Genomic DNA, 576,716 nt, shown 5'->3' on the forward strand with positions numbered 1-576,716 from the left:
TCCTGTTTTTCCCCCAAAAGTGTCCAATTATCTCCTATCAGACCCGACAGTGAGTCGTCTTGTTAAAGAGCTTGCAATCCCATTACAGATAAGCTCCAAATATTGATGTGTGCCTTTTATTTCCTTGGTCTGTGACATCATTGTAGGACTAAAAATGTTCAAATCTGTTGCTGCATGACAGAAAGAAAATGGTCAAGAGATCTCAGATACATGCAAAAAAATAGTTTACTGCATTTCTACTTCACAAGACATTGTTTTTGTAGTGTAGGCCTACGTGGGTCCAAAGGAGAATCAAGTACAAAAGTGTGAGCACGGAACATAGCTCTGGAACACACTCAGTGCTTAGGTATTCAGTAAAGGTACCTGGAAGGGGCTTGTCAGGGAAGCCTCCGTGGAGTAGCCTCAGAGAGGCACGTTGACATCGTGGCAGCCAACAGAGAAGGAAATATCGTCTTAAACAGAATTCACAATGCCTATTTTGTAGGCATGCAAATTATTAAATATTAAATGTGAGTTCTTGGGGTAAAGCAAACAAATATATAAATAAAAGCTCTTTGTCTCTTTACCCTTTGAAATCTATGTTATGATAAATAGCTAGAAAAATGCTCATTGAATGAATAAATGAATGAGTGAATGAATGATCAATTCAGAATAATTACTTTGTATTTATTTGGCACTATATGGGGGGAATAAAATATGTTTCTTGAACTCTAGTTTTCATAATCAGTTTGTTCACCTGTAATCGATGATTTTCACTTGATTTTAGGAATTTTTGGTGTGATAATAGGTGGATTTGAAAATGTCAGATTTTATCATTAAATAAATAGTATTCTAATAGAGAAAGTTGCAATTGAATAATTATCTAATAAATTGCAACAGTGAGAACTACTAAGTTAAATAACCTCCCTGAAGTAATTTGTATTTTTCCTTCAGAGTAAATTCTTTTAACATATGTTTAATTTCTTTAAATGACTCCACTCAACCTAAGATAATAAGAATAGCCATGGCTTTTAGGAGCATTCAGATTTCAAATATATTTTCTGGTAATAATGTTTCTACCAAATAAATGAGGATTAATTCTGTAGAGTATTTTAAAGTTGTGTTCTTACCATATAATCACATAGACATTTATAGTTAAAGCTACAGTTCTTCCATTTGCAGATTTAACTATCACTTTAATGAACATTGTTCCCTTTGTTTGTTCCAGTAGTTTATTTTTTACAATAAACAGGTAACTATAAGCAAGGTGCTATCCTGAGTTCTGTGAATCCTTCTAGAAAATTATGGAATCTGAGAAGATATCATGGGAACCCCCAAATTTATAGCCTGTGGGTCAGGACCCAATGGGAATTGGTTACTGGCATCTTAAGTGGGAGCAATCTTGTGAGACTGAGACCTTAACCTGTGGGTCTTGCTATCTAAACACAGTGTCAGAACGGAATTGAATTATTGGATACTAAGGTAGCGTCAGAGAGCTGGAGCAGACACAGCATATTTGATATCAGAAGGAAAAGATTTTTTATCAACTGAGTCAAATTTTGAACTACACTATAAAAGAAAAATATCTGAAATTGAAAAAAATTTAAATACAATTAAATGTGTACAGATAAACACAAAAACACTGAGTGGAATAACTTGGAGATAAATTTGAAAAAATATCCCTTAATTAAGGTAAAAAATAGTCAAGGAGAAATAGAGAGTAAGAAAAGATATAATAAATTTCATCAGATCAATCCAATGAATTAAACACAAATGTATTACAATTTTTAGAAACAAAAAACTGACTAAGAGTGGGGGAAGGTGTCATAAAAAAAAAAAATACCAGCACTTGAAAGACACAAATGTGTCTAGGAACACAGAGAATCTAAACTGATGAGAGGAATTTTTAAAAATAACACACCTAAACCTACCATCATAAGATCTCAAAACACCAACAGAATGTGCTAAAACTTCCAGAAAAAAAAAATCTACAAAATATTGAGAATCAGGCTGGCATCATATATCACATCAGTAAAACTAGTCTCTAGAAAATAATGCTTTCAAAGTTTGTCAGGAAATTATTTTGACTATAAATCCTATTTCAGTCAAATAACCAATGCCAAAATAAATATTTTTCAGACAAGAGGACTCATGGGATATTTGCAGGTATGTGCCAGAAAAAAAATTAGAGTGAAAACCAAGAGAAAGGAAGATTTGAGGTACAAGAAACAATCGCAATAACTTAGAAGTGCAATGAAAATAAGCCTCAGGATGATGCCCAAAAAGGGACCAGTTTAGAAAAGGAAATTCGAAGAGGATCTAAGTTGAATGTCTTCAGAAAATGAAATGGAGTCCATTAAAAGCAATGATGAATAATAAACTGGAAAATGATAATTAATATTTGAAAAAATATTTTCCTTCTCTGGACAAGAAAAATATAAAATCAATGAGAAAATCATAAAAATACTCATAGGGCATCCAAGTTTCAAATAAAAATGTACTATGACCCTAAGCAACTGATGAGTTCAAAAAATAAACAATGTATCTGGACATGACTCAAGAAATCGTTTTTATTAAATGTCTTAGAAGTAGTGAACACTGAAACCACAGGAAAGAAAAGTGAATCCAAAATAGTTTAAATGTTGCTAATGGTTTTCAGTATTTCAAATCAATTGGTAGAAAACCCACAGAAGTCTTAATTATGTTTACTGGACCAAAAACAATGTTATCACAACTGACAAATGTAAAGGAAACTAGAGGCTGGTGGAGAAAGTTGAAAGGAAGGGTAGGAATACTAATTGTTTTTTACATAGTGGAGTGTGTAGAAATAGTTTCTAAATGTGATGAAATAGTAAGATATTTAAGTGTAGTATTTGCAGAGTTAAAGGTAAAAACAGGATAAAAAGAATAAAGCTCAAGATGTAGGGAGAAAAGTTAGCTGATAAATCCTTGTGCTAGTAGAAGCCAGAAGATGCTGTCTAAAGTTATTTAAGCAAATAGGACTACAAATAAGTATTTGTAATCTAAACATAGCATTTTTAATACAAAATTTGAAATAACTCAAATCCCATAAATTTAGAAGTACTTGCATCTGGGAAGTATATCTCAGCATGAGGAGGGGCAGAATGCAATCACTGGTAAAACACAAAGCAAATCTTTGCCTATCTTCCACATTCAAAAGTGCCAAAATCACCTATTTTAAAAATATAACTAAATAATAAAAACTGCAACCGTTTTATTTCCATTTCTTTGTTTCTCAGAACACTTATTAATAGTTCTTTAGTATCTCTTCCAACCCTTTCAGCCTCCTCTTTTGTGTCAGCTGATTCTGTGCAGTCTTTGACCAGATTCACACAAGTGCCATCGGACAACATTTGCCTCCAATCCTGCATTGTGCCCTTTGTTTTCTGCTTCAGGGCTTCTGTGTCGTCACGGCTGTGAAATACCCATGACTATCTGTTCAACATACACATATATACAGAACAGAAGTGTGAAAGAATTAATGGCCTTCTGGGACAAATCTAACAAAAAAGGAGTCAGAAGCTGGGGGAAAGGTGATTCTCAGACTTACTTCAGTTTCAAGTGGTCCAATGGGACAGAGTGACAAGTCATCACAGCAATAGAATAGACAACCCAACGACGTGTCCTTGTGTTGACTCTTCTTTCTTGTCTCCCCCATCCCTCATCTGTGCTTCTTGGGTTCATATTCTGGATTTAACCACCCAGATGGAAGCCTCTATCTCTGGTTCTGCTTTGAAGGAAACCAAGGCTAAGACCCAGGATATGTAGACTGTAAGGGAAGGATAAGTTGTCGTGGGAGAACTCAACTGTGACTCCCTATTTGATATTCTGAGAAGGACAGGAATCAGTCTTTAGTATTCTTGGTGAGAGTTGCCGGAAACTTGGACACGACAATCCCTAGTAAATGAAGTTAGGCAGCAAAACGGCTTCACCATTGTATTGAAGAAAGTTTCAGAAGACTTAAAATGAGGAGGTTAAAATCAATTTTCAGGGAAACCTACCCCCCTTACCATGATTCCTTGGAAGGCTTAAAGGAGAATCCCTTCAAGAAGACAGCAAAGCTTGCCCTAGCGAGGGGAGCAATGGTCTCTTTGGTGGTGGCTATCCTCTGTAGACGAGATTCAGCATCACTGGATGTAATGGAACAGGGCTCCCTCGTGTTAATAGGAGAGATGAAATTCCAGAACGGCAGTGGCATCTTTCAAAGTTTATTTTTAAGGGCAAGGTAAAGACTATAAACATAATTGGCAGTAAGGCCTGAGTGACAACAAAATGCCTTTACTGTAGAAGTCAGTGACGACTAATAGATTATGATGTTCCTTTGGATGTAAAACGTTGCCAGTTTACTAAGGGGTTACTGGACTTGTGATATTAAAAACAATAGTTTAAAAGATAGCTAAGGAGCAGAAGGCTGATGTCAAAGATCACAATGAAAAATCCACTGTGTTTTCAAGTTGTAAATTTCCATATGTCTGTTCTAACCCAGGGATCCTTGATTCAAAGTGGACCAGGAAGAACCTGTAATGACACAACAATTGTACATAGTAAAAATGCCTCTGATTCTTCCTTAAAGAGAACTGTGGTCATTTGCCACCATACTTGTACTCTGGCAGGAGGAATATCCAGAATTTGGGGAATTTTTGAGAATTGTTGGATATAAGTCTGAACTGACATCTGAGTACCTGTCAAGCTACCATAGTCCTCTAGTTAATGTGGACTTCGGAATCCAGATTGAAAAAAAAAAGACTGACCCAAGTCTGTGTGTGCAGAAGTATATATGGACCAATTATTTGGTTATTTCCCCAATTCCTTAATATAAAATTGGATAGATATGCCTAATTGTCAGCCAGCAAAACCTTCAAACTGGCTTCCTGCCATATAAAATAAGAGTTGCTATGATAGAAAAGCCAACTGAAAGATTCCTAAATATCTTTTCCTTTCCCTACACCCAGGCAAAAACATGAAATCTTAAGAAATAACACATCCCATGAGAAAATGTGCCAATTAGCACCACCATCAAAGATTTAAAAATTGTAATGTTAGTACTCCATTATATCTCTGTTTAATTGAGCTGCAACAATAGAAACAGTAACAACACCAAGTGGATTGGGCAGTTGGTGAACTACATGTACATTTAAGGTTGTGGCCCCAAATGTAACTGCCATGCTAGCTGTGTTCTCTTTGCTAGAACATGTCAACACAGCCTTTGGAACTTAGAATGTAATTATTGGTCTGATGATTGTGTTTTTCACAACTCACATCAGAAAAAGAGAACAAAAGCAGATTTTCTTTTCATGTGAATGACAATAGTACATTTTCAGCATCTTGTTACAGGGCTATTTACATTCTCCTACCTTGTTTTCATATTATAGTGCAGGGCACCTTGATTATGTTTGAATTATGCAGAATATTACTCTGTCGCACAATACTGAAGATTATCCTAATTGACCTGGTCAGCAAGAAAGACAAGTAATTCAGATGTCCTATCAAGGCAAACATGCCATATGGTGGGACATAAATCCACAAAAGCTCTGGAAATGTTACATTAAAAATATCTTTGGATTTCCAAATATCTATGGCCTCCTAAGACATCCCTTCTAAGTAAAAAAACACTTTATTTCATCTTATAATTCTTATTATTAAGGACGAGACCTATCACTTGGTGGGCTTTTGGATTTTTGAGCCAATATCTATTGTACCTATAAATACTGACTAACTGAAGAGGGAAAAAAACACCTCAAGCCTATATAACAATTCACTTGGTGTGAGATGTTTCTGTGAGCCAAAAGTGGGCTGATGTCTCATTGTTTTTCATCTCAGAAGTGGCTCTAAACAAAGTGGTAAATAGAAATCTTTCTGGAAGGTAGAGCTGTGAGGAGTGCATTCAATGTTCTCTTTGTAGGCATGGAAAAGTGACCAGAGTTATGAATACACATTAACTCTTGACCAGCAGTGAATGGTTTGTCTGGTTAGTAAAGAGTCTGGTAAGGACAAGAATGGAAGTTAAAAACAAGGAGCAAATCTTGATGATGATGGACTTTTGGGAGTAAGTATTTGTTCATTTCTTCATGTCTCATGTTAGTGTTCACCAGAGGACACCCACTTCAAGGAGGCGGTCAACCACCAAGCCGTTGACCAATGGAGAACAGCCTGCTTGGTGAATGTCAGTTTTCTTTCCTTGGCCACAGGAGTGCTAGTGCAATGAGTCCATGAATTGAGTGTCCATGGCCTCAGGAATAGCAGTGATGTATGGATTCAACAGCATGGGCTCCCTCCAACTTGAGGAAATGAGCCACTGCCTCTGCCGATTGCCTAGTCCACTGGCAACAGAGACCAATCATGACTACTTAATATGACATCATTCCTCAAGGAGTCCAGCCACACTCTTGATGGCAAGACGATTATAATAGACATTATCTACCCTGAAGGAAACAATGATTTATTCTTATCAGTACTGAAAACTACTCAAGATATAGATTACTTTTTTTCTCTGCCAGCAACATCATCTGAGGACAGAATGCCTAATCTATCATTATGGTGAGATACGTGTGTGTGTGTGTGTGTGTGTGTGTGTATGTGTGTGTGTGTGTGTGTATGTGTGTGTGTGTATATATATATATATGATTAAGATTAAGGGACCCATTTTGTAGCAAAGAATGAATGACAATAGAATTTTCAACAGTTTTGTCATGTACCCCATCACTCAGAGGCAGTCAGTCAAAAATAATGATGGAATAAACTGTTCAAGATTCAACTAAGTTGAGAGTTCCAGGAACATCCCCTGCAGGGTTAATGCTCAGTCCTCTAGAATATGAAATATGCACTAAGCCTGCATTTAATATATATGGTTCTGTGCATAGTGGGTGGAAGAGATGGATCCAGGAAATGACAGGCAATAGTGACATTAATCTTTCCATTTGCAGAATTTTGGCCTCCCATTCCCATGAGCTCTACCTGTTCTCTTTAACTATCTTATTCCAATGGACCCAAGAAAAAAAATTTTAATATATGAGTGGATATAATTAACCTATAATGCCATAAGAAGCCGAATTTGCTGCTACACAGTGGCATCTGGAAGGAGTATGTCCACAATGCTGGCAATTCAGCGGAGTATCTCCTAAGATATATTGTACAGTAATAATTGTAAAAGGGCAAATACAGCAATATAGTTTCACTAGGGCAAAGTATGTAAGGGTACCGTCTCTTCAAGGAAGAATATCTGGATTACTCAAATAGATAAGCAACCTGGAAAAGTAATATTAGTAGTGAAGGATGAGGAAAGTCTAGATTTGAAAGTAAAGAAATGAGATGATGGATATGAATTATGGCTTAAACCAAATTCAGTAGGCTTGTGAATTTTTTTCTCTAAATCTGTTACCCTTAAGTCATTGCAGGGAATTTGGCTGACACAATTCAGAATCTGACTCTGTTACTGATTGAACTTAAAGAAGGTCATGAGTAAATCTGAATGGTTCAAAGGAGGAATTATATTTTTTGCCTTGTTTTTCTGCATCATTTCAAATATTCTCATCCTGACCAAACATTCAAGCTAATGCTTCATTCATCCTAACATAAATATTACCTGACAGTGCTCCATTTCTCACAATTCTCATTTCCCATCCAGCAGTTTCTCTGATACTGAGTACTCCCGCAAAGCTGACTCATACTCATGTATGTATGTACTCTAGGTGTGTAGAAGAGTTAATACCCCATAGGACAAACTTTGACCAATATGGGGGGTGACCACACAGCTTCATTGGCTCAGAATTGATTTAAGCTATACCAGTTGTTTCAGTATTACTATTATTAATACATTTTCCTTTCACTCTCATAATTGCCCTGTTTCACATAATGGGGTATATGGTCACCTTATTACTAAGGTATCGGAGCCGATAGATAGATGCTTCTTCCATGCTTAATTGAGGTGGACAGCCCTGAGAGGCATTTGATACACTTTCTAGATGTCTCCATACTATTGAACAGTCGTTCCTATATGGTGTTGAAAAACTCAATACATCCTTTTATTGGGTTTTCTTTGCTCCGTTTTTAACTCACACTGTGATTACTGTTTTCTGAGATCACATTTTGAAGTGAATGGCTAATGCGACAAAAGGCAAAAACTCTTTGGATTAGGCTCCACTAGTGGGAGAACCCAGACTTTGTCAGCTTGGTTTCAATAAGTGGTAATATTGTATGGACTAGTTATGGTTCCATAGCAAATTGTTTCAAAATTCAGTGACTTAGGGCAAGAAGAATTGATTTATCTCCCATGTATACAAGATGGAAGAGGGTCAGGTCACCTAGGCTGTGCTTAGCTGGCAGCTCTGCTGGCTACTGAGATCTTTGGATCAACGGGAATAGCTCTATTCCAAGTATTTTTCATCCTCCATGGATTGCAGTTTAGCCAAAGTGAGTTTTTCTATGGTAATAGCAGAGGTAACAAGAAGGTGAGAAGAAGCACAAAAGACAAAGCCTAGGCTTATAGCCAGAGTGTTGTGACTTCTATTCACATGTTACTAGCAAAGCAAGTTACATGTTGAAGCCCCAAATCAAGGGGCAGAGAAGGATACTCCATCTATGATCAGGCAATGGCAAGAGTGTATGTGCAGGGAAAGATGAGGAATTGAGGCTAATAAATCAATCTACCATATGGTTATGAAAGAAATGTTAGTATATTTCCTGTGAAAGAAAAGCCTATGAAGTATTTCTGGTAATGATGCTAGTAGGCCAATAGGTAAATTCTATTTAATGGGAACTAATGAAACTTATGTTTTCTATGTCTAAACATCAAAGAAACACAACACAGCAGTTTTTACACTTCATAAATTACAAACAAAAATGGAGGAGACAGAACAGTTGTTTAAGAGACTACACTCTTGATGCATAGTAAGACTTTAGAGTGTATGGCTTCTGACCTCTTCACTATGTCTGGGAAATAAGATACAGTAATAATTATTACATGTAGAACATCTCTCAATCTTCAGAGTTGAAAAAAAAATAGAGTAGAAGAAGAATAGCGTTCATGAAATACATTTATTTTCACTGGGGCCCAAGCAATGTATTCTACAATTTAGAAAGATCACAATGGGCTTTATGGTAAACAATACCTCTAAAATAGTGAGACTTGCAGAGCAATTGACACTCATTAAAATTCAGTGTTGGAAGTAGCAGGTGGCAGGCAGTTTCATGGAGCAATTTTGCAGTGTCCTTCCAGGGTTGAAGCAAAACAATTCATGTCACAAGATACCAGGTCTTACCCAATCCTCGTTTTAAGTTACCATGAGCAACAGTTCTTCTATTTTTATATGAATAGATTTAAGGAACTTGAACTGAATGTATTACAATAGCTTTCTAAAATATACATTTTCCTACCATGTGGTAGAAGGTGAATACATGCATTTCATTTACTATTTTCCCTTTGAAAAGGAATACATTTCATGACAAAATGTTGTCACTTGTTTTTCCAGAGGGAAGTGAAATTTAAATACCTGTAAAATTACACATATGTGGTATAAGTGAAAAAAAATTGTTTTGGGGCAAAAGCCTAAGGAAATTGTTATCACCCTCCCTTCAATGTACTTTTTCCTGAGGGAAACTAAATGGGGTATGTGTAGTGGATTTCTCTTCGTGACACTCTAATCCCTACCACTCCCTCACCAAAAAGGAAAAGAAAAGGCAAGAGAAAATAAATGATTTCCATTTCCTGGGACCATTTAATATTTTCTATTCTTTACCAAAGCACAGCGGAGGTTTGAGACAAATAATTAGATTCAGACCATTTTCATGAAAACAAGCAGTTCTTTGAAGAATATCGGATTTAACTATCTAATGAATAGTTAAATCTTAGCAGTTATAGCCTAAAACATGATGTATTTAAGAGAAACTTTTTATTATGTCTTCAACACTAGAAATAACCATAAAATTATAGCACTTATTTTCGCCTTCTATTTGATATATCAATGAACGTAGCAGGGGACGCTTGACAAGAGGTTTAGAATAAAAATGCTGGGGTCAAGTGGACTTGGATTCGTATCCCCGTTTATCTTTTTACTGTTGTGTGATCTTGGCAAAAGCTCAATTGCTAGTCTAGCAAAGGTGATAGGAATATCTGCCTCGTAGGGTTGTTGCCAGGACTAAGTGAAATTTTAGACTTAGTGTCCAGCTGATAGGAAGCACTCAGAAGATGATAGAAAATTGTTCATATTTTGGTAATATTAGAAGTGTCTGTGGTGAATAGAAGAAAACAATGTTATAGAAAATATTTTTTTAAACATGGTATAACAAACAAAGAAAAACAATAAATAACACCGAGACAATATTACTCATGTTGGTATACCATGTGTCTTTAAAATAATTGTGCATGTTCAATAAATTATTATGTGTCAATCTTTGCTTTTAATTTATTTGGAGAAAAAACTGTCATTACAGGTTCCTTCACAACAAGGCAACTATTTAAGATCAATATTCAATAATATTTTCCTGCAGGAGGCAGAAGTAGATCAGCGTTTTGTGGTGCCTGAAGTTGATAGCATTTCGAATGCTCACTTCAAGAGCTGGCAGTTAAGAGCAATCCAAGTATTTCACTGGAAAGTATCAGGAAAAGTATAGACATTGGATTTTTTCCCCCTCTCTTTGGTAAGGAGAGCAGAGGAAATAGCAGCAATAGGAAGAGGCTCACCTTGGGACCTTGAGGTATAAATAAATAAATAAATAAATAAATAAAATTTAAAAATTAAAAAAAATTAAAAGGCAGTGCTTCATGGTTCACTGAAGTTGGTTTTACTGGAAAAGAAACTTTGCCATAGCATTCCTTCAGAGAAATTCTACTTGTCAGTTTTTGCCTAATGTCAGCATCCACTAAATGATGCAATTCCACTGGAACGTGTGGAACTGAACTGTTGGGATCAATACCTCCCAGGCCTCAGGGGCCTGTGTGGGCTACTTGCACCTAAGGAGACTCTGGAACCGATGCCTTTGCAAGCCTCAGAAGGAAAAAATATATTCAGTACAAATGTTAGCTACTACACTAAATACAAATGGGACAAGCTACCCTATAAAAAGACAATGTCATTTTTTTTTTCAGTCAAGCTGAATGATGTTTATAAGAAAGGTGTCTAAAACAGTGCCAAAAAGTGTTCATATTCTAGCATGTATAGGAAAATAAAGACCAGAAAGAAAGGAGAAATGCTAAAATAAATTCACGTCCAGGAGATGTAAACATATTTAAAAGGATTCCTAAGATATTATATAATCATGAAAACAAAATCCACTAGAGATATTTTTATACATAGTGTGTATGTGTGTATAGCCTTTATTGATTAAACAATTTAGCAGCAGAATATATAGTACAAAGCTTCTTGAAAGATAATTGCTCCACTTAAAAAATATTTCTGGGAAATATTTAAGATACCTCTCACAGAACTTGACATGTCAAGCAGGCAAAGTGTGAGAAAGAGTATAGCAATATGAAAAGTAAATCAATATTAGTCCAGATTCTTGAGTCAGGCTACTTAGGTTTTATTCTTCCTCCACTGTCACCCAGTGGGATGTTTTTGGACAATTTAGTTAAACTTTGTATGCTTCAATTTTCTTGTTTGTTAGATTTTGCAAATAATATCAAACCCATCAGGTTGTTATAAGGATTGAATAAATTACTAACGCAAATGTAATGCTTAAGACACTACCTGACACCTAATTTGAGTTATAGAAGTTGCCTGTCAATATGATCATCATCATCATCGTCATCATTGTCCAGAAAAAATATAAATGAATAAAACTAGCTCAGATCTATAAAAAACTAAAATGTCTAAACATTAATTGAGATTAGAGAGGTGATTTTCATTGTTTCACTAAAATCAACAATAATAACAGTGTCAACAACAAAAATATTTTGGTAGAGTGATAGGCTTATTTATTTTATTTTTTCAAAGCCTTTAAGAGAATCTACAGTCTGTCAGCATTTAATTCATTAAAAATCAACTTTATTGAGTTATACTTTACATGAACTGACGTATACCCATTTGTCTAGGTTGATAAGATTTGTCCAATACATATACCCATGTAATCACTGCCACAGTCAAAAACAGAATGTTTTTGTTACCTGAAACATTCCCTGTTGTCCATTTGCAATTTATCTCTTTCTCCTTATCCCTAAACAGACATTCTGTTTTCTGTCAGTATAGAATTGCTTTTTTTTTATATCTTTCTCTTAGCATAACAGCTGTGGAATTAATCCAAGTTGTGAGTATCAGTAATTTCTGACTTTTTATTCCTAACTTGTATTACAATTATGCATTCACTTCAATTTGTTTATCCATTAACCTGTTGATGGACATTAGTGTTGTTTCCAACTTTTGGCTGTTATAAAAAAATTTTGCTATAAAATTTCCTTGCAAAAATGTGTGTGGACATACACTTTCATTTCTTTTGGGTGAATACATAAGAGTGGGGTTTCTCACTAATATTACTTTAAGAGTGCCAGATTGTTTTATAAAATAATTGTAGCACTTTATACTTCTATTGGCAAGGTATGAATTCCAGTTGTCTCACATACACAAAATCTTTTGGAATTTTCAATATTTTTATTTTATTTTATTATTGTCTTTATTATTTTGAGACAGTGTCTCACTCTGTTGCCCAGGGTGGAGCACAGTGGCACAAACAAGGCTCACCACAGCCTCCATCTCCTGGGCTCAGGTGATCCTCCCACCTCAGCTTCCTAAGTAGCTAGGACTACAGGCACCCGTCACCATGCCTAGCTAATTTTTGTATTTGTTGTAGAGATGGGGTTTCACCATGTTGCCCAGGTTGGTCTCAAGCTCCTGGGCTTCAGCAATCTGCCTACCTCATCCTCCCAAAATGCTCGGATTACAGGTGTGAGCCACCAGTCCCAGACTGAATTTTCAGTGGTTTTCATTTGAGCCTGTTTAATTAGTGTATAGCTGTATCTTGTGGTTTTGATTTGCATTTTTAAAATAATGATGTTGAGTATCATTTTTATGGGCTTAAATGTCATTCAGATATCTTTGGTAAAAATGACTGTTCATATCTTTTTTTCATTTTCTAATGGGTTGCTTATTTTTTTGTTATTGAGGTGTAAAAATTTCTTAATGATATATTTCAAAAATCAATCTTTTTAAATTGAATAAAGTCCAATATTTCTATTTATTCTTTATGTTCTGTGTTTTTATGTGTGTGTATGCACATGAGTTTTAATAAATCTTTGCTTACTCCTAGGACTCATATTTTATTTCAGAAATTTTTTTTTTCAACTTTTATTTTAAGTTCAGGGATATATGTGCAGGATATGCAGGTTGTTACATAGGTAAACGAGTGCCATGGTCGTTTACTGCACAGACCATCACATCACCTGGGTATTAAGCCCAACATTCATTAGCTATTCTTCCTGATACTCTCCCTCCTCCCACCCACCAACATGGTTACCAAGATGTGTGCTGTTCCCCCTCCATGTGTCCATGTGTTCTCATCATTCAACTCCCGCTTATAAGTGAAAATATGTGGTGTTTGGTTTTCTTCCAGAAATTTTAATGCTGCACCTTTAAGTGTGTGATCTATTTCATGTTAGCTTTTTGTGTGTGGTATGAGGTAAGGATTAATGTTAACTTTTTTACAAATGAATATTCATTTGTTCAAGCACCATTTCTTGAATTATTATGCCTTTATCATTGAATTACCTGATACCTTTGTCTAAAATCCATTGACCTAAAATCAGCACATATCCATTAGCACAATATCCATTGAATTACCTGATACCTTTGTCTGAAATCCATTGTATATGTGCCAATTTGATTTTGAAGACTTAATTATGTTTTGTTGACCTATCCTGCCAACATCACACTGTCTTTATCACTATTATTAATAGTAAATTGTAAAAATCACAGGATATGTCTGCCAACTTTGTTCTTTATCATTTGATTTTACTTTCTTCGTTAATTTTATTGCCACATAAGTTTTAACCTCATTCAATGATGCTACAAGAAAACCTACTGATATTTTGACTGAGATTATTTTAAAGCTAAAATCCTATTGGGAGATAATTGCCTTCTTAAAAATATTAAGTGTTTTTGATCCATGAACGTGGCATACTTCTTTACTTATTTAGGTCTTAATTAATTTTCCTTAGTAATTCTGTGTAGCCTTTAGTGTATAGACTTTGTTATATATCCTTGGTACCCATACCTCATCCCCTAGTGTTTAAAGATTAACAAAATGAGAAGATATCAGCACAGGGATCTGAGAAGGAGCAGATAGTAAACTAGAAGAAAATTGAAGAAATTAAGCAAAAGCAGTGCTTGAAGGAGGAGTACTTGGTAAACTGCATTACATGTGAGTGACATATCAAGTAAAATTAGGACTAAGTTGACTATTGCATTATTTTATACATAATTTAATATTGACTATGACAAGAAAAACTTATGTGGAACAGTTGGGACAAAAGACTAATCAAACTGGATTCAAGATAAAAAGAGAAAAGATGAATGGAGACAATAAGTGCAGAGAATTCCTTCAAAGTGTTTTACTATAAAGAGAAGCAAGGAAATACAGTAGTAGACAGAGGAAGATGTGATGTTAAAGTGGTGCTGATTTTTAAAATGGGCCAACTAGCAGCAAATCTCTGTGCTATAATGCTACAGAAGGTAGGGAGAATTGATGATTCCACAGAGAGAAACAAGTGAGTAGAATGGTCCCTTGTGTAGAAGACTATCTAAAGCACAGTGGATGACTTGGTCTAAGGAGGGAGCACGGTTCACCCCAAGTAACAAGATGAAGGGAGAGTATGTGGTCACAGGGGCAGGTATGTGACTACATGCAGTGATAGGAGCTTACTGAAGTTTTCTTCTGGTTCTTATTCCTTTTTGGGTAAAATAGAAAGCAAAGCAATCAGCTGTCCTTGAGTATGAGGCAGAGTGTTGGAGATTTGAGTGAAGGGATATTCTTTACATTTGAATGAATTTCTTTCCACAAAAAAAAAAAAAAGCCTACTACGTAATGATTATTTTTCTTAAAACTCTGCAGAAAAAGTCACCTTGGAATTTTTACAAGTAAAATATATTTTTATTCCTAAAGAGCAAGAAATACTTCTAATTTTTTTTAGAAGAGGTTCAATAAAATCAGATATTCTCTCTATAAAATTATTAGTCTAGTTTGCCTTCCTATGAATTGGGAGAAACAATAGCGTAGCCCATTTTGAGTTTACCTTGTATTAGGAAGCATCATCTCCTTTCTAAAGCCTCTTATAATGTTGGTTAGACCCTGTGAAGAAATCCATAGGACATAGTCATAAAATATAGTCATTGAAACCTTCTTGTTCATCAGGTGAAAGCAAACTGAGGCCACAAAATATCTTCTGACTTATTTCCATTTGATTTGGGAATTTCATTTTCTCAGTATCCACTTACTTTAAGATGCTAAGATTATAATTTCTTTGTATGCCAACATGAAAATAAGTCCAAACTATCATTCTTTTCTCATGCTATAGCTATGTTTGTATGAATTACAGTCTCTGTGTGCATACATGTATAATTCCTATTCCTTAGTTTTCATCCTTCAAGCAGTTCATCCCTTCAAAACCCAATGACAAGACCAAAACATATTAAAAAGTTTAGTTGGAGAGCCCAGGGTGAGACACAAAACCTATTTTTCCTCTTACAGAGCTCCTATGCAAACACACAGACACTTGTTCTCTGCCTCTGGAATTACAAATATGTCACTTGGAAAGCAGCAATACTCTTTTGGACTTGTTTAACTTCACTTTCTTTACCTGTCTTTGAGAAGCCTCATACACACATTTAAAAAATACAACTTAGAAAGGTTTTAGTGATAGTGCATACTATCATTTGATTTTATTTCCCTTTTCTCTTCACCTTCACTAATAGAAGGAGTTACTGGCATGCTTCAAAAAGCTTACATTTGAATACTGTCTAAATCAGTGCAGACCCTTGACCAGCTTAATCTTTGCTTGCAAATGACAATGCAGTGAAACCAGAGGAAGAAAAAAATTACTTCCTCTCCTGTTGGAAACCTAATAAGTAGTTAGTCTGACCCAGTTTTCAATAAGAGAGATTTTCTGATGACCCGGCAGGAGTGACTATCTCCAGTCAAAGAAAGAGGAGGGTGAATTTAATCTTTCATGCCACTGGAATGGCAGCTGCTCTCAGCTCTGTCCGATTCTGTGAAGGTTGATGAAGATAGAGCTGGCTTTCAATGTAGAAAGAATTTTCCTTTTGAATATTCCAAACGAGAGCTTTGCACATGTGCCTCAAGAACTGATTGTCTAGGCTCCGACAGGAATGCAGCAGGAGAGGAGCGTATTTCATGCTTAAGACCAGAGAAGAGCCACGCAATACTCAGTGGATAAAAGGCTTGCAGTCCCAGCTGGGAAAAAGAGTCCCATTATCTCCCAGCTGCATAGACATTCCATACGGCTTGGTTCTGCCTGGATGCACAGCATGCCTGGCTGAGAGCTTGAAACAGAGTTCTGCAGAAAAATTGTAAAGATCCCGAGACATTTCCCTGGTAAGATCTGTAAGTACAAAATTGTGCTGTCTGCTGCAATGAGAATATTACTGGGCAAGCTGCAGCTTTTCTTCCTTTCAATGTCTTTGTATTAACATAACAGGTAAAAGCTGGGGTTGGGGGAGAAGTCACTGCTTTATTGATGCTGTGTTTCTATGATGTTGATGTTTAAAATGCATTTATTCCTTGTGTGGGAAAAATGTATTGAATCTGTATTCCGGGAGGTTAGGATCAAACCAGGGAAAGAAAGACTACAGGTATATTTTTCGGTGTTTCACTAGTCTTTGCTGCAGTAAAACTAATGGGCAAGACGGGATGACAGTGCTAATTCTGGGACTTTCAGATGGCTACACGCCCTTTCTGTAACAGCAGATGGGAAAATGTGATCACTAAACATTTTTTGTCCTTTTTTTTTTTTTTTTTTTTAAATCAAAGAGATGAGGGGTGGGGTTTGCAGTTTTCACCGGATGATTTAAAAGAATGGTTATAAAGTTTCCTAGGGGAGGATTTGGTAAGGGGAGCAAAGCAAGACTGGAGGTCATACGAGCTTACCAAATTTTGTCTGGCATTTTGCTTTATACCCAGCTTCAAGATAATAGCCTCTGGAGTTTCCTTTGCCATTTACACCAGTTAAGCTTGTCAGTATTAAGGTTCTTATAATACTTTATGAAAACTTTCAGAAGTTGATGACTTGGGAACAAAACTTTTAAGAGCTCTGAGATTAGACACGTATAACCCATTATGTTAATGGGATACTATAACATTGGGGTTTGGGGGGAAAATTGGAATTCATAGTTTTTGCTTCTCCAAATGAAAACTACTTATGTTTAAATAATCAGCATCCTGACTATGTCCTCTGAGAAACATTCACAGAATGACTAAATAGAAGTTATACTGAGAAAAAATAGACAAAACAGTAGAATCACACAGAATCAATTTGGAAAATGAGATATTCATAATTTTATCTACAGTGGTAATGTTTTCTGAAGATGTCTGTAAAAGAAGGAGCATATGCTGAATATTGAATTGCTTGTTTTGAGCAATTTTCATATATCAGATGGGTTTATCATCTTTTTATTGCTGTTGTTGAAGGTTTCACCAATTTATGTGCATTGTATTTTATAAGGAAAGAAGATGTTTAAGCAGACTCTTTTCCCTCCTCCTTCACACACATGTGTAAACATACGCGTGTTCACAAAACAAACATAAACATACAAAAATACTAACACAATTTGTGTAAAAAATCAGAAATACAGAAGCATTTCATCTTTGATGTTTCAGTGGAGTTTCTTTTTCTTTTTTTTTTCTTTTTTGTAGCAATAATCATGGCTGTGCAGTCCAAATATTTCAAATATATAAATGTGGAAACTTTTATATAAAGGTTTATATGAGGTTATACAAATGCATAACTTATCACATCTTATCAAAAAAGTCAATCATTTATAAACGACTTCATTGTGTTACTTCCTTTGAATATTTGTAGTGAAGGACCAGAATTTTTTTTTAGAATTTTTATGTAACTTTCCTTAATGAAAACAAATCCACTTGTTTATTTAGAAAAGGATTACATATTTTCTCTGAGTTTAGACCCCCCCCAAAAAAATCAATTATGTTGTGAAAAGAATGTGTGGTATATTAAATTGATTGCATACTTCTCAGTTGTGTTTTCTTTTTTAGTAAGTAAAAATGCTCAGTAGTATAATATTAAATTTGTACCTTTTAAATTCTTTTATGTGAGGAGAAGGAATGCAAAATATTTGCTTATTTATTCACTTACCTGTTTATTTTAATAGCATATTAATTGAAATGCAGAAGTATAAGTTCAACCCATTAAAAATGACTCAAACTATACATAAAAGTTCAAAAAGGAAACCCCATCACCTGTAAATAACAATCACAAAATTTGACAACTATCATTGGAGACATCCTGATGCCTAACTAAATTCAGATAGGGTGAGAGATAAATACTTTTGTAAGAACGGTTTCTTATTATACACCGTTTTAAAATTAATAAGAAATATTTAGATAATATAGTCAATAATAGATAGTCTTCTGTAAGAATGAGAAGTTATCCTACGCTTAAAAAAAACCAGAAATATTGGCCGGGCTCTGTGGCTCACACCTGTAATCCCAGCACGTTGGGAGGCCGAGGCAGGTGGATCACGAGGTCAAGAGACTGAGACCATCCTGACCAACATGGTGAAACCCCGTTTCTACTAAAAATACAAAAATTAGCTAGGCGTTGTGGCACATGCCTGCAGTCACAGCTACTCAGGAGGCTGAGGCATGAGAATCGCTTGAACCCGGGAGGCAGAGCTTGCAGTGAGCAGAGATGGCGCCACTGCACTCCAACCTGGGTGACAGAGTGAAACTCTGTCTCAAAAAAACAAAACAAAACAAAACAAAACAAAACAAAAAAAACAGAAATATTGAGTTTGATTTTAGATTTTAATTAAACTGAAAAAAGAGAAGTTGAAACAACATTGAAGAAATTGTTGAATTTCAGGTATAGATTTCTTTCCAAGGGAGATATTATGTCCAGAATAATACCCATATAGCCAAAAATTTTGAACATAGAAATAGTTTGAAGGTTTTTTTTTGGATGCACGTCTATGTAGTAAACAAACTTTTATAACCCTTGTTATGATAGTTAAATGCATTTGAAAGGTGCTTTGTTGTCATCAACTCTACCCATACCACCTGAATTTAAACTACATCAGTTTTACATTATAGAGTATGTACATTCTGGCTGAATTCCCACTATCTTAGACTAAACTTATTTCAAAATTGAAAGGAATTATTCTTTACCAACAAGCTTTTACTACCCAATTCACCATTCCTGCGTTTTTTACTTTTAATTATTTTTTGGGTTGTTAGATTTCACTAAGTAGTACCTCTCCACCAAAGAAATAGTCACAGGTGCAATATTTTCTGTGAGTTTGCATACTTGAACATGAATTTCTTTTGCCTTAGACATGCAGGATACATTATCTTTCTTGGATCAAGCTTAATTTTTTACTTTGGAAATGTGTAAATGTTTAAGCATTTTTGGAGACCCTTTCTGTATTGAAAGTTGTTTTGCAACATTTTTAGGTATGTCTGCAATTTCTGTCATTGAACGTGACTTGCATTTTTTCTGATAAATGCCTACGTGATTCTTTCGTTGTGTGTGTGTGTGTGTGTGTGTGTGTGTGTGTGTGTGTGTGTTTGTTTTTACAGAATATTCCTGGATTAGTTCCATTTTCATTAACATTTTTTGAGGTTTGCCCCATTGATTTAAGATTCTTTTATTTCAGAATTTGTTGTTGGACTATTTCTTTTTTGTCCCTTAACTGGGCGTGGCCAAATTGTGATTATCTTGCTTCTTTCTTTTCTTCAGGATCACCAGTTGTGTACATGTTGTATCTCATTTGTCTGCTTTCCACATCTTTCATATCCAAATTTCTTTTCAATTTCAATTGACAGATTGGTTATCTTCTTTACTTGAGAGCCACTTATTCTCTTGTTTGCCACTTGAATGAATAGTATAGCTTATAGTAAACCTATTAAGGCACAACCTTCGGTATTGTGATCTTGTAATACATGTTTCCTTCTCTCAACACTCTAGCAATTTCCTCAGTTGGAAGGTTTTTGGGCAATCTATATCCTCTGAAAGTAAGAGAAAAAGAAAGTACTTACCAGTTTTCTCTGATGTCCCCCAAAAGTCCATGTTTTTTAGCATTTGGCAACAATGGAAATGGGCTTCAAGTTGTGTTTTGGGGTTGTGTCCACTAACAGTTTCATTGAAGACAGAGGGTTTTTTGCTTTGTTTTTTATCCCCACCGCTACCACTGCTACCTTTTATATTTCTCCTTATTTTTTCTCTGGGACAATAGAGGAAATAAAAAAACATCTCTTTATTTAAGGAGTTTTAAGTAGCAGTCTTTCAGTTCGGAAGAATTCTTTGAATGAAAATTTTATTAGAATGTTGTTATTGTCAGTATTCATATTGAAAAGAGCTATTCTAGTTAAAACTGAGTTAATCTACATGGTGTGTTGTAGTATTAAACATTTATTATGGTAAAGACATAACACAGGACATAGTAGAGGAAAAAACAGAGTCATTGGGCATGCCTTCTGATAATGTCCCCTATTAGTCTATATTGATGAAGTCTGTGGCCTACTTAACTATTTTGCAATGAGTCCTAAGGTAATTTACAGAAACTTTACATCATAGTAACATGAATCAAAATCCGTAGACTCAAATTCTTTTTGAAAGTACACTGAGTATAAAACTTACATGTATTAGATTTACAATTAAATGAATAAATGAATGAATAAATAAATGATGTTCCTTAGATCTCAAATCCTTAAAAGAGGCAATAAAAGAACATGATGTGTCCTGTGAAGTGTTCTAAAAAACTAATGATCTTACTAAAAAACAAATCACATTTTCTCAAAGTCAATAAAATGATAGTGAGAGCAAAATTCAGGAGGCAAGCTCTTGAGCTGAAGCACCATGCACTGTAGCTTTCCTTCCCTATATCTAGCACAGAATAGCTCTGTGGTCTTAGGCAAGTTTCTTAGCCTCTTTATACCTCAGTTTTCCCATTCATAGTGGAGATAATATTAGTATTGACTTCACAGTATTGTCAAGAGAATTCAGCAGGTAAATATGTAAACAATCTTGGAAGAAAGCCTGACAATAAGCACTCTATGTGTTAGTTGTTTAGTTATTGTTATATTATTATTACTATTATAACATTTATATATGAGCCTTGGGATCAATGGGGTAAAAATAATATAAAACAATGAAAAGAATAAAATTACAATTATCATCTAATCAATTGTATTGGGTATTTAGTAGAGAATTAAATTTGGAGTGTAAATCATAAGTGGATATTAAAATAGAGCTCAGGGAAAATGGTGAGAAGATCTAGAGATGCTGGTCCCTGGATCCAACTAGATTAAAAATAGAAACGGTATTTCCGTATACACCGAGCAATTGGACCTGATCAAGAAAAAGGGTATATTTAATTTTCTGATTATAAAAGCAATGAACGGAAAGCATGAGAACAAATAAGCCAGCATTTCTTTCTTCAAAGAAAAACATCACAAATACTTGTACATTTCTTTCCTGTTGTTTTATGTTGTTGCTGTTGTTCTTTTTTTATGATAATGCCCTAATAAAGTAATGTATGCACCTGGAAACAACAACAATAAAATTTGAAATTGCAGAGAAGACAGTAAAATAAAAAATAAAAGACCTTTCCACTGTTTCCTGTCTCATTTCACAGAAATGTTTTCTATAGTTGATTTTATTGTAATTTTTTCCTTCTGGCCATCATTATGCATTTGAATAATATATTTGACTTCTATTGCAGAATTTATAAACTCAACATCATGTCTGCTGACTCCATTTTTTAAAAGATGGGCAGTTTTTTCTATTTTCACACTTTCACAAGACAATTTTAGGTGTTACATAAGTCTTTGAATTCTTTTGGCAGTAATGCACATATATATGTATATTTTTTGGTAAAGTGGGAAATTTTAAGTATTGAAGGAAGGACTAAATTTAATAATTACCAATTCCCATCCCTCAGAATTACCAAATGCTAAATTTTATTGGAGATTTAACGTTTTCATTATTCACAAAACAAAAATACTAATGTAATATATAATAAGGGCCTACATTGTAACTCTACCTAGTCCATTCCTCACTCTACATTACCATGAATTGTATATTTATATATAATTTTTATATATGTAAGCATATATAAAATATCATTTTAAAATATTATGGAAATGGTATCATACTGAAAACAAACTTATTTAACTAGTGTAACTCATTCCATATTAGACTATTTAGACTCATTCTTACAAATAAATACAGTTCTAGGATATATTTCACCTTATGTATTTTGTACTCTTATTATTTATTCTCTTATTGAGGGATATTAAATTTATTGAAAATATTCACTATCGCAATGTTCTATTATCACATGCATAGAAAACGTATACACATTAAATGAGATTTTCATTAAGAATATCAAGTCTGTGCTTCCTGTCAACAATTTCATGTTTGTTATTTCTAGTCTCAGAATTCCTATCTTTCAACAAATGTACTTAATTGATCTGCACCTATTATGACGTTGATCAAGTTGGACTTCTTATTTTTTTTTTTTTTTTTTTTTTTTTTTCAGACGGAGTCTCGCTCTGTCGCCCAGGCTGGAGTGCAGTGGCGCAATCTCGGCTCACTGCAAGCTCCGCCTCCCGGGTTCACGCCATTCTCCTGCCTCAGCCTCCCGAGTAGCTGGGACTACAGGCGCCCGCCCCTGCGCCCGGCTAATTTTTTCTTTTTTTAGTAGAGACGGGGTTTCACCATGGTCTCGATCTCCTGACCTTGTGATCCGCCCACCTCGGCCTCCCAAAGTGCTGGGATTACAGGCGTGAGCCACCACGCCCGGCCTGGACTTCTTATTTTATATTCAAGTAAAGTGTTTTTCAATAATCAGTGTTTTATTGGTTTGAGCAAATATTCTTTATTCATTTTTTCATCTTTTACTAGTTAAAAATGGTATACTCCCATTATCATATTTTAGTAAATAACTATTTTAACATAAAATATACTTTTATATTTTCAAATAAAGACTAAAGAGAGTATATCTTCACAAACAGGACAATGACTTGTTGAAATTTACTCTGAGATATTTCTCTCAGTGTTCATATTTGCACTATTTATTTTTAAACTGCCCCCAATATTTTTGTCAAGGTTTTTTTAGACTTATGACGTGATTTCCTGAGTTCTTTATTTACCATATTCTTGCTATTTATGTGCATCTCCTAGATTCTTTTCTTGTACTCTAAGACCATTTTAAGGTCATTCAAAAATTGTTTTAAACTCCCTTAAAAATTATTTGTTGAAAATAGCTTACGTTAGTCACATTCTAAAATAATACTGTAGTTTGTCAGAGCACTCTATGTGGATGATACTTTTCTCTCAACAATTTTTGCATATTCTGTTCCATGATCTTCTGGAATATAATTGTGCTCATCAGGGGACTGTTTATGATCTAATTATCACACTTTTGAAGATATATTCATCTTTTCACTCAGACAGATTTTAAGAATTTCTCTTTGTCATTGATTTCTTCAAGTTCACTACAATGTGAGTAGTTGTGGAGTTGTTTCAAATGTATCTCAGTGAGGCCTCTGCAAGCTCCTAAACCTTTCTTTGATTCTGAAAAATTCTCAGCTATTATATATTTCAATCTTGCATCTTTTAAATCCCTTTATTTTCTCCTTCAAGAATGCTAATTCATTATTTCTAGGCTTCTGTCTTTGATTTCTTTTCATGTCATTCATTTTCTGGTGTTGCAGTCAGTGTAATTTCTACCGATCTGTATTCTATACTTTTGTTTTTAAAAAATAGTTTTAATTTCTATAATTTATATTGTTCTTTTAAAAATTATCCTGCTATTGTGCTTATTCTTAATAGTTTTTCTCCCATTCTTAAGCTGTTGAAAAAATTTCAGTAAGTTTATTTTAAAGTTAGATTGTGATTGTTTTACTATTTTAATTTTTAGAGACAAATTTCTTTATTACTTATGTCTGCTGGATTTCCCTCATGGTGGTTCATTCTTCCTGGTGCTCATAACTTTTTTATGACAAATTTACTTTCAACAGATGTTGTTTTCTATGGGAGACCAACATTATTTGAGTTGCGTATGCTTTTGCATAGCATTGCATTGCTATTACTTCTACAGTGGCTCTACAAGTATCTCTGGTTCTGGACTATTTTATATGTGAATTTTTTGGCTTCAAATTATCTTACCAAACAGACAGAATGAATTTGGGCCCTACAACCCAAGAACATTCTGGGTTCTGACTGTCTTTTGGGGATTCTTTTTTCTACCCGATCACCAAGTTTCTATAAGGTCAGCTATGTCATGCAAAGGCCCACATTTTGGGAGGTTATTCCAACTTTATAATCTCCTTGCCAGTCTGAGTTTCTCTCCATTTGGTGCCTCTGAGGGCTTACCTCTTTAACATTTAACCTCGGTTATGTGTACTTCTTAAAGGGTTTTTATACTTATATAGCATTTGTATGTGTCTGTAGTGGAAAAGAAATCCTTCTGCATCACGTTGCATGGTGCCATGTACTTCCCTATACCTCCATGTTGACTGGACTTGTTCCCATCTGCTTTCCATCATTTAGAAAGTCATCAAACTTTCTCACTTGCTGGTATTTTATTTTTATCTGGTACTCTCATGGTTTCATGGAGTTATTTTGTTATAGGCAATGGAACATTTGCTTATTTTTTCTCTGGAAACATTGTCCAGTCTCAAGTATATAATCTAATAAGAAATGGTTAATGCCAATTGTATATGTCTTTCCATTGGCTCCACAAAGGTTACTGCAACAAATTAAAGTGCTTGGTTTAGTCCAATGAGAGAATATGTTAGGGAGTTCTAGAATTTAGTTAGAAAAGCAAGCCAGTGGATGTTATTAGTTTATATATTCTTTGGGACTGACAGCTCTATTAATTCCTTAAGTTTAATGGTGCGCAAATTCTTAAAATGTAGAAGCAATTATTCAAAAACTTTGTTAGCACAGCAATTCCTAGTGACACAGTACAAACTGAATGTTAAACGGACCATTTTTTTAAAGATGATTTCTGCTGAATAAAAGTGAGAATATTAGATGGATCCTTTTAAAAATCCTTTCTAAAAGTCTTCTTTTAAGGCAGGAAGGAGAGACTCAAATAAGATATTTGGTGAAGTTTCTAGTAATTTATCACTCGTGTGTAAGAGGCCAACATGAATGAGCTCTCAAAAGAATGTAGACATTTTATTTTCAATGACTTGTTGGTATATTGTTTCAAAGTTTAATTTATTTGGTTTCCCACATTTCTATGTCTAATGTGGTTGTGTAAGGAACTCTGTATGGAGACTGCTGAGCTATCTTTCTAAATAGCAGGAGTGCGATATACTTGCTGGAGTAGAGCTTTTAGTGAAACAACATGATTTTCCTTTCTGGCATCTAACAGGGCCTCCCAATCACTAAAGCACAATAAATGAAAGAGAAGGTCGGAAATCAGTTGCACTGCTAATTTTCTATCAGCAGAGTTAAGAATAAATTAAAGAATAGTCCTGCCGGGCGTGGTGGCTCACGCCTGTAATCCCAGCACTTTGGGAGGCCGAGGCGGGCGGATCACGAGATCAGGAGACCGAGACCATCCTGGCTAACACGGTGAAACACCGTCTCTACTAAAAAATACAAAAAATTAGCCTAGCGTGGTGGCAGGCGCCTGTAGTCCCAGCTACTCGGAAGGCTGAGGCAGGAGAATAGCATGAACCCTGGAGGTGGAGCTTACAGTGAGCCGAGATCGCGCCACTGCACTCCAGCCTGGGTGACAGAGCGAGACTCCAAAAACAAAACAAAACAAAACAAAATGTCCGTAAAGTTGTGTTGACATGAAAAAGTTTCTGTTATTCTAGACTTGGTAGAACGCACTATTTAAAAGTGGAACATGAAGGTGTTTTCTAGGCATTTAATGTCGTTAGTCAATTCCTAAACACGCTCAGTTGTGAATGTGTTGCTGACACGTAGAATTTTGACAGTCCTATATATAAATTTACCACAAAAGTATATGTTGAAAATAGTTCTATTAGAATTAGCCGGTGGTTATAAAATATATCTTTTTCAGAGGTGCCGACTTTACTTTTTTGTTGTTACTTTGTGCAGACTGTGCCTATGCGGTTTGTAGACAAGAGAAGGAAGCTTTCTACCCGCTTTCTTTAGGGCATTTAGGTGGCAAAAGCATTATTTTTACTGACATCACTCTTATTCTGTCTTTTGTCATGCAGATGTACAGAGTGATTATGCAATAAACAGAAACAACTTTCTCATAGAAAAAGAGAGACTGGAGTTTAAAGAAAAATAACCTATTCATTATGTGTAGTTCAACATAGGAAGCCAAACAGCAGTTTTTAAGAAATTACACACACAAGACGCAATGCCTGAGCCAATTGCCTTCACCATTAGGGGCTCCTTTTACTTATGAGGCAAAAGTCATTTTTCCAAAGAAACATGGAACAAAATCTTGAAGTTTCAAGATTCACATATATCTTCAGAAATCCAAAGATAATGTTATTCTTTGAGTATTAGCCCCTGGATATTATTTTCTTTTATGATTTTTTTCTACATGAAACTGTCTTCAATTCATACAAAAACTCTAGTTAATTCTGATTAATAATTTAACATACCAAATTATTAACATTAATAATATTTTATTCAACAATATATACTAGTAATGATTCCACAAATATTGGCTGAATACTATGTAATAGATGCTATTTCAGGCACTGGTGATGCAACTATGAACAAGACAGAGAAGAGTTCTGTTCCTGTAAAATTCACATTCTGATATGTATTCTAGAATTCAATTAAATATACATCTCTACCAAGTGGAAAGGAGGGCTAACATTGTTAATTTCAGTTCTTACCTGAGAAATGAGCATTAGAAGTCATTAAATTATTTAATTCCAAGATGATTATTTTAGTAAACTTGCATAGTGAGATACACCAAAAAGACTAAATAAAAAGAAACATATATTTACTAAGAATAATAATTACTCCTCTGTTTTTATAGATTATGATAGATTCTGGGTTTTTCAGAGGATTAACAAAAATAGGATCTCATATTATATACATGTTTATGGAATTTCCTAATCATATGCCCAACTCTTCACCTTAAAGTTACTCATTTTCATCAGGTGAATAGTACTTGTGGATTTACTAAGATGGCAAAATTTGTTCAAAATTTGCAAACTACACAAAATTATTTAATAACCATGGTAAGTTACTATGTATATAACAAGTGAAGGAAATTAATAACCAGCAGAATATTGTTTAATACATTTTTCCAATTATAAAATCATATATGTTTATTACACAAAATTTGGAGAAGACAAAGTATGCATAGATTGTTATTCTATTACTCTGCATATGGCATCATTTCAGTAATCATGTGTATGTATATGTACATTTAAAATACAAAATTGAGATGAATGTGTATGTTCTGCTTTATAGCTTGTTTTTATTAATTAACATCTTATAAACATTCTCAAGTATCATTAAATATTCTACTAATGCTGAAGGATTTTTCACCAGATAGGTGTTACCTGTTTACTCAAACCAATAACCTATTGTTAGATATTTATCTTTTACACAATTTATTGAACAATGCTATGATACATATCCTTGTACCTGAATCTTATAATATGTGTCTGATTATTTCTTAAAAACTAATTTCTAGTAGTACAATTTCCATGTCAAATTGTGGGATTTTAAAAATGTGAGTGTGTATGTTACTAAATTGTCCTTTAGGAAGACAGCTCCCTCTGTACTTTCAGGCAGGTGAATACTCTTTGTGATCATCCCTGTAAATACTAAATATTATTAATTGTGAATACTCTCTGATTGGATTACAAAGCAAATACGCAGATAACAGTATTTCAGTATTGCTCTCTATTACATTTTTGAAAATACATGCCTGAATAAATATTTAATGAGTGCTTGAACCATTTGTATCTGCTCATTTTGCTGAAGTCAGCCCTTGTCCTTTGTTTATTCTTTTGATATTTTACATTTTTTTTTATGCTCAGGAAGTTCATCATATATCGATGAGATAACTTGTAATTTTCACTTTTCTTCAAGTTTATAAGACATTTAACTTATTATATTTTAAGTGTGAAACCTTGGAAAATGTTTTATAAATTATTTGAACCTCGGTGTTCAAATGTACACAGTGCAGCTGGTAATACCTGATCTGGCTTTCACAAACTCAGAAGGGTCAGATGAAAACTGAAATAGTTAATGTTTCTAAATGTATTTTTATAGCTATAAGTAGTATACAGTTATTGTTCTAGTCTTATTAAAGATAAATCAGTGTTTGTCCTAAATTGCAAGTCGAGTCATGAGAAAGTCTACAACTTAAAGTTTTCTAAATATAGGTCCAATGTTATCAACTTTTTAGCTCCGGCACCAACAGCGTCTGGCCTGTGGTGTGTGCTCATTAAGTGCCTGCTTAATGAATGTAGACTCTAAGTATACTAGAGAAACATAAATCCAAATACCTCTGTGCTCATTCCAAGTATGCTATTACAGTGTCATCTAAATCTAATGGTGAACAAAATAGCACATATTAAAATGATAATTAATGTTAAACTTCAATTTATGTCTCTGCCCTTGGCAACCATGGTAATCCACTCCATGATGAAGCAGTCAGGATATTTAAGTAGTTATTTATTTCATCACTACAAATTGTATTTGAGACCTGTGTTTTGGAGGTAATCTATATTGTTGGCTTTTCAGGAATTTGGTATGTTAGGGAAATTCAGGACTGCATATAGGGAATAAGGAATAGGTTTTAGGATAAAAAGAAATTGTAATCATCCCTGAATTAAGAAATAATTTATACATTGCAGAGAGGTAAAGTATACACAAAGTGTGTGATATTTTCTTCTTCAAAAACCTTTCCAAAATGTGAGATATATAACTTGCTTTTCCAGATGCTCAGAACAAGAAAGAACTTACTTTTGTTTTAACTTGCATTTAAGTTACCATAACACATGATTTTAGCATTTGATGTTATTTGACTTTGGCAGAACATAATTAAATAAGGTGTTTGACTTGCCAAAGAGAGTTTTAGAAATAAATTTGTGTTTGATTTAGATCTGAGGCCAGGTGTTCAAGACCAGCTTGGGCGACAAAGTGAAACTCACACCTGTAAAACACAAACACACACACACAAACACAATCTCTCTCTCTCTCTCTCTCTCTCTCTCTCTCTCTCTCTCTCTCTCTCTCTCAAACTTTGGCATATTTGGTAATAAATATTAAAGCCGTGAAACAAACATGTTTTACTTATAGCTTAGAATGACCACACTTATTAAACAAGTTAATACACATTATGCTGCAATGACAAACCACACCCCAAATCTTAGGAGTCTGAAACAAAGATTTCTTTGTGTACAACTGTGAGGCAACTGTCCTTTATGAGAATGGTGGTGTTATAATACCATATGAATACATGTTTCCACAGTTTCAGTAAAGAGGTAGTTCTAGAGACTTTCAGTGGCAACTAAACACTTTCACCCAGAAGTGATACATCTCACTTGAATTCACATTTCATTGGTTGAAGCAAAACACTCAAGAGAGTGAGTGAAGAAGTGAAATTCCTTATGTGCCTAGAAAGAGGTGAATGAGACATACTGGTGAATGACAACAGCATCTATGACTGAGTTTGCTAACAAGAAGTTGTTTACCTGGCCCTTGTCCTCATTAACAAATCAACTTCAGTTGTGTGAAGCAATCTCACTCAATACCACAGGTAGCATTTTAGTTTTGTTTTGTTTTGATCTGTTTTATTGAGAGATACATTTTCAACTCTTTGTACATATTGAGCAGTAAATCAACTTTTTTCCTGCTAAAAAGTTACTCAATGGCCACCTCATCCATTACATTTTTCCTTACTGAATGATTGATGAATTTAGTAACTATTTATCTGGATCTATCCACCCCATTTAAAACTCTGGAGTGTCATGGCTTAGAGATACACACTGTCCTCATAAACCTTAGGGCACTTTGAGGAAATGTACTTGAATTAAATTGCTACATAAAATATCATGTAAGTGCCCACAAAGAACAGGTACTTAAGAGCATGCAATGACCAAGTGAGGAAAGTCAGTGAAAGCTTCCATAGGGAAGTGATGAGTAGGCACAGGCTAGTTCCATGTGAGGAGAAACTGTTCTCATGGAAAGAAGAGTAGATGAGGGGAGGGGATATGGCAGGAGCGAGGGACTGAAAAAGCCAAGGTTGAAGTCCTGGGGGATCAGAGATCCAGGTGACAGAAGAGGTTAAAGAAGTACGAGAAGCTGACCAAGAGGTTTCTGCAGCCCATGCTAAGCCTTTGAATTTTTTCTTAACAAAATAGAGGAGCTACTGGTGATTTTTGAGAATGAAGTAATACAGTCAGACCTAGGCATTGAAATAATCATCCTGTCTAGTATGTGGCGAACATCATTTTTTCTTATTCAGGTATGTGGCATTGGGCAGACAGGGAACCCAGGAAGGAAATGAATAGGCAAGGAGAAAATATGCGTCAATCTGGACTATCTTCTGTTTTGACGACAAGACAAAACTTGCTCCGAATTTCACAAACTCTGAATTTTTGTGCTTTTTTTCACATAAGCTGTTATTCATAATATTCAATTGAAACAATTGGAAACAAGTAAAACAATGTTTTGTTAATTTTTAAAGTACAAATGCAAAGTAAAAAGATTGGAAAATATATAAAATAATAACAGAAAAATGAAATCATATATAATACATGCTCCCAAAAATTACTCCTGAGTATTTTCCTGAATTTTATGTTTTAAGGAAAACAAAAGTTCTAATGTTTTTATTCTGAAGAAGTGTTTATAAAATATATAGTCTTGTATACTCAGAATGAAATATATAATATACATAAATATACAGAAGGAAATGTATGCATATTTCATTGTGAGAAAGATTTTATAAAAATATAATATGAAAATATAAAAATGTATATATATAAATATATAATAATATATTATAAAATATAATGTGATATTCTCACTGTGGTAGATAATCTCCAAACATGGCCACCAACGATTCCTCCCCTCCTAGTATACACAGGCCATTCCTCCCTTTAAAAAGTAGTATCTATTTCCTTCTCTCTAACTGAGACCTGCCCTCATGATTTTTTTTCGAACAATAGAATTGGTGGAAGTACAGCTGTGCCAATTCTTAGCCCTTCAAAGACCAAGCAGCTTCTGCTTCCATGTTCTTGGAGCCCAAACCCTATGCAGGAAGGAAGTCGGGGTATGTACTGAAAAGAGAGGCTTATAGAATACCCGTAAGATGAAACACCACATGAAGAGAGAGACCACAAGGACTCTCCAGCCAAGGGTCTTCACCTAGGCATGCAAGAGAGGCTTCCTTGGATCCTTTAGTCCAGTTGTGAAATGGTGACACTACCTGGATACAAAGAACAGTCCAGTGAACCCACAGAACTTTGAGAAATAATGAATCGTTGTTGTTTTAACCACTAGGTTGTGAAGTGGTTTGTTATGTAGTCTTCAATAAATAAAATAGCCACTTTTTCAGTTTTTATAAGGAAAATAAAATGCTATGAAGTGTCTTTGAGTTTTCTACTTTGCTCCTTGCAGACCCTTAATTTATTCATCCTATAAAAAATATACCCAGACATGTCTCTGAAAGTTGTGTGTTGGTTAATTTTGAATTTAAAAGTCTTTAAAATTATAAACTCTGCAATCAGACCAGGCAAATGAAAAAAATATAGATGGGAAATTCCTGTTAAATTCGTTTTCACTTTGATGTGTATGATATGCGCAGAATTAGTTGGAATTACTGGAATTTTGAACAAAGACCAATATATAAGAAATACGTGCTGATTTTGGCCTTCACGGATAAAAATATGAAGAGCAAGGCAGATTCACAGATATCCATATGCTTAGAGTCAAGAATGTAGCTGACTTCCTTTTATTCTTAAAAACCTTTATAAATGTCTTAAGCGATTTATGGTACACTGTGGACTTGAGTGTTACTTTTATATCGGGTTATAAATAATGTTGGCTAGGAGTCTATCCAATGAACTTTCCCTTTTACTTCACATATTCTCTGGGCTCATGGTTAGCCAGAACAATTTAGAAGCCAAAAACGTCATCAAAATTATCACATGCCTTTTTATTGCATGGTGGGATTATTTTGTTTTGCTGACATATAACATTTTGGTCAATAATGATAATAACAATAAAACAGCATTGAGTTACTCAAATATTAGTTGGGGCTCTTCAGAGAAGTAGAACCTATAGCACCACATATCTATCTATCTCTCTCGCTCTCTCTCTCTATAGATAGATAGATAGATAGATAGATAGATAGATAGATAGATAGATGATAGATAGATAGATAGATAGATAGATATGAATTTGTCCTTTCTCCATTTTTTGTTTTATTAAGGATCTCAGTGGATTGCATGATACCTACATTGGAAATGGCAATCTACTTTACTGAGTCCCCTGATTCAAACGCTAATTTTATCTGGAAACACCTTCACAGACACGTCCAAAATAATATTTAATGTGAGCACCTCATAGACTAGTGAAGTTGACACATAAATGTAATTATCATAATGATACTAGTAAGAGAAATTCAGTTGACCTTGCTGATAAATAGGTATTTTTCACACAAAAGCCAGAAAATGGTCATAAAATATGTCATATGATTTAAATTATAATTGTTGAGTACCCATTTCAAAATGTTATTGTTCATTTGAAGACTAAATTTTAAATTGGTTCTACTTTATAGGTAATTATGACATGACTGAATATTTATTCATGGCAAACCCAGGCTCATTCATTTGCAATTGCCATTCATGTAGATGTCAAAGATGCCACTTTTTATTGCACATATTGTGAGAGGGTAAAACAAATAACCTTTCCTCCTTAAAATTGGATTGCTCATTCAATGTGTCATTAATCATATTTTAAACTCCAAAAGATCAAAGTAAAATGGCTCTGAGTTTTAAATTTTCCAGGGTGACAAAAGCTGAACAGTTTATTAATGTTTGACCACGCTCCAGGTGTGGTGGCTAATTTCTGAAGATGATGTTCCTCTCTGTTCGATTACCTTTCAGCTCTCATGGTAGGTGCTAATGTGTGTAATTAGCATGATCTCAGAGTTGTGACCTGAATGACAGACCAATATCTATAAAGGCTGTGGCCCAACCAGGTTAGAATAATACCAAATTTATATGCAAGGAATTGAGCTGGTGAAGAGGTTACTGAAAGAAGTTAGGTCTAGATTGGGGTTTCAAAATAAATCACCTGAAATTATTTAAGAGTATAACTCAGACCCCCCAAAAGTCACCTCCATCTGAAAGGTTTAGATTTGGATTCTCTAGTTGTTATGATAAATATAATTAAGGCTCAGGGTGTTAATGTCAGTGTTATGCAGAAAATTACCCTAGATATAGATAGCTCCCAGCATCTACATCCTGTTTTCAAATTTATTTCTAATAAAAAGAATTTAACCCATTTGAGGTGAAAAAATTCCTTAGAGAATAAATGTTTTTTAAACTTGGGTAGTAATAGAATAAAATATAGAGATATATATGACATATATCAAACCCATGGTATTACAGGTTGTGTATCCCTTATCCAAAATGCTTGAGACCAAAAATGTTTTAGAGTTTGAAATTTTCTGGATTTTGGAATATTTGCATATACATAATGAGATATCCTACGGAATGGGACCCAAGTCTAAAAACAAAATCCATTTGTATTTTATATAAGTCTTACACATATAACCTGAATGCAATTTTATACAGTATTTTTAATCATTTTGAGCAGGAAACAAAGTTTTGACTACATTTTGACTGTGATATGTCACATGAGGTCAGGTGTGGAATTTTTCAGTTTGGAGTCCTGTTGGTGCTCAAAAAATTATAGATCTTGAAGTGTTTCAGATTTTGGATATTGAGCTTGTGAGTGTTCAAACTGTAATATCGTTAAACTATTTAGAATTAAGTTTGTATTAATTAGAATCATTTCTACATCTTTGGTGTAAAAAGTGCTTGTTATATTTAAGACTCTGAGGAGTCTTTACCAGATTTGATTTGTGTTTGCACTTTTAATTTTGTAATTAAATAGCTGATTTTGGACTTACCCGTTAAAGTTGAAAAGTACTGTATATAAAAATTAACTAACTTTTTAGAAAAAGTTTTGAAATATTTAAAAGAAGTTAAGATTTACTATTTTATAAGGGTAAATACAAGAATTAAATGCTTAGGTTTTTCTTGTTAAGGACAGGGCCTACTGTTAATTTGTCAGATTGTGTAGATACTTTAAGAGAACATAATAATTCATTTTTAGAATTACCATTTAAAATATTTAAAGAAATTGTAATAAAGTAAGTCAAAAGTCCTAATTGTTTATGTGTGTTTAGTCTGTTCAACATGAAATAATTGAATTTTAACTGTGGCAAAAGAGAATAAGGTTTTTCTTGTTTTAATAAGATTATAAAAAGAATAACAGACATACAAATTAAGCTGAAAAGTTTAAATTTTAATTTTAAATGCATTTGCATTTGAAATTTTAATAAATTTGATATTATGATCCCCAATGAGCACTGAGGTTCTAAGGGGATTCAAGGGACTTGCCTGAGACTACAGAGAAGCAATTCACATACAGATTTTCATATACGAATCCAGTGGCTGTGGTTTCCACATTCATTCTCAAAAAATCAAAGTACCTTTTTGGAGATGCATGCAAAATTGTTGAGGAAAATAAGGTAATATTCGGAATATAGTTTCTAATCTTTTATTGTTAATTTTCTTGTTTACAATTTACCAAGGCAAAAAAGAAACACTTTTAAAATGTCAAAATAATATAAATAAGATATTATCTACCAATAAGATATTATCTACCATTGTTTTCCTATTCCCAGCTTAATAAACAAGTTTATCTGTGTGGTAATAATTTTTAACTTTAAACAGAGCCAGTAGCTCTTCTATTACTTTGGAGTTTTTAGAAGATACAGTTATTTTGAGTTTGCATTCACACATATTCTAATTTAGAATACATAAAAATTTACTTTATATTATTTATTTCCTCTTAACATATTTGCAAAGGTTTAGTTATATCTGCAAAAATGATATATTTTTTATTCTTCTATTTTTACCCAAATTGTTGATGATCTTCTGAGATCCATCTGAGCAGACAAGGAAGAGATACATACTTGTATTTATATACACACTCATAGTTGGTATGTGTATACAACCTGATTAGCTTCTTGACAAAGAAACTAAAAAGCGATTTAATTTTTAAATGCCTCTCCCCATACTCTATCCTTTTATTATAATTTTTAAGTCTTTAATTAGTTTTACATATCTCTTCTATATACAGGTCTTTGTAGCTGGGTCCCCACTGCTGAGTCAGTTTTGAATTACCTATCGATCTTGTCTTAAAATTGTTGTCCAGTTAGTGGAGCATTTATTTATCAGCTTTCTCATTATGCTTGAATATTCTACATGGCCAAATATATATCTGACCAATGTCCTTCTTTAGGAACAGTGCTTTATGTTTTTCACATCGGATATTTACATCAGGTGCATTCAAAAGGCAGTGAACCAAGTCCTATAAAAACAGATAGAAGAATTACATTAAGTATTAATGTCAGAAAAAGAGAATTGCTTTTTGATTTAGGATATGTAAATAGTCAATCGTATTAAAAGATTGACTTTAAAACATACCCAACTCTGCTAAACAACAGAAGAATCTATTCTTTTTTTGATTGAAGAAACCACATAAAACAGGTATACCATCATGGGGAAAGTAGGTACTTTCTATACTATTGTCAAAAGACAAAAATTGCCTCTTGATTTAGGATTCCATAAACTTTTATGGAGGTGTGCGTGACTGGAAGACATCAATACCGTGCATTGTTCCTTGACAGTGGGCTAGGCACATATTCTAACCTTTGAATATTTCTAAAATAGTATCTTTCAAATCTGGCAAATTTGGGGAAAAAGAAATTCCTTATATAGTTGAAGCTTGAAGGAAGGTGATGTATGTTGTAATGGGTTTGCTGAGATTTTCACTTAATATTCAGCAGCCCTGAGACGTTTTCTTATCTTCTACTCCAAGTCAGTACTTTGAAAAAAAAAATATGAGGAGTAGGTTTGACAACGTTGTCAGGATTGTGATTGAGATGAAGCTAGAACGATGTGCAATTTAAGTCTTCCCAGGCCCTGATTCTAATCTACATCTGATTTCATGACCTCTGCTGCATTCCTCTGTCATGAGAAGAGCAGGGACTCAGTCCAATGATAGAATCAACCTTACCCTTCAGTTAATTAGAAGGGTCAGTAGTAAAAAACTCAAATTTTGGAGTCAGGCACACCTGGATTTGAATACTGATCAGATGAACCACTTACTACACGATGGGCCAGAGACATACACTTTGATTTCACTGGCCTCGTTTTTCCTATGTGTAAAATTGAGAAATAATAGTTGTCCTACCTCATATGACTGTATGGAGGATTAAGTGAGATTATTGAATCTAAAAGTCTTAGCACAATGTCTGACATACAGAAATTAGTAGTGAATTTCAGCTAGTGTAACATTATTAAAATTATTATGAATGAGGGACTATTGTAGATGTTATACAGAAAGTGGTACCACCTGGGGACATATAGTGACTCCCAATGCTATTTAGCTCGTTTCTATTGTATATGCATCACATACAGTTCAAATTAGTAACAATCACAGCAAGAACAACCACCACTTGATATAGTTTCAGGCACTTTCCTTAGTACTTTAGGCTAACATATTTAATTCTCATAAAAACTCAAAGGATATGTGGTATTATTCCCCATTTTACAGAAAAGTAGAATGAGATTCAGAGATATAAAGTAAAATGCTCAAGTAGAAAAAACAGCTGTTAGATTTTAAAGTCAGAATTCAAAACCAGCCAGGCTTTTGCCAAAATTAATGCTTTTTATCACCACATTCTTAATTCCCAAAAAGAGCACCAAGCACTCTAGGATGCAGCAGTGAATTCAGAGAAGGATCATAGGATGTAATTAAATATTCTGGTGAAACAGTGATGCTCAACATCTGTCAACTACAGAATGTGAGGTAGTTTCATTTCAACACATATCTTATTAAATTTCTTTCAATATCATATATTTGTTAAAGCTGGGTTTCCAGTGGATGTCATGATAAAAAGCAAATACTGTGTGAAATCAGTGTAGAACAGGAAATGAGGCTGGAAAATCTTATTCTAAGTTTTGAAAAGTTGTGCTGTGCCCAACGGAAGTATGCTTGTTAAAAGTAGAAGTGGGTACTTAAGAATAAAATAAGAATGCTATTTTTTCTCCAATTTATACATATTATATTTTTAAAGCATCCTGTAAGTTGTTTGAATATAATTTCTTTGAACTAAAATACTTAAAAATTGAACTCTTTATAGTTATTTTTGCCCTGGGGGTGCCATAAAAATGATTGATCCACTAAGGAGATAGTGATACGAATAAGCTGGGGAACCTCTGAACTACATTATTCGGCTTCTCAGGGAAATACGTAGAATGTAAGGATCAGTTCATCAAACCTCATTAACCACTTGTTACTTCTCTAGTACTTAGAGATTCTTTCTAAAAGAGTGCACAGTATAATAAGAAAGATAGCCACTGTATTAATCAGGGTCCTCCAGAGAGACAGAATCAGTAAGGTATGTGTATTGATATTACGACAGAAGTTTATGATTATGGAGACTGAAAAGTCCCAGGACAGAGCCCTTGGGATGATGGTAGCCTGACTCAGTAGTATTTGAACTGGGTAGTTCAAATGTCCCAAAACCAGGAAAGCCCATGGTTCAACTCTCAGTCTCAAGCCAAAAACCTGAGAACCTGGAGTGCCTCTGGTGTAAGTCCAAAAGCTAGAGTTTCAATGTCAGAGGCAGGAGACTAGGATAGCCCAGCTCTGGAGGCAGAGACCATTTCACATTTTCAGTTTTTGTTCCATCCAGGCCCCCAGCCAATAGGATTGTGCCCACCCACCCACTTTGAGGACAGATCTTTCCCTTAGTTCACTCAGACTCACATGCTAATTCCTTCTGGAAACGTCCTTGCAGACACGCCTAAAAATAATGCTTTACTAGTTCTCCAGGTATCATCTAATCCAATCAGATGGATCTCTAAAATTAACCATCACAGACAAAAAGTCTAGGCCGGGCGCAATGGCTCACGCCTGTAATCCCAGCACTTTGGGAGGCCGAGGCGGGCGGATCACCTGAGGTCGGAGTTGGAGACCAGCCTGACCAACACGGAGAAACCCCGTCTCTACTAAAAATACAAAATTAGCTGGGCGTGGTGGCACATGCCTGTAATCCCAGCTACTAGGGAGGCTGAGGCAGGAGAATCACTTGAACCTGGGAGGCGGAGGTTACGGTGAGCCGAGATCGCACCATTGCACTCCAGCCTGGGCAATAAGAGTGAAACTCCGTCTCAAAAAAAAAAAAAAAAAAAAAAAAGTCTATACTAAAATACAGTGCGTGAAACAAATTTCCAAGGGGCCAGACTCCCAGGCAGGTCACATAAATATTCAAAAGGCCATAGCATTAAGAAATGAGAGGAAGTTGTATTGGGTAGAAAAGCAAACATAAGAAATTTTCCAGAAGAGATGAATGAGAGAGATCAAAATGCATGCTATTTATAGAATAATGAGTATGGTAATAATGGAGTACCCACTAATTACACTAGCACTTATTAAATACTTGTTACATTCTAGGCAATGCATTAGGCACTGGGTTGTGAAGATGAAAGTCAGAGTGACTTTCCTCAGGCTCTGGCGTCTCTTGAGGATTCTGACAAGAAATAAGTATATTCAGGCAAATGGTAAGAGACGAGATTGGAAAGCATGGCTGGGTTAGAAGTAATATATTGTCTGTAACTTCTAAAGAGGCCAGGGACTTTTAGAATAATTAACACAAGGTCTAATTACTTTGGATTAACTAGTAGCCAAATGCATTCACAAATATTGATATTATTCAAATTAGCTTCATCTTACTAAAAAAGACGCTGTATTTGTGTATCCTTCTGCCTAATAAATGAGAGGCATATGTATGTTTTTCCAGAATCATGACTTATTCAGTTTATGGTCTAATTATTGGTTGAGAAGATAAGTAAATAACAAATTATCATATGAAAAATGTGAGACTGGGAGTAATTAATGCAATAAAATAGATTGCTCAATATGCGAAAAACTTCATTGTAAATTCCAGGAAAAGGGCCTGATTTTTGAAGAAAGATGAAGTCATCAAAAGTCTTAAGGATTAAATTAAAAGATAATTTTAAACATTTACTGCTGTAGTATTTAAACTTAATGATTCTGGCACAATGAGACTATTGAATCTATGCTGCGATATATGTTTAAGAGGATGGACTCAGGTGGTTAGGATGTGATTATTACTGTCCTAGGTCCTATAGTTAAATCTGGATAGAATTCTAGTTTTCACTGAAGACCTCTCTTTAATCATAGACTGTATCAAGTTGCTGACACAATTCATGAATAGTCATATATAATGGTATCATGCTACTAAAACACATTAGTTAAATACTGTCACTCACTCAAATGGTATAGGAGAATCATCTTCCTAAGATATCTCTCCATGACTACAGTATGGGCACAGAGCGAGGACAATCCTGTCTCCCACCTGGTCACCATTCATTTATTTATTCATTGAGTAGAGATTTTCGTACACACAAGCAGCTACTGTGATAGCAGAAGTATTACAGAACTCAAAAGAGAAAGAGATGATTTCCAGCTGGGCAATCAGAGAAGTCTTTAAGAAGTAGGTGGCATTCAACTAAAGAATACACTCTTCAGTTATGTGTGGCTTGATGAGTATACACCATTACAATCGCAGACTTTGGCAAAACGGGAGGGTTGAAATAAGATAAAAGAAAGGAAAAGAGTGGTGGCAAAGGCAGGATGACTGGTAACATTAATTGAAGAATTCTTTATCTGTATTCACCAGTGTGGGCCTCTTTCCTATTTAGCCATCACATAACTTGAATGCACGTTGTCATTAACTTGCTTTATTCATCCTATGAATCAAGCCTTGGAGATGTGGAGAACTGAGTTTCTGTGTGTGGCAGAAAAGTAAAGAGATGAATAGAAGTAATGGCACAGAATAACATCCTCTTGCTTCTTCCACTGTTAATTCTATTCTGCCAGCAGATATTTAGCAGCTTTTTTGTGTTAAGTCCTATGTGGATACAAATTTAAGAGAAGACACATTTTCTTTCTCAAGGGGATGACAGGTCAATAGGAACACAGGGATCTGTCACAGATCATGATAAATGTAATAAATAAAAGAACATAAATATGGACACAGTAAAGTGGTAGACCAGAAGAGGCAAAAGATAATTATTGATAATAGTCAAGGAAGAATACTTCACAAAAGTGGTATTTTTAGTCTCCAGACATTGAGCAAAGACATTTTTTTGCTACGGTCATCCCATAAAATGACTCTCAATAATGAATAGAACAGGAAACAAAAAACTAAATTTCATTTTTAATGAAACACAAAAGAAAAAAGTCACACTAAAGTGCTTTCAAAGGAAGATAACTGCAAAAAGCAAGTGAATTACTGTGCAGACGCCCCTAGAAGTCTCAGAAGCTGGGACCAGCCTGCATCTTAGGAGGCAGTGGTAGGAATGCTTAACCTAAACTAGAGGGCTCGTCTGAAAGTCTGTCACTTAGACCTTCTTTTTCTCTCAACCTACGGGAGGTTGGAAAATATATGTAGAGAAATTGAGCTACAGGAGCTGCACAATTTCAGTTTTAAGACAGAAAAAAAAAAAGCAGAAAGCTAAGAGTTTATATGATCTTTCTGTTGAGAAGTTGAAAGACACATAAATATAAATAAATGTAACATATGTACATAGGCTCTTAAATATCCATGTTTAGAAATTCCCCAGTCAAAACCAGAGTTAGCCTTGATAACCTAAGAAGAAAGTCCACAAGTCAACAAGCCACAATGACGAGCACAGATAAATGAATGTATTGCTAGTGCTAGGTTTATCACATTTGAAGGAGTCCTCAGTGAAAGAAGGTAAGACCCCAACTAAGTAATTACTGGCATTATGAAGAAAGATTAAGAACAGTTCCAAAACATCACCAGTTTCTTCATAGAGATTTTAAAAAACCTTCTTCAATCATAAAAGGGACGCTTAAAAAATAAAGAAAAGGGTCATGTGTGGTGGCTCACGCCTGTAATCCCAGCACTTTGGGAGGATGAGGTGAGCAGATCACAAGGTCAGGAATTTGAGAGCAGCCTGGCCAATATGGTGAAACCATGTGTCTACTAAAAATACAAAAAAAAAAAAAAAATTAGCCGGGCGTGGTGTCGCATGCCTGTAATCCCAACTACTCAGGAGGCTGAGGCAGGAGAATTGCTTGAACCCGGGAGGCGGAGGTTATAGTGAGCCAAGATCATGCCACCACACTCCCACATGGGCAACAGGGTGAGACTCTGTCTCAAAACAAACAAACAAACAAAAGGACACCAACCAACAGAGAATAAGAAAGAATTTGAGGATATTTAGGTTATGATAGCCAGACTCACAACAAACAAAAAAGGCAACAAAACAATATTTAGTACAAGAACTGTAAGATAAAACTGAATAAATTATGCAGAAAGGAGACTGGAAATAAAAATAAGTTGATGATAGTAGCAGTAACGTCAGAATGCTAAAGAATTTTTAATCATAAATAAAATGATCCAAATCTTGGAACAGTAGTGATAAAGAGGACAACCTAAGCAAATATGAGAGCAAAATAGAAATCTTTTTTGTATTCCAAAATTACTTAAAATTTATTCCCTGTAATCAGACATCTGAGGACATGCTCCAAAAATCAGGAATACACAAAGGAAGCTAAAGACAAGGAGTCTAAAACAGAAGAGTCAACAAGCAGAAGGATTAAGGGAGGTCCATCAATAATAGCAGTTTAGCAGGCCTGGAGAAAAACTAATGTGTGTTGTAGTGTATGAAAGGGCTTCAAAGGAATGACTCTAGCAAAATCAAAGGAATGAGTGGATTATCTGACAGGAACTATCATGAGGAAAATTGTATCGAGAGGGTTTTATAGAGTACTTGAATAGCTAAAAACAAACAAATAAACAAACAAAAAAACCCTCATCTGTAGATGCCAAAACAATAAAGGCAATGAAACATACAAATAAATTATTAACTCTTGAATAAAAAAGGAAAAGTTATTTACAATGAAAATGTGATGATACTATTTGAATCTTCAGTGGACAACATTTGTATAGGCTTAAGCATGAAAGTTCTGAATATGGAATATGGATGGAAAGAAAACCTGATATAGAATTATATTGGAAAACTGAGTGGAGAATTGGGATATAAGAGAGTCGTATTGTTACCTATTAAAATTGGATGCCAATGGAGAATGCCAAGTCATGAAGTCTTTTTGTTTTGTTTTGTTTTGTTTTTGTTTTTAGACAGAGTCTTGCTCTGTCACCCATGCTGGAGTACAGTGGCATAATCTCAGCTCACTGCAACCTCTGCTTCCCAGGTTCAAGCGATTCTTGTAACCCAGCCTCCTGAGTAGCTGGGATTACAGGCGCCTGCCACCATGCACGGCTAATTTTTGTATTTTTAGTAGAGACAGGGTTTTGCCATGTTGGCCAAGCTGGTCTTGAACTCCTGACCTCAAGTGATCCACCCACCTTCGTCTCACAAAGTTCTCTCTGTGGCTTCACAGGCATGAGCCACTGCACCCGGCCAGAGAACGCCAAGTCGTGAATCAAAATATTGCCATGTCATAGATATTATTTAGAGATATGGAGGTAAATGCCAGTGAGAATAACTGGAAAATACAGTGGATGATTACAGGGAATGGCCTAGGGAAGAGATTTATATTGCCTTTGTTGTTCTCGGATTTATTTGGCTTCTTAAACACATGGGCGCATTACTTTCATATAAATATAAATAATTGGTTAAAATTTATAAAAGGAATCTCTGACAAAGATTTGGAATACTATTTGGTGTTTACCAGGTGGACCAAGGACAGAAGAACATGGTAGCCAGAGAGGTAAGAAAGATTAAAAACAAAAATCAGGAACGGCAAGTCCTGTTCAGGGAACTGCAGGTGGTTTGATACAGCTGAATAATTCAGAGGCAGAGAAGCAATGTGTTATAGTGGTTATGGGTTCAGGCTCTGGACTCTATCTTTCTAGTTTTGTTTTATAGATATGTGACTTACTGTGTGACCTTGCTAAGTTCTTTAACATCTCTAAGCTTTTGTATCAATGTCCATATCCGAAAACTGGGAACTTTAATTTGTACTGCAGGAAATGAATCTACATTCTGTTAGGATGCATTGAAGTTCACCCACAGATACTACTGGAGAGTTCCAAGCTCCTTTCCTTCAAGTTCCTGTGTTGCTCCCTGCATCTTTGAGGTTCTCCAGAACTTGCTAACCAATGCATGGGGCAAACCAGAAATGCTGACTGGAAGTAGCAACAGGGGATTTAATGTTCCCAGAGGTATTCCTGAACTGATGAAGTAAAAGAGTAAGTTGATAAACGTGCCAGGTTCTCCATGCCTTTATAGGGCAATTCTGAAGTGTATATTATATAGAACCTTAGTGGGTCTACAGAGAAACAGAGCTTCAGTTCCTTGCAGTGTGATTCACACCATTCTGCACATTTTACTAAATTTTCTCCCTTCCCTGTCTCACTTTCTCCATACTCTCACTTGCGCTTCTGCTAATCACTCCCAAATAAACAAGCCCTTGTCTCAAGGCCCACTGTTGAGGAAAGGCAATCCAAACAAATGCCTATGCCATGTTTTCAAGAGGATTAAATTATGTACTCCATACTTAGCAAGGCTAAATATGTAATACTGCTGCTGTTGTTAAATGCCAGGATATGAGAAAAGTTCATTTATGCTTGTATTATCAGTTAAGACATTATCCTAAAAGTGAAGAGAAGCCTTTCACAAAATGAATTCAATCCACAGGACTCAGTGACTCACCAAACACGTGTGGTGCTGAGAAGGGCTAGGGAAAGATAGTGCTCTGAATGACTCACAGCTTTCTAACCTGTATATGATCTGTATGGAATAGTAATGTTCAGAAACAAGAAGCATAATAGAACAATTACAGTTTTATTTCTAAACAAAGCCTAAAGTCCTGGTTTCATAATAAGGCTGTCTAGGTAAATAATTTGGCCAAGATTCACGATTCACTGATCCAAAGGTCCTAAGACCCCCAATAATGTTCTTTTTCTGTAAGTTTTTTCAACCATCATTTGTCTTAATTATTCTTGTCTCTTGAGGTCATGATTGGTGCACAGGTGGTCAATATAGGTAACATAATTGCTGAAAGAATTAATAAAGATTTATTTCTTAAATTGATCCAATTCATGTTGTTTTCTTCTATTCAAGTACTGGTCACTTGGTCTTTCATACAGTCATGTCTCTCTGATTCATAATTTAATGGAAATGATTTTGGCAACTCCAGCAGACATCTGAGAGATAAGCATAGCTTTTGTGGTGTTAATGTTTGCTGCCAGACTGAAGACCTTGGTGTTAATAAGATGGCTGCTTTCCAACACCTCTAAAAAAAAAAAAAAAAAAAAAAGAATTCCTCTCTCCATTTTCTTTTATTTACAAATGTAATCTCTGATCCATGAATTCATAAGGTGAGAATGGTGAGTGGCTAGCTTTTTATAGGACCATACAGAAAGGGCCAAATTCATTGATCCATCTCCCATGTTTCTAACTACTTAGGGAAGGAATTTGAAAAGAAGTCAAAGTGGCAGATTTGAAGGAGGGGCTGTTGGAAAATGTGCCACAGACTTTTTTACATTCCCTCTTCCAGACCCAATTTGAGTCTGCATTTTTAAGTGAAACTATTAGTAACGTAGTGATTTCAGTTGTTTTTTTTTTTTTTTCTAAGTTGGTAGATGTAGGTCATAATAGGACTATAATTTTATTTATTGGTTGATGGTCTGGTTTTAAGCCCTTAAAACATTAATGTCTAGGCACATTTGAGAAAGAATAACAGAAAAATCTTGTGTGTGTGTGTGTGTGTGTGTGTGTGTGTGTGTGTGTCTGTGTCTGTGTGTGTGTGGAGAAGGTCTCTTTGGCCCAGATAAACTCTTCAAGCTTTGACATCTTAAAAACTCTATGATTACTATATTTTTATACATAGTCAGATACATATAGGTTCAAAGTCCTGAGAACTGGTTAAACTGAGTTGTCTTATTGCCAGGGTCTGAGGAAATCTGCAAGAGAGCATCATAGAAGACAGTGCATTGAACATTGTTAGGCTGGTAGCAAAGGAATGAGAGCCACAAGACTAAAAGAGAATTCCACTTATGTGTAAACAGAACTTCGGTTACTAGATAAGTATGACTTTTTCCTCCTTATTTTTCTACCCTTTGCTTTATACACTTTACATCACACCCCTTAGTTCCCTCCAAAATATAAAATTGTCATTGACTTTATTGAGATATAATTCATGTATAACAAAATGCACACATTTTAAGGGTCCAGTTCAATGACTTTGAAGAATGTGTATGCCCATATAAATGCCTGTTCCTCCCTATCAAAATACAGAATACTGTATTTCATATTACCCAGAAAAGTACTTTCACACTTTTTTGGAATCAATGCTACCACATTTCTTGCCTACAATCACTGATCTGATTTTGATCACCATAAATTAGTGTTTTTCTGACTCCAGAACAGTATATAAATGGAAGCATGTAGTATGGTGCTTTATGCTGGACATTTAGTTCAGCACATTGTCAGTTTCATCCGTGTATTTACATGAATCACTACCTTTTCCCTTTTTATTGCTGAGTAGTATTCCATATGCCACAATTTGTTTATCCATCCACCTAGTGGTGGATATTTGGCTTTTTTCCAGTTTGGGCTTATTATGATTAAAGTTCCTATTAACTTTTAAGAGCAATTCTTTGGGTAGATACATGTTTTCATTTGTCTTGTGTTCTACCTTAGAGAGGAATTGATGGGTTATATGTGATGTTTAACTTAATAAATGTTTTTGAAAGTGGTTGTGCCATTTTACATTCCCGTCAGCAATATATGAAAGGTTTAGCTGTTCTACCGTCTCATCAATGTTTGGCTTTATCAGTCTTTTTAGTTTTAGTCATTATTCTGGGTGTGAAGTGCTATATCTCATTGTACCTTTAATTTGCATTTCCCTGATGACTTGAGTATCTTTTTATGTACCTATTGACTCTACATATTTTACCTTGTAAAGTGTTTATTATTTTGCCTATTTGTATTTGATTGTTTCTTTTTAATATTACTGTTTTATGTATTTTAGACACAACCTTCTATCAGATATATGTATTTTGAATATTTCCTCTCAGTCTCTGTTGAAGAGTAGGTAGTCTTAATTTTTATAAAGTCAAATTTATCTATACATTTATGGTTAGTCATTTTTGAGTCCTAAGTAATCTTTGCTTATCCCAAGGTCAAAAATATTTTCTCCTATGTTTCCTTCTAGAATTGTATAGTTTTAGTTTTTATGTTTACTCTGTGATCTATTTAAAATTGATTTTTGTGGATAGTGTAGGCTTTCATACAGATATCCTGTTTTTCTGATGTCATTTTTTGAAAAGATTATATTCCTGGCTAAATTACTTTCTTTATTACAAACTTGGAAAAGCCTTTTTAAAATCTCTTACCTTTTATATAATGGTAGAGTACAGAAAGTCTTCTAAAGTTCTTTGGAGATTAGCATTATTCCTTTGAATATTTTTTTACATTTCTGATTTTATTTAAAATATAAACGTAGTAGATAGGACACATACTACATAATGATCATTTTTTAATAATATAGAAGGTAAATTAATATAGCCAAGGCACTGAGTTGGGAAGAAAGTATGTGCAGTTACTGGCCTCTTTATTTTATGTGTGACTCCCTTTTCTTTTTCTGTGTCTTCATATGTATGTAAATACTTCTTGAGTGGTATATAGTACTGAGCTACTCCATTGGAACACAGAGTTAAACAGATTGACAGGATCATTATTGATAGGAGTATCAGGGAAAACATTGTTAGAACTAATCATTACAAGTTTTTTGAAATTGAATCTCTTATTTATAAAAAAGCACAGAAAAAATCAGTATTCCATAGCTTCTGTAAAAGGTTTTGTATTATGCAGCTCATGTTGAAAGATAGATATTGAGTAGTTTGCTATATTAATTTTGATTTGTATTTATTTGTAAATATGATTTCGTCACATTGAAACAAGAGCTACAATAATAGAACTTTAAGTAAGAGTTAAAAATATTCACCACCAATCTATTTCTCCTACCTTACTGATTTCACTTGCCTGTGTTCTTTTGCTAATCTTCGTATATAGTCAGAATGTTTATATAATGGTAACCGTACTACAGAAATGGTTTGCATTTCTGACTTTTTTGTAACATATGAGATTACAAATATTTTTCGTGTTGCTACACAGCCTTCATATTTATCCATTTTAATGGCTACGAAGTAATCTAGTAAGTGATGGATAGTAATACCATCATTTACCTATTTTATTACTATTGGCGCGTTTAGGTAGGCCACACATTTTTGCTTAGAGCTGACTCCAAACAAGAGAAAACACATGTGTATTGCCTTTTCCTTCTTTGTATAATTTATATTTAGAATATCAGCATAATTAAGTGCTTGAGAATAGAGAAGCTAGACTTTTGTGTTGAAATCCCACTTTTGCCATTTTGCAGCTATTTGACTTTGCGCAAGTGTTCTGATCTCTCTAGACCTCAGTTTTCTTATTTGTAAAATGGGGATAATAACAGTGCTTGCCTCATATATTTTTCATGAAGATTAAATGAATTACTTTTTTGCAAATCAATTACATCAGTGAAATGAATGTAAAAACTATATAAATATCTTCTTAAAGTACTGGTTAATGGAACTAGTATATTAATTTAATTTGCATTGTCACTGAATGTATGTGAATATCCAGATATACCACAATATGAACCCAACCTTACAGGAAATGTACATTTACAAGAAGAAAGAAAGAGAGAAAGAGGGGGAAAGAGGAAGAGAGGAATAAATAAAGGAAAAAAAAGAAAGAAGAGAGGGAGGGAAGGAGGAAAGAAGGAAGGAGGGAAGGAAGGAAGGAAGGAAGGAAGGAAGGAAGGAAGGAAGGAAGGAAGGAAGGAAGGAAGGAAGGAGGTTCTCAAATAGGGGTGGTTTAAAAAACATAATTTATTGATGTACAGTTCCCATGACATAACAATAACCTTTTTAATGTGAACAATTCAGTTGCATTTAATACAGTCACAATGTTTTGCAACCACCACTATCCTCTTCGAAAACAGTTCCATCACTCCAAATAAAAAAAGCTCTTACCAATTAGTGAATTTCCCCCCATTTTCTCCTTTTCACTTTCCAGGCCACAACACCTACCAATCTGTCCCCTGCCTGTATAGATATATCAATTCTGGACATTTTATATAAATGAAATCATATAATATATGACCTTTATGTCTGGCTTCTTTCACTTAGTATAATATTTTCAAGGTTTATCTATGTTTTAGCATGTGTCAGAACCTCATTACTTTTTGTGGCTGAATAATATTCCATTTTATGTATGTACCACAATTTGTTAATTGAGCATTTGGGCTGTTTCCACCATTTGGCTATTTTGAATGGGCTGCTATAAGCATGTGTATACAGGTACTTGTTTGAGTACCAGTTTTCAGTTATTTAGGGTATATACCTGGGACTGGAATGACAGGGTTACAAGGTGCTTCTATGAGCAGTTTTTTGAGAAACCACCAAACTTTTCCAGTACCATACTGTTTTGATTATCATATGTTCATATTTAGCTTTAAAATTGGGAAGTATAAGTCCTTCAAATTTGTTCTTTTCCAAAGTTATTTTGGCTATTCAGTCCCTTGCAATTACATAGAAATTTGAGAATCAGCTTTTCCATAACAGTTTTCTAAAAAAGCCATTGGAATTTTAACAAGGATTGCCTTGAATCTGCAATCACATGAGTAGTTAACATTGGCATCTTAACAATATCAAGTCTTCTAATCCATGAACATAAGATATATTTCTGTTTATTTAGATCTTCTTTAATTTCAGCAATATTTTTTAGTTCTCCTTGTACAAGTCTTTCACTTTCTCTGTTACATTTATTCATGGGTATTTTATCCTTCAGAATGCTATTATAAATTGATGTTTTTTTCTTAATTTGCTTTTCAGATAATTAATTGCTGGTGTATGGGAACATAACTAATTTTTGTCCTTATTTTGTATTTATTTTTTAATTTAGTTTATAAAACTAATTTTTATATTTTGATCTTCTACCTACAACTTTGCTAAATATGTCCTTTAGTAGCTTTTTGGAAGACTGAGATTTTTATATGTAAGATTATGCAATCTACAAATGGACATGGTGTTGTTATTTATTTTCTTCCCAATTTAGATACCTTTTATTCAGTTTTCTTGCCTACTTGCTCCAGTTAGAACTTCCAGTACAGTGTTGAACAGCAATGGTGAAGGAGACTATTCAAGTCTTGTTCCCTAACAGAGGGAGACAGATGTCAGTCTTTTGCCATTGAGTATGATGTTAGTTGCAGGTTTTCCTCAAATGTCCTTTATTTTGAGAAAGTTTCTTTGTAGTCCTAGTTTTCTGAATGTTTTCATCATGAAAGTGTGTTGGATTTTGTTAAATGCTTTTTTGTGCGTTAATTAATATGATCATTTCAGTTTTTCTCTCCCTTTCATTCTATTAAGATGGGGTATTCCTCTGATTGTTTCCTTATGTTGAACCACCCCTACATTCCTGGGACAAATCTTGATTGGACATAGTGTATAATTCTTTTAATATTCTGTTGGACTAGAGGTGATTTTCGCCCCCAGTTTACATTGGCAATGTCAAGATGTTTTTGATTGTCAGAACTGGAGGAGGGTGCTACTGGCATCTAGTGCATGAAGGCAAGGATGCTCCTAGATATTCTACAACAGAGAGGAAAGCCTTCCATTCTCTCACAACAAAGGGTTAGCCAGGCCAAAGCGTCAACACCACCCAGATTGAGAAATCCTGAATTACACCAACCCTGCTACTATTCTTAGTATACCCCACCATTATCTCTCTAGCCTGTCATTCTGTCTTTTCCCCTTCATCTCCTCCAAACACACAACTTTTTGTTTCAGTACTCCAACCACACTGAACCTCACTGAATTTCTTCCGTTAGTCAAGTTATCTTTGGCTTATTATCTTCCACACCTGTACTTTTTCTAATCCGAACATCCCGTCCCATAAGAATGATATAATGGGCTTTGGGGACTCAGGGTTGGGGGAGGTTGAGAGGGGCCTGCGAGATAAAGGAACACATATTGGATGTAGTGTACACTGGTCTAGTGATGGGTGCTCTAAAATCTCAGACATCACTGCTAAAGAACCTATATATGTAACCAAAAGCCACCTGTGCCCTAAACATTATGAAACTTTTTTTTTTAAAAAAGAAAGAACATCTCTTCCCCTTCTTCACTCCCCAACATCATCACCTGGTTTTACTTATTATTATTCAATTTTCAGCCACTTCCTCCATGAAGATTTTCTGACTTTCCTTAGACTAAATGAGGTACTTTTGCTGCATTTTTCCCAAACACCAGCGTTGCCCATGCCATAGCACTTATCAGTTTATTAAAATCACGTGTTAAATTCTACAAGGTCTGGGAGGGTCATATTATTGCTCCTATTTGCTCACTATTGTATCTTCAACACCCAGATCAGTGCCAGTTGTGAAGTAGTTGTTTTGTTATTGTTGTTTTTAAGTTATAGAATGAATACAAGAATCAATGAATAAATCAGCCTAACTTTTTCTGTATCTGGAACGTGCAGGAAATGTGGTAGTTAAGAAATATGTTAATGTTTTATGTGTGTACACCTCAGATATGCCTGAGAAACAGAAATAACCAATTGAAATATTTTTATTTTAGTTATCTAAATCTTATCTGCCTCAGCCATAATTGACTAAAACTATATCTGATTTTTAAAAATTCTCAAATGTTTGATTCAGTATCTGTGCAGACTGAGACACAGACCCAAAACTTTACAGTGTGAATTTTAAAAACTATATCTTGAATAAATTATCAGATACATAAGCAAAATTTGGAAGGGAAATTTGGGACGAAAGAAAGCAGTTCATTTTAGCCTTTTACATCAATGGACTTGGAACATGATTTCCAAGGAATTGCTGGTGTTCCCTGGCAGTGCCCAATTTCTGAAGAAAGAAACAAAATGTAATCTGCACACAGTCAAATGCCTTAGGCAATGTGAGTAGGTTCAAACCAGGTCAGAATAAAAATGACTATTAACCAGCCATTCAGCTTGTAAAATGATATAAGAACTGGTTCCTACTTATTGCCCTTAACAAATATTAAAAAATAAGTCATAGTGTCAGCTACTAGATGCACCAAGTTTTAGTGCTGCTTTATGGGCTAGACGTGTTTCAAGTAAGAGTTGGCTGTGATGTGAATTTCTGTAAATTAAAGCTTAGCTTTCCACTTAATCTAATCAAAGTACTGGTGGTATATTCTAATGGTGATTTGACAACCCCAGACACACTGAGATAGTATCATCTTAGGAGAAAAGATTTGAGACAAAAGCCAACTTCATGTTATGATGGTGAACTAGGTAATGTTCTGCCTTTCGGGCATTGTAGTTTTCAGTTTGCTTTTAATTTCAATTTGGCTTTAGTTTGGATTTATATTTCACAGGATTTTTCAAATTCTATTCTCTCTTTCCACCATTAACTACACTCCAAAACACCCTAGAATCGTAGGAATTCTCTTAGGCCTAAGAATCTTCTCAAGCAATATTGTGTACCCCAGAGTATTTTTGTCTTTCTCATATGATTGTCTAAATATTTAAATCGATAACTGATTTTGAAAAAGTTGCTGGTTTTACTAGCTTATTTTCCTTGAAGGCTTTCTAAGCCTCCATTCCTCATTGGAAAATGGAGAGTTATACAGAAAGTTGAATCAGTGCATGATTTTCAAAAACATGTATATACATGCATTTGAATGTGTCCTAATTATAGATGCATATTAAAATAAATATTATTCTACTGGTTAAGATAAACCAGATTCTCTAATTTCCTCCCTTTATCTTGCCATGTAGAATGGCGAGAGTCTATTTGGCTCGGAGAATTTTCAGAGATTTGACCTTTTCCAGTCAATTTATCTAAAGCAGCGGCAATGATTCCCAATCTCATTATACCTCAGGTCACTGTCTTATTACCGCATTTACTTCCCTCTTCATACTTATCGCAGTCTTTGTTAATTGTAACTCTGCCTATTTTCGTATTGTCTGTCACCACCATCTTTAGAATAAGAGCTCCATCATGGCAGTGAGCATGTTTCCCTTGTTCAATTTTGTGTCACTGATATGAAGAGCTCTTAACACACTCATCAATCAATATTTGTCAAATGAGCTTTTTGACTGTAGACACTACATTTTATTGACTAGAAACAATGCCTTGAGCCAAGCCTGAAGAGAAGAGAAAGTCATAATCTTTACAGTCAGAGTTACTTTCTGTGTCTCTTCAACATGATTCTTCCAACATCACCAAGGAACTTCCTACGTGACTGAAGAAAAGATAGAAAGAAAGTCATCTGGAGAGTTAACACATTTCCCACTGGTGCTTCATATTATCTCCTGATATTCTGAAGATGTCATCACCAGGTCAATGGAACCTCAACATCCTAAGTTATATATAGATATCTGCATACATATGTACATTATAGACAAATATTATATAATACAAATTATGCAAAAGTAAATTTAGCTTTTATATATTGTATATGTGCTACATATAATTTACACATGCTTCTATAAAAGTGTTTGCTAATTCATTTACAAACAAAATAGAAATGTTGAAAATGCCTGTTTTTCCCTACTAAGGGATGTGGAAATAGGGTTGCTTCAAAGGCACATTCTAGCATAGTTTAATAATAATCACGCAATCACCACAGACAGGAAAAAATTAATTTATTTGGAAATGCAACTTTGTATATATGTTACTAGTGTATACCAACAATAGTATTACATAATGGACACAAGGATAAATATTTAATAAGTTTGATGCTTCAGGTACTGTAAGTAAAATCCATTTTTAATTACATAAAGTCTTTAAGTTTAAAGTTACCTAGTCAAATTTATCTGCACTGATAGCTGCTGTCAGAATTATATGTAAACACATAGACCTCTCAAAGTGATTATATTGTATTCCTCTATGATAATGAGATTCAGCAAAAGCCATGAATGGTAACACTAGCCAATAATTTGATTCAACCAACACAACCAGAAGTCTGTGAAGTCAATAAACCAGTTCCATGTCTTATATACAAAAATAATAGGTGGGTTGAATTTTTACTTTCTGAATCTGTTACATTGATATGTATTCTAGACATTAAATATATTTTGTTGATTGAAGTTTTGCACACTGAGAAAACACAATGTAAATATAGCTGGAGGGTCTTTTCTATTTTTTTCCAAAATTTTCAGGCCGCCTGTTAGGCCAAAGCAACAGTTGACGTAATATTTTCTAATATCTGATACAGCTTTTCAATTGTGTGTGGGTGTATATATACATGAAACACAGATTGTTCAAGGGGAAAAGAAGCCTATGAGAGATAGAAACAAAAGGATATGCCTTTTAAATTGAGTGAACACACTCTTTAGGACCTACAGTGTCAAAGTTTTGTATTAGGGAATGGCTGTCTACAAAAATTTTTCTGAATTAAGTGCATACCAACTAGAATTACACAATTGGCTTCCCTTTTGCTACTTGAAGCTCCCACCTTAGCGGGTTTCATTCACTTATTGTGGAATTACAGAGACATAGATCTAACTAAATTTGGCTCTTTTACCTCATCCTTTTAAAATTGTCATCTTTCTTCCATCTCCAAACATAATTTTGCAGACCATGACCTTCAATATTACTTCTGCATCATAAATGTGATTTTGACATCTTGTTACATAATGTCCACTTTGAGACCTTAATTCTCATATCTAATGATACCCTGAGGATGACATGTGAGACCTAGAGGGAGTGAAGTCTCATCCCACCTTGTGCTTCTCTATTAACCAGGTAACAGCTATAGTGTTCTTTGTTTTCTGGTCAAGATCACTAATTTATCCTGTGCACAATTTGAAGATCACCTAGTCCAACTGCCTCCCCACTCCACAATTTGTCAAAGAGCTAACATTCAGTCAAGCAAAGTACATTCCAGAAATCACACAGAAAATTGGGCATAGTACTTGAACCAACATTTAAGCATATAAATCAACGATTATCTAGAGAAGCCTGGAGTGATGGGATCATTGAGTTTAGAAACTAAGAACATAGTTGTGCTGGTTTTAGAGAGATAAAGTTACTAACTATTCACCTATTCTATTTTCCTTTTGCTTTCGAATGCCAAAAGCCTCCTGCAGATGCTGCACATATTTATTTACAGAGCAACGTGCTTGTGTTAGCTGTTTGTTTCTAAAGTTTTTAAACAGATGACATTAGAACCTCCAATTTCCTCTTTAGCAACCCAAATATATTTAGATTATAAATTGAAAGATATTGGACTTTTAATAATTCAAGCTTTCTAAGTATTATTAAGTTCCATAAAACTATTTTGGATAGGTAACTTTTTTATTTCTTATCTTCTCTAATCTTCAGTTCAATATTGGAACAACTAGACATACGCCTTCTTTTGTTTGCATAATTTTTCTTTTTAGTGTTTATGTAAATACATAGAAGGGAAAAATGAGTAAAATATATTCAAGAAAGGGTATTAGAATACTAATGTAGCTAATGCTATGCTTGGGAACTATTTAGGAAGAAATAGATTGGCTTAAAAAGAAAGTTATAGAATTTAATCAATCTTAAGAGATCAGAAGCATGCTATTATGGAACTATAACTTTAGAGAACATCTATATAACAGTATGATCACCAAAAACTGCAGCATATGCTGCCAAGATTACGTGCATATTTTAAGTGCAAGTTAGAGGGCTCCACCTTCCCTTTTTGCCTGTGGTCGTCCTGATTATAGCACTCAAAGTATTGCATCTGGGCAATCCTTCATTCCCAGATGAGTTGAGAAATTTGGTCCTGTTGGTGTGACCAAAAGTTCCAAGTGAAATAGCAGAAATTGTATGGTCTTCATGCATATAGGTACAGGCTGGGGAAAGGTTTGGGCTGATATTTGGCTTTGCCCTTTCTTGTTTTGTTACCTACAGTGAATTACCCGAGTTTCTGCACAGTCACTTTGCATTTTTTTGTAAAATGTGAATAATAATGCCTTTCTCACACTTATTTTGGAGATTAAAGATAAATATGAATGTGCAATGCATTCTAATATGCAAAATGCTATATAAATATAAGATGTTTTCCAGAACTCCAGCAAGTTTCCAGCATCAATGTTGGTATATCCAACACTTCCTACATGACATCTGCTAGAGGCACATGTCTATAAGTGAAAGTTAAATGTATGTGAATTGTACATGAATTTAAATATGAATTTCTATGTATTTATCAATAGTTATTGATTTCAAGTCTCAAGTCATGTTTTTGAAAACTACATCAAGACTCTATTCATTTGTATAAAATAGTTTGTTTTTTAAAAACAGTTTATCAAGACTTGTATAAAGTAATATCCTTTTGAATAGATACATACATACATACATAGGTAAATCTAGGTATATTTTTAATGTTGAGTTTAAAAAGCAAATCTTTAATTTTTAGTGTGACTTATCTATTAAAAGCCCTGTCTTCTCTATATTCTCCCTACTTAATGAAAAAGCCGATTGCAAAACAAGAAGATTGATTAGGGGTGATAAGCTTGGTATTCTAGTAATAAAAATCCTTGCCAAAGTCAATCTTTACACAATACACTGACTATATTTCAAGGCCAATTTCTAATCCTATATCTAAAACATGGCAGGTGTTTAATCATTGTAGCAGACGCTGTCTATGCCCTTAGTGAATCTCCTACCCTCACTCCCTTCACCCCTAGGATTTGCCACTGTAACCCTGAAAGATAACATGGTGAAAACCCAACTAACGATCCCTGACTGAAGGCTATTTTCTGGCCTAGGAAGCATGCTTTCCTCCAAGCAAGAAAAGACAGAAGTGCCTGAGAGTTAATGCTCCCCAGAGCAACTCTCAAGCAATTATAGATGGGGAACTGATAAATACCCATCTTTCTAGCCCCATTGTTGAGTTCCTGAGCATTGTTCTGCACTGCCTTCCAGTGGTCCCCAGAGGAACTGAGATCCAGTTGATGTCACTGCCAAATGGCTTGATAACAAACCTTCATTGGCTTCATTATCTTTCTGAGTAACCCACTATCCTGTCAATGTTTCTTGGGATCCCAACAAAAATTGCATTCAAATCCTTGATTCAGAATTTACTTTGGGGGGAACTCAAATCAAGACAATAATGTTTGATCAGTAAATCAATTCACATGTACAAAAAAATATGCACACGTGCAGACAAGAAAGCTTCTGCCTGTCTGTATCAAAATAGGAACCATTTGTCTTTCTTTAACCTGGTTTATAACAACTGCTAGAAATGGAATTCAACTAAGTGTTGTAAGAAGTGAATCATTTATAAATTAAGATGGAATTTACTTATTACTGTACTTTGTCTCCAGAGATTCTTTGAGTGTAAATAACATAGATGAAATCATGGAATATTAAGAATAGCAAAGTAACTGAGAACTCTTTCTCACAGCTATCAGGTTGGCCCATTGAAATAACAGGCAGACCCTGGAGATGTTTCATAAAGCGGGCTTCTGCTAAGGTCTGCTCTGATACCTGCTATGTGATAAAAGTTCCTAACACTTAGCAGGAGTTGACGTCCTGGTATTCCACCTGCAAATGGTAGGTCTGCAGGGTACACCAAGCGCTATGATATTCATTCTGGAAATGTAGTGCTGAGCTCAGAGAAGTAAGTGGGGTGTTAATTATTCATGACTAGTCACATAAAATCATGTCTTATACTCAGTTCTGCCCTGGAATGCAGGATACACAAAGGGAGGTACTCATTGATTCCAGCAGGAGCTATATGCAAGCTTCCAAAGGAACAATTAGTCCTTCAGTGCTTCATTCAAAGGCTGCTTAGGGGGTTGTTCTCCTTGAGTTAATGGGAGTATGAGTGTTCAATGAATGGAGATTAGCCCCAGAAGACAGGGAAGCAAATTAAACCCTTATTTTGATTTGAATTGGGAGTGAATAAAGTGTTCACTGCTCACTAAACTCAAGTGAAGTTAACACACAAGAATGAATGGAGACTAACTTCTCTGTGTGGCAAGGAAGACCTCAAGGCAGTTAGCACCTGGGAACCTCCAGGGATAGAACTGAGACAAAGGTGGTCATTCATCATACTCTGGGGTGATAAGAATTTTTCAGTAAATGCTGTATCAATGTAGATAAATCTTCCTAGAACCAATAAAAATGCCCTTTGCCTTTTCTATCTTCTATTACAAGTAATTGCTATTCACCTTGTTATGAATATCTTGAAAGTAGTCACAGAGTACTTGGAGTGCCTTGGGGATGGAAAGTTCGAAGGAAAAATGTAGCGATCTATCATTGGCATTCATGAGAAAATTCACATTAGATGTTTGAAAGGCAGGTCCCCAGGAGGCAACTGAGAAATCAGGAACAATATTGTGCCAAAAATACCACTCTGGCCAGGACGTCAGGGAGTTTATGTCGGGTAGAGTGAAGGAAAGCAATTTGGAAAGAAAAGATATATGTGCTTTTCTATATGCATTTAGTTTATTTATATGCGTACATCATCTGAAAAATTAGTATGTTCTGGGAATTGACAAGCAGATTGAGCCTGATGCCTCTAAAATATGTAACTCTGCTTATGTTTCTTTTACTCTAAAACCTCTGAATAACATCTTGCAATATGATCAATACTTTTTCAAGCTCATATTTTTAAAAAATCTGTTTGCAACCACTAAGTCAAATATGGGATGTGCTCAAGTATCACTTTATATTTGGGAGGTCAAGTTTATGCCAAGTTTAGAGTTTACATACAGATTACAAAATATTTTTTCTTTCTAGAGATGTGCCTACTCTGGTGTCATAAAAATCAGTTGTCTCCTTTGGGTATATACCCAGTAATGGGATGGCTGGGTCATATGGTACATCTAGTTCTAGATCCTTGAGGAATCGCCATACTGTTTTCCATAATGGTTGAACTAGTTTACAATCCCACCAACAGTGTAAAAGTGTTCCTATTTCTCCACATCCTCTCCAGCACCTGTTGTTTCCTGACTTTTTAATGATTGCCATTCTAACTGGTGTGAGATGCTATCTCATTGTGGTTTTGATTTGCATTTCTCTGATGGCCAGTGATGATGAGCATTTTTTCATGTGTCTGTTGGCTGTATGAATGTCTTCTTTGCTGCTATAAAGACACATGCACACGTATGTTTATTGCAGCACTATTCACAATAGCAAAGACTTGGAATCAACCCAAATGTCCATCAGTGACAGATTGGATTAAGAAAATGTGGCACATATACACCATGGAATACTATGCAGCCATAAAAAAGGATGAGTTTGAGTCCTTTGTAGGGACTTGGATGCAGCTGGAATCCATCATTCTTAGCAAACTATCACAAGAACAGAAAACCAAACACCGCATGTTCTCACTCATAGGTGGGAACTGAACAATGAGATCACTTGGACTCAGGAAGGGGAACATCACACACCGGGGCCTATCATGGGGAGGGGGGAGGGGGGAGGGATTGCATTGGGAGTTATACCTGATGTAAATGACGAGTTGATGGGTGCAGCACAGCAACATGGCACAAGTATACATATGTAACCAACCTGCACGTTATGCACATGTACCCTACAACTTAAAGTATAATAATAATAAATAAATTAAAAAAAAAATCAGTTGTCTCATTGATGACACACCAGAGCTATATGTTTTTTGAAATGTGGGCTGGGTATGGTTCAATCCTGCGATCCCAGCTCTTTGAGAAGCTGAGGCAGGAGAATCATTTGAGACAAGGAGTTTCAGAACAGCCTGGGCAACATAGCGAGACCCTGTTTGGGGCAGGAGATCATTTGAACCCAGGATTTCAAGGTTAGAGTGAGCTGTGATCCCACTACTGCACTTCAGCCTGGATAACACAGGGAAACTCTGTCTAAAAAAAAAAAAAAAGTGAAGATGTAGGTGGATGATATATCATCCTTGCTGGGGGTCACTTTACTGCAGAAAGAATTTCACTTCTTTCCCACTTCTAGAGTGTTTGAATAACAGTCACTTGATGACAGTTAGTTCAGCTTAAACCTGCTTGGTTTTCTTCATTCCCCTTATTTTAAAAAGTCGTATGTATCTGTTTTCAAGGAGACTGTACTGAATTCTATCAAGATAACAAGAAGAACAATAAATCAAAATCATTATTGCTTCGAGAGGCTTTTTCTATAATATCCCTGAAATACATTTAAGGCACTCGTAAGTACCAACCAATCACCCACTCATTCACTGAATGAATATTATTTAATGCATCGCGTATATAAGGACACATACACAAGATCCTGAAAAATACACCAAGCAATATGTCGTAAAAGGATACAAGCCACAAATATTTTATTTATTCATTTATTAAAGATAAATCAATTAGAAGTTGAAAGGAAAGTGGAAGTACTGTTAAATGAAGGTTTAATGAAAATTTTCGTAGAATAAGGTCATTGAATCTTGACAATGATAAAATTAGAGAATTCCAAGGAGATGGACCAACATAAACAAAGATAAGACATTCTTCAAATAACCTGATCTTTTCAATTTGGTTGTTTTGAACTTACTTTTGTAGTAATAATAATAATAGCAGCTAGTAGGTATTGAGTGCAGACTGCCTATAAAATATTGTTCTAAGCAGTTTATATAAATAAACTTATCTTCGCCTTAAATGTGGAAAGTAGCTACCATTATTAGCCCCATTTTACTGATGAGGAAACTAAGGCACAGAAGAGTTAAGTAACCCACACAAATCTTTCACCTAGTGAGAGGCACAGGCCAGATTTAAACACTGGCAGCCTGGCTATATAGCATGGACTCAGCTGTGACTGCCCTCTCTTGAGGAGCTCATGGAGCCAGTCAGTGACTTTGTTTTCTTTTCCATTTTCCTACAGACACGGGGAGACTGACAAAGTCAATGCTGTCTTGCATATGTGAGCTCAGGGCCAGGCAAAATAAACTCCTAGATTATGTTGGTAGCTATGCCCTAGAATTGGGACTTCTGATTACATCATGCAGGGAAAAAGGATGACTGTTAGGGAAACATGTATTCTCATATTTTTCTTTCCTTCCTTGAATCCTCTAAATCTGACTGGTCGCCATCAAGACTGAAGCAAAGGCAGTATCTAGAGCAACACCCTGCTGTGGATCTCACTACAGCCCTTCCCTTCCTGGATGTTTTCTCAAAAGTACCTTCACAATCAATCTGCCTCCTGTGCTGTAGGCGAATTAATTTTTTTTTTCAGACTAATTCCAAATACATATATCCAGGTAGCTAACAATAATACTGTGCTTCCTGTAAATAATATGGAAAGACCACTCATTGTGAAGTCAAAAGATCTGGGTACAAGGCCCAGATTGACCGTATAACATCAATGTGCTTTTGGTCCATTACTTGAAGTAGTGTTATATTACTTGGAAGTCGGCCTCCTCCTTTTGACCATAGCGTCTCGACTTTTACACTTGTCTTTATTGAGTTGCCTGCTCTCCCATCTCAATTTGGAAATCTGAGACCAGACTTGTTGCTCCATTTACTCAACTAATGTTGCTGATGATAAGTAGTAGGACTGTCACAGAGTCCTTTGAATTCCTGGCCCAGTGTTCTTTCCACTGAGCTAGTTAACCTAAGCCCTTGGGGAAGCTCTGCAGAAGGTACTTTTTCTTCCCTGTAAGTGTGATTTTTAGCATCCTGACATAATCCCCTCCACACTGCTATAGCCCATGATACTCTTGCCTAGACCTGGATACAAATTAAGATCATAGTTTTGTCCCAAGTCACCTACGTTTACAGGGTACAAAATGTAAAACAATGCTTTCAAAAGAATATGAAGAATTTATCCTCTGTGGTTACAGGAAAGTTAGTTAATCTCCCTGAACCTCAGTTTTTTTTTTTTTTTTTTTTTTTTCTGGGTAGTTTAAAAAATCAAATGAGACAATTTATTTAAGAAAGCATCTTTCACATTATAAATCAGTGTACAAAAGCAGGGTACTATTTATATAAACATGAATTCCAGATGTTAGAAGGTGGCAATGTCTGCTGTTAGTAAGAATGCAGGAAGCACACAAGCAGTGTTGAGAAATCTTAGATAATATTTTAATCCCCTGCCCTTGGAGAAATGTATCATGAGGTCAGTGGGTGAATTTCTTTGCCTCCAAATTGTATCTCCTTTGGATACAATTTGCAAAGGGTTGAAGAATGAGGTTGGACCCCCAGGCCCCATACCACAAAGTATTTCTGCTCAGCAGTCATATATTTTGCAAAAATAACCCACCCTCAACAAAGTAATGCCTGATATAAGTTTCTGCAATTTCTAAAAGCCAGGGCACCTAAGATACTGAGATGAAATAGCATTTCCTGTTCCCAAATGGGTAACACTATTTCTCACTCTTTTTATTTTTATTATTTCAAAATTCTTGCCTCTCTATTGCAGAGAAATTTCCCAGAGTTTTGCAGCATCACTGTTGACAGGCAACCACATTTTCCTCCCAAGGCGACTCCTGTTTCTGTGAGGTCAGGATTGCCAATGGGAGCACATATCAGGGGATGGGTTGATGGAAGAGAAGGCAAAAGGTCCAATTGTCCAGGGGCTGGGGACCATGAACCTTAGCCAACAGGAACAGAATGGAATCAGTGTACATCCTGCTGTCAGTGCTCTGTGATTATTTTCCCCTTTCCTTCTCCTAATGGATACGCTTGGAAGAAGGTGCATTCTTTCTCAGGAGAGAGCTCAGAACTGCACAGTTTTAGTGTATTTATTGTGCTATATATATATATACACACACACACACATATGAATACACTGTATATACACTACATATATATTATATATATTAGTTTCAATAATTCTTTTCTAGGTAGGTCAGAAAATTCACATTTCTATGCATTATTAAAAAGAAGTTATGAGGCCGGGTGCAGTGGCTCACGCCTATAATCTCAGCACTGTGGGAGGCCGAGGTGGGTGGATCACCTGAGATCAGGAGTTCAAGATCAGTCTGACCAACACGGTGAAACCCCATCTCTACTAAAAATACAAAAATTAGCTGGGCATGGTGGTGAACGCCGGTAATCCCAGCTACTCGGGAGGCCGAGGCAGGAAAATTGCTTGAACTTGGGAGGCGGAGGTTGCAGTGAGCCGCCATTGCACCACTGCACTCCAGCCTGGGCGACAGAGCGAGACTCTCTCTCAAAATAGAAGAAGTTATGCCATCTTGGGTGGTCAGAGAGTCACTGATTGGCATGAAAGCAGTTAAAATTCACCCAATTTTCCTGACCACTTTTACAAAACAGAGAAAATTTAGTAAGTTAATCTCTTACAGATACCTTGGGCTCTTTGAAATTTAGAGAGCTCTATTACATCCTTTATTAATTGACCCTAAAAAAATTTGGAGCAGTCTGTGTGGTAGGTAGTATTGTCACAATATTTACAGTGGGCAACCCAAGAACAGAAGTTCTAAGACTTACACAAACTACATTGTTAGCTACTGACACAGTTAGGATTCTGAGACCTCTGTAATTATTGTCCATGCCTCTTTCCCCTTGATTGGACTTTCCCAAAGCGTGTTCTGGGAAGCGTTCGCTGCTGGAAAAGCACTACAGAAAACTGAACGCCATGATCATGGAAGTTTGGGAAACAGTGCAGGCTATACCCCTGTCTTCAAGTTCCGTAATGTACATTGGCACTGGAGAGATACAGAAATCCTGCAGGAAAGAAACTGTTTCGCCTTATTTAGCCTTGAATTTTGCATATTATTTAGCTGCATGGTACTTTTTTTAAGCCCCATAAACGCACTGTAGGAACCCTTCCCCACTGCCATCTAGCTTTATAACAACTCAGGGTGGGAGTCCTCGATTTGCACCTCTAATAAGTAGAAATGTTTCCTTTTCAATGTTCAGATTTGAGCAAAATCTCCCAGAGTAAGCTTTGGGCAAAATTGTAAAGTCTGTAAGACTGTCCATTGTGATGAAAAATATGGATTTAGAATTATGATGATACTGGTCAAATGAGGGATTTTTCTGCCACTTATTAGCTGTGTGCACTTTGTCCAGTTACTTAGTTCCTCCCAGTTTCAGTCTCTTCACCTGTAAAATGAAAGCAATAATTGTATACCCTTTATTTGACTGCCATGAAGATGAAATGAGGCAGTGCATGCAACTCCTGGCATAGAATCTCCCTTCTGTTCAGTATTTGATAAATTCTATTATTACTATTATTCTCATTATTTTCCATTTCAGCCTACCTCCTGGCATCCCATTCTGTCTCTTCCTCCTCTTATTTTTCTATCCTGTCACACAGTCTTAAACGACTCTGCTTCCAGCTATCTTGCTTGCCTGGTATAGTGCAGAGATGCTATACACAATGCCTTCCAAGACTGGGCAGGTAATATGAAAGAGTGAAGGGACTAGGTGTGAGACAATAGGGGGTGTCCACCGAACTATGGCAAACGCTTGTGTTAAAGGGCCAGTCACTCCTGATATTTGTGGTTGTTAATGCCTTTTTGTTGTATTTTTACTGCATGGAAATATGGACTAGTGATGCCAAATTTTCAGATATTTAATGAGAAGCCAATGTTTATTTTTATATATAATTTTCCAATTTTTAAACACTCTTTTTAAGAACCTGTTAGAGTACCAGTTGATGACCCCTGGATCAGAGGGTTTTTAGCATCCTGTTCCTATATAGTAATAAAGAGCTGCAAGTTTAGAAGTGTTTCAGAAGTCATCTAGTTGAACTTCTACTTGATCAGAAATATTATTTATAATATACTAAAAAAGGGTGTCATTTATCTACTCCTAGTCATAGAGCACTATGTATCTCATGGAAAAAAACATTGCACTTTGTATGTACAAACTCATTGAATTCTCTTATGAACCCCATGAGGTAGATGCTACTTTTTCCGTTGTAATTATCGTGTAATCCAGGCTTAGAAAACCAGTTTACCTATTCTAAAGTCACAAAGCTATTAAGTGTCTGGTAGATTTTAAGAATGGAATTCCAGACTGTTTAGGTTTCAAAGCCAGCGCACTTAACCACTGGCTAAACAATTCTACTTGTTAAAATGCTCAGGGCTGATATTAAGCTGAAATTTGCTGCCCTGAAATGTCCACTATTTGGTCCCAGTTTTGCTCTCCTGAGACACAAATAATAAGTTTAATCTTTCTTCCACAAGACAGCCCTTCAAATATTTGAAGATGGCTCTCCTCTGCCTGCTAAATCCTCTCTTCCCCAGGCTAAACATACTCATTTCTTTTCACTGACCCTCATAAGTCATGGCTCTCAGCCACTTCATCATCCTTGCACTGCTCCCCAGGAGAGTATTTCAATTTGTCAAAGTTCCTCTTAAACCATGATGCTCAGAAGGGAACACAATCCCTCTGTGTAGTTACACAAGTGCAGGTCAGGATGGAACTAGCACCTCCCTAGTTTTGGCCACCATGCTTTTATTAATGCAACCTGAGTAATGCCAGATTTTTAGCAACTGTGTAACAAGATAAGCAAACATCGAATATTGGTCCAACTTCACACTATAGAATTTTCTTATCTGCTTTTTTTTTCAAACGTGAATTGAAGCAAAGCCACTTTAACTCACTCTACTCCTACTCAATATATTTAAGCAGGTCATTTTTAAAATTTAAATATATTACTTAGTACATATTCTTATTAAAATAACATCTTTATTTACTGTTTTGACTGATACTGATCTGTTTCATTTGTTTTTCTTTAATTTGACAACTGCAGCAAAACAGAAGAGAAAGAAACATTTTCTGTAGTGTGACCACTTTTTCCTAAATACATTCAAAAAGGGATCTTTCCTCTGCTGCTCTAATATTGCTTGCAGATAAGTCTATTTATATTTCCCCCAAAACAAAATTTTAGAAAGTACTTTGCACACATTCCTGTTTTAATAGGATCTTGCTATATTATTGTTTTATTTAGTTTTTTTTAAAAAAATTGGAAAATATGAGGAAGCAAAAACACTGAAAAGAAAATCTGCTGCTTGCCATTTTACTTACGTATATGTATTCTATATTCTATCTATATAATTGTATATCTATTTGTATGTATGCATCTACTTCATTATTTTCATTCCAGATATTTCTTATTTCTGCTATCTGATACACTCACTATCTCTTCTAGCTTTCTGTGATTCTTAGGTTAATCAACTATTCAATAGGATTGGGCTGAGAACTTACCACTAGAAACTTCTCGCTAGGCCAACTTTTAGCCCAGGGGTTGGAAAACTATGGCCATGAATTAATTATTCTTCACCTGTTTTTTGTAAATAAAGTGTTTCTTTCAAAAACTGCCACTTCCATTTGTTTATGTCTTGAGTAAGACTAGTTTTGCATTCTAATAGTACAGTTTAGCAGTGGCAACAGTGCAACAGTGACAAGGCTGGATGTATTTGCTGTCTAGTCCTTTATAGTCTTTTACAGAAAAGATTTCCCAGTCTCTGCTTTGGTAGTTAGTAAGTAGTCCCTGCATTCTATTATTGAATTCATTGCTGAGAGCTGAAACTAGCATGATTTCCTCTCCCTGTACTAAACAACACTGAAAGCAAAAATAATTTAGCTACTTGCTTCAGGAAATTCTTGCTTCTAGAGGATAAAACTTACTTTTCAAGACCAACATCACCATCTGTATCAAGAGCCTGACCTTCTTGTACTCACCAAATTAAAGCTATTATGCCCTAATCTCTACCCCCTTCTAACCAGCTCCTCATCTTGCAAGAACAACCTTAAAATCACTTAACCCAGATCATGAAGCCCTAAAAATATTGTTTAAAAAAAAAAAACTTCAGCTGAATTACATTTAAAGGACTTTAATTGAGCAATGAACAATTCAAAAATCGGGCAACCCCTGATTCTGAGGCAACCCTCAGAATCACAGCAGATTTGGAGAGATGCCAGGGATAGTTCGTCATCAAAACAAATTTGTAGAAAATGGAAGGGAAGTGACATACAAAAATTGGAAGTGAGGTACAGAAACAGCTGGATTGGTTACAGACTAGCATTTGCCTGATTTGAGCACAGTTTGAACACTCAGCAGTGTATGACTGGTTGAAGCATGGCTGCTGGGATTGGCCAAGGTTCAGCTATTGCTATAGGCACATATTCCTAAGATAGGTTTTCAATCACATCTACCTATTAAGTTAGGTTACTGTTGGTCCACAAGGACTCAAATATAGAAGTATGAATTTCTTCACAGGCCATTTCTAGTTTGTATTAACAATATCATCCACTTACTTCTCCTTCTGAGAAAGTATTACAACTATACCAAGTTGTATTCTCCCTGACTGTGGAAAGTCTAGCAAACTCAGATTTGCCCAATGAATAAGTATTTCTTGTCTCCTTTTTAGGAATGGAAAGTCAACACTACAAATCCTCAAAGCTATAGCAGCATCACTCATCTACATTCTCATATTCTGATTAATATAAATACAAAGAGCATTTCTATAAGATATAATTACGTGCACATTGCAGATTGAAAAACAGGTGCACACAGAGGCTGGAGCTATGCTTTGGTGATGTGTACGGTGTCCCAGATCAAGAGGTCACATAGTAGAGGGGACCCTCAATCAGGGATCTGCCTTCAAGTCCCAGGTCTCATTCTAGGTCACGAACTAAACTATATTTAGTTAACTATCACCTATTTATGTAAATAATGACAACTACTTATCTCCTCTAGGCCTTGGTTTCCTCAGCTATGAAAGTAGAAAGCTGACCTCTATTATCCATATAATTTCTTTCAATTCTGAAATTCATTGAAAATATAATTTTTGGGCCGGGCGTGGTAGCTCAAGCCTGTAATCCCAGCACTTTGGGAGGCCGAGACAGGCGGATCACGAGGTCAGGAGATCGAGACCATCCTGGCGAACACGATGAAACCCCGTCTCTACTAAAAATAAATAAATAAATAAATAAAAGAAAATATAATTTTTCAGCAGTCTTAAAACTAATTTCTTCACACTAGTATCTTTCAGTAAGACTCCATGGCCTCAAGCAAAAGGCATATGAAAGAGACTCTCTTGATGACTGAGTTAAGATCTACAGCTTGGTTTCTCTGATTAAAAAAAAAAATTGTAGAAATTATTCTGACTATTTCCATAACAAACATATTTGCATTTATTTCATGCTGTTAACAACTTAACATGTAATCATGGCTCCTCTAAGAAAAGCAGTACTGCTTCTTCTATGATCACATTAACACGCTGTGTTGTATCTTTCTACTAATCTATCATCTATTATGACTGCCTATTTTGAGAGCTTGGCATAACAATTATCATAAGCGATAGCATTATATTCTGAAAACAAAGAATTTGATGGCACAATTTATCTTGCCACTTTGCCTGACTTAATGGTGGTGGGGTTTCCTAGTCTATACTATATTTTTCTCAGATCACAAATAGTTCACTTTTTAATTTATTATTGATTTAGCTTGATAGTAAATAACTTCATGAATGCTAAAGTTGGAAATCTGTTATAAAAATTATTAAAAATCTTCTCTTCCGTCTGGCCATGGATTTTTATCACACTGAAATAAAACTGTGGAGCTACCTGAAGAAAGTGAATTTGAGATTTTTAATTTTTCTGGTTTAGTTAATTAACTGGTCAATTAAAAACAAAAGGGCAATTAGTACTGCACACATTTGTTTTGATGATGAACATGACAACTTAAAATTGATCTTGATCTTTACTATGAAATCCTTTAGTGTTAAAACAATGTTGCTGTAAATAAGGGGAGAAGGAAGCCCATTAGGAGTCACGCACTTGCAACAATGATTTCCTGATAAACTAAAGCAACACCAGTAAGACAATTAGAGAGAGAAGCTGCCCAATATTTTAATAATCCTCCATTGACCATTCTACTGCCCTGCATTTACAGCAATAACCAAAGCCTTTCAGTAGTAGTTTCTACTTTTCCTGCTGCCAATGTGAGAAAATCATTTCATGTACTGCAAAAGAGGTAAGAAAAAGGTATAATTTGTAATTGACCTGAGGATTTCCATAAACAGTATGTATTAATGCACATAATTCTCCAGCGTCCAAGTCGGTGTCGCCTAGATGTATTTATAGAAATTAAAAAGCACAATGTTGAGAGAATTGGACAAGAATAATTTCCTATTTTCCCCCACCATAGAGATGTCTTAAATTATTTTAGACATTCTCTGTAGCTTCTAAGTTAGATTGGGAAGTACCAATCCTTCATGAGCATCTTTCAGAAGCTTATTACAGAGCTATGAGTGCACATCTACCCCATCTTTTTATTCAAGAATTTGAACCTAGTTCTCACTAAAAAAAAAAAAAAAAAAAAAAGCTGGCAAACTCCTCTGTAAAAGATAAATGAGAGAATAACATAGATGCCATCTCTGTTAAGGTTGACTTTCATTGTCTCTCAAGTCTGCTGGACAAACCAAAGTTTAACATGGCAGCCACCTTCCAGAATTCTCCTGATGCCTGAGGTCCAGCCATTATTTGACTTCTGCATTTATTCCTGGTTTCCTGGCAATTGTGCACATTTATAGACTAATGAATGGTTTTACAGCCAGGAAATAGAGTGAGTGACACTTTTCCATTCCTTAAAAAAAAAAAAAAAAAAAAAAAACCACATGATTATTCCGAACCAAACAAAGAAAGTCTTAATGTTGTCTGGTTTAAGTATAATTAGCACTGCATATAACCTCACTGTCACAGCAATAATTTCTGAGTTCTTTCATCTGCCTTCAGGAATCAGAAGCAAGTCAGTGAAACATGGTGAGAAGAGGTCATATAAAGACAGGGCTCACAGTCTGAAGCTACTTCAAAATACAGGATTGCATCTTTTTCTACTAAATACATGGTATTCTTGTTGAGTATGTATACATTGAGTTAAAGAAATACAGCTGGATAATCCTTTAACAGAAATCTTCACAGCCAAATGTGTCTTAGAGTTTAGAATTCATTAAATGAGAGATCAGCAAAAGAAATTCCAGAAGCATGAAAGCCAGAAAGGGTCAGATAATAAATGTTTTCAGCTTTGCAAGACATGTGGTCTCTGGAGCAACTATTCAGCCCTGCCTTTGTAGCACAAAAACAGCCATAGACAATACATCAATAAATGGGCATGTTGGGTTGCAGTGAAATTTTATTTACCAAAAAAAGGCAAAGGGCCAGATTTGGTCAACAGGCTATGGTTTGCTGACCCTTGTTTTAGCCTTTAGAAAGGCAATGTGGTACAAATTTATATGTTTCTTTATTTATAAATTTATGTGTACAAATTTATATGCATTTCTATATACTTACAGATATGTGTGTACAAATTTATATGTATTTTTATGTGCATGTATATACATATTATAGATAGATATGTACATTAAAGATACATATAAATTTGTGTGTGTGTGTGTGTGTATATATATATGTATGTATATGCCCAATGAGCAATACACTAATCAACCAACATCTTTGTTTCAGCAGAAAAATACATCAATATTTATAATAATTTGAGTGAAAAGATCTAAGCAACCACACATTGCTTGGTGTGTATTGCTTGGGGACAATTCTCTGCCACCAAATAAATTTTGCCACCAAGTTTACATGTAATTTTCAACTTTCAAAGATTTTTTTTTAATCGCAAGAAAAGGGATTATGGACCCGTACATACTGTTTTCTTGAAGTGTTTGAAATTGTTAATTTTGTACTGAAAAATTTCATGCAAGAAAAAGTAAATACACATGGTCTTGGGGGACAAATTTTATCCATTAGTAACAGAACAATATTCTCAGAAGTTAGTTTATGAACCAAGATACTCACCACTCTGGGCCAAATTATCACTTAAAAGACCTCATCTAAAACAAAATGCTGGTGACACATTTTTGAGACTCATTTTAAGTTCTAGAAGTTTCTTTACGTTAGACTTATATACTGATTTTCCTTTATTAGTCCATTTTGCCTCAAGTGACCTGTAGGATTCCAGGAACCTAGAATTAATTCCTGTGGCTATTTTGCATGTCAGTGACTAGCATAAATTTCACTCACTGAATATTTCTACTCTATTCTGCTGTGAGTAAATAACTACACTTTTCTTATCTGCATTGTTGTCATTGAGCCAGCGTATTCTCCTTCCTTAGGCATTTAAACTTTTACGAATGAAACTTTTACAAATGGCAACTGATGCATAAGTATTAGCTATTCAGGCTAGCATTATAGAGGAATGCCAAATATAACATCTTTCAGGCTTTGCCCTCATTATAGTATGCTGATAAGCAATCAGATGATAAAGGGCAACATTTTGCACTGGATGGAATCAAATCATCTTAGAATATTAGAGCTGGAAGAAACTTGAAGGTGACTTCTAGGTCAAACCCCTCCATTTTCAAAGGAGGAAACTGACAATCACTGTGATTGTACATGAATCACTCAATGTTACTCAGCTGGTTAAGAGAAAGAGACAATAGTAGAAGCAAAATCTCTAGATTCCCAGTGTAGCCTTTTTCTCCGTAATACCAGGTTGTTCAGCTGTCAAATACAAACCTAGCTCATGCTTACTGAGTAGCTATGAGCTCTGCATTAGACACCACGCCGAGTATTATGAGCAAGTGTTATACATGGTGTTTATCATCAAGGTAAAGTACAAAAACCTTGGCAATATAATGGAGCCTTTGATAAGTGCAAGCCTTAGGAGAAATATATTGTGTCAGTCTGCTCTAGAATCTTTAAGAGAAACTTCATATAAATTTGGAATAAACAATAAAGGGAGCCAGGTGCTGTGGCTCATGCCTATAACCCCAGCACTTTGGGAGGCCAAGATGAATGGATCACTGGATGTCAGGAGTTCAAGATCAGCCTGGCCAACATGGTGAAAACCTGTTTCTACTAAAAATATAAAAGTAGCCAGGCATAGTGGCATGCACATGTAATCCCAGCTACTCGGGAGACTGAGGCAGGAGAATCACTTGCTCTCAGAAGGCAGAGGTTGCAGTGAGCCAAGATCGTGCCATTGTACTCCAGCCTGGACAACAAGAGCGAAACTCCATCTCATAAAAAAAAAAGGTGGGGGGTGCTTGTCAGATTACTTAGGCAGAAGGAGACAAAAACAAAATACAAACAGGACTAGGCAAAAATTTGTCTTCTTGGCTCACATATCTTAGAATTCCAGGGGTTTAGGTAAGATGTTTCATGATTCTACAATACCAGGTATGATTATAGGTTCCTTGAATGATGGAATAAATCACAATAACACTCAGATATAGAAAAAACAGAACTCTGCTTCTTACAGCTCTAAATTAGTCAAAGGCCACAAAGGAAATTGTACCCAGGAACAGAACTACAGCAAGCTGAGACTGTTGGAGGTAGCTTGCAAATGGAAAATGGGATAGAGATGACTAGGCTTTGCAGGTCTCCGGAAGAATGGGTATTTTAAATAATTTTCTAGCCCAAGGAAGTAGGGACTGTTTCTGGGTGTTAGAGATTTGGGGATCTATGGTATTTGGATCTATGTGTACTATAATCCAGGATTATTAAAGCCTAATAAGGGATATATTTGGCATAGAGCCTTAGCAAACTGTCCATGAAGGGGAATTGGAAGTTTTTAGCTGTGGCTGCAAACTTTCGTCAAGATAATGGTTGTGAGATATACCAGATCAACAGGTTTATTATATCTTGATAACTTAATAGAGAGAGTATACACTTTTTCTAATAATATTGACAAAGGTCCTGGCTTCGACTGCCATTGGTTTCAATTAAGCAATATGCTGAATTCTTTACAAAATATTGTAGCCAAAGAAATAGATTACTGATTGACAGTGACCTGGTCATATGCTTGTTCCTGCAGCTGGAAGGTGGAGGCAATAACTCCCTGACTGTATTGTCTGATGGTATATAGGGAGATGGTTCCTCAAAAGAAAGTCACAGACCTTTTATCACAAGAAGAAGACAGAATTATTGGTTAAAAAATAATGAATATCCATTAAATAAGTGTACCATGTAATTTATGTTATAAACTGAGGCTCTTTTGAGAAAAAGAGTCTATTGATAATATTGATAATTCTGCCATGACAATTGGATACATGGAAACTGTCCAGTGAAAACAAATATCTATGGCCATGCTACCATTGTACAGTTTTTTAGAGAGATACAGACCCTAAGGAGGAATTCTATAGTAATTAAATGCATCTATATAGAGATAATACGTAAGGCATGTGCACAGGAAATAGATCTTTGTCACAAGATTGGAAGTATTTAGTGGTAGTCTCGTGAGAAAAGGAAGATGAGAAACCTATTGTGTATAGTCTTGAATATCATTCCAAAGACTTTGGATGTTTGTGAAATTGAAAGTGATTAAACTCTCCATTGAATAAACAGGCATAATTGGACCCATCTTTGTTTTAGGAAGGAAATTTTGATGTAACATTTAAATGAGTAGAAGGGACAGGAGATTTCCGGCAGGAAGACTATTCAGACATCCATTTGTTTTTTTTTTAATCTTCAAAGCCACTACTCTGTTTAAAACCTTCATTATTCCTTTCTTGTACTATAAATGTAGCCTTTAATTACTCTGTATAATTCCACTTTTTACTCCATCTCTTTCATTCTCCACGGTGGCCAGAGATATAACGTAAATTTTGATTCTGTTCTGCTTTAAATTCTCAATTATAATCTGAAAGTACAACATTCATATGCATTAACATGTCCTAAATGTCTTGTATATTTCAGCCTCTTTCCCTTTCTCCAACCTTGTCTCATGCCACAGTCCTTCTGAATGTCAAACCGGACTTTCTCACATCTTTGAACATGCAACTCAAGCCTTGCTATAGGACCTGGGCACACTGTCTCTCTTTTGTTTAGGAAGCTAGTCCCATCCTTCCTTCATACCTATTGTAATCCCTACAGCTCTTCACTTTTCACCCCATGTACACATACTGTTTGCCTGGCAAAGAGCTACTCATATTTCAAGCCTCAGCTAAAAAATGCTAATTGAACTCCACCCTATAAATCTCATACATCTTACATTTTTCTTTAACATTATCATATTTACTACACAAATATTTACCTGTGTGTGTAAGGTTTTTTTGTTTTTGTTTTCTGTTTTCGTTAAATGTCTCTCACAAGACAGCAGTACCTCAAAGGTAGAAATGAAGGAATTTAGGTTCACCATTAACACCTTAGTGCCCATTGTCTTGCAAAGAATGTAATTATATAAGGAAACAAATAAATAAATGTTTATGAAAATATAATAAATGAATCAATGGATAAAACATATGATCTAATTTATGTAAGGTGTTAAAGGTTATGGTGTCAAAAGGATTGGAAAGATGATGTCAGATATGAGAACATTTGAGAAAGAACATTGACTCAATATATATGTTGACCCCTGAATATTGTTTTTCTTCCTGTGATTTTTATCCTTTGATTAAATTTGGAAAGCATTTAATTTAAATTTTATTTAAATGTTAAATATAATCAATGTTTTTGGTTTAAGATGAAGGAACTCATGACAGAAAGAAATGAAAGATTTTTAAAATTTAAAAATACATCAGAGAACTGATAAAAATTTTATTATTTACTATCATCACACTTAAACTCCACACACTTCCAAAAAATATTTAAGATTTCAATAAAATATGTTTCCACTATGTTAAAGTTTCCAAAGGCTCTTATCACTTGATATATAATAGTTTTATCAAATGTAACCTACTACATCTCTTGATAGAAAAGCTGCAAAATTATACCATAAAAAGTCATAGAAATAATAAAGGCAAAAATAGTGGCTGTTTTTGTAAACAATCAACCATACTCTTTTACAGTCATAGAGTTCATAATAACTGAGCTTAATTGTCAAGATTAGTTGCTGAGCCAACCTACATGAGTTGCTACAGAGCATGGACATAGATGAGTTTATTCTGAGCTTATTCTAAGTTTTTATGAGTTTAGGAGTTTTTATGAACCTCTTATTAGATTTCTCTTTTGGGCTAAAGGCCAAACTAACACTTTATCTTGATTTCATTTATCACTACGTAGCTTAAATGTCAAAATAAATTAGAGAAAATTATGATGTAACCCCTTAGGAAAAGCATGTGTCATACCTGAAAGATAACACTGCTAGAAATTGATTTCTTGCAGAAATTTTGTAGCACAATATTAATTTTATTTCTTGTGATATTAGGACAAATAATGTTTTCTAATATTTGAGGCGTGAATTGAAATTAAGAAAATATGAGCTGAAATTACTGGAGTTTGCAGAACAAATGTATGTGTAGAAAGCATCCATTTAGGTTGGTTTATTTTGGATAATAGTATTAATACTAAATTGAATTAATATGCAGCAAATATATGCTTATTAAAATATTCATGTTTGTACATTTTTCATTTCATGACAATTTTGTCTCTTTCAGACTCTTGAGATACTGACTGGAAGATAGACTTTTTTTTTCCACCTGATTGTATGGGAGAAATTTTTGACCTTAGAAAGTGGAAATGAGGTTGCTATGGAAACTGGTAATTCTGCTGCCACTCATAAACTCTTGTGCAGGTAAAGTGTTCTATTATTATGAGTTTTGATTGATAAATATATTGGCATTGTATTTCTTTCTACGGGTGAAGCAATTTTCAAAATGCACAATTTGTATGTTATTTGAATGACTAAGTGATAATGTTTTGAAGGTAACCTCTATGACTCAGACAGGGAAAGTTTAATCCTTAAAAATGTATCAAATGCCAGTTTTAAATGGAAACTAACATTATTACATTTATAAGTTGTCAAATATGACATTTTTATGCAATGTAATTATGTAATATTTAATTATGTAATAATGTAGTATGACATTTTTATAAAAGAACACAATTAAATACTTTTTACCACCAATAAACAGTGAATAATTTTTCTTATTTTCATTATAGTGAAGTCTTTAAAAAATATATAATTAAAACACATATTTTCTCACATGTTTAGAATTTGATATGACAAAAAAACAAAGCTATATTCATTTAGAAGAAAAGGTGATATGAAATGTTACCTAAGAACTAGAAATAACCTTAGATATATTTTCTTTTTAATTATTGCAAAAGAATAGACAAGAACATGTTTTTATGCTCAACTTAAACATGTTAATATCTGTGTATCAGTTAACTTTTGCTTTGTAACAAGCCATGCCAAATGTGAGCATAATAAAATAACAAATAGTCATATATTTCGTTGATAAATCTGTGTGTTGGTAATTTAGGATGGGCTCAAATGGGTCTTCTTTTGGTTTTGCCTGGGTGCACTGCATCTTTGATGAGTTGAGTCATCTGAGACGTGACTACTCTAGAACATTCCTGAGACAACTGTGCTGCCATGGCTCTGGTCCAAATGTTACCCTCCATGAGTCTGGATTCTTTTATATGGTAACTGCTCAGTGTTTCAAGAAAACAAAAGACAGAAAGATGCAGCATTTCCTGATGCCAAGGCTTGGAACTGCTACATTGCCATTTCTGTGACATTATTTTGACAATTATAAGTGACAAGACCAGTCCAGCTTCAATGGATGTGGAATGATACTACATCTCTTGATAGAAAAACTGCAAAATTTTACCATAAAAAGGCCATAAAAATAATAAAGGCAATAATTGTGGCTGTTTTTGTAAACAATCAACCCTAGCCTGTTGCAATCATAGAGTTCATAATTACTGAGCTTAATTGTCAAGATTAATTGTTGAGCCTAACTATATGAGTTGTTACAGAGCATGGACATTTATTAGATCATGGGATTATCAAAGAAGCCTCTCTTCTACCATGCTATGCTTCTTCCCCCCGACTATGTGATGATAGGTACTAGTGAAGTTTCACATACTTATGACAAAGCAGTAATATATTGAGAGACATGCAGAAATAAACATAATAATTTACAAGGCAGAAACACAGTAATTGCAAAGGACATATATTTTATAGCAATCCTGAGAAATAGATATGCTGATCTTAAAAGGAATGAGAATGCTAAAATATGCAGAAATCAACCAGGAGATTCAGAAAACCACATAAATAAAAGCAATTTTACCACTAGCAAAGCTAACAGCTAGAAGTGCTATAGTTATATTTACTCAAAGTGATTACAGTATTTTCATTGGTGACACTTCTAAGTCTCTAAAACAAAGATTTGGGGTTAAATAATAATGTAATCTTTTTTTGATAATAGATTAAGAAAAGACAGAAAAAGTCATCAAGATGCCCCCAAATCATACATGTATGAATAAGAATTATATTCCTACTCTTAAGTTTCATCTTCCTGTCAAAATTCAACATTAACATTTTGCCCTTTAAATATGTATATTGAATTAGCATAGGATCTCTAAAAGACCTTTCATGTTAAATTGAAATAAATTATTATTCTCAGAACACATATCAAATCTGAGAAATACTCCAGCTCTTATATTAACTTTTATTTATCCAAATTGGATGTGATTCAACATGTCCTGTTGCTTTATTCTAATGGGTGAAATAATCATATACCCTTGGTGCACAATTTCCTTGTGAAAGAACAGATTGGATCTATTTTTTTTAAAGCCATAGCTACTTAAATAAGATAATCTAAGCTAAACATTGCCCCAGAGGTAAGGATGTTGATAATGATATACACAAGAGAGCATTGCTTTAAATGTGTTTGTTTTGTTAGAGATTTCGTGGTGTGTCTCCCTATTGGCAGATACTATTTTAGTTTAGAAAATTAGATTGTCTGATGATAGAGTTCTATGACTATGCATAGTGATAACATCTTGTTTTTCCAAAATATACTTTTTATTCATTCTGAAATAGCAGCAAATCTTTCACAATTACTTGCTTTTTCCTTGCTATTTTAATTATTATAATTTTTCTAAAAGGTTGATACTTTAAATCTCCCTAGACTCTAAATTAAAACTTAAAATTTTTTGACAATCTCTCCTCTCATTTTCTAAAACTTAACTGCAACTTCTAGTGCCTTTATAGACATTGGCCTCACAGGCCTTTACAATGAAACTTAATCCCTACAGTCATACATGATTGATTCTGGGACACTTTTAAAGTTTTGAGTACTTAAAAATTTGATTGATCTATTTTAGTATTTTTAAAATATTAGAAGAAAACCAAGGCACATTTAATTAGGAAATACAGTTACTAATTGTATACTTTTTAACTGTTTCATTGATATGCATGACAGGATAAATAATGACCCCAAATATATCTAGGTCCTAATACCTGGAACCTGTGAGTGCTACCTGATACAGTAAAGTGGATTTTGCAGATGTGATTAAGTTAAGGATCTTCAGATGGGGAGATTAATGGCCCTGGATTATCCAGATTGTAAGAGGGAGGCAGAGTTAGACCTGACAGAGGGGAGGTAATGTGGCAGCAGAGCAGAGGGAGATGTGAAGATGCTGCACTGCTAGACTTCAAGACTGAGAAAGGGATCATGAGCCACTGGGTGTGATGAAGGAAGCTCTAGATGCTGGGAAAGGCAGGGAAAGAGATTCTCCCCTCAATCTATGGAGGGGGCATGGCTCTGCCTGCACCTTGTTTTCAGCCCTGTGAATCCCATTTTGGACTTCTGACCTCCAGGACTCTAATATGTACTGTTTTAAGCCATAACATGTGTGGTAACTTTTATAGAAGTCGTAAGAAACTAAATTCCTATGTTTCTTCCTCACTATGCTTTAAGCTTTCAGATGGCAGGGCCTATATCTTGCTGGTACTTGGTAGGGATTCCATAAATATTTGTTAAATGAATGAATTAATTAATTACCAAAAGTTAATGTTGTTGGTCCTATTTATGTTATCATAGTAGAATAAATTTAGTCATATAATATCCTCTGGGGAACTGTTAGTCTGGTTCATTCCTTTATGGTTGCCAGTGTGTATTAAAGTTATGGTCATAAGTTTCTAGAAGTAGAATTTTAATGACATTTTAAAAGTTTTAAATCATGCCCTATTTGAAACTCTGTGAGGGTGGGAAATTACATCTGCTTTATGTTTTACTGCTTCTCCATCCCCTAATACATGGATTCTAAATATTTGCTAAATGAATAAAAGAAAGGTTCATTCACTTCAACAAATATCAAAATTTATTATAAACTATGATGTGCCAGGCAAGGAGCTTGGTGTTGACCTTCAATAATAGGTCCATGGGTTCCTGCCCTCTTCAACCTGCCAGTCTAAACAGGGAAACCAGCAAGTAAGTCCACTTCAGTTGAGATTCTGCCCCTTGTGACAAAAAAGTTCTTCACTAATACAAATTAGAAAATTTGGTTTTGAGGTTGAGTTTGTAACAGAACTCTGCTGGGATAAATGCTTATTCACTACGGAAAATGAGGAAAAAAGCAAATAAAGGAATTATAAGAAGCACAATAATTCCTGGAAGGAAAAAAAAATCAAGAGGTTTCATGTAGACAAGAACTTTTATTTTCGGCCTCAAATTTACATATCTTAGAGTAGAAAAAATATATCAATGAGATAATTTGGATAACCAAATTAATATATGGAGAAAAATTTATAACTGCAAGTTTATTTTTTGTCCTTGTAGACAATGCACAGATTGTTTTCATGAAGAAATATTTGATTTATTTATTTACTTACTTACTTATTTATTTTTTGAGATGGAGTCTCGCTCTATTGCCCAGGCTGGAGTGCAGTGGCACCATATCAGCTCACTGCAACCTCCACCTCCTGGATTCATATAATTCTCCTGCCTCAGCCTCCTGAGTAGCTGAGATTACAGGCATGCACCACAACACTGGGCTAACTTTTTGTGTTTTAGTAGAGACAGGGTTTCACCGTGTTGCCCGGGCTGGTCTCAAATTCCTGAGCTCAGTCAATCCACCTGCCTCAGCCTCCCAAAGTGCTAGGATTACAGGCATGAGCCACCACACCCGACCCAGAAACATTTTATTTTTTAATAAATACTAAATAATGTCAGTAACGGGTAGAAGCTGAAAAACCACATAGGGTCAAATTTTGTTTACCCTAGAATGTTACCTGTATAAGAAACCCAAGATTAACTGATGTGATTAACTGTCACATTTTCCCGCAGTGAAAATTTCTCAGAATGCACGAGATGATTCTATTTTATTAAATCTTTCACCTTACCATGGTTTTTATGTAAAATTTGAGAAATATTAGACAGATTTCAAAATTTAAGTTCCGATCTTTAAAAATTTGATAATTATTAAAAATGTTTAATAAATACTTGATGATAATAGGTTGAATCATGTGCCATATCTGTTGTTATGAGTTAACCAGGGTTAGAGACAGCACAATTTGAAATGTGTGGACGATTAGAAGCTCTGCAATCCTTAAGAAGAGTGTCAGTGAATGTCAATGGCTGCTATTATAGATCAAACGTAATAAATAATAGCAGAATACTAGTTACAAGGAATGTGATTTTCCTGACATTCAGTATTCATATACTCTTAAGAATTTCTGCCTAATGTATTCTCTTTTGACATTGTTATTTTAACTAAGTACTACCATTTAAATGGTAGTTTATAAAACATTCACTTGGTTCATAAATATAACCACTTTTTTGTCATTTGTGTTTGTTTTGCCATGGGTTAAGGACTTTTATATGTATTTTATGAAATTATGGACTGAATACCTCTTTGGTTAGTTCTGAAGAAGTACCAGTTATTCAGTATGAGACTTGGTTTTGTCATGAAGAAGTGGAATAATTCAAGAAAGTCAACATAGAGCTAGTCACATTTATTGGCAGAGTAGAATCAAAGCCCTCCTTGAGGCATTCTAATTATTGTATTATGCCAACAGGGCCTAATGAGCTAGTTTCTCCTACTGTATTAATTACTCTTGAAGAACAAACTGAGACTCAAAATTATAATAAGTCTTTGCTGCCATCATTTTTATGTAATGTTTGCTGACAAATGTGGTTATATTATTTTCAAAACTTCTCCCAAAGTAGTCGACTTTTAACACTAAGATAAAGTTGTTTTTAGGGCAGATACCAATAAATAAAGAAAAAATCCTGGCAGGATTTTTACATAGCTTACTGCTTTATAAATAACACAGCCTGAAATTGAATCTGGGAGGAAGTCTACCTCTTTCTAAATACTCAGTCAGGCACCTAGGAAAAAGGGACATTGGAAAGTATTTATGATTGCCTGAATTTCACTCTATTTCAAACATAGCCTTTTATTGAATTGAGAGCCAGAGCAAATGAACTACCTGAGAGAGAAAACCAGAAGAATGAAAATATTCACTATGACCAAGATTTCTTCAAAGACAACGATGTATCACACAGCAAATCCATGAAAATTGGCAGGTGTAATAAACCTGCTTTGCTCAAGGATCCCAGAAGCACATAATGGATATTCCTTTGGGTCAGAGTGTGAATGAATATTGAGTACATCACAACCCACACTCTGCCTACGGTCTTGTTCAGATTTATTGTTAGCATAATAGCACCTTTAGGAATGGAACACCGGGCTATATTTTTCAGCCAAGTGACATCTTTGCAATTTCTAATAGAAATGGTCCGATTTAGAAATGCTGAAAACACCGTGTTCAGGCAGTGCCTACTGATACAGGTGGTTATATGATTATCAACCCTTCTTCCAAAGTAATTGATTCTTAAACCTTAAATGAAATTGTTTGTTAGGACGGATAACAATGTAGGAAAAAAATTACGTTTTGTCAGTATTGGGAGGAAATGATCGGTATGCAGACTGGCACGCTGCAGGAAATGTAGGCTCTTAGTTGAATGGAATGTGAGTAATTGTGTTTTCACCATGAAGTCTTTGAAGAAGAGGGTCAAGTATTCTATGGAAGTGGTAACACCAGGTCATGTTTTCACTTTAAGGGTACTCAAAAATAGCTATGCCACGACTTGAAAATAGCATGGAAGGATTCATAATATTTTTCTTTTTCTTTTTCTTTTCTTTTTTTTTTTTTTGAGACAGAGTTTTGCTCTTGTTGCCCAGGCTGGAGTGCAGTGGCACAATCTCGGCTCACTGCAACCTCTGCCTCTCAAGTTCAAGCAATTCTCCTGCCTCAACCTCCCGAGTAGCTGGGATTACAGGCATGCGCCACCATGCCTGTCTAATTTTGTATTTTTAGTAGAGACGGGGTTTCTCCATGTTGGTCAGGCTGGTCTCGAACTCCTGACCTCAAGTGTTCTGCCCGCCTCGGCCTCCCAAAGTGTTGGAATTACAGGCGTGAGCCACCGCGCCCGGCCCAGGATTGACAACATTTTTCTTCCTCCAATTTAAAGAATTCCAGATGCTTAAAATCAAACTCCTTGCCATTCCATCAAGTCACGAAACAGTCTGTCTTCTTTTGCCTACCTCTTTCGTCTCTACTTTTACTTAACTTCCCTTTGCTCACTGCATTAGAGCCACATTTTTTTCTCACGCTCGTGGAAATATCAAGATTGTTCTCTGCTTAGGGTCTTTGCGTGTGCTGTTCAGTTGTGTGAAACACTCTTCACATCTTTCTATGACTGGCTCTTTCCATTATACCCATCTCCACTCAGCCACCTCCATAATCTGATGTTCCCTTAGGACCTTGTCTGGGTAAGTAGGCGCTTATCGCACCATTGGTCCTAGCCACTATCGTCAACCATTTTTACTGTTTTCAATGGGCTCATCGCTATCTGAAATTAACTTATTTATACATTTTTTACTATTGCACTTTCTGCCTATACCTAGAGGAATATAAGTTTTATGTAGGTAAAAATAGTGTGCGTCATATAAGTGGCTACATCGCTGATGCCTAGTACAGTGCCTGACACATAGTACACACTCAATAAATATTTAAAATAAATGAGCACGTTATTGACCTCTCAAAATAAGACCCCAAGGCTACTTGGGGATAAATCAATATTCCCAAACACCTTTAGCAATTGAACTGGTTATTGTTAGAATCTACTTTTAGGCATAAATGTTTGAATCACAATACATATTTTGGGCTTAGGATTTTTTTTTAATTTTTAAAAACTATACTGTATGCTGAAAGCAGAAAACTATTCCTAATTTTTGAAACTAATACAGTTTGCTTAGACACACTTGACCTAGGCAGGTATAACTTCAGTGTGGTTTGTTCAGGGAGTAGCACATTTAACATACAGCCAATGCTGTTTCAGTATTACTGGGTAGCAAATACACATTGACTTTGTGTCAAAAATAACTTAAATATTTAAACTTGTGGGATGTATTTTATCTCAAGATGTATTTGTTTTTCCTTTTCAGTTCCGTTGTTACCAGTCAAGTTAATCCACCGTTACCTCTCCCCCAAGACATTTGTACCAGCCACCTGCAGTTTCTCTCTATTTTGAGGCATCCTCTGTGTCCTTAGATTATTGACACAGACGCCTATGCAGAGAAAACTTCATAAAGCACGGCTGATTTTGTCATTACTCTATGTCAAGACCTTTACAGATCCCATCTCCTATAAAGTTCAAACTGTCTAATCAAGCATTCAAATTCAATTTCCTTCAACAAATATTGGAAGTTATCCAATTAATTCAATTCTACCTGTGCCATGAGCCATGCCTTCCCTTACTCTCCTTCATGTATCCTTCATTCAAGTCAGACTGTGCTACTCGTAAGATCTCTGCACTTTTTAAAAATCCCCAGGTCTCTCCTCATATCATTGTGATCTTCTGCATTGTTCTTCTTCAGATCCATTTCTGTTTATTAAAGGCAAATCCAATCTTTAACACACTTATTCGAATGCTATGTTCACTCTGATTAATCCTCCCAGTAATATATTCTTCCTTTTTCTCCTTAAACTTTGATTTCCTGAAGAAGAATTTTGTCATTTCCACACTCCTTGCTTAGAATCAGGTCATTTCTCTCAAATATATACTCATTCTGAGAAATACATAGTATTTACACTTGCTGAATTTGTAATTGTAGAATTCTTAGTCTTAAAGGGAAAATAAAAACTCAAGTCGAATATTTGATTAGTCGTACCTCATAACTAGCGCATTATAGTTTATAAAGCACTTTATGAATAGTGTTTCATCTGACCTTGATAGTGGGCAAAGGAAGAAACTATATTTGAGTTTCAGACTTTCTTTCTTTCCCTTCTTTCTTTTCTTTCTTTTTTTCTTTCTTTCTTTTTCTTTCTTTCTTTCTTTTCTTTTCTTTCTTTCTTTCTTCTTTCCTTCTTTTTCTTTCTTTCTCTTTCTCCTTCCCTTTTTCTTTCTTTCTTTCTCTTTCTCTTTCCCTTTCTCTTTCTTTCTTCCTCTTTCTCCTTCCTTCCCTTCCTTCCTTCCTTCCTTCCTTCTCTTTCTCTCTCTCTCTTTCTCTGTCTTTCTTTTTCCCTTCCTTCCTTCTTTCCTTCCTTCTTTCCTTCCTTCCTTCCCTCCCTCCCTTCCTTCCTTCCTTCCTTTCTTTTCTTTCTTTCTTTCCTTCTTTTCCTTTCTTTCTCTTTCTCTTTCCCTCTTTCTTTCTCTTTCTTCTTTCCTTCTTTCTCTCTTTCTCTTTCTCCTTCCTTCCTTCCTTCTTTCTCTTTCTCTCTCTTTCTTTCTCTCTTTCTTTCTCCCTTCCTTCCTTCCTTCTTTCCTTCCTTTCCTTTTTTCCTTCCTTCCTTCCTTTCTTTCTTTCTTTCTTTCATTCGTTCATTCTGGGTCTCGCTCTGTTGCTCAGGCTGAAGTGCAATGGCACTATCACAGCTCACTCCTCACTGCTGGCTTGACCTCCTAGGCTCAAACAATCCTCTTGCCTCAGCCTCCTGAGTAGCTGGGACTATAAGCATGCACCACTACATCTGGATAATTTTTTTATTTTTTGTAGAGACTGCCTCTCACTGTGTTGTTCAGGCTGGTCTTGACTCCTTGGCCCAAGCAATCCTCCTACCTTGGCCTCCAAAGTGCTGGGATTACAGCCATGAGTCACGGCACCTTGCTTCATTTTTTTTAATTTTTGATTTTAATTTTTCTGTGTACATAGTAGGTGTATATATTTACGGGGTACGTGAGATATTTTGATATAGGCATGCAATGCATAATAATCACAATATGGAAAATGTGGTATCCATTCCCTTAAACATTTATTCTTTGTGTCACAAACAATCTAATTATACGTATTTATTTAGTTGTTTATTTATTTATTGTCTCTGTCGCCCAGGTTGGAGTGCAGTGGCACGATTCTAGCTCACTGCAAACTCTGCCTCCCAGGTTCAAGCATTTCTCCTGCCTCAGCCTTCCAAGTAGCTGGGATTATAGGCATGCACTACCACACTCAGCTAATTTTGTACATTTAGTAAAGACGGGGCTTCACCATGTTAGCCAGCCTGATCTCAAACTCCACACCTCAGGTGATCTGCCTGCCTCAGTCTCCCAAAGTGCTGGGATTACAGGCACAAGCCACCACGCCTGGCCCCGTTGTTTTCAAGTGTACAATTAAGTTATTATTGACTATAGACACCCTGTTGTGCTATCAAATACTAGGTTTTATTTTTTCTAACTTTTATTTTGTACTCATTAACCATCCCTATGTGTCCCCCTCCCACCATCCCAGTTTCCTTCCTAGCCTCTAGTAACCATCCTTCTGCTCTCTATCTCCATGAGTTCGATTGTTTTCATTTTTACATCCCACAAATAAGTGAGAACATGTGAAGTTTGTCTTTTTGTGCCTGACTTAGCTTAATGACCTCCAGTTCCATCCATGTTGTTTCAAATGTCAGAATCTGGTTCTTTTTTATGACTAAATAGTACTCCAGTTTGCATAAGCACCACATTTTCTTTATCAATATATCTGTTGATGGATACTTAGATGGTTTCCAAATTTTGGCTATTGTGAATAGTGCTGAAACAAACATGGGCATGCAGATATATCCTCGATATATTGATTTCCTTTATTTTGGGTATATGCCCAGCAGTGGGATTGCTGGATCATATGGGGACCCTCGTTTTAGTTTTAGTTGCTGGATCATATGGTAGCTCTAGTTTTAGTTTTAGAGGAACCCCCAAACTATTGTCCGTAGTGGTTGTACTAATTTATATTCTCACCAACAGCATGTGATGGTTCCCTTTTTTTTCACATCCTCGCCAGCATTTCTTATTGCCAGTCTTTTGGATATAAGCCGTTTTAACTGGAGTGACATATCATGGGGTGATATCTCATTGTAGTTTTGATTCACATTTCTCTGATGATCAGTGGACGTTGAGCACTTTTTCAAATACCTGTTTGCTATTTTTATGTCTTCTTTTGAGAAATAGCTATTCAAATCATTTGCCCATTTTTTAATTGCATTATTAGATTTTTCCTTAGGGAGCTGTTTGAGCTCCTTATATATTCTGATTATCAGTCCCTTGTCAGATGGGTAGTTTACAAATACTTCCTTCCATTGTTTTGGTTGTCTCTTCGCTTCATTGATTGTTTCCTTTTCTATGCAGAAGCTTTTAAACTTGATATGATCCCATTTAAAGACTGTTTCTTGACACAGACTCAATTTTTTTTGGGGGGGAGGGAAAGATTTTCTCTTTCACTCAGGCTGGAGTGCAGTGGCAAGATCATAGCTCACTGCAACCTCAAATTTGTGAGCTTGAGCTATCTTCCCACGTCCACCTCCTGACTAGCTGAAACTACAGGCTCATACCACCATGCCAGGCTAATTATATATATATAGATATATATAATATATAAAATATATAATATATAATTATATATAATTATGTGTAATATAATAATATATAATATAATATATATAATAATATACATATTTTATATATATATATATATAGACAAGGTCTTGCTAATTCTTAAACTCCTGGCCTCAAGTGATACTCTTGCTTAAGCCTCCCAAATAACAGACTCAAATTTATGTAACAGTTAACCTTTAAAATGTGAGACCAGTTGTAAGGGGCAAATCACCCAGGGCCTTGTAAGTCATACTAAGGAATTGGATTATGTTCAAATTACCTCCTAATTACCATAGTGGGGGCTTATTCATGGAGGATATGTGCCAATCCTCCCAGTGGATGCCTACAACCATGAATAGTCCCAAGCCCTATACATATTATGTTTCTTCAATCTGATAATAGAGCCAGCTACTAAGTGATTAAAGGTGGGTAGCATACACAGCAGGGGTGCACAAGACAAAGGGATGATTCACTTTCTGGGTGGGACAGACTGGGATGGAGCAGGATGGTGTGGGATTTCATCACACTACCCAGAATGCAATTGAAAACTTATGACTTATTTATTTCCAAAATTTTGCATTTAATATTTTTGGACCTTGGTTGAGCATGGTAGCTGAAACTGGGGAAACTGAAACCACAGAAAGTAAAACTGTAGATTAGGCGGGACTATTATACTTAGATTTTTTTATTTTGGCAAATATACTGTCATTAATTTTATTTTTTTATCTTTTAAAAATAAATACCTTAATATATTTAACTAGTATAAATTGACAGAACAATTAATCTATATAAAAATAATCAGTTATCAAACTTAACTTCACATTGGAATCACTTGAGGACATTTAAAAATACTGTTACTACAATCCCACTCAGAAATTTAGAGTTAATTTGTCTGTGTTCATTGTAATCATTCATTTTTGTTTTTGTTTTTGTTTTGTTTTCCCTGGAGACAAAGTCTTGCTCTGTCACCCAGGCTAAAGTGCAGTGGTGCGATCTCGGCTCACTGCAACTTCTGCCTCCTAGGTTCAAGCAATTCTCCTGCTTCAACCTCCTGAGTAGATGGGATTACAGGCACGTGCCACCACACCTGGCTAATTTTTGTATTTTTAGTAGAGACAGTTTCACCATGTTGGCCAGGCTGATCTTGAACTCCTGACCTTGTGATCCATCTGCCTCAGCCTCCCAAAGTGCTGGGATTACAGATGTGAGCCACTACACCCAGCCAATCATTCAGTTTTTAACTTTTATTAAAATCCAAAATATCTCAGTAAGTATAATGTGCATAAATTGCGTCAGTTCAATGAATTTTCATAAATTCAACCTACCCATGTAAGCAGCAACCAAATCAAGATGCAGACCATGGCTGGATCCCAGAAGCCCTTTCCAGTCACAGCTGAGACACAGAAGGGTAGCCACTATCTGACTTCTCATCACACAATTTACTTTTATTGTATATATGTAAATACTACCTATATGGCCATTTAGTGTGCATTCTTTCATTTCTGGCTTCTTTTGTTCAGTGTTGGGTTTGTGAGATTCATCCAAGTTGTTGTGTATAATGGCAAGTTTGCTTACTCTCATTGCTGGGTAGTACATTGTTCCATTGTATGAATCTTTTACATCCTGACTTTCCATTCTACTCTTGATGGACCTTGGTGTTTTAAAAAGGACCTAAGTATTTTTAAAAGCTAAGCAAATGATTCTAGTGTGCTGTTTCTGAGGTTGAGTATCACCAATGTAGTCATAAGTGTACGTTAAAAAAAAAAAATTGAATTGAGATCCCATTAGGCTTCCATGGAATTTGTGGTAGTGTTTTTAAACTTGCATAATTCTCATATTTACTTATCTCTAGTTGAAAATTACCGACCTATTTAGCCAGGGTGTACTGGAGCTGACAGGTAGCAGCTCATGAAAGCTGAATGTTAGTTTCAGGAATTTTGTAAGCAAGCTGTTTAAACACAGCCATTATTAAAAATTAAACAGATATCCAATTAAAATATTCAAAATTTTATAACTATTTAAAATTCATTACTTCCAAATTATTTTAGAATATTTTCCTATTACTTACAGTCTTGCGGTTGTTCATATCTATTGTCTTTGTATGGTGGAAATATCATATTGTGGAAACTACTGTACATTTCTTCCCAAATTATGTCATGTTATTATCTTGAAATCACTCATGGGGAGTATTTACACCACAGCAATTGGCAAATGCTACAAAGCAGGTCCTCACTTAGCGCTGATGCTGAAAGGGTTTCAGTAACGGGTATAATTTGTATGACAGTGAGAAATAGTCCAAGATTATATTGCATATCAGCTGTAATGATAACAAATGTTTACTAGGAATAGAGTTAGCAGATTGGGGTAAAATTCCAATTGTCAGGTCATGGTTGAATTGCAACTGGAGCTTAGCTAGATATAAATGTTCAATAAAACTTAGCAAAAGCCTTCCATGAAAATCAATTGACTTATGGATTTTATAATAAATTATGATCTATATTATTTTTTAATTGTGTGCTACACATCACATCCATTGCATTAGTAAATTTGATAATAAACATGTCTATGTACATATATATACATTTATATGCACACAAATATATGTATCCACATTCTTTTCAGAGACATGATTGTTAAATAACTGCTAGCATGTTGCTCTGTTCAGCCATGTTTTAGTTTTTAGCCATTTTTTATTAGTGGAAGTATGCCATGTTTTGCAGATTTATTCGGTACAAAAAACAAGATAGAGAAATAAGTACCAAGACCCCATGGTGCCCTTAGGAATATGTATATATACACACCCCCCCCCACACACACACCCCCCACACACATATATATGTTCTGTAATGTATATGTGTGTAGATATATGTTTTCTATATATATGATATTACACTAAATGATATTGTAATTGTTTTGTCTCTTTTAGCATTAATTTAGATTTTGATATTTTGTTCATCATACAGAATTAGTACTAAATTGAAGAACAAAGATAACATATTTGGTTTCAGTTAAAAAAAATCTCAATCTGAAGATACCTAATAGGTTACCAGAAAACAGATGAAGAGTTTCTTTCCTCCCTCATAAAAAATCAAACTTGGTTTCCTGAACCTTGCAGCTAACAACAGGTGCTGTCTGCTCACTTTGCCAGAAGCTCACAATAGAACAGATTGGGTACGCACAGAACTAAAAACAACATTTGAGTAAGGAACAAAACCCTCCCAAATGTTCTGACCAGCTTTATAAGCAGTTCTTAATATTGAGCCTGGAAACAATAATGATTTTTTTATGTCAAAATGGGCAAATAATTTTGTTTGTTTTGTTTTGTTTTACCTGTATTTGTGCACATGGGAATTTCAGAAAGCACTTATAGGCAAACACAAAAGTGTTGCATTTGAGATTGTACAGCTCAGAAGGGAGGAGTACAAAACCCCTTTCTTCTTCATAAAAGTTTTATTGAGAATCGCCAATCACAGAGGGAAAAGTTTGTCCTAAGATTAAATCTGTGTGGCTACAACATCCCTTCATAATTGCCAATTGTCCTTCCCACTTTGTCCTCTTTCTGTAACATTGCTAAACTGAATCTGAGGCCAGGGTTTTAACTTGATATATCTAAGTTCATGGCCATATATTTATTTTACTTAACTCAAACACTTAGTCTCTCAAATAGAATTGATGATTTGCCAAATGATTTGTTGTTGCATAATGACATATCTGTGGAAGCTGGATCTTGCTTTATGTTTGAGAACGCATTTCCAGAATCCAAATCACGTGACGATTGATGGCACAGATGGGCTTGAAGAACTGGTTTCAGAAGTGACATCTTCTACTCGACTGCCAGTTTTCCTGTTTACCATCTAGCTAGACATTCTGACCCTTTGTATCTTCCCAATGCTTATATCTTTACAACATTGAAATCACTCCAAATGAGAAACATGGGAACAGAAAAGCAAAGCGAAGAGTATTCAGACCACGGAAAATCATCTGTGCCTAGTGACTGGCCTGGCAGCCTCTTGTTTTCTGCTTGTCCCTTGAAGACAATGGAATCATAATCCTTGTACCAGGAGATCACAATAATCCTTTCCAGTTCTGATACTTAATGATTCTAAGATGAGAAGCATTACACAATTTTACAATTTCTCAATAGTTCTGATGAAAGGATATATGAGGACAACGCAGCTTGTTTTAGCTAAAAGGCAATTTGGGACTCTTCTATGAATTTTATGTATCCGTCTTATGCTATTCCCTTGGGTAATTATGAGTGAATTGCTCTGCGCTGTTTTTCATCAAACATTTTCTGACTGTTATTTTGCAATTATTATCAAGAGCATCACTGAAGGAGTATAGTCACAAATGGATAATGCTTATTAAACTGTAGTGTTATATTTGAATGCCACTATTCTATAGCTAAGGTTGTGCTATACTCTCATGTGCCAGCCTTCAAAGCTCATTGATTTGTTTTGTTCTGCCAGTTAGGCTGGAGTGCAGTGATGCGATCATAGCTCACTACAGCCTCGAACCCCTGGGCTCAAGAGATCCTCCTGCCTCAGCCTCCCAAGTAGCTGGGACTTCAGGCACATGCCACCACATCTGGCTAATTATTTAAATTATTATTACTTTACAGATGAGGTTTTGCTGTGCTGCCCATGATGATCTGGGACTACTAGCTTCAAGTGTCTTCCCACCTCAGCTTCCCCAGTTGCTGGGATTACAGGCATGAGCTACTGTGCCCAGCAAAGCTCATTGATTAGTCTGCCTGTCTGTCAATGCGGTCAATCAGTTAATTCAGTGAGATACTCAGACACTCCAAACAAACTATTAATGTGGGGAGACAACCTGAAACACATCGTTAACAGCTGACGTCGTAAGAACACAAACACTTAGCCAATCTGTAATCAATGGATTCATCTCGATTTACACTAGTGCTTCTTTTAGTGGTAAACATTGAAAAGTGGTAAACATGGAAATCTGCATCAGGAAACAAGAAGTTTCACTGGACTCACAACCTTGGCTGAGCTAGAACTATGTTTTCCGAATTTCCCTTCCCTATCCAGATCTGGATTAGAGATGATCAAAAAGAAAATTTGTGTGAGATTTGGAAGGTAGAAATGATGCTACTCTGTGAAAGCTGCATGTAAGTTTGTCTAGTGAGAAAGAGACACAGGTTAATAGAGATCTCATCCTCTGTTTCCTTCTTCATATCCAGCTTTTTGTCCCAACTGCTGGCACTACTGACCAACATTAACCCTAGGTCCACTTCATTTTTAGAGGCGACAGTTCACAAACGCTTCCCCTTCACAAGCCCATTCTGGCAGTTGAACTTGCTGGCTTCCTTGCAAGATCTGACCTGACCACCTGCTCCAGTGCCCAAGAGGGCTTGTTGGCAGTATCACCGTGATGTTTTCCCCCTCTCACTTTTGTATCATCGTCTTCTCTTACAATTGCATAAGGTCTTCTTCCTAAAGTGAATCCTCTATTTTATATGTTTCACAGAAGTTTTGCTTTCCTGATTGAACTTAACTCATATCTATGCAGTTCAAATTTGTCATACATGACAGGGGAACGATATCCAAATCACTATACTTCGGTTTTTCCTATGATACCTGGTGAATATGGAGGCTTTGGAAGGGCTATAGTTTTTGTGTAGAGTGTGATTAGGATACTGAATAAATTCTTGACATGTATTAAGACTCAGAAGCCTATGCAACATGGCATAGGTATTTTTTTGTCTCTTCCTCTGTATCGTGAAGCTTCCCTGTGCCATTTAGGTGTCAGGCAGCAGTTCCTACTTACCATCCAAACCCCTTTTGAACCTTACAGAATCCCGAAAAGCCAGTCTTGACCTTAAGTCCCCCAATATTGTGCTTTACCTAGGGAGCATGTTAATTCATGCATAAAAAGTAAGGACTCAGGGTACATTAAATCACTGTACCTCTGAGTGGATTTTCTTGTGGTTTAACCTTGATTTTTAGTGCTGTAACCCAAATAAAGAAAAATGCAAGCATATGTTGGAGGGTATTGGGCTGTAATAAGGTAATAAGGATTGTTTCAGTGGTATCATTTATAGTGCTTTACAGAATATAGGGTATTTTCATGCCTCCCCTCATTTACAGTTCATGATTTCTCATGACGTCATTAGAAGGACAGAGATGTTACATGCCTTTCCATGGTTATTTGTGTGGCTTGGAGAAACTAGAAACCAACCAAGTGTTCATATCCTAGTGTTCATTTCACTGAAAGAGCTGGCTTTTTAATGAAGCCATTGGCTCTTCCCATTCCCATTCTCAATACCGCTCATCTAGGCTGTTGTGGAAGACTCTGCAATCATCTTTTCTCCTATTACCAACTCCACTCTTCCTCCCATTACACCAATAGGAAATCATAATAGTTTTATGTTTCTTATTTTGCAAATTAGTTCCAATGGTCCATCTGCTTGGATCAAACACTTCAAGTGCTGTCCCTTTGCTGCAGAACCAGGTAGATTCTTCTCAACCTTCTATTGAAGCTCTGTCAGGACTCCAATGAGTTTTTTCAAACTTTTTTCCTACCTTTCTTCTATAAAGACACTTTGTGCTGGCCAAACTGAGTGCATCACCTTCACTACACACACACACTCACTTCTGCAAGGACTTAATAATAATAATAATCACAACAGCTACCTTCATTGACCATTTACTAGGTGCTGAGTATCTCACTAGTTCTTTACCTGTATTACCCAGGAAATAACCATATGAGATGTATGTTACTATTGTTTCCATTTGTAATGAAGAAATCAAAGCTGAAGAGGTTAAGTGACTTACTCAAGATAACATGGCAGGTCAGTAACAGAAGTTATATTTTAGCACAGACTGAATTTAAAAATGACGCTCTCAAACTCTCTGTGCCACTACCTTTCTTCAAGCACTCCCCATTTCTTAGAGTGCCTGATCCCTGCAAACACGCATTTTGATTTCTTCCTTCCCTTCAAAGGCCACTCCAAAATCAGTGAGTCTTTCATCATCTCCACCTTACCACTTACCCACAGAAAGCATCCCTCTTTTGAATTCCTACATCTCTGAGAAGATGCATGAGGAAAGGGAGGTATAACTTACGAGGTGGTAACATTCAGTGCTCATTTCTCAGTGCATTGCTTGGATCCTGGCATGCAGGGGCAGTTCATTGGCATCAACCGTTCTAAGCACTGGCTAAACAAGAGATGAGCTCTCAGGTGTATACTCACAAATACGGGCAGTACGGAGTTATCTTGGGAGTGGTGGATGTGGAGGGGTTCTGGGTGGGAAGTAGTTTTACTTCATTGTACAGATCCCAAATCTAGGATACAAACTAGTTAAGCCACCTGCCCAGTGTCCCTCAGATAACACAAGGGTACCTGGGAGTGCTGAGATCTGAACCCAAGTACACATATATTCTTCCTGCATTTTGCCAAACATAAGGCAATTTCTAGGCTTAGTGGAGTTAACGATTAGCAAAAAAAGGCACATCCTAGAAGCTTCTGGTCAAATGGCAGAGATGCTAAGATACAGATTAAAATTTTTTTAAGAAAATACAAGTTTTTAAAATTGTTTTAAATGAATCAAACTACACAACTCATCCAGATGACAGATGCTACTGGGGAAGGAAGCACAGAACTTATCTATCAGTAGGGCTAGGGAACTCTTACGCTGATTAAGGACACAGGCTCTGCAGTTAAAAACACCTGTGGTACATATACACCATGGAATACTATGCAGCCATAAAAAAGAATGAGTTCATGTCCTTTGCAGGGACATGGATGAAGCTGGAAGCCATCATTCTTAGCAAACTAATACAGGAACAGAAAAAACAAACACTGCATGTTCTCACTCATAAGTGGGAGTTGAGCAATGAGAACACATGGATACAGGAAAGGGAACATCACACACCAGGGCCTGTTGGGGAGCTGGGAGCAAGGAGAGGGAGAGCACTAGGAGAACTAATGCTTGTGGGACTTTAAACCTAGAATATGGATTAATAGGTGCAGCAAACCACAATGTTACATGTATACCTGTGTAACAAATCTGCATGTTCTGCACATGTATCCCAAAACTTAAAATAAAAAAAAAAAAATTAAAAAAAAAAAAAAGGAACAGTGGTTGTGAGAGAGCAGGTGCAGTAGAATGGTAGGCATGAAAGACAAATTATAAATGGTGGAGGAGTGGGGGGAATAAAACAAAAACAAACAAACAAACAAACAAAAACACCTTGGTTCATACCTGGCACCTTACTACTTGTGTGGCAGGGCAAGTTACTGAACCCCTCTCTGTCTTATATACTGCATGACACATGATACACATTCAAGTCACACTAGTTTTCATTAGTGACAGTAATTTTTCCATATCAGTTGCCAATTTCTTATACTAGAGATCTTTAAGGGAAGGTCTTACCTTCCTTTTCATCTAGATGACATATCTTAAATGTTTCCCAGATGGGGATCCATATCCAATTTATCTTTTTACTCTGTCTCCAAAGTACCTAACATGGCTTTGGTAAATATCTTTTGTTTAGCTAGCAAGTACATATTAAGATAATGAAGTCACAATAATCATCACAAACAGCCATACAACATTTGCTTTGCACTTTTACACTCTTTTAATCTCCTGGGTGACTATATAGATATATAGCTTAAACATACCACAAGTCCCTCAGGTGGGCAAATTGTACTGGCCCCATTTTACAGACAGGGGAAAATGAGGTAAGGGTAAGAAGCATGCCCCAAGGTACAGAGTGAGCCAGTGGTGGAACTGGGATTTGAATGCAGTCTGTCTCACTCTTGAATCTATCCTCTTAGGTGCTAGATTCAACAGCTGCTCAACAGAATGAAGGGATGCCAACACGCAACATGTATTGAGCACTCATATGTGCTTTCAAATAATTCAATGAGTTAGGATCTCAAAATAATTTGACGACATAGGAAATGCCATTTTTTTCCATTTTATTTATTTATTTATTTTGAGATGAAGTCTCACTCTGTCACTCAGGCTGTAGTGCAGTAGCACAATCTCACTGCAACCTCTGCCTCCTGGGTTCAAGCATTTCTCCTGCCCTCAGCCTCCCAAGTAGTTGGGACTACAGGTACATGCCACCACGCCTGGGTAATTTTTGTATTTTTAGTAGAGAGGGGGTTTCCCCATGTTGGCCTTGTTGGTCTCGAACTCCTGACCTCAGGTGATCTGCCCACCTCGGCCTCCCAAGTGCTGGAATTACAGGTGTGAGACATCATGCCCGGCCTGGAAATGTTATTAACCCCATGTTTTAGGTTGGGCTCCTCCAGAAGCCGACTTTCAGAAAAAAAATTTGAGTGAAAGTAATTTATTTAAAAGATAATCCCAAATAGCCCCAGTAAATGGTAAGACAGGGCGAGAAAGGATGAGGTTTGTTATTGAGCAGAGTACATCTGGTGATGGCTGAGACTCTGTATACAGGAGGTAGTGTAGAACACACCTCAGCGTCTTATCAGAGTGTTACTAAGGGACCAGGAAGCTGGGACACTTGCCCCTCAATGCCCTTTTATCACTGGCATCAACTGTTCTAAGCACTGACTAAACAAGAGATGAGCTCTGAGACATATAGTCACAAATATGTGCAATAAGGAGTTGTCCTGGCAGTGTTGAACATTGAGGGGCTCTGGGTGGGAAATATTTTAACCTCATTTTACAGATCCCAAGTCTGGGATACATATCAGTTAAGCCACCTGCCCAGTGTCACTCAGGTAACATAAGAGTACCTGGGGGTGCTGAGATCTGAACTCAAGTACACATATATTCTTCCTGCATTTTGCATGTTCTCTCTAAGCACAGAGCAATTTCTAGGCTTAGCGGAGTTCATGATGAGCCAAAAAAGGCAGGTTCTAGAAGCTTCTGGTCTAATGGCAGCAATGCTAATATATAGGCTAATTTTTTTAAGAAAACACAGGTTTTGAAAACTGTTTTAATGGAATCAAACCATATTGCTGACATACAGAATAACTCAGGTGGATGTGAGTGGGAAGGGTGTTTAAAAAAGCGTATTCCTGGCAAGGGAAAGCCAAAGTCACTCATCTGTGGAGACAAAGCAGGCCAGAATGACTGACGGGGATGCAGTGAGTGACAGAGGAAGGATGGTATGAAATGAGGGAGAAGGAAGGGAAAAGGCAGACATACTAGTCTCAGAGGCCCTAGTCATGCTTTAGGATTTAATTCTAAAAGCAATGTGAACGTATCAAAGAGCATGCAATTGGCAGAGGATTTGTTCTTCTATTTAGTCTAAGAGGCCTCCAGATTAAATGTTCTTTCCAAATACTTAAAAAAGGAGACATAGTCGAAAAGGGAGACAGCAAACCAGCTAGAGGCTGCGGTCAGGTGTGGGGAAGCGGGGAACGTTTAGCCTCCTCGTTGTATTCAACCGCCTTCCTCAGCTCTGTCTTCTCTTTTCTGATTCTGTCCACATTCCACTTTAATCCTCAATGCTTGTGAGATGATCCAGAGTTTGACTGCATATTTAGCTTTTCAGGGATACTGCAGATAATGATGAGAATTATTCATCTTTCTTCAGCATAAACCATATTTAACAAGAGGCTAGAAAAATAATATAAAGAGGCTTTATGGTCAAGTTTCAGAGCTGAGTTAGGAAAGTAATTCCAAGTAGTAGAATTTCAGCATATTTTATTTCCTCCTTTTACTTTTCTAAATTTTCCAAGTGGATTTATACTATTTTTAAAATAAAAATGGCCAAACATTTAAACATTTGTGCCAATTATACAAATAGCCCACAAAGCTGAGACACTTGTCACTATGCTAATCAGATAACTGGCTCAGACTTTCTATCTTATTTGATAAACTCTGGTCATTCTGAATGTCCAAATATCACCAAAAATTCTGACTTTGATAAATAATCAAATATTTAGCTCTATTGTGTATTTTCTTACAATTTTCAAGTGATATGGGTGGCCCATATTATATTCACCATAAGTTTTATTAGAAAAAGAATACTTTTGCTGGGTGTGGTGGCTCATGCCTGTAATCCCAGCACTTTGTGAGGCTGAGGCAGGCAGATCATTTGAGGTCAGGAGTTCAAGACCAGCCTGGCCAACACTGTGAAACCCTCTCTCTACCAAAAATACAAAAAAAAAATTAGCTGGATGTGGTGGTGCAAGTCTGTAGCCCCAGCTGCCAGGGAGGCTGAGACAGGAGAACTGCCTGAACCCATGAGGCAGAGCTTGCAGTGAGCCAAGATCACGCCACTGTACTCCAGCCTGGACGACAGAGCAAGGCTCCATCTCAAAAAAAAAAAAAAAAAAAAAGAATACTTTTAATATGCTTATTCGCTTACACTATTCAAAGATCTTTAATTGTAATCATTTAAAAACTATGAGGTAGAAAGGACAGCAAATGTTATTCTTCCCAATATACAGGCCAAAATATGGATAAAGTGAGCTAAAGACCCACAGTTAGTAGCAGAACCTGTTGAAAATCCAGAGTGTCTATTTAAATAACAAACCTCCTTGGGGCTAAAACACCCAATCTCTAGAGCCCTTTGATTTCAAAAGAACTGATATCCCAGGAAGATAGAGATCTTGACATAAATAAGAATAACCAAAGTGAAGCTTAAACATTTGTACAAACCTCGGCAATTTCGTTTTTTGTATTGTTTGTATTACCGAAATCTTAGCACAGGGGACACTGAGAACCAAATTAAGTGTGTCAAAAAACGAAAGAAAAGATACATAAGCCATGTCCTCTGAATTTTTCCCTCCTTCCCTTGTTTCTTCCTTATAAATACTGCCGTGTACTTAACTTTTGACAACATGGGTTTGAGGAAGGACATAGCTGGGTACCAATCCCATCTCTGCTCTTTAAGAAGTTGGGTTACCTCTGGCAAGTTATAAACCTTGCTTAGATTCTATCCCTTTACCCACTCCATAGAGTGGGTTTTATATATTACTATTTGTACAGACATGTACTATTTGTACAGACTTGCAGGAACGCAAAGTGCTTAGAAAGTGCTCAATAAACAATGACTAGTGGTGACTGGGGTAGGGGTAGTGCCAATAGTTGCATTAAAAACAGTTGAACTAGCAGCAATGGCCAATGCCACAAAAATTGTGTTCATAACTCTATGGACCAGATCTGAAGACTCAAACACTGGGAAATTTGCTGTCATTCTTTGATCCCTGGGCTTAAATGTCTACTTCTTAATGCTATGCGCTAAATATTCAATATTAAAATGGACAGGGGGTCATGCTCCATCTCATTTATCATAAGTGAATAACTGATTATTTTGACCGTAGATCAAACTCCAAAAATTTAAGCGAGGAAATAATATGTGTAGGTTCCAGAAAGAGATGGGGAAAATGTGACAATACAGCTAAAATAACCCACAATTTAAATTTTGGCTACATCCTATTCGTAAACCAGAATTTTATAATCTCACACTTGATCTTAGCCAAAAGGCCGAGAAGTGATCAGAAGTTTATAATCTCAGCACTACTGAGTGGGTAACTAATCATATTTTGAACCAAATAATTATTTGCTCTGTGGGCCTGTAGATGTTTAGCAGCATCCCTGCCTGTACTTTTAGATGCCAGTTGTGCCACCAACCCCAGGTTGTGACAACCAAAAAATGGCTTGACTCTCAAATCCACTGGAGCAAAATAACCACTGCTGTATATATATATATATATATTTTTTTTTTTTTTTTTTTTTTGAGGCAGAATCTCACTCTGTTGCCCAGGCTGGAGTGAACAAACTCATTGCAGCCTCGACCTCTTGTGCTCAAGTGATCTTCCCACCTCAGCCTCCCAAGTACCTGGGACTACAGGCACATGCCACCATGCCTGGCTAATTTTTTAAATTTTTTGTAGAGACAGAGTCCCCATGTTGCCTGGGCTGGTCTTGAACTCCTGGGTTCAAGCCATCCTCTTGCCTCAGCCTCCCAAAGTGCTCACATTACAGGCACAAGCTACCACACTCGGCCTGCTGTATACTCTTCACTTTAGAATGCTCATAATTCTAAAGAACCATGTTGCATCTTGCCTTCTCATAAAGCCTCAGCCTTCAATTTCATACCGTCCAAACCCACTGAAGCTATTGAGTCCTCTGACATGGTAACTCCTATCCCTCTCCCGTCAGACCATCTCCTCATGGAGATGACAGACAATTCAGGAAAGTCTCCCATTAAACCCATTCCCTTAAAGCCCTCTCAGAAGAGTAACTATATGAACTTTATACTTCTCTCCCTCTCAACTTTGTACCTACTTTCTCAGAGGTGCTTAAAAAATGTCACTTCTCTGAACCCCCATTCTCTCTTTTATCATATTCAGGTCTTCAAAAACAGCAGGATTATATTGCCCTCTGCAGATGCTACTGGTGTTAAAGAATAAAAATTGAAACTGACTTTTAATGTAACAGCAGTATATTAGGAAGGAGGAAAACAAGAAAGAAGGGAATTAACAATGATTAAACACCTACCACGTGCCAGCCTCTGCACTAAGTACCTATAATATTATTTCATTTAATCTGTATAGTGAAACTTTCGAGTGAAGTTTTCTTGAGATCAAGAGAAAGTGCATTTCTGACATGATCTTGTAAATAAATGGTCATTTCAGATTGTTCCACCCACTTTAGTGTACTATTTCCCAAGAGCACCCAAGAATCCTTGTGAAAAGTGAAGACAGTCTGCAATAACTCTGTGTGTGTGTATGTGTGTGTGTGTGTGTGTGTATCACAACTTAATCCACAGTTTTGGAATGTCAATCATCTCACTAAAATCCGGAATGAACTATGTCCCTGTGGATCACATATTCTTGAAAGGGCAGTCAGATTTCTGATAAGCAACTCATATACATGAGAGCAAAGGCAAGGTTCTATCTATAGCCCTGTCATGTGGCAAGCTGTCTCTTTTTAAAAATGATTTAGAGGCAGCTGGCCTCTGGTCTGCTAGTCTGTTGGTGTCTCGCTTGGCTATTCATCATCAGAGGCAGGAATCTCTGCCCATTTTCACATAATGCACATGTCTTCCTACTGGAAGATCTTTCTACAGGAGTGGATGAGTTCAGGCCAAGGTCTCTGCTCACAAAATAGAGACAGAACTCAGCACTATTTATATCACATCAGAACTGACTCAGCGCCACTGCCCATTTAACTTACTTGTCTTCCTGTTTGGAGATGTTCTCTCCCTTCTGGCTTTTCTGCCATCTGTGACATCTCTCCAGGCATACCGTAAGGAGAGGACATTTTGAAGGATCACTCTATTTGTTTCATCCTAGAAAACTTTATATCTGTCCAGTTCTGCTTATAACCGGACTTCATCTCTGCCTTCTTCATTTGGAAATCTAGCTCTTATGCTAAATGCCCTTATATCACCTGGCAGTTTGCAAAGAGGTTAGTGTGAATGCTCTAGTAAAAATAACTGCCTTTATTAAGCTTTACAACATGTGCTCACTATTGTGCTAAGTGCTTTACATGAATTATTTCATTTAATCCTCAGAAAATCCTCTAAAGGACAGGAGGTATTATAATCTCCATTTTAGATAAAGGTGACTAATTAAGAGACGTTAACAGCTGTCAAATTTCATACAACTAGTATATGACAGAGTTGGGATGTGAACCCAGACCCAGCCAATCCCAGTGCCCAAGGATGTTCCACTTTATCACACTGCCTTCCTGTGAGCTTCTGTTGAGATTATTTTTTTATTGCCTGATCTACAATATTATTTTCATCTTCATTTTGCTTGGCAGTTGACAAAATAAATGCACTTCTAGACTCTTCAATGACGTGGAAATTGGATTACAAACAAAACCATCTCTGGAACTGCCTTTTTCCTGTATTTTCCTCTTGGGGGGAAAAAAACTAAAATAATGAGCTAGATGAGAATTCTGATCTCAGATATGCCATTACATGCTCCCTCACACCAGAACAATCATGTACCTCTCTAGACTTCTGTTTCTTTATTTGTAAACTGGTGGGGTTGGAATTATGAATTTTAAATTCCTTTCTATCTCCAATACACTATGATTTTCTGATGCAGTGGGTATTACTGCCTCACAAAGGGCCTACAAAATACACTGGAGAAAATACCAGTAATAGAAAATTCTACATTCATTGCTACTTAACTTTGTGCTCATTCAAATATCTCCATAGTGCCTCTCTCCAGAGACTCCTAGCACTTACTTAATTTAATATAGCCCTTTATAAAATGGGTCTTCTCTGCAAATCTCAGCTTGAGGCATTTCTCTGGTACCCACACAATACATTTGCTTTTACAGAGGCTTTATTTTTTCCCCTAAGAATTTCTTGTTCATTTAGCTACAGCCAGAGGTAAAGCTAACAAATTTGTACATTTCTTCAGAGGCACCCAATTTACTAAATGTCTTTTAATTGGCATAGAAGCTTATAGAATGTCCTCTGAGAGGTCACATTAAGAGTTATTTTGTTAAATACAAAGGTATAGAGGAGGTATTTTCAGATGGAATCCTTTTGTATGCTGTAGAATGGACTCTACTCAAACAGAATTTTTTTAGCAGCGTCTCATGGAACTTCTCAGTTTTCTCACCACAAATGTTCTCCTGTCAGATCTTCTGTCATAAATATGACCCTGTAGACTGAACAATGGAAATGACAACCACTGAATCCATCTCTCTTTCTCTTTTCTGCATTGAAAATTCAAGATTATAATTGTGGTACAAAGTATGATTAGTAACCATCAGTGTGAACTTTGGAGTCCACACTAATCTCCTAAAATTTCAGTCATCCATTCAACAATACTCATGGCTTCACCCACATGCTCACTTCTGTATCCCTTAAATTGGTGGCTGACACATAGGAAAAACCCAATGAATAATACTAAATTAGTATGCCAAGCACTGTGCTACAGGTAAAGTACTGAACAAAGCTGACATTGCCCCAATCCTTAAAGAGTTTATAGTCCAGAAATAATTGTTTATTCTTATGCTCATGCACACACATATGCGCGCGCACGCACACAGACACACTCCCAAGCACATCTATAACCAGTGTGTTAAAAAAAAATCTTGGCAGAGTGTGGTGGCCCATTCCTGTAATTCCAGCATTTTTGGAGGCCAAGGTGGGTGATCTTTTGAACCTAGGAGTTTGACACCAGCTTGGGCAACATGGTGAGACCCCATCTACAAAAACTAAAAAAATTAACCAGGCGTGGTGGTGTGCCTGTAGTCACTGGTACTCAGGGAGCTGAGGAAGGAGGATTGCTTGAGGCTGGGAGTTCCAGGCTACAGTGAGTACCACAGCACTCCAACCTGGGCAACAGAGTGATACTTTGTCTCAAAAAAAAAAAAAAAAAAGACATATCTTTAAGAGCATGTAACAGGAAAATCTCACTTGATCTAAGGAGTTCAAATAATACTACCATAAAAAATTGACTTTCTAATTAAAATGTGAATAAAATTTTACCAATGATTAGATACAATGGAGAATAGGCTTTTAGGATATAGGCAAAAACAAACAAAAGAACAAAATGAGTTGGGAGAAAACAGTCTACTCAAAGCTAACAGCGGGGCAATGCAGATAGCAATTGGGAGTACTGCAAATGAGGCAGCAGGGAGAGGCAGGGACCAAACCATATAAGACTTTGTAGGTCCTTTTACAAATTACTAAGGATATTTTACTATATTGTAAAACAATATGAAGTCATTAAAGACTCTCTAGCTGCAAGAGGGGAGTAGAGCAGGAGAGGCAAACAACAAAAACAGCTGATTTGTATATGCAAAGGACCCAATTGGCTACTCTTTGGTGAACATATCTTGAAAATGGAAATAATGAGAATTTAAAGGCAGTCATAGAAATCAAAGCCAAAATAGCAATAGTGTGACGCAGGAATCTTGCTGTAGCAATAGAACTACTTGAATAGATTTAAGACGTAATTGAAGGGTTAAAAGTGAGACTTGGTATTGCATTTTATATAGATAAAATGGAGAGGAAGGAAGTTGTCAAGGAGGGCTCTTAGGTGCCTAACCTCAGCAGTTGGTTCACTGGTTGTGGCATTTTCTGAAATAAAAAAGGAGAGAACTAAATCTGGGGTGAGATTATGAGTGCTTCCTTCTACATATTGACTTGAAAAGCTTTGAGTTTATTGTCCCCGTAGAAATATTGAGTACAAAAACTGGATATTTGTGGAACAAAAAGAAGGAAAAGGAGTCAGAGCTGTGATGAATTTGGGAATCATCACACCATGGATATAAACAAAATATAGTAGAAATATTGGGAGGCCGGGGTGGGCAGATCAACTAAGGTCGGGAGTTGGAGACCAGCCTGACCAACATGGAGAAACCCTGTCTCTACTAAAAATACAAAATTAGCCAGATGTGGTGGCGCATGCCTGTAATCCCAGCTACTTAAGAGGCTGAGGCCGGAGAATCACTTGAACCTGGGATGCGGAAGTTGTGGTGAGCCGAGATCACGCACCCCACCTGGGCAACAAGAGTGAAACTCCGTCTCAAAAAAAAAAAAGAAAGAAAGAAAAAGCGCCAGATCAAACTTGAGGCTATTTTGATTCAGGCTGGTTAGCTGAAGAGAGTGACTGGTAGAGAATGATTAGCACACAAAGGTGATGGAGAAGTAATAGCCACAAAGATAGGAGGCAAACTAGAGAGTATGGAACCATAAAAAGCAAAGAAAAAGCAAGTTTTCAGGTGAGGGAACAATTTATAACTATTGATTATTCAAGTATACAGATAATTTAAAAATATCTATAGGTATCATGACAAGCACGTCACCTACAACTTTAGTTGAACTATGTCTGTTTATTTAAGAGATGAGTAAAATTGAATTTACTAAGTGGAAAGTATGGAAATAGAAGCAATGGATATAGACAACAATTCATAGATGTTTAGCTGTGAAGGGTTTTAAAATGTTTATACTAATAACGTATTAATGAGTAAAATGAACTACACATGATCTCTAAATATTGCCCCACAGATTATTTCTTCACTACAAACAGAGTAAAAGGCCTCCTCAATGGTAAGAGGTGCAGTTTCTACTGCAACCAAGTGATCAAATTTTGCATCACTAATAATGAGACCAACTGAAATAATACACTTCTGGATGACAACAGAAAGCGTAGAATATTACTCATGTCCTATTCTTGCCATAATGTTTAATCTGAATCTAATCCTGAGGAAACAATCACAAAGTTCCAACTGGGAACCCTTCTCCATGGCCTGGGATCTTCAAGAATGTCAATGTGATAAAAGTAAAAAATGTGGGAAAAAATGTTCTAATTAAAAGAAGCTAGAGATTGCACAATAAACATAATGTTGGTTTGATATTAAAAAGCAAAATCAGATATAAAAGATTTTTGGGGGGGTTGTTGAATAAACTTGAACATGGTCTATAATGAAGTATAGTGTCTACATTAATTTTCTCAAGTGTGATGCTGTTATGATTATTGAAAGAGAATAGTCTTTTTCTCAGAAAATAATGCTGCGGAATTTAGGGATGAAATGTGATACTCTGCAACTTACTTTCAAAGCAATTAAAAGTAAGAAATTTAAATTGTATTTTTGTTTTCATTTATTCCATTTGTAGAACTCTTAATTTCCTTGTCTAGCGTCCAGATTCTATCTAGCATCACCTTTTTTCTCCCTGAAGAAATTTTTAAAATATATTTTAAATTCAGCTCTGCTGACAATGTGATCTCTGAATTTTTGTTTACCTAAGAAAACCTTCATTTCTCCATAAGTTTTGAAAGTTATTTTCACTGGATATAGAATTGTGGGTAGACAATTTTATTTTCTTTTTAGCACTGTAAAGATATCACTATGTTTTCTTCTTACATGCACAATTTCTGAAGGGAAATATTCTTTAATTTGTTTTATTTTTCTGTATATATGTATATAATTTTTTTCTTTATCGGTAAGATTTTCTGTATGTCTTGATACTTCTATTTGAAGATGACTTCTGTCTTGATTGGTGTTCACTGAGTTTCTTAAACTCCCCCTGCCCCTTTCCTTTTTTTTTTTTTTTTTTTGAGACAAAGTCTCCCTCTGTCACCCAGGCTGGTGCAATTTCAGCTCACTGCAACCTCCGCCTCTTGGATTCAAGCAATTCTCCTGCCTCAGCCTCCCTAATAGCTGGAATTACAGGCACCAACCACCATACCCTGTTATTTTTTGTATTTTTAGTACAGGTGAGGTTTCACCATGTTGGCCAGGCTGATTTTGAACTCCTAACCTCAAATGATCCAACCACCTCAGTCTCCCAAAGTGCTGGGAATACAGGCGTGAGCCACCGTGCCTGGCCTCCCCTGCCCTTTTCTTACTTTATTGTTCTGGTATTCCAATCACACTCAACTCTGAGATGCTTTGTTCTGCTTTGTTCACTCTTTCTCTCTTTGTGTTTTAGTTCAGGAATTCCTTCATGACATCTTCAAGTCTACCAAATCTTTCCTTTGATATGTCAAGTCTACTGATAAGATGAAGGTTTCTTCATCACTGCTACTATGTTTTCTATTTCTAGATTTCTACTTGATTTTTCCATCTATCTATTGAAATTAGCCTGCTGATGATGCATATTGTCTGTGTTTTCCAGTAGAGCTTCAATATATGAATTAGAGTTATTTCAAATTCTCTATGTGATAGCTCCAATACCTGTGTCATATCCAATCTGATTCTGTTGATTGCTTGGTCTCTTGGTAGTTTCTTTCCCCCCACTGTTTTCTCATACACTTAATAACTTTTTGCTGAAGCTCAACATTTTGTCTGAAAGAGTAGAGACTAAATAGTTTCTAAACCTAGGAATAGGCATGTTTTTACTTCTGGTAGGTCTTTAGTGTGGAAGTTTGAGCAATATAGTCAGGAGTTGTGCTGGGTTTGGGCTTGTTATGTTTGCACTCTACTACAGACTTCCACTTCCTTTGGTTATACTTGTGTTTAGAGTGAGAATTGGTCTGCCAGAGAGTAGTCTGCTTCACTCCCATCTTTAGGGTCATCTCTTCACACTGCAACTGTCTGTTAGTCCATTTGCATTGCATTCCTGTGTAAAAGGAAATCCTGAGGCTGTGCAATTTATAAAGAAAAGAAGCCTATTTTGGCTCATGGTTCTGCAGGCTGTACAAGAAGCATGGTGCCAACATCTTCTGGTGAGAGTCTCAGGACACTTCCACTCATAGGAGAAGGCAAAATGGGAGCAGGAGCATCACATGGCGGAAGAGGGAGCAAGAACGAGATGAGGGAGGTATCAGGCTTTTTTTAAACAACCAAATCTTGCATAAACTCATTGAGTGAGAACTTACTCATTACCACAAGGACAGCAACAAGCCATTCATGAGGGATCTGCCCCCATAACCCAGACTCTTCCCAGCTCCAACACTAACGGTCATATTTCAACGTGAGATTGGGATGTGACAAAATATCCAAACTATATCAATCTTGGAGTCTCTACCTACACACTTTTGTAACTCTCAAAGCTCTTAATCACTGTTAGATGTCACTCAAGGCTTTTCAGCCTGGGAGTGTGGTGGTAAGAGGGACATTGTTGTTCTAATTAAGCCTTGGTTTTAGGCAAATTAAGTCCTTAGGTTTCAGGAAAGTGGCTGCCTCAGGATTCCAGTGTTTCCCACAGCTGTAATTCTGGGAAGGGAGTAGAGTTTTATTTTTAATGCTTCCAATCTCTAGCTGCAATGGCTGTTCCCTAGTTCCCTAAGACACTTTCTCCTGCAGTTTAAAGTTTTTCTCCCAAGGAGAATTAGGGGAGGGTGGGATACAAGCAGGACCTCTTGCTTTTCCTGCAGTGGCTGCTGTTCTCCTCCCCATGTTTTGTACAATGAGGATTTTACCACAGTCATTTTTTTGTGTGCATGAGCTTCTGGTGAGGCCCAAGGAAAGAGCCTATTCTAAGTGCAAATTTCTCTTTTATCTCTTGCCCCAAGATTTTCTACAGTGAGAATCTACAAGCCAGTTAAAATTTGTTTTATGCCTGCAGCCAACTGAACCACATTCCTTCTTTACTAATTTGTTACCAGGTGAGCAAATGCTAGCTTACCCTGTCTCCCCATAGGCACATATCTTTTTTTAGGTTTTAAGTTAGTTGGTACTCCTGCAATCACAGCTCTCTGACTAGTTCAAGAAAAGTTATGAATTTGCAATTTGTCCAATTCTTTTTTAATGCTGAGAGTGGGCATAATACTTTTTTATTCCAGCTTTGTTCATCCCAAGCAGAAATTGGAAGTCTCTGAAACTTAATTTCAAATAGTTCAGCAAAAAAATGAAAAGAAAGAGAAAGAGTAAATGAAAGAGAAGGATAAGGAGAGAGACGGTGAGAGAAAGATATATAAAGAAAGAGCACAAATGCGGCAATGCATCAAGAATTAATGAATCAAGATGCAATGGGTATGGGTATTCATAATACTTTCCTTTCCATTTCTGTGTTGACACACAGACAGTGCTCAATTAATTACCTTGAACGTAATTAGGACATAATTTGCTGAATGACTGTATTATTCTTCTTATTAGTTCCCACCAAAATAGATGAATCCATTTTTTTCCCTTTCTAGTTTGACATTGTTACCTTAAGATACTAATCCTGCTAACTCTATTTTAAAATCCAGGTTTACTAAATATTTTATCTACTTATCTGTCAGCAATGTTTCAAATAGAATAGAAATGCTTTTACATAAATTCATCACTCATCAGCTAATTGGAAAGAGCATTAGACATGGAATTTTGGAAAACAGGCTTAAATGCAAGCTTATTCATTTCACCAATATTTATGGAGATCTTACAGCATTCTATTGATTGTATAAGAGGTTTGGGAGTGAACAGTAGCTCTGCTGCCTCTCAGTCCCTTGCACATGCACAAATTTTTATTGTTTAAGCCTTGGCCTCCACCTCTGTGAAGTATGGATAACAATGCCTCCCTCATTTGCTAGAGTTAAATTCCCTGTTATATGATAAAGTGCTTTGTGAATTATAAACAAATGATCCAAGAGCATATTATTATAATTCTCTTCTAGTTTCTTACTCACTTGTTCTAATCTTTTTTTAAATTTTTTCTTTGCGTTTTTGTAGTGTCCTTGGCCTTGGTTTCTTACTTTATTTTATTACGACTGCTTACAATGTTATAGTCATTTACAACTTCATGTTAATCAAAATCGTGAATTTCAGCAAAGGCAACAGTCCCTGCCTAGTCTATGACCTTTTTTCCCTTTGATCCTGGCATCTGAAAGCTTTTTATACATTCTAATTCTCTTCCATTTTAATAGCTCTGTGAAGCAGTACTATTTTCTTTGACTGATAAGATCATTGAAGGTGACCTGATTTTCTCTAGAGATGCACAATGAATAAAACACATTCTCCCCTACACACTCACTAACTCACATCCCATGAAGGGGGAAAAATCCTGAGGATGCTCTCTCTCTATAAAGGTCATAGAAAAAGGAAATAACCTCTCAGATATTGTGATTATGCATGTATCATCAAATTATGCAAGATGCTTATTATTCCAAAACTTAGGGTTTTTTGTTGTTGTTGTTATTTCATCCTGTTTTACATAAAACTGAGTAGCAAAGGTGGCAAAACAAATAGAGCATTTGTCTTTGTTCGTGTATTTTTAATGAGCCGAATAACACAAACACCTTAATTTTGAGGGTGTATCTTGTTGAGACACAATATTATGGATACCTATTTGTATTTGTGTGTATGTGTGTCTCCAGGTATTACATTTATGAGTTTCCAGTTGGAAAGGTGACCTGTTTCTATGGAGGTATGTGCCCTGCACATAGGGTATATCCCTTGGGACTGGTTTGTGTGTTAATGACTCATGGCTTACACAGCTAGGTTATTCATGGGTGTGGAAAATTGATATTTCAGAGCATTTTATTCTGCTCTGTCAGGCTTGTTCTTCATAAGGAATCAAAACAGCGATAACATTTACCAAAAACTACTGACTAGAATATGCAATGTGTATCTATGCCACACATTTTTTCTTTCCATACACTCCATCATAAAATACCTCCTCTGCCTATCATCACCGTGACAACATCACTGCCAAACCCCTATCCTCATATGCTCATCACAGAACATCTCATTTTGTTCAACAACTGTGCTTTTTTTCTTAATCGTTCTGCTTTTCAAAGCTTTATTCTTTCTAGGCATTCAATATATATTGAGTAATTTCAAGGTATTTTTAAATTCATTCATTCTACTAATATTTTCTTAACTATTTTCAGCTACTCTTCTAAACATCTCATTCAGAAACTGTAGAAGAATCTACTCACTGTTTTGTACCAATATCCAAGGGAGACAAATAAAACTAGCTCAACATCCCTGTGTATGAACTTTTAGTAATTTTATTTCTCCACTAGAATTGGAATCTGATGAGCATCTTTGTTCTCCAGATTTCAACGAGGTACTCCAGGTAGCGGACTTTCCACAGAGCCCTAGAAAGTGAATCATGGAGGTGAGGATACTGTTCTCTGAAATTAATATAGAACTATAGTTACTTGGTAGTTTATATTGAGCAAGTCTTGTTAAGTCCACTGTAATTCAAAATAGTAATATCATCCTAAGAAAAGATGACAAACATGTAGTTATAGTGAGTATTCTCTTGGTTTAACTGATAGCATTAATCAGCATTCTGTATTAAGAAAAAGGCAGGCCGGGCGCGGTGGCTCAAGCCTGTAATCCCAGCACTTTGGGAGGCCGAGGTGGGCGGATCACGAGGTCAGGAGATCGAGACCATCCTGGCTAACACGGTGAAACCCCGTCTCTACTAAAAATACAAAAAAACTAGCCGGGCGCGGTGGCGGGCGCCTGTAGTCCCAGCTACTCGGGAGGCTGAGGCAGGAGAATGGCGTAAACCCGGGAGGCGGAGCTTGCAGTGAGCTGAGATCCGGCCACTGCACTCCAGCCTGGGTGACAGAGCAAGACTCCGTCTCAAAAAAAAAAAAAAAGAAAAGAAAAAAAAAGAAAAAGGCAATCATTTGCTCACATTCTATTCTCCTTTTCCTTAGTTTTTTTTTTAATTTTTAGCTGCAGAAATGTAATTCATATACAAAGTATGCCTATAGTTGTACCATATTCCACACATTTCATATGAGTAAAAGAACCGAAAATTGATGAAACATGCCTGAATGCTTGTGATATAAAATTATATTTTAGTTCCAGCTATAAAAGTGTCATACAATCAAAATGTTTATCATGCATCTATGAATATTTTTTCTTGCATGCATAATGGTGTTGCATGAACAATTTAATTTCTTCTTTGAAAAAAGTAATCCTAGAGAGGTCTATTCTATATCTTTTCAACAGATTTATCAAAAGACCAGCTCTATAAAAGTCCAGATTGAATGCATAAAATGTATTGTCTCAGGTGATTATTGTTTAAAAAATTTTAACTGTATTGTTAACTTACTGAAAAGCGTTGGTATAATTCCACAGGCATGGCCTCTTTTCTTCTTATCTTCATGTGTGTGCTAATGTTGTGATCTTTTTAAAAGGCCAAGATGAAGTGTCCTGTATACAAAGATAAAAGATTTTAAAGGCAATGTATAATGCTACTGAATTCCTATTGAAATTTACAGTTTTCAAAAAACAGAATTCATTCTAACACCAAAATTATTGTCAGAAAAAATATAAATATGGTAAAATAAAAGGCACCTGTGAATCTGAAGCTACCATGGTTCAAACTCTTCTGTGAAAAGACAATGGCATTCGAAGACATACTATGGCTTAATACCTATTATTAATCAATTAGTAATTTTCATTGTATGAAAAACATACAACTAAAATTTTAAATTTAAAAAGAAATGGATTGATTAGAGACCAGGTAATCAGGCTCTTGGCCATGACCATATTTTTTTTTCAGTGTTAGTTAAGTACCAAAGTATTTCACAAAGACCAATATTCTATTGATTGTACAATACACAACTAGATTTCATATTTTTGTAATCCTCAGCATTACTTATTTTCTGCACATTCTGGACATATTCCTCCATGTTTATTTAAATGGTTTTTACATCTTATAAAGAGAGTACTTTTTGTATTCAAATCCCTTATTCCATTTCTGGCAACCTTCCAAGAGAACTCTAGTCTGAAACACTGCATTGATTTTCTGTTGCTGTATAGTAATATTACCACAATCATAGTGGCTTATAAAAACACATTTATTATGTCACCTTTTCTGTGAGTCAGTAGTCTGGACACAGCTCATCTGAGTTTCTGCTTCAAGTTCTCATCTGAAAGCTACAATCCAGGAGTCACCCATGACTGGGTTGTCATGTGATGACTCAACTGGGGAAGGGCCTGCTTTCAAACTCAAGTGGTTGTTGGTAGAACTCAGTTACTGATTGTTGGATTGAGGGCCTCCATTCCTAGCTGGCTAGTAGCTGAAGGCCATTTTCAGTTCCTTGCAATTAAGGCCTTTCCTACACAGTTGCTTGCTTCATTACAGTGTGCAAGTTGAGTAGGTAGTAGAGATATTCTCTCACAAGGTGGAAGGTATAATCTTATGTACCTGATCATGGAAGTGATTTTTTTTTGTTGTTGTTTTGTTGGTTAGAAATAAAGCACAGGTTCCACCTTCACTCAAGAACAAGGGATTTAACAGGGATATTAATACCAGGAGGCTGGATCATTGGGGGTCATCCTAGAATCTTCCCTGCACACTTTTAATGTTTTACAATTGGTAGTTTGGTAATTTTTCCAAATGAACACTGTAAAAGTATAACAGAAGAAGTTGTATATGTCATTGAATGTAGTTCTAACCCAGAAATTACAGTGAAGGTAATGCTCATATGACAGGATGGGCAGTTTCATTATTATTGGTCCTACCTGTTACCAAGAATTATAATGATGTTTTATTGAGAAGAATGTTCTTTGAGATTGGTATGTATCATAAAAATGCCTCTCTTTAACTTAATTGTGGATATTTGTCTATGAAGGTCAGGTATTTGTTTTCATAATAGGCCATATTTGAAGGACACAAAAAATTTATATAAAAGTACTAAACAAACTGAAGCCCAAATTTGCTACTAGTTCTGGTACACTACCATAACATATTGATTACACTGAAATACAGTAATGGCTCTCAATATGGACATCTGAAAATAAATAATAACTATTTGATTATCCTAGGAAATGTTTTGGATAGCTAAATATGGTCTGAATAAAACTTATATAGCTTAGGCATTAAGTATATATTTGAATGGGCAAAGCTTATGAAATAATGCATTATTTACTAGAACATTTTCACTACTGGTATTTTCTACTAGAAGTCCAAATTAGGGAATCCTAAGAGGATATAAAATTAATTCAAATATATAAAAATATTTTGGCTGTGTTTATAGCATTAGGAACAAGTTGTACTCATTTTAGCATTACATTAATGTACATTTGGCATGTATTAGAGGAGTAAACAGTTCTAACTACAAGAAATAGTAAAAAATAAGATATATATGCATAAGTCTCCTCATTCTGTTAAGAGCAGTTAGACAGTAAAGAATTATTTCTAAAATTTGTGGAATAATTATTGCTTATAAAATTTTTAGCTAATAAGAAATTTCAGATGGTTCAGAAGTTAATAGAATACATCCTATTTGATTCAGGTAACTTAAAATTCCTTCTCCTTAAAAGTGTTGGATTAAGGAGTTTCATAATTTTTGAAAAATTTTCTATTTACTGTCAGTAGTTTTTACACTTACAGATTTTTATTTCTTCCACAGTGAAATCATTTATTTAAAAAAGGTGTTTCTAAAATATGTGAAGAGAAAAAATAGTGCAAAATATTTACTTTGATACCAAGAAGAACTTTGATTATACATATATTCTAAAAAGGTATTAAGAACCTCCAGGGGTTCCATTTCCACAGTTTGATAATCACTCATTAGCACAAATCCCTGGAAGTATGAAACACTTTGTCTATGTTTGGTATAAAGTCCAATGAATGTGCTAATCTATGCCATCCTGGCATGTAGTCAGCATCTGTTAATAGATTTCATGATATAAATGAGATAGTGCATGTAATGTACTTACAACAGTTAATGACACAATAAATATTATGTGTTAGAAAAGCTACATGTAGCATAGTAATTGAGAATACAGACTGAAGACTGCATTGGTTCAAATCCTTCCTCTGCCCCTCTGTAAGCATGAATAAAGTATTTAATTCCTGTACCTCACTCTTCCCCTTTGTAACATTGAGTTACTAGTAATAACAACTTGTGAATATTATATAAATGAAAAACACAGTGCGTTGATCACATTAAACACTATATAATTTAAAAGGTCATTGTTATTATTTAGTTCCTAGAGACAGATATAATCTTAATACATTTTAGGCTTTGTTACTTTCAGTCATTTAACAAATATTGATTAATTCACCTACTACATGCAAAACACTGCACCAAACAGTATGAAGAATACAAAAGGGAAAATAAATGTGATTTTTGTGATGGGAGTGTTTATTGCTTAATATAGGATATAATATATTTACATATATGTTAGTTGCATATGGAAGAAAACGAAAGACAGCACAAGAGATTAAATTCTCAGAGAAGAGAAAAAAAGTAAATTCTATGTATTTATGAAAATCACTTTAAGAAGTGTTCAGAAGGTTGTTAGAATTGAGCCACTGAGATGGCTGATGTTACCAACGTTTACTTATCATTGGAAAAGAGATTCGTAGGTACATGTTTAAATATGGAAATGTTTCATATCTTCAGACATTAGTGTCAACGCAAACCCGATTTTCACAGCTGGCTTCACATACTCCAACTACTCTCTCAAAATTACTTAGGAGAAAAAATGACCTGTTTCACTTTGGCCATTTTGAGAAACTTTCAGGAAAAGAAAAAAAAAATCTTTAATTTAGAATAACTTAAATATTGGGGCTTACAGATTGACTGGCAAAGTCAAATCCAAATGCAAGTTATTTCACTACTCTGCATCCCACTTAGGTGTTTTTCTTTCGTGAATATTTCCTGGGAGATAGAGCTCTTTCATCTTTTATTTGCAGTGTGAAAAGCAAAACTGACGCCTCTTAACTTCTAATTTAGCTTTCTGAATGGGAAAGACAGCCTGAAAGTAGCTGTGGGAGGAGTGCAGCTTGGTCGAGCTGGCTGGAGACCTTTTACAGTGCGGATGGAGCCCCTTTCTCAATGGTTAAGTGGCTGCCAAACTCAGCAGCCCTTCTGAAGTCGCCTGGTCCCATTTTTTTTTTTTTAATAAAAGGGTTAAAAGAAAAAAAAAAAAAAAAGAGGTAAGATAAACTGCCCTTGACAGTATGATTCCTTTACCTTCCCTCTGCCCAAATGCAGATAGAAAAGAAGTCTTCCCATCTATAAAGGTCTATTTCATGTGACCTAAGAGGAAAAGAGAAGTTGAGAAATGAAGCCAATTAGGAGCAATGACAGCAAAACAGGTAGTACCTCCATGTGTCCTAGCAAATGGCCCAACGTGAGGATTTTTACCTATTTTATCCCATAGAATGACTTGCAAGAAGCCTTTGTTGTTGTTGTTTTTACCATTCATAGACTTCCCACTGATAAATTCCAATGGTCGATTTTTCCCTTAAAGTGAAAACCTTCCCTTCGGAGCCAAGCAACTCAAAGAAACTGCCTGATGTGTAATGAAGTATGTTTTTTGTAGCCCACACCAGTTCTATCCATACATACTTTTTTTTCTTTTGACACCTTCACCCCCTGCCTTACGTTCCTTTGAGCTATGGAAGCCAATGAGGATGAAATAATTAAAGTTTGTGCCTGCTGTACAAAAATCATTCTCTATAGGCTCTGTTTTTATTTGATCTTTTGTACAAAACATAGCGTCTTTATGTACACAGTTATAGGCCCACGGTGTCAGGCCACAAAGGCTTCATTTCCCGCTCTCCAGAGTCCTGGTGTTATTCTCCAAGCATAAGTTCAGTAGTTTCCCTCCTCTAGCCCAGCAGGTGTCTGGGTTTCATTTTTGGTTGTCATAGTTTTCACAGGGAGGCTGTGGTGGTCTGAAGTGTCACAGCAGGGATCCAGCATTGCCCCTACCCAAAATTTGCTAGGTAATTTGTGAGGCCAAGGGAAAAATGCAAATGCAGGACCTCTTGTTCATAAATTATTACGTGGGTCTTTTTATACACAGTGTGTGTGAAGTCACACAGGTCAGATGCCCAAGAAGCTGGCTCTGCCCCTACTGCACCAGTCTCTCCTGGGCACATGGATGGCAGGGACCCTTTGTACTGCTCTTCTGTGAAACAAGAAGTCTGTATGGTTGGTTGGGCAGTCTATTCTTTCCCGTGCAGTTCCTGTGCCTCCTATGGTGGGCCACACCTCAAAAGCCCCACACTGTGCCGCCTTCCTTGGAGGACAACACTATCTTTATTAAATTTTGCACACCCACCACCCCCGCCAAAACTTACTCTTTTTTTCTATTTAAATACCATTTATTCACACCCCCTACAAATACATACATGCAAAATCCTTAATAATGACCCAATTATGCAAGCAAATAGTCAAGCAATGATAAATAGCAACTGAAAAACCATATACCCACCTCAAGGGTAGAGAGGACTGAAGTCTTTATGAATCCAATGGCTGGTCTGCACCCTCAGAACTGGAAGGGAATGTTTGCATTTCTTCATTTAAGACTTCTTCCCTCCTCCTTTCTAGAATGAACTGAAAGACTTCTTACAAGGCACCACCTCTTATAACCCTTTCCCCCAAAAGGAGATTTTTATATTCAAAAACATTGTACATTCATGTATTAAGGCTTTTAGGATTAGCAAGGACTTTAACTCTTTGGAATTTGCAGAAGTGGATAATGCAATTATATTTGTTAAAAGTTTACATTTTAATTGTATTAGAAAAAAAATTAGTGATACTGCATATGTGGAATTAGCCACGCCTGTGTACACTTGCTTTTTTTGTGGTCTCCATGGACTGAAATTTGGTTAAAAAGGCGAATTTAGCAATTGAGGTTTTGAAAAATGCCTGCTCTTTCAACAAACCCAACAATAAATAATGAGAAATAATTAACACCGTAACATCAAAAGTGAATATTGCCAAGGACAAAGATAAATGATGGCCAAAAATACAGTGAAAAATCTCAATTTAAATATAGGAAAAGGGAACTTGACTTCCAGAGAACAGTAGGTTTCCTCCCAAGCCTATGCTGAGTAATATGATGTGAAATTGTTACCACTGCTTTTCTATTACAAATCTTCCAATTCAGTTTTCTTTATTGACCCAATTCCCTGGTGTTTAGGGCTAGGCTGCTTTTTTCTGTACACTTGTGATTGCTTATCCGTCTAGCCTAGCCTTGAGTTATTTTATTTGATTGGTAACACAGACCTGGCAGAAGCTTCACCTTTGGCATGCAGGTGTCCACAGGTGATGTAAAAAGAGATTGAAAAAGGCATTCGCTGAAGGAAAAAAAAAAAACAAAAAAAAAAACAAGGCTCAGCATGATTTGACTGCCATCTATCTACAGTGTAGCTAGAATATATGCAGTAGGCCAGAAATTATATCCGTCTTACAATTTCAGAACAGTCATGTGACCCAAGTTTATAATTGTTGGTGCCATAAGAGACCAAATATCTTAGTGAACCGCTCTTACCCTACTCCTACACATTCCATTTCATTTCTGAACATCATTCATGACCATTATCACTGTCCACCTTGTTTTGTATAAATGCATGTTTAGGCATCATCACATCTACTAGCCTCTAGGTCCCTTGAGGTAAGAGCTTGTCCAATTCCTTCCTGAATCCTTCAAGGTGCTTACCACATTGACTTGTACATCCGGAATAGACTTAGTATTTGTCTAGTAAATGGATATATGAAATAATTCATATAATGGTTTTGGACTGTTAGAGCCAGAACTTTAGATTATATATACCTTGACTGGTATTACATTGCCTCCTTCACGTTTACTCAATTTCATTTAGTACTGTGGATGCTTGCATTTAGTACTAACTGCAATGAGAAGCCTTCGAGGCCACATCTGAACCCAATGGGAAAGAATCCTGTGATTGAATAGTAATGTCTGCCAAACCCAAGGAAGTGAAAAAATGCCACCATCTCTACTATAAAGTGACTCTCCTCCACCAGAATGTGTTCCAACCTCTCTTTTTACAGGCAAACAAATTGGGGATCAGAGTGGCAAAGCATTCTATTGCATTTCACAAAATTAGTAGCAAAATGATGATATCAATTCAGGTTCTCAGACTCTGGTTGTATTAGTCAGCTCAGGCTGCCATAACAAAATACCACAGACCGGCTGTCTTAAACAACAGACATTTATTTTTCACAGTCCTAGAGGCTGGAAGTTTGAGACCAGGGTGCCAACACAGTGAATCTGGTAAGGGCTCTCACTGATTTGCAGACGGCAGCCTTCTTGCTGCATCCTCACATGGCCTTTCCTGTGTGTTTGCACAGGAGAAAGAGAGACAAAGAGAGGGGAGTGGGAGAAAAGTCTCTGATGTCTCTTTTTATAAGCTCACTAATCCCACTCTTGAGGACTTCACCTTCATGACCTCATCTAAACCTCATTACTCCTAAAGGCCCCACCTCCAAATAGCATCACATCGGGGGTTAGGAATTCAACAAATACATTGTAAGGGCACATAACCATTCAGTCTATAACATTAGTCACATGCACTTTGTATGTCCCAATATCTCTTCTCCTATTAGACTGACTCTAGTTCTCTTTTCACTGAAACTGCCTTGCATTTTGTATCATCATTTCAGGCTTGGAGAATTATAAACAGCCTCTAGGAAATACACATGGTTGAGTAGTTTGACAGGTGATGAACACAATGTGATCAAATGCAGTGGCTGTTTATAAAATGGGTGCCTTGCAGAGGAGAGTTTAAGCAAAGTTTAAAAATTGAGAAAATCCTTAATCACAGCTCTGTAGAAAAAAAAAAGCTGTAAAGGAAAACAGAATGGTACAGGAAATACTCCTCAGAGAACAGTGGTGAGTGAGGGATAATATGAACTACCTATAAAATATGTTCTTGACCAAGTATATATTACCTTCAGCCTGTTCTTTTTGATGCGTGACTCACTATCTAGGGATCCCCTTCTCTTGGCTCACTTGGCAGCCTGTGAGATTAGTTTTCCCAATGCAATTTATTACCCAGGTGGTGGGTACATGTTACATAAGTCCAGAAGTCATTACTCACCACTTTTCTTGTCTTCCTTTTATTATTCTTTTAAAATATATGTTACTTCTACTTCATTATTTTCAACCATCTCAGAGCATGGTTATTGACATGTACTTTCAGCATGAGGAAAGGAAGTTACTGCAGATAACATAAGAATAAATATGTATTTAGTCTCTGTCACTGGTTCTAATACTGAGCTCCTAAAACTCTTACAACTTCCTGAGTGATAAGAGTGCTATGAGCATCTTTTGTCCTAATATTTGTTTTTTGATCCTGGTTCCTGTCACAGAACTCTGGAGCTCCTGATTCTAGAGCTTGGAATTTCCTGGATCATAGGAGTGTCATTTGTTCTAATGATGTGACTCGTGGTGGGCTACTGGATAGCTCCAGAGTGCGAGCTGGCCACTGGAAAGCCCAAGTCATGATTAGAAGCTTGGAACTTTCAGTCCCATCTCCCATCCTCCAAAAAGGGGAGATTAGGTTAAAAATTAATAATGTCTGTGTGATGAAGCCTCCACACAAATCCCTAAACTATGAGGTTTGGAAAGTTTCTGGGTTGCAAATGCATCCCTGTGCCAGGTGGGTGGTGCACCCCAACTCCACAGGGACAGAATCTCCTGCACATAGGACACTTCTGGATCCCTCCCTATTTACCTTTTTATCCAGCTGTTTATTTGTATCTTTGTAAAAACCTGTAAATGTGACTAAGGTTATAGCAAATTAGCTCATCCTAAAGGGAATTGTTGAAACTCCTAATTTATAGCCAAGTTGAACAGAAGTGTGGACACCCTGGGTACCCAATCCTTGCAACTGGCACCTGAAATGGAGGATATTCTTGTGGGACTGAGCTCCTAACCTGTGGGGGCTACACTTACTCTAGGTAGTTTACTGTCAGAATTGAATTAAATTGTAGGACACACCCAACTGGCGTTTGCAAAGAATTGGAGAATTACTTGCTATAAAAGAAAACCCCATACATTTAATGTCAAAAGTGTTGTAAGTAGAATAACAGCTTTCTTTCACTCTAAATTATAATTTTTTGAAAAATCACTGTTACTTACAGTACACATTCTGATTACAATAATAGGAAAGCAGAGCCTCATTTTGATACCTACCTACTTTATTGGGGTGTTGTGCTCTAGTATTTAGTCTGCATCTCAAGTAACTCTTCAATCTGCCTCCTCCTTTTGATTTTTTTAGGTCAGTCCTTCATTATCTCTTGTTAGAAGTCTCCTAATCTTCTAATGGATAAACTTATCTAGTAGATAACAATGGGATAACATTCAAAATTCTTTTCTTTTTTTATTTTTTTGAGACGGAGTCTAGCTCTGTCGCCCAGGCTGGAGTGCAGTGGTGCGATCTCGGCTCACTGCAAGCTCCGCCTCCCGGGTTCACGCCATTCTCCTGCCTCAGCCTCCCGAGTAGCTGGGACTACAGGCACCTGCCACCATGCCCAGATCATTTTTGGTATTTTTAGTAAAGACGGGGTTTCACCATGTTAGCCAGGATGGTCTCGATCTCCTGACCTCTTGATCCACCCGCCTTGGCCTCCCAAAGTGCTGAGATTGCAGGCGTGAGCCACCGCGCCTGGCCTCAAAATTCTTACATAGCCAGAAAGCCTTCATTGATTCTTTTCTGTAGGGTACCACTAATTCCCACTTTTCTGAAGTGCTTATCTTTTCCAAGGCACTATGATTTTAATTTCTCTACATCTTTTTTACTTGCTAGTGCCTCTTCCTATAATTTCTTCCCTTACCGTGTATTTCTGGCAAGCTACTACTAATCTTTCAAAACTTAAAAAATTAATATCTTCTGGCCAGGAAGCTATTTCCTGTCTAGTATTCTGGTTGTAGGAAACTGGAGTCCACATGGATCATACAATAGGTTATTTGCAGCATTTGTAGGCAAAGATGCCTCATTTGCTGCAAATGTATAATGGACAGTGTGCTCATTGAGCTCCATTTTCAGTCTACAGAATCCAGAACTGCTTTCAGAAGTTCTGTTCTTCTGGAGGTAAATAACTTGAACCTAAGTCCAAAATTATTTATACATTGTTACAGATGCACACCCGCTGCTAGGCCTCAAAGTTGTACCCCAACAACAAAGATAGCAATGACAACCACACACACACACACACACAAACACACCCCTGTTGTGCACATATGTGTATACATATACTCATTGTACAGAAAGCCTTAAACCTTCCCTTGAATATGAAAATAAGTTATTTATCTTTTATGTTTGTCCTTCCTTATCCAGCTTAGAATTAGTCTACCTTCAGTGCATCCATTGTCTACCTTCAGTGCATCCATTATTGCTTCCTCAACTTAGCTCACCCACACAGCAATTAAACTCCAAGTATTTGAACAACTCAAAAATTCCGTATGTGCAAGATGCTAAGTGCATAAAAATCCTAGGGCCTGAATAACAAGAATTACTCAGGAAACGTAGCCCACTCCGTCTCACTTTTTTGCAGTTTTGTGTATGTACATTAATTTGCCTAAAGTTGCTGTATTGGCTTAATGGAACACCATTGCCACCTGCTGGCTATATTAAGCTATTAAAGTCCTGCAATTAACCAAACTAAGCACAAATTAACACAATCAGGTTCTGCTGCGCTATTGTTGCAAATAACTTTTACATATTTAAATTTAGAGTGCACAGTGTGACACAGCTTGCCATTTAATGACTCAGCATGCATAGAGTAACCTAAGATAACCAACATTAAGTGGAAGTATTATGCCTTGGCACTGAAGAATATAGACTGACATCAAAAATAAGAGTTTCAAAGCTCAGTTCCACCATTTGTTAATTATGCAATCTCTAACAGGTCACTTAACCTGTCTAGACTCACATTTTTTAAAAAGGTAAAAAATTGAATAATATTAGTGCCTTCTTCATAGGGTTAATATAACCATTAATGAAATAAGAAATTTGAAATGCTTACATGACACCTACCATATGGTTCACAATCAATGGATGTTCCTGCATATTATTTCTCTAGCATTATTATACCTTTCTTCTGATGGCCAAATATGTAAATTCAACTGTCTTTCTGGGCCTCCATTTTCTTATGAACTCTATGGTTTAATTTATAAATACGGTCCAATGCAGTTTCATTTGTTTTATAAAATACAATCCACTACAGGTAGTGCTCCATTTGTTCAACCTTATTTATATATGACGCAGTCCACTCTGTGAACACCAGATTTCAATCATCATTGCCTTCCCACTGAACTCACTTTTATAAAGTCAAAGCATAGTTTACAGTAAATAAAATACAATGATCATAAGTGTTCAGATCAATACATTTTAATAATTGTATATACCATGAAACTGACACCCAAAACAAGATATGAAACATTTTCTTATATGTAGGAAATTCCTCATGACTTTTATCTATGTTTTTCATCCAAAGCGTGTGTTATCCTTATGCAGGCCCTATGCTAATCTCTGAATCATGTCAATTTTAGTTCACACAACCAAAGTAGACATGACACATTGCAATTCTGATCACCTCTCTTTTTCTCACAAATCCAGTAGAAATTATAAAGAAGAAAAAGCAACAATTAATCCAGAAATGCTATTTAGTGAATTGAAGATCAACACATTATAGGTGCGCATTGCCCCCAGAATGCTTAAAGGGAGAAATCTTTTAAAATAAAATGCAACTATAACATTATTGATATTTTTAAAGGGAGACGACAGGATATCTCTTAGAGAAATGGAAGTGCCTGTACAGGGCATCATGTTCTCAGACTCCTCACTTCAGAATCTGATTCTCAGCTCTGTGGACTTGGAGACCGGGTTATCTTAGCACTCTCAGAGTGGATCAGATCTTTATGGAGAAAACTTGCAAAAAAAATTTAGAAAACATTTACATATAAATCAGAAAAATGATATATTTACTTACATTAATATAATATATTAATATGCTAATAATGTATTATTGCAATTTGTTGTTTTCTTTTTTCATTTATCATATACTTACATCTCTTATCCAGGATTCCCTATTCTCAACCTTTAGTTCATTATCACCCTCCTCTCCTCACAAAGGAGACTTTTGAGACCACTGCCAATGAAATTTTGATACTGCATTTGTGCTGTATATCTGTATATATCTGTTTATATATTTCTGTGCTTTATACATGGAAAGTAACATTTTCTTTCATTTCTCCCAATACCCCAGAGCCAATTTTCACCTCCTTGGGGGCCATGTCGACTCCATTGAGAACATGTGTCTTATTCCTTTCTTCCTGCTACCTGGCAGCATGAGATATTATATTAATCCTGCCTTTTTATTTTCTGTATTTTTGATGCTTTGACGTCTAGGGTCTTGCTGATTCTGGACAGACCACCTTTTTCAGAGTTAGGCAATTCCTAGAGATAAAAAAAAAGACTCACCTTCCCGCGTCTTTTACATATGCCTTTAATAGGCAAACCAAACAATCTACAACCCACATCCCAACCATCTCCTTTACTGATCCTTTACACTCCATGCCAGATTCAGCTTGTCCTAATTATTCCAGGGCCAGGTTCCAGACAATTGAAGACAGCCTCTGCACCCCAGAATCTGAAGAGATGATCCAACTAGTCACTCCTAAGCCTTCTTACATTGTATTCTTTTCCGTGGAAACCTTTATACAGGCTCTTGCCTATGTTTTTCTCTACTTTCTCTGCCTCTAAACTGAGCCTGGTGATTCCTCCTGAAACCGTGCATGGTGGGTCATGCCCCCTCCTCTTGGGACCTGTGAGTAATAAACCATCTTTTCAATGGTGATCTTCTCCTGATATCTTGGTTTCATGATACCTGAATAGTAATAAAACCTACATGTAAAAATACGTATGTATCAGGGAGTTGGTTGGCCAGTATGGAATATGAATAATCTTGAGAGATATTTATTAGAGTTTTGATGAAGCCTTGTAAATTCCCCCTGTTCTTTACAAACAGTGCTATGAAAACACTACCAAACTCTTGTTCTTTTTATTTTTCTTTTCTGGATCTATGCAGACATCTTTATAGTTAATTGACTTTTTAGTAAAGTGTAACTGATTAAACTCATAGACTTTGTTTAGGCTCCACCTTGTTCTGCCTTCTTAGTTTACCTTTTGAATGAAACTGAGTGTCCCCAAACATTTTCAGGCATATATTTATAGTCAACTCCTGGGGCTATTTTGACAGACGGTTGACTTCATTCATTATGTATTGAATCTTAATATTCTCACCTTTAGTATAATCTTATTTCTACATTTTTGGGAACACATCACTATAACTTTCTGTATTCCATACAAGACCTATACCAGATATTTCTGCAGCGAAAGAGAAGTTTGTTTGTTTGTTTTTTCATGAGCGAACACAAGGCTTGCACAAAACTCAGCAGCAAGTAATTCCTTTCTTGTCCAGTCTGAAAAAGTGCTCTCTTTGTCATAAAGCAAAAAGAGACAATGAAAGAGTAGGTTCTTATTGCCCCATCTCATTATTGTTGATGCAAAACTAGACTAATTTGCTTGTAGTTATGGAAATGTTTCCTTTAACCTTGGCGACTCGATCAGAAAGAATTTGTTTTAGAGATGGGCATTGCTTAACAGCATTTGGCATTTGCTCAGGCTGAAGATTCATCGTGAGAGTATGAGCCTTCTTTCTTTCTTTAGTGTAGTAATCTCTGCAGATATATCACATGAAATATGGTGCAGAAAACCTTGAGCCTAGTGGCTGGTATAGAGGCAGTGTGCTTTGAGTAAGGTTCTTCAGTTGGGGCCTGCATTTTCTCTGGAGCCAAAATACTTCTGACCTCAGCAAATGGCTTAACTGCTCTGACAAAAAGTGGATGATAATGATAACACTTCCTTCTTTTCAGATCCATAAGAAGAAGTTTTTTTTCTTTTCTTTTTTTTTTTTTCTGTTTTGTCTCCTGCTGAATGCTTGGTCTCTAAAAGTGATTGGCAGAGAGAAGACAATAAATATTTGTTGTTGAATGAATTAAGCGTTATGATGAGGGTTAACTGACATTATAATGCATAGCTCTTGGACGAAGAGCTGACATATCATAGGCCCTCGAAAGATATTCCTTCTAAAACCAATGACAGCAAAAACAAAATAAATGCTTCATACTCAGTAAAGAGTTTGGTGGTGGGTTCATAGAAAATTTAGTAATTTTAATATTAAAAACTACCATTTATGCCATCTGATTATTTATTCACCAAATATGTATCAAGCAATCACCATATACCATGCATTATTGTAGGTCCTGGAAATTCAGAGGTAAACAAAAATAACCAAAAGTAAAAGATGCCCACCTATAAAACTTTCTGCCCAGCCTAGCGCAGGTTAGAGTTCCCATATGTCTATCAGTGATCAATAGCTGCGGGAGAAGAAACCTGTAGAACAGTGAAACAAATAAAGCATTCAGATCATTAACTTTTTTATTAATCTTTTGCCATTTGTGGATCTGTCAGCTTCTCTAAAACTCTTGAGATACAAAAGCATTATCTCTGAGACAAGAGATAATTCCCAGGCTCTCCTCTTGATTGCCCACGTTTGTCTGAGAGAATTTCTCTACCAGTTGTTTCAGGTTACAGACATAATTGGCTATTAGTCATTGCAATGCCATTGTTCATTGACATACCTCTCAGCATCATCTCTCAGCCATCTGCAAAGCAACGTCCTGGTTTCTGATTAATCTTTGACTGGTCATTGAGGATATTGAAGCAGCTCCTGGTTAATTAGACCATTTTGTCTCTAACCTCATCCGTTCTCTGGATGTAATAATAGTGATAGAGGTGGCAGCAATTGTAAGCACAGCCCTGAAAACTTGCTAATCAGCCTTTGTGATTTGCCAGGGGTGCCATTGTTTAAATTGTTAAAGCCAAATTGTTGTGAGAGGTAGTAAGTGGGCATTTTTATCTCCAAGTCAATTACACTCATTTAGTGAAACCAAAGGAGCTCATAAATTAAAAGTAAATAAGTAAATAGGAAAGCAGCATCTACAACACTTAGTGATGTAAGTCACACACGTACACACCACATACAGGGTGATAAAATAGAGAAATGTGCACTTATGTGGAGAGGAAGCCCACATAGTGATAAGGGGTGAGGGCTCCTGACTTTACCAGCTGTGTGAGCTTGGGCAAGTAACTGCTCTCTGAACCTTCTTATCTGTTAAATTGAAGTAATATTAAAGCCTACAGGGACATTGAAAGGATTAAATTACATTAATATTTTATGTTGTTTCATTAAACAATATTTTATAAGCTATCTCAAAGTCTGCTCTATTATGTGTGCTAATTATCTGGTAGTTACTATTATTCTAGAAAAGTATCCTATTCCCCCTAACTCATGCAAAGAAACAATGAACATTTCTAATACTTCACATTAAAAAAAATTACTTTTACAATATCTACAGGAAATCAGGTAAAAAGCAAAGACAGGCAAGCTTAGCTCTTTCCACTGGACTTTGTGAGATGTGTCTAGTTGTACTAGAGTTCAGGCGAGCATTAGAAGAGATGCTGGAGGGCAGAAAATGAAATGAACTTCATTCTATGAAGTACTTGAGATTTGTCTTTCCCAGCATTTCTCCATCATCTTTCGAAGACCTATTAATAAAAAACAAAACAAACAAACAAACAAAAAACTTATTCCTTGATATGCTACCAAAAAAAAATTCTTCATTCAAGTAAGTTTGGAAACCACTGAGTATTACATTTCCCTGTGAAGAATCATAATCATTATTTTGGTGTTAAAAGGCCTGAGAAATCAGGAAAAGTTCTAATAAAAGGAATAAAAAGAATTGCTTTGAATCCTTTAACCTGATTTTTCCAAAATACCCCACACAACATGTGTTACCACACAAATTGTATTTTGAAAAAATGCTGGCCAGGCACAGTGGCTCACGCCTATAATCTCAGGGCTTTGGGAGGCCAAGGCGAGTGGATCGCCTGAGGTCAAGGGTTTGAGACCAGCCTGACCAACATGGTGAATTCCCATCTCTACTAAAAATACAAAATTAGTCAGGTCTGGGGGTGCATGCTTGTAATCCCAGCTATTCAGGAGGCTGAGGCAGGAGAATTGTTTGAGCCCAGGAGATGGAGGTTGCAGTGAGCCAACATTCCACCATTGCACTCCAGCCTGGGCAACAAGAGTGAAACTCCGTCTCAAAAAAAAAAAGAAAGAAAGAAAGAAAAAATGCTGAGCTACAACATAGTAGGTTGAATAGTGTCCTCCAAAGCATTCACACCCACCCAGAAATTAAGAATGTGATCTTATTTGGAAACAGAGTTTCGCATATGTAATTTGTTAAAGATCTTGTAATTTGTTAAAACCTACATTTTGACTGGGCCTTAAATCCAGTGGCTGATGTCTCTAAGAGAAAATAATAGGACACACAGATTCAGAGAAGATGGTGATGTGAAGATGGAGACAGAGATTGAAGTGATGCATCTACAAGTCAAACAATGGCAGTGATTGCTGGCAACCACCAAAAGAAACCAGAAGTCATGGGATGGTTTTTCCTTCAGAGTCTCCAGAAGGAACCAACCCTGCTGACATCTTGGTTTCAGGGTGTAGACTTCTAGACTCCTGAATCATGAGAGACAATATGTGCTTTTTTTTTTTTTTTTTTTTTTTTTTTCCTGAGACAAGGTCTCCCTCTGTCACTCAGTATGGAGTACAGTGACACCATCATGTCTCTCTGCTGGCTCAACCACCTCAGGCTCAGGTGACCCTCTCACCTCAGCCTCCCTAGTAGCTGGGACTACAGGTATATGCCAAAATGCCCAGCTAATTTTTGTAATTTTTGTAGAGACAGGGTCTCACCATGTTGCCCAGGCTGGTCTCAAACACTTGGGCTCAGCAATCCTTCCACCTTGGCCTCCCAAAGTGCTGGGATTACAGGTGTGAGCCACCACACCCAGCCAAATTTGTTGTTTTAAGCCACCTAGTTTGCTGAAATTTGTTGCAGCAGCACTAGGAAACTAATTCATATTTAGTATTTTTAAAATGGCTATTTGAAATGTAAAAAAAAAAAAAATGCCATAAACTATATTGCAATTAAAAACTTTGTTCTCTCTTCTGCCCATTTGTTTTGGTTCCATTTTTTGGCAATTTGAGGTAGATGGAGGAATTGGAACACGGAGGGAGGAGATAAGAAGCACTTGCTGCTAAGTGAGTGATTAAGAGAGCTCACTTATGGCTCAAAAGAAAACTCTCTGTTGTATTTTATATTATCACTTGTGTTCTTGTCAATATAAGTACTTGCCACTTGTGAATCATTTTGGTGTTTGTGAAAAGTTTCTTAAACAGTCAACTTCTTCCATGCTACCACCAAAAGAAACAAATAAAATAAATAATAGGCAAATACAATAGCAATGTTTACTAAAATTAAGTTTTTCACTCTGCTTAGCTTTGAAATCTGTATGGAAAATTAAGATAAAGGCCTATATTTTCCTATATAAAGAGATAGAAAATTTTGTTTTGAGACATATATATATTATATATGTCTTTTTTAAGACATATATATATACATTTTTTAAGATGGAGTCTCGCTCTGTTGCTGAGGCTGGAGTGCAGTGGTTCAATATCTGCGCACTGCAATGTTGACTTCCTGGGTTCAAGTGACTCTCCTACTTCAGTCTCACGAGTAGGTGGGATTACAAGTGTGTGCCACCACACGTGGCTAATTTTTGTACTGTTAGTAGAGATGGGGTTTCACCGTGTTGGTCAGACTGGTCTCAAACTATTGGCCTGAAGATATCTGCCCACCTCAGTTTCCCAAACTGCCAGGACTACAGGCATAAGCCACTGTGCCCGGCTCAGCACATATTTTTAATTCAGCTCTTTGGAGAGCTACATCTACTGAGCACTGCATGGGCTTGGTCTCACTGTGTAGGTGAATCTTGGTGGACGGAGGCCACCTGTGATACCTCTAAAGCTACAGTAAGAACAGCCAATGCCATGGCATCAAAGGAAGCCAGAGGCATTTGGACCCTTTGGGGTCTGGCAGGCAAATAAAGAAAAGGCTAGATTTGACCTGAGTCTAGTTTCTTCTCTTCTGGACACTAACTCATAGCTCATAACTGGACTCTTTTTTAAGCTCCATAAATGGAAGCATGACAGCTTCTACTTCCTATGCATATGTGTATACAGAGTTTGGACATGTTTTCCAAATCGTAAATGAGATTACATCCTCATTCTTTAAGGAGGCTCAAAATAACTTTATGTCACTTTGGTTATCTCTCTAGCCCCACTTCTTGTCGACTTTTTCCTTAAGAAGATTAACTTGACTTCTCTAAATACCCCTTTATTTCTCTGAAGGCATATGCATTTACTTACCCTATACTCTTTCTTTCTTTCTTTCCCTTTCTTTCTCTTTCTTTCTTTCCCTTTCTTGCTTTTTCCCTTTCTTTCTCTCTCTCTCTCTCTCTTTCTCTCTCTCTCTCTCTTTCTCTCTTTCTCTCTTTCTTTCTTTCTGTTTTCCCCTTTCACCACGCCCAGCTAATATTTTGTGTGTGTGTGTGTGTGTGTGTGTGTATTTTTTGTAGAGACAGGGTTTGTGTGTGTGTGTGTGTGTATTTTTTGTAGAGACATGCTGCCCAGGCTGGTCTCAAACTCCTGAGTTCAAGTGATCCACTCACTTTGGCCTCCCAAAGTGCTGGGATTATAGGAGTAAGCCACCATGCTCAGCCCCCTATTCTCTTTCTAAAAGAATCAATTCACTCTTTATTTCCCTATGGTTGGGTTAGCATCACGGCTTCTAATGTTTGACTGAATGGTTTTAAATTCTCCCCTCCATGAAACGGGAATATTAGCTTTTATTCTCATGGAGTTTTGTTGAGATTTGAATCGGATAATAAACGCCAAGTTAGTACATAGAGAGTTGTCAAAAATATCATCATCATCCTCATTTTTCATATCCCAGCTTAATTATCATTTGCACTGAAAAACACTCCCTGAACCTTACAAGATTCAATTAGATAAAATTAGAAAACCCCCATCATCAATTCCCTTAAATCCAGTAATTCTACTTCTGGAAAATTTTGCTAAGAAAGTAATTCTAAACTCTAAATTTAGGAAAAACATTTATTATTGCATTATTTATAATGGAAAACAGAAATATGGAGCCACACAAACATTTTCATTTCATTTAGACTTATCAGTCACGTGATGGATTGTTAGGAATCTTCTGAAACATATTATTCCATTAAAAATAAAAATTCACCAGGAATAGCAGAGAAATCTCTGTGTTATACTGTTAAACGAATAACAGCAGAGATTAAAAATTGATGGGATAGTATAGACAAAAAATCCTGGAATTATGGGTGCAAATATCCTAACAGCAATTATTTTGCAATGTAAAAATTGGGTATTTTTTCTTCATTTTTCCAAGTCTTGCAAATATTCCATAATAAGCATCCATTACATTTATAATGGCATAAAACAATAATCTTAATCTTTAAAAAATGCTAGTTGAGTAAATAAAACTTTTTCCTGCATTTTCTTGCCAGTTCATGGCACTGGGAAGTGTCACATATTTCTGTTGTCTAACTGTTCCCCTATGGTGAAAAACATAGAAACATGTTGATAAAGAACACAAAGAAAGAGTGCATGACTAGGCATGAGGAGAAGGAAAAGCGTGATGCACGCTCAGCTGTAAAATGTTTGAGCCGGGCACAGCGGTTCATGCTTGTAATCCCAGCACTTTGGGTGGCTGAGGCGGGCAGATAACGAGGTCAGGAGATCGAGACCATCCTGGCTAACACGGTGAAACCCCGTCTTTACTAAAAAGTACAAGAAATGAGCCTGGCGTGGTGGCGGGAGCCTGTAGTCCCAGCTGCTCAGGAGACTGAGGCAGGAGAATGGCGTGAACCCGGGAGGCGGAGCTTGCAGTGAGCTGAGATCTCAGTCACTGCACTCCAGCCTGGGCAATAGAGCGAGACTCTGTCTCACGAAAAATTAAAAAAAAAATTTTTTTTTACAAAGTCAATGTAACAACTCAGGGAAACTATTTGTGTTCAAACACTGAAGAAAGACAGGAACCCAAATTCAGAACCAGCTGAACCTTGAAGGAATAAACAGTAAATGTCAAGGGCTTTTCTCACACAGGGAATGAACCAGTTTTCCTGTTCATAAAAGAAAACAAAAATGTTGAGTGTGAGTCTGAAAAAAAAAAATGAACTTCCTCATGTTCGTCATCTCCATAAACTCTCCCTGTCATTTTATGTTTATATCGAGAGGAAGATAATATAGCATAATGAAGAACGGGATGCTATTTCATTTTCTTATTTCATATTTGAATTCAGTCTAGTATAATTATGGTGTTTATGAAGTTTAAACTGATGTAGCAAGAGAGTAATAGGGAGAATAACTGATCATGCACTCTCAGCATGGTAAGGAGCATTTCTTGATAAGAAAGATAACTTTACCAAGTACAGGATATATGTAAGAGGTTTTATCAGCCCATAATTTTAATTTATGAGATGCTTTCATTGTGTTCCACTGAAAAAATATCAATGTATTTCTAAATATGTTAGTTTTAAAGAAAAATGAGAGCAACAGTAGCAAAACTGTCCCACAGTTACAGACAGAGGCTAAACAAAAACAAAAATACCTGCTCCCATCTGCGAGAAAAGAGCTCGTAAAGAACCAGGAAATTATAAATGAGCAGATTTGCCCTTGGCTGTAGGCAAGATCCCTGAGACAGTAATAAGAAATGAGGTTACCAAACATCCAGAGAGATATGAGCTGATAAAACTTAATCAAGCTAGTTTCACAAAGGGCAAATCTTTTCTGACAAATTTGGTGGCATTTTTGCATGGCACATGGGGCAGGAGAAGTACGTGACAGGAATGAGGGATAGAATTCAACTTAAGAAGGCAGAAAGCCATTGATGATATACTTGAGAATGAGGTAAGGTCTTAGCTTTCCAAAGGAGGCCACTTGGGAGACATTTAACCCAAATGCATTGATTTCATTAAGATATTTATGTTGACAATAAACATGAAGCAGGGTTGATGGATTGGTATGCTTAGCAGTGAAACCATCGTGGCAAAATTATGTCTGTTATCATCAAATAATGCACGCTAGGGGTGCATATGTATGTTTGCCATTCCAGATTTTTTTTAGAGTATTCTCGTCAGTTATTTGCAGTCATGCACTGCATAATGACATTTTGGTCAATGACTGACTCCCCCCATAAGATGGTGGTTCCTTAGGATTATAATACCTTTTCTATGTATAGATATGTTTAGATACACAAATACTTCCCACTGTGTTGCAGCTGTCTACCGTACTCAGTACAGTAACATGCTGGCTGTGCAGGTTTGTAGCCTAGAAGCAATAGGCTGTGTACCATACAGCCTAGGTGTGTAGCAGGCTATACTGTCTAGGTTTGTGTAAGTGCACTCTGTGATGTTCCCACAATGACAAAATTGCCTAATGACACATTTCTCAGAATGCATTTCCATTGTTAAGCCACTCATGACTGTATTTACTTTTTCCAAATGTTTCTGTTATTAGTATATATATACAGAGCCAGTGACAATTCAGAGAGACACAATCTTATCTCAAAGAGGAACCAATGGGCCACACTGTAATATCTCAATGATAATAATAGGTTTTACAGAGTTTCTAGCATCTTTACTCTGGGACATTTTTTAAAAGCGCTTTTAGTTGTTTTGTGTACTTGACAGTATGCTGTTATTTTTCAAAGGTTAATGTTGAAGTGTTCTAAAATTGGGAAAGTAATAGGGTCAAATACCCAGAAGTTCAAAAGAAAGAATCAGAGTTTCCTGCTTAGTTGGTCCCTCAGCATCAATGTACAAATAGGCTTCTCTCTTTCATCTTAAAAAGATAAATAATCAAAACTGAAATACATAAATACAAACAATTTCTCTAGGCCCTACTGTTGTTTCTGCTCATCGCTCACTTCTCTTTGCTGTCTGTCTTCTTTATAGAGTAACTTGTATACCATTCCGTAGTTTTATTTCAGTCCTCAGTTTATCTCAAGCTTGGCCTTTATGTCTCAGTTCATCTTGATTTGAGAGTGAAATTTCTCCCAAAGAAGAAACAAGAGACTTTCTGATGATCAACATTAGTGCCTTATTGCTGTTGCTCTTGTTTTTCACTATCACTCTCTAACATATATAACTCTTAACATATGTAACCAATATAACTCTTAACTATATCCTCCTTGTTAAAAACTCTCCTGTTTTGGCCTCCCATATGATGGATAGGGTAGGCAGAATACTGGCCCCCAAGATGTCAATATTCTAATCCCTGGAAAATGTGAACCTGTGAGATTACAAGACAAAGGGAAATTAAGGTTGAAGATGGAATTAAGGTTGCTAATATAAAGAGATTATTTTGGATTAGCTGGGGAGGCCTTTGAAGTAGAAGAGGGAGGGAGAAAAAGGACCAGAGGAAAATATGACTATGGAGGAATAGTTGAGTAATTTAATGTGAGAAGGACTCAACATGCTGTTCCTGATTTTAAACATAGCAAAAGGTGTCCACAAGCCGATGAATGTGGGCAACCTCTAGAAGCCATATAAGGCAAGGAAACGGATTTCACTCCAGAGCCTCTAGGAAATTCAGCCCTGATGACACCTTGATTGGAGTTCAGTGAGAACCATTTTGGAATTCAAACCTACAAAACTATAAGATAGTAAAATTGTGTTGTTTTACACCATTGAGTTTGAGGTAATTTGTTAAGGCAACAATAGAAAAATTGTACAATGGTGTTCTGGCAAAACAGTCTCAACTTTTCATGCAGATCTTCCTCAGAACATTTGGCTGTTTTCTTTCTTTTGTCAATTCCCTAAATGTTGACGGTCTTTGGTTTTCATCCTTAGCTTTCTTTTTATTCAATTCCATGCTGTTACTGCCTTTTACAAAGCAATGCCATCAAATTCGGTCTGTTTCCCCAACCAGACTCCTGCTTGTAGCTGCCTATCTACATCTACAAGTCCCCCACAAAATCCAAATTTAACATGTTGTATCATTGTTTTTAAAATGGCAAAGTCATCAGTCTCAAACAAATGTAAATGAACACACGAAAGATTTTGTTTAACTCACTGATTAATGAAGGGACCAGTAAAATGTTGCAACTTGTTCAAAGAGGAATCCAAAGTACCACACATGTGTAGGTGATAAGGAATGCTAAAATAAATGTATAAATAGATTCAGAACAGGCTTACCATGGGTAAAGTGGATGGCATGTGAATTATATTTTAAGAAAACTGTTACAAAAGCAAACAAGCAAATAGTTTGGCTTATCCATTAGAGAAAAATGGAAAAAATAATCACTGCATTTCATTGGACACTGTTTATTTGCATTTCAATGACCCAAAACTATTTGCATTCTTAATAGTTTTCTCATCTTTACATTGTTGTAAAGTTGTTAAGAGTCATTGAAAGGCAGGGTTAATCTTATAAAAAGTGAACTAGGCAGGGTACTCTGCAATCTTTCCATGTCCATATTGAAATTTTCACAAGTTTTCCTGATATGTCCTATCACATATCTCTAGTCCAAATACTTTCTCATTCTCCTGAAGATCATTTCACACATACATCCCTCTTAAACCTCCCATACTTGCTCTCCTATCATCTGTCTCAGCTGATGATCTTCCTACTTCCCAAGGAAATAAGAAAAAAAATCAGAAGATAATTTTAACTTGCTTTCCACCCTACACGCATCAGTGTATTTTCCATCTGTCTCCACTTACTCTGCCTTCCTTCCTGTTACTGTGGATGGAAGCTTTCTTTCTAAGGCCAACCTCTACATTGTGAACTCAATGCCTCCCTATCACCTCCAAGGTGTCACTCAAGGTATTGTCCTCTCTCTCTCCTGTATCATCATGTTCTCATGCAACTGAGTCATGCCCAGAATCATGTCAATATAATGCAGTATCCTATCTCAACCAAATGCACCATTGATCCCATGTCTTTCTGTAGTATAAGCCTATTTCTCTAGACCCTTTTATGAGAAACTTCATAGAAATTTTTTTAATCAAATTCATTGTCTTCAATTCCTCTCTTCACACACTCCATATCCTAACTCCATTCAGGATGTACACTCCACTCAGCAACTCTTGCTAGGTCCTTAGTAACTTCTTTCACATTGCTAAATGCAGTGGTATGTTTTTCCCTCATCTTATTTACCTATATTCCCTATTTGTCAAAGCTGACCATTCAGCTTCTTTAATTTTAGATTCTAGTCCATCACTCTCATAGGACACTCCTACAACACTGGCTATTGTTCCTCAGTCCCTTTACTGGTTCCTCCTCACCAGTGTGATCTTTAGTTATTCTGTGTCTTTAGGATGAGTTTGGGGTCTTTTGTTTGTTTGTTTTGCTTTGTATACACTCAATCAAATGACCTTCAAATGCATATACCTTCAGTTGATAATTATCTCCAGAACTCCAGATTCATCTATTGGATGCCACCTTAGATATTTTAGTAGAATGTCTAACAGAAACCTCAAACTCAACATTTATAAAACCAAACTCTTGATCCTCCTCCCAATCCCCAGCACAAGCAAACTGTTCTACATGAGTGTTTTCTCTCCCCAGAAAATGGAAAACCTATCCCTCCATCTCCTTAGGTTGAATACCTTATACTCGCTCATGATTTCCAAATTTTTCTCCAACATATTACAAATCTCATTGCTTGAATATACAAAAAGAAATCTAGAATCCAATTATTATACATCTCTACCACAAATACTTTGGTCCCAGTCACCATTATTTTCGCTTAAATGATAGCCATGCTTTCAGCCTCAGGGGTTTGACACTTGCTGTTCCTCTGCCTAGAATTTTTTCTCTGTGCATGTTTTATTATCCACTTTTCCTTAGATCTCTGTTCAGATGTCACCAGACCAGTGATGCCTTCCTTCACTGCCTTTTATAAACTAACACCTCACTTCAGCATTTCTAGCTCCCTTACCCTTTATCTTTCTCCATAGCACTCACAACTATCTCTTATGCCATCTGTTTATTTGTTCATTTATCTTATGCCTCCCTCAATTAGAATACAAGCTCTGTCACAGACTCAAAGTTATCTGTTTTGTTCATTGCTGTATTTTCAGGCTCTAAGATGGTTCTTGCACATAGTAATCCCACAAATAAATGATTGTTCAGTAAATGAATAAAAAATAAATTAACTTTATATCTCCTTACTCATCTTTTTTCATTCTCACTGCTCCTCATCTTTCTCTTCTCTTTCTTCCTTTAATAGCTAAGGACTTCAACATACATGCATTCTTGCATTCAACCCTAATAGCTAACTCAGAGTAGTCTTTAATGCTGTCTTTACCTCTTTCCTCACATCAAATCATTATAATATTTTGTTGGTATTGTGCCTACATCCTTCAAAATAGTTCTCACATCATTCTTGTTCTCTTTATTCCTACCGACAATGCCCAATTATCTCAGTGTTTTCAAACGTTTGATAAATAATCTCCTTGATCTGTGGTTTCTCTTTCCCCACCCTTCCTCCTGTGAGTCATAGATCTAAACATATCAGAATCTTGCTTAAAACTGAAAACACTTCCATGTTTTCTAACTGTTTACAGATCAAATTGAAACCTCTGTCGTGTCATTTAAGGTCTTTCAAAACTGTTCTAAATCTACCATTCCATCTTTCTATTTCATGACTCTCCCACCTTCCAGAGTAGTTATATTCTTTCGAATGACAGGTATTTTTGTATCTTTATTCAAGCTAATCTTCTTCTTAGAACTTCCTTACTATAACTTCTGTTTCAATGGCATTCTTATTTTCATTCTTTTACACATAGCTCAAATGTTGCCTTTTTTGGCATTTTCCCAAAACCTCTAGGTAGAATTGATTGCTTCCTCCTCTGGGCTCCTTTAAAATTATTTTTATACTTTTGGTGTAACACTTATCCTGTAATATTGTAGTTTGTTAATATTGTTTTCTTATTGGCTTCCCTTTCTGGAGTATATATCATAGTGATTTACAGTATGAGTTCTGGAGTCAGTTTGCCTACATTCAAAATTGAGCCCAACCACTCTTTAGCCATTTGATGTAGAGCAAGTTATTTCCATTCTCTAAACCTCATTTTCTTCATCTTTGAAATGGAAATACTAAAATCTGCCTCATAGAGTTCTTGAAAGGACCAAATAAGATAATTCATGTACAAGTTTAACTTTATTCCTGGTACTTACTATGCTCCCAAATTACTCTTATTTGAGTGTCAACTTCTTGAATGTAATCCACTTATTTATTTTTGCATTGTCAGTGCATAAAGAAGGTTCAACACAGGGTTAGAGCTAATAAAAGTTGGTTGAGTTTACTTATGTTGGATTTATCACTGTGTGCTGGCAATATCTAGATAAGCAATGATATAGAATTTCATTTTGGTCTGGCTTTAACCTAAAGAGATCAACAGAATGTGAAATATATGCTAATGAACTCTTCTTATTATAATTTACTTTATGATCTGCATGCCACTTCCAATATGGCATATACATTTCAGGCAGGTTTAATGCTTAACCTCAAATCATAAGGTCACCATAGATGTCTGACTGGACTGAAATACTGCAGATCTTCAACTTTACACCATGCATATACCATTAGTTCATTCTGCTAGAGTAACATAAAAATAACCAGAATGACTCCATCATGTTAAAAGCTGCCTTCACATTAAGAATCGTCTTCTCAAATGTCTACTGCATGTAAGAAAAAACAAGCATGGCCACTGTCAGGTGACTGACTGTGCAGCTCCTCTTCTTCACATCTTCAGTGTTATAGAGTAAGAGGCCGCTGAGTGTCCAGTCCATAGACACAGTCCAGCTTTGCATCTTGTGAAATGAGTGCTGATTTCAAGTATGGCTTGAGTCTAACTGATGCTTGATGTTCAAGCTGTTTTGGACATATAGTTTTGAAATAATTCTAAATACATTTGTTGAAAGTATTATTATCAAATGATTATTACAATAAAAATTTCTTTTTATTACAATTTAAAAAGCAACAATTCAAAAATCAGTCTCCCATGCCAGCCCTTAATACTGAGCAATATCGGTGTTTCTGGTTGTTGGTTGGACAGCTAAACCTGTAAGCTCCAGCGCCCATAAATATCTTTATATCTGTATTAGTATTTTTTTCTAGGACAAACATTCCTCTTTTCTTTATTCCTCTATGTTGAAAAACAACAAATCTCTGAGCAATCCTTACTGTTTCCTTTTCCTTTAATCATGTTCCCACATTCAGTTAATTGGCAAATCACCTTTTACCTTTGCTTTCAATTCTTGCTCCCACCACCTTAGTAAGATGTATATCTCTACTTACACTAATATAATAATTTCATAACTATTTTTAAAACTCTAGCTTTATCATCTTTATTTTTGAACATAGCTGACAAAGTTTCCTTTTTTCCTTTTTTCTTTCTCCTGTAAAATAAGTCTGACATATCTTCACTACATAAAACCCTTCAAAAGCTAAACATCAACAGGTAGTGGGATCTCAGTTCAGAGCTTGGTCTTCTGATTTAAAACTCCGGTCTGCCTCTAGTTCTTAAATAGGACACTTGACCCCTCTAGAATTACTTTTTCTCTTTGTTGTTGTTGTTGTTGTTGTTTCTGTAAATTAGGCAAACATTTCTCTAAGTATTCTTTCTATTTTAAAATTTTGTGACTTGACTGGAAGTGTAAAGAAAATTGATAAAAGATACATACATGTGGTAAGGGGAGGAGGAAGGAGGGAAGGGAAGGGAAGGGAAGGCAAGGGAAGGCAAGGCAAGGCAAGGGAAGGCAAGGCAAGGCAAGGCAAGGCAAGGCAAGGCAAGGCAAGGCAAGGGAAGGCAAGGGAAGGCAAGGCAAGGGAAGGCAAGGCAAGGCAAGGCAAGGGAAGGCAAGGCAAGGCAAGGGAAGGCAAGGCAAGGCAAGGGAAGGCAAGGCAAGGCAAGGGAAGGCAAGGCAAGGCAAGGCAAGGGAAGGCAAGGCAAGGCAAGGGAAGGCAAGGCAAGGCAAGGGAAGGCAAGGCAAGGCAAGGGAAGGCAAGGCAAGGCAAGGGAAGGCAAGGCAAGGCAAGGGAAGGCAAGGGAAGGCAAGGGAAGGCAAGGCAAGGCAAAGGAAGGCAAGGCAAGGCAAGGGAAGGCAAGGCAAGGCAAGGGAAGGCAAGGCAAGGCAAGGCAAGGCAAGGCAGGGCAGGGCAGGGCAGGGCAGGGCAGGGCAGGGCAGGGCAAGGGAAGGGGGCCTAATTCTTTATAGAACCTGCATTCCAAGAAAGATACTAAGTGAGTTTAGTCTAGGTTAAGCTCTACAGGTTAAAGAGTATGAGTCTGAAAAACTAAAGTAGAAGCTTGATAATAGAAGAAAAATAAATCAGGGAGGGTGGAGCTTTTATAGTACTGAAAGTATGCGGAACTCAAATGGATGTATAATTTGTGTCACTCTGGACTTGGAGTCAAACCTGGATTTGAATGCCAGCTCTGGACTATTAATAAGGATGTGATTTTGAACTAATTATTTAATGTCTTTAAGTTTTAGTCAGGTTCAACTACATTATTTGCAGCCCCCAATACAAATGAACATGGGAGGTCCCTTGTTCAAAAGGCAGAACACAATTGCCATTAAAGTTATTAAAATATAAAACATTTTCTTACTTCCCTGGTATCTTCCTTGATCTGGAATGATGTTTTTTATTTGCTTTTTAATGGCACTTTCCTTTTGGGCATAGGAATACTTTTTCAGTGACCCTCACATGCCCTGGGGGACTTTCCCCACCATTCAGTGTAAATATGACCCACTGCTGACTCACTGACTTCCAGGTTCTCCCTTTCATCAGCTGCCTAACCAATATGCAATGTCCCAGCTCATAGCCCCAACTCACACAAATGGAAAATCCTCAAAGACATTGCAACATTTGTACAAATTAGACTTCTGCAGTAGAAGATATTCTGGAGGCTCCTGGAGCCGGGTTGGGGAAATATATTGGGAGGGACAAAATTCTAACACAGAAAGATCTTATGTACTTTATATCTGGCTATGATCTTGGAGCTCTCTAGTCTTATCCCTGAGTGAAACCTGAAATTTGCCCAGGCTCATACAATGTGATTCAGGTAGAACCCAAAATAATATGACTTTTAGTTCTGTGTTCTTTTAGATACAGGCTTTCTAATGTATGTGAGTTTCCCCTTATGATTTCCTCTAAAAGCCCTGGTTGTCTGTACTTTTGTAGTTCTGGAGAGGAAAAGCAGCAAAACACGGTCCCTTTCTATGGTTTATTTAAAGCTGTCTTTCTCAAAGTTGTTTTAGTTGTAAGAAACAGAAACCATACAGTTAGTGGTTCATGTAACCTAGAGGCAGATCTCACTAGATGAAACCAAAGATCTAAAAATTCAGGGAATAAAGTCTCTGTCCTCTAAATTACTCATTCTCTCCATCATTCTGTTCCCTCACCCTCTCTCTCTACTATCTACTTATCTGCCTTTCTGTAGACTGGTATTCTCTACCTCTTCGTGAGTTTTATGGATGATGGATATTATAAGAGTTATAAACATCCTCATCTCTGCTCAAGCAACCAGCAGAGACTAGCATCTCTTAATATTATATCTAAATTCTTGGGAGAGAAAAACACAAGAGCCCAAGAAGAACATATTCACTTCTCCTCCAGTCAGCCATGGCCCAAGGAATGGCCTAAAGCAGATTGAACATGCCTTTAAGGATCTCCATAGTTTAAGAGTTATTTCTCCATGAAATGGTTCATGGGCCATTCAGAAATGCCAGAAAGTGACTGCATTCGAATAAAAACTTCTCAGTATTTAGGGAATAATAATGAACGTTAGATACTGGTAGGTTAGATCTAATATTGTAGTCAGATAATGCAATTAACTTTTTAATTCCATAGAAGAAAGGTAGGGCAGAACCCTACATGCATTTTCGACAATATTGTACAATTTTTATTTAATTATCACTTAGAAACATTTATTTTTCAGTGTCTACCTATTCCAACGTTCTTGTCTTACTGCCAAATAAAACTTTTTTTTTTTTTTTTTTTTTTTTTGAGATAAGGTCTTGAATTCCTGGACTCAAGCAATCTGCCTGTCTTGGCCTCCCAAAGTGCAGAGATTACAGGTGTGAGCCACCATGCCCAGCCTCTCTAATAAAACATTTTGTAGAGAGTACCATTATAATCATGGGTGATTGTATAGTAGTATGTGTCTTCAATACAACTACTCACTAATTGTTACAGTGGCTCAAAAATACCAACACCATACTTATTCCCAAATATATTCTTAAAGCAAAAGTATTTGAAAATGCATTTTGATTTCTTGTTTTTGATATCATATTGTCACATGTTTTCAGCTGTTCCTGTACAGAAAGCCAACGTTGTTCTTGCTTTCTGATAGTATAGGCAAAACAATAAAGATGTGCTGTTATTTAATCATCTTTCATTAAGGTATGAGGAAAATCTAACAATTTACCAAAATATATTAAACAATTAGTTGAAACTAGACTTTTTACTTATCAAGTGGTATAAATTCAAGCTCCTAAAAAGTTCATAACAAATATAAATGAAAATAAAGAATGATATCAACTGACTGATGATAATTCAACAAGACCAAACTTCTGTGTCTTTCAAAATGACCTAAAGTTTGTTAGAAAAATGTCTTTAGGGTTAAGTTTCTCATCTATCAAATGGGAACAGAAATGTGCATCTCACAAAAGGCGTCACAGGGATTTATTTTGGAAACTGCTGCATGTATATATTTTTTGAAAGCCACTAATCATTCTCACAAATATAAGATATTATTAAGCAAAGTTATACCCCCAATTTGGACTACATGAAGTTTAAACCAGACTTTTCTCTGAGTGAAAGTAAAGGAAAGCAAATGAATTAGCATTTATTGCGTGCTTGTTTTGTGCCTGGCATAATGTATGTTGCTTAATATGCATTATTTCAACCAGGTTTTCTTTTTTGTGCAGGAAGTAGGGTGTTGGAGATTTTAAAGAGATTTTATGGAGATCTGCAAAAAAGTCATTCAAACTCCCACCATCGAAAATTAAGTTACCATCTCAGCATATTTATTTCCCGTCTCTTTTCTTCATTTTTAAAAAATGTGATGTTTCTTTAATATAATGCATTTTTATTTTAATCATTCAAACTATGAAAAATTATGCAAAGAAAATAAAAAACCTATGTCCAATAAAACTTTCTCTAAAAATAAAAATTATTAATATTTGGTAAAATTATAGCCTTCTTTCTCTATATATAAATACAGAGACGATACACTGTATTCATGTATAGATAATAGCAAAGAAGAATATAAATACTTTATAAAAATGAGATCATACCATAGACACTACTTTAAAATCAAGATTAAATTTTATTTTAGTAAAAGAAAATAGAATAAAACAAAGTAAAAATGATGAATAATTTGAACTTCTAATAAATAATGTGAGACAAAAATAAAATTTTTAAATGATTTCTCTAAGGTTAAAAGATACAACGGATGATATAAAGAGGTCAGAGTGCCTTTGTTTGTATAAATACAATAATATTATATGTATATATGTGTACATGTATCTATAGAATTTTTGCTATGAAAGATGATACTAGCGCTCATACATTTCTAATTATATTCCTTCATTCACTTCTCATTTTCCTATTTTGTTATCGAGCTTGTAGCATTTATATTCTGTTCTATAACTAAAACTAACAGAGTTCTTAAGTGTAAGTTTGTGTTTGAATGTATTCTGTGTGTGTCCCATTATTCCTCCTTCATTCTCAAGATCTGTATATTGATTCATATTTAATTGAATGATTTCATTGTTACGTGAGCTCTTTAAGAATACTCATCTGGGCCGGGCACGGTGTCTCACGCCTGTAATCCCAGCACTTTGGGAGGCTGAGGCGGGAGGATCACGAGGTCAGCAGATCGAGACCATCCTGGCTAACACGGTGAAACCCTGTCTCTACTAAAAATGCAAAAAATTAGCCTGGTGTGGCGGCGGGCGCCTGTAGTCCCAGCTACTCGGGAGGCTGTGGCAGGAGAATGGCGTGAACTTGGGTGGCGGAGCTTGCAGTGAGCTGAGATCCGGCCACTGCACTCCAGCCTGGGCGACAGAGCGAGACTCCGTCTCAAAAAAAAAAAAAAAAAAAAAAAGAATAATCATCTGTTATTTTTCATAGTAGCTTTTTTACATGAGTGTTTTTTAATGTTCAAATGTATTTGTTGGATGCCTTTTTTTGTTTGTTTGTTTGTTTGTTTGTTTGAGATGGAGTTTCGCTCTTGTTGCCCAGGCTGGAGTGCAATAGCGCGATCTCAGCTCACGGCAAACTCTGCTCCTAGGTTCAAGCGATTCTCCTGCCTCAGCCTCCCTAGTAGCTGGGATTACAGGCGCCCACCACCACGCCCAGATATTTTTTTGTATTTTTAGTAGAGATGGGGTTTCACTATGTTGGCCGGGCTGGTCTTAATCTCCTAACCTCAGGCGATCCACCCGCCTCTGCCTCCCAAAGTGCTGGGATTACATGCATGAGCCACCGCGCCCGGCTCAGATGCCATTACATTTGAAAGATATATTGGTGATAATACTCATGTCACCCTTTCATTCAGAATATTTGTAGACTTTTATTCCTTGTTTTCTGGTATAAAATGGTACTGTTTCAAATCCCAGCTTATTGTGAGTTTTCTCTTTCACTCTGTGTGCGTATGTGTGTGTGATGGGATCTTGCTCTGTCACCCAGGCCATAGTACAGCAGTGTGATCATAGTTCACTGCAGCCTCAAATTCCTGAGCTCAAGAGATTCTCCCACCTCGTCTCCCAAGTAGCTGGGACTACAGGCACCCACCACTGCTAGTTTTTCTTTTCTTTTTGTTTTTGGTAGAGACAGGGTCTCCCTATGGTATCCAGGCTCATTCTCAAACTCCTGGCCTCAAGTAATCCTTCTGTCTTGATCTCCCAAAGTGCAGGGATTACAAGCATGGGCCACCGTGCCCATCCTTTCACTCTTTTAATTAGCTTGCTATTTCTGCCCAGTCTTCCTAAAGAAGCTTCCTCCTGATGTTCTTCAAATATTAGTCACTTAATCAGCAAATGCTTTTGTGTTGAGTACTCACTCTTTCAAATATTTCTGGAACATGTTCTTTCCATTTATAGTAACTTTTCCTAATGGTATTTACTGAGACATGTGTTTGATTCTGTAACTCAGTGACATCAAGGATCTTTATGTTGAATCATCTTTATCTATGTTTCTTATCCATTACCTTCTCCTCATTGTTTTATTATCTGTGCTTTTTTCAAATTATGTGAGATAATTACAATCATCTCAAAACATTATAGCAGTAATGTGACTTTCAGTGGGTGTTTGTTTTGTTGCTTGCCTATTCCAATTGATTTATTTGTTATTGATTGATGCTGCCTGGGTTACAATTTGCATCCTTAGGTTCACGGTCTCCAAATTTATCTGATTCTATTGTCTGTGTATTTTTTTCATATTGACATTGTTATACTATTTTTAAAAACTCATGTTCTTATTCTATAGCATAAAACCTTTTTGAGAAATTCCCTAGGTTTTCTTGAATTGTGTTTTCTTCTAGACTGAGTATTTTGCCTGTCTCAGTCATGCCATGTTTTACTCTTTTATTGCTGCAATATATTTGCATAGTTACTATTCCATTTCTTTTCATATTGTTCATGCTTGAGAAACTGTGTACAGAAAATTCACTTTTTACTTAATGGGGAAATATATATTTTTGAACTTTCTTTTTATTATATCTGGGAACATTTTTTTTTCTCCTTCTTAGCTCCAGTTTGGAGACGGGATATATTGTGAGTACCCATGTTTTGTAGCCTGAGAGAATGATGGAGCCAAGAAAAGTTCAGCCTCTTTGGGATACCTGGGTGCTTCTCTCTATCCTAAGATTTATTTTTTTAATGAATTGTAGCAAGATTATTGTTGGAAGAGACATCAGTATACTTCACAGGAAGATGCAGTACTTTTCTAATGGGCTTCAGAGGCTTCACCCCTGAGTGCATGGGCATGACATTATTAATTGGTTACATAGAGTCAAGTTTACTATCCATATTTCCCCCACTTTACCTTTTGTTGTTGTTGTTGTTGTTGCCCAGAAGTCCTTTTCATTGCTCTTCAGCCAGGAAGAGGTAAAAGAAAAAGATAAGACCTTTCCATCTATGTACCTACGAATCTGCTTATCTCCAGATTCAGAAGTTATAATGAGAATTCTCAGAATGCTATTATTTCACCAGTAATTTCTATAGGGTTTGAGGACAACATTAGGAAATCAAGGACTCCCTCCCTTCTCTGAGCCTGACCAGACTGTTTTTATTCCACAGTTGTTTTTTGGTTTTATTCTTTAAGTAATTTTGTCAGGATACGTTCCTTTTCTTTTCAGGCATTGTTAATTTCTGTTTGTTTGTTATTTGTACTCACAGTGTCTCGCACATTTCATTAGGCATTGATGTAAGAAAAGCTGGTAAAGCATCTTCAATCCACTTGCTCAATCATCATTTACAGGAACACTAAGATATGCGACATAGCATCCTCCTTTAACAGCTGGGAAACCAGAGAACAAGAGTGGTAAAGTAACTTGTCCAGCCCTGGGGAGCCAGTAACTGACTAGGCTAGAATTAGAACCTCTATCTATCTACACTTCTATGTCAGTGATAGGAGGTACCGAAATTACAATTTTAAGATGAAGTTAATAAAAGAGCTTATTTTACCCAATTGCAAATATTTTAGAAGACTAATGATATGGTAGCAGATCTGAGTGTATGGTGAAAACAACAGAGAGGGAATCAGGAAACTAAAGTTTAATCTCTTGCTCTCTCTTAAGACAGATGGTAAATTTGGAAAAGATGATTCAACTTCCTGGGTTTCAATTTCCTTCTCTGTACTAATGATGATGGATGATGATGGTGATGCTGATGATTGTCATAATTTGATGACTATATACCTACTCATTATGAGGCACAATGTGACATATTTTATAAACAATATATTATTAAATCTCAAAACAACCATCTGATATAGACGTTGCATCTATTTTAATAACAAGGACACAGAAGATTGCTTAAATCCCCTGAGGCCCATTGATTCCAGAGCACACATTCTTAACCAGTAGCTCTATTGTGTTTCCAACCAAGAAGTCTCACCTGAAGGGTCTGTAAAAGATCTACCAACTTTGAGGTTCTTTGGTGCTGTGGTTGATATAGAAGGACATGACTATGGGTTAATACAGGAGAAGCAACCTCACATATCACTCAAGTACAATTATGAGAGTTACAGACTGGACTTCAGATTAAGTCCTAACATGATCAGGTTTACGCTCGATGCGCATTGCACTGTAGGGGAGAAAACATAATTTTTTTAATTTCCCTTTTTACGTTTTTAGTTGAGACACTCTCCTACAAACAAAAATCAAATTAACAAAAGAAAAGCAAAAATGTATTAACACATGCTGGACCCGTCATACCAAGAGACCTCAATTCAAAAGTATTTCTCTCAAGGCAGTGGCTTGGGGTGATGTTTCAATAACATTTTATCAAAAAGCCATAAATTCTACATAGTAACAAGGCAAAGGAAAGAACAGTTTTAGTCCTTTAAAAGGTGGGAAAATGTCAGAGGACAGTAAAATCTGTTCTCAGATTCCTCTGGTGCCTGCTGGTGCCTTCTCTGGGCTGATAGCAAGTGCTGTCTCCAGGAAGGAAACATGGATGTCCTGCCATCAAGCAAACAGAGGCTGAGGCCGGGTGTTCTCCTGCCTTTTCAGTACCTTTAACTCAAGAATCCTCAAAATTTGGGGAAGAAATATTTTGGTTTCTTTCAGGATATTAAAAAATAAAAACCACAGAATTTCACCTTACATGTGAGTACTAAGCTCTTCCTCCTCCTCTTCCCCTTCCCTTTCTTTCATAGCAATTTAGTCCAAATGCCATGAATTGGAGCTGAGTGAGGTAGGCATCCATGTGCATGTGGGAGAGCAGAGCCACAGCAGCCCAGTCTGAGATGCTGGAACCTGAGTGGGGTGAGAGAGGCATCCATGCAGGACAGGGGTTAGGGCAGTGGTGACTTGGTGTGAGTGGCAGAGCCCAAGTAAGGTGAGACCAAGTAAGGTCTATGCCTGTGGTGGGGTGGCCTGGCAGAGGGTATCCGAGCCTGAGGAGGGGGAGGAGGGTTCCATTGTTAGGGAAGGGTGCTGAAGGCAGAAGCCTGGAGTCTGGTGTTGGAGCCGAGGAGAAAGAGGGTGGTTTCTGGGGGGAAGAGAGCTCCCATGCAATCTGAATGGTGTGAGAAAGCTATCCATTCAGGAATATGTGTGTACCAAGTGTTAGAGCGTGAGTGGGGTGAAGGAGGGCATCCACTCTGGAGGCACACCCTAAACAGGATCAGAATCTGAATGAGGTGAGGAGGGATGAACTGCCCAGCAAGTGGTGTCAGGGCAGGTGTGGGAGTAAAACTGGGAGTGGACATCAGGACCTGAGCAGGCAGAAGAGGATGCTGACAGTAATAGGGGACTAGTCACATATAGGAGAATTGAGCAAATGCATAAATATGTCAAAGACAATGGGCACCGGATTTCTCACAGTCTAAATGGGAGTTGCAAATATAAATAAAGGAAAACTATAAATCACCATAAATGAACACAACACACACACATATAAAATCTATGCACACACACAAATCTGCTGAAAGGCTCAGGGCAAGAGCAGCTCAATAAAAATGAGTACATTGAGCATTCTCATAATGGTTTCTAAATACCAATCTCAAATAAAGGAAACCAGGTTTTTTTTGTTTTGTTTTTGTTTTTAACAACAACAACAACAACAAAGGCTACTGTGCTGGCAGAGCACGTGAAATACAAGATAATCCTGGAACTCTTTCTTGTATCAGATAGGAAAAATACAAAGAATGATAAATATACGCCAAAGGGCAGGCCATTTGAAAGCACTGAAGAAATAGCAAATGTATTATAACTCATTGACCAAAATAAGAAAGCTTGAATTCACACCGATAAAGCAGGTCGTCCTCATAGAAATATATGAATAAAAAGTTTAAATGTCCAATGAGGCATATTTGCATTGTCTAAAGTCGCTAGCCACAAAACACTAATTACAAAGAAAAAAAAATACTTTTATACTGGAGAAGTTTGACAGGCACCACCTTAGTCAAAAGATTATTTAACTTCAAGAGCAATGGGACAAATAGAAGTCTTAACCTTCTACCTGACAGAATGCAACATAAAGAGCACAGCATCCTGAATCGAATTATAACGAAAGTGTTTTATTACCTCCACTGGTGTATCCAGTAAAGGAGGAGGGGCTAGAGGAAGAGAGGGCAAGACAATGGGATCAGTGTACTTGCTGGCTGGAAGAAGTCTTTTTTATAGTGATATTTTAATGCCAATTTTACTACTTTTATGATTATTTTTAAACATCTTTACAGACCATTTTATTATATGTGCCCTTGGCATATAGCTCCTACCCCTACAGGGAAGAGTCTGTGACTTGCTGTTGATACCTGACTATTCAGGCAAGCCCAAATTAGGTGAAACTTTACCAAATAACCACCTTGTGATCTAAGGTGTTAAAGTCAGGGAAATCAAGGAAAGACTGGGGAATTGTTTCAGATAGAAATAGACTAAAGAGACATAATTAAGAGAGTCCAGGCATGGTGGGTCATACCTGTAATCCCAGCACACTGGGAGGCCGAGGTGAATAGAATGCTTGAGCCCAGAATTTTAAGACCAGACTGGCAACATGGTAAAATACCATCTCTACAAAAAAACAAAAATTAAACTGGAATGGTGGCAAAAATTAACCCAGGAAGACTAGGTGGAAGGTTCACCTGAGCCCAGGAGGTTGAGGCTGCTGTGATTGTGCTACTGAACTTTAGTGTGTATAACAGAATAACAATCTGTCTAAAAATAAATAAATAAATAATTTTAAAAAAATTATCAACTGGATTCTTTTGGTTTAAAAGATTTTATTGGGAGCCAGACACAGTGGCTTAAGCCTGTAATCCCAGCACTTTGGGAGGCTAAGGTAGGACAATGGCTTGAGGTCAGGAGTTTGAGACCAGCTTGGACAACACGAGGTGACTCCGTATAGCCAGGCATGGTGGCAGGCACCTGTGGTTCTAACTACTTGGGAGGCTGAGATGGGAAGATCACTTGAGTCCGGGAGTTAGAGACTGCAGTGAGCTATGATCACACTACTGCACTTTCGCTTGGGTGACAGAGTGAGACACTGTCTCTACAATAAAAACAAAACAACAAAAAAAGTATTTTATTAGAAAAAATGGAGAATGGGACCTGAAGATTAGATGTTTAGTGCTGAATCAATCTTAATTTCTTGTTATTGCTGGTTTTGGGGGTGTTATGCCCCTTGTTTGTTGGAAATATAAACTAATTTATTAGTTTACAAGAGAAAAAAATTCTTTGTCCATTTTTATAATATTTTCTGTAAATTTGAGATTGTTTTAAAATAAAATCGTTTTAAATATGTATATTGAATTTATATTTAATATAGACTTGCATTCAAAACAGGGCCATTTTTTTTTCATGTGATTTTTTTCTTTTCTTTTCCCAGGCGATGGGCTTTTAAGCCGTCCTATTTTTACTCAGGAGCCACATGATGTCATTTTTCCTTTGGATTTATCAAAATCTGAGGTCATCCTGAAATGTGCTGCTAATGGTTACCCTTCACCTCATTATAGGTAAAATCCTACCTCTGGGCATGACACTATTTTATTCTTTGTCACTGAACCAAAACATACACAAAATAAAATGTTTTATAAAATGTCCTAATTTGTAGTGTACAGCTCAAGAAATTTCTCTATGGTTATGCAGCCATGTGACAATCACTCAGATAAAGATATAGGCATTTCCAGTACCCCAGGGTGTTCCCTCATGCCACTTTCTAGGCAATAATTAAGCGCCTACCCATCAGCTCCAGGTAACCGTAATTATGTCTCTGTCTTACTAATTAGGTCTGCTTAGAACATTTATTCTTGAAATTGGTGCCATGCATTGCCATATTGTGGTCAGAACTGAGAGAGAGAGAGAGAGAGAGAGAGAGAGAGAGAGAGAGAGAGAGAAAGGGGAGAGATAGGGGAGAAAGACAGGAAGCAAGTAACACAGGAAGCCAGGGAGAAAAGAAAGATAAAAAGAAAGAAAAAAAAATGAAGAGAAAGGAAAGAAAGATTTGTTTCCTCAATTTGAAAGACTAAAATGTAAGCTTATTTTGCATTTCCCACCCCTACCTCGATGTGGAACTGCAGCCTCGGTTGCTACATATACAATGATTATGAAAATGTTCTATAAAGAATGAATCAAGATGGATATCTAGATTTATTTCATCAGATAAAATTATGTGACTTCACTGGTGGCCCAAAAATACTGATTTTAGAAAAATATGTTGAAGACAGCTATGTACCCTCTAAGGCAGAAAGGGAATTTTTACTCTTGGCAAATAAGGAAAAAAGCCTATATTTGTTTCTCACATATTATTTGTGGAATTATAGGGAGAAAGGGTCAGTAAGTTTTTGTTCTTATTTACAAAGTTGCAGCAAAGGCAGAATTTGATTCATATTGTGGGTGGAATTTACAAATTTAAAAATATATGCATACATAAATATACATAGGTAAATAATAAAGATAGTTGGTAAAAACTTCATATGTAGTGTTAATACAGGAAAAGAAAATACTTATTAAACTTTTGTAGCTTTGAGTTTTAAAAGCATTTTTTTAAGTCTTGTTTTTTAGATGTGAAGTTGAAATGACACACACAAAAAGTGACAATTTCAGTTCATTTTGGCAAAATGAGCTGGTTTAGCCTAATTTTATTTTGCAGTAAAAATACACTGTTGATGTGTATAATTATTTAGATCCTAAAATTGTCTCGATTAATTAATTAAATGACTTAAATGCACTTAATTAGCTAAATGACTTCAAAGCTAAAGGCAGTTCTACCTTATCTTGTATTTTTTTGAGCTAACTTCAGCATCTTCTTTTTACAACAAAGGAACTGAAGAACCATGTCTTCTCATTCCACATACTAAAGCTTCCTTGTCTTTATCATACCCAAACCAACGAAACTCATCTGTTGGGAGAAGATCCTTCACGTTACAAGTTCGGGACACTCAATTCAGAGTTCGTTGATTTGTTAGTTTTTCTTAAATGATGAGCTGTCTTATTAGTTTAATATATGGTTAAATATATGAAAATTTGCTTAATACATTTATTGAGATCACCTAATACTTAAAGTAGTAATTTTATGTTTGAGAGCTAATTAGGTTGATCCTAGGGGTTAGGAGAGAAAGAATATAAGAATTCCTACACCTTTTTGTGAAAGTTTGCTGAATATAAGATGGACACACAAATAAATAAATTACATATTTATATAAAATATCTGTTGGCTTTTAACAGGTAGAAGGATATAAAATAGGTTCTCAAGATAATTTGCTAATTAGTTTTATCTGTGAAAAAATACACAGAATGAAGACGACATTTTTCAATGTTGTTAAATGGCTTTTATTTCTAAGACACTTCTAAGCTAAAAGGCTAAAGACAAGTAACTTAGGTAGTTATTTCCAGCCCCCATAACCTGGTTTGGCTCATTTCTTTATTTTTTAACTTTTAAGTTCAGGGGTACATATGCAGGTTTGTTTTATAGATAAATCTTTGACATGGGGGTTTGTTGTACAAATTATTTCATCATCCAGGCACTAACCCTGGTGCTTATTAGTTATTTTTCCTGATCCTCTCTCTCCTCCCATCCTCCATCCTCCAGCAGACCCCAGGGTCTGTTGTTCCCCTTACTCATAGGCAAGAAACTGTGGAAAGAGAGTGAGGAAAGAATTAAGATTTTAATGCTTAAATGTCAGACTCAGACCCAATAAAGCAAAGGACAGAGGTATATCAGATAATGTGCATTAGCAACAAAATGTAAAATTTTAGTTTTAATATGACCCTTTCTAACTTAAATTTTATTTTCTAAAAAGCCTCACAACTATATTCACCTTAGATTGTGTGTGTGTGTGCATGTGTGGGTCTTAGAAGGAAAGCCTTTAAAATTCACAGATTCTAACATTATTTGAGGTTACTTGGGTATAGTGTAAAGCAACATAAAAGAATCCTTGACTTCGAGTTATCATTTCTAGTCACAGCTCTATCAATCTCTTGGTGACTTTGGAATAATCATTTTTCTCCCATGGCATCATCTTCCTTATTCGTAAAATGAGGCTGGGTTTGATTTTTAAGATGTGTTTTCTTTCTTTTAGTAAATTCCATACAGCAAATGAAATCTCAGGGAAAATAAGCAATATGAAAAGCAAACTTTTTGAAATAGCTTAAGCTTTCCCATGAAAAAGGATTATCCTTTACTCTTTCTTTCTTTTTTTTTTTTTTTTTTTTTTTTTTTTTTTTTTTTTTTGGGGGGGGGGGACGGAGTCTGGCTCTGTAGCCCAGGCTGGAGTGCAGTGTTCAGATCTCCCCTCACTGCAAGCTCCGCCTCCCGGATTCAAGCCATTCTCCTGCCTCAGCCTCCCGAGTAGCTGGGACTACAGGTGCCCGCCACCTCGCCTGGCTAGTTTTTTGTATTTTTTAGTAGAGACAGGGTTTCACCGTGTTAGCCAGGATGGTCTCGATCTCCTGACCTCATGATCCACCTGTCTCGGCCTCCCAAAGTGCTGGGATTACAGGCTTGAGCCACCGCCCCCGCCTCCTTTACTCTTTCAAAGATCACATAACACATGAGAATATGAAGTCCAGCCCTGAAGCCGTGCAAAGGGAAGAGAAATGGGTTACCCAAAGATGGTGCTTTGGAAGGATTGCTTATACCTGGAAAATCTAGCAAAATCATGTAGCAATGAACTTAGTTCTATCTCAGAATATGTATTTCATTTGGAAAAGTGAAATAATATGCACATAAATTATTTCTAAACCGGATATACTCTCTATCAGAAAAAAGGACTTCTGACAATCCTCTCTACCTCGTCACCAGAGGAGACTCCTTTCTGTAATTTAGTCTACTCTACCCTAGTCATGAACATAACCTTAAGTCTGGAGAAGCTCTAGGCCTCTAAGAAAGAAAACTGTAAATGTGGTCACTCTGCCCTTCTATTCTTTTTATTCATTTCCCCCAACTTGGTCCTTTTAACAATCCTGTGAGATAAGCAGAATATACATTATTGCACACATTGTATAATTTGTGAAATGACTTCTGGAGAAATTAGAGGGCTTGTTCAAGTATATGCAGCAAGGGAATGTTAAAGCTAGGACTAGGATTCTTTCCACAGGGGTGACAGACTCAAATTCAGTGTACATCACAATCACCCAGAGAAACTTAAAATTTAGATTTTGGTGTTCTCTGTCAGAGGTCTGGGGATGGGCTCAGGAATAAGCCAGGCAGAGAGAGACAAATATCATCTGATCTCACTCATATGTGGAATCTAAAAAATGTCGATTTCATAGAATCAACTCATAGAAGTAGAGTGTAGAATGGAGGTTACCAGAGGCTGAGTCAGGGAGGGGCAGGAAGGGAAAGGAGACGCCTGGATCAAAGGGTGCAAAGTGATCTTTAGACAGGAGGAATAAGTTCTGGGATTTGTTTGCACAGTAGAGGGACTATAGTTAGTGATAATGTATTGTATATTTCAAAATAGCTGGAAGAGAAGATTTTGAATGCTGTCACCACAGACAAATGATAGATTTTTGAGGTAATGAATATGCTCATTACTCTGATTTGATCATTACAAAATGTGTACATGTATGAAAACATCACATTATTCCCTATAAATATGTGCCACCATTATTTGTCAATTAAAAATAAATGAAACTCAGAAAAGAAACACATACTTTCAACAAACATACCATGTAATTCTAAAGCAAAGCCTAATTTTGAAAAACACCAACACGCACAAGCCCGCACATGCGCGCGCGCACACACACACACACAAAAACACACAATTACAGAAAGACAGCCAACAAACACAGCCCACAACCATTATTCTTTTTTGTTTTTGTTTTTGTTTTTGAGACAGAGTCTCGCTCTGTCAGCCAGGCTGGAGTGCAGTGGTGCGATCTTAACTTATTGCAACCTCTGTCTCCTGGGCTCAAGCAATTCTCCTGCCTCAGCCTCTCGAGTAGTTGGGATTACAAGCGTGTGCCACCATGCCCTGCTAATTTTTGTGTTTTTTTTTTTTAGTAGAGATGGGGTTTCACCATTTTGGCCAGGCTGGTATTGAACTCCTGACCTCAGGTAATCAACCTGCTTTGGCCTGTCAAAGTGCTGGGATTACAGGCGTGAACCACCGTGCCTGGCCCAGCCATTATTCTTGACACAGGACTGAACTACTTAAAAGTGAAGGATGTTTCCCAACAAAGGGTCAAGGTTTTAGTTCACATCCATTATGTTTTCTGGAACTAATATGATATTAATTCAGATGCTAAAAGTAATCATTTAAAACACACTTCCTAGGTTGCATCATAGGATGACACTTGTCAATATGCAATTCTATCAGAAACGTGTGCATGACAATCATTTGAATTCATTAATACTGTTTCTCCATTGATTTAGACATATTAATTAGGACAAAGCCCACACCAGGAGTTGAACCTCTGCTCTATATGCGCAGTTTAATAATCATTGTACCATAGTGATCAGAATGATTATGGGGATACTGTGAAAAATTCATTTGCTGCAGCTAAGCCAACAACTTTGAATTTGTGTTGAAAAACAATTACTGAGCTTAATTAGGAGCATGTAATGATGACAGCAGTTATTTCAGTGATTGATTCCAAAATTAAAGAGCTGGCAAACTAAGTATGGTATATCCTGTGCTTTGAAAACGATAGGAAACATGGAAGTCTAAAGATCCTGCCCTGTAAGCAAATTATCAAAAACTATATTAGAGTGCTGGCAAGGAGAATATTGGTGTCTTGAGAGAGGCCTAAAGAAAGAAAAGTTTTGAAGGGTTTTATTTTTGTTTTTTGTTTGTTTTTCTTTACTTTTTTCTTACCCTAATATTGAAAACAAGGAGCAGCCTCTACAAATTCCTCTAGGAAAAAAATGATCACAGAAAATATAGGCAAATGAAATGTACTCTTTGACTGTTGTCTTTCAACTTTCAAGTGTGCAGGAAATGGCTAAATAATTTGAACGTTAACAGAGTTGGTTCAAAACCTTTGATTGATTTGGTATCTGATCCATCACATCATGTCTTTAACAAGGTAGTGGATTACCTAAGTTCATATTTCTTTTCTACTTTGGTAGGCATTTGTCAGATTCTCCCCCATGGGATGTTTGAAGATGCACCTGAAGAAGTCAATGACATTTGAATTAATTCTGTATTTTTAGTAGAGACGGGGTTTTGCCATGTTGCCCAGGCTGGTCCCAAACTCCTGTCCTCAAGTTATCTGCCCACCACGGCCACCCAAAGTGCTGAGATTACAGGCATCTGCCCAACCTCTTTGAATTAATTCTGTAAAATGCCATTTTTTAAAAAATTAACCACTGCCACCAAAATATTTTTAATATGATTTTGGTATAAAGGGGAGAATCATAGCAAAGCTGGCATAAACTCTAAAAAACACAGTTTGGAAATTGGCTGTATTCCATAGGAAAAGATCATTCACTTGTTTTCCTAGATGACTGTGATGGGGTTTAGGATACACCACCTCAAAATATGGCATCTTGGCATTTGAGAAAATAGCAAAAGCAGGAAGATCATTCTCACCTTCCCCTCACTCTTCTTCTCTGAAGCAAGTCATAAAACCTTTATTCCAGAGGTATCCTTTCTATACCCAGAAGAAAGAAACACCCTTTTCCTCCTCAAAGACAGAGAATCCAAGAAGAACTGGGAAAAAAAAGCCTTGCTAAGTTCCTGTCAGTTTCTTACCATTAGATCATACCCTCTTTTTACAATCATACTTCTGCAAGACTGTCTACTCTTCATCAAAACTAGCATTAAAAACACACAGGTTGGCCGGGCGCGGTGGCTCAAGCCTGTAATCCCAGCACTTTGGGAGGCCGAGACGGGTGGATCACGAGGTCAGGAGATCGAGACCATCCTCGATCTCCATCCTCTTTTTTAGTCTCTACAAAAAAAAAATGCAAAAAACTAGCCGGGCGAGGTGGTGGGCGCCTGTAGTCCCAGATACTCGGGAGGCTGAGGCCGGAGAATGGCATGAACCCAGGAGGCGGAGCTTGCAGTGAGCTGAGATCCGGCCACTGCACTCCAGCCTGGGCGACAGAGCGAGACTCCGTCTCAAAAAAAAAAAAAAAAAAAAAAAAAAAAAACACACAGATTTTCCTGTTTTTTAGGATTATTTTTTTCTGAAGGCTTTCATGTCATGGAATATTTATATTAAATAAAATTACATGTTTTTGTCTTATTAATCTTCCTTTCCTTTTAGAGACCTCAGCCATGAACCTAGCAATGAGTGAGAAAAGATATTTTTCTACACGTACAATTGGTTGTCATTATTCAATATTTTTAAGTGTCTATTTTAAAAAATGGTCTATGCAACTACATACAGCCTGTGCCCTAGGAATGTATCTCATTAGATATGTAAGAGTCATGCTTCACAATATTTGGAGATTTTGATGGAGTTGAAAGTTTCAAGGCAGGAAAAGTGAGTCTGGTTAGAGATAATTATTAGGTATTCATTTGTCTTAAAAATGACCAAATAAAATTTCTAAAACTAGTTAGGAATCTTTGAAAGTAAATATACCTCTAAGACCCTTCAGCTAGTTAATTCATGTACTAAAGAATTGTTGACTAATAGCTAAGCCAAAAGAATGTTTGCTTCTCAAAATAAAAACCTCTCAAACAGCATTTGCTTTGCTAAAGTATAATTTTAGTTTGGCATTTCTAAGTACCATTGAAATATTTTCAACATGATTAATTTTGCAAGTGACATACTAACAGAGGCAATCATGTTCTAAAGTAGTCAGATTATTATTGTTTTGTTTTCAGCCTTGAATTGGCATTGTAAAATTATTCTTTCCATTTTTAATATACGCTTCTTGAATTCCTATCTTTAAATCATTTTGACATTCAATTTTGTGCTACCAGTTGTGGATGTTCAGGTAAGGTATATGTTATTTGAAAAGTCGCTAAAGGAATAGGTTGGCCAGTATTATTGACTGACTGTCTAATTTTTACTTCTCATGTCAAGAGTTCTGTTTCCTCTTTGTATACATTTGGGTGAATGTAACGTATACAGAGTATATCTTTCAAATAATCTAGTTACTGACATCACCGAACCCACCAAGACAGTCACCTTTGATAAAACTGGTAGGATTCCCTCCACCTGTAATCATGTTTTGTTTTTTGGTGTTTTTTATAGTTTCAGGAATTAGAACTACATGTTGTTTAAGTCAAAGAGTGATTGACTCTGTATATTATAAGCATAATTTTATTTTTTTTTCCTTGAAGGTGGAAGCAAAATGGCACAGACATTGATTTTACTATGAGTTATCACTACAGGTTGGATGGAGGCAGTCTTGCAATCAGTAGCCCCCACACAGATCAAGATATTGGCATGTACCAGTGCCTGGCCACCAATCTTCTGGGGACAATTCTGAGTCGGAAGGCAAAGCTCCAATTTGCATGTGAGTTTGGGGGTAAATTTTGTAATCTGTGTCTCTGAAAATGTAATATTCTTCTGATACACACATTTTAAAAATCTCGCTTTGCCAATAATATATTGAGAATGAATATAAATTTATGGACTTTTGACAATCTTCATTTTGTGAATCTAGATTCCTGGGTATATTAGAAACCTGCTTCTGAAAAAGAAAAAAAAAACAGAGAAAAGATCAACATTATTATATTTTGTGAATTAGTTTTAGAAACATTTCTAAAAGTTCCAAACATAAATATTAATATAAAGATATATGATATAGCATTACTTTCCTTTTTCTTTTGCATTGGATATTAATGTGGAGAGCAAAGGAAGAAAAAGCTGAGGGCAGAGATGTCATCTGGGGGAGGTGGGCGTTCTCCCAAGAAAAGCAATCATGCACCCACAGTTTGATGTAGGTGGAAATAAAGTGGTTGCCAAAGGCAGGTTTTATATTAACTTTAACAATGTCCAGCTGCATCACATAAATGTCATCCAAGTAATTACCTTGGTGACATTTGGGGACATTAGCAGATGAACAATAGACATACTGCGTCTAATATCCTTTATATATAGTGTTTCCAGGGACTGAAATGTTTCATATTGGATTCAGCAAAGGCCTTGTTTGAGAGTAATTATATCTGTTGATGTGGATAAAGTAGAAGGCTTGCATTTCTCCCTTTGCACCAGCCATTATGTCCCAGAGGATCTATCCAAAGAGCCAAAAAGTGAGCTGCTATACCTGTAGGGCTCATAGAAATGTCTACACTACCTCTTACTTTGAAAAATTAATTGTTCTGAAATTTTATTAATAAATATGTGCCCAAAACTCACCTTGTGAAACTATTTCAGTCATCAGTAAATACATGAATTAATAACTGGGTCTGTTTCTCATTGCAAGTCTTATGTTCCAAAGGTTATTCTACACCAGAGATCACTTGGTCTACACAGAGTTCTCTTTATGTTGACCATTGTGAGGATGACCTTACTTCTGATTTTACACACACCACATACACATACACACATGCACACACATAAACATATATACAGATATACACACATAAATACATTGCTAAGTGTATCCAAATGTATTTGTATCTATGGAAGTAAGAAGTGAATGTGGAAGTCTATTTACCTAAATAGAAGGTGGAAAAGGGCCAGTGGCTACTTTGGGACATAGGATAAAAATATTTATAACACTTGATTTCTTCATTTCAGCTAAGACCATCACCTGGAAAAATAATAGGGAACAAAATAACATAGAAACTTATGTTATAGAAATGAATTGTTCCAGACTTTGAATGATTCTGCCACAGTAATTGTTTATTTCTCCTGCTTAGGTAGGAGATGACCCTACAACATACACATGATATGAATCAGATCTCGTAATCATAAATTTGACTCTTTGGTAAAGGATACTCCATATAGCATGTTTATTGGCTATACCCTTGAGTTTCTCTAGAGTTATGATTCTATCTACTCTTGAAAACAGTTGAATGTCTACATCTCAAATTAATGCATTCTTTTATATAACCATTCTTTCTTCTCCTTTGTTCTGTACTTTTTAACAAAAATATGTTTTAAAATGTCCTACATTATTAAATCATACCTTCTTTCTGCCTTAAAAATTTCTTGCAACTAGAAATTTCCCTAGTTAAAACTTGTTTTGTCTATGCCATATCAGAGAAAGTCTCAATTAAGAGGAAATTGTATGCTTTCATCTGGCTAAATGGGACAAATCAATTTTTCTGTCCTTATTAACTTTCCCATCTTATCATAAAATTTTCTGTTTTGGGGCAGAAGGTGTATGACTGTTGTTCTTGAAGAGCATTTCTATTACCATTAATGCAGAAAGTAAAATGGCCTATATCCATTAACTAATCTTTCTTCTGCAAAGTTAGAGGATCTTAGGCTTTAAGAGCTTGCAAAAACAAGAATCACAACATGGTGGTGGTGTCCTGTCTGAAATATTTCTTATTGTATCCAGGGAGACATATGCTAGAGTGTGGAAACAGAAAGAGTAGAGGGTATAAATGCAAGTCCCCAACCAAATGAAAAGTTCCTAAAGTGCATGAACTGCATCTTCATCTTCATTATAATTCCTCACAACCTCCTTCATAAATTTTTAACAATATCAATTTTGATAGACAAGGCCTTTGCTAGGATAACCACAGTAGTTAAATGCTGAGATTTTGTGAATAGAGAGGTCTGAGTTCAAATTCTTTTCGTCAAATATCTCGTAGTATGAAATTAGGTCATTTCTTAACAACATTAAGCCTCTGTTAAGAAATCTATACAATGAGAATACAGCAGTAGCCACCACATAGGACAGTGACATGGAGTCACTGAGAAAATGAATGTCAAGTCCCTGATCCATTATGGACCCTAGGGAAATGACAATTCTAATTCTTCCTTTCACTATTATTACCTCTTTCAACTTGGACAAACATCTGTATATTTCAAACCACTTGAGTTTCTTATGGAAAACTCTTCTAGTTTACATTTTAAAACTTTCTATAAGGCTAGTTTCTTGTTCTTCTGTTTTCATGTCAAATATAATACATGTGGTTTGACATATATGATTTCACTTGAATTGGACAACAGCTGTAGGAGGCAGTTGCTATCATTGTCCCCATTTTACAGATTAGAAGCCTGAGGCTCACTGAGATTGGGGCTTTCTTAAAGTATGTTGTTAGAGAAAAGTTGGAACTTGTGTATAGAAAAAGAAGACTTCAGACTCTAAAACTCATGCACTTCATCTTACGGTATTGAGTCCTTCTCAAACACTGACCACATACTTCATGTGGGCCTTCTTTCTTTGTTTCATTTGCTGGCACAGTAATTGTCTAAATAATAAACCATATCTTCAGTACAGAATGGTTCAAATAAGCCTGGTAGTAGATGCTGGTGCTTCCTTGTCCACATCCACTTTTGCAAGTGATATGCCAACCTCCAGCTAGTAACACCCGCAGATATCCCTTTTTGCATTTCATGCCCCAGACCTCTCCATGGGATCAGGCTGAAACTACACAACAGCTGCGACACCTTAATTAGCTTCTTCATTTGCTTTTTCCTTCATCCCTCCCTGCCTTTCTCCTAAGAAGATTCCCTCAATAAATTATACGCACTTGAATCCTTGCCTCAGGCTCTGCTTCTAAGGAATCCAAAGTGAGACAGAGATTAAACATTTAATATGAGATCGCCAGTCTACTTACTGATAGAAAAAACGGGTCCAGAAGCCCCACTCCTATGAACTCTCATAGATAAGAACAAGCTATGCATCAAAATAAAAATATATCAACTCCCTTGCTTCCCGTCAGTTGGCAGTCTATTGCAAAATGTCACTTTGACCTTCAGAACAAATGGTCCTATGGACAACCTTTCAGAATATACCCTGTCCGTGGTAGAAATGCTGCAGGGACATACTTCTAGATAATTGATGGCTTTTGTTTGTCACTTTTATCCTGGTATTCAGTAATCCAAACGCACACTTTGAATTTATTTTAGACACAGACTGTAACACTCTGCTTCATCATGAATCGTCTCATCATGAAATCATCCTGAAATGTGGCCTGTGTATAAAAACTACCTGTGGTGAAATATACTCCTAAATCAAATCTGTCTTTAACCAACTATGTAACTTACACAAGTCATCCACTTCTCTGGACTTAGCTAAAGTATATTTTGAATTATTTGATTACAAAAGTCTCTTTCCACTGTTGTCATATAATCTGTCCTTCCAAATACTCAGGTAGATCCTAATTTAAGTACCTCTTTCTTCCCCAACCCAAACTCTACCCTAAAACAAATTCAGCAGGTGTCTAGTCACCAAAGGGCTCTGTTATCATCCTGGCATTCTTGAATGATAAAACTAGTTTGACTTCTAAAATCACTTGTAGCTACTTTGAATTTCGTTTATTTCTCAAAGACTTTGGTGGTAAAGGTTGAATGTAGACCTCTTCCTTTGGTATGTATGTTAATGAATTACTCTGTACTTGTGTGTGAGAATATTACATCTGTCATTGCTGTTTAAAATGTCATCCTTGAGAAAATGAGATAGGTGTTTTGAAAGAAACCCATGATATCACTCAGATGTAATTTTTAAAGGCCCTTATAATATATAACTCTACCAATGAAAAGATAAACATTTATGATAAAAGGTAGTCATGAATGGGACTTTTTGATCCTGCACTGTTTAATGTTTAATCACAGCTAGCATTTTAAATAAGTTTGCTCCATTATTGCAGAAGGAAAGGCAGCTGGGCTGGAGCCTCCTAATTGACCCTTCATTTATTCATCCTCCAAGCAACCGGAGAACACCTAATTTATATGCATCAAGCACTACACTAGGTCCTAAAGATTAAATGGTAGATAAGAAACAGCTACTTCCTGTCTTCACCGAGCAGACAGGTGAGAAACCTTTAATACAATTAAAAATAAGAAGAAAAGGAAAATAAAGGAAATTGCTAACGCTTACAAAGTATTATGTGGCAGGCATTGTTCCAAACTCTTTATGTAAATTAGCTCCATTGATCCTCACGATAACCCTCTGAGAGTATCACAATCTTCACTTTCAGATAAGCAGAGATTGAGGCATAGAAGAATGAACTAGCTTGCCTAAAATCACACACAGTATGTGGCAGAGTCCGTTTTCAAATCCAGACAGAGTGGAGAGTCCATGCTCCTACCACCTACTGCACTGTCTCAAAACATCAAGTGAAGTGAGAAAGGTGAAATTAACCTATAACAGAGTGGAGCTCAAAGTGAGAAGTAGTGAAGTTTGTCTGAATTGGAGAAAAGGCAAGGGAAGCCTTTCAAAGGGAATGGGCTTGCATTGAACCTTGACATGTTAGTTTGTGTTCTAGACAGAGAAAGTGGGTGAAGAAAGTACAGGTTGGAAGAACACTAAGAGGAAATGCAGTTGTGTGAACAATCTTCAAGTATCGAAGAACGTTTGGGGAGGTGGGCAAAAGAGCTGAGAACTGAAATGCAGAAAGCTAGGGATCAGAAATGACTGGTTTTCTAGGTTGAGACTGAAAACTAATTTGGAACCACTTATAGGTAGTCCTTCATATCCAAGCCTAATCTTCAAGCGATACGATAATTTAGAGATATTATGAGATGCCAAAGAAACATGCGAAAATCCATCATAGTACAATATTCAACACTCAGTATGACATTGTGTACATGTGTTAATTTATGGTTAAATGGGTGTGCCAGTATTGCCCATTTCATATAGCGTTACTATGAGGACCAAATGTATTATGTGGAAAGCAGAGGGCAAGGGCAACTGACAGACTGGTATGAGTTGAAGATGGCGAGAGAGGCAGGGGTCTGGCCATACAACTATTAATAGGCCAAGTTTTGTGTTTTACTGCTTATCCTAAGAGCGATGGAACCATCCTGAACAATGTTAAGGATGTTGAAGTTGTTTATAAAATGAAGTTTGAAGCTTGGCTCAGTGGCTCACACCAGTAATCCCAGTGCTTTGGGAGGCCGAGGCGGGTGGATCACAAGGTCAGGAGTTCAAGACCAGTCTGGCCAACATAGTGAAACCCCATCTCTACTAAAAATACAAAAACTTAGCTGGGTGTAGTGGTATACTCCTGTAATCCCAGCTACTCAGGAGGCTGAGGGAGGAGAATCGTGTAAACCCAGGAGGCAGAGGTTGCAGTGAGCTGAGATCGTTCTACTGCACTCTAGCCTAGGCAACAGAATGAGGCTCCATCTAAAAAAAAAAAAAAAGTAGTTTTAAATACCACATACTATTTCCTTAAATATGTTAGTCTGCCTTGTTTTGATACTACTAATATTATTAAAACCATAGTACACATACTTAGGGGACATCCCAAACCTCAGATTTATAATAACTTATATGATGGAGTTAAAGAATTCTTGCACCACATCACAGGATTGATTTTAAATGGTTCAAGGTTAAAATGCAGTAAGAATGCATTTTAAAGGGCTATAAACATGTAGGCATTTACAATCATCATAATTTTTTTCCAGAGGAATGCAAAGGGTTTTACACCTGCCATGCTATTCATCTTTATTCTATACCTGTAAGCTATTCTTAACCATGTTTTACAGGTGAAGACATTAAAAGGCAGGACAACTATGTTACTTGCCCAAGGTCAACTCACCTACAGCAGACCCAGAATTTCTAACATCTTGAAGCAACTTTTTAAATATATATTTATTTTGTAGACAGGGGAAGTAAATCAGAATTCTCATGAATTTAATGCCATATTCAAAGAAAAACAAAGAAAGGTAAAGTCGTAACATAAAGGTCTTTGACTCCTTACAGAAGGATTCTAAGATGTTTGTGTATTTAAAGGTGATATATATTTTTATTTCTATCTTTCGGCTAGGGTCTTATAAGCAGAAACAAAACGCCTCACATTTAGAAATAAATGTTAAGAGTTTCCAAATGTCTTTAAAATTATTTCATATATAAGAAATGTAAAAGCAGTTATACATGATCCCGATGATACGGTGATAAAGTGCATTTATATCAGAAAAAGAAATTAAGACCCAGGACAGGAAGCTTTAAAAATAACACTTAAAAATGCATTTGGAAATTGTAAAGTCTCTGATAATTGTGAAGTGTGTATCAAGTAGGTAATGCATACCTAATTATAAATGAAAATGCTAAATGGTTTTAACCTTTTTTCTACATCAGAAAAGAACTAGCTGAACAAAAATCATGAAGAAATATTTTTTCTTTAATTTCTTAAATTAAAAAAGTTGGTAAATTAGTATTGATTTTTTCAGTATCATTTTCAAATAGCATAAACGATGTTACAACGGATTTAATATTCTCAATTTGTCTTAATGAAATCACAGCATAACCATGAATTGGTATCATATCAAGGAGAAAACTTTGCTTTTAAAAATAATTCAGATCCTAAACAAATAGACTGTAAGCAGTTGCATGGTTAAATCATAGCAAGCCACTGTTATATTTATATTTAAAATCAACAGGGAAGCAGATTATTCAATGCTTTAGCCTCATTTTTTCCACACTATCGCTGCTGGAAATCTATTTATGTATCTTATCAGAAATGGTACTTTTTCAAAATTCAGGCCTTCTCCCACTGCCTACTTCTACTTATATTCAGCAGGAGCTAGTCTTTTTAGTTCATTTGAATAAAATTGCACAGGCTAAGAGTTGGGATGGGAGAGGAAAATATCAGAAAGTAAGGGATCCATTCTATCAAAACTGGGAGTTTCTGATTTACAAAACTGAGACAGATGCACAAGCTGAAATGCTTGTGTATTACTCTTATGTTATTTGACAAATGGTTTCAAGGAATTTATGAACATAGCATGTAAAGATTTTGCTTCTAAGATTTATAAGATTGGTTCAAATTATAGTGACCTTTTTTGCATTAAAGGATGAGGCAAATATTTCTATTGTTTATTTATATATAAATAAATATATAATACAAAGAGCATTTATAAGTAATAATTTATATATAATTATCTGAATATATATCCAACATTGTCTACAAAGTACATCAGACTCAGCTGTTTAAATAGTAAGTACAGGACAGAAGAAGGCAGGTAAGAGTCAAGACTAGCTTGCAGCTCCTGCTGGGAGGAACAGAGCAGCATGTGGAGACTCACATCATGAACGTTTGCCCCCGAAACTACCCCAGGAACATACCAGGAAAGCTGACAGAATCCACAAACCGTTTGAAAGAACTTGATCACTGCTGCAGGCTCCCTGAGATGCAGAGAAACTTTGAATCTGCTTGCTTCCTCAACAGGGAGGCTGGTGGTCTGGGGCAGGTTCTCAACCCTGGTCACTAGCTGCCTGGAAATAGACTCAGTGCTGTTGGGGGCGGGTGGGGCATGGTGGGAGTGAGACTGGCCTTTAGGACTCAGGCTGTGTGTGGGTGGGGTGAGGCCTGTGACTGCCAGTTTTCCTCACTTCCTTGGTGAATTGTATGACTCAGCAGAGGCAGCCCTAACTCCATCACACTGGGAAATGTACCCCCATCCCTCACAGCAGCTGCAGCAAGCCTCACCCAAGGAGAGGCTGAGCTCAGACACACCTTATCCCTATCCTCATCTGGTGGTCTTTTTCTATGTGTCCTGGTAGCCAAAGACAACAATCACAATCTCTTGAAAGCTCTATCGCCCTGCCCACCACCTGAGAAACCTGAATACTTAACAAAATGTCCCTAGGGCATGTTTGCATCCTCCCTATAGGACCACAGCTGATGCACTCTTGAAAGTGCCATCTCTGGCTGGAGGCCAACCAACACAAAAACAGCACTAAACAAAAACACAACCAAGGACCCTCACAGAGTTCACTTCACTCCCCTACTACCTCCACCAGAGCAGGTGATGGTATCCACAGGTGCAAGACCTAAAGATGGAGCACATTATGGGACTCTGCAGACACTCCCCAGTACAAACCAGAGCCTGGTAGCTCCACTGGGTGCTAGATCCAGAAGAGCAAAGCAATCACTACAGTTCAGCTCTCAAGAGGCCCCATTCCTAGGGGAAGGGGGAGAACACCAAATAAAGGGAGCATGCCATGGGACAAAAGAATCTGAACAGCAGCCCTTGAATCCCAGATATTGCCTCTGACATAATGTACCCAAATGAGAAGAAATCAGAAAGACAATTCTCGTAATATGACAAAATAAGGTTCTTCAACACCCCCAAGAGATTATGCCAGCTTACCTGCAATGGATCCAAACCAAGATGAAACTTCTGAATTACCAGGAAAATAATTCAGAAGGTTAATTATTAAGTTAATCAAGAAGTCACCAGAGGCCAGGCACAGTGGCTCATACCTGTAATCCCAGCACTCTGGGAGGCTGAGGCAGGTGAATCATGAGGTCAGGAGATCAAGACCAGCCTGGCTAACATGATGAAACCCTGTCTCTACTAAAAAATACAAAAAATTAGCTGGGCGTGGTGGCAGGCACACGTAGCCCCAGCTACTCAGGAGTCTGAGACAGGAGAATGGCATGAATCCGGGAGGCAGAGCTTGCAGTGAGCTGAGATCACGCCACTACTGCACTCCAACCTGAGTGACAGTGCGAGACTCTGTCTCAAAAAAAAAAAAAAAAAAAAAAAAGAAAGGAAAAAGAAGTCACCAGAGAAAGGTGAAGTCCAACTTAAAGAAATTAAAAACATGATACAGGAAATGAAAGGAAAATTCTTCAGTGAAATAGTGTAAATAAAAAACAATCTCAAGTTCTGGAAATCAAGGACACAGATAAATGTAAAATGCACTGGAAAGTCTAAGCAATAGAATGAAACAAGCAGAAGAAAGAACTTCGGAGCTCTAAGACAAGCCTCTCAAATTAACCCAGTCCATCAAAGTCAAAACAATAATAATAATAATTAAAAAATAAATAAACAAAGCCTCCGAGAAGATTGGGACTACGTTAAATATCCAAACCTAAGAATAATTGGTGTTCCTGAGGAAGAAGAGAAATCTAACAATTTGGAAAATATATTTGAGAAAATAATCCAGGAAAACTTACCCAGCTTTGCTAGAGATCTAGACATCCAAATACGAGAAGCTCAAAGAACATATGGGAAATTCTTCACAAAAAGATAATCACCTAGGCGCATAGTCATGAGGTTATCTAAAGTTGAGACAAAGGAAAGACTCTTAATAGCTATGAGACAAAAGCATCAGGTAACCTATAAAGGAAAACATATCAGATTAACGGAAGATTTCTCACCAGGAATCCTACAAGCTAAAAGGGATTGGGGTTCTATTTTTAGCCTCCTTAAACAAAACAACTATTAGCCAAGAATTTTGTATCCAGTTAAAGTAAGTTTCATAAATGAAGGAAAGACAGTCTTTTCCAGACAAATAAATGCTGGGAGAATTTGCCACTACCAAGGCAGCACAACAAGAATTGCTAAAAGGAGCTCTAAATCTTGAAACAAGTCTTCAAAATACAGCAAAATAGAACCTCCTTGAAGCATAAATCTCACAGAACCTATATAACAATAACACAATGAAAACAAACAAACAATCAGAAAAACCACAAGGTATTCAGGCAGCAAATAGCATGGTGAATAGAATAGTACCTAACATCTCAATACTAACATTGAAAGTAAACGGCCTAAATGCTCCACTTAAAAGATACAGAATGGCAGAATAAATGAGAATTCACCAATCAAGTTTCTGCTGTCTTCAGGAGACTCAACTAACATGGAAGAACTCAAATATATTTACAGTAAAGGGGTGGAAAAAGATATTCCATGCAAGCGGACACCAAAAGCAAGCAGTAGTAACTATTCTTATATCAGAGAAAACATACTTTAAAGCAACAGCAGTTTAAAGAAACAAAGAGGGACATTATATAATGATAAAAGGATTAGTCCAACAGGAAAATATCACAATTATAAATACATATGCACCTACACTTGTGCTCCCAAATTTATAAAGCAATTACTACTAGACCTAAGAAATGAGATAGATTGCAACACAATAATAGTGGAGGACTTTAATATTCCATTGACAGCACTAGACAAGTCATCAAGACAGAAAGTCAACAAAGAAACAATGGACATAAACTATATTCTAGAACAAATGAACTTAACAGATATTTACAGAAAATTCTATCCAACAATTGCAGAATATACATTCCATTCATGGGCACATGGAACATTCTCCAAGATAGACCATATGATAGACCACAAAACAAGTCTCAGTAAATTGAAGAAAATCAAAATTATATCAAGTAGTCTTTCAGACCACAGTGAAATAAAATTGGAAATCAACTCCAAAAGGATCCCTCAAAACCAGGCAAATACATGGAAATTAAACAATCTGCTCCTGAATGATCAAACAAAAAGCTGGCTCTTTGAAAAGATAAATAAAATTGATAGACTGTTAGTGAGATTAACCAAAAAAAAGAAGAGAGAAGATCCAAATAAGCTCTATTAGAAATCAAACGGGAGATATTTCAACTGATACCACAGAAATACAAAAGATTATTGAAGGCTGCTATGAACACCTTCACACGCATAAACTAGAAAACCTAGAGGAGATGGATAAATTCCTGGAAATATACAACTTTCCTAGATTAATCCAGTAAGATGTACAACTGGAAAAAGATAGGGATGCCCACTTTCACTCCTTTTATTCAACATAATACTGGAAGTCCTAGTCAGAGCATTCAGACAAGAGAAAGAAAGAAAGGGCATCCAAATTGGTAAGGAGGAAGTCAAACTGTCTCTGTTTGCTGATGTTATGATTGTATACCTAAAAAACCCTAAAGTTCATCCAAAAAGCTCCTGGAACTGGTAAATGAATTCACCAAAGTTTCCAGATACAAAATTAAAGTACACAAATCAGTAGCTCTGCTATCTACCAACAGTGACCAAGCTGAAAATCAAATCAAGAACTCCACCTCTTTCACAATAGCTGCAAAAACAAACAAACAAACAAACAATCAGGAATATACCTAACCAAGGATGTGAAAGACCTCTACAAGGAAAACTACAAAACACTGCTGAAAGAAACCATAGACAAAACAAACAAATGGAAACACATCCCATGCTCATGGATGGGGAGAATCAATATTGTGAAAATGACCACACTGCCAAAAGCAATCTACAAAGTCGGTGCAATTCCCATCAAGATAGCACCATCATTCTTTTCAGAACTAGCAAAAACAATCCTAAAATTCATATGGAACAAAAAAGAGCCCACATAGCCAAAGCAAGACTAAGCAAAAAGAACAAATCTGGAGGCATCACGTTACTTGACTTCACCCTTTTCTCTGAGGCCATAGTCACCAAAACAACATAGTACTGGTATAAAAATAGGCACATGGACCAATGGAACAGAATGAAGAACCCAGAAATAAAGCCAAAAACTTACGGTCAACTGATCTTCAACAAAGCAAACAAAAACATACAGTGTGGAAAGGACACCCTATTCAACAAATGGTGCTGGGATAATTGGAAAGTCCCATGTAGAAGAATGAAACTGGATCCTCATCTCTCACCTTACACAAAAATCAACTCAAGATGGATCAAAGACTTAAACATAAGACCTGAAACCATAAAGATAATAGAAAATAACATTGGAACAACGCTTCTAGACATTGACTTAGGCAAAGATTTCATGACCAAGAACACAAAGCAAACACAACGAAAACGAAGATAAATAGATGGGACTTAATTAAACTAAAAAGCTTCTGCACAGCAAAAGAAATAATCATCAGAGTTTACAAACAACCCACAGAGTGGGAGAAAATCTTCACAATCTATTTATCCAATGAATAACTGATATCCAGAATCTACAAGGAACTAAAATCACCAAGAAAAAAACAAACCATTCCATTAAAAAGTGGACTAAGGAAATGAATAGACAATTCTCAAAAGAAGGTATACAAATGGCAAACAAGCACAAATGGGAAAATACTTAACATTGCCAATTATAAGGAAAATGTAAATCAAAACCACAATGCAATACAACCTCCCTCCTGCAAGAATTGCCATAATCAAAAAATCAAAAAATAATAGACATTGGCATGGATGTATTGAAAAAGGAACACTTTTACACTGTTGGTGGGAATGTAAACTAGTACAATCACTATGGAAAACAGTGTGGAGATTCCTTAAAGGACTAAAAGTAGATCTACCATTTGATCCAGCAATCCCACTACTTGTTATCTACCCAGAGGAAAACAAGTGATTATACCAAAAAAAAAAAACAAAAACAACAACAAAAAAAAAAACTTTCACACACTTGCTTATAGCAGCACAATTTGCAATAGCAAAAATATCAAACCAGTCCAAATGCCCATCAATAACAAGTGGATAAAGAAAATGTGGTATATATAGCATGGAATACTACTCAGCCATAAAAAGGAATGAAATAATGGCATTCACAGCAACCTAGATGGAATTGGAGACTATTATTGTAAGTGAAGTAACTCAGGAATGGAAAATCAAACATCATATGTTCTTATTCATATGTGGGAGCTAAGCTATGTGTACACAAAGCATAAGAATGATACATTGGATTTTGGGGATTGGGAGAAAGGGTGGGGGGTGGTGAGGGATAAAAGACTACATATTGGGTACAGTGTACATGACTCAGTTGATGGGTGCACCAAAATCTCAGAAATCACCACTAAAAAGCTTATTCATGTAACCAAACACCACCTGTTCCCCAAAAACCTATTGAAATAAAAAAAGGAAAATAAATAAATAAATAACATTATTGGAACAACAAGAAAACCAAAAACAAATAAACAGCAAATACAAATAATAAAGAGTTTTGATGGAAATCCACTGAAATGTTAATTATGTTTTAAAGCAGGAGTATCCAATCTTTTGGTTTGCCTGGGCTACAGTGGAAGAAGAATTGTCTTGGGCCCACATATAAAATAAACTAATTCTAATAATAGCTGATAAACTAAAAAGAAAATTGCAAAAAAATCTCATAACATTTTAAGAAAGTTTACGAATTTTTGTTGGGACACATTCAAAGTCATCCCAGGTTGCATGCAGCCTGAGGGGCTGTAGGTTGGACAAGATTGTTTTAAGGTATTAATTTATGCTCTTCTTTTCCCTAGAAGTATAGTATATACAGAAAAGTACAAAAAAAAATGAGCAGATAGATCAATGAAGTATTACTAAGCCAGATCCAGAAACAGATATTACCAGCACTCCCAGAAGGTCCACCCATTATGTCCCTTTCTAGTTATGACTTCCTCCTTCTGCCTCAAAGATAAGCCATATCTCAATTTGTGAATGTGTAATTATTATTGCTTTTTAAACTTTATATGAATGAAACCATGCAGCATATATTTCTTCAAGTCTGAATTATTAGCCAACTATGTTTCTGAGATCCATTTATATTGTTGTAGGTGGCTGTAGTTCATTTTTCTCATCACATATAATATTTTATTGTATGAATATAATACAGTTTATGTGGAACTCTTACTATTATTAGAAATTTACATCATTTCTAAGTGCATTCTTCTATGATTATTCTTGCACATATCTTTTGGTAGATCTGTGTAAATGTTTCTCTGTTGTATACCAGAAAGCAGAATTATAGGGCAATTGGGCATGCATAGGACAATTTTAAAAGATAACACCAAATTGTTGTCTATAGTGGTTTTATTAATTTGTACTCTTTCCAGTAATGTTTTTTTTCTATATTCTTGACAATACTTGATATGATTAGTCTTTTAAAAAATTTTAGCCTTTTGGGGGGCCATAGTAAAAAGTATCTCATTTTGGTTTAGCTTCTGTTTCTTGATCACTAATGAAATTGAGCACCTTTTTTTTTAATATATATATTGGCTATTTGGAAATCTCCCTCCCTCCCTTTGGTTTCTAGCAATGACTTAATTCATTTTTCCATATTTTAATTGAGTTGTCTTTGTTTTCATTAGTGATTGATTCTAGAGAAGAGTACATTATTGCTTTCATGCGTAGGAAACCAATTCTACTGTGTTGCTTGCCTTTTCACTCTCTTAATCATGTCTTTTTTTTTTTTTTTTTTTTTTTTTTTTTTTTGAGGCAGAGTCTCGCTCTGTCGCCCAGGCTGGAGTGCAGTGGCCGGATCTCAGCTCACTGCAAGCTCCGCCTCCCGGGTTTACGCCATTCTCCTGCCTCAGCCTCCCGAGTAGCTGGGACTACAGGCGCCCGCCACCTCGCCCGGCTAGTTTTTCGTATTTTTTAGTAGAGACGGGGTTTCACCGGGTTAGCCAGGATGGTCTCGATCTCCTGACCTCGTGATCCACCCGTCTGGGCCTCCCAAAGTGCTGGGATTACAGGCTTGAGCCACCACGCCCGGCCTTAATCGTGTCTTTTGATAAACAAAAAAATTTAAATTTAACACAGTTCAATCTATTTGTCTTTTTCTTTTTAAGATGATTTTTGTTAAAAGTTTAAGAACTATTTTCCTGTCTTGAGGTCATAAGTATATTTTCCTATATTATCTTCTATAGTGTATTTTGTCCTGCGTATTTAAAATTATAATGCACCTGAATTTTGTATATTTATTCATTTATTTGCATTGTATAAAATTGGTTCAATATACATTTTTTTTCTATAGGGGTCCAATTGAGCCAGACCGTATATGAATGATACAATCCTTTCTTTGCTGTTCTACAGTGTCATCTCTAAAGGGAATTAAGTCTGCATGCCTGCTTGAGCCTGCTTTTGACCTCTTTTTTCTCTCTTCCTTTGTTGTATTTGTCTTGCTTGTGTAAATGCCATATTCTAGTAATTACTGCAGTCTTACAAAAAGTCTTAATATCTGGTAGCTATTAAAATAGACTTTTTTTAAAAAAAAAAAAAAAGAGGCTTGAATTTTAAGTGAAACCCAAGGAGAATAAAATCCAAAGAGAACCAGAGGAGAATAAAAATTCATGCCATAAGATCCAATCCATTATGAAAATCGAGCTTTAAAAAGCTTTAGAATTAGTGACCAAGGCAAAGAGGGGTACATATCTTTCATGGGTTAAAAATAAAACAACTGTTTCTATGAGTATAATCATGCACTCTGAGTGTAAAAAGCCTGAGGGAAGCTTCTTCTGTGAACCTGCATCAAGATTAGTGGGTGATTCAGTGGATTACAGTCCCCTCACAGACATGCGATGCTGGCTTTCTTATGGTGGCTTCCTATAGCATATCTCAAAAATCATAGCTACCATGTATTAGGTATTTAGTGAGCCTTTTACATAATATTTGTTAGAAGACTTCCGAAACTATGTGCCCGGTTTACTACCACTATAGCCAATGTCACCAGACATCTCACTATTCTCTGACTGTAGCTGTTACAACAGCATCAATAGGTTCTCTAAAATGCAGACAATAGAAAGGAGTTGCTAAATTTGTCAAACTTTAAGTGAATGTAATGCTTATTTTTTTGGTATGTTAGGTTGCTCTTCTTGGTGGAAGACTCACAACCTGTAACTGACTCCAGAGCTTATGCTTACCAATTTCGGAAAACTAGGTTTAGAGTATTTCCTTTGAGCATTCCTTCATGTGCTTTTATGAGGCAAAGTCTCCTTCCCTATTTCCAAGATGGATACTTTGGAAAGGTAACATGTTCTAGTTCTCAAATTGATGTCAGTACACTCATGTTACTTTCTTCTCTATTTTTGTAGCAGTGAGGGAATAATGGGAATTTATACAAATAAAGCACATGAGTATTTCAAGTTCTGTGATGTTGAACACATTCTCTATGATGTATGCTTTAGTTGTATCTTCCTCAAAGTAAGTACCAACCTTCCTACAGTTATTTCTAATTAAACAGCATAATCTAGTTTAATCCTCAAAACTATCATGTAAAATAGAAGCTACTATTATAATTTCAATTTTATATATAAGGAAAATTAAGTTCAGAGAAGTGAAGTAATGTGCCCAAGGACATCAAGAAATAGTGAAGTTGGGCCTGTAATCTCAGCACTTTAGGAGACCAAGGTGGGTGGATCACCTGGGGTCAGGAGTTCGAGACTAGGCTGGCCAACATGGTGAAATTCTGTCTCCACTAAAAATACCAAAATTAGCCAGGCATGGTGGTGGGCGCCTGTAATCCAGCACTTGGGAGGCTGATGCAGGAGAATCACTTGAACCCAAGAGGCAGAGGTTGCAGTGAGCCAAGATCGCACCATTGCACTCCAGCCTGGGCGACATGAGCGAAACTCCATTGCACTCCAGCCTGGACAGCAAGAGAGAAACTCCATCTCAAAAAAAAAGAATAAATAAATAGTGAAGCTGGGATTTGATGCCAGATATTCTGACATTTTAACCACTTCCTTAATCATTCAACTAATGCTTATCAAATTTTAATGTGTACAGGAATTACTTGGAGATCTTATTAAATGGAAATTCTAATTCAGTAAGTCTAAACTGGGGCCCAATATTCTACATTTTTAACAAGATCACAGGTAACACTGATGGTGCTGCCCTGGACAGATATCAGATGGTGGGTAGCAAACAGTCTCAAAGTGAACCTTAGGTCAATGTCTAAAGACAATCAAATAGCAGCATTACCATAGGGTCAACACAAGGTGATAGAAAGAATAGCTCTATTATGATGTAAACAAATCTTAGGCGGAAAAACAATTGGTGATTGGTATTTCCCACCACTAAGATGGTCATTCAACTATCCATTTATACATCCAAACAATGCATGTTTGTTAAGCACCTACCATATGTGTCAAACACAGGTGCAAGCAGTAAGCAAAATAAGATCTATTTTCTGTATTTGTGCATTTGCCCAAGTATAAATGCAGACTTGCTTTTTAAAAAAGGAATTATATGCATGTCATTGGAATAAAACACCAGGAAAAAAATGTGCTTGAGCATTAACCAAAGCAATAGGTTTTCAAACTGTATTTCCTTGCCAGAAATACTATCCTCCTAGGCAATGTTTCTACTCATGACAGAAAATGCAAATAAGGAAGAGTCTACATCTATAGACGTGATTTAACAAGTCAATTGCAGGTGTTTTTCCTCCTTTTTGAGAATTGTGCGGTTGAGAGATCTACTTTCACATACATATTAATGAGTTGTTTTGCATAAATCAATTCTATTTTTATGAATGGAGATTATATAACCCTCCTGTAATTCTTCCAGAAATCCCATCCAAACAAGCTACTAGAGTTCTTCTTACTAGGGTATGTCCCTTGAGCACAAAGGATTTTGTTTTAATTATTTCATCCATTTTTAAGCAAAAGTAATCAAATATAAACAACTGTGCTGGAGGCTGCACCCTCTGCCAGCTGCCTCTCAGCCTTCTGGAAGGCTGTCTGTCTTTTTCTGTTTGTTTTCGCTTTTTTGTCCTTTTCTCAGTACTCATTTAGAAAGTAATCCTATTGTTTTCATTTAAAAAGGTATGAAATGTAGCTGATTCAAACTTTAAAGTTTATGATTCTTTTTTGGCAAGTCTAGCTGACTATGGGCCCTGAATATTATTATTGCTATAAATATTAAAATTAATAAAAGCTTATGTGTCCAGTGAGCCAAAATATGGGCAAAACATTTCCTGAGCTTTCTTAAATTTTCACAGCAAGTGAATGGCAGAGCCAGAAACTTAAACCTGGCTCTGATGGACAACAGAAGTCAGGCTTCAAACACAACCCTGGCATTTCAAAGCATCTCCCATGTGGCAGATGTCCTAAAGAAGCATCTCACTCCTACCTGTGGTTCCAGTTATCTTACTCCATCCTCCACCTGTCTTCTGTAGTTAACAGGGGGAAATGTCAGAGTCTGTGATGCACTGGATAAAATTGTCCTCCGTTGAGCTCCACATTTTCACAGCTGGAGTGAAGAAGGTGTCTTGGCAAGACTCCCACAAACACACACTCAAAACACACATCCTCACTCCCATATTTGCCTTGACATCATCATCTCTGCTTTCACGAGGTCTTGACTCCTGTGTACATAAGGCATCAAGCCTACAATTCTTAGGTCACCCCTCATTGCCCAAACCTTCATCTACACATAGCTCTGCATGTTCCTGTATCTGAAACCACTTCCCAACCCTCCACAGCTTGTGAAATTCTTCCTTGTGCCTCGTAAAACCAAAGTCAATCATCAGGAAAATCTTTGCACACTTAAAGTTTCCTCTGAAAGTCCCCCTGACTGTGTTATTTCAACTGACGTTTGGCTTCCATCTGAAGATGCTTCTCTTCTCTGGCTGAACTGCTGATTCTTTTCTCTAATACCCCTCTTACCACTAGGTCTGTCAGTAGGGATAGAGTGTTCCCATCTCCTCCATGCCATTTCCAGACGATCCCTCCTCTCTCATATCTAATTCCTCTGCCATTAAAATCGTGCCGTGAGCCCACATTACTCATAACTTCTTTATTGCAATCATGTTCTCATCCCCTAAACTCCAACATTTCTTGAAGATTTTACCCTTAGGTCACTGTAATTCTCTGCATAATACTCCTGTCATATATCTTGGCCATTTCAGCCTTTGGCGAATTTGGTATTCAGTACTCAATATCCTGATTTGCCAGTTTCTTGACTTCTTTCCTTCCATTGCCCTTGTTTATCGACCCATCTTAGCCAATAGCCATGCTGCCGAGATGACTCTTTTAAGACTTTGTCAATGTCTAAAGTTGCCAGTTCCACCCGTAATCTGATTTTCAACCTTCCCAACTTTTGACTGCCTAACTCACTCTCTACAGTCCATGGATTCCAACAATAGTTTGACTCTGCTAGATACTATAATTCACAAATCCTAACAACTACTCCTGTCCTTCTCCTGCTTCATCTTGTCATTCCCTCTATATGGAGATAAAGGCAAAAAACATTTCTTCCCATTGACTTTTAAGTCACTTGCTCATCACTTGCACATCACTTTCCCCCTTATTTCATTCATCTGGTGAAATCTAAGCCATCGTGAAATCCAAACCAAAATTTCAATCTAGAGAAAAATCCAACCATGACACCTGCTTTCACTTTCCAGTTAATGACCACTGACATCAGTGGTCCATTAAGTGGGCCATTAATGTTTCCTGACATTAAGTCACCATGAAGTTCAAAGATGTTACTGTATTGTCGGCATCTTTAGTCTAGAAAGGTCCTCCGTATGTGGAAAAAAGTATGAGCTAGTATTTTTCTCCTATAAACGTCAACTAACTCATCCTCACATATCTCAAACAACATTTTCCTGATGCTTTAATATGATTTACATTATAAACTGCTTGATACTTAGTTCTGATTCAGGTCTGATTCATTGCTTAGTCCCTGAGCCAGGATGGACTTTGCCTGTACTTGTGATGTCAGGCTAATTGGGCACTCTGACTAACTAGATGTGTTTCAGTTGCTTACCTCTAGAGTCATTTCCCCCAAAATAATTCCAATGAAACGTTAAAACACACAATAAAGGCAGCCTGTTTCTTTTTCCAATCCCATCTATCACATACCATTGGATTTCTGTTTTGCTACAAAGTCCTGAAAGTTTTGGCCTTTTATTTTTATCTTACAACCTAGACCCACTTCTTAAACATTGCCTAGTTTGCCTTTCCCTTTTAAAATCCACCAACAATCACTTTCTGTGTTGAAATTATCTCTTCCTACATCTAACTGTGGGAAGAACAGCCTTTTCATTGTGCTGTCCTCTGAGGACAAGCATAGAAGCACTTTTTTTCTTATTTTTGTGTGACTTTTTTCTCCTTAGTAGTTACCAGTTTTTACTACAATTGTGATTCCTGACAATATATGACATTTAGAAAATAAGGAAAAGCTATTAATAATATCACCTGAGCCAGAGACAGCCACTGTTAACATTAGTAGATTCTTCTAAAAATTTTTTCTTATACAAATCATAAACACACACAGAGATGGATGAATATTTGTTAATTGTGGATAACTATTTCACTTTACAAAAATAATACAACAAGCACTTTAAAGCTTTTTCCCTACTAGTCATTTTAGAGAATATTTTAACAAAAAAATGAAATATGGAGAACAATTAAGATTTCAGAATTTGCAGAGTTTGCATATTCATGATCTGTTTTTTAAAATTCAGGTCTCCTGACTAAGATGCTTATTTTAATGCAGAGAAATAAGTTTTTGTGGATACCACCCTAAAGGGGAAAAACAGGCTGACTCTGGAAGCAAATAAGAGAGTCCTTCTTGCCAATATGACCTAGGGAAAGAGACAAATAGTGAGAAGATGCATCTCCGAGAACCTTCAGGCTGGGTCACTGTAAATCCTACTGGATTTGACTCAACCCAGGGCATAAGTAATGTTCTTACAGCATTTCCTTAATGAAGATTCCGTATTGAAAGAAGATATTGCATGGACAATGTTGGGAAGTCAGAATGCTCAATTTCTGCATTTTCTTCCTCTGAACTGCTAAGATTGTATTTAGAGACAGGTAGGGTCCCATGTGCATGCTCTAATCTAATTAATGTACTTCAATCATCCTCTTCTATTTTGCCAGCAGGCAAAGCCCCTTCAGAATACCTAATTATTATTCCAGACTCCTGTCTTAGTTTTCATCAGTGGACTTGTATATTTCATTAACTTCAGTCCTTCTACCACCTCTCCTTACCAAGCCCAGCATTGTGATACCATGTCCTTTACTCTTATGTTTTTGAAAGCAAAAGAAGAAATACATGCATTTTTGTTATTCATTCTTTTATCTCACTAGTCTTTTTCTGCAAAAATTTGAGGTCTCAATAGATATTGAAACAGACTTTCACCCTTTTCCATGAAATAAATAGTTATTGGTTGGTGTTCATATACTCTATTATTATTCTATGTTGATAAATGGTTATGTAATGGCTGCATACTGGGAGAAAAAGTCCTTGCAGGTAATTTTGTCTGCTAATTACATATAAATTGGTTAAGCAGTCATGCATATTAATAACATCATTTTCAACTGATTTGACTTATCAAAATTATTAAACTTCTACCTGGTCATCTAAGGCAGGACAATTTTTCCACAGGATGTGGAGTTGGAGGGCAATGGTTTCAGCAGGTATTAGATTCTCCTAAGGAGTGCGCAACCTAGATCCCTCGCATGTGCAGTTCACAATAGGGTTCACACTCCTGTAAGAATCTAATGCCACTGCTGATCTGACAGGAGGCAGAACTCAGGCGGGAATGCTCTGTCACCTGCCACTCACCTCCTGTTGTGCAGCCAGATTTCTAACAGGCCACGGACCAGCACTGCAGCCCAGGGGTTGAGGACTCCTGATCTAAGGAGTAATCTCAATCTTTGTCTCTCTCTATCCAAAGCAACCATAACTGTATTATATAAAAATGATTTATGTATGTATGCATTTTGCATGTGCTTACATGTCTCTGCACATACACATGAATTTATATAAATGCAATTGTTCTAGTAATCAACATTTTTCTTTAAAACTGTTAAGTTATAAAAAATTTCAAACATACAGAAATGTCTAGAAAATATTATAAACAGATGTGTATTTAAATATGTGTTAATGTTTTTGCATTTTTGCTTCATATCTTTTTTAAAGACATAAATGTACCAATACTGCCAATTTTCATCTCATGCTTTCTTTCCCTCCCTTTCCAGAAGTAACAACTTTCCTGAAGTTGGTGATAAATTTTTGAAGTGTGGCTTGGAATTTTTATTATCTTTGTTTATAATATTTATATAAATGTCATCAGAGTACAATTTCTTTGGCACGTTTTTCACTCTCCATTCGGTTTTTTAAATTCAGCTGTATTTCTACATGTTTACTCCTTTTAACTGTTGTGTAGTATTTCATTGAATTAACGAAAGAAGTTTATTTCATTTCATCAAAGGAATGAAAATAAAATTTAATCCTTTTTTTTCAGGAACAATATACTATAAAGGTATTTTTATTTATATACATTAATTTCACTTGTTTTTATTAAGCTATTATCATGTGTCACACTCTATCATGTGTGGAAGTTACAGTGCTGATAAAACAAACATATCCTTGCCTGCCATAAGTCTATGTAAGCAGTAGGAGAGAGATCACATAAATATGTACAGCTTAAAAAAATTTAATAAATATTCTGAGGAAACTCTGAGAGACTAAAATGAAAGAGTTATTTATTGGAGGCTCAAGAAAGCAGGATCAAGATGGATGAAATTTCCAATGAATGAAAATTAAGGTTGATCAAAACTTAGTTATCTATTGGGGTTTTTTGTATCTAATGCCACAATAATGTACTGAAATAAAGCATGAAAAAAAAACCCATGATGTCCAGCAGTAAACATTTATTTTTGATCACAAATTTTGGTTTACTCAATGGTTCCTCTGGTCTTGTTGGGGTTCAGTTATACATTGGTGGTCACATATGCAGTTACGTTGATTTTGCTGGGCTAATTCATTATGTATTGTTGGCCCAGGCTGAGGCAACTGAAGTGATTTATTTCTTCTGCACATGGTCTCTCATGCTCCAGCCTGCTATTCCAGGCTTTTACCGTGGTAGCTGCATGGGGATCCAAGACCAAGGGGATAGAAGGCTACACAGCTACTTGAGGCATATGTTCAGAACCAATATATTGTCACTTCTATTGCATTTTTTTTTGGCAAAGCCAGACCAGATTGAAGAATGGTGAAAGAGACTATACCTCTGATGGAAGATGCTGCAAAGTCATATTGCAATAGGATACAGGAAGGTGAAAAATTAGGACTGAGTTGTAATCAATCTCCCGTAGTGATATGAGGAATGGGGTAAGAATATTCCATAGACAGAAACACCATATTTAAAGCCTTTGAAATTGGAAGGGGCTAAGACATTTGAAAATGAAAAAAGAAAGAAAGAAAAGAAAAGAAAGAGAGAGAGAAAGAAAGAGAGAGAGAGAAAGAAAGAAAGAAAGAAAAGAAAGAAAGAGAGAAAGAAAAGAAAGAAAGAAAGAAAGAAAGAAAGAAAGAAAGAAAGAAAGAAAGAAAGAAAGAGAAAGAAAGAAAGAAGAAAGAAAGAAGAAAGAAGAAAGAAGAAAGAGAAAGAAAGAAAGAAAGAAAGAAAGAAAGAAAGAAAGAAAGAAAGAAAGAAAGAAAGAAAGAAAGAAAGAAAGAAAGAAAGAGAAAGAAAGGAAGGAAGGGAGGGAGGGAGGGAGGAAGGAATGAATTGTGGAGCATATTGAAGAAAAAAGGGAATGGTGTCAGAAAAAGCTGGAGAGATTGGCAGGGTCCATATTATGCTGGCCTTGTTGCTAACATTCAGGATTTTGAATTGTATCCTAGGAACAGTAGAACTCCATACAATTTTAAGAAATGTATTATTTAAGTGATGACATTATCTAATTTATTATGTGATTTAATAGATTATATATAATCTAATTTTCAAATTATTTTTATTATTTTTTGGAGTCAAAGGCTCACTCTATTGCCCAGGTGGAGTGCAGTGGCACAGTCACAGCTTACTACAACTTCAAACACCTGGGCTGAAGCAATCATTCTGCTTAAGCCTCCTAAGTAGCAGCTGAGTCTGCAGGCTTGCACCACCATGCCTAGCTAATGTTTTTTATTTTATTTTATTTTATTTTTATTTTTATTTTTATTAGTTTTTGAGACAGGATCTCGCTCTGTCATCCAGGCTTGAGTACAGTGGAGAGATCAAGACTAACTACAATCGGGATCCACCTAAGTTCAAGAAATCCACCCTGATCAGTCTCCCAAGTAGCTGGGAATACAGTCAAGTGCCACCATATCCAGCTAATTTTTAAGATGTTTTTGTAGAGACAAGGTGTCCCTATGTTGCCCATGCTAGTTTTGAATTCTGGGGTTCAAACGATCCTTCTGTCTTGACCTCCTAAAGTGCTGGGATTACAGACATGAGCCACCAAGCCTATTATAGAATCTAATTTTTAATTAAAGTTCTTTGGTTTATCTGTATTAAAATATCTTAAGGATTATAATTTTGTAAGCTGTGAAATAATCTGGGAGGTTATTGAGTCATTAAGATGTTAGACGTGAAAGTGTGGGTGAGAGGTAGCAATGGAGACTAAAAAAAGTGAGATATTGTTGAGAAATTTTGGATGTTAAACCAATAACATTTGCTATAAGGTGGGATGTGGGTTGTGAGAAAGAGGACGGTATCAAATATGGCCAAATGGATAATTAATGTTTAGTATTTACTTTGATGAGGAAGACTTGAAGAACTACTCTGAATAAAGAATTAAGAGTTCAATTTCAGAGATGTCCTGAGGTTGGATATAAGGGTCTGCATTGCCAACAGAAAATCTGTGCTAACCATGTGAATCTGAGAATTATCTACATATAAATGTTACTTGAAGCCTTGGGAGTAATTGAAATCACCAGGAGTAAATTTTTCAATCAAGAAGAAAAGAAGGCAAAGAAATAAATCCAAAATAATTCCAATGATTAGACATCAGGAAATATAAATAGAAATGTTCATGCTTTTAAATGGCTACATGTCATCTGATTATATGTCTTTACCGTAATTATTCTAAACAAATGTCTCTTATTGGACTTTGTTAGGCTTCATTAGACAGTAATAAAATAACTATCTATTATATATTTCTTTACTCATTTGCCAATTATATGTGCACAGTAGACACTGGGAAGTTGAATTGCTGGGAAAAATAGGTTATACATTTTACATGTGAATGCATCTTGATTAACAACCCTTGAAAAATGGTTATGCCAAATGATACTTTCAACAGCACCACCTGAATATGCTATTACATCAATCTCTCTTGATATTATATATTGTTTAATATGTACTATTAGCAATCTGATGAGTGACAAATTATTGTTGTTTTCATTTGGATGTCTAGGGTTACTAGTAAAATCAAACTTTTCTCATCTGCTTATTGGCAACTTAAAATTATTTTGTAAATTTCCTAAATAGGGTCTTTGCTTAGTTTTCTGTTGAAGGATTCAAATTGATTTCCAGGAATTATTTTAAATATGTTAATATTTTTCTTTTATGAATTATGTGAAATACCCCCATTTTTATTTTAACTTTGCAAGTTGTATTTTTATGATACAGAAATTTTGGCAAAAAAATTGTTTTGTAATTCAATTTCTCTCTCATTTTCTTTATAATATTTTTTTGTGGCACATGCAGAAACATTATTTAAGCCCTATGATAATAAAAAGTATTTTTGGTCAGTACTCTTATAATTTCATTAATTACTTCAAGGCCTTTGATTCACCTAGAATATTTTGTAATGAGCCTGAGATAAACACCCAATCTTGCTTTCCCACCGCTACCCTGTGAAATTTCCCCAATTCCATTTAATAAGTAGTTCAGTGTTGGCAGAGGCCATTTTCCACTTCAAATCCAAGAGATTTTCTGCTGTGGAGGCAGTACAATATAGTAGTTAAGAGTGAAGTTTCCAATTACTCTAAATAATTTTCCCCCTTCACATCCCTCCCGGCAGGGTAGAACACTAGCTGGTGAGAGCGAGCTGTTCTACAAAGCTCAAAGCTACACCAAAGGGTCATATTTCTCTTCTAGAGAAAGCCCATTTAACAACTAAAGACAAACTTTTAAAATGGCAGCACTGCCTAGATCTTAGTGGTTTCTGGTGCCTTATTCTTCCTGTAAATAGGTCAGATACAAAGGTTTAAAAGTCAGCATTAAGACCAAATGCAGCATCTAAACTACAGAAAGTGAGTGAGGAGCTGCCTTGAAGTCCATTCTATCAATTTCATTTTAACCTGACTTATTTGGCTATATGTTTGCCCCCTCTGCATTTCCTATATCAAATCCATCACAAATCATTCCCCTCCAAGTTGTATTGGAAAAGCAATATATATGATTGAGATATTGTTAACAACAAAGCCAATTCTGGTCCCAGAGCTGTTAGATTCTGATTGATAAAACTTAATATTTTGAAGGGAGGAAGAAAAAAAAAAAAACTATTATTCCAGCTATTTTATTTGTAGTGTGGATGAAGTTCCTTTTATCTCCTCTACTCTCATTGTAGCGGTGTGACTGAAATACCAATAAATTATTGAATGCAATATCCAGATGTCCAGATGATTTTTTGGTGCTGTTGCTACTTCTTAGTGAGCAAGAGAAAAGAGAGTTGAGGTTCTGCAAAAAGTGTCAAAGCTTAGCAATAAAATAAGATTTCATTGAACAGAAACTAATGAAATCACTCAATTTATTTCCCTTTCACTGTTGTAATGCAGGTAAATCTTGCTTCATACGAGTCACAAAGCTTGAGTGTGCAGTGGCCTGACTCTGGCATTGCATGGTTTATGTGTGAGGGACTGGAAGAGTAGTCATAAATACCTTTAATAAAAAAGTGTGGGATGAAGCAGCTTAGTCTTTCAAATAAAAGAAGTTTGAGTGTCTGGGGATCATGGCTGTTTAAAAGTCAACTTTCTCAACTTTTTCTCCTCATGTCACCTTTTTAATATCATTGGGTTCCCTGAAGACCTATATCTCCAGTTCATCTTGGCACGCTTAGTTTCAGGTTTTATCTGCTCCATGGGGGCAGCTACATTTTTCTTAGAGTGCTTTCATTTTCTTTTATCAGATGCACTTTGTAGCTGTGTCATAGATTAGCCAAGCATGCCTGATTGAGATATTAATCTGAAGGAGTGTTGGTTATGAGATAGACCCAGTGGTCAGCAAACCTTTTCTGTAAAAAGCCAGGTAGTAAATATGTTTGATTTCCAGGCCAATGTCTCTGTTGTTATTCGGTAAAAGCAGCCACCCATAAACACATGAATATGGCCGTGTTCCAATAAAACTTCATTCATGAAACAGACAGTGAGTAGGATTTAGCTCATGGGTTGCAGACTGCAGAGCACTGGAGTTCACTCAGAACACTTTATAGATGTGTCCTGCCAATGATGACTGTTAACATTTATTAAGCATTTGCTAAAAATTCTCCTTAGATAATCTCATTTCTCATATTATTACTAAAACTAAAGTGTGGGTACTATTTATAACCATATTTATAGATAAATAACTGAAGAAGACAGAGATCAAGTAATTTACTTGTACATGGTAGAAGGGCATTTGAACGCAGGCTCACTCTAGGGCCTAAGCTTCTAACCACTCTGCCATAATGCTTTTCTAATTAATTAATAGAAATGCAAATGCTGCGCAAATCCATTTTGTTAAGATATTTTTGTCTAAGTAAGTTTTTTTTATTTTTAATAAATGAAGTGTCACATATGTTTCAGCTTACTATTCACAGGACACTAGATTACCATTATTATTTAAATGTAACTGTTTAATTTCTATTTTGGGAAGATTAACCATGAATTTATTGGCAGTGGAAAAACAAAAAGGACTAGATACAAGATGCATAAAGTCACCATGAAGAGATGAAAACAGACAGGGATCTGGACTTACATGAATTGAGTCTTTAAATTCTGGCTCTGTCCTTTACAACGTATGACTTTGCATGTTACATTCTGAGCCCTAATTTTTTCATTCATGACACTAGAAAAACACAAGCTCTACATCTACATTAAAATTATTTTGAGAATCTATTGAATTACTAAATGTAGACATGCTTGTATAGATGTATCCATATATAATAATATTTGCAGTATACTATATATCATTATATATATACACACACATATACACAAACACACAATAGTATATATTAAATAGTCATTTTTTTAGAGGAGTAAAGAAATTCTTTGTTTAAATGATATAAGTTAAAACTGCTTTGAATTTGGATCAAAATTTTAGAGTAGATTTTCGCAGGTTCTGAGGCATAAAGAGTTCTTGAGGGTCATGTAGGCCATGCCTCTGTCTTCAGGAAGAGATATCCTTAAGCCAATGCAGATGAGATCCTGTCTATTTCTTTTAGAGAAGCAATTTAGTGAAAGTGCCTATAAACCATTTGCTGATAGAAAGAGAACCTCTTGAATACAAATTGAGTCCCTGATTGCAAGTGATTTTGTGATGACAAGCAAGAGAACTTTTCACAAACACAGAATATCAAAAACAATTTTTTTGTTTGTTTTCGTGAGTCAATTGCCTGTGTGCCTGTGGCTTCCAGATGGGGGTTCCGATTCAAAACATCCAGAGTCTCCATCGGTACTTAATATGCAACATAACACCTCTTAGTGTCTAGAGGTGAGTCTTAATATTTTATACCATTAACCGTGTAGTCCCAAAGATAGATTCAGGGCAGATGTTTGATGTTTGGGTTGCTGAATATCATAGCGAGTTTCTCTGCCTATCTTTGACATTTTCGTAGCAGTAACCACATCACCCTTCTTATCATTGGTGCTTTAGATAATAATTCCCTGAAGGAAAACAAAAATTGAGGTGATTTAAAATACATTATGATATGGTTTGGCTGTGGCCCCACCCAAATCTCATCTTGAATTGCAGTTCCCACAATCTCCACCTGTTGTGGGAGGGACCCTGTAGAAGGTAATTGAATCATGGGGGCGGTTACCCTCATGTTGTTCTCTTGATAGTGAGTGAGTTCTCACGAGATCTGATAATTTAATAAGGGGCTTTTCTCCTTTTGATTGGCACCTCTCCCTGATGCCGCCATCTAAAGAAGGACGTGTATGCTTCCCCTTCTGCCATGACTGTAAGTTTCCTGAGGCCTCCCCAGACATGCTGAATTGTGGGCCAATTAAACCTCTTTCCTTTATAAATTACCCAGTGTTAGGTATGTCTTTATATTCTCTACTTTTTGAAGAAAAAATTAAGAAACTGGCTGTTCAAACTTAATGTGAAGTATCAGAGAACTCTATGTGCCATGGGGAAATAAAATTAGAGAAACATTGGTTTGCCACCAGTGGAAACTAACCAGTCTTGTCTATTTAGTTCATTGTTGCATTTTCAGCTGCTAGAGCAGTACTTGGCACCTTGTAGTTGCTTAATAAATTTGGCAGATTAGACCTGCCTTAAATGTCTACAGCACACTCTCTTTGTTTGGCTTTCTGTGAAAGCAGATCTCATGGCAAAGACATGAACTAGTAGTGTATTTAGGTGGTATTTTCAGAAGTATGGTGAAGGAGTAGGTAAATAGATAGGGAAAGGAGAAAACCCAAAAATTCAGGAAGAATAGGGTAATTAATTGGTTTTCACTGTGGGCAATTGTGTCTCCGTACAGCTGAGTGCCGCCTACAACTATCAAGCACATCTCATTATTAGCCCAACATAGGCCAAGTAAACTGGGACATTTACTCATTACCTTCTGTACCTCACTGGTTAAGGATCAGTCCTCAGGACTTCCGTTGCTAGCAATCTGGCCCGCTTTCTATGTAGACAAGTATGTATCTGTGGAATAAAAAATAGTTTCTCAGAGCGATCTCAGGCAGAGTGATCCAAGTGCTGGAGGCAGCAAACCCGCTAAAGTAACTTTCCCCCAATGTGACAGGTAACTACCTAAATGTGTTGAATAGATATGGGATATGGGGCACCTACAGTGGCTGCTACAATTATACCTTAAAAGAATTATAACACTTTTGGTTTCCCATGCAACAGTCATAATATGAGAAAATTCAAGAAATTAGCTTGATATTTACATTTTATCACATAATTTTAATTTAAGAGATCACAGTTTATCTAATAAGACAAGAAGAGATGTAAAAGTTCAGAGATAGCAGTTCAGGAATTTCACATTTTTTCCCATATACTTGGCCTGAGTAATTCTATGAGTAAATAGGTTATTTTTTAGTTGTTCCTGGCAAATTACTGGATATGTGATTGGACTGCACTTACACTATCCTTCAAATAAATGAAAAACCTAATTGAGACAATTGGACAGTGATGTCCTAGATTAATTATTATACTGAAGATGATAATTATAGTTTCTGCCTGTCTTACAAATGAGCAGTCCTCAGTTGCCAAATAGGAACCTCTTTCCTGCAGTTACAGATGTGTGGCATTGAATATATCAAACATCTGAAGTAAGAGTCACAAGAGGACTTCATGGTAGGCTCAGAGGGAGAGAAGCTTATGCAGTGTTGTGGCGAGGATAAGCCAAAGCAATATGCAGGCTGAGATGTTATGGGGGCATGAACTGTAAGTAAAAACAAGGAGACTGATCTACTGGGAAGATAGTGGAGCAGATATTCGTGCTAAGCAGAGTTAACAGAGACTGGGACACCTGTAGATAAAGGAACCTAGAGAGGGAGGAAAAGGATAATTGGCAGGTGTCCTTCCTGTTCCCAGGTATGCTTCCTGTACTTTGTTGGTCTGAGATGTCTCTTGATCCTTTTTAACTCCACCCCCGCTTTAGTTTATACTACTTTAAGTGAATTTTGTTTCCTGGCATGTAAAGAGACCTGGCACAAACAATGAACACATAATAATCATTGTAGCAGAAACTGAAATGAACTAGAAAAATCAACCAGTTGGTCGTTTAGGCCTTATGGCATTGTGCTAAAGACTGTAGGTTAAACTTTTTGGGATTTGAATCTTCATTCTATTAATTAATAATCAGTTCAGTGACCTTTTGGCATGTTTTTTGAATATTTCTGGGATTTAGCATTTCATGTATAAAATATATGTAATAATAATAAATATTTACTATACAACATGCTTATATAGTACCCACATATATAGTATAAATTTTATGAAGATTAAATGTAAATATAAATAAATCCAAGAAGATAATCGGTATAATAAAAAGAAAAATAACTAAAATAAAAATAAATGTAATAAATCTACATATCAGTTAAATCAACTCCAAATCTTTGTAACAGTTATAACTTATTTAGGACCATTTGACATGTAGTTTTTAAACAAGTTACTTATTTCATTTAAGTCTCACGACAAGCAAATAATATACATATTTTTAGAACATTTTATAGATCCATCCACCCATTCCTCTTTTCAGCAAATGTTTGAGTGCCCTTTGTATATTAGACACTGAGCATATTCAGGAACATTGAAAAAAAATGAAAAGTACCATTTTAAATGTCTCACAGCTTATAAATCCAAGTACTTGATTCAAGCACAGATTTATCTGACTACAAAGCCCAAACATTTTCCTTCAACTATGTGAACACTTGTTCTTTTTATGTAAAATAAGCAAGCTTTCCGTCTGTTTGAGGGTTTTTCTCTCTCCCCTGGGCCCCAGTCTCTTATAACCTAATTTTGGAAGTGACAAGCCATAAATTGACCAGACTCATTTGGTTGTGCAGACTAATGCTGACACAATGTGGCTATACACAAACCGGTGTATATTGGAAGAGGTTCATTCAGGGCCATTTTGCAGCCTAGCTACCACATCATTTTTCCAGATCGATCCTAGCCTCTTCTCTAAGAAATCTTTAATCAAACAAATATTGTCTTTTCCTCTCTTCAATTCCTAAAGGAAATATTGTAGACTCTGTTTGTAGTATTTTCTATGCACTCACTTGCTTTAGAGGTGTAATTATTTATTAATTTATTAAACATGTACTTGTTGAATACCTGCTTTTTGTGAGCACTGAACTAGTTATTGAGGGAGAACAAGGTCCCTGTTTTCATGAAGCTTGTAGTCTATTTAGAGCACATTGAAATAAAGTAAAGCAATAATCATTGCTGACAGTAATTGAGCCTTTGGGGAAAAATACAGAGTGATAGGGAACTGCTAGGTTAGATTGGTTAGCCAAGGGAGGCTTCACTAAGTGGTAGTAGCAAGTAGGCTGAGGTCTAAATGTCAAAAAGAATCTCGCCATGCAAATATCTGGGGGTAAGTTTTCAAGCAGAAGAAACAAGAAGACCAAGGGTCATCGGGGGGAAGAAACTCATTATGTTCTGAAAAACAGGAAAATAAAATGGCAACTGTATTTGGAGTGTTCCGAACCCAGGTGAAAGGATGGGGTAAACAGGGCCATATCATATGGGGCTTTAAGTAACTTAGTAAACTATTTAAATTCATCTTTATTTCTCTGAGTTGATTGATCATTAATCAAATTTTTTTGAGTACCTACTATGGGCCAGCAGTTACTGGTACTGCAAAGGGAAACCTGTACACATTTTGTGGAAAGGTGGTGATACAAACAAACAGTGACAGTCAAGTAGGGTTATTTTTTTAAAAGATTTTATAAATACATGAGTTAGTAAACAAACTCTACATTTAAATTATTGTTATAGTAAATTATAATGCAATGCAAGCAGTTCACCTCTTTTTAAACTTATTGAATCAACCAACATGTCCTGAGCCAACTGTCTTTGAGGAGCAGCCATATAGAGAGAGGTTGAGTGGTTGATGTCATTTGGGACTAAAAGTTCCAGTTTCAGCTTTGACTGTAACCTATAACTTAAACCAGCTTCATTTATATTTTTTAAATTATTTTTAAATTTGATTTTTAATCAACAAATAATTGTATAGATTTATAGGGTAAAATGTGGTGTTCTGATATATCTTTAGATTATGGAATAGTTAAATCAAGCTAATTAAGTTTGTCACCCCACATACTTGTCATTTTTTGTGGTAAAAACATTTAAAATGTACTCTTCTAGCAATTTTGGAATATATAATACATTATTATTTATCATTGTTACCACTCTGTGCAATAGATCACTAAAGCTTATTCTTCCTGTTTCACTGAAACTTGACACTCTTTGCTCAACATTTCCCCATTTCCCATGCACTCCTCTCCCCCAGCCTCTGGTAGCTACCATTCTACTCTCTACTTGCATGAATTTAACTTTTTTGATTCCTTGTATGAGTGAGATCATTTGGTATTTGTCATTCTGTTGCTGGCTTATTTTACTTAGTATAATGTCCTCCAGGTTCATCCATGTTGCCACAAATGACAGAATTTCCTTTTTTTTTTTTTTTTTAAGGCTGGATAGGGATAGTATTTTATTGTGAATATATGCCACATTTTTGTTATCTATTCACCTGATAATGGACACTTAACTTGCTGTTGTGAATAATGCTGCAATGAACACCAGAATGCAGATATCTCTTTGGCATACTGATTTCAATTCCTTTGGATATATACCAGAAGTGGGATTGCTAGATCATATGGTAATTCTATCATTAGTCATCTCAGCTAGCACTCTCTGTGTCTTCACCTCTAGATGAAACCTAGTCACTGTTCTCTGGGAAAATCAGTGTCAGTTAATTCCAGTGTAACCCAATGAACAGACATTTCCATGACCACTTGTGGCTCCAACTTTTGCTGAAGTCCCATTCTCTGCTCTGGGTCTTACAGTTTTCCCTCCTTCTCCATCCTGGTTCTTACTCAAGAATATAAATCTTTTCTTAATTCTGTCCCTCAAACAACACACTTGATAAAACAAACACATGCCTATAGATTTTTGTTTGTAACAAAATGTTTGTAGACATTTAGTGGAGGAGTATTGGCGTAAGAAAACACAAATTACTACAAGCAGAAAAGACTATTTCTAAGAGTCCTTCAGCATTCTAGATTTTTATTTTCTTTTTGTTTCTGTTTTCTCCCCTCCAAGTTCTTCTTCATGGCAAGTGCAGTCAGACCACTTTGGTTGTCTCGAAGATGTCTTTTGTTCTGATATGTCATGTCCTCTGGAGCTCAAATGGCCCATCTTCCTCAACAAGGTTTTTAAGCTTCAGCCTGAAACACAAAAATCCTTTGTGTTTTTTGAAATATCAATGTACTATCTATAATATTTTTTATTTTTCCCAAATTGGTTTGATTTTTTAATGAGTAAATTTGTTTGGAAAAAAACATCTTTATTACCACTGCTTCTAGAAAGCCAGTGTCATTCATCACAAATAGAACAAAACTTCAAAAGGCAATACATAGTTATGAAAAGTTAAAGGTATTTGTTTGCATAACACCTAAGTTCATCACACATACAACCAGTGATCTCTCTCCCACACATTGGTAATGTCTCTTCTGCTTATCTCTCAGGCTTACTATCAACATTAAAAATGATGACAGAAATGAAAGTGCTTTGGGAAAAAAATGAGATTTTATTTAATAGTCTCTCTTTCCCTCCCTCCCTTTATCTAAATGATAATGCATGCAAGGGTCCTTATCACTGAACCTAATTCTCCTTAGTTCTGAGCTGGAGAAAGCTGCAAAGAAAATGCAGATTGCAGCTGTGACTCCAAAGACCTTGCTTGGAGTAAAACAATTCAATGGAAAAATGTCAGTATTTAGCATCAACCCTGAAGTCACTCTCCCTAATTCCAATTGGGGAAGTTCTTGCAAACTGAAACCAGTAGGATAAAAATCTCTGGTAAACTCAGAGTTTATGTCCACCGGAGGTCTTTAAAAAAATGTTCTTGCTTCACACTTCTTGTATAAACAGAAGCATTAAGACCTTTACCCAGGAGCTCTGTCCCATTACCTCCAAAACTCGACCTTTTGTATTTTACGTGGGTTGCAAATTTTGCAATCTAACTTTCTGATTAAACCATCAAAATGAATAAAAGTGCTTATTAAGGGCTCTGTCTATGAAGACCATAGCAAGTATAATGGTTCGCATAAACCACTCTTTCCAAGTGGCCTTGGGCCTCACTCCATTGAAATTACTCTCCTTTACTCTAATGAGACTCACACATGTGAATCAAGAGGGAACTATAAATGCAGTTATTCTTGAAAGGGCACAGGTCCACCTAATTTGCCTCCAAAACCAATACCTTCAACCCTCTTTGCTGATGACCTGGCACAGGAGCTAATTACAAGTGAGCTTCCGGCCATACTCCCTCAGACCTCTGGGAAGCCAGTGGTCAGCCTGACCTTTTTTTTTTTTTTTTTTTTTTTGGAGACAAGTCTGTCTCCACTACCTCCACACCCTGGGTTCAAGCAATTCTCCTGCCTCAGCCTCCTGGGTACCTGGGACTGCAGGCACAAGCTGCTATGCCCCGCTAATTTTTTGGATAGCCTGAACTTTTTTGTTACCTACCACATGCTAAGACTTAAGTACAAGGTCAGGATGTACTTCCCCAAGTGACAGGGCAGACTGTGTTCGCTTGCTCTTGGGTAAAAAGAAACTGTTTGCAGCCCTCGTTTTCCTCTCCTTCCTCTACCTTTTTTTTTCCCTCTCCCACCATTGAGTAGGCACAGTGGTATCCTGAGATGAAAATGAATCAGAGCTGGGTAGGAGTCCCTATCCAATAAAAGGCCTACTTTTATTTTTTTAGCTATGTGGTCTTGAGCAAATGGCTCAACCTTTCTGAGCATTGGTGTGTACATTTATTAAATGGGAGACACATGGGGTACCCACATCTCATGTTGTTTATGAAGTTCAGGAATTGGGAAAGTCTCAGTAATTAAGAGTTCCGCGGCTCCTGTACTAGGAAGCCCGTCTCATGGTACACCTCCATAGCTCTTGGTTGCTGCCATCAAATATTTAACCAAAATCTAATAAACACTTGATATTGGACAAAAATTGGAATGCTGATATCCAAGTAGGAAGTAAGAAGGTTTTTTAAGAGTTTATAGTGTCGAATCCATTTACAGTCCAAGTTAAAATTTCTCCTTCTTGGGAAAGGTAAAATAATATTTATAGAAATTAACAAATAAGTGGAGAGCAAGTGAGTTGTTTTTTAGTTCTCCTAGGAATAATGGACTCAACAAGTTGATCTTTGAATGAATCACTTTAGTGTCTGCAATGGCAATGGAATATACACATTTCTGTTGCCATTCAGGGCTTCCTCAGCAGAAACCTCACATTTCTCTCTGCAAAAAAAAAAAAAAAAAAAAAAAAACACATCCCTGATGACACCGCTGATTCCACACTTTCCTACATGCTGCAGTGCACCCTGAGGATGATTTACCTGAAGATTTGGCCTTTTCTGGATAGTCCCCTTTTTGCCCTTGAACGATATTTATATCACTTATTAATCCCAAGAAGCACAAATTGCCCGTAAGAAATGTCTTTAGAGATTATTGACTACAAAGGTTTTGACACTGTCCTCCCTGCAGAACAAAAGATGAGAAAATTAACATTTGCCAAAAGGCAAAGCTCAAGACTATGAGAAGCAGGGCAGCCTAGGATTGTTCTGGCTATTGTATGACCACCCAAGAGGTCACTTCTGCCTCCAGCTGGTCTGTGTAGCTTACTAGGCAGTGAGGCTCACTCACCGTCAGTCTCACAACTTGTGTCAAGTTGGTGAAACATTCTCTGGCATAAAATACAGTGTGATGTGGCAGTGCTTGGAATAAAATTCACATATTTTTTACTTTAGGTCTCCTTTTTGTTTTATCCATTGATTCACAAGCATTTAAGCTGCTACTGAATGGGCACAGAAGTAAGTCCTGACTTGGTCTTCAAGAAAATATGTCTGGTTACATCATCCAACACTGAGATGAAAGCTGAAAAAGAAAGCCAGTTTAAAAGTTCAAGCTGGGATTGGTGGCACACACCTCTAATCCTAGCTACTCAGAAGGCTAAAGCAGGAGAATTGCATGAGCCCAGGGGTTTAAGGTTACAGTGAGCTATGATCAAGCCACTGCACTCCAGCCTAGGCAAGGGAGTGAGACCCTGTCTCAAAAATTATAAAATAATAACGTAAAAATAAAAATTCAAAACATCCTAATTTTGTTGATGTGCCCTCATATCATCTATAATATAATTAAAGTCCCTCACACCATGTATTTTGTACTTAACATCTTCTACACACTTTAAATATATTATGTCATTTTTTTCTCTGAGGCAGGTACTATTGTTAGCTAGCTTATTTTGAAAGTGAAGAAAACGGAGGTAGAAAGATACTAAATAATCTGCCCTAAATCAATAGCTAGTGCAGGCATGGCCAAGTTAGCATTTGAATACAGATACTCTGACCCTAAACTTGCATTTTTGATCATTTTGTTCCATCACTAAGCCTTTTAAGGAATTCATTAGTGGGTTATTTAATCTATTTTGATGCTACCTACATCACCTTCCTTTCAGGAACACCAAAGGCCACTTGCCTTTTACTAGTTAAGTAATCTGGCAACTCAATGTATCCTATGCAATTCCATAACTCTCTTCTGTTTCTCTCATCTAGTTTTAAATGTAGGGAATATGCCAGCTTAGTAAGAAGCAAGTTTGAGTCTAGCCCACATCTAGCACTTGTATTTTTATTTTTGTCCTAAGTGTCACTGTTCTTACCACCATTTGTCAGGCAAATGAGTCCATTATAGAAAATCAAATCCAATCTGACATGTATGTTATCATAGACCAATTACCTAATTGATATTTCATATTTGTGTACTTGTTTAATTTATGAAATGCTTACCTCTCTGAAAACTTAAGTGCTGGGCTGTTAGGAAAAAACATGCATTATGTGCTCCTTACTATTATCCTATTTTTTCATTAAAAAATGCTTCTCAGTGAATTCATTATATTCCCAGAAAAACAAGAAACAACTCACTTTCTCTCTACTTATATATAAATTTTTATAAGAATTCTTTTACACCCCCAAAAGTGAGGAATTTTAACTTGGACTGTAAATGGATTTGACACCAGGAACTCTTAAAATAACTTCTTACTTCCTACTTGGATATTAGCATTCCAAATGTATGACCAATTCTAAGATTTAGCTATTGCCTCTTTTACAGTGTTTGACAATAGCATTGTGCTTGATTAGGTTATGTCATGTTGTGTTACTGAGTTATGCTAGGAAACATAATAATATCATGAACACCATGACTGAGTATGTAGCATCCAGAAAATGATGGTGGAAAATGAAACTGGTTTCAGTAGAGACATTTCTCTGTGTCAATTAATAAAGGCATGGGAAAATTAATTAGTATAGAACCAAAAGAATTCCACTCAAGAAATAGGAAATAGCAACATGAACAATTTTGGTATTACTCATAACTGGTCCTCTTCAAAGAAGAGAAGTACGGAGAGATACAAATTTAGAATAACCTCACTATAATGTCTTGAGATTCTTAAGAGTGTTTTAATACTGAAAGTTGCGTATATTGTATCTGGGAGTTCTGTGAGACTTGTGCAGAATTAGAGATTTGTTTTCTTGGTGTCTTTTACCATTTCTCTTTCGTTGGGCAGAGTATCGACATTTCCTTGCCCAGCAAAATGTTTGGCTGTAGGCCAAAACAAAATACGTATCTTCAACATGGGAACCATATCACAAAGGTGACCACGTGCCCCAAAATCTTGTTTACTCCAGAACAAGCTTTCAGTGCTGAAACTTCTTCAGAAGGATTCTCGAAGGGGGGAAATAGTATTTGGTTGGCGGAAAGCAGAAAACAGGGTAAAATAAATCATGGAGTTTAAAATGAGATCTAATGTCTTTGAAGTGACCAATAATTGAAATTGCTTCTGAGGTGTGGAAAGAGAGAAAAGGTCTGTCTGGGTGACGTTCTAGATAGAGAGGCAATATGGTCTGGTGGTTAAGCGGATGCCCTCTAGAGCCACAATATTTGTTTCTTTACTTTGTCTTTGTTTGTTTGTTTTTGCTTTTTGAGACAAAGTCTGGCTCTGGCACCCAGGCTAGAGTGTGGAGTGCAGTGGTGTGATTTTGGCTCACTGCAACCTCTGCCTCCTGAGTAGCTGGGACCACAGGTACATGCCACCACTTTAGTCTAATTTTTATGTTTTTAGTAGAGACAGGGTTTCACCATGTTGCCTGGGCTGGTGTCTAACTCCTGGTCTCGTGTGATCTGCCCACCTTGGCGTGCCAAATTGCTGGGATTACAGGCTGGAGCCATGGCGCCTTGTCTAGAGCCACAGCATTTGGAATTAAATTTTATTTCCTTTACTTATTACCTGTGTGAACTCACACAGATCAATCAATTTCTGTGTGTGACAGCAGGAGCAGAGAGAGCTGAACTTCTTGGCAGATGAAAGCGGAGGGACATTTTTCCCCCTGCTCCTGAAAGAGCAACTTGCAGTAGGGAAGTTATAGAAGAGAGACAGCAGACACAAGCAAGTAAGAGGAGTAACTAAAGGACCTTTAGGAACCATATATCTAATATTTGATTCTAAGGTGTTCGAGCTGCATATGAATATATCAGTAAGGCTGACACAGGCTCAAAATTTGGTAGTGGTGGTGCATCACACCTCTGTGTATGTGCTGCGGGGGTGCATACCTCTGTGTCGGTCAAAATAAGGGACTACATTCTATGTTCACATGCAGATACAGGGAGAGATGTAAGGGTGGAGATAAATCAAGAAATATAAAGAGATGTACAAATAAGGATTCAGAGGATTCAGAACATCAGAAACAGAGCCACTTCTAGAAACTACAAATTCTTGGGGGGAAAGAAAGCACCTTTACCTCTCCCCTAGAAATTTGTACAACTCTTTGGAAAAGTGCTAGGTTTTTGATTGTTTGTTTGAACATGAAGTATTAGTTTATGTTAATTTTATAAATTATGAGTGGCAAAGAGGCCCCAGGTAACATTTGGAGAGCAGGACAGCAGGCTGAGTGTTTGAGTGTGAGCACTGGAACCAGAGTGATATGGTTTGGATGTATTCCCACCCAAATCCCACCTTAAATTGTAGCTGCCATAATCCCATGTGTCATGGGAGGGACCCTGTGGGAGGTAATTGAATCATGGGGGCAGATTTTACCCATGCTATTCTCCTGATAGTGAATCAGTCTCACAAGATCTGATGGTTTTATAAAGGGCAGTTCCCCTGCAGAGTGTCTTGCCTGCCCCTGTGTAAGACGTGCCTTTGCTCCTCCTTCACCTTCCACCATGATTATAAGGCCTCCTGAGCCATGTGGAACTGTGAGTTCATTAAAACTCTTTTTCTTTATGAATTATCTAATCTCAAGTATTTCTTCATAGCAGTATGAAAATGGACTAATACACAGACTCTCTTTTTCAACCTTATCTGGACTCATAGAAACTGGGTCAACTTTGGTCAATGGCCAATCATCTGTGAACCTCAGACCTCAATTTCCTCCTTTACTAAATGAACTTGACAATGGTACAGGTGATTGTGAGGATTACAGGTGATTCTGAGGATTCAATGAGTGTACTTATCAGAGCATCTGACATATAATAGCTATTCTCCATATATGAAAAAAAAATGAAAGAACAATGAAAAAATTTAAAACATTATAATGAAATAATTCATACAGAGTAAATGGGAAAAAAATGATATCATTATTCAGATTTTTAACAACTCAGCTGAGTGTACTATGTCCTTCTCTAAGCATGCACATTTTTCTGGTGAATATTTTCCCTATCTCCAGCTTTTCAGGTGCTGTCTTCTTGGTCTTGATCAATGGGCCCTGGGTACCCATAGCCTTCCTCAAAGCTTATGAGACTTGGCAAACCACTGGCCTCCTTCTGTGTCAGGGGTTGGCACTGCCAAGCGCATCCTCTGATTGTGATCCTCAGGCCTTGGCAGCAGATGTACAGTTTTCTTGATTTAATTAGGCTGAGATTCATTCTTACATGTGGCAGCTGCAAAGATATATTCTCTTTACAATTAGATGTTACAATACTTGTATTGCCTAAACCTTAATTTTAAGTACATTTTGGTGGCCCTTGTCCCTCCTTTGCCCCTTGGTTGCTTCAAGAGACAGCATATGGCCTAGTAATTCTTTAAAGCTCATTTTATGGGCCATTCTCAGGCACTTCCTGCTGGCCTCTGGAACAGAGCCTTGTTTGTGACTGCATTTTTGCTTATGCTCCTGCCAAATTCTTCCTCCAAAACCAGCAATAAAACCACAGGACCTGATAAGCCATGGCCATCAGAATGGTTTAATGAGAGCAACCTCAACAATCGAGGTCGTTAATAGCAACCATCACTGCAGGATTTGTATCCCGTGTGCAAGGGCAGGCTGGGCAGGTCACCTTTGTGGTCTATGAGAATATCTCCAAATATTATAGAATTTGAGACCATCTCAGAGAACGATCTCATTCTAAGCAATTTTCTTTTAAGCAAAAATGGATAAGACAAAAATAGAAACTGATGGTTCTCTCTGGCCTCTCCTTGTAGAAGAATAAATCTAGAGTTCTTAAAGGTCTTACAGAGCAAAGAAAATATTCATTGGGTGCTTGTATGACTACCTAATTCAGTCACCCTTGCCTCAGAAAATGATCTGAATTAAATCTTGTTTCCAGCCAGCAGAAGGGTATTTGAAATACAGATTGGATCTGTACAATAGACCTTGTTCAAAGCATATTCACATAAGATGACACATAGTTTAAATAAGGCAGAATTATATCTTGTCTATGATCTATGTGCTATTAAACAGTTTTAAAATGTGAATTATTAATTAAAACCTGTGAACTAGTAACATTTTGGAATGACTGTTTTGATAGCTAACAGGACTTGTGTGACTTTTGAGAGGCGTTGATTTCCTTTCATGTCAGCTAATAGAAATCCCATTGTAATCATAAAAGGCACAGAGAAATTATGTCACAAGCGGATGCTGTTTAAGTGGAAGTGAACACAGAATATATTAAAGTATCAGTGTTCTTATCAACAGTGTGTTATAATGACTCCTGATTAACACTGAAAAGATGATTGATGTTCCTAGGACTGTGGAGCACTGACAATGTGACATTGAGAGAATTCAATCAAAAGCTTGTTAATTTCATAGACGCATTCAATTTCTCATTACTCCTTTGTGACAGTGTTTGTTTTTGTGACCATTACAATGTAGTCACAATTTAATGGGACCTTTCAAAAATAATAGTAAGAAAAAAACCCTTAAAATTGTCACCTATGATGATTATTACTAGAAACAGAAACAATGATTTCAATATATTAATTTTTCATTTTAAAATAAAGTTTATTAGGCTGATTTTTATTCAGGAGTCACATTTAAACTGATACAAACCAAAGTCATAAAGGACTCCCAAGTCAAGGCAATAGTTCACATCAACAGTGCCAACATATGTAGGCTGATTTAGTTTTTCCATGGCCAAAGAAGAAAGGAAGCATATTTGATGTAAATTCCTCTATGAGAAACATGGTAGGCATGCCAGCTTCTAAATTAGTATAGAGCTAATGACGACTGATTGAGAGCAGGTGGAGAAAGGGAAGCAGGTGTAGTTGAGGATCAGTAGAGTTTATCTTAGTCAAATACTTTTGTTATTAAAAGTATAGAAAATATAAGACTTTCTCAATTTACGTATCAGATCTGCTGAATCTATCTTATTGAACTCATACTTTACATGTATTGAAAAGCAATGCTTACAAAAAGAACACTGATATGGGAAGTAATGTAGTTAGCAGAGATAAACCGTGAATGTTTCAAATAAGATCATCTACCTCCAAAAATTTTTTTGGAACTAGAATGTGATATTTAGCTTGTATTTTTAGATTAGTCTATGTGAACTTTGTATCAGTCAGAGGAAAATGCATGGTTGGCCCTAACCACTTGGAATACCACAATCATGGTAATTACCACTACCAAGTAGTTATAATTACCAAGTAGTGGTAATTACCAATACCCCAGACTTTAGTCTAGATACTTTAAATTCATTATTTTATTTAATCCCCATAACAACCCTGCTAAAAATAGGTGTGTTTATTGCATCTTTTATCTTCCCAAATGACCACCCAATGCTCTCCCATCAGTTTGATTGAAAAATTTCAAACCACCATCGAAAACTTTCTCATCTAACCCAGCAAAAACTCTGCAGTCCATCTTATATAAGCACATATAAGTTTTGTTTTAATTTCTCTTTCCTTACAAAGGCCAATCCTTCCATGTGGGTTCTGATTATCACCCTTCAGGCTTTACAAGGACCTTATTTTATCTGTTTCCTGAATAATCAGTCTCTTTCTTTACTTGATCATTTATTTCAGCATAGTGGCCTCACCCTCCAAACCTTTTGGTATTCTTCCTAAATCTCACCTCTTATTCATAGCCAACTCTAAAGAGTTCTCATGACTGTGATCTCCATGTCCTTATCTGCTATCTACTATCTACTTCTCAATTAATATTGGCTTCTTCCTCAGACTCTACTGAAGCTTTTCTTGGCAAGATGACATATGACCAACATTGTTTTATCTTTAATGTTCATGTATTATTCCACCTCTAGCTTTTTACACAAACACTGTCTCTCTCTCATCTCTGTGGGTCCTCTACCTCTAAATATGGAGGTTTTCTTTTTTTTTTTTTTTTTGAGACGGAGTCTCGCTCTGTCGCCCAGGCTGGAGTGCAGTGGCCGGATCTCAGCTCACTGCAAGCTCCGCCTCCCGGGTTTACGCCATTCTCCTGCCTCAGCCTCCCGAGTAGCTGGGACTACAGGCGCCCGCCACCTCGCCCGGCTAGTTTTTTTGTATTTTTAGTAGAGACGGGGTTTCACCATGTTAGCCAGGATGGTCTCGATCTCCTGACCTTGTGATCCGCCCGTCTCGGCCTCCCAAAGTGCTGGGATTACAGGCTTGAGCCACCGCACCCGGCCTAATATGGAGGTTTTCAAGCTTAGCTCCTAGACAATTGTCCACCAATTTGCTCATGCCAAAAGTTTAAGAGTCACCCCAGCAGGTTTACATTCATACCTATGACTTCAAATGTGGTGTATATGCTGATAAATCCAATTCTTAGCCCTAAGCTTGTTTTCCTGCAACTAGACGGCCCCATCTGGGGGTGATGGGAGACAGTGACAGATCATCAGGCATTAGTTTATCACAAGGAGTGTGCAACCTAGATCCCTCACATGCGCAGTTCACAATAGGGTTTGTGTTCCTGTGAGAATCTAATGCCACTGCTGATCTAACAGGAGGCAGAGCTCAGGAGGTAATGTGAGTGAAGGGGAGTGGATGTAAATAAAATGAAGCTTTGTTTGCTTGCCTGCCACTCACCTCCTGCTGTATGGTTTAGGGGTTGGAGATCCCTGTTTTATAGTATTTGTAATATTGTCACTTAGATAGTTCATGGATAAAACAAATTTAATAGATCCAAAATGAAATTCTCGAATTCCTCTAAACAATACCAATAATTTGTTCCAATTAGACCACAGTAAGGTTGTTAAAAAAAATAAACAAAACTAAAAAAACTACAATATGTAATCTTTAGAAGACTTTAAAATACAAAGAGAGATGTAAGTAAAGATGAGTAATCTCTACTTTCACATCTCCCAGCCATTTCTCTAAGATAACCAACGTGCATTTTTTTAAAAGTCCATTCTGTAACTTTATGCCAATTTAGTAAAAAACTTACATTAGTTTTTTACTGTTTTTCTTCCATAATAGGATAATGATGTATCAATATTTAGTGACTTTTTAAAGAACATGACATTAAGAATGTTCCAAGTCAAACCATTTAGATTTGATGTATTCTTTCTAATTTTCAATGACATGACATTCTATGCATGTTCCAGGTATGATTCAATGATGTGCACTGCTATATTATTAAATTATTTCCAATGCATTTTATTTGTATTTTAAATTTAAGCCAAATGTATTATACATACATAACCCACGATATCCTGCTTACTACTGCGCTTTCATTATGAAACTTTACCCATTATACACTAATAACACTGACTTCTATTCAATACCACAAAACTTCCCTACATTTTTTTAATCCAGAAATTTAATACTGTTTTTTTCATTCTGGAAGCAATGCTTTCCCTGTACCTTACCATCATTGCATGGCTGTCTCTCATCTGTCAGATCAGTGCTCTCTTCTTTTCTTTTACAGGGTATCTTAGGGTAAAAAGTTAAACTGATGGGACAGAGACCCCAAAACAAATGCCTCAAAACAAGATAGAAGTTTACTTATATGTAACAGAATGATCTGAAGTTGATGTTCCAGATTAGCTATGTTTCTGCTTCAGGTCCGCTCAAATACCCAGGTGAATGGTGGCTCTTTTGTGTTCAACAAGTGGCTTTCAAGACCTCCCATATCATTGGCAATTTGGCAATTTAGGTGGGTGTGGTGGTAGGTGGATCAGGAACATCAAAATTTGTGGAGATTTCCTCTCAAACATAGTAAATGAAAGCTTCATTCATCATTTTTTCTTGCCATATTTAGCCGCAAAGAAGCCTGGGAAATGTGATCTCTGGTTAGACAAGCATGTTTGATCAACAAATCTACTATTATGGGAGACGGGAGAATAGATCTTGGTAGACAATTTCAGTCTACACTCAAGGACACTAACCACAATTTGTAAATGATGTATGTATTTCTTTTTAAAACAATATTCTGGTCTTCCTATTAGGTAGTAAACACTATAAGGGTAAAATACCTGCCTGTTTTATTGTTTTATTCACAAATAAACCTTCTCCCTTTAATACAACTTCTGTCTTTCAGTATGTCCCTTTTTTTTTTTTTTTTTTTTCCTCTTTTTGAGACCAGTTCTAGCTCTGTCGTTCAGGCTGGAGTACAGTGGCACAATCTCGGCTCATTGCAACCTCCGCCTCCTGGGTTCAAGCAATTCTCATGCCTCAGCCTCCTGACACAGCTGGGATTACAGGCGTGTGCTACCATGCCTGGCTAATTTTTGTAATTTTAGTAGAGATGGGGTTTTGTCATATTGGCCAACCTGGTCTCAAACTCCTGGCCACAAGTAATTTGCTTGCCTCAGCCTCCCAAAGTGCTGGGATTACAGGAGTGAGCCACCACACCCGGACTAGGAGGTTAATTCATTAAATAACTAATTGAATGAATGAAAGGATTTTACAGGTAAAGAAACTGAGGCTCAAAGAACTTAACAATTTAGGAGAATGGGTGACCATTCTTCAGAAAGGTGGAAAGATTTATGCCTCAGATGGCTTAACAAGGTAGCTAGTAAGCACTCTTTCAACTCTGAATTTCTGTGATTCTGTTATGTAGGAAATCATCACATTCCAAATAAGATCATGAGACTGCTTTGTAAAGGAGTAAATCAAGAGAAAATTGAAAATATACTTTCTGACTCATTGGTTCTGTCACATAGAACGCTTTCCCTCACACCATTACATCCTAAATTCACATAGATGCCAACCACACTTTAAAATGGCAACCATTAATCTAAGATGCTGGAAGACTGCAGCAAACTTGTGATATACCTTTTTAAAATCACACCTTCCTTGGACAGACAAAGTAAATATGTGTTGGGCTTAACAGATTTCCTGCTAGGCTACACTGTCTGGAAGAATAAAAGCAAACAGATAGAGTATTGTCTTTATCACATACTGTGTTTAATTAAAAAGAAAGAAAGAAACACAAGATTTTGCAAGATAATAATAAGTGCAGTTAAATTGATTGTCAACTAACTCTTCTGGTCAGCAAAGTATGAGATTAATTCCCCTTCATAATAAAAATATTCTTGAGATTCTTCTTTAAAATATTTCTTCTGCAAAGTAACTAATTATAAATCCGCTTTTTTTTTGTTTTCCAAGATATTGAAGACTTTGAAACTAAAACAAGAAGCACAGTATCTGTCCGAGAAGGTCAAGGTGTGGTGCTTCTCTGTGGCCCACCGCCACATTTTGGAGGTATGATGGGGTGATTTGGGTCACATCATTAATGCCGTCACTTGGAGAGTGAGGTGAGCACATCAGGTCTTAGAGTCAATGATCACCTTTTATCAAATCAAAGAAACTGTGAATCTCGTCAAGTGCATTTACTGCAAACAAATAGTTCTATATCCAAATATTTTCTTTTTAAAATATTTGTTCAAGCAGCCACGCAGCAAATATGTCTTTAAAGAGATACAGCATGGCATTGTACGTAGTGTGAGTGCCAGGGCTTTGTAGAGAAACTGACCGCGGCTGTAATTTGGTGCTGTGACAGGCAAACTTCATGACAATGGGGCAATTTCTTTAACCCACTTTGAGGCTTGGTTTTCTCATCTATAAAATAGAGACATTAACTGGTTTGTTTGTTTGTTTGTTTAGTTTTGCTGTAAATGTTAAAGGAGCTAATAAGTGTAAATTGAGTAGTGTAGTAACTAGTACTTTAGTAAGCAAAGGAAGTTAAGATTGTTACTACATTTTTATTTTGGGGCTCTATGGAGAAGCAAATTCCAACCAACACTCCTCTTGGCAATGTCACATTAATTATTGGAAGGATAGACCCCATTAACTGGAAGCAAATTCTGTATAGGACCAAATCCGAATGTCTCCTGGCAACAGTAAAAGTCAAGCAATAAATGCCAGCCTCTACTTTGGAAGACTCTGGATTGGTCAGTGGATTGGCCCGTTGTCAGGGATAGAAACTACTTACTGATTCTCATCCCCTTGGGAATGAATTTTCTCAAATTTCCATGATTTGGTAAATTTAGTCATGATTCTCAACCCACAGTGAACATGAAGGAGGTAGTGTGAAAACATCCATGGGGTCATTTGTTATAAACCAATATCACACTGATTATATTATAGAAAGCTTAATAACAGCAAGGACTTACACAGCACAGACCCAAGGACTTTAACATGTCTTAGAGTCTTAAATTTTCACAAAAACTTTTAAGAGATATATGAGTATAATTATTGTTTTACAGGCTCAGTACACTATAGAGAAGTAGAAAGATGTTAATTAACTGGTTTAAGGTCACACAGCTGACAGGCAATGAAGCCAGTATTAGAATCCAGGAAGTCTGGCTCCCAGACCCTCAGCTCTTAACTATCACTGCCCTTGTTATAGTTGATTTCCACTCTGGAATGGGAGAACTTTTAAAATGCATAGGACAGGTGTTTAAAAATAAAATTTAAGCAATTTACTTTTAATGTTAAGCCAAATATTATTTATGAGCCTTGAGAAACTTGAAAGCATTTTTCTATTATTATTTTTACACACCCTCATGAATTGCCATGACCAAAAGAAAAGAAAACTAATTCAAAGTTAACAATATCTTATTCAGTATTATTACAGAGTATTACAGCATTATATTCACCTGAAATGATAGGGAAGAGTTGCAATGCTTTTAATGCTATATTGAGATAAAATAATATTGTTTCAGAACACACAAAAATTGCTCAGGCTCTTTTGGTACTTATTTTTTAACCGTATAGAAAATTGTTTTCCAGCACCATAACACAAGATGACAAAATATGCAAAATCATATCAGTTTGTCTTGTCAGTCTATGTCATTTTATGCTCTTATGATATTATTCAAATATTCTTTACACTATTGAAGATTGTTTTCAACTTTGTTTAATCACGAACAAAAGAAATGTAAAATATTTGTAAATGAATCAGTTCCATATGTAAAAAATTTTTTAAAATTAAAAGGCAGCCAGACAGGAGACGCTTGTCCTTGTTACCTTGTCACCTATCAACATTAAAGGATATGTTGATCTTTTAAAGCATGTGAGGTTCTCATTATAGTAGTGCCCGTGGGATCAATGCCATAAAATTAAGTCATAGATATACAAAAACTGCCTTAAATTAAGACCTTTGTAACTGAATAATCTTGCTGCATGGGAGTAATGGCAAATTGTCTAATACCAATTTTTTTTTTTTTTTTTTTTTTTTTTGAGATGGCGTCTTGCTCTGCCTCCCAGGCTGGAGTGCAGTGGCTCGATCTTGGCTCACTGCAAACTCTGCCTCCTGGGTTCAGGCAATTCTCCTACCTCAGCCTCCCGAGTAGCTGGGATTACAGTTTTGCACCGCCATAGCCAGCTAATTTTTGTATTTTCAGTAGAGATGGGGTTTTGCCATGTTGGCCAGGCTGGTCTCAAACTCCTAACCTCAGGTGATCTGCCCACCTCGGCCTCCCAAAGTGCTGGGATTATAGGCATGAGCCATCGCGCCTGGTCCCAGATTTAATTTATGTTACAAGTAGCATCTCATCATAATTCCAAGCATATTTGTTGGCTGAATCCTGTTTCTTGCAGTTAAGGTCCCTGTTTCCTTGATGACTGGCTGTTAAGGTACACTCTCAACTTGTAGAGGCAGATGAATTTTTGGCCATGAGCATTTGTCCATTGTCAAACCCAGGAACAGAGAATCTCTCTCACATTAAGTCCCTTGAACACTTCAAATCTCTTTAGTCAGGAAGAGCCCCATCTCTTGTAAGGGCTCACCTGATATAGACCATGCCTACAAAAGCTGAAGTCAGTTTCTTTAAATCAACCTGTGCTATCTAATCTTATCTAATCATGGGCGTGATCTCTCATCCTGTTACAAGTCACACTCACACTCAAATGAAGAGAATTATACAAAGGCATGAGTCGTTGAAGGTCATCTTGGAATTTTGCCCTACAATATGCTTCTCAAATATTATTTCTTCTGTTTCCAATCTCCCTAAAGGCTCTATATTTCCTACCACACATGGCTCTCACAGAGCAATGTCCTAGAAATATATTAATGGGGGCGGACGGAGTTAACAGAGCACTGTAAAGTAAATGTTGGCATGGCCAAATTATTTTTTAAATCTCATGTGTAAATATTAAAAAAGCTTCTCATAAAGAAAAGTGCCACAGAATCCCCAGAGATAGAAGGTCATAACGGCTGATTTTTTTAAATTTTTATTTAATTATTTTTTTGATATGGAATCTTCTTCTGTTGCCTAAGCTGGAGTGCAGTGGCCCGATCTCCGCTCACCACTACCTCCGCTTCCCAGGTTCAAGCGATTCTCCTGCCTCAGCTTCCGAAGTAGCTGGAACTACAGGCGTGTGCCACCACGAACAACTATTTTTTTTTGGATTTTTAGTAGAGATGGGGTTTCACTTCTGACCTCATGATCTGCCTGCCTCGGCCTCCCAACGTGCTGGGATTACAGGCGTAAGCCACCGAGCCCAGCCAAGACTGAAATTTTTACATCAAATTTTTGATAATTTAATTCTGTTGTCTTTTTCAACATAAACAGTCAGCAAGAATGAGTCTCACAGGGAGTTCCGCAACAAGGGAGAAATCACGTTAAACTTGATATTACCAGAATATCCTGAATTCTTTATGCTTTCTTTTTAGTGTATTCACATAAATTATAGAAAAAAATTTGTTTAACAAGGCAGGCTTGTCAAATATATTTTAGTGTGATATGTGTATACACACACACACACACACACGCGTATAACTTTATAGAACAGTAAGAAAACGTACCAACGTGGCTAAATTTTATAAATTTACCCAGCAAAGAATGGCTCCACAAAACAGAAAAGTGTCTAGTGGGCTTTTCCATGTAAATGATTGGCCACAACCCCATGAAACAGAGTAATCAACATAAACCAAATAAACAGGTACTTTTATAGAGCTGTCCTTTCTTCTGCATAAGCAAACAGAGACCTGACTCCTGCATAGGCCTTCTGTGAATGCTTTCTACCCAGTTTTGAAGCATAAACGCAAATGTGCTGCTCCTCTAGAAAGAAACGGTTTTACACGGAAAGGTTATTTTAGCAGAGAAGGCATCATAGTGGAAAAGAAAAAGAACCTAGGCAATAATGCCAGGACACAGTTCAAGACACTCTATTTTATCATTTCAAAATGTGGAAGCAGAATAGGCACCATTCTCTGTAATCTGAGTGGAAGAGTATATTTCTCTTTTAATCCTATTCCCTAATCAGAGATGGGTTTTGTGATTGTAACTGAATCTCTGTCCTTTGGACCAGACTCAGCCCTTGTTCCCATCTTTCCAAAAAATCTTATCTGTAAAATATTTCCGAGAAATGTAGGTTTCACGAAGTTTTGTAATGACAGCACAGAGAGGACTACAAGGCACATCTGATTACAAAACTTCACTGAGATTCCTGTTAGACACCTCCTTCGTTCCTCCTAAACGCTCTCACTGGTAGGCTATGACTTCCTACATCTTCCCAACAATCTCCAACAATTCCCTTGATTATCTGTTATAATTCTTCTCCATTTGGACACCTATCTCAGAAAAATTCAATACTCCTTTAGCTTCTCAGTGCTTGGCAGAACGAAATTTAGTAGTTGGCCAAACAAAAATATTTTATTTCTTCCACTATGTCCCTGCAGGGTTCCAAGGTCATCCCTTGGTTCATGCAACAGAAAGAGGCAACACACAACTCTTTTATTTTATTTTTTCTTTTTTTTGAGAGGGAGTCTCGCCCTGTTGCCCCGGCTGGAGTGCAGTGATACCATCTTGGCTCACTGCAACCTCCGCCTCCCAGGTTCAAGTGGTTCTCCTGCCTCAGCCTCCTGTGTAGCTGGGACTACAGGTGCATGCCATCACACCTGGCTAATTTTTTATGTTTTTTTAGTGAGACGGAGTGGGTCTCCAACTCCTGGCCTCATGTGATCCGCCTGCCTCGGCCTCCCAAAGTGCTGGGATTATGGGTGTGAGCCACTGCGCCCAGCCCACAAAACTTATTTTATATTTATTTTATTTATTTATGGGGCATAGGATGCCACTGTGCCTTTGGCTGAACTTTGAGCTGTATGCAGAAAGGTCTTTCCACCATGGATTCTCACTCACCTCAAAAGTGAGCTTTTGTTAAGTTTCAGTCACTCGTCACAAAAAGTCTGCACAAACTATTTGCAACAGAGCTGAAGGCAGAATTTCCTTTAAATTTTGGAATAGACATAACGCCCTTGAAACCAAAACTGAAGGAGGAATATGAAAACAAGTAGTCAATAAACTTTCATGGGCCCAGTGAGTTAGTCCAGCCTCATAGGAAATTTTATTTAAAAATGACAGAATGAAGCAACGATACATATTGTCTACAATAATTAAAACCTCCTTCACTATGTAGTAATAGTTTCACTTTATCCAAAGTAAAGAACACTCTTTCCCTTTATTCGATGGATATGAAACTCTCAGCTGGGCGCAGTGGCTCACACCTGTAATCCCAGCACTTTGGGAGGCCAAGGCGGGAAGATCACCTGAGGTCAGGAGTTCGAGACCAGCCTGGCCAACATGGTGAAACTCCATCTCTCCTAAAAATACAAAAATTAGCCAGGTGTGGTGGCGTGTGCCTGTAATCCCAAGCACTCGGGGGGCTGAGGCAGGAGAATCACTTGACCCCAGGAGGTGGAGGTTGCAGTGAGCCAGGATCACGCCATTGCACTCCAGCCTGGGGGACAAGAGTGAGACTTCGTCTCAAAAAACAAACGAACAAACAAAAAAGAAACTCTAAATCCTGAGCTCATAAAAATTATAAGTTTAAAATTTGATTTAGAGGAAATGTTCCATTCCCTCCTCAGATCCAACTTTCAAGTTGGTAGAACAATTGAATTAATGCCAGAAGTTTGGATCATCTATGTCTGTAGCAGGAAGATAGCACTACTGTCTGAGCCCGCTGTTTGTATTTGCATCAATAAAGACGTTGACAATTCCACTTAAATTAAAAGTCATTCCTAGCAAAGGCTCAAAATTGTGTTATAGAATAAAGAGGAAAATTATGTAGAGAAAAAAGCGCTAAAATTTAATATGCTCTTCCTCCAGTTGGTGCGTTTGCTGTTTCTGGAGTAAATGAAAGTGCTTTTGTCTTAGTGGGTAGGTCAAATTGGCAGTGGACATGTTACTCTGAGGCCCTTTGAATGTGTAAAAGGCAGACAGGCCCAATAGTCCCTGTTGGTATAATAATAATAGTAACGATAATAACCATATTATTGAACTTGTACACTGAGTATTCACTCAACAAATATTTATTGTGTAGTTACTAAGTGCCACTCGTTTTTCCGCATTTTAGTGATAAAGTGGAGAGGAGAGACCAAGTTTTTAGTTCCATGAATCTTATAATAAAGAAATGTAAAGCATGACAGGTGGTAATAAAAGCCAGAAGAAAAATAAAAGGGGATAGGAAATAGTAGATGTTGCTATTGTATATTCTAAGGTAAAAGAAGGTTGCACTGCCATTTGAGCAGAGAACTAAAGAAGTGAGGGAGTGAGACATATTAAGTAAAGGTAGTTCAGGTGGAGGAAAGAGCATGTGCAAAGAATCTGCAGGGAAACCATGTCCAGCGTGTTGGGAGAATGGCACTGAGGTCAGCACAGGTGAAGTAAAATGAGCAAACAGGAGAGTATATGAGGACACACAGCCTTACTTTCAGACATTTTAGGTACTTTGCCTTTTCCTGTGAGTGAGATGAAAATTCACTGGGTTATATTCAGAACAGTGACATGCTTTCTCTGACTTTCATTTTTAAAAACTTACTCTGGATAGTAGACCACAGAGGGGCAAGAACATAAGCAGTTAAAAAGTGATTGTGTTAATTCATGAGATATAATGGTGACTTGGACCAGGTGGATTGCTGTAGACAAGTAGACAATTACCAATCTTCCGTATGTACCAAAATAATTTCCTGAAAGACTGAATGTGGGTTATAAGAGAAAGAGAAGGGTAAAAGAGAACTCCAAGAATTTGGGACAGACCAACTGGAACATGGAGTATCATTTATTGGGGTGGAGTTGATGAAGGGGGAGCAGGTTTAGGGATGGAGTAAATCAGGAATTTGTTTTAGGAGATGTTAATGTTCAGATACCAATCAGATACAAGGGTGAAAATTTCCAGCAGGCAGCTGGATTACCTGTTTAGCGCAAAAGATCTGGTTTGAAGAGCTAAATTTGGAACTCACCTTATATAAGTAATATTTAGTACTACATAATTAGATAAGATAATGAATACTTACTGTGTACTAGGCATTCAACTCAGCATTTGCAATACCTCAACTCATTTAACATTTTCAGGAAAGATATGTCAATTTTACAAATTGAGTATTGTGTTAAAATTGTTAGTGTTAACTAACAACTATAGTTAACTGAACTAAACTAATAACATAACTTGACCAAGATCTTGTCTCTGGAATTCTAAAGATCCTGTCTAAACACCAGTGCATTTATTCCACTGCCTAATTTTCTCTGGCATAATCTGGTCTAGAAGAGACACTTAAAAGTTGTTGAATAGTACAAGGAGATAGCAAGAGTTCTTTACTGGAGACTGTGTAAACAACCCACGGAGAGGTCGACTGATTTACCTAAAATTAGTGTACACTGTTAGAACCAGGAAGCTCATGGCTTTTCCCACTCTTCATAGCTGGCCAAAGTCAGCCCTCTAGGAAGTTTATTTCTTTAAGTCCCATGTTTGTACATTCCTTCCCTCCACTTTCAGACTCCATTCACTCTTAGAAAGACTGTTTTCGTTGTTTTCCAGCACATCAAACAGAATTCTCCTGTTGCAGCCTGTTACCATTTGTAGAAGCCAGGGTTTTCCAACACTGGTACACTTTGTGGCAGTAGGGCCAGATGTCGGGGAGATAGGGAGTAATTCTTTCTTTCTTTTTTTGTTATCATACTTTAAGTTCTGGGGCACATGTGGAGAAGGTGCAGGTTTGTTACATAGGTATACATGTGCCATGGTGGTTTGCTGCACCCATCAACCGGTCATCTACATTAGGTTTTTCTCCTAATGCTGTACCATCCCTAGGCCCTCAACCCCCAACAGGCCCCGGTATGTGATGTGCCCCTCCCTGTGTCCATGTGTTCTCATTGTTCAACTCCCACTTATGAGTGAGAACATGTGGTGTTTGGTTTTCTGTTCTTGTGTTAGTTTGCTGAAAATGATGGTTTCGAGCTTCATCCATGTCCCTGCAAAGGACATGAACTCATCCCTTTTTTATGGTATAGTATTCCATAGTGTATATGTGCCACATTTTAAAGAAAATGTGGCAATCTATCATTGATAGATAGGCATAATATCCAGTCTATCACTGATGGGCATTTGGGTTGGTTCCAAGTCTTTGCTATTACGATATTAACCTTAAAGGTAAACAGGCTAAATGTCCCAATTAAAAGACACAGACTGGCAAATTGGATAAAGAGTCAAGACTCATCCATGTGCTGTATTCACCATATATTTGTATCCTATGACTTACTCGGTCTCCCTTAGAATTGGAGGTTTCCCAGCAATTCACTGAGAAACTGGCTATGAGATAAGAGTCCGGTAGGACTGGTTTTGCAAAGTACAGGTCAAAAAGACCCCACCGATAAAATGAGATGTGGTAAAGAAGCCAATCAAAACCCACCAAAACCAAGATAGTGAAAAAAGCTATCTCTAATCATCCACACTGCTCATTATAAGCTAATTATAATACATTAACATGCTAAGAGACACTCCCACCAGTGCCATGACAGTTTACAAATGCCATGGCAACTTCCAGAAGCTACCCAATATGGTCTAAAAGTGGGAGCCTTCAGTCCTGGGAATTCTCCTCCTCTTTCCTGGGAATCTAATGAATATTCCGCCCCATGTTTAGCATATGAGCAAGGAATAACCACAGAAATATCCAGCAAGCAGCCCTTTGGGCTGCCATGCCTATGGAGTAGCCACTCTCATTCCTTTACTTTCTTAATAAACTTGCTTTCACTTTACACTGTTGACTTGCTCTTGAATCCCTTCATGTGAGAAGCCAAGAACTCATGTGGCCTCCCAGGCTGAACCCCAGTGTTGGGGTTTGCCTTGAGACAGCTGTGTTTTCATTCCTTCTCCAAGTAGTTTTGGCCAATGTACAACCAGTTCTATAGTTATTTGGAACTTAGCAATATTAGGAACCCATGAGACCTTTATTTAACTGTCATTCGTAGGCCATAAAGACCACCATCTCCTTGATTCCAAACAGTAGGTGTGTAAATCAGAAGGGATCCAATAAAATCCAGGTGATCAAGCAGTAATTGTGGAATGACTGGAAATTCAAAGAGGAGTGGATTTTAAAGGTGTTAGGCACTTTTCTGTGTTACATCATAAACTTCCTCGGCCCTAATATCAATGACTTCAGTCCAGAAAAGGAATTATTCTTCCTGGATTAGGTTTTTGCCACTGAGCTAGCATAACCATGATTTACCACCCAAGAGTCAGTCACATTTAACCCTGGAGCACTACACAAGATTTGCAGTAAAGTACACACATTCTGGAATATTCCAAAGGGGGGATTTACCCAGCAAATCTGAACACTATACTTCAAGTTCTTTATTCTGCTCATTTATTTTCTGCCTCAGGAAACATGCTACCAGTTTTGAGATCTGTTCTACAGTGCCAATAGAAGTTCTCAGTGTCAATGTTTATCATGATGGTTCTCTTTCACATGACATATTTTTCATCTAATAAAAATTACATGCTATATAATGGGTATAATTGCATATATCTTTCTTGTTTGTATTTTAAATATTACAGTACAAGATATAGGGCTGTAAAAGATGTCAAAACATAATCATGCTCTGGGGAAAATAGGATTTGTTGTATGCTTGAGAGAGCAGCAGATAGAGTCTTCAATCGCTTACTGCAGATCTGCCGTTTCTAATAATAATAAAATTGTAGAGGATGGTGTCATTGTGAAACTACAAAAAATGCTTCAGGAAGGACCAATTATCATTCAACTCTAATGCTACTGCTGAATCATCACAGGAAAAATGCATCACAACCATTAATAACCGATAAATGTCATACATGGTGGAGAAAATATTTAAAAATTCAATGGTTTCAACCTAAGTGGATCATGAATTATACATTTAATTAAGAAAAGCCAAATGGGAAGGTTTTTAAACTTCCAATTTGGAAGGTTTTTTTTTTTTCTTTCCCCATTAAAAGATATACAAATTAAGCACAGCAGTGGCTGATGCTGGAACAAAACAGATAAAAGCCCCCAGTGCACGCTGGCTGTTCAGATGAATGGGAAGAGCCAGCCCATGGGGAGAAGGGAGCAGGGCAGGGTGAGAAATACTATGACAGCAAAGACTTGCAGCTTTACATCTTCACCAATTCAGAGGGCACAAAAGGGCGCCTTGATTGTACTCCCAGAGCTGCTGCTACATCTATTCCCCTCTGCTTCTTCACTTGTAAAAATGAAGAGTAGGGCTGGCAGGTCTCACAAATCCCTGCCATCCCAGACATTTTATGAATTTATAAACTAAGAAATGGCCTTTTCTCCAGACTCCAACACACCACTCAAACGCCAATGTACAAGTTGGTCCACCATTAAAAATTCAGGTGTTTCCCTTCCCGGTGTGATTATGCAGAGGAGACAGAGTTTTATCATTTTTATCAATGATTTCCAAAGTGTAGCTCCAGATCCCCCAGTGTTATTGTCACCTGGGAGCTTGTTAGCAACACAGATTTTCTGACTCCTCCTCAGACTTACTGAATCACAAAGTCTGAGGGTGGAGCCCAGCGGCTTGTGGTTTAGCAAGTCTTTCAAGGGGTTCTGATACATGAAGTTTTAGAATCTCTGCTTCAGAGATGCCCATTTAAGAGGGAAAATTTACTTCTACAAGTTTTTATATCAGTTCTACTCCCTGATAATATCACCAATAAGTACTTTACAGTAATTGCAAATGACAGTTTAACTAATTAATCTATGAAGTTCTTAGAAATTGGACACAGGACAGGCAATGTTAATGGGGGAGGGAATGGACAGTGAGGAACATTTGTCTTAGCATGTGAGTAAGGTTGGTTACTTGTGGAGCTTGGGAGTTTTAAAGGAAGGTTAAAGGTGAGGAGGAAGAGTCAAGGAGAGGAAATGAACATAGAAAAAGAGGATCAATTGTAAAGATATTGAAAAGTAGAAAGCTATTGTTATGGGAAAGGGGTTCAGATCCAGACTCCAAGAGAGGGTTCTTGGATCTTACACAAGAAAGAATGCAGGGCGTTTTCATAGAGCAAAATGAAAGTAAGTTTATTAGGAAAGTAAAGGAATAAAAGAATGGCTACTCCATAGACATAGCAGCCCTGAGGGCTGCTGGTTTTCCATTTGTATGGTTATTTCTTGATTATATGCTAAATAATCATTATATACCTCCCCTTTTTAGACCATATACGGTAACTTTCTGATGCTACCATGGCATTTATAAATTGTTGTGGCACTAATGGGAGTGTAGCAGTGAGGTCACTCTCATTGCTATCTTGGTGTTGGTGGGTTTCAGCCGGCTTCTTTACTGAAACTGTTTTATCAATAAGGTCTTTATGATCTGTATCTTGTACTGACCTCCTATCCCATCCTGTGACTTAAAATGCCTTAACTTCCTGCAAATGCAGCCCAGTAGGTTTCAGATTCATTTACACAGTCCCTATTCAAGATGGAGTTGCTCTGGTTCAAACGCCTGTGACACTATTATTAGGGAAAGAGCAAAGATTTGGCATGTGAAGAATCTAGGTTCAAGCCCTACTCCTCCCACACGTTATGAATACAATTTTGGGAAATTACCTTTGCACTTAGTTCTTGCACCCTTTCTGTATAACGGGCTTATTAGCAATATTTTTTTGCCTCATAAAGCAATTGCTGGCGTGATGAAATGCAAGTTTTTTTTCTGAATTTATTATTAATCTTTATGTAATCTTCCCTATTTCTGGACTAGATTCTTCCAGCAGCTTCTAAATATCCCACTATTAAAGAAGGACACACCACATGTAGGAATAGATTGGGAAGTTTTAGCAGCTAAGGTAAAAATGAATTCACCAAGGGAGAGAGGAAAATTACAGTCTCAGGTCCCAAGATTACAGGTTGAAGAATACAAAGATTTCTTGGGCACTAGCGGCAACCTGTAATTTTTGTTAAGTGAAAGGGGTGACATTGGATTTCAGAGAGCTAAAGCGTATTTCTCTCCACAAATAGGCATTGAATAAGGATCCGTAAGCTGAGACATGGCCCTGGGAATTTGCTCAAGATTGTCTTTATTTCACAAAAAGGTTCAAAAGATGAGGAGTCAATGACAACAGGGGAATCTGAACTACATTTTTTCCCTCCTCTTTATATTGAAGAAAAATTTACTATCTAGATGATTCTGGTTTCAAACAAAAACCCTTTGAGCATCTCTTTGGTGGAGACAGCAACAGGCTTAGAAGTGAGGCAGCAAAGAACGTCAGTAAAGAAACTTTGAAGCAAGAGACCACATGGAATGATGAAAGACTCCAATAGGGACTTGCAAAAGAAAATAAAGACTCAATACATGAGAACAGCACAAGAATCTCAAAGCATTTTTCAAAAATTAAAAGCAAATTGCATTTATGCATACTTGATCCAAAAGCATAGACTTGTAGGGAGATCAAAGGAATGTTGAGGGTGGAGTAAACCATTCATAGAAGCTTAGGTTTAATCCCCATCCATTGTCAAAATAATATTTTTTTTGCAACTTCCCAAGTAGTATTCATCCACACTCAGCTTGATCATGTCTAATGATAAAGAGCTCACAACCTAGTAAATCATCTACTGCTATACTTCTAAAATGTAGACTGTTCTTTATTATATTAAGTCTAACAGCATTCTGTCACCTCCAACAGTACCGAGTCCTACTTTTGCCTTCTGGACATTGATAGAGAGGGTTTTATTTAACTTTTTATGCACGTGGCAGCCCTTCAATGTAAAAAGACAGTTGTAATAGGCTTCCAAAATCTTTTTTTTCCAGAGCCAAAGTCAAAGTTTTATCACTTTCTTTTGTGACTGGCCTTTGCTACATTTTGTTTTTTCTCTCTTGATAAACTTGAGATTTTTAATTCCTCTTTCAATAATGGGTGCTCTGAACAAAATATTTCTGTCAATTGCATGCGTCATTTGGAGGGTGTTGAAAACACAGATTCCATGATACCTGGCTCAGACAGAATAAATAAAACTAAATTGCTAAGAATTGAGTTAGCTATTTGTATTTTAGCAAGCTTTTTTAGTGATTCTAATGTGCATCAGGTTTGGGAATCAATGCCTGCATAAAACATAAAACATCAATTTGAACAGTTCAGAGTAAGAATAAGAAATGTTATCCACCCTGTTTTTAAAAGTTGCAGCTCATTCTAGTGTTTAGCCTTTCTGACACTATTCTTATCCTGTTGATTCTTTCTTCCAGTTACACAAAAAAATGCATAGTAATTTAAAATTATAATATGACAGAAACACATTACAAAGAGAGTAAAAGCCTTTTGTATTTCCCTCCACTCACTCTGAGAAAACCACTGTATACATCTCCAGGTTTTTAAATGTAAGAATTTGCATAACCATCACACACACACACACACACACACACACACACAGTTCCCACACTCATAACATGCTTTTTACATAACAATGCTGCTTAGGTTTTTTTCCCACCTGACACTACTTTTATGGTTTAATGACATTTTTTGCATTTTCTCTCTTCATGCACAAGTAGCATTTCTGTGTTCCTGTTGTTCCTGGTCAAATCTTTACTTCATGTCTTCTTCATTCCTGGGAATGATATCAGGGTTGTGTCTGCAGAGATAAATTTCTTTTTACTGCCATCATTTATAAATTGTTTTGAGAAATTAATTATTTTGTTCCTCCCCACTATTAACAGTTTAACTTTTTCCTCCTTTCTCTTTCCTTCCTTCCACCTTTCCTTTCTCTCTTTTTTCTTTCTCCTTTTTTCCTTTATTTCTTCCTTCCTAAAATCTCATTCCTTAAGTGTGTGGTTCATGCTTCACACAATTTTTTTCTTGATGGAAGGGATGACCAAATGACAATATTCCCTCATTCCCATTTTCAAGAGTTTGTCTCTATAGATCAGATTTAAGTCCAAAATAGCTGTCAGTTTGTTTTGTCCCCTTTTACTTTTGGGAATTTAAATTTAATAAGGTTAGTGAAGAATGTTTCAGGTGGTCTGTTCCCAGCTGAGGAAACCTACTGGAACAAATAATTAGCTTCTTTTGTCTCTGCTATGTCTTGCTTCTGTGCCAATTTTTAATGTAAGTATAGTTGGCAAATGGCAGCTCAGCTCTCTGTTTGGACAAGAGGCTCCAAGAAGCATAAACTACTCCCCTGTGAGTTATAATTCCAAAGTGTATGAGGGTCCGTCCAAGTGAAGACTTTTTTTGACTTAGCTGTAGTATATTCCCCTTCTCCACCCTGAGTACCGATATACTCCGCCTATTTTGGGAGTCCCTTTGGACCAGCTATATTCTTCTGTTTCCCTAGATATTCTACCTAGTTTCCACAGTGCACCTAATGTCTTAGCTTCAGGAAGAAATATATTCACCAAGCTTTAATACATATGAATATTTGCCTTTGCTAAAAGATTTCTGGCTAAAAAAAGAAATTGACAGCATGTGATTTTTGTGAGGCTGTGGGACAATTGGAACTCTCAAATGTTGCTGGTGGAAGTATAAACTGGTACAACCACTTTAGAAAATTCTCTTGTCATTTCTTATAAAGTTAAACATATATCTACATTATGGCTTACTCCTAGGAATCTAGCCAAGAATAATAAAAATGTTCACTGACAGTCTTAGACAAGGATACTTATTTCAGCCTAATACATAATGACCTCAGTCTGCAAATAATCCAAATACTCATCAACCGGAAGGTGTCTAATCAAATTGTGATATATTCATAAAATGGAATACTACCCACAATATAATGGAAGAAAGGACTTATAGTCATGAAAACAATAGGTGAACCTTAAAATCATGTTAAATGAAAGAAATCAGACATAAAATAGTACATTCTTTTTGTTTTATTATGACATACAAATGACAGCAGAAATAATCTATGATGATAGAAATCCAGTAGTGGTTGCAACGGTAGAAAAAAAATGACAAAATTTCTGATGACATGGAAATCTTCCTTATTTTACTTGGGGAATGATGGTTACAGGGGGTATATAATGGTCACAAGTGATTAAACAGAACACAAGTTCTGTGCATTTTAACATATGCTCATTATGTCATTTATACAGTTACCCACAAGATTTCCAGAGATGGACTGATTGATGTTCACTAAAAGCAATGTGTGCCCTGTTTCATCTTCATGCTCTTGATAGTTACTTGGAGAAATACTTGTTTACTCCCCCATCACTTGGATAGCTCTAGTTTATCCTGCTGGTTTCAAAATGGAATTACTTCTTAGAAGTCTTTTCTGATGACACATCATTCTAGGCGTCTTCTCTGGGCTCCCTATAATGCCTTTGTCAAGGCATATGTCATCCTACATTGAGATTATCCACATTATTGGCAATTAGCAGTAACCGGTGTGAGCTTTATAGGGCACAGGTTTTGTTTGGTTTTACTCTAAGACCTAAAACAGTCACAGAATAGCTGCTTAAAATTATGTAATAATCAGGCCAGTGCAGTGGCTCATGCCTGTAATCCTAGCACTTGGGAGGCTGAGGCAGGAGAATCACTTGAGCTCAGGAGTTCGAGACCAGCCTGGGTAACATAGTGAGACTCCGTCTCTATAAAAATAAAAAAGAAATTATGTAATGATCAAATGAGTGAACTTCAAGGTCTGTGATAGACTTTTTGAACTTAAATTTTTAAGTTAAATTTTTAACAAATACCTGTAAGTATGTTTAATTCTTCTGATAATGCATTGAGAAACACTGCTTTGAAGCAGCATAAGTTTTTCTGAAGGAATTCAGTGTACATTTGGAACCATTATTACTTTATACATCTTATGGCATTTCTTAATAAACTCATCCACTTATTTCCATAACATCTTATTGTTACATCCTTAATCCCAAAAAGTTAATGATGGGCAGAGTGCCCACATAACTTATCATCTAACCTGAGCTATATTTCAATATAAGGGAATATTACAATTACACCAGATGACAGTTATCAACTGAGCAAATAGAGGCACAATTTTCTTCTATTTATGGGGAAGTAGGACAAAGAATTTTCAGAATGCAGTAAGGACAGTATGGTTTGGTTTTGTTTTGTTTTCTTGTTTTTCAGATTTATCTTATGCATGGACCTTCAATGATAATCCCTTATACGTCCAAGAGGACAATAGGCGATTTGTATCTCAAGAGACGGGAAACTTGTACATTGCCAAAGTGGAACCATCAGATGTGGGCAACTATACTTGCTTTATAACAAACAAAGAGGCCCAGAGAAGCGTTCAAGGTCCACCCACTCCATTAGTGCAGCGCACTGATGGTAAGAGAATGAGTTCTCTTGGGAATATACTTTATCTGTGTCCCTTAAAGCCTGGGAAGATTCGTAAAGCTTTCTGTTTCCTTCTTGTTTGATGGAGCCAAGTTATCTATGAGTTTAGGTTCAATTCACAAATACGTAAACCAAAAATATAAGAGAAAATTATCTAATTCACCCACATGGTGCAGTAGACATGGTTCTGGGTATACCAAGCCATCTCCTTTCTGGCACTGAAATGGCTTGTCTTTTTTTTTTTGCTTAAAGACTACTTTATAAAAACAAAAATGATGTTTGGGGGAGTTGGCGTGTGTGTATGTGTGCACGTGTGGGTGCTGCCAAACTTATATAATTGACTTAATATATTTTTAATGAACATATGTTGCAGCTACTTTTTAATGCCCCCATATTTTCATATTTGCCCTTTTTTTGTTCACCCTTTGTTTACATGGCTGGCAAAATGGGGGGAAAAGTTCATATCCAAGGAAAGCAAAGCTAACCAACATTAATTATGAGCATTCCAGAGAAGAATGAAACGCAAGATTTATAATAATTATATTCCTCCAACGAACATAATCCAGATTAGTCTCTCACGAGTTTTGTAGCTTAGTCAAGTCATAGCTGGTACAAGATTTAGAGAGCCAGAAAGTTTAAGGAAGTCATTGAAGTGGAAAAATTCTCTAGTTGTTTTTTAATTAAATGTTCACAGTGGGATTCATAAAGATAGAAAATTTGTTGGTGCATTTTATGACTGTATTCAGGACTTGAAATGCAATACCTCGTGGAGATTTTCTCCCCTCTGAAGAGTTGAAGAAAAGCAAGAATATACTGCTAATAAAGGATAACAGAATTGTGGAACAAGTCCCATAGAAGGAGTTCTTATAATAGAGCTTTTATAATCACTAACCACCCAAATATATTTGAAAGATCTTCATTAAGATTTCAGCAACCGTTAGACTTATTCCTAAGTTCAATTTCTCTCCTTCAATGAATACTCCTGTTTATGACCAGAAGAATTCATGAGCCAACAATATGCTTGGAGATTCTACTATGTTTTTCCTCTTTTTGTTTGCTGTCTACTCTGAGTTTCTGCTTCTTCCCTTCTTCATTCCTTCCTTTTTCTATCCACTCTATTCCCTTGAACACATTTACAGGAAAAGTAGAGCAAAAGCATTGTATATAACACAAAAATCAAACCTCTTTTACACGTAAGCATATAAGAAATATCAGACATCAAGAAAGCGAAAAAGAATAAAACCTACCAACTTAGTTGATTGAAGTAGTACTCACTACCTTCTCACCATAAGCTCTTTGAATGTTTATAATGGTCAAGGTCTTAAAAATGAAGTATTTTTGTTTCATATATATTTTGTAATTTTTACTTTTTTACAATTATATTAGCAACCAACAATGTATTTATTTTAGGAATGTATTACTTTGTTGTTTGGTATATATATTAAAAATGATCAAAGTATTTAAATAATCTTGAGGTGTCATTGATTAAATTAATTAAGTTAATGAGAATATCATATAGATATATTTCTGTTACAACTCCTCTGGTAGGTAGTATATTTACAATAGGCTATACCATTATCTTATTCTTATCTTAGCACATATCCCCAATTTCTTGCATTGAAAATTTTAAAACTTAAAACAAATTTTTATAGGTGTACAGCAAACTTATTTAGCAACAAAACCTTATTGTACTAATATGTGAATATTTACTTTTTTAATCTCAATTAATGTGATGACTTTATACGTTTTGCTGCAGAACTACTGTTATTTTGGATTAAGACCTACTGCAGTGGACTTCTTACAGTGTTATCTGAAAAATTCCTTTTTTTTTTTTATTATTATTAATCAGATCTGGCTCTCTTGAGTTTCCTGAAAGGTAGATAAACATGGATATCACTAGAAAAGTATCTTTTTTGAAAACACAGAAGCATTTTAGAATCTATATGTATCCAATTCTTAACTGAAAGCCCTAATTCTTATTAAGAAGAAATAATCAGGTTTTGGTTAATGAAGCATTTACTTCATAGAAAACTTCTATTCTCCAGAAATGCTGCTAGCTCTTTTGATATTTAACAGGTGTGATGGGGGAATATGAACCAAAGATTGAAGTGCGTTTTCCTGAAACTATACAAGCTGCAAAGGATTCATCTGTAAAACTGGAATGTTTTGCCCTTGGAAAGTAAGGTTTTTGTTTTTGTTTTCCTGGTTGCTTTAAATTTTTTTTATTAAAAAGCTTTTTGTTATTCAAATATTGCTCTAAGGTAAATTACCAAGTAGATTACAAATGCTGGAACTTTCAGTGGAACTTTCTGATTTGAATTTAAACAAACATGTCTAATACTGCGACAATGACCAGGGCTGCAATTGAAAATAATCAGGGCTGCAATTCTCCCCTACAGGTGCTGATATTTCCTTTAGTTTAAGCATAATGAGACCCATTTAGGCAGCACATTGCAAGGAAAGAAGTGCACTTGTATAAGATGATGGGCAAGTCACTAAACCTTTCACACATCCTTCACTCTGTCTTGTCCTACATCCAGAAATACATTGCCTGGAGTATTTCCTTGCTTAATTAACCAACAATTCTGATAAATAAAAAACCACTGCTCGTTTCCAAAATAAGACTAATTAAAGTCAATTTTTCATACTGGATAATTAGAATTGAGCCCAAGCTTCCCTGATAGTGGAGGCATTTTGTTTCACTCAGATAAGTATTTATTAGGAACAGGTTTGGAATACTTTTAAGCCAGGAAAATACCTACATTTTTGCATGGGATGTCTAGAACACCTCTTTGCTTTTTGGTGGTATACAAATTTCATTTTTGTGCCTATAAACACCAGAAAAAAAAAAAAGAGAGACAGACTAGACTGTCATTTTCAAATGTTAGTATGCATGTGAGTTACCTGGGGACACGGTTAAATTCATATTCTGACTCTAGAGGTCTGGGGTGATGTTTGATTCCTCCATTTCTAATAAGCTCCCATATATTAGTCACGCTTCTTATAAACAGAACATACTTTGAATAGTAAAAGACTTGACTGACTCAGAGGTAAGTTCGGAGGGCTTACCTCTAAATCCAAGGTCTATTCCTAATGTGGCCATCACATTTAGAAATAGTGACTTAGTGTCAAAATTCTGGAAAACATCCTTAAATGTCTCAGTCATTTTATTAAGTTAAACATACTCAGCAATCCAAATAATGGTGGTCACTAAATATTAGTTTGTTTTCTATAGATGGAATTTTGCATATCTTTAAATTAAATTTCTCAGAATAGTCATTTCTCATGGATTTAAGAGACCATATTTTATTTTCATACAGTATGGGTCTCATAGCATTTATCAAACAAATAATTATTGATTGATTAAATGATTTCTAAGAAAGTGACAAACAGGGGCTTTACATCAGTTTTTATTATTTGCCTGCCTTTTAAGACATGATGAACTTTCACCATTTTCAGGCTTTTTCAGAAGTTAAGGTTTATAAAAATATTAAATGTCATCAAATTCTTTGATAATTAGATAATTAATTTAAAAGAAAACCAATAAAAGAGAGTATCTGAAAAGAATATTAATAGCTTATTTAATCATATTTGGCATCAGGAAATATAGATTGCTGAAATTAAAAAATGGTTTTTCACAATAAAATAATTGAAAATGTTGAGGCTATTTCTCAAGAATCTAATGAAAATAATTTCATTTGCTAAGCACCTATAACTAAACATTTATGATACAATATACATAATTGTCATAATCTTGCAGGGCAAATTATGTTTTCATTACATATGAGAAACTGAAGCTCAGATTGGAGAAGGAACCTGTTCAATTTTATGTTTCTATTCAGAGGAGGCGAGCAATTCAAACCTAGGCCCACCTGATTTTAAATTCTGAATTTAGGAACTTCTAAGTAAATGGTAAGATAACTGCTTTTGAAATCCTGGGAGACAGATTCAATTTCCAATTTTCTCAAGAATTATTTGATTGTTAGCAAACATGCTTATAATCTCTATGAATTACCATATTTTCATCCAAAAGGAGTTATGATGTATGTTTGTTGTGAGGATTAGAATGGATAATACATGTTAAAACATTAAATCTTGGGCTTGCCATTTATGTAATAAATGCTCACTGAATTATTCTAAAACCAAAATCCAAATTTCATTCTACTTTTTTTTTTTTTTTTTTTTTTTGAGATGGAGTCTTGCTCTGTTGCCCAAGCTGGAGTGCAGTGGTGTGATCTTGGCTCACTGCAAGCTCCACCTCCTGGGTTCACACCATTCTCTTGCCTCAGCCTCCCAAGTAGCTGGGACTACAGGCACGTGCCACCACGCCCAGCTAATATTTTTATTTTTGTATTTTTAGTAGAGACGGGGTTTCACCATGTTAGCCAGGATGATCTCAATCTCCTGACCTCGTGATCCGCCTGCCTCAGCCTCCCAAAGTGCTGGGATTACAGGTGTGAGCCACTGCACCGGAGGCGTTCTACTTTTATATAAACGATGTTTGAGTTAGTGAGGATGTTCAAAGCAGAGTAGGTATCTCAGAGAGGGTATAAATTCTCATCTTTCCCAGCCCAATCCTGTTCTCTGTGTCTCAGGATTGATGACAGTGTAAGAAAGGAGCAATTAGGGTCAGTTCTGGAAAAATAAAAAAAGAAGAAGAAGAAGGAAAGAAAGAGAGAGAAGAGAGAGAGAAGGAGAGAGAACATGATCAATATAGTCTTTGAACTGCTCACATACCAGTTTTTTAAATTTATTTATTATTATATTATTCAAACCTACAGAAAAGTTGAAAGAGTAATACACAGACATCATATACTCTACCTGAATTGACCAAGTATAAACCTGTGCTACATTCCCTTTCTCTCTCTCTCTCTGCCTCTCTCTCTCTTTCTTTCTCCACACACAAATGTATCAGATATGTGATAAGATCTAATCAGGAAAAATGAAGCTTGGAATATATGTGGTATATGGAATAATTTAAAAATAAATAAAGCAGTGTCTTATTTTCCATTAACCCCATGGTGATGGAAATAATCAACACATTATTAAATTGTACAAGGTAAAATTTATAATTTTAAAAACATACAAGAGTCCCTAAACCTTTTTCTTTTTCTTTTTTTTGTTTTGTTTTGTTTTTTGAGACAGAGTCTAAGTCTGTTTCCCAGACTGGAGTGCAGTGGCACGATCTCTGCTCACGGCAACCTCTGCCTCCGGGGTTCAAGTGATTCTCCTGCCTCAGCCAAGCGAGTAGCTGGGATTACAGGTGCCTGCCACCATACCCAGCTAGTTTTTTAATTTATAGTAGAGATGGAGTTTCACTGTGTTGGCCAGACTGGTCTCTAACTCCTGACCTCCTGATCCACTTGCCTCGGCCTTCCAAAGTGCTGGGATTACAAGCGTGAGCCACTGTGCCCGGCTCCTAAACTTTTGACAAAATTTAAACTAGCAATATTTGACCCAGAAACATTTGAGTTGGAAAATTAATAGTTTAAAAAACTCTCAAAATATAAAATCTCATATGTGTGTACAAAAGAAACTCCCTGATAAATAAATCATGTTTGTTAAGTTTATGCAGAAAATAACTGTTGAACATGAAATAATGTTACATGGGAATAGGAAAATAATAGAAATTACCAAACCATACCTCATAGAAAATTGTCAAGGAAATACTTGATTTAATGGAGTCCACTCCCTAAATTGTTATCTAACAAAATTAATCAATGTTGAGATTATGTTTATTAAAGGAAGTCATTAACATAGAATTGAAATACCTTGGAGTAAAAATGGAAAGTCTGAAGCATCTATTGGGTCGAAGTGGCAGTGTTAAAATGCCCTGTATAACAATCTTACATTTGGTGTAATTGGAGTGCAGATACATTTCTCATTTCTTCAAAGCAACAAAATGTATGTGAAAATACTTTGACTACTTTGGAAAACTGACAAATGTGAGCTACTACCAAAAAGAGTTTTATATATGCTTGCCAACAGTTTTCAGAAAACAAATTAGATTATCTTTAACACATTGCAAACATGCTGAAAATGCCTTTTAGTCCATTATAAATTACAGTATTTACCAAATGCCATATTGTCTTCTAAATACATAAAATTAACAAACATAAAAAGCAACACACTAGATTAACTATGTTACAGGTATAATTAACAATCTGAAAATAGAAACAGTCAAATGTCTTATCTTCAAAATTAAAAATCTATATTTGTAAGTTTGTTGCCAAGTCTATTGAGTGTTTATTATAAATCATACTCTCTAACATCTCTTCATAAAAATATTGCTGTGCAGCATTTGGTTTTAGTCATTTTTTTCCCCAAATATGGGGACTTCTTTTTACTAATCCATCTAAATCTTACTGTCTACTTTGTGAGATACTTTACTCTTTTGTAAGATGTTCCATAACCTCAAAACTGAGAAAAGCTAGTTGACTTGAGGAATGAAATCAAATGTTTTTTTCTGATTATATTGCTCATTATTGACTGCTATTTAAGCTATAGACTACACATTTATTAAACTAAGATGTATATATTTTAATAGATGGGGGAAAGAGAGAGAGAAGAGGGAGGAAGAAAATCAATAGGTGGGTAGAAGGAAAAGGAAATAAAAACATAGAAAGACCAGCTCCAGTGCCAGATCTTATTAAATTTTTTATTTTTAGGACATAAGAGAGCTCCTGAAATAAAAAAATTTGCTTTCATTAAATGTTTGTTTAATGTACCCCATACATGTGCTCACATAACTAGGAAATATCACCCTCTATCACTGGGAATATTTTTTCTCTTGAGGTTGTAGATTATTTTTGTTGTTTATTTATCTTGTTTTGTTTTCTCTGAACTTCCTGAATCTATGGTTTGGTGTTTGTCATTATTTTTTATTTTTTATTTTTATTATTATTATTATTATTTGAGACAGAGTCTCGCTCTGTCGCCCAGGCTGGAGTGCAGTGGCGTGATCCCCGCTCATTGCAAGCTCCGCCGCCTCCCGGGTTCACGCCATTCTCCTGCCTCAGCCTCCCTAGAAGCTGGGACTACAGGCGCCGGCCACCACGCCCGGCTAATTTTTTTTTTGTATTTTTAGTAGAGACAGGGATTTCACCGCGTTCACCAGGATGGTTTCGATCTCCTGACCTCATGATCTGCCCGCCTCAGCCTCCCAAAGTGCTGCGATTACAGGCGTGAGCCACCTCGCCCGGCCTGCTGTTTGTCATTATTTCTGAAAACTATTCAGGCATGATTATTTTAAACATTTATTTGTTTGCTTTTTTCTCCTTTTAGTATTTCTTTTACATTATCTTTTATGCCATTTGTAATCTCCCTTCTGTCCAAGTTCTTAATCTTTTAAAAATTTTTAATTATTTTTATCTTTGCATTTCAATTTGGGAAGTTCTATTGGTATTGCTTGTCATTCATTTACTTCCCCCTTAGCTATGTTCAGTCCACTGTTGAGCCCATCAAAGGCATCCCTCATTTGTATTATTACATATTTTATTTCCAGCATTTCCTTTTGATCCTTTCTTAGAGTTTTCTTCTCTGTGCTTACATTATCCATTTGTTCTTATATGCTGTTCACTTTTTAATTATAGACCTTGATATATTAATTATAGTAATTTAAAATTACTGTCTGATAATAACTAGTTCAATTTTAAATCCTCAGCCTGATAGTTCTAAAAGTTTCATTATATTTGAGTCTAGTTATCATGGTGTTTTGTCTCTTCAGACTGTTTTTTAGCATGCTTTGTACTTTTTTATTTGAATCCTGAACATTATTATATCAGATTAAAGGAACTTCAATACCTAAACTTTTAGTGTGAGGTTTTATGTTTTTCTAGTTAGAATTAGGCTGTAATTTCTGTTGGCTCTAGCTGTGGCATAAGAGGTTAAATTTTAGGTAGTACCTTTGCTTTTATGTCCACTCTTGCCCTTGGGTTTCCCTAGAGACTCTTTCTTAAATAGCATCTAAAGTTTGCAGTTATTTCAGCTGTAATTCTCTGCGCTGTAATTATATAGGAGCCCTAAATAAGTCCTTGCTTGCTAATTCTATCATCTCAGTTTTTTGTGGGTCTGTTTCTATTGGCTGCTTTTTCTCCTAGTTACAGTTCTCATTTCTCTGCTTGTTTGAATATGTAGTAATTTAAGATTGAATAGTAGACATCATAAATGTCATGTTGTTGAATGCTAAATTGTGGTGTACTTATTAAAAATCTTTTTGAACTTTATTTTGATAGGCAGTTGTTACACTACTGTGAATCCTCGGGTTTTCTGTGGTTATTAAGGCTAGTTTACTACTAAGATGAAATCCCCAACTGAATGCTTCAAATGTTCACCAAGTTTTTCTTCTCTGGCATAGTGGAGCTCTAATGTCTTCCAGGCCTATTTGAGCTCTGAAAACTATTCTTTGCCCAGCCTCATGCAACACTCCTATGCAGATCTTCAGAGCACATTATTTAAGTAATGCCATTCTTTCTAATACTATGCTCTGCAATTCCAGCCACTTCAGCCTCTCCAAATCCGATCTTTGTCTTCTCAGCTCAGTGACACAGTACTTTACTACTTATGTCTCCCCTACCTACTCCCTGATCTGGATGGAAAGTGTCTCTACACAGAAAACAAGGGCTACCAAAACCTTATTTCATTTATTCCCCTCTTTCAGGATCATACTTTTGTGTTGCCAATTGTTCAAGTTCCAGCAAGAGGTTTTTTGTTTGTTTGTTTGTTTGTTTGTTCATTTCATATATTTGTCTAGTTTTTCACTGTTTTTGAAATACTAATTATGAAGGTAAATACAGTGAGGCTTAGATAAATTAAGTGACTTAACCAATATAAGTTGCATATCTGGGATTCAAATCTACATCTCATAGATTCTGACTCCAAAACTCATGCTTATAACCCTTTCATATTTGTATTGAATTCACTTCTAAGTGTCTGACTTACTTAATCCTCCATGGGCAGATGTAATATGACCCTCAATTATCTAAATATTTTGCTAGAAAAAGGCTTGAAAAAATTCAGCAAAATGTTAAAAAATGCTTTATCTGGGGAAAGGAATTATAGCTATATTTCCCATTTATATTATCCATAATAACTAATATTCCAGCAACAAGTAAGTTTTAATTTTACATATTAAAAATAACTAAAATTCAAAAGATAAGCTTGTAAAAAATTCAAGCTGTGTTTTAATGAGAAGAAAAAAGTGTTTCCAAAAACACATCAAAAATCAGGGTTATACACCTTATTGTTATATAGGTGATGATGGCAATGTACACCATTTCTAAAAGTCTGGTATACCTGATTAGGTAGCACTCAGAAAACATAGTTTCAGTCACAGAAACCATCATGCAGACAGGATGTATAAAAAGTGAAGTCTAGAGAAGAATTGGTGAAGTGTTTACTCATATAATCTAACAAACTTAAACCACCAAAAGCTAGTGTGAGTACAGAATAATTAAGAAAAAGCTTCAAGTAATTGTCTTAACTTTAATTGCTATGACTTTGGGGATATGTAACTGACTTTCTATATTGGAGTTTCAGAGCTGACATGATCACAGCTTTCAACTCTCAGTTTCGTCTCATTTGTTTAACATGGCAGACTCTTAATTATGAAAGCTGCAAATTAATTGTATAGTGAAATACCCTGAGAAGCTCCTTGTATAGGTACTATGCAAATGTAGTATGATTGACTGATAAATATGTACGTCTCCTTTGAAAAAAATATGGGCTCTTGCTGGGTGAAGTAATTAAACTGATATCCCCCATAACTCTATTCTACTGCTTTTATAAACAACCAAACATATTTTCCTTTTTCTAAAAAAATCTTAATTTAGTAACTTTTCTGTTAGTATTCTGGAATGTAAATAACATTAGTAGCAGCACTGAATGTTCCTGTGTGTTCTGAAGCCTTCACACAGAGTACTATATTTATGTGTACATGTATATCTTATTTTTTTTTTCTAATTTATGAAGCAAAAGATACCCAGCTTGGCTATTAATGTCAAGCAGCAAATTTAAGTCTCACCATGATGTTGTTAGGTGTTTCAGAATTTTCAGGTGGCAGAGGAGCTATTTCTTATAATGTTTGCTTTTCATCTTACAAATGTGGACATCATTGCAGATTATACTGCAGAAAGATTTCTCAAGTCACTCAAGATGAAAATAATATTTTTAAATCAAGCTAGGCACACTGAAACTTTTCAGTTCCTTAGCAATTTTTTAGTTTATCATTTTAATCACTCAGGTATCTTAAAGATTTTGAAACTGGATATCTAAAAAGTCGTTTACCTTTTGTTTCCCCTCATTGAGTTGAGTAGATAGAGAACAGAATCTCTTCCTAGGCATAGTTTACCCCATTCACTCCAGAAATGCATACTGAAACCTAATCTTTAGACTCTTGCTAATGACTTTTTCTAAAACATGATATTATTAATAACTTTTTTTAACATGGCATGGTATTGCCTGGCATAAAATAATAAAGTAAACTTTATAGAACACTCACCTCTGTTGACCATGCTCACAAATCTGAGAACTAAAAAATCTTCAAGCCAATTATTCAGAAATTGAAAGATAACATTAACCCCACCATGCTCTCACAAACACACGCGCACACCCTAGCAATAAATAATTTATTAGTAGCCGGGCGCGGTGGCTCACGCCTGTAATCCCAGCACTTTGGGAGGCCGAGACGGGCGGATCACAAGGTCAGGAGATCGAGACCACGGTGAAACCCCGTCTCTACTAAAAATACAAAAAATTAGCCGGGCGCGGTTGTGGGCGCCTGTAGTCCCAGCTACTCGGGAGGCTGAGGCAGGAGAATGGCGTGAACCCGGGAGGCGGAGCTTGCAGTGAGCCGAGATCGCGCCACTGCACTCCAGCCTGGGCGACAGAGCGAGACTCCGTCTCAAAAAAAATAAAATAAAATAATAATAATAATAATAATAATAATTTATTAGTGAATTTATTAGCATTTGAAGGCAAATGGTATGCTGAAAAGTGTGGACTTTACGTTCAAATAGAGCAGGATTAAAGTCTTAATTTCACTTATCAATAGCTGGATGACTTTGGTCAGTTTTCTTATGTGTATAAGGAAGGCAAAAATGAGAGAGAGAGAGAGAATAAATAGATAGAGCCGAATTTTTTAAGGACTGGAAGTACTATTAAGCTCACTTACTAAGATTCCTGACCCATAACAGGCATTAAATAGTAACTACTTTATGAATCCTGGGAATCGTCAAAGTTGCTTTGACTGAGGAGGTAAAAAGGAACACATATGAAGGAGCGAAATGGTTTCTGTGTTATATTTTTGTGTTAAGGGACTTCCCTAGAAGAATAGATTTATTATTTTAAATTCTGTTCAGTCTGTCTAAGGATTACTGACATTTCCTCTCTCACTCATTTGACAAATTGAGCACCAATTATTCATTCACTTAGCAAATATGTATTGAATACCTCATTCAATCATTAATTCCTTCATTTCTTCATTTAGGTAGTCAGTCAGGGGACAGACACCTGGCCCTGGGAGATAAAAAAAGATTATATAAAGGTCCGGGGAGGTTGCAGGCTAATGAAAATAAGATTGATGTAACAATGTGCGATTACACATTTCTCTTGGGATCAGCTCTTTCCTTCCAGCCTTTCAGTGAAGGAAGAGTCAAGGATCCTCACTTTGGGAACTTTACTGATTATCTTTTTCCCACGCTGCCCTTTATCAAATAGAGACTGGAGAGGGTCACTGTCATTTCTTTAGCAGAGCTAATTTTAAGCTATTACTTAAAGGCTTCTCGTATTTCTACGAAATGGAAAATTATTTCTTCTTTTTTTCCCTTTTGTTCATAAATACATTTTTTAACGAATGGATTTTAAATAATAGTTTTACAACAGAAATATTGAACAGATAGTATAGAGAGGTCCAATATAACCCCCCGCACAATTTCCCTTATTACTCACATCTTACATTATTATGATGCATTTGTTACAATTAACCAGCCAATACTGATGTCTGATTATTATAAAGTCCATATTTTATTCAAATGTCTTTGGCATTTATGCCCTTCTATTCCAAGATTCCATCCAGAGTACCACATTACATCAAGTTTTCTTGTCTCATTAGTCTCCTCTTCTCTGTAGCAGTATCTCAGACATGTCTGGTGTTTGATGTCCTTGACAGTTTTGAGGAGTGGTGGTCGGTTTATTGTAGACTGCCCCTCTGTTAGAATATGCCTATATTTGTCATAATTAGACTGGGGTTACAAGTTTTGGAGAGGAATAATATAAAGGTAAGGAACAATTTTCATTACATATCAAGGTTAACTTTATCAAAATGATTTATGACAGATGATGCTGGCCTTGATTACCTGGCTGAAATAATTTTTATCAGGGTTCTCCACTATAAAATTACTCTTTTCTCCCACTCCATACTGACTCTTTGGAAATGGGTGACTATGTGTAGTCCACACTTGATGAATAGAGTCTTGTGCTTCACCTTTTGCAGAATAATGAACCTACAGAATTCTTTTACCTGTGAAATGTGTCACTTCTTCATTTATTAATATTTAGTAATTTACTTACATCAGTACTGACTCACATATAATTATTTTAGACTTTGAATTGTAATTCTATGCTACTTTGTTTATTTTGCTGCTCAGCTTGTTTTAGCTTTTGCCATTGGGAGCCTTTTAAGTTGGATCTTGTGCCCTTTGTTACGCACTCATCAATGTATGGGGTGTTGTGTGTGTGTGTGTGTGTGTGTGTGTGTGCCTGTTAGCACTTTCTTATTTACTGACATTAAAGATGTTCCAGGTTCATCTTGTATATTTCATGCCCTAGTCATAGCAGCAGTCATGTCTCCAAGGATAGGATTCCTGGCTCTTTTTATTGAAGAATGACATTAGAAACAAATATCTGGGTACTAGGTGTGCTTGTTGCTACTAGAGTGTCATTTATTTAGGCGCTCTCAGATGACAGAGGAAAGAAATATGTGTGTATATACTACTTATTATATAGATATATCTATAAGTATTTCTATATACGGCTATTGGTATTATGTTAAGTTAAACATAAGATCTTGCTGTTGTCTCCAACTCTAATCCATTACTACATGGACCACTCTGCTCTCGTCCACTTACTGATCAGTAAATTTCCACTCCATACAGTGCTGTCCCATTAGATTAGAAAAGATATAGATTATATCTATAATAGCAATAGATTAGAATTTTTATTTCTGTTAATCTACACCAGCGTCTGATATTGTGTGGGGTTTTGTTTTGTTTTGTCTTTTTAGCCATTCTAACAGGTGTATAGTGGTATTTGCTTGTTGTTTTAATTGGTAATTCTCTAATGGCAAAAGATGTGAACATCTTTTAATGTGATTATTTGCTATCTATTTATCTTCTTTGGTAAGATGTCTGCTTACATCTTTGCTACATTTTTAATTGGTATGTTTATTTGCTTATTGTTGAGCTTTAAGAATTCTTTGCATATTTTGAACATAAGCCTTTTATCAGATATGTGTTTTGCAAATATTTTCTCCCAGTCTGTGACTTGTCTTTGCGTTTCCTTAACAATGTCAATAACAAAGCACAAGGTTTTTATTTTAATGACGTGCAGGTTATCAATTTTTTTCCAATGAAAAGTATTTTTGGTGTTAAATACAAAAACTCATCACTATATCCAAGGTTACCTAGATATTCTCCTCTGTCATCTTCTAGAGCTATTATAGTTTTATGTTTTGCATTTTCATTGATGGTCCATTTTGCATTAATTTTGTGAAAGATGTGACCTCTGGGTCTATTCATTTTATAACATATGGACTTCCAATTGTTCCAGTATCTGTTAAAAAGACAAATTTTTCTCTACTGTATTGTGTTTGCTAGTTTGTCAAAGATATGCTGACTATATTTGTACAAGTGAATTACTGTGCTCTCTTTTGTTCCATTGCTGTCTATTATTTTGCCATTATCACATCGCCTCAATTACTGTAGCTTTACAGGAAATCCTGAAGTCAGGTAATGTCCGTACTCTGACTTTATTCTTCTTCTTCAGCATTGTGTTGGCTATTTTGTTTTGTTTTGTTTTGCTTTCCTTGTCTTTCCATATAAACTTTAGAATCATTTTGTCTATATCCATAAAATAGCAGTTGGGGTTTTTATTGGGATTGACTTAAATCTATTGATCAGGTAGGGAAGATGTGACATACTGACAGTGTTGAGACTTTTAATCCATGAACACAGATTATTTCTCCACTTATTTAGATGTCTTTTAATTGATTTTATGAGATTATGTAGTTTTTGGCACATAAATTTTGAAATACTATTTTATATAAACCCTAGAATTTCCTGTTTTAGTGCTAATATAAATGGCATTGTATTTTAATTGTGTAATTCAAATTCCATTTGTTAACTGCTGGTATAAACAAAAGTTAACTAATTTTGATATATTAGCATTGTATCTTGTTGCCTTGCTATAATCACATTTTAGTGCTGGAATTATTTTTTTGTTAATTCTTTGGGATTTTTCAATGCTGCCTGGGAACAAGTATTATTTCCTTCTTTTCAATCTATATACTTTTTTTTTTTTGCCTTTTCTTGTATTATTGCACCAGCTACGATTTCCAATACAATGATGACAATGAATGGTAAGAGTAAACGTGTTTGCCTTTTTCCCCCCTATCCAAAATGAAAGCATCTACTTTCTCACCGTTAAGTAGGATACTAGTGCTACATTTTTTGGCAGACATTTTCATCAAATTGAGGAAGTTCCTCTTTATTCCTTGTTTATTGAGAATTTTTATTTTGGGTAAGTGTTGCATTTTTCCAAATGCTTTTTTTGGCACCAATTGATATGATCATGTGATTTTTCTTCTATTCATTAGTGGATTTCATGAATTAATTTTCTAATATTGAACCATCAGTCTTGCATACCCAAAACAAGTCCTACTTTGTTGTGGTGCGTAAGTCTTTTTAATTGTTGCTGGACTCAATTTGTTAATATTTGTTGAGGATTTTTACATTTGTATTAATGAAAGATATTGGTCTGTAGTCTTCCTTTCTTGAAATGTCTTTATCTTATTTTGGCATTATGGTAATTTGGCCTCATAGAGTGAATTAAAAAATACTCTCTCTGCTTCCATTTTCTAGAAGAGATTATGTACATGGAGAATAAATTTATGTACATAAAGAAAATATAGAGGCCAGGCACAGTGGCTCATAGCTGTAATCCCAAGACTTTGGGAAGTTGAAGCGGGCGGATTGCCTGAGGTTGGGAGTTCAAGACTAGACTGACCAATGTGGAGAAACCCCATCTCTACTAAAAATTCAAAATTATCCAGATGTGGTGGTGCATGCCTATAATCCCAGCTACTTGGGAGACTGAAGCAGGAGAATCGCTTGAACCTGGGAGGCAGAGGTTTCTATGAGCCGAGATCGTGCCATTCACTTCCCACAGGACAAAAACGAGCAGGGGAACCAGAGTTCTAGAAGTGAATTTGAAATGAGAGCCCTGAGGGCAGGCAAAGAAACAAGCAAGAAGACCAGGAAGAGTTACATCCTTTGCTTAAAACAAAACAATTACTTAGTTAGGTTTTTATATAAACATAGGTGTGTGTGTATATATTATATATATATATAATATCTTTACATATAGACGTATGTATATATAAAGTTTGCAAAAGTCATATATACTCATTTGAGAAAATTCTGAAAATATAGGCAAGAAAAAAGGAGGAAAATAAAATCCTTTTTATACTTAATTTCTCCTCCAAAGGATAACTACTCTTATTTTGGTATACATATATCCTTCCCATCTTTACTTTTAACATATTTAGTATAATACACTGCATATTTGTTTGTAATTTTTTTAATTCTTAAAAATATACCATGAGCATATATGCAGTTCATTAAACAGTCTTCTGCACCCTCATTTGTAATGACAGTAAGATATTTCAATATATGTTTACAGCCAATCTCCTATTGGTGGACATTTAGTTTCCTTCTGTTTTGTTTCCAATTTTTTGTTATCATGAATAATAATGTAATGAATATTCTTGTGGCTATATTTTGCTCATGCTCATGTAAACTTCCTAAGTATATTTTTAGAAAATTAGGATTATTGGTAAAGGTAACACTATGTAAAATACTAAGATTTCTAAATGTCTTGCTAATTTCTCAAGAAAGATTATAGAGGGGCCACTGTCAAAGAGCAGGGACCTGCCCTAAAAGTTGGCCTCTTTTAATCTTAAAGACACACTCCGAATCTAATGTCAAACATCCCTTTCCATAGAATTTTTCAAAATTTTTTTTCAAGGAACATAGAGTGGATTGTTACAGTGCTGTTTCCAAAATTAAACTAATTTAAAGACTCTTAAAAATCATCCAAGAAGAATATATATATATATATATATATATATATATATATATATATATATATTTATTTCTGGAAGCAACTCTTCATCCTTTCCATCGCAGTCTATCACCACATCTCTCAGTAGACCCGCAGTTCTTACTTTTTAGTAACTGGCAGTTTACAGTTATAGTTACAAGATTTCAAATCTAAGTTGGAACTGAGCTCAGGGAAAATAATAAGTTGTTTGTTTCCTATTTTCCAGCTGACCTTGGAGCCCATCTCTAAGCTTTTACTGAAATTTGGAGGCATCTCAATATGTTTAAAAAAGATGATCTCTGTGATTTCACCTTTTGCCTCTTATACAAAAAAAAAAAAAAAAAATGTCTATTGACTGGTTGCAAATACATTAGTTCATTAGGTGAAGAATACATTGCTAAGCACATGTTATACATCCTAATAAGGTTTGCTTTCATTTTGTACCTGATTAATTCATACAGGGGCAGCAAAGCATGGTGATTTAGAGCTCAGTATCTGCAGAAAGACAGACTTTGGTTCAAATCCTTTTTTTTAAAATTTACTGTATGATGTTGGGCATATTACCCAAACTATCCTAGTCCCAATTTGTTCATCCACAAAATGTTAACAATTGTAATCATATGTTTGATAGTACTATTGCATGAAATAAAGAAAATACTATGTTAGCATAATATATGTATGTAATATATGTTACATACATAACATAACATACATATGTTAGCATGGAGCTAACATAAAATATGTGCTTAATACATGTTAAATAATGATAAAATGATAAACGATTAATGTGCCATTTTCAGTGTCTCTTTTACTTCTTTTATGAAAATTTAGGATCCCAAACTGAGACAAGATCAAACTGAATAAATTTGAGGTAACACAAGGCCCACCTACCATTACCAAATTATCATTTTCTCTCCCAGGAGCAGCAGAGGCATTTATCTAGGCTTAGTATTATTTATCAGTAAAAATTATGGACAAGCTGTTAACGAACTGCTAAGTGCAGTATCATCTTCAGCTGTACCACATCTTGAAATAGTGGGCTTCAATTCATGTTTCATGTGCAGATTAGTATTCATATTACTTACACTAAAAGGAGTAGAAATTGGTAATGAAATTGTTAGAGAATCTATGGACAATGTTCCCTGCATGTCTCTGTTCATAATCTTGGCATTAAGGCAATTTACTAAGCCTTATTTATGCTTCAAACATTGTATTTTAGAACGTACTCTCATGGATATTTCCTCATTTGCTCTTCCTGTGTACTCATTCTTATTTCTAGGAAATGTAAAGAGAACACTGAGGCTCAGAGAGGTTAGGTAACTTGCATTCAGTTCTATAAAATTTGCCTGTGTTCCTTTATTTTTTTTTTCCAACTGCAGGTGCCATTCTGTTACCAGTGCTATTATAAACAAACCATTTGTGGCTTTTCAAAGATGACCTCCCCAAGGGAAAACTGATATAGGCATCATCTTATTCCTATTGGGTTGCCATCACAAAATACTATAGACTTGTAAACAACAGGAATTGGCTTGTAAACAACTGAAATTTGTTGCTCACAGGTTCTAGAGCCTGGGAAGTCCATGATCAAGGCAACAGCAGACTTGGTGTTTGGTGAGATGTCTGGTGAGGGCTGATCTCTGGCTCATCTAGCTGTGTCCTCACATGGTGGAAGGGAAAAACAAGCTCCCTCTAATCTATTTTATAAGAATACTAATCCCATTATGAAGGCTCTAGCTTTATGTCATAGTCCCACCTCCTAATACTATCACCTTAGGGGTTAGGTTTCCAACCTATGAATTTTGGGAGGACATAAACATTCATTTCATAGTAGGAACTGACCGCAAGGACAGAATCATGACTCCATTTACACCACTCGGAGTAAAATAAAAATGTTTTCTCTTTTTCCATAACAGTGAGATTGCTTTTCTACAGAACTCATGAATTTATCCATATTGTATTCCCATAGGACAATCTTATATTCCAAGCTCTTTGTATGAATATTTCAAATTGGGGAAATGAAAGCAGCTCGCTGAACAGTCTGAAAATGTAACAAAGGCATTCTTTGCTGGTTTTGTTATTCTGCTTCACTCTCTTCGATTAAAACTGGCCACTGACGGGATTTCCTGAAATGAGGTTCAAGTTGATAATCCCAAATACAAGCATTTTAAGAAACTCGTTCTCTGTACCAGTCTTTAGTTAAAAACTTAGTATGGCCTGGATTTAAGCTGTAGATAATGAGGTTTAAGAAATCCAGGGGAGAAATACAAGCTTTCTCAAATATCACTAGTAATAAAAATTCTATTTACGGGCTAAAGGTATAGAATTGAAGCACAGTTCCTACTAGTGTGTGGAGAGCTTTAATTTGACTTCGAAATCAGGATGAACTAGGCCAGATGGTTAAGAAATGTATTCTCTGTCTTCAGATAAAATTAATGGGATGCTCCCTTTGTAAAAGCATACTGACATGACAGGATGAAGTAAAAGTCCATATTTATGACAAAGTGTATTTAAGAAGCACAAAACCACAGTGTAGGAAAAAAAGAAAGAAAAACTTTGCTTTTATCATCTAGTAGTATTTCACAATTGTGAAGAATCACATTTCAGGCAACCTTCATTTAGAAAATAGAAACAAAATAAGAAAAGGCTTTTGCAATGCTTCTTTTGAACTACAAGGTTCATGAATCCCTCATCTATGGTCTGAGAAATCTTTGGATAAGAGAATTCCTTCATATTGGTTTTCTTTCTTGAGATTTGCATCCAAGCTCAATTTCTGTAAAAAGAGAGAGGAGAGGAGTGTAGAATTGGAGTTTAAAGGGAAATGTTACCAGAAACGACTGATCTCTGTAGTTAAAATGATAATAGCACCATTTGTTTTGAATCTGTAACATCAGTTTCAAGAGATTTAACAATAATCTCCATTCTGAAGACCCCTTCAAAGATCCACCTTGCTCCATGGTGTTCTTTATCTGATTAATATATTAACTTTTCATTTTAAAGAGATCATTTATCTTGAAGCAAAATGAACTCTTAGTGAATACTGCATTACTAGTATCAACATGGACAAACTATATAGAGTCTAAAAAGAATACTGAAGCCACAGCAGGAGAAAGAGTCCACTAGTGCTTATAATTTAGTGGGTGGCAACTCAAAGGAATTAGAAGGTAGTTAACAATAAATTAGCCTGCTCTGGAACTCTAAGTGGAGGAGAACTGGCAGGTGATAATTTAGTTGAAATTACCTGTCTAAATGTGAGTATCATTCCAGAAAGTTAATTAGCATTGTTAGCAGCTGCAAGCTGGATATTTAGCTCAAATGACATATGGAAGTCATCTGTCACAATGCCTGGTATATAGTAAGTACTCAGTTAATGGTTATTAATATTATTTTAAAATATCTAATTTTCCTATACCAGTTTTCTTCTGTTTGGAGAGCACTTTCTAATTGCTTTCTTCCCTAATGAAATGGTAGTAGATGATTAACCACGCTAAAGAAAAAGGTCCTCCACAGCCACGCATCCATGTCTCACCTGAAAGATTCCTGCCTTTGTCATGATGAAATGAACATGACTACTATGATCAAGATTGTATCTCCATAGCAGCTAGGACATTAAATGGTGAGACGCAGGAAATTTACACACACTCAGTGTGTAATTAATGAAATGTAGCCATTTCATTAATAGTGTGGAGATCTGATTTCAGTGTATAAATGATTCATAAATTAGTTTATATCAAATGCATGGTCATATGGAGTCCTTAACAGAGGGTGAAAGGCAAATACATGCGAATAAAATTATTGGTTTTGAAATGATTGTAATCACATTATAATAATCTTAAAATATTTTTATTAATTGAACACTCAAACATATTGTTTAATATGTGCCAGGCAGTGTGATAAGCATGTGACATGAATTACATTAATCCTCACAATAAGCCTATGAGTTATGTACTATTACTAATTACCATGCTGTAAATGAGAGGTGTATTAATATATTCTTGCACTGCTATAAAAAAATACCAGGGACTGGGTAATTTTTAAAGAAAAGAGTTTGAATTGGTTCACAGTTCTGCAGGCTGTACAGGAAGCATAACAGCCTCTGCTTCTGGGAGGCCTCAGGAAACTTACAATCATGGTAGAAAGTAAAGGGGAAGCAGGCATGTCCTACATGGCTGGAGCAAAAGGAAGAGAGAGAGGGGGAAGGTGCTACACACTTTTAAAGAATCATATCTCACAATAACTCACTCACTATTATGAGAACAGCACCAAGGGAATGGTGCTAAACCATTCATGAATGATCCACCCCCATGATCCAACCACCTCCCATCAGACTCTACCTTCAACACTGGGGATTACATTTTAACATGAGATTTGGGCAGGGACATAGATCCAAACCATGTAAAGAAGATTCTTGCTCATAAATGTGCAACAAAATGTAGCTAAGGATGATAGCCACATTTCTCTCTTTACTACATACATAGTATTATACTAGTAAACCTTATTGTAATTATTATTATTTACACAGAATGGTATCTCATGGAAAAATACACTTACATTAAAACATTAAAGCTCGCTACTAAAGTAATTTTATTTTTCATTGATTCCAGTTTTTCCCACCCACTGTCCATTTAGGATGGCTTCAGAAAAGAGAAATTGTGTCAAATCTGAAGCAGTTTACTTAGTGTCTTCATAAGAAATTCTGGGATGAAATGGGAATTGTTCATTAAAATGCATACATATTTTTAAATAACCCATGTTTTGCATTTATTCTTTCTGCCTCTGTACCTTACATTACCAACGATAAGCAAGAAGAACATGGCATTCAGATTTAGCAGTTACATAACTGAGCTGAAAAAAACTCAACATTTAATTAGGAACTGTGAAATTGTATAAACCTGCTTGACTTTTCTCCCATTAAAAATTTTGTTAACACAAACTATTGCCACAAAATTCACTTGATTAGACTTTTCTTATTTAAAAGGTTTTTATCATTATTTTTTTATAATTTGTTTGTTTCTTTTTTTTTGCTGTGAGGATTCTAAAATATCTAGAGTATACACTATAATATTCAGGAGGAATCCACCATATCACATAAGTCAATCACACAGATAGAAACTAACCTGGCTAGCATTTGAACTGAGTCATTCAGAATCTATTTGTCAGGTCCTTTCTGGATGAATATAACAGGAAAATGACTCAAAATGGATTTAAGAAAAAAAGAATATATTGGCTAATTGAAATGTTCAAAAAGGTTTTTGCTTGTTTGTTTTTGGGGGTGGGGCATCAAGCATGACCTGAGTTAGGTATTCTTTCCTCTGTGTTAGCTTTGGGTTTCAGAGATGCTTTCTGTATTTGGTGGAAAACTGTTGACTAGAATCTTGGAGTTTATACCTCACTGTCTCAAAAAACCTCAGTGGAGAGAGAGATCCTCTTCAAGAGCCATTCTGCAAGCAGTCCCTGAACTGAGTCTAATTGTCTCTGGTTGGTTTGTCTTCAACCCGATGTTTGTCTAGTCAAGGTGGCTATGCCCTATGAGCCTCTCATGGCAAGACCTGAATTATATGCTCTCACTTAATGCCAGAGGTGTGGTCAGCCCAACTCAAATGAGATGGAGAGGATTGGGTTCTCTAAGGAAAATAAAAATGCGGGTTAAAAAAAAGGCAAACACATGCCCTCTGCAGATTTAGAATCCAGGACATTAATTCTTGTAAATTTCTTCAAAATTGAACAATATAACTTTTAAAGCCCAGTACCGTACCCTGAATCTTATAACCTTCCTCTTAATTGAATGGTTTATCAGACTTACAACTCCAAACACAATTGAGGAAGGAAAGAAGGAAGGAAGGAAGGAAGGAAGGAAGGAAGGAAGGAAGGAAGGAAGGAAGAAAGAAAGAAAGAAAGAAAGAAAGAAAGAAAGAAAGAAAGAAAGAAAGAAAGAAAGGAAGGAAGGAAGGAAGGAAGGAAGGAAGGAAGGAAGGAAGGAAGGAAGGAAGGAAGGAAGGAAGGAAGGAAGGAAGGAAGGAAGGAGGGAGGGAGGGAGGGAGGGAAAGGAAGAAGAAAGAAAGAAAGAAAGAAAGAAAGAAAGAAAGAAAGAAAGAAAGAAAGAAAGAAAGAAAGAAAGAAAGAAAGAAAGAGAAAGAAAGAAAGAAAAGAGAGAGAGAGAAAGAAAGAAAGAAAGAAAGAAAGAAAGAAAGAAAGAAAGAAAGAAAGAAAGAAAGAAAGAAAGAAAGAAAAAGAGAGAGAAAGGAAAGAGAAAATTCTAGAGGAGTTTCTTTTTTAAGTGAGATTTTCATGTCTCTTTTAAGCCTCATGTCCCTTGCATTTCTTACCTTTTGCTATCATTCTGGTGTGATTGTAGCTCTGCAGAGCAATAAGTTCTCAACATATGTTCCACAATTCATGGTTTTTCACAATGGTTCTACTACTAATTTTTTTTTTGTCCTATATGCCATTCATGTTCAAATCTCTAGACTTCCATTTTGATGTGTGTCTAATGCCTATATAAAAATACTATAGTAAGAAATATTTAAGGTTTCCTACAGTTGGTATTGTAACTAAACTAGCACATGATTAGAGCCTATCGGGAATTCTAATTAATTGAATTTTTAAGAGGCAGACCCTGAAAGTATAATTTTTTGAAAGTGATTTATTAGACGAGTTTTCAGAAAGAACCCACAGGAAAAGAGGGAAGTGGGGCAGGGAGGAGACAGTAGCCAAGCTCAATACAGTGTCAAGCAAAGTTCCACAGAAGGTAAATTTGACTCAATCCTATAGCTCTGGAGAGAATACAGGTCACACCTAGAGTTGTCTCACAACTAGGGGCATGGGAGCTGGAGAAGTTATATCCTAGAAGCCAGTCAGTTATTGGTTAAGTGCTCCTGGGGGCATGTAAATACCTAGGTACTTTCAGTTATCTCTTTGCGAAGATAAGTTAGCTATAGCAGCTTGAGCACAGTGTCCAAAAAAGAGATAACATGTACTGGCTCTTAAGGGTGCAAAGTACATAGGAATCTGGGGCAGAAGAGGAATTACAAGGGATATGAGTCCAGCATTGACATTTTCTGCTACATTACTCCTCTAAGAAAAGTATATCTAAATAAGATACTCCATTTGTCCTATGAAGGGGAAAAAATGCTTGTCCAGTAAGACTTTAATGTTGTCACTGAGTTATTTTTCTTTGGAAAAGGTGGAATTCTCTTTACACCCAAACAATTGGGCCACTTAAAATGGAGATCCACTTTTGTAAAGTAACAGATACCTAGGATGCAAGGGGAATGATCCAATTAGGTTTGTGTAAAAGTAATCTTACTTTTGCCATGACTTTTAATGGCAAAAACTGCAATTACTTTTGCACCAACCTAACACAATAGCTGTGAAATCAGTATTCCTTTGAATTATACTTGTAACTTCTACTTCGAGAAAACCTGAAAATGAATCCCAGCTCTACCTCTTTAGCTTTAGGAAAAGTGAGTGAAATTATATGTACATATTATACAGATACAGAGAACTTGGTACTATGTATTGTACAGGTACTGTGAGTCTGCACAATATATGCATATAAGGTAGCTATTTGTTGTAATATTATTACAGTTATCATAATTGTCAAAATGTTCAATTACTTAGGTATTTAGTTACATACAAAAATGACTTCTGTCTTCACAATCAACATAAAGAACTAAGAGCAGTGGGAAAAATACACTATTTTCACTTATATTTTGTCTGAATGTTTTAGATTAAAAGCTTTTTCAGTTGGATACTTTGCATGTATTTGTAATAAATCTCAGAGATTTGCTGTCATAAAAAGATGAAGGATCATGAATTCAGACCAATATTAGAGCTCTATTTTTTCTTTGTAAAAAAAACTTTCTTAGAAAATTTTTATTACACTGGTAATGCATGCTCATTGTAGGAAAATAATGAAAACTAGAAATAAGCAGAGAGCAGAAAATAAAATAAAAGACATTTATATCACAACTACCTATAGATAAAAACTTCACGTGCAATACATACAACATATGTATTTTTAGTTGAATAAAACCTCATATCCTATAAAATTCACTAGACATTATGAATATCTATGTGAATAAAGTTCCTTCTAGAATTTCATTCTTATTGGTTAGTATGCCATAAAATGAATGAAAAAGAACATCAGTTACCTGAGGTTAATTGTTGCCAAGAATATACCAATTTACTGAAATGTCAACTTAAGTTTGTGGTAAGTGGCAAGGCTTTTTAAAAGGACAAAAACTTAGTATATGATAATTATTTATTTTGTACTTAAGACAATTCAAAATTCAAGTTTTCACTGTAATTGTATGTTAATTCTGAATATCATAGATGAATCAAACATTGATTTGTAGCACATTTTCTGACAAATATGTTTGAGCGCATGTGATTTCTATCCTTGTACTTTATCCTTGATGTACACAAGAGGATCATAATTTTTTCCAATAAAAATGTGTAAGGCTTCATAAGTTTTCTTGCTTGAAGCTTCTACTGAGACATCCCCAGCTTTGTGCAGTTGTTTACTGCTCAAACTCTCCAAATCTTTATTTGCCAAACACTGCATGTAATTGAATGTGTCTCCCACATTCCTTCTGCTGACTTGAAGAAATTCTGCCTCTTCTTCAAGGTTTACCAACTGACTTTGCCAAATGACTTACTACCATTATTATTATTAATTTGAAATATAATTATAATAGAATTATTTAAATCATCTAAAAATCTATAAGGGAATGAAAAATGATTTGACAGGAGGAAAGGAGAGATATTAATGTGAACAGACTGGGGATTCGTATTACAAATCATTAGTTTAGTAGTGAATATTTTCCTTCTGGAACTTTGCTTGCAGCCTGCCCATTCTTACATTATCCCTTCTAAACCATTAATTTCTAAATTCATCCCTTACTGTTAAACACTTAGTTTCATTTATTATAACATGTGTTTTTGCTCCCTCAAAAGATACCCATATTAGACTAAAAATAATAGATATGAGAAAGTAAACTAAATTCATATTCATTAGGTAACTTTATTTACAAATTCTTTATAACAGGTGACAGGATGTGATGTAAATCCATCTTTATTTTATTTTTTTAAAATAGTGTATCAATAAGTACTTTTTTTGAGGATCATACAGCCTATTTACCCATTCATATGGGTCTGTTTTATAGTGCTGTTTTCCCCGGATAATTTACCTCACTCATCACATGTCTTCGGTTATCTATTAGTACCACTTTAGTTCTGGAATACTTTACATTTTTGCCTTAGAAACTATAAATATATGTAAAAAGCCTGCCTAGTCTTAAATATCATGTTCTCACAAATAATTCCCTCGAGCACTATAATAAATTGACATAATCTTGTTACTATCTCTGCACCCTGTTTCTTTTGTTTTGGTTATTGCAGTTTGCAAGTGTACTTGTTTTTATTATTTGTTTATGGTATGTTTTCCCACTAGTCTGTAAGCAACATAAGGGCAGAGGACATGTCTATTTTATTCACCAGTATTTTCCCTGAACATAGCACAGTGACTTGCATATGGCAGGCACTTAATAAAGTGTTAAATAAATGACTGATTGAGTGAATGGTGAATGATTGCATGATCTGGAAACTAGTCATAATACAACAGATGGATAGAATATTTTTCTCGAGAGTTATTTGTAAGGATGCTCTTCTTTTATTCTGCTGTCATAAAGACTAAACCATCTTCTATTCTAATGAGGTATAACTGTTTAGTCCAGTCCCTGATATTAGTTGGAGAAGGTTGGACGGGAGACCGTTGCCAGGGAAAGTCAAGTACAGCAAATCCCAAGCTATCCTTGAAATCCCGAACTTTCAACAAGAAGATGAAGGCTTTTATGAGTGTATTGCAAGTAACCTTCGAGGAAGAAACCTTGCAAAGGGTCAACTCATTTTTTATGGTGAGCTAATTGAATTTCAAATGTATATAAAATATTTGGTAATGCCCCTCATAATAAATTGTGGAAGTCATTAGCATGTTGTGAACAAGTGTCATGGGAGAAATAAGGAAGGCATATTTCCAGGTTTAGATGCTTAATACAATGATTAGCAGCTGGGAATGACCACCTTTAAAATACGGTTTTAATTTTAGCATGGTCTATGAATGCTATTGTTTATTATAATTGCCTTGAAAATATCAGCAGTGTCATGTTAAAGCCATAAAAGTTTATAATAAAAGGTAGCATAAACTCCATATATTTCCCATAAAACATTCTGCAGCAGATTATAGCAATAAATCTTGATTCTAATTCTAAGTAGAATTAATAAATGAAGGACAAAATTGATAGGAAAAATATAATACTGCATGGTGGTTTATAATATTTGTTTCTATTTTTCATATTTTGTCTACTCTTAAGTAGGTAATATAAAAATAAGGTGATTACATTATTTAAAATTATGTTTGTCTCAGTTACAAAAAGCTCTCATAAACTTAAGAGAGATGATGAATGCATATATTATCTAAAAGCTGTCTTCGTGTCTTCTTTCACCCAGGATTGAAATTTTCTCTTACTTGCGTTAAGTAAACAATAAAATATACCTCAGAATTCTCAAAATGCTGTATACTATTAAAATATCTTTAACTTCTTTGATAAATTTAATATATCTGTATTAGATAATTTTTTAAAAGTATTGATATATGGCCCAAAATACTTTCCTATGTGACATGTTTATAATCAATGATAAAGTAATTGGAGAAAATATGTGTGTATAATAACTAGAAAAATCTAGGATACTGTAATTATCCCATTGGAATGTTGATTGAGTGCCCGTGGGGAGAACATATTGTGTGTCTGTAATATTATTTTCCATTTTCTTTAGAATTTCCAACTTTACCCTGCAATGAAAACTACTATTTTATATATAGAATATAATTTCCTACTCATTATTCTCTTACATTTTTAGCAAAGCTAGCCAAGAAAAACAATATATTTTTTTCAATAGTACCTACACTTTAAAGGAAAGTCTTTGGAATTTAGTATCCTTTGTAAATAAAATAGGATACAAATGGGAGTTTTAGTAGAATGAAGATACTGAATGCTTTGGCTAGTTTTAAAGAAATATTTTCCATTTTATATATAATAGACAAAGATATAATCAAGAGATGAACCAGAACACAAAGGTATCCATAAACTGGAAATCAATGATAAAGTACTTTTCTCTATACTGATATAGCAAATGTTAGCTTACATAGCAATTTTACAAATATTAATTTATAGAATTCTTAATCTTAAGAAGTAGAAATCTTAAGATTAATCTTAAGAGGTAGAAACAATGTTCAGTGATACTATAGGCAAAAAAACCTCGAGTTAATTGTGCAGGATCTGACAGATAGTGATTGTCAGATTCAAGATCAGAACCTTGAAAGGTCTTCTGAAACTGGACTCTGCCATAGCATTTCAACATGGTGGTCTAAGTTCATTGTACTATACCTCACCACAACCAAATTAGCCATTTAATGAGCCTGAAATGGTCCTTGTGGGGTAATAATGGATACTTGGTCAATAACATAATCATTATGCTTCTAAGTCATGTATTAATTTACTTTCTGAAGTTCTCTCAAAAGAAAAGAGGATTACTGACTCAGTTACCTCAGAATTGAATAACTGAGAAATTCAAGAAAAGAATCTCCCAGTCTCAGTTATATTGCTGTGTTTACGTCATAATTCAGAGCCAAGTAATATTATATATACATCTATGTTGTATTTTTATAATCTCCAAACAAAATCTCTAAAGTATTATTCATCATAGAAAACAGAACATGTTCAGAGGAGGTAAGTGGCTTTTTATAACCAGTCAACATGGCAGAAAAAATATCTAAAACTCAAACCTCTGTGGTAGACCCAAAATCCTAAGCATCTTCTCCCATGAATTTCCTACCTAGTTGAAAATTTAAAACTTTGCTCTCCAGAATTTTAATCATCCAAAGAATGTGCACATTAAATAAATAAATGTGTTCTAAAGCTACAATTATTGCATTAAGCATAAAATCAAATATATCTGAAACCTTTTTAAGTTATGTGAAATTATGTATGAGCATGCATTTCTTTTCCCAGGTCAAACATATATTAGAACAATTTCTAAACAAATACCTATGAATCATATAATTTTGTTAATAATACCCAGAAACATGATTCAATTTCATCAATACACCTAGTTCTTCTAAGTTTTACCTTGATTTGTCCCTCAAGGCTGCAGGAAGCATATTCTATAACTGGAAGTTGTCCTGATTTCCACAAGAGGTAATCCTAGGCTTAGTTCCCAGCACCCAGAGACATAATAATTTCTTTTACTCATTTGTAGGCTCATTGAAGGGTCTTCTGTCTTGGTGAAGGCAGGTTTTGCAGTAGAAAAACTAGAAATCAGACAGACTTGGGTTTCATGTTGTATACAATTTTAAATCCTCTTGGTCCTACTTCTTACCTCAGCCATTGCTACAGTGACCAGTTCAGCACTGTGTTTTGTAGGTGTAACCTGAAAGAGTGTTGTCTCAGGTGCCAAACTACTAAGTACATCTTGTTTTCTGTTCTGGGTTTTCTTTGGCTCCTTCGCGAGTCTACTCAGCATTTAAGCATGCACAGTTTGGATGTGCCAGTAGTTTACACCTGTACTACCATTAGATGACCATGGACAGCAACTAAATGATCCCCCTTTATTTTCCTGGGTAGACAGCTCGTAAAGACTGCTTTGAAGTTGGCAAAAGATGGAGAAAAATGGATCATGTTGGTGGTCAACTCAATAACTCATCCTTGCATTGACTTTTTTTTCCTTCCCTGTGACTATCTTTTTTTCCTTATACTTTTCCCTTGGCATTGTCAAATAAACATGTGGAACTCAAGCCCTTTACTTAGGCTCTGCTTTTAGGGTTCAAATTTTGGCTTCCCTGTTTTCTACCATGTCATCTTGAACAGGTTACCTAACATCTCTGCAAGAATCCACTGAAAGGTTATAGAGGGAATTAAGTGCAGTTACAAATATAAAGCATCTGGCTTGCCACAACCTGAGAGTCCAAAGGAAGCATTATATACTTCTATATATCCAAGGATAGAACTAAATAAAGGAGAGGGATTAATTGGCACCTCCAGGAAGTTTCCAGTTTATGAAAGAGATATTCATGTGAGAACATTTAATTTCCAACCTGCCTGTTTCCATAAATGATGGTAAAAATAATGCAATCTTACTTTCACATCAATTATGCCAGTTGCTTGTTGCCTTAGTACTATGAAGAACTTTCTCAAATTAAAGAAAATTTGGAAAACTCACACCCAGAATTAAAGTAAGATACTGAACCTGTATAAAACCCCAAATGTTCATATTCCTTGTCAAGAGTTTTATCTAGGAAGAAAGAATACTGGATTATCTTTCTACCAAAATGCAAGGAGGCTCATGTTTGATTTATGCTTCAAGGTATTGAGTTGTAATTGTGTCTGAAATAGATACAGATTTATTACTTTTAGTTTAGAACAAATATAATCACTGAACTTTCAGATTTATTACACAGGTTCAGATCTGATATACGTTTTCTAACTTGACCTATGTTCTAATATTTAGCACGGATTTATTCCTTGGCCCTGTTCTACATTTTGCCCTTTTCCCACAGCTCCCAAGTTGTTATACAGGTGCAGCAAAATGACAGATGACAAACATTTAACTTGAGCCAAATGCCCAATGATATTTGCAACAGGATTTCTGTCACCCCACATTGAAGCTCCTGCATTTCCCGTCCCTCAAATCATGTGTGTGCAATCCAACTGGACCCAGTTAGCCTGGTCCTTCTGATCTCTATAACCCTTGGAATGTAGCATAATGTCTTGGATAATTGCCTTACCAAACAGTTGCACTTGCCTTTTTGAAACAGCTCCTCCAGAATGGGAACAGAAAATCCAAAATACATACCTCTCTATCTATGACAACTTGCTCTGGAAATGTAAAGCTAGTGGAAAGCCAAACCCTTGGTACACGTGGTTAAAAAATGGCGAACGACTCAACCCAGAGGTAAGCAACTATGTTGATAGTAAAAGTTTACCTACTCTGCTAGGTAAATTTTGTTACTAACAGTACTAGTAACTAACAGAAACAGCTAATATTAATGGAGTCTTTAGTGTGTTCCAGGAAAGGATGCATACACTGACTTACTTAATCCTTAAATAAACTTGCAAAGTAACCCATCTTTCAAAAGATAAAAATACGTGTAGACAAGACAAATAACTTTCACAAAATCACACAGTCAGTAATAGATTCACATTTAAATATGATCATCATCATCATCATCGACACAGGTAATTTTTATTGAACTCTCATATGAGCCAAGCCCTGTGTTAAATATTTTTCCATGCATTATTTTATTGCATCATCACCCTGATGAAAACATTATGAGAGAGATACAGTTATTCTTCTTTTATATAGATGAAGAAAATTAGTTCAGAGAGGTTAGACCACTGTTTAAGGTCACACAGCAGCTAGTAAATGTTAGAATTAGCATTTTAAACTTTTATTTTGGTCTGATATCAGGACCCAATCTCTTAGTCACTACCCAGTATCTTGCTTTTATGAACACTGACGACTGTCTTTAAACTCCTAGGAAAGTAAATAACAAAGGCAGTTACCCACATTTCTCATTTTAAAGCATACTTTCTTCTACAACATCTAGAAAATGAAAGAGTTGTTTTTTACCTAATACATTATCCAGATAATTGTGTTAATTCTCTATTTTACTTTGCACATGTAGGCATAGCCAGAGACACAAAGAACGTCTGTTGTTTGGAAGCTGAATATAATGCTGTTCTTTGTTTCAGCATCAGTGAAATTTTTTTCCTGCATGCCTTTTGCATAGAGCATTCTGTTTCCTCCAGCCTATTTTCCTTTTCCTTGGAGTATGGTAATATATACCTTGAAATATTTAGTCTTAAGTTATATTTGCACTATTAACTATGTCATTATGTGCACTCGAAATTGTATTTCTATACCCCAAATGGGGTTCTGTAACAGATTTTGGCTGTTCAGGCACACTTTATAGTAGGCTGTAGAAAGGAAGGATTTAGCTACTCCAACTCAGGACTCAACTAGAAAATTATCACATCATCACATTTCAAATGTTTTTGAAACTTTTGGAAAATGGAAAGCCCAGACGATGTTCTAGTCATGATATACATATCTAACATTATTGTTAAGCATGTTTTCTGGAATAATTAGGATGGCGGAGTATTCCAAATTATTATGTATACCAAATAACAGAAAGTTAACATACATTTTATGCAAAGTATGTCAATTGTCAAAGAAATGAGATAACATAAAACACACTAGTAACCACTAACATTATCCTAAACATATTTTCATTTTTTAAACTTAAAAATGCTGCTCAGGATCTAGTAGTGTATTAATACATCAAAATATCAGATCTCATATATATACACAAATGTTGTTTAATAACATATCCTGGTTAAGAGGATGCTATATTAACATACTAGCATCTTTATATGCCTTTTCCTTTATTAGGAGAGAATTCAAATAGAAAATGGGACGCTCATCATAACGATGCTGAATGTGTCAGATTCTGGTGTCTACCAATGTGCTGCAGAAAACAAATATCAGATAATTTATGCAAATGCTGAATTGAGAGTTTTAGGTAAGTCATTCATTTACAACGAACAAATTCAAAATGACATTTAAACAAGCTGTAATTATACATAATCCCAACCCTTTTTTTTTTTTTGTAAATTAGAAATTGCTGTCCCATCAAATAATGGGAAATGTCTAAATTAGCTTTTTAAAAAGTTCAAGGTGGTAATTATTATCCTGCTTGGGCAATGCACTGGGGCTTGAGAAGAAAACCCACCATTGGGTGCATCCAAACCAGAGGAAGCTCTTCCAAAGCTGATTCTAGCATGAATTTTTGAGTATAACTCAAAGAATATCTATTGGGAATATTTTCGGCTACAAATTAAAAAGTAATAAAAAAATTACAATTCACAGTGACTAAAAGAGACAGTGATTTATTTTATCTCTTAACAAGAGGGTCATTGGCTGCCGGGTATGGCACCTCAACTTGACAATGTTATTCTTTACACCTTTCCTTCAGAATCAAAGCCTCATGCTTTCAAGATGGCTGCTCTAGTTACAGAAATCATGTCTATGCTCAAGACAGAAGAGAGAGGTTACGGAACTAATTGCATTTATCTCTTTTATTAGAAAAGCAGAATTTTCCTTAGCTTCCACAGCAAACGTTTTTATGTCATTAACTAGAGTTCTGTCACATGACCATCCAAACAACAAGAGGAGGTAGAAAAATAAGTCCCTATAGTGGAAAGTGCTGAGATTAAAGCAATTTGAGAATGATATTTTGGGAAATCCAACCAGTGGTATCTGCCGCAATAAATGACTCCCTGATAGTTTCCAACCCAAGGCTTTCTTAGTGGTAGGAAGAACAAAGGAGATAAAAGAGAGGAAGGATCAAACAACAAGACACAAAGTTTTATGAGCTTATGGGTGATGAGTACTCATTCATTTGTTCATTTTTTCTATCACTACTGTTTGAATGAACATTATTATGTACTGAGCCATACCAAGATGAAGTGATCTTTATCTTCACTCAACCTATAATTTCAAGGAGAAAAAAAGTGTCAGATTTAAAGTGTGGCAATTCTTATGGCTAAGAATTGAGGAGTTGCTATTATGGCACATGACAAGTTGAACATAACTTAAATTGAGGACCTTCCCTTTAATCTAAGGTCAGAAGTAAAAATATGCATCAGTAAGGTGAAGGGCAGAGAAGCAACATCTGAAAAACCCAGAAGCAAGAAAGTATGGCGTATCTGAAAGAACTTCATTTCGCTTGAGCTTTAGGTTAGAAATGGAGACTGGACACATGGATTCCAATATTCATGAAGTTGGAAAGATTTAGATGCACTCTGATAGCCTAATAATTTCTTGTCCTTATGAACTGGCATTTGTTCAACATTTATTTAGTGGGTAAAAAGCCGACATAGTGATATGGTATTTCTGATTTTTTCAATAGTATTTTTTTGCTAATAGCAATAAAATATTTCTGATTTATATCAGTGTTAACCGCAATAAAATATCAATGAAATAAATCACATTGATATATATATAATATAAATCACATATATATGTGTGTATATATATGTGTGTATACATGTATGTGTGTGTTTCTTCAACATCATATGTTCCATGACTTATATACATACATAATGAATCAGAAACACACACACATATACATGTATGTGTATACATGTATATATAGGTATACATGTATGTGTATACAGGTATATATGGGTATACGTGTATGTGTATACAGGTATATATGTGTGTATGTATGTGTGTTTCTGATTAATCATATATATGTATATGACATATATGATCATTGTTTTGGCTGGAATAGACTTTCGTGGTCAGGATTAAAATTCCTTCTTTGGCCTTTTATGAAACCAACTTAATCCTCTTTATTGCAAATGCTATCAGAAAAGTGACTTTGTCAAACTTGCCTCCTCCCTACCAACTTGCTTTTACTATTGCAATGACCACCAACAAAACAAAAATAAGTTGCATTTATTGAGCCTATACTTTGTGCCAGGCACTATACTATAGTCCCCTGCAACTGTTACATCATTTCATCTCCACACTAACTTCCTAAGGCAATATCTATTGTCATGTTCACTTTACAAACAAAACATAAACTCTAAAATATTAAGTCAATATTTGGTCTGAGAACACCTTGAGCCAAGTAACTTGAAAAGAGGTTACAGCTATAAATATTAGATTCTGTCTAACATAGTGAGTCACTCCTGGATTCACTACATATTAACTGAGTAATTAAACAATTTTGTTTTTAATTTTGTTTTTAGCCTCAGCTCCAGATTTCTCCAAAAGTCCAGTTAAAAAAAATTCATTTGTTCAAGTTGGTGGGGATATTGTTATCGAATGCAAACCAAATGCTTTTCCCAGGGCAGCTATCTCTTGGAAAAGAGGAACGGAGACCCTTAGACAAAGCAAAAGGTAAACCAATCTTTATTTTTAAAAATATTCTTAAGTGTTTATAATATAACATCTTCCAAATTTTTAGGTTTTAGTATAGGCCTTTCAAAATTTTCTCTTTTATGATAAACTTTCAGTGGTATACCCAGAGATGCCAACATTCTTCTCATCATAGTAAAATAGTAAAAAACAAAAGGATCTGATAAAATGAAGACCTGTTTGTATAAGTGAGCTGCAATATTTTCAGCGCATGCACTTGTAATAGATAGATTCAAAAAAATCTTTTAAGACCTTTTTCTACATTCAGTTTGAAGGCTTTTTCCCAACCCAGCCTGCTGAGAAATCAGTGCGAAGAACATTTCGCAAAGGAGAGAGACACTCATTGGCACACACCTGGTGTTGTGGTTTTTAAATAGTCACACAGGTGTTCACCCCATGACAAAATGAATTCACCACATGAAGAAATGTAGAGAGGTTCCTGTAGAGAAAGAAGAGAGATTTCCTTCCATAATGGATGCAGTTGAGAAACCCTAGGTCAGCACTGGCATGTTTTCCAGGAGAGTTTGACAAAAAAAAAAAAAAAAAAAAAAAAAAAAAAAAAAAGCAGATGTTTTTCTCTACTTGTAATATCTTTTATTCTATTGTACTGTAGAGCCTTATATACATGAGGTGACTAGACCACAGATGCTGCTCTCTGTTAATGACTCACATGTGTTACTATATAATCAGATATGCTATTAAATCCTAATGTGAACGAGCCATTGTGTTAAAGATATAAAAATAGTTCCTTTAGTTCAAGGAGCTCTTCTTCAGCATCATATGTTCCATGACTTATATGTATACCAGTACAGACAGGTTAAAAAGCCAGGTGAAAGAAAGGACAACTAAAGTGTGTTAAAAAATGACAATCGTGAGTCTCGGAAGAAATGACTGTGAAGGACTAGAAAGTGAGTTCCATAACTAAAAGGGAAAGTCACAACTCCAAATTCTGGTTGTCTTGTGGGAAAGTAGAACTAGGTTTGTAGAACTTCCAGTGTTTCAGAGAAAGCTAGAAATCTGCATTCTGGTGTTGAATCTCCCATGCCAGAAAAAAAATGCAGGGACATCATTTTATCACTTCTAATCCCAAGATTTCATTTGCGACCAATGAAGAAAGATAACAGGTTAAAACAAACAAAATCAGGGTCTCTGTGATTTGTGTAGAGTCCCTTCATGGTTATAACTGTTGCCTTGAAGAACCTTTCCATTTACAGAATGAGGTGTACACCAGAGAGCCCCATTCTAGGGCATTCTTTCTTTCTTTATTCTCTACATTTCTTTACATCCCTGGACTAAAGCTTTTCCCAGGACAGGAATTATGTCAAATTTATCTTTGTATGTCCTGTGCCTTGGCACAGAACCAAAACTTAATAAATATCTGTGGAATAAATGAATGAATCAAAAAGGGTGAATATGTAAGGTGTTGCCAGCTTTACAGAAAGGCTGTTCTTGGGGAAATCCTCAAGACATAAGAACAGGTGCTTCAGAACTAAGGTGAAAGAAAAGGTGAAAGGGAACCTGTTGTCCTGACTCAGGTTGGGTCTCTTCTGTGTGCATTGCCTGGGAGATTTGCTCCCAACAGATTTAGTTGTGAATTCTTTTTAAATGTTTCTGCATTCATTCCTAAAATCGAATCAAGGTTTGAATACACTGCTGTGGAACAGAAAAACATAAGAGATCCTGCAGTATCAAACACAGCACCTTGTACTGAGAGTCTGGACAAATTGATTAACTGTGACTCATTTAATAAAGTAACTCACCCAAAGAGCAGAATGATGACATTTACCTTCCACAGCCTTTAAAGGTCCAAACGCAAAGTATGTGGGAATGAGAAAGAAAAGGAAGAGGAGAATTTGAGTAAAGCTAAGATAATGAGAAAAAAAAAAAAGCTAAGATAATAAGAAAAAAAAAGCACGAGGGAAATTGCTTTTTAAAAACCTTTCAGGTTTTTGTTTTATTTTGTTTTGCCCCATATAGAATAAATTTGGGGTCATTTTAACCTCACCACAGTTACTAATAGTCGTATCAGTTCAGCATTGTCTCTCTGTGATTAAGGGAATGAACCCTGTGAGTTCTATTTATACATTATTCTTTCATTCTATCCTTTCATTGCTTTAGGGTTTCACTGCAGGTCTTAACAAAAGAAAACATACATACATACAAACAAACAATCTCCTGACTGTGCATTCTTAAAAGTTGAAAATAATTGAGCTGTAGCAGAATGTAGTAATTACAGTCACTACATCTCCACCTGGTAGAGATTACACTGAGCAGTAATTTTCAAAAGGTCGCACAGTCAACTCCATGAGTCTATGTCCTGCACACTTTCTAGCCTGTCCCTTCTTTTGTTGCCATCTGATCTGACTGGCTTTATGAAGTGCATGGCTTCAAGCTGTTTGTTGAGAAAAACAGCATCTATGCTTCTGTTTGTGTTGGCCTATTGCTTTTTTTATAGTCTTATCATGGGACTTCCAAACAGATCGAGGTAAAAAATTAGAGTAGTGATAAAAAAGAAAGAAAGAGAGGAAGGAAGGAAGGAAGAAAGGAAGGAAGGAAGGAAGGAAGGAAGGAAGGAAGGAAGGAAGGAAGGAAGGAGGGAAAGAAGGAAGGAGCAAGGAATGAAGGAGGGAGGGAAGGAAGGAAGGGAAAGAGGGGGAAAGAAAGAAAGAGAGGAAGCAGGAAGGGCAAGAAGGGGCACTGCTGTTTACTATAGATGTGGTGTGATATACTAAAAAGATTTCAGCCTGCACCCTATTGAGAGCATTACGTTGGGCAAGTCATTTGTCTTCTATAGACCTTCATATATAAAATGAATTAGAAGTACTTCATTTTCCTAAAAGAGGAGAGAAATTCAAATGGTTTCTTCAAGCCTGTTCAGGACCAAGGTTGATTATTTCTTCTACATCTTTGGTCCGCACCATTAGATGGTAGCCAAATTCTTTTTTCCCTGATCAGAATCCCCTCTTCTCTTTCAAGAATGTTGACAGAACAGATCCTAACTCCTAGCAAAGTAGTTACATTTAGATTTCAAATTGTCATGCCTTTAAGAAGACAATATTAAAGAAAGCCTTTGGTGAAGACAATATTAAAATAGCAATTAATTTCACAAAACATGTTTTCTTATATTTGAATACATAAAGAAGTTTATTTGATTGAGTATGTACGTATGAATGTATGTGTGGGTAGATGGGTATTTAGGAATTGGCATCAGATTTCCAAAGCAAACAAAATTAAATATATTAGGAGTCAGGGACAGAGTATTGTGCATAAAGGCTGACTGGGCAATTTATCTTTAGATCTGATTACAAATGCAAGGGTTATTGCATGTGTACACACACTGTTCAATGCTATATTTGAAAGGAGCACTAGAGATACTGTAGCCCATTTTCTGAATTTACAGTGCAAAATCCTAAACTCAAACACAGAACACTGAGCCCAGTACACATTTTTTAATGCCACACCGGACAGATTATTTCACTCAAATAGCTATATATATAGATATATATCACTTCTACCATCTCATACCTCTGTTAAAACATGACACAGTTGTATATATACAAAGAATGAAAGAGTCAGATATAGAAAAAAGTTCAAAATTTTACAATGATTCCAAGTAGAAATAGTTTCTAGTTCTTGACCTTGGAAATACCTATGTGAGGAAATGCACATTTTTAGTTTCTGTTATAAAACTTCTATATGGTACTGTCTACTTTGAAATTTCATTGTCACTAACTCTTGCAGCCAATAAAGTATAACTACCTAGAGATGGTTGAGAGGGCTCTAAAGAAACCTATTCAAAGTAATCAGACTGAATTGCTGACTTATAAAAAAGGGTGGCAGTATATATATTTTGACAATTTCTTCTAGTCTTACATGAATTGAAACAGCTTCCATCACACAGCTAGTAAGTGAAGAAGCTTAGACTTGGTGCCAAGTCTTCCATCTCTGTATTCACGTCTTTTCCTCTCTATGGATAATGGAGAACACGCTCAGCTCTTCCGTTTTTGAAAGGCTGTTGTCACATGATTCAACGTAATTTGATGTGTTAATTCAGATTAAGTAACATTTCTCAATACAGTGAACATATTTCTTATTAGCCTATGTGCCATAACTGAAGTCTTGGCTGTTTTAAGAGTTCTGTTCCTAAAGCAAGGATCTATATTTATAGCAGCCCGTCAGAGGAGAAAAGTATTTCTTGAGCCAAAAATAGGTAGATGGCATTACAGAGTCCGAAGACTGCCTGGTTTCCTGCTAGGAATGAATGGTCATGCAGCATCTGTCTCATTCTTTGTAGACCCACCAGTGGTTTAGAAATAGCACTTATATTGAAGAGAAGCAAAAGGCATATTCCTGCAGGAGAACCAGGAAGCACTGGGAATTAGAAAACACGGGTTGTGGTCTCAGATCCATCACTGATAAGTGGCATGACCTTGAGTAAAATTGCTAGACTCCCCTTTTTTTTTTTTTTTTTTTTTTTTTAGGCCACTGTTTCCTGGATTTATCTTAAGATGAAATAATATGAAAACAACTTTAAGAAATACGAAACACTATATTCATGTAGTGTCTGCTTGCACAGAGATTACATTTTAGAAATCAATAGCAAACTGTAGCCCAGGAGGTTGAAATTGAAAGTTCTATCTTAGTTATAACTTTATATATGTTTTAATGATTTGCTTGGGTGACCAAGTGACTGAGCCAAACATGGCAATTGCTGTGAACTGTCAAAACAGCTAAAATGATTCGGTTGGATGGATTCAGAGTTTACAGAGAGCCCTATCAGCTAGGCTGTAAGCTCCATGAAGGCACCAAGCACCATCCTTTAATTCACCGTTATAGGCCTAGCATCCACCACAAACCTGGAATATAGCACCCATTCAATAAATATTTTATGTGTTGCTAAATTAATAAAAGTTAAAATTTAATTTGTTTAACTAACTTTAGAGATTTTTCAGCTAAGCCAAAATTTTTAATAATTAATAGACCGATGGTATGATTATTCATTTATTAATTCCTTCATTCATTTTGCAAATATTTGCTGAACACCTATTATAACCTAATTGGGTGCTGGGGATAAAATGTTAAGCCAGATAGCCGCATGACATATAACATGCTTCTTGCCCTTTCTTATGATAATGTTTTTCTTTAAAGCTATTTGAAGTCAAAGATATGGGTTAAAGTCCCGATTCTACTTCTTAGTTGATAACTTCTAGCAAGTCCTTTAACTTCACAGGTTCTCAATTGGTTCATTTCAGAGAAAATAGTACTTGTCTCTCTGGTGAGGTTATATGAGACTCAAATAGTGTGTGTGGAAAGACAGGTGAGCTGTACACACACTGCTACATTGGATGTATTTATTGCTGTCATCGTAACTTGTATGCATATCCCAGTTGTGCGTGTTTACCTCTGGCAATCAAGGAACAACCATGGAAAATCAGGATGAATACAGATTAAGTTTATCTCTGCAAGGCATTCTCAGGCAACTGAGGGAATCAATTCCACATCTGCTAAGTTTGATTAATCACTTCTTTTTTTTCCTTGTGGATCTACTTAGCAAGTGAACTGACAGAAATCAAAGTCCTAGATTTGTCTCCTTATGCCCAGTGACTGCTGGCCACCTATTCAGGAATCACCTCCTGAATTTAATAGGAAATGTTACCCCACAGGAGAGACAGTTCAATGCTGTTCTCTGACAGGCAGCGTTAAATACAATGCCTGAATTACCTGGGATTTGCTCATAGTAGACATACAAGCTAGCAACAATAAAAACAAAGAGATGGAGAAAAGCAATTTGGTCCTATTACTGGAAGAATAGTATTATACAATTGAATCTGGTCGAGTGCAGTGGCTCATACCTATAATCCCAGCACTTTGGGAGGCCAAGGTAGAAGGACGGCTTGAGCTCAGGAGTTCGAGACCAGCCTGGGCAACATATTAAGACCATGTCTCTGCAAAAAAAGAAAAAAATGAAATGAGCTGGGACATGGTGGCACAACCCTGTGGTGCCAGCTAATGGTTGAGATGTGGGGGTGTTGAAGTGGGAGAATAACTTGAGCCCAGGATGTTGAGGCTACAGTGAGCCATGATTGTGCCACTGCACTCCAGCCTGGGTAACAGAGGGAGACCCTGTTTCAAAAAACAAACAAACAAAAAAACTGAATCTACAAGTAATTGACAGTATTTTCTCCCATTTTCCTAAAAAACGTCTACTGTACTTTGTCCTGATTTCTTAAAATTAAATAAATTAAATAAAATAAAATTCAGCTAAAAGTCAGAAAAATTCTCGTTAATAATGCTGATAACCACTTTAAGCCCTTTCTATATGCTAGATGGTGTACCAGGCACTTTACATATCTCAGAACATTAAAGCACATTTTTTTTTCCTATTCAGATATATTTCTCAGGATCACAGTTGTCACCGATTATATGATTAAATTCATATCATTTTTAACCTAGTAATCTCAAAAAGTTAAATACAAAAGCATTTTAAAATTTACAGAGAATCAAACTAACTCAATTATAACGATTCTACCCCTTGGCAATTGATTTCAGAATGTGATCATATTCCCCAGAACTGAAATAAGCGGACAGCTGGACTCTCTGGGAACCAATTCCATTACCTTTACCTGCTTACCCCAAGTATATATATTTGCAGACAGGTGTTATCAAATCATGCATTCTGTGTGATTTATCCTATAATAATGCTGCTGTTAAAACCTGTGTGGCCCTGGGCACTTGGCAAATGCATGTACCTGGTAGGAAAGAGTGAACCCATTAGGTGAATTGGAATCTTATTCAATTATTGAACAAGTGGTGCTTCTTCAATATTTTTGCCTTCAAACCTCAAATTTAGAGCAGATCCACTGCACTTCCACCTGCCTGGCTCCACAATGCCCAGACACCTTCCTCTTGGGCACCCTATTCCATCGTGTGAGAACTACACAAGGAAGGTGTAAAGATGGTAGGGAACGTGGAAAGCGGGAGAAGGAAGCCAAAGTAAGAGAGAAGGAAATGACGGAGAAAGAACAATGAGAGAAAGGAGCAGGAATTTCCTGTGACAAGAAAGAAGTTCTAGTTATTGAGCAAGTCACTGGATCTTTCATTTCTTCATGCGTACAAAGGTCCCCTTGGGAAGACTTGTTTGAAAACCGTTCACATAATGCCTGACACAGAAAAGGAACAGAAAAAAATTAGTTTGTCTTTATTCTTCTCATAGCTAAGTCATATAGACAAAGCATTTCTTCTAGTTACACAGCCATTGCCCAATACTTAGCTACCATTACATTTTCTTATTGGAGGTTTTTTTCCGATCATCTTATCTTGTGGAGGCACCAGCTAACGGGATTCTGGCTGCCTGAATGCAAGACAGCCAATTATATGATCTTTCCTCCCTGTCTGACACTTCTCTATATATTTTACAATATCTACCTTCTAAATTATTGCTGTTCCTTTTGCTTTTGCCTTTACCTGCAAGTGCTCAGTCTTAATAAAATATCTCCGTTGCACATGCCTTTTCAAGGCAACATTAACCATTATGCAGTAACTGCAAAGCAGGCTTCTCTATCCCTTCCTTCTCTTTGCAGAGCTTCCTAATGGAACAAGCAAATAACTTAATTTTATTTTGTATCACCAACTACTTAATGTAATAGTGCTTAGTACATCAGGTAGCATGAGTATCAAATAGGCAAATGAACCATATGTTCCCATATTTAAGGAAGAATGACAGTCTGCATAATGCTAGGCTTATTACAATCTCCCTTCTGTGCTGCCTCTTTGTAATAAAATTTTAAATCGTTCGTACTCAACTCCTGAGAGCCTTGTTAAGGTGAGTCTTTCCAAGGGAATACATGTTGAAGATGTCAAGAGCCATCTGATAGTCTTGCCTGTGTCACATGAAAATGTAACAAGCTAAAATCCTGTGTGTGCCCCTGTCAGTCTTGTTTTCATTTTCCCCTCTTGCCATCCAATTCTCCTTTCTTTATCCCCACTGACCTCCACTGGTCTGGGGCACTCACCTTTCACACAGTGCCTGCAGAACCACCCGACTGCAATGGTCTGAAAAAGCTCCGGTTCATTAAAGATATAAATCCTGCCTTTAAATCCAGCCTGCATAAGCCGATGTGTGCTGTTTTACCCCGCTACCTTGTGTTGGTCTATTACTGCTGTAGTCCCTCTCCTATGTTTTCGTGATGGGTAATGACATCCTGTGGCTTTCAACCAAGGGTAAATAGGAGAAAGCAAAGAAGTTTCACAAAATAAATAACATCTTATAAATTCTTAAACAGTATCTTACAACAGAAAATGGGTAGGCTTCCTTGTAGAGTGGCTGTGAATTCATGGGCTGCTATATCAGTTTCAAATTTGATCATACACCATAAGAACCTTGTGGAAAATGCAGAGCCGTGGCCATGATTTTGATTTAGTAGGTGTGGAATAGGTTAAGGAATCTGAATTTGTGTAAGTTCACTCCCTCTGCCTTCAAGAGAGGCTGAAGTTGTTGAATACCACCTAGAGGAGCACTGGTTTGGTACATACATATCGGCTTAAATAGAAATGTGCTTCATTTTATCTCTGTTCCACCCTAGAACTTTGCTTCCTATCCTAACAGTTCAGCCGTTCATTCTATTTCACTGTTGAAGAGATGTAAATCCTTAGTTATCTCACTTTTTGAAAATATGAATATAATTGGCTCTAGAATGTTGTCTACTTACTTTTACCTCTTGCTTCTAATTTCTGAGTGACATTTGTATCTTCAAAATTGTACATAAATATTCAACAGCAATAATTTTATAGACAGAAAAGGTCAATTATTCATGTAATTTGTACAAATGACCTTTGTTCTTGGTTTGATTTTTGAGAAATGAAGTGGTTACTTGATATATTTTAAAGTATAATGTCCTTTTACATTTACTTAAAAAGAAAATGGTTGATGACAGATATTTGTTACACCCACACCTTCTAATGCCAGTGAGTGTATTTAAAAAATAAATAAATACATCATTAGAAAGAGAATTGCTGTCTATGACAATCCAGGTGAAGAAATAAAAGCTGGAGTAACAATGTAGAAGTCAGTCTTGTTAATATCTTCTAAACAAGCAGTGAAGCTGTCAGAGCACTTTTTCTTTTCTTAGCCACTGACTAGAATTTTTCAATTTTATTTTTCTTTTTTTCCATAGTAGAACTTTAAAAAATTTTTTTTCAAATTAAATTTATGTAAGAAAACCTTTCATACCACAGATAAAATTGCACTAATCTGGCTAATGTCCTGGAGGGAGAACCAGAACCCCACTCAATGCCCTCTTCATTTCCTCTCATCCTAAAGCTCCATGGTGTGCCCTAGAAATCCCCTAGCTCTCCAGGGAGCATAGTTTGAGGACTACTAATTTGAAGTGACAAATGTGAGTCTCAAGTGTGGCTTGTCAAACTATTCATATATTTATAAGTACAGTGGCAAACCAATTTGACAGGCCTTGTGAAAGATTCTGGGTTTAAACATTTGAATGAGCTCAGAGTCTCCTGGGGAAGACAGACAAGTCCACAGCTCCGAGACACTGGGGTATGTGTCACCACTAACACGTGGTGAACGTGAAGAGAATGAGGGCAATTCACTAACTTGGCTTACAGGAGTCTAGAAAGGCTTCAACAGGTTGGAGGTAACTGAGCTGGCAGTTGAAGAGTGAGTGAAAATTTTTCCTGGAAGAGAAAAGTAGGAGGTACAGGCTTATTATGCAACTGTCTTACTCTGTATTTGGTATCCAGACTTGGTGTCATTTCAGAATTTTGGGTACAGATTTCCCTTCCTCAGTACAAGACACACTTCTCCCATGAGTCCTCTAAATGCAGTAAAGGAGACTCAAATCATTTTGTGAAGCATCCAAGAATTGACTCTTCAACTACTCAAGGAATGCTTGGATGTACCTAATAACATATATTTTAATTCTGTCTCCAATTAAATTAACCAAATACAGCCAGAAATCTATCGTCCCCATATTTAACCCTGAGTTTCACTATATAAGAATAATAATGATGAAGATATATCCATTTATATGGTATCCATCAAGGGCAGATAATGTGTTAAGATATTTGATACATCATTTCATTGAATTTTTACAACATACCTACATGAGGCATTTATTCATATTTTTAAATGAGTAAAACTAAGGCTTAGAGAAGTTAAGTATCATACTGCAACCAGTAAGTGACAGAAAAACATTCAGTTCTGAGAAGATCTGACTCCAAAGCCTTGTATAATCTTAAACATCACACTGCAGGATTTTAATTAGATTTCTGGTGAATTATAGTGTCCATCTGTGGAACTAAAGGCAGTCCTTCACAATATACACATTTTTTTTGTTTCTTCGCAGTTATACTAAAAAAACTTCTGCAAATAATGATATGCAAGGTAAAGCTCTATCTTTATGTCGCTAAAAGGTATAGAATAAATCAACATGTTGTCCAAATACTGAAAGATGGGAGTCTTATTTATTCACATCAATACAAAAAAAATCAGTCCTTTCAGTGGCACAGCATACTGAATACACAGTGTTCGAAAGACTGATTGGATTTTTTTATTTTTTATTTTTTATTTTATTTATTTATTTTTTATTTTTTTGAGACGGAGTCTCGATCTGTTGCCCAGGCTGGAGTGCAGTGGCGCGATCTCGGCTCACTGTAAGCTCTGCCTCCCAGGTTCACGCCATTCTCCTGCCTCAGCCTCCCGAGTTATTGGGACTTACAGGTGTCCGCCACCAGGCCCAGCTAATTTTTTCTATTTTTTAGTAGAGACGGGGTTTCACCGTGTTAGCCAGGATGGTCTCGATCTCCTGACGTCGTGATCCGCCCGCTTCGGCCTCCCAAAGTGCTGGGATTACAGGCATGAGCCACTGCTCCCGGCCGACTGATTGGATTTTTAATGTAACATACAATGTAATTTTTGATGACATGGAGAGATAGATATGCAAATTCAATAAACAGGTATAAAGTCGCTAAGCTCCACAAAGGAATTAAAATAGGCATAAAACTGTATATTATAACTAAGAAGAAAGAATTAAAGTTAGCAGACAAAGTGTCATACCCAGTTTGGTCCCCTATCCTCAGCCACTTTTGTAAACCTAGTTTTGTAGACTCTGAGGAATACTATAATTCAGTAGCCAAAGGGAATCCAGGATTAGAAATTCCGCTAGCACCCTTCACTTTCAAAACCGTGTTCAATCTTGATACTCAAGTTTTCAGACACTCATGTCCTGAAATCACCAGATTACAGGGAGCTGGAGTGAAAAGATTAATAATCATTAGTGTTCCAATCCCGTTCTCTTGCCTTTTTATATGTGAAGGAAGCTGAGAACCTTAAGGTTCAAATTGCTAGTTTAAGGTCATCTGACTTGAATCTCATCTGTCTATCCCAAAGTTTTCAGCAGAAACAACTTTACATTTATAAAACTTCAAAGCCCTGAGGAAATCACACAATAGGTTCATAGTCATAAATGTAATAATAGCATAGCCAGAATGTCCTCACAATGTTCAGAATTCTCCATTATGTTCTGCATAACTCTCTCCTCCACTGTATTTTCAATTGGTTCTCCTCTAGTTACTTTGGGAGCATAGTTTGTTGTTTTTGTTTTTTTTGTTTTGTTTTGTTTTGTTTTGTTTTAATTTGTTTCTTTAAAGTCCTGCATTCACAAATTTTTGTATCCTTTGCCAACTTCGTACTTTCTCATCTTTTCTTTTGATTTACTTGGGCTGTAAGGCATGTTAGCATATGAATCTGTATTAATTATCTTTTGTGTTTTCTCAGGCATCCCAAAATGCTGCAACGAATGGAGACACTTTATCTTTCCCTTTTTCTACTGAAGAGATAAATATTTCTCTTTGGCCTATTTCACTGGATTAATTTAGTTAGGCTTTCCATCTGATGCTGTTTTATTAATGTTAAATTGTATTTCCTTAACATTTTATGGGAGTCAGCATAGCAACACACTCTGGCATGCCATCAGAATAAAGACACATCATGGAACCAAATAATTACGTTATTTAGCAACTGCTCTTACCTACCATCTCCTAATTTGTGCCATAATTCAGTCACCCTGAATCTGTCTGTGTTGTGTCAGCCACTACAAAGATGACACTTCAATTATTTGTGCATATTAAACAAGGAGACACATTTTGATAAATTTAGAAGTCTGAATATTTGATGCTTGCTTTCTTCTTTGGAGTTTAAGATAGTTGATCCAAAGACTTAAGATTGAATCATTTGTTCACTCCAGTAATTACACACTAGTTGTAAACACAATTACAGACACTAGGAATTCTGAAAAAGTAGAAACTGGTACCAGTAACATTCTCATTTAAATTAAAATGTATTTGAGTCTATTTCTAATATCTAGATAACCCTTCTGAACAACTATTTGCTGATAAAACCCTTTCAGTTAACTACCTAAGACCCTGAATCATCCTTGAAAAATCAGTTAATGAGAAGTATATCCTTAGCTATTTAATGTTAAAAATATGTATTTCTAGATTTTGTTGAGAGTTGCAAAAACAAGTAACATAAAATTACTCAGGTCTATTTCTTTTGTTTGTTTGTTTGTTTGTGGTGGAGTCTCACTCTTTCACCCAGGCTTGAGTTCGGCTCACTGCAACCTCCACCTTCTGGGTTCAAGCAATTTTCATGCATCAGCCTCTGGAATAGCTGGGATTACAGGCAAGCGCCACCACGCCTGGCTAATTTTTGTATTTTGAGTAGAGAAGGGGTTTCACCATGTTGTCCAGGCTGGTCTCGAACTCCTGACCTAGTGATCTGCCCACTTTGACCTCCCAAGTGTTGGGATTAAAGGTGTGAGCCACCCTGCCTGGCCTATTTCTTTTATAAGCATCTACTTTCCAGCAAAACATAGCAAATTGGATTTATTTGTTACCTGTTTATGATGACACTTCATATAGGTTTTCATTTTTGTTTCCTTTTCTTTCCCTCTTCCTGCTGCCCATATAGATTTAATTACACTATGCCTAATATAACTCGATACAGGTGCCCAAAGCAACACTAGTTTTTGCCTGGAGCTAGGACAGCGACTAAAAAAAATACTAGAGGTCTTACTGCAACAATTCTGTGAGTCAGTGAATGTTTAGGAACCAATAAACAGGGTCTATATTGTCATAATAATTAAAAAAATTTTACTCTGGCTTGTATTATACCCTTTAGTTTCATGATCAGAACTGAACAAAAGAATGATTAAGATTTGTTTTATACACCGACTCTTATCCTAGTGATTTGAATGTAGAGTTGACCCTTGGACAATGGGGATTGAACCGTGCAGGTCTATTTATACTTGAGTTGTTTTCATTAAAAGTTATACTGAGTGTGCCTGCCTCTCCAGCCTCTCCTTTCACCTCCTCCAATTCTTTCACCTTTGCCACTCCTAAGACAGTGAGACCAGACCCCTCCTCTTCCTCCTTCTTCTCAGCCTACTCAATGTCAAGATGATGAAGAACTTTATTATGATTCACTTCCATGTAATAAACTGTAAATATATTTTCTCTTCCTTATGCTTTTGTTAGTAACATGTTATCTTCTCTAGCTGACTTTATTGTAAAAATACATTGTATAATGCATATAACATACAAAACTTGTTCATGGACTATTTATGTTATCAGTAAGGCTTCTGGTCAATTGGAGACTATTAGTAGTTAATTTTGGGGAGTCAAAAGTTACAGGTGGAGTTTCAACTCTGTGAGAAAGTTGGCACCCCAACCACTGCATTGTTCAAAGGCCAACTCCATCATTTCTTTGCATCAACTTTTGTACTGCTTTAAGGGGCATCAGCAGACTAATAGAAAGTCACTTCAATTATTAAATAACCACATTGTTTATAAGTATAAAGTTTATGCTCCTTATTTATACTTATAAACAAGGTGGTTATTTGACTAAATCGCTTTCTGTTAGGGGACTGAATTTATTGATAATATTGACAAATATACATCTGGATATAGAAAGAAAAGACTGAATATTTAACAGTAAATGCAATCAGAAAAATGCATATTTATTAAGTTCCTGCTAATTGTTGGACATCCTGGAGAATATAAACAAATAAAGAATGTTAGCTACTATCTTGGGACACCCATTATGCTCTAGGCTCTCTCTCTCTCTCTCTCTATATATATATATAGCATAATGCATTGAATTCTCAAAACAAGATGATGATGTTATTACTACTCAATCTCCATTCTATATAAAGTTGGCATAGAAATCAAGCAACTGCTCCTAAATTAACATGGCCAAAAAGGGAAACTCAGGCACATATTCAAAGTGATCTGACTTTAGAGTCCATGGTCTTATAATCCCTATATCACCCGCCTCAAACAAACCTTAGCTTTTACAGCATATTTGGAGAACAAAAACTTATCTAAAAAGAAAATTAAAAATACAAGACAGTAAAATGATTTAGACAGTGACTCAGTAGCCAAAACACTGACTCCATATCAGAAGACCTTTTTCAGGGCTGTGGTTAAGTTAGTTATTGAATCTCCCTGGCTCACAGTTTTTCGATGTGGGGAGAAAGAGCGTATCGTGAACTGTAGTGATTGGAGAAGGGTGTGTTAGAGAAAGCTGTATACCCTGGTGGGGTTCCCCAGGAAACAGTGCTCAGTTCTGCTTCTCAGGGAGGTCCACTTGCAGGGACGCAATGGATGATTGTATCTTACTGCACAGCTGCTGCCTCACTTCAAGCCACAGGCACATCACTGGTAGCTTGGCATCTTAGGTTGTCAGCCACATAGGTTGCTTCTGGACAGGCTGTAGAGAGAAACCACTTGGGAACAGTCTGTGGAAGGAAAGACAAAGGGATTTATTTACTAACTGCCCCTTTGCTGGTAGAGCTGCATTACCTGAACCTTTGACAGTCAGTGGAACTGAGAGAACCGAAAAGATTCATAAGGTGTGTCTGAAGCACTGGGAATCAAAATAGGTTTTCGAGGGTGAATGGGATTCAGACAAGCAGATTGGAGAGCAAAACCTCTGCTAGATATGAGGAGAAGAGAGTTTAGGCTTTCGTCTGGCTGGTTCTGTGAAGGAGGGTACTCAAAGAAAGATTTGCAAATTATAAACATTTCTTTCCTCTTTGGGACTCACACAACTCTTCCCTGAAAATAAATATTTGTGTTCTTTCCCCAAAGTCAGACAAAATAAAATAGATGAATATGGTATTTAACAGTCCTTTCTATAAAATTTCCTGAATTTTTCGATATGTCTTTCCTCTTGTTCAGAACTGATGAACAATTGTCTGTGCATGTGCTTTGCGGCAAATGCGATCTACATTATTTGGTACAGTGGCCAGATTTAGATTTTTTCCTCTCTTCCCTCGATCCTGTCTCTCTTGAGATAGTACTTCGTGTTCACTTCATGTCTATCTCTTTTGCTTTTTTTCATTTTTACTACATTGATGATCTTATAAGGAATGATAAATTAGGTTTTCCTTAATCCATTGATTAAATCTTTGAATTTTGTCTGGACAAGGGTATCAGATATATTTTTGTGTATAACTACTTATGTACAATTACTTTTTTCTTTTTTTTTTTTTGAGACAGGGTCTCAGTCCACCAGGCTGTGTAGTGCAGTGGCACCATCTTGGCCTACTGCAACCTCCACCTCCTGGGCTCAAGTAATTCTCCCACCTCAACCTCCTGAGTAGCTGGAATTACAGGCACAAACTACCATACCCGGCTAATTTTTGTATTTTCAGTACAGATGGGGTTTCACCATATTGGCCAGTCTGGTCTCAAACTCCTGACCTCAAGTGATTCACCCACCTTGGCTTCCCAGTGTGCTGGGATTACAGGCATGAACCACCATGCCCAGCCATACAATTACTTGTAATTAAAGTTATTGACATGAAACGATGGAAAGGACAACTTTTATTTTGATTTAAATGAGCAAACTTTGTAATTTACTTGTTTGTAGATTGACTTCTTATGTGATTTGTTAAAATAAGAAATTTTTAAAAGATAGCTTATTAAATAACAGTGAGATTAACATAGATATTACACCCTAAGTATAATAATCAGGTGAAAAATCATTAAAATTCAATATTAATGTTTGATCTAAAACAGATTCTGGTGGGACATTTTACCACAATATCAGTATTTGATCTAAAATAGATTCCAGTGGGAGATTTTACCTAAAACTTAAATTGTGAACAGGAAGAATTTATACCCACATTTCTACTTCTTATCTAACTCATTTTAATCAAATCAATTTTACAATTTCCAAATATCAGTAAAATTAGAGAGTCAATTAAAATTTCATGGTCTACAGCATTATCTTTAGACAGAACTGGAAGCAATACTCCAGTTAATCATCTAACTATAAAAATAGCAGTATTGCTCTAGTTTCAGCAATAAGAAATTATAATTGCCCAATGACCCAATTTTTTTTTTTTTTAGTTTAAGAAATTTAGCTATTTCTAATCCTCTTTGTCCTCAAACTTTGCACTAAGTTATGGCTGATATCAAACAAAAAATCTAGAGCATTCCTTATTTTCTATTTACACCTTGGAATCTACATGTACAGATCTGTTTTCTATATGTAAATAAATTAAGTATTCTGTAGATATTAGATTTGCTGTAGTGACAAAAACGGATGTGAATGTTAATCTCTACTGTATTGAAATAATTATGAACAGGTATTAGTTCATGAAATGCAGGTGCTATGGTTTGGATATGGATTGTCCCCACTAAAACTCATGTTGAAATTTTATCCTCCATGTGGCAATTTTGGGAGGTGGAGCCTGTTTGGGCCTTGGGGACAGATCTCTCCTTAATAGATTAATGCCCTCCCTCTGGGGTGAGTGAGTTCTTGCTCTCTTGAGAATAGATTTGTTCCTGCTAGAGAGCATTTTAAAAAGAGTCTGGCTTCCTCAGTCTTTCTCTCTCTTGCTTCCCCTCTTGCTATGTGACCTCTTTGCACACACCAGTTTCTTTCTGCTTTTTGCCATGAGTCGAAGCAGCCTGAGGACCTCACTAGCTGCAGCTGCCCAACCGTGAACCTTCCAGCCACCAGAATCATGAGCCAAATAAACCATTTTTCTTTATAAATTACTCAATCTCAGGTAGTCTGATATAGCAACACTAAATGGACTAATACACCAGGAAAACAGGGTAAAAACATTCTGCTTTAGTCTTGATGTAATTCCTTAAAATAACACAAAATTTGATGCACATGCTGCACGTAAAGAAGCCTTCCAAGTGGATTTGATGTGATCCTTCTCCTTTCTGGTGTTCTATTCATCATGACCCATCAAGTAGAAGGTAATAGGTATAAAATCAGGCAAAAGGGTAGAACATCTTTTACTTTTGTTTTCTGTGTATACTACCTACCTTCCCTGACAGTGGGAAGATTAAAATGTTGCATGTTCAACTGCTCTAAGAAGTCTGCCTTCAACTTATCAGTTAACCTTGAAATGTTTTTATGTTATTGGCTTCGTTTCGTGCATGTTCTATATTCTAAAGCCACTATAAAATCTACCCAGTGTCACTTAACTGTCAGACACAGCTTGTTCTTCTGAATTTTGACCCATAATGAATTAGAGGAATAGCATGGTACAATACAAACACTATTAATTTTTCTATTGGTTGAATGGTCATACTATATCTACACATGTAAATGCCTTTAAATTCTAATTTTACAGAACATTTTAAATGCAAATGCTGTAACCTGTGATTTAGTTATCTGAACAGAATACTGAGGTTTGGTAATTTGGGGAAAATTTTTCTATTAAATTGTGTGAACAGTTAAAATATTCTAATTAGGTGGATATTAGAGAATAAAGACATGAGAGAAATGGTGTTATTACTAAACTTATTGAGGAAATAAGGAGGAAACATACCAACACCATAAGTCAAATGTCAGAATTTGGTGATGCCAAAACCAAGGAGAGTCTAGGGACTGACAACCGGAGCTAGTTGAAGCCACAAAACATACTTCTGAGTCCAGCCATAGGCAAGAATTTTAAGAAGACATTAGGCATGAGCAACAAACAGAGTGAGAATCAGAAATAGTAACTGAAGTCTTGGAGGAGAGAAAATACCAAATATTAGTATCAACTAAGAATAAGAATTAGATTAATATCTAGCATTTAATTAACTTAACTTTCACAACAATCACATCATCATTCCTAAAATAAAAATTAGAGCATTGTAGATCAAAAAGATTAAGTAGGTAAGAACACAGACAAGAGGTTGCATGAATTCAAGGAAGGATTTGAAGCAGTGAAACTTAATGCTGAGCACAGTTTTGCTGGCATTAGACTCCTTTCAAAAAGCCCAGTATATAGTAGTTAGGCCTCTTTGTTCAAAATGCAGTGTGATAAAACAATTTCTTCTTTCCTTGTTGTTTATTCCTCATGGAGTTGTAGATGTGCCTACATTCTTAAGCAGGATGAGAAATCAGTTCATTAAAAGCCTACCTATTGACTGCTAATGGAGTCAGGTACCGTGCTAAGCATTTTGAACTATTTATATCAATTATTGACACAGGTAATGTTAGTATTTCTATGCTATAGACAAAAAACAAAAACAAAAAACAAACAACAACAACAAAAAAAACAGAATAAAAAAACAAGGACGTGGGCCATTAATTAACTTGGCCCAGTAATACAAAAATCAAATGTTGGGATTCAGATTCAGTCATAAGGAGTTCGACCTCAAAGCCCACGTTGTTATCCACTCTGCTAATTACACCATAATTGCACAGGATGGCACAAGAAAAGAAGAAAAAAATCCTTAGTATTAGCATGACCATCATTAGTGCCTCACGTGTTAAGATACTTATGGTGAAAACTCTCTTCCATAGCAGGGGAATGGATATTAAGCCTGCCTTTAAGATGCCACATAAGCTAAGAATCTTGAGAAAATGCATATACATGTACACACACAAATGTTCCATCACATTTTAGAGAGTTATTGGACTCTGAAGGTCAGATTTTAAATCTCCAATATTAAAGGTCATTCTATAAAAATAAAATTATATGTGTATATATATATATATACACACACACACACATATGTACATACACATATAGATTACATTTATGCTGATTTTAGTAACTCTGCTATCAGTAAACCATGTTTTGGAAATGAACTGAAAGAGAACTTGCTAAAATAAGTGTTTTCCGGTCTAAAGAAAGGTATGGTTAGAATCTGAGCCCTCCGCCATCTAGTGGGTACCTTGAGTCACTTATTGCTTCTCTTTATGCCTGTTTCCTGATTTATAAAATATGGGTGCAAACAATAACTATTCCAGAAGTTTGTCTTAAGCATTCAGTGAGTTAACATTTATTACACACTTACTAGAGGGCCTGTGCAGAGTCAGCTCCCTATAATAAGTCATAACCTCCATAAATGCATAACAATGAGTTTTAATGTGGAAAAGAGTACCTTTTACATCTAACACTTTTTATGTTCACATCCCCATTGTAACACCTAACATACTGTTTCAAACACAGTAGACATTTAGTAAGTATTTGCTGATTAAGAAGGAAAAAATATCTTAACATTGCTCCACTTTCAATCATGTATTTAAACTGCTATTGAATTTTTGGAAGCCTTTCCATCATTTCATGGTGCTCACAAATTTCCATACATATTTTTATTATTCATTGTAGATTAGTAGTATAACTTCAACCTTAAATCCTCATATAATAATATGCATATATGTAATCATGGTATTACCTTCTGCTTTTTTCCCTCTAACTATATGCTTTTTACAAATTATTCATGCAAATCTCTATTTTTGTTATCAGGTTTTCCTGTTTTTTACAGATAGCCAAGCTTATCTTTATTTCTGACTGTGTGTTTTTTTATTTTAAATGCCAGAGAAGTAAATGAAGGTAGAATATTTTAATATCTTTCACTGAGATGTTATTACCAATCCTCGAGATAAAGTATCTTTTTTGTATATTCTAACAGAAGAATGGAAAAAATCAGTCTTTCTCTATGAATGTTACCAAAAGCATCAATTAAAATGTTCCAGTTAATTCTTACACATGCATTTTGCCTTATCTGAAAATGCCAATTGCTCGGTACAGTTTGATCTTTACTGAGTGTTCCTTCTTTTTGTTTTTTTTTAAATCATTTCTGTTAAGACATGTTTAGATACGTTAAAAAACTGGAAATTCTTAATCTTATAGTTTTTATTTAATTTTTTTCTTAATAAAATTGAGACAATGATCAAGTTGTTTGATTCTGTTTATATTAATTTTTTACTATATTTTAATATCTCTTAATAATTAAGGGAGAAATCTAAGTGATACATTCAAATATCTGTACTGCTTGTTATGCCATAAAATCTTTAGTTATGATTACATCTTTGAATTTCTATATTGTACATCAACAGAGAATTTTTAAAGTTTATTTTAATAAATCATAATTTGTTTACTAGTTTGGTTAATTTTATAAAACATTTAAAATGTATGTTATTATTCTTTTATAAATTATTTTCATAAGATCATAAGCAAGATGTAGTCTTACTTTGAAGTAAAGAAAAATTTTTCAGATTAAAGTTTAATAGTAAATAGATCAATACTTCTCCAACTTTATTGTACATATGAGTCACTGTATGTACTACAGTGCATAGGGTGTCTTGTGAAAATGCAATTTGATTCATTAGGTCTGGGATAAGACCACATTTTGAGGGGTAAACACATGGAGTATCTTTAGGGCATGTAGTGATGACTCTGCTGAAACTTCTTGGACCATATAATTAACATGCAGAATTGTTTTACTAAACGTAAGGCAAAGTAAAGGCTCTGGAAAAAGCATGAGTACTAGGATAATTAGATATAATTGCATTCTCTGCTACTTAGCTAGTTAGTCTAGGGCAGATTTTAACTTTTTTACTTTACTCTCTAACAGTAGTAAGCACTTGAGAAATATTGAGGTATTGATTAAAATTTCATAAGAAATAATCAGCCTCAATGATGGCAATTTCAACTCAATTTAGCAAACATTGAAGACCTACTGAGCCTGAAAGGGGTAGTACACTCAGGGTACCACTGCACACAAGAATTATCCCTTTCTGGAAGTTGTGTGAAAAATCATATGAAATATAAACATTGGCATTGACTTAGTGGCTGGAAAATCTGCTTGGTGGCCTTTAGATATCAGTAGACATATCATTTCTGTCGTGTGTTTTTTTATTGGCCAATAGTCCAGGTTTCTGTGTTGTTCAAAATTCCTAGTTATTTCTAAATGTTAGGGGTAGATGCACCCAAAAGCTTCTCATTTACCTCTTCTAATTTACCTCTTCACATTTACCTCTACTAATTGAAATCAGATAAAGAATTATATTTGGCCCGGGTTTGCTGCATAATAGAATAGTTTTGTTACTCTGTCAATAATGGCGTAATTCAATTGTTTATGTAAATTGGGATCTAGTACACTAGACATCTCAGAAATTAAATAAGACATTACATGTCTGCTATTGGGGAATACTCTAAGATAATGACTTTAAAAAATCTGATTACATGCCATGGAAAATTCTAAATTCAGATGTGGCTCCTTCCACTCATTGATAACAGAATTTGGAATCTTTTATTAATAATAAATCCAATGTCAGAAGCTGGCTTCATACAAATTGTAGTTGGCTTGTATTCTCTGTGTTTCAAATTGAGTAATTAATTATATTAGCTACATTTCGTGTTATACATATATTAGAAACAATGATATGTTTGCAATGCAGCAAATACTATTTTGTTATTGTTAATGGATACGGCATGCATGCAAATTGTCTAGCCTTTCTTGCCTTTAAAACTGTTGTTAAAAATTAGTATGTTGTCACTTATTTTGATACAATCCTACCTACTAACGTTTTTAAAAAGTTGGTAACTACATTTGTAAGATATAAAATATGGTAGTCTAAAATTGGACAAATCCTTTTGTTTTTACATTTTTTCGGTCTCTTCGTGTTACATTTGATGGTGAATTTTTCAGGGAACAAACCTCGTTTTTTTTTTTTTTTTTTCTGATTTCAGTGGCATTGTGCTTTAGACTATGCTAGAGTTTCAGAGAAAATTTAATATGGATTATATTATGAAAGATGGGAACTTCTTTGGCAGATAAACCTCCTTTGCGTACTCTATCTTTTAGTAATATTAATATTAATTCATAATTAACCCATGAAGCCTTAGTCTTTCTACTACTTTCTTCTTCTTTTTGATGGGATAGGCCACATAATAAGCATGGCCCTCTGGCCATGGAACCATATGGACAGTTTCTTCAACTCATCAGCACTGGCAAATACTGTCATGGTTCAACATCCTGTTGTGTGGCCACAAAAAATGCTAAGACAGACCACGTTTAAAAAGACACAGACTAATTGTGAAAATCAGCTTGTGTTTCTCCTAGGCCAAGTTCAATTTTCACCAGTGAGTTGACTTTGGAAAATACACAGTATATAGTTGCATTTCTTATTCATCAAGCAACTTGACATTATACTATCAAGCACTGATTTTATTTTTAATATGCTTTGAAATCAACAATGATAATTCAAATTATAGAATGATAATTATCAATATTGTGTCAGAATAAAAGCAAACGCCATTTACTGTAATATGTAGACATAGAGATAGCTCACAATGAAGAACAGAATAATAGGAAAGGAATCAATTCATATTATCACATATACCCATGATTTTAGTAAAGTTTTAAAATAAAAATAAGCACTTATGATTTACCAATGTTGAAGAGCCTTACTTCCATTAATTATGTATTTTCTTTTTAGAATGTTTCTCTTGGAGGATGGCAGCCTCAAGATATATAATGTTACCAGGTCAGATGCTGGATCATATACATGCATAGCCACAAATCAGTTTGGAACTGCAAAGAACGCTGGCAGCCTCATTGTAAAAGGTATCACATTATCTTCATTTGTGCTTGATGAACATTGTAAATCTGCAGGAGTATCATGACTTGTATCACGGTGTCAAACCTATACCATATTGTATATGTGAAATAGTTGATTTCACAGTTTGTTTAAGAGATCCATTACTGTAGTCATTAATAGCATGCACACTTTGCCAGTGGGATACCATGGTAGATGTGAATACTTTGGCAATTGAAAATGCTGTCAGAATATAATTAGAGTTAAAAACTACACCTAAATTATTGGCTTTTTACATAAGCCTTAATGTTAGGGGCCATGGACGTTTTGATAAAGTCACTGGATAACATTTCTTTTGGTCAAATGTCTTTCAGAATCTTTATTTTTATATGAAATATTTACATGTATATAAGGCTACCAAATACCTAACTGGCTAATTTGTTTATATAACTCCAGGTACAAAACTAATTAAATGCAGAGTCACATCCTTTAATAAGCAGTTCTTTTCAAAGAGAAAAAACTGAAATCTATGTGAATCATTATTATATTTTCATCACAGTTAGCAGATAAACTCATACAGTTTATAGAGATAAATTCTATAGTTTATTTTTAAGATTTCTAAATCAGTACCAATCCAAATGTTCCTACATTTGTCACCAAGGGACATAATTAATATTAGAAGTATCTGTTCCTTATCTTTGCTGCTTTATTTTGTTGAATCTCAGCTCATAAAACTAGTATGTTTACTGGAAGCTGTATCACTTCTATCATTTCATTGCCTCCTGGATAATAAAAATGGCTCTCTTGATAAAGCAGTTTAAGCGGCTAATTAAGCCCAAATGATTAAAATCAGCATTTGGTGCTTTCTCATCTTTTCCATTAAAAATAAATATATTCAATAAAAAGTAGTTAGCTGCTACACTTCAACCATCATTTAAAATATCTCAAGGAAAATAAACGCCCACCTTTGAGCCTGGAGGATATTTCTGCCAACTTGTCTCAAGTGTATTACATTAGGATGACAATTGTCTAAAGTACTCTGGGGAAATGTGACTGATAAAACTTGATGCGTCAAAATCCAACCAGTGTGACACATTTTGAAAAACTTCTCTTCCTTAAGATTGTATTGTTATCAATTTTTAAGACAGAGATGGACTTAAGTGTTTCAAGATAGATGCTATGGCTATATTTAAGAACAGACTATTTCTCCAGCAAATTTTTGGCAATACTCAGACACTGAAAAATGTGGATGCTTTATATTTGAAAAAATAACAAGTTCATTAAGGGGAAAAAAGAGATTTATTACATCATTTCAAATTAAGAAGGTGTAGGTAGTATGCACTAATTTTATTACAGCAGAAGATTAAAATGTGGTGAAGGATAAAAAGTCATTGCAGTTAAATCTTCTAGGTATGGAAAAATGCAGAGGGCATTAAAACATGAAATAGAAAGGATAGAAAATACCAGCAGTAGCAATGTCATTTTTAAAAGAGAGTTTCTTTAGAATACTGGCGATCTGGGAGCAGGGCCAATGGTTTTGCTGCTAAAATACAATGATGGGGATTTCTTCACTCTGGAGGACAAGAAAAACAAAAGTTAATGGATAGATTGAACAGAATGAATAGGCACTCTTCCTCCAGTTTCTTAAACTTTTGACATCATAATACTCACTGTCCACTGATAATTGATGAAAGAAAAATAAAAGTTGACGACTAACAAAAATAATAACTGAGAAACTCGAAAGCCACTGTACTGCATTCTGGATGTAACATTTGCATATTTCAGATGTGTAATATAGCCATGTTTTCTGCAAGTTAGTTTTCTAGTTCTTATGATAGAAATAAGTTCCATAAATCACACCATAATCCCCAGGTACTTTGCTCTTTCCACGAGTAAAAAAATAATTAATCAAGATAGTGCAGTTAAAAAAAAAAAAAACTGACTTACATTTTTGTTTGTTCATTTCTAGTGTCCTTTGCTGAGGTTGTTGAAACAAAATTATCCCACTAGGCATTCCTTGTTACCTTAGTCAGATCCACTCTTTCTTCTTCCATACCCCTTTTTATCTTCTGAGATAAGTGTAACTGACTTAGTTATTATGTTTATGGATTTTTGTCTTTTTTTCCCTTCTAGAACAGAAGCATAAAGAGGGCAGGGATTTTTGTTTTAATCAATGATGAACCATAAGTCCTAGAACCTTGCCGGGAACTGTATGTGCCCAGTAAATATTTATTGATTTAATAAAATGCTATTATCTTATACAGCTTAGTTCATAGGGATACTTTTCATACTGGCTTCCTTGCTCTAAAATCTGACAGTTTTCAGTTTTTCAGGGTCTGAGGTTCTTAGTACACTTTGCAAAAAAAGAACATTTTACCAAACTTTTTACATGCATTCACTTTCCAATGGTAATGTTTGTAATCTTATATTTCTGACAGACATCGATCACCTCACTCTTCTAAGGGGGTACAAGCCTGAACCTACATCAAAATCCAAAAGTTTATGAAGAGAATTCATTGTTTTGGTGTTTCTAGCACAGTACAGGAGACTAACTTACATATGCAAAACGAGTACATGCTAATGTAACTGATGTCACTATACATGATTATCAAGTTACTTTCATGCAGTTACACCTAATAATGGGAAGGAAATTTTGTTATATTTTAACCTTCATGACATATCCACAGCCCATTTTAAGTGGATTTTGGGGTCTTTTGCTTCTTTGTCATTAACAAGACCTATCCTATGCAATATAAACATGTACATACTTAACTACACAAATACATATAAATAAAATAAACACAAAATGTGTGTACAGTATGAAGAAAAACAGCCTTAAAAATGTTGTTTTATTATTTATCTGTAATATTTAATCTTTATTAAATTGTGTGACTGTCATACAAGCACAGTTCTAAGTCTATTATTACCATGTCCCCTTAACTAGACTGTTATGTCCAATTCCCTTTCATGTAAAAATGTTGAAGACATCACTGCCAAGGAATTATTATTTTACAACCTACAAATTTGAAGCCTAGCATAGGAAAAAATTATAATAGTGTACATCAATTGAACCATTTTCTTGACTATTGGGTGTATAGTCATCTGGTTGTTTGTTAAGGTGGCTTAATGGTTGTGTATATGTGTGTGTGTGTATTTTCTCATCAGTAATATTCATCTGATTGTTGTTACAGAATCAAATATAATTTTGTTTCTCAAGCCAAAATCAGTGTATAGTGACCTTAAGAGTAATAGAGTGTTAAGGAGCAAATGAGAAATTTCCATAAAGCTGATAAAACAATCATCTCCCTTTGAATTTACTTATCAGCCTCAGTCATGCAAGAAATGTTGTTGTTAGATAACATGGAAAAGATAATAGTTACAAGAGTGAGATATTTTCCAGCTTAGTTTTTAGCTGATATGGCTTATCTATGTTAAGAGGATTCTGAAGTTATCTGCACTGTATGTTGGAAATTTCTATTTCACTAATGCAGCAGGACAAAGCAATTTTCCATTCAAACATTGTGAGTGCAATTAGCAGCAGCCTTTCCAGTGCCTCAGAAGATGCCCAGTATAATTTGAGGACATGTTTCATAGGCACAAACAAGGAATCAAGAGGAAAGAGAGTTTAAGTGTTTTCATTTTGGAGGACTGAGATTAAAATTACAATATGTACATATACTAAGAGGTATATGAAAATCACATAAAAGGAGAAATTATTTGATCTGGCATTTGGAAAATTATTAAAAAACTGAGTAACAGCAGGCTATAAAAATGATCTTGTTTGCAGGCAACATTTGTTTCTGTTTCCCCACTGGAGAAGTTTTGGATGTTCAATTATAGGCCTCATTGCTTCAGTGTTATTTTCAACTGAAATGTCGGAACTTGGAAAAGCATATCTAATGTGCAAATTAAGTTTATTGCTGCTCATTTAGTTGTTTATTCTTTGTGATAGAAGTCTTTATTATACCACCATTACAGAGTGGCCTATCCATTTTCTCCAGCAGAATGATACAGGTCTAAGTTTACTAAGAGAAATGCCCAAGATACGTAGATAATTGGAGGCTTTGTGGCTCTAAAAGGCAGTTTGAAGGATTTGAGATATCAAGCTCAGCTTTATCGACAAGCCCAGCTTGATTGAGAAAACCAAAAGTACAATTTCAGAGAAATGACAAGATGTATTGGAATACATCTGTCATATCGTAGTACTTGAAAACACCAGAGAAGTCTCCAGTAGCACTAAAATCTCCCGAAAAATGTTCAATTCCACGCACCGCTTTCCTATACAGAATGACTGAAAACATTTCAACAGTGAAGATTTTGATTTAAAAATTATTGATGGTAAAAATTACTTCAAGGTGAGAAAATATATAATGAGTTATTATGCTGGTCAGATGAAAAATTTTCCCGTTCCAATATTGAAAGTGATGCTGCGCGAATTATTGAAACTTGAATACTATAATCTCTTCAAGTAAAAATGTAAAAACAAGCAAAAACATGCATCGATTTAAGCAAATCCCCTAAGATCAATGTTATCTTGGTCTTCATGACAATTTAGTTCACAGTCTTTTTAAAAATGTAGCATATGTCAATCAGATTAAGTTACCACGTATGTCATACAGCTGTGTTTTTTCTTAATGTATACTTTACAAAATATAATGTAAAGGATAGATGTTAATATGGTATAGGTTTTACCACTTTTTTCAAGATATTTTTACTGCATAGTTTAAACCTATTATTGATCAAAGTTTTGTTTTGTTTAATTTTGATAAAAATAGGGGGTGTATAGCTATTGGTTTATGCCAGTTGAAGGAGACCAGACACAGAAGAGTATAGACCACTTCCTAAAGTGGTTAATGCACAGCCTTTGGAATTATGCTAACCTGAGATTACTAACTAACGTGGATCTTGATGACTTAGTTTTTATCATTATTCATCTTGTATTCTTTATTATTATTATTCATTACTATTTGTTAAATACATTCTCTGTCCTAGGCACCATGATAGGTTCTTTGTGTATATCATCTCATTTAACTTTCAGAGCAATGCTTTGAAACAGGTATTATTATCTCCATTTTTTACGAGGGAGATTGAGAAATAGGTTGCTAAAACCACTCGCCCAAGGTCCCTGTGCTAGTAAGTGGCGGAACTTTTGCTTTCCTTCTTTTCCATCTTCCAACAAATGTACGTATTAAAAACTGCATGAGACAATTTTACATGACAGTGTTGAAACAAAGTCCAGCAGGAATAAAAATATAGTAACATGCAGATATTAGTACTTCCTCCTAAATACTGCAGACTTCATTCATTAGAGTGCAATATTTGTATGTACATTTTTACATGTAAAAATTCATTAGAGTGCAATATTTATGTGTACTTACATATAATAAAATATATAAATTTTAATGTATATCCACTAAATTTTGAAAATGGCATTTGTAACCCAAAACACACAAGATATAGAACATTATTGTCACCCAACATTTAGAACTTTTTTTGTGTCATTTAATCCTTGTTCCTACTACACTCCTAGAAGCAGCTACTGTAATAATTTTCTCACCACAGATTTCATTCAAATGCTGTCTTATATTGTGTATTCCTTTGTGTTTGGTCTCATTCATGCAGTATAAATCACTAGCTATCCATCTCCTATTTTTATTAAAATAAAAAAAAACACTTTAACCAATACATTTATTCTGTAGGTAACTATATACATACATACATATGTATGTATATACATATATGCCTACATATGTATATACATATATGCATATATGTGTGTGTATATATATCTCTCAAACTATTAAGTCTTTTTTATCTTCAGTTTCCCTCCCAAACCTGCAAACACTTGTGCTTACTTGTTTCTTGAGTTTTTAATTAAGAATTAATTAGGAATTGGAAATTTGGTAAATTTACCTTGACTCTATTCTGACCCTAAAAGAAGCAATTAGGCTATTCTCCTTCTTAGGCATTTATCCTCTAAATTAACTCAGTGGTCACTTATGCTCTAGGGCCATTTTTTTTTTTAGGAGTAAAGTGTGTCATTAAGATAAAAAAAACGTCCCCAGAAGCAAGCTATGTTTTCAGTCTCTGGATCCTGAATGCTCACACAAGTAGTTACCAAATGCTTTCAAGTCCAAAAGAGGAATGGGGTTGAAGGGTGTGGAAAAGGGGAAAAATAATCACATGAACCAAACTTAGCCTTATCCTCTTTTTCTGGGTTTTATTTTCTCATTTTGACTCCCCTCATCTCAACATGAAACATTCAGAAGAAAATATCATTTGTATTAGGGCTTATTGCCAGGCAAAATAAACATTTCTACTTTCATCTTCTACAAAACTACAGGTTAGGTGTGGTGGTTCATGCCTGTAATCCCAGCACCTTAAAAGGTGCTGGGATTACACTAGGTGGGAAGATTGCTTGAGACCAGGAGTTCAAGACCATAGCAAGACCTTATCTCTACTAAAAATAAAAAATAATTAGTAAGGTGTGGTGGCATATGTCTGTGGTCCTGGCTACTTGGAAAGCTGAGATGGAAGGATCACTTGAGCTCAGAAATTCAAGGTTGTAGTGAACTATGATCATGCCACTGCACTCCAGCCTGGGCAACACAGCAAGATCCTGTCTCAAAAAAGTCCCCCAAAACAAAAAAAAGCTACAGAAGTCTTCTATTGTATAATTCGCTACAGCCCAGCATGAAGTTACTATTGGATAATAGTCTGAAAGAACACTAACAATTTATAAGAAATATATGATGCTGTAAATATGTAGTCACTGCCTATTATGTACTAATAGCTTTGAAACAGAGTAGTTGTCATATCTAATTTATTACACAGAATCTACAGTGCCTATTCTGTTTAAATAGATGTCAGGCCCTGCTTTGACTATTTGTTAATATAAAAGATCTGTGTTTACATTTTACGTTATTATTTGCTAGGGAAATAGGGTAACGTTGCATGTTTTCTCATTTAGACATTTTAGACAATTCTTTCTCTAGACTGGTTCTTCATTTGTTTCTTTTATTCTGGGGTTCTCAGTATTCTTTTAATATTTATTCCTAACCATTTAAATGTTGAAGTAGTAAATAAATGAGTAATGGTACCTGAAGGTAAATTGGAATATATTGACCATGATTAATTTATGCATTGAAATTAAATTTTACTCTGTGGTGAAATATGATAAGTGCTGCATGTAGATTTTAATCTGTAGATACACATGTGTAAGCAGATAATCATGCACTTATCTAAGAGGATGTAAAATATTTTAGACTTATGGATTGTATATACAAAAAGGAAAAGCATATTAATTAAAGACTAAAAACTCCTTTATTTCTGGCTTGCTAGGCCTGGAGAAATAAAGACCCCATCACGCCGATTGCCTTGTTTGCCTGCTTTTCTCTATCCAAGGTTTATTTCAGAGTATTAGCTTTGATTTTCCTGTGTTTGCTTTCCCTTCTTTTGTTCGTTTGCTTAGTTTTCTATGGACTTGCCAATAATTCATTTCCCAAATCTATCTCAATATTCTCCCTTCAATATCAGCCTGCCCCATGTGTTGATGCTCCATTGCCTAACTCCATGCCTTTCTGTTTCTTAACATACTCCCTCATTTTGGTTGATTAAATCTTCCAGTGGATTTTTGAGAAATAATCCAAGAGAAATAAATTTTTTAAAAATCTTTCATGATTGAAAATGCCTTTATTCTATGTTTACATTTTATTGGTGGTTTAGTTTGAAATAGAATTCTAGACTGGAAACCATTGTTTTTCAGAAATTTTGAGCCGTTACTCTGCTCTGAAAGACTAAACCTTTTTGATTTCTAATCTGTTGTTTGTGACATCTTTTCCCTCTTGTTCTCTAGAATTCTGTTTTCTCCAATGTTTGACAATTTCAAGATAATGTGTCATGTTTTAAATCTGTTATCAACCATTACACTGGGCATTTGGCAGGCTTTGTCACTCTAGAGACTCATACTTCTTGGTCCTAAAATATCTTCCTGAATGATTTAATGTTTTATTCCATTCCTTTTCCTAAAAGCCCTATTATTAAAATGTTATATTTTCTAAACTAGTAGTCTAGTTGATAGTTATGTTCATCTATATGTATGTATATAAACATACATGTATATTCTATATACATTCTGTGTAGTGTAAATCGAGAATGAAGAAACCAAACAGAAAGCAGAAATTTTGGTAGACCTACATGTATACATGCATGTATATAGAATATACAGAAATTTTTTTCCTCTCTTCGTCTTTTTTTTTCTTTTTTTTCTCTCTTGGTCTTCATTTTATAGCTGTACCTACCCTTATTATCTCATCCAGTTTTCTGTTTTTAAATATTATCTATAAGTTAATTCCAAAACTCAAATCAAACTAATTCCAGCTCAAATATTTCTCTTTAATCTCCAAATTCAACAGCCAATTTTATCATCTTCACTTACAAATTTACTATATCCTAACCTTGAACTCCTGATTCTTACTCCCCAAACTTGTTTCTACTGTATTCTTTCTCCTCTATATTAATGACAGTCTACACTGACAGTTCTTTAGATCAAATCTTTGAGATTATTTTTAATTTTTTCTTTCATTCAAACCCCATATTCAATTGCCCCAAAATGGTTTCAGTTTCAAGGTACATACAGAAGCTAACCACTTCTCACCACTTTAATGCCCAAACTTTAAGCCATGTCATCTCTTTCCCATAGTATTGCTATAGCACAGAATGGCTCAACCAGGATGATTTTGTCTCCCAGGGGACATTGGTAAATATGCAAATATTTTTGATTTTCACAACTGAAGGGTCTACTCACATCTATCCTAGATAGAGGCCAAGAACACTGCTAAAAATCCTACAAGTCAAAGAATACTCACCAGACCCCACCCACTACCTCCCCCCACACACACGCTAAACCCACCTCTTGACACACACAAGAAAGAATGATTTGGACAAACTGTTCATAAATATTAAGCTTGGAAACCCAGTAATAGCTTCAAAAGTATTTGTCCTAATTCTTTGTTTTCCTTCTAGAAGCTACAATGTTCCTATTAAAATATAAGCAAGATTTTGTCACTCTTAGGGTTGAAATCTTCTAATGGTTCTTCAGTTTGGTTTTGTTCCTTTTGTTCAGCAGTCATACTAATGTATAACTTGGAATAAGGTAAGGGTGCAATACTAATTAAATGGTTTTCAACAGATGATTGAATAAGCAATTAGTATATTTCTATGTTAGGAATCTCTACTTCTGTCCAAAATTAAGTTTATTTCTTTCTCTAACTGACATCAATTATCATACTCTTCAAGCTATTATCTAAAAACCTACTGATAAATGGCCTAAATATTTCTACCAACACACTTAATCTATTATGAAACATTAATAATAATGGAGAATAATCTGTCTTAACTAGTTGAAGTAAGCTTATCACACCAACCTCCCGCTGATGTTCACCACAAATATTGTTAAAATATTAAAAAATAAACAAAAACAGTTGTTTTAAGGAATTGCAACAACAGCCAATGTGTTTGCAACATGAGGTGCAGTAGCCTGGAGAAAACAAAAGCGCAGAGAGGTGAGCCCCACAGTCCCTGCTGTTTTTCTTCTCAGAAATTTGCCAATTCCTAAGCAGTGTAAATCGGGAATGAAGAAACCAAACAGAAAGCAGAAATTTTGGTAGACCTACAGTGAAAGGAGACACAAATAGAGGTTCCGAATAAACCAAATAGAATAAGGTCTGCTAAGCAACTCAAACTTGAGTCAGGATATCCGAAGGACTATGTCCTAGTAAGAAACGAAACAAAACAAAATAAAATTGACCGGGACTTAAAATGACTAAGATCCAGACTCAATTCATATCAGGTTCGGACCACCTTCTGGCTATTTTTCTAATTGCATGCTTAAGAAAGTAAATCTCCCCAGTAAAAATATAACACTATAAAATCATTTACATTTTTGAGCCACAATGTCTAGCATTCAATAAAATGTTACTAGGAATAACTGGAGCTAAAGCCAAATGACCAAAACCCAGAAATAAAAAACAGACAACAGTAACAGGTCACAGTGATGGAAATATTAAAGTTCTCAGAGGGCTTTAAAGTTTTGAAGTTCTCAAGGGCTTTAAAATAATTTTGATTAATATATTTTAAAAAGTAGATGACAAGATGGAGAATTTCAGAAAGGAAATGGCATCTGTTAAAACTCCAATGGGAAATCTAGAACTGACAATTGCAAGTGATAACATTAAGAACGCAATACATTGATTTAACACCAGAATAGATATAGCAGAAAGAGAATTAGCAAAGGGGAGGATGTGTGAATAGAAAATATCTTAACTGCAACATAGAGAATAAAATAGGAAAGACAGAATGTATCATAAGGAAAACATGGAATATGGTGAATAACTTTTAACATACATAAAATTGTTATTCCAAAAGGAGCAGAGAGGAGAGAAAGAAAATTATACATGAGCAATATTTGAAGAAATATTTGCCAGATATTTTTAAAAACTGAAAATGATAATAAGCATCCAATTTAAGAAATTATGTGAGCCCCAGTTCAGACAAATGCAAAGAAAAACCTAGCTAAGCACATAGTAGCAAAACTAAAGGAAAAATAAATCAGATAAAAAAGATACATTATGCCAAAAAAAACAAGACTGGCAGTTGATATAACAAAGAAAAAAGGAGCCCAGAAGAAAATGAAATGACATTTTTAATGGGCTGAAGACAATACCAATAAGAATTCTATACCTGTTTAAAAATCCCCCCACATAAATGCAAAATAAATATGCTTTCAAACAAACAAAACCTGAGAGAATCCCCATCACTTAAAAAATAAAAATTGCTTATATTTAAGGTATACAACACCTTAAATGTTTGATCTACTTATGCTTAATAAAATGGTTACATACTAAGCAAGTTAACTTGCGCATTTCCTGACATAGCTGCCTCTTTTGTGTGTGTCTTTGTGATGAGAACACCTGAAGTCTACACTCTTTGAAAGTTCTCAGTATACAATACAGTATTTGTGATACAGTATACAGATATATATACAGATAACTGAATCATTGTGCTGTACATTCTGTTTCTAGACTTATTTATTCTACATAACAATAACTTTGTACCTTTTGCACAGCATCTTCCCATTTTCCTTACTTTTCTGCTCTGAGTGAACACTATTCTACTACCTGTTTCTATGTATTTGACTTTTTTGGTGCCACCTATAAGTTAGATCATACAGGATTTTTCTTTCTGTGCTGGCTTACTTCACCTAGCGTAGTTCTTCCAGATTCATCTATGTTGTTGCAAATGGTAGTATTTCCTTCTTTTATAGAGCTGAACAATATTCCATTGTATATACATATCACAATTTCTTTATTTATTCATCTATCAATGGACATTAGGTGATCCCCATATCTTAACTATCATGAATACTGCTGCAATGAACATGTGAGTGCAGACATTCCTTGGACTATTGATTTTATTTTCCACAAGAGGGATTGCTGGGTTGTATGGCATCTCTGTTTTTAATTTTAGGGAAACCTCCATAGTGTTTTCCATAATAGCTGTATCAATTAATATTCCCACCAATAGTAGGTAAGAGTTCTTTTTCCACAGTTTTCTCTTGTCTTTTTGACAATAGCCATCCTAACAGGTGTGATGTGACATCTCATCATGGTTTAGATTTGCATTTCCCTGATGACTAATGATGTTGAGCACATTTTCACATACCTGTTGGCCATTTGTATGTCTTCTTTGGAAAAATGTCTATTTAAAAAAGTTTCTATAGTTAGAAGGAAGACCATGAATAGAGAGGAAGAAATAAAGAGCAATGGAAAGGACTAATATCTTAATATGTAGCATAATTTGAGATTCTGAGGAATTCATTAGGAAAAAAAGACCAATTTTTAAAAGTATTTATTTCTAGACTTCACAAGTTAACTAGTGAGAGAAAATATAAGAGAGCTTTGTCACCTGTTTGAAGTGCTATTTATATACTAGCTTATATTGATTTCTTAGCAACATTTTCTATGTCATAGATAAAGGAAGAGCCCCATGCTTGTACAAAAGGAAAAGTTTGATAATTTTTCTTATACATTTGTCCATCCTTTGAGAGGAGTTTATAACTTCAGAAACACCTTAGCAGTTATTATTGTGCAAAGTGACATTGATAAGGATTTCAACTGAGTTGAAGGAACAAACATCAAAACAAACAAACAAAACAATGTTTTCTGTATGGTCAGGAAAGACCAATTATACATTTAACTGACATCCCCTTGCTTCTAAAAATGTAATTAGAGATCATGAAATGTAGGAGTGTATTTATTTGGTCATTGATATAGAGAAGCAGTCCCATTTTTAAGTGTTTAAGGAAATCACACTAAATGATCCTGACATAAGTTTTGATGTAATTAGTCTTCATGTTTGCTGCGGTCCTTGTAACTAAAAGGGATTCTGGGAATGTCACTGACTGTTATGAAATGTGAATTTGAGTAAGGCTATTCATCAAAAGAGTCACATCATATATTCTATTATTCTTCTTAAGAATAGGACTGCTAGATGAAGCTGTTCTTATATAATAACTTTTACCTCACTGCCATAGATTGCAAATGGTAAATATTAAAATTCTATAATTTTACAAACTCTTCATGAATGATTGTCATTTACATTTAGGACAATCTTCAAAAAGTGGCCAGTTCTTATGATTTCAGAAAGTGAATGAGAAATGTTCTTCCCTGTTCTGTATGTAAACATTCACTCTCCCCTAACATGTTCTTCCTGTCTTTTATTATTGAAAATTGCAAGCACACACATAAGTAGAGGTGATAGTATAAGAAACTCTCATGTATACATCACCCAGAGTCAATAAATGGCAACTCTTATCAACCTTGTTTAATCTATACACTAACCTTCCACAACTCCAGTTATCTGGAGGCAAATCCCAAACCTCAATAATTTTATCCATAAATACATCTGAATGTATCTTTAAAACATTAGGGAATCTTCTTTTTAATATAACATAAAACTAGTTTTCTTATCTTAACAAATTATTATTTATAAATTATTTAGAATTCAAATGTCCATAATAGTCTCATAAATATGTAAGCATATATGTGTATGCATGTTAAATAGAAACACATATTTTTATATGTGAATATATATATACACACATATTTATGTTGTGTTTAATCCTCTTCAATCATAAAATCAACATTTCCAGACGTTTCTCAGAAGTCCTTATATACCAAGATATACTTCCATTTCTATGCATGAACACTGTATGTATCAAGAAATGTTATATGGATTAAAAATGTTTGATACTCTACCAAAATGTAGGAAACCTTGAATTAAATAAAATTTTAAAAATAAAAAACCTTACTTTTCAAGACAAAAACCACAATTACTTTTGCACCAACCCAATAAATAAGAGTTCCTTTCATCTAGGAATTCTCAGAGTTTTTAATATATTAAGTGTTTAAGAAATGATAAAAGAGGAGATAATATACAGAATTCATTACAGTTAACCTTGGGACTCCATCTTTCTTTCTTGAAGTATTACTAAACAGTAACATTTACTGGACATAATTTTTTCCTAAATCCACAGTATTAGAGAATTTCTGACAATATATTTTATATTTGAATGTTTCTTAAATAGAAATTTCAGGTTCAAGTTTTAAAAACTAAGGGAACATTTGTCAAAGCACGGACTAACTATATCAAAATCAATTGGAGAAGCCTGATAAAAGGACATATTCAAGGTCTAGACGTACTGAATCAGTATTTCTGGTGCAAGCTGAGGAATTCACATTTTGAACAAATGCTCAGGAAATTCTTACACATGCTAAAATTTTAAAACCACTAGATCAAACTTCTTACAAATGACTAAGGAATATGCAAGAAGAATAGAATGATATGAAATGAAAGTGAATAAGTAACCCTTTGTTTTGTTTGAAAAGACTTAAAGAATCCTAAATTTTTACAAACAATAGAGTCTAGCATAGTCAACTTTCCTCCTTTTTGATTTGTTATAATTCAGGCCCTAAAGATCTCACTGATCCATAAATACCAAGAAGTGTTTCAGTGTCGATGAGCCTCAAGTAACTGCAGCTACTCTACTGGTACATATGCACTCATAGGAAAGGAGTGGAATATAGGATCTGAGTGGTTTGAAGAAATCTCTCAGATGCTTGAGTTTCTCTTAAGAATTTAAGGTGTATTTGATGAAGGAATTAACGGACTAAAGCCCCTGTTCTTTCCACAAAGTGGCATGAACAGTTTTGTATATTTTGACCGCACAAGCACCACTCTCCCAGTCCTTGCAAGTGTGATTTTTGTCTCTGTGGGGTATTCGTGTTAATGCTGGGGCTGAGGCTGCACATGGTTGTAGAATGAACTCTTTGAGAGAGCAATCAGTGGCCTCATGGCTATTAGACAGCCACCTGCACAGGATGGGGACAGGTCTGCCTGTGGTGTGTGGAGAGGATACAGCAGTTAAAAAGTGTTCTTCTCCAAGCACCTCTTCATCCACACAGGAGGCTACTCCCAGGAGGAACTATGCATCCCCTTTTTCTGGATAATAAGCCTGCTTATGTAGAGCTACTTCTTTTTAAATACAGTCCATTTTTCACACTGCAGATAATGGTATGTCATCATATCATTCCTCTGCTTCATACTTCCAATGTTTCCAATTTTTTCAGCAAAAAAAATGCATTTCTAAAATTTTTAATTGATGAATAATAATTATATGTATTTGTGGGATATAATGTGATATTTTGATATATGTTTACATCGTGTAATGATTAAATCAAGCCAGTTAACACAGCCATCACTTCACATCCTATCATTTTTTTATGTGATGAGAACAATTAAAATCCTAATTGAGTAATTTTGAAATATGTATTACATTAACTATAGTCACCATGCTGTGCCATAGTTCTCTAAAACTTATTCTTCCCATCTGAAACTTGGTACCCTGTGAAAAACATCTCCCCATTCCCCATCCCTCCCTCCCACCAGCCTCTGACAACCACCATGCTACTCTCTACTTGTATGTAAGAATATATTTCTTAGTATGACATCCAGAGTTGGTTTCATGGACATACAATCCAGTCACACAGAGCCCTGTGCTGAGGAAGTCCCCAAGCTTGAAATGTTCTGCTGTGACTGTACATTTGTCTTTTGTACAAAACACAAATTGGGAGGTAAAATGATTAAGAATTTATTTATAACCTGTGTGTGCATGAGCTGCTGCTGCTGCTGCTTCACCATACCCACATGAATGTGCGGCATCATATGTGAAGCAACAGCAGCGGCGGCTCATACACACACGCCTGAGGACCCAGCAGTGAGCATGCATGCATAGCAGTTGGTGTGAAGTGCAGGTGTGCACATGCATGCCTGGGTAGTCATAGTCCTGGAATCCTGGGGGCATGGGCACATCAGAACCTGGGCCTCGTAGAGGGATAAAGATGATGGTGGTAGCAACCATAGAAACAACAGTGGACGGTAGCAAAAGCTGCAGGAGGAGACTTCAAAAGTAGTCAACAGGAGGATCCAAGGTGGGAGGCCAGCTTGTCCATACATCCCCGGAGGCTGTCTCTGTGGGATTTGCAGAAATATTAACTCTCCAGCCTGAGCACCAGCACAGAAATTGTTAGTGCTCAGGCAATAAACTTTGTCAATAAATTATTGCAAGAGGAAGGCATACACATGGACATTGCAATAAAATCCACAGGCTTAGAAATAGAAATTAAACTTAAAGATTATTCCAGTCAATGATAAGAACATTAGTTTTAAATGAAGCTTTGGGGAAACCAATAATTCATGAGTTTTTCTTTGTAACTGAAGATACAAAAAAATGGAATGGAAAAACAGGCATTTTGAATTATATGAAAATCATGAAGTCCCTTTCAATTTCTTGTACAACCTCCAGAAGTTACAGTGTATGTCAGAGGAAACATTAAGATTATATTGCATATATTTATACTTAAATTCAGGCTCTCACAAAACAGATTTGTATAAAGAGTTAAATCTTTTTAGAAAAATATTGATGAAGAGAATCATCAGCTCTAGATGTTTTAACATTTATATTTCAGTGTAATTCATCAGAAACTTATGAATGTTGCTACAGTCTATAAAACAGTCTTAATGGTTTCATAAAAGTTGCATCAGAAGAAAGATACTTTACAAAATAAAAACTCATCAAAAAGTATTTGTGATCTTGCATTTGCCAGGAGTGACTGATGTCACTGAAATTATATCAATTGAAAATGAAGTTTCTAAAAATAATTTCTGTCAATCTAGTAAACGATTGACCAGAAAAGTAAATGAGAAAATTATATAATCAATCAAGCTATAACCTTAATAAAGTATTATTTATTATATCATATAAAATTATAACACCAAAATCATGTATTTTGTAATTTGTAAGTGCCTGTCATCACTTGTCTATGAGTCTTACCCTGATTTTATTGTATAAGTAATAAATTATTTTAAAGCGAAAAGCTTTGTATTTAGTACCTTTAATGACACTTTTTCCTCTTTTTCAAAAAAGTCACCCCACACTTTCATTTTGCCCTTGGACCCACAAATTATGTAGCTGAGCTTAATGACATTTGTGGCTTGTATCTTGAGCATGGCTATCATCCAGCTTCATCTTCTTCACTTTCACTCCTCTGTTACTCTTTGTTCAGTCCTATCCTTTTCAGCAATATGGTTGCACTGAATCTGTCAATCACAGTTCTTTTTCACATAGTTCCTCTGCGAATGCTCTTGCCTGCATAGGAAATCTAGTTTCCTCTCTACCTGCTACCTTTGCCCAGCCCATTACTACTTGCCTTTTACTTCTCAGCTAAAACAGTTATTTCTCAATAAACTGATCCCCTCAGGATCTGCCAAATGTTTCAAAAAAGTCACTCCTAGTATATAGGGCTTATCACACATTACTGTATAGTAATTAATATGATTTGATTCATGCTAGCTTCCTTCTGTAGACTTTCATCTCTGTGAAGGAACACTCCTTATCTTTCTGATTTGCTGCAGGATTTTTTTCCCTCATTTTCTTCACCATCATGACTCCAGTACTTAGCAGAGGACTGGACATACATTACATGCTCAATAAATATTAGTTACAAATGAGTTAACTAGTGAAAAATGTAACCATTATAAATGATGAAATAAACATTTCTTATTCATAAAGCTTTAGTCATTATTACTGTACAACAATGAACTATGTAGATAGGGAATAATTTATCTAACTTTGCCACTATGTGGTGTCATAAATGGAAGGACTTGCTGTCATTTTTAATGTCTGAAAATTACTTTAATTGCATTATCTAAAACTTTAAATCTGGGCAGTTTTGCTCTGTCAACACATCCAATTAGCCAACTTATCCTCCTACAAATGTAAATAAGACATTTGGGATTTATTTATTTATTTTCAGAGCAACTACAAAAGGAAAATATTTTCTCTAGTTCTAAAAAATTTTCTTGGATCCCTGGATATCTTTTTTTTTATTTTTTTTTATTTTTATTTTTATTTTTTTTTAGATGAGGCATATTTATTTATTTATTTTTATTTTTATTTTTATTTTTTTTAATTTATTTATTATTGTTATACTTTAAGTTGTAGGGTACATGTGCATAACGTGCAGGTTTGTTACATATGTATACTTGTACCATGTTGCTGTGCTGCACCCATCAACTCGTCATTTACATCAGGTATAACTCCCAATGCAATCCCTCCCCCCTCTCCCCTCCCCATGATAGGCCCCGGTGTGTGATGTTCCCTTTCCTGAGTCCAAGTGATCTCATTGTTCAGTTCCCACCTATGAGTGAGAACATGCGTTGTTTGGTTTTCTGTTCTTGTGATAGTTTGCTAAGAATGATGGTTTCCAGCTGCATCCATGTCCCTACAAAGGACACAAACTCATCCTTTTTTATGGCTGCATAGTATTCCATGGTGTATATGTGCCACATTTTCTTAATCCAATCTGTCACTGATGGACATTTGGGTTGATTCCAAGTCTCTGCTATTGTGAATAGTGCTGCAATAAACATACGTGTGCATGTGTCTTTATAGCAGCATGATTTATAATCCTTTGGGTATATACCCAGTAATGGGATGGCTGGGTCATATGGTACATCTAGTTCTAGATCCTTGAGGAATCGCCATACTGTTTTCCATAATGGTTGAACTAGTTTACAATCCCACCAACAGTGTAAAAGTGTTCCTATTTCTCCACATCCTCTCCAGCACCTGTTGTTTCCTGACTTTTTAATGATCGCCATTCTAACTGGTGTGAGATGGTATCTCATTGTGGTTTTGATTTGCATTTCTCTGATGGACAGTGATGATGAGCATTTTTTCATGTGTCTGTTGGCTGTATGAATGTCTTCTTTTGAGAAATGTCTGTTCATATCCTTTGCCCACTTTTTGATGGGGTTGTTTGTTTTTTTCTTGTAAATTTGAGTTCTTTGTAGGTTCTGGATATTAGCCCTTTGTCAGATGAGTAGATTGCAAAAATTTTCTCCCATTCTGTAGGTTGCCTGTTCACTCTGATGGTAGTTTCTTTTGCTGTGCAGAAGCTCTTTAGTTTAATGAGATCCCATTTGTCAATTTTGGCTTTTGCTGCCGTTGCTTTTGATGTTTTAGACATGAAGTCTTTGCCCATGCCTATGTCCTGAATGGTACTACCTAGGTTTTCCTCTAGGATTTTTATGGTATTAGGTCTAACATTTAAGTCTCTAATCCATCTTGAATTAATTTTCGTATAAGGAGTAAGGAAAGGATCCAGTTTCAGCTTTCTACTTATGGCTAGCCAATTTTCCCAGCACCATTTATTAAATAGGGAATCCTTTCCCCATTTCTTGTTTCTCTCAGGTTTGTCAAAGATCAGATGGCTGTAGATGTGTGGTATTATTTCTGAGGACTCTGTTCTGTTCCATTGGTCTATATCTCTGTTTTGGTACCAGTACCATGCTGTTTTGGTTACTGTAGCCTTGTAGTATAGTTTGAAGTCAGGTAGCGTGATGCCTCCAGCTTTGTTCTTTTGACTTAGGATTGTCTTGGAGATGCGGGCTCTTTTTTGGTTCCATATGAACTTTAAAGCAGTTTTTTCCAATTCTGTGAAGAAACTCGTTGGTAGCTTGATGGGGATGGCATTGAATCTATAAATTACCTTGGGCAGTATGGCCATTTTCACGATATTGATTCTTCCTATCCATGAGCATGGTATGTTCTTCCATTTGTTTGTGTCCTCTTTTATTTCACTGAGCAGTGGTTTGTAGTTCTCGTTGAAGAGGTCCTTTACATCCCTTGTAAGTTGGATTCCTAGGTATTTTATTCTCTTTGAAGCAATTGTGAATGGAAGTTCATTCCTGATTTGGCTCTCTGTTTGTCTGTTACTAGTGTATAAGAATGCTTGTGATTTTTGCACAAAGCTAGCAGAAGGCAAGAAATAACTAAGATCAGAGCAGAACTGAAGGAGATAGAGACACAAAAAACTCTCCAAAAAATCAATGAATCCAGGAGTTGGTTTTTTGAAAAGATCAACAAAATTGACAGACCACTAGCAAGACTAATAAAGAAGAAAAGAGAGAAGAATCAAATTGACGCAATTAAAAATGATAAAGGGGATATCACCACCGACCCCACAGAAATACAAACTACCATCAGAGAATACTATAAACACCTCTACGCAAATAAACTGGAAAATCTAGAAGAAATGGATAATTTCCTGGACACTTACACTCTTCCAAGACTAAACCAGGAAGAAGTTGAATCCCTGAATAGACCAATAGCAGGCTCTGAAATTGAGGCAATAATTAATAGCCTACCAACCAAAAAAAGTCCAGGACCAGATGGATTCACAGCTGAATTCTACCAGAGGTACAAGGAGGAGTTGGTACCATTCCTTCTGAAACTATTCCAATCAATAGAAAAAGAGGGAATCCTCCCTAACTCATTTTATGAGGCCAACATCATCCTGATACCAAAGCCTGGCAGAGACACAACAAAAAAAGAGAATTTTAGACCAATATCCCTGATGAACATCGATGCAAAAATCCTCAATAAAATACTGGCAAACCGGATTCAGCAGCACATCAAAAAGCTTATCCACCATGATCAAGTGGGCTTCATCCCTGGGATGCAAGGCTGGTTCAACATTCGCAAATCAATAAACATAATCCAGCATATAAACAGAACCAAAGACAAGAACCACATGATTATCTCAATAGATGCAGAAAAGGCTTTTGACAAAATTCAACAGCCCTTCATGCTAAAAACGCTCAATAAATTCGGTATTGATGGAACGTACCTCAAAATAATAAGAGCTATTTATGACAAACCCACAGCCAATATCATACTGAATGGGCAAAAACTGGAAAAATTCCCTTTGAAAACTGGCACAAGACAGGGATGTCCTCTCTCACCACTCCTATTCAACATAGTGTTGGAAGTTCTGGCCAGGGCAATTAAGGAAGAGAAAGAAATCAAGGGTATTCAGTTAGGAAAAGAAGAAGTCAAATTGTCCCTGTTTGCAGATGACATGATTGTATATTTAGAAAACCCCATTGTCTCAGCCCAAAATCTCCTTAAGCTGATAAGCAACTTCAGCAAAGTCCCTGGATATCTTTTACCCTTATTTTGGTTGCAGATCTGTGACGAAGGCTTGGAATTAAGAATGGGCATAGTCCACAAAACCATTCTTTAAATTTCTCCTTAGATATAATTAGAATATAAAGTGCATGCATGTGGTTATGTGCGGTGGTTAACCCCTGTAATCCCAGCACTTGGGAGGCCAAGTCGGGTGGATCACTTGATGTCAGGAGTTCAAGACCACCTGGCCAACATGGTGAAACTCTGTCTCTGATAAAAATACAAAAATTAGCCTGGCGTGGTGGTGCATGCCTGTAATCCCAGCTACTCAGGAGGCTGAGGCAAGAGAATCGCTTGAATCTGGTAGGCTGAGGTTGCAATGAGCTGAGATGGCATCACTGTACTCTAGGCTGGGTGACAGAGCAAGACTCCATCTCAAAAAGAAATAATAAAAATAAAAAATAAAAAGTACATGCATCTAATATAAATATGAAAAGTATTTTAAATAATAAAAAATGAAGTCGTATCTAATACAGATTAAGAGTTTGATTTTCTCCATTATATTCATATTCAGAAGTATAGCATGTGTTTTTATTTTTCCATGGCTCTTTTGTCAATATGTACCTTAAAACCCCAAATTATTACTTCCTACTTTCTACTTCTAAATATTTATGAATGAAGAAAACAATTAAAAATGTTTAAATGGTCAAATAATAATTAAACATTATATTGGTAAAATGCAGTTGCACATTAATCAATGTGAACGTATAAATACAAACTCAATGTTAATTTGGTTTCTTGAGCAGAATGAAGAAGCTAGAAGAAAGTGAAGCTTTTAGTCCATTTCTTAGAGAGCTAAACTTTATCTTATAAATGACCCATAGAGAAAGAGATTCTCCAGGGTCATTACACTATTTTTAAACTTCTTCATGTACAGTTTTGTTTTTTGTTTTTGTTTTTTCCAATAACTTGCCTAAAACCTTTATTCTTAAATGTAAATCTTTCAAAACATTTTATTCTTGGTGAGATGGTATGTATCTAAATCTAAATATTTGTCCAGGGCCCCTTCATAGGTATTGAGTTTCCCTTTGATCAATTCTCAACACTCTGGAATCAGAACTTTATTATAAACAAAGTAGTCAAAACGATCTCCATTGTGAATCTCTTTTAATCTGAAGAAATATAGGACTCTCAAGTACAACTGGCACACCCTGGGATTGTCATTTGAAATTTTGGTCACTGAAATGCTAGGTCTTGTAGATCAAAGATTGACAAAGAGGCCAACATTTCTAGAGGGAAGGTTTTTAAGATGGATGCATAATTTTAACAATGGAAAATCTGAATTATAAAAGAGAAAACTTCCATCTTCCCTATTCATGTTGCATGTTTAACAAAAAGAAAATTATATCACAGCTATGTCAAAGATAGAATAAATATGTTGCATTCACCCTCTTAAATATAAACATATGACTAAATCTCTATAGAAACTATGGTGTTCATTATCTCAGAAACGTGGTTTGTCTCATAGTATGTGAAGTTAAAAGAGAGTATTTAGAGCTGTTTCCAGTGTGTCCATTGTCATGTTTTGACTAAAATGTTAGAATAAAATATAACAAAAACAATGCAGTGTATTCTGTATATATAGAATGCCATTTTTTAAGGTCTACAGTTTTCTGTAAACTATTTTCGTATAAGGTGTGAATATAACTATATTTTTAATTTTAGTATAAGTAATAAGCTACAATAATAAATACAGGACATTGAAAAACAGGCAATAGAATATTTCACTCTGGACATTGTAGAAGTCCAGGTTGCATTTATATAATTTCAAATGAATGAAAAAGTATTCACAAATATGTATTTTATAACCATAGGCTAGCATTTCATAAACTTAAAAAAATTTTTTTTTTCCTCAACAGAGAGAACTGTCATTACTGTCCCACCTTCCAAAATGGATGTTACAGTTGGTGAGAGCATAGTGCTGCCATGCCAGGTGTCCCATGACCCCTCCATTGAAGTGGTATTTGTGTGGTTTTTCAATGGAGATATCATAGACTTAAAAAAAGGAATGGCTCATTTTGAAAGGATCGGAGGAGTAAGTTACTGAAATTGTTAAGTGCTTAATAAAATGAATCAAGTCTTTTATATGAATCACCATTTTTCATAATTACTCTCTCCATCTTTGTTTGCATGGATAATCACTGACTATTTTTGAAGCCGCATTTGTTTTTGTTTTGGTTTATTTTGTTTTGTGTCTTCTGTAGGAATACGTGTTGTCTAGATGTAATTATAATAAGGGGGTAATAAAAGGGTTTAGATACAAGAAACAATGATACTAGTATATCTTTTAATTTCAGAGTTGTTTTATGTTTAATATTTATCCAGCTGTAACAATAAAGTAGGACTTGTTATATGGGCTTATATTTTTATCCATTTCTCCCTTTCGGTCTGCAGGAATCTGTTGGGGATTTGATGATAAGGAATATTCAGTTAAATCATTCAGGAAAATATCTCTGCACAGTACAAACAACCCTAGAAAGTTTATCTGCAGTAGCCGATATCATTGTTAGAGGTGAGCATAAATGGTGAAAAATTGATCACACTGTTTATTCACAGTCACAATGTTCATGTCTAAATTGTAGACCTCTGAGAAACCACATCATGATATGGAAGTGAGATGAAATCAGATAGATTTTTTATTTTTTAAACCCCAGGACTCCAGGGTATGGGTAGTGTGGATACAGACACGGAATTGTGTAGGATTTGACTATAGTGAACAGTCACGCTTGGCAAGCAGTGTCAGTACCTAAAACTTAGACGTGTCTTCTGTTTATAATAAATCATTCTTGCCAATCCAGAATCAAATCCACATGCTCCTGTAGTTCTTCAGATTAGCTGCATTTACTTGAGTTAGATTTTAAGAGTAATTAAAGATGATGGTTCTCAATTTTTGAGTATAGGTTGATATGCAATCATCATATGCCTGATATTTTCTAATCTCCAGAGGAAGCACTAGTACATTAATGTCATTTACCACATAAATGGAATTAATAGAACTTTATCTCTAATAATGTGCTACAAATATATTATGGTCAATATTTTACTTTCTAAGCACAACAGGTAAAAATAAACCATCCTTGTCCCAAATTAATGAATGTAAGTATCTCCAATGTAGTCATGATAAAACATTTTTTTCAAGGTCCACCAGGTCCTCCTGAGGATGTGAAAGTGGAAGAGATTTCCAGTACTACTTCTCAACTAAGCTGGAGAGCAGGCCCAGATAATAACAGTCCCATTCAAATATTTACTATTCAGACTCAGACACCATTTTCTGTGGGTTGGCAGGCTGTTGCTACAGGTGAGTGACAAAAGTGTTTTGGGATACTTTAAAAATAATATTTTAGTCCAATAATTTTAATAAATACAATTGTATTTTAAATTAATAATTATATAATTTTGTATAATTATTTGTTTTTGAGTAGTCCCAACTTCGGTGCCTTAGTGTCCCATTATTTTTAGTTCCAGAAATTCTCAATGGTAAGACATACAATGCAACAGTGGTTGGTTTGAGTCCTTGGGTGGAATATGAATTTCGCGTTGTTGCCGGCAACAGCATTGGGATTGGAGAACCAAGTAAACCATCAGAATTGTTAAGAACTAAAGCATCAGGTAAAGCATCAATGTGTTCTAAAAATGTGGAAGACTTCATATGATACAGTTCTTAAAAGAAAACAAGTATTTTTATGGGTCTTCTAACACTTTTGTCTCAAAATTGTTTGGCAGTAAACGAGTGGCTCTCATTTTTTAATTTTTACGTACACAAGACAAGGTGTATTTTCCCCAAGTAGTAGGTTCAATAAGAGATGATTGCGTTTAAGCAGAGTTTTTAAGAAACTGTGTTTGCATCACACCTATTTTCCAGTCAAACTTCAATAGAGAATCTGTAGATTTGTATATGCAAATGAGTTACTGCTTGTTTCATTAAAATGTTGTAGCCAAGAATTAATTGAGACTCTGTTGTGCAGTCAGCCATATATTTTCATCTGTTTCTCAACTCTGACCTAGTTGTAGCTTCATTGAGCAATAGTATAATTTTTTTTCCATGCAAATGAGGTAAATCCTAAACTCATTTAACAGGAGCACTAATTGAGCATTAATTGGTTCACTGAACAGCGGAACACAAGAACCTGGCTCAGATACCATGCCTTCTTAAGCTCTTTTCAATGGATCCTCTTTGTTCCACTCAAACTTTCACATCCAGGGTGACATTTAATCTGCTAGCTGTATGTAGCCTACAAAATTCACATTCTTATTCAGTCACATAAACAAAGGATCACTTTGTTGTCGCTGGCTTAATTAACAAACACAAATTACCTTATTAAAGTGTGCACAATTTTCAGAAGTCAATAAATCAATCCTTAAACTAAAGATAATGTTAACTGTTTATCATAGAATTGGGGCTAGAAGAAAGGACTTACTTGACAGTGATATCATCCAATTAAATCACGCTAGAAACTTACAGCTGAAAGGAAATCCTTTTGTTTTACAGAAGAGGAAAATGAAGACCTGGATATTAGCTGGTTGTTTGTGACAGAGCTAGGATTTGAATCCAAACTTCCTGATTTTTACACCCAGCATTCTCCACAAAAGAGGATCTTAATGTAGATGAGCAATAGATTAGCCAAAGAAAGTGTGTAAATATAGAAATTCCCAGGCCCTCCTATATACCCCCTGGATCAGAATCTTCAGGTGTTGCCCATGACTCTGGATATGAGCTTTAGTTTCAGGTTGTTTACCATTGATTTATATTTTGGTAGCTTTGGACAGCATTGACAGAAACTCTTACATTTTCATAGCTAAGTTTGTGTGCCACCTTCTAACCATTAATACTCTCTTGTTTCAGTAGCAGAATGAGACTGGTGATATTCATACCTATTGAGTCAAACTCTACTGATTGAAAACCTACAGAGTTTCTCGTCTCTCTCTCTCTCTCTCTCTGATATCAACAAAGACTAACTTGTTCTCAATATGGTTTTAGGTTTAAGTACAATTAATTTGAAATTGAATGGAGAAAGGAATTTTCTATTTCTCAGAGCACTGGAAACTTTGTAGAAAGTAAATCAAAATATAATTTAAAATACTTTTCCTTACACAGCTAAACTATGCAAAGGTCCTGAGATAGTGTGCAGTTAGTCACTGCAAGCTGTCAAGCACTATAAATTCAGCAACTCTGTAAAATCCACTCTGATTTACATCACTTTTGATCAAAGGCATTGGAAGACTTAGAAAATAAGGTTTAGGTTCACGTAATTTTTTTCTAAAAACTTATGAAGCTTAAAGCTGGAAAAGTTAAGGATAAATTTAAATATGAAAAGGTGTATCTGAAAGGTGCAATTTTGAAGAAGAACAATCAGATTATCATATGACTATTTTCTGGTCATGTTTATAGAGTGAAACATCAGTATGAAATGGAAATAAATAAAATAAGTAATCTAAATTAATTTAGATGGTCTACATGGTGGGGAAAAATTTGAAATGAGGAATTAAAATTTACATATTTTAATCCCTGACTACCAATCCCCAGACATATCCAGGTGCTTCCTCAACCAACCACCTTTCACATTGCTCAGAAATGGTCCAGTATAGACAATTTCATGTAATTCCACATTTAAAAAGCATACCCTGCTGATTTAGCCATTATCACAGATTTAGGATACTTTTTGTCATTATGTCAAGAAAAATAATGCTTTTAAACACTTACACATGTGTAAAGTAAAACCTCATTCTCATTAGACACTACAATACTGTATATACACTCAGCATTTCCTCAGCTTTACAGTTTCTATGAACTATTATTCATTATATTAGTCCTCACAAGGATATAGAGTTGAAGGGCATACTTTTTAAAAACTCATCAAAATTACTGGTTTCTGAATCTTCTACCACAGAGCCTTAGATCCCAAGAAATAAATAGAAAGAACTTCTTCCAATCACATTCTTGACAGGAGAAAAATCTGACTTTGCTAGTGAAAAGTTGGAAGAAAATCCCTCTTATTCTCTCCCGAGAGATGTGAGATTCTAACCAGGAGTTTTAAAACAAGAATGTATTTATTTTCATATTTTTCAATATTTAATTTTAAATGTTAAAATATCCTGATGACTAATAAAAAGAAAAATTATTTTAGTTTGTTTATTGAAAAAAATAATTAATTAATATACTGCCTCACTAACTTGTTTACAGCACAACTGTATAATTAGGCACTAAATCAGCAGTGTCACTGTTACCATCTGAATGGAACATCATTTTGCCAATTAGTAGATGATGCATAATAATGTCAAATGCCCGATGTTACTCAATTTTTAATTAATTTTGGAGCCAGGGTGCTCATGTATCAAACACAACTGTGTCCTCTCTCTTAGAAATTTGGATATGTGTAAACATAATTTACGTTCATTAAAAATGCAAGACTCTCACAATATGCCTGTGTGAGATTTTGAAAGGTGAAATTCAAAAACAAAATTCTTCTTGATGAAGATGTACTTTAATAATTGCCATCCCACATCTCTCTTGGTTGCTTTTAGTCCCTGCTGTGGCACCAGTAAACGTCAATGGAGGTGGAGGAAGTCGGTCTGAACTCGTCATTACGTGGGAGGTAATTTTCTGTCCAACTGAGTTATTATGAAGAAAAGAGATTTAGCTGGCCAGGAAGAATACTGAAAAACAAAAAGATTTATTTGATCACTATTGAGAGCATATAAAAATATATGGTATAAAAATACATCATTCTGATGATGAATTATTTAGAGGAGGTATTAGGAACTTTTCTCATTGTGAGACAGTATGACGAACTCAGCACAATTTTCTCCCAAATACATGAAAAACAACTTCAATATCTATTGAGCGTGGGTCAGTAGCATTTTCATTATTGCTTGATGAACTAGGCATTGTTTGATTTATTACCTGTGGCACTGTTGTATTGTGAATAAGCTGAGCTCAGTAGACTGTAGGCAAAAAACTATTCTTGTCCTAACACTGCTCTTTACATCTGATCCACTCATTCTTCCCTGCATCTAGATGAAAGCTTAGGCACATGGAATAGATTTTGTGGTCATTTTTATTACCCGTTAACATATAGGCTCATTTTTTCACTTATTACAAATTTCAGTCTGGTGTATACACTTCAAACTGAAGTATAAACGTTAGAATTTAGGCTTTCAACCAGTTTAAAGTTTCTCATTTTCAGTAGCTCAGTGCCTCAGCCTGAGAATTCAGTAGCGCAAAAGAGAATACATGGTCAGTCCAACTTCTCTCCATTCTGCTCTTCAGTTTATCTTTCCCCATTCACAGTGTTACTTCTGGATTCTCCAGAGCTATAGAAGGTTGGTGTTGGGAGGGGGAGAGAAAGGAAAAGATCTGGATTGCTGGTACATTTCTAATTTGACTTTGGTGTGCTCTAGGTATGGCAAATTACCAGACGCTGCCATTTCATAGGGTAGGGTTTCTGTTTTATTTATTTATTTTTTATTTGGGAGCTGGCCACTGGATGATCCCCCACCAAGGACTCCCAATTGCAATTCCTTGGTGCAGACCCAACTGGCTGCTGAAGGGTGTCAGTTCCTGGATTTTGGTGGTCCATTTCTAGACTCTTCCAGTGAATATTCTCTCTCCTGTAGGTGGTCTTTGTGGACAGAGTCCCCTTTAAGGCTGCCCATGGATGACCCACTTGCATGGGTTTCACATTTGTCCTCAGCAGACACATACCCTGCTCCATGTTTAGTGGAAGTGCAATGCATAACCAATTAGCATCCCTCTTCACTCTGCCACCATAGGCTGTCTGGATCTCTTCCCCACTTTAAGTTTCCCAGACATTTGTCAGTTAAATGAACCTGCATCCCTTATGTTCCAGAAAATGCAAACCTGGTATTTCTTACTGTCGCCTACTTCACATGGCTAGGCTATGAGAGAGAACTGGGAACCAGATACGTTGTTCTTTATGGTTATAAATGACAGTGTCAGAAACTAGATGCAACTGCCCAGAAAGTCACCCTTTCCCCTGGATATTTTGTTGCATGTTGACATTACAGGCCTAGAACAGTGCTTGGAATGTGGTCCACCCTCCATGAACACTTGTTGAATGGAAGGCAGTGTTTTCAGAGAGCTGGGACTCTCAGAGGCCAGAGAGAGGGGGAAACCCTATTTTTTCAAGCATTTACAGGATTTCAGATGCCACACAGAGAGTTTCATATCATTCAGTCCTTACAATAATGCTATAAGGTGGTTACACCACTTTCAGGTAAGAAAACTGAGACTTAGAAATGTGACATCATTGGGCAGAGAAGCATTTGAACACAGGGCTTTCCCTTTATGTTCTTTTACTGTATCCTGTATTACAATCCCAGTTGTCTCCATGCAATGTGATGGCTCAGGGTGGGCCTGAGTCCTTGAGTATCTACCTTAGGTAGTACGTTAGCCATATTATACCTGCTACTCCAAACGTATTTCCCATAAAACACCGACTTTCAAGTGAGTCTACAAGAGAATTGTTTGTGAGTAGTTTATTTAGGTTTCCATATTCATCAAAGGCCGAATAAGCATTATCATCATAGTGTACAGGAAGTTTTGCCTGACTTAATAACTTATTTTGTTCTCCTCCTTGGTCAGAGATTCCGAAAGGTCGGTGTTGCAATTGCTTATACACAGTCTATAATGAGGACCCAAATGCTATAGATATCATTCTTAAATAGAGATGAGCATGAATTACCAAAAAAATTCTCTCTTTCCACGATTTATAATGTCCTTTCTCTTTAAGGCAAAGTTACACAAACCATGACCTATGAGACAAATTTGTCCAGTTTCCTGTTTTTATAAATAAATCCACCCATAGCAACATCCATTCTTTTTCATGTTGTGTATTGCTGCTTTCTTTCTGTTGCATGAGACCATATATCCCACAATGCTTAAAATATTTACTATCTGGTAGCAACAATGGATCCTAGGGTCTACTAGAGTGATGAAGGGAAGGGCAAGGGTTGAAAAACTTGCTGTATTGATGGGTACTGTGCTCACTACCTAGGTGATGGGATCCATTGTACCCCAAACCTCAGCATCACAGAATATATCCATGTAACAAACTTGCACATGTACCCCCTGAATCTAAACTAAAAGTTGATTTTTTTTTAAGTTTACTCTCTGGCCCTCTACAGAAAAAACATTCTAACCCCTATTTTAAAAAATTAAACTAAATTAAATCCACTTCCTCTGTGTGTGTGGTTTTCTTTTTTCTTTTTTTTTTTGGAGGGGGTTGGATATCTGATGTGCAGATACTTGCTTAAAGTGAGTTAGTGAATTCAGTATCCCATTTATCACTCATATTTAACATTATGTACAGGCAGATACTGAGCCAACTTCTTCTGATGCCCAGCTTCTTTGGGGAATAAGTTATGTATATTTAGGAGAAGATTCAGACATTAGTATGAATCATACATTAGTATGAATCTGAGCCACCAGAATGCAGGTAGTAATGCCTTCAATTTAATGAACTCTATTAAGTAGCTTCTCTGTTCCTATCAGTGGAATACAAAAATGGATGAGAAAATGTCTGAATGCTCGGAAGCATACAGGACAGAACGGTCTTAACCCAGCCTGGAAGGAAATCAGGAAAGACACCATCAGAACTGAGTATATCTGAACTATGTTTTGAAAAGTAACTTTGAAGTGGAGAGGCCACCCCAGGCCAATGTCACTCCTGTTGTAGTTGAAATAATACCTGTTGGACTTTGAAAAGCACTGTGGGACACAAAACTGTTCTAAATTCAGTCACAATCTACCATTATGTTTTATAAGTGACAGCTTTAATGATTATCCTTCATTTAGGCACCCTGTGGTATAATCTGCCTGAATTGAACTAAATATCTTCCCCGAGTTTTCCCCAGAGCCACATAGTAAATGTAGATTTTGTGTTTATTTGTTTTGGTCTGGTTTGTTTCCAATAACCTAGACATAATATCAAATTTTTAGAATATAGCAACGGCTAATTCCTTTTTAAGGGCATGTTTATTCATTATTTTATCATAATGTTGTATATTCCCAAATACTTCCAGGTTTGAGGTGCTTGTGGTGAATGTCTCATAAATATGACTACAAAATTAGGTACACAGGATAAAGCACTATAGAGTAAGAGATACATACCTACACTGATGGTTGGCATACCTTTTATTTAAAGGGCCAGACAGTAAAATTATTCAGTCTTGTGGGCCACATGATCTCTTTTCTAATGTCTCACTCTGCTTTTGTAGCTCAAAAGAGCCACATACCACTTACAAACATATAGGTGTAGGCGTGTCTCAAAAACCTTTATTTTCAAAACCAGTTGCATGCCAGATTTGGCTAGAAGTACATAGTTTTGTTGATTCGTAGTCTGTACTGAAGATTTGGTTCTTATAGACACTGTGGTTGAGAATTTACATTATTAGTTCATCAATTTTCATAGATTTTACTCCCAGGAGAATTTCACAATGTCTTTATTTTACTGAGCACTTTCTCCACTTAAAGAAAACTCTTTTTCTGGTCTTGTTAAATAACTATATATATTTCTTAATCATTTGACTCTCTGTTCATGTAAGAATAAAAGGAAGTATCTAAATAAGTCTCTTTTTTCCCCTCTAATATGCATATGTGGGACTCAGATCTTTCTTGGGAGAGCACCATGAGAAATACTAATTGTACTTGACTAACAAAAACAGAACTCCCCTATTTAGGTAGATGAACTGACTAAGCATCTTGATTAAATCTGAGATCAAAGAAACTTCAGAAATAAATCAAATGCTCTAGCAAGTAGCTTCCATTCTTATAAATTTCTTCCATGCCATTCAAAATTAACTGTTTTATTTCTAGTCTCCCTATGAAAAAGAAGAGAAGCGTTAATATGAGGAAATACTTCGCTTCCCCAGATGTCAGGAGCAGCATTTTTCTTCCTATTTTCACTTTCTGTATTTGTTAGACTGTTCCACATGGCAAGAAATAGAGACCAGCTGAGGTCATCTTGGTTAATGGGGATTCATTTAAAAGCTACATGGAAAGAAATGAGGAGCAGGTAGGAAGGTCAAATGAAGAACCGGAACATCGTTCATCACTGCTCTGGGCACTCGAGCACAGGAGCTCTAGCCAACCATCAACAACCACTCTGCTGATCCAGCCCTGGCTTGAATAGTCTCTCATGCTTATGCCTCAGTTCCTCCCATTTCCTTTACTTCCAGTTTCCTACCTGGCTGCCAGCTAATTTGGATCTCCTCTCTCTAATTTACAGCATCTATTTTCTCTTAGCTTCTATTGTCTCACTGTTCCTGCTACTGCATGTTCTCTACTTTTGCCTGCTCTGTGTATATCTATTATTGTTCTGCCACCCGCCATGTTTCATATGCAAACTCTATGAGAGGAATTGACCAGGTCTATTAGTCACTATAGAGTACAGAGATTCTGCCCTCATAGATACTCACCAAGACAGTGTCTGTGGTTCTGGTGCTCATGAATGGGGGCTCACATGGGTTCCAAGTGGCAGGATAATGTGATTGATAAAATAAATAGACTCCCATGAATAAAGAGAAGCTCTGAAATGGAGTTGTGGACATGAGGGACTAGAAGCGCTATGTCCTGTCAGGTGTTGCCTTTATTAGTCTGTCAGAATATTTACTAAAAAAAAAAAAAAAAAAAAAAGCAAAGCATTTTTCTTGAGAAAAAACAAATAAATTCCATTGATTTTTCAATACAAGTCTCTTGCAATCAGGAGATCTGTTGGTCTAAATTCAAGTACAGATTCATTTTAATTTGCTAAGTTTATGTGATTGCTTATAATTTTTAGTATCTGCAGAGTATGGGGGAATATTATGTATTTCTATTTTGCTATTTTAGCAATTTTAGATTTGAAATGTATTTTATAGAATCTGATCTTTGTGAGAGTTAACAGTTCATTTTTTCATGTGAGGAAAAATGCCCACATGTCACTACCAATGAAGATGTATGCCTAAAAAAATGATGGGAGGTCTTGTATACTTTTTTAAAGAAATACTCTATGCCTTAAAGCATATGCTATTTCACAATAATTCCATTACACATGTCTTACAAAAACTTGTTTAAAATGTTGTGAAAGGGAAACATATCTAGTCTTGAAATAAATAGTTAATAAGTTAATTTGTGCTGAGTTTAAAAATTCATATCAAAACCACATTTTAGTGTGTATCATACAATCTTCTAAACTGTTTTATTATAATAATTTATGAATGATCAAAGAAAATATATAAATATGTAAAGCTTGTTTTATATTTCTATCTGAAAACTTGAACTATTTATCTGAATATCTTTAACTGGGATCATTTTTCTAATTGGCATTCCAAATAAAAGTGTTTTTAATACATCATTAAACAGAATAAATATCCGTATTTGTCTCTATGGAAGAAATGTGAAGTAATCAATAAATATTATAGTAGCTTAATAAAATATTTTTGCAAATACTCAATGATTGATCACATTCTGCCCAAGTCAATTCCAGAAGAACTACAGAATGGGGAGGGATTTGGATATATCATCATGTTCCGGCCAGTGGGCTCGACAACCTGGACCAAGGAGAAAGTAGCATCTGTGGAATCATCAAGGTTTGTCTACAGAAATGAAAGTATCATCCCACTCTCTCCATTTGAAGTCAAAGTGGGTGTGTATAATAATGAAGGAGAAGGATCCCTGAGTACTGTGACCATTGTCTACTCTGGGGAAGATGGTAAGTTGTCCTCAGCTCTGGTTTTCTTTGAGACTCTATGCATAGTTTGTATTCCCTTGTTCCATTTTCAATGAACCACTCTGCTAAAGATGGCTATGTCTTTCTCTGGATGGTAGAACCTCAGCTGGCCCCAAGGGGAACTTCTGTCCAGAGTTTTTCTGCTTCTGAAATGGAGGTTTCATGGAATGCTATTGCCTGGAATAGAAACACTGGAAGAGTGCTGGGCTATGAGGTAATCGATGGATTTCATAATAGCTCCTATTCAACAGTCCTATCCTACTAGCCTGTTGTTAGCATATGATAATGTGTGTCTAAAGCTGAAGCAGGGAATGAAGTTGAGACAGGGTAGGTGAGCCCCCAAATTGGGGCCTAGCCTGGGATGTTTCTTGTCCTTGCTCAAGACAGAATTCAAGAGTGAGCCAGTGGTTAAAACAAAACAAAACAAAACAAAAAAACCAGCTTTATTGAGGCAGCAGTGTTATAGCTTCAAAATTGCTTCTGCAGAGCAGGGCTACCCCACAGGCAGTGTTCTAAGAGAGTAGCAGCTTGGAAGCAGTTCTACAGTCATATTTATACCCACTTTTAAATTACTTGCAAATTAATGGGTGAGTTACTCAGATTTCTAGAGTGAGTTACTCTAGAAATTAATGGGTGAGTTACTCAAATTTCTAGAAAAAGGGTGATAACTTTCAGGCCGTTGCCATGGAAAGGGGTGGTAACTTCCAGGTGTTGCCATGGCAGTGGTAAACTGACATGGAACTGGTGCCTGTGTCTTATGAAGGGGTGCTTTAGCCTCTTCCCTGTTTCAGCCAGTCTTCAATCTTGTCCACAGTAAAGTCCTGCCTCCTCCCTCAAAGTAAGGGATATCTTTTTAGGTAATTCAAAGCAAACAAATTAACAAATAGTAGCCATTTTTAAAGGCACACCAATTCAGTACAAGTAAGATAACTAAGCTCTAGAGATCTGCCGTACAGCTGTGCACAGAGTCAACAATAATGCATTGTACACTTAAAATTTTTCAAGAGGACAGATCTCATATTAACTGTTCTTACCACAACAACATTTTTCAAAAGTGATCAGGTGATTATATGATTAATTATTCAAATTGCAGTCATTTTTTTTTTCATTGGTAAGAGGTAAAGTCTGCTCCTCAATCATCTTACACCATGGAAGAATTTCATTGAGAAACCTGCTCTGCAAATTGCAGTATAACTTGAAAAGATGTAATCATCTCAGAAAAGGCAGTTAAGTAAAGAAAAAAAATACCTAGATTGTCTCGAGTCTGCTATTTTTAGTCTATGAAGAGTAAGGCAAATTACATTTGTAGGCCGTCATCTCACAAAGTCAAGCGATAAGAACATTTTAAGGGAAGGTTGTTCATCACTCAATCTTTTTCAACTTGCAAATTCAGTGATTCACAAAATGGGTAACATAATTTATTTAGTTTTGGAGTAATAATAAATGTATAATCCTAAACATTCTTAATTTTGTCTTTGTATGTATGTATGTGTGTGTGTGTATATATATACACATATATATACCTACAATCCTCTGATTCCAACAGAAAGTTCTGCTCTCAGGTGTCTTTTCCACTCCATGCCAAGAATGCCTTACCTCTTATCTGAACCCTAGTCACTTCTCAAATTTCATCCCTAGTCTCCTCTTCCTTCTGAGCTCTACTCTCGTCAATTCCTGATGTATTTTGTCAAATTCTTGTAGCATATTTTTTTATATCACTTCTTTGTAATGCATTCTATGACTTATTTTCACATATACTGTGGATTGTAACCTCTTAGCTACATGATAAGGGATTGAAAATAGGCACTTAATTTATTCTCTCTTTTTTTTTTTTCAATGTACCTAAAACATTGCTAATGCAAAGGTAGGGCTCAGTATAAATTGATTTATTAATTAATCTGTGATTCAAATAACTCTGAAAAGAAATGCCAATAGCAAGACATTATAATCAAAGTCTTTGACTGATTATATACAAATGTGTTTTTGTCTGACTTGTTATACGTCATTTGCTAAAGCTGGTAACTTTAGATAGCTCATAAAATACTTTCTTTTGGTAATCTAAAAAATCAGGTTCTCTAATTTCCATTGTGAATTTGCATTCATGACTTTTTTCCTCATAAATATTAGAGAATAACAATTTTGTTGTATAACCATTTTAATTAGAAAACGTTTTCATCATCTATACTTCTATCTTCTTCCCATATCCCTTGTGGTTGTGGTTGTTAGTTGTGGGTAAACAATGATTGATAGTTATTGGGGAACAATAAAGTGCTTGTGTTTGGTTTTTAATTATCAGGTCTTATACTGGACAGATGACTCCAAAGAATCCATGATTGGCAAAATTAGAGTCAGTGGAAATGTCACAACCAAAAACATCACGGGGCTGAAAGCTAATACCATCTACTTTGCTTCTGTGAGAGCTTACAACACTGCTGGAACAGGGCCGTCAAGCCCCCCAGTCAATGTTACCACCAAAAAGTCCCGTAAGTATGCATACACTCCAGAAAACAAGGTTCATCTGTGAAGAGAACCCTATTCCTTTGCTTGATGTTCATTGTATTCCCACACCTCATTTCTTTACTACTTGGTTACTTTGGTTAGTTGGTTTGTCCCTTAAATATGGATAGCGGTTGAAACCTTTTGGTAACAATCAAGGTAAATGTTTTGATCTTTCCGGAATTCCAAAAGAGGAATACTCCAAGTATATCAATGAAAGACAAAAGAGTGTAATGTCTAAGACTGGCCCTGATGCCCTCCTAAATGCATTCAAAAACTGACCTCCCATCCTTAGAAGGTCAGGTAGTATTTATCTTTCAGTCTCAGTTGCCTACCTATAAAATGAGGAAAAAGTCATATTTATGTTCTCATAGGTTTTGTTCAAGATTGAAAGAGATTATTAATAATAAATGCCCAGTACGCACCTTAGTAAATGCTTAGTAAATGGTTTTTTGTTTTGTTTTGTTTGTCATTTGAGTCCAAGTATATTCAGATGTGATCCTGCAACTGTCAGATACCTAGATCTTTCCTTTTAGGATGCCTTATGACTACAGCTTACTTGGAAGTCCCTGAAATCTAAGAATGAACTTCTCTGCTTTGTATTATATCCCTTGATAATCAGCCAGGTGATTTCACATAATCAGAATCTACTAAATAAAAGATGAATGTTTTTCATCTTTTGGTGATTGTTGCTGCCTTTGTTTTCTGACTGAGTCTGGTAATGCACAAATATTCCATAATATGAGGCACAGCAATACATTGGGGAAGGTCTGATCAGATATGACTTAGTTGTTCCTGCAAGATGATTTTTTGAGGTTGAATAATATTTACATATCTCTTATATATTATTAATGGACACAAATTAGTCACAGAATCAGGTTTTTTTAAACACATTTTTTTGCTCTCTGAATCCTGATGAATGAAAGATAACAAATATAGTTGCTGAATTTTGAGAAAGACTAAGACATATTCACTGCCACTTACAAAAATCTAGTTTACCTATACATGCCGTATTCTAATTACACCACCATATTTGGAAAGAAGAGGTGGTTGAGAAGAGTTTGAAAATGAAGCTATATTAAAGTTATTCCCTTTATGTGTATATTTGTCATGTACAAAAGAAGTTAGGAATCATCTCAGAGACTAGGCCCTTGATCAAATAGATTATCCAGTTATTTCCACATAACCAGATCAACGGTCAGAGAGTCATGTTCCAATTCTGGGTACATCATTGACTCATGACTTGAAATAGGACAAGGCATTCCATTTTTCTGCTTTCATGTTCTTACCTATTAAATAGAAATTATCTCTGTCCTCACTGCCTTCCCAAATTATCCATGAGGCACAAACAAGGTACTGATTCTGGAAGTATCTTACAAAATACAAAGTGCTGTGGAACTGCAAAAGCCTGTGGAGCAAAAATTTTTAGCCAACTTTCCTCCAATCCACCCAGTTTTAGACAGGCTGGGCTGTGAGTTATTTTCAAGAATGGATTAGTTAACAGTGAAGTTCTATTTCTTTTCCTGTTTTACTCAGTGGTGACTAAATCGATGAAGTCATTGCCAGATAACTTGGATGTGTGATTTGCTTCTTTGGTCTTTCTGGAGTGGTTTAGCTTCTTTCAGCTAATCTGCAAATCTGGATGAAAATCTCCGATCAATCAGCAGTTTTAAGATTTCCGAGACATTTAGTTCTAGTTAACTGAGAGATGCCAAACTCACAGAAACTCTTGTATGTAATTCAGTTTCTATCTCAAGCAAATCAAGAGTGATTAGAAATGTGTATGAAACATTTAAAAAAAACCAAAACCGATTGTATCACGGTAGACTGACAGACATTTTAGTGCAGTTATTGAGCCAAGACTCAGGCCAACTTTTATTATACATAATCCCATCAACCAACTTAAGGTGGATTGAAACTTGAACATTGAACTAATCATTTACCTCAGGAAGAGAGAGATACATCCATATGACATATATAATACATATATATGTTTTAAAATTCTTCTTGAGATTTTCTGTAATATATATACATATAGTCACATCTCACTACTAATTGTATATAAGTACATAAAAGTGAGTAGCCCCACACTCCCTTGACCTCAAGGGCAGTCTTTGAAGCACCTTCTTCCCTGCTATTCGGAAGCACTGGGTGGATATGATTGCCCAGAGAGGGCACTGCCTTTCCCCAAGTTCACACAGCAATGAAGGGGGACAGATGGAGGAGAAGGGCCCTAGATGTGCAGGTAGCCCCACAGGGTCTCATTGGAGTCCTGAGGGGCCCAGGCCCAGCTACATAAGAGAACTGTTCCTCGCTGCTGGGCCAGTAGGTGCCCTCCGTCTGCCGCATCTCCCGAAGCTTCCGCACCAATAGTGCCAGCCCCACAGCCAGGAACAAGACGGCCAGGAATCAGAAGAACACGATGATAGCAGTGACGGTCCCCCTGAGACAGGGCTCCGTTGGAGCCGGAGCTGGTGGGTGTAGGCAAAACAATGCTACTCTCATTTGCAGAAGGGGTCGGTATTTGCGCCCAGGGGACCGGCCCAGCGCCAGAAGCAGCCCCAGGCCGAGCTGGGTGACGGGTTGACAGCGCCGAGGAAGGGGCTTCTGGCGCGCGCCTCTCCTACCGCCTACAGGGTGGGTCGTGGGCACCTGCGAAGGGGCACCTGGCCCAGGCGTCTTTGAAGTGGCTCTGTATATATTCTACATACATATCAGAAAATCTCAATAATAATTTTTTCTGTCTTCTGAAAATTTGCTGGTTTCATTGTCCATGCAACCTGAATTAAAAGTGTTAGTTTGTGCTAAATTATTCTATGTTTTTAAGCAGAAAAAATCCTTGTTTTTCACACTAAATTTGTTCAGTTGGCCCAATTGATCCTACAAATGGGTTGGACTGAAATTCACATCAAATGCTAAAACGATTATTGGTTTGTCTGATAGTTAACACATGATCAATTTGTCAAAGAGTAGGAGATATAAATTTTCGAAAACAGTTTAATTAACAATGAGTAATTTCACCCAAGATACAACGTTAGAATACCTCTGCTAAGGAAAAAGTGAAATAATAATCAGAAATTTTATATGAAGATTAGTGTTTCTTCAAGTATTCAGCTTGCTTAACTAAATCAAACAAGAAAAACCTCTGTAATTCCTGATTTCTTCTATGGATATTCAGTTTTAATATCTCTTAAATTTGACTCTTACCAGCCTATATGCTTCAGTGACCCTATCAAAATAGCCAACAAGCACCTGAGAATAAGAAGAATATACAAGTCTCCATCCCTTTATATTTGAATACCTATCCAATGTCTCATTTTATTACTTTGAGGTTCTATATCACAGACATTGTGAAAGCAGAACAGTAACTTTTCTATTATTCTATTAATGACCTCAGACTCAGTGTTTTAAAACAATACAAATTATTTATCATACATTTTTGGAGATGAGGAGTTAGAAAGAGGTTTGACTGGGTAGAAATCCAGATGTGCTCAAGGGCTACACTAGCTTTGGAAACTCCAAAGGATAATTTGTTTCCTGTTTTCTGGATTTTGGAGACCACCCACATCCCTGGGCTTGTGACCCTCCTTGGGCTTGTGACCCCTTCTTCCATGTTCAATGCCAGCAACAGGAGGGTACCTTCACATCTCTGCCACTGACCCTCCGCTTCTGTCATCACAACTCCTCCAACTCTCACTCTCTTGCTTCCCTCTTTCCCTTGTAAGGACCCTCATGATGACATTGGAGCCACCTGAATCATCCAAGATTATTTCTTCACCTCCAGACTCTTACCTTAATCACATTTGCAAACTCCTTTTCCATATAAAGTAATGTGTCCACGGGTACTGGAGATTAGGATGTGATCATGTTTGGGGGTTCCTTATTTTGCTTACCACAGTTTAAAAATATTGAGCACATCTATGTCCCCAGCCCTGTATTAAATTTATCATACTATATCTCACTTAGTAATTACAATAAGTCAAGGAGTTTGGTATTTTAGTTTCTAGATAGAAGGACACAAATGCTTAGAAAGGTTTTGTCATGGCCACTGTTAGACTGATGAGCATGAAATCTCTTCATCCCACTACCACTGTGCCCCTTTATCATCTTCCTCCCTAACCATCTGAAAAGTTTCTCTCTCTGACTCTCAAATCTTCCATCTAAACCTCAAACTACTTTGAAATTTTTCCTCCTAAAATGCCATCATACTTCTCTTCTCTTCATCAAATGTCATTGTCTCCTCTATTCCAGAGAATGAAGACTAAGAAAAAGGCAAGCAAGATCTTTCACAGTGTGTCTCAAAGCTCCTTTCTCTATCATTCCTCTTCTAGCCCTGACATCCCAAACTTACTGATCTTCTAGAGTTTAACATTCACTTACCTGGCTTCATGAAATCTCTCAGCTTGTAGTGCTCCTGCCAGGCCTATATATGGTCAAATAGTCTTTTTTCCACTCTATAACTTCCCCCAAAGTTTCCCCTTTAGTGTATTTGTGTTTTGCTAAGAGTTCCAATAACTCTGGCCATTGTGAAGCAGTGTTGGAAAAAGTTAGAATGGGACTTCAGAGAGAATTGTGGATACGGATCCCTGCTCAGCTATGTACTATCTGTGTGCCAGATCTAATTATTTGATAACTCTGAATGCATTTTCTCATCTGAAAAACAGAGATGAAGATACTTACCTCTAGCGATTTCTCTGAGAACTAAAGGATATAATGTACACCAAGGTGACCCAGAGGCTGTCATACATGAAGGCTCAGTGCATGGTAACATGTGTTATTATACTCCTCCATTAGACGCAATTTCACTTTCTTTGCATTTTTTAAAGTAAGAAAACACAGCTACTTTCTTTCTCTTTATAAATTTGTTGCAGAAATTTTCTTTTTTTAAGGGTCATAGAAGGACATCCAAAGCATGTATGAGAAACAGCTTTAATGAAACATTGATGATAACCATGATTCCAGGTGCTACTCCTGTATGTAACTTTGATTTTCCATGTCCTTGAGATGACATCAAGATTACCTCTCAATAGTGGTAACTGAAAACATTCTGCATTCATCACACATTCAAACTGTCCCTGTCTAGATTTGTAATCTGATCTGATCTTCCATTGGAAAGTCTGAAAAAGCAGAGCTCACATTTACCAAAATCTCTGCCTGTTCTAATTGGCTAAACTAAAGAGAAGACAGACGTGTTTTCTTTGTTTGTTTTTTTTGCATGATCATTCAGTCATCTACTCAAGAGATAGTGCCTCCCATGAGCCGTGCCCAGAATTAGGTGCTGAGGGCCTAAGAGTCATTAAACCAAGCAAGATCTTTGCCAACCGGCAATTTCTCTTTTAGAAGAGAGGCAACCTAAAACAAGAAAAAAAGACAAATGAATAAAATAATCATAAATTATGAAAAGTACAGTGAAGAAATAAAAGAGAAACTAAGATGTACATAAGAAGGAGCATCTATATGGGATAGGCTATGTATTTTGATACAAAATTAAAGATAAAGAGAACAAAAGAACTTCCAAACAGAAGGAATACCATATGCCAAAGTTCTTAAGTATTATTGTTACTGTTGATGATGATGATGCTAGTGTCATTGTTCTTTTAAACAAATATCAGTGATTCATCTGTAAGTACCAAAGCCTAGTGGAAATGATGGATTTCCAAAAGAAACTGAGAGGTACTGCAAATATACTGTGATCCACACAGACATTACTTAAATGGAATTTAGATTTACAAGGAAAGAAAGAAAAATATTTACATCAATTCCAAGAAGAAAAGAAAAGTGAAACAAACAAAACACTACTTCTATAGAAAGAAGTAGTGAGACGCAGTAACTAAAAGTGTTTGCAAATTTTGGCTCAATTTGGCCCTTGACGTTGACTGACTAGCACTTTGTACTAGATTCTTTCTTGCTGCAAATATGCAATCAATCCATATTTACACATAAAGGAAGCATTAAGCTTTTATTTTATCTTGCACTTATGTTGTTTCTCTTTTGCCCAAATGTCAACCCCATACTGTTACTTAGAAGTGTAACATAAGAAGTTGTTTCTGAGTTGAGTTCACAGTGTGAACTACAGTTGAATATAAATGCCATCTCAAGAAAAATTGATTACAAGGAAACCATTAGAGGTGTGACGGGCTAGTTTAATGTTGCTCTGTCATTTGATTAATAGAAAATCATTTAGTCTTTGGAAATTGCCTGGAAAGATTTTAAAAATTAGAAAAGTGTTTATTTGCTGAGTTTACCATTGACAGACTTGGTACAAACATCATGACATGTGTTTTGTGCTATCCATGTGACAGTGTTTTGGTTTGTCAAGGTGATAGAAATTTTAATTTTATCATAGATATTTGCAACCCAGTTTAATCAGCTACATCAAACCAGAACTGTAAACAGTGCTTATATTAAGGTAATGGCCTTCTAAAGCAGCTTTCAGAAGTTTTATTTTTCAAAATCAGACATAAAGGATTGACATTGGAGAAACATCCATTGATAAAAATAAGAAAGGATGTAGACTAAGAGATATTCTAAGATAATTATCTGAGACTCTCCCATTTTATCTCCCTTTCTAAAAACATATAAAGAATCCAAGTAAGAGCAATATCATTAAGGGGAAAACTTGAATATACACTAATTTGTATCTAAGAAGTGAATCATTTGCAAACTTCAGAATTGTATTATTAGCAGCAAACCACTTCGAACACAATTGAAAAATTGATTATGTCATAACACCACAGTGAAGAACTGCTACTCTGAGAAAAGAGAATTAACAGTTTCAGAGTTTTTAAATATATACCACTAACCAAATGAGGAACATTTCATATTTTATTTGATATCTCATAAACTAGGACTTATTTGTTTCATTTTATAATGGGAAAATCCAGCTCTTGGAAGAGACTGGATACAAATTCAAGTCCCTCTGACATCAAAGCACAACTCTTTTCATCTCCCAGAGAGCAAGAGAAATAAAACATTCTAAATAATCCGTATAATTGGCTATTCATACCAAGATACTCACTCAGAATGCAACTCTTCTCATTTTATGGCCACAAAAAGTTGTGCTTCTGCTTTGGTAGATGAGGACACAAATGCAAACATGTCAATGACAAAGTCATTGCCAACATCACAAACCCCTCCTTTACGTAGCTGGAAGAAATCAGTTCTGTCTCCTAGCCTGTTGATTTTTTCAATGGATTTATAGTGTTGAAAACAATACTTTTCCTAAAACAAACAAAACATACGGAAATACATAAAGCATTCAGAATCCACATTGCCAGTGACACTGAAGTGGTGAATTTGTATTTTCTCTGTATTGATTGTATAATGGTAATGTTAGTGCTGAATTTTAAAGAACAGAGATAAAAAGAAAGGTATCGAGAGTATACTAGAGATTAAAATTGCAATATCCTGTGAGAATTTTGATATTGTATCTTTTATAGCTGAGAAGAAGATTTTAAAAGGCACTGGAGGATAAGTTGAGGAAGGATAGTTACAAAATAATTATTGCTGTCATGCAGACCTTTAGAAATAAATATGTTGATAAGCATTATAATTGACAAATACATTGTACATTGAAAAGCAATGTATTGAATGCTTACTAAGCTAAAAGCTTTTAGGCCTTTAATTATGGGTTTATATTGTCAAGAAATGTACCAGGACATGGTCAATCCAATTGGCCTGTCCATCTTATAAATAGGTATGGATTGCTATGAGTCTGACCATGGCAATTGGCCTTGATCATAGGAGAACATAATGAATGGATTGGCTGTATTGTGTCAACTATGGATCTGCCCAGAGCGCAGTGCATAATCAATACAGCCTGAGAAGATCACCACAGGACCCTGAGCAGTTTTCCTTAGCCATCTTATTGTACAGTCATTTATTCATCACGTATGAATTGGATGTCTCCTATGTGCCAGGCACTGTGCTCGGGGTTAGTAATACTGAGTTGAACAAGGCACTTGCCCTCAAGAAATTTAAAGAAACACATAACCAAGAATAAATATAATCCAATGTGATAAACCTATAATAAAATATGAACTGAGCCTCATAAAAGCATACAGGGAAACATTTCTCTATCACATCCCAACTGTACTGTAAGTGGCTGAGTGAACAATAGTGATAGCCCAGTGGAATTGGGGTGGAAAGAGAATGTATGGTAATATATTTGAGACACCTGGATTCAGCAATATGTGAATCTTCCAGTGACACATAGGAGATTAAACAGCAGTTGAGTCAAAACTCTCAAAGCAATAGTTTCCATTTCTATCAGTGTTATAATGAATTAAATATTATGCTCATTCAGTCTCACAAATTCAAAAAAGATGTCAAAAACATCTTGTTGGGCAGTTTTATCTTTGTTTCCGCTTTCCAGATGAATTATTTTAAATCTCTCATTTCTTAAGTCTCAAAAATAGTCATGTGGACTCAGATAAGCAGCAAGTTGTTCTGGAGAAACACTAGACTGGAAAGCAATAGGCCAAGATTCATTAGCTGCATGCTTTTGGATAAGTGACTTCCCAACCTGGATTCTAGTTTTCTTGTATGTAAAATTCTCTAGTTGGACTACATCCATTAGTTTAGAAGCCAGATTCTAAACCTTTCATCTCTTATCTCCCACCATCTCTCACCCAGACAACATTAATTTCAGAAAACTAAAAGCCTCAGTTTGGATTTAAAGTTGATACCCTTTGGGATGATCAATCAGTTTGTGACGACTTTTCCCTTTTCTGGGTTCCCAAAAGCTCCATTTACTTTAAATGGCATGCGTCTTTCACATTGTCCAGACATAGTTGATTAAGCTAAGATAGACATATGACCAAATGAAGTTAATCATCGGCTTTCTCAGGGGAATTCTAACTTGGACTATCTCTGAACAGAGGAGGTTTTAAATTTCAGGTGTGGTGAACAGTCATGATTTCTGCCATGTACAGTGAGAATGACAAAGAGGTGCTCTCTGGCAAGATGAGCGTGCAGCAGACCCTGCTTCGTTAAGCAGAGTGAAGACCATGGCTTTGTGACAATGTTTTCTCTCCTCAGACTCTGCTGCAATCTGCCATGAGTTATAAGAAATATCCTTGAAAATTTACTGCAGATATTTTGCTTAAAATATCTTGAGTTAGTTGTGTTACAATTAGAAACCTAACTAATACAATGTTAAAAAGTAAAGAATTTTAGGAATGAACATCTCTGTGTTGATATACATAAAATGCTTGCAACTTGAATTTGCTAAACATGCTTATTGATTGATGGCCAAATGGAATCGTAGATAAAGAGACCCTCTGTCTGTTTATATATGATAAAGTAAACAAACTCAACAGCAATGATTAATAAATTAATACTGGACATGCAGCAAGCCATTATTAATTCATAAGTCTGTCACAAAGGCATTCCCAAATGACCGAATTTGAATAAATTTGCTTACTGTGATTAGAATTAATATATTTCAAATGACACTGAAAACATTTTAGCCTCTTCTATGCAAATCATCGAAGACTTATTTTTTCTTTTCATGTTGATACATCGTACAGTGACCATGAACTAATTAACATTCATCTGAATCTTTGATTATCTCTTTAAAGCTCCAAGCCAACCACCAGCAAACATTGCCTGGAAGCTGACAAACTCTAAATTATGCTTGAACTGGGAGCATGTAAAAACCATGGAAAATGAGTCTGAAGTTTTGGGGTACAAGGTAAGTATTTAGTTTTACCTTTAATCATATCAATTAAGTTACTAAGGAATGAAACGTGTGACACCCAAATAGAAAACAAATTGGCTGCATGTGGAAACATTGGAATCTTTTTCAAAATTATTTTGAAAATACCATTGCTGCTTTCTAATTTTCCGTTGAAAAGGTTTTATATTCTGAGGTCCAGTAATGTATTAGGGAACATCAAAAAATCAAATTCCATAGGATGTAACATTTTTTTCTTCAAGTGATACCCCTTGCCATCATAAGATGATGGCTTATGTGGGTAGTAGATATGATTAGAATGAGATCAAAAAATGTATCTAAATAGAGTTTTTGGAACTTAGGCTGCAGTATGATGTGATCTTTTAACAATATAAAAGGCATCTAACAAGAGTACAATCAAGTACCCAGAACAAATCATTACCATCAGTGACAATGGACATCATCTCTTGGCAGATACATATTCAACATTTGAAATGGGTCCAAACTGAACAGTGACTTTCCACAGCAAGCTCCAATGATAATAGCCTCAAGCTATTTAACTAATAGAGATAAATCTACTCTCCTTCTAGAGGCATTGGCCAAAAAAAACCTCTTTTTCTTAACAGGAGCAATGGAATATAAGGGAAAGATATCACCTGGATATTTCCATCTGAGGAGTACAACATTTACGATGATGTATCTTTTGTCTTACAGTGTTCCAGAACAGTTGTGTGAACCTTAGAAAAGCAACATGTCCATGTTAACTTGATACTTCATTTTATTCAGATTCTGTACCGGCAAAACAGACAGAGTAAAACTCATATTTTGGAAACAAACAATACATCAGCTGAGCTTCTGGTTCCATTTGAAGAAGACTACTTAATTGAGATAAGAACAGTCAGTGATGGTGGAGATGGAAGCAGCAGTGAGGAAATTAGGATTCCAAAAATGTCAAGTAAGTTGAGTCACCATTGCTATAGTAGATTCTGAACCTAGACAGTTGCAGCATGAAATTCAGCTCCATGAAATCTTCCAGTTATGGTTTAAATGTTGGGTGATAAGATAAATTTTTAATTGTGAGCAAAAGGTGATGAGCCAGTTTTTTAAAGTTATTCTCCAAAACTGTAACATGCTTATACATTATAAATGGTTTTATATTTCCTCATTTGAAAACCAAAATAGAGAACAGGAAAAAAACCTTTGTGTCATTAGAGCATAATTCTATCACTCATTCTATTGTCACAAAAATCAAAAAGATTTTTCATAGATTCTTCTAGATCTTTTTCAGCAGGGATGGCATATATGAAGCGCATGTAAATATACACCCTTTCCCACGTTCATGGCAGACATCACTAATCAAGTGTGGCGTTCTTAAGGAGCTGAATCACAACTTTCAAGTCCTCCTCAAAACAATTTTCTAAGCCAACCAACACCAGTCAGTCTGACTTAGCATGCAATAAGAATGTATCATTTTTGCATTAGAAGAATCACTTACTCATCTGCCTGAAGCTGTGATTGAGTGAAAGTCATTAGCATCCGATGTTGGCCAATCCTTTAGGCAGACTTTGCCAATTTAGGGATTTTTCTTTTGCATTTTTATACTTAAATCAGACATCCTTGGACAAAGACATGGTAAGGCACTTTCTAAAATTAAATATAATGTGAATGAGACAAGTATAATAAAATACGTTACTAAAAGATAAATGATAGTATGAATTTTGGGTTCTGAAAAATTAATCTAGCAGGCAATACTTTATCTCAAAATATTTTTGTCTTATTTTTATATTTTGCAGGTTTGAGTTCCAGAGGAATTCAAGTCTTAGAACCTAGCATCCATTTTCTGTCCATTGTCATTGTGATTTTTTACTGTTTTGCTATTCAGCCACTTATCCGATGAATAAAACCATAAATCTTTGAGAGTTTTTTGAAAGCAAATCATTCTGTAAATATGCTCTCCAGCCTCTGACACAAGACGCGTTCTTAATACAGAGTTGTTTGCAAAGAAAAAAAATGTATATTATTAAAATCTTGTAAATATCTATGGTACATTAATAAAACAATTTTAAACACTTTTGAATTTTAAAGTTCGCACATGATTACATGCATTCCTAGGTGCAACATTAATCTGGGGGGTTGTAACTGCTGTGTCTTTTAAGTGACTTATATGGAGAGTATAAATAACTCCCCTCAATGATGGTGATAATTAATACAAATTTGCCTCATAGTTACCATAGCTCACATGCACATTTTCATGTACTCCAGACAATCACTTCAGTATTTGAAATTTTCACCCTACTTCAAAATAAAATACAATTATTTGTTTATAGTTGGGATTCTTTAAAAATATAAACTATTCCAAAGCACGGTGTGCTTTTATCTCTGAATCAAGTTGGAATAAGAAATCTTTTTACTCAATAATATTTCAATATACATGCTGTTCTTCTCAGCTCACTTTTCAGAAGGTTCAGTCATAATAAAGGCAGAAAAGGTATTTTATGGCAAAGAAAAATAAATGATGGAAGGTGAGCACCCACCTAAAATAATCTTCTAACAACTTGGTGTATATTAAGCAGTTGCTCATGGCAAAGTTTAACATTTGAACTGTTGCATGAACAAATCTCAGGTAATTATTACAAGTTGATTGCAATGTATGTGGCCTTATTTTTAGAATAAAACAATGTGGGAACAGAATTATTTGATCAAGTTTTCTACACTTTGGTCAAAATATTATTTTTTGCCAATTTTCTCAGCAGCTATGAAAATAATTCTACATGAACTAGGGTTTAGAAAGATTTTGCGGGTTGACTTTTCTCTAGGGTGAGCCTGTTTCAGTCAGTGGCCTCACTTCTTAGGATTGTATAGTCTGGAGAAAGTAGTCTGGGAGAAGGTAAGGTTAGTGACCTGGCCCGTAGAATGCTATGTAACCATCCCTTTCCTCTGCAAACAGCCTTGAGAGGTCAGTTCCTGCTGTCAGCCTTCTCTGGCTCCCAGCCAATCAGGTTTGTTGTCCTGTAGAGCTGAATGTGAGAAACACTCATGTGAGTTTTATCTTCTTAACATGGTGCAACCTCTTAATTATGTTGAGAATATTTGAGCTATTTTCACAATCTTCAAATCATACAATCCTCAATACGGGATTTTGTCTTTTGCGTGTCTGAAGTATTTTAGAACTCTTTAAAATACCCCACGTAGTCAGCAGCAGATGGACAATGGCTTTCATAGTTCAGAACTTGCTCCTTGCCTGAACAGTGTGTCAAGCACACAATGCAAATTAATGAGCCTTATTCTCCCCATCGCCATATGATCTGACTGTGCTTTTGTGAAGCAAAACAAATAAGCAACAACAAATACTGTTTGGCACACCCGTGTTAACAGCTGCCTGGCCAAGATACCTCTGAACTGACCAGAGATACCAGTGCTGGCATATGGTCTTAATGGTTTCCTTAATTTGGTAAGAGACGAGATTTGTGTCCTCCTCCCCAAAGAAGAGATTGAGGGTTAAATATGCTGTGAGATTTTTGTTTCTACTAATTAAGTGAATCAGATATGCAGTCATTTGTGTGTGAGTTCAAAAGCTAAGTCCGTTTTTATCAATAATTCTTATATGTTTGCAGATTGCTATTTAGTTCATGATTTCTGGAATGTCAAAAGTCTGTGTTTGCAGTCTAACATATCTAACATATTATTTATCTTTTCATCAATTCACTTAATTTTTCAGAATATACTTTGGCATTAATATTAAGCAGCATGGGCTTTGGTGCGATTTGAATCTGCCCTCTTAGTGAAAACTTGGACACATTTCTTTTAACATCTCCATTTCACTAATATCAGAACTACAGAGTGTTATGTACATAAGATATTTGGCATGGTGCAGGGAACATTGTAAGTTGTCAATAAATGCAGCTGTTGTTATCTGCTGCTATGAATTAAATCCCAAATGACATGTTATTACATTTACATATTCAACGTATTATGAAAAGAGTTTCAACCTTTGTTTACACCAAAATCCAAACCAGCTTCAAGAAAAATGAATTGATCACCTACTCTCGATACTACATGGCATTCAAGAATGAAAACAATGGTGATTCTAATAACCCATTTCAGGGAAATATTCTACATGATGTATATACTCTTCTGACATTCAAGAAGGATTTCCAGTGCATCCCTGTATTGACTGATTAGACTGCTGTTATAAACATGATATGTCATTTCCATACTTTCTACAAAAAAGGGAGATAATGTGATTGTACCTGGAAATGGCTGCGGAAGGAACCAGAAATAAGGTTTAGGAGACTCAACACAGTGGAAATATGTCACTATAAAGCTATGGACTGCCTAGATCATGTAGAGTTCAAACATAGCTTCATTTTTTCTCTTCTCTTTTGTTTACACTATAATCCTCCCTGCTCAGTATCTCTTTTCTATCTATACAGCAGAGGGTGAGGAGGGCATGGCTGCTATCTTTAAAAACAAATACAGATGGTGAGGGATGAAATGGAACCTATATGGATTCTAAATGTAATAATATAATTATTACTTCTCATAAGTAAACCTAGTATTTTTATGCTTCTAAGTATTGTCAGTCTTGAGATGCAACATGGAGTATACACTCCTGTATTAGTCCATTTTCATACTGCTATGAAGAAATACCTGAGACTGGGTAATTTATAAAGAAAAAGAGGTTTAATGGACTCACAGTTCCACATGGCTGGGAAGGCCTCATAATCATAGTGGAAGATGAAGGAGTAGCAAAGGCACATCATGTATGGCAGCAGGCGAGAGAGTGTGTATAGGGGAACTACCCTTTATAATACCATCAGATTTCATGAGACTTATTCACTATCACGAGAACAGGAAAAAACCACCCCCATGATTCAGTTACCTCCCACCAGGTCCCTCCCATGACACGTGGGGATTAGGATTATGAGAGCTACCATTCAAAATGAGATTTGAGTGGGAACACAGCCAAACCATCTCAACTCCCTGTGTACAATTATTACTTCATGTGCTACAGAACTGCATATTGAATTCAGAAGAGATTCTGTTCTAGACACTCACATCTCTGTTGAGGTCACTACTTAGATTAGTCAGGGTTCTCCAGAGAAACAGAGCCAATAGAGTATGTGTGTGGGTGGGTGGGGGGGGGGGGTGTGTAGAGAGAGAGAGATAAATTATAAGGAACTGACTCATGGGATTATGGAGACTGAGAAGTCCAGATGCAAGAGAGCCTATGAGGTAGTTCCAGACTGAACTCAAGGCTAAGAACCAGGAGGGCCAATAGCGTAAATTCCAGTCTGAGTCCAAATCCTAAGTTAGGATGAAACTTATAACCCAGCTCAAAGACAATCAGGCAGAGAAGAATAATTGTCTCTTACTCAGCCTTCTTGTCGATTCAGGCCTTCACCAGATTGGATGATGTCCACCTGCAATGAGGAGTGCAATCTGCCCTACTCCATCTACCAATTCATGTATTAATTTCATCCACAAAATCCATCATAGACACAGCCAGAATGTGTAACCAAATATCTGGGCACCAAATGGCCCAGTTGAGTTGACACATAAAATTAACCATCACGGTATTCTTTGGGGTGATATTAAATAATTCAATTCTGCTTTCATCAGCTTTTGGAATGAAATTATTTAAATGCTACTCTCAATTTATTCATTTGTAAAATGATATGTTGGAATTACAAGATCTCAGAGTTCTTTTAAAACTCTAATTTTATATTAATTTTTGTGCATAATGTGTGACTTCTTTGGGTTTAAGACAGTGTTTCAGGACCCTTCACAACCTACACATACTCTACAGTCCTTTCCCTTTTTTTTCCCCTGTGTTTTTACCAGTTGTTCTGTGTATTTTAAACTGGAGTTTACATTACTAAAATTGAGCCTGCTTTTTCACACTACAAAGGACCCTCAGAGTTTCTAACCCATCTCTACACTCCATTGAGAATCACTGGTGTATTGCAGTGGTTCCCAAGGGCAGGACTATAATGAAGTTTTCACTGTTCAGTGAAAAAACATAAGAAAAATATGTAGAGTTTGGTGAGATGCTCATAATGAATAATTTGTGAAATATGGCTTTCCTGCATTGTGAAATGTTCATTCCTTGGGGAAACAAAGTTGAGAATAGATCAGTTTGTTTTACCTGCCCTGTTTTAAAATATTTTACTCAGGAAAAGAGTAGATCACTTTTTATCAAGTTCTATTATTTTTATTATTAAAAATGTTAAAACATTATTAAATATTATTTAAAAAGTTAAAAACTTTTGATTTTAAGTCATCTTTTTAACACTTGTTTCTTTAATCTCATAACCATTAAATTAGCAATTTGACTTTGTGTGTTGAACTATAGTTGATATGCCAAAACACCAACGTTCTGGGTTCTATAGAATTATTGTTTATGTATATAAATCCAGTCACAATTCTAAGAAATATGGCCTACCACTTATAACAAACCATGAATATAATTAGATTGCAAGAAAAATAGAACGTCAAAATCCTGATTTATTTTATATCTTAAAATATGGACATTATTTCCTTTCTACTTTTCTATATTAAAAATTCTTTCATGAAATTAAATACAGTTAACTGTTAGGCTTTCTTTAATGTGTTTACAAATAATTTTAGCAAAATAATTTTATTTGAGCAAAATCATTGTTATTGAAAGATAAATTTATTTCTTCAGTTTTTTTCAAATATTATTGTTCTTAACAGTGCTTGGTGTGGTCCTGGGCAGAGAATGATGCTTAAAACATGTATTTGCTTTCTGGACTGATTTATATAGCCAACTGTTGGCAATCTGTTTTCCCTTGGTTTCCTTAATAAAATAAGGGCCACTCACGGTGGCTTATGCCTGTAAACTACCAGTATTTTGGGAGGCCAAGGCTGGTGGATCACTTGAGGTCAGGAGTTTGAGACCAGCTTGACCAACATGGTGAAACTCCATCTCTACTAAAAATACAAAATTAGCCAGGTGTGGCGCACATGTCTGTAATCCCAGCTACTTGGGAGGCTGAGGCAGGAGAATCGCTTGAACCCAGAGGAGGAAGTTGCAGTGAGCCGAGATTGCACCTGAACTCTGGATTTTGGTGGGTAAATAATGTATCTCTGAAATAAATAAAATAAATAAAAATAAAATCTTTGGAATATTGTCATTTGAAAAAAACATCAGAAATGCTGGTATGTTGCTATTTTAAAACACACCCTTTAACATGCTTTAAAATCTGGTTAGATGTGCCTTAGAAGATCCTTATTTTGTTCATAGTAAAGCTCTGCAGGGAAGCTCATGCGATGACTCTTTAAATAAAGACAGCCAGTTGCAGCTCAATGAGAGTGAGCTTGATGTAATGAGATTTCTCTCAATGAGAGAAATCTTGATGTAAAGTCTTCTGTTCCCCACACCCATTAAAAAGAAGGAGTAAGCTAGGTTAAAATGTTTGTGGGTTTATCATGTTATTCCTAGAACTGAATGCTCTATTGGATAGAATCCTATTCTTAAGCAATGATTAATTAATGTTTATAAATCTCTTCGAAGATGAAAAGCATTGTATAAACTCTAATCATTTCTATTATGGTGATTTTTTTCCAAGAAGTATATTGACTTTTTGCAATAGCAGTTTGAAAAAGCATGCATTCGTGACTGAGGCCAGGTATCATGCCTGGAGGAAAATAGTAATTGGAAAGTTTGAAAGGTAATAATTCTGAGATACTGAACATTTAGGTGAATTTATAATAGTCTGCATGGACTAAATAATTTTAATTCAAACATGAAGTAATCTACATCTATTCATGACAGTTTCCAGCTTGTGAAATAAATGTCATAGCAACAGAATGTGTTCCTGAAATGATATATACTCCTAACAAGCCTCAAGTAATTTCAGGGGCTTTCATAGTAACAATGATGAGTTTAGGGAACTTTTATTACCTATAACTGCAGTAGTTATAAAATCCCCCAAAACTAACTTTGAATAGATTCATTTTAGCCTATTTTTGTTGACACAAAAGCATAATTAGATATATTACTGGCCTTTTATAAATCAGATCGTTTTCCTTATCTGTGTAAAAGTGAAAGTGTTATAATTTAGTCATCTAAATTACTGTTGTATTTAGACTTGCAAACATACTGAGACATTTTCAAATTCTAAATTCTTAAAATAATACAGTCTAGAATATTTTTTTTTTTTTAGACAGTCTTCCTCTGCCGCCCAGGCTAGAGTACAGTGGCACGGTCTTGGCTCACTGCAACCTCCACCTCCCAAGATGAAGGAATTCTCCTGTCTCAGCCTCCCCAGTAGCTGAGATTACAGCCATGCACCACCACGCCCAGCTAATTTTTGTATTTTTTAGTAGAGGTGGGGTTTCACTATGTTGGCTAGGCTGGTCTCAAACTTCTGACCTCAAAAATCCACCCACCTCAGCCTCCCAAAGTGCTGGGATTACAGGTGTGAGTCACTGACGCTGGCCGAGTCTAGAATTTTCTAAAAGAGACTCCTAAGTCCAAGGACATGGTTCAAGTTATTTTGAATAATGTTGGGACTCACATAATATTTCAAACTAGATGACAGTAGAAAAAAGACTGTCACTAGTTAAGGAAATTCTGAAAACCCACAACTTGTTGGGGTCAATAGGTAGACAGTACTCAAGAGGCTGAGGCAGGAAGATGACTGGAGCTCAGGAGTTTGAGGCTATAGTGAGCTATGATCATGCCACTGCACACCAGCCTGGGCAACAGAGCAAGACTATGTCTCAAAGAAAAAGTTGACAGAAGGGAAATTAATATTCACTTAATACCTGTTGATAACAACTAAGATACCAGATTTTTCTATCTGAAATTGATATTCTTCATCAGAAAACTACATGCCTTGTATTATATCATGTTACATTATGATGCCTTACACTATATTTTATTATTTAATTATCATCTGTCTCATTTTGTTTTAGAAAATGAGTAATGAGTTCCAGAGGAGATGGACCTTATCTTTGTATTTCCCCTTGCATCCATCACACCCAGAAGAGTACCTGACATCCAGTAGTTGCTCAACACATATATTTTGAATGAATATACAAACAAAAGAAAGGGTTGAGTGTGCACCACTTAATAAAATCTCATTGCCACTCCTACAAAAGTGGCAAAGTTAACCTAAAGAATATTGTCTTTTGTAAAACTTTCATACTAAAACATTATAACTTAATGATGCAGCACAATTGATGCAGCACTGCCTGCATATAAAATATTTTAATTTTTTAAAGCTTTCCAAGATTAAAATAAATTCTAAGGGCATTACTTTTCAAATAGAAAATACTATGTAATTTTTTGAGAGTTTCTTTTCCTTCCCCTCAAAGATTTTTAAAAGATAGTTCTCAAAAGTTTGTACAAACATAGCTATTAGAATTGCATAACCAAGTCAGAGAGCAACATCCATGGTGTCAAGAAGCCATGAGGATCATTCCAAGGTCTAAGTTGCAATTATTTTCCTTGGAGCCAAATTAACTGAAGTCTATACTCTTGATCATACACATAACAAAATGTAATAATCTTGTCATGCTACAATATTAAATCCATATATTCAGCCAGGAAGATATTTTTAGCTGGCAGATATAACACAAACTTATGACTTCCCCTTTTTAGGTGCTACTCCTTTAGGTCATACTATAAGATTCACTCAGTTTTATTTCCAAAAGCTCAAAATAACTGATGGATTTGCTGAAAATCTCAGAGAAAAAATAGTTCTTTGGCATTAAAGAAGTGGCAAACTTTCAGTACAAGGTCAAACAGGTTAGATGTCATCAGTGTCTATTTACTTAAAGATTAAAATAGTTGTCATTGTTTAGATGTCAGATTTCATGTAAATCTCACTGTCCTTGAACCACTCTGAGTCTGCCTTCCTTCATGGCATTAAGCTAGTGAACTAGTGAGTAAGTCTTCTCTTTGAGATGAAGCACTCTTCTCTTTACCATGCTCCTTTCCCAGCTTTCATAATCCATTTATGAACCTATCTGGCCCTTTTAGGCATTTGAGTTTTGACCCTTTTTATATATGATGCAATGTACCTAGAAGACAATATTTTATGGTGTCATTGTTTTCTACACCGTATTACCTTATACTCATTTATATGAACACCTCATTTCAGCTGTCATGAACTATAAGCATTTAATGTAAGAAAGCTGAACATTTATATAACATGAAAAATAAAGTTACAATGATAAGGAACTCATCTTGTAAAAATATGTATTTCTTTTTACATTGGGGTCAGAAACATGACAACTACTCATGAAATAGATCCACATTTATAACTGATCAAATCTGTCAAGAAAACATTACTTGTTTACCATGTTCTATGCATTGCACTGGACTCTTAAAAAAAAAAAAAAAAAAAAAGCAGTGAAGAGGAGGAACATGCCACCAAGGTGGGGAGCAGGTAATAATTAAGCCAACTCTTCTCACTTCAAAACAACAATCACCAGTTATGATAAGCGCTGAGGGAAAACAAGGGCGATGCTCTGATAGAAAATGAAACATGGAGCCAGATGGGTACCCCAAACTGGATTGGCAGAAGGCTCTTCTTAGAGAAATATCATTTACACAGAGACCTGAATGATGAAAAAAGTGGGCATGTAAAAAATGGAGAAAAAGGTATTCCAGACAGAAAAAGAAAAAAAAAAATCTGCAAATGCCTTGAGGAGAGGAAGAGCTTGGTATGTTCTACTTACTCAAGGAGTAAATAAAGGGAAAGAGCACAAGAGAGACCCCACATGTCAGCAGGATCTGTGATGTTCTCTGAGCCCTAAAACCATCAAGTTTTTATTAGCGATTTTCAAAAGGGGAGGGAGTGCACGAATAGAGTGTGGGTCACAGAGATCACATACTTCGCAAGGTAATAAAATATCACAAAGCAAATGGAGGCAGGGCGAGATCACAGGACCACCGGATGGGGTGAAAATGAAATTGCTAATGAAGTTTCCGGCATGCATTGTCATTGATAACATCTTATCAGGAAACAGGGTTTGAGAGCAGACAACCTGTCTGACCAAAATGTATTAGGCAGGAATTTTCCTCCTCCTAATAAGCCTGGGAGCGCTACAGGAGACCAGGGCTTATTTCATCCCTTGGGCTTGGACCATAAAAGACAGCACGCTTCTAAAGGGGCTGTTAATAGGCCTACCCTCAGGGCGCATTCTCATTCTCAGGGATGTTCCTTGCTGAGAAAAAGAATTCAGCGATATTTCTCCTATTTGCTTATGAAAGAGGAGAAATATAGCTCTGTTCTGTCCGGCCCACTGGCGGCCAGTTCAAAGTTACCTCTCTTGTTCCCTGAACATCGCTGTTATCTTGTTCTTTTTTTAAGATGCCCAGATTTCATATTGTTCAAACACACATGCTCTACAATAAATTTGTGTAGTTGACACAATCACAGGGTCCTCAGGCAACATTCATCCTCCTCAGCTTACAAAGAAGATGATGGGATTAAGAAATTAAAGTAAAAACAGGCATAGGAAATCACAAGGGTGTTGACTGGGGAAGTGATAAGTGTCCATGAAATCTTCACAATTTATGTTCAGAGATTACAGTAAAGACAGGCATAAGAAATTACAAAAGTATTAATTTGTGGAACTAATAAATGTCCATGAAATCTTCACAATTTATGTTCTTCTGCCAAGGCTTCAGCCGGTCCCTCCATTCGGGGTCCCTCACTTTCCGCAACAGGAAAGGAAAACAACGGTTGAAAAACCAAATGCCAAATGCTATGACTGAGATGTACACAGGAAGCTCCATGGACTGAGTGAAATGCAAGAGTTGTCTGAGGAGAGTGGGGTGCAGCAAAAGTCTCAGCAGTGCAGTGGCTGGCACTGGAGCTGGTAACTGAAGATGCTGTTCTCCAGGCAAAGGAAAGAGAACATTTCACGGAGAAAAACGAAAGAGAATATTCTAGGCAGAAAAAGGAAAGAGAACATTCCACGCAGAAAAAAGAGCATAAGCAAAATTCTAAAGGTGCAAAAGAAAAATGCCAAGGACCAGCAAATCATTAGTTTACCTTAAGCTTATGAGTTTACAGTTTGAGAACTCTGTTTTTAGAGTGAAGTCAAGGATAAAAAACAAAACTTGTTAATTTCTCATTTTAGAATGAGATCGGGATCGGGTTCTCCTGATACTTTCCTGCTTCCCTCACTTGATGGTGAATTAATTGGGGATTATAAATTCTTCAGCACTGATTATTATGCTGGGAACATAGTAGGTTCTTGAGACATGTATAAGGAAGACAAACAGGCAGACAGAAAAAAAAAGAAATTTAATTTTTGTTTGTTTTCCAGCAAGTCTGACTGTATTTTGCAGTCACATATTTTAGAATAAAATGAATCAAAATACAAAAATATGGAATTGTAATACTAAATACTGTAGTTTGCCTGAAATTTTTTTCTAATATTTATAAAAAGCATACCTTGAAATATCTTGAAATGGGAAGGAAAAAACATATTATCAACACATATCTTTTATTAGAACGTCTCAGGCAAACTGATGAACAAACATTTTAAGATATTATGATAAGTGGCTCCATATGAATTATTTTCTTGGATTTGTAGTACATAAGACAACTCTGTTGGCTTTGTGACAGTTAAAGAAGCAAATTTTTTTCTGTAAACTGATATTTCCAGGCAAACAAAATTCCAGCACTACTGCCTCCTTTGTCCAGAAGACAGGTGAATACCCTAAGGCAAATGATTTAGGCATTTTCATCACCAGGATCAACATTTAATTTCTTCACCTAAATAGATTCCTCTTTACCCTTTTGACCTACCTAGAGAGTCTTGGCATTCAGCACCCCTAGAATCACAGAGTTGGGAAGGATCTTGGTGGGGAGTAATTCTAGCTCTTCCCAAGCTGCAGTCTCCAGACAGGATGAAATATGTCTCCTTCAAGGTACAGACATTCACCAGTTTATGAATAAATTGTATTGTCTTAAGAAATCTGTCATTTAGTTGTTAGGAGACATGTTCACTTTAATAGAAATACTGCTAAAAACAGTTCTTTTCTGCAGCCTGTAAAAGCCTGTTTGTCTTATAATGGATTGACAGTGTAGCATTTCATGGTACTCAAGAACTCAATCTTAAAATGAAACCACGATTCACCAACAAAGCGTTTTTAGAGTTCTGGCTTTGCTATGGGAAAAACATCTTCTTCCAACATACTAGCAACTTGACAGTAGCAACAAAGACTCCATGACCTCCACAGCAGATATGGCGTCTCTCATGGTGTGGGACAGGAACCCCAGTAAGACAAGAGGGGAGAGGCAGAAACATAAGATCCTGGTTGCAGGAATTAAAGAACCATAAGGAAAGAAACTTCCATCCACGAAACTTGCTTTATCAGGTGATCAGCTTTCATCCACACACCATTTTCCCACTCTTCTCAGGAACTTTCCAGTCTTATCTCTTTCTGTTACTTTCTCTTTTAATAACCTTTTAAAACTCATCTAGTATCACTTTACTATTAGCTTTTTGTGTTCTAGCCCAAGAAAATTGTATTCTCTCCTACCCATAAGCTGGGCCTCCATCTCACCACAGGGCCTTTGCACATGCTAGTGCCTTTTCCTGCAATTTCTTTTTGCCCTCAACAATGTATTCTTGCCCCTTTTACCTGGTTAATTGCTACTCATTCTGATCTCTATATTTCTCCATTGCACCAACATTATTATTCCCTAACACTATCACAGCTATAGTTTGTTTATTTATTTGTGTTATTCTCCAATTAGTTGGTATAATTTCCAAAAAATCTACAAGATCCATGAGGATAGGAATCCTATTGTATTGGGTTGATCATTGATTGTATCCCCAGTACCTAACACAGTGACTGGCACCTGGGAATCTCTCAATAAATAGGATTTATTTAGAAACAAGTGAGTCACAATTATAATAAATATCTAATTAAATAAACATAAAATTTTACATTATAAAATAAAAAGCTAATAACTTAGTGACCATTACTTTATCTTCTCTTAAAGACTCCTGTCCATAGGACTCAATTTAAAGCTTAACTATGCTACTTATTCCTCAAAACCAGTAGACAGTTTTTCTCAGGTTTTCTCATCATTCTTACAGCACTGAAAATAATAGGAAATCAGAAAGTTTCTATTAAATTATACTTTGAATGCCTCCTTCATCTTACCTCCAATCTATACTTTTCTCATTAACCCAGTTGTATTAGTCCATTCTCACGCTGTTAATAAAGACATACCTGAGACTAGGTAATTTATACAGGGAAGACATTTAATTGACTCACAGTTCAGTATGATTGGGGAGGTCTCAGGAAATGTACAATCATGGTGGAAAGGGTAGCAAACACATCCTTCTTCACATGGTGGCAGGAATGAGCAAAGAAGGGGAAAGCCCCTTATAAAACCACCAGATCTTGTGAGAACTCACAATCACTAGAGAACAGCATGAGGGTAACCACCTTCACGATTCAATCACCTCCCACCAGGTCCCTCCCATGACAAGTGGGGATTGCGGGAAGTACAATTTAAGATAAGATTTGGTTGGGGACACAGAGAAACCATATCACCAGTGGAATAAATGTGGCAATATCTGGCATACATAACTCTGCCTCCTGGTGATCCTCAGAATCCTTCTTAACACAATCATGCAGGCAATTACTACTAATTAATTTTATTGGCATCATGAGATGAAATTGAGTCACAATTTCTTAAAGAGGTAAAGTAAAAAGTCTCCTTTCTGTTTACAGCAACATAAACTTTGCTGGGGAATTGTGATGAGAACTTACTTTCTAATTATTGGCATTGCTCCAGTTCCAACCATACATTAAGAACAGCTTTAAGTTGTTCCATAGTTTTGTTGTAAAAAGATAATCTTGGATTATCCAGGTGGACCCAATGTAGACACAAGGGTCTTAAAGATGAGAGACAGAAGATGAGTCAGAGTAAGATGATGTGAGAAAGTCTATAGGGGCCACTGCTGGACTTGAAGATGGATGAAGGGGCCACAGCCCAAGGAATGTGTACAGCCTCTAGCAGCTGGAAAAGGCTAAAAAATGCATTTTCTTCTAAAGCCTCCACAAGAGATGCAACCCTGCCAAAACCTATATTTTGGCCCAGTGAGATCCATTTTATGTTTTTGTAAGCTGTTAAGTTTGTGATACAGCAGTAATAGGAAGCAAATACAGTGAGTTTATGAAACTTGCCAAGTTCACACAGTGAATGGATAGTTAGAAATAAAACTGGGCAGTGTGTTTTACTTAGCTGTCATTTTATTTAACTGTCAATGTAAAAACAAATATGTGCATGCTCACACACACACAGATGTATATATAAACATAGCATAAATATACATATATGTATATGCGTACATAAATGTAATATGTGCATATATCCATATCTACACATATATATGCACATGTCATTTCCAATGTTGTACTGCATCATTAATTTTGGCAATTTGAAAATAATACATTTTTATGATAATACAAGAGCAGAGATATAATCGGTATCAAGGTGATACTAAATACTGTTTATATAGCCTGTTTCATGAGATGCTGAAGATGTACTGTAAACAGTACTACGTAAAAGAAATTATAGTCTACCAGTGTTATCCTTGGGCTGCCAATTGATTGTGGTTCATGGATTTCATTTACTTTGTGTGAGTGCGTCAATCTTTTACAGCGTAGGGAAAGTTTACAACTATAATTTTTACTAATGATTGCTGATAGGTTCTTCATGATTTGTATATCAGGAATCTTGAAATCAAAACTAATAGCAATAGACAAGAAGTGATAAACAGATACTTAGAAAGGTATAAGGAAACAAGAGAAGGGTGCTTCATTACAAGAATGAGCTTGGGGAGCAGGTGTGACTGGAGAATGGAGAAGCTGTGCTAAAAGCCAGGCTTTGATGTAACTTGGAGGAAGTGTTTAGAACAGTTAGAGAATAGCCACTTCCTAGAGCCAGAAAGAAGACAGATCAATTTGTAACTACATTATTTTCCAGGTGGATGATACTGAAATATACACTTAACCTCTCTGAGCTTGATTCTTATCTCTTTAAAAAGCACATTAATATCTACTGCAAGAGGCTGTTGTGATGATTAAGTGAGCCAATGCATGTAAATCATCTAGGATGGGGTAGATGTTCAGCAAATATTATTTCCTTTCTTCCTCCCTGCTGTCTCCATTGATTCTTTACTACCATGCTTTAAGGTAATACATCCTGAAATTTGTTGCCATCAAAGGATATAATAGAGTTGTTGGTCCACTTTTTAAATAAAGTAGGTTAAATGAATTTATTTTCTTTTATTATACCACCTCTTTGGGCCTTTCATATTGAACTATGCATTATGATTCTTTGAGGAACATAACTTTCTATAATAGAAATCATTTCTCAATTTTATTTTTCAACAATTTTTTCCACAGGAAATTACATGAGAGAAATGACGTGAGACTAGTTCAACAAAACTTATCACAAGAAGCTCAAACTCAAACTTAAAATCTTAGAAGCAAACATCAGAATATATGAGTCTATAGCTCTATCTTCACTGTTTTGTGCTTGAGTTGAGTTTAAAACAAATATGTAATGTTTTGAGAACTTTGTTCTATCTCCATTGTCTCTTCAATGAAGAGTTTGAAGGATGAAACTGCATGCAGTATGCAAAAGTACTACTTAGAATTAAAAGCTCCATGCAAGCATGAGATTATTATTATATTCTTATATCATTTGACCTACTATTTGTTCCATCATGTAAAAAGAATATAGCTGATTGCTCCCAAAGACCTTGGTAGGTCAAAGTAAAGTGCATATTATTAGGCCCAGAGGTGTGAGACTGTGGATGAAATGAACGCAATACAATGATCTGTGTGAGAAAATACTTTATTTCAAAATAAATGCCCTAACTCTAGAGAGCTGGTAGAGTTTGGTACATGAGGTACACAGGCTCTTTTAACATTTTCATTGAATTTTCATGCATTGTTATGTAGACCAGAATAATGCACAAAATTATTCAGAAGAATACCTGTCTCATAACACCCTCCATCTTGTTGAGAAGCTACATATAGGTTCTTGTTTTCTCTGAGTCTCAGTACTAGAACTGTTTAGAGAGATGGGGGGAGGATTATAAATTAGCAGATTTTTATAATTAAAAAAATTCCCAAAAATGTGATCTGTGGAATATTTAAACCTAGAGAACTCTTCCCCCGAAAAAAATTATTCCATGGTCAATGACATTTAGGATGCATGGCTCTATCCCCCTGCTAGGAGCTTCACAAGGCACTTTATCAATCTAAAAACTCCTGGAAGACCTGAAGTAATGAAAACTATTACCTTGGTCTAATGCAATATGTCCACAATTATTTAATCATATCAAACATTATTTGCAAGAAACTTACAAAAAATTCACTGGAGATAGTATCCCAGGTCCCCAACTACTCTACCATTCCTGGAGTGTATATGATTCTCAGGAGGATGCAGGAATGATTTGGTGCCTCAACTTCTATAGCCTTGAGACATTCTTTTATAATAGTGTTGGTCAGCCCCCATGGAGTCAATTTGTGGCTGGAAGTACAGTCTGCACGATTAGTGTGTGAAACAACAGTGTGAGCTGAATAGACTGGAGGAAAAAGGCTGCCTCTTGGGGACTAATTTTTAGAAGAAAGTGCCTCCTCTGTCTCTGTCTCTGCCTCTGTCTCAGCCCATACCAGTTCTTCTTGCCAGCTGTGGTGTCTGTGTTTGCCCACTCCATGGAGATTACACACTCATTTCATGTGGCACAAGAGGCTGAGAAGAGAAATTGCTGGTCCATGAGACACCTGTGACATTTGGGGTAAACATAATTAGATAAAGCCCTGGCTTACTGGCTTGTGTCACCACTACAGAATGATCACCTTCTCCTTCCTCCAATGGATGGGAGTCCTGGCTGTAAGCAGCAGAAGGGGGCTTTATAGGCTGTTAGACAGGCTTGACATGGGCTCTGGGGGTCTTCCAGTCAGGATTTGCCTACCCACGCAAAGTGCAAAAGAGAAATAAAACATTTAACCAGAAAATTAAGACCCAACCAAGTCACAAGAAGTTGATTTTAGCAAAAGCAATATATATTGGCTTTTCCTAATAACTGTTAACACATAAATCTTTAATTGCTAATAATGTATTGCTTATGCACTCTGCTATAACATATATATATATATATAAAAGTATATATACACACACATACATACATACATAATCTCATTTATGCCTCACAGTAATGCTCCAAGGAAGGCATTTCTTATACTGGTTTTACAAATGAGAAGCTGAAGCTGAGAGTGAAGATATGGTTTGTCCAAGTTATTACATACGGGAAGACAGCAGACCAGGAATTCAAATCAGGTCTAGTCAACTACAAAACCCATATTCTGGAACCACTAAGGTATGGACTCTTCCTGTTCTTCATATCTTCCTCGTGTTCCTCCAGATCGATTCTCCACCCTTTTCTGCCCCTCTTTTTGTCCTAGGAGGATGATCTGCACGGATTGTTTGTATAAGTTCCATTTCCTCTGGCTTCTTGTTAAATGTGACCAGTAGAGGTCACTGTCAGGGTTGGAGGGAGTTCCTTTAACTGACTCTATTCTACCATCATTGTTTTTCTCAATGCAGCTAGTTCTATGTAATTTTCTCGCTCATAGCTCTGGTAACCACTTTCTTCTCTTTTCCCTTTAAACCAAGGGTTGTGTGTTAGATTGCTCACAGAGAGAGATGCAGTTATTCTTCTCATTCTTGTATAAATATTCTTTTGTGATGAGACTTTGTTTCTTGTCCAATATACGGGTGGAGTCTATTTCCCCATCCCATTAATTAGTGGTGTTCTTATCTCTTGCTTTAACCAAGAGAATGTGAGAAAAGTGACATTTTCCTTACGTAAGTTCCAGAACCGTGGCCCCAGGAGGCCTTACAGTTTCTGCCTTTTCCTTTTTGGAACTTTGAGATCATCATATAAGGAATTCCAGTTACACTCTTGAGTATGAATGACCACAAGATGGAACTGCCCCAGCTAACAGCAAGAATAAAACTTCAGGAATGTGAATGAGGCTACCTGGGACCTTTCCACCCATTCAATTTGCCAGATCACTGCACTTATATGTACAATCTCAGGCCAGGCTAGCCCGAGGACTGCCCAGATGATCCTAGCCTAAATAACTAAATCACAGAATTGTGAGCAAATAAATATTTTAAAACACTAAGTTTGGGGGATGGGGTTGTTATGCAGCAGCAATAGATGATTGATACATTGGCTGAACTGTCTTATGCTTCCATAAGTTCATTTTCTTCATAAATCCTCCTCAAATTATCTGATTTTATGTCTACCGTCTGGACCCTGGCTGATGCCTCCAGCATGAGACTCTGATAAATAATCAAAGAATTCTTTGAAAAAGGATTACCATAGGATCCATCTCCCCATGCTCCTGAATCCATAGAAGTGTTTCTCTAGGAAATCTTTATTAACAGTTATATATAATAGTTACTTGGTGTCTGGTGTGTTGCTTACATTATTTCTAATATCCATCACTGCGAAACTGGAATTAGGTATTATTATTAATCCTATTTTACTAACAAAAAAGCAGAAATTTGGAGATAAAATACTTAATTAGGAGCAGTGCTAGTAAGTACCAGGCTCTGAGTTCAAACCTAGATCTTCAGTTTACTCCAACACTTATGTTCTTTCCACTTCATCAAACTGCCTCAGAAATTGAAATTTTAGTTCTAATAGCTAACCAACCATAGACCTTGAGCACAAACTCTGTCAACTTAGGAATCTCTGGATATCCATTCCATAAAAGGTGTTTTGTAATTTTTTCTTTCATGGAATAAAGGTCAAAATAGTAAAACCATATTTTGACACCATCAAATGAATGTAACTTATTTGGCCTTCAAATGTAAATATATCAAGTCATTAGTGTAGCTTCATAATAGGTCATTGCCTAATGTTTGTGCAGTTTCACAGTAAATCTACTCTGGAAATCCATCTTGTAGATCCCCAGGAGTAAAAGTAGATGTTCATAAACAGAGGGAAAAGTAGCCTGTGCTTCTTGTTCACTATACCTTCTGTATTTAACATTTAGGCTTCTTGTAAGAGGCTCCAGAGATAGAGAATTTATGTTCACATAGGTACCTGAGGGAATACATCATCCGAAGTGACTCTAGCAGATTCCTGAGGTATGACAGGAGCAATACCAACTTAAGGATTTGTGCTGAAGTAGCAGGCAGCACAGAGGAGATGAAAATATATTCTTGTGACACAGCATGGACTACATTGTTAAAGGCCGGTTATAGAGGCTATGATGATAATAGAACCTTTTTTTTCTTCCTTTGGAGAGATAGCACAGATATGGCACAGTACCTCTTAGCTTTGGACACTAGTTATGATGTCTTCTCATTGTGTGGCATGAGGCAAGTAACTTGTAACCTATAAATCTCGCTTTCTTTCACTATGAAAAGAAAGAATAACAATGACATTGGCCTCATATGCTATTGTGAAGATTAAATGAGCCAATGAGTGTAAAAGCTTACTTGAATACCTAGTACATAAAATAAGTTAAATTGTTCTTTATCATTGGTGTGCGTAACAAAACAGGGGCTTTACATTTATTGCCCCATTTGGTACCTCCCCATTCCTCTATGTTGAATATATTGTCCATTTCTGTAACTGAGGCAAGTTACCTACCCAAGGCCTTGCTGCCAGTATAGGTCAGAATTAGAACTTGGTTTGTCCTCTGATTAAACAAAAATCTTTTTCCTCCATATATTGTTTCCCTGCATCAATCTGCCTCTCCCTGGGTTGTGCATGCATGTGTCTATGGGTGTATACGTGTGTGTGTTTAAGAGAAAGTGTGTGTGTGTGTCTGTGTGTGTGTGTCTTTGTGCACTTAATCTCTTTCAGAGAAAAAGCACAGCCATCATACCATGCACTTGGTGGTGGGTGGCAGGTGGAAAGGGGACCTTTGCATTTGTCAAAATCCATCCTCTCCTATGTGCAGTGACCCCCCCGCACATTAGAATAAGATAGCCACTGCAGGAAGCTGGTTCCATTCATAGCTTCAGAACAGAGGGAAGATAATTGGGCTATGTAGGGAGCGAGCCCATGGCCTTGGACTCATTAGCAACATGCTTTAATCATCAGAGCCAAGCAACCACAGGTGGCTGTGCCCTGTGCAAGTGTTTTGCATCTCATTTCCTGAAAACGTCAATGTTTGAGAATATAAATATTACTTATAATCCTGGGATGATTGTACAGGTACTAATGGAACAGTTTTATGGTATTGATTTTCAATAGCTCATTTGCTATAATCAGCTTAACTTCATCTGCTGGAAAACCAACTTCTAATTCCAGTCTGAAACATAGTTCAAGCAAATGATTTTACCCCAGTCTGCTGCCACCTTGAATCCTATATGGAAGTAGGCTGGGTATAAATCTTAAATAAATAAATCAATCTTAGCTTTTCCCAGATTTTCATGATCTTGCAAGATTGATTTTCTTTCCTTTAATCTGTTTTTAATAAAAGAGATATTTTCCTTTGAGACATGGTCCATAATCTTTTCCATTTTTATTATCATTCTCATAGACATCCTCTTTTCAATTTCAAGAGAAGCAAGGCCTCTTAGAGGAAGGTAGCTTTTGTGAACAGCCAAATCTGCACAGAGTTGGAGGAATTTTAGGGAGAGGGATGGCCTTTGGTGTAGGCTGGAAAGAACAATATGTAAAAATATCCTGTCTCCTCCTTGAAAGGTATGATACCATGATTTTCTCTTTCTCTAAAGGTGTTAGTCTAACAAATTAAAAGCCATTTGTCTATCAGAAGAAAAATGAACAAGATATAGGGAAGGCAAACTAGCACAGCAACATATAGAAATAATAATAAAAGGCATTATTCAGAATGTAAAATGCACTATACTAAAAGGTTTACCTTTATTATAGCACTCGATCATTCCAAGACTCTGAGATTGTGGCTACTATCATATCCATATCTTATAGATATTTATAGAGTTAGATGAACTTCCTCCATGTCTTGCAGTTAGTATGAAAGAGTCAGGACTCGCACCATAGCACCCATATGCCAGAACTCACAGCTAACCACTGGATTCTATGCCTATGAGGATACATAATACTTATTGTTTAAAATAACTTTATAATAGTTTTCATTTAAAATCTTGTCTCTAGGCTTTTAGGCAAAGCACTTTAAAAACTCTGAGCCTCCATTCCTCTAGCTTAAAAATTGAGACAGTAGCTAACTCTTACCACTGAGACAATGTATGCATAACACACACACACGCGCACATATATATATATAACCCCAAAATACTGGTGTTCTGATTCCCATTTTACAGATGTAGAAGCAGGGACTCAAAGTTGTCAATATGTTCAATGTTTTATAAAAGCAGATGAAAGAGTCAAGAGTCACACCTAAATCTATCTGACTGCAAAAGGTGTGGCATCACCTGGGCGGCCCATTGGGAAGTGTTGGAGGAAGTGCTGGGAGCTCATTGAGTGGGTGAGGATCTTGGCAACCTGGCCAAGGAGGCAGTGGGAGAATGACTGGATGCCTACATTTGACTGTGATAACCTGTGTATGGAATCATTTGAGAGAAGCATCGATTGTCCTCTACCAAAATGTCTACTGTAGCAGTGAGGGTGAGGTAAATAATTGAAATATTGGCTCCCGAAGAGGGGTACAGTATTAAGAGTTTCTAATGATTTCTTATAAGCTCCTGTAACTTTAGGACTTCTTGTTTGATGATGTACTAGAGGGGAATGTGACATCATCTGTGTGACGTGATCAATCCAGTAGATGAAATGAGTATTTAAATACCTGACTTGACCTGGAGCAGGACAATTGTTAAACCGGAGGTGAGAACACAGATTGAGAAGGTGACCATCTCAGCCTTGGAAATTTGAACAAGGATTCTCAGAAGAAGAAATATTTGACTCAGGACTTGAAACACATAAGAGTTTTACAAAGAAGGGATTAAATAAGAGAAAGGGAAAAAAGAAAAAGGATGTAGTACTTTCTGGTCAATCAACAAAACATATTTAGAAGCTACAAAGATCCTTATAAATTAAAGGCACAGAAAGAAATGCTTTATATTGGTAAAACTCTATATTTTGGAGGGAATAACACTTTAATTTTCAAAGTGCTTTCATTTATATTAACTCATCCGATTCACACAACCCCATATATAGAAGGAAATAATGTTTGGTAAGGGAATTGAGAAATTATTTAAATGAGTTGATCATCAAACAAATAAGTGCCAAAGCTGAACTAGGATCCAGAACCTTTAAATCTTGATTTACTAATCCAACTAGATGCAGTATAAACAGGCTGTTTACATGTTTAATACTAGGAGCAAGGGCAGCGCCATGCTTTTGGAAATAGTAAGAAAGAAATAATGCACTTGCAGAGCTTTAATGCTAAGAAAAAGAATCTCCTATGGCATGAGATTGAGGACTTTTAGAAGCAAAGAGATGAAAAGTGAGAAGTCTTTATTTCAGAAACATCATATAACGAATGTTCATACTCAAGAGATAAATAAATTATTCATTATTCTCTCTGAGAGAAAATCAAAGGACTGATTTAGAAATATTAGACATTTCACAGCAGTACACATTTGTATCTAGTGTCCACTATGATAATCTATCTAACTTATTTTCAACACTACACTCAGAACTATAGATTCCTGATTATCAGCAAATAGCAAAATTTCTTCAGGTCCTGGCTGCTTCTTGTGTTGTATTGTTGGTTTCCAGATTTCCAGATTTGGGGGGTTTTTTTTGTTTTGTTTTTTGTTTTTTGTTTTGAGATGGAGTCTCACTCTGTTGCCCAGGCTGGAGTGCAGTGGCTCAATCTCTGCTCACTGCAAGCTCCATCTCCCGGGTTCACACCTTTCTCCTGCCTCAGCCTCCCGAGTAGCTGGGACTACAGGCACCCGCCACCACGCTGGGCTAAATTTTTGCATTTTTAGTAGAGACGGGGTTTCACCGTGTTAGCCAGGATGGTCTGATCTCCTGATCTCGTGATCCGCCCGCCTCGTCCTCCCAAAGTGCTGGGATTATAGACGTGAGCAAACGCGCCCAGCCGTTGGTTTCTAGATTTCTAAGTCAATCTGAAGGTTTTTTCTAAGCAACATGACTTGCATTGTAAGTATTTTCTTAGTAAAAAGTTTTAGTAAAGAGTTATGGGTCTTGCATTAGATATAACTACTTTATATTGCTTTTGGTTATCCCAAGCAAACTGTTTACTTCTCCCTCTCTCTCTGTCTCTCTCTCTCTCTTTTTTTTTCTTTTAGAGACAGTCTCACTCTGTCACCCAGGCTGGAGAGCAGTGGTGCTATCTCGGTTCATGGTAGCCTAAACCTCCTGGCTTCAAGCAATCCTCCCTCCTCAGCCTCCCGAGTAACTGGGACTACAGAAACACACCACCATGCTAGGTTAATTTTCAAAAAAATATTTTGTAAAGACACGGTTTCACTATGCTGCCCAGGCTGGTCTTGAACTCCTGGGCTCAAGCAATCCTCCTGCCTCAGCTTCCCAAAGCACTGGGATTACAGGCATGAGCAATTGCACCCAGCCTGTTTTCTCTATTTTATAGCTAACCCTAACACTAATAACCGCTAATATTAATTGAGCATTTACTTTGTAGTATGTATTATGTTAAACATGAATTCAAACGTTGCCTAATATGATCATCATGGTACTTTGATACTTTGTGATACTCTGTGAATACCAAGAAAGAAGCAACTGTTTAAAAGTAGGAAAATGCCTGAAATTGAGGAGACATGTGTTCCAACCCCAGGTCTGCTACTTACCAGCTATATGACCTCTGGAAAAACATATGCAGTAAATCCTCACTTAACGTTGCTGACATATTCTTGGAAACTGAGACTTTAAGTGAAATAACCTATAATGAAACCAGTTTTATCATAGGTTAATTGATATAAAAAAAGTTAAGTTCTTATGGCATATTTCTGATCACAAACATATCACCAAACATCAAAATGAATACCCAAAACACTTCTAACATTAAACATTGAAATAAATGTGAGCTCCACATATATTTAAGAAAGATTAAAGGCCAGGCATGACGACCTATCCCTGTAATCCCAGCACTTTGGGAGGCCAAGGCAGGAGGATCACTTGAGGCCAAGAGTTCGAAATCAGCCTGAACAACCTAATAGTCCACTTCTCTACAAAAATAAAAATAAAAAACAAATTACCCAGGCATGGTGAAGTGCACCTGTAGTCCCAGCTACTCAGGAGGCTGAGGCAGAAGAATTGCTTGAGCTCAGGTCAAGACAGCAGGGAGTTATGATCATTCCACTGCACTCCAGCCTGGGCCACAGAGCAAGACTCTGTCTTAGTTAATAATTAATTAATTAATTAGTAAGATCATTATTTACCCACTTATTCCAGTTCATGGTTTCGAGTGGTCAGTCTTTTACAGCAGCTCAGGGAACCAGATGGGAACCAACCCTGAACAGGACCCTGGTCAGCATGCCATCCCATTGGAGGGCACACTCACACACACCTGCACTCACTCAGACTGGGACCATTTGGAACCATTTGGACACACCAGTGAACTGAATGTATGCATTTTGAGGTTGTTGGGAGAGACATGAGGGTCCTGATAAAACCCACACAGACATGAGGAAAACGTGCAAATTCCATAAACACAGTGGTCCTGGTGGGAATCAGTTTTTTCATCATCAATGTTATAAGGAAATGACATTGAAAGAAACAAAGTTACTTGAGGACCTGCTTATCATAAATACAATAAAATCAATTTTCTGAACTGGAAAATGCAGATAATAGTCTCTGATAAGTAGCTTAGGTGGGTAAAAATACCTAAAATAATAAAGCAGAACATACAGTTGTGTGTCTGGTATGTTTCAGAGGCCCAATGTTTTCAGTTGGATTTATTTACCAGTACTTTAGTCCACATGAATACTTAGTTTACATAATCCTGAAAATATACATGAGAATTTTATTCTCTGCCTAATTACCAGGGTTGATGTTACAGATCTAATGAAATAATGCATGTGAAATGACTTGCAAAGTACCATACACATGTAACTGTTGTTATGATTTTCCTTGCAACTTAAGATAGGTGGAAGCTATTTCCTATTTCAAAAATTTACGATCGGGGAAAAGTAATCCCAAAAGACCTAGAAATAAGTCCTATTCAGTCAAAACATGAGAAAATGGTTGCAATTTTACTCAGACACTATCAAGATGCAACAACCTGCATAGTGAGCAATGTTTCTTACAAAGACTCAGAACACTTTATTATTTTCTGTTGTGTTCGCTACCTAGGAAAAAAAAGGGGGGGGGGGAGGGACAGAAGAGATTTCTTCAATTTAAGGAAGAATTTCTTTTTTTTTTTTTTTTTTTTTTTTGAGACGGAGTCTCGCTCTGTAGCCCAGGCTGGAGTGCAGTGGCCGGATCTCAGCTCACTGCAAGCTCCGCCTCCCGGGTTCACGCCATTCTCCGGCCTCAGCCTCCCGAGTAGCTGGGACTACAGGCGCTGCCACCTCGCCCGGCTATTTTTTGTATTTCTTAGTAGAGACGGGGTTTCACCGTGTTAGCCAGGATGGTCTCGATCTCCTGACCTCGTGATCCGCCCATCTCGGCCTCCCAAAGTGCTGGGATTACAGGCTTGAGCCACCGCGCCCGGCCTTAAGGAAGAATTTCTAAGACCGTCAAGGTGATAAAAACCCCAACAAGGATTATTGAATTAAGTTCTTGAGACTCCTTCCCAGGGGAACTTCAAGATGAGAACAGGCATCTATCTGTCCTACATGGCTTAGACATTTAACTGCTGGAGGGAAAGTTAAAGCCTTCCTCCTGGACTAGATGACTTGTCAAGGTCCCTTCCAGCTCAGTCATTTCTTATTCACCAATTATATTTCAACTGACAACCTTTCAGTTTTTAAAAGGGACTTACTATATTTCTTAAATTACAATTCATTGCTAAACTTTAAAATCATTGCCATTGATTACACTTTATGTAGGTTATACACAAAATAGATATAATGATCTGTAGCTGGATTTAACCTACAGCTTGCTGGTGAATGTGTAGGGAGAGTGGGAAAGGTGACTCTATCTGATGATTCATTACATGTAGAAATTCCATGATATAAAACCTGAAATGACAGAAACCATTGCTATCCCATGATAATAATTTTCTTGAGGTTTACTTTGTGGTTCAATGTCCAAGTCAGACATGATGATATTTTAGCAGGGATTTTTTTGTGTTTGGAATATTTTCTTTTGTTTTTTTTTTTTTCTTACTTGCATAACTAATTTCCCTTGAAAGGGGTATGACTTGGATCTGACTTGTTCTGAATTTTACGCTACGATAAAACATGTTAGGGAGAAACTTCCGTGTCTCTGACAGCCTGTCCTCTAAAAGACATCTCAACATGTGAATCGATGAACCAAAATGCCACACCCCTAAGAAGAAATTAACTCAGTTATTCATCTTCGAAATCCATGTTTTAGGTGGTTTCCATGGTGACTCCCTGGCTAGCAGCATCTTTGTGTACCAGATGTCTTATTGTTCAACAGCTCATCTGTCTTCAGAGTTTAAGGTTTGAAAACTGAAGTCCAAGCAGAACACTTTCTCTAAATATCACAGAGAAGGGGGAAAAAGACAATAAAATCATTAGAATGTTTAATGGACATAAGATGGGAATGGGGAGCAGAGACACTGTTCTGCCATGGTCCAAATCACTGCATGAGAAATGATTTCGATTTTCATTGGGTTCTGAGGGCATAAATATGTTATAATAATGAAAGAAGGATTAATTATACTTAAAACAGAACTCCTACTCACTTGGCAAATTTTATCTCCCTACTGGCTCCATGATATATTAGTTCACATGGTGAGCCATTTACTTCTATCAAGTCCTGATTGTTGCAAGACAATCTGCAAGTTGATATATGAAAGTAGCTTCAATTCAGAGGGTTTTTTTTTTTTTTTTTTTTTCTTGAAGAAATGAGAGTAAGTGGCTGCTAAAACGATCGTACTTATATATTGGCTTCCATGTCTAAAGTTCTGAAAACATCCTGGAACACAGTCATTCACTCTGTTATGTTTTAATTCGGTACCAATTATGACTGGCCATGCTTCAACATTATATTCCAAAATGAGAAAACAAGCAGCAGTAATGATAACGAAAAAGGTTGGAAGCAGTGTAGGGCCAGGTGTGAAGTTGAGGAAAAAGGCTGAAAACCAAAGCTCTGATCCTAAGGTTCCTGTTCAGTGAAGTGCCTGGTTTGTGTGAAGGCAAGCTGGAAAGAGCCATGCTAGGTTGGGCTCACTTGTCCACATTCCTCATGGAACAGCCAAGGAAGCTAACATCTAGTGAGATAAGTAAATTCTTCAAGGTGACAAAAATTGGTTGTGTGACTGAAACCAGACTTAGGATTGGTGATTTCCCAATTCACGTAGGTGGAAATAGGTGATGGGGGTTAAGTAAGTAATTTGTACATTATTACACAGATCTCTGTAATAGTTTCTAAAACCATGCGCATAAAGTGTAGTTTTGTTTTGTTTTTTAATGATCACCAGCATTGACTAGTAAACCTGTCTCCCAACCTACTCTACCCCAAATTGTCTGTTCCTTGTTCTTGGAGTCAACTTTGAAACTGAACCCCTCTCATGCCGAGCTAAATATCAAATATGTGAAAGATGATAACATCCACTAACTGTTTAAAAGAACAGTTTCAATTTCATTGACTTTCTAGCCAATGCTACCTGTTAAGTCAATTGCACAAGAGGGACTTGCCAATCGTCTACCATGTATGTGTAGGGAGGGCATGGTGCAGAGCAAGACCGTGTACAAAAACAGTCATTGCCCCCTCAGAAAGTTGACACTCTAGCTGATAGCAAAATGAACTGTCCCATAACAAGATGGAATAGTATGCTGTTCCCATATTACAACCTCATGTGAAAAGATAACACAGTTTGCTAAGAGTCTTTCACAGAAGATCAAACTAAGAAGAGAGAAATTTCAGCTGGAATAAGAAAGATAAGACTGTGGGAAACAATGAATGACATTAGATTCTGGAAGAGGAACTGCATTTGGGAGGAGGAAAGGGAGAGTGAGGAATATTTTTATCTATAAACTTGAGATTCCTACCTCACAGGGTTATGATGAGAATTGATTCGGAAAATTATTTTATATAAACCATTTAGCACCTTACTTGTCATGTTAAAAAATCATGTAAAAATAAATGTCATTTTTATTATTTAATGATACATACAGAGTTGGGGTGAAAAGGATATTATAGAAAGAATCTAAAGTTCTTAGTTCTTAATCCAGTAGCAGAGTAAAATAGGAAAATCATTTAATATTTCAGGATTTATTTTATCATTGATGAAATGAAAGATTTAGCTAAAATCAACTCTGGGATCCATTTTCACTCATAAATTCTATGGTTCTGGGACACCAAACAAATGCTTTATTCATCTATATTTGCCCACAATATGCATTTTTTCACCCACAGGGAATTTTCTCTGAACCATGGACTCAGAACCAGTTAAGTTCATGACTGATATAACACATGAACTTTGAACAATTACATTCAAACACCAGGACAGTCTTTGTTAACATCACCAACTCTCTTTCTTATTACCGGTAAGTTTTTTTTAATCACTGTGTAAGGACCATGAATTCACATTTCTTATAAAGCTGTACAAAGCAAATTGCATAAGAAAATAAATGTATCTTTTCTATTACTTGGTGGAAAAGTTGATTTATAGTCCTTGAGAGAAAGAACTAAGCAAGAAAGTTAAAATTCCATTTACTGTATGAGATTTTTAAAAAATGTAGTATACATGCATGTTGTGAAAATACTAAGTATCTCAAATAATGTGTGAGATTCTCCTTAGAGGTAAAGTTTTATATTGTCAAGACATTTTTTTCTTTTTCTTTTCTATTGAGTAACTGTCTTTATGCTTTCCTTGTACCTGATACTATAAATTAAAAGATTAGTGTTTGGTGTCATTGCATTAATGAAGATTATTATTTACAACAATAACTAGAAAGTGATTGGAGGTTTAAGTCCAGTTACTTGAGCAATTATAATGCTTGTAGATTCCTTTGAGGTTTAAAAAATACATGTTGTTAAGGGAAACCTATTTACTCAAGAAAGCTAGCTATTGCTAATGTACCTTCTTCAGGAAACCAAAACTGTCTCTCATCAAAAACTGCTTCTGGAAAAGACTGGAATTTTATTAACATCTTAGTATAGATTTAAAGAAATGAATCTCTTCTCCTAACAACTAGATTTCAATGCTCTTTTCAGATTCTCTAATGATAAGAGCTAAATAGCATAAAATAATTGAAGACAAATCGATAATTATAATGAATACCTACCGTTTTACCCATCTACTCTTTCTCTTTTTCTCATGCATTTCTCTTCTCTCTGTAAAAGCACTTTATTTTCTCTGGGGAACTGCCCCTCTGTGTTTCAATGTATCCCCTTGGAAATGTCAATTGCAGTCACTTGCCTCTTCATCCTAACTTCTGGCCAGTGTGGGCTATTGACCTAAACATAAATGATGACACATGTTTTCCCTGAAAGTTGGGTCTTGAGCAAAGTGACACACAATTAAAAATCTGGGTGGAGAGTTATTTTGAGTTTTGAGACTGCCAAAGACTTTCTGCAGGGAAGATCTGCGCTCTGACCTTCTGAGCTGCTTTGGTCCCTGTATTTCCTGTGGCTGGACCCCTCCCTCTCTCTGTTTTTCCTGTGAGCACAGATGACTACATTGGTGAATTCAATCAAACATTTGAAGAAGACATAATACCAATTATAACTGTGTTTGGACAACAGAGTATATGTGAGCATTTCCCACCTCATTTGATAAGGTCATTATATCAGATAATAAAGGGTAGAGAAATACATATACTTTATGCTATATATAACAATAAATGTTTTTATATATATAGTGTTTATAAACATATATAAATATTATATGTACTATAATATAATATAGATATAACAGAGAAAAAACTACATACCAATATCACTCATGAACATAGATACAAAATTTTTTTAAAATTAAAAGCACATAGTATCCCATATATATATATATTCCATAAATATATATATGTATCCCAGATATATATATTCCATATATATTTTATATATAATATATATATATATATTTTTTATATATATATATGGAATATATGGAATAATACACTATAACCAAACAAAAAATGCAAGTTTGGATTAATATTTTAAATTCAGTCAATGTAATCACCCCATTAAAAAAAAAACATATTATTTGAATATATGCTAAAAAAGCATTTGAAAAAATTCAATGCCTATTTATACTTGTGAGGCTAAGGAATGTTTTTGGATGCTAATCCAACATGTTGATTTCTGATTAACCTCTGTTCTGGGAATGCTTCTCAGCTTTCTACTTTATCTACTATCACCGTAAATCCTATGCTCCTGTCAAAACAACCTTGACCATAAGACCACAAGTCCTTCCCTCAGGCAGATTCACATAACATTCTTGCCTTTTCCTGGGCAGTCAACTTCAGTTGTCCTGCACGTTTCCTCTCTATGATATATAAGCCCTGGATCTTGGTGGTAATAGCACATGGATCCATGAACTGGTCTCTCAGTTGCCCTAGACTGTGGCTTCTGCTTGTAAATCATATTCAAGGTTTCTGAGAAACTGGGAATGTCGGGCTTTTTCTTTGTCCCTACAGCTTCCTTGGCCTTTTGGGGGAAGGTTTGCTTATGCTTGCTCACTGTAGAACAATACCAAGTGAAAATGTTCAGGAAACAAAAGATAGAACATCTTTAAGATACAGTGCATCTACCAATATCCTAAAGCCAGCATCATACTTGATTCCGAGAATTCAAATGCTTTCCTAAAAGGATCAGGAACAACACAAAGACGCTTTCTCAAACAATTTCTATTCAACACTGTGCTGGAGATCTTGCTGAATACAATAGAAAAGAAAATAAATAAAAGGCATAAATAATGGAGAGATCAGAGGACTGTGTACCTTAATAAATGCAAAGGAATTTACGAAGACAATAACAGACCTAATAAATGAATTTGACATGGGTGCAGAACACAAGGTCAATGTAATACATACATACGCACATGAACAATCAACAAATGGTTGGGAAATAAAAATGTTTAAATACCATTTACAATGAAATCGAAAAAGAAACAAAAATTGTAGGAATAAATCTAATGAAATGTGCAGAAGACATTTTTAGTGAAAGACATTTATACTGAAAGCTACAAAATAATACTGATAGAAGAACAAAACAAATAAAGCATTGACCTGACATGAGTTAGAAGATGCAATATTAAGATACCAATTCTCCTCAAGTTGATTTACAGAATCAATAAGACCCAATAAAAATCCCAAAAGACTTTTTAAAAATAGAAATGAACAAGTTTATTATAACAAGTATATGAAGAACAAGAAGACCTAGAATATCTAAGGCAATCTTGAAGAAGTACTGCAAACTCAAAGGACTTACTATAACTGATGTTACAACTCACTTTGGATCTATACAAATTAGACAGTATGCTGTTCATGAAAGGATACACAAATAAATGAAGGCGCATAATCAACAGTACTGAAACAGACACCTATGTAAGATAACTTGAATTTTGATGTAAGACTCAATGTAGTTCTATGTCTAAATGAAAAGTTCTTTCAACAGTTGATGCCACAGCAACTTCTCTCGAGGGGAAACAACTTGAATTTTACTTCACACCATACATAAAAAGTTAATTTTAGGTTATTCATAGTCTCAAACATGAAAGCTAAGTCTATAAAGCTTTTAGAAACATACATGGAAGAATGCCTTTATAATTATAGTGTAGGCATATATTATTTAAATATTTCTTTAAACAAAAATCAGCCAAGAGAATTTGATAAATTAGACTTCAAAAAAATGAAAACTTTTCTTATCAAAAGTCACAGTTAGGGATATGAAAGGGTAAATCTCAAACGAGGATAAAATGTTGCAATATGTATCTTACAAAGGACTATTATCCAGGATACAAATGAATTACAAGAAGACAATAACTCAAGTTAAAAAGTTAAAAACACTTGTGAATACATACTTCACAGGAGATGATGAAAACCCAATAAGCACTTCATATTATTCGTTTCAATGCTAATACAATTTAAAACCAAAATGTGACATCACTTTACATCCACTAGAATAGTTAATAGTAAAAAGTCAAACAATTGCAAGTAGTGAGGAAGATATGAGAAACTGGATGTCTTGGTAAGAAAAGTGAAATGTAAAATGATACAATCATGTTACAAAACTGTTTGACAGTTTCTAACATAGTTAAATAGCCAACATCTTATGATTCAACAATTCTACTTCTATTAATAGTTAGGTACCCAAGAAAATTGGAAGCATGCATTCATAAAAGATTTATATAACACTGTAGGCCGAGCATGGTGGCTCACATTTGTAATCCCAACACTTTGGGGGGCCAAGGTGGGTGGATCACTTGAGGCTAGGAGTTCAAGACCAGCCCGGGCAATATGGTGAAACCCTGTCTCTACTAAAAAATGCAAAAATGAGCCAGGTATAGTGGTACACACCTATAGTCCCAGATGCTTGGGAAGCTGAGGCAGGAGAACCGCTTGAATCTAGGAGGCAGAGAAGGCAGTGAGCTGAGATCGCACCAGTGGACTCCAGTGTGAGTGACAGAGTGAGACACCACCTCAAAAAAAAGTACAAAACATTGTCAATGACTGTCTTATTCATAATAGCGCAACACTTGAAATATGGCAAATTTCCACCATTATAATAGATAAATTGTATATTCATTAAATGGAATACTCAGGAATAAAAAGAACAGATTTCTCAACCACACAACATGAATCACTTTTTAAAATATTATTTTAAACAAAAGTAGTCAGACACAAATCATTACATACACTAAGATTATATATATATCATATATATATATAACTTCAAAAACAGGCAAAATTAATCTACAGTAAAAGAATTAAAATTACAGGTTACCTCTGTAGGTGGTAAGATTGGCCAATAAGGAACATGAGAAAACATTGTGGGATGATGAGAATTTCTATATCTTAATTTTAATGATGGTAACAGATGCATATATAAATACACACACGTATATAATTGAAGTGTATACTTAATATCTTTGTGTTTTACTATAGATCAACTAACCACATTAAGCAAAAAAAAAAGACAGAGAGACATAAAAGTATCTTTATCTCTAGATTTAATTTTCATCAATACAGTAAACCATAGAAAGACACTGTTAATAAATATCTTTATTAAAGAAGTGTAGCAAAACAAAGGGTAGCAAGCTGAAGTTAGGAGGATTTACTAAACAACTGGTATTTCTAGGTACGGTTTTGAAAGGGCTGACTTTTCTGGATGTGACAAGCTGGCAAATGTTCTCAAGAGTAGGCTTTCAAAGAAATAATATTTTCCATTTTGGTAGAAATTAAGATTTAGTCCTCCAAGTAACTAAGATAATATAGTAGACTTGAAATGATTAATTTATAGAAGTCATTACCAGTTGTCATTATAATTATGATTTTTTATTATTAAAATAATAATTCTTTGAAAAGAATAATTTGCATATGCCACACAGAAAAATAATGTATTTTAGTAAATGGAGGACTTAAATATTTTGTCAATGCAACATCAAGTCTACTCACTAGATAATCAAGATATAGCAGTATGATTCTGACAAAAATATCTTTCTCTTAATATCTGGAATATTAATAAATAGCAGTAAGATCCAGTTTAATTTTTTTCACTCTCTCAGTATCCTCGTAACTCAAGCAAAGCAAATTGTAGATAATTTGTTTTTGAAATCCAGATTTATTCACTGAGTGTAAAGATGGCAATTTCTGTTTTTTGTTAAAATGAAATAAATTTTCCCTTCAACTTGTCATATAATTTACCCACTATCCTCACTGCTTAGAATGAAAAGAGCTAGTATTTTACAATTTGAGAAATAGTTGTACTCAGAATATACACAGACATACGCACATGCAAATACACATATACAGATTGCTTTGTGCTAGCACCAAAAGCATCATGAAAATATCATTTTGAAACTTGAAACCCCAAAATCCTTCTGGACTTATGTTTTAGTTACTAGTCTGTTTACACAGTCATGTGATGACTTTTCTCTTTTTAAAAGTCTGAGAAAGTTTCTTTGCAATCTAAGGGTCTAATCATTATAGCATGTATGCCTAAATATTTTTGCATTAAATAAGTAGAGCTCTCTTAAAGTTAATACATGTTTATGAATATTATGAGCAGAGTAGAAATTCATACAAGTATAGTATAATTGGTTTCCTGTATATGCATTGGGCCTTTTTACCCAGTGGCTCCAGGAGGAAGATCTGAGAAAATACGGAATGTAGCAGGACTTCTACCTGAGTTGAGTTACCAAAGTCAGATCCAAAGGAAATAAAGAACAGATCACTTCAGGGAGTAGATAATATTCCCTGTTAGGTAAAATGTAAAGATTCCATATGGTGCTGGAAATGTGCCGTGTCCTCTGCACCCCTTGTAAATGTTTTGTTAGTTCACTGGTGGGTCTGCCTGTTTCCCTCTGACTTGATTTCACAGCTTTGGTCACTGCTGTCCACAATCAGGCAAACACAAAAGGAAGCATTTAGCTGTTCTTCAGCACTGGAAATTTTCTTCATACTGAAAAAAGCAGCAGGGAATAACATTTGTCTTTCACTTTATTCTCAGCTATGGTAACTAAGGCTCTGGGTCCCCTGGTTCCCATTGATCTGTGCAATACAGAATAGCAAAATTGGCTACTGACAGCCAGCTGGGGCAATCAGCACCAAGACATTCAGAGGGCTTTATTTTTCTTCCATGTTAACTAGGTCCACTAGCTACCTGCGTTGCAACAGCACGAGGGTATGAGGAAGTACTCTTTTTGAACACCGTTGCAATCACAATATTCAGTATAGCCTCTATCCTAGAGAAGGCATTCAATGCAACTTTGTGGACGATTGAATACAATGGTCCACTATATTACGTTGTAGCCATTACTCTTTATAATTATGACTCTAAGCCCAGAGGTGGAAGCTGCAGAGTTGAGAATATTGTCAATTCCTAACTTAAAATGAAATGTGTTTGGTATTGTCCCCATTGCCCTCAAATAAGGACAAGGCCCTTTAGATTGGCACACAAGATCGCGACCCTGATTTTTTTCTAACGTCACAATCAACATCCAAAGCCCATATGTGATGAGTAACTCAGGGGTCATAGTCTCTCTTAGGTCTGAGTCTTGGGCATCTTTTCACTCACCTGTGACAGCCCCACCCCCTTCCATGCGGAATGCCTACTCAGCTTTCAGATATCAGACTCAACACCTCTGGCTCTGCAAAGACATGAGGCTTTGGGAAGTCTGGGCTGGCTTTCCCTTCTAAGTGCTCCCACAGAGCCCGAGTGCCCCTTATCACTCTTCACGCCGTGCACGACGATCGCATGTCTCAAGCACCAGGCTGTGTGTTTAGAGACGCCAGCCAGCAACCTTCCTTGTCTTCGTTACTGCTGCTGACAGCATGCTCTCAGCACACAACCTTTGCAAGAAAGAATAAATGAGCGAGTGGAGAAGCACTGCCCATTTTCAGGGTGAATTGGTGATAATTTTATGCTGCAATTTGCGGGTGGAGTCACTCAGATGAGGAGAATGGCCAAAAATTTCCTTGAAGTTCTCAATAGAAGTTTAAAAATGAAGAAATAACCCCAAAATTGAGTTGCAATAACTAAGTTATGTTTTAAGTGATTGTATTTAACATTAGCATACACAGAATGTATAAGATATTAGGAAAAAAAGATGAAAAGTCTCACTATAGATACTTGAAGATGTTGTGACCCAGGTCCCTCTGGTCTCCAACTCCTTAATGCTTTGTTCCACGGGAGTGGTTTCTAGGGGACTTAGGAAAGCACAACCTGTCCAGGCAGAAATGAGCATAGAGCCTCTGGGAGAAATAAGGCCTCAGCAACCACTTAACATCTATCTTTCCATATCCCAGGCCCAAATTGGCACTGAGGAAGAATGAGCCTTTCTTCCTGCCTTCCTCCTCTTGCAACATTTTCTGGAGAGAGCAGGAAGACCTAGGTAGTCAGCCTGTGTCCAGGAAGGTAGACTGGGGTACCTTCGTGCGAGAGATGAAGAGGGGACAGGGCCACCAGAGGGAGCCTCAGAGTCCAGAGAAGACTAAGAGAATCATGTGACCCTTTGAGGGACTTGAAGGTAGGCTGTGGGGAGTGGAGGGTCTATGAAGAAGGATAAAGGGGTCTGGGGTTCCTGGGTGAGCCTTGAGGACCCTGGAGAGAAGCTGATGAGGTCTGAGATTATTGAAAATACTACAGGAGCATTGGGATCACTGGGGGAGGGTTCTGGGGAGTCTGGAGGATCTGGGGGAACCTGGGGGAAAGCTGATGGGGTTTGGGAGCATGGAATGAACTAGGGGATCTAGGAGTGGACATTGGTGGAGCCAATGTGGACGTGCTTGGAGGAGCCTGGAGGGATGATCTGCCCCTCAGTCAATAGCACCAGTTAACAAGAGACCATATCTCAAGCCTGAATAGGCTCAGTGTCCGAAAGTAGGTTGTATAGCAATGCATCCCCACAGTCACAGAAATCAATGTGAAAGCAATATCAGGAGTTTTATTTCAGCTATTTATGTGTCAATCTTTTTTCTCTGTGGAATTTTTTTTTTTGTACCAAAGTTTTCTCTTTTCTTCATAATTTAATTTCCTTCTTAGCTTTTTTTCCTCCTGTATATGTGATATTATGAAGTATATATTTGGTCCTCATCCTGTTTTCTGAATACAGCTCCTAAAACCTTTGAAATCTCTGGAATGAAGAGTGTCTTCTGATTGCTAATGAGATGACTTGTGTCTGGAGGCCCCAGTATAGCTTCAGGAAGGGAACTGGTCTCCAGAAATAAAAAGGCATGATTAGAGGGTTGGAACAGTCGGCCCCACCCTCAAACCTCCTGGGAGGAGAGAGGGGCTGAAGGTTAAGTTCATCCCAAATGAATAATAATTTAATCAATTGTGTATACATAATGAAGCCTCCATAAAAAAACAAAACAGTCATAGTTCGCAGGAACTTCCTGATAGTTGACCATGTGGAGATTCCTGGAGGACAGTGTGCCCAGAGAAGTCTTGAAAGCCCTGCACCCCTTCCCCATACCTTGCCCATGCATCTCTTCCATTGGGACATTCATTTGTATCCCTTAAAATATCATTTATAATAAACAGGTAAACATAAATAAAATATTTCCTTCAGTTTTGCGATCTACTCTAGCAAATTCATAGAACCTGGAGAAAGGGTAGTAGAAACTTTGATCTATAACCAGTGGATAATCTGTCCATTAGAAGACCCGCACAGCTTGCAATGCCTGTCTCAAGTAGGAGGCACTCTTGTGGGACGGAGCTCCCGACCCACCTGTGGAATCTAACCCTACCTCCAGGTAGACATTGTAGAATTGAACTGAATTAGAGGACACCCAGCTGGTGTCCATTGCAGAATAGATTGCTTGCTTGGAATTTTCCCCATCGATGTAATGTCAGAAGTATTGTGTTATGTTTGAAAGTATAGTAGGATAAAGAGGAGTTGTTTTTTTCTATATCCTCAGAGCATAAATATTGTTTATCCATTGGTTATTTTTAACTTATTCAAGTTTTTTGTTGTTGTTTTTGTTTTCCTCGTGGCCTTTTTTTCCCTGAAATAATATTTTTCATTTTTTAATTAATTTCTTCTCACCTTTCGTTCCTTCTTTGTAGATTATTTTTATTTCCTTGCATTTTTCTTTATATTTTTCTTTCTGCACAATTATTTCCTTTATGTTTTTAGTTTTTTAGCATTAACTTTTCAGTTTTTAATAAAATTTTTATTTTCTTTTGTTTATTTTTTATTTCTTCACAGTTTTCTCCTTCTTTATGATTATTTGCTAAGTTTCCTTTAGCTTCTATCTTCATGATAATTTCTATCTGGTCTTCTTTTTATATATTATTTTCTTTTTTATAATAATTCCCTTCTTGGGGGCTTCTATTTGTTTATTATTTCTTTACTTATATTTCATATTTTGTTTCTTTCTTTAAACTTTCTTCTCTCTCCTCTATCTTCTTCATGGTTTGGAGTGTGATTCTGCCCTCTCCCCTTGATGGTGATGGACACTTGCTTTGGGACCAGGCAGTCCTACAACCATTCCCAGTTATGGCCCTGGTTAGCTGGATGTCCATGAACTAAATTTTGCTTTCTGAACCTTATTTTTGTGACTTAAAGGTACTTATGTAGTAACTGCAATATTGTTTTTATTTGTAGAACAGTTTGCCAGGAAAGAAAATATTTCAAAGACAAATTTTCCACTAAAAAATATACAGGAAAAAAAACACAAAATATAGTCAGACTTAGACTTGGTGCGGAGGTGCCTACACAGACTAAAAAGCTGATGCCTCTTCAATGTGATCTTCTTTAAATATTTATTTGTTTCACTTTGTGGCTGAGGGTAGAGTCTTCTTTCTCTTGCTCTTTCTTTCTTTTTGAAAACATCTATCTTCAAGTAAAAGATTAGTTCCCAAAACCTGACTTTTCGCAGCAAATAATACATTGATATTATTCATTTTCAAAATTTTGGCTAGGACTTCAAGATCGACACATTTGTAATATTGCCCCCAACAATATCGCCAACTAATTAAGCAAAAGTCCACTCTAAATGTGAGCATCTAATAGGTCAACCATTACAAGGAGAGTGTTTGCTTCCTTTTAAATTTTCTTTCCACCTCTAGACACATTCTGTTTCACCAGCTATATAAGAATTGAGTGTGGAAACCTGCATTAACTGGTATTGTATTTGTAATTTATTCTGATGATTGTTTAGTATCCTTTATATTTACGTGATTTGTGGAACCCAGTGTAAAATGAAAATGTGATGTTCCTTGTTCAGAATTATTAATAATTTCAAGAAGGCAATTGTAGAGCATTAGGCCAACTGCAGGACTCTGCTGAGTCTAGGTCCTGTACAGTGGCAAAGGTCACATGTTTGTATCACTGGCCCTGTTGATGTTGAAGTTCTTAGCAGGAAGCTGGCTGACCTGGTTCCAGGTACGGGAAGTGGCACCCATGAGGAACTTTCAGATCCCCTTTATACCCTCAAAATTTTAGTTTTTTTTTTTTTTTAACTTTAGGAAATTTGCCTGGATTTCAGTTATTCATCCATGACTTGAATGTGTGATTTTTCTTACTGCCTTCTCTCCTCTCAACAACCACTAGTCATTCCCTGTAAAAAAAGTTTGGGGACATTCAACCGACTTGTACTGCAGAAAGTATATAATGTGGTGGCAGAGAAGCCCTCCTCTCAAAGTCAGTATATTTCAACCAGTGGCATACTTAGGATTTTGTTGTAAGTAGCTTAAAAATAACTTGCTTCATGTCTCAGCCATTATTTCCCACAATAGAGCCCTCTGGCCAAATCTAAATCATGCAAAGAGCCAAATGTTAAGTGAATGCGTGCTAAGTAGGATGGCTTGGAATCCAGGTTGAGGATGAAAGTAGCAACAGCAGGAAGGAAAAACAGTAGAGTAAGCCAAAAGAAAAAATTACTGCTGGCACACTTCTGTTCACCATACAATTCATCCCCCCTACATGGCAATGGAGTTGGTGAACAAACAGGTGCATAAATTAAAATCATGCAATTAGCTGCCATGCTGCCCACCGCTGCTGCCCTAGAGCTGCAGTAATGCTAACACTAAACAACCAAAGCAACTGTCATTAGCTAAGCGTGTTCACCTCTAGAATATCCTTTTTATTAACGTGTTTAAATAGCTGGATGGCAGAGATTTGCTGTGAGTTCTATAACAGAAGCCAGTTAACAATCTTAAAGACCAAATTAATTGGAAAGACATATTTTAAAACTAACACAGAACATAAGCTAGGGTGCATAACCAGAAGCTACAATTGTTCAAGTTTTTTAGAAGAGGCCATTTACATTGTAACATCCTGCCAAAATAGTATGACTTTTTTAAATCACAGAAATTGCAGAGAAACTAGATGTTTCAAGGTATTTATGTTAACATTTCAGGATAAGGAATGAGAATCTACTCTGGTGCTCATCATTTTCAGGATGAACAATTAGCATTGAATATGCAATTTGGTATTTCACTTCAATCTCCAGAATTCCTCTCAATGCTTCATTAGGCTAAAGAAATTCCCTTGATATTGCACAATAAGAGTTTATGTTTTATTCCCTATTTTTAAGCAAAGACTAAGGGATGTATTTAATGTGTAAGGTTGGGGAGAAGAAAAATGAAAAATCATCAGTGATGTGAACTAACTTTAAGATCACACAAACTTGAAACTACTAGAGTATTGAAATAACACTTGAGCAGACTTAACTTTTCATTCAGAATCCCTGAGTATTGATAACTTTTATAGTGACATTTGAACGCTTTTTGTAAGACACGTTGAATTTCAGGGAAAAATTGAGATTTTATGAAATTATGTTCTAAATGAATAGTCATAGTAGTTGAAATGTGAAGATGAAGGAATGAGGCTTAATTCGAGAAATACCAAAGAAGATCAAGATGATCATCTCACAACATCCCTCAGGTTGTTGTTTGAAAGTAATGGTCTCCATGAACTATAAAGACAGGGTGTGCAGTGTTGAGAGACAAGACCCAGGTTTTTTCCCCAGCTAACTAAATGTGTAAAATTAGATAAATTCTTTAACGTTTTTCAGCCTCTGTTTTGTAATCTCTCAAATGGGGATAATAGTACATGTTTTCTCATAGTCTTATTTTAAGTGATTAAATAAAATAATTCAAACAGTGCTTAGCAGTGCCTAACACTACCTTTATGTATGTGACTTCATAGGTGATACCAATTTATCTCCCTTTACCAGTAGTTTTCCTTGACTACAAATTGAAATCTTCTGGGGAGATGTAAAAAGCACTGATGCCTGAGGTCACACTTGGAGCTTCCAATTGAACATTCTTGGGTGTGGCCTGAGCATCAGGAATTTTGAAAGTTCCCCAGGTAGTTCTGCTCTGCAGCCAAGGTTGGGAACCTCGCTGCTTTAGACAGTAAATACTTCATTAATAACCACATTCATTTCCATTACTCAAGAAATTCACTGAACACCCTGGCATATTCTAAACATGACGACTTCACCATTTCTCCCTGAGGCTCATTTTCTCTTTGTCGCCCTTCTGGGGTTAAAAACACCATTAAAAAAAAGTCAATGAGACAATAATTTTAGCTTAGAACCTAAGGATCCTTCTCATGCTCTACTTAATAATAAATAGCAGAGGACTTCTTTGAAAACTGTCTTTAGTGTAGTTGCTAAAACAATAAAATACACACAGAGTACTCATCTTTTAAGGAGGCCAAATACATGATGCCCTCTTCTTTTTTTTTTTTTTTAATCACACATGAGTATTTCTGAAACAAGTTGAGCTAAACTTTGTATCCTTTGATATCATGGGAAATAAGGAAGCAGTGCACATTCCCTAAAGAAAATGACAATGATTTCTCATTCATTCTCTCATTCTTCTTTTTCTATTTTCATTCACTTTAAAAACTTTTTTTTTTCTTTTAAGATCTGACTTTCTTTCCAGGTGAGGAGAAAAGAATTTCCAAGTGAGGCCAATTAGAGTTGCCCAGATGAAGCAAAGTCCCCAGGGATCAATCAGAATGCCTACATAGATGAGAAAGTAGGAATATGTCCTTTCTTTCTCCTTGTTAGAGTTTAGTTTCTGCCCTGAGGAATACTAGTTATTTATTTGCTATCAGAAAAAAGAATGAGCTCTCCACAGCACTTAACTCTTTCCTACTTGATAGAAATATCCACCTTCACATTGTAACCTTGTGCTGTACCTCATTGACTTGTCCTTAGTTAATTATACAGAACATCTCATTCATTCAGATTATGCTAACTGGGAAATACAATATGTTCACAAGAATTAGGCCAAAACATACAATTGCACTGGAAATGGTGTAAAAGAAATATATTAGATGCCTGCTTTAACTAGGAGATTAGATTTATGAATACTTCCCAGATTGTGTACTAGGGAACATTAGTGTTCATCAAGATATTAACAAGGAGTTTCGTGGTCAGAGTAAATTGAGAAATGATAATTAACCATTTTCATTAGAATGATGATAACCATTTCCATCATGCCCTTCCGAGCCTTGCAGCTCTGAATGTAGTCCCAGATTGACTGCACTGGCGTTGCATAGCTACTTGTTATAAATGCACAATGAGGTCTCAATCCCATACTACAGAATTAAAATATTCATTTTAACAAAATCCTCAAGTGATTCCTATGCACATTATAGGTTAATAGACACTACCTTGGATGATCCCAATTCATATTAGTACGGCAGCACAAAAAAAAAAAGGTTTTTTTAAGTTGAATTTATAATTTTTAAAAGTCTTTTTCACTTGGTTTATCCTATGATATAATGAAATTATTTTACCACAGAAACAGAGCTATTCTGTTTTTGAAACAGTTACTAATATTTCATGGCCCAAAACTTTTTCACATAAGACAGGAAAAAGCTAAGTCCAATTATATTTCAAAGGTCCTGATAATTCTCATATTCTGATATCCTAAAAAGATGGTAAAGAATATGCTTACCTTCTCAGAAAAGAAATATTATTTAAAAACGTTGAGCATCGTCTATCGGTGATATTGTCAATTACCAGTAGACTATAGCACTCTAGTGGTAAAGCGGCTTTTTCATGTGTAGTCTGTTTCCATCTAAAATGATGACCTCTGAAGATATGGGGGCATTTGTGTGTGTGTGTGTGTGTGTGTGTGTGTGCATTGGCAATCAGTGTTCATCTTCTCTTGGCTCCATCCACTACAGAGGATGTCCTGAAATGGACAGCCATGTCTCCCTCCAGCCTCAACATTACTACTGTCTCCCTGCCCTTCTGTATTGAGTGGAATTTGGCCAGAGTTCTACCAGAGTAGTGCCTGGATCTTCATCTAACTTTTAAGGAATCACCAGACTTAAATTTATCCTTGAATTAAAATTGCTTAAATAACTGAAATATCCCTTCCATATCTTCCAGCATCCACCCAAATTTAGGATATGGTGGGTGTTATTCCTTTCCTATTCCTAGGCACACAGGGTCTTTTCATATCCTGCTGGAATTAATTATTCCAATGCTCTTCCTGCTTTCAGAAATCCCTAGATGAAAGTAGATACCAACTCTATTCCCATCTGTTACTCCCAAATTCAGGGTTCAAACACAAGCTGCACTGAGAACTGTTTTCTCAACCATTTGCTCCAACAAAGTGAGAATGAATCTATTGTTTCTTGTCCTAGTGTATATCTCCCATTAAGAAATAAGATGTCATTATCCCTTTGTGAAAGATAGAGAATAAGGTGTTCCTTCTTGAAAGAATGATTACTTAGATCCATATGTTATCTTATAAAACCAATGCAAAGTGTGCTTTTCAACCAACCATGTTCTAAGAAGTCAATAAATAATAATTTTATGCTTTGTATGAATAAATCCAACAGGTTTTCAGTCTTATTTTATTCTCTTGCCTTAAAAAGCAATAAAAAATGTATGTATTTCAGAAAGAAAATGTAGAATTTAGGCTGTTTTCTCCAATTTTCTTCCTTGAAAATAATCTATTTTGGATTTCTTTTGAAGACAAGTGGACATTTGGCACTTACAGCTTCATAGAATTTTAAAGTTATGTCTCTCTAGCAACAAAGCACAGTGCTATATTTCTGAATAAATATATTCTTCCTTGAATTAAAATTGCTTACAAACAGTTGTAATAAATCAATCTTAGTCTTTAGATTTACTGTTTAAGGTCAAACTATGTCAATTGTGTTTTTAAATTCAGATTTCATTTTGAAGCAATGTTTCATAATTATGTCTAATTTCTATTTGTGCTTATCTGTTTTGAAAAAATTTAGATTAGGTCAATCACAAGACAAAAAAAATGACTACCTTCTGGCTCCCTCTCAAAAATGTCCAGCGTTCAAATAAAAAAAAATAATAATAACATTTTGCTCAGAAATTCTAATTATTTAAGGGTGAAGGTGGGTTGTTTATTTATGGTATATTCATTCCAGAGTATTCTTAAGAATGCCCTTACTGGAAAGATGTTAGGTCTGAGAAATAAAGAGGAGCTTGAAATCTCACAAGAAAGCATTTTTTAAGCCAGCAATGAAAGCACTTTCTGTGTTTCAAGGTCATTTCACTGTGGGAGGAAATTGATAGAGTCTAATTAGAGTAGAAATGCTATAAAGTCTGTTCAGTAGAGATGTACTTGGCTAGCAGGACGGAGTCAGAGGAAGTATATAAAATTTTCTCTTATTGACTTACATTTTCCATGGTCCCCAAAACTTAAATGTATGTTAATATCACCTACAATGTTTTTATCCTTGTTGAGATTAAAATATGAAATCTGGGAGTTTTCTCCTGCTTAGTTCCTTATTATGGGTATTCAAACAAACACTGAGTTGTAGATTTAATTCCTTATGAATTGCCTCCACTTAACAAAACCCCAACACATTTACTCAGAGGTTGTTATGCAAAAGCCACCAGATGCAAAAGACCCTAGAGATGCCTACAATTTGGACCTTGGATTTAGGTGATTATAATTATAGTTGCAAATAATTACGTATCAATATATCCTTTTTTACCTGGAAAAAAATTCTTAAGTTTTAAATGTAATGTGTTTACACCCACTTTCCAAGGTAGGGGGTGATAGTATTCATGTTAGTCATATATTTGTATTTGACACTATTTCTCTCATCTGCTTTCATCAATTGATGAGAATGGGGAAAATTATTCTAAACTTAATGCCTCTGCAGAGTTGTCCATGTCACTAAATAATGAGAGTCTGAGAAAATATGTACGGTTTAGCAGGACATCTTCATGTGTTTTTCAACTTAAAAAATATAACATGCATGTTTTCAGTTGTAAGTGGGAGCTAAATGATGAGAACACACAGACACATAGAGGGCAATTGGGGCCTATCAGGTGGTGGAGGGAGGGAGGAAGGAGAGGATCGGGAAAAATAACTAATGAGTACTAACTAGGTTTAATTCTTGGGTGATGAAATAATCTGTACAACAAGCCCCCATGACACAAGTTTACCTATATAACAAACTTGCACATGTACCTCTGAACTTAAAATATAAGTTAAATAATAAATAAGTAAAAAATAAAATAATTGTGATTAAAATGAGAAAATATGCTGTAAAATATTTATTTAATCAAATAACTTTTCAATCTATACAGAATTGAATAAAAAATAAATAAAAATATAACATACTTAATAACCTATTTCCAAATCTATTCTTACTAAACTATTAATAAGCTGGGGATTTTTCTGATAAACAATACTTTTCTCTTAGAAGAATATAATGTTGAATTCCTTGCTTTAACTTTGTGATGCTTCATGGAGCACCTATCTCATATCTCTCATTCTACCTAATAACCCAGGTTTCTTCAATTGAGTGAATAGAGAAAGGAATTTATAGAAGATCTTTAAGATGCTTCATTTTTACTCCTAAAAGAAAAACAGTGAAACCAAGAGGATGGTGCTAGCCATAGATAATTTAGGGTCATTCAACCCAAGGATGGAGCAAGTAATTATTTCTGTTCTTGCCTCATCCTGGATGCTTTCTATTTATCCTAACAAAAAAAGCCACAAAAATTTCCCTATAAAGAGTTCCTGTTGTCCATTTTATAAAGAGGAGGAGGAGGATCAACTTTATTTAAGAACACTATAATTTATCAGAGGGACTCTGCTTCTATGTAGGCAAATTCCAAATAACATTAAATTCAAATTCTTTTTATTCAAGTTCTATCAGATTTACTGCCCATCTGTTAATCCCACTTGACTTCACAGTGCTGTTTATCTCCTAATAATGTTTTTATGGGATTGCCATTGTATACTAGTTTTTTTGTGTGATAGGTACCCATAGAAGGCAGATTAATTGTTCTTCCTAGTAATATCAGCATAGATTCTGAATCCATGATCCTTTAAAATGAGCAAAGTGAGAGGTACCATTCCAGAAAGAAGAAACAGGTTACCCTGTAAAATGATCTTCTTTTTTGTCATGTCAGGAGCCTGCATGTGTTGGGATACTTCATGAAGCATTTGTTGCCTACAGTAGCATTTCACTTCAAAAGCCTGTTCCGTTAAATACCATTTCCCAGTTCAAATGGACTTGACCTGATCCAGCATACAAATGGTAACATACTCTTTAAAAATATAGTGCAGTGGTTAAAATTGAAGATTCTGGAGACAGGTCATCTGGATTCAGAACCTGTACTTGCTGTGCGATCTTGGGCAAGCTACTTAATCCCTGTTTCCTATGTTTAAAATAGGGGGACAATAATAACACCAAGCTTATAAATCACTGTGAGAATTATGCAATTTATACATGCTTCTCATGTGCCTGGTACACACTGAGTAGTCAATAAATGCTTGCTGCTTCTATTTCATCTCTTGAAGAGACCATATAACAAAACCTCACCTTTGTGCAAATGAGCAAACTGAGGCTCAAATGCTAAATAATTGACCTATGTGTTCTGTCCATTAGAGTCCACCTTTACTTTCTCCTTATTTAAAGAAAGTTGCATGCAAAGGCATTACTTAGAAAACCTGAGTTCAAGTTCCAGTTCCACCCTGCAGTTGTTCCATAACCTTGAGCAAGTTCCTTAATATTTTTGTACAACTAAGAATGGTTGAGTAATTTTTCCAAGGGCACACAGCTAGTCAGTAGTGGGGCTTGGATTCAACCTGAGCACATCTAATTCTAAAATCAGTATTTTGTCCCCACTATAATGTCAAAAGTTGTTTTATGTAATATGTGCATATTACTTTTGGTCAATGAGGAAACTGAAGTTAAATGTCTAATGCACAGCTCTAGCAAATTTAGACAGAGCTTGGACTACAACTGAAGTCACTAAGCTATCAATTAAATATTCTTTCCACTAGATCAGTGATTCTCAACCCTAGCTGCATATTAGGTTTACCTGGGTAACCCACTTCAAAAAGACACTTTTACCTGGGGCCCCATCTCAGACAAATTATTTTTTCAAAGGCTTGCTGAGTTAGTTCTAAAGTGCTAATGTGAAGAACTTCTGACCTTGACCGAAATAGTGCAAAGAGGATTATTTTTCCAAAACAGACTAACTACCAGGTTGCTTCCAAATTAATTAAACTCAGATCTGTCCTAACACAAACACAGGTGGCAGTGGCTCTAGGCCCTGTTTCTTTACCCTTCACTTTCTAACATTTTATCAAACTCGGTCTCCAGTATACATGGGTAGCTATGGGAAAATATTAGGAATAATCCTCCCATGCCCTCTTATTTTTTTCCTGGTTTTTTATTTCTTAACTGGATTATCTCCTCCTCTATGCTATTATATTCCACTTCTGGATTAGTCTTACTGACAGTTCTTATCTTGCTGTTCTGCTTTCCAAGAGTTTCAGTGATTCCTCAGCCCCTGCAGAGTAAATGTAAATACACTTTATCTGGAGTTACCAAGACCTCTAGCATCTTTCTAAAGTGACCTTTCCAAACTTTTCCATGACTAATCCACCTTCATTTTACATGCCTTAAAAAGTGTTGTAACTCCATAGGGCTTTCTGAAGGTGCACTGTGCTGTCACCCTTTGTGCTTTTGCTATGTTATTCCTTTGTCTCTAATGTTTTGCCCTGTAACCCTACTTGTGAGTATACTACTTATTCCATCATTAAGCCCAAACTCTTTTCTGCTTTCCCATCTTGACGATGACTGTTTATCCTTGAATGCACAAATCTTATCCAGGCCATTGAAATGCCATTCCCTGCTTTTAACTCAATGTTTCAAGACCAGCCTGTCCAAAATGACAAAACCCCGTCTCTACCCAAAAAAAAAAAAAAAAAAAAAAAAAAGCAAAAATTAGCCAGGCATTTGTGGCTCACTCCTGTAGTCCCAGCTACTCAGAAGCTGAGGCTGGAGACTTGCTGGAGCTCAGGAGGCAGATGTTTCAGTGAGCCAAGATCATACCACTGTACTCCAGCCTGGGTGACAAAGTGAGACCCTGAAAAGAAAAAAGAAAAGAAAAGACAGAGGAAAGAAGAAAGAAAAAGAAAAGAAAAGAAAGGAAAAGAAAGAAAGAAGAAAGAAAGAAAGAAAGAAAGAAAGAAAGAAAGAAAGAAAGAAAGAAAGAAAGAAAGAAAGAAAGAAAGAAAGAAAGAGAAAGAAAGAAAGAAAGAAAGAAAGAAAGAAAGAAAGAAAGAAAGAAAGAAAGAAAGAAAGAAAAAGAAAGAAAGAAAGAAAAAGAAAAGAAAAGAAAAGAAAAGAAAAGAAAAGGTCATTTTGTTGAATGTTTCATCCAGCCCTTTCTCTTCTCAACTCCTCACCAAAATTTTTTTTTATTTAATATTTTTGAACTTCCATAGAATATTTTCTTTTATTTCCCTAATGGAATTCATTACTTTGTAGCTTATATTTAAAGGCAGAGTTTATTTTGGATTTATCCTAATATCCCACACATCCCAAAGCCTAATAAATAATACTACAGACACTTCTAGTTTGCCTCATTCTATAAAAGAACACTAACAAAATACTAGATATAATCCTCTCAGGCCCTCATTATTTCTTTCCTGGTTACTTATTTCTTACCTGGATTGTCTCCCCTTCTGTCTTATTATATCCCATTTCTAGATGAGTGGTACTAACAGCTCTCATTTAATTCTGCTCTTCTAGAGCTTCAGTGATTCCTCTGTGCCTACAGATTAAAGGTCAGCACCCTTTATCCAGAACTCCCTAGACTTGCATAATCTAGTCTTAAGTGACCTTCCCAAACTTATCTCTGACTATCTTGTTTACCTCTACCTTCTAACATTTTATCAAATATTTTGTCAAAATTTTATCTCACCTAGTCTCAAACCACACCCAACCCTGAGGATGGAGCATGTGGATCTCGCCTAAGCCCACCTGTGCACACCATTCTCTGATCCATGGTGACTGTTTCCAGGAACATGACCTATGCTGGTCATAGAATACATTTTAGGAGTTTTCTGTAGGGTTTGAACCATTAAATGTGTAGATAGCAAGGTTCTGGTAATTATTCTGCAACCAAGAGAAAAAAAAAAACTGTTTCAAATAAGATTAAGAGATAGAGAAAGAAAGGTTGAATCCCAGAGACATATCTAGGAACTCTCTGTCCGCCATAGCCTAAAACTAGACCTCTCTCTGAACCATCCAGCAATATAAACCCCACGCATTTACCTTTATGTTTATGTTAGGTCTTCTGTACCTTGAAATCTATGAACACAAACACAAGACATTCACTCAATAACTGTTAGGTAACAAATCAGCCTTTCAACTCCATTAAAATATGCCAGGAGGAGGTGATATAGTATACCACAACAACTCCCTGGCTTAATTTGACTAAGTTTTTATTTTTCAATTTGTGTTTTTTATCTCAGCATAAGAGATGTAATATACTAAAGCTTATCTGACATGAGGCTACAGAATAAACACAAGGATACAAAAACCCTCATGTCCCTCTCTCTATTAACCTCATGTAGCAAGGGTCTGTGCTCATCATTAGTTTGACTTTGCAATGCAGAAAATAAACAGTCTCCTCCAATTCACTTAATTGTAAATCAGGATATTCAGCTATGGCTCAGAACAAAGATCAAAGATAAAAAAGGAAAAAGAGAAACCTTCATGTCCAGATCATGCTCCTTATCTTCAAGACAACTTGAATTTCTTTCAGGTATTTGTAAAAGCAAGAGAAAAATCAATGAGAATTAAGGTCGGAGGAAAGGACCAATTGGACTGTTACAGGTTTATCATGTTTTGGATGCAAAGTGGCTGGTGCTCATTCTGAGTCCATCGTCTGTCTCAGGAAGGCAGCAAACTATTGTGTTCGTGTTTTCAGAATTGCAGTAGAGATAATGCTGTTAACACAATGGGACATTGCAAGAAACTCATAGGCACAAAAGTTGATCACAGATATTGCTTATGGGATCTCAGAGGGTAAAGAATACCCTTGGATGAAGAGCTGCTTAAAAGATCATGCACAGTTACAGCAAATTTAGACAAAGCTTAGACTACAGCTGAAATCCAAGAAGGTTGCAGAGTTCTATAGAATCATCCAGGAGGCACTAAACTCTAGATACATTTATTACACAGCAGAAAAAGTTGACAAAGGAAAGGAGGAAGGTGGTAAAAGTGAAGAAGATGAAGAAATCTGGGTAGCCTAAAATAGTATATTTCTGACTTGAAAAGATGGCCCTATTTCAATCTGCAATAGAATAAGCCTCTCATAAGCTAAGAGCTGAAATTTTAAAATGGTCATTCTGAAGCTATGTTATACCACATGTTTATCTACCCAATAAGCATGTATTGAGGCTGTTCTTTCCTTGTGTTGCTGGTGGAGATACAGCTTTGGAATACATAGAGGAACAAGTTACTATCATTATGTGGAATGATTAAGGTGGAGAACTTCAAATGCTACATCAATTATTATGTAAATCCTAATTATGCCAAGAAACTCACATTCAGCTAAAGGGTCCTATGTGCATGGCTGAGGTAGAATGTGGCCTTTTGAAGTTGTCAGTAAAGGAACAAATAGGTTGTTGTGAATATATAGGGTCTGATGAGCCACTTACCAGCAGCTTCCAAGAGGAAAATGTACAGGCCCAGAAGAATGTCATAGAATTCTGCCAAAAGGATAGGAAATTGGTTACATAAATGATCAAATAACTAATTCTTATACTTGTTTTTTGTTGGTGTTAGACATTTGCTAAACTTTTATTTGAATGAAAAAACAGAAGAAAATTGGTGAGTGACATCTCCTTCAAAGATAATCCTCTAAACTAGTGGTCCCCAACCTTTTTGGAACCAGGGACCAGTTTCATGGAAGACAATTTTTCCATGGATTAGGGGATGGGGAGGATGGTTTGGGGATGATTCAAGCACTTTACATTTATTGTGCACTTTATTTCTATTATTATTATATTGTAATATATTCTTAAATAATTATACAACTCATCATAATGTACAATCAGTGGGAGCCCTGAGCTTGTCTTCCTGCAACTAGAGGGTCCCATCTGGGATGATGGGAGACAGTGACCCGTCATTAGATTCTCATAAGGAGCATGCGACCTAGATCCCTCACCATGTGCAGTTCACAATAGGATACACACTCCTATGAGAATCTAATGTCGCTGCTGATCTGACAGGAGGCAGATCTCAGGTCATAATGCAAGCAATGGGAAGAAGCATCTGTATTTAACAGATGAAGCTTCATTTGCTTGCCCACTGCTCACTTCCTGGTGTGTGGCCTGGTTCCTAACAGGCCACAGACTGCTGCCAGTCCATGGCCCTGGGGTTGGGAAGCTTTGCTTTAATTATTTCCAAAAAAATGTATGTCCCTTAAGCAATTTAGATCATCACCAATGGGAAAACAGTGGATAATTCTCATGGTAAACAAAGGAAACAGAAAAGGAAGTAAGTCAAGCAAGTCATTAGTGAAATTTACTGGGCTTTTGACCTGGGAGAGTAGTTATCGGAGGAAACTTAGTGTAGAATTGACTATAGTTTACCCTGGCATTTGGATAGCTATTTAGGTGAAATATTCACACTCATTCATGCAACTACTTTATGACATATGAACTCTTTGCCTCCTTTATTTTCCTCCTTAGTATTTAACTTTAAAACAAAATTTAAAAAACTAATATTGTGTGTGTGTCTAGATAGATAAGATAGAGACATAGAGACATCAACACATAGATACAAATATACAGATATAATGATATAGATATAGATACATGAAAAAATCAGCCTATCTCAGAAAATAGGAAGGGGAAGAGGTTGCTTATAATTGGACCAGAATTTAGAAGGCTAAGTAGTATGCCCCTTTGGAGTTAAGTAGTAGCAGTACCCAGGTTGAGAACCACAAGGAAAAGACAGCCCCATAAAAAAACAAGGACTGACTGCTCTGCTGTCTTCCACTCTTCAAAGTGATTGCCATTTGCCCTCTATTGACATTCATTTGTTATTTTCCCCAGAGAAAAATAACTACTGCATTATTCTAGCATGTGTACTAGTAACCCTCACTTGTCTCCATTCCCACACACCTGAAAGTTCCCCTTCCAGGGACGGGGAATCCCAGAGACATATCTAGGGCCTCTCTCTCCAGGTCCTAGACAGGTATCTGGGTCTAGTTCAACATAGAAAGCTCTTCACATTTTACAATATGGATGTGCATTGTTTTTAGAGGTGAAACCAGCTGAGCTTCTGGGTCAGATGGGGACTGAGAGAACTTTTCTGTCTAGCTAAAGGACTGTAAATTCACCATTCAGCACTCTGTGTCTAGCTAAAGGATTGTAAATGCACCAATCAGCACTCTGTAAAATTGCACCAACCAGCACTCTGTGTCTAGCTAAAGGATTGTAAACACACCAATCAGCATTCTGTAAAATGGATCAATCAGCGCTCTGTAAAATGGACCAATCAGCAGATGTTGGTGGGGCCAAAAATGGGAATAAACGCTGCCCACCTGAGCCAGCAGTGGCAACCTGCTCGGGTCCCCATCTACACTGTGGAAGCTTTGTTCTTTCGCTCTTCACAATAAATCTTGCTGCTGCTCACTCTTTGGGTCCGCACTACCTTTATGAGCTGTAACACTCACCATAAGGGTCTGCAGCTTCACTCCTGAAGTCAACGAGACCAAGAACCCACCAGGAGGAACAAACAACTCTGGACGCATCAGGGTCTGCGGCTTCACTCCTGAAGTCAGCAAGACCACGAACCCACTGGGAGGAACAAACAACTCCAGATGTGCCACCTTTAAGAGCTGTAACACTCACTGCCTGTGAAGGTCTGGGACTTCACTCTTGAAGTCCGCAAGACCATGAACCAACCAGAATGAAGAAACTCTGGACACATCTGAACATCTGAAGGAACAAACTTCGGACACACCATCTTTAAGAGCTGTAACACTCACCGTGAGGGTCTGCGGCTTCATTCTTGAAGTCAGTGAGACCAAGAACCCACCAGAAGGAACCAATTCCAGACACATTTTGGGGACCACAAAGGGACTATTGCCTGTCGCCAAGTGATGAGTACCATTGGACCCCTTTCACATGCTATTCTATCCTATTTTTCCTTAGAATTCGGAGGCTAAATACTGGGCACCTGTCAGCCAGTTAAAAGCGATAAGCGTGGCTGCCAGACTAAAGACACGGGTTTCAGGCTTTCTGGGAAAGGGCTCTCTAACAACCCGCAACTCTTTGGAGTTGAGTGCATTGGTTTGCCTGGAACCAGCTTCCTCTTTTCCTCTACTTGTGGGCTGTGCCGAGGATTGACAGAGAGGAAAGCCATTCAGCTCTGGGGTCCTGACAACAAGTTGGTTGACCCTGCAGCCATGAACGGAACTCGCAAAGTCATGTCACCGAAGTGAGACTCGCCCATCTATCCTATCTACCCTTGCCTCCTTGGTCCTAATGCCTGTCCAACAAACATCCTCTCACCTCTCTTCTCCGAGGCTAGTCCCACTTACAAATGCCACTCCCTGTCTCTGATCCTTTTCTAGTTTCTCCTATAAGAATGATTTCTAGTATAAACTCCAGGATTCTATTCTCTTCTTTAGGCACCTGGGCTCACCAATCAGAAATACGTAATTTTTGCCTAAAGCCCTGTCATAGAGGGGACTATCTGGAATTTTAGGATCCCTCCTCAGACAAGCAGGTCTAACAAAAGCTATTCCTGAAGCTAGGATATGGGGAGCCTCAGAAATTGTATCCTTCCTATTCATGTGAGTGAGGACAAAAGGAGTCACTCTTCCAACTCTGGAGATCCCTTCCCTCCCTCAGGGTATGGCCCTCCACTTCATTTTTGGGGCATAACATCTTTTTTTTTCTTTCTTTTTTTTCTTTCTTTCTTTCTTTTTTTTTTTTTTTTTTTGAGATGGAGTATTGCTCTGTCGCCCAGGCTGGAAGGCAGTGGCACAATCTTGGTTCACTGCAACCTCCGCCTCCTGGGTTCAAGCAATTCTCCTGCCTTGGTCTCCTGAGTAGCTGAGATTACAGGTATGTGCCACAACACCTGGCTAATTTTTGTATTTTTACTAGAGATGGGGCTTCACCATGTTGGCCAGGCTGGTCTCGAACTCCTGACCTTGTGATCCGCCTGCCTCGACCTCCCAAAGTGCAGGGATTACCGGCATGAGCCACCAGGTCCAGTTAGGGCATAACATCTTTATAGGACATGAATAAAGTCCCAATACTAACAGGAGAATGCTTAGGACTCTAACAGGTTTTTGAGAATGCGTCGGTAAGGGCCACTAAATCCGATTTTTCTTGGTCCTCTTTGTGGTCTAGGAGGACAGGAAAGGGTGAAGGTTTTCGAGAATGCATCAGTAAGAGCCACTAAATCCAACATTCCTCAGTCCTCCTTGTGGTCTAGGAGGAAAACTAGTGTTTCTGCTGCTGCATCGGTGAGTGCAACTATTCTGATCAGCAGGATTCAGGGACCCTTGTAGGTTCTTGGGCAGGGGAAGAAACAAACAAATCAAAACCACGGGCAGTTTTTTCTTTCAGATGGGAAACACTTGGGCATCAACAGGCTTGCCCTTGAAATGCATCCTAAGCCACTGGAACCAATTTGACCCACAAACCCTGAAAAAGAGGAAGCTCATATTTTTCTGCACTATGGCTTGGCCCCAATATTCTCTCTCTGATGGGGAAAAATGGCCACCTGAGGGAAGTATAAATTACAATACTATCCTGCAGCTTGACCTTTTCTGTAAGAGGGAAGGCAAATGGAGTGAAGTACCTTATGTCCAAGTTTTCTTTTCATTGAAGGTGAATCCGCAACTATGCAAAGTTTGCAATTTACATCCCATAGGAGGACCTCTCAGCTTACCCCCATATCTTAACCTCCCTATAGCTCCCCTTCCTATTAATGATAAGCCTCCTCTAATCTCCCCCACCCAGAAAGAAACAAGCAAAGAAATCTCCAAAGGACCAAAAAACCCCCAGGCTATCAATTATGTTTCCTTCAAGCTGTAGGGGGAGGGGAATTTGGCCCAACCCGGGTACATATCCCCTTCTCCCTCTCCGATTTAAAGGAGATCAAGACAGACCAGCGGAAGTTTTCAGATGATCCTGATAGGCACATAGATGTCCTACAGGGTCCAGCACAAACATTTGATCTCACTTAGAGAGATGTCATGCTATTGTTAGATCAAACCCTGGCCTTTAATGAAAAGAATGCAGCTTTAGCTGCAACCTGAGAGTTTGGAGATACCTGGTATCTTAGTCAAGTAAATGACAGAATGATAGCCGAAAAAAGGGACAAATTCCCCACTGGTCAGCAAGCCTTCCCCATTATGGATCCCCACTGGGACCTTGATTCAGATCACGGGGACTGGTCACAAATATCTGTTGACTTGTGTTCTAGAAGGACTAAGGAGAATTAGGAAAAAGCCCATGAATTATTAAATGATGTCCACCATAACTCGGGAAAGGAAGAAAATCCTGCCTTCTTCGAGCGGCTATGGGAGGCCTTAAGAAAATATACTTCCCTGTCACCCGACTCACTCGAGGGTCAATTGATTCTAAAAGATAAGTTTATTACTCAATCAGTCACAGATATCAGGAGAAAGCTCCAAAAGTGAGCCCTGGGACCTGAACAAAATCTGGAGGCATTATTAAACCTGGCAACTTTGGTGTTCTATAATAGGGACCAAGAAAAACAGGCCCAAAAGGAAAAGCAAGATCAGAGAAAGGCTGCAGCCTTAGTCATGGCCCTCAGACAAACAAACCTTGGTGGTTCAGAGAGGACAGAAAATGGAGCAGGCCAATCACCCGGTAGGGCTTGTTATTAGTGTGGTTTACAAGGATACTTTTAAAAAGATTGTCCAATGAGAAAAAAGCCACCCCCTCGTCCATGTCTACTATGCCAAGGCAATCACTGGTAGGCACACTGCCTCAGAGGGCAAAGGTTCTCTGGGCCAGAAGCCCCCAACCAGATGATCCAACAACTGAGGGTGCCAAGGGCAAGTGCCAGCTTATGTCATCACCCTCACTGAACCCCAGGTACATTTAATCATTGAGGACCAGGAAATTGACTTCCTCCTGGACACTAGCACGGCCTTCTCAGTGTTAATCTCCTGCCCCAGATGACTGTCCTCAAGGTCCATTACCATCCAAGGAATCCTGGAACAGGTATTCAGAACAGGTATACAGAAAAACCTGTAACCAGGTATTTCTCCCACCTCCTCAGTTGTAATTGGGAGACTTTACTACAGATAGTAAGTATGCTCATCTAATCCTACATGCCCATAAAACCTGAGGAGGTGGAAGGCTTACACTGCCAAAGTCATCAAAAAGGGGAAGGAGAGGGAAGAACAGCAGCATAAGCAGCTGGCAGAGGCAGGAAAAGACCAGCAGAAAGGAAAGAGAGAAAGAGACAAAATCAGAGAGAGAAAGAGAAAGACAGGAAGTCAAAGAGAAGGAGACAGAGAGAGGAAGAGACAAAGTCAAAGAAGAAAAGAGAGGGAGAAAGAGACAAAGAAAGAGGAAGTCAGAGAGAGAGACAAAGAAGAAGTCAAAGAGAAAGAAAGAGAGGTGGAAGTAGTAAAGAAAAAAAACAGTGTACCCTATTCCTTTAAAAGCCAGGGTAAATTTAAAACCTATGATTGATAATTGAAGGTCCTCTCTGTAACCCTATAACACACCAATACCACCTTGTTGTCAGTGTAAACAGGGGCGTAGCCTGAAAGCACTGAGGCCACTGACAACCCATAACCTTCCTATCAAAAATCCTTAACCCAGCAGGTTTCCTAACAGGGCATCTAAATCTTAACTAATTATGATACAAACGTCCGACCAGACCTAGGAGGAACTCCCTTCAGGACAGAATGATAGATGGTTCCTCCTGGATGGTTAAGGAAAAAAGACACAATGAGTATTCAGTAAGCGATAAGGAAACTCTTGTAGAAGCAGAGTTAGGAAAATTGCCCAATAATTGGTCTGCTCAAACGTGTGAGCTGTTTTCACTCACCCAAACCTTAAAGTACTTACAGAATCAGGAAGGAGCCATCTACACCAATTCTAAGTTAATATGGACGGAACAAGGTCTTATTAATAGCAAAGAATAATTGAAATTCCAAACTTACAAGGTTTTCAACAAAAGTGAAGTTTGCTAAAAAGTTAACAGTGTAACATGTATTATCCTAACATCTAATCTTATGGAAATCAGACCCTATCTGTGCCCCTCAAACCTCAAGTCCATCAGCGCAGGGCCATACAACTAATACCCCTACTTATAGGGCTAGGAATGACCAGTGCTACAAGAACTGGAGTAGCAGGTTTATCTACTTCATTATCCTACTACCACACACTCTCAAATGATTTCTCAAACAGTTTGCAAGAAATAACAAAATCTATCCTTACTCTACAATCCCAAATAGACTCTTTGGCAGCAGTGACTCTCCAAAACTGCCAAGGCCTAGACCTCCTCGCTGCTAAGAAAGGAGGACTCTGCACCTTCTTAGGGGAAGAGTGTTGTTTTTACACTAACCAGTCAGGGATAGTATGAGATGCTGCCTGGCATTTACAGGAAAAGGCTTCTGAAATCAGACAATGCCTTTCAAACTCTTATACCAACCTCTGGAGTTGGGTGACATGGCTTCTCCCTTTTCTAGGTCCTGTGACAGCCATCTTGCTATTACTCACCTTTGGGCCCTGTATTTTTAACCTTCTTGTCAAATTTGTTTCCTCTAGAATTGAGGCCATCAAGCTACAGATGGTCTTAAAAATGGAACCCCAAATGAGCTCAACTAATAGCTTTTACCAAAGACCACTGGACTGACCCACTGGCCCTTTCATTGGCTTAAAGATTTCCCCTCTGGAGGACACTATAACTGCAGGGCCCCTTCTTCACCCCTATCCAACAGGAAGTAACTAGAGCAGTCATCGCCCAATTCCCAGCAGCATTTGGGTGTCCTGTTTAGAGGGGGGATTGAAAGGTGAAGCCAGCTGAGTTTCTGGGTTGGATGGGAACTTGGAGGGTTTTTCTATCTAGCTAAAGGACTGTAAATCCACCAATCCATGTTCTGTATCTAGCTAAGGGATTGTAAATGCACCATCCAGCACTTTGTAAAATCTCACCAATCAGCAATCTGTTTAGCTAAAGGATTGTAAACACACCCATCAGCACTCTGTAAAATGGACCAGTCAGCACACTGTAAAGTGGACCAATCAGCTCTCTGTAAAATGGACCAATCCGCGCTCTGTAAAATGGACCAATCAGTAGGATGTGGGCAGGGCCAAATAAGGGAATAAAAGCTGGCCACAAAAGCCAGCAGTGGCAACCTGCTCAGGTCTGCTTCCTCGCTGTGGAAGCTTTGTCCTTTCACTCTGCAAAATAAATCTAGCTGCTGCTCACTCTTTGGGTCCGCACTACTTTTATGAGCTGTAACACTCACCTCGAAGGTCTGTAGCTTCACTCCTGAAGTCAGTGAGACCAAAAACCCATCAGGAGGAACAAACAACTCTTGATGTGCCACCTTTAAGAGCTGTAACACTCACTGCAAAGGTCTGCAGCTTCAATCCTGAAGTCAGCAAGACCACAAACCCACCGGAAGGAAGAAACTCTGGACACATCTGAACATCTGAAGGAACAAACTCTGGACACATCATCTTTAAGAACTGTAACACTCACTGCGAGGGTCTGCAGCTTCATTCCTCAAGTTAGCGAGACCAAGAACCCACCAGAAGGAACCAATTCCGGACACAGTCCTGCCACCACACTCTTCAGCCTGGTAGCACAGGCAATTTTGCCATTGACTTTTCTAGGTTGTAAGACTTAGCTCTTCCTTGAAATAGAATGAATCTTCAAATTCTACCACATGTTAATATACTTAAAAATTAACAAGACAGAGAGGTGGTTAGTGTATATAAGATGTTCACTGTAAAATTCAACTTTGCTCAATTTTGAAATTTATATATTAATAATAAAAACTAGGAAGTATTAGCAAGTGAGTATTTTTGTTTTTGTGTGTGGGTTTTTTTTTTCTTTTGTTTTGTTTTTACCAATTCTGTGTCATTCTTTATTTGAAATGCAACAAGAAAAACAGCAAACTCTCAGTCATGCTATTAACAAATGGATATTATAAAATCCATGTCTGGCTGGGTGCGGTGGCTCATGCCTATAATCCCAGCACTTTGAAGGCTGAGGCCGGTGGATCACCTGAGGTGAGGAGTTTGAGACCAGTCTGGTTGACATATGAAACCCCATCTTTACTAAAAATACAGAAAGATTAGCCGGGTGTGGTGGCAGGTGCCTGTAGTCCCAGCTCCTCTGGAGGCTGAGGCAGGAGGATTGCTTGAACCCAGGAGGTAGAGGTTGCAGTGAGCAGAGATTGCACCACTGCACACCAGCCTGGGCAACAGAGCTAGATTCTGTCTCAAAACAAAGCAAAACAAAAAAACAAAAATAAAACCCATACAAATTAAAATATTTAATAATTATTGTACAAAGTTACATTTATGATTTATTCCTATGATTATAATTATTATTACATTCCATATACTGAGTCCTTACTACGTTTCAGTTACCCTGTATGCAGTATCTAATTTTATTCTACAACCATTCTATGAAGTAGATATTATAATTATGATCCAATTTACAAGTGAGTTAGCCAAGGCTCTGGGCGATTAAATATCCTGCCCATTGTCCTCAGACAGAGAAGCCATGTGTCAAGCTCATGTCTTGAGCACAATTCCTTAGATACAGTGTTATAATAAACTCCTTTCAAGAGATGCAATGAGTGGACATTTTCTCTATATAACATGTGAATAAGACACATTGAGGAATGCCATTGGGACTTGCCAAGTAAGGACAGAGAGGATACACTAGCAACATTTCAATCCCTGATTGTATTTGAAATTTGCCAGTTACAAAATAAACATCAAAGGCAGCTGTGGCAGCCAGATGTCTTATTTCTTTCTTTTCATGTGAGTCTTCTCCCTGCTCAGGAAGAATTAAGCTAAGTGTGATGTAAAAGGCTATCTCTGCTGCCCATTCATTCCTTGGCCTTTGTACAAACACTGCCAGCAGTACACCACTTAGAACAGCACAGCACAGCACAGCAATGATTTCTATAACAGAAACATCAATCAATTAAAACCGGAAGTAAGCCAGCAAACACATTTTACTGAGCTCACCAGCAAGTCGTCATCACATAGATCATCAGATAGAAATGTTTCTTGACTAAAAAAGTAAAAGAAAACTAAACCAACTGTGAGTTGGTGACCAGGTACTAGGCCTTGTTTTGTCTACCTGTGTATTAGAATATTCTCTCCCTTTCTATTTCACTAGTCACATTATGACCACAAGTCATAGAGTAATATTTTTAACTTACTGCATAAATGGTGGGGTTTATCCCTTTAGTTTCTTTCACCTTAAAGTAATACGGTTTCTTCAAAGAATTTAGATAATCACCAATGCGGAAAAAAAATGAATACTTCTCATGGTAAACGGAGGAAACAAAGAAGGAAGTAAGCCAAGCAAGGTGTCAGTGAAATTTATAGGCTTTTGACCTGGGAGAGTAGTTATCTTAGGAAAGTTAGTGTGAAATTGACTATAGTTTACACTGGTATTTTGATAGCTCAAAGAAACCATATTGGATCATTTAAACTGAATGATTTGCTCTATCCCTATTTTCTCCCAGCTACTCAAATAAAAAGCATCCATATGGTCCTAACTTGCACTGCCATAAAAACTCATATTTAGGTGGCATGACACTGTAATATACCTGGTATAAGAAGCAGCATTTTTGAGCACTTTCTATTTTTCAGGCACTTTTCAGAACAGTTTTTTTTTTTTATATTAATGAATTTAATACATAGGTGACAGTGTGGTTTAGTAACCTGACCAAAGTCAGTAAGAGGTGGACCTACCTTCTCAGCCGTTATGTTCTACTTCTTAAATATCACAATATGTTAAATGTTTATTCAGCAGTTTAATAATCTTTAAAAATTGTTACCAATTTCAAAAGCATGAGTAGAATGTGTTTGATATTAAAGTAATATCAATAAGGTTGTTTAAAAATATATTTGTTCATGTCTAGCCTTTACATTAGAAAGATCACCACCCCCCAAACATGACCCTAGGAATCTTTTTAGAAGTAAAGTAAGGGAGGAGAGATTTAATTTTAGTCACTCTCCTTTTTAGTGTGACAGAGAAACCTGAACATTGTTACAATGGAGAATTGCCCTGTTGCCAGTTGCAAATGTCTCCATTACTGAGCACTTGGGAAAAGACTATGGACTTCCTGATGAGATAAACATGCTCAAAATTTGACACGGGTTTCCAGTTCTGATCAACAGTAATAATTTCTCTCATTGCTCCCAGAATGCCTTACTCCAAATAGGAATAGGAACAATATCAGTAAACACTCTTTGCTGTCCCAAGTATCACTTTCTGCCTTAGTGGCAGTGGGGCCAGCCAAATAGTCACTGTCAGCTGATTCTGGTTCAGTGTTTAGACAGGATTCTTTAAGTTATGACCATCACAAACACAACCCAAACTATCTATCAAAAAAAGGGAAATTTATTGAATCATGTAGCTGAAAAATCCAGAAGCATCTGGTTGTAGGCAATGCTAGATCCAGGTACCAATACAAATCAGTTATCATCAGAAATCTCCCTCAGCTCTACTTGCCTCTGTGTTACTTTTATTTTCAGAACATTCTCCATGATATCAGAGAATGGTATCACTCCCACATAAAATAATATTTTGACCAAAAGAAGGCAGAGATGCCTGGCAGTAGGAAATAGCAGATGTCAGTGTGCCATGATTTCTTGAATGATAACAGGCTTATTTTGGATGAGGCGGCTATTAGTGTTGGAGTCTTACTCTTCCTGGAAAAAACTGCAGTTGCAAATGCCTTTTTCTCATCCTTCTGCTCTCACCTTATTGTTCTGTCATATCATTGGCACCAGTATATACCTGGTCATACAACCCAGAATTCTAATGTCATCCCTCTTTCTCTCTAAGTCCTTTATTTCTTAAATAGTTTTTTTCAAATCAATCCAACTTAGCCCTATTACTGTTTCTCTCCCTTGGATAATAACAGTCATATTATAATTAGTCTTTCTGACTCATATCTTGTCCCCTCAAATCCATTCTCCATGATTTTGCCACTATAATCAGTCTGAAACACAAATTCTGCCATGCCACTTCCCTGCTTTAAAATTATCAAGGGCTTGCAATTGTTGTCAGAATAGTATCCAAGCGATTTTACATGCTGTGTATGAATAGCATACACTTCTATAATTTTGCTGTGTCAAATGGTTGCCATTAGCTATATGTAGCAACGTAGTTTTAACTTCAATTGAAATTAATTAAATAAAATTTAAAATTCATGTCTTCAGCTTCACTAGTCACATTTCAAATGCCCAATAGCCACATGTGGCCAGAGGCTATCATGTGCAAACACAGATCATTTCCATCATCATAGAAAGTCCTAATAGTGCATAAAACACTAATGTTTCATGGCTCATATCTGTCCACTACCCAACTATTTTCTTAAAATAGTGCTGAACAACTTGTAGCTTTTGAGTGAATCATACATATTCATGTCTCTGTAGCTTTGCTCCTTCTAGTACTGTTTGGATTGCTCTTCATGTATTCCTAGATAATAGCCACTAAACATTCTTTGAGAGTCAGCTAAAGTGTCACCTTCTCTAGAAGCCAACTCTGAAACATGGGCTTCAGCCAAGCATTTTCAAGATGTTCTGTGCCTTTGTGTACCTTACCATATCACAGAAATATTATCTGGTTTGTGCCTGAATTCCTAATTGACAATAATGGAACAAACAAAAACGTTTTGTTCTGTGTTGTTTCATCATCATTAGGCAAAATCTGTGGCATGTAGCAAGTGCTCTGATATATGTTTTTTGAAATGTAATAAATCATGTAAAGAGGAAAATTAAGCATTTTAACCTCATTAAACAAACAAAATACCTACTTTAATTTTTGCAATTAATGTAAGTAGTAGCTATCCTTGATTTTATACTTGTCTCTAGTCCTGACCTAACCTCAATTCAACTCCAACATCATATGTCAGCCTCAGACCATATTCACCCTAGAGCTGATTCTCTTTACTTACCTAATACAGGGCAAACCTAAGGAATGAGTTGAAGTAAGACGATCTAGGTTGAACACCTTTTCCGAGAATAACAATATAGAAGGAAAGTTTACATTGTTGTAGGCTGCCTCATTGCCATACATTCTTCTGATTATTTTTACCCACATGAGAGATCATGTTTCTTCTTTATATGAAGCACTGATGGATACAATATCCATGAAAATAAGAGGGCCCACTTTTCTAGAGATATAACATGGTTTATTTAAAGCATGTTTAGGGATGTGAAGCCCAGAATTTTAACTTGAAATTGTTCTCTTCTTTTTGTATTTAGATTTCCCACATACCTTAGTGTAGATGGAGGTTCCCCCACAAAAAGTATATATGGCTATTTCTCCTTCTTCTTCCTCTCCAGGAGAAACTGGGAGAGAAGTGGCATTCCAAAGGGACTCTGCATGACTGTCCCATGAGCTTTGGTAGGTTTTGCATAATTTAGAACCTAATATCCCAGCAATACAGTTAAACATTTTGCATGTCAGTCTTTAAATCGCGACTAAATCTTTTGTTCTTTGACATTTAGCATCATTCTGTTTGTTCCAGTAAAGGTTGTTGGCTTTTTTTTGCAATGACTTTCTGACCTGTCTTTAAAGTCAGCATTCCAATCAGTCTCCACTGACATACAGAGAATAGTGACATATTGACTTTTACAAGAAATGGATCAAAAGGTGACAGAACATGAGTAGATGGAAACTTAGCACTAAATTTTCCATATAAATGCAAGTGTCAACTAAACAAAGAAAGAGCTTGCCTCTTTGCATAGTCAATGCAAAGTGCTTTATAATATACACTTGAGTCAAAACTCTGCATAAGCCTGGTGCTCCAATGGAATTGTGGGTCATCATTTTTTAAAATATAAAGTTGAATTTTACTTGAACACTAGCTCACCTTAAAGACCTGCTCAGTTGGAAAAGTTGATCCTTTAAATTAGTCCTCCCCAGTTTCTAATTTTAGCTGTGAAATGATGAATGGAATGAAACTTCAGAAATTTCCAATACATTGCAAAATACAGATGACTTAAGTTACTTCATCTTCAAACTTCCTTGGAGCTTGCTTTCTTCTGCATTTACGTGGGTATTCTGACATTCCCATTATACTGCTAGTCCTCCAGCCCATTAGACACTCATTCTACCATTGTCAAATTCTATTTCATGTTTCATTCTGCAGAGTCCCTTGACTGTTTCAAGTTTTCTCTAGGTCTTCTTTCCATAATCCAAGAGACCCACACTAATTAATAAGTCATGAATATTAATTATAGTAACGCTAATGTTAGCAAGAGTTTATTGTACATTTAGTTTATGTCAGTCACTATGCTTAGAGGGGTACCCAAATTATCTCAGGCAATCTTCAAAACAATTCCATACAGATAGTATTTTACTGCTATTTGTCCACATTTTAGAGATAAGGAAATTCAGACAAAAGAGGCTATTTAAGTATCACAGTCCATGGTCACACAGCTAGTAAATGTCAACGCTTTCTCATTCAAGCCCAGGACTGTCAAATTCCAAAATCCAAGCTCCTAAACAGATTATTCCTATTCCCCATTCTGATGTATTCAAATTTAATTTTTGAATTATAAAAAAAATCTATTTCCATGTTATAGTGTTTAAGAATATATCAACAATGTACATTATGTCAATCTTATCATTTGAAAATTATTTTAAAATAAGACACAAATATTAGCTAATGCACATTTACTTTTCCTTTTCTGACTTTATTTAGTTATAAATTCTAATCTCTACAAAACCATTACCATAACTAAGAAATGTCAAGTACACTATCAGTCAAGCATCATATGAAAATAGGTTTTTTTAAGATTGTCAGTTGATAACGGAAAAGAAAGGAGCAAGAGTGTTACTGAGATGTTACATTACTGCACAAAGTAGACGATTGCTTTACGATAGGTTCTCTTTGAATCTGAGAAGTCATTATTTCTAACAGTACATTTCAGATAACACATACAATTAAAATGTCTTCTTTAATTGTCACTAAAGAAAATTCTTTCAAAGGACACCAGCCTATATAGGTACTTTGCCATGACAGACGAACCTAAAAAAGGATGAAGAAATAAGAACACAATGGATAAGGAATGTAAACAAATTTATGAAAGAAAGAAAATAAAGGGTGGCAACTGAATTAGCAAGGTGGAATAAGTAACAACTAAAAGCCTAGAGGATATTGACGTAGGAGTTGGAGCTAAAGGCGAAAGAAAACAGAATTAATTTTGAGTGTTACATGGAGGATGAACCACATAATCCTCACCCACTCTGTGCAACAAGGAAATGATGGTCTATCTTATCTCCATCTGGCAGGAGAGAGGAGGGATAGTTTCTAGAGATAAAAAAAAAAAAAAAAAAAGACTTTTGACCTCAGGCCCCCATGTACAGTGAACGTCTGGGGTAAAGTATGAGTTTTAAAAAGGGAGGAGACACAAAAGAGTCTCAATGCCAAATTGTAGAACCCTGCTCATAGGACTCCAGAAAAGGTTGACAAAACCATGCCCCCACGCCCTACTTTTTTTTTTTTTTTTGAGACAGGGTCTCACTCTGTTGCATAGACCGAAGTGCAGTGGCACAATTTTGGGTCACGGCAACCTCTGCCTCCCAGGCTCAAGCAATTCTCCTGCCTCAGCCTCCTGAGTAGCTGGCATTACAGGTGCGCACCACCACGCCCAGCTAATTTTTGCATTTTTAGTAGAGACGGGGTTCTACCATGTTGGTCAGGCTGGTCTCAAACTCCTGACCACAAAAGATCCACCTGCCTCGGTCTCCCGAAGTGCTGGGATTACAGGCGTGAAACCACCGTGCCCGGCCGCCCTCCTCTCACCATAAGCATTAAGGCGACAGAAAACTAGAACAATTATCTCTGGAAGCACTGAATAATTACAGGGAAACAACCTTTGCGTACTCTCACTGACAGTCCAGCTGATCGTGCAATGACTCAGCAGTGAAGTCCACAGAACCATAAATACCCGCTTTGCCCATCAACCTTCAGTTTTTTAATCAGGTTTTTATTCTTTCATTCTTACGTATGTACAGACACGTAGACAGCTGATGAAAGTCTTCAATGTGGGGGAAAAACAATACCAGAAAATGGAGGGCAAAAAAGACACAAAATAATGTAAGGCTAAAATTTTTAAAAGCTCAAATTTATGTCCTCAAACAAGTAAGAAAATGTATTGGGTTAAGAGGACAGTAAGAGAGAAAGAGAAAGAAAGAATAAATCAAAGAAAAAAGATAGCTCTTTTTTTTTGGGTTTTTTTTTTTTTTTTTTTTTTTTTTTGAGACGGAGTCTCGCTCTGCCGCCCAGGCTGGAGTGCAGTGGCGCGATCTCAGCTCACTGCAAGCTCCGCCTCCCGGGTTTACACCATTCTCCTGCCTCAGCCTCCTGAGTGGCTGGGACTACAAGCACCCACCACTTCACCCAGCTAGTGTGTGTGTGTGTGTGTGTGTGTGTGTGTGTGTGTGTGTGTGTGTGTTAGTAGAGACGGGGTTTCACCGTGTTAGCCAGGATGGTCTCCATCTCCTGACCTCGTGATCTGCCCGTCTCGGCCTCCCAAAGTGCTGCGATTACAGGCTTGAGCCACCACGCCTGGCCAAAAGATAGCTCTTATAACTTAAAATTGGATAATCGAAATAAAATTTAGGCAGCAAAGTGGAATAATAGTATAACAGTTGGGGAATATCCCAGAGTAGAATAAAAAGATAAATAAATGAAAGATACTGGAACAGTATGAGAAAATCAAAAGATAATTTCAAAAGATTTGATATTTAGATAATATAAATTTTAGTAAAGGAAATAAAAGAGAATTATATATTTTTCTAAAAAGTGGAAATGTTCCAGATTGAAGGACAGACAGGATTAGCTGAAGATAAACCTGCGTTATGAAATTTCAGAATTCTAGGGATTAAAAAAACTTCTAAGTATTTTCTGCATGGACTGAATTGTGTCCCCCAAAATTCATATGTTGAAACCTTAACCCCCAATCTGACAATCTTTGGAATAAGGAAGTAATTAAAGTAAAATGTAGTCATAAGTGTGGGGCCTCAATCTGATAGTATTGGTGTCTTTATAAGAATAGACACCAGAAAGCTTGCTCTTTCTCTTCTTCATGTGAAGAAACAGCAAGAAGTTGACGGTCTATGAGACAGTGAACCCTCTCCAGAAATCAAATTAACTGGAACCTTAGTCTTGGACTTCCCAGCTTCCAGAACTGTAAGAAATCAAGAGCTATTGTTTAGGTCACTCAGTCTTTAGTATTTTGTAGTTTTAGTCCCAGCACACTAATACACTTTCATAGAGGAAAAATAATCACATGCAAAGGATAAGGATCAAAATAACATCAGACTTTCCAACAGTAATGTTGGATGTCAGAATACAATACAGCAACATCTTTAAAAATTGAGAGATAAGTGACTCTGAACCTAGAATCATATAACCAGATATGGGGTTATCGACTAGAATCCAGACCAGGGTTCTCCAGAGTAAGTGGACATGTAGCAAGCAATTAATCTCTATCAGTTTAGGTTTAGGGTATTTTGCCATAGCAAAACTAATGTATTGAAAATTTATGTCATATAATTTTATGTTCTAGTCACTGTAATATTTCTAATCACTGTAATATTTCCATTTCTGACGTAAGGTATACTACCCAGTACCATTTCTCCCTATTTCTAACAAATATGTAACACTCTCACATAAAGTATCTTAAAAGACAACTTTAAATCAAATCATGTACTTTCATTCTACACTTTATGGGAGATCTAATATCTTGACATGCCCAACCATCCCTCAAAGTTCTTCAGATTTTCAGTTAATGCTTAATTTTTTATTGTATCCAGGTATTCCCTTTTGGATCGGGATAGAGTGATCCCAATCCGCCTTTGGGTAGTTTATTTATTTATGTATTTATTCATTTATTTGTGAGACAGAGTCTCGTTCGGCTACCCAGGCCAGAGTGCAAGGGTGCAATCTCAGCTTCCTGGCTCAAGTGACCCTCCCACTGCAGCCTCCTACGTATCTGGGACTAGAGGTGCATACCACTATGTCCAGCTAAATTTTGTATTTTTATTGAGATGAGGGTCTCACCATGTCACCTAGACTGGTTTTGAACTCCTGAGCTCAAGCAATCCCGCTGCCTAGGCCTCCCAAAGTGCTGGGATTACAGATATGAGCCATCATGCCCAGCACCTCCCTCTCACCTATTTAATACTTGATTAAGAAACTTGAACTCACTGTGCAGCTTATATTTTAGCTATTGCTTAGTTAACTGTAGTCTTGTTTGAATGATACACTATTTTGACATTTGGAGTACTCTCAACCATTTTAAGTTTGCTCAAGGAAGAGACCATAGGTTTTAATTTCTTTTCAGACATTAACACAATTTTAAACACAATAGGTAGGCACAAAATAGGCACTTACTAAAGGTTTTCTCAATAAATTATGTCTTCCACAGGGTGCTGTGGCTCGCGCCTGTAATCCCAACACTTTGGGAGGCCAAGGCAGGCAGATCACTTGAGGTCTGGAGTTGGAGACCAGCCTGGCCAACATAGTGAAACCCTGTCTTAACTAAAAATACAAAAATTAGCCCTGCATGGTGGAAGGCGCCTGTAATCTGTAATCCCAGCTACTTGGGAGGCTGAGGCACAGGAATCGCTTGAACCTGGGAGGCAGAGGTTGAAGCGAGCCGAGATCGCACCACTGCACTCCAGCCTGGGCAATAGGGCGAGACTCAGTCTCAAAAAAAATATATATATATATATACATAGATAGATTATGTCTTGTTCTCCACTAAAGACATGAGAGATCATGTTCGTTTACACATAAAATACCATCTATGACTTCTGTGTTATTGATTATTAAATATTGTCAATATTTTGAGGAGGTTTCACCTTTTGTCCAAGCATGAATCTGAATCATCTGACTTCCCTGTCATCTGGTGTGACCTAGGAATGGAAACTAGTTTTAACACTAGCTCAGGCAGAATATAAATATGAAAGTAATTTCCTGAAAGAAAAGTATTGCATCCTAAGGCTAAATGTTAATGACTTCGTATTTTCCAGGTTTATGAATGATCTCAGCCACATTTCCCTGTATTAACTTATATATCATGTAATTGTAGAGTGAGAATAAACACTGGAGAGCACTTAGTCCAGCAACGTATTTTTTGCTTGAGATGGAGTGACTTGCCCAGACTCACATGACTTGATAATGATAAGAGAAGTGGAGTCAGTGTAATCAGATTCCAGTGCATGTACCTTCCAGTGACCTAAGAGTTGGATGATGCCATTTCTCTTGTTGATATTTTTTTTTTGTACGTAAAGATCGAGCACCATGCCTATCACAAAGCATATGAGCTGATGCTTCCTGGACTTACCTTATATAACACTAAATTTCAAGAAAATAATTTAGCAAGGTAGCTAAATGCTTCTGTACATAGGAAATGCTGGGTACTGAGCAGCATAATCAAGACATTTTGTTTTTAAATCTAATTGTGCAGAATTTCCCTTCTATTTCCTTTTCTAATTTTCTATTAGAATAAAGCAAGAAGGTAAAATACATTGATCAAAGTCATCGGTTCACGAGAACAGGAACCCCCTAGAATTATTCAAACCATCAACTTGGATGAGGTAGTTCATACTATTAAATTAATTTAAAGAATCATTAATTAACTTCTTTGCATTTTTAAATTTCATAGTAACATGTTCAAGGATGATAGAGTATTGAACTTCATTAGCTGATTGTTTGACTCAGTATTTATAGAAGACTGCTACTTATTCAGAAATTCAGTTATTTGTAACATTTTTTTCTTACTGTTAAATTTTAATGAATCCCATGTCTTATTGTCAGACTCACTCACATTCGATAAAGGGTAGGGGTAGGAGTTATCTTTTATTTCTTTAATTAATCTCTCTCCCAAGGTTCATTAGCAGGGAATTCTTTCCTGTTAGATCAATGGCAAAATCATCATCTGAAGTCAGTTTGCCTTGAGCAATAATCTGAACATCTTTCTTGGAAATGATCCCTGTGCCCACTGGAAACTTTGAGAAGTGGTTTGTAATTGCATTTTTGTTAGATTTTGGTGCTGCCAAGCCCTGTTTTGATGCCTGAGACAGTATAGAAGCAATTTGAAATCCACAATATAGCAAGACTGTGGCCCTAGTCAAGCTGACTGCACATTAGCACCAATGTTCTTTACATACAGGTTTAATAATCAGAAAAAGAATCCTAACTGTTTAATAATTGAACATGTGTTTAATATTTAAGCAGCAAGATCTTTCCAGTTGTTAAACTAATATTAAAGCAGGGTGAAAGCATTCTACTTACTGGCAACTGCCCATCTTACAAATACCTTTTGAAGTTCAGTACAGTATAGGGTCTATCACTATACCATCTGGGGGACAGTGTTACTTATCATAACCAGGACCAAAGACAATGCAGAAGCTTTCTTCTTGTCATTACAGCCATGTGTAAAACTTACATGTACAAAAACTATAGTCATAATTAATGATTTTTTTAATCTCACATTTTATGTTTTTTGTTTCTTTCTTTGTGGCTATTGAATGCAGGGATAGCTATCCTGAAAATGAAAAAGAAAATAAGGCAATGTTTACATCAGGTTATGTACTGGGAATTATTTCACTTCTAAATAATCTTCAAATTGCAAAGGAGATACTTATTTACTTAAATACTTGTTAGCCCAAAGTTTTCCTGTACTGTCCACAGTGACTTAACAGTTTTCCTTAGGGATTGTTACATATTGACAACACTCATAGCCTTAGACTTCACAGCAGTGGCTCCACCCCACTTTCCAATGACCTTGTACATTCTTGTTGCAAAAGATGGTTCAATTTACTCATCACAAGGTATTTTGTATTGGAGCAGTTAATTTCACCTATGTGAATATGAGCCAGAGGGTTTAAAAAATCTTATATTTCTTCCAACAATACCTGTTCTTGACATTTCTGTTCTAAATTCTGATTTTAAAATGATAATGGTGACTTTTAAATTCACTTTGTTTGATTGCAGCCTTACCTTTTCCGCCAAGGATTTTAGGTGACTGCCATGCATCTTAGTTCCAGATGGCCTTGAATTTTCCTAGCATAGCTTCTTTTAAAATTTGCATAAGGAAATTAAAATGACTCCGTTTTGTTCTTGATAGATACTTCAAGGCAATCTTTTAGAAAAATCTCATGCTTTTAAGCAAACTTTTAAAAACTTTTAAGTTCAGAAGTAAAGTGCTGGTTTGTTACAAGTGCTGGTAAACTTGTGTCATGGGGGGTATGTTGTACAAGGTTTAATACCTGGGTGATAAACTTAAACTTTAAAAGCAATTAAAGGTGTCCCTTATAGACTAGCAGTTAAGTGTGACTGCTCATCAGAAATACTTAGTGAACTTTGGGAGGCTAGGGTGGATGGATCACCTGAGGTCAGGAGTTCAGGACCAGCCTGAGCAACATGGTGAAACCCCATCTCTACTAAATTCAAAAATGAGCTGGGCACAGTGGCACGTGCCTGTAATCCCAGCTACTCGGGAGGCTGAGACAGGAGAATCACTTGAGCCCAGGAGGCAGAGGTTGCAGTGAGCCGAGATTGCACCACTGCACTTCAGCCTAGGCGACAGACTAAGACTCTGTCTCTAATAATAATAATAATAATGATAATAATAATAATAATAATAATAATAATAATAAATACTTAGAGAATTAAAGATGCCTGGGCTCCACACCCAGAAAAGCTGATTTAGTAAGTCTGGGGTAAGTTTCCATCACATCCATATTTTTCTCTTTCCTACTGATTCTACTGCCTACCACTGTGAACTGTTACAGAATAACTGATGGAGATGAATTTCATCTTTAATTTTTCTGTTTTCTTAATCATGTGAACAGGAAAATATAAAATAATGAAACAAACAGTTCATGAAAAGAATTGGACAGCAGAGATCTTGCGAAACCTTAGCCAATCAATATGGTCAGATAAGATTTATGAAGTACAAGGCCATGTTAGCCGTGACTATCCTCTTTCTCCTTGCATCATCTTAGTAACTCTAAACATTGTGTGATATTTGACTTTGATTCTTTAATCCTTTTTAATGTTGTAATATTTCAGGACTCTTCTATCAGAAAATGCTTACTTAAATTTTCTCCAAATCCCTCAGTATTTGCTTCTTACATCTCTTGTGTTGTAGGATTAGGGAAAATTCTATTTTTCGCCACTGGACTTTAATTCTATGAAGCTGCATCTCATATTTCCCTCCTAGAGATGACATGCAGCTTACATGATGACTTATGAATCAATAAATGATGTTCATTTGTTTCTGCAAACTGAAAATATATTTACACTTTGGTACTTCTCTTAGGGAATCAAAATGGAAATTTCCTAGGGAAGAATTATCATTTAAGTGGCTGGAGAAAATATTTTGCATCTGTGAAGATGTAGTGAAGAGCATTTGATAAATACATTGTCACATTTATGTCTAAGGTTTTTCCTGTCTATCTAATTAAAACAGCAGAGCAGGGGTGTTCACTTACTGTTTCAACTTAACAAATGATTCTGAAAGTCTGTGACCTGTGAATATATTCTTTCTTCTTTCTGCTGTGTGAATTGAAATCCTATGTGCAGGGTAAATGTGGAGTGAGTCCCACTTAGATAGTGACTAGTGAGCGGCAGCAATAAACCTACACTAAGGCATGTCTTCAAACATACGTATTTTACTTCTCCTTTGCACTCTTAATACTTGCCTTTCCTGACTTCAGCCTGGATTATCCATTGCCTGATGGAGAAAGGCAGATTGTTAGAACATAAATGAAAATAAAAGAGTCCGTGCTCAGTTTCTGAGCTCCAGAATAGGCCCTTGAAACTCCTTTTGAGGGCAATCTTTGTGAAACAAAGCTTTTAATTTGCCAGACCCTGGCTCTCTAAAAAGAATGAACAAATATATATCTTTATAGATATAAACTGGAGTTTCTTCCACAATGTAGGAAAGCCTCCTGTTCTACAGAATCACACCCTAAAATAATAAGATTTTTGGAAAGAATAAGATGGAACACTAAAACCTATATAACTTTGTAATCAAAGAACTAATAAAAATAAAAATAATACTAATGTAAGTTAATATTAATGTAGTTAAATCTTTACTGGCCTTGGCACCTAAGATGATAGTTGATCAAATTTTTATAATATAAAGTTCATACCTCTTTCTCCAAGATAAAATTATTTAGAGACATTGACTTCCAATTGAGATCAGTTTTATCAAAATAAACAACATAGACCTCCACATAAATCAATCTCTTTCTAAGCAGAGAGAAATATCTTTGCAGATTCATTTGCATGTGCCGTTTTTGCAGAGAAATTGTGGAAAGCTTAGTGGTTCTCGAAGCCACTAAACAGCCACAGTTGTCACAAATGGAAATCAGATCCTCTTACGCAGTATTTGCTCTTTCCTGGAAGTTTTCTTTTTTAATTCTGGGAAAGCCTGTCTCAGATTATTTCAAAATATTAACATACTGAGAAAGTCAAATACCAATTAATGCAATTTCCACATTTTACTGATATTCTTTTCTTCTGTATGGCAATTCTGTGTGTATGTATATAGTTAACGTATATGTATTTATATTTATATATGTATGTATGTGTATATATGTATATATTTCTATGTATGTGTGTATGTGTATCTGTATATATGTATGTATATTTATATGTGTGTATATGTATGTATGGTGTATATATATACACACACACACACCCCCATGCAGTATACACATATGTCAGTTCAGGTCTTGCAAGAAGCAGACACTTCATTCAAGAAATTTACTGGAGGGAATAGACCTGTGAAGGAGAAAGGGGAACAGAGAAGGAGTAAGCAGGGAGAGTCTTTAGACCACAAGTTAGGTGTGAAACCTGGGAAGGGGAAAGAAGAGAAGAATTGGGCAGAAAGAGTCTCAGACCACGGCTCAGGTTTGAAAAGTTCTCTCCCAAGTCAATGACGAGTTCCCCAAATAAGCTACCTATGCAGAACCCTTCACTGGGCAGGAATGGGCTGGCACTGGTACCCCCACTCTCCTCAGTCACTGGCAGGCTACAGTCCATGGGAACTGAGGCCTCCACATTCTCTGGAGTAGCAGCTTGAGCTCTTAGTCAACTGGGCTCTCCATAGCAAGCTGTCTCGAAATATCTGAGTGGCTCATCCTGATGGCTCCCTTAACAAATATCCACCCAACCCACCTCCAGCACACATACATGCCTGCACACATTTTTTCCTCCAAACTGGAAGGCCCTGATTTAGTAGGGCACAAAAAGTATCCATAAATACCTTGAAAAGCAGAGAGAAGAGACATTTCTTGCTGGACAAACTAAGAAAAGGAGGCGCTTGAAGAGGGTGTTTATAAAGCATCTTGAATCTGGAGAAATCTTAGAGGAGTCTAGTCCAGACCACTCAACTAGTGCTCGAGTAAGTGACTGATTCCACAACTGGGGTCTGGTATGACAATGGGAGCTGAACCTACTGCAAAGTGTCAGTCAATCACAATGTTACTGAATTCTACACATTGTGCCAACCAAAAAGCTATGTTAGCCACACTTTACTGTGTTTCTGGGGAGAGAATCCCTGTAAAAGCTGCTTGTATGTTGATCTTTTAGCAGAAAAGTTGCCCCCTTGCACCATCTTTACAAAGTATACCAACAGCAAAATATTAAATAACTTTCCTACCCAGTGCCCCAGGGCATTTGAAACAGACTGCTTAAGACTCTTAGGCTGGGCGGGGGTTGGTGGGGAGTGGGAGTGATGGGGGAGTGGTGGGAGGAGCATTGATATGGAAGGAAAATCACACAATGTCCACTACCCCAATATACACTTAGCCTTGATGAAATTAAACAGGAATACCTGTGATTCCTCTCTATACAACTCCCCTGGAAAGTGCTGAGTTAAACTACCTATTTCCAGATATCTGTCGTACATGATGTTAGTGACTACTTGCTGTCACATAAGGAGAGAAACATCTTTATTAGGAAGTAATAAAATTATCTATTTTTATAATAAATAAGCCCCAAGAGAACACTGTGCTGTAGCACTATTTATGAAACAATGGTTTCGTAAAGGCTCTGAGCATATTTTTTTACTAAATTCAAGCATCTGTTGTATGATTAGCCCTCACTATATCTGACAGAAGTAATAAACGAAAAACGTCTGGCCACAGACCATCTGCAGATAGCTTTGGTTTGGCCAGCATGGTCAGTCTTTAAGAAAATGAGTCACTATAAGGATCAGCAACAGTACTGGCCTAGCACTCTTACTAGTTGACCATGAATTGAAGTGGGTAGGCGTAAAGGTCTGCCAGCCCCATTGAATCAGACATGCAAATCTCAGCTGGCCCCTTGCACTCACAGACAACACAGACAAAAGGAGACATACCCCATGCTCATAGATGGGTAGAATCAATATTGTGAAAATGGCCATACTGCCAAAAACAATCTACAAATTCAATTCCCATCCAAATACCATCATCATTCTTCACAGAACTAGAAAAAACAACATGAAAATGTATATGGAACCAAAAAAAGAGCCCGCATAGCAAAAGCAAAACTAAGCAAAAAGAACAAATCTGGAGGCATCACATTATCCAACTTCATACTATACTATAAGGCTATAGTCACCAAAACTGCATGGTACTGGTATAAAAACAGGCACATAGACCAATAGAAGCAGAATAGAGAATCCAGAAATAAAGCCAAATACTTACAGCCAACTGATCTTCAACAAAGCAAACAAAAACATACAGTGGGGAAAGGACACCCTAATCAACAAATGGTGCTGGGATAATTGGCTAGCCACATGTAGGAGAATGAAGCTGGATTCTCATCTCTCACCTTATACAAAAATCTACTCAAGATAGATCAAAGAGTTAAATCCAAGACCTGAAACAAAACAAAACAAAAATCTAAAAGACAATGTCAGAAAAACTCTTCTAAACATTGGCTTAGACAAAGAGTTTATGACCAAGAACACGAAAACAAATGCAACAAAAACAAAAATAAATAGATGGGGCCTAATTAAACTAAAAAAGCTTCTACACAGCAAAAGAAATAATCATCAAGGTAAACAGATAACCCATGGAGTGGGAGAAAATATTTGCACTCAGTTTTGTTACCTGCCTTGTCCTTCTTGACATTTGTGTCTAAGAAATAATCAAAAAGTGTATAATCCAAAACAGGCTGTGTTCTTTTTCCCTTTTCCCAGCAGTCTGTCCTTGCTAATTATATTTAGAATGAGTTAAATATTAAAGATTGCATTCCCAGAGCACACAGCCTTGCAGAAATTGAACACAGACATTATGCATAGTGGGACTAGACTAATATTTAAATTCTTCTGTATATCAAAAGTTAATTTTCTGCATACTGAAGATAATTTAGACATATTAATTGAGACCGTATGGCATTCAGCATTCTAAAAATCCTAAATTTAGTAGATAACTAAAAGCCAAATACTTTATTATCAAATACCTTTAATTTTGTTTTATTACAGAATTACATAGGAAGAAAAAAATCTACAATCTATTTCATTTTTTAAAAAGAAGTATAGTGTTTGTTATATGTGTTGTTATCTTTGTCATCAAAAAACAGTGAAAAACAGGCTGGAAGTTTGCAGGCACTGAGATACCCAAAACTCAGTTAATACACAGCTGCCTTCCCAATCCCCAATTTAATTTTACCTTCATCCCCATTTTAGCATCAAATCCTGGGAATCTTCAGTTCAGACACCTTTGCAGGTGCTACACATAACTAACCTTTCAATAAGATTAACTGCCAGACTGTGACATTTGATGTGTGATAATGCAAGGCTTTGTGAATTTTAAATGATTCTGCAGATGAATTTGAGATACAGTAAAGCCTTCATAAGATATAATTTAAGGACCAACCACTAAAAAATATTAATTGCAGAAAGTTTTAAAGATATAAGCATAAAAAAGTTAATTTGTGGAGGAGAGAGTCAAACATTTGGACATTTTTCATGGGGTATCCTAAATGACAAGACTTATACAGATGGAGCACCTTTAGTTGTCATCATCACTATGGAGCACTTTGTACTGAACACTTACTGAGAGAAGAAAAATGGTGCAATAATCTTCCTTTACCCATTGAAAAAGTAATAAGAACAATAAAAATAGCAAAAACTGATTGAAAATAGTTTGTACTAGGTACTATCCTAAGTGCTCTATGTATATTAATTCCATCCTCATAATTATCCAGTCACCTAGCTTCTTTTGAGTTTTCATATTAGAAAGGAAGCAACTGACGCTCAGGGAATTTAAATGTCTGAAACAAAGTGGAGGCCAGGCATGATGGCTCATATCTATAATCCCAGTGCTTTGGGAGACCAAGGCAGGAGGATCTGGATTGAGGCCAAGAGTTCAAGACCAGCCTGGGCAACATGGTGAAACCCCATCTTTACAAAAAATACAAAAATTAGCCAGGCATGGTGGCACACCCCTATAGTCCCTGCTACTCCGGAGGCTGAAGTGGGAGGATCAATTGAGCCTGGGACACGGAGGTTGCAATGAGCAAAGATCACACCACTGCACTGCAACCTGGGTGACAGGGTGAGACCCTGACTCAAAGAAATTTCAAAAACAAAAAACAAAGAAGTGGAACAGAAAGTCTCATTTAATCTGTTCCTTTGACTCCACAGCCAATCTTTTAAATCCCTGAACAAATGATCCCGAAATTTTCCTGATGTAAACTAAGAATCCCCCTGACATATTAATGCAGTAACTGTGAAGTAGGCCTGGGGATCTAAAGTAGTTTAGGCAACATGGAACGCATTGGCCAATGTTGCTATCTAGCTAATGAGTCTACTGCCAGGAAGATAATCCTAACACCCAGTAGCACACCCAACCCACAAGGCTTTATGACCATTAATATAAGCAAGGCAAAATATAATAATTTCAATATATGAACACATAAGTCATTTCTGGCTGACATTTGAGGGATGTTTACCTCATTAGGAACTAGTAAAGTTCATAATAGAAAAAAATTTAAGAATACCTTTTCATATTTACAGAATTTTTATTTTAAATGTCCAGTAGATATGCTAAAATTTATAATGTTTTTATATATATGCTACTTGATAATGTCCTCACATCAATCCTATTTTGATGTCATTTAGTTCTCATTTTGCAGATGGGTATAAAATACATTTGATTACTTTCAAGTATGACAAAGAAATAGTTCACCGATTGTCAGCTTGTTTTCATTTGCCCAACAGAATTCAGAAAACCAGACTAAATAAGAACAAATCATATGTATTATTTATTGCAAATAAACGGGAAGGGAAAGTCAAGCAGCACACTTTGGTGTGGCAGTTATGAAAATGCATCCTTGCTGATTATGGTAATCCACATTTGGCCCCTCCCAGCTTCACAGCCCACATTCTGTCGTCATGCTTAGCAAAGCCTGGACCAGACAGCACATTAGGAGTCTGCTAATACAAATAGTCAGGTATTGCCAGATTATTTTATGCAAAGCATTAGATATCTATGTTTAAAATTAACAAATAATAAAAACCTCCTTAATTGAGAACCCCTGCTTTCAACAGTGTTAGCACCTCTGTTGAGAATTAGCCATTACAAAGAATATAAAATTATATATATTTTAAAATTATATATATGATATTTTATATTTTATCTATATATCTATATCTATATATATATATATTTTTTTTAGATTTGAGATAGTTTCAATCTATCCCCCAGGCTGTAATGCAATGGCAGAAGCACAGCTCACTCCAGCCTCAGCCTCTGGGCTCAAGTGATCCTCATACCTCAGCTTCCAGAATAGCTGGGACTACAGGTGCATGTCACCAGCCTGGCTAATTTTTTTTTCAAATTTTTTGTAGAGAAGAGGGTCTTGCAATGTTGCCCAGGCTGGTCTCCAACTCCTGACCTCAAGCGATCCTCCCACCTTGGCCTCCCAAAGTGCTGGGATTACAGGCGTGAGTCACAGCGTCTGGCTTATATTTCTTGTTTCATAAGAAAGAAACACTTAACATTGAAAAACTGGGAGGTAAATTTAAGTGTAAATATAAAATATGAGACTTATTCATGATCCCTCTACAAACAGGTAGACCATGTTGATATTTTGGTGTATTTTGTTATTTTAGGCATAGAACATGATCTGTGCACAAAAATAAAAGAATAAAACATGAGAATTTGGGTTGATGTTGGTTCAACCCAATTATTGGTTCAGCAATTGAGAGAAGGATGTGTCTGATCATTTACAGTTAGGAAACGAAATACCTCAACCCCTTTCTTTTAATTTGTGCTACAGAACAATGGATATTTTTAATTAAAAATATAAATTTTTATTGACATGTAATTCACATACCATAAAAGTAACCCTTTTTAAGTTTACAACTCAGTAAAAAATATTTTTTAAACAGAAACAATAACTTGATTGTTTATTAACACCTTTTCATGTTGCTGTGTTCTACAATACCGGTTTTAATGATTTTATAGTTTTCCACTGACAGTATTAAAATAACTTAATTAACTCATTTTCTAAAGATATTTAAAATTTGTCATGTTTTCACTATTACATAGAATATTTAAATGAATATCAGGGTAATGTTATCTTTCATATCCATTTTTATTTTTATGTTATACATCCTACCACAGGGAATCTGTTCAACAGGCATATACATTTTTAACCTAAAGAAAAAATAAGTTAAATTCTTAGATTTTATTTTCAAAATTGCCAAAGGCTTTTGAGAAAAAGGAGAGTACTAAATAAATTATACACACACATGCACACACACACATTTATAGATAGATAGATAGATAGATAGATAGATAGATAGATAGATAGATAGACATAATTGAAACTGAACAGATGCTAAAACTATAAACTGATGTTGCTCAAGCTGGTCTGGAACTCCTGAGCTCTATATAGTATAGAGGGTAGGTACCTTATAATACCCAACAGTACCTTGGGGCCAAGTATTTGATAAGACAGAATATGAAGTCAAGAATATCTGAATGAATCTAAATTTTGGCTCTTCCACTAACTAGCTGCCTGATTTGGAACACATTCCTTACTTAGGACTAAGTTCCAATTTCCTCACACATAATATGTGCTATGGTTTGGATGTGGGTTGTGTCTGCCAAAACTCATGTTGAAATTTAATTGCCAATATGCTGGTCTTGGGAGGTGGTGCCTTTCAGAAGCGATCAGGTCATTAAAATAGATTAATGTATTTTCCACAAGACTGGTTAGTTCTTGCAGAAATGGATTAGTTCCAGAGAAAGTGGGTTGTTATGAAGCAGGTTGTTACACACTCCCCTTCTCCTTTAGCTCCTCCACCACATTGTGTGACCAGCACAAGGTCCCCACCAGAAGCCAAACACGTTACTCCAAGCTTCTTAGACTTCCCAGCCTTCAGAATTGTGACCCAAGTAAATACCTTTTCTTTATAAATTACACAAACTCATGTATTCTCATGTACTCTGTTACAGCAACACAAAGAAAATATCAATATCAAACAAAACCATTTCTGAAACATATTAAGCACTCTAAGAGTGATGAGTGATGTTTGATTTTTTTACATTTTAGTAATAATAATCATTAGCACATTATTATTAAAATTATTTAACTATATGCTTTTCAGATATAAAGTTATATTCTGTAAGCATATTCTTTTTTTTTTTTTTTTTTTTTTTTTTGACTGTGTCTAGCTCTGTCGCCCAGACTGGGGGGCAGTGGTGCGATCTCAGCTTCCTGTAACCTCTGCCTCCCAGGCTCGAGGAATCCTCCCACATCAGCCTCCCAAGTAGCTGGGACTACAGGGGTGCACCACCATGCCCAGCTAATTTTGTATTTTTTTATAGAGACAGAGTTTTGCCATGTTGCCCAAGCTTGTCTGAACTCCTGAGCTCAAGCAATCCGCCCACCCCGGCCTCACGAAGTGCTGGGATTACAGGCCTGGGTCACTAAACCAGGACTGTAAGGATATTCTTATATGGTGTTTAGCATGAAGAAATTCTTGGAACAAATCCATCTACTTTGTTACACTATGGGCCAGTTTTTTATGTTATTAATGTAATTTTTGTGAGTGAACTATTAAGGGGTAATTATTAGGGAATGCAAAAAATTTAAATATGGCTTGATACCTTTAATATGATTCAAAAGACATAATTTCTAAAATAGAAGCAGTAGCCAGAAGGAGATAATAGATTATGATATGAAAATACAACTTCACAAGATGAAAAGGAAGGTCCTTGTAAGAAGAAATACTTGCAAGAAAACCAAAAACATGTAAACAGATTTAAAACACCATTGGAGCCAGGTTTGAACAGAGTTATTAATGCTGCAAACTAAGTCAATGATATAGAGACATATGGCAGCCAATATTATAGTTAATTTTTTAATTGATGTTTATAATGAAATTGACCTTTAATTCAATTACCTTAGACTGTTCTTATCTCAATTTGGTACTACAGCTATAGTGACCTCATCAAATAAACTGATAAACATTCTATCTTTTTCTATATTCAGAATCAACTCATTAAGACAGGGTCCTGGAATTTTGGCAGTGATCATTTGTGAAGCCATCTGAGCTTGATGATTTTTCAATAAAGGAATTTTAGAATATCACTTCAGTGTCTTCAACAGTTTGGGATCTGTTCAAGATTTTATTTATTTTGGAGTTAAATGTAGAATTTAATTCTTTTTTAGAAAGTTGTATATTTATCTTAGATGTTAAAATTTATGGCTATACAATTATTCATAATATTTTAAATTTTAAATCTATATATGTTTTATTTTCTTTCTGTTCTTTCTGTCCTTTTCTTTTTCCTTGTTTGGTCATGTCAGAGATTTGTCTATTATATAGTATGTATAACCATTTATTCTTTTTGTGTTATAAGCTATGACATTAGGTTTTGATTTTGTTGTTTTAAAATATATTATTTAACCTTATTTTTTGCTTTTTTTATATTCTTGTTTTTTGATTGTTTCCCTATTGTTTTTCTTTTGATATTAGAAACTGACAATTTAATACATTTTACAAGTGAAAATCAAAAGTCTCAGACTTTCTTCTTTACTGTAAAATGTACTCAGAACTACTATTACCACTCACAGGTGCTACTAATGTAGCCATATTCCTTATTTATCTAGTCTGTGTCTTCATTCAGCCTTAAATAACTTGTGATTTCTCTCCTACTTCAAGGATCATTTTATAATATCATTTTTTTTCAATTTTCATATCTAATTTTAGCGATCCTTTTGTTGTTTTTTAACCTCACTGCAATTTGGTAAAAGAATATAATCAATAGTGGCGGTTTGTTTGTAGTTGTTTTGTGCCATGTTTGAGTCTTTAAATTTTACTTTGGCTTTCCTTGTGGCCCAATAAATGTCTGACTTTCTGTGAATGGGCCATGAATATTAAAACATAATGCATTAGCTGGGCGCGGTGGTTCATGCCTGTAACCATAGCACTTTGGGAGGTCAAGGCTGGCGGATCACTTGAGGTCAGGAGCTGGACACCAGCCTGGCCAACAAACACGGTGAAACCCCGTCTCTATTAAAAATACAGAAATTAGCCGGGCAGGGTGGTGGGCACCTGTAATCCCAGCTACTCAGGAGGCTGAGGCAGGAGAATCGCTTGAACCTGGGAGGAGGAGGTTGCATGAATCGAGATCGCCACCACTGCACTGCAGCCTGGGCGGCAGAGTGATACTCCTCCATTTCAAAACAAAACAAACAAACAAAAAAAACCCGTGTGTTTTCTCTGTTGTATCTATCCATCTGATCTACCTACCAACCAATAGTGATAGCTCCATATTAGATAATATAATTTGTCATGTTATTCATATTTTCTGCCTTTACATATTTCTGTCTAGTCAGGTTCCAAGTGGGGTGTACTAAAATATAGAACTGTAATTATTAGTGCATGTTATTCACAATGTATTTATATAACTTGGTGTTTTATATATTTGAGACTGTGTTGAATGATCATAGTGATGTGCTGGATCAAGTTTATACTATTAATAGCTCACAAGAGCCAATTGTTTATTTTCAGGAATTTTATGAGCCAGTTATTAAACATAATAATTTTAAAAAATTAAGTTATATTAATTTATGATTAAGTACAATATACTAAAAATAAAGGTAATACCAAAATCCATACTTCCTATTTTACTACATTTACAAAGAAAAAAAGATATTTTTACAATTCACAGATCTGCCAGACACCAGCTTATTCAAATGATCAAACACAGCAACACCAACAGTAGAACAAACTAACCTTTGGTGCCTCTGTAGTGGTGCAATGAAACTAATTGACAACACCTTGGTAGAAGCATCAGTGTGTCTAAAATCAATCTTCTCTAGAGAAAAGAGACAGATATGAACTGTTAGACTATACACTACCAGACAAACATATCCTAATAAGTATAAGGTAGTAACTCCTGTGGTTTTATTTTCCACTACCCTATTGACTAATGATACTGAGCTCCCTTGTTTTGTGAGCTTGCTGACCATTCATATGTCTTCTCTTTTGAACCATTTGTTTACATTATTTTCTCATTTTTAATGGGCTGTTCCTTTCCCTATTGCTGATTTGAAGGAGTTCCTTAGTCAGATGTATTCGTACGTCAGATGAACCAGAGTGGAGTGCTTTGTCAGTTGTATGTATTAGAAATATTTTTCCCCAGTCTGTGGCTGGCCTATCCATTTTTGTCATGTGTCTTTCGATGAAAAGATCTTGTGCTCTCACAACATGCTCCCGCTGGTCCTTGATTCAGACTCAGTGTATAATTTTTGTGTCCCAGGCTCCAAACCAGCCCTTTCTCTACAAGGTCTGGCTCCTTCCCACCCACAAAGATAATACCATTAGAACCCATGTTCTGGAAACTAGATGCTCTTGTTACAATTTCATTTAATCCTTTCAGTGTAAAGAAGCAGAAAATGTTTATAGTTTAGAAATCATGGATTTATATTATTACTGCTAATTCTATTGCAATAACACAGAGTTTTTCCTCCCCTTCCTTAATTCTATATTGTCATCTCTTTTCTCACATTGAGAACATTGGCTCCAAAATACAACAGTATATTTATTCATTTATTCTATCACTTAATTCATACAAAATACTTTCAGAATTAATATACTCATTCTCTCTACCAACAAAAAACCTGCTGTATAAAGTTTAAAATTTTTTTCCACATAACTTTGAGGCTGAATTCTGATCAAGTATAACCTGAAATCTTCTTTTATTCTGGTGTTTGTATTATACATATATATTAATTTGTTTTTCATCGTATTCAATTTTAGGAGTTTCTTTTGTGCATTTGCCTTAAATTTATTTTGTTTTTGAATATGTGAAACATCTACATGGTTCCCAAGGCAATACAATATAAAAAGGTAAACTAAGAGCCTCGTTTGCCTTCCACATTCCTCCCGTTGACCCATCTACAAGTAACTATTTAAATTAGTTTTTGTGTTGTTACTTCTGTTTCTTTATAAATTTTTTTCAAGTGTGCATAGGTACATGCACAACACACATAAAATAAATCTGATTGTTCATATGAAATCTGAGGCTCCTCTCTTTTTTCTATGGAAAATTTACTCTATATATCTTTTTACACTGTAATCTTGCTTTCTTATTTGATGTCACATAGTGGAAATCACTCTTTATCAGTTCATAAAGATCATATGTACTGTTTATTTTTTAATGTCTGCACATTACTGTACTGTGTGGGTATACCATAGTTTACTCACCTTGAATGACATCTAGATTTTTCCAGCATTTCATGATCAAAAATAGTGCTGCAATGAATAACCCTGTAGGAATGTTGCTTTGTATTTGTGCATTTTTTATACTGATAAATCTTTACTTTAAAAAATGGCTTTATCACTATTCTCAAGAGTCCACAGTATTTCAAAAATTACCTCATTTGTATACATACATTCAACATTGCATATTAGAACAAATTAATTGGTGTATTCCTTTGAAATGTGTTTAAAGTAAATACAGATATATCATGCGAATAAAACTAGTCATCATACTAGAACATGATTTGCTATTTGCTATGTTGCATATGCAGACAAATTTTCACGTGAGAATTTTATTCCAGCCACACCTAACTCTTGTTTTTATGATTTTTCTGGGAAAAACATGGTCCAAATTCTAACAGTATCTTTTAAAAATATATCTTTTAGACATGTTTAATGCTAATTTGCCATTTCTTGTGTATAATTTATTACCAGGGGTTCATAAACATAGCTATACACAGAAATCAAACAAAACTCTAAAAAATAAATACAAATTCTGGAGTCTCATTAAAGCAGACAGAATTGGACCACCTAGGTCCGTGGACTGAGCAGTTCATTTATACCACATTTATTTGGTAACTTCTGTGTGGTAAATATAGGGAAGGGGACTAGAAAATTAGACAAATTGTCGTAGGCAGAAGTGGTCATAAAATCTTCCTAGACATGGTGACCTTTGGTTGGGTTTTGAAAGCAGAAAAATGAAGCAGGGGAATATGGTTCTTTTTAAATATGTCCACAAATTTTTCTACCTCTTCCCCACTCAAAGGTGGAGTCTAATTCACATTCCACTTAAGTGGAGTTTTATTTAGCCACTTGCTTCTAGTGAGTAGAGTATGGAAGAAATTAATGGAATTAATCTTTCAACAGTAGATCAAAAAAAGCTCTGCAGCCTTTCAGATTATTCACTAAAGGGAAAGTAGGCTGTCTTGTGGGATCCCATGCAGAAGCCAATATGATAGGAGCTCAAGACTTGTCAAGAGCCAGAGGAACTAAGGCTTCCTGTCTACAACTATGTCGGTGAGCCAGTGAGGAGGTGGAACCCTCAGCCCAGTTGAGCCTTTAAATAACTGAAGATGCAGATGACATCTGGACTGCAACCTCATGACAGATCTTGAGCCAGCTGCTCTCAAGACTGGCCCACAACAAAATAAGATTAAGACAATGTGATGTTTTAAGGTGTAAAGTATTGGGTAATTTGTTACGCAGAGTTAGAAAACTAATGCAGACAGTCAACAGGGTTTTGAGTATGTGGGGAGTATGAGAGACTGGATGTCATGTAAGACAAAGAAAGAATATATTATATATGACTCCTATAATTATTCACAACATTTCTGATATTAAATGTATAGGTTTTCTACACCAAGTAATTCTCCAATTCCCTGCTGTCACTAAGTGGGTATCCTACAATTTAATTAAAATCTGACACTACCCAGAGTCAGTGCAGACACCAAAGGCGAAGAGGGCAGTCCCACAAGACTGCCCCCCACTTCAGATGCCAGTCACAAATAGTGGGTCTCCAGGTTACCCACACTTCTGTCTACCTTGCCTACAAATCAGAGGTTCCCATTACCTCCTCCTCAGGTTCAATAATTTGCTATAGTAGCTCCCAGAAACACGGTCACTGGTTTATTATAAAGTATAGAAAATAACAGCTAGATGAAGAGCTCCACAGGGCAAGGTCTGGAAGGGTCCTGAACTCAAGAGCTTCTGTCCATTATGATTTGAGATGTGCCACCCTCCAGGCATGTGAATGTGTTCGTGAATTGGAAAACTCTCTGAACCATTTTATTTAGGAGTTTTATGGAGGTTTCATTACATAGGCATAATTGACTAAATCATCAGCCATTGGTGATTGAATCTCCAGCCTGTCTCTCATTCCCAAAGGTTAAGGATTGGAGCTGAAAATTCCAAGCTTCTCATCACTTGGTTGGCTCCTCTGGCACACATTCCTCATCCTGAAGCAATCTAGGAGCCCCACCAAGAGTCAGCTCATTAGCATGAACTCAAATATCACACTGTCATAATAAAAAAAGGTAACACTTTAGTAAATGAGAATACAGTATTAAAGTTAAATGACAACAAATATTGAACTATTGACATAATTTACCAGGTCTAATACAGTCTGATTTTTTGACATTTGTGCTCTTTGATTATATAAGTACCTACATAATGTCTTCAATTTTGCCTCTTTAAAATTTTTGTTTTAATTTCAATAGCTTTTGGGTTACAAGTGGTTTTTTTTTTTTTCCTCCACAGATGAATTATATAGTAGTGAAGTCTGAGAATTTAGTGCACCCTTCACCTGAGTAGTGTATGTTGTACCCAATATGTAGTTTGTATCCTTTTCCTCCCTCCCACCCTCTGCTTTCTGAGTCTCCATAGTTCATTATATCACTCTTTAAGCCAATAGCTTAGCTCCCGCTTATAAGTGAGAACATACGGTATTTGGTTTTTCATTCCTGAGTTACTTCATTTAGAATAATGGCCTCCAGGTCCATCCAAGTTGCTCCAAAAGACATTATTTCATTTTTTTAATGGCTGAGTATTTCAGGGTGTGTATATACAACCTTTTCTTTATCTACTCATTAGTCAACGGGCACATAGGTTGGTTCCATATCTTTGCAATTGTGACTTGTGTTGCAATAAGCATATGCATGCAGGGGTCTTTTTGATATAATGATTTATTTTCCTTTTGGTAGATACCCAGTAGTGGGATTACTGGAGTGAATGATAGATCTACTTTTAGTTCTTTAAGAAGTCTCCATACTGTTTTTCACTGGAGTTGTACTAATTTACATTCTCACCAGCAGTGTTTAAGCATTCGCTTTTCACCACATACAAGCCAAAATCTATTAGTTTTGACTTTTTAATAATGTCCATTCTTGCAAGAGCAAGGTGGTATCTCATTGTGCTCATAAGTCTGATGGCTTGTGATATTGAGCATTGTCTCATAGGTTGTTGGTCATTTGTATATCTTATTTTGAGAAATATCTGTTTGTGTCATTTGCCTACTGTTTGATGGGAATATTTTTTTTCTTGATAATATATCTGAGTTCATTTTAGATTCTGGATATTAGTCCTTCATCAGATGCATAGTTTGCAAATATTTTCTCCCATTCAGTGGGTTGTCTGTTTACTCTGATGATTATTTCTTTCGCTGTACAGAAGCTTTTTAGTTTAATTGAGTCCCACTTATTTATTTACGTTTCTGTTGCATTTGCTTTCAGGGTTTAAGTCATTAATTCTTTGCCCAGGACAATGTCCAGAAGAGTTTTTCTAGATTATTTTCAATAATTTTTATGGCGTTAGGTCTTAGATTTAAGTGTTTTATCCATCTGGAGTTAATTTTCTTATGAGATGAGAGAGAGGGATCCAGTTTCATTCTTCAGTTGGCTAGCCAAGTTTCCCAGTATCATTTATTAAATAGGGTGTACTTTCCCCTTTGTTAAAGCTAATTGAAGAAGAATTTTACTATGACTACAATCTAGAAAATCATTATGCAATTCTAATGATGATACATTCAAGAAAGGTACTCCATAGAAACAGAAACAATACTATTTTAAGGTCCAAAAACAAACTAGGGTCAATATGGTTAAAGGGAAGCCAAAATTGAATGGAAGTTGATTTGGAATTTCTCATTTTAGAGGAAAGTATATGATGTATTAAATATTTACTGTTTTATTAGCTTAATATTTTCTTCCAAAAGAAAATCTCAATATTTCATAGATTAATGTGAAGAAATGGTTATATAACAAGTTGGAAACTGTATTTAGGATTTTACTGAGATCAGGTACTATTCATTTTGCAATTAAGTAAGATTAAATCATTTTTATTGCTTTTTAAAGTAGAAGTCCAACTAAGCCACAAATATGCAACAACAAACAACTATTTTTTATTTAAATGAGATTGTGAAAACATTTCCCAGTATATTTACGGTTTTTTGGTTCCATTTTTTAAACAGGAGACTTGTTTTTCTGATTAAAAAGCCCTTCACAGGAAATGATAAGCAATTATGGGCCCTTTATCTTATTAGAGATCTTAGATGAGAGATTTAGGAAAAATTATCAGTAATACTACTGGAGGTACCCTGAACTGAAACTCAGTTAGCTTAGAATTTTGACTAATTTATTCCCTGGTTCCACTTACATGATGGATGCAGTTTTTTATAATATGTTGATTTTTTGTAAGGCAATGCCAGATAGTGGAATAATTATTATCAGATGAAAACCCACAATTGTGCTGTAATAAGATATTTGTCATGAAAATCATACAAACGCATGTTGAATATAAAATTGTTGTAAATGAGTTGAGTGATCATTTTATAAGAAAGAAAGATTCATTTAATTGAATCCTGCTTGGGAAAGTCAATACAGAGATTGCCAATATAAGCAATTACATGTTAAATGGAATTTGTACAGTACATTTGAGCGTAGATTTAGCTTTTCAATGTTTTTGCATAATTGCAAATGATTACCTTCCAAAGAGACAACTCGAGCTGCAAGTCATGGAAAACGTCAGTGCTTCTCATTGCTAACAGGCTCAAGTGAGAGCTTTAAGTATTGGATGGTAACAATAGAATCAAAGGATAAAGAGGACAGGGAGAGACAACTTTCAGGTTTCTAGCCTGACATGGAATTATGTTTAATGATTGAATGAATATCCTTGTTAAAGAAAAAGCTTCTTACCTCAATAACTTATTGCAATTTTTTAAATTTCCTATCAGGATATTCTTCTATGCCTTGAGTCACTTATATTACATCTTCTCCTACCTGTGTTCTTTTTTTTTTTTTTTTGAGATGGAGTCTTGCTCTGTTAACCAGGCTGGATTGCAGTGGCATGATCTCGGCTCACTGCAACTTCCACCTCCTGGGTTCAAGCAATTCTATGCCTCAGCCTTCTGAGTAGCTGGGATTCCAGGCACCCACCACCATGTCTGGCTAATTTTTGTATTTTTAGTAGAGATGGGGTTTCACCATCCTGGCCAGGCTGGTCTTGAACTCCTGACCTCATGATCCACTCACCTTGACCTCCCAAAGTGCTGGGATTACAGGCCACTGTGCCCAGCCTCCTATGTGTGTTCTTCGTGAAAAAAGGGACATAATTTTGTTCCTATGTTAGATGGCTATCAGAAAGTCAACACATCTTGTAAAATCTAGAATAAATTAATTCCATATTTTTTTATTCATTGAGGGGCACAGATTAATATTCAACAATTGTTTACGTGGGTTCTAGTTTCATTCTTTTAGTAAGTGTTGAGTATTTTGTAGTTGTTATGTACTAATTCCCATACTAGGTTCTAAGATGGAATTTATTCAAAAATGTTTTAAAAGCAAGATGTGCAGTTAAATGTATTGAACTCTAAAAGTGTAAATACAGCACACTCTCCATTTCTAGGGTAGCTTACAGAGCAGGAGAGGATAACAAATATTAAAAAAAAGAAAAAAGAAAAAGAGATACTTTTAATCTTGTATAACAAGTCCTTTGATAGAAATGTTAACCATTCTACTTCTACAGAACTAATTATACCTCTAATTTGTACTTGCAGATAAGAAGATAGAGAGTGAGTTATAGAAGGGAATATTCACTCTTTCCTGTAGCATTGAACATTTTACACAAGTGATTAAAGGAGTGTTTTTCTTTAAAAATTTTCCTGTTGTGAACTTTGTTCACAAATAGCAAAATATCATTGTATTTCATTCCGATATGCAAATGTAAACAGATCAAAACCTTTTCAAAGAGTATATGGTCCTTAAATTTCTGGAAAAGTTTTTGAAGGTTATGAGAGCTCAAGGAAACAAACAACTAAAAGTTAGAATCCTTTAAACAACAACAGATATCTAAGTATTTTAACTCCTTTTATCACATGAACTGTTTGTTGACTTCTAACTGTATATCTCCAACTAGTATTCGTAAAGCATGTAACTGATTAGGTCAAAGGAACCTGAAAAGTTTTCTTCCTTATACTGAACATAAATTGCAAAATATGTCTGGATAGGATCTGATTTGCAATATTACCATAGTAACTACAGTTGATATTTTTATATTTAGATTTGTTGTTGTATTACCGATAATAAATTTAAAATCCAAATATGTTTTAATAGAAAACAGAGGCAAAATATCTACATATCAAATCATAAGAGTTAATTGCCTGATCTGAAGTCTATGGAATAAGACTAGAAAGGATTAGAACGATTTATGTGATCTTCCTTAGAACTAGGGAGAAAAGAGGCAGAAATAGGGATTCTAAATCAATAATTCTGAAAATGATGCAAATAGACAGTTGTTCTCAAAGAACAGAAATATGTAGTTGACGTGAAATCTGGATGAGCATCATTCTGCTAAGTTTGGCCCTTTTCTAGTTGTCATAACCACTGATGCAATCGGCATCCACACAGCAAGGCATGCTCATATCTGTTCACCTCCGGTCCAAATGAAGCTCCAGTTTATTCTCATTGGCCTACAGCAGAAATGGAGTGGTTATGTGGCAATATTATGATATATTATATCAGTATAAGCAGGTAATTTGGATGTAATCCTGAAAACTCACCCCTTAACTAAGAAGTTGTGGAGTAGATTTGTGTCTATTTGTTCAAATATGTTACTCACTGTCTAATCAGCCTCTTAATTTGGAGCATAAAGCCTATGATTTGTGGAGAATTAGAAATTGTTTCATTGCAGACACTGTACAGCAACAGCCCTATATTCTAGTTCTAAATACTATACTAAGGAAATTAGAGGTGCAGGAAAAACAAGTACAAGGCTGTTCCTGGATTATTATTTATTCCAATTCATTGTTGCAACTACCTAAGATTCTGGCACTAGAAAATTGGTAGGATAAATTATGATATATTCATATGATGGAATACTTATGCAATCATCACACTATGTATTTTAAAAATAGTTCATTACTTGGGGATATGTTCATTACATAATATTAAATGAAAGTGGAAAACACAATCTGATTTAAATTTGTAAAAATAAAACTGTGTATGGAAATATGAGTATACATTTAAATTCAACACTTTTCTGAACAAACAATATATAGCAAATTGCTATCTTTAGTTGATGTGATGACAGCTGATTTGTATTTTATTTTTGTAAATTGTGAATGCTAGATACTCTTTCTAAAGTGATCATGTCATGTTTTAAACAAATTAATTATTAATGAAGTGGAGGTATATAGGGATGTTTGAGTAATTTATTCACAGAAACATTAAAAAGTCCTGTATAATACCAAACAATAAAGCATATCTGATATACATTGTCTAATTCTATAGAGACCACACAAGAGTAAACCATAATTATCCCCGGCAACATTTCTTTCCCTAGAAATTCAACAGCTGCTGGTTTTCCAGAGTAATATAAAAATGTATCCTTTGGTGATAAACAACAAATTAAAATTTAAATCACATCAGAAAAGCCAAAGTCAATTTGGCTGAATCCTTCCCTCATTAATTTGGTCACAGTTTGGGAGAAATAGCTCCTAAGAAGATTTGAGAAGAAACTCCCAAATGCCCAACTCCTAAAGTGTTAAATCAGGATTGCAGTTGAATTAGAGGCATCATCCTTGATCTGCATTTCCTGACAAGTTTTATGGTGTGCTTAGATCATAAAATATTTAAATCTCCCCTGTGCCTGATAAGTTGCTAAGAGCAAAATAGTTTCTTTAAAGAAATATACACTGATGCATAATGATTGCAATTTTTACTAAATGAAATCTATCTCAGCAGGTTGATATTGTCACTAAGTCTTAGTTATCCTAGACTCTCTTATCTAATCCAAGTAAAGATCTGACCTTTCACACAGTACTAGATCAAATTAATGCTTTGTAATGTGCCACATATCTCTGTGGATACCCTCAATTTTTATTTTTTTGTATATTTTACTGTTTGTACTGATTCACTATAAGAGCTATAACTTACATTTTATAATTTAGAAATAAATAACAGGATCCTTGGTATTTATCCAAATGAGTTGAAAATACATCTACACAAAATTCTGCACCCATATGTTTATAGTAGCTTTATTCATAATTGCCAAAACATAGAAGCAACTGAGATGTTATCCAACAGGTGAATGCATTTTTAAAAACTGTGGTACATCCACAAAATGAAATATTATTTAGCAATATGAAGAAATAAGCAATATGAAGAAAAAAGAAAAATAAGAGTTTTTTTTCTTTTGCTAAGAAAAAGAAAACAACCTAAAAGGCCACATACCGTGTGACTCCTACTATTCTGGGAAACACACAACTAACTATAGAGGCAGTAAGAAGATGACTACTTCTCAGGAGTTGGGGACAGGGAGGGATGAATAATTATAGAGCTCAGGATGTGTTCAGAATAGTGAAACTATTCTGTATGATGTTATAATGGTAAATACATGTCACTGTACATTTGTATAAAACCACAGAATATAGAATACCAAGAGTGAACCCTGATGTAAACTATGGGTTTTAGTTAATAAATGTGTACGAATATTGGCCCTTTAATTGGAACATACACCATACTAATGCTGGATGTTAATAATAGGAGAAACTATGACAAATATGTGGGAGAATTATATGAAAAAATCTTGTAATTTATGATGGATTTTTCTGTAAACCAAGACTACCCTACAAAAGGAAAATCTATGAAATAAATAAGTAAAAGGAAAGGAAAGAAAAAGAATTGAGAAAGGACCCTTTTATGTCTATTGTGTTGTACAAGTAATTTGGGGCTGAAATAAACTATTGGTGTTTGTATATTTATCTTATTTTAATAATTTTAATTCATCTTCTGCTATTTTACTAAATAGTTATAGCATTTTTAAATAATGGCAGTTGAATGTCTTTTTGCACTTTAAATTTATTTTATCTTTCCCCTCTTTCATTCCATTCTTCCTCCTTCTCCCTTCCTTTGCTCCTTCCTTCCTTCTCTCTCTCTCTTTCTCTCTCTCTCTCTGTGCAATATTTTGTTTTGTTTTTCCACAGCGATTTTGAAATACCAATGACTGAAGTAATTTTCTTTGTCCAATGCATTTTACAAACATCAGGATGGGAAATATCTTGAGATAAGGGATTGAGCTTTAGGTTCATCATGAGTATTACAATAATCTATATATTATTCCTAAATATTAGATGTATAAAGTACCGCATCAAAAATTGGTAGTAAGGAGAATATCAGAAATATTATAAAGATTGATTCATACATGGTACATTAAATACAAAGTGTACTTTTATGTGGATGTTAAAGAAAATATTTTTATAGGAAAAAGATGAACAATTATGGACTAGAAAAGTTGATATGTAAGAAGGTAGAATGTATTATTATAGGTTTTATAATGACTTTTTGTTAAGTAATACATAGGTTAGAGATGGGTTCAAGAAAGGGAAATCTGTGGCTTGTAAGACAAGGGTTGGATGTGAAAGTTCACACGTCATCAAAAATACCTGACATATTAAATCCATCTGTGCTCTGAAAAAACAAACAAATAATGAAAGAGGGGAAAAGTAAGAATCTGACATCAAATTCAACATTTTAGGGAGTTCTGCAAATGGGTCTACATGAGAATCACGCTTCTGGAGAAAAAGAAAAATTTTTGAGAAGAAACCAAACAAACAAAAACCTTTAAATGGCTACCTTCTAAGGTGAAGAAATTCCAGATCGTGTCTCAGGGAGAAATGGGTCAAAAAAGGGGGAAAAGAGAGAGAGAAAGAGAGAGAAAGAGAGATGGCCTCTAATGTGGTGCTGCTAAGAATGTCCACTGTTGGTTTATGTTTGCTCACACTATTATGTTAGGGAAGCGTCCTTCTATTCTGAATTAGATAAAAGATGTCTTTAAATAGAAATATCTTGTTTCATCTGTTTTGTGTTGCTATAACAGAATACTGCAGACTGGGTAATTTATAAAGAAAATAAATTTATTTCTCACAGCTATGAATGTTTTGAAGTTTAATTTCAAGGTGCTGGCATCTGGCGAGGGCCTTCTTGCCAAGTCATCCCATGGCAGAAGGAAGGGCAATTGCACAAGAGAGCAAGAGGGAGTCAAACTTGTATTTATAACACGCCCACTCTCTCCATAACTAACTCTCTCCAACAATGATGACATTAATCCCTTCATGAAGGCCTTATGATCTAACCACCACTTATTAGGCCCCTACTTCCCAAAACTGTTGCACTGGGGATTAAGTTTTCAACACATGAACTATGAGGTACACAATTCAAACCTTAGATATTTCCATAATCACCGATCAAAGTCATAATAAAATGTTCCTTCACTATAAATCAGGATAATTTTTTAAAATTTTAATCTATGAGCATAACAAATTGATATTAATACAATTTTGCTAAAAGTCAAATCATCTTTGCATATCCTGAACTAATTAATTCCTGGTACTTTTTTAAAACATGCTGCCTATTTTAATTTTGTTTACTTTCTATCTCTTATAAGTGAGGTATATCAGTGATTTTCCTTTTTCTGCTACCTTATCAAATTTGTGATGTGGCTATGCTAATCTTATTAGATGAAAGCAAGAGTTTACTCTCTTTTCTATGCCATTGATCAATTTAAATTACACAAGAATAACTCATTCCTCATAGATTTGATATATCTTGCCTGTCAAAACATTAAGTGACAAAATTCTGCACTGCTTGTGGTTAAGGAAGATATTTTCACATACTTAGCATGATCATCCCTTCAAAAATCTCTTCTAGAATATTTTGGAAGAATTAAGATCTTGCTTACCATCATCTTTCCTTCTTACACATCCTAACCACATCAACCCTTTTAATGTCCATTATTTCACAAAATTGGATGAAAGATGGATCAAAATATTTTTGTCTCATAAATCATTTCCTAGGAACTGATAGTATAAAATTAATTTAAACTTGCACATTGAAGACTGGCAAGAAGGGTGACTGGTTATCTCATCAAAATAGCAGTTACATGTTTAACAAAAGAATTCAATGCCTTCACTTCAAGAAATAAATGACAGTAAAGTGGTATTTGAGAATTTATAACAAGTTTTAGGTGAAATGTAAAGGTAGAGAAAAAATATTTGGTCAGTAGATGGCTCATCAGACATAGGTAGAGGGAAAGGCAGCCTTGCTTTCTAATACCTTAAGAGTATTTCAGAAACAGGATTATTGAAGATTTCTTTATTTTATTTTTTAAAAGATACCACCAATATTTTTCATTTTGCTCAGCTAGCCTAATGTTGACTCTTTCCCCAGGCTCTCTTCTGTTAGGTGAAAAATGGAATTCATATGGGGTGAGGTTGGTGGGAAGGAATAACAGAAACCAAAGCAGAATGAAATGCAACAAAACCACAGAAACTGTCAATAAAAAATTGCACTGGATAAGTTAAAACAGACAGAAAAAGACTTTATTCAGGACTATTACAATGGGAGAGAGAGAAGGAATGCAACTCAGTTGAACCAGAAAGTGGGAAAGTGTTTAAGCACTGGGAGAGTTGTATGTTTGCTAATTGGTGCTTATTAAAGTTAGACTCCTCCTTTCCCACATACTGGGAGAAAGGGTTGAACAGAATAGATTACCCAGAAATAAACCCAAATACTTAACAACCAAGTGATCTTTGACAAAGGAAACAGAAACATAAAGTGGGGGAAAGGACACCTTATTCAACAAATGGTGCTGGAATAATTTGCAAGCCATATGTAGGAGAATGAAACTGGATCCTCATCTCTGAACTTATACAAAAATCGACTCAAGATGGATCAAGCACTTAAGTGTAGGACCTGAAACTATAAAAATGTTAAAAGATAACATCACAAAAACGCTTCTAGACATTGGTTCAGGCAAGGATTTCATGATGAATAACCCAAAAGCAAATGAAATAATAACAAAGATAAATAGCTGGGTCTTAATTAAACTAAAGAGTTTTACATGGCAAAAGGAACAGTCAGCAGAGTAAACACACAACCCACAGAGTGGGAGAAAATCTTCACAATCTATACATCTGACAAACGACTAGCATCCAGAATCTACAGCAAATTCAAACAAATTAGCAAGAAAAAAAGAAACAATCCCATCAAAAAGTGGGCTAAGGACATGAATAGACAAGTCTCAAAAGAAGATATACAAATTACTAACAAACATATGAAAAACTGCTCAACATCACTAATGGTCTGGGGATTGCAAATCAAAACCACAATACGATACGACCTTGCTCCTGCAAGAGTGGTCATAATCAAAAAATCAAAAATTAATAGATATTGACGTGGATGTGGTGAACAGGGGACACTTCTACACTGCTGATTGGATTGTGAACTAGTACAACTACTATGGAAACAGTGTGGAGATTCCTTAAAGAACTAAAAGTAGAACTACCATTTGATCCAGCAATCCCACTACTGGGTGTCTACCCAGAGGAAAACATAAAATTATTTTATATATATATTATATACCACAGTTTCTTTATGCACTCATTGATTGACGGGCATTTGTGTTGGTTCCAAAATTTTGCAATTGTGAATTTGTGCTGCTATAAACATGCATGTGCAAGTATCTTTTTGATACTTCACAATTGTGAATTGTGCTGCTATAAACATGTGTGTGCAAGTATATATATATGTGTGTGCATATATATATATATTATATATATATATAAAAATATAATGGAATACTACTCAGCCATAAAAAGAAATGAATTAATGGCATTCACAGCAACCTGAATGAGATGGGAGACTATTATTCTAAGTGAAGTAACTCAGGAATGGAAAATCAAACAGTATGTTCTCACTCACAAATGGGAGCTAAGCTATGAGGATTCAAAGGCATAAGATTTTGGGGACTCAGAGGGAAGGGTTGCGAAGAGGATGGGGGATAAAAGACAATAAATCGGGTTCAGTGTGCACTGCTTGGGTGATAGGTGCACTAAAATCTCACAAATCACCACTAAAGAACTTGCTCGTGTAACCAAATACCACCTGTTCCCCAAAAGCCTATGGAAATAACAAAAATCTAAAATCTATGGGGAAACACACACACACACACACACACACAAAGAGAGGGCCCAGGTAAAAGCATTCCTGGATTATAAACCTGGCAGGAGGCTGGGAGAGGATTTGCATCTCAAAGAACCAGATAAATAATTTACAATTTAAAATTTTCTAAACTAAATGCTCTAAGAAACAGAGGTCAGAAGCCTCAAGTCAGGAAGAAATTTGTCTCAAATTTAGCCAAGCTTAGGGGAACATTAAGGCCTTTTGATCAAAACCACTTTCTATTTCTTGTGACCTCTTCATCAAGTGCTGCTGGCTTCCTTTCAAAGAACTGGGGTTTGGGAGATATTTACTTTTCTGAATTTTAGTTTTATTTATTTATTTATTCATTCATTCATTCATTCATTCATTCATTCATTCATTCATATACTCATTTATTTTCAGAAGACACTTTCAAATTGGGCAATGCTCAACAGATACTTACAAAGGTCTCTAATTTTCTCAAGCTCCTAATTCTGAATACATTGAAAACTTCAGATGTAAGTTTATTAAATGGCTTTAGTCTAAAATTCACTTTAAAAATGGAATTTGTTTCTTTCTTCCGTAACTAAGAACTATTTAATAAGTCTGATCCCACAAAGAAATCTCTAGTTTGTTTCTTTTTTTTTTTTTTTTTTTTTGATTCGGAGTCTCGCTCTGTCACCCAGGCTAGAGTGCAGTGGCCGGATCTCAGCTCACTGCAAGCTCCGCGTCCCGGGTTTACACCATTCTCCTGCCTCAGCCTCCCGAGTAGCTGGGAGTACAGGCACCCGCCACCTCGCCCGGCTAGTTTTTTGCATTTATTTATTTATTTATTTTTTTAGTAGAGAGGGGGTTTCACCGTGTTAGCCAGGATGGTCTCCATCTCCTGACCTTGTGATCCGCCCATCTCGGCCTCCCAAAGTGCTGGGATTACAGGCTTGAGCCACCGCGCCCGGCCTCTAGTTTGTTTCTTACAAAAGAGTAGAAGGAAAATATTACTTTAGATAGTAAAAGAAAGCATTTTGGCCCCAAAGATAGCAACTTTATTAACAGTGAACAGGTGTAGGAAAAAATAAAATAAATGCCCTACTGCTGATGGCTTTCTCAAAGTGTCTGTTGAGAAGAGGACAACTGGCAGAGTGTGAATGCTGGGGCTTTAGATACTGAAATTTGATTACGTGGCAAGGTTCTGGAAAAATCTTGACTTGTGCTAGTGTATAATAATAATAATAGAGCAAACAAAGATAGAAACTGTACTTCATTGAAAGGGCTGTGAAATAGAATTTTTAAAGTATTCAAAGAAAGGCTATTTGCAGAACTTTATTGATGTTGTCAAATAAAAAGTTAGCAGAAAGAGAAGAAAATGAGAAGAAAAGCAACTTGCAAGCCACTCATGAAATCTGTTGTATTCGTTTCTGTTTCTCCTACACTTTCTGTGCTCCTGTCCCAAGCATTTTCTGTATTCTGAGCCCAATCCTCTAAAACAAAAGTGAAAAGATTTATAGATTCCAAAGACACTCAAGCCAATAACAAGACTCTAATGTCATTGAACCTGAAGTTTTTCTCTTGACACTAGCATGAATACAGTTGACATTTCCTTAATAAAGAGCACTGCTTTCTTCGTAAAAATGTGTAAGTGGAATGCCAATGTGGTACATTTTTTGACTAAAATGAACAACAGGAAATTGGGATTTGAGAATTTATAAGAAAAACTGTGGTAAATGTCACATCCCCAGATCACCCTGTATATGCTCTAGTTTACACGTTCTCTTTTTGCTGATGTCTAATCATAATCGCACTACATAAGGTGGTTGAGGGGGAATCTGTCATGGTGACTTTGACATCCCCTGAGCCAGCAGAGCATTTTGTGGTGGTTGAATTTCTATGAAATTAATTGCTCAATGCAATTCGCACAGGGGCACTTGGGATACAGACAAGGTCTTTATTACATAATTCAAGGTAGTCCTTAATAAGGAATGTTATTTTTGTACTCTTTATAATTAAGATTCTAGATGCATAAGAGAAAATTTTTGTTGTAGGGAACACTAAGACAATGTACTAAGGCTTTTTCTGTTCTGTATTAATCTATTTTGAAACAACTTATCTTTCCTAAGCATGATAATTTCCCTACAACGTATGGTCATAAATACTCATAAGTATTAATAATTCCTATGATTATAAATACTCACAAGTATTAATATTTCCATAGATCAATCAAAATTCTTTTCCAAAGTCATTGTGATATTATTTAGCAGGATGAATTCTTTTCCCAAGGTTAATATTTAAACATGAAATTTTATTCCCTCATATTTATCAATCAGTTCTAGTGAGGAGAGGGAAAAGGCAAGGCTGGGATTACACATTTTAAAAGATACTCTAACTATGGCCAATAAAGAGTTGGGTTTTCCTATGGATACACAGAAAAACAATATGATAAGAAGAGTTGAAAAAACTTTTTCATCTTATATAGAGCTTCCCAAGTGTTTCTGGAGAAAACAACACAGTCTGTCAAAGCATATGTTTGAAGTTTGGTTAAAAATGACATATACATTCTAATCCTGGGATGACAAATCGATGAAGAATTTTCGATATCACTCATTCTAAGTCTTACATTAAAAAATAAAATACTTTTATTGGTAATTATCCCTAGGAATGATAATTGGCATATTGAAGATTAGAAGATTACAACTCAAATCTCCTGGCTGTAATTGCAGTGTATTTTCCATTACACCACACTTCCTGTTTTGATTTAGATTCAAAACAACTTTTTTGAAGCAAATAATGGAAGCTTACAGATGACTGAAGATATTAGTCCCTGTTTTATCAACTTCCCTTTCACTTCTCTAGCAAAATTGAGCTGGCATATAGGGGATATTCAATAAATTTCCATTATTACAGTATTAGCGTAATTTATTATTCACAAATGAGCTTCTCCGGGGAGCACAGTTACTCCAGTCTCCTATCTAACCATAATGGGGCAGTAGGCTTCAGTACTAATGAAAAGTATGGATTGGAATTATATCCTATGGGCTCCCACGTTGGTTCTGTCTAACATTCTTGGAAATAATTCTCTCTGCTTTTTATTTTAATATTGTGTTTAAACTATTTTTAAAGCCTTTTATTTTCATGGATGCTTGTCTTACTAATGCAATGCATTAAACAGTTCCTGCCTTTCTCCTCAAATCCCTCAAATCACAGGATTAACTTGTTGAATTAGAAATGCTTCACTTCCTCTGTGACTTGCAAAGTGTCTGCCCCGATTACATTTGGTAAACAAAATGAATAAATCGGTATTTCAATGGTATTCTTGAATTTAATTCAACCTGGAACTAGCAAAATAAATAACTGTTTTGGAATATATTATATACAACATATACCCACAGATGAAGAGTGTTTGGCATTAAGGTATAATATGACAGAAACGGTCAGAAACGGAAAGATTGATCCAAAGATGTTGAAGACAGTTCAATTCTAACTAACGATTGAAATCACAATTTAAAACATTCAACTTAATGTTCCTTTTAACAGCGAATTTAAAACTGCTTTAATTAGGAACAAAGCTTGGTTAACTAAAATGTTAAATGTGTTAAGTGCTATAAGTTTCAAGTGAAAATAGCACACGATTTGAATTTGCAGATATCACAGTAGGCTGCCTGTGTCTTTTCGGCTTCTTGAATGAAGGAACTCATCTTAACCCAAGAGGAACAAACCAGAAACCAGTTTGTTCTTCAAATACATTTTGGTATCAATTTATGATTGGAGACAGTAGAGCATAGTGATTAAGAAAAGTGTGGACTCTGGAATTAGACTACCTGGGTATGTGTCTGAAATCTGCAACTTCAGGTCTTACTAGAAGACCAGAGATTACTAGTCCATAGCAGGTATTAACTGTAGATGGCTCATGGAACAAATCCTGCTCATTGATTGTTCTTGTAGATAAAGATTTATTGGTACACAATGGACACCTGTTCATTTATGTACTATGTGTGACTGCTTTTACCCTACAATAACAGAATTCAGTAGTCTCAACAGACACATTGACCCCCAAAGCCTAAAATATTCATTACTTGTCCCTTTACAGAAATAATTTGACTAACCCTGGTTATAACAGTAATTAGATATAGGCTTGCAAGCTGAGTAAATTCAATGGTTTTGCTGGGAGGGACTTCTGTAGATTTAGTACTAAAAATGGGCAGAGTTATGTTCAAAAGGTTCATAAAAAGTAGATTATCCAAAATTCTACTTATTTATATTAAAGCTTTATTGAAGCATAATTTATATACCATACCATTCACCATGGTATGCATGTGATTTAATAATACACTGTTCCGTCCTGTTTTAGAGTATTTTCATTACCCTGAAAAACTCCTTTGTACCTGTTTTCAGACAATCCAGTCTCAAACAACTACTCATCTCCTTTTGGTTTCTATAAATTTGACTTTTATAAACATTTCATATACGTGCAGTCACACAACATATCAACTTTTGTATCTGCCTTCTTTCATTTAGAATATTGTTTTTTAGGTCCATTCATGTTGAAACATTATCAGTATTTTGTTTCCTTCAATATTAAAATAGTATTTTGTTATATGGCTATACCATATTTTATTTATTCACCAGTCATGGACATTTGTATTGTTTCCAGTTTTGAGCTTTTATGAACAATGCCACTGCTGTGAATATTCAGTAACAAGTCTTTATGTAAACAATATCTTTTTTCATTTGTTTTATATAGATTCTTAAAAATATACGATCTGCTAAATTTATGCATATTTTTTCAGAAATTGCCAAACTGTCTTCCAAAGTGACTGTATCATGTTACATTCCCAGGAACAGCAAAGTATGATGGTTCCGGTTTTTCTGCTTCCCCATCAACACTTGTTATTTCCTCTTTCTGATTTTACTATTCTAGTGGATATAAAGGATATCTTGTTTTCACCTGCATTTTTTAAACAACAAATGATGTTTCATATGTTTATTACCACTCACATGTTATTTTTGGTGAAATATCTACTCAAAATCTTTGCCAACTTTAAAATTTGATACTTTGTATTTTTAAGTTATAGAATGGTTAGAGTTCCATAAATTCTAGATTCAAATATTTTATCAGATATCTAGGCTTATTTTTAACACCTCATTTCTTCAGGTCAGACACAGCCCAGAGTAGCATTATCCTTCTAATTTCTGATAGTTGGAACGCTGTGTAGACGATGTGTAGACTTTGAAGTCAGATAGTCCTGGGTTCATATTTTATTCCTGCTATTACCACCTGTGTAGATTCTGACTGAGTTGAGTCTCAAAGTTTAATTTCCTTCTCTTTAAAATGGAATTAATAACACAAATATCATGTGAGAAATTAATAAGCCAGTTCAAATCAGCAACTTACCTCAAAATGAATAGATAAAACCCAATTCCTCCCCCCTAGTACTTACATTATCTTTGGAAGAGAAAGGTGTTTAAACAGAGAATGTCATCCTACCAGGTTCTATTTTTGAGGTATTTACAGGTTCTAACAGATACTCAAAAGAAGGAAATTTAACCCATCTAGGTGGGGTGACCAGGAAGTTCTTGGTGGCATAATATGGATACTAGACAGTGTTAAATACTGAGTGGAATGAGCCAGGAGGAGGAGAAATTTGAAGCTAACTCCAGTATGTGAGTGTCTTTCTTTACATTCCCTCTGTGTTTGATTACCAAATAAATCTTTTATATGGGATTTATAAGTGAATTATTTTTAGAGAGTATTTGTTTTCTACCCACTGACAATGAAGAGACATTCATGTCAAGGTCTTCATGGCAAATGAGGGCTAAACTTATGAATATTGGTCAGTTGCAGTAGGATTCCTGAATAATTTGATAATAAGATTCAGAATCGTTTCTGAAGGATTTGTAAATAATTACTAGAAGGGTTAGGTTGTAATTATGCATTAAAAAGAATCCAGAGTAACCCAGTTTCCATTCTTTTCTATTTCCTTGCAATGATATAGAGCTATAAAAATGACTGGATTTTTTTGTGCAATCAGCAAAGAAAGTAAGAAAGCTAAGAAACCCTGGAAGGCATATTAAGTTTTATAGGCCAACTCACAACCACCAAATATTATTAATGAACCTTTAGAACAGCCTAGTTGTGCATGCTTTTCGTGTTAAATTGATAACAAAATGAAAGTTTGATAGGCAACGCATTAGGGGAAATTCTGGATGCCATTCGATGTCCTTTTTTTAATTCTTATTAGGAGCCTGTCTTCAAAGTGTCTTTCAGTTGGGCTTAATGTGAAAAAGAGGAGAATACTTATTTTATATGATAATGTGATATTATACAAAATGAGAATAAAAGGATGGAGGCAAAAGATGAGAAGAGGAAGGGTAGTAAAAAGCCAGATGGAATGTGGAGAGAAGATAAATCAGGATATGGAATGTATGAACTCTTCTTATCCAGGTAGTGATCTTTCGGAAAGTCCAGAAGCAATTCATATCCTGACATTACTTCCTCTCAGGAGAATCGGAAACTTGTGTACAAAAACAGTGTTACTAGGAAGCCACAGGCAATATAAAATGTGTAGGCTCTTCCAAGAGGATTTATCACCAACTACTATGAAATGTAAAGACAAAAAAATCACCTGTAAGGGTAATGTTGGAAAACACTATAAACTGTCAAGTGTGGAATAAAAAAAATCCAGATAAGTCTCATTCATGAATGCTTCACTCCCTCTTTAGCAGAAAATAATAGTATACATGAGCAGAAGTAGTGCTATCTACAAGCAATTTTCAAGTAAGTCAAAATTATTAGCATGATATGGGAAAGGGGTGGGAGAGAAAATGAGAATCCAAAATAAAACAAAGAGAAAATGTTAGTAGTGGAAGCTAAAACAAAGAATTTGCTGTGGGAAAAATATCTGTGAAGGTCTATAGGGAACTGAGATTTCAACTCCCAGTACAGAATAAAGCACAGCTTTGATGGTTATCAGTTTAATTTGTTCTTGAATTAAAGTAGGCTTTTCTTTCACTTGTTTCCATGGATCAACTGAACTGAGTAGCTGCTTGCTGGAGTTTCAATAGGGATATGCAGACATAACATTTAGATTAGAGTGTGTAGGCCATATTATATAAAACAAACATATTTGGCAGAAAATCTTTATTTGAACCATAAAGAATGGACGAATTTATGAGATGAATCAAAGCAACTATATAATAGTGATTTGCATACACACAGAAGTTATAACAAATGGCCTATTTTTCTTTCAAGATCTAGTTCAAAGACCTTCCCTTTATCTCCTGATCAAAATTAATCATCCTTCCTCTTCACTCTCATTGTTCTCTATTGTAACGATTATTTCATGTTCCCTTTATTATTATGTACATGCTTTGTTATAACATTTTAATATCCTTGAAGACAAGAACTATGTCTATCAGAGTTTTGTTAGACCACTACACACACATGCATCTTTCACCTAGCATATGGGGTATAATATTGTTCAGGTATTGGCAGCATGGACTCACAAAATTTTGAACGTGGCTCACCACATAAATGTTAGGTTAGATTCACTATACAAATCTTAGATAACTTACTTAGCCTTTTAAATTTTGTTTCTTGTTTTGTGAATTTGGATAATTCCTGTTGAACAAGTTGCTGCAGGGTGAATTGAGATATATTTGTCCTGCCTCTTTCAGCTGGCATAGAAAGACAACTTGAATCGTCTTAAACAAGAAAAAAAAAAAAAAAAAAAGCAGATGGAGAAGGTGACTTTGGCTAGGGAAATGAAACTGGAAAAGCTCTCAGATCAAAGAAAGGATTCAAGGATAACAGGAAACTCCTGAGTTTTTAGGTATATTTTTTTTACCCCAGAGAGATTGGGTCTAGCTCTGCAGCCCAAGCTGAAGTACATGGTAGCTCACTGCAGCCTCAAACTCTTGGGCTTAAGCAATCCTCCTACCTCAGCCTCCCAAGTAGGTGAGAATACAGGTGCACACCACCATGCCTGCTTACATTTTTTTTATTTTTAATTTAGAGATAGGGTCTTGCTATGTTGTCCAGTGTGGTCTTGAACCTCTGGCTTCAAGTGATCTTCCCACTTCAACCTTCTAACATGCTGGGATTACAGGTGTGAGCCACCACTCCCAGCTGAGACTTCAGGTATTTCTGAACTCAACTGCAGCAGCGTCATTTTCCTCAGCTCCTAATTTCCACATTTTAATAAATGTCAGCTTTATTTTCTCAGCCTTTGTATATGTGAAAGGAGGGGCTTTCGAAACAAGAAAGAATTCATTATCCCTGTAAACTCTAGCATTACAAACGCCAAGAAAGGACTTCAGTTGTCTCACTGAGGGCCCTGTGTCCACTCCTGATTATAATCTGGAAGTTACTAGAAAGAGGGAAGAAATGGATTCTTAGCAGAGAAAAGACAGTAACTAGAAAGTGCACCCTACACCAGATGCTTAGCACAATGATTACATATAGTGAAAGCTTAATAATTGGCATCTTTTTTAAAAATAATTTTCATGAACAACCAGTGAACTCTGGATAAACAATGATTTTACTATCTGCAGTGGCTTATGCAATAAGAATTTGTTATACAAATTTCTGTGGACAGGGTGAAAAAATAATTATCTGAATTATTATAGAGCAAATCTTTCCTATGTCAGTAAATTACAATATCCACCCTAAGCATAGAAGTTCAGCAATTGGTTCTCTCTAGACTATATGAAGACCCAGTACATTTCTCTCCACTTCTGTGGATACAAACCCAGACTAAGGCACTGACATGCCTCAATGGATTGCTCGTCTTCTAAATAAATTATCTGCTTTCACTTTTTTCCTTAGTTACTAATTTCACCACAGTAACCACAGTGATCTTTTAAAAGCATATCTACCCAGTCAACTCTTCTCTTTGAAATGGGTGTCGGCTCGTTGCAATAAGAATTTAACCTAAATTTCTAACTAGGCTTAAAATTCTTCCACCATCCAGCCTCTGCCTCCCAGGGCATCCTCATCCCTTACTGCTCTATGTCCCTGTACGACTAGCCTTCCTTCTGTCTTTTAGGAACCCAACATACTCCCAGATCAAGATGTTGACACTGTTGTTCCTTTCCAGAACGTTCTTCTTTCAGACTGTTATGAGGCTGCCTCTTTTGTGATCCTTTTTCAGATTGCTAATGAAATGCATCACCATAACCAGGAGCCTTCCCTAATATTTTTGGCTAATGTAACACACCCCCATCTCATTTTCCATTCCCTTAACTAGAATACAAACTCCCAGCAGGTAAGAATTATAGCTCTCTTGTCCACTACATTATCCCTAGGATTAATATATAGGAGGGACTTAATAATTATATGATAATAATAGACCAAGTGTGATTAAACTAGAAGAAAGAAATGTTGCCAGCTCAAAACTCCCACCTTAATAGATGTTAAAACTTGGAATTAAGAAACGGTCACTGTAGGGCTTTGTTAGAGAGATAATATGACACATTGTTATTGAGATGTGAGTGGTATTGCAGACTGGATAAGTAAATGGTTACCTAATAAAGTCCTGAGGGAATGGAACACAAATTAAATATTTTTTGAGGAACAACAGAGAAATCAATGTCACATAGATTTAGGAACCTGCTCAGACTTCTTATCCTGTGATTTGTACAACCAGGAAACAGTATAAAGTAAAAGACCCCTAGGCTTTATAAAGACCACAGTACTAATATTTAAGGCAATCATGGTTCCTTAATTTTCTGGAAATGTAGACATTGAAATGGCAGAATAACAGCAGGCTTAGAGTTGGAAGACCAGACAGAGGTAGTCATGACCTTACTGTGTGACCTTGAACAAATCCCTCTTGTCACTGAGCTCCTGTTTTCATCTCTGCAAAATGAGAGTTGGCCTAATGACACATAGAGCCTTTCCTACCCTAACATGTATGAGTCTATAGATTTCCTCACATAAGCATTCTACAAATGTAAATGAAAGGCTTACAGAGCCTTGGGAGTTTTCCTTAAAGTCTACAGGGAGTGAACACCAAGAAAAAATATATCAATTGCCAGGCAGTTTTTCCCAGGTACAAACTAGGATGGATGTGGCAGTAACCACCCTGGGACTGTCCTCTTTATTTTGTCATCTCAGTAAGGGGTAAATGAGGAATGTTAAGATGAAGCCGTGGGTGTGCGTGCTTGTGTTTTTATGCTTGTGCATTTTGTATCTTTTATTATATTGGTCTGACCTTCTTTAAAAATTAACAACAACAAAAGGCAGTTTTATTTTAGGGTTTTTTTAAAAATATTGATAACAGGATCTTTGTCATAGCGCCCAAGAATCTCAACTACAACTGAAGCTGCAAAATCTTTGTCTTGTTAGCTGCAGGTATTACTATCTTAATGAGGGTTACAGATTTCTACTACAAGCCTGAAAAGAACCAGAGAGCCAGTGGAAGAGGTTACACGCTTAACTCTTAATTCTTTTATCTGTTATACTTTGAGTGCACCAAAGCAGTGAAAATTTTCCAGAGCAAACTCAGATATGCCCCAGATCTTGGAGGACAGGCTCTATCCATCAAGGATTTCAGGTTAGCTCCCAATAGCCAATGAGTGAGTCTCACAAGCAAAATGAGGAATTGCCTCTTTGAGAGAGAATTCCATAGAAAGGAGGCACTTGGTGTGGGATGAAATGAAGCTTGCTATTGGAAACGGGTCTTCATGAAGACTAGTCACTACAAAAGTTTTGGTGATATTAGAAACAGACACTTTAAAATTCCATCTTTATCAAAAATGTTTCTGCTTGCTGTCTATAGGATGGAACTGAACTAGGAAAAAACGAGAGTAAAGGCCTTATCCTAATACAATTTGCAAGCCTCACTGTTTTCACTGTTCTGTGGCCATTTCAAGACAGGTTTAAGGAAGTAGGTATAAGATGAGTAGTAAGTTTGATTCTCTGTACAAAAGGTTAGAAGATAAAAAATACATCTATTTGCTATTAATCATTTAAATAGAAGTCCTTAATTTTTTAGCACTTAGACAGTTTTTTTTTTTACAGATATGTATGAAATGTTCGATCCTTCATGTGAAGGAAACTGGAATATTTCATCCCAAAATCTACTTCTTTGGCATATTTCAAGATGGTTATTCAAAGGGGCTGCAGACCCTAGAAGAGCTCTGAAAAGCTGTCTTTTTGTGGGAGAGATTTTCATCTGTGGAGGAAATCTACATCAGTGAAATAAAGAACAGATGCAAACAGGCTTTCTCTGAGACTCCTCTCATCTGCCTTGTCCAGATCTAGGAAAGATTAACTCACGGGAAAAGGAGACTAAAAGTCTGATACTTTTAAAGGTCTAAGAGAGAAACTCTAACCACAGGCTACTGTTTATTCTTTCTCCTGGCAGCTGGAAGATTACCTGAGAGGTTTTCATCTGCGTAACAAGACAGCCTTCGCTTGGCATGCCTTCCTCCCCTCACTCTTCCAGAACCTGTGATGCCCCCTCCCACTGGGAAACCCCAATCTCCTATTCCTTCTGTAGCCTCAGGATGACATAAAAACTTCAACCATCTGGCTCCACCTTTGAGTCTCATACATTGCACATGGCTCCTGTGCTTATGCACATAACAAAATTTGTATTGTATGCATTTTTTTCTTTTCATCTGTCTATTGTCAACTCATCTCAATAGACTTAGACCTGAACCTTCATAGAGAAAGTTCGAACTTTTCTAAACATAAAAATAATAAATAGACACACACACACACACACACACACACACACACACACACACACACACACATATCTTATTATTTGGACAGAGGAAAATAATACCAAAAGAAATCTCCTACTAAGGAGAATGCAAGGAGGGTTCAAAGATTGTTATTGAATATTATAAACATAAAAATGTTGTAGAATCCCAAAATCTAGTTTTGCATACCCAGTACGTAGTAAGCCAAACACTGACACATCAGCACTTAGGGGCAGAGACTTATTTGATTTTTCCAAAGCAAGAAAGTAGGAGAGACAAATATCACAAATTCAACCTGCCTTTGAACATAACTGGGAGCTTTTATGAGTAAGGTAGGTATGTGGGAGGTGAGATCCCCAGATGATAAAGCTGTTTTCTTCCCTCAGCCTGATCAAACTCCTGGATGCCATCAAGGAGGTTTGCAGGACCTTAGGATCATTGTTCTTTAAAGAAAAACAAGTTCATTAATCTTGCAGGCAGCCCTCCGGGGTTAGGATATGAAGTTAATCAATTACTAGTGACTCCCCTCTACAGAAATGACTATGAGCAATAAGCGCGTGTGGAGGGAGAAAAGGACAAAGAGAAAGGAAGGTAAACAAAACAAACACCTTAACATTTTTATAATACAGGCTTGGTTACAAAAAGAGAAGAAATTCATTCTGATTCAAATAATCTAGACATGTAGAAAGGTTCAGTTGGAGTAAGGATATCACTTAGGAGTAAACCTTTCATGAATGGCCATTGGGTTGTAAGCATATGCAAAAGGCTAGAAACAGCAGGTACTATTTGAAAAGAAGTAGGCAATCTCATGTGACAGAGGTATAGATAAGTGAAAATGTGATTGAGAATATAGCTGGTTGTGGTCAGCATTGGGGTTATGAATTTAACCTCATAAGAATATAAACCCCTCCCAGCACTTTGGGAGGCCAAGGTGGGTGGATCACCTGAGGTCAGGAGTTCGAGACCAGCCTGGTCAACATGGAGAAACCCTGTCTTTACTGAAAAAAATACAAAAATTAGCCAGGTGTGGTGGCACATGCCTGTAATCCCAGCTACTCAGGAGGCTGAGGTGAGAGGATTGCTAGAACCTGGGAGGCAGAGGTTGCAGTGAGCGGAGATCAAGCCATTGCATTCCAGCCTGGGCAACAAGAGTGAAACTCTGTCTCAAAAAACAAAACAAAACAAACAAACAAAAAGAATATAAACCCTTTGTATAGTATCCAGTACGGTACCCTTTACCAACTCAAGGATGAGTATCAAGGATCAGTTCAAATCCTATACCTTTAATAAAGCCTTTCTAATTATTGTAGCTTACAATGATATCTCTCTACTATAACAATCTTTATTAGCTAATACAGATTTTCCCCTTAATTACAATCCATTTTGTCTTAATTTCTACTTGCTTCATTTGTGTTCATCATGTATCTCACAAGAAACTTAGAACTCTTTGATGACTAATTTTATAGTAAAAAATGGTCTGATACAGTTTTAGGTACTAAGTTAGCACTAAATAAACACAATACTGACTACTGTAAAGTGAGGGGGAAAATTATAATCCAAAATCAAAACAATTACAGTCACAACCTCATGTGCTTTGCTTAATTCACAGGACAGATATGGATCCTCTCCAACAACAAGAAGGGAACTTGCATAAAGGGTTTACTTTATGTACACTTCAGTCATATTCACCCTGCTGTGTGGTCAAAAATTCATATTATCAGAGTGCCAACAATGCATCAAATGTGCTGTTAATTTCACTCCCAGCAGAGGTTCTGCACTTTGATGAGAACCACTTAAATTTAATAGAGAAGCAAGCTGCCCTCTGCCTGGTCTCAAACAGGAAAGTGACCCAAAAGCCAGGAGACAGATTTATGTGACATGCACAGAATGTGATGTGTGCCTCTTGGCCCACAGAGCAGATTTTTGGCCAGAGCTTGATGAGTAGAAATGGCAGTCTGGAGACAGAACCTCTGGTGTGGTGTGCACGAGTAGGCAGGCTTGTTTCTTTCATGCGTGGCCCAGAAAAAGTATAACCCTCATTTTAGAGAGCTGATAAAAGAGTAAAAAAAAATTTATCCAATAGAGCAGCTCTATGCAGACACCAACACAACCAGCAGACCTGGAGGGAGTGTGCAGCCTGCCAAGACGATTGTCAGAAATGGTTGCCAGAGTCAGATGTTATGGATATAGGAATATTGTCTGTAGCTTGGCGTTTGGAACCTACACTAAGTTCAAAGACAAGCAGCAATGACTGATCCAATTCCCAGGGGAACACACAAGCTATATTATCTATAATGTATTTGACTTTAAAGGCAATCTTTGATTTTGAGGACATACACAAGGAATGATGTTTCCTCTGTAACAGAAATTGCCTTAGAGCATGTGTGCTCTGAATCTCTCTAAAGATGAGCATGAAGATTGAAATGAAAGAGGGTGTTCATCATGAATTGTCTTGATTAGGTAAATTCTGATTATATTTGAGTCAAGCCATGGCAGTATAAGCATAACTCTAAAGTAACAAGCCTAACTGGTTCAACAGAGTTATGAAAACTGGAGCAGAATTGTCGATCGCCGTGCCTAACTGATGGAACAATAGAGCCACCCGCAAAATAGTTGGGAAACTTAGAAAGTAATCTGTCAAAGTCTGCACGGCAGTTGTTGAAATGCTTGTCCCCAAATTGTAACCGGAGTGAGGATGGGTTAGATAAGTGATGATGGCTGGAACTTTGTCTCAGATCAAAACTTAAGACTATACTCATCTAGCTAATATCCTCCAGTAGTGTATTAGGCTATTTTAAGGACAATCAGATTATTGATGTAAATGCGATTGAAAGGGATGCAATCTTTATTCATGTCTTACAAAGTACATGTTCTCTCTCTCTCTCTCTCTGTGTGTGTGTGTGTGTTTCGGGAGTGTAATTATTAAAGTAAGCAATATAGCAACAAAATCACCCCAAGTTTTAGCATATATACACAACATATCAGTGTTAGATATATAGCAATTGCGTAGTCTAATAATTATCCAATAGGATACCTTTACTCTAGGAGATGAAGTTTGAATAATTACATGCACAGCTTATGTCTGGTCACAACTTCAGTTGCTATAATCAGAAGTATCCTTAAAAGAATGAGGTCATACACAAATGCAATCATAACACCTGCTATACTATGCTTTTATGACTCAAATATGTTGGGAGGTACATCAAACCTTAGATCATTAATGTGTTTTAGCAGTGATTACTTAGCAGCAAGAATTAGGCACATTTATAACTACCAATTATTCAGGGAGCTACTGTGTTATCATTGCAGAGAACTTTTAGTCTATTCAAAAATTACAAAGTTTCATCTGTTATTTTATATAGAAAGAAACTGATACCTAGAGAAGTTAAATAATCAGCCTAGTAAAATGTGATTGATAAACAGTGTTCCTGGGTGTTACATAATGCTCCAGTTGATACTAAAGGTTCATCTTTTTTGTTCCTCTTTATTCTCTGATTCATATTTATGTGTCTTTGATTCATGTCTATGTTTCCTAATGACATGGGAAGTGGGATGGAGTTTTTAGGAAGAAGGAAATGCATACTGATGGGGAATGTGACAAAAGTACCAAAGATTGCATGCATCTATGTTAAGATTCTGTCTAATAATGTAAATGAATGACCTATACATGTGTATGTTTTATAGTTTGTGATGGGTTTCATATATATTTCCTTACACAGTGACACTGCGAATTGCTCTATTTTACATTTTACAAATGTTGAAGCAGAGCTCAGAAAAGTTATGTGGCTTGCCTAAGGCCAAACAACGTAGTATACAGTAGAGCTGGGTCTTAAGCCCAGATTTTCTGAGTCAAAATCTAGTTCTTTCCATTATAGCATTCTTATAAATCCTCAGAACATAACTGTTCCCCTAATGTGGGCCTTGGATATATGGTATGAAATCACTTCAGATGACATGTTTAGTTTGTTTGAAAACCATTACAAAGATAAGTGTAAATATCTTATCAAGCATCTTATTGTTTGTTGTTATTTTTTGGCATAAGTGAAATTGGATCTATAGGCATTTGGATTCAGACTGTCGATAACTTCCTTCAGAAGACATTGTAATTGACTCTTTCCTGCATCTTGTTATCAATGTTAATAATATATGCCACTCCAACATAATGTACAAGTTTACTGAGTTCAATGGGATATTCCTGCATCATCAAACTTCAAAATTGGAGTATTGCTATGAGAAGCATTCATGCTATATTGCTAGCAAGTATAAGGTTTTATAAAGTTCTTGCTTATATATTTATAGAAACTGTGAGTTCTAACCAAATTATGACTGACACACCTTTTACTGTATCAGACTCAGTTGTCTTCTTTTCCAAGGCAAAACACATTTAAGGAGAATTTGGAGGCAGCATCATTGAAGAATAAGGTTTTGTTTGTACTCTGCATTAATGCAGATAGCACATAGGGTTGAATTTCATTATGAAGGCAACCATTTATATCCAATATCCATTATCATTAATGGACAGATTTTCTTGTGACTCCAGTGTGGAATCCATAAAGGATACAAATTTAATAGCAAACCAAGTCATCATGTTCAACCACGAAACAACTGAGAAACAAGGGGGTGAGGGTTGCGTTTTCTATTCCAAGATATCTGTCTTTAGGATTCTAAAATACAGATAGTATGTGCCTATCAGAATGCATGTGTGTACACTCCAAATTCTGTCTTATTGCTCAATCTGGTTTGTTCTATGATTTGGAATATGTCACTTTACCTTTCTTTAGTGTCATTTTATCCCTTCATAGTACTTACTATTTTCAAAAACGCAATTCTGACTTAAATGAAATGTATAGTCAGAGATAAACAATATAACAAATATTTCTAGTGCTGAATCTTTTTTATAATGTAGAAATGTAACAACTTGATTCCTGCTTTTTAAAAAGCTTAAAAGAAAATGCCATTTTCTCAATTGCAACATTGCTCAAAATAGAAAGATGGACAGAGCTCTTGTGGTGATTTTCATTCCAACTGACTATCCAACTAGGGAAGGATTCAGATATTATGCAAAAAAGGAGGAAAGACACTTATTTTGATTATTAATTTCTACTTTGAACAGTTAGTATTTTTAGCCGTGCAAGATTTAGTGGGAAATCTAAAAGTTCTTAAAAGGATAATACCACTATGTATAACCAAAACATTGTTGTGAAATAAAAATATTTTCTTCTTTTTTAAAAACCTTGAAAAGTTAAAAAATCATATTAATTGAAAGAGAACAACAGTCTACAGTCAAAGCCGTCGTGGAGCTACATTAATGATACACAATCTGTGAGCTATCTGAAGACTGTAAACACGCTAATATTTCAAGAAGTATAGGATGAATCACCCATTTAGAAACATTGAAGAGAAGATGAAGAAGCTCGGAGTGAGTTGTGAAGCAATGAATAAGGATGTATTACACACCAGGAAGCCATCAATATTTGTTTATTATGTCAGGGTAAGGAATAAATCTGTTAGCTAATTTGTATTCTTCACAGTTAATTCCAGTGTTCCTGCTTGAGCATTTTTGTTTCAGAATGAGTGATGCATAGCTGTTTAATGGTGCCATCAAGAACTCAGAAAGTCATGGTCCCTTGGAGATAGAAAGGAATTGTAAAGTATGATATCAAACCACAAATAATGAAGCACCATTACCTTACAACATCCTATACTTCTCCTTTGCGTTCTCTTTCTCTTGTTTCTCCCTGCCTCACTCTCTTCCTTCCTCTTAATATAATTGGATTTGTTAACATTCTCTTCATTTTAAAAAATGCATCTACTCAGAAGAGGAGCAAAACAACTACTAGTTTAAATGATCAAAGGATTAGTTTTGTTGCAACTGCAAGCTTTTTGGAAAAGATTTTTTTTAACTCACTTTGCTTCAGTAATGTCTTTGTCAATAAAATTAAATACAGAAATTAAACAATTTCATATGTAGAAAGACCTACGCTTACAAATTGCTCTTAGGTAAGTCGCTATATATATTATAGCTTATGTTTATATATGTACCTATATTAAAGTAGATGTTTTTTAAAAATTATTTATTTCACTTAGATATTAATTGCTATCCATCTTTTGTGTTCTGCAATGCCACATGCTTTGCCTTCTTTACTGATTTTGCTACCCTACGGACAACATTTACACTTGCTGCCTTATCTTACTTTAAAGGAAAATTGAAATCCTTGACTCCGCCTGAAATTATGAGAGGAAAGTGACAAAACTGGACTTGTGCTCTCAAACTCTCGTTAAATGAGGTTGAAGTTTGCTCAGTCCAGTGTCATAGAAAGTTCCAGATGAGAATTCTATTCTAGTGATTACAGTCCTGTACATGTATTTATTGTAGATGTAAAAGCTGAGATACCTACAGCCTTGTTTTTGTGATTGCTTTCCTTGCTGGTAAACTAAAGAATAAATTAGTGTCTATCTACCAGTAGTTTCAAAGTCTTAGAAAACTGGAGAACAAATAATCTAAGAAATATTTGATGTCCTCCCCTACTAAAAAAAAAAAAAAAAAAAAAAAAAAAATCCCTCTTCACCAAATCGACTACAAGCAATTTCAAAATCACATGGCTATATTGCTAGGCCAGTCATCAGGAGCTTGTCTTCTCTTCAAATATGCAATTCTATGTATGATACTCACATTTCTCTCCTACCTAATATATTTGATGACAATTTCTTTCACTCTGATTGCTTTTATGTTCTTGGTGTTATGTTAACATCAATAAATATCAAAAGGCCTAATATTGTAAGAAAAAAATCTATATTTTCTCAAGTTATACTTAAACCTACGTATAAGGATATGCCTTTTCAAATATGCATATAGTATATATAATATGAGTGGGTCCACATATATTTGCACTTATAAAATATAAAACACTGGTTATTAATAAAAAATTTAACCAATTACATTGATATTTGTTTACTTAATCTGAAACATCTGTCCATTTGACAAGATCCAGATGATGGAATGAATATATTTTTAAATTTTTGTGGGTATATACATGACTAGTGCAATTGGTGGAATAAAGAAAATGTAAGCACATATAATAATTTTTATTATCTGGGTGTTAAATATTGCTATTTAAAGATACAGATGAAAGGGTCATATTTTCCAGCGTATATATTTTTCCCCAGTAGTAATATATTAAAACTATATAAGTCAACTATTTGTTGTCTTTTTTGTTTAGAGGGCAGGTGGCAAAAGGAACACTTTTATAAATGCTGAGTTAAGAACACAGCACGTTATTTCGTAAGTCTCTAAATTGTGCCAACAATGAAATAAAAATCTCAATTTTTATTTGTTTGTTCACTAAAGAATTATAAAGTCTTCAGAGGAGAATTGTTTCCAGAATCACTCCTACGAATGTAAAGACGGTCATAAAGGCTTTGTGTTGACTCTCACTTCTGGTTTTCTATTAATCATCTGGTTCTATAACATCCAGTTTGCAATACTATGAAGTTAATCCCTGATTCACTTTGAAGGGCTAAAGTTATGTCTTAGAAAATTGCACATCTGAGGCAAATGATGAAATATGTAATTAAATGAGAAATAACATTTGTAGGAAATACTACATGTTGTAAACTTGTTTCATACACAAAGGATTTAAAGAACTTCCTTGTCCCCAAAAACGTTAATTTTAGAACTTTGCATTCTAACCACACATGCTTAAAGAGAGGTTTTACACTGTCCTTGGTCCTGAGCAAAACCCTAGTATATTCTGTCAACCAACTGTACATACTAGGTAGCTTACAGATCAGTAGTCTAATTTTTCTCATGCAGTAGCATTAGAGTTGACATACCTGTGCAGTTTGCTTTGTGTCTGCCTTTCTACAGCTACTCAGACATGGCTTTTTCCTTCAAAGCTTCAGTTATGTATTTAGCATAAAGTGTACAAGACTCAGAGAATAGAGAGTCAAATGTGTTATAAAGACTCAGCACTTACATGTGTGTAGTAACATCTCTATCAGGAAGCCAGTGTCTGAGAATTAACACAATTCTTTCTCCTATTAACTCTGGCACCTGCTTGAGATCCAGAAAATGAGAGATTGTTGTTCTTCTGTAGCTTTTTAGAGAAGGGGTCTGCAGTTCTTGGAGTTCTAAGTTTCCCAATACAGCTCAACAATTTGACTTAGCTTGGAAGTCAAACAAAAAGGAAAATGTGCAAAACCTTTTAGTTATATCGAGAGAGGTAGAGAGAGCCCCCATAGTTGATTCCTGTTCGGGATACATTGTGAAGGCCAACATGGTGTGTATGAAATGACAGAGATGGAGAATTATTGGAAACATTAGTAAACTAGAAGTGAAAAACTTTGTACAATTATTCTTAACATATTATTTATATTCAGAAACAATTCTAAGAATGATAAATAGATGCTCTTACTTAGTAAAGTTGATTTTCATCTGTGTTACTTAACAAAAGAATAATGAAAAATTCTCAGGGAGCTTTACTGCAAATTCAATTAACATTTATATTACTATGTTACTGTTGATAATTTAAATTAGATAATTGTGATATTAATCATTGAATACCTACTCTGTTCTAGACACTATGCTTGGAACTGGAGAAACAATGCTATTAGCTGAATATGTCCACTAAAGTTCATGTGTTGGAAAGCTAATCCTCAATGCAATAGTTTTGAGAGATGAGTCCTAGTAAGAGGTGATTAGGACATGAGTATTCTGTCTCATGAATGGATTTATGTTCTTATTGCAGAGGGGCTTAGTTATTATGAGAGTGACTTTTGTTATAAAAGCAAGTTTGGGCCCCTCTTGCTCTCTCTCTCTTGCCTTGAGGAGCCTTCTGACATGTTATGATGCCACAGGAAGGCCCTCACCAGATGCTGACACCTTGGAGGTTGGACTTTCAAACCTCCAGAACTGTGAGAAATAAGTTTATTTTCTTTATAAATTAACTGTTCTTAGGTATTCTGTTATAGTAGCACAAAACAGACTAAGATGGAAAATTGATACTGAAAAGTAGGGTTGTTACTACAATAAATTGCTGAAAATCTGGAAGTAGCTATGGAACTGGGTAAACAATGGTAGAGGCTGGAAGAATTCGAAGGAGTGGACTATGAAATGCCTAGTTTGCCATGAATTAAATGTTAAGGGCAGTTTTGGTCAGAGCTCAGAAGACAAAAAATGCACAGAAAGTTTGGAACTTCTTCGAAATTACTTAAGTGGTCATGATCAGAATGCTGGTAGAAATATGGTTGGTAAAGGTTTCATGAGGTCTCAGACAGTAGCAAGGAACAAGGTATTGGAAATTGGAATAGAGGCCATCCTTGTTAGAAAGTGGCAAAGAATTTGGCTGAATTACTTCCCTGATCTAGGGCTTTAAGGATGGCAGAATTCAAGGGCAATGAACTAGGATATACAACAGAAGAAGAACTATCTAAGCAGCAAAGCAGTCAAGATGCTTCATAGCTTCTTTTGCCTACTTACAGTAAAATTAGAGAAAAGAAGAAAAGATTCAAAGATGGAATTCATAATTAAGAGAAGCAGATTTGGAAAACTTTCAGCCTGGCTATGTAAAGTATTTAAGAAAAAAAAAAAAAAAAAAACATGTTTGAGAGAGAAGTCTAACTGCATGGGCTAGCAAGCCTTGGCTATGGACAGAATGGAGCTAGGTTCCATTCATTAAGAAAATGCGACAGTGACCCTGAAGGCATTTCAGACATCTCCAAGCCAAGCCAGCATCTTGAGTGCAAGATTTCCAGAGAAGCACTCACAGGACGTTAGTATCTGCTGCCCAAGTCTACCTAAGGACTTGGCTTCCAGCATTTGGGTGCAGTGTTTCTCACCAGCCACAGCTCAAGCCGACCCAGGTGAGGCTTATGACACAGTTCCAGAAGGTGGAAGTGTTAAGCCTTGGTGGTATTGATGTGATGCTGAAGAGAATAAACTTGTTATAAAAACTAGATTGGCCTCTTCTTGTTCTCTGTTGTCATGAGGGTCCTGCTGCCATGTTATGATGCAGGAAGAAGGCCCTCATCAGAGGCCTGTGTCTTGATATTGGACTTCCCAGGCCCCAGAACTGTGAGAAATAAATTTCTCTTCTTTTTAAATCACCCAATCTCAGATATTTTGTCACAATAACACAAAACTAAGATACATAACAATTGGTGAACTTGCAATCCAGCTAAAGTTGTAAGATCAAATATGACTCCAAGTTTTGTGATAAATGAAGGGAAAATGCAAGTGATGCTCATATTTTTATTATGGAAACATTCAAATGAACATAAAAATGGAGAGAAGAGCATATTGAACTCCTAGATGTACCTATGATCTAACTTCAACAGTTATCAATGGATGGCAGATTCTCATGTGTATTTTTTCTCAAACTTTAATTTCCCCCTTACTCCCGAAATAAAATACTAGATACCATAGTATTTCATCCACTAAAAATATGTTTGTCTACAATACAGGTCCCTTTTTAAAAAGCACAGTGCCTATTAAAATATCATGCTTGAGAAAACTAATAGCATTATTTACTTAATATCAGCTAATAACATATCAATGATCATATTTCCCTGATTGCCTAAAACATTTTGGCTTAGTGATTTTTGCGAGGCTATCTAAATCAGGCCAAAATAAACTCTTCATATGACATTTAATTGATTGATAGGCTTTTCTTATCATTTTACATGAAAATTTTAAACCTACAAAGACAAAAAAAAAAAATAAACCCTACAAATTACACCAAACCCATATTTATCAACTAGGTTAAACCATATATTATTATACTTGTTCTACCACACATCTGTTTACCTATCTATTCCTCCTCTCAATCACTAATCTATCTTAATTTTTGGAGCTTTCCAAAACTATGTGACTGGAATTTCAGACATGAGAAGAGTAATTAGAGATGGGTGCAGCTGGAGTAGATTGAGGTCAAATCATGAAAAGCCTGATTTTGGGGGTTAAGAAGTCAGACTTTACCTTATATTATTGTGTGAAAGACAGAAAATAAACTAGATAAATAAGTAAGAAAGGTATGTTATATAGTGAACAAGGAAAAATGTTAAAAGGAGAATTGGAAGCAAGAACAGTTAGAAGGTAGCAAGATTTGCAATTTTAAGCGAGTGGATAGTGTACATCCCCCTAAGAAGATGACGTTTGAATAAAGACTTGAAGTGAGTGAGCAAGTAAGCCATGTGGATACCTGGGGAATGAAGATTCCAAGAGAGGGAAGGGAATAGTGAGTGCAGGCCCCAAAGCTATGATAAATTGACATTTAAAAAATCATTTTAATGAAGTATAATTATACAAACATTATAAGGATTTTATAAGAGTAATAATGTAACAATAGAATAAAAAGTCACCCATAATTCTGCTACTGCTGGAAAACAAACTATTTTCATGTTCAGTTTTTTAGACTTTTATTTTTTCTCTGCATCCACGTTCACCTAAAATTGCTCTTATGAAAAAAATTATTTATACATACATACATATAATTTTGGATGTTAATATTTTTATTTTTTTGAAACAGAGTCTTGCTCTTTCACCCAGGCTGGAGTACAGTGGCATTATCTCTGCACACTGCAACCTCTGCCTTCCAGGCTGAAGTGGTTTTACTGTGTCAGCCTCCCTAGTAGCTGGGATCACAGGTATGCACCAATACACTGCCTTTTTTTTTTTTTTTTTTTTTTTTTTTTTTTTTTTTTTTTTTAGTTTTTGTAGAGACAAGGTTTTGCCATGTTAGCCAGGTTAGTTTTGAACTCCTGGCCTCAGGTGATCTGCCTGCCTCGGCCTCCCAAAGTGCTGGAATTACAGGTGTGAGCCACGCTCCCAGCCTGGACGTTAATTTTGTATAAATGTTTTCTGTGTTATTATATAGCCTACTGTCTATTATTTTAATGCATGTCTACTTTTTCAACAAATAAAACACCATGAAATCTTTTACCTAGCAATTCTGCTGTTGTTAAATATTTAAGTGGTGCATCTTTATTTTTCTTAAAAATTATAGCAATAAATGTTTTTGTAGTTAATTGCTTTTTTTTTTTTTTTTTTTTGACAGAGTCTCGCTCTGTCACCAGGCTGGAGTGCAGTGGCACGATCTTGGCTCACTGCAACCTCTGCCTCCCAGGTTCAAGTGATTCTCCTGCCTCAGCCTTCTGAGTAGCTGGGACTACAGGTATGCACCACCATGACCAGCTAATTTTTGTAGTTTTAGTAGAGATGGGGTTTCACCATGTTGGCCAGATGGTCTTGATCTCTTGACCTCATGATCCACCTGCCTCAGCCTCCCAAAGCCTCCCAAAGGATTACAGGTGTGAGCCACTGTGCCCAGCCGTTAATTGCTTTAAAAAAAAATTTATTATGACTACCTATTGGGTACAATGTACACTACTAGGGTGACAGGTGCACTAAAATCTCAGACTTCACCACTATAATTCATCCATGTAACCAAAAACCACTTGTACTCCAAAACCCATTGAAGTTTTTTAATTTAATAAATTATATTATATATATTTAAGGTAGACAATATGATGTTATGGAATACATATAGATAATAAAATGGTTATTATAGTAGCAAATTAACATATCCATAATCTTACATAGTTATCTATTTTTGTGTGTGTGTGTGTGGCAAGGGCAGCTAAACTCTACTCATTTAGCTAGAGTCCCTTTCAAATCTTTATTTAAGAAAAAATTCAAAAATGGAATTATGGTATCAAAGGGTGAACATTTCAATGATTTTGCTTTCCCAAAGGGTTATATTAAATTGTACTTCAAACTAACAGTATGTGGTTTTACCAACTTCACAAATAGGAGTAATTAAGAATTAGAGGATGTATTTTGATCACTTAAATTATGAAATGGAATTGTATAGTGTTATTTTGCATTTTTATTATTAGCAAATATTAATATTGTGCCATGTGTTTCTTTGATATTTAGATCTGTTAATATGCTTATTGCAGGTTTTAGACTTTTTTCATAATTTCTTTTAATTTTAAGTATTCCACAAATGTTATCTCTCGGGTCCTAGGTCTTAGGTTATTTTTCATAGTTTGATTTTATATTTTAAGCATCCTACACATGTTGTTTCTCAGGAAAACTTATAGCCCACTGTTCTTTTGAAAATACAAGCAAACATCTGTAATATACACATGAAAATTTAAATAATTACTATTAAGTTATTCAAATGTTTCCATTTTTTCTGATTATAAAAGAAATGCTTGTTTAGTTTTTTTACTTTCAATTTGAAAATTAAAAGGCAAGAAAATTAAAAAATCAGTTCTATTTCTATATCAGAGGTAAATGGGACAGCCAGACTTATCTCCCTTCTTTTCCAGTCCCTTATCTCCTTCGTCTCTTTAATCAAGTAAAAGTGCATATGCAGACTGGGCAGTGGTGTTAGAGGACAATAATGTTTTTATTAACATATAGGAAACAGGAAGAATAGTATTCTGTTAGTAGATAAAACAGAGCAGAGGGTATCCCTCCACAGCAGGGTAGGAATGTACCGCAGTGAAAATGGGGGCCATTGTCTACCTGGCAAAACACTAAAAGTTCCCAAGATAAAAATCAGTGACTATTGAGCAAAGTGAGTTCTGGAGCAGTATTTAGGGAGTTGCATTAAATGGCTCTCACCGGAACAGCTGCATCTGCTCATCTTGTCTTATGTTTCCTCGAGGCATGGACACAACATCTATCTATTTATTTTTCACTACTCTTCCTCACAGTGCAAACTCTATCAGGACAGGGACATCCTCCATTCTGTTCCAGTGCCTAAGACAGTGTCTGGCCCACAGGAGGTCCTCAAGATGTGCTGTGTCAATGAGCCCAATCCAAAAATCTTCCCCACATCTTTCAAGTGGTCAAAGTCCCTCTGCTCCTTGATCTGTATTTCAGTGTTCTACTCTTCGTGTTTCCAATTAAATTCCATAGATCCTGGGTTCTTTTTGGTAATTCTTTCTAGGGAGACTGTCATACCTCTATATCCATGACGTTTTGTTGTTCATCTTCTCAAGATTCATCAAAGGCGTTTAGTAGGTCATACAAGGAGGTTTATCAAGACTGTCAGCCAAGTGTAATTTTGATCCAAACATGTTATGTTTTAATAATTTAAAATTGTATTCTTGGCCTCTCTGGCTACATGAGAATGTGTCATATTTAATTGCATATGCCTTTTGCTTCAGTAGAATGGGGCCTGGAGGACCTCTGTAAAATTCTTCAGTTACAAACATTTTCCCAACTACTTTAATGGGATGTACCTTTCTGGCCTCGTGCACTTTTTTGTTGTTGTTTTTAAACACAACAAAGTGGCAGTTTTGCTTCTGGCCACACTATAACCATTCCTGAACACTGATCTAACTTCAAAAGCAGGAAAAAGTGTGCTGTGCTTTTGAAGTTGGGCAGAGAATGCACATAAACATATCCTAAGAGAGTACCATTTCGAAAAAGCCGTTTCCTATTAAGCAGTTTCAAATTTTCTTTTATTTCTGTTTTCATTTAAAAAAATTAGTCAATGTTCTCTTTCAGTTTTGCTTCTACCTAGTTTATCATATTGGTGAACTTTTGATCTTAAAGTTTTGTTTATCTACATTTATTCCAACATTTTTTTTGTTTTGTTTTATATCATGTTGCCAAAGCATTTCTGCTGCTGTATTCCTAAAAGTGGTTCTAAATGAGAAGCTCTCAATAATGTTTGTTTAACTGTTCAATCTTCATTTAGACTCTGGATAGCAGCCCTACTGGAGGCCTGGTATAGAGCAAGAGGGAATCATGCATCTGATTTAAGATTTTTAATAAAAAGTGAACGTTTAAAGTAATTTGCTAACAAAGGAAAGTGGCAAAGAAAAGAGCAACCCAATGAAATTCCTGTTATGGTGAATACAGAATTATGACAGTGAACAGGCGTAAAGGGAGCAGTGTATCTCATACTACATTAAATCTGCTAGGGACAGACACTAAAAATTGGTTCAGAGAATCTAGTACATGGAATCTTCACAACAGAAACTGAAGTTGTGATATGAAATCATTCCACTACTGTGATAAATGGAAAGAGTCAACTAGACAATTGAAGCTCAACATCTTTTACAAATAATTGTTTAGTTTGGATTTTAGTCAGTGAATATTAGACATCTTCTGTCTGAATTTTTTTGTTCTACAAACTTTACCTCAGATCATTCTAACAATAATACTGGAAACTACATAGTATTTCCCTTTTACATAAAAGAAATCAAAGCTCAGAAATTTTAAATAACTTGCAAACATTACACAGCTAGTAATTGTTCAAGCTGGAGTTTTATTACCAGATGGTCTGATTCTAAATGCAGTGTTCTTTTCATAATATACCACTTTCCCTTTTGGACCTACAGTGGCCAAAGTAAATGAAAAATAGCCAGATAGACATTGTTTGCTTCATAGAAATACTCATGTAGATCAGAATCATGATAAGCAGCGGTCATGAAGTAGATAAGGAAAGTCAACAAAATATTTTCCGACTTCAGAAAGGAAAAGTGTGCCTCAAAACAAAATTTATAAATGCCACATATATTCTTATCTAGCCAGTTCTGTTCAGCTATTCCTGATTTAAACATTTTTCCCATCTTTCTGGTTTCAGATGAGACATTAAACAAAGTCAAATAAAATGAGAGCAAGTTTCTTTTGTTGTAACAAGATTATGTACATATACATATGAATGCAGCTATCAGCACAGACTTTTTAAAGAATTTTGATATTCAAATTCTTCTCTTTCAAATATTTCATTCAAAGCAGAACATGGAAATATACCAGAAAACAATAGGATAGAAAAATATCATTCTATTTGTAAGTTACATGTAATTACTCTTTTGTTTTGCTAAGTCATCTCTAGCCTGAAAAGTGATTACTCTTATTAAGCATGTGGATGGAATATATTGATAAGTATATAAAATACAAATCATGGAAATATGTATTTCTTTAATATTTTTATATGAGATACTTTAAGTTTTTAAATTTCATTTTACAAATACATCTGTATTTAGATCAGGCCAGTGCAAGGAGGTATAAATATTTTCTTTACTAAACAATTTGATGATTATACTATAATCTCATCAGATTGCTTTTTTTTCTTTCTCTCTCTCTCTCCCTCCCTCCCTCCCTTGTTCTTGTTTTTAAAAGGGCCACTATGAGCCAAAGAGAGAAGAAAATATTTGCTTTGTGCCTTGCATTATTTTTCATGCACTTTTCGGGTTATATTGTGGTATTGCTGTCACCAAGCGGAAGCAAAGACCTCCTTTTCCTGCTGTCAAAATTTCGTGCATTCAAAATGAATTGTATCTAAAAGTTCTCTCTTCCTAATAGAGTATACTTCTCCTTCACTGTTTTAACCAAATAGTTTTTTATCTGTAGTCGTTAAATCCAGTGTATACTGAAAAATGCATTCTTGAATCTGATCCTTGCTCTTGTAGAATCTCTCTCTTTTGAGCAGTTACTTATGCTCTAAATGATTATCTTCACAATGATTGAATTTTACAGCATACTATGAGTAACTACTGGCATATGTTCTTTGTCATATTTGAGGATGACAACCATCATTGGATTCATTAGTAGAATGCATACTGTGTAGAAAGGAAATGTAACAGCAAAGGAGTACACAAATGCTAGCGTCAGACTATTTGGGTTTCATATTTCCGTCACTTACTAGCTGTAGGAAAACCAGTGCAGTTCTCTGTGCCTTAATTTAATCAACTGTGAAATATACCCACCTTGGGTCAATTTATGGAATAAATGACTTAATTTGACATAAAAGTGTTCCATAAATATTAACTATTTAATTATAATAATGCTGATACAATTATTATTTTATTAATATTTTATTGGACTTTTTTCTTGATATACTGATGATTTTCCTATGAGTTTTGCAGCCTCCACTATTATCCTACATTTTACTAAATTCATAAAATCTGACAGCAGCTTGCTAGTGTTAAACATATTATCTGTTGCCCCTGGGATCTTATGAGAGAATGGCCTTGACCTCATTAAAATGAGGTCATAAAATGAGATAGGTCCAAGTCAGTTGGTGACTGCTCTTACTGGAGTAATTATACTATATGATTCTTAGCTTGTCTTTGGTCTAAGAGGATAACAATGGTACCTGTTTGTATAGCACCAACACAGTATCATCCTGCAACTCGAATTTAAAGCTATAATTGATTATAATTATTCTTTGAAATGGTAAAATGTTTAATTTCATTTACATTCCATTAGTGTCATTATCACTTATGTCACTAATTGAGCAAAACTTTATTGTTTTGTAACTTGGAAAAGTAATATTTTTAGGAATGGAAAAGTAAAGGAATTACATTAATTCTTTAAATTAATTAATTTGTTTAGAGAGAGAGCTTCCTTTGATGCTCAAAGAAAATGAGTAATCATTTGTTTCCTGTGTGTGTTGTTTACTGGACCCCTTTCTGTTAGTGTTTTTAATAATTGGGAGTAAAGGATAGTCTAATTCACTGTACATTACTGAAGAAGTCCCCTGCATATCCAACTGCGAACTGTTGATAAGTCACGATATTGGCATAAAGAAGTAGGTATGACTGCACATATGTGATTTATACATCTATTTCTGTGTTTTCTCCTGCCATCTGTACAGTAGCAGGGAAGCTGAACCACATGCCTCAATTTATTTAATGACCGTACTTAACTCCCACATTGTTCCCAGGATGCAATAAAAGTATATTAATGATTACAAGGAAAACATTAATAAAGAAGTAAATCACAGAGCTTGTGGGTTCAGCCAAAATGAACTTCCTAGTTCATGCTGGTCCATGTGAATAGGGATCTGATTCAGGTTAAGTTTTCATTACCTTATTTCTCCATTTGGAAGGCTGTATGAATATTAATGAAAGCAAAGGGGTCTCAAGATGAGTAAACATGCAGAACCTAATACTGTGAGGTTTTCAGTAGTTCCACATGGAATTATAATAATACAATAAACACAGTGGTTAGATATTAATAATAAATATGTAAATGATTTACTCTTAAAAATAGCTGTTCTTCAAAGGTGAGAAGCCCTTATTTAATTATTTGTGCTGAGTGGGTGGTTTGGAGAAATGCTGATTTCAGTGCTTATGTGTTCCTTGGGAATGAGGCAGGTGGGTTAAAATAAAAACAAATCAAATAATCAAACAGCACAAGTATGTGGGTTGTTGAAGTTTTTTTGTTTGCCTGCATGCTGATTTACATGCCTGAGCAAAATGGAAAAAATAGAGCCTTCAGGCCTATTAGAACAGAGCCTCCCTCTTGCAAATAGACCATGATTAGAATACGTAGTGATATGATGTTGGATATAGATTCTCTGAAATGAAATTAAGTCTCTTTGGGCCCATTCTTACTGTTGAATTTTATGGGAGGAAGTGGATTCTCTAGTTAGACTGTTAAGGCCTGAATTCCAAGGAAATAAATGCATATTTAATGAGTTCCAATCACGTGTGAGGCCTCATGCTAGGCACTGTGGAAATAAAAAATAAAAGATATAGTACTGATGCTGAAGGCATTGGACCAATTAGAGATATAAACTCATAACATGAAGTGTTAGAAATAATAGTCCTTGAAATTGGATTTGTATTTGAATCTGGGATCACCTGTCAGTTCAATGATGTGGGCAATTTACTAAAGAAACACTTTGAATTTTCCTTTCCTATCTGTATAAGAGCACTAATGAAACTTACAGGATTAAAATGATTATAAATAATTATTTGCATGAAGCCATGAGCCAGAAAACACACTGTGCATTTTTCACATAACCTGTGAATTTTTCCAAATTGCCACTCTATTGTAATATAACTGAGCTCTCAAATATTTTCAGTAAAAAGCTAAACTCCTATGATGAAAACATCCTAAAGTAGAGTGGCTCCAACAAGATAAAACTTTTTCTGTAACATCATCATCTAGGGAAGGTAGGCAGACTCTGATCCAGGAAGTCATCTAGTGATCTCAGTGAGTGGGTCCACTTTTGTTCTGGCTGCACTTAATTTCAGCCATATACAATGAAAGAGATAAATATCACGATGGTGCAAAAGTAACTGTGGTCTTTGCCATTACTTTTAATAAGTTTAAGGTACATGTTTTTAAAGAAAACAACCTATAGGCTGGCCACATTCATTTTGTCACATTTCATTGGTGAGGATTTACTCATATGGTGACAACTAGGTATATGAGAGTCTGTAAAGTGTGCTATATAATCACATGCCCAGGAACTTAAAAAAATTGATTTGGAGAGTGCATTTGTTTGCCACATTTGTTCACAGTTACATAGCAATAATGTAGTTAAATTTTGAAAGTTTATTTCTGCGGGTAGTTGAATCCCAAATTTATATCTCCAGATTATATTTCTCTTCTGAGGTCCATAGCAATAAATCCTTCTGCCTTACTTAAGAATCCTCTTCATGCAGGTCTCAGAGCCATTGTATACTTAACAAGTATACACCTTATCTCTTAATCTACTTTGTAAATCTGGTCCTTTTTCAGTGGTTTCCTACAACAATCGAGCATTTAGTTAGGCAAACCAGACACAGGAGCATTGCCTTTATCAATCTCTGCTCCCTCATCTCCCAAAGCCAGTTGAAAACCAAGCCCTGAAGCCTTTGCCTTCTAAACACAGCACAACTCTAGCTACCTCCCTGTCTTCCCATGGATCCACTGTAAACCATGGCACTATCCTTTCTTATCTGACCTAAGGTACTAGTTTCCCAAATCGTTTACTCAGGTCCACCTTTGTGACTTGTCTAATCTCCACATCGCAGCCAGAGATGATGTTGTGAATGGAGTTTTGTTTTGTTTTGTTTTACATTCTAAAAATCTGCTGTTATGCCCCTACTTAAAATTTCTCAATGACTTTCACATGCATGTCCTTAGTTGAAGACAAGTACGAAAATCTTCAATGTAACCTACAAATCCCTTGATGCTCTGGTCCTAACAATGTTCTGGAACCTCCTCCTACATATGCTGACTCATCTCATATTTTACTTTGACTTCTCCCATATGGACCTCTCATTGATTTCTCCTAAGTCCTGCTCCATCTCCCATCACAAGGTCTTTTCATACATGGTTTTCTCTGCACATATTGTTCTTTCCCCCCTTTTTCACTGAACTCTCTCCTGTTTATCAAATAGATTTCAGCTCTGTAGTTAATTTCTAGAGAAAACTTTCCTCTAGGCTTTTTGATATCATTATATTTTCTTACATAGATTCCAGGTAAAAAGAACATGTTATTCTAATAACATAAGGGCAACATTGCATTGATTTGTTTATTTGTTTAGTTGTCTCTCTACCTACCAGACTGAAATCTATGCATATGCACTGACATATTTTTTTCACTGTAGATTACTAAAACTTAGTATGTCTAGATAAAATTCAGAAGATAAAGAAATAATATCAAATTGAATGGGTAAAGATTGGCATTACCAAGAATGCAATCTTTAAGGTACGTAATGAATGAGAAAAAAGCTTTTTGAAAGACAAGAAGAATATATATGGAATTCAGATAACAAGAAAGGCAAGAGCCAATATGGAAAGTTTCTATATTATTGGTGCTCAAGGTGATAGTGGCTAGACCAGATTGATTAAAAGGGAGCATTTTGTAGGAAAATTATGAACATGAAAAGTTGAGAATCAAATTACATCTCTGTTAGGAAGGAAAATCTAGAAGATGGGTTTACATCAAGCTAGTGAATGCAAAAGCTTAATTCACTTAGGGATCCAGTGAAGAAAGTTATGGGGAAATATAGATGAAGAAGGAAGAATATGAGATGAGAAGATATTGGGGCTGTTTACTGAGACATTTTGTGTCAATTTAGGTGATAAGGGTAGAAACAGAGAAAAAAAACAGCTGAAAAAGAATCAGTTTTAAAAATGACTTTATTTTCAGAAAGACATCAAATCAAAGGTGTCTACAACACTATTAAAATATGGAAGTTGCGCCCAGGAAACAGGTCAGGCATAGATTATGAGTCATCATCATAAAGAGCTCAAATGAAAGAAATAAAAAGGACCTTCAAAAAAGAATATAGAGAATGAGACAGCAGGAGGCTTAAACTGAACAGTTGAAAAGTCCTATATCAAGGATGTCAGAGAAAGCACAAGACACAGCAAAGTTATATAAGAGGTGTATTAAGAGTATGGTACACTTGGAGATGTACTCATGAGATCTCCCTTCAAGGAAGTGCAGTCAGTAGACATCTTTCAGCTGTCAGCTCCTTAAAGGTTTGTCTCTGCTGCAGAAAGCTGGTCCAACCAAGCTCACACTATTCCAAGAGCAACCTGAACACAGTGACTGAGCAGGGCAGAAGTATAAGCATCTGACATCTCAGCCAGATACAAGCTAATTCTGATGGCCAATACTCTTTCCAGAGTCCCTTGCACTCACACCTGGTTGGCCAATGCTATGTCAGACATTGATTGCAGTTGGAGTTCTGCCCAATCCTGCTTCCTCCTTCTTCCTGTCATAGGTGTTGATTCATTGAAAAACAAAACAAACAAACAAACAAACAAAAACTTTGCATTCCAAAGCCCATCTCAGCATGTGCTTACTCAGAGCCCCAACTGTGATAAGAGCTAGGAGAAGGAGCATATGAGCTTCAAGGATGTATGTCATAATAATCATTTTGGTATAAATAGAACATTGCCATTCTCAGATAACATTTACATGAGTTATTTTTGATACCTCATGTCGCTTTTTCGAAGTTGTTGAGTCACTTCAGGAAATAGAGGCTTAGAGATTTAATTTCTTCCATGAATTTATTCTGCTTGTTGGAAGTGTGAATCTGGAACTCAGAAGAGGAGTGATTAAGAATCATCCAGTTAATCTTCCTGAAAGCTATACCACTTTTGTGGCAGAACCAGGGCCACAGATAAGAACTTCTGTCTCTAAGCAGGAGTTCTTTTCATTTCATCCTGTTGCAGGAAGTCAGGGACCCTGAATGGAGGGACAGGCTGGAGCCACGGCAGAGGAACATAAATTGTGAAGATTTCATGGACATTTATCAGTTCCCAAATAATACTCTTGTAGTATTTTACACCTGTCTTAGTTTAATCTCTTAATCCTGTTATCTTCGTAAGCTGATGATGTACATCACCTCAGGATCACTATTGTGTAAAACATGTGTGTTTGAACAATATGAAATCAGTGCACCTTGAAAAAGAACAGAATAACAGCAATTTTCAGGAAACAAGGGAAGACAACCATAAAGTCTGCCTGCCTGCGGAGTCGGGCAAAATAAAGTCATATTTTTCTTCTTGCAGAGAGCCTATAAATGGACCTGCAAGTAGGGAAGATATCACTAATTTTTTTTTCCTAGGAAGGAATATTAATAATTAATACCCTTAGGAAGGAATGCATTCCTGGGGGGAGGTCTATAAATGGCCACTCTGAGAGTGTCTGTCTTATGCGGTTGAGATAAGGACTGAAATACGCCCTGGTCTCCTGCAGTACCCTCAGGCTTACTAGGGTGGGGAAAAATTCCACCCTGGAAAATTTGAGGTCAGACCAGTTCTCTGCTCTCGAACCCTGTTTTCTGTTGTTTAAGATGTTTATCAAGACAATACGTGCACTGCCAAACATAGACCCTTATCAGTAATTCTGCTTTTGCCCTTTGAAGCATGTGATCTTTGTGACCTACTCCCTGTTCTTGCACCCCCTCCTCTTTTGAAATCCTTAATAAAACTTGCTGGCTTTAAGGTTCAGGTGGGCATCACGGTCCTACCAATATGTGATGTCACCCACCATGACCCAGCTGTAAAATTTCTCTCTTTGTACTCTTTCTCTTTATTTCTCAGACTGGCCAACACTTATGGAAAATAGAAAGAACCTACACTGAAATATTGGGGGTGGGTTCCCCGGTATTATTCTGCTGCCAATAAAGAAGAAAGTTTAAGTAAAATCCTGAAAACTGTCAGATGTTTGAGTAAAGAGAATGACAACTGGCATAACTGATACATTGCTAAAACTTCTTAGAAAAACCTGAATTTTAAATCTAAAAGTTGTGAAGGTATTGGTACACTCCAAGATTCCTGCAACATGCCTAAACTGAAATTCACTTTTATATATAAACAGATAATTCATTATACAGCATGTAGATAAAATAAGGTTCATTCTTTTTCAGAAATCATGTTCTTTCCATCACTTTGACTATTTAGTGGGATAGACAAACATTCCATTTGAATAAACAAAAGCATGGAAAAGGGAATGGTAATGGTTAATTTCCAGTAGATACAACACCACAGTCTGTTATAGTATCTAGGATTCCCTAGAACTTTATTGTTTCTAAATAAGTCTATCTCAAAACAGCTCATCAGGGGATTTCATAATGTATACTTGTAGGCTTTAAAGAATCAGCCCAAATGAAATCAAGGTAATTCATGAATGTTATGTAATTAAAAGAAAGGCATTGAAAAAAAATATAGGTTTCTTGGATTGGAAGCGATTGTAGCTGGAGTAGATAAATATATATATATAATGTATTATTTGGAAATATGTGATATTTTAACTTCAGGAGGGAGACTATTTTATCATTTAGAATTATTTCTACAATAAATAACAAAAAAATTTCTACAAACTCAGACTGCTTTCAAGAATAAGGAAGGTTATCATACCTAATAAAAAACTGAAAGGTTGGCAATGATTCAGGTTTGGATAATTCAATGGCTAATGATGCTTTCTGTCATAATTACTCTCAGCTTCATCCTAAGACTGCTGTCTGTTTAATTTTAAGTTGGCTGTCCACAGGAGCAACATGGTTATTTTTTTAAAAATATCCAGTGGGATACAGATAAGCCCTAAAAAAAAAATGAGTGAACACTCCCTCTATTTTCCGAAGGATGGTATAGCTAGTCTCATTTTATATTAGTAGAATATATTAATTAATTTCATACTATGGATGCCTTCAAACATTCATTCTTTTATGACTCAACATGTCTAGGAAGGGCTGGCTAGTAAGCTAACAGAATCATATTAGGGCTGTGTTAGGAAGGAGGATAGGAGATACTGCATACCTATGGGTAGGAGGCCAATGGTAACCACTAGATATATTTATTTATTGCACCTATCAAAATTCCACTGCAAGATACTCCCTTCTTTACTTTTAAATCTGGAAACATTGATCTTGGTTTGTCACTAGTATATTTAAAGATGGGTGTTTCATATCATTTATCTTCCTTCACCCTGCTGGGTCTCAGTAACAATCCTTGAACATTATTTGTCTTGGTTTGGTTCACATTTTCTCAGCAGTTGTCTTCTGACATGGCTCTTCTTCATTCACTTCTCATTTATTAAGCAGCAGATGTATGACATTGTTTGGTTTAGTTCTTTCCAATTCAATTCAACAGTGTTTGCCTCAAACCATCGTTCTTCATCGAGGCATCTTTGTCCTGTACTATTCTCTTCCTCTCACTTGGGTACATTAGCAATGATTGTATAATAGGATTCAATTTCTTTTATCTCCCATGCATTCAGAAGTCATCTGACATCATTTGCTTCCATCCACTTTGGGTCTGTTCAGAGATTATTTATCTTGATTTCTTTTTTCTCACTGAGAAATTATGGAGTTAATGCCACATGCTATCCTTTTCTGTAGGACACTGTTTCTGACCAAGATATTAGACATTTATTCATGAACACTCTAGAGATTTCTCAGCTTCAACTGAATTGGCTATGTATTTTCATCACATCATACAAAGTCTACTAAAAATATACTCTAATGTTGAAAAATAGAAATAAAAGGAAGTGACCAAGGACATCCTTGGGGTAGATTACTTAAAGCACATTTTCTTTAAAATATTTTTTCCTAGATTAAATTATCTCTATGTGATTGCAGGCAATACTTTGCAGAATATGCCTCTTACTCCCCCAAGAAGAAAACAAGATTAAATATTTCATGAGGTTCTGACAAAGTATTTATACCTCAGTGGTGACTGTTGCCTTCAATATAAAGCATCTGCAAGTACAAGGTCTAGATTTGCCCTCAGCACAAGCATTGAAACTTGCCTGCTCAGAAGATATGCTACAAGACATCCTTTTCAATTCCAGTTAAAGTTTAACATTGAAAAGTCTACAGGTAAAGTGGCTGAAAGCTTTATAATTACATGATGGACAAATTATATTCATTTAATAGCTAATGTACATAGTTCTTTGCTAATTTATACCACAACCAGTCACAACTCTAGCTCATCACTGCATTCAGGAATTTACATTTCAAAGAGACTATCTGGTACTATTTCAAAGAGTTTATGTATTTCTGATAAAGAAAAAAAAAACAATTGCTTAAATCTTTTCCTCTCCTGGTATTCTACTTAAAATTCAGTTACGTATTTAAATCATTGTTACAACTCAGTGGTTTTCAATAGTAACTTCCACTAGAACTTCTGAGAATATAGCAGGAGATTCTACCAAGCAATGTGGACACATATAGAAATAGATTCACACAAATAAACTCTAATATTTGTTTTTCAGGTTATGTAAACCATTTGGTTTAAACATAAGAATTTTGACACTTTTACTTCAGATTATATTATTGATGCCATCAAGGCCCATCTCCCTTAGAAATATAACAATTGGGGTGTTCACCTGGCTAGGCAGGTAAATAGTGGTCATAGTGACATCAGATAACCCGTAAGCCCTCATCTGAGTCTTTAAACAACTGGTGTAACACTGAAGTGGTAACCTCTTCTGGTTCATAGAATGTTCGAGAATAACCCTGATTTCATGACATTTCAGAGTACATCATAAGGACAGAATACATCTCCCTCAGAGAGTGATACAAAAAATACAAAAATAAAAACATTTAAATATGCAATTGCAAAATATTGTCTATACTCTCTTCCCATCTTCCCAGCTATATTGTCTTCTCTTCACCATAACATTATGTCCAAAAAAAAAAAAAAAAAGAAGAAGAAGGGAAAAAGGGCAATAAAGAAGGTCATTTCTGGTTCTTTTAGGGAAATTTATCATTTTTTAATAATCAGTGGTCTACACTGCCAGTTAGGTGATATTGTCCAGATTCCAGAGTATTTCAAGAGGGGTTGCAATGTTGCCCAAATTCAAAACTATCACTGACATATTCTCTGCGCTTTAGAGGGTCTATATTCAAATAGAATACAATATGAAAGAGCCTTGTGGAATTGTACCATTTAGTGGTGCTGGTTCTAAAACCTAGGTACATTCTCACATTGTCTAGTAATCATAAACCCCTAGTTAATTGTGTGTCATATATCAGAGAACAAAAAGTCTGACCCTCATTAAATCAAATAAAATGTGGAGTATGGGAGAAAGAACTCTTTAGCAGTAGAATCCCTACACACTGCCCAAGTGAAGTTGGAGGTTTGTGGCAAAAATAAAAATAAAGACCCTTTAGTCAAAGTTTTCCCACAGAGCTAAATTTGTTGAATTTAAAGAAATGTTTTTTAATTTTCCAATTAGGTCTTGGCAATTTTTTTAAATGAGCAAAACCATGACAACAAACTCATTTAAAAATATTATTTTGTTAGCCTATGAGATACTGGTTTGGCAACTACTGTTTTAAGACATTAAGATTTTTTAAACAATTGATTATCATCTTTCATGTATATACCAGCTCACTCACCTTCATAACCATTCCTGGTCTGAAGGGAGGAGAGACCAGAGGAAATAGATTTGACATTTTTTTGTGGCCATTATAGTTTATTACAATTCTATTTTGATGTTAGTCCCTCACATGTTTACTACTAGACTTCTAATAAAGACAAATAGTAACAATAATCATTAGTGATGACACAATGCATTTCATTCAAATATTTCAAAGCACATTAGAGCCATAATATCTGCTTTATATACTAAGACAGTTTAAAAAGCTTCATAAAATAGTGTTTTGTGGAGGTGAATGACAATTATTCTAATTCTGAAATTCACAATTATATTTCTCGTTTTATATTAAGTGATTTACAAAGTGTACCATAAAATATAATCATGTTATTTTCAGTGTTACATTTATAATACTCGATTATGTGTTACATTATTTTGCTTGTTTTACATGTGTACATGTAGGCTTCTTAGAAGGATTTTTGAGTTCTTCAAAGGCAGAGTTTGTCATATTTCTTTTGATCAACCAAAAAACCCATTTCAGGGTCGTTTGCATAACTGGAGCTAAGGAAACACTTCTTATATTCTGTTTAATAATATGCTTAACTTTGAGAGGTAAATATTTTTAAAAATATTTGGAAGCAATAACCTAGATATTATAGACAAATTTTTAAAAAGGTTTTGTAAGTGTATATTTCTATCCCAAAGACTGAAATAGAGTAGAAGAGGGTCATGAAGAGAGAAATCGGGTTCAATATAACTTTCTGTTTATGTACATTGAGCATGGAAATCAAAGTTTTACTGCTAGGTTTTAAAGCAATAAACTGTGCTATTCTTTTTAATATATTTCAAAACTGGTTTAATAATAGTATGACTATGTGATAGTTTAATAAATAAAATAAGGTACCACGGTAACTAACAAGCAAAGTTGTTTTTACAACATGTAGTGTCTTAAACTGTAATATAATTAAGAAAATTTACTTTATCTTAATTTCTTCTCATTTGAAATACTTTCACACAATCCAGACTATCCACAGAATGACATTTAATTTTTTTTCATATTATGACTTTTTTACTCTTTAACCATTACAGAATTTGCTCTTCAACCATCTGGAAACCTTAAAATTCAAGCTTTTGAAAGAACTCAATGCTAGTGATAGGCTTTTAAAAAATGGATTTATTTCTTCCATGCTTTCTTTGTTCTCTTCTATAATTAACTCTAAGAAATTTTTAAAGCAGTTATTATATTAAATTTTCATATCTGATTTTGAAAATACAATATGTATTTTCATAAATATATTGATATGCCTTTGAACCACTTCCCCACATTTGGAAATAATTGACAGAAATAATCCCATGACTAACTGCTATTTTATAGGTTTGTGTAGTTACATGGTGTATATTTTATCCGACTGTGGCCAATTTTATTTACATAGGTGCGAAACTGTTACTAATTAACACACATAAGCCTCCTTGGTCTATGGTCAGTAAATCTAAAGCCCTATCAAATATCCATATGATGAGTCTGTAAGAAATTATTTATCTTTTCTTTCTTCTTATAATATTTTCTAAGTCATCTTCTCTGAGAACAACAACAATAAAAACCCACCTATGTCTACTAGTTTTTGTCCTCAGTATTTACAAGAGTTTTCCCCCTTCCTGCAAGATCTCCCAAATTTGTCAATGCCCTAGTATGCCAGGAAGTCATATTTAATGCCTGAGAGGCTTTCTAAGAATTGTTTCCACATGTGAAATGTTAACCCTATTCCTTAACGGTGAGCTTGAATCAGACCAGATTAGTTGAGATTTATATTAAAATGTGACATTTCTGATTGAGTTTGCAGTTACAAATTCAGTTTGTCCTATTACGTCCTGGTAGGAGAATGCATTTTTATCAAACCCGGAAATAAGAGCATTGCCATAAATGTAAAAGAAAGCCAGCGAAGGCATACTGCATATATTCTAGCCAACATTTTGAGGAATTTTATGGACATAGTCAATTAATATCTGCTATTTTGTGCAGATAACCTGTCTTTTCAAAACAATGGGGGTACTTTCAGTGCTTATTTACTTTTTATTAGCAAATAAACTGTGTTTTTAAAATGTAAAAGTCATATGATTTCTTAAATTCGTGTCTTTTGTTCTTTGATCACTTCTAAATCAGCATTCTTCATTCTATGATTTATCAGCTCCTGGAAATGTATAACCTTTTACTAATGAGACAAATTTTTCTGTAGACTTTTAACTTTGTTATTTTTCTTTTCTCTTGTGAATTGCATTTTTGTCGAAAATTGTTAATTGTCTTTATAAATTTTTGTGCACTGATAATTAAAACATTTCCTAATTTGACAATTTACTTCTTAAAGCAAAAATATGATATCTGCATCTTCTTATTGAATTCAAACGTACAAGTCAATTTCGGCTAGCTACTAAGCCTGTTATCTAAATAGGTTTGCTTCCTTTACATGGGGTAAGCTATCCATCTTACTTTAGAAAAAAAGAATTAATGCTTTCAGCTTGAGTGGATGTGGAAAACTATTGTTGTACTTTACATTAAGCAAATGCATTGGAGGGAAACTTGAATAAAAATAAGAAAATCCATTAGAGATAATTGGAAATAAGGTATAATTTTAGTGCTACAAAAATAAAGATTGCTCTATAAATATACCAATACATAATGGGATTTCTTGGCTGATTTAGTATTTACAAGTCATAAATTCACTTGAAAAGATATTAGGCAATAGAGAAACTGCAAGTTAAAATGATGAATTCTCTGTCAGATGAAAATCAATCCAAAGTAAATAAAACACATCTCAAAAATCATAAAACTAAAACAATTCAAATTATAAATTAAATTTTAAAAATTATTCATTTAGGATTTTTTAACAAAACTATTATATTTAGTGAGCTGTTCTTTGTAACTCTATAACATTGTAGTGACTCAAAACAGTGACTTTCCCTTAGGAAAGTGATTGCTTTAGTCTTAAGGAAAAATTTTAATATTTAGAGATTTTTTTAAAGTGTTGCTATTTCAGTCCAATTTGGGTTGCTGTAAAGGAATACTTGAGGCTAGGTAATTCATAAAGAAAAGAAGTTTTTTTGGCTCTTGGTTCTGCAGGCTGAACAAGGAGCATGGCATCACTATCTGCTTCTGGTAAGGACCTCAGGAAGGTTCTATTCATGGCAGAAGGTGAAGGAGGAATGGAAGTGTCACAAAGCGAGAGAGTGAGGAGCGGAGGAAGGTGTCAAGCTCTTTTAAACAACCAGCTGTCTCTTGAACTAATAAAGCAATAAGCATCAAGCCTGTTCATGAGAGATCTACCCTCACAAACCAAACACCTCCTACCAGGACCCACCTCCAACTGGGAATCAAATTTCAACATGAGATTTGGAGGAGATAAAAAGCAAAACCATATCAATTGGCTTCTTAAATTGGTGAGGTTGCATTAAATTGGAATTAGATCTGCTTTTTAAAGAGTTTCATAAAATGTTTCTTTCAGATCAGTACATGCTGACTTATTTTGACCTTTACAGGAGGAGTAAGGATTCGCCGAATTTTTACTTTTTACAGGAGACTTTAGAGACCATTAACTGAATGATCTTTTTACAGTTGCAGTCACTATGGGCCACATAGATTAAATGATTACAGTCACACAATCAATAGAAATAGTCTGGTGCTCTAGTTGTTTTTAAACACTGATTTGTTACCAAAATGTTAGCTAAAAGGGTAGCCTCTTTTTTAAACTGAAAAAGTATATATAAAAATGAAAGATAAAAACAATGGAAAAGTAGAAGAGAGTCAAGGGGTTTGGATATATCTAATTGAGCCAGATCTCTTATACAGCAGGTCCTCAAATAACATTTTGTTCAACATCATTTCTTTATGATGTTGATGAGAAAATAAAATTGGTTCCCGGCCAGAGCCACTCTCTGTGTGGAGTTTGCACGTTCTGCCCATGTCTGCGTGGGTTTTCTCTGGGTTCTCCAGTTTTCTCCCACATCCCAAAGTTGTGCAGGTTAGATGAATTGGTATGTCTACATTTTCCCAGCGTGAGTGAGTGTGGGCATGGGTAAGTGTACCCTGCAACGGGGTGGAATCCTGTCCGAGGTTGGTTTCCACCTTTCACCCTGAGCTGTCAGGATTTTCCAGCCGGGAATCAAATTTCACCATGAGATTTGGAGGCAATAAATATTGAAACCATATTAATTGGTTTCTTACCCTTGATATTGGACTGAACCTCACTGAACTGAACTGAGTCCTGAACTGTAATAATTGGGTAAATAATTATTGTAGTTTTTATTAACCTTTCTTAAATGCATTATAGCTCACATTTATTTCAATGTTTAATATTAGAAGAGTTTTAGTCTTTATTTAGAAGTTTGATGATGATTTTGTGACCAGACATACATCATAGAAACTTAACTCTCATTTATATCAATTAGCCTATTATAACATTGGTTTCATCATAGGTCACTTCACTTAGACTTGCAGTTGCCAAGAACCTATTTGTGATGTTAACCCAGATTCACTGTATACATGTTCAGGTTCATTTATGTCTATGTGTTCATCAATAATAAATCCCATACATTATTATTATTTAAGTGATTACTTTCAAACTCCTCCTCCATCTATTTACGTGTCATCTATCATTCTCTTAATAATACATTAGCTGTTCTACATACCATTTACCAACTCTCATGTTTCTTAAATCTCAATTTATAGCTCATTATCAAGCACTCTGGTCATAATTGGATTTTGCTAGTGGCTTATTAATCTTTTCAAAAATAATTTAGTAATAACCTGTTATCTACACAATGTAGGGGATACATTATTGATCAAGGTAGATTGAATTCCTTTCCTGGGAGCACTTGCCATCCAGAGTAGGGGAAGAGTACTCCACAAACCGATTCTAGTGCTTAAACTGTTAGTTGTTTATTACTGCTTAACAAGTTATGCCAAAATTTAGAAGGTGTAAACAACAAATATTTATTATTTCCCAGCTTTGCTAGGTCAGGAACCTGGTTATAGTTTAGCAGGGTCTTCTATCTCAAAATTTTACAAGGCTGAAATCAAAATGTTGGCCAGGGCTGCAGTCTCATTTGAAGGATCACCTAGGAGAGTATCTACCTTTCTTTAATTTCACTCACATGGTTTTGGCAGGATTCAGATTATTGTTGGTTGTTAGACTGAGGATCTCACCTTCATCACTAGCAATGGAATGAAGGTCTCCATCAGTTCCTTATCATGTGGACCTCTCTATAGGGAAAAAAATTACAAGAGTGTTTCTAACTTTCATCATAGTAAGCAAGCAAGGGAGAATGAGGAGGGAAATAAGATGGAAGCCAGAGTCCATTCATGACTCAATCTTGGAAGAGACATCTCATCCGTTTTGTCATATTCTGCTCATTAGAAGAAATACACAACACCTGATTCACACTCAAGGGGCGATTATACTAGGGCATGAATCGGGAATTATTGGTAGTTATTTCAGAAGCTATCTAACACAAGCTTGTATTATAGAAAAATATCAGTGTGTGACCAATTGAAAATGAAAAACGGAAAACAGCATTGTGTCAAGAAATTTTATTTATTTGTTTTTTTGAGACAGGGTCTCACTCTGTCACCCAGACTGGAGTGCAGTGACACCATCATGGCTCACTGTAGGCTTGACCTCCTGGGCTCAGTTAATCCTCCCACCTCAGCCTCTCGATTAGCTGGGACTACAGGTGCATGCCACCTTGCCCGGTTATTTTTTGTATTTTTTTGTAAAGACACGGTTTCACCATGTTGCCCAGGCCAGTCTCATACTCCTCTACTCAAACGATCTGCCGCCCCAAACCAAAGTGCTAGGATTACAGTTGTGAGCCACCACTCCAGGTCTGTGTCAAGAATTTTAAAGGGATTCAGATTTTACTCTATGTTTGTGTCCAAGTTAATAAATTAGAGAGTCTGCCACAATCTCATAGATCTAGTAGGAAGAAAAGGGACTCTCGGCACATAGACTGAAGACAGTTTATGACTTGTAGCAGTAAGAGTAGGCAGAGTATTTTTCCATTGATTCACTGATCTGATTCTCAGTAGATAATATGAAGGGTACTGGATTGCAGTTACACACACAGTGAACTGCACTACAAAAGAGGGACCCTGAATTTAGGCTTCCAGATCTTTTTAATGAACAATAAGCATCCCTGCCCTTTCCTCCAAAGGGAGATACTATCTTTATGTTCAGATTGTGAGAAAATTTATGTTTCCAGAAGGAGACTGTATTTTTATCCTTCAAAACAATTTTGAAAATATACTTTGAAATAAAGGGCTTTAAGTGACTCTGTCACCCATAAGACATGCAGAAACATGAGAGTTCCATGGGTAATTATCTATTAACATACTGGGTCTTCACCACAGGCAATATGAGAAGCACTGAACTAGAGGTTTTAAACTATTTTTTAAAGACAAATCTCACAATCACTCTAAAATCACTGAGGTTGGTAATACTAAGAGAGAGTACTAGACAAGAAAACTTTGACTTATATATGTTTTATTCTTTTTAAATGTTTGAGTCTGAGGTAAGAGTGTATAATAAAGATTCTGCTACAATGTTGAAAAGAACTAGGTAGAATGTAAGTTGAGTGGAAGAAAGATTAGCCATGCTTCTTAAGCTTGGCTCCAGCCAAATTCTTGCAATTTCATGAAGATAAACCACAGATTGGAACAAGAACAACAGCCCTTGAGGGAGTGCTCTGAAGAGCTTGCATCACGATGTATGTTTACATCTTGGAAGACCCATGAAATATCACCTATTAACTTTATAGCTCATTTCATAGAAGAGACAACTTTTGCAATGTTAAACATGAAACACTGATTGGAATGGGAAGACCATGCAAAATCAACTGTGTACGAGAAGAAAGAGGCATTGTGGTTAGTTTCTAGAAATAACAGGAATCAAGTGAGTAAATTCCAGAGTAAGCATATGGGCCACAAGAAAGTTATGGAGAAGTGAAAAATACAATAAGAAAACAGGAAAAATGTGAAATCGTTTGCATGTTTTTAGTCAAAAGAGTGAGAAAGGCAAAGAATATGGTGGAAATCTGACCAAATAAAGTTAAGTATAAGTTAAGGTTGCACTGTGCAGACTCTGCCTCATAAGAATGGAAATATATTGAGGGAAAAGGTCATGAAAATTAAATAATAATTAAAAGCACTTCTGAATATAGTCTAATTAGCTCCATCTAAGTGAAAGTCTAGGGAGGAATTTTAAAAAGAGTTATGCCCAAGAGAAACAATGATGTCTTGAAGGAGAGGATTTTGAGTTAGATACACAAGGATGAACTTTAGGTACTCAAGAGGGATTTGGGGGATCCCTGTTACTCTTCCCCCAACATTGTCAAGTCAGAATAGGTAATAAAGAAACAAATTAGATCTTCATATAGTCTCCTCTCTGTTCTTTGATGCTATACAGTAAACCAGATATAAGGAAAAGTTGAAAATCTTGACTTTGATTCTCTCTGTAAACTGGACTGAGACTGGTGCAGAGGTCGAGGCGTCTTGCTACTTAGAGTGCTCTCTTTGTTTGTAACACCTCCCAAGAGTCATGAATGTTGACCCCTTTCACACGTGTGTGTCTCTGTGTCTATATGTGCATGTGCAAATCCATGTAAAAATTACAAAAATATAGATAAAACAATGATCTGACTTGCAAATTTACATCCCAATATCATTTCTGTTTCCGATATATGCATAGATCAGTCTGGTATGTATTTCTCCAGATTTCTACATAGATATTTATGTGGTCATAAATGTAGACATAGAAATGAGATCATATAGAACAGCAATCAGAAAACTACAGCCTATGGACCAAATCTTGTCAACTGCATGCTTTACTGCCTGTGAACCAAGGATGATTTTTAAATTTTTTTAATGGTTACATTTTAAATAATTATATAAGAACCTACATAACAACTTCAATGTTGTCTCTTGCCCTGCAAAGCCTTAGATATTTACCATCTGGCCCGTCAATAAACAGTTTGCCAATCCTTGATATAGAATAAATGTTTTCCCAAAATATCTTTATTTACATTTAAAAACATGTCTTGGAAATCTTTCTGTGAAGCTATCTTACTCTTTTTAGCTGAAAGATGATAATCCATTGCATGAATTATTATTGCATAAGTCATTCATCTATTGCTAGATACAAAAATATTGTTCCATTTTTTAATATCACAAATAATTCTAAAATATCCACTCTTTATAGTTGCCTTTGAGTGCACACAGACAAGGATTTGGACATGAATGTCTTCATTGATTTTATAAACACATATATTCTCCACAAATTCAAGGGCGTTTTCCACTTCTAAGAATTTTACCAAAGTCAGACACTCTTGGCTTAAAACTTTATGACAATTATTAACTCTCAGGGAGAAATGTAACTATCATGTGGACAGTGGCCTTACATCAGCAATTATAACACATTTTTTCCATCGGCAGTACTATAAAGAATGAACCATTATAACCAGTAAAGTGTTTGGTGAGCACAGAAGTAAAGCAAGAAGTATCAGTTATATAAACTTAATGCTTAAAAGCGTCAGGCTAGTTCAGTTTGGTGTATCTATCACTAAAATAGGGATAGTCCTGATAATGGACCATCATGTGATAGATTGAGTATTCCTTATCCCATACACTTGGGATGAGAAGTATTTCAGATGTCAGATTTTTAAAAATTGTGATATTTACATTCCAATACCATTTGACATGGTTTGGCTGTGTCTCCACCCAAATCTCATGTTGAATTCTAATCCCCAATGTAGGCGGAGGGACCTGGAAGATGATTGGATCATGGGTGGAGATGATTAGATCATGGGGGCAGATATCCCCCTGGCTGTTGTCATGACAGTGAGTTCTCAAGAGATCTGGTTGTTTTAAAGTGTGTAGTACTTCCCCCTTCACTCTCTGTCTCCTACTCTGCTATGGTAAGACGTGCTCACTTCCCATTCACCTTCTGCCATGATTGTAAGTTTCCCAAGGCCTCCCAGCCACGCTTCCTGTGTAGCCTGTAGAACTGTGAGTCAACTAAACCTCTTTTCTTTATAAATTACCCAGTCTCAGGTAGTTCTTTATAGCCATGTGAGAATGGACTTATACACCATTCAAAATCCAAAATGCTCCAATGAGTATTTCCTTTGAGTGTCTTGTCAGCCCTCCAAAAGTCAGATTTCAGAGCATTTCAGATATCAGATTTTCACATTAGGGATACTCAACTTGTTTTGGCTACTCTTTTTTAATAGATTCTATAAGATTCTTATTTAAAATATGTAAGTCTACTTCTGTATACTGGCATAGTATAGGAACTCATAGTTTCCTGAAAGTGAAAATAAGTATACTGACCTGTCTTTGCTTTTGAGATTGATATTCAGTGGCGCATGATTAGAGGAGCACATATTATAGGAGAATAGATGAAATTTAATTAACTAAGTTTATGGGATTATTATGTAATAATAATGAAGTCATATTACATGTACTCTTGAAAACACTTATTCTAGTCAATTTCAAGTAGAATAGTTAATTTGTAGGGAGTACAGAGTGAATCAACTAGAGGAATATTCAAAAGAATAACATTTAAAAAGATGAAGTATGATTTTGAAACAATATGATTAAAACAGCACATTTCTTTACCTGCTCACAAAGGTTTTATCTACATAATGTCAGAGCATATGTTTTAAGAACATATACTAACCGTATTCAAGTAATTTCATGGTTATCATAAAAAAAGAAAGATTGAACACTCTAGGCTGTCCTAAAGCAGTCATTTTTAAATTTAAATATACATCAGTATCCTTGGAGGGCCTCTTAAGACAGATTGCTGGAACCCACACCTAGAGTTTCTGATTTGGTTGGTGTGATGGCTTTTTGGTGTGTGAACTTGGCTAGGCTATACTAAGTTCCACATAATTCCTTCTTGTAGGTTTCTACATCGATTGGGCTACCAGAGATAGCCTCCTAAGAGTTGGAGGAAGGAAGGAAAGCAGCAGCCACTTTGAACCATACACAAACACCTTTTCCCAGTTATTCAATTAAGCGCTGACATCAGTACTGCTGTGAAAGCATCTGGCAGATGTAATTAACACCCTAGTTAGTTGACTTTAAGGAGATCATTTGGCACCATTGTAGAAAGCACCCACTAGGACAATGCTTAGTGGAGCCTTGGAGAGTGAGGCTTCCCCCAAGATGCCAGACCTGCAGAGCCACCAGTGTTCAACAACACTAGCCTGGAAGAGCTACAGGAACCTAACTAACTCCAACCCCTGTGTGGCCTGCACCCAGCAAAGCGATAATGGTGGGCTGCCCCAGGCTTTAGGGGACCAACCTCCACCCCAGTGTGTCCAGAAAGTCATGCATAGAGTCAAATAAGATTTTTCTCAAGCCTCAAGATTTCATATTGTTTGCCCCATTGGGTTTTGAACTTACTCAGGACCTATTACTACTTTCCTCTTGTTTATTTCTGCTTTTTGGGATTGGAATATCTATTTAATGCTTGTCCCACCATTGTATTTTGGAAGCACATAAGATGTTTGATTTCACAGGCTCACAGCTTAGAGAACAATTTGCCTCAGGATGAATCACACCTTGAGCCTCACCCAAATCTGATTTAGATAATGTTTAGATGAGACTTTGGACTTACACTTTAAAGTTGATGCTGGAACAAATGAAGACTTTGAAGCCTATTGGAACGGAATAAGTGTATGTTGTATGTGAGAAAGACATGAATTTCAGAAGCCCAGGGATGAATTGCTATGGTTTGAATGTAGTCTCCCCTCCAAAATGTATGGTGAAACTCAATTCCCATTGCAGTGGTATTAAGATGGGGTCTTTAATGAGGTGACTATGTCATGATGGCTCTGCCCTCATGAATGGATTAATGCTTTATAAAAGAGGATTTGGAGAGTGTGAGCTCCTTTTAGTTCTTATGCTCCTCTGCCATGTGAAGATGCCGCAAACAGGCTCTCATCAGACATATAACATGCCTGTGCTTAATCTTGGACATCTCAGCCTCCAGAACTTTGGTGAAATTTCTGTTCTTTATGAATTAAAAATAAAAATAAATAAATAAATAAGGAAGATAATCTTGGGTGGACCTGACCTAATCAGTTGGAAGGTCTTAAAAGAGTACCTAGAATTTGCATCCTGAGAGAGGGAGTGAAAAAGAGGGGGAGAAGGGAGGAAGAAGGGAGAGGAGGGGAAAGTAGGAGTGCAGAGAAGAGAGGAGAGGAGAGAGAAACAGAAGGGAGAGAGGGAGAGAGACTCCCACTACGGACAACAGCTTCATCCCATGTTCATGGGGTTTTAGCCTGCCAACTTCTTATAATAGATTCATCTCTCTCTCTCCACTGCTGGTCTGGAATTACACTTTGAGAATCACTATACTAAAGGATTGAACATGAGCCAATGTGTATGAATTACCTAGGGAAAAATATTAAACGTAAGATAGAGGTATCAAACAACCTGGAATTTTCAGTAATGAGTAATCTCCCTTGTGTAGAAGTATAGTTTAGTTCTCTCTATTGCAAATGTTCAAACTGAGTTTGGATAATAATAGCACACACTGAGTACTTACCATGTGCCTGGAAATCTTCACAAAACACACATATATACACTAACCAAGTATTTTTTTTTTTTATTATTATGGCACACAGAGAGTACACATAATTTGCTCAAGGTCACAGCAGAGGTGGTAAAACTTGGATGACAATGAGACAGTCTGGCTGAAAACCCACGTTCTCCTGAATAACAGCAATACTGCCAATATTTAGAGATGGTATCAGATACAGAAGAAACAGCCAGCTTCAATAATTCTTGCATTTTACTCTTTTTTCCCCACTCTCAGAATTGACTCCTTTGTATTTGTTTTTGTGAACAGTCTTAGTTTTATAAACATGAACACTAAGACCCCCGGTGACTTGGATAAATGTTCATATTTTAATTTTTGTAATAATGCTGATTATAATTTTTTCTATCAGGGGATGACTCAAGTGAATTTAAACCTCAGTCCCTTTTTTCATATTGATATTTGTGTTTTTCCAAAAACTTCAAAGTGTGCAAACAGCTCTGCTTAAAGGAGTCTTTATTATATGGTACATGTTGCAGATTAAAGGTTCCAGAAGAGAAAAGTTTTTCAGGGCCCAAAATGTTATCAGTGAACTATATCAACTTTATCATTAATCATCATCTGCTATGCCATGCTTGCTCTCCATCTGGTTGGGTATCAGGTGTGATGTTGAATAGTTTCAGTACATTAATTCCCAACTAGTGACTACTGGTGGCAGGCAGATTAGGTTATTCTGTGAGTATTTATTGACTCTGTTAATTGTTTGACAAATCATTATTGACTACCATACACAGAATGGCAGATGGTCAATAAAGTGTTAAATAATATTTTCTGCACTTTTGTGATCTCTTGGTAGATCTTATATTTTAAAAAAATTAAAAATAAGAAGCATTCTTTAAGAGGATGAATGAATTATGATATAAAATCAAGCTATTAATAATTTTAGTATGAAAATGAAGCCTGATTTAAAATAGAGTAATGAAGACCAGTTTAACCCTAAATGCTCACACAATTAAGGGTTGTTTTCAGGATCTTTTGAGCTTCTCTGAAAATGAGTGTATTAGAAAGTGTTCTAGTAATCAATATTATAACAGTAGAAGAGTGAACCTGGGAAAGAATCCAGAGGGAGTAGAATAGTCCACGGCACAAACGCTTTTTGGATGGAATAATGAAAGTGAGACAAGGGTAAATTTATGTTTTTTCCAGTGTTTTTATGCATTTCCAGTGTTTTTATGTTTTAAATTTCAAAATGGTCTGAGTAAGAGAAATTCAATAATGGAACATGTTTAATTATTTTCACCTTTAAAGCTTCAGAAAAAGAAATTTAAATTTCAAAACTTTGCTGATGGAGAAATTTTTTTTACTTTTGTAACTATTTTATTTTATTTTTTAAATTTTTTAAATTATATTTTATGCTCTAGGGTACATGTACACAACGTGCAGGTTTGTTACATAAGTATACATGTGCCATGTTGGTGTGCTGCACCCATTAACTCGTCATTTACATTAGGTATATCTCCTAATGCTATCCCTCCCCCATCCCCCCACCCCACAACAGGCCCTGGTGTGTGATGTTCCCCTTCCTGTGTCCAAGTGTTCGCATTGTTCAATTCCCACCTATGAGTGAGAACATGTGGTGTTTGGTTTTCTGTTCTTCTGATAGTTTGCTGAGAATGATGGTTTCCAGATGCATCCATGTCCCTACAAAGGACATGAACTCATCCTTTTTTATGGCTGCATGGTATTCTATGGTGTATACATACCACATTTTCTTAATCCAGTCTGTCACTGATGGACATTCGGGTTGGTTCCAAGTCTTTGCTATTGTGAATAGTGCTGTAATAAACATACGTGTGCATGTGTCTTTATAGCAGCATGATTTATAATCCTCTGGGTATATACCCAGTAATGGGATGGCTGGGTCAAATGGTATTTCTAGTTCTAGATCCTTGAAGAATTGCCACACTGTCTTCCACAATGGCTGAACTTGCTTACACTCCCACCAACAGTGTAAAGTTGTTCCTATTTTTCCACATCCTCTCCAGTACCTGTTGTTTCCTGGAACACTTTTACACTGTTGGTGGGACTGTAAACTAGTTCAACCATTGTGGAAAACAGTGTGGCGATTCCTCAAGGATCTAGAACTAGAAATACCATTTGACGCAGCCATCCCATTATTGGGGATATACCCAAAACATTATATAAGTCATGCTGCTATAAAGACACATGCACACATATGTTTATTGTGGCACTATTCAAAATAGCAAAGACTTGGAACCAATCCGAATGCCCATCAATGATAGACTGCATAAAGAAAATGTGGCACATATACACCATGGAATACTATGCAGCCATAAAAAAGGATGAGTTTGTGTCCTTTGTAGGGACATGGATGCATCTGGAAACCATCATTCTCAGCAAACTATCAGAAGAACAGAAAACCAAATACCACATGTTCTCACTCATAGGTGGGAATTGAACAATGAGATCGCTTGGACACAGGAAGGAGATCATCACACACCAGGTCCTATTGTAGGGAGGGGGATGAGGGAAGGATAGCATTAGGAGATATACCTAATGTAAATGATGAGTTAATGGGTGCAGTACACCAACATGGCACATGTATACATATGTAACAAACCTGCACGTTGTGCACATGTACCCTAGAACTTAAAGTATAATAATAAAAAAAAATTTCTATAATGGGGAAAAAAATAACAAAACAAATATATCATTAAACATCTACATACTATAGGGAAAAGTCCTAAAGAAGTCTTGCAGTGAATTAAGCTATATTTAAAATATTTGCTATGCTATAATGTAACAAATGCTTATTGGTCCAAATAATAATACTGGGATCAACGGGTGGGGATTGGAGAGAAGTAGATTTTAGTGCAATATGAGCAGACACTTATAGAGAGTCAATGAGGTATAATAGGAAGTACACTGAACTTGGAAAGCAAACACTTTGGTTTGTATCTCTGCAACAACATGCTATTGTACTGGCTGTGTGGTATCAGAGAGATCAGTTACCCTCTTTAAATCTTAATTTCCTGACTCATAAAATGAGGATTATTAAAAACAATCTTTTCCTTCTACTATACAATCACATGACTATCAAAAGTAATGTCAATGAGACCCTTTTCTAAACTGTAATGTGCTGTTCAAATGTGAAATTATCACCTATTAGAACTTTATCTTAATGGAACAAGGTTTCTTGCCAAGTAATAAGTTCTCTTTCACTTGAGTCACAATGGTCATTCACACTGGGCCTTCCACTTTAGCTGGAGGTTAGGATGAGTGCTCTCAAGGGTCTCCTCAAACTGGGAGATCATCCGGTTTTATTCACGTGAAACTTTTCATTTTGCAGGTAAGGAAATCAGAAAAGGAAGGTAACTTACCCCAATGTAATTGCTAGAGCCAGAACTCTCTTATCATAAATGACATCATTTTTTTTTTTTTCTGGAATCATGTGGGCTTTGATCTTAGCTTTATCTTGGCTTCCTTTAGCACTTTCTGTCATCTTATTTTGACTGCTGTTTTCTTGCTTACTGACTCATGAGCACATGCTTTTGACTTCATACACAATAATTCCTCCACACTTTGAAGAGATCTAAGTAATAGATCTATCAATATTCTGATGGCTCGACTGGTTTTTAGAAGAGATAAATCACTCAAATGACTGTTTCACTTGATACTCAAGTTCAGTGTGTGTTCTAAGCTGAAGTTAAACTTGGTATGGTCATCTAAGAATTGAACTAGCATTGATACAATATAACGACAGTACTAGCTCTATGAAAGACTGAAACATTAAAAAACGATTTTACAATAATCCACAATGTCTGACTATACAAATTGAAATAAAGAAAAACATCATTACCCCTGTAGCATCTATAAATATTAATAAGTTTAAATTTCAAAGAGTGGTATTTTCTAGTGTCTAAGGAAATATTTTTCAATGAAATAAGCTTTCAGTAGATATTTACTTTGATTGGTTTCTACTATGTAAAATAATTGAAGAGAAGATGGTTTTCCCAATCAAATTTAGCAGTCTAATATGATGGCAATGGAGTGGGAGAACAACAATAGACTTAATCAATTACCAATGACTTGGTCTCTAAGTTTGTCTCAATCAATATATATCTTAGCATGACTCAAGTTACTTTATTTAAAATGTCTGTGTTAGAGAAATGAAATTACTTGATTTTCTTTATTATTTGTTGGCATTCTTCACTGAGATTATCAAATCTGTTAAATTGGAAATATTTTTGTTTCTCTGAAATCTCACCATTAAAATACTGTGATTCTCAAACTCCCAATTTGGAAAAATTAATTTTCATATTATTCTAAATTTAGAGAGGACAATATTATGTAATTTTGATAGAACAAAAAGTCAGAAATATGCAGTGAAATTATAATGTATTGATCTGTTTTACCAACAAACCATACTTGCTAATATTGAGAAAAAATATAGTTAGAAAATGCTATTCCTTGCATATTGGAGGAAACGTTTTATGTCTGTAGCCTTTATAGCCCTCTGTTTACTAGTCCATTGAAAACTTTATCTGGGTATTGGAAAATGCAGGAAAAGACTGTTGACTGACTCGTGTATCAATACTAGGCAGCCTTTTTAAATGGTTTATTACATTTCTTATACTTGCGATTAACAAGTATATGAAAGATATTGCTATCTACACATTTTATAACTGGATAATGTTTCTTAAAGCTGAAGTTTTATTATAGTCACATGCTTGAAAATAACTTCATGAAATCTCAGCATTTTCTCCATCCATTGATGGCTTAGCATATATATGTTAGTTATTATTATCCCAGAAATGGGTGAGCTGAGTTAGACATATGTAACAAGTCACAAGAGACCACATCTGTTCTCCTTTTCTTGAGTCTTTACTCAATATCTTGCAAGCTACATAAGGAATTTACTATTCTCAAAGAGAAATTTTAACTTTTAAAATATTCTCTTTTTGTTCTTTATTCTTTAAAGTGCAAATGTTGGCTGTCACAACACAAAGTAGTTTATCACTTTCTCTCAGAGAAAATATTCCTGTTTATCTGCACAGATGTGGAATTAATGACCAGTACTTTTGAGTTTTGCCCACTTAAGCTGTCTGATGCCCACAATAGCTGAAGTGCTCAAGGTTCCTGCAGCCAATATATAGGCAATTCTACACCCACTCCACGACATCAAGCCTAGAATTGTTATCAGACTTTGAATGGAAGAAACTTTTGCTTCTCCAGTTTTTCATACAGAATTTCAGAAAATTATTGTTGGAGTTATCTTTTGAATATTTTACTCATATTGCAAATAGGATGCTAGACATTGGGAACACAAATAAAATATAAATCTTAATTTCAAGGCAATTAAAATCAGAGAGAGATACAAACATATTACTATTTATTTGTAATGTATTATTTACTATAGTGTCACATTATATCATCAATAACTTGATTAGACAGATGGAGAGCATCGTATCATGAGATAGGTGAGTAGGAAGTGTTCAGTTAAAAGTTGCACTTTCAGCCGGGCGCAGTGGCTCACACCTGTAATCCCAGCAGTTTGGTAGGGTGAGGTAGGTGGATCATCTGAGGTCAGGAGTTTGAGACCAGCCTGTCCAACATGGCGAAACCCATCTCTACTAAAAGTACAAAAATTAGCTGGGCATGGTGGCACATGCCTGTAGTCCCAGCTACTCAGGAGGCTGAGGCAGGAGAATTCACATGAACCCAGGAGGCGGGAGTTGCAGTGAGCCAAGACCATGCCACTGTGCTCCAGCCTGAGAGACAGGCTAAAAAAAAAAAAAAAGTTGCAGTTTAAAGAATAAGGTTGAATTTGAAGATGAAGAGAATGGAGAGGAAAAGAGGGAGAGATGTGAAGAGACAGAAAGGGACACTTTAAATATATAGGAGTCCAGGCAACATACAAATTATAAATGGGATACTGGGTAGCAAGCTTAGCAAGCCAGATAGCAGAAGCAAACAGTACTAGGTGATTAAATAATTTTCTTATAAGTTCTTAAACTTATAAGAAAGCCAAAATTCTAAAACTTATAAGAAAGCATTGGACGGTCTCACTCTCCAAACTTACTTGAAAGCATTGGAAGTTCTCACTCTCACCACCCAACCTATAGGGACACTTATCCCTTTTCCGAACTCTGGCAGCTACATTAGTATTATATAATTAATTAATTTATTATTGATACATGAAATTCCTTGTCATATCTTAAAAATTCCTTTGTCTTAAACAGCAAATTAAGCCTTATTGCTTTACTTTTCACATACATAAACTCTTTGAGGGCAGGGTTTGAATATAATAATATAATGTACGCCCTACGTTGCATACATGAATCACACATAGTCACTATTTAATAGTACTTTGTTTGTTAAACTACATACTTTGTGTGGATATTTGTTTTGATTTATTATCCCCAAGTACTCTTGAATTTTGTTCCCTCCAAAAAAGACATGAGTTCTAACACCCAGTACCTCAGCATGTGGCCTTATTTGAAGACAGAGTCTGTAAAGGGGTTAATCAAATTAAAGTCATTAGGGTGGGTCCTAATCCAATATGACCAATATCTTCATAAAAAGAAGAAGTGTAGCTACATCAAGGGAAGAGAAAGAAGATGACCATCTGCCAGCCAGTGTCTCATAGAGCAGATTCTTTCTAGCAGCTCTCAAAAGGAACCAACCCTACCAACACCTTGATTTCAGATGCCAGCCTCCATATCTGCTAGACAATCAATTTCTGTTGTTGAAGCCACCCAGTCTGTGGAACTTTTTATGGCAAAAGCCCTAGCAAACTAATACATCCTCTAAAATGACTTCACAGTCCTGTTGAAATCTTTCAAGCATATATTTTCTTTTAAAGTCACTTAGGACTTAAAGTTTGTCAAATCCCCTCAATTCCTGATCTCACCAAATAATTGCTCAATCTCTGCTTCTATTGGCATTAGAAGACCTGACCTTACTGATACATAGGGAAAGTGTCACCACATACTTTACCATTTCAAATGCAGCTCACGCTCATGAAAGAAGTTTTGTAAGTACCCTCAAAGGTTATTTGTCAAATTGCCAGCTGTCAATCATCTCTCAATTACCCACGTATGAATTATTCAGAGCTGGTTTAATCTCAAGCTGATTTCTTCTTGCCTCCAAGCACACATCTGATCTCACTCTCTGTTCTAGCAGTTGATATGTGCTTAGGGAATGCAGACTAATGTTAATATTAGCCTGAGCAAACACTTAAAAGGCTAAATCTGTGTCTAAAAGAAATTAATGCATCCCTCAAAACAAACATGTATCATCTTTGCATTATCAGATGTTTTGGATTATTTAATACCACATCTTGTTTCCTTGATAATCAAGAGTCTAACAAGCCCTATGCTTACACTGTTTATAACTTTAGGTTATAAATCCTTAATCATCAGTCAGGTGATTTTTATTTCAGTTTTCTACAGTGTTCAGGACAGCATTACATTGCCTACTAATACAGGTTAGCAACATGATATGGTTTGACTGTGTCTCCACCCAAATCTCATCTTGAACTGTAGTTGTCATAATCCCCACATGTCGTGGGACAGACCTGGTTCGAGGTAATTGAATCCTGGGGGTGCTTATCCCCATGCTGGTATTCTTCTGATAGTGAGTTTCCATGAGATCTGATGGTTGAATAAGGGGCTTTTCCCCCTTTTGTTCCACACTTCTCCTTGCTGCCACCATGTGAAGAAGGATGTGTTTGCTTTCCTTTCCATCATGATTATAAGTTTCCTGAGGCCTCCCCAGTCATGTGGAACTGTGAGTCGATTAAACCTCTTTCTTTTATAAATTACACAGTCTAATAAATCATACAGTCTAATAAAAAAAACAGCTAATGTTTTTACTAGCACCATGAGAACAGGCTGACATACATTGCAAGACTGAATTCTATCCTGCAATCTTAACTACTTACATCAGAAGACCTTATTGTATTCTACTCTCTAGTCTGAACAACTCCTGTCTCTTTGGTGACTGCCCATCCTTGATGCACAAGTTGAGTCCAAGTTGCCATTTCATGCAGCATTATCAACCATCTTCCCAGTCCTTATTTCTGGTCCGGGGATAGATAACACATTCAAGATAGATGGCTATAATTTCTTTCCTAATAATTTGGAATTGGGGCTCAGTGAATGAATCCATCTCTTCAGGTACTTAGATCTTATTATGTAAATTCAGAATCTGTGGATGGCAAAGTTGTCTGGCTTTTGAAGTGAGAAGCAGACAGTGCAGGTCAACAAATAAGAGAAAAAGGTGAGGTCTCCAGGCTCTGATTGGTTTCTTCCAGACGCCATGTTGCAATTCTGGCCTTGAGTGTTGTGAAACTTCTCCATATCCTTACAAGTTCTAACTGTTTGATAAGATGAAGCCTAGTTATGGTTGTGTTTCCCACAACCAACAAAGCAATCATCCGGCCAAATCCCCTTCTTTTAAACATGAGACCATTGGAGTACAGGAAAGCTAAGTTGTGGGTCCAGATTCACAAATAATTTGTATTAGGACTAGGAAAAAGGCATGTAACTCCAAATTCCCAGGCAATAGTTTGTTTTGAGATAACTGTTCAATGCAGTTCTCAATCCTCAAAAATAGTAGAGTTAGAGCCTAATAACTAATAAATTTCTCTCTTACTAAAAATAACTGTCATGTACTGAATCGTTGTCTAGTATGCACTATTTACATTGTAGGCCCTTGAGATATAGCAGTGGACAAAACAGATGAGGTCCCTGATCTCATGAAGCTTATATTGTGAAAATTATACTCCATCATCCAGATGGTTGAGATCCTTTAAATTTTCCTATAAGCATGAGTACATTTGCAGAAATGCATCTTTTTGTGAAGTCTTCCCTGAGACAAAGTTTATGAATATGCAAAATGGCTGGCTGCAGCCACAGGTACAGTTTGTTCCCCATGGAACGCTGAGAAGCCAGCTGGTCCCCAGGATACAACAGGAAAGGGAAATACAACATAAGGCATGGTAGGGCATATTTACAGTTTGTGCCCCATGGCTCAGTCCTATCCAATATGTCAGCAAACTGAGAAAGCTTAAGGAATTTTATCTCCTCAGAGAAAATAGTGGCTGTAAATATATACTAGGCTTTTTGCGCTTTTTTTTTTTTTTTTACTTTGGTCATGCGTCTTTCACTACTTGCTGTAGACCTCCTGGCATCAACCAACTGATATTTATGCCCTAGTATTTAGGATTGTCAGTATCTCAAAATTGTAAAAGCTACATTTGCAGGTACAATCATTTTAATTACTTAACCTCACCCTTAAGAACCCCCATGGTCGGGCTACAAGGTGCCTCATATGTATTACAAGACTTTAGTAACTGGTAACTGAAAGAACGAATTATTTCACTGTTTTCCTCCAACTCCACACACTCAGGTCAAGCCAAAATATTTACTCTTCCTGCATATTTCCACCACCACCCACCCCCATGGTTCCTTTCCACCTAGGCTTTTGATTCTGCCATTCAATGTCCTGAGAGTACCTGCCTCCTATCTCTGAGCTGTGACAGCCTCTTCACCAGCTGCAGCTCTACCTGTCTTCACTGATGGTGAACTTGTTTAAAGAAGCTGAAAAATTCAGACATGTGCTTGCCTTACATTAGTTATTCACTACGGTACATAGCTATGTGACCCTATTCTGACCAATGGGCTATGAAGGGACATTTGCTAAGAAAGAATTTTCCTTTATGATAAAATTAAAGTGTGCAAAGAAAGCCCCTTCCTTCCTGTTTTGTCTGTAGAAAATAATTACAGTGAGAGGTGAACTTGCTGAAGTCAACTTGCCACTCTGACTGGGAGGTTGAAACCATCTGTGGGAAACCCAATCAGAGTCCCACCATTATTTGGCTACTTGATTGATCTAGGATCCAGGTGCCAGGTGTGTCCAGACTTCTTGTTACAAGGGAAAAATGAAACTCCATTCTAAAACCACTTCCAATTGGGTATTTTGGCACTTGCACCAAACCCAAGTGTACCCTCTTTTTTTTTTTTTTTTTTTTGAGACGGAGTCTGGCTCTGTCACCGAGGCTTGAGTGCAGTGGCGCGATCTCAGCTCACTGCAAGCTCCGCCTCCCGGGTTCACGCCATTCTCCTGCCTCAGCCTCCGAAGTAGCTGGGACTACAGGATCCCGCCACCACACCCGGCTAATTTTTTGTGTGTTTTAATAGAGACAGGGTTTCACCGTGTTAGCCAGGATGGTGTCGATTTCCTGATCTCATGATCCGCCCGTCTTGGCCTCCCAAAGTGCTGGGATTACAGGCGTGAGCCACTGCGCCTGGCCAAGTGTACCCTTTTAGGTTTAGCCCTCTATATCCTGTATTAAAGTTATTTCCTTATAACTTACATTTATATCATACATTATAAATTACTAAAGTGTTGTTCTCACCATGGTTAAAAAAAAAGAACAAACTGAAGCTAGAAGCTATGTACTGTTTGAAGGCACACAGGTGGCAAAGAGCAAGGCTAACTTTAAACTCATAGCATCCTTAAGGTATGGCTTCTCTTGAATAGTTAGCCAGATGCTGGTGATTTTTACCAATCCTATATTTTCATGGGTTGCTCTTTTGCAATTAGCCTTCCTTCCAGAAAGCTATATTTATGTCAATGTTTGTTCCTTAATGACTTCATAATTCATGTTATAACTATGCCTGGCTGTGGCTTCCCTGTGGAAAGAATTCTATAAGTAGCCCACATATTAAGACAGTACAGTATTCTTCAGATACATAAGAAGCAGGATAGCTTAGTAGTTACATCTGGTATGTAGTAGGTATGAGTTAAAGTGTTGGATTCATACCCTGGCTCCACTTTAATTTGCTATGGGGCAAAGAAAAGGTAATGGTAGAACATATGTTTGAATCAGCTGTTTCTCTAAAGCCCACTGTAACACCCTATTAGCTGTTATTGTTGCATAAAACCATTTAATAATTGATGTTTTTCTAACCCCAGGATCTGGCACACATGGCACAGTATCTTAGGTATAGTTGATATTCAAAATGTGTTCAAATGAATGAAATTTGTTAAGTAAAAGTCACCCAACCTTTCTTGTACTGAGATTAGTACTTAGTAGTCCAAGTTGCCTCAAGAGAATATACAAAGGCAAATAATAAATACTGAGTTCTTTATTTTTAGCAGTCCGGCCTTGTTATAATTCTCACCTCTCTCTCCCCAAATCATAGGAATTATGGTTAAGGTAAAATATCTTTTGTAGCCCCCCAAATGTTACAGCACAAGAGGTTTGAGTTTTTAGTAATATAAAAATGCATAATTGCCCACAGCATAATTTCTTTCAGGCCTTAATCCCATGGGCTCAATCTAACGAGTTTTAAGTTTTTGGTTTTTGTTTTTGTTTTTTCGTTGTGTTAACCCGTTAAACCTCATCTTAGCAGGTTTCTTTGCTCTATCTCTTCATATGCTTTTGAGTGTGTGGGGCCACAGTTACTTTCAGAGTCTTATTTGCTCAAGAAGACATAAGAATCCAGTTCTTTCAAGAAAAAAGCAAATTAAAAAGTTATTAAAGCATGTATCGCCACTTGACAAGCCCCTCTGGATCCGTTTGAGCTTATGACCATGGTGAGTCTTCAGAAAGGGTTTTATTTCACAAACCACTGGGCCCTCTCAAGCCACATGTTGTTTGATAATTAGGGACTATATTATCTGTGATAGAAACCCAGTACTGAAGGAAACAGTGAAAGAGACTAATATAGACAACCGGCTGTTGTTTTCCTGCCACTGTACTGGTTGACTTAAACTATGTTGCCATCCAAATTTATTTTGAGCCAAAACTCTTTTACTGACAGTAATACAATGGCAAACAGAATATTGTGACGTCCAGGCTATACTGCCATATCAATAGCCAACATTTGTGTGGTCTTTGCAATTTACAATGTACTTTTACATCATTTATCTTATTTAAATCTCACAATATCCTTGTGAACTAGGAAAATGTGACCTCCTTTTGGAGGTGAAACAGATAAACAGACTACATGACTTGTATAAGGTCTGATGGTGGATCTGGAACTATCTGGCTTCTACTTCCTTCTTCATTGTCATCCTCATTATCATCTATGCTTCAGGATTTGGGTACCTGTAGAAACTTCAGGTGGATTTTTCTTATTTTTTTTATGTGACCTGTGCTGAAGTTTCCACCTTTGCCTATAGCAGAGTCATTTGAATAACACTACCCAGAGCTCCTCCTCTAACTACGTTTGACTGAAGACCATTGGTCCTTTGACCCTTTGTACATGGGGTCAGCCCAAGTTAATTGGCAATTCAAAACCACCATTCTCTGAGCTAATAGGAACAAAAGGATCTTATGGCAGTAATTCCTAAGAGATACTTCAAAACAAGGCAACATGGCTGTTTTAGAAATTTCTCCCTTGGTAACTGCCTTCTCACCATATTTCACTAGCTTTAAATTTGGAGACTGAAAGATGAAGTTTTACCAACTGAAAACATATCTAGGAAATTTTTAGAAATCACCTCTCTAATAGTTTATTTAGGAAAGTTCTCAGTTTTATTAATCTTTGTGTTGCCTTTGAAGTCAAACCTGCTATTATTACAGATCCTGCTTCCTGGCAGTTGGAACACACGTTTATAATCATTACTTCCATACCTTGAAGACAACCTTTGGACTTTATTGATTGCTTTATCTTAGTTAATACTCACCTGACATCCCTGAGTTGTCCTTTATGACAGACAATTTTAGCATCATTGTCTTTAACACATTCAAAAAATGAAGAATATGTGATTATTTAGTGAAAATATGAGTACTGGTATTTTTAGTGTTTCTGATGCTTCCTTTATGTTCATAAGGACTATAGAGAGATTGCTGTTTTTACACTGTTACCTTCCCCCACTTCTTGAAAAGGCAAAGACAAGATAAGTATCATAGGTAATATTGAGAAATATATTTCCAAGTAAATATTTTTCCTTAATTCTCTCCCTGTTGTTTCTTCTCTTGGTTTCCTTCCTTTCTTGTTTTCTATCTTTCTCCCTCTAATTCTTCCTGGTATTGGCTCTGATGCTGTACAGAAACCTAAAAAAATGTGGCACTAATTTCAGAGAAAACGTGGTTCAATTAAAAATCTTGATTCCAAGTTTAAATTATTATAAGCTAAAGTGTGGCAGAAATGATCTAAAAACCAAGAATATTTCTCTTACAATATATGTGCTTCATTAATACTTCACAAATCTAGGGTCTTTTTTTAACCAGTTTTTTGCAGGGATTTCTTAAGTTTGGAATGCATACTTTGGAAGAAATTTTGAAAGTTTACTAAAGATACTTAGGACAGCTGTAAAAGGAAGGCCTCAGCCCGGAAAATTAAAGTGAAATAGTGAGTGTAGAATCAGTCTCATGTGTGTTGCTGCTAGAGATACAGTCACAATGACTTTCTCTCAATTTCTGGAACATGCCTAGCATGTTCCCATTTGTCAAGCCTTACTACTTTCTAGCCTTATACCTGCTATTTTATTTTCTGATATCTTTGTGTAAATTACTGTTTCTCAAACATCAAGGCTCAACTCAAATGCCATCTCCTCAAAGAAAGAAGCCTTTCTTTGGTCACTCTAATGTAGATACCTTTGTTATTCTCAATCACCATATTTTATATGTCATTCATTGCAATTATTTTAATTTTTACTTGATTTTGTCTTTCCCAAGGTTGGGACTCAGAAACTGATATTCCCAGATATGGTGCTTTGACAGGTGCTTTGACATGGAGAACTGAAGAAGCCTCAAGTTCTCTCTGACCTCCTCTCAGCCCCCATCTCTCCCAGCGCACAGCATGAAGTTGTTCTCTGACATTCCCTTATCTTCCTGGACCCACCAAAGAAGAAAACAATTAGCCCTGGTCCCCTCCCTGAGTTTTCATTGCCTGAACTCATACTGCAGGAAGACAGATCGAAGTCCATCAGTGCACCTGGACAGACTTTGTCACAGGCCATTGTCTGTTTTGCAAACCCACAGATTTTGTGCCAAACCATTGTATGTTCTTCAAGCCCACTGAACTTTCTGAAAAATCATTTACTGCCCCCACCCCCCGAAATCATCCACATCTCCCCATCTCCCTTTCCCTTAAGAAGGGTATATAGCTATCTGTACCCTGTTGTGGTTGTGGTGGGGTAATGACTCTGTGATCCTCCTCTGTGTACATTAACATTTGCATGCCTTTTCTCCCAATAATCTGAGAGTGAAGGGAGGTTTTCCCCTGGCCCCTACACCCTCAAAATGCAATTTTCATGAGGCTAGATACACCGTTTATATTGTTTCTATTTTATTCTAGCAACCAAAGTGGAAACAAGCACATGGCAGAAACCCAATAAATATTTGTTGAATAAATGAGTGAAGTATTTCCTCACAATTATTCTGAATTATTGGCATTACTGGTTGGGAGTTGGGCTGGGGAATACAAGGAGATGTAAAATGCTGGAGTTGTTCTCATGTCTGCTTAAACTTGGGAGGTTTTTTAAAATAAAATTTAAAAATTTTATGGTTTGCTTAAACATTGGCTTATTGGGTTTTGCTTAAGTATTGGTTTAATTTTTTTGGTATTAACGGTCTACCGAGGTATAATTAACCAATAATAACCTGCTTCATATATAAAGTGTATAAATTGACAAGTTTTGACATATGTATACACATGTATACAGATATCATCACTACAATTAAGATCATGAACATAACAATCACACCTTGCAAAAATTTCCCCTGCCACACTCTCTCACTCCCTCTTTCCTGCCCTCCCCACACAGCTAGGAAAACATTGCTATGTTTTTCTATCACTAAAGATTGGGTTTCTTTTCTGAAATTTTATATGAATGGAATTATTGAGTATATAGTTGTTTGGGGCCTGACTTTTTGCCTTCAATATAATTATTTTTTAATCCATCCATGTTATTGCATATGTCAATGGTTTATTCAGGTTTGCTGCTGAGTAACATCCTGATTTATGAATATACCACAATTCATTTATCCATTCACTGTTGATGGGCTTTTGGGTTCCAGTTGAAACTATGACAAATAAAACTGCTATAAACATTCATCTACATGTTTTTACATGAACATACTTTTATTTACACTGCATAAAAACCTCACAGTATAATGTCTAAGTCATATGGGAGACATATGTTTAAATTTTTGAGAAATTGAGAAATCATTTTCCAAGCAGTTGTACCAGTTTACATTCCCATCAGTGCGGTATGAGAATTCCAGTTCTTTTACATTTTTGACAACCCTTATTATGGTCAACCTTTTCAATTAGTCATTCAGGTAGAAATGTACAGGTATCTCATTGTGGCTTTAATTTGTATCTCTCTAATGATTAATGATGTTGAGAATATTTTATTTACTTATTTGCCATCTGTATATTTTCTTTGGTGATGTGTCTATTCAAGTTATTTTCCATTTTTTGACATTGTTTCTCTTTTTGTTATTGACTGACTTGTAAAAGCTCTTTATATACCATACCTATGAGTGTTGTCAGATATACGTTGTGCAAATATTCTCAGCCTGTGACTTGTCTTTTTATATTTATAACAGTGTCTTTTGAAATGCAAAGGTTTTAAATTTTAATGAAGTCAAATATATTGTTTCCACTTTATATGTCTATTTTTGTTATGTTTAAGAAATCTTTGCCAAACCCAAGAAACTAAGATGTTTCCTTGTTTTCTTCTGGAAATTATATAGTTTTAGCTGGCATGTTTAGAACTATGGTACAGTTGGTTTATTTGAAGTAAGTTTTTGTATATGGTATAGTTTCAATTTTGTACATGAGGTAGTGTTAATTTTTATATGGCGAACTGATTGCAAATGGCTATTTAATTGTTCTAGAAGTATTTGTTGAAATGATTACAATTTTTCCATTGATTTTCTTTAGCATATGTATCAAAAAATTGACCATATATGCTCGGCTCTATTTCTGAACTCTCTATTCTGTTCTATTAATCCATTTGTCTTTACATCAATGCTACACTGCTTTGATTACTATAGTTTTTAACAAGTCAAAATTTAGTAGTGTAAGTTTTACTTTGTTTCATTTTCAGCATTGTTGGCCTTTTAATTTTCACATGGAGTTTAGAATCACTCTGTTAATTTCTACAAATAATCATGTTAGGATATGGCTTGAGATTTAAATAAATCAATAATAAATTTGGGGAGAAGTAAAATTGTTGACAATATTGATTCATGTGATACTTGAACATTTATTCAGATCTTATTTAATTTCTCTGAGCAATATTTCGAGGTTTACATTGCACAAGTCTTTCACAATTTTTGTCAAATTTTTCACTATTTACATTTCTGATACTAATAAATGGTATTTCACCATTAAGTATAGTGTTAACTAGCGGTTAATCATTTTTATTGGCCATTTCAAAGAATCAATCTTTAGTCTTATTGATTTTTCTCTATTTTTTATGTTTTCTGTTTGGTTAATTTACGTTTCTTTTTCTTATTTTAGGTATAATTTGTTCTTCTTTTTTAGTTTCTTAAGATGATACTTTGGGTCATTTATTTGAAACTTCTTTTCTTTTGTAACAGGGGTTTAGAGCTATAAAATTTTCTTTAGACACTGGTTTAGTGTATCCCACTAATTTTGATATGTCACTTTTTCATTTTTATCCAAATTACAATAAATTCTAGGTTTTTTTTTTTTTTTGAGACGGGGTCTTGCTCTTTTGCCCCGTGCAGCAGCATCATCATGGCTCATTGCAGCCTCAAACTCCTGGGCTCAAGTGATCTTCCCACCTCAATCTCCAATATATCAAAGTAGCTGTGCTAATTTTCTAAAAATGTAGTTGGAGTCATGGGGTCTCAGTATGTTGTCCATATTGGTCTCAAACTTCTGGGCTCAAGCAATCTTCGTGGCTTGGCCTCCTAAAGTGCTGAGATTACAGATGTAAGCCACGGCCTGGCATTAATATTTCTTTGACCCATGAGGCAGTAGAAATGATAATTTTTTGGCTCCATGAATTTGGAGATTTTGAAAATAGCTTGATTGGTTTCTAATTTAATTTATATATTGTCTTTAAACATATTTTGTATTAATTGAATCAGATCAAATATACTGGAGACTTGTCCTTTACTGAGAATGTGGTCTGTCCTGGTGTACTTCAACATAATAATGTATATTCTACTATTTGTTGGGTAGAATTTTCTAGTAATTTCAAATAGGTCAATTGGTTCAAATTGATTGATATCACTGTTCAATATGCTTTCTAACTTTTTGTCTATTTGTTTTATAACTTATTAATAGAAAGGCATACAGATTTTCAACTATGACTGCAGATTTGTCCATTTCTTCTGTCTGGTCAGTTTTTGTCATGAATATTGAAGCTCTGTCACTAGATACATAAATGTTTGGTTTGTTGTCTCATCTTACTGAATTGATCTTTCATCATCATCCAATAACCCTTTTTATTTCAGGTAGTGTTCATTGTTCTGAAATCTATTTGATCTGATATCAATATAGGTCCACCTGTTTGGTGTGGATTAATGTGGGAATAGTCTGTTTTCATCCTTTTATCGTTAAGTTTTTTGTATATTGGAGATGTGTTTAAAATAGTATATCTACTTTCAGCCAAGGTATGTTTATCCTGTCTACCACAAACAATTAGAAAACTGGACAAAACATATGAAACAGTTATTTCCAACATAGAACATCATGCAGTGCAGAGCAGTAACTCCTGAAATAGTGGAAATAAGTCAAGTGAGTTCTTCAGTTAAAGCAGCTTACTGCATGGAGACTGTTTCCAGGCAGCAGTAGAGAAGTAGAGAACTAATATGGAACTCAAAGGACACACTCTAAGCTGCAGAAATGGAGTTGAAAGTGAAAGGTTGATGAACTTGTGGAAATAGAATTAGACACTGTTTAAAATGAAACAGAAAAAAGAAACTAAAAAATAAGCAGAATATTATTGAACTGTGGGATAATTTTAAGTGACCTAATACATGGGCAACTGTAGTTTCTGAAGGAGAACAAGGAGAGTGAGAACAAAACAAAACAAATTTTAAAGATATAATGTCTGAATTTTTCAAAATTTGAAGGAAACTAGAAAAAAAAGAGATCTGAAAATTCATATACAGCCCAAGCACAAGATACATTAAAAAAACTACATTAAGCCACATTGAAATCAAATTTCTGGAAGCAACTGATAAAGACACGTGCTAACAGCAGTCAGAAAAAGAAAAAAGACACGTTACATACTGAGGAGTAAGATAAGAATGGCAGAAGAGTTCTCATAAGAAACAAAGTGAGCCAGAAGACAGCGGAATAGCATCTTCAAAGTACAGAAAGAATAATCTGTCAACCTAGCATTCATAGTGGGAATATCTTTCACTAATGAAGACAAAATAAAGACTCTTCAAGCATAATCATTCAAGAAGCATTTATCACCAGCAGACCTACCCTTGAGGAAATGTTAAATAAACTCCTACAGGCAGAAGGGAAAAGATTCCATATGAAAATCTAGATCTTCACAGAGGAATGAAAAACCATGCAAACAGGAAATTGATGTATAAATATATGAGGTTTTTTCCTCCTATTTTTAAAGTATATTAAAAATATGACTATGTAAAGCAAACATAATAACAATGTATACGCTAGTTTATAACACATGTAGAAATAAAATATACAAATAATAGCACAAAGGATGGAAAAGGAAGCATAACATTATTATCTGTTTTTAAAATTACATCCTTGAAATGGTATAATATTACCTATAGATAGACTTATTACATTAAAGGTATATCCTATAAACTCTAAAACAACTACTAAAAAGGAATTATTGATCTACCAAAGAGATAAAATGAAATTATAAAAGCATAATTAATCCAAAAGAAGGCAGTAAATAAGGAAAAGTAGATTAATAATATGTCACAAATAGAAAATAGATTGTAAGATGATATATTGTAACCCAACTATGTCAATAATCATAGTAAATGTAAATGGTCAAAGCACTTCTATTATAAAGACAGAGACTGTCAGAGTAGATTAAAAAGTAAAACAAGCAAGATTCAAGTACAGTAATGTCTCATTTAATAATGGAGGTACATTTTGAGAAATACATCACTAGGGAATTAAGTCATTGTGCAAACATCATAGAGTGTACAGTCATTTTGCAGTAAAAGGAGATTGGTTCCAGGATTCCCCACAGATACCAAAATCCATGGATTCTGAAATTCCTTATATTAAATGTCACATGATTCATATATAAACCGTGTATATTCCTCGTATACTTAAATTATCTGTAGATTACTGATAATACCTAATACACTGTAAATTCTATGCAAATAGTTGTTATATTGTATTTTAAATTGGTATTGTTTTTATTGTTGTGTTGATTTAGCTTTCCAAATATTTTTTATCTGTGTTTGGTTGAATCTATGGATGCAGAACCTATGGATATTGGAGGACTGGCTCTGCTTACACAAACCTAGGTGATATAGCCTATGACATTTCTAGTCTATATAGTAGCCTTTTGCTCTTGTGCTACAAACTTGTACAGCATCTCATTCTACTCAATACCGTAGGCAATTGTAACACAAAGGTGATCACGTATGTATCTAAATATAGAAAAAGGACAGTAAAAATACAGGATTATAATCTTATGAGACTGCCATTCTATACATGGTCAGTCATTGACTGAAACATCGTTACTCAGCACATGACTGTGTATGCTGCTTACAGCTATATAGCCAAGGTATTCCTTTTACATCTTTAAATGTCCAAATAAAATTATTAACTGTAGAAAAATAAAACACCAAAAAAACCCGCTAGATTTGAATTGTGCACCTTGCTCAAAATAAAACTAATGAATTAAAAATTTGAGGATAAGATTTGAGCACAATTTTGCAAAATTAGCTTAAAGTAGTAGGCATGGGATAAAGACAGTTTCTAATCCCCACCTACTTTTCTATCTCTTGCTCATTATTTCTTCTGAATTTACCCTACAGCTTGTTAATTTGCACTCAACTCTTCAATTTTCCCTTTACCTGTCTTTACCATTCTTTTGTGCCTTTGCATATACTGTTCTATCTGCCTGAAACCCCCCTTTCTACACTTCTATATCTAGGTGAGTTGTGCTCATCTTTCAAGACTTGGTTCATATATTCTCTTTGAAGACTTTTTGATTTCTCCAGTTATGTGATTTATATTTATACTTACATAATGATACATGGCTTTAAATAAAGCATTCTCTTTTAACCCTTGATACAGCCCCTGAGTCAGGCATTACTTTTTTTTATCATGAAAAAACTTGGGACGAGAAATTAGATGAATTGTAAAAAATCTTATGTACAACATATGACAGAATCAAGACTTGAATAGCTTATCACTCATTGTAGTACAATGAGCTTATCACTCCTTGTAGTACAACACAGTAGGTTCACAATAATGGACAGGATATATGTTGTCACAATGTTCTTTCTCACTGAAGTGCTTATATATTCAATAAGCAAATGGAAATACTCTCTGAGCTTCTTACAGGGCTTATGGTAGGTATGTAAACAATGCTTGCTTCAGTCTCCATTAAATCACTTTAAATGAGATAATGTGAGTTTACACAATAATGCTATTCAAATGCTAAATGCTTTTGTGAGCAAATGAGATTTTCTGCTTATATTCTTCTATCATCTTTTTCCCATTTTCAGAAAGAAAATGGGGGCAATTGCAATAATGGAAATGCTAGTGACTGGATTTGTCAATAGCATTGTTGAACTAAGTTAACAAACACCTTAGCTTTTCATGAGCAATTATATAACTAAACCGATTTACATAGAATGATATCAGAATTACCTAATCACATTCATTTTTCTTTTCATCAGGAGTGACACTGTTGTAGCAGAGCAGTTGTTTTCTAGCTGGTATCTATCATCATATGTAAGATTATAACTGTGACACTGATTTTTTCCCATTATTATAGAGTGGATGTACCCTGCTTAGGTTTGAATGTAGGGTAGTCCATGAACCTCAGAAAAAATAAGCTGGTAAGGAAAGGGAAGAACAAATAGGCCAGAACTAAGAAGTATACATTGGCTATGGGACTGGCTTTTCCAAAGATTCAGATGAACAGAGCAAGTCACAAATTCCAGTTGGTAGACTTAGGTACAATTTTTCCTGGTGTAGACTTTCAAGGGGAAATGATGAGATTGTAGAAGCATGTCAAAAACGATTGTAGGCACCGATGATGCTCATCAAGTAAATGGCAACACCTTAATTTGGTTCAGATTCCCATTAACCACTCTGTCATGGCTAAGTGTTTGGACTGGATGTAAACAGGATTCTACCCAACAATTAGAAACATGGAGAGAGTCTACAATGTACATCTGACAAGCAGTTCATCTCTAGACATATTATAGACTTCAAATTAAGAGCCTAACTTCTTGAAGTTTGAGCTCTTCATGTTTAAGGTTTGGTCCTAATTGGGTTTAATGGAGCAGAAACTGCTAATTCAAGGACTTAAGTACTTACTGATGATATAGTAGAGATAGGCAACAGGCAATAATTGGTCATGCTATTTAATTATTTATATTTTTGGTGAAAAATAATGCAAGTTCTTGTCCTAAGTAAAGAGAGTCTCTGTGTAGTTTTCATCTTTCAAACCAACTGATAATAAAAAAGAGAAAGAGTAAAAGAAAAAACGAATATTATTCATAAACTAGAAAATAGAAATAATGCCAAATCACAATTAAGAAAAGCCTAAAAATGCGTTGAAAATTAAAACTAGACACAGGAAAACACAATGATGTTTGTAAATATTTCAGAACAACTATTCAGAGTTGTCCGAAAGTATCTTTCACATCCTGAGGAGGAAAATAAATTCCTCTCTTTGAACATCATCATACTAGTTGTGTAAGATGTGCTGCTAGAGCCTTCCTAATCTCTGCCTTCCACAATATCATAACACGTGAGTGGCAGGGCCAAATGAGGAAATGCACAGAAAAGACATATGGCAGGAGTCAGAATGTCATTGTGACAGTGCCAATTAAACCTGGATGGGATTCAGTTTACATCATTAGAAGGACTCATGACAAATCAGTTTCCACTCTGAGCAAGGCCAGAATACAGATATGCCGTGGAGCAGGTTATTTCTGAGAATGTGTTCTGAAGCAATGGACTAACATCCTAGAGGCTGGCTGATCCACCCCACATTCCCAACTACTTCCTGACACTATTCTTCAAAGATTATCTGGTCTGGAAAAAAAGTACTCCTATTTAAAAATGAGTAACCACAGCAACAAACGCTATGGAAGCTACAGAATCATCTGCATAAGACTTAAGAGGGATGAAAAACAGCCAGGAGAAAAACAATTCAAGCCATAAAAGTTATACAGCAAAGCAAATTTAAATTATGACTTATACATAAGTGCTACTGGAAATACAAAAAAAAAGTCAAATTTCAATGTTTCAAGGAGTTTAAACAAGATAAGAAAAACAACAAAAGTATGAACTAAAAAATAAGCTGAAAGGCCTTAGTGAAGACATGGAAGAGATAAACACTAACATTGTGAAAGCAAAAATCACATTTACAGGAATAAAATGAAAATCAGTCACTCTTTAAAGCACAGCAAGGGTGAATAAGATCAGCTCCAGAAAACTGAGTGGAATGAAATTGAAAAGAAGATGTGCTTAACACATTTGAGAAAAGTAATAGATATAGAAGATAAAGGAAAGTCACATACAAATAGTTTAGGGATAAATTGAAGAGAAAATAATCAGTTACAGGTATAGAGGAAACAAGAATAAGGGTGAAACCAATCAAAGCATGTGGTAGAGGCCAGGGTTGGGAATAGGGGAGATAAACAGACATTGTATAGACACCATATCAACCAGGGAACAATCACAGAAGTAGAGTCATTGAGCCAGATTTATTGTACGGATTAGACCACCTACAATTGTGGAAGCTAACTCATGTATGTAAGACTGTTGCTTCTGTGTTTCTTGCTAGAGCCTGAAATACCCACAGGGAAGGCAGTTGGGAAGAAAGCCAAACATGATGTAGGAAAAGCAAGGACAAAGGGGGAATCTCTGAGAACGGACTGGAATCGACACTAGCCTCTCACCACCTCCAGTCCTCCGGCTTTGATGAGGTGGGGGTGGCCTGTAGGAGAAACTGATGTTCTTCATCTCAGAGCTGAGCACACACACCTGGCCTGGGATTTAGAGGAGCTGAAGGTGGGAATGTGGCACAAACTTAAGAAGCTAAACTTCAGCTTCTGTCCCACAGCAAAAAGGTAAGATGGAAAAGATGCAACAGCTCGGGAGAGCTACAGTGTCTAATTCCCTGCACCAATCTTCCGCGTGTAAAAATATATGTATATATGGCTACTGCTTCAACGTAAAATGTCTGTGGTGTCCCATGCTAACCAGATACCACATACGGCACAGGGATCCGGAAAATATTGTTCCAGGTTGGTTAAGCGGATACAGTATAAATCCACCATGACCTATTGGAGTACTAATTGCCATATATAAATAGGTATCTTTGAAAGCTGATGAATCAAGAATTCCAAGTATCAACACATTTTTTCAAAAGTTAAATTTTATAAAGACATCCAGATGAAGTTACAAAATGTAAAGAAAATCTTTCCAAATATTAGGAAGAAGAAAAAATTTTCCTTCTTTTCTCTCTGTATTTCTTTCTCTCTGTCTCTCTCTCTCTCTCACACACACACACACACAGACACACATACATACACACACACAGAGACACACAAATCTTTAATCATGGCAATAAAATATATTGGGAAGAGGAGAGCTATAAAATCAGATTTACCAGAGTTAGATTCCTGGCTCTCTTTCTCATTATTTATGTGAATTTAGGAAAATCAATACATACAAACTGAGTTTACACACACCTAAAATGGTAATAATAGTACCCTCTTCAGGATGAGAGAGTGCGTTAATACATGCATGATGCCAGATAACTTTGGATCATTCTCCTCACTGAATTTATGGAAACTTTTACCAAAATTACTAAGTTGTGCAATTTGGGGAGTAGCACAGACAAGCCCTACAGCAACTGGGTGAGAGAGTCATTGCCGAACCTCTGTGGCAGGAATTATTACGATGTTGAAGCCTTTTTACTGAACTCCATGAGTGTCAGTTGAGTTCCCAACCATTTCCAGATCATCAAGAAAAGTCTAGTTTTTAAAAAGATACGGCAAGAAAGCTCACAGTCAGGAATCTGAGAATTGTGCTCAGGCCAGTGTCATAAGTATTTCTCAGAAGTAGAAAAGCAGAGAGAAAGAATGTTTCCCTCAAGAATCACGAGATGATCTCCACTTCCTCCATCGAAAATAGTCCTCTTCAACCTGTATTTTATTGCTGAGTTTCTATTTTGATTTTGAAGCCACAGATTAATCACGCAATTTTGGCAGAAAATGAACGACTAGTATGCTTGCTGCAACACAGGACTTGAATGTAGCAAGTACATGAACTAGTTTCAGTTAAGTTTTAGGCTCTAGAAAATGCATTTGAATCTGAGGAGAAAAAAGTAAGTATATATGTGGCTTTAAATTCAACCATTCCTTGGAAGACTTTCTACAATGCTGGCAGCATTTATGAAATAGTTATATTTATTTCTTTTTGGAATACATATTTTTTCTCTTATAAACAACTATATATAATGTAAGGGCAATCATAATTTACCAGAGAAAGCCACATGATGCAATAAACCATCTGAGCACTCTTTTGGCCTCTGTTATAATTTACTGTATTCAAAGCTTTTGGTGAATTGTGTGGGTGGTAACATTATGAGTTTTTCAATATATCACTAAGTATATTTAGAATGCTTAATTGAAGCTTAACCTTTATTTTGTTCAATACATGTTGTTTCTAGCTAATAGTTTTGGGGAAAAGAATCCCCTAGGTCAAAGTCTTATATTTAGCTGCTTCTGTTTTCTTTTAAAGCTAGAAAAATGAAGGGTGTGAATGAATTGATATAACTGGAAATCAACAGGGTAAAGAATAATTTTGATGATTTCTTCTTGCCATTGCAATTATATCCAATACACTTGATGATGAAATAAACAAATAGTTCAAACAAAGCCATTAATTTTCTTCCTATCTACACAATTTTAATTAGAAACATTTAATTAGACTTGGCTAAAATTTCTCAAGAAGATTGCAGAATGCATATTTAAGCTACTTGTACACCAGGAAAAGTGTTTTTCGGCATTTACTAAGTACAACAAATAGCTGCCATGATCGTAGGTATTTCATGGAAAACATTCTTACCAAAATTATCTTTTATCCCAAAAAGCTTTCACTGGAAAACAAAGTTCTCTCAGAGTTTATTAGTTATTAAGCTTTGATATTTTAATTGTTATAATAAATAAGATGCCTTTTTAATATATTAACTGCATTTTATATTATGTCATTTTTATGGCAAGCAATAAATGTGTTTCATGTTCTTGATACTATTTCACCACTGAATTTTTTAAACTTTCATTATCATGAGCATTTCTGACATGAATTAAAATGACATGCAAATCTGTAAGCTCATTTCACTGAAGCAAAAGTGCTAAATTGTTGAATTCATCGAGCCTTTTAATCTTTAGGGGCAAACATGGTTTTCAACTAAATTTGATAGAGCTCAACCAATTGTTTTAAGTAGTTCTCTTTTATTTCTCTTATTCTACAACAATTTGTGTGTAGAAAATATATAAACACAGTTGTTTTTCAACTTAAAATATAATAAACATTATTTCCATTAGCATGTTGAATTATTTGATGGCACTGTACTAGGCTTTCTAGTTCAAGAAACTTATATTACCTAATTACACCCAAGAGGTAAGGTCCTTATATGACTCACCAAATATTTACTAAAAAATTGTTAAATATGGTTATTTTGAGATGTCTGTGTTTCTAATTGCATTTAATAATACACTAAATAAAAATTTATATTTTATCTTTAATAATCACATATTAGTACTATATTCTTATTCTCAACATCTTGGGAAAGATGTTTAAGTTTAACTAGGGTGACAGTCATTTTGGCATTTAAGAGTACAGCTTATTAATATTTAAATCTATGCAATTAGGTTTCAATTTTTTCAAATGCTTTTTGTTATTAGGACACAGTCGAATTTTTAATTTTTTTCTGAATTTATAAAAGTATCTATATGGTTGTTTAAAATGTACTTCAGAAACCTATAGCAATGGGAATAAATCCCATATAATTGCCCCGAAAGGTACAAAATGTTAAATACTTTGATGCATATTTTAACAGATTTTTACCCTACATATGTTTAATTTTTCAATAACATAGTAAAACTACATGTACATATTCATTTGCAGTTGGTTCTTTTTATTCAATAATGTATTTTAATCATGAATGAATTCAATATATAATGGATTTAAAGAAAAAATACATGGTTAGTCTGCAAACTGCCTGAGAATTACATGGTTATTCTAAAACTGAAAAAGTCAGCTTTGTTCTCTTTTTTTACTTCTTCAGTTTATCATCGTAGACACACAGAGGAAGCAAATCTCGATTCACTCCTATGGAGTGAGCATCACTTTTATCTTCATTTTACAGCTGGGGAGTCAGAGACAGATTTGTCTGATCCCATACTTTCAGGAAGGTAAGGAGCCAGGATGTGAAAAGTGGCAGCTATGGTGTTGCCAGTCCATTTTCCTAAGTACTATGTTCCTTACCACCCATATAAAACAACCCTTTCCACAATAACTGAGCTCTGCTAAGGTCACTAACTAGGTAAATGAATAATATGTGCCTACACTTTACCCCACCCACCGACCTGTTTAAGACACACAGTACAACTTCATGCCTGGAAACATAACCATTTACTTAAGTCCCAAAACATCAGAGATGCTCGTTGATGATTGCCCTTCTTAAAGTTAATTCTGTAAATGTTAAGTATTATCGTATACTAAGCCTTTCCCAAAGTGTGTGTTCCATGAATAGTCTATGGAAATCAAAGAGCTGTTATTTACTCAAAAGTTATTTGTAGGGAGAGGAGGAGAACTCATGAAAATATACATTGCGAGCCTCTAAAAAAGGCATCAAATATACTGATCTTCATTTTGTCTCTAAAATACTTTAGAATATATCACTTTTCTTTTTCAGAAAATTCCTAGGTACAATGGTTCCGGGAAAAAGATTTTGGGAAATGCTTATCTAATCTGTAATCACCAAAGAACGTAAATTTAGAGTTAGAAGAGAATACAATAAAATAGATGCAAATCACTGCTTCATGCTTTTTATATATTTTAACTTGCTTGTCTCAGTTTGGCATTTGGAAAGTGAGAATAATCATAATAAATATTCCATAACATTTTGTGAAGATAAAATAGCTAATGTATGATGGCAGATTTATGGAGTACCACAAATTCAATGGTACTCCTTCATTAAGAGATAGAAACTATTTAGTCTGGGTTAGTCTGTACCCGCATTTATCAATAGACTACGGTAGAAATGATGCTATTTCCTGTAATAAGGCTGGCAGCTTTTAACTTGGTCTCATGAAAAAATCGAGCTATCATTTACAAAATACTGTGATACCACCATGCTGTGAGGCAGCCCCAGACATGTGGGGAGGCTCTGGAGCATGAAAAAGCATGTGAAGAAAGAAATAGAGCAGTCATGATATACCCAGTGCCAGACCAATAAGTGAAGAAGACATCTTGGAAGTGGATATACTCCAGGCCCAAATGCTATAAATGAAACTATTTGGATTAAAATTGAACTATCCTGAGAAGTGATGTCAGCAGAAGTTTTAAAGTATGAAGCTGGGGAAACATACTCCTCCATAACAGCAATGAGTACTAACAAAAATTGTCAAAATCAAATCTGGAAATTAAACAAAGGTTTACAACAATCTGGTAGCAGTCATTCAAGAAAAATGGATGTATCTGAGTAATAACAATGACTTTTGTGCCATTGTAATTAGTCGTATTCCTATCCCCCACTCTCCTGCTCCACAGTTTACTTGCAAATGAGCAGGCTTGGAATTATTGTAGTCATAAAAAACAGAATCAAGGGACAACTAAGATACCTGACAAAAGAAACAGCTTGGAGGCCGGGCACAGTGGCTTACGCCTGTAATCCCAGAACTTTGGGAGGCCAAAGTTGGAGGATTACCTAAGTTTGGGAGTTCGAGACCAGCCTGACCAACATGGAGAAACCCCATCTCTACTAAAAATACAAAAAATTAGGCAGGCGTGGTGGCGCATGCCTGTAATCCCAGCTACTTCAGAGGCTGAGGCAGGAGAATCACTTGAACCTGGGAGGCAGAGGTTGCAGTGAGCCAAGATAGCACCATTGCATTCCAGCCTGGGCGAAAGAGTGAGAATCCATCTCAAAAAAAAAAAAAAAAAAAGAAACAGCTTGGAAACGCTTCTCCTGCCAAGAGAACCCAAAACCTTCACACTTTGAACAGATCTTTTGAGGGGAAAAACTGAAAGTTGGTACAGAGAATATACAGACACTGTGGATAAAGAGGGAGGAATCTAGGAACTCTGGAGTCACCAAGCTCCAGGATCAGCTGTCAGTACTGAACAGGTCCTAAGGAAAGGGTGAGTGAAGGAGCTCCAAGGGACCACAATCCTGCTAGGCCCTCTGCGATCCTAGCTACAAGAGATCCCTAGACCTCCACAGACATTTGAATTTGCAGGGGGAATTTACCAGAGAGCAGGCAAAGATTCAGCTAGAATCTTGGCAGAGCCCAGAAAGTTTCCTGGTGTGCAGTGCGACTGCAGCAAAAGGCAGCCAGAGACCCCCATCTCCCAAGGCTCTCCATCTTGCTCTAAGTGACTCCAGTCCCTGGTGACTGTTGGGCCAGGAGAGAGAGGGGCTGCCTCTCCCACAGGTTCAGGGTACATCTGATCCAGGCAACCTCTTGTCTGCAGGCCCCTCCCAGACTGACTGCCTGGCCATTCCTACAGGCGGAGCGCCCACAGCATGGCCTCCCCTGGCCTGCCTGAGTGTTTTGCAGGTAACCTGAGAGCAGTCAGGCATGCCCAGCACAGCCTGCACTTGACCTTGAGAGGACAGAGGGCAAAACTGCAAGTCTGGTCCCAATTCCCCAGGATTTGAGCACACTACCCAGAGGTATCAAGCTGAGATCTGCAGCCTGAGTTCAAGTTGCGGAGGAGCCCCACTCATAGAACATCAAGCAGAGTGTAGCATGGGTTCATGTGTGCTGCTGCAGGAGATGAGTGTCCCTCCCTCCACAACATCAGTCTGGGAAAGACAGCCTGTTAGCCAGCCACAGCCCCTTTCCCAGGGAGATCCATGGCCTGGAACACCTGGAACATCCCAGTAATCTGCGCATAGAGGCATGAGACAAGTCCAGCTGGTTGGGCCTCCTCCTGGAGTCATTGCTGGAAGGGGACTCGGTGAACGGGGTGCAAGCAGGGCAGTCCCCACAGCTGTCTGCTGGGATAACAGCCCTGGACCACAGGTGCCACACCAGCTGCACATTTACAGTACTGGCCGCCCTGATCACGAGGTCAGGAGATTGAGACCATCCTGGCCAACACAGTGAAACCCTGTCTCTACTAAAAATATAAAAAAATTAGCCAGGCGTGCTGGCAGGCGCCTGTAGTCCCAGCTATTCAGGAGGCTGAGGTAGGAGAATGGTGTGAACCCGGGAGGTGGAGCTTGCAGTGAGTCAAGATTGCATCACTGCACTCCAGCCTGGGCAACAGAGTGAGACTCCATCTCTAAACAAAAACAAAAACAAAAACAAAAAAACAAAAAACAGTACTGCTGCCCTGCCATGGGATCCTCCAACCTTGACACACTTCATCACTAGACCACCCTCAAACATATCCCACAACACACTCTGACTTTGCCAAGCTCAGAAAACCAGCAGGTCTCCAGAGACTTGCAGATCTCCTGATGACCTAAACTTCGGCTCATGTCCCTGTGGGACATAAGAACACAAACCGTCAAAGCCCCCTGTGGGCCTAAGGAAACATGAGCAGGGCACCAGCAATTGCAGGGCTCCACCAAAGCCTGGGAACAAATTTGGTGAGGGACTCATCTCTCATCCTCCGTGTCCCATCTCCTGAGCACTGCTGGGTATGCACTGGAACACAAAAGAAATGTGTGGCTAAAAGCTCACCTACTGGCCGTACTCTTAAGCACTATCTGCTGGATCACAGCATGAATGACGACACCAAACAAAAATTCTTTCAGCACAGTTGAATGCCTGTGAAACCCAACATGGGAAACTACCCACAATTAAGGAAACTTTAGAGAATCTTGACCCTCTACAAGCACTCAGAAACAAAGCCAGTTGATTACCCACAATATACACTGCAGTCAAATCCTCAAGTTAAAAAAAGAATATGAAAATAAAAAGTTCCACCTAAATGATAGCAATTTCAAAAAGAAAAAGAAACACCAGAACCCTCAGATGATTAGGAATTAGTGCAAGAACGCTGGCAATTCAGAAAGTCAGAGTATTTCCTTACCTTTAAAAGATTATAGTAGCTCCCTAGAAATGGATAAGTAATAAGATTGAAATATCTGAAATGACAAACACAGAATTCAGAATTTGGATGTCAAGAAAGCTCAACAAGATTCAAAAAAAGTTGAAATCCAATCCAAAGAACACAGAAAAATGACTGAAGACTTGAAAGATGACATAGTCATTTTAAGAAATAACCAAACTAAACTTCTGGAATTGACAAATTCAGTACAGGAACGCAATTGGAAGCCTAGCAATTGATTAGACCAAGTTGAGGAAGGAATTTCAGAACTGAAGACCAGTCCTTCAAATCAACTTAGTGAGACAGAAATAAAGAAAAAGGAATCTTTTAAAAAATGAAAAAGTATCCAAGAAATATAAGAGTATGTAAAGGGACCTAACACTTGACTCATTGACATTCCTGAGAGAGAAGGAAGAGAGTAAGCAAATTGGAAAACATATTTGAGGACATAATCCACAAAATTTTTCCCAATCTCACCAGAGAGGTTGACATGCAAATTCAAGAAATTTAGAGAATCACTGTGAGATACTATACAAGAAGACGATCCCTAAGACACATTCACCAAGGTCAATGCAAATGAAAAACTCTTAAAGGAAGCTACAGAAAAGGGTCAGATCATATATGAAGGGAACATGAACTAGCTAACCGTGAACTTCCCAGAAGAAACCTTACAATCTAGAAGAGACTGTGGACCCATTTTCAGCATTCTTGAAGAAAAGAAATTCCAATCAAGAATTTCATATCCCATCAAACTAAGTTTCATAAGTGAAGGAGTGATAAAATATTTTTCCAGAGAAGCAGTCACTAGAGGAATTTGCTACCACTAGATGAGCCTTACAAGAGATCTTTAAGGGAGTTCTAAACATGGAAGCAAAATAAAGATACCTGTTACCACAAAAACACACATGAGTATATAGCCCACTGATACTCCAAAGCAACTACACAATCAAGATTGCAAAGCAACCAGGTACCAACACTGCGATAGGATGAAAACTTCATACATCAATAGTAACCTTAGATGTAAACAGTCTAAATACACCACTTAAAAGGCACGGAGTGACAAGTTAAATAAGGAAAAAAAAAAAAAAGCCAGCCTTCTACTGTCTTCAAGAGACCCATCTCACATCTCACATGTAGTGACACCCATGGGCTCAAAGAAGCGATGAAAACAGAAAACATGCAAACAGAAAACAAAAATGTACATAGGTCACTATATATCAAATAAAACAGACTTTAAATCAACCACATTGAAAAAAAGGACAAAAAGGTCATTACATATTAATAAAGGGTTCTATTCAACAAGAAGACTTAACTATCCTAAATGTGTACTTACCTTACATTGGAACACACAGATTCATAAAACAAGACTTAGGTGGCCATACAATAATAGTAGGAGACTTCAACACACCACTGACAGTGTTAGATCACTGAGGCATAAAATAAATTTTGAACTTAAATTAGTCACTTCACCAATGGACCTGATAGACATGTATGGAATACTTCACCAAAAAAACACAGAATATATATTTTTCTCATCTGCACATGGAGTATATATTAAGATCAACCACATGCAGGGTCATAAACCTAGTCTTGATAAGTTTTAGAAAAATCAAAATCACACTAAGCATACTCTCAGACCACAGTGGAATAAAAATAGAAATCAACGCCAAAAAGATTTCTCAAAACCACACAATTACATGGAAATAAACAACTTCCTCTTGAATGAGTTTTGGTAAACAACAAAATTAAGGCAGAAAAAAAAAATCCTTTTAAGTAAATTAAAATGGAGAGAAGTTAGAAAGATTGCAAATTAACAGTCAAACATCACACCTCTAAAAACTAGAAAAAAACACTATTTCTATCAAACTGTCAACCTCATCTTTCACAGAATTAGAAAAAAAGTATTCTAAAATTCATATGGAACAAAAAAGAGCTCAAATAACCAAGCTGATCCTATGGGGGGAAAAAAAAAAGCTGGAGACATCATATTACCTGACTTCAAACTGTTTTACAGGGCTGCAATAACCAAAACAGCATAATACTGGTACAAAAACAGACACATAGTGTTGTGGGAAGTCAGGGACCGCAAATGGAGGGACTGGCTGGAACTGTGGAAGAGGAACATAAATTGTGAAGATTTCATTTTAATGTGGACATTTATTAGTTCCCAAATAATACTTTTATAATTTCTTATGCCTATCTTTACTTTACTCTCTTAATCTTCTTATCTTTGTAAGCTGAGGATGTACGTCACTTCAGGACCACTGTGATAATTGTGTTAACTGTACAAATTGATTGTAAAACACGTGTGTTTGAACAATATGAAATCAGTGCACCTTGAAAAAGAACAGAATAACAGCGATATTTTATGGAACAAGGGAAGACAACCATAAGTTCTGGTTGCCTGTGGGGTCAGGCAAAAAAAGCCATATTTTTCTTCTTGCAGAGAGCCTATAAATGGACGTGAAGTAGGAGAGATATCGCTAAATTCTTTTCCTAGCAAGGAATATTAATATTAATACCCTGGGAAAGGAATGCATTCCTGGGGGAAGGTCTATAAATGGCTGCTCTGGGAATGTCTGTCTTGTGCAGTTGAGATAAAGACTGAGATATGCCCTGGTCTCCTGCAGAACCATCAGGCTTACTAGGGTGAGGAAAAACTGCACCCTGGTAAATTTGTGGTCAGACTGGTTCTCTGCTCTCGAACCCTGTTTTCTATTATTTAAGATGTTTGTGAAGACAATACATGCACTGCTGAACATAGACCCTTATCAGTGGTTCTGCTTTTTCCCTTTGTCCTGTTCCCTCAGAAGCATGCAATCTTTGTTAGACCCTTATTAGTAGTTCTTCTTTTTGCCCTTTGAAGCATGTGATCTTTATACCTACTCCCTGTTCTTACACCCCCTCCCCTTTTGAAACCCTTAATAAAAACGTGCTGGTTTAAGGCTCAGGCAGGCATCATGGTCCTACCGATATTTGAAGTCACCCCCAGTGGCCCAGCTGTAAAATTCTTCTCTTTATACTGTCTCTCTTTATTTCTCAGCCGGCCAACACTTATGGAAAATAGAAAGAACCTATGTTGAAATATTGGGAACAGGTTCTCCCAATAACACAGACCAATGGAATAGAATAGAGAACCCAGAAATAGAGTCACACTCTTACAACCAACTGATCTTTGACAAAGTCAACACAAATAAGCAATGGGGAAAGACTCCCTATTCAATAAATAATGTGGCAAAAACTGGCTATCCCATGCAGAAGCATGAAACTTGACACCTACATATCATCCTATACAAAAATTTACTCAAGATGGATTAAAGACTTAAATTTAATACCTGCAACTATAAAAAATCCTAGAAGAAAATCTAGGAAACACCATTCTGGACATTAGCTTTGGGAAGGAATTTATGACTAAGTCCTCAAAAGCAATTGCAACAAAAACAAAAATTGACAAGTGGGACTAAAGAGTTTCTGCACAGCAAAAGAGACTATCTATGACCAGAAACTATAAACAGACAACCTATAGAATGAGAGAAAATATTCACAAACTGTGAATATTGAGAATTTATAAGGAACATTGAGAATTTATAAGGAATTTAAACACATCAATAAGCAAAAAGGAAATAATCCCATTAAAAAGTGAGCAAACTGAGAATATAGGAAGTGAAAAAGTGAGCAAACTGAGAAGATAGGTAGTGATATATAATTTTTTTTTTAAAAGGGAGCAAAGGACCTAAAGAGTCACATGTCAAAAGAAGACATACAAGCAGCCAACAAACACTGAAAAAATGCTGAACATCACTAATCATCAGAGAAATGAAAATCAAAGCCACAATGAGATACCCGTCAGAATGACTATGATTAAAAATTCATAAAACAACAGATGCTGTTGACTTTGGAGAGAAAAGGTAATGCTTATATGCTGTTGGTAGGAATTTAAATTAGTTCAGCCACTGCAGAAAGCAGTTTAAAGATTCCTCAGAGAACTAAAAATAGAACACAGTAACCCAACAATCCCATTACTGTATATATATATATCAAAAGGAAAATGAACAATTCTATCAAAAATACACCTGCACTCCTATTTTTGTCACAGTACTACTCACAATAGCAAAATACATGAAATCACCCTAGGTGCCCATTGATGGTGGATTGGATAAAGAAAATGTGGTACATATACACCATGGAATACTATGTAGCCATAAAAAAAAAAAAAAAAAAAAAAAAAAAAAAAGAATGAAATCATGTCATCTGCAACAACCTGTGTGCAGCTGAAGGCCATGCCAAAAACCATATGTCCTCACTTATAGGTAGAAACTAAACACTGGGGACACATGGACATAAAAAAGGGAACAATAGGCACTGGTTAATACAAGAGCAGGGAGGGAGGGAGCAGTGCAAGGGTAGAAAAGCTGCTTATTGGGTACTATGCTTGCTATCTGGGTGATGGGTTCATTCATACATCAAACTTCAACATTACACGAGATACCCCTGTAACAAACACTCACATGTACCCCTGGAACCTAAAATAAAAGTTTAAATTAGAAAAACTTTGAGAATTATATAATCCTCAGTGTTTGTCTTTTTTGATCTATTTCAAAACTTACTGACGGCAAACAGCTTTTTTGGGGATGGGCATTTATTAAAACAATCAATGTCATTGCAGTTGTCTGAAGTGCTGATAACAGTTGGAGCAATCATAAAGCTTACTAAAATCTGAAAAGAAAAATATTGGTGAACAATATGCCCATAGAAGTCTATGAAAAGCTACAAAATAACTAGGAATCTAGTAGGCCATTCTGCATATGTGTAGGACTGTCCATATGCCTGGAAAAGACCTGAGAAGTCCTAATCTCATACCTTTAGCTGACCTTGAGGCTCTGTGCACAGAAGAAGTAAAAGCTGAAGTAGAATTACAAACTGACTTCTTTATCCTTGAAGGCATACCCAAATAAGATGAAGTCCCTGGAAAATAATGGTAGATTTATTGGTTCCATGCTTTTAAGAAAATGTCTGTCCAATCACTAGTTGACCACTAAGCTAACTGAGCAGAGATTTCAGAGGCTCCACATGACAAAAAGTATAGAATTAGTTTAAAAAGTCACTAAACAGACCAAAAGTATGAAAAATAAGCAACAACAACAACAACAAATAGTAATAAGGGGAAGATTCTGATTTTGAAACTTACCACATTGTATTATTTATGATATTCAGGTTTTGTTAAACAATATGAGACATGCAAGGAAACAAGAAAGTATGGTTGATATACAAAACAACAACAACAACAACAAAAACGCAATCAAAGAAAGTGTCACTGATGAGCCCAGTTACTGGGCTTATTACAAAGACTTTAAATTTGCTATTTTAAATATTCACAAAGAACTAAAGCAAACCATGTGTAAACAGTCAAAAGAAAGTATGAGAATGATTCTCACCAAACAGATAATGTGAATAAGGAGATAGGAATTTTGTTTTTAAGAAAATAATCAAATAAAAATTCTGGAGTTGAAAAGTATATTAACTGAAATAAAAATTCAATAACAGGGACTCATCAGGGAATTTTTTTTCTGGCATAAGAAAACAATAGCAAATTTGAACAAAGTTAATTTTATTATCTAGTCTATTAAAAAAAATAAATGAAGAAACATGAGTAAGACCTGAAAGACTTCTGGGACAAAAATCTGGCATACAAATGAACATAGGCATAATGGAATTCACAGAAGAGGGAGAGGGAAAGGAGCAGAAAACATATTTGAAGGAATAATATCTAAAAATGTTTCAAATTGATGAAAAACTCAATCTACACAACTAGGAGCTCATTATTTTCAAGGAAGATAAACCCAAAAAGATCAATGGCCAACCACACAATAATTAATCTGTCCAAAGTCATAGACAAACAAAATTTTGAAAGCAGCAAGGGAGAAGTCACCTTACTCTGCACATGGCATTCTCAATAAGATTGTTTATTTCTCTTCAGTACCATAGAGGCCAGAAGACAGTGGTATGACATGGTCAAATGCATGATCAAAGAACTCTATATCTGGCAAAATTGTCTTTCAAAATTAATGGAAAAATTAAGGCATTCTCAGACACATAAAAAGACTTTATGGATAGAAGACCCATAAAGGGGACGTCTTCAGGCTGAAATGAAAATACTTTAGATAGTTACTTGAATCCAAATGAAAAAGAAAAGATCACCAGTAAAAGTAACTATATAGTTAGATATAAAGAACAGTATAAATTTATATTTATTTGAAATATTTTTATTCTGTTTATTTAGAAGATAACATTATAAAGCATATAAAACTATGCTGATGAGATTACAGTATATCAAATATAGTTTGTATGACAAAATAGCACAAGGAAAGTGGAATGGAATTGTTGATGGCTGTTGGGAAACCTCTGTTCTTCTCTTCTAGTTTGAAATAATTTAAGCAAACAACACACAGCAAAGGAGATTGCAGCATAGAGCAGTTTATTGAAAAGGAGAAATAATACTCTGAAAGTTAGGTCCAGAATACACAATACACCCTGAGAGATGATTCGAATTGTACTGCTTGTGAGGATGAGACAGTGTTGATTGTTACTGGAGAAACTCCCTTTATGGGAGTCTTATATGATTATTCATAAGGGGATTGGAAGAGGTGTTACCAATAAGCATGTTCTGGGTAGTCCTCTGGGTGCACATGTGCAGTGGCTGTACATGCTTGTTCATACATCATATGTCTCATTAGCATCTTAAATCTCCACATAGGGGTGTGCTTTTTACTATCATAGTGAGCAAAGGGTCAGTCTGAGGACAGGTAAAATCAAAATGTGCATGTTGTCTACAGGGGAAATTCCCTACCGTAGATAGTTGTGCTTGAATGAGTTTGACTACAATGTGAATGCTGCGGTTTATTGTATTGACTGTGCAGTCACCATAGTTGCCACATAGCAAGGACATGTTTACTTCCTTGACTACTTATCCTGCCTCAGAATGAAGCTGTATATGAATAAAATTTATGCTATTGAAGTCAACTTGGTACTAATCCAAACAAGATGTATATAAATCAAGATGTTAATTTTAATTTTCAGGGAAACCACTAACAAAATAACTCAAATATAGTGGAAGAAAAAATAAAGGTATTTAAATTATACATGAGAAAATATATCTACTTAATACAAAAGAAAAAAGTGATGGAAAAATGGAGGAGGAAAAAGATATAAGACATACAGAAAATAAATAGAAAAATGGAAGATATAAATCTTTCTTTTCAGTAATTATATTAAACGTAAATGGATTAAACACTCCAATTCAAAGGCAGGTTGGCGAAATGAAAAAAAAAAAAGAAAGAACGAGCCACCTATGTGTTATCTATAAGATAAATATTTTAGATTAGAGACACAAATAAGTTGAAGTTAAAAGATAACATGAAGATATGTCATGCAAACAGTACCCCCAGAAAAAGCTGGAGTAGTTGTATTGCTATCAGGCAAAATATTAAGTTTGTGACATAACTATGTATTACTTTATGACAAAAAATATTACTATAAGCAAAGAAGGACATTTTATAATAATAAAAAGTTTAGTCTTTTTAGAAGACATAACAAATTTAAATAACTGAGATCATATAAATTATGTACTCTAACCACAGTAGAATAAAATTTTAAATCAATAACAAAAGAAAATTTGGAAAATTACAATTAGTTTGAACTTAAACTATAAGCTCCTAAATAACCAATAGATCAAAGGAGAAATCATAAAGAAAATAGAAAGTACTTCAAGGTGAAAAAAAAACCACAACTAAACTTTATGGGATACAGCTAAAGCAGTGCTTAAGAGGAAATTTATAGTTGTAAATGCCTGTATTAAAAAAATTAAAAGTCTTAAATCAATAATCTAAACTTCCACCTTAAGAAACTACAAAAAAAGAGCAACTAAATCCAAAGTTAGCAGAAAGAATAAAATAAAAGAACTATAGTGGAAAACATAAAATACAGTATAAAAAAGAGAGGAAAGAAAAACAAAAGTTGATTGAAATAATCAAAAAAAATTGACAAACTTTTAGCTAGACTGATTAAGAAAAAAAGAGAGGTCTTAAACTGACAAAATAAGGAATGAAAAAAAATGTACATTATCACTGCCCTTACAGAAATAAATATTTTACAAAGGAATACCATCAACACCTCTATGGCAACAAATTAGATAACCTCAATGAAATGAACAAATTCCTGGGAAGACACAAACTAATGAAGCTTACGCAGTAAGAAATCAAAAATCTGAATAGATCTATAACAAGTAAAAAATAAAATTAAAAGGTAATAAACAAGAAATCCCACAAAGAAAAACATAGGACCAGATGGCATCACTGATTAATTCTACCAAATGATTAAAGAATTATCATCAATCCTTCACACACTGTTCTGCAAAGTAGAAGAGGAAGAACTAGTTCCCAACTCATTCCATGAAGCTATTCTCTGCCACCAAACCCAGACAAAGACATCACAAGAAGAATAAAATAGAACATAGACCATATCCCTTATGAATTGAAATGTAAATATCCTAAAAAGTAAACTGAATTTGAACTGCCCATGGGAGACTTTCCTAAAATCTTGACCCACAATATCATGAACACAACATTTTTCATACCATTATATTTAGGGCTATAGTAGAATAGCAGCAAATAAGTTTATGTGTATGCATGTGTGTATTATATATAACTATACTATATTATTATGTATTATACATGTAACAATTATAGAAGATTAGACAAATCTAGTAATATCTAATTAATATTTAATTTATTGCAAATCTAGTAACAGTTAATTTGTTGTTTTTATTTAACAGTAATGGGAGTTGAGACCAAAAAATATGTGAGTTGTTGAAAGTCATTTAACCCTTACATGATCAAGTCTGAATTTGAACCCAAATATCCTAGACAATACTTCTCTGGAAGCTGGTATTAGGTGGATATTGAACCAATTCTTCATTTGTCTCAGATCTCAGAAAACGTAAAACTTTAGAAAAGGATATGAATATTGTACATAAAAAAAGGGGCAGACATTTATTTTTCTTCATTTTATAATCTAGAAATAAAACCTACATAGGAAATTTGTATGCATGTTTGTATGTTTGTGTTAAAGTATATGAACATATATTTTATTTTCAAGGAAGAAATTATTTTCTAAATAAGGACAAATCTCCAATTCTTAAAGTATCCATCAGAATGTGATGCAATAGGTTTTGCAAAATCCTGGTTCAGATGTAACTTAATCACTAGTCATTATTTTGATGTGGGCCATACGTAGGACTCAACTGCTCAGAATTCTTAGCCAACAAGATAAGTACTTGACAGGTTGTAATGGACTTGTCTATTTTATTTTGTTTTTTAAAACAAAACCAGTGTTGAAAAGAGAAACTTGGTTAGAATTTCCGTCTTTTTTTATAATGGATACTTTGGAAGAAAAGGAAACAAAAGGCTGTGAATAAGGAAGATTGTTAAGTTATACTTTTATGCATTTTATCCCTCCCTTCATTACACAATATTTATTGAACATCTATTACTTGTTAGGCATGCTGGAGACAGGCAGTAAACAAGACAGCCAAGTTCTCTATCCTTATTTTATTGCGGGAGAGAGAACCAATCAAAGATCACAAGGAAACAGGATGAAAGAAGGAAACCAGCCAAGTTACTACTAAGTAGCACAACTGAGAGATACCTGTATTATCTACTGACCTTATGATGGCATCAGTAGAGATGGAAGGATGCGAATAAATATGAGAAATGCTTGGAGGCTGAACACAAGTAGTGTAATTTGTATATTATGTTTGTTTGTGTTATATTGTTTTATGTTTCATATCAGTGATGTTACTTAAAATATGCTTAACCACATATCTCTATTAAAACCAAATATTATTTGCTCTTCATCATTGTACATTTTAAAGTATTTTAGTGATAATATATTTTAATAAGTTTATTAAATCGTTTTCAAAGATTTCCTCAAACATGAACTTAATGGAACTTACTTTGTAGATTATTAACTTTCAAAATCACAGAAAACAAAATGGAGAGAAAAAAATCTCAGGTTTGGTAAGTTGCTAAATATGGAGAACTTTGGTTCTCCCTTTTTGCCCTAAATACAAGTGGCTGAACATTTTTAAACTTAATGCCTAATAATGGAAATGAAAGGGATACCATTGGCATTGCCGGTTGTTTGTATTTCTGCTAGATAAGTCACCTGAATGAAATGACCAAGTCAAGTTTGTGGTATGGACACAGATAACAATACCCATGGTATCAAAGATGAGTACCTAAAAGAGTTTGTAAAAATTACTGATAGGCTGAATTTATATTTTTCAAATGATATGCATATAATAAATTAAAACATCAATATTTTAAAATAGTCACAAATATTTGTTTATTTATTTTTATCATTATTATTTTTTCCTCTGAAGTCCTTGCCCTTTATTGGGCAAGGGGTGACGGAAGCAGACAGACTGGTTGGAGGTAGTAGATGGGTATGTGAGGACAAAATGCTACCCAAAAGCTAGCCAACCCATACTCCATTGAAATGGATGCTAATGCCCTTCAAACTCTGGGCATTGGTTTCACACACATCATCTTCCAGGGATAAAAGAAGGGGTTCTTGTAAAGCTTCTTGTTACCCTCAACCATGGAAGCAAGTTCTGAGTTCTGGTTTTCCTAGGACACTTCTAGTCACAAAGATCTCTGGAGTGATCAAGCATGGTGGAGTGGCAGGGTGAGTGTTTCAAAAGGATAAGTAGAACCAGAGTCCTGCCCAAGCCCTGTTACATCAGTGCCTGCATATGGCCTCCCAGCCCAACCAGAAATTGACAGAGAGGCATGTATATGGTAAAAAGATATACATATATTTAGAATTAGCCAGCTAGACTCAGTTTAGATGATCCCAATTTTGTTTGCAATATCCAAAAGCATCGTAATCAGGCAGTTGAACATATGCCTTCTTCTCTCCATCAAGCCGAATCAGGGTGTTGACCTGACCTTGGCCACATCAATGTCATAGAGGTTCTTCACAGTCTGTTTGATCTGGTGCTTGTTGGCTTTAACATCCACAATGAACACAAGTGTGTTGTTGTCTTCTATCTTATTTGTGGCCAACTCGGTGACCAGAGGAAACTTCATGAGAGCATAGTGGTTAATCTTGTTTCTCCTGGAAGCGCTCTTCCAAGGATACTTGGGCAGCCTCCAGAGTCACAGTGTCTTGGGCCTCCCGAAGGTGGGTGATGTGAGGATCTTCTTTTTTTGTGTGACTGTGGACACCTTTCAACACTGCCTTCTTGGCCTTTAAAGCCTTCGCTTTGGTTTCGGCTTTAGGAGGGGCAGGAGCCTCCTTCTTCGCTTTCAGCGCCATCTTGTGAAAAGGATATTTGTTTATTTTAAATAATCAGTTTCTCTCCTTGCACCTACTTGAAATTATCAGAGAATGGAAATAAGATGAAATAAATTTAAATGATAAAACTAACATTTTAAAGTATATTTTGATTGTTGCATCCCACTTGTAAGTATTGAAGAGCTGTAAGTTATCTAGTTCTACACAAAGCTCAGTGAATAAAAAGCATAAGGCAAAGTACAACTTTTCAATGTATCAGAAAAAAAATATATGCCATTTGCGAAGTGTATGCTCAATTCAAGGTGTTGAAACTATCAAGCCTCATGCAAGCTTTTTCTTAGCTTCTGTAATACCAAATAAGCCCTGCTATATGTCTTGATTTACCATGAAAGTTAAGTGTCACATTTTAGGCAAATGAAAATTATTAAAATTTGACAGCTGGCAAATTATGCTAACATCTGGTAACAAATCATTCTTGACAGTTCAATAGTACACTTCTTATTCCATAGCTATTAATATTATAAACAGCAAAATGCAAAAATTATAGCACCCAACTAACATATTCCCTGAAGTGATAGAAGGAAAGGACTGTTTATCTTAATGTGTAAGAAATGTCATCTTTTCACATCTGAGGTTTGAAGTAGATTGGAACTGAATAACTATAAACATGGGTGGTATCATGCAGTGCCACAAGCTAAAAAGAGATTTGAAAATTTCTGAATTTGGAGTGACATGATGATACATTTACAGTATGTGGAGGGAGTAAAGTAGTAAGAATAGATTGTAACCAATAATAGTAACAATAAAATGACATTACATGCTTATTCATCACTCATCTGGTACAATATCACTTTCTTGGTTAAGTTGGCTAATAGTTACATATAACGGAATTTCTAACTGGTGCTTTAACAAAATCAAGTTCTACAGCTACTCGGGAGGCTGAGGCAGGAGAATGGCGTAAACCCGGGAGGCGGAGCTTGCAGTGAGCTGAGATCCGGCCACTGCACTCCAGCCTGGGCGACAGAGAGAGACTCCGTCTCAAAAAAAACCAAAAAAAAAAACAAAAAAAAAAACAAAAAAAATCAAGTTCTAGAATCTAGTAAGTGGTTAATTCCTGTCTGGCTCAAATACCTGGCATTGGGATATGGATGTTCCTTGCTCTCACCCAACTTCTTAAAGGAGGGAAAGGAATTTTACTTTCTGCTTTTATTTTACTTTCTGCTTTGATAGTGGTGGTTTGACCCATAAGTCAGTCTCATTCACTTAGAAGTGTTACAAAAAAAGGAATATAATACATAAAAATATAATCTTAACCAAAACTTAAATTGTGTTTACAAAATAAAAGCTGAACTGGGATGGGGGCATCTGGATTGTAGTTCTGGCTTGGTGGTCTAAAAATCTCTGTCCCTCCATGAGTGCAATTTTTTTTTCTTTTTCTTTTTAACTTTTATTTTAAGATCAAGGGCACATGTGGAGTCTTCTTATATAGGTAAGTTCATGTCACAAGGGTTTTTGTCACCCTGGTATTAAGCCTACTATCCATTACTTAGTTTTCTTGATCCTTTCCCTCCTTCTATGCTCCACCCTCCAGTAGGCCCCAGGGTCTATTGTTCCACTCCACGTGTCCACGTGTTCTCATCATTTAGCTCCCACTTATAAATGAGAACACACAGATATTTGGTTTTCTGTTCCTGTGTTAGTTTGCTCAGGTTAATGGCCTTTAGCTCCATTCACGTTCCTGCAAAGGACATGATTTCATTCCTTTTATGGCTGTGTAGTATTTCATGGTGTATATGTGCCACCTTTCCTTTATCCAGTCCACCATTGATGGGCATATGTGTTGATTCCTTGTCTTTGCTCTCGTGAATAGTGCTGCTGCAAACATAAGCATGCATGTGTCTTTATGATAGAATGATTTATATTCCTTGGGTATATACCCAGGAAAGGGATTTCTGGGTCGAATGTTATGTCTGTTTTTGGGCCTTTGAGGAATTGCCACACTGTTTTCCAGATGGTTGAACTAATTTACACTCCCACCAACAGTGTATAGCATTCATTTTTTTCCACAACCTCACCAGCACCTGTTAGTTTTTGACTTTTTAATAATTGCCATTCTGATTGGTGTGATATGGTATCTCACTGTGGTTTTGATTTGCATTTCTCTAATGATCAATGATGTAGAGCTTTGTTTTCATATGTGTTTTGGCTGCATGTGTGTCTTCTTTTGAAAACTGTCTGTTCATGTCCTTTGCTCACTTTTTAATAGGGTTATTTGTTTTTGTTTTTGTTTTTGTTTTCTTGTAAATCTAAGTTCCTTATAGATGCTGGATATCAGACCTTTATCAGATGCATAGTTTGGAAATATTTACCTCCATTCTGTAAGTTGTCTGTTTATTCTGTCAGTAGTTTATTTTACTGTGCAGAAGCTCTTTAGTTTAACTAGATCCCATTTGTCAATTTTTGCTTTTGTTACGATTGCTTTTGCTGTCTTCATCATGAAATCTTTGCCCATTCCTATCTCCAGAATGTTTTTATTGCCTAGGTTGTCTTGCAGGGTTTTTATAGTTTTGGGTTCTACATTTAAGTCTTTAATCCATTTTGAGTTGATTTGTGTATATATGCAATTTTTTTACTGTAAAATTAGAAGATTTAAGGAACATAAATTCTATAGTCATTTCTAACTATGGAATGCATGTGCTCTTAACTTAGATCAAACTCCAATTGAATTTAGAAAATCTAGTCAACCAGGAACTAATTGATTAAACTTGCTGAATGATAAATGTAGAGAATTTTACTCACTCATACTTTTGTGTGTATCAATCACCAAGATCATATAATTAAGCAAAAGCAATGGTAGCTCTATTTTTTAATATACATGAAATTTTTAAAGAAAAATACAGTACCAAGTACAATATGAATTAACATAAGCATTTTATATCTTGATGAGAGACCCCATGTATAAAGTAACACTTCTAAAATGGTATCCTAAAAAATTATTTTATATATAGATATATTTTAGGAAGCTCCTGTGTTTTGTTTCTTGTTTGGCTGTAAGACTGCAGAGTTGAACATTCTAAAAATAATCAATGACTGAGAATTCATTTGCTTTACCACATTTATAGATAATTTATGGATGGTTTTTCACTTCTCTAACACTCAAGCCTCAATTCATTTTCAAATACATCAAGTGTCATTTTAAGTATACAGTGGGCTCTTAATGAAATTTTTTGTGTCTTATCTTTTAAATGTTTCAGAAATTTTTTTTTAAACTTGGTAAAAAATCTCAGAGTAACCTTCAGACATTTTTTATATTCTATAAGCTGAAATTAAACCACATGATTTTTTAAAAAAGAATTTAAATTCCAAACCATATTGTTTTATTACAGCAACAGAAACTTGTGCCCTAAATCAAATGCCCTATAAAAATATAAAAATATTGTATTTTAACTTTTTGCAATTTTAACAAAAGCTGTTCATTTGAGTTAAAATGTCATTTTATTAGTAGTTTTTCATTATGCATACTTGTCATTCTTTTTCCTTTTCTCTTTTTTTTGGAAAATTTAAGATTTGCAGAGGAGAAATTACGAAAAACTATACTCTTTTGTTGTTGCAGTTGAATGCTAAATTAATAGAATAGTGAATCTTCATAGCTGATGACTGCATACTTAAACATTAGACTGTAGGGTCGGTAAATTTAGTTTTATTTTACAATAAAGTTTATTTAGATTGACTGTTTATGAAGAATAGCATCCTACTTTCTCTAAAAGTTTTCTTCTTTGACTGAGGAGGTTACTAAATTAAGCTGCTCACTTGTGAGGAAGATCTGCTGGTTCAAATGCCGGAGCAATGGGCCACCTGCTATAACAGAGAAACCTCATTGTTTTAAAGAGGTTAGCAAGCCTAATGGAAACTTGGTTACTGCCATGCTCTCACAGACTTGAGATTTTCTCTTGCTTCCTTCTGATATCCACCTTTGCTTCTGGCCTGATACATTTAAAGAATTTGGGAAAGAGAATCACTGAGAAGCAGGGGTTCCACTGCCACTACTATTTCAATAGCGGAGGTGGTGTGCTATAGAAACTTGGAGGATGGGTTATGTTATTAGCCTACATTCTTTATCCCTTTGTTATAGGATCTTTGAGGTGCCGCCTTTCCGGCCAGAAAGTTCTGTGGCCAGTGGTGCCTTTGCCTAAGTTTTGCTTGAGCCTGCTGGGCTCATTCTGCCTACTCAGCCTGGCAGGCTGTGCTCAGCTCATGCTACCAGCCTGGATCCCTTGCCTCCAAGGAAGACTGAGTCAGGCGTAGAATGGTGAGAGATGTGTGAGCAAGCATCGGGTCTGGTCACACTGTGCAGCCAGGCAAACCAGCTGCTGCCACAGGGTGGGCAGCTCCAGGTGCTGGCATGGGCTTCGGCTCTCTACAAGTCTGCAGCTGCACCAGGCACATAGCAAGCAGTTTCTCTGACTGGCACCAGGGAATGTGGTGGTGCCTGGAAGCTTGGAGATGTCAAAAACCGCAGGGCTTCAAAGAGGTAGTCACAGCCCTGGTTTGGGGAGCTCCCAGGTCTGGGCTCCCCGAAGGGCTGCAGCTCTTCTCTCCTTCTCTTCCCCCTCAACATGGAGAGCAAGAAGTATGTTTCAGACCGTCCTGTGTTACCGCAATTTTCGCCTCGCCATTTGGCAGGTCCTGAATTTTTGTCCTACAACCAGGAAGAATGAGTTCTGCAGACAAGCATAGGGTGAGCAAGATGAAGAGGAGCTTTATTGAGCTATAAAACAACTCAGTCTCTCACAGGGGGCATCTCCTTTCCACAGCCAGGGTGTCCCCTGAAATATTCAGCTCCCAGCAGAGCGGGTAGCTCCTCTCTGCAGCCAGTCCTTCTGATGTCTGTAGCTCTTAGCAGAGAGGAGCCCCTGGAGTGTGTAGCTCCATTCTGCAGCTGGTTGTCTCCACATCTGCTCAGCTCTGGTTGAGCTGGGGCTTTTACTGTGCAGAAGCTCTTTAGTTTAACTAGATCCCATTTGTCAATTTTTGTTTTTGTTACAATTGCTTTTGCTGTCTTCCTCTCCTTCCTGGAGGAAGTGTGTGCTGACTGGTCTACAAGCAGCAATGGGCGGGGCCAGAAAAGGAACCACAAGTTCCCATTCCCGTCCAGGGGACTGGCAGCCTGGACCCCAGCCTTCAGGCCCTCCGTGACCTGAAGGTGGAGCCTCGCTAGGGACCTACCCCCTTCCACCCAGGAATCTGTCTACTTCCTGCTGCCTTTCATGGCACCCAGGCTGCAGGTGCCAAGGTACTCAGCTTTATGGGACAAGCTAGAGCAATGTAGTGAGGAATAGAGATGTAATAGTTGAGGGTTTAGCAATTTTAAATAGGGCGATATTGACAGACCTCAATGAGAAGAGGGTGTCAGGGTGAAAAATCAGAAGTGAGGAGACTTCTGGTTTCAGCTCTGACATGTAAAGGACTTGGAAGTCATTACTCTCATCCTTACAACAAGAAAAAGGCTGAATGGACTGAAAATCAGTTACTTTTCTGGACCCATCAGATAAGTAAGGTTAAAGGGAAACCTGCCACCCTGAAATATGAAGATAGATGTGAATCATCCAGAGAGTTACATAAGAGACCTACTCATCTGGAGTAGCAGCTGCTAGAAACATAAATTAACATCAACCAAATAAATGGTAATTTTGTTAGATTGCTGGAGGCTGAGTGTGAACTAACATGCTTATGGTGTTGGGTCTAAAAACAAACCAACAAAGCAAGGTCACCTAGATTTTCTCCGATGTTATCTTCTAGGAGTTTTATAGTTTTGCATTTTGCACTTAAGTCTCTGTCTAGAATCTTTTTATTTTCATATGGACATCCAAATCTTACAATACCTAGTTTTGGAATCTGTTCTCTTTTCTCCATTGAATAATTGCCTTTGCTTCTTTGCCAAAGATCAGTTGACTATATTTGTTTAGGTCTATATCTGGGCCCACTCTATTCTGTTCTGTTGATCTACTTTTTTCTATTCCTCTGCTAACATTGTGCTATCTTGATTACTGTAGCTATATGGTAAGCCTGGAAGTCAGATAGTGTCAGTCTTCTTTTTTGTTCTTCTTCAATATTGTATTGACTGTTGCAGGAGGTTTTTCAGTTGTTGATTCTTTTAGATTTTATACTTACACAACCATGTCATCTGTGAACAAAGACAGATGATTTATTTCTTTGCCATTTATATTTATATATACTTTAATTTTCTTTTCTTATTTTACCAGTTATGACATTTGGTACAATGCTGATAGGAGTAGTAAGAGAGAATGTGCTTGCCTTGTTCTTATTCTTAGTAGAAAAGCATACTGTTGCCCATCATGAAGTATAATGTTTGCTGTGGGTTTTACGTAGATACTTTTTGTCAAAATGAGGAAGTTCCCCATTATCCTAGCTTGCTGAGAATTTTTATCTTGAGTGTTAGATTTCATTAAATGCTATTTCAGCATATGCTGGTATGGCTATATGATTTTCCTTTTAGTCTGTTGATGTGATGGGTTACATTGATTTTCAAATGTTGAAACAATCTTTCCTATCTGGGATAAATCTTTACTGATGGGGGGGGAGTTTAATACATGATTGGATTCATTTTGCTAATACTTGTGGAGGATTTTTGCATCTATTTCATGTTTGTAGTTTTCCATTCTTATAAGGTCTAACTGGCTTTAATATGGAGTAATACTGACCCCATAAAATGAGTTAGTAAGTTTTGCCTATGTTTCTATTTTTTTGGAAAATATTGTAGACAATCAATATGATTTCTTCCTTAGGTATTAGAATTCACCAGTGAAGCCATCTGGGCTTGGTGCCTCGATATTATTATTTGGAAGGTTATTAAATATTAATTCAACATCTTAAGGCCTATTAACATTACCTGTTTCTCCTTGTGTGAGTTTTGTAGTTTGTCTTTCAAGAAATTCATCCATTTTATCCAAGTTATCAAATTTGTGTGTAGACAGTTGTTCATAATACTCCTTTATTATTCTTTTAATGTCCATGGAATTAGCAGTGATGCCCCTATTTCATTTTGGCTACGAGTAATTTTGTCTTCTCTCTCTTCTTGTTTTGTTAGACTTGCTAGAGGTTTATCAGTTTTATTGATCTTTTCAAAAACACAGTTTGTAGTTTATTGATTTTCTCTATTGTTTTCCTGTTTTAAACTTCAATGGTGTCTGCTATAGTTTTTATCTCTTGTTTTTTCTGGTTGCTTCAAGTTTATATTTGTCTTCTTTCTCCACTTTCCTAAGGTGAAGCTTAGATTATAGATTTATATTTTTGTTTTTTTCCTAACACATGGATTCAGTGCTACAGATACTCTTCTAAGTACTTTTGCTGCATTACACAAAATAAGGAATTATAACTTACATTATTTTTATTTAGTTCAAAATGTCTTTGATTTCTCTTGAGACTTCTTTTTTGCCCCATGTGTTCTTTACATGTTGTATAATCTCCAAACATTTCACTATTTTCTATCTTTCTGTTAATAATTTCTAGTTTAATTGCTACTGATTTCTAGCATATTTTGTATGATTTTTATTCTTTCAAATTTGTTCAGGGTTTGTTTTATGGATCAGAATGTGGTCCACCTTGGTGACTGCTCCTTGTGAGCTTGAAAAAAATATGTATTTTGGTGTTGGATGGAGTATTCTATAATTGTCAGCTAGATTAAGTTGATCAAAAGTGTTCTTCAGGTCAGCTCGATTCGAACTTTTTTTCTGTGACATTGTTAAAAATGAATGAAAAAGCAAGCCACAGACTGTGTGAAAATATTTTCAAAACATATGTGTTATAAAGAACTTGCATCTAAAATATACAAAGAACTTTTCATATATAACAATTTTAAAAATCCAATTAAAACATAGGCAAAGATCCGAACAGACACTTTACCAAAGAAAATACACAGATGGAAAATGAACATATGAAAATATGTTTAACACGATTGCCATTAGGAAAATGCAAGTTAAAGTAATAATGAGGTACTAGTCCACACCTATTAGAATAGCTAAAAAAGAAATTCATGACAATACCAGTTTCTGGTGAAAATGTTGAGCAAGAGGACCTCTTGCTCATTGCTAGTGGGAATGTAAAGTAGTGTGACTGCTTTGGAAGACAGTTTGGTAGTTTTTACGATTAACATTATCTGAACACATGATTGAACAATTATTCTCCTGGATATTTCCCCAATTGACTTGAAAAAGAATGTCCATAAAAATCTGCACATATAATTATAATAGCTTTATTCATAACACCAAAAGCTACAAGCACCCCAAATGCCATTCAATATATGAATGGATAAACAAACTGTGGTACATCCATACAATGAAACATTACTTAGTGATTGAAAAGAAATGACCTATTAAGCCATGAGAAGACAAAGAAATCTTAAATAAATTTTTGTAATGAAAGAAGTTTGTAAAAGTTACATACTGTATAATTCCAATTATGTAACATCCTGAAAAAGGCAAGACTATACAGATAATTAAAAGATCAATCAATACATGCCTGAAAGTTGGAGAGTGAGACAGGAGTAAATATAGGAATCACAGGCAATGTTTTAGGGTGGTGAAACTATTCTGTATGATAATATAATTGTGAATATATGCATTTGTCATAACCCGTTGAAATTTACAGTGCAAAGAGTGAACATATCTTAATGTGTGCAATTTTTAAGAAAATCATTTAAAGGTGCAAGAAAATCCCAGGACAGCATGCAAAATGTAATAAAATAAAACTGGATTACTTACATATGAAGCAACATCTTATATCAATGATATTGATACAGTTGGATTTATATCTGCCATTTTATGTTTTGTTTTTTCTGTACATTTCCTAAATTTTTGTCCCTCTATTCCTACTATAATCCTTTCTTTTGCATTAAGTGAATGCTTTCTAAACTAACATTTTAACTCCTTGAATAATTTTTTACTATTTTTTGAGAGATTTTAAAAAATGATGGCTCTTTGATTTACCATACACGACTTATCAAAATCAGCTCCACTTTTACGCTAGTGTGTTTCCAGGGGCATATAGAAGTATCACTCCTAGCTCTAGCTCTATTCCCTTTCTTCATTTTTTGTGTTATTGTTATACATTTTACATCTATTAATGCTAATCCAACAACAAACACATTGTTATAATTATTATTTTGTTTTATTTTATTTTTGCCTTTTAAAAAGTTTCAGATTCAGGGGGCACCTGTGCAGGTTTGTTGTATGGGTATATTGTGTGATGCTGAGGTTTGGGGTACAGAAAGCCCTGTCACCCAGGTGGTGAGCATAGTACCCAATAGGTAGTCTTTCAGCCCATGCTTCCACACTCCCAGTAGTCCCCAGTGCCTACTGTTCCCATCTCCATGTCCATGTGTATCCAATACTTAGCTCTCACTTATTAGGGAGAATATGCAGTATTTGGTTTTTCGTTCCTGTGTTCATTTGTTTAGGATAATAATAATTATTATTTTAAAATCTGTAGTCATTTTTAGGCCAGTATAGTTGTGCTTCCATCCACTTACTTTGTACTATTATTAAATATTTGCAAATATATTATACTTCTGTATGTTATGCCCTATAATGCATTGTATACATATTGCTTGATGCAATTACTTTTTAAATCATTTAGAAAAGAAAGCAGAAATATGCATTTGTACCATCTTTTATAATTACATAATTCCACTTACTGGTACTCTTTGTTTCTTCATGTGGATTTGAATCCATCTGGGGTCACTTACTTTCAGCCCAAAGACCTTTCTTTAGTATTTCTTGTAAGACTAGTCTAATAGGCTTGATATGATGTGATGAAAATGGCACTTTACCTCAGTGGGTCTTCCTCTCAAAAAGTTGTAACACAAATGAAATCATAAGAAATGTCAGATAAATCCCAACAGAGGTATATTATACAAAATATAAATTTTTTAAACTGTCAAGGTCATTAAAAACATGTAGTGTCCTGAGAATTGTCACAGCCAAGAGAAGCAGGAGTGGACATGGTGACTAACTGTAATGTGGTATTCTGGATGAAACCCTGAAAAACAAAAGCGTACTTAAGTAAAAACTAAAGAAATATGGATAAAGTATGGGCTTTAGTTAATTATACTATATCATCGCTGGTTCATTCATTATGACAAATATACCATACTCATGTTAAGATGTTAATAATAGGAGAAAATGAATGTAGGGTATATGGGAACACTCTGTACTATTGTCACAATTTGACAATAAATTTTAAACTATTCTTAAATATTAACTTTATTTTTAAAAAACAAATAAGATAGGGATTCTTTGGTAGGTTAGCTATCTCTGGATAAGACATTCCTAAGTGATAGATCAGCTGGTGTTAAGATGGAAATGTGTCTAGGGTGTCTGGGGCACAATGAAGAGACCAGTGTGACTGGAGTGCCATGAACATGAGGGAAAGTCGTATTGGAAGTTAGAGAGGTAACAGAGGAGAGGAAGAAACATCTTTTCATGTTTAGAGGCCACTTCAAGGACTTAGATTTTGTTGTAACTGAAATAAAGAATCATATGTGGGTTTTGAAAGGGTTACTGGCAGTTTTATTTGAAATAAACCGCAGAGAGGGAAAGAATGCAAGGGTGGAAGCAGAGATACTGGTTGGAAGTCTTACAGTAATCTGGAAGGAGTTGGTTGTTAGCAGTGGGAACAATGAGAAACACTTGACTCTGGATATATTTTGAATATAGAGGCAGTAGGATATTCTGACTAGCTGTGGGGTGTGAGAGAAAGAGACATGTCAAGAATGACTATAAAATTTTGGGGATATCTGCAAGGTTAGAATTGCCATTAGCTGTGATCCAACTGGAGAAGGTTTGGGAAAAAGGTTAGAGGCTCAGATTTGAGCTTGTTTGGCTTGAGATGTGTATTTAACATCTAAGTAAAAGGTATCAGGAAGCAGAGGGGCAAAGAAACCTGTAATTCAGTAGTGAGATCCAGATTATAGTTATAAATTTCTAAGTAGTTAACATGTAGATAGTGTCTAATGCCATTAGATTGGATGAGGTCACAAAGGGAATAAATAAGTCCAAGAAGCAATTTATTGGAACATACACTATAAAGAGATCAGGAAAAAGAGAAACAGATTCAGAAAGAGCTGTCAATGAGGTAGGAAAAGGAGGAGGAGAGGAGGAGGAGGAGCTGGAGAGAGGTAAGAAGAAAGAAAGAGAAGAAAGAGAAAAAGAAATATTTCCAGGAAGAGAGATGTCTGCTGCAGCAAATGCTACCATGGGATCAATAAGAGGACTGAGGGTTGACTTTGAGTTCAGTAATATGAAAGTCACAGCTTGGGGAGGGGGTGGTAGAGTACACACCTCATTGATCACAGAGAATATAAACTATTTCAAATAGCTTTACTGAATATAGGAGCAAATAAAATGACAAGAACTAGAACAAGGAAAGTGTAGTAAAGATAGTTTTGCGTAGATGAAAAGGATTGCTGTCTCCTATACAAGTAGAGGACTAGTTTTGGGTAGGAGTGTGGACAGTGCACCTATAATAAGAAATGTGAAAGCAAACCAGGTTGGTACTGGTGCTGCTGAGGTGGGTGGATGTGATGGTGAGAGTCTATGCAAGATCTCAGTCAATGGTTTTCATTTTCCACCACTGTATTATTAATGCATTACTATTTCCTCCCTAATTTATTTGAGCATCAAAACAATGTTGTTTTATATATATATACATATATATATACACACATATATATACACACACACACACACACACACATATATATATATATTTAAGACTGATTCTTGCTCTCTTGCCCAGGCTGGAGTACAGTGGCACAATCTCAGTTCACAGAAATCTCTGCCTCCCAGGCTCAAGCAATTCTCATGCCTCAGCCTACCTTGTAGCTGGGATTACAGGCATGCACCACCATGCCCGCCTAATATTGTGTGTGTGTGTGTGTGTGTGTGTGTGTGTATTTTTTGAAGAGACAGGGTTTCACTATGTTGGTCAGTCTAGTCTTGAACTCCTGACCTCAAGTAACTCACCTGCCTTGGCCTCCCAAAGTGTTGGGATTACAGGCATGAGCCACAGCGTCCAGTCTCAAATAAGATTATAATTGTAAATTACTGTGTGAAAAAGATGATTAACCTTTATACCACATTCCATTTTTGATACATTCAGACAATGAATAAATATCATGATGTCACAGACAATAACATCTACTCTAAATTGAACACTTCCTAAGAGCAGTATTCTCTTTAAATTAGCAATTCTTAGACTTTTTTCTTTCAGCAAAACATTATAATGAGATGACAGATTCAAACTACTCTTTCTTCAGTGGAAAAAACAGATCATTGGAATTAATGGCAAAACTAACCCTCTCTGAATGAAATATCTTAATAAAATATTATCAGGGCTCCCTGGAATGTAAATAAATCATTGGCTGCTTCTGGAACATACAACTAAAAACAGACACAAAATCCGTTGCCAGCAAGGTAGTTATTGATCATCAGTAATGCCTGTTTGTGAATCATCACTTGATCCCTAACCAATGCTCAGCATAAGGTAATCAATAAATGATTTGATGAGCACATGAATGGATGGAACTAAATCTCATGGTACCCTAAATAGTGACCTACAGTCAAGATTCTCTAATGTAGTTAATTGAAAGAGAATAAAGAGAAAATATCTATTTATAAGAAAAGTTATTGTAAAAGCTTGCCTGTAGAATGCACCTTTCCCATCAAAGCAAAGGAGATAGAAATTTCCTAATCAATGTAACCCCTCCCCCCGAACAAAACAAATAGAGAATAGGAAAGAGGGAAGTGGGAGGGAAAAGTAATTGAAGAAATCGTGTGTTTTCTTGTAACTATTTGTCAATTTTCAGCTTTCCCCTTGCCTTTGACTTGACTTGCATTTGTCTACACGGACCCGAGACAGTGACTTACTACTGCATAATTGATAATGCTAGGTCTCCATCTGTAGGGGCTTCTAGATTAAGGAGCAATATAGATTAAATTCTCACATGTGGTATTTGTATACTCACCTACAAACATACACATCCATGAGTACCTGCTTAAACAGTCACTGATCTTCTTTACATTCCCATAACATATCGATAAATGTCTATAATAAAGATCAAAATAGTTCTAAATCCTGGGAAAATCTTATGGGGGAAAAATGCATTTGCATTGTCTCCCTGGATAGAGGAATGTTTAGCCAGAAGTTTCTTGCTGATCTGTGTCATTTGGCAGATCAGAACTATTTCTAGAGGAGTATGTGACATAATATTTTAATTTAGGCAACTCTGAGTATAACCAACAAAAAAAAAATCAGATATTTGGAGAAGGTTAATAAAGCTGTCCCTGGGCTCCTTCTTGTACCCCAGGAGTCCTCACGATCTGTTCTGTGAGTATGTGTTCCTGTGACATGTGGCACAGCTCACTTCTGTGGTTATTACAGTGACAATAGCAACTGGGTGAATGTTACTGTACGCACAGCTGCTTCCACTAATTCTAAAACTCCAAACCACAGAGAGATGTCTCCCAGGGATTGTGGAATGAAGAGCAACCATTCTAGTGGGTATAATTGAAAACAGAATGTCCTTTTGCACTTTAAAATCAAAAGCTGTGATAACAGATCCACCTAAAAATGACCTGGCAAATTGAATGTATAGATTTAGACGCACATGGTAGGAAAGCAGGAAAAGGACTTAACTGAAGAGATTGAAATAGATGAGGGAGGTAGCCTTGGACCCAGGATGCGTGGTCCTCTCTTCTTGGAAGCAAAGAATAATATAGAGAAGAGGGTGTTCCTTCTTAGCAAAGGGAAGAGACATAGGTGTTCCACAAATGAGCCACTTTCCTCTAACCTTCAATCCTGATGGCTTGGCCTAAGGATAACCTAGGTGCAATGTAATGCACTGCACATCCAGGAACATTGACTTCAGAGAGCAGTAGTTATTATTACTAATGGGAGGCATTACTTTTTTTTTCTTTTTTTTCTTTTTTATCAGCAATGACATTTCACTTCTCCCTTAATCTAGGTGAAAAAATATATATAGAATATGGTTCGTTTATTAAAAAAAAAAAAAAAAAAAAAAAGAATGACTCCTTGGGAAAATGCTTTCTGTTGCTGCATCCCAGTTCTGGGAAGAGTTTCAGGGGTAAGGTACTCTGCACATGCTTTTTTCATCTTGCCTCCCAGTCTTTATTATTTCTGAATCATCAAATTCCTTCTTTCATTTTAAATTAGTTGGTCTGATGAAAACATATTCTTCATGCTAAAAGTCTATGAGAATTTCCATTTTATTTCACTATGTTGAGCTAGGGTATATTCTTGAGCAAAGGTATTATTTTCTATTTTTAAATGAGGTTTAAGCATGTTGATTGAACTAATAGCTAACCAAGTTCCACTATGTTCCAAAGTGCCATGCTGAATACCGGAACATGCAATATAATTAAATATAAATATATACTCACAGCCCCTAAAATCTATAGCATCATCCCATTTAAATGAGAAGGTAGCATATGTAGAATACGGTAGCGTTAAAATAATGGTTTCTTTTGAAAATAAGGCCAGCAAGATGCCTCTAAAAGATCAAATTGTGGAGAAAAATGACTCTTTTTTTACATCAATAATTACTTCAAATTTTTATTCAAGCTCTCTTAACTTTCCGTAAGCTGATAGAGCAGTAGACAACAATCGGTAAAAGCTGTTTCCTGAAGCTCGTGCTTGTTGTGAACAACAATCTGCCTTGTAACTGTTCAGTATTCTTGCTCTGTGGACCAGCTACCCAGTGGGGCTGCCTGGATGGCCCATTAACTCTGCTCAGTGCATGCTTTATCATTACTACACGGCCTCAATTCCCAATTACAGGGTAATGGCATCATTAGTTTTTCCATCGTTATTTAGTCATAATGATAAGAAACAGAAAATATTGTAGAAAACTGGGTAGAATTTGGGCACTTTACAGCCCTGGTTTTTATGAACATATCCATATGCACCTGCACACCTCAGTTCATTAACAGAGACAGAAACTCTTTTTCTGATGCTCACAGTTACTAATAAAAATCAATTGCAATTGAAGGAGAAAGCAATGGGGAATGATCATGCTACCTTTTCTGTTTGTTGTGACTCTATACAGAAGCTTTATCTAGGCAAGTTCAGATTTAAAATATTTTTTTTTCTTTTCTACAGGTTTTCTAACATCTAAGAAGCAGATCCTTAAGAAGAAAAAAAAAAATCACTTTTCAACACAATTATATCTCAGAAAAACTCATATTCACCTTCCATTTACTGGAATATTATCTTCCTATGTTAAATTTAAAAACAAAAATATTTGGACATCTGGTCCTGATTAGATTAACATCAAAAACCAATCTAGGAAGAAAATTGTTAAAGTTTATTTCTCCCTGATTTGTAAGAGATGTCATTTCTAATAAAACTATGGTTAGTATTTATGATTGGTTAATACATTTTTAAACTAACTGATTTCACTTTGCATTTATGCCACCATCATAACTCAACTTTTTAGAAAGTGTTTTATGTTCTATGGTGAACACTTCCCATCAGTGTGATATATTTTAATAATCATAGTTATAAACTAATACTTTTGTAACAGTTTGCAATTTTCAAATATGCAATTTGGAAATATGAGATAAGACCTCATATTATTCTTGAAAACACTCCATCTGTAGTGTAGACATAATAGATACTGTCTCCATCTTCAAATGAGGAAATGAAGCCTTTTGACTTCTTGATTCAGTCTTTGAACTTAGTCTTTTTAGTATCATTCTATCAGAGCTTTATCTATCCATGTCTATATATTTGCCATCAAATTTTTGTTTCAATTTTTGGTAAGTTTCTTTAGATTATTATTTTCTTTTTTCTAAATTCATTCTCTTCCTGTCTCTGGCTGTAGAAGGCCTCCTTAGATGTGGTGGACTTTTTTTTTTTCCCCCAAGGGCTTGTGTACCTGGCAGGTATACAGATAACTTTCCCAGTACCAAGAAGCATCTTCATAGATGTCAATCAACAACCTCTCTACCAGCCCCAGAATGGATCATACTCAATTCAAACCTTGTTTTGAGTTCCTGTCTCCTATTGGTAGCCAGGGAGAACAAACTCACAGTTACCAATTATTATACCAAAATGCAATTTTAAAATTATAGTGGCTAATTGTATTATATTTTTCTCTTCTTTCTTGATTTCAGACTACTGGTCTAACTGCTTATGACAATGATTTTCTGACTTATAAATTAATAATAAATTGTTTTTATAAATTACTTCTAATAATTAATATATAAAATATCCAAGATTTAAAGGAGCTTTAAAGAGCCTGATAGGTTTTTTTTTTTTTTTTTTTTTTTTTTTTTTTTTTTAGGTAGAGTGATTCATTCTTTGTGTATTGGTTTTGAGCTTGTATTTTGCTGTTAAAACATTTTATTTTCTGCTATTTTTACATTTTCAATTACATTCTTGACATTTGAGATTACTAATTATTTTCTGAACATGAAGAATTACTCTAAAAAAAGCATTACTGTGTGACTTTTGGTGAGTTTGATTTACATGCTATCATCATTTCTAGTTTTACTCTTCTAGTGAGATTTTGATTCAAAAGAAAAAGAACTACTTTAACACAATCATTGACCCTTATGTCTTATTCAAAGTTCAACAAGATTCCCTTTAAAAAGGGAAAATTTGCAATATTGCTCTCTCACTTTGCCCTTTATTCTATAAAGCTTCACAAAGATGTTTTTAACAGCATGACCAGCTTCATTCCCAGGTATGCTCAGAAACAACTAGTTTTGTCTATAAGATGTAGAAACCTTTCTATATTTATGAGTTACAATGAAATAGTTCACCTCATTGAGGAATTGTGATGAATTATTTCTGATTTTACACATGAGCATTGATAGTGTTAAATTCAGAAGGCAGTATCTTCGGAACTGACTTTTACATCACAAAGTACCCATTTGGTTCACATATGAGACTTATTTAAAGACAAGTCTCCATATTGTTACTGAACATTCTTAGAAAATATGTAAATCACAGGTCTATAACTGGGGCTGAGTAGTATAACAAATTCTCTTCAGAATAATATTGGGTTCCATGCTCCATTTATTTATTTTTCCTTTAGAGGAACATTACAAAACAAGGAATAACAATAGTATAAATAGTAAAACAGTTAGGCATAATGATTAAGTTTGCAAAAATGTGAGTTAAAATTCTAGCTCTGCTACTTACCAGCTATGTGCCCTGTCAAATCTCCAAATCTCATTCTATCTACCCAACAGGCCATTGGGGTAAAATAAAGGAAAGTTGTGTAAAGCACTTAGTACCTGATGTATATTTATTGAATGTGCTCAACATATGGTAAATTATATTATTATGGTTTTTGCTGTTGTGGTTAGATATTTAGTTATGCATTTTGATGCTGATAGCATGGTATATATGAATATGCTTGTCTTATGGAGATAAAACTTTAAAATTCTTAAAGTCTTTGGAAAATGCACATAAACTCAAAGAGAAATTCCATTTAGAATAGATAAGAATATTCTATTTATATCAGCTTAGCCTCTTCAATTGAAAATTCTCAAGAATACTCAGGATTTCTAGTCCTTCAGAATTATTCCCCCTCCAATCTTGCTTCTCTTTTATTCTTACTAAACATTTTAACTGTATTCAAGTACTCAGCAATCCACAATGCTCATCCTTCCTTCTTAGGATGTCTGATAATTAGAAAATGCCTTCTCTGTTTGAATCATGCTCTTTCTTGCTTCACTTAATTGAGTCTAGTTCTATGTCATGAAAGCTATGCAAGATGAATTTAAACTCAGTTCTATCTAATAATACTTTTGATATGTTTTTGAAAACAGCTATTATGTATCTCTTCCCCTTCGTGTCCTCTCCTCTTTATAAGACATGCTTCCTAATTTAAGATGGTTTCTCATCAATTCAGTATCTCAGTACCTCTTTGCCAAGGTTCTTCATGTTTTCCCATAAGTAGACAGAATACCTGACTAGCTTATGATAAAGAACCCCATCTGGCAGCCATCGTTGCATCACTGCTTCTTTTCTTGTATGTTTGTCATCACTACATACTGCCAACCACAGTGTGCCATTGGCCAATAAAAAAGAGTTACGATTTCTTATCTATTTAAGTTACACCCTACTCAAACCTTATCCCCACCATGAATTCAATGGTCTTATTGCTGATCTCACAGATAAAACATTATAGTTACCTATTTCATTTTTTCATTATTACATTTGGTCAGTTGAAATCTCTTTCAGATTTTGATCTTTTCCTGTAAAGTATTTGATATAGTAGAACAGATTACTGTCTATAAGTGACATTACAGCCTAAACCTCTATTCTAGTTGATGCTTATTATCATCAATACTCCTTTTAATTAATAGTTAAATTGGCTGCAAATTCACTTGATAAAAGAGGAATAGGATTTAATAATGAATAAGAGTTTTTTTCTCCCTATCCCTTCACCTCAGCTTCTATCATCTTCCAACCTCCATTTAAGAGAATTTTATCTTTGCAGATAGTCTCTGATCTGTGATGTAAAATCAGGAAAAAAGGCATTATAAATGTGGGAAGAAAGGGAAAGAGTAGAATTCATCTGAGACTAAAGTGGTATATAAAAGAAACAGTATGAACTGATGGAAATATAGATTGGAAATCATTTTTAATTACTTTTGTTGGTTGAGCTGCTCTTACATAAATCTTAGAGAAACTGGTATTTGTGGATGGCAAGTTGTACAATTATCCTGCATGCATTGTTCCATTTTATCTTTAGAAAATAATTTTTAAATATTTTCAAATGCACATCTATCTTCCAAAATTTTGTAAATATTTTTATTTCATAAAATGTAAATTTTATGTAAAAACTGTACCTCTAATAAACATGTAATATGTAAAAACAATTTCAAATGGTTTTCTAGGTCAAAAAAACCCATATCTGCTGTACTTAGTTGTTGTTGTTTTGTAAGTTGTTTTTTTTTTTTATGTTACAGATCCATGGACTTGTTTGTACCAACAAATAAGAACATCATACTGTCTGACAAATTGTGGATCATTTAGTCTGTGCTTTCACTTTCGAACAAAGGTCCATCTAAACTTGCATATAAACTAAGTTTACTATAGTTTATGCCTTTGTCTTTTCTTATTTCAAAACGCAAAAAGATTTCAATAAATTTGCAAATAAAGTTCAGAGACATTTGTAAAAAACTGACTTGAGAATAGAGACTACTTTAATATAAAAGTACTTCATAAATGGATAAATCTCAATGAACTTTTTATGACATATTCAACAGTTAATTCTTAGCTGTAAGAGGGCTTAAGTAGACACAAAATTGCAAAACTTAAACCTATTTACTTTTATAGAATGCTCAAATATAAATGTTAATATCATTAACAGATTTCACCTGGGTGGTCTCCCCTACTGCAGACCATCACACACATGATACAGAACCTTTGCACATTGTTGAGTGAACTGGGAAACTGAAGAAATAACTTGGGATTTAGATCACATAAATGATTTCTTAAATATTGATCAACACCTCCATCTTCATTTGTGTATGTTGATACAACACAATTATCATTGCTTTTCTGTCTTTCATCATGGAATATATTAATGGAAATATGCAAGCATTATATTTTTATGTATACTGTATGTATGTATTGTATAACATTTCCAATGAGCTGATTTCTAATTCTTATCTGAATACACTATGAGCAACTTAGTTCCCTAAAAGATGTCACATCTGCTATCATGTCTCAAGCTACCTTTGTCACCTCTGGGTTTCAGTTATTATGGCCCTGGGTAAGTTACTTCACACCTCTGTGTCTTCATTGCTCAGATGAGATGACTGGTCTAAATGATCACTTCTTGCTTTAATGTTTTATTATTGGATGATATCACAGTGAGTATCTAGTTCTTCTTAGCAGCTGGGACTTAACCAAGACAGGTCAAGTATTTTAAAAAATGACAAAAACAAAATGAAATACTATGGTTTCACTGCCACTTTTTCAAAGTGACATTCTGTTCTTGGGAATGAGAATTGATGATGGCAATTTAAATACGAAGGAAAACAAAACAATAGAATTCTCTGATATTAATTGACCCATTGGGTGTATTAGCATAATTTTGTTACGGGCATTTTGGAAGAATGTCAGCATTAACTCCTGAAGAAAAGGGGCCTAGGGCAGGATATGACAAAGAAAAGAAACTACAGGTAGTTTAATTGTGAAGGGATCAGCAGGTGCCAAGGACGAAAACCAAATTATTCCTAACATAAGCAAGATATAGTAGAAATAAATGAGACATAGGAAAATAAGAGCTACTTAGAGTAAATTGCTCAAAGACCTTAGAGCCATCATAACCAGCTTAACGTAATACAGAAGAAATAGTTTTGCAATAAATCTCCTCTATTAATTTTATTGCAAGCCAAATGTAAATCTTCAGTTAAGTTCCTTAGGATGAAAATCATCTTTAGGAAATATTTCTATTCCTCATCTTCACACTATTATAAAGGAATAATTTTGGTGACTAGAAATTAAGAAAATGGGGCAAATTGTTTGCCATTTCAAATGATCATGAACATGTAGATTTGTTTATAAGAACAGCAAGAGCTGATATTGGGCAAAATTGCAAATGAGCAATGCCTTTTTTATCCCTGATATTTGCTCCTCTATTTCTTTCCACCCCCACTGTACCAGTATTTTTATGGCAACTACACTCCATATGCATTTATTTGCACAACCTAAGCTCCATGGGCCTTGTGTGACCTTCCCTCGCCTTCCAGACTTTACAATGTGGCTCACATGGTTTCATGTTACATTCTCATGCCCATAAAAGTAAGGTTGATTCAACAGATATTTTTAGGCATGTAGTATTAGCTGGGCAAATATTCAGTGCCTGGATATAGTGAAGAATGAAACAGCCCAGGTCCTCAAGGACCTTATAAGAATAATAGCTTGTAGATTATAGGACTATAGACAATATTCAAATAACCATAATTGTATATTAGATGGCAATAATGCTGCAGGAAGACATAAGCCAAAAAGAATAAAGGGGCAGAAGGAATAGTCTCTAATGTAAAGTGGCATTTTAGAGGGTACCCAAATGAAGAGAGAAAGCCAGCCAGGAAGTACATGGAGAAAGAGCAGAAAAGCCAAGGGGATCATAATTTCAAACGTATTTGAATGTCATGGAAAAGCAGGAGGCCAGAAAGGCTAAACCAAAGTGGGCAAAGTATAGGAGGTAAGAATGTTAGAGAGGTAGCCAAGGCCAGATCTTATAAGATGATGTTGTAGTCCATGGTGAGAAGTTAGGATTTTTGGGGTGAAGCTACCACAGGGTTTTGGACAGAATATTGACAAGATCTCATCACATGACGATGTATATGAATGGACTGCATAAGAATCAGGGTGAAGTAAGTAAACCAATTAGGAGGTTACTGCAATCGTCCAGGCAGGAAATAGTGTGGCTTGGATTAAGGTGTTAACAGTGGAGGTGGTTAGAGGGAGTCAGATTTTGTATATATTTTAATGGAAGACCAGTATTTTATTTTATTTTATTTTATTTTATTTTAATTTAATTTTATTTTATTTTCGAAGTGGGAGTGAAGGCTAAGGGTGTGAGAGAGACTGGGAAATCAAAGATATCTCCAAATATTTGTCCTGAGAAAGTGGAAACCAGAGTTTACTGTTTATTGAAAGGAGAAGTACTATGTAGTCATGAAGCAGATTTAAGCAGGGATGGGGTAGATAGAGAAAACTATGCCTCAAGCTAGCTCTCAGGTTTTTTTCTCCCTCTCTTGACTTAAGTTTGTTTCAACAAAAAAGGCTTTCTTGCTGTCACTTGAAAGTAATATGCATTTTACCCCTTTAGAGCCTTTATATTTGTTCAATTTGGGGAACATTATTCTCAGAATGCCTATAAGACATCCATGTGTAGATGTTGAATGGACATTTGAATATACGAGACGGGTTCCAGGAGAGGTCTGCACAGCAGGTACACATTTAGGAGGAGACAGATCATGATAACAAGACCACAGAAACACAACCAGTTACATAAGGGGAATAAAGGAAGAGCAATGACTAGGAAACTAACAAAAGGGTTTAAAAGGAAGGGCTGAAAGTGTCAAATTCTTCTATTAGGTTCAGATAAAGACTGATAATTTACCATGAATTTGGCAGCCATTTCTTTCACCTGACATAATTTGCCCCTAACAACTCTGCCATTTTCTGAGATTTAGCCAAAATGCCACTGTCTCTTTGATATATTTTCTATATCTATAATTTTTGTTTTACTCCTCTGCCTCCAAAAAAGAGATTATAATTTTTCTAAATCACTGGCTTGTTTTTTATGTTCTTCCTTTAAAAAATAATCATATTGCTCCTATGTCATAGCAAACACTTAGTATATTCTAGGTGTTTATTATATAAAATTTTAGACAACAGGAAAAGCGAAGGAGGAACATAGGGAAGGAGGGAGGGAGGGAGTAAGGAAGGAAAGTTCCTGGCCTGAAATGTTTTTCTAAGTACCATTCCTTTTCTTCTAGGATACTGCTAGTTGACTAATACAAAAAATTAATTTTGAATAAGTCATTAATGCCCAATAATGTTCAATGTGTTTTATTTTTCTTACCAACTTCACGCAACTTTTAGCAGGAGAATTTCTGAAAATAAGGATTTTTTTAAACATAAAAAACTGAATCTATGATTGTGTAGCATTTATTTATTTATTATTTACTTATTTATTTATTTAATCACAGAAACATGTTCTCCCTGTGTTGCCCAGGCTGGTCTTGGACTTCTAGGCTCAAGTGATCCCCCCATCCTGGCCTCCCAAAGTGCTGGAATGAGCCACTGCACCTGGCCCATGTAGCATTTTAATAAACTAGAAAGACTTTTGCTTTCATATCTTATAACCTTTATGAAGATATCCACTGACCTTTTTATGCATTTATCATTGGTCCTTCTTGCAAACTATGATGCTGTGTAATTTCTGAGCCATACTCTGATAGTTGTTTGCCTCAACTAAATTATAGTTAAAAAATATTACAGAACAGGAGAAGATGATTATTACAACACTAGACTTCGGGATTAAACAAAACAAAATTTAGTACTTTATAAAGTATTTATAAATACTTAAATAAAAGTTTCCTGACTTTTAAATCTAGGAAATACTTTAAAAAATATAGATGTCATTTGTCACCACTTGAGGAGCTCCATTTCTTTTCTGAACAAGTAGAAACTGAACTCAAAATGATGCTTTTTACACCACCAAGTCATTGTCCGAAAGCTTCACACTACCACAATATTGGGAGAACCCACTCCCGATGTTTAACATGGGTTCTTTTCTATTTCCTAAGTGTCTCTGCTGGTTTGAGAAATAAAAGGAAAGAGTACAAGAGAGAGAAATTTAAAGCTGGGTGTCCCGGGGAGACATCACATGTTGGCAGTATCCGTGGTGTTCCCCAAGCCATAAAACCAGAAAGTTTTTATTAGCGATTTTCAAAAGAGGAGAGAGTGCACGAATAGGGCGTGGGTCACAGAGATCACATACTTCACAAGGTAATAAAATATCACAAAGCAAATGGAGGCAGGGCGAGATCACTGGACCGAGATCACAGGACCACCAGATGGGGTGAAATTAAAATTGCTAATGAAGTTTCGTGCACCCATTGTCATTGATAACATCTTATCAGGAAGCAGGGTTTGACAGCAGACAACCTGTCTGACCAAAATTTATTAGATGGGAATTTTCCTCCTCCTAATAAGCCTGGGAGTGCTGCAGGAGACCAGGGCTTATCTCATCCCTTCGGCTTCGATCGTACAAGGCGGCATGTCTTAAAGGGGCCGTCTATAAGCCTACCTTCAGGGTGCATTCTCTTTCTCAGGGATGTTCCTTGCTGAGAAAAAGAATCCAGCGATATTTCTCCTATTTGATTTTGAAAGAGGAGAAATATAGCTCTGTTCTGTCCAGCCCACCGGCGGCCAATTCAAAGATACCTCCTTTGTTCTCTGAACATCGCTGTTATCCTATTGTTTTTTCAAGATAACCAGATTTCATATTGTTCAAACACACATGCTCTACAAACAATTTGTGCAGTTGACACAATCCTCACATGGTCCTGAGGCGACATTCATCCTCCTCAGTTTACGAAGGAGATGATGGGATTAAGAGATTAAAGTAAAGACAGGCACAGGAAATCACAACGGTATTGATTGGGGGAAGTGATAAGGGTCCCTGAAATCGTCACAATTTATGTTCGCAGATTGCAGTAAAGATAGGCATAAGAAATTATAAAAGTATTAATTTGGGGAACTAATATATGTCCATGAAATCTTCACAACTTATGTCTTCTGCCATGGCTTCAGCCAGTTCCTCCATTTGGGGTCCCTGACTTCCCGCAACACCACACAACTTCTAACTTGGAAAAAAAAATTTCAAATATTTTCATACGTGCAATGAAAGTAATTATTAGCATGGCCCTAGAAAGCGTCAGCTTTGCCAAAACTAAGTGGTAAATTGATCCACATTTAATTTGGTTTCCTATATTATATGCTTCTGTTCAGATTGTCTGAAGCCTAGATAAAACACAGTGATGCCTGCTGTCCATTAAATGTTAACCAGTGGAATTTGTGCTATGGTGTTTATTATTCTAGGAATAGAAACAATCTAAGAAGGATAAAGGCAGAAAAGTGAGAAAGGTTGTGATGCCTTGAAGAGTTGACTTAGAGCATATCAAGATGTACTGTGGTGTCATAGAGTCATGGGAAAGAAACTGATTGCAGAATGGTATAGTAGGCTAAGATCACCATGAAAAAGACCCTGTGCACTCTCCTAAAGAGACTGAATGACGATCCCAGGAACCAACGTGGCAGGTAAGTTTCCTTTCCTTTATCAACTCTGCTTTGTAGTGGTTGCCTGTTGATCTCTGTTGAGAATTTCCAACATACTTTCTGTTCAGCAGTAAAAATTGCTGTTAGTAATCAGAAAATCTGTTGGTCAATGGCTTGATATCTGCTGTATTTGCCAAGTTCACTGTATATAACAGGAACCATCTATCTTTTTTTAACCAAATAATGAAATATTAAGGATTTGCTCTTTGGAAGGACACTGCTGGGAATGACTAGACAGAAAGGAGGAGACAGAGATTAGAAATAGAAAAGAAAGATTGGACGATACAGCACTTCAGTTTGAGAAATACAAAGGCAAAAAAAGATGTCAGAGATCAGGGGAATGAAATTTATAAATTAAATACATTATAATAGATATCCATTCAAGGAATACTTGACAAGGTCACATTGTATTAATCTAATGGATATTCCTGGAGAAAAGGTTGAATGTTTTCCCAAAATCCATTGATTCCCTTACACCTCTAGAATAGTGGTTCTTATTTTTCCCAACGTCCATGTTTTCAGGAAGAATAGTAATCCTAAACAAACATAGGTGAGACAATGGACTACATGGACCACCTGTCCCCCAAGTTTCCACTTTCTAGTAGGAATTAAAAGTGAGTTACAACAAAGAATAGAGAGGGTTGAAATCACAATTCAGGTAATCATAGTACATCAATTAGAAGCAAATGACAAACAAAGATTGATCCACGAATAATGGTTGTTGAAAATTAAGACCAAATCAGTATAGCAATGATAATACAGTATGTCACTGAAATTTTCAAATGCTGATGTAAGGGTCAGTTTGCAATAATGCTAAGCAATGTGTGGCAATAGGAATTCTAAAGGAAGATGGAAAGAAGACCTTGGTAAATGCTAGTGACTCCTTAATTTTAAATAGTCAAGATATTTGGATAATTCTGATAATTAAGAGGGGTTACTGACAGGTGACAATGTGCTAGCAGCCCTCACTCTCAGTGCCTCCTCAGCCTCGGCGTCCACTCTGGCAGTGCTTGAGGAGCCCTTCAGCCTGCCACAGCACTGTGAGAGCCCCTCTCTGGGCTGGCTGAGGCCGGAGCTGCCTCCCTCTGCTTGTGGGGAGGTGTGGAGGGAGGCGTCAGCAACCAGGACTTCGAGTCACGCTCGTGGGCCAGTGCGAGTTGTGGAAGGCACAGGCACAGCCCGCACACGGAGCAACCGGCCAGAGCTGCGGGCCCAGGGCAGTGAGGGGCTTAGCACCTGGGCCAGCAGCTGCAGAGGTTGCGCTGGGTCCCCCAGCAGTGCTGGCCCAGCATTGCACTCAAATTCTTGCCAGGCCTTAGCTGCCTCCCCACCGGGCAGGGCTCGGGACCTGCAGCCTGCCATGTCTGAGCTGCCCTGCCTGCAGTGGGCTCCCCCGCGGCCTGAGCCTCCCTGATGGGTGCTGCCTCTGCTCCATGGCATCCAGTACCATCGACCACCCAAGGGCTGCGGAGTGCAGGCGCAGCTCAGGACTGGCGGGCAGCTCCACCTGCAGCCTTGGTGCAGGATCCACTAGCTGAAGCCAGCTGCGCTCCTGAGGTGGATGGGGACTTGGAGAACTTTTATGTCTAGCTAGAGGATTGTAAATACACCAATCAGCACTCTGTGTCTAGCTCAGGGTTTGTAAATACACCAATCAGTACTCTGTGTCTAGCTCAAGCTTTGTAAATACACCAATTGGTACTCTGTATCTAGCTAACTCTGTGTCTAGCTAACCTAGTGGGGACTTGGAGAACTTTTCCAACTAGCACTCTGTGTCTAGCTCAAGGATTATAAACGCACCAATCAGCACTCTGTCAAAACGGACCAATCAGCTCTCTATAAAATAGACCAATCAGCTCTCTGTAAAATGGACCAATCAGCAGGATGTGGGTGGGGTCAGATAAGGGAATAAAAGCAGGCTGCCCCAGTCCGTCAGCAGCAAACCAGTCAGTTCTCTTTCCATACTAGGGAAGTTTTGTTCTTTTGGTCTTTGTAATAAATCTTGCTGGTGCTCACTGGGTGCAGGCTGCCTTTATGAGCTGTAACTCCCACCGCGAAGGTCTGCAGCTTCGATCCTGAAGTCAGTGAGACCATGAACCCACCGGGAAGAATGAACAACTTCAGAGGCACTGCCTTTAAGAGTTGTAACACTCACCACAAAGGTCTGCAGCTTCACTCCTGATAGCAAGACCAGGAACCCACCAGAAGGAAGAAGCTCCAGACACATCTGAACGTCTGAAGGAACAAACTCCAGACACACCATCTTTAAGAACTAACACTCACCGCAGGGGTCCATGGTTTCATTCTTGAAGTCAGTGAGACCAAAAACCCACCAATTCTGGATACATTATTAGAATTATTCCTTAGCTATAGGTAATTATATAATAATACAACAACAGTCACCATCACCACCATCACTACTACTAAGTGACATTTATTAAGAAATTATGATGTTTCAGGCATAGGCTTCACTCTTAATCAATGCTCTGTTTTGCATCCTGTGTCTTCCTGAATGAAGGCATTGTTTTTCAATCGCTTTATGAATCAGTTTAGGATCTCCTAGGAGGAGCTTGATAGCTGCAGTTCCTACTTTGGGAAACACTGCTTGAAAATCCCATTTACACTCCAGCCATGGATGTCTCATAAATGAAGTTCAGTGGGTTTGAAATTCCTGCCAAAAGCCCTACTTTTGCCACTGAGAGAGTCCTAATTTAATTTTATCTGACAAATAATAACCATTGCTTTATTTTTATCTGAAATGCAGATGAATTCTTGATGATATATATATTAAGCTTTCCAAGAGGAGAGGATTAATGTTGAGGTTATTTTCTCATGTATGGGGCTAGACTGAAAAAAAAAATCCTTTTATTCACTATTTTACTGTCATTTCTTCAACTTCCTGTAGCTATCTAATAGAACCTATCCAGAAGAATAAATGAAACCATTTTTATATCACATGATGATTGCTTTCATAATTTCCAGTAGGAAACGGAGAAGCTATTTATTGGTCTCTGGAATTTAAACATTTAAAAGGAACCTACTGTTATATGTATCATCCTTTACAGGAAATGCAAAGCTCTTTAAGACAGACAATGAACAGATAGCTTCATAAAAGACACTGCAAATTTAATAAGCTACGCTATCTTTTGCTGATTCCTATCTACTATTCATGAAAATGGGATTTGGGTGACTTCTCTTTTTACATCTTGTAACAGGAATTTCAAGAGAATGAATGAGGAACAAACAGCATGAGCTCCATGTCTCAAGACATTATATTCTTAAATTAATTTTCAGCCTCTTTTAGCACTGTATTCATATGAATCACAGCTCCTTTAGGTGATTTGCAGCATGACTACCTTTGTAGTTGAGTCAGATAATACACATGTATGTTTATTTGTTTGTACAATGATAAAAATCAGTCATACCTTGAGTCTATAAATATATGTCCATATATACCTTCACATATATCTATGTATGTGGGGGGCTATAAATATATATAAAATAATATATATAAAATAAAATATATATATAATAATATATATAAAATAAACATAAATTTATTTTATATGTAAATATATTATATATTATAAAATATATAAATTTATATATAAATACATATTATATAATATATAATAATTTATATTATGTATATTATATTATATAATATATAATAATTTATATATTATATATAATATATTATAATATATATTATAATTATATATAAAATACATTATATAATATATAATATGTAATATATATTATATATAAATATAATATATATTTTTTATATATATTTATATATATATATTTTATATATAAATATATTTACATATATAATAGTATATATATCAGGAAGCTAAAAATAAATGAGGATATATATATGCATATATATCCCTCCCCAAAAGGAGTTAAAACCATTCTACCTACAAATAAACCTATGTTTTCTGATTCAGTCTCATGGATAATGATCAGTCTTTGGGTATTTACATAATTTTTGGTTTTGGTCCCGGTCCCTTTGAAGCTAGGATATTTCAATGAATTTCCAGAGAGCAATTTTAATACAATATATCAGTAACAATTGATACCAATGCATATTTCGTTTCTAAATATTTTAGCACACAGAAATTTATTTTCTGTTTAATGTTTCTTTTTACATAGATACTAATGGTTTTATCAGCAACATCCTGGAACATCTCTGACTTACATTCTTTTATTCTTTCATTCAAATCATGTATCCCTTATTATTTATGCATAAAACCCTGATTGATACTTCTGATAAGACATTTTCTTTAAATTTGTCGTCTTAGTAGCTTTTTCTCATATTAAACACTCAAAATTATTTTAACCATATTTTTTCTTAACTGTTATATTCTTTATGAAATAATGTTTCTAAAAAGTGAATCAGTTGTCACTTCAAATTTCCCAAAAATTGATCAGCTAAATTATTAACATTAAAAATAATGGTCATAGTATAAAGTTTTTAAATTTTATAATCTGATCTATCATTTTCATTATGGCTTCTGGGTCATAAATTATTCTAGTACCTATCCTTGCAATGCTAAAATAATATCATAAGTTTTACTCATTAATACAGTGTGACTAGGGGTTTGAGATAAGAAGCTGAAAATAAATGAGATTCATATTCATCAACATGGCCAAAATAATACTTGTATGTATATGTATTTAACAATTTTAAAGTATATACCACAATTACTAAAGAAAATTTTGATGAAATGGAAGGGAAATCACTCACATTCCTCTGAGAAAATTTTAGAAATAAAGTTCAATGTGATAGATAGATTAGATTGTGATTTCTATTCATTTGAATGGGTGACACATGGCTGAATCTGAACTACATGTTCTGAAAATTTACCCCTTCCTGGTTTAACAAAGGAGAGAGTGGTAACTACCATAATTACCAGCTATTTAAACTAATCATTTCCATTTTGTTCATGTGGCACTTTTATTGACTGGACTGCTTTAGGAAAACAGATCTTCTGCAAGTGGACTGTAAAACCATGGCAGTTTTTGTTGCTAATGAAGGTGGCATTCGGCAGGTGGTAAAAAAAAATTAAGGATTTTGCTTGGAGAAATACTTATTTTGCTTGTTTTAGCCTGTTTGTGATTTTTATTTCCATTCAGAGTGTGTGTGTAGGTATGTGTGTGTATATATAGAGAGAGTGAATTGAGTGTTTGTTAATATCTATCTTCCTCACGAAATAAACATGAAGCTTAAGCATTGGGCCCAAAAGAGTACTTTTTAATAGCAGGAACCAGTAAGTTGAATCTGATAGAATAATGAAATTTGAGACATGCCTAGAAACTTAGAGATCATTTATTCAGGAACTAGATATGTTTAAGAAAATTCTCAAAACCACACACCTTAATAATAATGTTCTTTTTGATCATTATTAATAATAATATTGGTATTATTGTTGTTAATATTATTGTTAATAATGATATTGTTGTTAATGTTCACTTTATTATTATTAATATTCAAAATGAATCTTAAAATAGCAACCCCAAGCTTTGGTGAGATAGCAATTTATGGCAAAATGGTAGATTTTCTGCATCTGTAATTTTTCGGGCCTCCTGCAATTATTGACAATGACTCCATTCAAACTAGAAGAGTTGGGTTAGATGAGATTACATTTGGAAACATTCACTTTCAATACAAACTTCCTGGTTGAATCAGTAGTTAGCAGAAGTGCTTTGCTATAAAGCAATTCTGACAGAAGCTTTTAAGCAGTGAGTAATAACACTCTTTAATAACATGAATTTCTCGTTATCACCAACACTGATGGTGCACAAATCACGCTGTTTAGGTACAATGAGTTATTTTATGGCCAGCAATCAAAGCGCCACCATTTTTTGCCCAAAGAGAAATGTTTCACCCCTCTGACAAAAATGCTGCAAGGATTAATGATAAATCAATGATAAAGAAGATTGATGTGAAGTATTTCTCGTAGTATAAAAGAAATATGCCTTATGGAGAGGAATCATTATTACAGAGGCTGACTCTGCACTAATGTATGTCACTGCCCCAAAAGATAGTTACTACTTCACAAGACATACAGGAGTCACTCAGGTATTTTCATATTGAATAGTCCCTTTTCCCTTCTTTGATGATGGAGAATGGATGAAGGAAGCCTTAACTGATATCAAAGAGAATAGCAAATCAATGAAATAGAGAAAAGTGATCTTTGTACCACAGCAATAGTGGATATATTTTATCTTATCTCATTGATAACCAGATTCAACCTTTCTGACACACACTATTAGAACCTGAAGCATCCTTTCTATGAGATAATGAATCCCAGGGTTGGTAGAAATCACAACAAGAGGAATCCCCAATTGTTTGTGCTGCTTCCTTCTGGCTGAGAGGAGGTGTGAATTGTCTTCCCTCCTTGGGGATGTAAAATTCTTGTAGAGTTTGTCACCACTCTGGAAGAAGTGAAGAAAGCTCAGAGAGTGGAGAGAGTTCAGGTTCAAGTTGCTTTTCTCTCTTTCTTTCTTTCTTTATTCCATCTTTCTTTCTTTCAGAACTTATCGTGTTAAGAAAATCTCATCTCTCATTTATTTTTTATTGTAATCTAAAGTAATGTTGCATTAAAGAAAAAAAAAAGGTGGAAATATTTTAATAGTCCCACAGGAAGTGCTTACATACCTGAGGAAATGTTGTAATTTGCAGAGATTATTTAGTTTCTGATTAATTTGTACAGGGATAAAACAAGTTTCATGAGTGCCACTGCAACAATTACATGAGCATCTAGAAAACAAAGCAAGATTCTTGCTACCTCCGAGGGGAACAAAGATTGAATATTGAATTTGTACAAAGAAACCCCCTCTTCTTAACTAGGATTGTCACATGATTTTCAAATTAAAGAATGGAAGAAAATGGCATTAAAATGGAAATAGAAGCTCCTTGGTTCTGAAGACTAATTCTGAAAGAGTATAACTGGTGTTTTCCAGTCCTTCAGAATGACCTTAAACATACCCAAGAGATTTGAGTTTGATAGAGGAAAGCTTGGTGATGTTGAGCTCTCTTAAACACAGGGATAGAGTATGAAAGATAAATAGAAAATCTCCTTCTTCAAAGGGTTTCCAAAACAGTTCAAGTGGTGATGACAGTGTTTTTGCAAAAAGCAGACACTAATTAGAAAACCTTCTAGGTCCTTCTTTGATGTGTAGCTGTAATTATTCTAAAGATCTGGAAACTGGCAGAGTTAAAGGGGAAAGTCTAAATAACTTTTAATCTATTCAGACATAGAAGACATATGTTATTTTGCTGTAGATAAGAAAATACAAACATAAAAGTAGTTATTATTTAGTAGCAATTGTTTTAATATAAGGATGCTATTGTAACCTAGGGTTCCTGGGTTTTGGGGTACACACTGTGAAAAAGTGTTCACTTACAACTGTTGCAACTTGAGCTTTTGTTGTTTCAAAGAAATTCCACGAAGCTCAGCCCTGATAGAACTTTACCTCTAGCCAACATCATTAATTATTTTCCTAAGCAAAAACAGTCCCTTCCTTGAACCAAAAGTGAGAATATTTTCCTCCAGTTCACACTTACTTACCTGTCAAAAGAGTCTGTAATTTTTCTTTTTCTTCTTCAGTTTTAACTTTAGCTCCAGGTCTCATCTCAAATTCTTTAGGCTGTTACATTCAGTGAGAGGCTGATTATTTTTATTTTATTTTCTCCTAAATTTCAAATAACGTCTTACTACTACAATTCCTAGCTAAAATTCTGCAATGTCTCTGGAAAGCTCCATGCCTTACTATCTTGACTTATAGTTTTTTATTGGTTTCCAATTTTTCGTGAACTTTCTGGGACTTACCACCTTTATCTCTTGCTCCTCTTCTTTCCCAAGTGGCTTAATAATGACTAGGGACCTTAACAGAACCAAATTTATCAGTATTAGTGAAGGCACACATACAATAACAACAAAACAGAGACAAAATGGGTCTCTGACTCATTGAGAGTGTAAAAATGCACATTTTTGATAAATTTGGCAATTTGAAAACATTTGGCAATTTTTTAACAATGTTTAACAATTGGAGCAGTAACTCCACTTTTAGGACTTAGCCTATGAATGCATAGTTGTGCAAAATTAAAAAGCAATGATACTGTCTATTGAGAATCAGTTAAAATGATGAGACACTGGAAATAACCTTACTGCCCATAACTGGGACATTTGTTTCCTAACATTCATTGTATCTAAAATGAAAGATCATCAAGCTATGTCTTAGGAAAACTTTAGCCAAATGTCCTTTGATAGGTCTTAAACCTCTGGAAATAAAAAATTTTGACAACAGTAGTTCTCAAATGTTACCAAAAAATGTAGACACCATAAATCACAAAAACAAGTTAAACATTAATCATAGTAAATGGTAGTAAGAAAAATATCCAAAACACAGGAGGAAAAGCAAAAGGATAATGATAAGTCCTTTCCATCGCATACTAGGCCATTTTCTTGTAAGCCCATACCAAAGATTCATCTATAGCTTCAGAGAAATGGAACGCAATAGCATAGGGCTCAGAAAATTTACATTCTGTGAAACTTATTAGATGCTACGATTTTACCAAAGATTTACGGCTGGTTCATTGTGTATGTTTGTTTGTTTTACTCTCTTGTAGACATTAACCTGACATGTATTTCAGTAGTTTTGTTTGTTTGTTTGTTTCTTCCACAGACTATGGAAAGCGCATTTCTGATTCTTTTTTCTTTCAACCTGCTTTTTCACCCTGCTGGCTCCCTCATCAATAAGTTAAATAAAACAAGCTTGAAGTGAGATAATAGAGCTCTGATAAGCAACTATGATTCCCAACCATCACTGCAAATGGTATCTTCCTAGGAAAGGTGTCAGTGATTCAAAGTAACTCCCATTTTGAAACAAACATGCAAGTATAAGCAAAACTTATGTGCTTACCTCCTATAACGTTGAAAGTTCAGATATGGTAATGTATTTTTAACATCTCAGAAGCCTTACATAATAATCTAAATGTTATACTATACTTTCAGTGAAGGATAAAGTTGCAAAGTCCCTCTCAGTCTCTACATGGGAAGAGAGTCAAGATGCATTGTTACGTAGAAAAATATTATTTCAAGTAGCCATTCTATCATGATCTAAATCTTAGAAAATATATATAAAAACAAGACTAGAGAAAACACACTAAATTTCACATAGACACATATGCATCCCCAACCCCGGAAAATATATACCCAACCACTACAGTGGTTATCTATAGGATCAAGGATTAAATGAAATTTCTCACTTCTTTTATTACACTTTTCTACAAGATATAAATTTTATAAAGGAATGGAGGAAAAATATTTCAAATAAGAGCAGGCAGAAGGATAAGAAAAAAAATCCTGAAAAGATGTATATATTAGACAGGAGAAGCTTCTCTACCCATCTGCCTCTGCCCATTAATCTCCAGTCTATGTTTTATTAGATAGTGGAGAAAAATGTTTCTTTTTAGCTGTAATAGTACAGCATATTCTTAGTGAGAATTATTTAATTTCTACCAGTATTTTGTAACTTTTGTATCTTTAAAACTAAGTAGTGTACAAATAAGATTTTTTAATCAACTCATTTACCTTTCATGTAAAATTTAATTCAAACACAATATGATTAATGTCTCATGTAAGTATTATTTCTGACTTATTGGAATAGATAACAAAATATAAAATATCACAATATTTACTTTTATCATGGAAATAAAAATTAATTTTTCTACTTGGTTTGTAAAATATAGATTGATAAATATATGAGAAAAGTTAGTAGCCACCTGACTGAAGAAAAGACTGTTATGAAAACTAACTCCTGACTCATAGCTAAAGTTGGTTTTACTCATCACCTCATTCTGCCTATATAGTCATGTTTATTATTGTTGCTAATTTAGGGAAGTAAAGACAGTGCATTTGTCTGAAAATCTTGTGTTAAATGGTAAATTAGAATCATTACACCAATCATTATGGAACAGGAATGGACTTTGGCATTTTAAGTGGAGTCGTGTCTATTTTACAAAGAGGATCTCTTATCTGAAGTGTCACATTGATTTTTAAGAGAAATTCAGATGCATGGTCAAACATTTAGCTGTTCTAAAAAGTGACAAAATGATTCTCAGCAACTAAGTAGAAAATAGTCATTTATTGTCAGATTTAATGGAAATTTTATTTGAGGCTAGAAAAACACCTGATGTATGCAGTAAATCCAAAAGCAAGTATTTCTATTTGTTTCTCTAATAAGCCTCATTACCAGTTTATAAATATTACAACCATGGAGCAATTATCTGTATATTATTGTGAGCAGAAGCAATGGTTTTTGAAAAGGATTTCTAGAATATCCAATTCCTAAAAAACCTCAGTACTGGTGGGCAGCATGTAAGAATTTGAGAGTAAAGAAGAAAAAATTATTTTTATCCCTGGGAAAGCCCTGGAGTTGTCTCCTTAATGAGATCACAGGGGGATCCAATAGTTGCCCTTGAATCTTGCTCCTCTTTCCACATGTCTGTTCTCTGTACCATCCCTGTGGAGCGGAATTCACTGTGCAGACCACATTTGCCCCCTGGCAAGCAGACATGTGACCAACATACACCTATATTATGAGCCCAGACCATTTAAAATCCTGAAAACATTTTTTTTTCTCTTCATGGAACACATAATTTTTGGGCTTGACTTTGAAGACTAATCTGAGATTTGAACACTGTAACACTATTTTTCACTCCATAATACCCTCTTTTCTAGAGGTTGACTTCAAGGATATTGTTATAGGTTAAATTGTATTCCCCCAAAAAAGATATTTTAAAATCCTAATCCCTAGCACCTCATATTTGGAAATAGGGTCATGAGTTTAAAATCCTAATCCCTAGCACCTCATATTTGGAAATAGGGTCATGGCAGATGTAATTAGTTATATTAAGATGTCATTCAGGAGTAGGTGGACCCTGAATTCAACATGACTGGTGTCCTTATAGGACACATACACGGGGAGATGAAGGTAGAGATTGGAGTTAAGAAGCTGCTGGCCAAGGAACACCAAAGGTTGCCAGCAAACCATCAGAAGCTAGGAAGAGGCAAGAAAGGACTCTTTTATAGGTTTGAGAGGGAGCACAGCTCTGCTGCCACCTTGAGCTCAGACTTCTTGCCTCCAGTACTAGGAGCAACACATTTCTATTGTTTTCAGCCACCCAATTTGTGAAACTTTGACATAGCAGTCCTGGGAGATTAATACAGAACTGTAATATAAATAAGTCAGTACTAGATTTAGTTCTGGTTATTACATCACAAAGTTTAATGTTCTGAACCTTCTTCGGTGAATAGGATCTAGATAATCTACAAATTCAAACTAACTTATTACTCTAATTAAACTCTTTATTACAAAAATCTAACTTATCCTTTAGCTCTATTATCCATTCCTTCATTTTAGTCGGCTGAGCACCTGCTCTGTGCCTAGTTCTTGGGTGTACCACCTTGGACAGGAAGTCTGCCCTGTCTTTACAGAGCTTAGATCCTAGAGAGAGAGATTTAGTCAGTGCCAATTCTTTTCCCCACACTTATTATTCTCAAGCACACCAACACAAGTTCTATGATGATATGCTTGAGATATTTTTTGGGCAGTCACAAAGTGCTGAAGCCCAGTTGGCCCCTGAACCATTGGGAATGAACTCTTAATCAGTGAGATAGGATTTGCTGTATAAATATCCCAGCTCTCTTGCCTCACTCTGAAGCATATTACACTGTTGCCTGTTGACTTCCCTTTTCAGATTGCGCTTCAGTTGCCCCTAACAATAGCCTGCCCAATGAAGTATCTGAATTAATTTCCTTCCTTCACTTCTCCACTTTCTCCCTGGTGTTTTCGGGGGTAATATCCAAAATAAGCTACTTGAATTTCCATGCTTGACACAGGATCAGCTTCAGGGAATCCCTGAACTAAGGTAAATGGCAAATAATTTTAAAAGGCACAAAAGTGAATTAATTGCATACTTTCCAACTGTAATGGGTGCTATAAGGTAACAAATAAATAACATCGCCTTCAGTAGACGATGATGGGAATGGGAGTGTGTTCCTTTCTTCAGTCAGCGTGGTCAGGGAAGCTTCTCTGAACTGGTGACTATTAAGACCTGAGGGAAGGAAAGTAGCCATTTGAAGAGAAGGAGCAAAGGCATTACAGGAAGCTCTATCAGCAAATGCAAAGGCTCTTACATTACCGAAGAGCTCATCATCTTCAAAGAACTGAAAGAAGTAGGGAGTAGAGCATACATTAGAAGGAGAAATACAGTCTAAGACAGGAAGACTTTTGTTTTGTTTTCCGTATGCAGTGGGAGTCATAGAATAGTTTATGGCAATGAAGGAACATAGCTGAATTTACATTTTGAAATCACTCTTACCACTGGTGGCAAACCCATTGCAGACTGATCAACGTAGAGGTAGGGAGAGAGAAATCAGTTACAATAAGAGGTGCTAGTGAAAAATATGAAGAGGGTGGCAATGAAGATGGAAAAGTGAGAGAAGTGTAACTCACACATTCTCTCAAATGTGGGTAATACTGTGCATAAAATTTTGAAATGAAGTGATATTTTCTTAATCATATATCTCAGACCTCTTTTTATATCAGCCTGCAACATTCTTTTTAACTGTTCTGGAGGTTTTCTGAAATTGAGTGAAGATTTGAGATATAATTTTTAAGAAGCGACAAGATTTTCTGATGGATTTAAGAGGGTGGAGAATGCATTTAAGGAAACAAGGATTATTAACAAATTTCTAGCTTCTGTGGTAACTGTGGTATCCTTCAATCTAGTAGCATTAATATGAGAATAGGAAAGACAAATGGAGAAAATAACAGAATAGAATGCAGGCAAGTCACCAAAGCGGAGTTTAGAGCTCTATAGTTTTATGCATGTCATCTACAAATTGTAGTGCCTTATACATAGTACATAACATTTTTTTAATTTTTAATTTTTTTAGCGAATGAAGATAGGAGTGCTCTCTGAGGAGCTTAGACATGTTAACAAGTAAAACAGACACATATATAGTTAGGATTTATTAAAAACTTACAATATGTCAGAGGGTTTACAGGTATTATCTTTTTCATATACCACAAAACTACATGAAGTACCACTAAAAATCCTGAGAAAGTTAAAGAATGCCAAACACTCTACCTAAGGTATTGTAATGTAAAATAATTACTATCAATTGATGAATGAATAAAGTACCATCAATGAGAGCACAAATGAGAGAACTATGAATTCTGACTGAGAAATGACAGGAAGTTGTATATATGAAAATTTAAAGATGACATGAGGTTTTCAACAGAGAAGAAAATGGTATTTTAGGGAAAGGAAATTATTTCTGTAATGGAAGAGAACAAGAGCCATCATCAGATTTCTATTTCAAATACATTTTCTGGCTTAGCATTTATTCCCATTACATAATTTTTTGAGTAAACTCACTTTAATGTTTGCCCCTTACTAAACTGCATGCTTCATAAGTGCCTGGATTTCACCTGAGTTGTACAACATGAGAAATAGGTAAAAGTCAGTAATAACTCATTAAATGTACATGTATGTGTATGAGTGTAAAATAAGTAAATGAGTGATTAAAATAACAAAGTAATCAAGGAGTCAGCCATGGTGAATATACTGTAGTTACCATAAACTCCTCCAGGTGGGAGGAGTGGGGCAGAGTACAATGTGGAAGGTCAGAATACAAGCCTGGAAGGAGATTGGCTCGTGTGAATAGCTGCTCTGTCTCTTAATTTCTGAGCAACTTTGGAAAAGTTACTTGAAAGTTAGTTCAAGTTTGTGAACTTTAATTCCTTAAAAAACTAACAGTGATATAGGAGTTAAGAAGAAATTACTTAGATAGTGAGGGTATGGTGGTCCTCAGTGACGTTTTCCATTTAATGAAAAGCAACCCCCAAATCATTTTCTTTTCAAAGAAAGAGCAGCCTATAAAATTGAGCTGCAGTCATAGATAATAAAGCTGGAAGCTTGCATGAGTGAATATTGGCAGTTGGGCCAATACGAAAAGGCTACCTGGGACTAGGCACGTTCAAAATGGCAGCCCCATCTTCTCTTCTTTTTGTTAAACCAAGTGTAGGGTAAGAAGAAGACAATATGGCGCTGGCCAGGAAAAGACGCCATTTGCATAATAAGATTAGCGTGAGGCAACCAGCATTCCCCACGGTGCTATGTAAACGTCACACCTGATGAAATCAATCTGTGGGCCCTATGTAAATCAGACACTGCCTCCTCAAGCCCGTCTATAAAATCTAGTGCAGTCTACCCAGGCCAGATTCTCCTTTCAGAAGCCCCTCTCTCTCAAAAGGGAAAAAGCTGTTCTCCTTTCTCCTTCTTCTGCCTATTAAACCTCTGCCCCTAAACTCACTCCTCATGGGTGTCCATGTCATTAGTCTTCTAGGTGCGATGACGAACCCCAGGTATTTACCCCAGACAATGATGCTGCTGCAATAGTAATAATAGTACTCTACTCACTGGATTATGTTGAGGATTACAGGAGACAGGACATTTAAAACATTGAGTATAGTATAGGTGTTAAATGAATTTAAGTTAATTAACAGAGGGGAAGGGTTATCTAAATTCGGGTGACTAAATAAAGAGATTAGTGAGAGCAATGACAAAGACAAGGAGATAAGGAGAAGCTGGAGGCTTCTATTAAATATAATCTATAAGATTTGAGGTATAACTGCAGTATAAGGTATAGGGTATAAGGATGTCGTGAGAACTATGTTTTCCAACTTACAACCCTGAGTGGATGTGTACCATCCATTGAGATTGGAAATTTAGGCAGACAAGCATGTTTTGGGAAAAAGAAAGTAATTCCATTTGGAATATGCTAACCTGGAGATCACCTTGTAATTTATATGCCAAACCTACAGAGCACCTGCTCTAGATTAGGTACTACCTATTGAGCATTTACTTTAGGTCAGGTAATACCTACTGAGCGTTTACTCTGAGTCAGGCACTACCTACCAAGCATTTACTGTGGGTCAGGTTCTACCTGCTGAGCATTTACCCTGGGTCAGGTACTGCCTGCTGAGCATTTACTCTGGGCCAGGTACTACCTGCTGAGCATTTATTCTGGGTCAGGTTCTACCTGCTGAGCATTTACTCTGGGTCAAGTACTGCCTGCTGAGCATTTACTCTGGGTAAGGTACTGCCTGCTGAGCATTTACTCTGGGTCAGGTTCTACCTGCTGAGCATTTACTCTGGGTCAGGTACTGCCTGCTGAGCATTTACTCTGGGTAAGGTACTGCATGCTGAGCATTTACTCTGGGTCAGGTTCTACCTGCTGAGCATTTACTCTGGGTCAGGTTCTACCTGCTGAGCATTTACTCTGGGTCAGATACTGCCCGCTGCGCATTTACTCTGGGTCAGGTACTACCTGCTGAGCATTTACTCTGGGTCAGGTACTGCCTGCTGAGCATTTACTCTGGGTCAGGTACTGCCTGCTGAGCATTTACTCCGGGTCAGGTACTACCTGCTGAGTATTTACTCTAGGTCAGACACTCTGCTTTACACTTAGAAGGGTAGAGAACAGTTTATATAAAGGCAGGAGGTAAGGGATGGAACAACCATGCTTCCAGGGGTTTCACTCTAAAAGGAGAGATAAATACACACAGATTAATATCAAAACAGCAGATTTAGAATTTGAAGCTTAGCATTTTGACTTCTGTAACCTATTTCTATGGTTGTAAACGGTAATCCTCATAGGTTTTTTGCAAAATAACCAAATGTGTACTTTCTAAGTTAAATCCTTCTGTTTGCTTGTCTCTGCTGCTAAACCCTGAATACTTGACCTGGCCTCTCAGGCCCTAATTACCTCTCCTGGCTCATCCAGTATCATTCACTACCCCACTCCACCATCAATCTTTGAATTCACTCAAAATGTTCCTCTTGTGGTTTGTTACACCAGTGGTCCTCAAACATTTTTTACTCTGCATGCCTTGCAATAAAAATTTTTGAGCAATAAAAATATAAATAAATTATATATTTATAGCACACTTTATATGCAAATGTAGCTGAACTAACATTGTACGTGTCTTATAAGACTACAGAAAATAATCATATTAAAGGTTGAAATAAATAAATGTAAATAGAAGTTCTAACACTCAATGAATATATTGTTTTTGAGAGCACTATTTTAACTATGCTGAACTCATCCCTCAAGGCTGCACATGCTGTTCTCCTCTGCCTAGAATGCTCTTGCTTTGTGGTAAGATTAATTCCTGCTCATCTTTGAGTTTAAATGTGACTTCTTCTGTCTGCCCCATTCATCCCGGTCTAGATTAAATGCCCAATTATGTATTTTTCTAGCACTCGGTAATTTCCCTCCCCACAACATTTATCATAATTGTAACTTAATCTGTATGTAATTTTTGGTTAATGTCCGCTTCCTCACTACACTTCAAGAGATCCATTTGCTTAGGGTACCTTACACACGATTGCATCCCCTACCTCGTTGGTTATTCAGTCCCACCCACTCTTTAATGAGTTTTGATGACTGAAACTAATGTCATGCACTTTACAACATCATTACCCTTTATTCAGTATCACCTTGTGTTCTCCCATGAGAAGATCATCAAAGCTTCTGCAATGCAAGGAAATTATGTATAAGGCATTCTTTCAACTTTTTCTCCTAAGAAGACTTTGAGTCAGAAACTAGTGAAATAACAATTCTGTCCAAGTAATTCTAATAATTACTTTTATGGAAGCATTAAATCTAGGGCAGTATACCACAGTAGATAAGAGCAAGGGCTCTGGAGCTCTGATTGCATGGGTCAAAATCTGGGTAGCAGAACTTATGAACTGTATGACTTTGTGTATGTCACTTAACCTCTCCCTGTTCAGCTGCCTCATTTCTAGAGTTGGTATTATTGGGTTACTTTTGGAGTACATTATTATGTCTAAAATACTCAGAGACATGTCTAAAAATAGAAATCACTCAATAAATGTTCACCTTTATTAATATACACTAAACAGCCTATTCCATAAATATCTGGAGTTTTGATTTAATTGTATATCAACAGCAGCTTCACTTTGCGTGTATAATCCCCATCTAAATTTTCCGATCATGGATATGTAAAGCACTTTAAAAGGTATTCCAAAAAATTAATTTAAAGAAGTTACATGGTATTTACATTTCAAAATTTGTATAGAGTACACTTGAACTCATTGTGAATACAAGCCATTCCCTGGGCTGTGACATGGGGACATTTTATTAAAAGAAGCAGAGACCTTTATTTATTGCTCATTTCTCTTCATGGTTCACAGCTTGTAATGATTTGAACCAACAAAGTATCTATTATCAGTGTGTATGCATAAGCATATAGTAAGTATGAAAGATATATATTCTAGTATTAAAGTCTCCCTTTTCTTTCTTGCTTATAATTGATGCACTCTTTCTGAAGAGGAGTTTGCAGTGGTCTGAACAAAGATCACGATATAAAAATAAATTATAGTATGTATCCCTTGGCGTCTCACTCATAAATTATTTCTCTCCAGTGATGCTCTTTCATACCCAGTGGTAGATTTAAAATTTCCTTCCTGGATATTATTCATACAGGACATTGTAGTTAAGGAGCTTGCCTTTTATAGCTGACAGGCTAGTAGAGTCCAGGCTTCAGATGAGGGAGGAGGGGGTGAAAACAGGGACCCTCTCTTCTTCCTTTCCCTATTTACTGTCACTCATTACATTTTTTTGACATGACTTCTATAAATATTATCAATGAGTGATCTGTGGAGTGGAAAAAGAGGAAAAAAAGACTGTGGAAGAAAAGTTGAAGAGGATACAATTCCTATCCTTTTAACCAGGGACCCTAACTGTGTTCCAGCTCTGCCTGTTTCATGTTTAATTTGGAAGCAATTGTTCTCAACAGAGGTCACACATTTCATCATTTGAGAACTTTAAAAAATGATCACGGCTGAGATACTGATATTCTTCTTAAAACTTTTTCAAGTTCCCCCCAGTAATTCTAACTTACAGCCAAAGTTAAGAACCACTACTCTAAATCATCAGATCCATTCAGTGAATTCAATCAATTCAGTCCAATGAAATGCAGTCAGTTATAGAAATGCAGATGACCTACAGAACAGAGGTACTCCTGGGGTTGAAGAAATGCAGGAAAGGTACAGAACAAGTCTGGGCCTGAGAAGAGTGCCCTGAAGCCAATGCACAAGCTATCACTAGTGCTGTGAGTCTAGGAACAAGAGGTGTGCCGGAATAAGAAACTGAACAGGTTTCTGGAGAGTGCATTCTAGTACCTAATTTGAGCAAACATTTCAAAAGTCACAAGAGGTGGGCAGGAAGAGACATAAAAATGAAAATCAAAGTATAATAATAAGCTTAATACTGGGACCACAGACAAAAACCAGGAAATCCAATGGAACTGAAAAAAATGATAAGACAATAAGCTTAATTAATCTAGGCAGAAAGCTTTCTGAGCCATGAAGGACAATTTGGAACAGAGACTGTGCTTCTGAATCACTTTTTCTAAGGGTTTGAGCAATGCAGAATCTGTAGGCAGAAAATGGCTAGAGGGAGACTTTCCTAAATCTGTTGTCTTAAATTATTTTGCAGTCAAAATATCAGAGGTATTTGAAATAGAGCGACTCTATCTTGAATAGGGGTTAGATAAAATAAGGCTGAGACCTACTGAGTTGTATTCCAAGGAAGATGGGCACTCTAAGTCATAGGATGAGATAGTAGGTCAGTGCAAGATATAGGTCATAAAGACCTTGCTGATAAAACAGGTTGCAGTAAAGAAACCAGTCAAGGCCAGGCATGGTGGTCATGTCTATAATCCCAGCACTCTGGGAGGCACAGGTGGGCAGATCATTTGAGGTCAGGAGTTCCAGACCAGCCTGACCAACATGGTGAAGCCCCATCTCTACTAAAAATACACACACACACACACACACACACACACAGACACACACATATATATATATATGCCCAGTGTGGTGGCATGCGCCAAAGTCCCAGGTACTTGGGAGGCTGAGGAGGAAAATCACTTGAACCCAGGAAGCAGACAGAGGGAGACCACGTCTCAAAAAAATAAAATAAAATAAAAGCTGGCCAAATCACACCAAATCCAAGATGGCAATGACAGTGACCTCTGGTCATCCTCACTGCTTATTATATACTAATTATGATACATTAGCATGCTAAAAGACACTCCAACCAACCCAATAAGAGTTTACAAATGCCATGGCAATGCCCGGAAGTTACTCTATATGCTCTAAGATGGGAAGGAAACCTCAGTTTCAGGAATTGCCCATCACTTTCTTAGAAAACTTATGAATACTTAATCATTTACACTTTATTTAGCATATAATCAAGAAATAACCATAAGTATACTCAGTTGGCAGCCGATGCCCCTGCTCTGCCTATGGAGTAACGATTCTTTTGTTTCTTTACTTTCTTAATAAACTTGCTTTCACTTACAGTATAGACTCATCCCGAATTCTTTCTTGCACAAGGTCCAAGAATCCTTTCTTGAAGTCTGGATCAGACCCCTTTCTGGTAATAAAAACACCCATATAATTGATTATGTCTTAGCCTAAATACACTAGCTAACAAAATGTTTGGCATTAAATAAACAATAGACCCTTCAGTGAACTTAATTCTTCCTTGATTAACTTGAGAGCCTGATTGGCATAATGTCAAAAATTAAGCAGATTCTTGAAGAATGGACAATAATATCACTTAAGAATTGGCAAGTAAAAAATAGAGTATTTGTTCTTTGATGTTGTCAACAATAAGCAGGACATAAAGAATTTGAAATATACTTTGTGACTGTTTATTATAAGTGAATAGCTTTGAACTACAGAAAGTTACTAATAGTATAAAAATCATCATAACTATACAGTGTCACATAAGAGAGGCAATGTAAAGAAAATAAAGACACTTTAAGAGAAAGATCTCACAAACAATTTTTAAGATCCTCATTATTAAACAAAGATAATGATAGAAGGAAGATTGAATCAATAATCTAAAATATTAGTAAATAATGCTACCCCCCTGGTTAGAAGTAACAATAAAGCTCCCTTTCAAATCCCATAAGTTTTATTTTAGTTTTACTAAGGGATATAATAGATGGCAATAGCAGATACTGCAGCTGTTTATCCAAACTCCTCTTTCCCATACCCTTGCCAGTAGTTGCACCCTGATATGGTTTGGCTGTGTCCCCACTCAAATCTCATCTTGAATTGTAGCTCCCATAATTCCCACGTGCTGTGGGAGAGACCTGGCGGGAGGTAATTGAATCACGGGGGCAGGTCTTTCCCCTGCTGTTCTTGTGATAGTGAATAAGTCTCACAAGATCTGCTGGTTTTATAAAAGGCAGTTCCCCTGCACATGTTTTCTTGCCTGCCATTATGTAAGATGTGCCTTTGCCCCTCCTTCACTTTCTGCCAAGAGGCCGTCCCAGCCATGTGGAACTGTGAGTCCATTAAACCTCTTTTTCTTTATAAATTACCCAGTCTCGGGCATTTCTTCATAGCAGTATGAAAATGGACTAATACATAACCCCACCTCCCAGCCTCACCACTGTGTTTCAGAAGCTGACCCACCCTTAGAACAAAGTCAGGATTGTCTAGGCCAGTCATGATTCTCACAACTCTATGTGGCACTTTGAACGGATGCTGCCATAACACTACCAGCTTCAGGATAAAGGCAACAGATGGAGGACTGGAGAGTAAGAGAACTACAAAGAGTATGAGGTGGAGCCCAGCTTAATGATAATGTAAGCTAACAAATGCTTTACTTATAAAATGTGACATAAAGAATGTAATTTGGCAATGAAAATCATATACAATTATCTGTGTTAAGGTTATTAAAGATTCATCATATAAAGCTGGTACTTTAAGGACTATTGTGTATGGCTGCAAAATATTAGGTTAAATTATCACTTGTCTTTGGAGACCCATGATTTACCCACTGAGGCTGAAGAATTAGGATAAAACAGTAAGAAAAGTCACACCATTGGGGTGTGGTGGCTCCTTACAGGAGTGTTGGGTAAAGATCTAAAGGCAAGAGATGGGCTCAGACTGAAGATGACCCACCTGAAAGCAGAAAGGCAAAATCATATAGCTTTTGAAAGTGGAAACTTTCTTCCTCTACACCTCCCCACACAAAAAAAATGAAAATTGTCTAAGAATATAATCTTTGGAGTTCTACAGAGTTTTTTTTAAAAAGGCAGTCTTGTCTACTTCAAGGTAGTCAGTGCAGAAACAGGGTAATACCAAAGGCCTGTCCTTTAAAATGGTTTATAGAATGATCAAAATTTGACAAGTCTTATTCAAGACAAAAAGAAGTTGCAAAAAATTATAATGAATGAAAAATTGGACATATTTAAATAATGTCACAATTTAAAACTCTGTGACAACGAGATATCTATGACAAAGACAACATGACATATTATTTATGACGCAGTCTGTAAATTCAGATGAAATGAATGATTGAGACTATTTGTTGTTTTAAAAGGCTTAAAAATACATAAGATAAATTGATCAATAGTGAATTTAAAATATTAAGAAACATAGTAGCATCTACCTCTGAAAATTGCATCATATCTAAATTGACAATATGTTAAACAGATGTTAAACAAAATTCCCACATTATATAAACTTTTTAGACCATACATGAATACATAATGCTCCAAGTTCATTTTACAGAAATGGAAAAAGAAAAAAAGTCATTTGTAGACAAAACAGAGCAAAGACAGCAGAATAAATAAATGTATAGACCAATCTCACTAATGAACACAAATGTTAGCAAATAAATTCCTATGGAGCCAGAAAATAATAATATATCATCACTAAGTGTGTTCTGTTCAAGAAATGCAGGTTTGTTCAGCATTAGAAAATCTACCAAGTGAATTTACTACATTAAATACCTACATGGGAGAAAAAAATAAGACTGTGTTAAAAAAAAAATGTATCACCAAATCCTGATTTAAAAAATTAACAAGTAAAACTTTTACCATACTAGAAATAGAACGGCATTTCCTTGATAGCTATCAGAAAACTATAGAGCAAGCATCTCATTGAGTAAACATTGGAAATACTCTCTTTAAAATCAGTAACAAGAAAAAAGTATTTACTATCGCATTGTTAATAAGCATTGTATACAGCCCCTAATCAATTCACCAAGTCAAGAAATTAAAAAAATTATATAAATATTGGAAACAAGTAATACGAAATAAATTGTATACTTTATTTATTGTAAAGGATAAAGAAAATCCCATTACTTTTAGGAAACAGTAAAGATGAAATTTTCTGTGCTTTATTGCATGCTAGCAATGATAGAACGTATAATAGATGATAAGATCTGCTTCACAGTAGCCACAAAACTATAAAATGCATAAAGATAACCCTAATAAAAATAAGTATAAAGCCTATAGGAAAAAAACTATAAAATTTTACTGAAGGACATAAAAGAAGATTTGAATAAAATGTGAACTAAGCCATATTCAGAATAGGATGACTCAGTATTGTAAAGCTAAGAACACTCCCTCAAATTAATCTGTAAATCTACCACAATATAGTAAAAAATTCTATTAACATTATTCATGAAACTCAAAATGCTTCTTATAAATTTCATTTAGAAGGGGAAATATGCCAAGAGAAGTTTGTATAAGACAAATGGGGAAGGAAGATAGAGATTTGCCTACTATATTTTAAAACCTATAAAAATATAATAATTAAGAAAATGTAATATTGGTATAAAAATAGAAAAAGAGATCCTGGTTCAGCAACAAACCAATGGAAATTTAGTGCATGGAAGAGTAGAACTTTGAATTGTTGAGAAAAAGATGCACTAGCAATACACAGTGCTGGGTAAATGGTCTACCAATAGGAAGAAAGAAAATTTAATTCTTATCTCCCATAATTTACCAAAATAAATTCGATTATATATAAATTTCAAAATGTAAGAAACAAAGTTACGAATATATTAGAAGAAAATATAGAAATATAAGAACACATTATTATGATTTAATGTTAAAATAGGAAAGGTCTTCTCAAAAAAGACATAAATGCATGTGTATAAATATACAATATAACACAAATGTCATAAGAAATGAATCAATAAGTTTAACTATGTGATATTTAAATCATTCTACCATAAAAGACATTAAACCATGTTAAAGGCAACAGTAGCAGAGGAAATAATATTTGTAAAAATATATACATATTTTTGTGTAAGTATCTTTGGGTTATTATGTGTGTGGGGGGGTGCATATGCAAATGTATGTTTATATGTAATGTATGTGTTTACTATTTAAATACAGATAATGTATATTCATCTTGTGTGTGTATATATACTTACGCACACGTAAATCAATAAAAACTACATAAAAATCCAAAAGAATAATGGGTAAAAGATTTGAACAGACAAAACAAAGAGTTAGAAAAACAAACCAAAGATACTTAATTTTGTCCGGGTGTGGTGGCTTACGCCTGTAATCCCAGCACGTTGGGAGGCAGAGGCAGGCAGATCATGAGGTCAGGAGATCGAGACCATCCTGGCTAACACGGTGAAACCCCATCTCTACTAAAAATACAAAAAATTAGCAGGGCGTGGTGACAGGCCCCTGTAGTCCCAGCTACTCGGGAGGCTAAGGCAGGAGAATCCCTTGAACCTGGGAGGCGGAGGTTACAGTGAGCTGAGATCATACCACTGCACTCCAGCCTGGGTGACAGAGTAAAATTCCATCTCAAAGAAAAACAAAAGAAAAAGGAAAGAAAAGAAAAAAGAAAAAAAATAATACTTAACTTCACTACGAGCAGAAAAATGTAAATTAAAATAACAAAGAGATGACACATCCATTATATTTCCTACTAAATGGGCAAAAATTAAAAGCCTAACATCACATTTTGTCATATATATCAGGAAAGTACCATCTAAGGGATCTCCTTTGGCAATATATTAAAACTTTAAATATACGTAATTTTTTACTGCAATTTCATTTCTTATAGAGTATTACAGAGACTGCACATTTACCCAGGTGAACATGGAAGCATGGATGTGTTCATGACAACACTGTTTGCGAGAGAGAAACAATGAACACAAAATAATGCTGCAGTTTAACAGGAAGGAAAGTTTTCCAAACGCATTACATGAACAAATAAGTTTGTATAACAATATATACAGAATTTCTGATTTTTATAAGAATGTAAATATGTATGTACATATATTTATGTAAATATGCAGCCAGGTACTGTACCCCTTTTCTCTATCACGCTTGTCAATTTGGCCTGAAATACATTCCTCATCACATGTTCCTTTGAGATTTTCTATTTGCTTACTATCCAATGACTCTCTCTTCTGACCAGAATATAGGTTCCATGACAGCAGGATTTATATCAATTTCATCACTAGTATCCCCTCAGTAAGTGGAATAGGAGTTGACTCATAAGAGGCTCAGCAAAGGATTTCAAATAAATGGAGAAAGTTAAATGGCATTAATGAACTAATTGATTACACAGCTGGTGAGCAATTAGGATTGGTGACACTCTAATGAAATATTTGTGGTTATGCTCAATAAAAACCACAATGTCTATTAACATGCACTTATACCTTTAACCACATATTTACAAATCAGAATATATGAAGACATATCACATGCTCTTTGGGTACTAGAACTTGTAGTAGCCTTTAGAATAAAGAATGTATCTATCCATGCTTGATAAGTACATTTTTTTTTTTTTTCAAAACAGCTTTTTGGGAAAGAACACAGCTGAAACAGTGTTTAGAATTTCCAAAAAGCAAAAAGGTGATTTTTTTTCCCTAATGAAACAAAAATTCTGGCAAGTATATAAGATGACAAAATCATTTTGTTTTACATACTAAGAGAATTGTACTTCTTGAAAGCCATCAAGCATAAGGAAGTTAATATCAATTTAAGAACAAATGTATCATTGGTCCCTACAGAAGAAATACAGTATGTATTGATGACAAGTATGTTATAACTTTGGTGGGCTGGAGGGAAGGATTTCTAAAAAGGATTCAAAGAATTAACACTTTTTTTATGATTCCAAGATAAGAATTTGCACATTTTTTACTCGCTGCCATATATGTGGATTTTGCTGATCTAAAATAATCAACACACATATCTTTGTTGAAATATTACCTATTATTGTCTAAAATTGTTTGTAATTATCCAGAATAAGTGATAGTTTGTATTTTTGCATGTGTTATTGACTCTTCAAAAAAGCCATGTCTCTTAGATTTCACTAGCATGTTAGGTAATTGCTTTAAGGAATATGTTACATTCTATATTTCAGTTTCTTAGAAATGATGTTAGGTACATAGTACTTACCCTGGCTGTAAGGATTTGTGGCCATTTGATTATTTTGAGGCCAAGCATTTGGAATAGCACACCATGCATGCCATGCACCCCTTCTTTTATTTAACTATATTTAAAGGATTTTTACCATTTTTTTACTTTTTGAAATTATAACTACTTAGTAGAATGCCTTTGTTGCGTAAATCTCTAGAATCTGTCCTGAGACTCCTGAAATGCACTGATGTCATCTCCTCAAATAAACCAATTAATGAGATGGCAAATCTTGCTTGCTGATTGCTGTTCTTGTTTATTCTTCAAATAATTTTTAAATTCTTTGTTCACCACTTTTTAAGGGATAGTGTTGATTATATTCTTCAATAAGCAATGCTTTTATTCTTGCTTTCTAAAAGAGATACAGATGAGCTTTGTTTTAATCTCATTATTATGCCTCTGTAAAGCAATTATTTAGAGACTAAGAAGAAGAAATCTGAAAGGAATTGTGATATTTTCCAAACCTGGGAATTTCTTGTGTTTATGGTAGTAACCATAGCTATCATTTATTGTGCAGTTACTATGTACCACACATTGTGATAAAAGCCTTGCCTTTTTGTGTTTACAGCAATTCTAAGGTAAGTATTATTAAGTGTTACCCCTATTTTGTTGATGAAAAAATGAGGTACAGAGAGGTTAACTGACTCTCCTATGGAATTACAGTCAGCTAGAGGTGGAATCAAGATGTTATCCAATTCTATGATAGAATTGTAATAGTATTCCTCAAAAGAAGATTGTTTCTGTTCCAAATTAGCTTGAAGAATGTGTGGAAATTTTATGTCTGGGTGGAAGTTTGAGGGGATTATGAACTTTTCAAACTACGGAGAAACTTGTCAGTTCACACTGAACTCTGCCATCGTTTTTGTATAATCAGCTGTGAGTTTTACTTTCTCTAGCCTAGAGATACACAGAAGTTCCCAAAGATGGTAATCCTTTCTAGTTATGAGTCATTTCTCTCATCTTCTACAGCAACTAAAGAAACTCTTGTCATAATTGCTTGTCATAATTTCTTGCCATTATAAAGAGCCAATAATGCATTTTTATTTTACTTAATATATTTTACTTTACAGTTTATAAAGCACAAGCAGTGTGCAAAATGCAGGGAATGCTTAGGTACAAGGTCTAGCACTACCCTCAAAGTAGCTCACAATCAAGTGGGGAAGAAAGACCTATGCACAAATAATGCCACAGAATAAACAAAGTCAAGATGAATTTCAGGCAAGCGGAGTGTGTGAGTGTGTGTGGTGTGTGTGTGTGTGTGTGTGTGTGTGTGTGTGTGACAAGAACAGCAAAGGGATGATGAGTATAAGATTAGTATGGATTCATCATCATCTCACTTTCAAATAAGAACACCAAGATTTGCATGGTGAAGGAGGAGGCGTTTTAGCTCAAGTCTGAAGTCCTTGACTAAGGATATAGCAGAAGATGACTTTGGGTGTGGGTTAGGCTGGGTGTGGATTAGGCTTTGGGTGTGGGTTAGGCTTTGGGTGTGGGTTAGGGTGTGCCACTTTATATCTTCTGATTTAGAATGTTCTCTGCCTATATGAATGTTCTCTGCCTACATTATAAAAGCTACATGAAGGAGTCACATACATATCACATCCTACTATGAAAATAATCTCATAAATCCATAATTTTAGGTAATTTTCCAAATATTTTGCAGTGATATTACTTAATGATTGAAGCATAAGGAGTACAATGCATGCTTGAGGTAGGAGTATATGAGCCTCAGGTGGGAAAACATTTGGAGATGAATGTAATATGTATTGGTTTTGATGTTTTAAATCTGTTTGCCACTACACATCTGTAATGATGTAATAAATATAATAAAACTTCTATGTGAACCACGTCTCTCCAGGATATGATAAAGATTTACAGTGGAAGAACTTATCCTTTAGAGGAGTTAGAAAACCACAAGATTTTGCAGTGTACTTTTAAATGATAGGAAAGTATTTTATAGTCACAAAAATCATAGAGTGATGACAGTGTTGCTTGGAGACTGGGTTGGAAATTTTGTCTGAATAGCCTATTCATCTCTGTTCCAGCCATGTGCTTGATTTGCGTTTCGCACACTGAAATAACATGTGCACTAAACTGACCACCATAACTGGTGATTTGGAAATTCTGTGTGTGTATGTATGTATATATGTGTGTGTGTATATATACATAGCATAGACATACATACACACACACACATGCACATCTTCTAACAAGTACACATTATTACTGGAGGTGATCTCATCTAAAAGAAATAGCCATGGAATGAGCATAAGACTTTAGATAGTTAGATATTCCTGATATATATGCAAAAACATGGCACTTAAAATTATGTTAGTGGATTAATTGCCAGCTTTGTAAAATTTAATGCCAAATGATAGGGAAAACAGCACCAGGTTTGGCAGGCAGATGGAGAATGAACTGTTACGTCTCATCCGTCTCCAGTTCCTATGATTATATGATTAAATATTAGTGTCCAGAGACAAGAAAAGGAAATGCCAGCTCTTGAAATACCAAGTGTAGGCCAGAAAAGACTGAATAAATACTTCATTGAGACAAATCCAGAAGATTAATAAAGAGGCCAAAAAATGGGGTAGGAGAAGACTCTTTCCCAGGTAGCTAATTAGAAATGACTCAGGAACTGGAGTTGAATGAATTGGAAGAAAAAGGTTACTCAGGAAAAATAATTTTGAAATATAATTCAATAGCAAGAAGTAATTTTTGTGAACAAATATTATTTCCTGCCACTTATATTTTATTTATTACTATGCTGAGACAAAGTAGACCAAAGAAAAATGGATAGATAAGCAAAAAGTCTCCTTCTAAGGGACTTTACTAGAGTATTACAAAATTATAAACTCCATCCCACCTGATAGTGAAAAATTATTTATAGCAGTCTTCTCAAGGGAAGAGACAGACAGAGGACAAGAATAATATGGAAGCTTTGTCAAACTATATGTATCTTCTGTCCAAAATGTTAATACACATCTTAGTGGTAAGGAGTGTTTTCCCTTCTCTTTTTCATTTTGAGAAGCTGTATTGTAAATATACTAGCATGCTGGATACCTGAGCAAATGCAAACTGTCACTCAGCATTTCCCCTATCTCGGGGACTATGTATGGCAATTTATATATGATGTTAATGCCTGCATTAGTGGTAGAAAGCAGGTAATATAATTAACACAATTTTACAGTCACAGTAACTGTTGCTTACACAGCTTAAAGAATCTGACCAAGATAACAGTAAAGTTTAGAAAGTTGTGGAGAAACTAGGACTAGAACCATTGTCATTCTGACTTCAAAGTCTATGCTTTTATCCATTATCTATTAAACTATACTAAGTGTCGACAGAGGAAAAACAAAGATAGAAATTGAACTGAAAATTTTACTTTAAACAGTGTTAATTTATACCCTCCCCCCCTTCACACATACACTCATTGTATTGTAAAATTTTTAAACTTTATATATTCCTGATGCCTCAATATCCCCACAAACAGGCTGCGAGGGGACCTAGTGACTTTCAAACACAGCAATGAAATCCCCTTATGTTTTTTGCTGCTCCACCCTAACCCCTAATGAAGGCACTTGGCTTCCAGTCCTCACTGTCTGCATCCCCACCTGCTTGGTTGATCCTTCTGCTTGGGAGCTGCTTCCATATGGCCCTGCATGGTTTGCCTTGCCTCCTGTCCCTAGCACCTGTGAGTATAATAAATTCTTTAACTGAATATGCCTCTCTGAGTGTATTTTCCTCAACTGTGCTGGAATGATCTTTTAAAAATTTTATTTATTTATTTATTTATTTAGAAACAGGGCATTGCTCTGTTGCCCAGGCTGGAGTGCAGTGGCATGATCATGGCTCACTGTAACCTCGACCTCCCAGGTTCAAGCAATCCTCCCACTTCAGCCTCCCAAAGTGCTAGGATTACAGGCATGAGTCATCATGCCTGATCTGGAATAATTTTCAAAGAGCACAGAAGGGGGACCTATATGTACATAATTTATATTTATAGTATATGTATAATTGTTATATTTATATATTTTATATATTATATGTAAATATATATAAATAGAATTTTTATTCAAGTTCATAAGAAACATGGCCTTTCTAAATATTGCTATTTATTTACATATGCCTCCACAATACTCCCAGAATAATTGTATCGATGGAATGCTAATGTTTTTATTGGATTTAAATTCCAATGCCTCTATTTGGAGCTAGACCTAGATAAAAGGAAGTCAGTTACATTTTTAAGGCACAAAACTTTAATTATCTTAAACTTTATAGTAATACATTTTTGGAAATTTATAAAATCATAGAAAAAGCTGACAATTTTCTTATTACTATTACCAGGAACTGATGAGGCTTTACATCGTAAGATACTTGCTTTAATATTCCATTGTAAGAAGTGGAGTTCCTTCATTTTTGTTCCCATACTTTTTATGTATTTGTTGCCTCTCTAAGAGATACAAATATTAATACTATCATACTTTTCCTCATCTTTCCTTACTCTAACTCCAAATTTTTAATTAGTGTTAAAATTATGATGTTAATTTGACATTATACATGTTTATAGCCTTTATATTGTGTTCTGTAAAAATCCTTCTCAGAGTCATTTGGTGTTATTTCTATATTTAAATAAATCCAAATGCTAATTGCAAGTGAGTTTATCATGTTGTCTTTATTGTTGAGTTTTTGTCTTGATTTACCACCTAACTGATTGGATTTGTTGTGCAGCAGGTTGACTTTTTCCAAAAAAGACTGTTACAAAGTTTCCTGAATATTTTGTACTGGATAATTTCTGTCTACTCTTTTTTTTTTTTTTTTTTTTAAGATAGAGTCTCCCTCTGTCACCCAGGCTGGAGTGCAAAGGTGTGAGATCAGCTCACTGCAACCCCGCCTCCTGGGTTCAAGCGATTCTCCTGCCTCAGGCTCCCGGGTAGCTGGGATTACACATGTGTGCCCCATGCCCAGATATTTTTTTATTTTTTAATTTTTTTTGTATTTTTAGTAAAGACGGGGGTTTCACCATGTTGGCCAGGCTGGCCTTGAACTCCTGACCTCAAGTGATCGGCCCTCCTCAGCCTCCCAAAGTGCTGGGATTACAAGCCAGAGCCACTGTGCCTAACTTCTGTCTATTGTCTTCATATTTGACTGACATCTTAATCAGATATAATATTCATAGTTAAAATGCTCTTTTGTCAGAATTTGGTATACTTTTTCTTTTTTCTAGTGTGGAATGAGGTTGTAGAGGAGTGAGAGGCCATCATATTTTCTCTTTAAGGTGATCTTTTTTTACTGCTTACATAGGTAATAAAACAACATTTTAAAAACTTATTATTATATTTTAGGTTCTGGGATATATGTGCAGAACGTGCAGGTTTGTGATGGTGGTTTGCTGCACCCATCAACCCGCCATCTACGTTACGTATTTCTCCTAATGCTCTCCCTCCCCTACACCCCCACCCCCTGAAAGGTCCCAGTGTGTGACATTTCCCCTCCCTGTGCCCATGTGTTCTGACTGTTCAACTCCCACTTATGAGTGAGAACACATGGTGTTTGGTTTTCTGATCCTGTGTTAGTTTGCTGAGAATAATGATTTCCAGCTTCATCCATGTCCCTGCAAAGGATATGAACTCATCCTTTTATATGGCTGAATAGCATTCCATGGTGTATATGTGCCACATTTTCTTTATCCAGTCTATCATTGATGGGCATTTGGATTGGTTCCAAGTCTTTGCTATTTTGAATGGAGAAGCAATAAACATACATGTGCATGTGCCTTCATAGTAAAAGGATTTATAATCCACTGGGTATATACATAGTAATGGGATTGCTGGGTCAAATGGTATTTCTGATTCTAGATCCTTGAAGAATAGCCACACTGTCTTCCACAATGGTTGATATAATTTACACTCCTACCAACAGTGTAAAAGCATTCCTATTTCTCCACCTCCTCTCCAGCCATCTATTGTTTCCTGACTTTTTAATGATTGCCATTCTAACTGGTGTGAGATGGTATCTCACTGTGGTTTTGATTTGCATTTCTCTAATGACCAGTGCTGATGAGCTTTATTTCATAAGCTTGTTGGCTGCATAAATGCCCTCTTTTGAGAAGTGTCTATTCATATCCTTCATGCACTTTTTGATGGGGTTGTTTTTTCTTGTAAATTTGTTTAAGTTCTTTGTAGATTCTGGATATTAGCCATTGTCAGATGGACAAATTGCAAAAATGTTCTCCCATTCAGTAGGTTGCGTGTTCACTCTGATGATAGTTTCTTTCACTGTGCAGAAGCTCTTTAGTTTAATTAGATCCCATTTGTCAATTTTGGCTTTTGTTGCCATTGCTTTTGGTGTTTTAGTCATGAAGTCTTTGCCCATGCCTATGTCCCGAATGGTGTTGCCTAGGTTTTCTTCTAGGGTTTTTATGGTTTTAGATCTTACAGTTAAGTCTTTCATCCATCTTGAGCTAATTTTTTATGAGGTGTAAGGAAGGGGTCCAGTTTCATTTTTATGCATATGGCTAGCCACTTTTCCCAACACCATTTATTAAATAAAGAATCCTTTCCCCATTGCTTGTTTTTGTCAAGTTTATCAAAGATCAGATGGTTGTAGATGTGTGGCATTATTTCTAGTGCCTCTGTTCTGTTCCCCTGGTCGATATCTGTTATGGTACCAGTACCATGCTGTTTTGGTTACTGCAGCCCTGTAGTATAGTTTGAAGTCAGGTAGCATGCTCCTTCCAGTTTTGTTCTTTTCGCTTAGGATTGTCTTGGCTATATGGGCTGTTTTTTGTTTCCATATGAAATTTAAGTAGTTTTTTCTAATTCTGAGAAGAAAGTCAATGGTAGTTTGATGGGGATAGCATTGATTCTATAAATTACTTTGGGTGGTATAGTCATTTTCACAATGTTGATTCTTCTATCCATGAGCATGGAATGTTTTTCCATTTGTTTGTGCCTGCTCTTATTTCCTTGAGCAGAGGTTTGTAGTTCTCCTGAAAGAGGTCCTTCACATCACCTGTAAGTTGTATTCCTAGGTATTTTATTATCTGTGTAGCTATTGTGAATGAGAGTTCACTCATGATTTGACTCTCTGTTTGACTATTATTGGTGTAGAGGAATGGTTGTGATTTTTGCATGTTGATTTTGTATCCTGAGAGTTTGTATCCTGTGACATTTTTATTTCTGCCTTAAATTTGCTATTTAACCAGTAGTCATTCAGGGGCAGGTTTTTCAATTTCCATGTAGTTGTGTGGTTTTGAGTGAATTTCTTAATCCTGAGTTCTAATTTGATTGCACTGTGGTCTGAGAGACTGTTTGTTATGATTGCCATTCTTTTGCATTTGCTGGGGAGTGTTTTACTTCCAATTATGTGGTCAATTTTAGAATATGTGATGAGGTACTGAGAAGAATGTACATTCTGTTGATTTGGGGTGGAGAGTTCTGTTCTGTAGATGTCTATTAGATTTGCTTGACCCAGAGCTGAGTTCAAGTCCTGAATATCCTTGTTGATTTTCTGTCTCGTTGATCTGTCTAATATTGACAGTGGGGTGTTAAAGTTTCCCACTATTATTGTGTGGGAGTCTAAGTCTCTTTGTAGGTATCTAAGAACTTGCTTTCTGAATCTGGGTGCTCCTGTATTGGGTGAATGTATATTTAGGATAGTTAGTTATTCTTGCTGCATTGATCCCTTTACAATTATGTAATGCCCTTCGTTGACTTTTTTGACCTGTGTTGGTTTAAAGTCTGTTTTTATCAGAGACTAGGAATGCAAACCCTGATTTTTTTTTTCTTTTGCATTTGCCTGGTAAATATTCCTCTATCCTTTTATTTTGAGCATACGTTTGTCTTTGCACGTGAGATAGGTCTCCTGAATACAGCACTCTGATGGGTCTTGACTCTTTAACCCATTTGCCAGTCTGTGTATTTTAATCGGGGCATTTAGCCCATTTACATTTAAAGTTAATATTGTTACGTGTGAATTTGATCCTGTCATTATGATGCTAGCTGGTTATTTTGCCCATTAGTTGATGCAGTTTCTTCAGAGTGTTGATGGTCTTTACAATTTTGTATGTTTTTGCATTGGCTGGTACTGGTTTTTCCTTTCACATTTACTGTGTCCTTCAGGAGCTCTTGTAAGGCAGGCCTGGTGATGACAAAATCTCTCAGCATTTGTTTGTCTGTAAAGGATTTTATTTCTCCTTCATTTGTGATGCGTAATTTGGCTGGATATGAAATTCTGCTTTGAAATTTCTTTTCTTTAAGAATGTTGAAGATTGGCCCCCACTGTCTTCTGGCTTGTAGGGTTTCTGCAGAGAGATACACTGTTAGTCTGATGGGCTTCCCTTTGTGGGTAACCCAAGCTTTCTCTCTGTCTGCCCTTAATGTTTTCTCCTTCATTCCAACCTTGGTGAATCTGACAAATATGTGTCTTGGGGTTGCTCTTGTCGAGAAATATCTTAGTGATGTTCTCTGTATTTCCTGAATTTGAATGTTGGCCTGTCTTGTTAGGTTGGGGATGTTCTCCTGGATAATATACTGAAGTGTGTTTTCCAACTTGGTTCCATTCTCCCCATCACTTTCAGGTACACCAATCAATCATAGGTTTCGTCTTTTCACATAGTCCCATATTTCTTGAAGGCTTTGTCCATTCTTTTTCATTATTTATTCTCTAATCTTGTCTTCATGCTTTATATCATTAAGTTGATCTTTAATCTCTGATATCCTTTCTTCCACTTGATCAATTTGATTATTGATACTTGTGTATGCTTCACGAAGTTCTTGTGCTGTGTTTTTCAGCTCCATCAGGTCATTTATGTTCTTACCTAAACTGGTTATTCTATTTAGCAATTCCTCTAACCCTTTCTCTAGGTTCTTAGCTTCCCTGCATTGTGTTAGGACATGCTCCTTTAGCTTGGAGGAGTTTGTTATCACCCACCTTCTGAAGCCCACTTCTGTCAATTCATCAAACTCATTCTCCGTTCAGTTTTGTTCCCTTGCTCGCAAGGAATTGTGATCCTTTGGAGGAGAAAAGGCATTCTGGTTTTTGGAATTTTCAAGCTTGTTGCGCTGGTTTTTCCTCATCTTCGTGTATTTCTCTACCTCTGGTCTTTGATATTGGTGACCTTCAGACGGAGTTTTTGTGTGGTCGTCCTTTTTGTTGATGTTGATGCTATTGCTTTCTGTTTGTTAGTTTTCCTTGAAGAGTCAGGCACCTCTTCTGCAGGTCTGCTGGAGTTCACTGGAGGTCCACTGCAGACCCTGTTTGCCTGGGTATCACCAGCAGAGGCTGAAGAACAGCAAAGATTGCTGCCTGCCCCTTCCTCTGGAACCTTCGTCCCAGAGGGGCACCTGCCAGATGCCAACTGGAGGTCTCCAGTATGAGATGTCTGTCAACCCAGAATGTCTCTTCTCCTCCAAGTATCACAACTCCTCACCAGCAAGGGAACAAACTGGATGGAGCATGAGTTTGACAAACTGACAAAATTCTACCAGAGGTGCAAAGAGGAGCTGGTACCATTCTTTCTGAAGTTCTTCCAAACAATAGAAAAAGAAGGACTCCTCCCTAACTCATTTTATGAGGCCAGCATCATCTTGATACCAAAACCTGGCAGAGACACAACAAACAAAGAAAATTTCAGGCCAGTATCCCTGATGAACATGGATGTGAAAATCCTCAGTAAAATACTGGTAAACAGAATCCAGCAGCACATCAAAAAGTTTATCCACCACGATCAAGTCAACTTCATCCCTGGGATGCAAGGCTGGTTCAACATACGCAAATCAATAAACATAATCCATCACATAAACGGAACCAAGGACCAAAACCTCATGATTATCTCAATAGATGCAGAAAAGGCCTTCAATAAAATTCAACAACCCTTCATGCTAAAAACTCTCAATAAACTAGGTATTGATGAAATGTATCTCAAAATAATAAGAGCTATTTATGACAAACCCACAGCCAGTATCATACTGAATGGGCAAAAGCTGGAAGCATTCCCTTTGAAAACCGGGACAAGACAAGAATGCCCTCTCTCACCACTCCTATTCAACGCAGTATTGGAAGTTTTGGCCAGGGAAATCAGGCAAGAGAAAGAAATAAAGGGTATTCAAATAGGAAGGGAGGAAATCAAATTGTCTCTGTTTGCAGATGACATGATTGTATATTTAGAAAACCTTATCATCTCAGCCCAGAATCTCCTTAATCTGATAAGCAGCTTCAGCAAAGTCTCAGAGTACAAAATCAATGTGCAAAAATCACAAGCATTCCTATACACCAATAATAGACAGAGAGCCAAATCATAAGTGAACTCCCACTCACAATTGTTACAAATACAAAGAGAATAAAATATCTAGAAATATAACTCACAAGGGATGTGAAGGACCTCTTCACAGAGAACTACAAACCACTGCTCAAGGAAATAAGACAAGATACAAACAAAGGGAAACACATTCCATGCTCATAGATAGGAAGACTCAATATTGTGAAAATGGTCATACTGCCCAAAGTAATTTACAGATTCAGTGCTATCCCATCAAGCTACCACTGACTTTCTTCACGGAATTAGAAAAAACTACTTTGAATTTTATATTGAACCAGAAAAAAAAAAGCCCGTATAGTCGAGACAATCCAAGCCAAAAGAACAAAACAACATATTTTTAAACTGACTGTTGATAATTTTGCTTCTGTAATTGCCTATAGCTAATTTTTTTCTTATTTTTAATAGTGTTGTATTTTACTATTATAAACAGCATGTTATGAAGATCTCTGTACATGCATACTATTATACGTAATTGAATATAAATTTAAAGTTAATTTTAGAAGTTTTATTACCTGAATAGTGCATATGCATTACAAATATGTACCAATATTACAAATTGCCTTCTATAGGGGTATAATTTTCAACTCCCATTATCAGTGTATAATTGTATGTGTTGCCCCACCCAGATAAATACGGTGTATTAATTTTTCAGCATTATAGATCTGCTGAGTAAAATGTAGTATCTTGTTTAATTTTCATTGTTCCTATTACGAGTGACGTTTAGCCCCTGTTTATATTTAAGGGTGTTTTACATGCTTTTTTATTTTGAGTTTCATACTCTTTACCCATTTTTATTGAATATTTTCTATTTGATATGTAGGTATTACTTATATGTTAAGAAAAATAATACTCCCAATGCTTGCAATTTCTCATAAAAATATTTTCCCAATTTATCAGTTGTCCACCAGCTTTCTGCATAGTATTTTGTGATGCAAATATTTAATTTTTATATCTAATTTTATCAAACATTTTCATGGCTGCTGGGATTCTGTCATGGCTAAGAAAACTGTTTTCCATTCCTATATTATAACCTTTTCCCATTTTTTCTTTTAGGTATTTTTATGGTTTCATGTGAGACCTTGGACAAGTTACCTAACATTCCTGTGCTCGAATGTCCTTATTGATAGTGGGGACAGTATCAACAATACATGCCTCATAGAATTCTGTGGTTTACATTACTTCATAAATGGAAAATAAACAATTATTAGCCAGACATGGTGGCTCAGAGCTGTAATCCCAACACTTTGGGAGGCTGAGGCAGGAGGACTGCTTACAGTCAGGAGTTTGAGACCAGCCTGGGCAACAAAAGTGAGACCTTGTCTCTACATTATAAAATAAATTAGCCAGGTGTGATCTTATATACCTGTAATTCCAGCTATTCAAGAGGCTGAGGCAGGAGAATAGAACTCTCTCTTCAAATCTTCAAAGAAGAGTTAAAAATAAGATTTTAAAACGTGCACACTGTGAGAGCTTAAAAAGGGATAGCTATTTTACAGTTATTGAATAATCCTGTTTTCATCACTGGTATGCACAAGGTCATCTTTATCATATACTAAATTCTTAAAACTATTTAGCTCCATTTCTACACCTTTCACAAGACAAAATCAGTGGTGTTTCTCCAAGCTCCTCTATTATCTTTCTATTATGGCCCTGATAATATTATTTTGTATCTATTGCTTGTCTAGATTACCATTAAACTACAAATTTTTTGAGGAGGAGGATTTTATTGCTTTCTTTGTATACTCACTGCCTATAAACTAACATAGTAAACTTACAGTAAATACTTTTTAAAAATTCAGGTTTATAAAGGCACATATAATAGAATTCACCCAAAATATTTCAATTTGATGTAGCCAAATTTATCAAATTATCTATTTGACTTTTTCCCTTCTGTGTCCTAAGAAATCTTTGTATAAGCCAAGGTCACAGAGATTTTTTTCCTTTGTATAGACATTTTGTTATTTTATCTAATGTTTAAGTCTATGACACATTTCAATTTATACTTGGTATGCAGTAAGAGTAAAGGCTGAGGTTCATTTTATTTTGGATATATTGTTATTCAATTATTCTAGTACCACTTTTAAAAAGACAATCCTTTCCCTAATGAATTACCTTATAGTAAATAAACTATGCATCATTAGACTTACGTATTTCAGATCTTTGTACCTTTTTGTAAACCATTTGAAAGTACATTCAAATGGAATGATTTTAAATGGAGATAAATATTTTTTTAAATTAACCTCAATGTTTTCATTATTTTCTCATTGTCTTTTCAGTTATTTTAATTCAACTATTTTTTTTTATCTGATAGTGATTCATAGACTGGCAGTAAAATGTAAAAAGAGAAAACCCATTGAAATCAGAAAGTCTTAGGTTCAAATGCCCACTGTGCCATTTATTACCTGTTTGTGGGTTATTTATATAAGAACCTGTAACCTCAGTTTCTTGAATTATAAAATGTAGATAATTTCTATTTCCTAAAGTTATATGGAAGATTACTTACGATTACAAATGTGGGGATGGGGTTTACTTACTAAGCATACATGCTCAATTATATTATGGGATTCTAATAAAAGAAATCCTGCCACGTCTTGTATGCATTTTTTTCCACCAAGATTAGGCACTGATCCAGCCTACAATTTTCTTACTTATTTAAAGACACTAGCCATGAGAACTTGCAATTTATCTATTCTTATATTGCTTTAC

General features: G+C 35.9%; 1 protein-coding gene, 2 long non-coding RNA genes and 1 pseudogene across 9 annotated transcripts; 1 reads left to right on the forward strand and 3 right to left on the reverse strand.

Moving 5' to 3' along the window:
* Positions 1-16,136: 16,136 nt before the first annotated feature.
* CNTN6 (contactin 6) lies at positions 16,137-324,676 on the forward strand. Of its 7 annotated transcripts, none has more exons than XM_005547638.5 (23): positions 16,137-16,545; positions 74,859-74,995; positions 148,756-148,882; positions 156,608-156,783; positions 203,380-203,475; positions 219,550-219,753; positions 221,839-221,941; positions 245,866-246,050; positions 250,007-250,143; positions 251,644-251,773; positions 254,010-254,160; positions 276,944-277,071; positions 299,552-299,727; positions 300,087-300,204; positions 300,832-300,990; positions 301,152-301,301; positions 304,215-304,285; positions 310,168-310,402; positions 310,519-310,634; positions 312,717-312,903; positions 322,498-322,610; positions 323,379-323,547; positions 324,386-324,676. In XM_005547638.5, the coding sequence occupies exons 2-23, from the start codon at positions 74,941-74,943 to the stop codon at positions 324,487-324,489; spliced, it is 3,090 nt and encodes a 1,029-aa protein (XP_005547695.2). In that variant the 5' UTR covers positions 16,137-16,545; positions 74,859-74,940; the 3' UTR covers positions 324,490-324,676. The 7 variants fall into 7 exon arrangements, with proteins under 7 accessions (XP_005547695.2, XP_005547694.2, XP_073889872.1 ...); XM_005547637.5 differs by having other exon boundaries at positions 16,137-16,536; XM_074033771.1 differs by lacking the exons at positions 221,839-221,941; positions 245,866-246,050.
* LOC135969366 (uncharacterized) lies at positions 318,109-320,069 on the reverse strand. Its single transcript, XR_010584565.2, has 2 exons — positions 319,935-320,069; positions 318,109-318,268 (listed from the first exon to the last, which is right to left on the reverse strand). It is a non-coding gene; the product is annotated as an uncharacterized lncRNA (long non-coding RNA).
* A 27,306-nt stretch (positions 324,677-351,982) lies between the features above and the next one.
* On the reverse strand, positions 351,983-356,359 carry LOC135969532 (uncharacterized). Its single transcript, XR_010584793.1, has 2 exons — positions 356,231-356,359; positions 351,983-353,171 (listed from the first exon to the last, which is right to left on the reverse strand). It is a non-coding gene; the product is annotated as an uncharacterized lncRNA (long non-coding RNA).
* A 156,584-nt stretch (positions 356,360-512,943) lies between these two features.
* On the reverse strand, positions 512,944-513,430 carry LOC141409749 (large ribosomal subunit protein uL23 pseudogene; annotated as a pseudogene).
* Between the last annotated feature and the right edge of the window lie 63,286 nt (positions 513,431-576,716).

This window comes from Macaca fascicularis, chromosome 2 (genome assembly GCF_037993035.2).
Source record: "Macaca fascicularis isolate 582-1 chromosome 2, T2T-MFA8v1.1".
NCBI classification, from domain to species: Eukaryota; Metazoa; Chordata; class Mammalia; order Primates; family Cercopithecidae; genus Macaca; species Macaca fascicularis.

Excerpts from the sequence above, each read along its gene's own strand:
- CNTN6 (XM_005547638.5), top strand. The coding sequence starts at position 74,941 with ATGAGGTTGCTATGGAAACTGGTAATTCTGCTGCCACTCATAAACTCT. Across the intron at positions 148,883-156,607 it reads TACCCTTCACCTCATTATAG|GTGGAAGCAAAATGGCACAG; the intron begins GTAAAATCCTAC and ends TTTTCCTTGAAG. Across the intron at positions 301,302-304,214 it reads GTTAAGAACTAAAGCATCAG|TCCCTGCTGTGGCACCAGTA; the intron begins GTAAAGCATCAA and ends GGTTGCTTTTAG.